This window comes from Amblyraja radiata, chromosome 14 (assembly GCF_010909765.2).
Source record: "Amblyraja radiata isolate CabotCenter1 chromosome 14, sAmbRad1.1.pri, whole genome shotgun sequence".
NCBI lineage: Eukaryota > Metazoa > Chordata > Chondrichthyes > Rajiformes > Rajidae > Amblyraja > Amblyraja radiata.
In genome coordinates, this window is record NC_045969.1 from 28,960,594 (window position 1) to 29,475,488 (window position 514,895).

General features: G+C 44.6%; 10 protein-coding genes, 1 long non-coding RNA gene and 1 other non-coding gene across 25 annotated transcripts; 6 read left to right on the forward strand and 6 right to left on the reverse strand.

Annotated features, from left to right (window-relative positions):
- Positions 1–1,861: 1,861 nt before the first annotated feature.
- LOC116980574 (putative GPI-anchored protein pfl2) lies at positions 1,862–14,310 on the reverse strand. The gene is made up of 4 exons (XM_033032931.1): positions 14,193–14,310; positions 10,069–10,243; positions 6,073–6,237; positions 1,862–4,244 (listed from the first exon to the last, which is right to left on the reverse strand). The coding sequence occupies exons 2-4, from the start codon at positions 10,199–10,201 to the stop codon at positions 2,164–2,166; spliced, it is 2,379 nt and encodes a 792-aa protein (XP_032888822.1). The 5' UTR covers positions 10,202–10,243; positions 14,193–14,310; the 3' UTR covers positions 1,862–2,163.
- A 1,204-nt stretch (positions 14,311–15,514) lies between these two features.
- LOC116980575 (serine/threonine-protein phosphatase with EF-hands 1-like) lies at positions 15,515–72,353 on the reverse strand. Its single transcript, XM_033032932.1, has 17 exons — positions 72,092–72,353; positions 61,729–61,897; positions 56,738–56,865; positions 54,863–54,935; positions 46,998–47,167; positions 44,655–44,769; positions 42,603–42,649; positions 41,018–41,184; positions 39,177–39,213; positions 35,241–35,390; positions 32,517–32,885; positions 30,289–30,474; positions 30,025–30,167; positions 26,172–26,278; positions 21,059–21,222; positions 18,788–18,872; positions 15,515–15,846 (listed from the first exon to the last, which is right to left on the reverse strand). Exons 2-17 carry the CDS (start codon positions 61,781–61,783, stop codon positions 15,665–15,667), a joined length of 2,178 nt encoding a protein of 725 aa, XP_032888823.1. The 5' UTR covers positions 61,784–61,897; positions 72,092–72,353; the 3' UTR covers positions 15,515–15,664.
- A 10,447-nt stretch (positions 72,354–82,800) lies between these two features.
- Positions 82,801–82,873, forward strand: trnav-uac. Its single transcript has one exon. It is a non-coding gene; the product is annotated as a tRNA-Val (tRNA).
- A 10,932-nt stretch (positions 82,874–93,805) lies between these two features.
- Positions 93,806–147,473, reverse strand: bclaf3 (BCLAF1 and THRAP3 family member 3). Of its 6 annotated transcripts, none has more exons than XM_033032938.1 (12): positions 147,390–147,473; positions 134,356–134,412; positions 132,367–132,423; positions 120,083–120,784; positions 118,989–119,732; positions 114,488–114,714; positions 111,166–111,274; positions 111,016–111,076; positions 109,017–109,144; positions 107,866–107,989; positions 101,518–101,676; positions 93,806–95,940 (listed from the first exon to the last, which is right to left on the reverse strand). In XM_033032938.1, the coding sequence occupies exons 2-12, from the start codon at positions 134,397–134,399 to the stop codon at positions 95,911–95,913; spliced, it is 2,385 nt and encodes a 794-aa protein (XP_032888829.1). In that variant the 5' UTR covers positions 134,400–134,412; positions 147,390–147,473; the 3' UTR covers positions 93,806–95,910. The 6 variants fall into 6 exon arrangements, with proteins under 6 accessions (XP_032888829.1, XP_032888830.1, XP_032888828.1 ...); XM_033032939.1 differs by lacking the exon at positions 147,390–147,473 and adding an exon at positions 136,084–136,295 and having other exon boundaries at positions 114,488–114,666; XM_033032937.1 differs by lacking the exon at positions 147,390–147,473 and adding an exon at positions 136,236–136,292 and having other exon boundaries at positions 114,488–114,666.
- A 6,292-nt stretch (positions 147,474–153,765) lies between these two features.
- Positions 153,766–244,474, reverse strand: map7d2 (MAP7 domain containing 2). Its single transcript, XM_033033510.1, has 18 exons — positions 244,207–244,474; positions 241,820–241,894; positions 237,095–237,258; positions 210,711–210,825; positions 209,670–209,765; positions 209,167–209,277; positions 195,502–195,626; positions 190,696–190,815; positions 186,855–186,976; positions 182,661–182,917; positions 179,652–179,790; positions 178,598–178,778; positions 175,671–175,775; positions 175,514–175,567; positions 173,105–173,183; positions 168,498–168,675; positions 164,745–165,034; positions 153,766–156,437 (listed from the first exon to the last, which is right to left on the reverse strand). The coding sequence occupies exons 1-18, from the start codon at positions 244,472–244,474 to the stop codon at positions 156,430–156,432; spliced, it is 2,487 nt and encodes an 828-aa protein (XP_032889401.1). The 3' UTR covers positions 153,766–156,429.
- A 5,312-nt stretch (positions 244,475–249,786) lies between these two features.
- adprhl1 (ADP-ribosylhydrolase like 1) lies at positions 249,787–266,956 on the forward strand. The gene is made up of 7 exons (XM_033032941.1): positions 249,787–250,156; positions 255,175–255,339; positions 255,430–255,555; positions 259,944–260,084; positions 262,359–262,486; positions 263,856–263,988; positions 264,815–266,956. The coding sequence occupies exons 1-7, from the start codon at positions 249,943–249,945 to the stop codon at positions 264,976–264,978; spliced, it is 1,071 nt and encodes a 356-aa protein (XP_032888832.1). The 5' UTR covers positions 249,787–249,942; the 3' UTR covers positions 264,979–266,956.
- A 1,651-nt stretch (positions 266,957–268,607) lies between these two features.
- LOC116980579 (pleckstrin homology-like domain family B member 2) lies at positions 268,608–389,118 on the reverse strand. 9 transcript variants are annotated; one of them, XM_033032946.1, is made up of 24 exons: positions 389,048–389,118; positions 376,867–376,944; positions 376,103–376,226; positions 372,935–373,117; positions 350,866–350,985; positions 346,846–347,918; positions 335,431–335,919; positions 327,850–327,993; positions 324,175–324,312; positions 320,545–320,673; positions 316,511–316,666; positions 314,055–314,165; positions 306,078–306,167; positions 304,232–304,351; positions 300,643–300,786; positions 299,502–299,607; positions 295,949–295,963; positions 292,005–292,040; positions 288,820–289,006; positions 278,804–278,894; positions 277,227–277,373; positions 274,065–274,284; positions 273,110–273,195; positions 268,608–271,591 (listed from the first exon to the last, which is right to left on the reverse strand). In XM_033032946.1, exons 2-24 carry the CDS (start codon positions 376,936–376,938, stop codon positions 271,451–271,453), a joined length of 4,122 nt encoding a protein of 1,373 aa, XP_032888837.1. In that variant the 5' UTR covers positions 376,939–376,944; positions 389,048–389,118; the 3' UTR covers positions 268,608–271,450. The 9 variants fall into 9 exon arrangements, with proteins under 9 accessions (XP_032888837.1, XP_032888836.1, XP_032888834.1 ...); XM_033032945.1 differs by having other exon boundaries at positions 376,867–376,941; positions 389,048–389,117; XM_033032943.1 differs by lacking the exon at positions 389,048–389,118 and adding an exon at positions 384,332–384,455 and having other exon boundaries at positions 376,867–376,941.
- A 90-nt stretch (positions 389,119–389,208) lies between these two features.
- On the forward strand, positions 389,209–393,711 carry LOC116980581. Its single transcript, XR_004414015.1, has 3 exons — positions 389,209–389,273; positions 389,572–389,656; positions 393,184–393,711. It is a non-coding gene; the product is annotated as an uncharacterized LOC116980581 (long non-coding RNA).
- Positions 393,712–394,093: 382 nt separating this feature from the next.
- On the reverse strand, positions 394,094–416,525 carry LOC116980580 (PI-PLC X domain-containing protein 3-like). The gene is made up of 4 exons (XM_033032953.1): positions 416,174–416,525; positions 407,797–408,260; positions 398,757–398,998; positions 394,094–396,303 (listed from the first exon to the last, which is right to left on the reverse strand). Exons 1-4 carry the CDS (start codon positions 416,493–416,495, stop codon positions 396,141–396,143), a joined length of 1,191 nt encoding a protein of 396 aa, XP_032888844.1. The 5' UTR covers positions 416,496–416,525; the 3' UTR covers positions 394,094–396,140.
- A 1,325-nt stretch (positions 416,526–417,850) lies between these two features.
- Positions 417,851–429,944, forward strand: apoo (apolipoprotein O). Its single transcript, XM_033032954.1, has 8 exons — positions 417,851–418,114; positions 420,705–420,800; positions 421,497–421,616; positions 422,305–422,359; positions 423,884–423,982; positions 424,820–424,911; positions 427,073–427,189; positions 429,720–429,944. The coding sequence occupies exons 1-8, from the start codon at positions 418,112–418,114 to the stop codon at positions 429,726–429,728; spliced, it is 591 nt and encodes a 196-aa protein (XP_032888845.1). The 5' UTR covers positions 417,851–418,111; the 3' UTR covers positions 429,729–429,944.
- Positions 429,945–438,461: 8,517 nt separating this feature from the next.
- Positions 438,462–462,165, forward strand: mbtps2 (membrane bound transcription factor peptidase, site 2). The gene is made up of 11 exons (XM_033032955.1): positions 438,462–438,553; positions 443,224–443,372; positions 444,107–444,245; positions 445,337–445,440; positions 447,463–447,590; positions 447,708–447,826; positions 450,769–450,949; positions 452,204–452,298; positions 453,916–454,111; positions 459,141–459,216; positions 460,436–462,165. Exons 1-11 carry the CDS (start codon positions 438,479–438,481, stop codon positions 460,656–460,658), a joined length of 1,485 nt encoding a protein of 494 aa, XP_032888846.1. The 5' UTR covers positions 438,462–438,478; the 3' UTR covers positions 460,659–462,165.
- Positions 462,166–477,622: 15,457 nt separating this feature from the next.
- sms (spermine synthase) lies at positions 477,623–510,550 on the forward strand. Its single transcript, XM_033032957.1, has 11 exons — positions 477,623–477,760; positions 481,452–481,572; positions 482,833–482,926; positions 492,533–492,597; positions 494,409–494,584; positions 495,761–495,915; positions 497,047–497,136; positions 500,658–500,772; positions 501,102–501,181; positions 506,198–506,313; positions 509,978–510,550. Exons 1-11 carry the CDS (start codon positions 477,715–477,717, stop codon positions 510,006–510,008), a joined length of 1,089 nt encoding a protein of 362 aa, XP_032888848.1. The 5' UTR covers positions 477,623–477,714; the 3' UTR covers positions 510,009–510,550.
- The last annotated feature ends 4,345 nt before the right edge of the window (positions 510,551–514,895 follow it).

The window sequence follows — 514,895 nt, forward strand, 5'->3', positions numbered from 1 at the left end:
CTGGCTGTGGCAGCTTTGATAGTCCAGATTCGCCTTCCAGAGGGAAGTGATTCAAAGAGTTTGTGTCCAGGGTGAGAGGGGTCAGAGATGATCTTACCCGCTCACTTCCTGGCCCTTGCAGTGTACAGTTCGTCAATGGAGGGAAGGTTGCAGCCAATAACCTTCCCAGCTGATCGGACGATTTGCTGCAGCCTCCGGATGTCGTGCTTGGTGGCTGAGCCAAACCAGACCATGATGGAGAGGGTGAGGACAGACTCCACGATGGCCGTATAGAATTGGACCATCATTGCCTGTGGCAGATTGTGCTTCCTCAGCTGTCGCAGGAAGTTCATCCTCTGTTGTGCCTTTTTGACAGTGGAGTCGATGGTGACCCCCCATTTAAGGTCCTTGGAGATGATGGTTCCCAGGAACTTAAAAGACTGAATATTATTACTGTTTTCACAAGACCAGAACATTCATTTATTTTATTTATTTATTTATTTATTTATTCCGAACAAGTAAAGACATTAAAGACATTAATAGTAACAAAATCGAAATTATCAAACAATTGGACATTACAATCAATATTTACAAAGCAATGAAAAGAACAAAAGCAAAGTTCCAATGTCCAACTCTGTGTCTGTACAAGCTCGAAAAGGAGTGAGAAGAAGAATAACTTATTAAATCTCACCCCTTTTCCCCAACACTTCTACCATATTTAAAAATCAATTAATTAATAATAATAATACTACCCTAGGCAATTTCCCATAATACCTACAGACATATATATACATACAACTATTATGCACATACAAACTTCATATCTGAAGTACCCAAACATAAGTAAACAATAGTAAAGCAATAGATAAACATTAACCCCCACTTGTCAACCATCCCCTCCATCCCTGTATCCCTTGAAAATTATTTTTTTATATATCATTTTAAAATGATTCATGTTTGTGCATTGCTTTAATTCCCCGTTCAATTTATTCCACACTCCTACTCCACAAACCGAAATACAAAAGGTTTTTCTAGTCGTACGGACTCTTTGTTTCTTAAAGTTAAATATTCCTCTTAAATTGTAACCCCCCACACACTCGTTAAATAATTTTTGAATGTTTCCAGGTAAATTTTTATTTTTGGCCCTAAACATTATCTGAGCTGTTTTGAATGTAACCAAATCTTCCAATTTTAATAATTTTGCCTCTAAAAATAATGGATTCGTATGACCCAGATACTTAGCATTATGGATAATACGAATTGCTCTTTTTTGCATCATGGTTAATGAGTGTATCGAATTTTTATAGTTATTACCCTAGATTTCTGCACAATAATTTAAGTAGGGTAAAATTAATGAACAATAAAGAATACGGAGTGATTTGTAATCCAGAGCTTCCTTGGCTTTGTATAATACAGAGATACTTTTTGACAATTTTAATTTTACATGTTTAATATGTGATTTCCAGCTTATTTTATCGTCAATTATAACCCCAAGAAATTTATTTTCATGCACTCTTTCAACTTCCACCCCATTTATCTTTATACTTACTAGTGTATTTATTCTACAATTACCAAATAACATTATTTTAGTTTTACTCAGATTTAATGAAATTTTATTCCTATCAAACCATATTTTCAATTTACCCATTTCTTTTATTATTTTATCCATGATGCAGGAGTAAGCTACCAGGCCCCTCCAGCTTGCCTTGCCATTCAATATGATCATGGCTGATCTACGCTGGCCTCAACTCCTCTTGTGCCCATTCTCCAAAGCTCTCAATTCCCCAATCTTTCAAATATTTATCTATCTTCACCTCAAATATATCAGTTTGGTTGCACGTCATAGAAATAAAAAGTTGATGCAACACTTGTGTTTTTTTAAATAATAACTGAAAAGTCTGATTTTACTTGCACTATTACGGTGCAGACTCGGTGGGCCAAAGGGTCTGTTTCTACACTGTATCTTTAGTCTAGTCTATTAAAGGCCGACACATCTCCCCTCCCTTCAAACTGAATCAAAAACATCATACTGAACAAAAATAAAATCATGCCTCCTACTGCGAACTATTTGAATCGCAGTGACCTTGAAAGTGCCCAGAGCTTGCCTTGAAGATTAACTAATTTAAAATGGATGGTTTGCTGACCTACAGTATAGCGAACAGATGGACTGGTTACAAATGTAATCTACTGTATGTACTTACCTGCACAGACAGGTCTCTCTCCACTCCATGAACCATTGTGCTGACAAAATCTGAATCGGTCTCCATGAACCAAGGCATAACCTGGAGTACAGGAATACTGTATGTAGTACTTGTGTTGCCATGGTGACCGTCTGACCAGGTTCCGAAAGTACAGCCTGCCGTGATCTGGTGCAACTGGTGAAGGACACACAATAGGCCTCGGTAAATCAACCTGCCCCACATCTGCCTCACCCACCACACTCGTTTCACCCAGGCTAGTTTGCAGTATCAGCTCGGTTGGTTTAGCATCAAGCACATTTGACATCAGGTCAGTGAGATTGCTTGATTTATTAGTTGACAAACTCCCATTCAGTGTGATCTGCTCCCCCTGAGCTTGGACTGTAGCTCTGGGAGTTGAAGGGCTTGTGCTTTCTGGTGCAGTAGAACCACGTACATTTGATTTTGTTTGTCTTACATTGCTTTGAGCACCTCGTGTTGTTGTAGTCAACTGAGAATTTTTTGATCCATTAATTTTTCCAAAGGCATCCAGCAGTGACAACCTTTGCTCTGTGGTTGAACGATCTTTGTTTATCAGACCTTCTGGTCCATTGGTGCTGTTTGATTGATTTCCTTGGCCTGTATTTTCAGTTGCATTCAGATCACTAACATGTCGAATTGTTTGAGGGGGCAGTGTCTCAGCATGTTGTAGAATAGCAATGGTTGTTTTGGAGATGGAGCTTTGCCCATGAACAGGACCTGGCAGGTTTGAGTTTCCATGGTCGTTACCTGTTTTAGGTAACAGAATGACAGTGACCGACCACAAAGGGAGAGAGGTCCCCTCCAGACCAACAGTTGCATGTCCGACCTTCATCTGGTCTGCTCTTCTGGAATATGTGTCTGAAGAAGAGGGGGCAGTTATATTTTCACTCACTGAAGTAAAGGTATATTTATCAGTGACATTTTGAGAAGATTTTCCTCTCAATGATTTGGAATTTGATAGTGATGAGACGATGTCTTCATCCAGGGAGGCTGAAGGTTTTGAACTGATACCATTAGCTGTGACAGCTGGAGTGAACAAGCCAGATGTTCCTGCCTGCTGTGAGTCAATATTCAATGATATCTTCTCCTTCTGAGGTTGCTTTTGACTTGCTGCTGATGCATCCTCTTTATCGATGGAGCCATCTTCCTTGAGGACACCACTCATTGTCCCCCTCAGCCACCCATATGGTTTGAGTGCAACAGGAGCTGGATAAGTAGTCCTTTCCACCACTGTGATGGAATACGATTGGCTGCTCGATGCATCTTGTTTATCAAGGAGTGATGACTTTGAAGTCCACTGCTTAGGTACTGGGGATGAAGGATATTTTCTGACAGAGCTGGTATGGAAAATATTTGATGATTGTTTTAGTGAAGGTGAAGGTACTGTGTCACGTTGTGTTGGTGAAGAAGATGGAAATGACTGGATTGATAAGTTTGTCAAATCTGATTGAGGTAATAATTTTGAAGGCTGGTACAGAGATGAAGACGCAGATGAAGGTGTCTTTGATGATATTAAATTCATTCTGGAGTTAGGCTCTGGCCCCAGGAATTCAGTGGAGAATTTTGTCTGTGGTGATGAGAGGGGAGTTAGTTGTGTAACCAACATGGAATGCAATGACAAGGTAGATGGTCTTGTCAGTGATGGTAAAACCAGATGTGCAGATATTGATGCCACATGCTGAATGTTTACTTGGTTGTATTGGTCTTCTGGTGATCCTTTGTTGAAGAGGGCATTACCAGAGGCAACCTTTGCATTCCAAGCGCCTTTGATGTTTTTTCCAGGTTCAGCCTCGCCGATCGCAGGTTGTTCTGTGGGGAGGAGCTGCAGGGCCAGGGAAGTTTTTGTAATAGTGTCAGTGTGATGCTCTGGCAGTGGGATATGTTCAACAAAGGAGCCTTTTTCAGCTGTATCTCCAGTATTACAACACTGAACCTTAAAAAGTTTTCCTGAAAGCTTTTTCATCGACAACGGCGCGTTCAAGTTTGGCAATGAATTTGATTTTGTAATCTCAGTGTGTATCTCTTCAAACTTCACTGAATCCAACTCTGAAACAAAAGGAAATCAGTTAACAGGGCAGAACCATGTTCATTGACAATGTTATTAAATGTGTAACAAGGCATGGTGATAATTGGAAGTTTTAATCCTTCACATTGTAGTCCTAGAATCATTCCTCCAATTACCAATGTACCCAGTTTGGAGGGAGATTGTTGGGAGAGTTCCAGTGCTCTGATTAGAATCAGAGTGCAAGGTATAGTTGCAGCTGTGCCTACGGTACACCATTCAGAAGACAATGTCTAGAATCATAGAATCACACAGCACGGAAACAGGCCATTCAGCCCAACTTATCCCTGCGGACCAAGAAGCCCCATCTTTGCTGGTCATAGTGTCATAGAGCATGGAAACAGGTCCTTCAAACTAACTCATCCATGTCAACCAAGATGCCCCATCTATGCTAATCCCATGTGTCCATGCTTGGCCCATATTTCCTGAAACTTTTCCTGTCCATTTACCTGTCCAAGTGTCTTTTAAAAGTTCTTATTATACCTCAAATACCTCCTCTTGCAGCTCATTCCATATACCCACTGCTCTTCGAGTGAACAGATTTCCCCTCAGGCATCTATTAAATCTTTCCCCTCTCACCTTAAACCTAGCTCTTGATTCCCCTATCCTCCGTAAAAGACTGTGCATTCACCGTATTAATTCCCCTCATGATCTTATACACCTCTGTAAGATCCCCCTTAGCCTCCAGTGCTCCAATAAATAAAGTCTTAGCTTGCCCAATTTCTCTCTATAGCTCAGGCCCCCATATCCTCGCAATATTCTCATAAATTTACTCTGTACCCCTTTCAGCTCCTTCTAATGTTGTTTAGTTTAGTTTAATTTAGTTATACAGCATGGATCACAGACTCTTCGGCCCACTGAGTCCGCGCCGACCAGTGATCACCTTCATCCACTCGCACCACATACTGGGGACAAATTACAATTCTTGCCAAAGCCAATTAACCTACAAACCTGTACGTCTTGGGAATGTGGGAGGAAACCGGAGATCCCGGAGAAAACCCACGTGCGTCGTGGGGATGTGGGAAGGCAAATAGTCAGGGACAGGCAAGTGGGACTAACAAATATGCAACTTGATTGGCAAAGACAAGTTAAGCCAAAGTTACCGTGTTTAATAGCTCTATGACGCTGATGCCTTAACAATTACCCTGGAGTCCTGCAACCATGCCTCCCCCAGCCACACAATGCCATCTCCATCACCCACACTGCCCCCAGCAATTAATCAACAGAACCTTGGCTGCAATCTTTTCAGGGTCGATCCCCGAATCACAGAAGCCAAGGCCAGGCTTTCTCTGCAGAGAACACCAGGTAAAAGTACGCACCAGAGAGTTAAAAATCCAGTCTTCACTCAACCATCGTTATTTTACCTGCTGAGCAACTACACTGCAGGAAACATCAGTTTAACCCCATAAGTCACTGGCATTGCCAAGGTCTTCACATACCATGCTGAATTGGTTGGGAAGGCATTGTTTACCACCAGGCTTCCTCATCCCCCAGTGCAAGCATTCGCTACAGCACTGCTCATTTACTAGTCCAGAGAAAATGAGCCAAATTAGCATAAACGCAAGAGCAAATCAAACTTGTGATTTTCCGCAGCTGAAGGCTAAGCTGCAGTAAAAAACTTGTGCATTGACTGATAGATCAGGTTAGATGTTGGCTGCAGTAACTTTTGTACCACAGATGCAGTTGACATGAAACCCCATTAGGATATGAATGCACTTCTGTTCTGGGACCAGCCTCTTCAGAGGTTTTGCCAGAAGCACAGTACTGTGGTTTAATGTTATTTCAGTAAAGGCTCTACAGACGGTGACCTACCTTTGCACACTGGCTTGGTGCCATTCCATCTATTGCCATCGCAGTAGTGCATTGGTGATCCAGACAGTCTGAACCCAGGATCACATGTGTATCTGACCACAGAATTATCTTTACGTAGGGTGCGGCTTCCATGTGGGATACTTCCAACATCTGGGCATCCTGGGGCTGCAGTGAGAGAATAGACACGTGCTTACTGATGAAACTACTCAATGGGCTACTTCATGCAAGATGAGCGTACGGAGGTGTGAAGTCTAAGAATGGGTTTGACAAAGAGAGGGATTTTCCCAGGATTCGGCAAGGGAATTATACTCACTACAATAAAAGGTCAGTTAAAAATCAGTGTCTCAAATTTGTTTTGTTTTAAACACTGGAAAAGCTGTCCTTGACAGCTGGACTCATTTTTAAAGCACAGCTGTAACTCTGCTATTTGATATCATTGACTTACCTTGACTCTCCATTGAAACTCTCCACAACTTTAACTCACACGTGGTCAGAATGTGTAAACATCGACTGAACATCATTCACTGCATTATTTTCACGAATCTGCTCCGCCATTTCACTCATAGCAATCTAAAATTGTGCTGGGTTTCCTTTGATCATCTCAAAACATCTGCTATCATCTATGGATCCCTCGCCCGTGTCTACTCTGTGTCCCATGGTTCTGCTCTTGCTTCCCCAGACGGAACAAGGATAGAGTTCCCCAGGTCCTTGCCTTTCATTCCACCAGCCTCCGCATCCAACGGGTTATTCTCTGACATTTCCGTTACCTCCAATGTAATTCCACCACTGGTCACATCTTCCCACCCCGACCCTTTTCCGTCTTCCACAGAGACTGTTCCGTCGGCGTCTCCTTGGTTCACTCATCACTTCCCACTCAAACTGCATGTACATTCCCCTGCAAACGTTGGAGATGAAACATCTGACCGTATACCGTCTCCCTCAGGTCTGTTCAGGGATCCTAGCAGTCCTTCCAGATGAGACAGAGGTTCACAAGCACATCCTCTAAATTCATCTATTGATCCTTCAGCCATACAAACCGATTTTTGTACAAGCTCCTCTTGTATACTCTCCACTTACTCATCCTCGTCTGCCGTCCAGACACACTGTGGGGTCCTTATCACTATCCAGCAGCAAAGGGGGTCGCCAGTGGAGGTTTCTGTACATGGGAATCATCCCCCTTTTATATTGGGGATCTGGGGTGGAGAGAGTACCATACAACCACATTTTGAGTCGGTTCACGGACTCCACCTGCCACATCTACGGTCAGGAAGAGTCCAAGTACAACATGTACATGGGGTGTGTGAGGTTATAACCCTACTCTGAATATTTGGAGGGTCTGCGCCACAAATTCTGGTTACACTTCCGCCCCACTCAACTGGTCTTTGTGCACCTGGTGCGGAGGGGGTGGGTTAGTCAGGAGAATCTGTTCCGTTCAGTTTAGTTTAGTTTATTGTCACATGTACTGAGATACAGTGAAAAGTTTTTTGTTGCATGCTCACCAGTTAGCAGAAAGACAATACATGATTACATGAATCGTTTGGTCAGTTTGCTGCTGGGCCTGGCCAATCTGGCCACTCGTAGATCATGGCAGCGGGCAGACGGGTGCTCCACCCAAGCCGACTGCCTGCCCCCCTTCCAGGCTTACGTCTGTGCCCGGGTGTCCCTGGAGAGGGAGCAGGCAGTGAGTGGTGGATTATTGCGTTGGAGGAAAGGGGCCCAATGGGTTCCACTTGGTCTAGTATATTACTAAATCTCCTATCTTGCATGTGTGCTTGCGTGTGTTGTTTGTTAGTGTGCTTTTCATGACCTGAACTACGCCAAAACTGTACACAATAGCGCTACAATGTTTGCACCACCTTACTCACAATTGCCATGTGATATGTATCAAGTTTCATTCAGATTGATGTTATATTTTAAAAGTTATTCACATTTTTTAATTTACAAAACCCCAATTTGAGAAAAATCTCTTCCCTCTGCTTTGCACTTACATCTATGATGTTCAATGGGATTGTAGCCCTGCTTGCTAAAATGGTGCTATCCCAGGACACTGAGTCCTGCCAGCCAAAGCAAGTGCAATTGCATTTTTTTTAAAAGTTTAAAATAAGGGAGTGTGAATAAGGGGAAATGAACAGCCCTGCACATTTGGGGGCTATGGGTCAGTGATGGAATATTGCATTGAGGGAAAGCAGGTTGTGTTGGAGGACCAGGCCTCCCGTGTGACAGGGACCAAATGGTCTAGTATATATATAACAAAAACTCTCATCTTGTTTGTTTGTTTGTTTGTATGTGTGTTTGTTCCCGAAACTCCGCCAAAACGGTACACGATACACTACAAATTTTGGCCCACCTTACTCACCATTGTCCTGTGATGTTATATTTTACAAGTTATTGACATTTACAACTTAAAAAAAATTTAAACAGCGCCCCACTTGCTGGTTGCGCTGCCAGCCTCGCCTGCGCAGTTGGAGAAGGGTTGCCGTGACTCATGTCAACCGCACCTGCACACCCTACAACTGGAACTGGGGTCGGAGCGGTTACCGGGATCAGACACGGAACCGGGGCCTGGCGTGGGCCGAGCCCTGGGGCTGTAGCTGGGCCCAGGCTTTGGGCGCTGGGGAGTGGACATGGACTGGGCCCTGACCGCGACACCGGGCACTAGGCAGGGGTGGGGAGGGGGGGGATGGGAAGGGGCGGGGGAGGGGAGAGGGGAGGTGGGAGGAGGGGGATGTTGTTACCGAACTGAACCCACTGTGGAATGAATGCATTAACGGAGCCACTCTGCTGCTGGATCCGAAGCTGTCCGTGCCGCTGACGGCAAAGTCTGTGAAAGCGGCCCCATCGGAGACTGTGAGGCCTCGCATCCTCGGCGCTTCTGACACGCCGGCTCTGTCATGCTGTTTCGCCATCGGGCGAAAAGCAGCGGATGAACATCCGATGTTTGGCTTGAGGCAGCGTGACAGAGCCGGGCCGGGCACCAGCGGTAGGGAAAAATGTCGGTGTTTTTCGAGCAGAGCGCTTCAGATGCCGAGTACTGAGTTATGGTGGGTGGCCAGCAGGCAGTGACAAAATGAGCGAGTGGGGGGGAGGGGGGGGGGGGGGGGGTGGAGGATTTTATTTTAAAAAGTGTACATAAAACTGTCCAAATGTTTTGAGGAGTGCATGAGTGAATGTAAAAGTGAATTAGCTAGTGAAATGGAAGAAATCACGGAGGTTCAGCGTGTGGGTTTGGCGGACCAAGGAATCAAAGGGATAGATAGAGAGATAGATAGAGAGATAGATAGAGAGATAGATAGAGAGATAGATAGAGAGATAGATAGAGAGATAGATAGAGAGATAGATAGAGAGATAGAGAGATAGATAGATAGAGAGATAGATAGATAGAGAGATAGATAGATAGAGAGATAGATAGATAGAGAGATAGATAGATAGAGATAGATAGAGAGATAGATAGAGATAGATAGAGAGATAGAGAGCTATGAGGAGATAGCTAGTAGCGCGCTCGCTCGAGAGCCGTAGCTCGCGCGATAGTCGAGAGATAGATAGTAGGAGATCGATAGCTGCGAGCTAGATGAGAGCTCGATAGAGAGCTAGCTAGGAGATAGATAGCTCGATCGAGGATAGAAGATAGCGAGATAGATAGATCGCGAGATCGTAGAAGTGCGCGGCGCGCATCGCGCAGATAGTAGGAGATGCTCGAGGATGCTAGATGCTAGCTAGCTAGCTAGATATGCTAGACTCGATCGCTCGATCGCTAGATCGCTAGCTCGCTAGATCGCTCGTTAGTAGCTAGATCGATAGCTAGATAGTAGATAGATAGATAGATAGATCGCATAGATAGATAGATAGATAGATCGATAGATAGATAGATGATTCCCAACAAATATCACTACATTTTATATCTCTTCATATAAAATCCCGCACGCTTGTAGCCATTTGCATCGTTTGGGGGTAACTGCAGGATGTTGTGTTGCGTAGGACAAGGACGTCTCTTCTCACCAACGCAACACTGGTGGATCCCTGGTCCATCGACCCGAAACACAGCTGCTGGTCTGATACCCGTAACGATCAAAACCAGGATTGCAGAAGAATGCCACATAAATCCCTCCATAGCGGAAAAACTGACGACCATTCAGCAGTTGGTGCAGTCCTGGGCAAGCGTACCGGGCACACCCTGGAGAGAAACATAGTAATTCAGTCTTCAAATAATCAAACCTTGCCCACCGTTAGAACATAGAACAGCACAGAGCACAGAAACAGACCCTTTGGCCCACAATGTCTGTGACAAATATAATACCAAGTTAAACTATTCTTCTCTGCCTGATCCATATCCCTCCATTCCGTTATATCCCCATGCTTTTCAAAAAGCCTCTTAAACACCATTGTCATATCTGCTTTATCCACCCCGGCAGTGTGTTCCAAGCACCCACCATTTTCTGTGTAATGAAAAATTTGACTTGCACATCTCCTCTAAACGTTCTCTTCTGACATTAAAGCTCTTTTAAAATGCAATTTGACAGGTACATGGGTGGGGAAGGTTTGGGCAGCTATGGGCCAGTCACAGGTAATTGGAGCAAGCTGGGTTAAGTAACTTGCTCAGCATGAAGAAGTTGGGCAGAAGGGCCTGCTTCTTTGCTGTGTAGCTCTATGACTAAAATGTCAGATATGAATGTTATCGAAGAAAACACAACAGAGCAAATGGTTAGTAGGAATGGCTCAGAAAGAACAAAGTGTATGAACAGGAATGGTTGAGAGGTGTAGGGAAGGAATTCTGGTGCTTTAGCACAGACGTGAACAATGCACCAGTCGGCAGCTCTCGAGCCCAGGGCGGACGGTGAACTGGTGCCGAAGAGCAGCAGCTTCAGCCATTCAAACATCACTGCTCTCATTGGGCATTTCTCCACCAGTGCCATTTTATACTCCACTAAAGCCTCACTATACAGTCAGGTCTAAAATGGCTCATGGATTGTAATCCCTTTAGGGATGAGCGATAGAATTCTTCAGTGAGATGAAAAGTGTAGCAATTCATTTCAAAACACGAATAAATGCTCAGCATCTGGGGAGATAGAAATGGAGTTAACATTTCAGACCCAGGGAGGCGTAAACAAATTAGTTTGGGGTCATAGAGAAAGGGGTGAGGCTGGAGGATGGATAGAACAAAGTCGATGTATCTGATGGGATGAGGCTAGGGTTACCTCAGGATAATTTCCCCCACCTCCAAATCTCCTCCATTTTCCCTGATCCAGAAAATTAAGACGCATGGGATCCATGATGACTGGACCATGTGGTTTGATTTCAGAACTGGCTTACCCATTGAAGACAGCAGGTTGTGGTGGAAGATGGGGGTCATGGTGGTGCAACTGTAGAGTTGCTGCCTTACATTGAATGCAGCGCCAGAGACCCGGGTTCGATTCCGACTACGAGTGCTGTCTGTACGGAGTTTGAACGTTCTCCCCGTGACCTGCGTGGGTTTTCGTCAAGATCTTCGGTTTCCTCCCATACTCCAAAGACGTACAGGTTTATAGGTTAATTGGCTTGGTAAATGTAAAAATTGTCCCTAATGGGTGTAGGATGGTGTTAATGTGCGGGGATCGCTGGTCGGCGCGGACCCGGTGGGCCTGAGGGCCTGTTTCCGTGCTGTATCTCTAAACTAAACTAAATGTTATTCTGGTTGTGACCAGTGGAGTTCTGCAGGGATCTGTACTGGGTTGAGTGTTGTGTTTTGTGAGCTTGTAAGTTTCCACAATTGGTGAAGTTGGAGGCAGTGAGATGTTGTCAAAGTAGGATATCGATCAGTTATAGTTAGTTTCATTTCAGCAAGTGTGAGGTGTTGCTCATTGGGAAGTCAAATAATGGGAAAAGTATACAGTTAATGGCAAGACTCTTAACAGCATTAATGGACAGGGAAATCTTGGGCTCCAAGTCCATAGCAGCCTGAAAGTGGCAATGCAAGTAGACAGAGTGGTAAAGGAGGTGTATGCTATGCTTGCTTTAATCAGTTGGGCACTGAGTATGAGCGTCATGTTGCAGCTTTATAGGACTTTGGGTAGGCTGCATTTGGAGCATTGTGTTCAGTTGTAGTCATCCCTTTACAGGACGATTGTGGGGGCTTTGGGGAGAGTGCAGAAGAGATTTACCAGACTGCTGTCTGCATTAGAGATTATTTGCTACAAGCAGAGGATGGACAAACTCGGATTGTATCCTCTGGAGTGTTGGAGGCTAAGGGAGACCTGATAAGGTATTGAAAGGATAGACAGTTAAAAGCTTCTCAGAAGGTGACAATGTCAAAGACTAGAGGGCGTAGTGTTGTCAGGGGAAAAGTTTAAAGGAGATGTGTGGAATTAGTTATTCGCAGAGTGATGGGTGCCTGGATCGAGCTACCAGGCATGGTGTGAAGGCAGATAATAGTGGCATTTAAGAGGCTATTAGATAGGCATGTGGTCATGCAGAGCATGGCAGGATATTAATCACGTGCAAGCAGAGGGGATTAGTTGAACTCTGCATCATATTTGACATGGACATTGTGGACTGGAGGTCAAATTCCTGTGATGTATTGTTCTGTGTTTATACCCAATACCTCGAATGATGATGGGAAGCATCCAATAAACTGCCTTTCCCATTCTGTCTGCTTGTGTTGCTACTTTCAGGCAACTATGAACTTGGACCCCAAGATTCCCCTGTCCATTAATGCTGTTGCGACTTTCAGGGACCTATGGACTTGGACCCCAAGAATCCTTTTTCCATTAATGAGGAGTCCATCCTCTGTACAACAACGCTATAAGATATTGCAATATTTAGGTGCATGATCTCACACATTGCCACGTTAAATTCTATTGGCCATGTTTTTATCCACTCACCCAATTTATCCTATTTCAGAGTCACAATATCTTTATCGTAACATGCCCTCCCACCTATTTTCACATCATCTGCATACTTGCAAACCTTACATTCTGTCCCCACCTTCAGGTTGTTAATATAAATGATAAATACAGGATCAAGAACTGAACGCCGGAGTACTCATCTCGTTACATCCTTCCAAAATAAAAAATGACCCATTTATTCCAACATTATTTTCTACATGATAACCAGGTTTTAATCCATGCTAACACATATCCTCTAATATCCTGAGCTGTGAATTTGTGCAGCAGGCTCATATGTCACCTTATCAAATGTATTTTGGGAATCTAAATACACCGCATGCACAGGTTCCCTCTATCTACTCTGCTTGTTGCTTTCTTAAAGACATCAAGCAAATTTGTGAAACATGACTCGCATTTCATGACAAGGTGGTGACTTGGTTAGATTATATTAGGCTTTCCAAAATTGTTTAGCTATTTTATCTTTATAGATTCTAGCATCTTGCTGACAATAGATGTTAAACGAACCAGTCTAACTTCATCTGCAGTTCCTTCTTAAACAGTCTAACTTCTCCATGCGTATGGCGTGCACAGCCTAAAGTTTTAGGACAACTTGTTCTATTTGATCTTATTTGATTGTGCACGCCAGGTTGATTGCATTCGTTGAAACAGGACGGACCACATGAAGGTTGCAATCTCCCACCCCAACCAGTCTATTGTTTCTTGACTTTCCCCAATCCACTGGTGCCCCGCTGAAGCTCAATGAGTTTTGAAAATCTTCAACCAATGGGTCCACTACCTCTAACACCTTTCCCTTTAAAACCATTGGGTCCCAGTAACTTGGTAGCGTTCAGTTCCATGAGTTTTTCTTGTAATAATCCCAATCACAAGGAACAGGTTTTCCTATCACAAATAAAGGCGAGGACTACACTTGAAACGTTTGAGAATACAAAATTCACACCACATTAAATCTCAATATCGGCATTCTCAATGTTTCTGTCTGGCAATGTATGTAACACCTCTGCCCAAACTGGGCAGTTAATGCGCGGCATCAGAAGACAGTAGATTGAGTTATGGCCAAATATTTTTCAGAATGCATCGTTTCTATACAACTGAGCAGACCTGACGCCAGCCCGATATGTGGCTGCACTTCACTGCCCCATACATGGTCACACTGAAGATTCACCAGACGGCACTGAAGGAATATAAACTGGTGTCTGCATCTCAAACGCTGCTAAATATTGGACACGGAGCAACTTCACTCACCGCCGCCAAAGAAGAAGACCCCAATAAGCAGCCGCATCCCGAGAGCAGCCATCGGTGAAGCTGGACGCGCCAGTAACGCGGCAGCTGCCAGATCCCGGGCGGCAGTGGAGCGACCACCCCCACCCCCACCGGCGGGAGCAGGGACCAGCCCGCCTTCCACCTCACCGCGCCCGGCTCCTGGCTGGGGTCAGCACAGCCCCTCCCTCCCGGGACCCAGGGCGTGGCTCTGATCTAACTGAGGCCGTTTGGCCCATCGCGCCCGCTCTGACACAGTGTACCCAGTTCCCCGGGCGCTCCACCGGCGCAGAGTGGCTCTGCGTTTCACCCATCCACTGATCCAGGAGCTCCTGGGATGTCCCAGCCTTGGGCTGCAAGCATCTGGTCACCAGCATCAAAGCCTCGGGGGCCATGGGACCTGGGGAGGTGGGTGCAGCAAGGTCGCCAGTCTCCGTTAAACAGATCGCCCCGCCCAAAGTGGCTCTATCCATAAAAATAAAAGATCCCATTCAGAAACAAGTCCCATCCCCTAAAGAAGCTCCATCCACATATTCCACCCACAAACATGTCCTTCCCACAAATAGGCTCGGCCCTCAAGAGGCTCCATTCACAAACTGGCCACAAACTGATCAGAATCACCCCCTCCCGTTTCTGGGGACTAAAAGCTCAACCGTCCCCGTCCTCATGAACCGCTGTCCTATATTTTAATCAACAGCATTTACGATGCAGAGAAGTTGCCGAGGCCAGTAGCTGCCACCTCTTCAGTTGGTTGCTCTGCACTGCTTTTTCCTAAGAGCGCTGTGAATTTCCCCTGTTCAAGTATTTACCCAATTTCTCAATGAAAGTTCCCCCATTGTTTCTGCTTCAGCTCCCAGCCTACTATGGATGTGCAGAGGGATCTTGATGTCCAAGTTCATAGCACACTGAAGGTGGCAGTACAAGTAGATAGGATTGTAAAGGAGGCATATGGTTTGCATCAAAGCTAGGGGCATTGAATACAAGAGCCAGGAAGTCATAATGCAGTTTTGACAGGACCTTGGTTGGACCGCATTTGGAGTATTGAGTGCAGTTATGGTCACCCCATTACAGGAAAAATGTGGAGGTTTTGAAGAGGGCGCAGAGGAGGTTTACTAGAATGCTCCCTGGATTAGATGGTTTAAACTACAGGGAGAGGTTAGATAGACTTGGATAGTCTTCAATATTCACTCGTACCACAGACAATTGGCGAATAACCAATAGAAGCGCGCACAGTTCTCTTTGCATGTTGTTGTGAATGTTCTCCAAGTGTACATTGATTAGACGGAGAACAGCAGAACGTGGAGATATTCTGGACTGAATCAACCTTTTTATTACAAGAATTATATTTATATTACAGTTACATTAACTTGAAAATGTCAAAGGGACTAAATCTGAAGTTCGGCAAACTGCTTTTCAGGCAATTGCTCTTCCTCAGTATTTACAGTCACTGTACAATTTCATTCATTGTCTATCTGCACCAGGCGGAATGCCTCCAGAAATTCATTGAAGTCTATGAAGCCATCATTGTTGAAGTCAATGCTCCGGGCCAGGTCATCCATAGAGCTATCATCCACACGGATGTTTCTATGGTAACAGAAGAGTTTCCAGGTTTGCTGGAATTCCTCCATGGAGATCAATCCTGATGGGAGAGAATGATGAGTCATAGGCAGGCACACTGGACATGCCAATATATCAAAACAGCTTTAATACTCTGCACCATGTCCAGCTCTGAATCACAGCTCCATATATAGTTGACATTTCACTGCAAGGGAGACCTGTAAAAGGGCTCAATAACATCATTAATAATCAGTGACAAATCAGCATTTGGAGGTTGCATTTGGACGGAGTGCAAAACAGATTACAACATATAATGACTACAGTTAATTCTGCTATAATTTAATAGCTACGTTCACAATGAACCCTGTGTTATAAAAAGTCATGTTGTAGCAAAGCAGGCTGCAGTTGCCAATATGTGTTATGGAAACACAAGTTATAGCAGAGCTACCTGTACTATTCTATACTTTCAGGGCGGTAATCAACAAAGCAGGACAACCCAATCTGTCTCTTGGGAAAGCGAGGGCCATCTCCTCCTTCCCTGGCTTCTTACCAGTCTCTTGGTTCAAGTTATTTTGGGCCAAAGCACGGGCCAAACATCGGGTTCCTCCTGCGATGATAACGGTGCTCAGCACCAACCTTTGGAAAGGGCTTCAGTGATGGAGCAACATCATAATTGGCCATCATGAAGGTTCAGCTTTTACCAAAGAAGAAGTCCAATGGTCCCAGAATTTTCACTTACAGGCCCTACTTCTGCTACCACTTCTAACCAAAGAGGCAGTGTGAAGATGCAGGCAAAGAGAAGTGTAAAAACGCACACCTCCAGATTCAGGGACAGGTTCTTCCCAGCTGTTATCAGGCAACTGAATAGTCCTCTCATTAGCTAGAGTGCAGTCCTGACCTCCCATCTACCTCATTGGAGACCTTAGAACTTTCTTTAATCAGACTTTATCAGATTTCAATGTTATATCTTTGCAATTCAACCAGAGAGCATTGCTGAGGATTCCAGTAAGCCAGGGACAATGAAAACATTTGGTGAATCGTGGATTTAATTATTAACACCACCACCAAGGTATGGATTCTGTAGTGCACACATTCCAGGGAACATTCCCATGTATGGACATCCGGTATATGTAATGTTATTGAAGCAACATTTATGGCAGCAGAATCTGACCACTGCTCCCACCACCCCACTCTCACCGGCTTCCATCACAGAGGCATGTGTTGAGGACGCACAAGGTTCACAAGGTCTGGGCAACAATCAGACTTGGATCTTCAACTCCTTGTGTGAATGCCGTACTGTCTGAATGCTGCTCACAACAGGAAGACATTGGTGGCAGCCTCCCGAGCCATCGTCAGGCCACATGCAGTCCCGCATTTACTCCATGTCTGAACTGATAACACGGGGTTCTATAGAGTCAAGGCCTTCTTTGGAAGATTGAGTATCATTGTAATGAAAGGCCTGTACCATGAACAGCTTTCCCGTGGGAGCAATCCATCACCTTGATCCAAGGTTCCAAAGGATGGGTTCTAATTCACATCACTGCCACAACAAAGTGATTTCCTTCTTGCCCTAAATTAGTACACCTACAATCTCAGGAAGTCCATAAAAGTTGATGGGATCAGCATAATCACAACTAGCTCACCTCCCCAATACAGCTGAGGTCAAAATCAACCATAGTATATAAGGAAAACTCATTCACGCCATTATTCATTTCCTATGTTGTGCTTCCCCTTCCTGACTGCCACATTATGTAGCAAACATTACATCACAAAAAATATCTTCTGGAAGGGTTCTCTCACGTCAAATGTGATAGATAGAAATGTATCTATTCAACAATGATAATGCTGGCTGCCTTATGCTACTTTTAGTTATGGCTTTCCATGTTTCCTTCTGACTTCTACACAATGCTCACTGATGGAACACCCCTCCCTGTAGATGGTGTGCTGTGAGCATCTCTGGGCCAGGTTGGCCTGGCTGGGGATGGGCAGCAGAAGGCCGGGCCAGCAGGCTGTGAGCAAGGTTGTAGGCACAGGCAGAGTACTTGCACTGGGAGTATGGATGCTGAGCGGACAGCACATTCTAGAACCACGGGCTCAGGCACAGAGGGCCTTCCAATCTGGGGAACGTGGCTGCATTTGGAAATTATCTTCTCAGTGTTAGTATTCACATTGGTGCTGACTGATGCCTAGAAAAATTATAGAAGGACTCAACAATACAAAAGGAGACCATTCCACATGATGTAGAAGGATATTCAGCCCTTTGAGTCTGTGCCAGCTTTCAAAGCAATCCCATCCCTCTATTTATTTTTCTGTAACCTATCCTCACTCACATTCTCCCCAACCTCTCCCTAGATTCAACCACTCTCCGACACACTGGAGGCAATTTACACGAGCCAATTAACGTACTGACTTGCATATCTTTAGGTTGTGGAGCAGCAGGAAAAACCCACGTGGTCACAGGGAGAATGTGCAATGTACAGCACCCGAGGTCAGGATTGAACCTGGGTCTCTGGAGATGCGAGGCAGTCGTGAAGCAATTAGACATTAATGTTTTGAACCTATTCTGCTCAACCAATGTGCTGCTGTGTCACCTAACAATCTGTGCTGGTGAAAAGAGGTACCCAGCCCTGAACCAGAACCCAGCTGCTTTTCAAATACACATCCGAGTCCTGCCCCATTGTTATGAAAGGTTTTGTCTTGCCCTCCCTTTCAGGCAGAGGGTCCCAGACTTCACTACCCTCCAGATGAAAAGAAATTATCACCTCCCCTCCAATCATTCAACCAATTACTGCTCTGAATGTGACCTATCTACTGAGGGAAATAGGCCCTTCCTATTTTGGCTTTGTGGTCCCTTGTAATTTTATACCCTGATTTAGCTCCATCAGTTCTTCCACACCATAGACATTTTCAATGTAGACCTGATTTACATTGCACACTGTATATGAGAAGACTTAATACACAGTCCAAGACATTGTTAAATCAAAGAATCAATTTCAAATATGGATAACATTACTTCCATTTACCTGTGTGATCTTTATCAATCATTCCAAAAACGATTTCCAGATCTGCACGATGCCTGTACACGGCTTCAATCAAACCTGGCTGAGCCTGTAGATCAAAGTCAATTAGTCAAAGAATTTAGATGCCAATGTTTTGAACACATTCCACTGGCCATTACAACCTCAGTGAGTATGGGTCATTATTGTTATGACCAACCTTCTATTCATGTAATGCCTTGTCCTAGTGGATTTAGACCTGCTCTTTGCAAAGGCACCTGACCCAACCTTTACTGCAGTGGTGAAAAGTGGTGACTAGCAGCCCGAGTTCGAGACCAATGGTCCATGCCAACCAAATTGGCATACTGGGCTAGTCCCATTTGCCTGCATTTATACCATTTCTATCCATTTATCTGTCCAAATATAGTTTAGAAGTCGTAATTGTATCTGCCACTCGTTCTCTAGCTTCCTCTGGCAGCTCATTCCAGATATTGACTACCCTCTGAGTGAAAAGGTTGCACATGTTTTTCAAAATTCATAATTGTAGCTTCTTCAATAGCTTCCTCTGCCAGTCATTCAAGATACAGACTATGCTGAGTGAAAAGGCATCCCAGAGCTCCCCTTTAAATGTCTCCCCTCTCATCTTAAGCCTATGCCCCCTAGTTTTAGAATACACCACCATGGGGTCAAAAGACTGCAAGCATTCATTTTAACCATGCCCTTTATGATCTTGTACACCTCAATAAGATCACCACTCCGTCTCCTATACGCCATAGAAAAAAGTCCCAGCTTATCTAGCCTTTACAGATAACAAACCCCCAAGTCAAAGTAACATCCTGGTGAATCTCTTCTGCACCCATTCCAACTCAGTGACATCCTTCTTGTAACTGGGCAACCAAAACTGCACCTGGTATTCGGTACAAGTGTGCTCTTACCAACGATATGTACAGCTGCATCATGATACGTCCATTTTTGTGATTCCCTCCCAATGAAGGCACATTGTCCACCCGACACATCACTTTTAAGCAACGTTACACCTGTACTCACAGATCTCTCTGTTTATGCAACATTCTCTAGGGCTCTACCATTTACAATGTTTGACATACAGAAGTGTAACACTTGTCAGAGTTAATTTCCACAATGCTCTTCAGTGAAGGAATCTGCTTGGCTCTAGGCTCACCAATATCATCTCCAAGGAACTGAAATGGGGGCTACCATCGACCCCACAATCAAAAAGGCACAACAGAGGATGTACTTCATGCGACAGCTGAGGAAGCACAATCTGCCACAGGCAATGATGGTCCAATTCTATACGGCCATTGTAGAGTCTGTCCTCACCTTCTCCATCATCGTCTGGTTTGGCTCAGCTATCAAGCACGACACCTGGAGGCTGCAGCGAACCGTGCTATCAGCTGAGAAGGTTATTGGCTGCAACCTTCCCTCCATTGACTAACTGTACACTGCAAGGGCCAGAAGCGAGCTGGTAAGATCATCTCTGGCCCCTCTCTCCCTGGCTACAAACTCTTTGAATCACTTTCTTCTGGAAGGCGACTCCGAACTGTCAAAGCTGCCACAGCCAGACATAAAAACAGCATTTTTACACAGTAGTAGCTCTACTCAATAACCAAAAATCTGTAGCCTCCTTTTGCTCTGGTATTTTATTTAATTCACATGTTAATGTTTATCACGTGATAATGTTTTATTATTAATGTTTAATGTTTTATGTGTCATTCCTAACTGTCACTGTTTGTCATGTTGTCACTTGCGGGTGGAGCACCAAGGCAAATTCCTTGTATGTGAATACTTGGCCAATAAACATATTCATTCATTCATGGTTTATCCTTGGCTGCCTCCTGAGGGGCAATTGGTGATGCACCACAAATATTCATATTGCCAATGACACCATGTGGACAAATAAATAAAAATGTTGCACTGCTCAACAGCTATATGCTGGCTCAGTTTCCATTGCAGGACAAACTGGAGGTGTTGAGTACATGACCAACACCAGGCATAGACTTGGGCGCTGCCCGTTGATTTGGCAGGGCTGGTGTCAGGCGGATTGTGTGAAGATTGTTATCTGCACCTGCTCAGCATGCAAGCGAGATAACCCTGCTGTCTACTCTGGTGAATAGTGAAAGTCCTGCTAAGAATTTAGTTTACAATTAGTGACAGAAATCGGAAGCAAATCAACACCTCTGGCACCCATATAACATTTATTTGTCACATGGCACCTTCTCCCAATGTAAATACTGTACAATTCCTGGAATATCAAATTCTCATGGTTGGCTTCTATTTTACCTCGTTCAGGGGTTGCTTGAACTGAAGATCTCGAAAGGTGGAGAGGTAATCCACACTTCCATTAGCTTTGATCTTTGCCAGTCTAGGCCGCAAGGTCCTCCAGGGTAGATTTAAATGTAGAACCGATTCCACAGCCGAGGCCCATTCACTGGATGAAATCCCCCCTTAAAACAAAATCACACCAGGAAGATGATAAGTCCAAGATTTAGTTTGGAGCCATAATGTGTAATTGAGCTTGGTTTTTGCTGTCATTGACATGGTTGAGTCATTCTCCAGCTCAGTGGGACCAGGTTCACCTGACCATTGTTATTCAGCCAGCCTTTCTGCTGCTGTTTCATTAGCCCCAAGGTTTTACCCTGAGCAACATATCTCCCCGCCCAACCCATTTCCCACATGTACGCTACTCCTCACTGATGAGGGGAAAGATCCTATAGACCTCAAACATCAAGCTCACCACCACCTCTTTTAACCCACAACTCCCTCTGATTTATCACAATACTTGTCCATCATCCAGAACCAGAACAAGAAGTTTCCTCCTGCAAATTCCTGGGAAATCGGAGGTAGGCCGCTTGCACCACGGTCTTGTGTTTAAGAGTCAAGAGTATTTTATTGTCATATGTACGGGAACAGAACAATTAAATTCTCACTTGCAACAGCAAAAACAGGTTCGTAAACACAGTACTCAATATATATTATAATAAACAAAAAAAAGTTCAATAAATATAAAAATAAATAGCGTGCAAAACAAAAACAAAGCCTAAAGTCCCTCGTGCAACCAAGGCAGTAGGTTGTTTCCAGTTTAGTTGGAGTGAAATGAGAGTGTGGCCAGGGTGGTGTTTGTCCTTGATGATGACAGCGTCTCCTATAGATCCCTTCGATGTTGGGGAGGCCAGTATACATGATGGACCTGGCAATGTTCTAAAACTTGATGTAATCTCCTTCATTCCTGGGCATTCCAGTTGCTGAACTCGGCTGTGATGCAACCAGTCAATAAACTCTCTATGATCTATAGATGTTCAAGAGAGTATTCGTTAACATTCATTAACATACCAAATCTCCTTCATCTTCTTAGTGGGCTTTCTTTATGATTGCATGAATGTGCTGGGTCAAGGACAGATCTTAAGAGATATGCATGCCCAGGAACTTGAAGTAGTTGACTCTCTCCAACACCCACCCATCGATGAAGACAGGTTTGTGGATTCTCGGCTTTCTGTGGACTTCATTGAACAAGGTGTGATTCACTAAGATTCACCCATATCGTCATCTTTAGCAAGACAGTTGTAGTGTATATAATGGTAAATATATCTTTAAGTACTGAGTACTAGAATGGTATAATTTGTGTCATGTGATATATTTAACATGAATATGTATGAATATGCGCAGTGTACTTCTGTGAAATAAAGACCCACACTGGCAACAGTGTACTGAAAACCTGTGCTTGTTTCTATCTACATGCTGAAGCTGTGATATCTTACAATGGTGATAAGGATCGGATAGAGTTTGCAAACTCAACCTTTAAATACAGAGCAGGACTGTTTTGCAATATGCAGTTTTGTGGCGTCACCTGATGGTCAGACCACTTACTGTCGAACCCTCGTCAGTGGTTACGAGGACCGTCACGTGATGTCATGGGTTAAGGGGAGTGTCCACCATCACAGGACAAAGCAAAACAAAAGGCTTGACAAAAGCAAATGAGTGGGATTCACAACCTCGAAGAATGGTCAGAGAGTAATGAACTTGGACTGCACGGCATCTGTACTATGAACAGAGGGTCTGGAAAGGAAGACTTTCAGACAAAGGTCAAAGTGAACAATCAATACATTTCCATGTGTATTGATACCGCTGCTGATTGTGCAATTATAAGCAAAGACACCCATGAATCCAAGTTTAGCAATATGCCTATCACAGAAAGAAACGTTCAGCTGAAGAGGTGTTGGAGTCATGTGGAGAGATAGTTTGTGATGTACAACACAAAGGCAAGACTCTGAAGTCGCTAATAGTTAGCACAAATTATGTCAATAGGCCAATGTTGATGGACAAAAATTGGCTCCACTTACTGAAACTGGACTGGAAATCTGTATTGCAAGTCAAAGCGCAAACACAACTGGATCAGTTGTTGTAGACACATCATGCTATGTTCACTGACAGCTATGATGGCATAAAGGGTGAGCAAGCACACATCAGGATTCAACCCAATGTGGTACCTGTCTACTATAGACCGCGACCAGTACAATATTAGCTGAAAAGTAAAGTTGAAGCTGAAATCAAAAAGTTGGAACAAAACGGTGTACTGGTTAAAACAGATCGCAGTGATTGGGCTACTCCAATAGTAATGGTTCCAAAAGCGGACAACACAGTGAGGTTGTGTGGTGACAACAAAGTGACCATCAACCAGGCAGTAGATGATGATCAGTATCTGCTACCAACCTCACAAGATTTATACGCTGAACTTGCTGGTTCCAAGGTATTCTCTAAGCTAGATCGGTCACATGCATATACTCAGCTAAATGTTGATCGTAAGAACCAGCAGTACCTCACGATAAACACACACATGGGGCTGTATTCCTACACAAAACTACCCTATGGTGTGAAGTCAGCACCAAAAATCTTCCAAGCTTCAATGGACAAGATTCTGCAATGGACAAGATTCTGCAAAGAACATCACATTGTTTGTGCAATAACGATGACTTGCTGATTGCGACTGTTACTGATGAGGAGAATCTGGAGATACTCAGTGAAGTGTTGAAACAGCTTGATGATCACAATATAAAGTTGAAAAGAAGCAATGTGCATTCTTACAGACCACAGTAGTGTATCTTGGTTTGATAGTGGATCAACATGGACTACGTTCAGTGAAGGAAAAGATTGAAGCGATAGCAAACGCACCAACACCAAAGAATGTCTCAACTCCACTCCTTCCTGGGTACGGTACAGTATTACTCATGCTTCTTACCCGAGTTAACAACAAAGCTTGCTCCTCTTCACAAGTTGGTGAAAAAGGATAAAAAATGGTAATGGTCCAAAGAGCAACAAAATGCTTATGATGCATGTAAGTGTTTGACCAGTGATGCATTACTTGTTTACTACGATACAAATCGCAAGTTAAAGTTAGCTTGTGATGCATCTAGTTGTGGGGTAGGATCCGTGATTTCACTTGTAGTGGAACATGGACAAGAAAATTCTAATTATGCACAAATCGAGAAAGAAGCCCTTGGTATCATCTTTGGGATCAAGAAATTCTATCACTATCTGTTGGGTAGGAAATTCACCCTGGTTACTGATCATAAGCCACTTCTCGCTATTCTTGGCCTCAGTCAGCAATACTTGGAAGATGCAGCGCTGGACAGTTCTCCTGTCACAGTATGACCTCAACATTGAGTATCGCAGCTCAAACAAAATGCTATCGCTGATGCATTGTCGCGTATGCCTCATGAAGAATCAGATGTGGGCACTGAAGGTGCTATCTACGTCACAGAAGCAGCGGACCTTTGTGTTCTGGGCCTCCTCCATTGTCAGAGTGAGGCCCAGTGCAAATTGGAGGAACAGCACCTCGTATTTCACTTGGGTAGCTTACACCCCAGCGGTATGAACATTGACTTCTCTAACTTCAAATAGTCCTTGCTTTCCACTCTCTCTCCATCCCCTCCCCCTTCCCAGTTCTCCCACTAGTTTTACTCCGACTACATTCTATCTCCGTCCCACCCACTCCCCTGATATCAGTCTAAAGAAGGGTCTTGACACGAAACGTCACCCATTTCTTCTCTCCAGAGATGCTGCCTGTCCCGCTGAGATACTCCAGCATTTTTTGCCGACCTTCAATTTAAACCAGCATACGGAGTTCTTTCCTACACAGCAGATGCTATCTCATACCCACGTCAGGCTGCTTTTCATAGACTGCTGCTTGGTGTTCAACACTATCATCCCTTCCAAATTCATCCCCAAGTTCAAACAGCCTCTGCACCTCATTTTGGAACTTGACCCTTGACTTCCTCATCGCCAGACCTCAATTGTTGCAAGTACTTCTGCATATGACAATAAACTTGACTTCTGACTTGAGCAACGCAGGTGAGCTGAAGACACTGATCATTCAGATATTTCACCCACTGGTAGACTGGACTGTCAGTACATTCCTGGTTACAGCGTTTTCAGGTGAGGGGGTTTAGGAAAAGAGCAGTGGCGGCAATATTGCTGAAGGAAACGAACACGGCTGTGGGAAGCAATGTTCAAAGGAAAATAGCTTGAAAGCAAAGGGACAGAGCAGGAACATCTGGTAATGAATAACCCTAAATAGACTGGGAGATACACAATGGGTGAACAGGTTTCTTCTGCATTGTATACTTCTTTACTTTTATCACCCTGTAACAAGTGTATTTATTTTGTTTCTGCCAGTGCAAAACTCCAGAAGCTAAGGTTGTTCAGTATAGCATTGCAATACTGATTTCCTCACCAATCCAAAGTAGTTGCACTTCTAAAGCACTGAGAACTGCTTTGGAACACTCTGCAGCAGTTGAACTAGAACGGGAAATCCTATTTTGTGGGTAAATAATGTAATGACACAGAACGTGAATCTTAATATTAATTTAAAATCAATAAGATAAATATTATGTTTAATTAAAGGTCACAGGTTGAAGATGAGATAGGATAAATTGAAAAGAGATCTAGGGGGGTACGTATTTCACACACAAGACAGTGGTGGAGGAAGATGAGATTACATTTGAAAGGCTTTTGGACTGGCTCTTCAATAGGAAAGATGTGGAGGGATACAGGCTTAATGTGGGAAAATGGGATTAGTAGATATAAATGTAGGCACTGACGTGAGGCATAGAGCCTGTTTCAATGCTGTACGATTCAATGATTCTTATGCAACTTGAGGTGTGATCGGATGCTGGACTGTATGAGCTGCGGTGTTCTACATGAGTAAATGTATACATTCCACTAGTGCCATCCAGGATAATGATTCCATGACACTTTATTACAAATGGGGCATGACCATTATAGGCTGTGCAACATAAGTATGTAAATATACAGTTCCCTGAATCAGTAAAATAAAACACACCAAAACAGAAATACTTAAAGGCCAAGCCCAGTGAAGCAAAAGCCAGTCTCTTTCTACCTGTATTACCCGGATCGAAGCTTCTGCAGGCAGTAATAATTTCAGATTGATATATAAACAGATTTTCACGCAACGCTTTCAGGGCAGTTTCTTCACCCACATTCACTCTTGAAAAAAACACAGAATAAGGGTTTCAGTTGTTAAAAATGGTCAATTCAATAGGTCTGGCAGCATCAGTGGGAAGAGGAACAAAGTTAAGGGCCTGTCCATGAGCATGCGACCGCATGCGGCAAGCGCGACCAAACCGGAAGCGGGGGCCGCGCGGAGGTCGAGTGATCCCGTACGAGTTGACGTGAAGTTCGAGCGAAGTCCGCTGAAAGTTCGCGCGTGACGTACGGCGTCAGGACGCTGAGTACGCCCGTCGATTGCTCGGCGTACGGCCTCAATGCGGCTGCGGGCCGGCAGGCCGTTGCCGCACGGAATATTTGGACAGTGTCGTTTTTCGGAGCCCCGCGCGAGGTCGGGACCAGCTCCGCACAACTCCATACGGCTCCGGCGATCGAAGTGGGACCGGCCCCGCGAGGCCGTACGGCTCAAGCGACCACGTTAGGTCGCGCTTGCTGCATGCAGTCGCATGCTCGTGGGACAGGCCCTTAAGACACAAAATGCTGGAGTAACTCAGGGGGGCAGGCGGCATCTCTGGAGAAAATAGGTAAGTGATATTTCGGATCTGAACTCTTGCTTTTAGGAGGGCAAAAAGGGGACAGGAAATCTGGCTCTGGCAGATAACATTAAAGATAATCACAAGAGCAGAGGAAGAACTGGGTGTAAGAAAAAACAGGACAAATCAGAGCTGGCAACAGACCACAGGCGAGGAGGTTCCCCAATAGGATGCTTGTTGGATAGAGACCAAGAGGGATACATAGTTGCAAATCGTGATGCTGGTTAATGAATTTTTAGCGGAGGAAGAGGGGAAAGGAGGGTGGGTGGGGGAGAAGGGGGGGAGGGGGGGGGGTGGTGGAAGGAAGGCGTTTGTGGAAGTTACCTAAAATTGGAGAATTCAATGTTCATACCGTTGGGTTGTTAACTATCCAAGTGAAATATGAGGTGCTGTTCCTCCAATTTGCGTGTGGCCTCACTCAACCAATGGAGGAGGCCTAGGACAGAAAGTCAGTATTGGAATGGGAAGGGGAGTTAAAGTGATTAACAGACTGAGTAGCCTTGTTAGACTGAGTGTAAGAGTTTGGCAAAGTGGTTGCTAATGTACAGGAACCCACATTGAGAGCAGACATCTGGGACACAGAAGAGACGTGGGTGAGGAACTCATCTATGACAGCCGTGGGAAAACCATGTGTACTAAAGAACACGGACTGTTCCAGATGTACATTGGCCTTACCCCCCTTCTCTTTTTCCAATACATTGAGGACTGCATCGAGGCTGCCTCCTACACCCGTTCAGAACTCATGGATTTCATTAACTTCATCACTAACTTCCACCATACCCTCAAATTCACCTGAACTATCTCAAACACCTCTCCCTTTTCTCGATCTCTGTCTCCTTCACAGGAGATAAACTGTTGACTGACGTCTATTACATACTTACTGACTGACAGTGCTATCATAAATACATTTCTTTCCATCCAGCCTCTTGCAAAAATGCTATCCCCTAATCTCAATTCCTCCATCTCAAATGCATCTGCTCCTAAAATGAGGCTCTCCATAGGGAAACATCTGAGATATCTCACTATTTAGTGACTTGTGTGCAGTTAGTATTACGGTTGAGGAGGTGCTCAAAGTCCTGATGCGTATGAAGGTAGAGATGTCTCCCGGGTCTGGTCAAATAGATCCCAGGACACTGTGGGAAGGTAGAGAGGGAATTGCAGGTGTCCTGGCTGAGATCTTCAAGTCATCATTAAATACGGGTGAGGTGTAGGAAGACTGACGGGTGGCAAACGTTGTGTCTCAATTCAACAAGGGCTGCAGGGAAAATACTGGGATCTACAAACCAGTGAACCTAACATCTGTGTTCGGAAAGTTATAAGGCAGTATTCTGAGGGATAATGTATACATGTATTTAGATGGACAAGGGCTCATTAGGGATAGTCAGCACTGTTTTGTACATGGGAGGTCATGTCTCAGAAATCTGATTTGAGTTTTTTTGAAGAGGGGACCAAAAGGTTGATGAGGGCAGAGCTGTAGACATTGTATATATGGATTTCAGCAAGGCATTTGACAAGGTTCCAACTGGTAGGCTGCTCTGGAAGGTTAGATCCCATAGGATCCAATTATAGCTGGATGGATAGAAAATTGGCTTCATGGAAGAATGCAGAAGGATGATGGTTGAAGGTTTTTAAGAAGGAACTGCAGATGCTTGAAAATCGAAGGCACACAAAAATGCTGGAGAAACTCAGCGGGTGCAGCAGCATCTATGGAGCGAAGGAAATAGGCAACGTTTCAGGCCGAAACCCTTCTTCAGACTGATGGGGGGTGGCGGGGACATCCATCACAGTGACCTATGACCTGGGCTTTAGCAGTCGGAACACCGAACTCGCTTATACAATGAGATTGGAGTTTGATTATTGTAACTGGGTGCTGATGATAGACAATAGACCATAGGTGCAGGTGTAGGCCATTCGGTCCGTCGAGCCAGCACCGCCATTCAATATGATCATGGCTGATCATCCCCAATCAGTACCCCGTTCCTGCCTTCTCCTCATATCTCCTGACCGCTATCTTTAAGAGCCCTCTCTAGCTCTCTCTTGAACGTATCCAGAGAACTGGCCTCCACCTGAGGCAGAGAATTCCACAGACTCACAACTCTCTGTGTGAAAAAGTGTTTCCTCGTCTCCGTTCTAAATGGCTTATCCTTATTCTTAAACTGTGACCCCTGGTTCTGGACTCCCCCAACATCGGGAACATGTTTCCTGCCTCTAGCATGACCAAATCCTTAATAATAATCCTTAATAATCTTATATGTTTCAATAAGATCTCCTCTCATCCTTCTAAACTCCAGAGTATACAAGCCCAGCCGCTCCATTCTCTCAGCATATGACAGTCCCGCCATCCCGGGAATTAACCTTGTAAACCTACGCTGCACTCCCTCAATAGCAAGAATGTATTTCCTCAAATTAGGGGACCAAAACTGCACAAAATACTCCAGGTGTGGTCTCACTAGGGCCCTATACAACTGCAGAAGGACCTCCTTGCTCCTCTACTAAACTTCTCTCGTTATGAAGGCCAACATGCCATTCGCTTTCTTCATGCCTGCTATAAGTGGCATGCTTACTTTCATTGACTGATGAACAAGGACACCCAAATCCCGTTGCACTTCCCCTTTTCCCATCTTGACACCATTTAGATAATAATCCGCCTTCCTGTTTTTGCTACCAAAGTGGATAACCTCACATTTATCCACATTAAACTGCATCTGCCCACTCACCCAACCTGTCCAAATCACCCTGCAGTCTCATAGCATCCTCCTCACAGTTCACACTGCCACCCAGCTTTGTGTCATCTGCAAATTTGCTAATGTTACTTTATCTAAATCATTGATGTATATTGTAAGCGGTCCCAGCACCGAGCCTTGCAGTACCCCACTAGTCACTGCCTGCCATTCTGAAAGGGACCCATTAATCCCTACTCTTTGTTTCCTGTCTGCCAACCAATTTTCTATCCATTTCAGCAATCTACCCCCAATACCATGTGCCCTAAATTTTCCCACTAATCTATGTGGGACATTATCAAATGGGTTTTGGTGGACCGAAGGGCCTGTTTCCATGCTGTGTGACTGTGACTCTAAAGTTGGAGTTATTAGCCACTCTGCCAGCAGATTTTATTTCATCTTTTAAGCTGCTGTTAAGTCCGTCAGTGTAGGGACAGTTTGAGCAAAATGCTGAAGAACGTCTCACACTCACCTTTGTTGAAGAGTCAGCTTCTTTGTAGATTTATTAGACCGATATTTGACAAACCGAGGAACCAAATCAGGACCAAGTTTGATATATGCTCCTTGATTGCTGCCCATTTCATAATAATTAGAGGCAGAAAATATGGTGATAACCTGCATGAAAAATATTTCAGTTTGCTCCTGGTTATTCAATGCCTGACACAGATAAACATAGTTACACATTAAGGTACACATTAATAAAGTCACAGAAAGAGATTGAACATTTCTACTTCACCTTTCCATGGTGACACACTTCATAGCCATCCTGTTTGCACTCATGTGATCTTATGAGTAACTTTAACTTATACTTTCTGAACAACTTTGTTGTTACATCTTCACCAAAGTAACAGCCTCCTCCTCGGATTGAATTGGGGAAGCAACCAGCTTTGCTTCTAGGGTCACTCCAAAGAATGTCTGCAATCTAGGAAAGATTAAATCAGCTAAATAAACTTTCAGTTCATGCATCCCACAATCGCAGATGCACCTATCCAGTTATCAATAGACTGTCATCCAGGCTTCAGAACAAAATTGGTTTTAGTGTAGTTGCATCATTGCTACACATAAAGTGTGATTTGAAGACAGAAATAACTAAGATGTATCTCTCCCTCTCTTTCATGCTCCGTGTTAAAGGAGTAACAAACCATTTTGTTTATTCATTCAGGAACCTGACTATATTTATTTTTGTAAAGGACAAATTTCAACAAAACTAACATCTGAAAACAGTACTAATTAAATTTGAAATGTTTCTGGCAACTCAAAACATTAACTATGGTTACATAGAAACATAGAAAATAGGTGCAGGAGTAGGCCATTCGGCCCTTCGAGCCTGCAACGCCATTCAATATGATCATGGCTGATCATCCAACTCAGTATCCTGTACCTGCCTTCTCTCCATACCCCCTGATCCCTTTAGCCACAAGGGCCACATCTAACTCCCTCTTAAGTATAGGTAACTCCATCTTAAATATAGCTAACTCCCTCTTAAATATAGGAGTTACATCAGTGTGTCAATTTAATTTAGTTTAGTTTAGAGATACAGCGTGGAAACAGGCCCTTCAGCCCACCAAGCGCACGGCAACCAACGATCACCCACACACTAGTTCTATCCGATACATTAGGGACAATCTATACAAGCCAATTAACCTACAAACCTGCACATCTTTGAAATGTGGAAAGAAACTGGAGCACTCAGAGAAAACTCATGCTGTCATAGGGAGAATATACAAACTTTGCACAAACAGCACCCGTTGTCAGGATCAAATCTGGCATTGTAAGGCAGCAACTCTATTACTGCGCCACCATGCTGCCATTACTTTAATTAATTGGAATTAAAATCATTATCCAGAAAATTCAATAGAAGAATGAAAAATGTTATTTGATTTCTGAACGGTGAACTACTGAAATGCTAAAGATTTACAAACAAGCCCCAAATATGAAAATTCAATTCTCATGTGTCTGCACTGAATTGGTGACACCTGTGAATGAAAATTACTGATGATGTACCCAGGTCCAGTGACTTGGTCACAGGTAGACTCCATCATACCTTATATTGCCAGTCTTTAAGTATCATCCAAAGCAAGGAATCAACTCTATTTGCTCAAACACTCCAAAGCTCCATGATAAGATTAATGCATTGTAAGTGTTTCAGAGGTTTGCGAGACTAATACCCAGAATGGATGGGTTGGCTTATGAGGAATAATTAGCCAGGTTAGAACATTTCGAGGAGACTGAACTAAACATAGAATTATAGAGTAACAGGCCCTTTGGCCCATCTCGTCCATGCCAGCCAAGATACCCATCTAAACTAGTTCCCTTCACCATATTTGGCCACTATCTCACTAAACTAGTCCCCTTCATCACCTTTGGCCCCTATCTCTCTAAACCTTTGCTATCCCTTTATCCGTCCAAACATTTAAGATCTTAGGATCTTATCTTGACAGAGTGAATGTGGATCTAGAACTGTGGGAGAATCTAGAACTAAGTGCCACTATCCAAAATGAGCCAGTTACAAGTTTAGAACAGGTGAGTTGAACTAGTTTCTCATAAAGGGCCATGAACTCTCCTCCTCAAAGAGCGGTGAAAGCAGAATCTGAAGTCAGGGGTTAGTCGATTCTTGATACACAAGTGGCTGAACTGGGGTTACAGGAGGTGGACAGGAATGTGCAGGTGGGGTTACAATCAACTAAGGAGAAATGGTTGGATCTTTGCTGTAGAAAGTCGCAGAGGCTTTAAGGCTTTCCCGATGGAGGCGGAGATGTATAAAAGGATCATGATCTGTCTGTGTTGTGTGATCTACATTCTGGTGGAGTGATGGTGGAAAAAGTGGAGCTTGTTTGTGAACAGAAAAGTTTAACATTAGTTAGATGGTTTGATGGTGATGACATGGATGTAGACATTAATTAATTGAGCTAAAGAGCTTGATGCTATGCTGTAAACACATCAGTATGTTGAACCCCTATGCACCTGCTTCCACTCCAGCTCTTCTCTCGTTGCCATCTCCTCATCCAGGAAGGGCAGGTCTAAAATTCCGGTGACACTGTACTGATCATTCTGAGTCACCTGGTGCTTGTTATCATTCACCATTTGATCCGGCTGTTGCTCTGAATAGCTTGACAATATGCCATCTTCAATCAAGCTTTGTTGATCACTATGAGATTCACTTATAGTTGGCATCGAGAGAGATGATGAAGATGGTGCCATTCCAGGTGTCGATTTATTGTAGTTAGGGTCATCCAGCGGCACTTCACTGCCAAGCATCTTTGATATTTCTTGCTTTAAACAGGCTTCTTCAGCCTTTGATATAGTTTTACGCATCCTGAGTAGAGATTTAAACTAAAAGGAATGGACCAATCTTAATGCTAACCCAGGCTGTTATTCATTTAACACACGTAATCAGAAAAACAATATAGCATGTAAGATTTAATCTCAAGCTTTTGCCAGGAGATGCCAGCCCCTTTTAATTGCCAAGCCAATTTAACATAATAATTCCCCTGTTTGATGGCTATGTTGAAAATCACCTTCAACTTACTTGTCAATATATGAGTGGAGCATACGACAAATCTACAAAAGCATCAGGTCCAAATGTCGTTTAATGCTGGAAAAAATATGATGAAGCTTAACAAATGAGATGGGCAATGAGGGTTTGCAGTTAATGTTATATGTGTTGACTTTCAAAGGAAATCTGCCCCATAATAAATTTGGTGACAGGTGTCATTTTGAAGGACATGTAGGTAGGTGTATGAACACAATTCATTTTGGGTAGCAAGATAAGCAGAAAATAAGTTTTGAAAAATGCACTGGAATTTTTATTTGAACTAGAAAGTATAAAAACAATTAAAAAAATCAAGTTATCATCGATGACATCAGAATAAACCTTCAGCCACAAGAACAATGCGGGAGTATATTTTTCTGTTGGAATTCTACAGGATCTGACAGACAGACAGACAGACAGACAGACAGACAGACAGACAGACAGACAGACAGACAGACAGACAGACAGACAGACAGACAGACAGACAGACAGACAGACAGACAGACAGACAGACAGACAGACAGAGTGGGGGCCAGGGACAGCGGAGGAGCGCTGTCTGCGCGATGAAGAGGAAGGTAAATGACTGCCACAGAGCACGGTAAGTCTTTTAGAGAGCGCGGAAGGGAGGGGAGAGAGAGAAGGAGAGAGAGAAAGAAGGGGAGAGACAGAATAGGGGAGAGAGAGAAGGGGGGAGAGAGAGAAGGGGGGAGAGAGAGAAGGGGGGGGAGAGAGAAGGGGGGAGAGAGAGAAGGGGGGAGAGCGAGAAGGGGGGAGAGCGAGGGAGGGGAGAGAGAGAAGGGGGGGAGAGAGAGAGGGGGGGGAGAGAGAGAGAAGGGGGGGAGAGAGAATGGGAGAGAGAGAGAAGGGGGGAGAGAGAGTAAATGAGAGTGAGAGAAGGGGAGAGATAGAGAAGGGGGAGAGAGAGAAGGGGGAGAGAGAGAAGGGGGAGAGAGAAGGGGAGAGGGAGAGAATGGGGGAGAGAGAGAAGGGGGTGAGAGGGAGAGAGAGAGGGGGAGAGGGAGGGGGAGAGAGAGGGGGAGAGAGGGGGAGAGAGAAGGGGGAGAGAGAAGGGGGAGAGAAGGGGGAGAGAAGGGGGAGAGAAGGGGGAGAGAAGGGAAGGGGGGGAGAAGGAGTGGAGACAGTTTTAAGAAGTTTAATAAAGTTAGCGGGCATTTTACCTTCCGGCGGATCTTCTAGGTCCTGAAAACCAAAGATCCTACAGGATCTTTGCTGAAAACTCCAATGAGCCAATCAAAATGGCCGGTCAGCGAAGGAGATTGCCTTCGACTGCCTGTAAGTAAATAGCGACCCCACTCCACTGGCTTCGACCAAACGGCAACCTATTTTTAGTCGAGGCCGGTTATGATTTTGTTGAAATAATCGCAGGAACATAGAAGGAACCTCGACTACGCGGAAACCACTTTCGACCATTAGGGAGAGTGACCAAAACCTCCGGGAACCTCACGGAAACCTTGGGTGGTGCGCAAGGTCACCAGAGGTTTCCGTTCAGGTTTCTTAAGTGGGACAGGGGCATTACAATCATATTGGAAGTTACATTCAACACCCGTTGCTTTTGTTGGCCTTAAAACAATATGGAGGTCCATTAGCAAATCCTTATTTAAAAAAGGGAAGTCCAGGGGGAATCTCTGACATACAGCATTTCCACAGTTGTGTATTCAAGTCTTCAAGTCAAGTTATTTAATGTGTACAGGTGAGGTACAGGTACAATGAAAATCTTGTTTGCAACAGCATCACAGGTACATAGACAGAGAAACACACAAAAACTTAAATTATATATAAATTACATGTAAAGAAAAGACTGCAGAAAACAAAACATTAGTGCAAAAACACAATTAGAAAACTAGTTCACATAGTGCAAGACGTGGTCCATAGTGTTCCACAGGATTTGGGTTGTTGAATTCAGCCAAGAGATAGACATTCTGTAGTCAGCTCCACAGACTTAACAAAAAAGCTCTAGTGTACATCAACCAGATAAACTCTGGTGGAAAAGGACACTAAATTCATCTGAATAGAATTAGGCAAAAGAGATTTTACCCCATGGACCTCCCTTCCATCTTACTTGCTTTGTTTGTAACCTGCAGGATAACGAGCTTGCTTAAAGTAGATGTGCTTGTTAAATATAATTTTCTCCTTACCCTATATCTTTGTAATGAAGCCAGGAACCCCAGGTCAGTTGTGTCCGAGATCCCACCATGGACCACCAGCACCCTTGAGTCAATAATTGTTGCCAGTGGCAGCCATCTGAACACATCTTGGAAAGCCTGAAGGATTTTTTGCCCTTGTAACTAAACAAAGGATTAACAACAAGCTTAAAGCATCAATCTGTGGTGTATTTGATTTTCAACAAAACATTTTTTCTCAAAAGTCATCAATTACAAACATTCTTAAGTTGAGATTTATCCAGGGCAATGAAGAAAATTGTGATACTCTGGGCTCTGGACTGGGCTCCGAGTCTAAAACCCACTGGACAGTGAGACAAAGGAGGTCAGGTGCAGCCACGACCTGTCCTCTCCAACACCCTCTGATGACATAGAAACATAGAAATTAGGTGCAGGAGTAGGCCATTCGGCCCTTCAAGCCTGCACCGCCATTCAATATGATCATGGCTGATCATCCAACTCAGTATCCCGTACCTGCCTTCTCTCCATACCCTCTGATCCCCTTAGCCACAAGGGCCACATCTAACTCCCTCTTAAATATAGCCAATGAACTGGCCTCGACTACCCTCTGTGGCAGGGAGTTCCAGAGATTCACCACTCTCTGTGTGAAAAAAGTTCTTCTCATCTCGGTTCTAAAGGACTTCCCCCTTATCCTCAAGCTGTGACCCCTTGTCCTGTACTTCCCCAACATCGGGAGCAATCTTCCTGCATCTAGCCTGTCCAACCCCTTAAGACAGAGTCCAAGGACCAGAAGAGGAGGTGTGGGAGCAGGGAATAACCTAATTACTGCAGCCAATATCCTGAGGTCAAATAAAGACATCAGGCAGATGACGAGAAAATGGAGAGTAAACAGCACAGTATTCATTAAAGAGGCAAGTGGAAAAAAGACAGAAGAGCTCCTTATTCTGCCTTTTTGCCCTGTTCTGTCCTTTATCATATATTCCCCAATCTTTTCTCACCTGCTTGCACAATTGGTATTTTTTAGCTTTTACTCCAGGACCTGACGGGTTATCTGCTGATGCCCACCTCCTGGCCACACCTGAATCTGCCACCTTTGTGAGAAATTAGATTTTTTGCCCAATTGGCTTTCAAACTCATGGACATTTCTGGATACCGCGACCACAGTTGCACACCATGCTACACTATGCAGCACCTTTGGTTCCCTGCATAGATTTTACACGTTTAATTAGCTTACAGCACTGAGTTTGATGACTTTACAAACGTATTGGTTGTTAGAAGTCTCACAATTTTGTCAAACATGTTTTAAATATTTAACATACAACTTTTGAATATGTTGAAATATTCTAGCTGTTGATGGTCAAATATGACTTATTTCTGCAACATACTTGAATTCTCAATCAAATTAGTACAATAGCTGATCAGACAACAGCTTGATGAAACAGAAACAATATCCAGATTGTGCTCCAGTGTTAAAATTGAAAGGAAATGGGCAATTTATTTGGACGTTTAAACAAGTGAAGTTTACCCAAGAGTCTTGATGTAATATTTGAACTTTTTTATTTCTAAATATTGTATGTTTTTTAATGTTCAGAATTATCAAATTATGGTTTACCTATTTTCTTTATACCATTCAATTCAATATGATTTGGGAAACTGACAGGTTATAGAAATAAAAATTATATAGTTCTGATATAAAAAAAACTTTAATTTAATTTTTTTTAAATTTTTTTTTTTTTTTAAATTAAATAAATAAATAAATAAATAAAGAATAAAAAATTAGCTTACAGCCCAACCCTACTACTGCTCTGGCTCTGTGGTTCTAGTGACTCTTGGTGCCAGGCTACATGAGCTTCATGTGCCAGGCTAGAGAGTCCCACCACTGGTCTGGTCCATTGCTACGGAATGTGATAGTGTGAACACAGATGGAACAGGTGAAAGTACAGGCGGAGGTGGAGTAGGACCTTTGCTACAATTGCAAAAGTAATTAAAAAAAAATCAAAACACAATATTTTACCCAGGTGTAACTAGGCATTGATATATTTAGTACCAAAACAGAAATCCCTGAAATACATCGGCTGCAACAGAGGACAGAAAAATGGTCAACGACCTTTTGTCAGAAGTTGGAAATCAAATCAGATTTTAATTTGCAGAGAAATGCGAGTAGAGAGAATGAGGCAGATGCTTATAATATATTATGCTTATAATATATATGACAGTCCAACCTTTTTCTAAATATTCAGAGATCTAGTTTCATTACTGAAAAACCATCCTTATTTTGCGACATTTATCCAACTTTCCTCAAAACCATTTGCAACACCAGCGAATCCTGAAAGATTCTCAAAAGCGGCACAGTGGTGCAGCAGTAGAGTTACAGCGCCAGAGATCCGGGTTCAATTCTGACCACGGATGCTGTCTGTACAGAGTTTGTTTCTCCCTGTGACCACATGGGTTTTATCCATGTGCTCCGGTTTCCTCCCAAGTCCCAACGTCGGGCAGGTTGGTGAATTACTTGACTTCTATATATTGTCCTTTAACAAGGGTCTTGACCCGAAAGGTCACCCATTCCTTCTCTCCAGAGATGCTGCCTGGCCCGCTGAGTTACTCCAACATTTTGTGTCTACCTTCCCTTTAACTAGGCATCATTGTGGGCCGAAGGGCCCATTTCCGTGCTGTGCTGTTCTATGTTTTATGTATTTCCTGCAGGCCTTGTCTGTCGGGTTTGAGTATTGTTGTTGAAGTTTGATTTCGTGGAGTCATATATTACCAAAACAGGCCCTTCAATCTAACTTGTCCGTGCCGACCAAGATGCCCATCTTAATCTCACTTGCCCGATTAGCCATATCCCTCTAAACGTGTCTGATTCATGTACTTGTCCAAGCTCTTTTTTATATGCTGTTATAGTAACTGCGTCAACTATTCTCCTCTGCCAGCTTGTTCAATTTACTCACCATCCTCCGAGTGAAAATGTTGCTCCTCAGGCTCCTATTATATCTTTCCCCTCTCGTCTTAAACATATGTCCTCTGGTTCTTGATTCCCCTACTCTGGGCAAAAGACTCTGGGCATGTACCCTATTTCCCTCATGATTTTATACATCCTGATAAGGTCACTCCTCAGCCTCCTGCCCTCTAAGGAATAAAGTCCTAGCCTGTCCAACCTCTCCCTGTAGTTCAGGCCCTCGAATCCTGACATCCTCGTAAATCTTCTCTGCACTCTTTCCAGATCAATTATCAAAATTGAACACAATACTCCAAATGCAGCCTTGCCAATGACTTGTACAACTGTAACATGCCATCCCCACTTCTACACTCAATACCCTGACTGATGAACTTGAATGTACCAAAAACCTTCTTTACCACCCTATCCAGAGATCAGGGACTATGTTTTTGTACTTCTGAATCCCGCTCCTCTGCTATACTCACCAGAGCCCTACCATTCACTGTGAATATCCAGCACAGGTTTTGTTTAGCTTAGACATACAGCATGGAAAAGGGCTCTTCAGCCCATCAAGTCCATGCTGACCAATTATCACCTGTGCATGAGTTCCATGTTATTCCAGTTATGCAACCAACACACTAGGAGTAATTTACAGAAGCCAATTAACAGGCATGTCAGGAGGAAACCGGAGCACCTGGAGAAAATGCACGCGGTTACAGTGAGAACGTGCATACTCCGCACATACAGCACCCGTAGTCAGGATCAAACCCAGGTCTCTGGCGCTGTAAGGCAGCAACTTTCCCACTGCTCCATTGTGCCACTTAATTTGAGTTCTCAAATTGCAACATTGCGCACTTATCTGCATTAAACCCCATTAGCCATTCCGCGGCCCACTTGCCCAGCTGTTTGTTGCTGAGCTCGCTGAGACTACAGCGTGATAGGCCGCAAGTGCAGTCAGGGTAAATTTATTATTAGAGGCATGCTAGGAAAGAATTTAAAAAATGAAAACTCCTTACCTTGTACTTATTCAAAACTTCTTTTTTAAAACCATACCTGAAACATTTAAACATAGATAAGCAATGTATACAGTTCGCAAGGGGAAACAATCAAATAAATAATAGGAAGTACTGATTATGCTTAACATCAGGGCAGCTGATATATTGTAGCAAAGGAATTGTGGCTCAAATTCCCTCAAATTAATTCATATACCCCAATGTTTAGTACTAAACTGTGTGTTGAATTATTGTCCCTAAAATTTAACAAAACCTTCAAGCCAATTAATTTTTCTGGATGAAATTAGATTATTTCTTCTCTGCACAGGAACAAAAAATACCTGCAGTGAGAAAGTAAATGGAAGAACCAGTGGAAGGGAACAAACTAAGTGGATCTGTTGGGCATAACAGTTGTATGACTTCAGTTCCAATCGCCTCCACTGGAGGGTCCTCACTTCAGCCCCCTGCTCAGGGTGTGGAGTCACAACTGCAGCTGGTCCCTAATGATGTGATCAATTTACAACATGCACATACAATGCAGGTAACTCCACGTGTGACATGATAGAATGGTAGGAGATGCACTATGCCATGCTTGTTCTTTTTGCTACTTGGGAGAGTTTTAAATTAGAGAGGCATGGTGGTGGGAGCACAACCCACCAGTGCCACTGCTCCACATCCCCTCCCCCCACCCTCACCCCCCACCCAACACACACGCACAAGCACGTACGTTCAAGGTTGGAGGAACTTCTGAATGTATTAAAATAACATTAGGAATTCAAAAGCATATTCCCATACAAACTTATCACGGCAAATCTCTCTGAGTTTGCGGTTCATGCAACGATAGGTAGAGGGGCTGGGTGGTGGTGAGGAAGCATGGAACCTGCAGAACAACTTGGACAGGTTGGGTGGGTGGGCAAAGAAGTGGCAGATGGAAGTGTGCACTCATGCACTTTGGTAGTAAGAATAAAGGTGTCAACTATTTTCTAAATGGGGAGAGCATTCAAAAATCTAAGGTGCAAAGCGACTTGGGAGTGCTGATGCAGGATTCCCAAAAGGTTAATTTGCAAGTTGAATCAGTATTAAGGAAGGCATTTATTTTGAATATTAAAACATGAATGTAAAGCGGAGGCTTTATAAGGCACTGGTTAGACTACAATTGGAGTATTGTGAGCAGTTTTGGGCCCCATATCAGAGGAAGGATGTGCTGGCATTGGAATCGGTCCAGAGGAGGTTTATGGGAGTAATCCTGGGTGGGTTGATTGGGTTGACATATTCTAAGCATTTAATGACTCTAGGCCTATATTCACTAAAGTTTAAAAGGATGAGGGGGAAGGAAACCTCATTAAAACTTAACGAATTGTGAAAGGCCTGGATAGAGTGGATGTGGAGAGGATGTTTCCATTAGTGGGAGAGTCAAGGACCAGAGGGCACAGAATAAAAGGATATACCTTTAGAAAGGAGATGAAGAGGAATTTATTTTGTTTAAGAAGGAACTGCAGATGCTGGAAAATCGAAGGTACACAAAAATGCTGGAGAAACTCAGCGGGTGCAGCAGCTTCTATGGAGCGAAGGAAATAGGCAACGTTTCGGGCCGAAATGTTGCCTATTTCCTTCGCTCCATAGATGCTGCTGCACTCGCTGAGTTTCTCCAGCATTTTTGTCCACCTAGGAATTTATTTTGTCTGAGTGTGGTGAATCTGTGGAATTCATTGCAGGTCATTGGGTATTTTTATTGTAGCGATTGACCTACTAGTATGGCCTAATTCTGCTCCTATGACTTGTGAACTTATGAATGAATTCACACAAAGGCTTCCAAGCTCTGTCAAGACTAACAACGTCAGAGAAAGTAAGAGACACACATTCACCTTATATTCATAACATAATCTTCATGATTTCCTCTGTTTAAATGGACATCGTTTGGATAGATCAGTAAAAATGCAAACAGGATAATTATAACCTCCACGGAATTTTCCCCTCTGTCAACAAAGTCTCCATTAAACACGTACAGTTTCTCTGGCATAGGAAAGCCATTCTGTGAAAAGATTAAAGGAAAAACAGAGTAGAATTATATGATATTTCATCCACTGCACGGAAAAAATAAGCAGGACGGCACTAGTGCAACGTGAGAAGCTGCTGCCTCACAGCGCCAGGCACCCAGATCCGTTCCTGATATTGGGTGCAGGCTGTGTGAGTTTGCATGCTCTCCTTGTGACTGTGCGAGTTTCCTTTGGGAAACTCCAGTTTCCTCCCACATCCCAAAGATGTGGCCTCTGGCTTTACTGGCCTCTGTAAAAATTACACCTAGTGTGTTGGGAGTGGACGAGAATGTGGGATTACATAGAACTAGTGTAAACAGGTGATTAATAGTTGGCATCAAATTGGAGGGCCGAAGGGCCTGTTTCCATGCTTGATCTCTAAACTAAACAAGCTGCACCCTCTATATACATAGCACATCTTCAAACACCATAATCAACACATTCAGAAGCTGCTGTAGTTTAGAGATACAATGGGGAAACAAGCCCACCGAGACTGCACCAACCAGTGATCCCTACACATTAACACTATCCTGCACTAGGGACAAATTTACATTTATACCAAGCCAATTAACCTACAAACCAGTACATCTTTGTAGTGTGGGAGGAAATGGAAGATCTCAGAGAAAACCCAGGCAGTCATGGGGAGAACGTACAAATTCTGTCCAGACAGCACCCGTAGTCAGGATCGAACCCAGGTCTCTGGCGCTGCAAGGCAGCAACTCTACCACTGTGCTGCCCTAAACTAGGGAAAGTGCAGAAGCCAATTTGAACATAGAATAGGTAATCTATAATAGGGAGCAATCAGCCCTTACTCTATGCTCTCCTATCATCCCATGGATCACCTTTAGTGGCATTTTGTTCATCTAGAAAAAACCCAGCCCACCTCTCTTATTTGACATGGGTGCAGCACCACTGACAAAGGGAACAATTGCTCAGCACTGCACCAAGGAAGGAAAGGGGGGTGGTGCAAACCACCACACCACAACATTATGTTCACTATTGGTAGAGCTCTTTAAATCTTTCATCCCAATTAGTACAGAGTTAGCAGTGGCTGCAGGGAAATATATATTTGGCATTAATTTAACACAAGAACATTTCCAACACATCGTTCTCGGAGCCATAATGGTTGGTAAGGTCTACATTGGTTGCCATCTCACTCAAAGACATCCGAGCTACCACATGGGAAACTGAAGAACGACCCGAAATTTCACCCATTCCTTCTCGTCAGAGATGCTGCCTGGCCCGCCGAGTTACTCCAGCTTTTTGTGTCTATCTTCAGTTTAAACCAGCATCTGCTGTTCCTTCCTACACATTTCAAAAACTGAAGAATTATGGGTAGACATTTTCCTACATCTCCAGCGATCCGTATAACATTTGTAAAAAGCGATATCCAAGAACGGAATGTCTTTCTTACCTTGTGGAATATTAGAAGCAGATCATCCAGGTGCCCATGTAAATCTCCTGAAAGACACCACAAAACGTTAATATTCTCCAAGCTAATGTGTCAAGCTGAGTACTGAAGTTATTCTATTTTCAACATAAACACAAAATGAACTGTAAAATTGTGAAAAAAAATGCTCAACAGTACTCAAGTATTGTAACATGGATTCTGGAGACTATTCCCGTGATGTTTGCAAGGTGTAGATTATAAAGCTGTTGCTGAATAGCGGAGGGCAGCAAGTTGTAGGCCATTTTGCTGACAATAACAAACAGGAATACATCAGGGCTGACAGGGGAACAGGCGAGTACAAACTCTTCTGCCTGCAAGTTTTCCCTTCAGCCATTCCTGGAGTATTGCGTACAGTTTTGGTTTCCTAATCTGAGGAAAGACATTCTTGCCATAGAGGGAGTACAGAGAAGGTTCACCAGACTGATTCCTGGGATGGCAGGACTTTCATATGAAGAAAGACTGGATAGACTCGGCTTGTACACGCTAGAATTCAGAAGATTGAGGGGGGATCTTATAGAAACTTACAAAATTCTTAAGGGGTTGGACAGGCTAGATGCAGGAAGATTATTCCCGATGTTGGGGAAGTCCAGAACTAGGGGTCACAGTTTAAGGATAAGAGGGAAGTCTTTTAGGACCGAGATGAGAAAATCATTTTTTACACAGAGAGTGGTGAATCTGTGGAATTCTCTGCCACAGAAGGTAGTTGAGGCCAGTTCATTGGCTATATTTAAGAGGGAGTTAGATGTGGCCCTTGTGGCTAAAGGGATCAGGGGGTATGGAGAGAAGGCAGGGATGGGATACCGAGTTGGATGATCAGCCATGATCATATTGAATGGCGGTGCAGGCTCGAAGGGCCGAATGGCCTACTCCTGCACCTATTTTCTATGCTTCTATGTTTCTATTCCATTTTGTGAAGTTTTCCATGTTCAGAGGCTCAGAGTTCCACCTAATGCCATGCTTTCACTTATGAATTGATACTTGCTGAAAACGGACGCTGTGAATAAGTCAAGATTTTACAGAATAGAATTCTTGCTCACAATATTTCTAATAATTATGTTCCTTTTATGGGTTTTTACAGTACCACAACAATATTTTCGTTATGACCATTCTAAAGACCTTTAAGTTCTGGGACCTCTACAGAAACTTTTGTGCTTTTTCTTTTATTATTTCTTAACGTGGTAATTTGAACGACAGGAATGCCAGAGGCTGCAGAGAGTGGTGAATTTCACCTGGTCCATCACGGATAGAACCGTCCCCATCATCGAAGGCACTTATATGAGGTGCATCTATCATCAAGAATTCTTGCAATCTGGGCCATGTCTTCTTCTCACTGCTACCAACAGGCAAGAGGCACAGAAACCCAAAGCCCCATATCATCAGGTGCGGGGACATTTACTCCCCTCCAGCCAACAGGTTCTTGAATTGATCTGCTCAACCCTTATTTTACCTTGGCAAAGGAACAATAGAAGCCACCTCTTGCACTTCCATGGATTGGTTTTCTGAATGTACTTGCACAAATGTCTTAATTTTTGCACATTTGTTCTATTTTCATTGTCTTGTAGAATGTATGTATAATTTATGCTTTTGTGTGTTGTCTGAATCTGTGTGCCTGTGATGCTGCTGCAAGCAAGATTTCATTGTACCTGTACTGCACCATACTTGTGCAGAAGACAATGAACTCAAATTGACTTGAAATCATCTTAGTTGTCGAAGGAGCTAATAACCTTTTGCCACTGTTCTTTGACCCTACTTAGATCTGACAGTTTGCCTATTCCCAAATGGCCTTATAGCACATCTCACTCTCACAGAAACAGTTGGCTGGAAGGCCCAGCATGGGGTGGGAGATTGCAACCTTCACGTGGTCCACCCTGTTTCAACGAATGCAATCCACCTGGCGTGCACAAACAGGAGATCCAACAGAACAAGTTGTCTTACAACTTTAGGCTGTGCACGCCATACGCAAGAAGAAGAAGACAGCCCAGCATAAGATAGACTAACGGAAATAAAATGTCCTACCACAAACTGTTATATCCTTGGAGTAATGGGTTGAAAGTCGGTTAATGTTTGGCAATGTTTTCAAAATGTTCTTGGTCGCCTGCAGAAGCTGTAGCACATACCAACTGTGAAGCTGCTGTAACAGCAAATCAGATGAAGTTACCAGCAAGAAGAGCAGAACTAAGCAACCAGACAAGGTGCCTTGGTGTAGTTCTTATTTTAACAGTTTAGTAATACAAAGACCCACATCTTAAGAACAGAATACCAGAGAAGTTTAGAGAATTTGAACTCAGTTAACAAAAAAACAAATATAAATCACACCATTCACACGTCCTTCAAAATGTAAATAAAATGTAAATCACAATTGTTAATAACTCAATAAATACACAAATGCAAGACACAACCTGCTCAATGTGTGTATTTTTATGCCATTCCTCACTGCGCCTGCCAATTCATCTACATTTACTCCTTATATCAAACATACCAAAATGATCAACGGAGAAAACAGGGAATTACAGACCAGTTAGCCTGACTTCGGTGGTGGGAAAGATGCTGGAGTCAATTATTAAAGAGGTAATAATGGGGCATTTGGATAGCAGTAAAAGGATTAGTCCAAGTCAGCATGGATATATGAAAGGAAAATCATGCTTGACTAATCCTCTGGAATTTTTTGAGGATGTGACAAGTAAAATGGATGAAGGGGAGCCAGGGGATGTAGTGTATCTAGACTTTAAGAAAGCCTTTGATAAGGTCCCGCACGGGAGACTGGTGACTAAAATTAGAGCACATGGTATTGGGGGTAGGGTGTTGATGGGGATAGAAAATTGGTTGGCAGACAGGAAGCAAAGAGTAGGAGTGAACGGGTCCTTTTCAGAATGGCAGGCAGTAGCGAGTGGAGTGCCGTAAGGCTCCGTGTTGGGGCCGCAACTGTTTACCATATATATTAACGTTTTGGAAGAGGGAATTAGGAGCAACATTAGCATGGGGCAAAGCCTGGTATGTGATTGGCAAATACACTTCAATTCATCAAGTTTGCATCTGGCCTTACTCTGACAATGGAGAAGGGTTCGGATAGAAAAGTATGGGAAGAGGAATTCAAATGGTTAGTAACCAGAAGATCCAGTAGGCCTTGGTAGACAGAGTACATCTGTTCAGCACAGCAGAGTAGCCTCGTCTATACCTGGTCTATATGTAAAGGTGGCCACATCAGGAGCACTGAATGCAGTAAACTTTATCTTGTCTGGCCTTGTCCAGTCCATTCCAACCTAGTTCAGAGACTGTTCACCACTACAATAGCTTTCATTTCCGAGGCTCCTATTGCCTGAATTTTCCCCCCGATGAACATCCAGTCCTTTTACACGTCCATTCCCCACCTTGAAGATTTCAGGGCACTCCAATTCTTCCTTGAGCAGAGAATTAATTTCCCTCTACTAATACTCTCCTCCATTTGGCAGAACTTGTCCTCACGCTCGACAACTTTTTTGACTCGTCTCACTTGCTTCAAGTTAACGATACAGCCATGGGAACCAGTTATGCATGCAAATTGGCTGGTGTATTTGCAACTTTATAAAGGCAACACCTGGTATGCCAATGGTGTTAGGTGCTCGAGGGATATTTTAACAAGAGTGTGAAAGGCAGTATATGACAGCAATGTTTTACATTTTTAAATAGAATATTCAGAATAGATCAAACAGCATAAAACCAGGGAATTTATGAGGTATTGTGGTTCATTATTCACAGAAGAATTGCATTCCACCACAATCTGTAATCTTGGGCCGTGCATATCCCTCACTCCACAATTACTGTCAAGCAAGGTAGCAACTCCAGTTTAATCAGTCAGGTAGTAGAGCATGCCAGCACACTGGGGCATCCACTGGAGTACCTGGTGCCTCTTGTCAAGTGAGTAAAATACCTTAACTGCAGCATGCAGAGGCAATTGGACCTTTGGAGTAGGATCTGTATTTGTTCCCTGTGGTGCCCAACTGCAGCTCACACGAGAGATGTCTCTTTAACTCATGCTCAAGCAAACACCCTAACATCAAGGTTAAACTTTCCTGTTCATTCTCCTTGGTGTAGCCACGCTCCAGTAACTTCACACCACGAACATGCATCACACAACTGATGTCGCTGCATTGCGGGCAGGAATCAGTGCCTTGGATTCACATTGTGCTTCAATCATGTTCAGTGACCGACTCTATAATTTGATTGCGCAGCAGATCAAACACAGGCAGCATAATGCAATTTCCTGGCCACGCTTTCATCAGCGATTCACCACCATGTCGCACACCACAGATGTGTGGAGTTAATATCGCTGGGATCAGCTAGGCTTCGACTGAATCTATATATAACTGTAAATTGACTCACTTTCCCTTGTTTGAATGCTTTCAGCAAAGTACTGACATCTGAAACTTTAAGAGGAAACGAAATTTGTGGTCCCGTATAGGAACTGGGAACTTTGGTAACTTCGGGCATGTGGTCTAACGCTCTCCTGTCACTCGAACCCTGTGATGGATGTAATAGATGGGAAAATACACCTGCAATAGGAGAAATAAGTGTGATTTTTCAACAGCAGACAAAGATCAGTATCTCAGTGTATGCAGCTAATAAATTGGCTGCATTTATCCCTACCTGTAATATATTTTTATGAGATGATTTGCACCTCGCAGTATCTGCAACTCAATTGCATGGGTCCGTAACAGAAACATGCAGCAATGGCTAAATACGTGCAAACAATTCTGCAGTCTTCCTCACTTACTGCTCAATGTGTGTATTTTTATGCCATTCCTCTCAGCGCCTCTGCCAATTCATCTACATTTACTCCTTATATCAAACATACCAAAATAATCAACGGAGAAAACAGGAATTACAGACCAGTTAGCCTGACTTTGGTGGTGGGAAAGATGCTGGAGTCAATTATTAAAGAGGTAATAATGGGGCATTTGGATAGCAGTAAAAGGATTAGTCCAAGTCAGCATGGATATATGAAAGGAAAATCATGCTTGACTAATCTTCTGGAATTTCTTGAGGATGTGACAAGTAAAATGGATGAAGGGGAGCCAGGGGATGTAGTGTATCTAGACTTTAAGAAAGCTTTTGATAAGGTCCCGCACGGGAGACTGGTGACTAAAATTAGAGCACATGGTATTGGGGGTAGGGTGTTGATGTGGATAGAAAATTGGTTGGCAGACAGGAAGCAAAGAGTAGGAGTGAACGGGTCCTTTTCAGAATGGCAGGCAGTGGCGAGTGGAGTGCCGCAAGGGGCCGCAGTGGCAGTTGGGGCCGCAACTGTTTACCATATATATTAACGTTTTGGAAGAGGGAATTAGGAGCAACACTAGCAAGTTTGCGGATGACACAAAGCTGGGTGGCAGTGTGAACTGTGAAGAGGATATAAGGAGGTTGCAGGGTGACCTGGACAGGTTGAGTGAGTGGGCAGATGCGTGGCAGATGCAGTATAATATAGATAAATGTGAGGTTATCCACTTTGGCGGCAAAAACAAGGGGGCAGAATATTATCTCAATGGGGTTAGGTTAGGTAAGGGGGAGGTGCAGCGAGACCTGGTGTCCTTGTACACCGGTCACTGGACGTTGGCGTGCAGGTACAGCAGGTAGTGAAGAAAGCTAATGGAATGTTGGCCTTCATAACAAGAGGATTTCAGTATAGGAGTAGAGAGGTTCTTCTGCAGTTGAATAGGGCTCTGGTAAGACCACATCTGCAATATTGCATACAGTTTTGGTCTCCTAATTTGAGGAAGGACATCCTTGTGATTGAGGCAGTGCAGCGTAGGTTCACGAGGTTGATCCCCGAGATGGCGGGACTGTCATATGAGGAAAAATTGAAAAGACTGGGCTTGTATTCACTGGAGTTTAGAAGGATGAGTGATGGGGGATCTTATAGAAACATATAAAATTATAAAAGTACTGGACAAGCTAGATGCAGGAAAAATATTCCCAATGTTGGGCGAGTCCAGAACCAGGGGCCACAGTCTTAGAATAAAGGGGAGGCCATTTAAGACTGAGGTGAGAAAAAACTTTTTCACCCAGAGAGTTGTGAATTTGTGGAATTCCCTGCCACAGAGGGCAGTGGAGGCCAAATCACTGCATGAATTTAAGAGAGAGTTAGATAGAGCTCTAGGGGCTAGTGGAATCAAGGGATATGGGGAGAAGGCAGGCACGGGTTATTGATTGGGGACGATCAGCCATGATCCTCCTGCACCTATTTTCTATGTTTATAACCATGAATGATCGACAAGTTTATTGTCCCCATGCATAAGTGGTGATGTACAGGTACAATGAAAATCTTCCTTGCAGCAGCTTCACAGGCACATGGACACAGCCAATACCCAAAAACATGTTGTAGGAAGCAACTGCAGATGCTGGTTTAAACCGAAGATAGACACAAAATGCTGGAGTAACTCAGCGGGACAGGCAGCATCTCCAGAGAGAAGGAATGGATGACGTTTCGGGTCAAGACCCTGCTTCAGTCATTATTCAACCACAGGAGCACTCTCAATCATTTTAACACCAACATCTTGGTGAATCCCACTGTTTCTCCCAGCCATTCTCCTCATTCTTCGACAGGGGCAGAGATCCGAGGTAGGCAGCCCTCTGATACCTGCACTAGAAGGCTACTTCTCCTCTGTCAGCCGAAGCAAAGACCAGAAACGGAGGGTGGAAATGTACCATTTGTGAATGCAGATGTTATGTGGTTGAGTGTGTATGGGATGGGAGGCTTTTGCTCAATTAACTGAACGCAACAGTGTATTGACAAACTGCTTCCTGTCTGTGGCAACCGACGGGTGGGCAAGGTTAAAGGTAATGAGAGCGCCATTGGATGTTTGCGGGTTGTCTGAACTGTCTGGTGGATGCAGGAGGAAAGAACCACAGCATTAGAGGGGCTGAAACTGAGGGGTTGAAGAGTTGGCCGTTAACACTGCAACTTTGCAGGGTGTGGCCAGTGTCAGGTTTTATTTGCTGAACTTAGATCCACAGACCATGTGGAAGACTGCAGCTGAGATGGTGGATGTGTTTACAAATAACAGATAGATTCTGGATTAGTACGGTGTCAGGGGTTAGGAGGGAGAGATAGATCAACCATGATTGAATGGCGGAGTAGACATGATGGGCTGAATGGCCTCATTCTGCTCCTATCATTTATGACCTTTTGAACTAAATGATGGAGGAACTCAGCAGGCCAGGCAGCCTCTGTAGAGGAAACGGACAGAAGACATTTTGGCTCGGGACCCTTTGTCAGACTGACAGCATGGGGGAGAGAATGATGGAAAATAGATATAGGGTGGGGAAAAGCCTAGCAAGTGGCAGGTGGATACATGCAAGGGGATGTCTGGCAGCGGGGTGGCAAACACTGTCAGCCAGTGATAGGGATCAGATCAGTCTGAAGAAGGGTCTCAACCCGAAACGTCACCTATTCCTTCGCTCCATAGATGCTGCCTCACCCGCTGAGTTTCTCCAGCATTCTTGTCTACCTTCGATGTCTTTTAAATGTTGATATAGTACCTGCCGCAACTACCTCTTCTGACAGCTCGTTCTATATACCCACCACCTTCTGTGTGAAAAAGTTGCCTCTCAGGTTCCTATTAAATCTTTACCCTCTCACCTTAAACCTTTGACCTCTGGATTCCCCCTATTCTGGATAAAAGACTGTGCATTTACCCCATCTATTACCCTCATGCTAAGGGCAGGTTTAACTGACAGACTGAGGTACAGAGTAAACAGATATTTAGGAAATCAAAACAAAAGTTATAATTTAAACCTTGGTCAATGGATTTCCCAGCCCTGCTTTACAAAGAAACAGAAGATGATTATAGCAACTTTGCATTTCTTTGGGTTGAAAGCATTACTGCCTCAAAATTGGACCTTGCCCACGTTTGGAGCATTAAATCTCTATGGCGTATAATGCCAATGGCTATCCTAACTACAAAAATCATGAAATTGACTGAAAACACAGTAGGATAAATGCTGTGGTGATTTACACCTTGAATCATGTGCTGACAATGTGATCCACTGCACAAGGGAGAAACGGAGCATAAACTAGGCGACAATTTTGCAGAGCGCATTATATTCTATCCGCAACAACCATCTTGAGCCGTTGATTGCACATCATTTTAACTCTCCTCCCTTGCACACCAACCTGTCCCCAGCCTTCTCCACTGCCACAAAGAGAACAAACGTAGATGGAAAGACCAGCATCTTACAAGTTCTTCTCCCACACACAATCACTTGGCCACCTAGTTTTTCCTCCCTTTGTTCTCCTCTCCCCACCTGGCTGCACCTGCCCCTCATCCCCATCCCATCAAGTTACACGTTTCACCATTCAGCTTCTATCACGTCCCACCCACACCCCTAGATTTCTGCTGTCAATCCTTGCTCTTCCCGCTCGGTCGATGCAGGCTCTCCACCCGAGGCATCAACTTAAACCTTTTGCCTCCACTGCTCCACAGATGCTGCCTGATCCGCTGAATTATTCCTGCCCTTCAACTCTCTAAGTTCCTCCCTCACATCCACCCCTCTCGACTGCAGAAGGAGCAGTTGCTGCAAATCTGTCTGGAGTTGACACAATTCCCTCTGAGTCTGTCTTGCTCTCTGAACCCCTTGATGTTCTTGCTCTCTGAACCTCTTGATGTTCTCCTTGGTTGCTTCCCATCAGTGTGTCGGGGAGTCAAAGAGGGGCTTCACCGTTCTCCAACATGCATAGTCCCTTTTTAGCTCCTCAATGTTCTCTGGGGTCAACAGCTTCACATTTAACTTCCACGTCTCCCTGCCTGCCTTCCGGTCCTCCTGTAGGTGACAGGAAGCCTGAAGGAACCAGTGGTCAGAGAAGAACACTGGCGTGAGGTCAGGGTGTCTGACCGTGACGGCCTTTGACGTGAAGAGAAAGTCTATCCGGGACCGGACTGAACCGTCCGATCTCGACCAGGTAAACCGCGACTGGAACCCGCCTGCAGAGTCGCTGAAGGCATCGCAGAGCTTTGCGTTTTTGACCGTCTCCATCAGGAGCTAGGAGCACATTCTTGTCATCTGGCAACGTTCTGACAGCGATAATGAAGTCTCCTCTAACCAGACACTCGAGCTGCTATTATATTCTCATTTCACTTAATTGGCCAGGCTCAGCAAGCCCTGGGAAAATGTGGGCGTGCCAACAGTAAACTGGATGATCAATACATTTAAATCATTAATTTGCTGCTTTGGAACAGATTACGTGCAACCCATCGAGTGCACTGAAGTTAAAACCATAAGACCAAGGATTGAAAACAGACAACGGAGCTGATGGTTTTGGTGAGCGTAGTCCCCATCCCTGCTCAATGTCACCACTAATTGATGTAAAAATTCCTTCCAATCCTGTAATGCTGGTCCTGATTTTAACTTAATTGCAGACTTCTCTGCAACTCTGCCCTTCAATATCAGGGCCCTGGTGTAGAATGGACAGTGAAAAATTAAACTGATATTCAGGGAATGGAGTGATATTGATTTCATGCAGACAGAGGAGATTAGTTTAATTTAAGAAGGGTCTCAGCCTGCATTCCTTCTATCCAGAGATGCTGCCTGCCTTGCTGAGTTACTCCAGCATTTTGTATTTATCTTCAGTTTAATTTAGCATCATGTTCAGCACAGGTATTGTGGGCCAAAGGGCCTGTTCTTGTGCTGTACTCTTCTATCGGACTCCTTGTGTTAAAATAGATGTGCCATGATTACCTACAATCTATCCACTCTTCTATTTCTCATCCCCTTCTGTACATCTACTCTGTGATACAATACCCTGCTAAAGGGCCTGTCCCTCTGTACGAGGAGGTAATTCAAGAGTTCTCCCGAGTTCTCCCCTGATTCAAGCTCATGTAATGTACGTAGCGGGTACGTAGGAGCTCGTGGATGTCCCGTAGCGGCTCGTACGAGTAACGTTAGGTACTCGGGAAATCCGGTAAACTCGTGACGTTTTTTCAACACTGTGAAAAATGTCCACAAGTAAAAAAATACTCGTGATGAAAAAAATTGTTACTTTTTACTCGTACGAGCCGCTACGTGACATCCACGAGCTCCTATGTACCCGCTACGTACATTACATGAGCTCGAATCGGGGGAGAACTTGGGAGAACTCTTGAATTACCTCGTACAGTGGGACAGGCTCATAATTTGGTCGAAATCCTCCCCAAGTGCATCCAGACCATCCTCTGCAGGATGCTGCACTCAGATCAATCCAGGTGCAACCTGTCCAGCTGAGTACAGATCTCACTGTCCAGAAACAGTCCCATTGATCCAGTCATCAAAGGTTCCTCTGCGACACCTCTAGCCACACATTTACCTGACCAAACCTCCCATGGTTAAACTTACTAATTTTTGTGTTCTCTTGAGTATAGACGCCTACAGTTATGTCAATCAAAATGTTAATGTTCTAGATAATGTACAGTGACAGAAGGATTGATTATGTCCTGAAGACATGGGTGTAACCTCACAATTGGAACTGGATCATTCTGTGTGGCTTCACAGAAAAATGCCAGAAAACTGGAATTCTCACCCACTAACCCATGACGTTGGTGAGACCACATTTAGAGGATTGTGTTCAGTTCTGGGCACCATTATAGGAAAGAAATAATCAAGCTTGAAAGGGTTCAGAGAAGATTTACAAGGATTTTGCCAGGACTAGAGGGTCTGAGCTATAGGGAGAGGTTGAGTAGGCTGGGTCTCTATTCCTTGGAGCGCAGGAGGATGAGGGGTGATCTTACAGAGGTGTATAAAATCATGAGAGGAATGAATCAGGTAGATGCACAGAATCTCTTGCCCAGAGTAGGGGAATCGAGGACCAGAGGACATGGGTTCAAGGTGAAGGGGAAAAGTTTTAATAAGAATCTGAGGGGTAACTTTTTCACACAAAGGGTGGTGGGTGTATGGAACAAGCTGCCAAAGGAGGCAGTTGAGGCTGGGACTATCCCATCGTTTAAGAAGCAGTTAGATAGGTGCATGGATAGGGCATGTTTGGAGGGATATGGAGCAGGCGCAGGCAGGTGGGACCTAAGGGCCTGTTTCCACACTGTATCACTCTATGACTCTATGACTAAACACATACAAAAAAATAGGTTTGAGGTATCTGAAGCTTTCAAAATTGAAGTTGTTTTCTTTTTGTAGGCGGTGATAGTAAAGGCTAAGATTCCAAGGCAAAGGTCAAGGGCAACAGTGATTTAATTGGTGAATCAAATGACAGCATTGATTAGCTGGTCCTGCCCATTTATTCCTGCAGGATATGTTTATAGATGTTTATAGTACTCCCAGTGAGATGATGATTTTGAACGATTTGGGTAGCTGGCCCATCGCAGGCCATGGCCCTTTCAGGGTTGACCGCCCCAAGAAATGCACGGCGTGTGAGTTAATCCTTATACCTCACTAGCTTTCCGCCCTCACATTTTGTGTTCGGGGTCTGTGAAGAGACCAATGACCTGACTGTCTACTAGTGTGGATTACACTAGTGTGCACTAGTGTGGATTACACCATACCTGGAACTGTGAGAACAGAGGTAAACACAAAATGCTGGAGTATCTCAGTGGGACAGACAGCATCTCTGGAGAGAAGGAATGGATGATGTTTCGGGTCAACACCCTTCTTCAGACCCGACCCGAAACGTCACCCATTCCTTTTCTCCAGAGATGCTGCCTGTCCCGCTGAATTATTGCAGCATTTTGTGTCTACCTTCAATTTGAAGCAGCATCTGCAGTTCTTTCCTACACTGTGAGGACAGACTTGGCTGAGGCGGACAGGGAAATAGATGAATGGATAGAACGGTACACCAGCAGTGGAGCATTTAAAAGGATATTTTACAAATTGCAGCAAAGATATGTTCCAGTGAGGCTTGTGGGAAGGACACAACATCCATGGACATGTAAGAAAATTCCTAATATTCTGTCGGATAAAATAGTTTCATTTATATAATTATATAATTCTACAGAGTGCCTAGGCTTGCTCTGTGAAGCAATAACAAACGAGGTCTACAAAAATACTTTGGCGCTTTACCTTACCTTATTTTAAGCACCAGTTCGCTCCTCTTTATAGTAGGCATGGTACATAAGATTAACGAGGGATTGACATTGGCTCATAAATGACGTTATTTACTGTATAAGCAGTCTTTTGTCAACTACTCCGAACGTACTTTGTAAAATACTTCTGAAATTATTTGAAAATAATCACAAAAATACCTATTCACGAATAATTGATTTCCTACTCACTGTATTTTGTCGTTTTCATCTCTGCACAATGATGGATATAATAGTCCATCAGAAAAGTGAAGAACTGCGACAGCTGGAGAAAAAATGCACAGACTGGATGATGAAATCATTGACATCTGTAGGAACACCTGCAGTGCCACTCACTGCTGCACTTTCATCTCAACATCACTCAATCAAATCAATACTGGAATGTAAATTATAACCTGGCCACAGTCCTCGAGGCTCAGAACTGTTATGAAACAAGATGAAAGGATGGAGCAGGTACTCTCAGAACACTTAAGAAGTATCTGGATGGTCACATGAATTGACAGGGTACAGAATGCTCATTGGTGACCCTTGGACTATCTTTCATTGGACTTTGTGGCTTTATCTTGCACTAAACATTATTCCCTTATCTAAATGCTGTAAATGGCTCGATTGTAATCATGTATTGTCTTTCCGCTGACTGTATGGAACGCAACAAAAGTTTTTGTACAATAAACTAAACTAAATAACTAACAAAGTGAAAGGGAATTGATAAAACAAATAGGAATAGCATAGGTCAGCATGGACATGGCAGGCTGAAAGGCTTGTATCTGCGCTGTATGACTCATTGACTCCGTGACTCCAAAGGGTTGAACACAAATGGTCCTCCCATATACTAAGGATGCATTGCTGATCCACCAATCTACCTCATTACGTCCTTGCACTTTTTATCAGCACTTTCCCTGTAGCTTTCGAACTATATTTTGTACTCTGCACCTTTCTCTTTTTGCACTGTCAGTTGTACTCGTGTATATATTGATTGTACTTGGGTATGGTATAATGTTTTGACTGTTTGACTGTTTTGACTATTTTACTGTTCTTTTTACAAACCATGTTCTCGGGGTATCTAAATCTAAATTTTATTAGTTATTTAAGTTATGACATCGGATGGAAACTGCATAACAAATCTCGTTGCGCTTATGTGCAATGACAATAAAATATATTATTATTATTATTATATTATTATTACTTGCCTGGATAGTACGACAATGTTTTCCGCCACTTCTCATTAAACATGACCATAATAAACCAATAATCATACCATATCCCGATATGACATTTGATATTTAAACTATAAATTGGGTTTCCTTTATATACAGAAGCATAAGAAAACTGTGCCTGCAGTTGTTCTTTTGTGTTTATGGACGCATCAGTAGAACTTTGATTAGGCCATCCATACCTGGACCTGAGGACAGAGTTAACTAAGGAAAAATAGATCAAAGGTAAAATGGTGGATCAGGAGTGGCAGACATTTCAAGAGATATCATTCACAAATCTCGCTATGTTCCAGATATGAGGGTTTGTAAGTTAATGGCTTTTGGAAATTGCACCTAGTGTGCAAAGAGTGGATGAGAAAGTGGGATTACATAGAACTAGTGTGAACGGGTGATCCATGGTCAGCGTGGACTTGGTGGGCCAAAGGCCCTGTTTCCATGTTGTATTAATAAGCTAAGTTAAATTAAACTAAAGTTCATGGGTCATAGGAAAAGAAGTCGGCCATTCGGCCATTCGGCCCATTGGGTCTACTCCACCATGTAATCTTGGCTGATCTATCTTTCTCTTTCAACCCCATTCTTCTGCCTTCTCCCCATCTACCTTTGACACCCTTACCAATCAAGTATCTCCGCCTAAAATACCCAAATAAACTAAACTAAACCAAACTTTGCAATGTCATTCCTTACTAGTGAGAATAAACCCAAACTATCCAATATCTTTTAGAACTACAACCCTCCATACCAGGCAACATGCTGGTAAATCTCTTTTGCCTCTTTTGCTACCACATTCTTCCTGTGTGTTGACAGAACCATGTACATATATGACATACTGTATATATTTAAGGATAAAACTCACCTGCAGTTGGTCCTGCTCTCCAGCATTCTCAATGGATTGAAAAATGCTCCATGTGTAACGTTGTTTCATCTCCATCCGTGCAGAATGACCGCGATACCACTGCTGAATAAGTGTGGCGGCCTTAACGGCTGCAAAATGAATAGGAACGGCGACTTAGTTCACAGATTGGGAAGTCCCATACTTCAGGAGGCAGTGAGCGTGTCCTTCAGTTGTCGCAGCTGTGACCACTGCTTTCAATACTTGCCATGACTGACCGTGGGAACATTGTATGAATACCCATGTCAAACTCTGAGCTGACAATTTCAAACAAACATAGCACATTAAGTCAGGAGAAATCCTTGTTATTAGGAATCTTCTGCAGCTTTGTGCAATGTTCACCTATTGTCATTAAATATTGGTAATAAAGGTCTGTATCAAATGTATTTATATGGAAGCAGATATGTTGTCTAATAGGGTATCATTGCACGTGACAATAGAAGCGATTACTTGTTGTCTTGTGTGGCCTCCTGCGGTGAAACTGACAGCATGTGTTCTTAGGAGACAATGGTGTCTGATTACTGCAAGGTAGTTACATGAAACATAGAACATAGAATAGTACAGCACAGGAATAGGCGCTTTGGCCCAGTGTCAGTATCAAACATGATGCCAAGCCAAGCATATCTCCATCTGACTGCACATAATCCATATACCGCCATTCCCTTCATATCCATATGCCCATCCAAAAGTCTTTTAAGTGCCACTATCATATCTGCCTCAACCACCACCCCTGGCAACATGTTCCAGCCACCCACCACCTTCCGTGTACAAATATTTGCCCCGCACATCTCAGTCAGGGAAAGCAAGTAGTTAATGACAAACAGTACATTGGCCTTTATTGCAGAGGGGCTGAGTTCAGAAATAACAACGTTTCATTACAATTGTACAATGTGTAGCTGAGGCCACGTCTAGAATATCGTGCACAGTTCTGGTCCCCTTACTTATGGTAGGATATAATAGCATTGGACACAGTCCAATGGATAGTCATCAGGCTAATTCCTGGAATGAGTGGGTTGTCCTATCAATGAACTAGACAGGTTGCATCTATATTCCTTGGAGTTTAGAACAATGAGGGTGATCTTGCAGAAGCAGGCCAAATTCTAAGGTGGCCTTTTAGGATAGATGTTGAGATGTTTCCACTAGTGGAAGATTTTGAAGAAGAGGACATAGTTTCCAGATAAGGAGCTGATGAGTTAAAACCAAGGAGTGCAGAAATGTCTTCTTGCAAAGGGTGGTGAATCCTTGGAACTCTTTGTCCCAGAGAGATAGTGTAGGTTGACAAAGTGGAGTAGATACAGTGTCCACTATATGAAATCGGGGGACTATGTATAAACACAGCTGTAATTCTACATAGTAAAACCAAAATGTTTAAAAATGGCCTTTAATAAAATCTGCCAATTTGTACTTTAACCATATGTGATGTTTTCAAATTACAAATCTCAAATTGTGGAGTACAGAAGCAAATAAATAAATGATGGGTCTTTGTCCCAAACATTATGGAGGGCACTGTAAATTATTAAATGACATGGGGATTGAGATGTTGGTGATATGGCAGCAAGGAGGAGGTAAAGCCTGGGGTAGATCCGCCATGGTCTACTTGTAGGGTGGGCTTGAGGGGCCGAGTGGCCTGCTCGTGCTCCTGTTAATTTCTATTCTTGTGTTATTGTTAGTTTAGTTTTGCTTTACCTATTGTAACTGCTTACAGAACACTTACAATGTTTGTACGAAAAGCACAAAGATTGTGACAGCATATATGTAAGCTGGTGGAGGGCATGCAAACATTTTGATCTATTATTGATCAGTGCCCCTGCACTGTCGCCAATGGTGCTTTTTGACCCAGGGAGTAAATGGCAGAGAGCAAAGTGGTGCTGCACTGCAACCTAGTGGTCAAAGCTGGAAATAGCTTAACCACAAAGCAGTGTCATAAAGTGCAAAGAATATTCTAGTCCGAGTGTTACAAGCCATGTCAGCACCACATCATCACCTAAACTTCGTCACCCGCTTATACTCATGAGAGTCACTTACAATTAGTTTTTCAGTCAATGGGAGAACTCCACATAAATCCCCAAATGATTGATTGAATCATTGAAAGATACAGCATGGAAACAGGCCCACTGAGTTCATGCCAACCATTGATCACCTATTCGCACTCGTTCTATGTCGTCCCATTTTTGCTTCCAGTCCCTAAACTCTGGATTAACCAATTAACCTATAAACCCGGCTTTGGGATACGAGATGAAACTGGAGCACCCAGAGGAAACCAACACGGTCATAAGGAGTCTGTGCAAACTCCACACAGACAGCACCTGAGGTCAGGATCAAACCCGGCTCTCTGGTGGTGTAAGGCAGCAGCTCTACCATCTGCGCCACTGTGTCTCAAAGTGTGACTGTCAATTCACAATTGAAACACATTGGACCACTGTCGAGAGGTTTACAGGGTCACAAGGTAATTCACGTGCTATTCTTCATCATTAACTATTACTTTTTGGGGTTACTTTATACAGTTTGATGGTATGTTATGAAGATAAACAGCAAGTCTAAATGAAATTGGAATGGAATTGGATAACACCAGAGCACAGATCAGAGGATGCCATGGCACTCTCAACAGTTTCTATTATAAACAGAAGTATTGACAAATATACAACCAAAGGTTAACAAAAGAACAAAAGGGAGTTAGATTGTTCAACAGGACATCCAAGTGGATGTTATTTTTAACTGTATTTCATAGTTGGAGATATTGGTTTCTAACAAAGCACACTGTAATGATTGAAGAGCTATTGAAACCACTCGGGTGCTTCGGATGAGGCGGCTAATAACGCGCACCTGTAAAATATAAACAAGATGCTGCCCAAGCTGTTATCTTATGGATCCTGAGAACAAACTCCAGAACAGGTCGTCTGAGTTGTGCACAGTTCAATAACCCACCCATTTAGCAGAGCTATGAAGCAAAGGGACAAGAAAACTGAAAAAGCAATATTGCCAAATTGTATGCATGAATACAATGCCAGTGTGTTTCAAGATCATTCTATTCCAGGAAGAGTAAGAGTATGGATAGTCTGGGATGGGGACATTATCCACAGTCTGTCATTGTGCTGTACATGAGAACGATTTCAGTCTGAGCGTTGAAACGGGTCTTTTCATTATCAAGAGTGTTCGGAGATTCGGGCCCGAGCACAGATACTCAACATCACACACTGATGAGATTACTGCTTTCAAACAAAATAAAAGTACAAAAGTTGGGATTTCGACTGTGCTCTTCAACAATGTCAGAGAGGGGTGAAAGTATTTAGTTTAAACTACGCCTGTATAAATACAGTGATGATGGCATCCAGCACCACTTCCAATGTTAACAATGGAGTGCATGATAGATAGAACGATTCACGGGAGAAGACTTGAGTCAGAGACGGAAGAAATCACACGATATATATGTATTGGAAAAATTCCCATTGAAAAAGTACACAGCATGAGCACAGTTAACTCTTTAAATGCCATTGAAAAAGTACACGGCATGAGCTCTGTTAACTCTTTCAATGCCATTAAAGAAGTAATATGCACTTTAGTAAAGGAGAATTATGACTGAATAAAAAGCAAAAGGCAATTGTTTTGGACTGCAGTAAGCCCTGCACATAATTCACAACATTCATCCCTGTACAATTACACTTTCATTACCTTCTTCTCATGCAACATCATGCAACACGCTCACTGGAATCAGAGAGGCAACTTTGCTCAGCACATTCACATTAGTTTAGATGTTGGGGGTCAATGCTATTGTTCATGACATGATTCATATTTTTCAATCCAATGCTCTCACCTTGTGGATCCCATTAGTCAGCTCACCTTCGTCTTAATCTTAGGCCTAGCCTACTATGAGGGACCTGGTTGCAATATGTGCTGCCCATCCTTGTCACTTCCTTTACGATTTATTTTCCCCGAGTTGCTGGCCAGGAAGGTTCATCGGTCAGCGGTACCTCGCCCGAGGGCTCAGCGGTGGATGGGACCGGGAATCTGCCCGAAGGCTCGTCGGATGGCATAGCCGGGAGGGAGCTGGAGACGTCGGGTGCTAGGAGTGGGCCGGTAGGAGGGTGAACCGGGGTAATGCCTCCAGTGCCTTTAGTCCAGCTGCAGGAGGTGCCCCCAGACATAAAGATAAGGATATTAGATGGGATAGATACTCTTTTTTTTGCAGGGCAGGGGAGTTGAGAACGGGAGGGCATCCATTTATGGGGAGAGGGAAGAAAGTTAAAGGGGCAGATTTTTTACACAGAAGGTGGGGGATATCTGTAATGAGCTGCCAGAGGAGATGGTAGAGGGGAATACCATGACAACATTTGGACAGGTTCATGGATAGGAAACGTGCAGAGGCTACGAGCTGAATTCAGGCAGATGTGATTAGTGTAGATAAACAGCACGGTTGGTATGTATGAGGTAGGCTGAAATGCCAAGGTTCTGTGCTATATGATTCCATAATTGATTCCAAGAAAAGAAAGAAAACAATGCTAACTTAACCATTCTCCTCATAATTAATCTTTTCTATCTTTGTATCTCCCCTGAATTCTCTTTTTATACATAGCATAAACAAGCAACCAAATAGAAATACTTATGGAAACGCACTGTAAACAGTCTTCCAATCGATATAATTGGAGAGGAAAGATTTGGAGGGATAGGGCTGAATGCAGGCAAATGTGGGCAAACCTTGATGAGGATGTTGGGCCAAATGGCCTGTTTCCGTGATGTATGACTTTACGACTCTATGACTCTGATTCCCAAAGTCTATTGCTCCTTCACTCTGGGCATCTGTGCTCAGTTTAGAACCATAACTCATCTTCCCTTGAATCTTACAGCCTTTTGTTTCTTAACTTGGGTATTTCTTTCCAGCACAGGTCAAATCCAACAGCACCGTAACTGATAAAGAATATGAAAACGCTCAAGTGCAAGGGGATTGCATTAGTACCTACCTTCGTCCAACTGTTGTGAATGCTTCTCTATAGCAGCAGATGAACTGCATCCCATTGCTGCAGCTTCATTAATCCACCTCACATTGGAATCTTCACACACCTTGTCACGCCACAATCCTTTGGAAGATTTGCCTCAGAGACATGTCTGCTCTCCAGAAACCCTCGATAACTGTTCCAAACAAAAGGATGGAAGAGCAGTGATATCAGAGCAGACAATGACATGGGAGAGTGATTGCCGCGCAGATAACCGCGCAAAGATAAGGAAGGAACGTCACCTGAAAACCAATCCTGGCCACGGCCCTCACGACCAAATTAATAATTATACACTGACACCATTTGTAGTTTTATATTTCTGTACTGATTTGTAGAGGGAAGTTGTTAAATACACTTCCAGCTAATACAGTAACATCTAAAGGTCTTCTTTAAACTGTTTAGGCTTTGTGTTAGAAGTGGGTGTGAGTAAGGACCAGAAATAAAGCATATTGCTGGAGGAGGCATAGGACTTGGCCGACATGCTAACCCAGTATTAGCTTTCTTGCGTCTGTGGCAGAAGCTGGGGACAAACCGAGACCTGTAATCTAGGCTGACACTGCTTGTAATGCTGAAAGAACACAGTACTGTGGCAAGATGAGAAATTAAACAAGTGCTCCATAAGGTGGATGTGAAAGATGTCACAATCCTGTATTGAAGAAGACCCGTTCTTAGCAGTGTCAACATTGCTGAAACAGATTGTCAGAACCTTATCACTTTGCTGCTGGTCGGAGCTTCTTGTATGCAAACTGACTATCAAGGAGAGGGGTTTACCAAAGCCATTGTAAATAAGGATGCTGCGAGGAACTGAATGCCCTATGGTTAGAAAGGGGTCAGATTGCATGGCAACCCTTGCACCAATTCCCTGTCTTGCATTTGTAGTTAATTTATGGTTGTATCTACTGTGGATCCTATGATCTTTATGAGGAGAAGAAATGTCATTGCATCCAGGTGCATATGCCAATAAACTCATCTGAATCTGTTCCTGAAGAAAGGCTAACAATCTTAGCATGAGGGTAACCATTTTAGATAGGATGGATGTCACATTAACGAGGGATGTAAAGGCAGAGATTACTCAGGTGCTGGTCACTGTATTCCAATGCAAACCTGGGTTGGTAGCTGGAGCTCAGCTTCAAGCAAATCAATGTGGGTCCCTTGAACACAGAAACAGGTGAATTTATTATGGGGAACAAGGAAATGGCAGATTAGCTGAACAGGTACTTTGGTTCTGTCTTCACTAAGGAAGCCACAAACAATCTCCCAAATGTACTGGAGGACAGAGGACCTACGGTGATGGAGGTACGAAAGGAAATTCACATTAGGCAGGAAATGGTGTTGGGTAGACTGATTGGACTGAAGGCTGACAAATCCCCAGGGCCTAATGGTCTGCATCCCAGGGTACTTAAGGAAGTGGCTCTAGAAATCGTGGATGCATTGGTGATAATTTTCCAATGTTCTATAGACTCAGGATCAGTTCCTATGGATTGGAGGGTACCTAATGTTATCCCACTTTTTAAGAAAGGCGGGAGAGAGAAAACAGGCAATTATAGACCAGTTAGCCTGACATCGGTGGTGGGGAAGATGCTGGAGTCAATCATAAAAGATGAGATAGCCGAACATTTGGATAGCAGTAACAGGATCGGTCCGAGTCAGCATGGATTTACGAAGGGGTATTCATGTTTGACTAATCTTCTGGAATTTTTTGAGGATGTAACTAGGAAAATGGACAAGGGAGAGCCAGTGGATGTAGTGTACCTGGACTTTCAGAAAGCATTTGATAAGGTCACACATAGGAGATTAGTGGGCAAAATTAGGGCACATGGTATTGGGGGTAGAGTGCTGACATGGATAGAGAAGTGGTTGGCAGACTGGAAACAAAGAGTAGGGATTAACGGGTCCCTTTCAGAATGGCAGGCAGTGACTAGTGGGGTACCGCAAGGCTCAGTGCTGGGACCGCAGCTATTTACAATATACATCAATGATTTGGATGAAGGGATTCAAAGTAACATCAGCAAATTTGCAGATGACACAAAGCTGGGTGGCAGTGTTTAACAGTGAGATGCTATGAGAATGCAGGGTGACTTGGACAGGTTGGGGGAGTGGCAGATGCATGGCAGATGAAGTTTAATGCGGATAAATATGAGGTTATCCACTTTGGTAGCAAAAACAGGATGGCAGATTACTATCTAAATGGCGTCAAGTTGGGAAAATGGGAAGTACAACGGGATCTGGGGGTCCTTGTACATCAGTCTATGAAAGTAAGCATGCAGGTACAGCAGGCAGTGAAGAAAGCGAATGGCATGTTGGCCTTTATAACAAGAGGAATTGAATATAGGAGCAAAGAGGTCCTTCTGCAGTTGTACAGAGCTCTAGTGAGACCACACCTGGAATATTGTGTGCAGTTTTGGTCCCCTAATTTGAGGAAGGACATTGTTGCTATTGAGGGAGTGCAGCGTAGGTTTACAAGGTTAATTCCGGGGATGGCGGGACTGTCATATGCTGAGAGAATGAAGCAGCTGGGCTTTTACACTCTGGAGTTTGGAAGGACGAGAGGGGATCTCATTGAAACATGTAAGATTGTTAAGGGCTTGGACACGCTAGAAGCAGTTCCTGATGTTGGGGGAGTCCAGAACCAGGGGCCACAGTTTAAGAATAAGGAGTAATAGCTGATTCTCACGTTGCGAGTTGACACAAGAGGTAACCCAAGTTAAAACTCGTGGTAATAACGTACGATTAACGTACGGAACTCGTGGACGCAACTTAGAGATTCGTGGCGCTAACGGCAGGTACTCGTGTAATGTAACTTGTCGACTCTTGCAAAAAATCAAACATGTTTGAAAAATTTCTACGAGTCAATTTTACTCTTGTGGTTAAGAATTGAAACATTTTAACTCGTAATAACGTAGTGGCCCGTGCGTTTACCTTAGTGTATCATGAGTCTACCGTGGGAACTCTTTAACTCAGCGGGCAGGCAGCAGCAGATTGTGGATCCCTTCAGTTTCCCAGCGACAATCACCTGCCATAACGCGAGAGAGATCATGCACTGTTGTAGGTCTCCTTTGCACGTCGTTGTTTCTGTTTTTCTCCACTCATTGTTGGCCCTATCTGTCACCACCCCCACCTACACCCCTCTGTTTCCCGGCCATGTGTGTGACCCCTTCCCTCCCCTCTCCAGCTCCCCGCCCATTGCCTGTACCGCCCTTGCCCCCTCCTTCTGCAACTGCAAACAACCCCACTCTCCTGCTCACCTAACCCACCCATCCCCCCCACCCCCCACCTTTCCCTCCCAACTCCAGTACCGTCCCGACCCCTGGGAAACTGAAGGGAGCGACTGCCCCGGTGCTACTGGCATCGACCTGTTGGCATCGTCGACGTGAAGACAGTGCAAAGCCCCCGCGCCGGTGCAATGGGCGGGGAGCTGGAGAGGGGAGGGAAGGGGTCACACACATGGCCGAGAAGCAGAGGGGTGTAGGTGGGGGTGGTGACAGATAGGGCCAACAATGAGTGGAGAAAGACAGAAACACCGACGTGCAAAGGAGACCTACAACAGTGGATGATCTCTCTCGTGTAATGGCAGGTGATTGTCGCCTGCCCGCTGTTTCTGACGCTAAAGCCTTGGGATCGTTGCCCTTCGTGTCGGCGTGGAGGGGGAGGGGGGTATTGTGCTGTTTGATCGCCCCCTGCTATCCCAGGGACAGGGAGACACAGCGGCTTTTGAGACTGGTGGGCAATCACTTCCAAAGTTCTGCCCACACAGTCAGTACACCTATCCTACACTTGTCTCCCGCACTAAGATCACCCCGCAGAGAATGATCCCAGCCTAACCCAAGAGCCATGTCACCCCAGACAGATTAATGACGGCCCCCCCCCCCCCAACCCACCTCTCTCCATCTCAACTCACGCCTGGGCACCGAAGCAACTCAGGAGGCGAACCCTGAGCTCCGTCTCACAACAATCTGATGTGCACATCCGTCCACATTCAAAGATTTAATCTCCCGTCTCCCCGCAGTGTGTAGACATGGCAGTAAATTCAATTAAAACATATCAAACCTGTGTGTTTCAAACAAATCATAAGTATACTGCTCTGGCACTGAATGGTGCGCATTTTCCCTTTGTAGGTCACATCAATAGATGCGGCCGCGCTGAATTCTATCTTTAAAACAAAGCCACAGGATGGAGAGGTCTTCTTTAACACTGTTGCTTATTAAAACATAACACTGTTGCTTATTAAAACAAACCTTCAATCAGGATTGGCTCAAGAGTAACTCGGGAGACGAACCTGGAACATCGCAGAAATGACAAGTAAACGGCAAACTTGTCATACCCGTGGGAACTCGGTTAAGCTCTTGATCATACACTTGCAATCTCGTACACAACCACGAGTCTTTCACTCGGGGTACCTCTTGTCTCAACTTGCAACATGAGAACCAGCCTTAAGCCATTTAAAACGGAGACGAGGAAACACTTTTTCTCACAGAGAGTGGTGAATCTGTGGAATTCTCTGCCTCAGAGGGCGGTGGAGGCAGGTTCTCTGGATGCTTTCAAGAGAGCTAGATAGGGCTCTTAAAAATAGCAGAGTCAGAGGATATGGGGAGAAGGCAGGAATGGGGTACTGATTGGGGATGATCAGCCATGATCACATTGAATGGCGGTGCTGGCTCGAAGGGCCGAATGGCCTACTCCTGCGTCCATTGTCTATTGATCACATTGAATGGCAGTGCTGGCTCAAAGGGCCTACTCCTGCATCTATTGTCTATGTATCTATGTACATCCCACCACCACGGTACCTGTCCAAAGCTGTTCAACAAATTGTGCCCTGACCTTTGTGCTTGTGGACTCCCATGCTGAGACTAATCCAACATGATTCACAGCAGCTGGAGTATGAAGCAGCTGAGCCCCCACCCAATGCTTCTCATAGTAATGTTCCAATTACTTTAAATCAGTTCAAGTGGGTCCAATTTAAAACAAAATTGAGAACTGGAACAGAGAAATGAAATGAGCTCCTATTGCTCAGCCCAAGCCTCTTCGTACAAATTATCCGCAAAAATATTCTTCCAGATTTTTAAGCCAGTGTGGCTAACAGTGTACACTTCTCTTACCTTATTTCATCCAATCAACCTCACTCTTCCTCTTTAAAAAAAGGTTTTGATGGAAGCCACAAATAAAAATAAACAAAAGTAATTCACAGGAAAGCAGCAAATAAAAATAACTCAAATCAAAGGAGGCAGAAGATCTTAACTTGAACTGGTTGATTGAGTGATGCGCTGTAACATAACCTTGCAGAAACAAGATATAAGCACTGTGCGTACAGGGAAGGAAACCCCTCATCGTGTGCCTCAAAGCATTCTGCCTTTACAGCAAACAGGCCCTTTATTAAACCACAAGTTTTGGTCAATCGAACCACTGCCCATCTTGGCAACTCAGATGGGGTTCATTTCTGCACAGAATTTTAGATTGCAAATGCTCACCTCTACACAAAACACATCCTCATTCATCACACATACATAATAATCACGCACCTTAGATTCATCCTTAAATAAATAATGAGGCTTAAAGACGTCACAAGTAATGCTAAACAGGATTAGAAGTTGGTAAATGTATATGGTTAATATGTCATGAACTGGGCCACAGGTGAGGTGAGGTTAGCTGCATTTGGTTTCAGCTGATAAATAGATCACTGAAAATATTATTTGACGAATTAAATCTTTGACTATTACCAATGAATATGAACAAGTAATGGAATTATATTATAAAACTATAAAATATATAATTCTAAAAAACATATGGATTTATAAAGTGCTTGATTCAGTAATCATGATTTTCACAAATCTCAGGTCCTCCCTGAGAACAAAGAACTTTTTGAACAATGGTCCCGTTTGTGATGCGATAAACAGAGCGAACAACTCGCACTTAGCAAGCTCCCTCACACAATACATAATCTAATCATAATGTTACCTGCTCAGTCACCTTGGCTGTGTTGGAATATGCCGAGTGGATAAAGTAAATAACTTGACATAGCTAGTTGAGCCAATACAAGGTTGGCAGATGATGGGTTGAGTTAGCAGAAGGCTGAAGAACAGCTAGAGGGAGCAGGAGGTTAGTTGAAACTAAGATTGGTGTTTTACCGTAATCTTAAAAAGAGAAGATTTGTCATTTCTCCCAAATAAAAGGATGATAGTGCTTCCCAAGGATTGTTCATTGCCACCAGCACAGTCTCTTCTTGGTGCACATATGTGTTGCCTGGTGTAATTACCTCACAATTCCTCAGACAGTGAGACTAGCTGACCCAAGGGGTCCGTGGATCAAAACCCGAGGACATTGTGTGGGTGGCCAGTACGTGATTGGGTAATGAGGCTTTAGGTTATCAGGTGAGTTACAGTACCTTGTAGAATTGGTGGATATTGTTTGTTGGTGAGTGTTATAAAAGCGGTAATTAACTTTGAGTTTGTTTCGTTTAGTGTAGAGATACAGTGTGGAAACAGGCCCTTCAGTCCACTCTCCACGCTGACCATCGATCACCATTCACACTATGTTATGCAACTCTCTCATCCATTCCCTACACACTGGGGGCAATTTACAGAGGCCAATTAACCTACAAACTCACACATCGTGGGATGTGGGAGGAACCCGGAGCACCTAGAGGAAACCCATGTGGTCGCAGGGATAATGTGTAAATTCTACACAGACGGCACCTGAGATTAGGATCAAACTCTGGTTATCTCCGGTTTACTTCCAGTTCCTCGTGCTGGTGAGGGCAGGAACGGGGAGATAGGGGATCTGAAAGTATGGCTGAGGAGCTGGTGCAGGAGGCAGGGATTTAAATTATTAGACCACTGGGATCTGATTTGGGGTAAGGGTGAATTGTACAAAAGGGACGGGTTGCACCTTAACAGGCGGTGCTGGCTCAAAGGGCCAAATGGCCTCCTCCTATTTTCTATGTCTCTGTTTCTAGTTTAACTCGGGTCTCTGATGTTGTGAGGGTACAGATCTAACAGCTGATGTGGTACGATGCACTCTCTCCTAACATGGCCTGGGACAGAAGCTATGCCGTGGTGGCGCAGAAGGGAAGCTCCCAGCAAGCGTCATGCAAGAGTGGACCGTGCGGCTGATGAGAACAACCAGCGGCCGGCCGAGAGCAAGGCTGGACCCGGCGGGCAACGAGAACAAAAAACCGGCAGCTATCCAGAGCAAGGATGGACCCTGCGGCTGACGGGAATGTAGGCCTGGCAACCGCTGAGAATGAAGACCCGGCAGGCCGCCCACAGCCACGTGCAGCAGTAGGCCTGGTTCGCAGCTGCGAACGGGTCGCAGATCACTGACTGCAGGGGGAAGCTCAGAAGCCATGAAGATGGGAGAGTTGAGGAGAGAGCCCACTGGCGCCTACGGATGTGAGGAATGGGCCGGTAGGAGAGGGACCAGGTATTGCCTCCAGCGCCTTCAAGGTCGGCTGCAGGAGGCACCCCCCGGACACAGGAAAGGCATATAAGGTCGCGGGCCTCCAGCAGCCTGGGGCTTATCTGGGTTTACATGGATCAGGATGGCTCCAGTACTTCCAACATGTGGACCTGACTTTGGACTTTTTTCATTTTTGTTATAAACGGCGCCAAAATATGGTGACTGTGCATTTGTGGGTTGTGCAAAAGAATTTCAGTGGTATGCATACGTGACTATAAAGAACCACTGAACCATTTCTAAATAAAATCCACTACTGATTCACTCGTGCTTTCAACAATAAAATTAAGAATGTTACATTAATCAAGTGATAATTAATAACATGAACAATTTCACATTGGTGCTAAGATGTTTTCCCTTTTTCTTATACTTGGCTTCCCCTTTACCATAGTCGACAGGGCTCTGAACTGCATCAATTCCCACACCTGCTCTCACCCACATTTCCCTCAGCCGGAACAGTTATATGTTTCCCCAGCCCCTCACCTTCCACCACCTGTCTCCACATGTATCCCATGGATCATCCCCTGTCATTTCCACCACCAGATACATCTTTCATTCCTCTCGCCTTTAAGTGTTGTGAAGGGACCAGAGACCCTGGATTACTCTTCCACCGCCAGCAACATGTATTCCCATGCTCATAGCAACTTGTTATCCAACTGAAGCAGATGTAACTCTTGCCTCTTTACATCTTTCCATCCCACCGTGCAGGAAACGAATCCATTTTCCAGACAAAACTGTGATTCACGTGCTCCTCCGATCCCTGAGGCACACCACTCATCACAAATCTCCATTCTGAAATATAGCCTCCCATCGCCTTTCTTTAAGCCAATTCTGCATCCAGTTTGCTAGCTCTCCCTGGATATCAATCACACTAACTTTCCAGAGCAGCCTGCTATGTGGAACATTATCAAAGGCCTTGCTGAAGTCCATATGGGCCACATAACCTTGCACTAGTCAACCTTTTTGGTTACCTCAAAAAACACAAACAAATTTGTAAGACACAATCTCCTTCGTACAAAACTATGTTAGTCTCTATATCAGCCCCAGTCTATCTAAATTACATAAATATAAAATGTGTGCCTCTATTTAAGAGGCATCTCAAATACATCTGATCAGGCCCTAGGAGATTTATCTACCTTCATACGCCCAGTACCTCCTTGACCATAATACACTGCCCCCAAGACATCTTCATTAACTGTCCCGAGTTTTCATGCCTTCATGTTTTTCTACACGGGAAGAACAGGGGAGAAGTACTCATTGAGGACCTTGCCTATCTCCTGATGATCCATGCAGAGATGACTGTTTTTGTCTCTTCTCATTCTAGTTACGATCTTTCCCTTAATGTGCATAAAATCTCTTTGGATTCTCCGTAATATTATCAGCCAGAGCTATCTCCTGCCCCCTTTTTGTCCCTCTGATTGCTTTCTGAAGTATGCTCCTCAGTCCTTAATATCTAAATGGCGTCAAGTTGGGAAAAGGGGAAGTACAACGGCATCTGGGGGTCCTTGTACATCAGTCTATGAAAGTAAGCATGCAGGTACAGCAGGCAGTGAAGAAAGCGAATGGCATGTTGTCCTTTATAACAAGAGGAATCGAATATAGGAGCAAAGAGGTCCTTCTGCAGTTGTACAGAGCCCTAGTGAGACCACACCTGGAGTATTATGTGCAGTTTTGGTCCCCTAATTTGAGGAAGGACATTCTTGCTATTGCGGGAGTGCAGCGTAGGTTTACAAGGTTAATTCCCGGGATGGCGGGACTGTCATATGCTGAGAGAATGGAGCAGCTGGGCTTGTACACTCTGGAGTTTAGAAGGATGAGAGGGTATCTCATTGAAACATATAATATTGTTAAGGGCTTGGACACACTAGAGGCAGGAAACATGTTCCAGATGTTGGGGGAGTCCAGAACCAAGGGCCACAGTTTAAGAATAAGGAGTAAGCCAATTAGAACGGAGACGAGGAAACACTTTTTCTCACAGAGAGTGGCGAGTCTGTGGAATTCTCTGCCTCAGAGGGTGGTGGAGGCAGGTTCTCTGGATGCTTTCAAGGGAGAGCTAGATAGGGCTCTTAAAAATAGCGGAGTCAGGGGATATGGGGAGAAGGCAGGAACGGGATACTGATTGGGGATGATCAACCATGATCACATTGAATGGCAGTGCTGGCTCGAAGGGCCAAATGGCCTACTCCTGCACCTATTGTCTATTGTCCCTTAAAGTCCTCCAGGGATACACTTGCTCCCATACCTGGCCCATGTCTCTTTTCATCCTGACCAGAGCCTCAATTTCTCTCGTCATCCAAGGTTCTTTACTCCCAGCTGCCTTGCCCTTCACTCTAACAGGAACATGCATGACTCCAACTTTCAACATCACTCTTTTAAAAGAATCCCATTTTCCAGATGTTCCCTTGCCTGCAAACAATCCACGCCAATCAACTTTAGCAACTCCTGTCTAATACCATCAAACTTGGCTTTGTCCTCCTTCAAACCTTAACTTGTGGGTCTACCCTGTCCTTCCATAACAATTTTAAGGTTAATAGAACTGTGGTCACTGCTCAAAAAATGCTCGCCCACCGTCACTTTAGTAATTTGCCCTTTCCAATTTCCTAAGACTAGGTCAATAGGCATTTATCTTGATATATGTTTCTTATCTTGAAACCTTACAGTAGAACATCTATTTCATCAAGTACAAATTGGTTTTGCAAAAGATATTGAAAGAGATCTCACAGGCACTGCAAATCAACTGTTTCAATTCCATCCTTTCCATATTAAGCAAATTTACCTTGCTTGCTGTGAGTTCATTCCCTTTCAAATTATGAACCTTGCCTCACAAAACACATTTTTGTAGCTGCAGATTCCACATATTGTAAACAATCACACACATTACCTGTCCAGACCAGGTCAGCAAGATCCGAATATCCTCCCTGTTGTCCATTGCAATCTGTTCCACTTCATTTCAAGCAGCTTTCAAGGCTTCTGCGGCTTCAGCCACAACTAATATGTGTTATGATGATGTCACCTGGTCAGTTCCTCAGGCATCAGTTTCAAAGCACTTTAATCAACTGGAAAACAGAAACAGCTATGAACTAGGTGCTCTTTTCCTCCATGCTCCATATGATGTCTTACCGCCACCACAAAACACTGGCTTACTGCTGTGTGTGCAGCCTGCACTGATGAGCTCACTGTCTGATTTCAATATGCAGTGACGTGACCACTGTAAAGCAACCTGGGGGTGAAAACACATTGCTTGAAAGCCTTTGAATGGAATCCTATCTCCCTTTCTAATTAACCACATGAGCAGATCCATATTTTCCATGATTCCATCAACATGATTGCAGGTTATCATAACGTTGTCAGAAACACTGGGGCTGACTGCTTTTTGCATCCCTCAAATCGTATTCAATTCAAATCTGGCATTTGTAAAATATTGAATAATGCGCAAGTTGTTGGAAGCTGTTGCATATTGGCGGCTGGGATCAAGAGTAACCCTGGAAGAGTATAGGAGATTGAAGATCACACTTCAGGAGAGCAAAAAGGGGCATCAGATAGCTCAGAGAGTGTGGAAACAGGCTCTTCGGCCCAACTTGCCCACGTGACCAATATGCCCCATCTATACTAGACCCACCTGCCTTCTTTTGGTTCATATCCCTCTAAACCTACCCTATCCATGTAACTGTCTTAATGTTTCTTCAATGCTGTGATAGTACCTGCCTCAACTACCTCCTCTGGCAGCTTGTTCCATGCACCCACCATCCTTTGTGTAAAAAAGTTACCCCTCAGGTTCCCATTAAATCTTTCTCCTCTCACCTAAAACCTATGTCCTCTGGTTCTCGACTCCCCTACTCTGGACAAAAGACGTTTACCTAATCTATTCCTCTCATGATTTTGTAAACCTCTATAAGATCACCCCTCATCCTTCTACACTCCAAGGAATAAAGCCCTAGCCCGCTCAACCTCTCCTTGCAGCTCAGTCCCTCGAGTCCCGGCAATATCAAGGTAAATCTTCTCTGAACCCTTTCGAATTTGACAACATCCTTCCTATAATACAGTGACCAAAACTATAAAACAATACTCTAAATGTGGCCTCACCTTCGTCTTAAATAACTGTAACATGACCTCCCAACTTCTATACTCAATACTCAATACATACAAGCCCAGCTGCTCCATTCTCTCAGCATATGACAGTCTCGCCATCCCGGGAAATAACCTTGTAAACTTATGATGCACTCCCTCAATAGCAAGAATGTCCTTCCTCAAATTAGGAGACCAAAACTGCACACAATACTCCAGGTGTGGTCTCACTAGGGCTCTGTACAACTGCAGAAGGACCTCTTTGCTCCTATATTCGATTCCTCTTGTTATAAAGGCCAACATGTCATTCGCTTTCTTCACTGCCTGCTGTACCTGCATGCTTACTTTCATAGACTGATGTACAAGGACCCCCAGATCCCGTTGTACTTCTCCTTTTCCCAACTTGACGCCATTTAGATAGTAATCTGCCTTCGTTTTTGCTACCAAAGTGGATAACCTCACATTTATCCGCATTAAACTTCATCTGCCATGCATCTGTCCACTCCCCCAACCTGTCCAAGTCACCCTGCATTCTCATAGCATCCTCCTCACAGTTCACACTGCCACTTTGTGTCATCTGCAAATTTGCTAATGTTACTTTGAATCCCTTCATCCAAATCATTGATGTATGATTTATGATGGGCTAATTCTGCTCATATGACTAACAAACTTATGAACTTCCATGTCCAGAGTAGTACCACGGGGTAATTTATCATTATCTGAGGTAGCACACAAGGTCTCAGTTTAACATTTCACCTGAATGATGGCACCTCAACGAATTTGCCAGGTGTCAGCTGAGATTTTGCGGTTAATTCTTAACCCATCTGTGGAAACTCAAGTCAAAAATGTCCCAGGACAAAAGGGCAAGAAATGAAACTGGTCTAATACATGAAGAATAGCCATATCCCCTGGTATGGCTCCTGCCTTGAAGAAAAAAATGTTTTTAGGTAAATTGGGCAAAACAACATTTTTCATTTACTGAGTTCACCAGCTGTGCTTAATTTTGAATAAAAAAAAGAAACACACTGAATGATAATTAATTAGTGGGATCACAAGAGTTGGAAAATGAAAGCCATATTGGGCACTGAAATTGTCATCTCCGGTTGCTGCTCAGAAACAACAAGGAAGCAGGCAGTTCTATTATTGGGTCATCCATAATTCAAACCAGCCATCAAAGAGTTTTTTAGCCTTCAGCCTGAGCCTTCAGAAGATGAAAAATAAAAAGGAAAGCTTCATTAAAGGCCAACAAACATTAGAAGATGGTGGCTCACAAAGCAATGAAAGTGATGTGATTAACATACTCTCCCCTATCTCATTGACAAAGGCCTATTCCACTTCACACAGCTGATGAAAATTCAGTATTACGGCAACAATGCAAGTTTTATAAAATGATACAGTATATTTCAAACACACAATTTCCAGCACTAGGCTTGTTCACAGATAGTACATTACAATGCGCAGCTGGAGAACAAGCTATTTGATATGCCGCTCTTTACTTGTTTTAAAAAGCAAATTTAACCTTACCTATATTCATCTGTGCAAGAGAAAATGAAAGAGACTACTTTAACTGCACCATTTGGTTGGGACGATGTCTTTAACATTGGTGAAACCAAGTAAATGTTTCAGTGAGTCCAGTTACAGCATTTTCTTTACATCTCCAAAACCGAGCATTTAGATAAAGTCATAGCGGCATACATTGTGGAAACAGGCCCTTCGGCCCAACTTGCTCAGGCCGACCAACATGCCTCATCTGCACTAGTCTCACCTGCCTGCATTTGGCCCATATCACTCTAAACCTATCCTATCTATGTAACCATTCAAATGTTTTTTTAAATGTTGTGAGCCTCAACTACTTCCTCTGGCAGCTCATTCCATACACCAACCACAAGTTGTGTAAAACAGTTGCACCTCAGGCTCCTATTAACTCTTCTCCCCCTCACTCTTAACTTATGTCCTCTGCTTTGCGATTCCCCTAAAAGACTGCAAAGACAGAGAGTTTCACCCAGAGTTGTGAATCTGTGGAATTCTCTGCCACAGAAGGCAGTGGAGGCCAATTCACTGAATGTTTTCAAGAGAATTAGATTTAGCTCTTAGGGCTAAAGGAATCAAGGGATATGGGGAAAAAGCAGGAAAGGGGTAGATTTTGGATGATCAGCCATGTTCATATCGAATGGCGGTGCTGGCTCAAAGGGCCTAAAGGCCTACTCCTGCGCCTAGCTTCTATGACAGGGTAAAAGACTGTGCATTTACCCTGTCTATTAATCTCATTATCTTATATGCCTCCATAAGATCACCCCTCATCATCCTGTGCTCCAAGGAATAAAGTCCTAGACTACTCAATATCTCCTTATAGCTCAGGCCCTCGAGTCCTGGCAACACCCTCATGTTTTCTTTGCACCTAAGCAACATCTATATAATTAAAAGTCTCATCTTGACCACATCCTGTCTGCGCTGTATATTAATTTTAGAAAAAACGAGGATCTGTATCTGTGATTTTTGGCCTTCTTACTCACACAGTCCTCCTCTGCTGAGCCAGCCCCGAGGATTTTTCCCATCGATGAAAAATAAAAAAGTTATGAGTGTTTAAAAAACCTTGAGATCAGCTGATTGGTCCTCTCACCTGTCAATCACCGGGATGAAGGTAACGCCCCTTCCGGTGGGGGCAGGGCTACAAAATCCCGGATGCCTGGACGTGAGTCAGTCACTCTGCAAGATCGCGAGGGAGAGGCCACGACTGTCATTCTAAGCTGTGAATCTCCGACTCTCCGTGGATTACCATCCCCGCGGGGAGGAGGCGAAGACGGCGCAGAGAGAGAAGGCAAAAGCGAGGCTGCAGGGCCGGCGTGCTAGCCAGGCTACGGAGGCAGCCACTGAAATCACCGCTTCCCAGCCTGTCTCTCACAAACGCCAGATCCCTCGCAAACAAGAAGGGACACAAGATGGCGACAGTCAAGCAGGTACGAAGCTCGGCAGGTGCTGTGGGTTTGCTCTTGAAACCATCCAAAACTACCAATTCAATTAACACTCCGTCTCAAAAATTGATTTTAATTGCTTTCATTGATTTTAACCCCTGCCTGGGGTTTGTCTGGCTTACACTGATGCTGCTCCTAGCTGATGATATAGAGGTGAATCCTGGCCCGCTATCTGTGAATGTCGCAGGCCTAAACACCATAAATGGCTGGAAAATCTACCCGTCTGCGCTCCTCCTACCATCTGCAGTGTTCCCGTGGCTGCCTCCTCCAGTGGCGCCGTGGTTCTTTCCTGGTGGACTGCTCGGGACCAGCGACAAACATCCTGCGGCCCAGACCTGGGACGGGGGCACGACAAGGCCCCCGGTGGTCCCTCGGGCCGCTTCATCGACGTCTGCGGATCTCCACCGGCACCAGGGTACAACAGCGGTTCCGCGCTCACGACCTGCGGTCCAGCAGCTGGCTCTCTCGGCCCCAAGGGATTCCCGGGCTGACTCACCGACCGCATCAGATACTCCACAAACTGGAACTGCTAATATGATGGTCCAGGAGACCAAAAACAATCACAATAGCATTACGGTCGCTAAGATGGGTGAGTCCTCCAATGTCACAAAGCAAAACTGGCAGAGAAATAAAACGATTACTAAACATCGTCAATACAGATTCCTCCAGACTTTAAACCACGCTCATGTCCTATGGGACTCAAAAGCTAAACCAAGGGGTCTATTTGGTGGACACTTGAATATCAGAAGTATCATATCAAAATGCGATCAAGTACAACATCTGCTTAATAACTCAAACTTGGACTTTCTGTGTATTTCTGAGACTTGGCTACACGCCAACTCTCCAATGGCTGGTCTAAATGTACCGGGGTATAACATCTTCAGAAAAGACAGGTCTGAGGGTAGAGGTGGGGGGGGTGATGTTTTATGTAAGGGATCACTTAAAGTGTAAACAAATACAATGGTCATGTGTAAATAACATAGAATGTATTGGTCTCACGATAATCCTCTCCCCACAAATGACGATCACACTAATTGGAATTTATAGACCTCCATCAGCCCCTAGTATATTTTATGAGGAACTGCAAGCTATTCTTAAAGAATGTAATTTTAAGAAAGAGGTTATTTTACTTGGAGATCTTAATATAAATTGGAATGACAAAACAAATCGAAAACGTTTAAAATCAATAACAAATAGCTTTGATCTCTCACAACAAATTACAGGACCCACTAGAATAAGTAGCTCATCAGAAACATGCATAGACTTGGTCTTCAGCAATAAATATGACAGAATACAAAAAACATATAATATGGTTACAGGTCTCTCTGACCATAATTTGATCCTCTTTTCAAGAAAACTGTCAAAAAATAGGTTCACCTGTCACTCCAGTAAAAGGTCTGAGCAACTAAGAATACCCAAGGGTGAAATAAAAAACCTGGAAAATGCCTTGAATGAAATTAACTGGTCTGATCACCTCAACCATGAACACGTTGATGAAAATTGTAATGTATTTATGGCAGTTATTCAAGAAAAAATGAATTGTTTTATGAAAAAGATAAAACCAAAACCACGGAAAAAGAATCATCTTCCCTGGCTAAATAGTGAAATATGGTCACTGATGAAATTGCGAGACCATACCCTTAAGATATCCCTGAAGACAAAAGCAGCACATAATAGGCAAATATTTACCTCACTCAGAAATAAAGTCACTAAAGAAATCAGGAATGCTAAGGCAAACTTTTTTATTAATGTAATAAGCAACGCAAGAGGTAATGCTAAGGAGATTTGGACAAACATAAGGAAACTAACTGGAAATAATATCATCAACAAGAACATTAGGGAGTTGCAACTAAATGAAAATCTGACTAATGATCCAAATGAGATTGCAACAGCCCTTAACACGTATTTTATAGATTCTGTGAAGAACTTGACTCATAGTTCCTGTTCCGCAGTCCGACATGCTATGCCGCTGAACACTGCTTCTCCGGTTCTTATTTTGAATGAAGTGTCTCAGCCATGGGTTAACAGGATTATTTGTGGTCTTAAAAATTCAAAAGCCGAAGATGCTTTTGGTATGGATATAATGTTTCTTAAAGCTCATAAGCAGTCACTCATTGCTCCAATTACCAGCATCATCAACAAGTCCATAAACGAATGTGTATTCCCAAATTATTGGAAATCTGCAGTAATAACTCCAATTTTAAAATCAGGAGACCCCACTATAATTAGTAATTATAGACCAATAAGCATTCTTCCGGCAATTTCCAAGATAGCTGAAAAATGGGTTGCAGGACAGATAATTAAACATTTAAACAATAGTCCATATACCCTAAACCCAATGCAGTTTGGCTTCAGAAAATATCACTCCACTGAGACGGCACTTTGCTTCTTTTTGGAAAATATGAAGTCCAAAATTGATGCAGGTGGTGTTATAGGAGCTGTTTTTCTTGATTTACGAAAAGCCTTTGATACTGTGAACCATTAGATCTTGATGACCAAATTGTCCTATTTTAACCTCTCTTTGAGCACGATGAAATGGATTGAGTCATATATGGTACAGAGAAAACAATGTGTTAGAGTGCACAACAGTAAATCTGCAACTTCTAAAAACCCTCTTGGTGTACCTCAAGGTTCAATCTTGGGACCGCTATTATTCAGTCTGTACATTAATGATCTACCAAGTAGCTGTACATCAAATGTAACTTGCCAGATGTATGCTGACGATGCAGTTGTGTATGTACATGCCAAAAACAAACATCAAGCTGCACAAGACCTATCAGCTGCTATGATTAATGTGTCAAACTGGTTGCAGTTTTCTGATCTACATCTTAATGTGTCAAAGACTGTCTGTATGTTTTTCTCCAAAAAGGCAAGTACTGATGGAGATCCTGATGTGTTTGTACATGGAACAAAACTTAAAATTGTACATGAGTTTAAATATTTAGGAATCGTGATCGATTCACAGCTCTGCTTCAAACAACAGGTGAAAAGAACAGTAAATTTAATAAAATTTAATTTGTCCAACTTTAGATATATTAGAAATAATTTAACTATTGATTCAGCCAAACTATACTTTAATGCAATGATTGTGCCATACATGACCTACTGTATAACAACTTGGTCACTGGCATGTAAGTCCACACAAAAGCCTGTTGAAATTGCTTATAAACAAGCCCTAAAAACTCTTGACAAAAAGCCCAGAATGTACCATCACTAGCATCCTGAAGAAATTTGATCTGCTGAGCTGGGAAAACGTAATAAAATATTCGGACTCGATTTTGGTTTACAAAATCTTCCGTGGACTAGCCCCACCTCCGTTAAAGGACTTCATAAAGAAAAACACAAATAGATCGACAAGAGCAGCCTCCAGGGGTGATTGTATAGTCCCGTTTAGGAAAGGTGTCTTTGGGCAGTCAGTATTTTCATATCGAGCGTCGCAGACCTGGAACGCGATACCATGCGTCATACGGGATCTGCCAACCCTTACCTCATTTACCAAACATCTAAAAACATGGTTACTGCAAAATCAAAATTGCAATCATAATCTACCTTAAAATTATCCTATGGTACTCTTTTATTGCTACTTTTTTACTTTATTGTTTGTTTTGTTTTTGTTTTTGTCTTTTGTTTTTACCTTGTTTGGGATGTGTTTACCTTGTATGGGACTAAAGATGGAAATTAGCTACTGGCTACAATCTTGCATATTACATGCAAATGTTTATTAATATGCACTGTCCCTAATAAAATCAATTCAATTCAAATCAACTGAACTATGAGTCTGCAATGTACTTGCAATAAATGATTTGTGAGCCCTTAATGACAATGCCATGAGTTGTTTGGCCTGCTGCCCTGCCTGTGCTTGAAAGTGCAAAGCTTAATTGGAAATGAAATGAAATTAAATGACAATACCATAAGTTGTTTGGACTGCTGCCCTGCCTGTGCTTGAAACTGCAATGCTTTAATAGGTCCGACTGTGTTTGGAAGGAATAAATGCTTTATTAGGTCCAACTGTGTTTGGAAGGAATAAATGCTTTATTAGGTCCGACTGTGTTGGAAGGCATAAATACTTTATTCGGTCCGACTGTGTTTGGAAGGAATAAATGCTTTATTAGGTCCGACTGTGTTTGGTAGGAATAAATGCTTTATTTGGTCTGACTGTGTTTGGTTGGAATAAATGCTTTATTAGGTCTGGATGGCTGTGATTGGAAACTAAATATTCCAGGATGTTGTTGCTTCAGGTGTGATAGAATTGGAGGGGCAAGAGGTGGAGGTGTTGCATTGCTTGTCAGGGAAGATATTACAGCAGTGCTTTGGCAGGATAGATTGGAGGGCTTGTCTAGGGAGGCTATTTGGGTGGAACTGAGAAATGGGAAAGGTGTAGCAACAATTATAGGGGTGTATTATAGACTGCCTAACGGGGAGCGAGAATTGGAAGAGCAAATATTAGTAGTAAGCACAAGGTAGTGATTGTGGGAGATTTCAATTTTCCACACATAGACTGGGAAACACATTCTGTAAAAGGTCTGGATGGTTTGGAGTTTGTAAAATGTGTGCAGGATAGTTTTTTGCAACAATACATAAAGGTACCTACTAGAGAAGGGGCAGTGCTGGACCTCCTGTTAGGAAATGAGACAGGTCAGATGGCGGAGGTAGGTGTTGGGGAGCACTTCGGGTCCAGTGATCACAATACCATTAGTTTCAATATAATTATGGAGAAGGTCAGAACTGGACCAAGGGTTGAGATTGGAGAAAGGCTAACTTTGAGGAGATGCGAAATGATTCAAAGGGAGTGAATTGGGACATTTTGTTTTATGGGAAGGATGTAGTAGAGAAATGGAGGACATTTAAAGGTGACATTTTCAGAGTACAGAATCTTTATGTCCCTGTTCGGTTGAAAGGAAAGAGTAATAATTGGAAAGAGCCATGATTTTCAAGGGAAATTGGACACTTGGTTCGGAAAAAGAGAGAGATCTACAATAATTATAGGCAGCATGGAGTAAATGAGGTACTTGAGGAGTGTAAAGAATGTAAAAAGAATCTTAAGAAAGAAATTAGAAAAGCTAAAAGAAGATATGAGTTTGCTACAGCTATATTAATAGCAAAAGGATAACGAGGGATAAAATTGGTCCATTAGAGAGTCAGAGTGGACAGCTATCTGCAGAGCCAAAAGAGATGGGAGAGATATTGAACAATTTATTTTCTTCGGTATTCACCAGGGAGAAGGATATTGGATTATGTGAGGTAAGGGAAACAAGTAGAGTAGCTATGGAAACTAGGAGGATCAAAGAAGAGGAAGTACTGACACTTTTGAAAAATTTAAAAGTGGATAAGTCTCCAGGTCCTGACAGAATATTCCCTAGGACATTGAGGGAAGTTAGTGTAGAAATAGCAGGGGCTCTGACAGAAATATTTCAAATGTCATTAGAAACGGGAATGGTGCCGGAGGATTGGCATACTGCGCATGTTGTTCCATTGTTTAAAAAAGGTTCTAAGAGTAAACCTAGCAATATAGACCTGTTAGTTTACTGTCATATATATGGTGTGTGAATCAGTGTGTGTGAGTGTGTGTATGTATGTGTGTGAGTCTGTGTGAGTGCGTGTGTGTGCGTATGTGTGTGTGTGTGTATGTGTGTGTGTATGTGAATGTATGTGTGTGTGTGTGTATGTATGTGTGTGAGTGTATGTGTGTGTGTATGTATGTGTGTGAGTGTGTGTGTGTGTGTGTGTATATATGTGTGTGAGTCTGTGTGTGTGCGTGTGTGAGTCTGTATGTATGAGTGTATGTGTGTGTAAGTGTGTGTGTGTGTGTAAGTGTGTGTGTCTGTGTGAGTGTATCGCCGCGCAGCATCTGTGGAGAAAAAGGAGCAGGTGACGTTCCTGGTCGAGACCCTTCTTGGGTTTGCAGTCTGAAGAAGGGTCTCGACCAAAACGACACCTATTCCCTTTTCTCCACAGATGCTGCCTGACCCACTGAGTAGCTCCAGCATTTTATGTCAATCTTCGGTATGTACCAACCTCTTTGGTATGTACCAGCATCTGGAGTTCCAATTGCTTGATAGTCTTTGGCCTGCTCCTCCTCTCTTCCAGCTCCCTCCCACCCCACCACCCACAATCAGCCTGAAGACGGGTCCCGTCCCGAAAGGTCACCGATCCGTGTCCTCCAGAGATGCTGCTTGACCCACTGTGTTACTCCAGCATTTTTTGTGTCTATCCACGTGTAACAATTGTTTGCTGTTTCTGCATTTTATCCTTCCCCTGTCCTGGACCGTCGCGGGTGGGTGACAGAGCTCTTATGATCTCTGTTAACGACTATGTCCCGCCTCCCGGCCAGTCAGTGAGAGCTTTTGCTGCTCCTCCTACCTGGCCGTGAGTGGGCGTCTCTGCCCCTCGCAGTGGCGACCAAAGATCTTTGGTGGCGACTATGTCGGTCTGGGGGCTGCAGCGGGGACCGCCGTGGAGGAGTCACGGCGCTGCGCCAACTGAATCGATCTGTACCCAAAGCGTGGATGGAAGAGAAGATATGGGGAGCGCTGGCGCACATTTTCTTCCGTGTGGTTTCATAGTGTAGTGGTTATCACGTCTGCTTTACACGCAGAAGGTCCTGGGTTCGAGCCCCAGTGGAACCAAGTGTTCGTTTTTATTAGATTCTTAATTGTTTTGTAATTTAAAGTTTCTACACAATGTTTTAATTGTTTTTTAAAAATATATGAAAACTGATAGCGTTAAATCAACCAGCAGTTGATTGTTCTTTGAATTACTTTATCAAATCATTCTGCATGTGCATGAGCTAAAGTAAAATCAAGAAGTGAATTATTGCAGACAGAAATAACTGGTTTCCAAAAGAAGAGTGCTGAAGTAGCTCAATAGGTCAGGCAGCTTCAAAGATTATAGAGGAGCTCCTCTATAATCTTTGGGCAGCATCAGGAGAGAAGGAATGGGTGACGTTACGGGTCGAGACCCTTCTTCAGACTAGTCAGGGGAAAGAGAAACGAGATATAGACGGAGGCTAGGGCTACACGTGTGTGTGTGGGGGGGGGGAATTCAAGGGTATTGCAAGGGGTGACATTGAATTGAATTTAATTTAATCCTTTATTTGTCATTCAGACCTTTCGGTCTGAACGAAATGTCGTTGCCTGCAGCCATACATGTAATAACAAACAATACACAATAAACACAAATGAACATCCACCACAGTGAGTTCACCAAGCACCTCCTCACTGTGATGGAGGCAAAAGTCTTAGGGTTGCTGTCTCTTCTCCCTCTGCGCTGAAGCGATACCCCACCGGGCGATGGTAAGTCAGTCCCGCGGTTCAAGCTCCGCGGCCCGGGGGTGGTCGAAGCTGTCGCCCTCCAGTCCAGCGGACGCACCTGTTGCCACGGGAGCTCCGGAAAACAGGCATCAACCTGTGACCTGCGAGCTCCCGACGATATCATCCACTGGCCCGCGGCCGAGCCCCGGATTCAGGTCGCTGCCGCCAGAACGCCGCCTCAGCACCGTCTCCACCCCGCACCGGGCCGCCCACACGGGAGCGTCTCAGCCCCGCACCGGGCTGCCCCCACGGGAGCGCCTTCCAGCCAGGAACCGGGCCGTCCTTAGGGGAGCACCTTCCAGCCGGGAGCCGGGAGCCGGGCCGCCCACACGGGAGCGCCTTCCAGCCCCGCACCGGGCCACCCACACGGGAGCGTCTCAGCGCCGCACCGGGCCACCCACACGGGAGCGCCTTCCAGCCGGGAGCCGGGCCGCCCTCACAGGAGTGTCTCAGCCCCGCGCCGTCCACCCTCACCGGAGCGCCGAGTCTTGCCGCTGCCCGAACGCCGCCGCAGCTCAAAGACGGCCAGCCTCGCGTTGGTAAGTCCTGGCTGGCTCTACCTCCGGAGCCTCGAGGTCGGTCACAGGTTGGAGGCCATTAGGCCTCAGCTCAGGCGGGGGAAGAGAAGGGGGATACGACAAAAAAGTCGCATTCCCCTGAAGGGAGAGACAGAAAGCCCTGTTTCACACCCCCCCCCCCCCCCCCCCCCCCCCCACATAACACAACCTAATAACCAAAAGTTTAACTGAACAAGACAAAAAAAACACAAAAAAGTAAAAACAGACAGACTGCAGGCGAGCCGCAGCCGTTTCACAGCGCCGCCACTTCCGGACGCTGTTGAAACAGGAGATGTGGAGTCAGTATGGATAGAACTAAGGAATTGTAAGGGTGAAAAGACCTTAATGGGACATCTACAGGCCCCCAAACAGTAGTCTGGATATAGGGTGCAAGTTGAATCAGGAGTTAAAATTGGCATGTAGTAAAGGTAATGCTACAATTGTTATGGGAGATTTCAACATGCAGGTAGCCTGGGAAAATCAGGTTGGTACTGGACCCCAAGAAAGGGAGTTTGTGGAGTGCCTCCATGATGGATTCTGAAGCAGCTTGTATTGGAGCCTACCAGGGAGAAGGCAAATCTGTATTTAGTGTTATGTAATGAACCAGATTTGATAAAGGAATTTGAGATTAAGGAGCCATTAGGAGGTAGTGACCATAATATGGTCAAGTTTAATCTACAATTGGAGAGGGAGAAGGGTAAATCGGAGGTGTCGGTGTTACAGGTACGGAATAAAGGGGACTATGGAGTGTAAGTTATTGGGGCTAATCCTCCTAAATAATGGAAGAACTTGGATAAGGACATGGATATTTTAAAAAGACAGATTTGCTGGCTGCAACGGAAACCCCCCCCAATCCACAGAAAGAATCAATTTCAAGTTTCAAACCCGTCTGGCCTGTGGACTTGGACATCACACAACGGTGTGAACAGGAAAGGCTGAGACGGAGATAACGAGATTCTCTTGGATACACAAAGGAAGGAACCAAGCCTCAGCAGACGGTGGTAAACAGGCCAGCTGAAGCACAATCACCATCGGGGATGATAACGATCAGGCTGAGGGATCATGACATCAGCAAACCCCTTATCATCGGAAGCCTATTGTTCATGCCAGATCGAAACTGGGAAACATCAAAAGAACCCCTTCTATCCAGAGGACCACCTGGGGGTTTCAAAGGAAGCTCAGGTATGAAAGCCGAAGTCAAGCCAGAACTCTCTCTCTCTTCCTGCTCTTCCTGCTCTGCTGGACAGCTCGTGGGCCTGCATCGACTTAGCCGTGAGTATCCTGGTGACCTGGTGAACTTCCCGAAATAGGATAGAGGTCGAGGGGGAGTAAAATTGTGTTAAAAGTAAGTTTTACGACGTGCCCGATAGTCTTCTGTCCATAGTCTTAGTTTAAAGCATAAGTTTAGCCACGAATTGTGTAGTGTTGGTGAGATTCGATTTCTCATTGTTTAATAAAGCCTGTAAATTTTAGACTTGCTTTGAGTCCATCTTGGTTTCTGTTTTCTCTCATCGGCACACTCTGGTCAATTCAACCTTTTATCATATCCCACCATAATTCCGAGGTCTAGAACCTAGGGGAATCCTTTTTGTGGAGTAAAGGGAAACGCAAAACCCCTACAGAATGGCGACCATAGCAGGACCTCGGTGGTTTGGGATATGTGATTTGTCAGAGGGGGTGAGAGAACGTAGCAAGATGGAGGAGAGAATCTCCTCTTATCTGTTTAAAAAGATCAATCTCACCAAACAATGGGTGATAGCACTGTTGAGAGCAGAGCAGCCTGCAGAAGCTGCAGCTCAATGGACGGAAAGCAAAGCGTATAATAAAGGGCAGGAAAAGGCAGTTTGGCTAGCGTGCCTATCACAGCAGGTAGCAAAAATGCAGAGACAGGTAGATTGACTGGAAGAGCAACTGAGAGAAGCTAGGGCCAGCGCTGAAGAAAGCGCTAGAGAAGGGGAAGGGCTTTCTGAGGAATGCAGTAAAGCCAGGCAGTGTATCTTGCAGGCGAGGGAGTCCCACAGAAATGCCCAGGAATTCCTCCAATGCCAGGTGGTAGAGGCAAAGGAGAGGGAACGGAACGCCCAGGAACTCCTGGCTCAGAGTACACAGAAGTGCAGGGAGCTGGAGGGAAAGTTCCAGGATATACAAGCAGCATACAGGGTGACCCGTAGCGAGCTAGGCAATAGTGATCACGGGTCTTGCCAGGCGAGGATAGCGCAGCTGGAGGAGACTCTGTCCAAGACTAGGGGACGGGTTCACCTGGTAGGACCAGGGGGGTCCCCCGGGGGCAGAGGGCTTCCCTCAGCAGATGATTTCCCAGGGGTAAAGGGGAATAGACCGCCTCCTGAGGCGCCGGGGATAGGTCCGGGTCGGCAGGTGGGGTTCGGGTTGTCCGGGGAGGGACAGGCCCAAGGAGGGGCGGGAGAGCACCCTCAGTTAGCGGCTTCCGCGCCATGTGTAGCACACCACGAGTTGGTGGGGTTACCGATCATGGTGGGAGAGCCGGGGGTAAAGGGGCAACAGCCCCGAGTAGGGCAGATGTGCCCGGTACGGCAAAGGAAATATGGTCCCCCGGTAGGGCAGGCAGATAGGGGGCCCATAGAGAGTGATATCATCATTCCCCATGGGGCACATGTGCTGAGGGGGATGGTGGCTCAGGTTCCCAAGTTAACCAGGGCGGGAGACCCGTCATTGCATTTTATGGAGGTGCAGCAGGCAGCCGACATAAACGATTGCGATTAGGTAGAACGGGTAAAGCTGCTACTGATGACCCTAGATTCATACCTATGCAAGGCGGTGACCTCCAGGGAAGGGGGAAGGCCTGAAACATGGGTAGCGGCACAGACAGCGGTTCTGGAGGCCATGGGGTTGAATCAGGGTAGTCCTTTCACCAGTGTGGGTGAGACGAAGCAGCAGGTAGCTGAGTCACCGGACATGTTCGCAGACAGGCTGTGGGCAGTGTATGAGGGAGCGTGTGGGATGCCTTTAGATAGGCAGAATTTAGATGGGAGAACAGCTCACTGGCTGAAGACTCTGGTGGCGAATTGCCTCCCGCGAGTTAGGGCAAGGGCCGAGCACTGGTTCGACCCAGCTGACCCAAACCTTAATGAGGCGGTGGTGATCAGGAAGCTCACCCTTGCATACCGCAATGGAGAGAGAAGTGAGGAGGAGCCCTTTAAGGGCAAGGTGCACAAAATAGTACCGGCACCCCCCAAAAGGAGGCAGTGGAAACAGGAAGGCAGCCAGACCTCTTCCGAGATGAGGCCGGTGTGCTACGGGTGTGGGAAGCCCGGGCACTACAAGAGGGAGTGCAGAAACCTAAGTAGAGCAGTGGGGGATAGGACCCCGGTAACAATAGATATAAAGGATCTAATTACCTATTTGCAGTCAAAGACGGGAGGGTCCGGACAGGTAGCCATGGCAACAGGCCAGGGCGCGCCCGTATCCGCACCCCCGGCACCTTTATGACTGCCAGTGAAACAGCCCACATTCCTATGCCCGTTAGAGTGTGGCCCATGTGGGAGACCCTGGGTCAAGATGGAGATCCAGGATGTGGTCGGGAGTTATCTGCTGGACATTGGTGCTTCCAGTATCATTGTCCACACGGACAACCCCCGTACATCCCCTCTATCTAGTAGGGCGCCCTATAGTCCACGAGGCGAGGGAAATCAGAGGGCGGATTGCTTGGCCAGGGAAGGAGCCAGGAGTGGGAAAGCATGGGATCCCCATGAGGAAGGACAGGTAGCTGCAGCCAGGGAGCAGCCTCGAGAAAAGGAGAGTGTGGGAGTGGTTTTGGCCCCGGACCTGACCATGGTCCAGGCACAAGACCCCATTTTAAAGGCTGCCTCAGCAGCCATTTGCAGGCAGGAGAAGATAGAGGGACCGTATGGGGGTAAAGATCAAGAACAGACCCGGGTTGATGTGGAAACCGTAGGGGAGCCAGGCAAGTCCACAGGTAGTCAGCCTGAAGCAGCCGGCTGTGTTCCAGGGCGAGGACTGGAAGCAGCGGAGAAGGATGCTGACTCCAGCCCTCCGCAGGCAGGTACCGTAGACTGCCTAAGAGAGGCAGAACTAGCAGAAGCAGAGGAGATGGAGGTATTACCTCTGGTGTGGGAACCCCCGGTCAGACGTAGGAGTGACAGGGTCAGGTGGTCCCCATCCCTAATTAAACCTAGGGCTGGGGCCGGCCACAGGAGGGCCGGGAAGGAGAGTGGTCGAAACAGGGCACTATGGAGTGCGGCTGGAGGGAGCCCAGTCTCCACAGGGAACGTAGGGGTATCTCTAAACCCCGTAGTGCAAAGGGAGGTGAGGGGCAGTCAGGCCCCTCGACAGGAGGAGTTCTGGCCTGCACGGGTGGGCCCACCAGAGGGGTGGCCCCAGCGTGACGGGGACCAGTTATGTGTTGGCCACCCGGAGACGGGTGGCGTTGTATATAGCATTGGTTTGTGTGTAAGTAGATGTAGTTAGCGTAATTAGATATAGGGTTTTGTATAGCTACAGGGGAGTACAGGGACAGACAGTACGGGATCAAAGGGATGTGCTGTGGAAAAGTAGACCACAACAGACAAAATCAAAACCCCAAATGCCATTTTAGGCGGATAGCTTTGTGGAGGCAAGGAGGTGTTTTGCTTTGTTTTCCAGATAAGTAGCCCCACCGTAAGGATGATGGCAACGATGTGCCTCCGGGTGTGCGTGGCGCGTCGCGGAGACACGGAGGAGTACCCGCATGGTGCCCCCGCGAGACGGAATTATTATATCAGGCCCTGCTAAAAGACATGTTCCAGAAATTCCACAACCTGGATTTTGGGGACATAGACATAGAAGAGATGTACCACGGGGGAGGGGATTTCACGTTGGGGTCCGGTAGGCAAAGACGAGGGGTGGTTAACGACGGGTTTACAGCATTTAACACAGGGACGTCTATTATTAATAGCATGGACAACGTAGAACTGGCCTTGCAGATCAATCAGTTGAAGGGCCAGTTGCGAAAGGTTCTGGGGGAGGAAAATGCGGTGGTAGGATCGGGACTGCACGAAGAGGTGGCAATGACTCTACATCTAAAAGAAATCATAGCGCAATTGGAGACACATGCAAAAACGATAAACGCTTTGATTAAAGAGGACCGGAATGCGTCCGATCAGGCTGCACAGAATGAGGTGTGTGGGCTGTATGGTGCGTGGTTGTTGGGGGAGGGGAGGAGCAACCTGGAAGACCTAAGGCAAGGTCGGGTCCCCTCCTGGATAAGCAACCAGCACCTAGCAGCGCTACACCCTTATAACAGCACTTTGAGTCCTTGTCAGCTTCGTGTGGCCTCCGAGGCCTACCCTGGTACCGGTGGATTGCGGAAAATCCAATCACACCATAATGGGAGTGGTCGTAAGAATCCCGGTGATGGGAACCTCGGCACGACCAGCTCCTCTGTACCGAGTGGAGAACGTGGGAGTTGTTCGTGGGGGGGGTGCATATTCGCTACGGGAAGGTCCCGCCCTATGTCATAGTGAGGGAGCAAGCTGTGACAGGCATTGACCTTTTGGGTTGTCGGAGCCGGGGAGCACAGGTAATCCTGTGTCCCCAGCACATGGGCGCTGAGGTTAGGCCTCAGTGTGGGTTCAGGACTGTTGTGGCACAGCCTATAAACTTTACCATGGAGGCGATGGCGGCAGACCATGTCCCTCCACAGGTGGCGTATATAGGCAGTGGGACGTACTGTGTCACCACAAGTGCCCAGCGGTATCAGCACGGATCACAGCTGTGGTGCCCGATACCGCACAGCAGCTTCTGCTTTAAACCCAGGGCAGAAGTCCATGTGGCACAGCAGCGAATATTACCCATCCCGGAACCTTCTTCGGTTCACCTCTCGGTACGAGAAAATGTAAATGACTTATTTAACTATGTTGCCCATTTTGGGTATGATATTCCCCCAGTGAATGAAAAATTAAAAGAGTTGCTGGTGGCGGTCGAGTTGTCGCACAAACACTTCTTCTCCCTGGAACAAAAGACTCTGGATATCGCCAGGGAGATCGAAGGGATCAAGTCTCCAAGTTGGTGGGACCTGGAGTCCTGGATCATAGTTCCAGCATGGGTCCGCATCGTGTCCCATGTTCTGATCATCTGCCAGATGATAATTGTGGTGTATTTGCTATGCATTAATTGCAAATTTAAAAGGCAGAGGAGGATGGCCAAATTACAACAGCTGGTAAATCGAGCCGCCCGACGTCACCGTAACGACACCCCATCACTGTAAAATGTCTGTACTCTAGTGCAATAGTTTTTGTACATAAATTGTAATCCCTGCATTTTCAGGGAATGGTCGTGAGGGTACTGTATGGTTTGTGGGATTGATGTAAAGAAAAAGGTGTATAGTGTAAGTTAATGTGTTTCGAGGGCCTAGTTTAGCGATTAAGGGGGCTTTCGGGGTACATAATTTCACCTTCTCACCAGGAGTGTTTACAGCTCTTGAGGCTGGAGGATTGCCCACTAACTTTGTCAATCGACACGGTCCGTGCAAGCCTGGACGTATCGTAGGGGCATGTAAGTTATTGGGGCTAATCCTCCAAAATAATGGAAGAACTTGGATAAGGACATGGATATTTTAAAAAGACAGATTTGCTGGCTGCAACGGAAAAACCCCCCAATCCACAGAAAGAATCAATTTCAAGTTTCAAACCCGTCTGGCCTGTGGACTTGGACATCACACAACGGTGTGAACAGGAAAGGTTGAGACGGAGATAACGAGATTCTCTTGGATACACAAAGGAAGGAACCAAGCCTCAGCAGACGGTGGTAAACAGGCCAGCTGAAGCACAATCACCATCGGGGATGATAACGATCAGGCTGAGGGATCATGACATCAGCAAACCCCTTATCATCAGAAGCCTATTGTTCATGCCAGATCGAAACTGGGAAACATCAAAAGAACCCCTTCTATCCAGAGTACCACCTGGGGGTTTCAAAGGAAGCTCAGGTATAAAAGCCGAAGTCAAGCCAGAACTCTCTCTCTCTCTTCCTGCTCTGCTGGACAGCTCGTGGGCCTGCATCGACTTAGCCGTGAGTATCCTGGTGAACTTCCCGAAATAGGATAGAGGTCGAGGGGGAGTAAAATTGTGTTAAAAGTAAGTTTTACGACGTGCCCGATAGTCTTCTGTCCATAGTCTTAGTTTAAAGCATAAGTTTAGCCACGAATTGTGTAGTGTTGGTGAGATTCGATTTCTCATTGTTTAATAAAGCCTGTGAATTTTAGACTTGCTTTGAGTCCATCTTGGTTTCTGTTTTCTCTCATCGGCACACTCTGGTCAATTCAACCTTTTTATCATATCCCACCATAATTCCGAGGTCTAGAACCTAGGGGAATCCTGTTTGTGGAGTAAAGGGAAACGCAAAACCCCTACAGGAGTCATGAGGTAGGAGCAGGCCAAAGTTGACTGGAAAGATACCCTATGGTACAGGTACTTTGGATCCGTCTTCACTAAGGAGGACACAACAATCTTCCTGATATACTAGTGGCCAGAGGATCTGGGGTGACGGAGGAACTGAAGGAAATCCACATTAGGCAGGAAATGGTGTTGGGTAGAGTGATGGGACTAAAGGCTGATAAATCCCCAGGGCCTGATGGTCTGCATCCTAGGGTACATCAGAGGTTCAAAGGTTCTTTATTTGTCATATACACCAATTGGTGTAGTGAAATGTGGATTGCCATTGCAGCACATTAAAAAGAATACAACATAAAAGTAATAAAGAAATTTAAACATAAAAACTTCCCCCCATAATGGTTCCCACTGAGGAAAGGCATAAAGTCCAGTCCCCATCCCATAGTCGGGCATATTGAGGCCTTCGATGTTCCAGGCCCTTCTCGCCGGGTGATGGTGCTGCGGCGTCGGGAGAATCTTCTCAGCGGCTTGGGATACCTAGAACGGCCGCTTCCTTACTCGAGACCGCGACTTCCGAAGCTAACATGCCGCGCTGGATGGAGCTCCACCACTGGTGATCTTGGCGAGAAATCCCAGGCTCCCGATCGGCGGTCCCAGCATCGATGATGGAGGCTTCTGAGCTGGAAGATAACAGGGGAGCCATCCCACTCTGGTCTAGGAGACGGATGGAAAAAGAGGACGAAGTTCAAAGTGGCCAGAGAAACCCATGGGTGAAGACATGGCAAGTCAAATTAGAAACACTGACAATGTGAGGTGGTACCATCAGAACCTATGAGGCAGAAGGAAGATTGGGCTGGAATTAATGAAAGGAAGTGTAACAAGACTGGTGATGATGGAAGCTGGAGCAAAAAAATAACTGCTGGAAGAACACAGCTGGCTGATGTTTCATTTCTAATCATACCCCCCCCCCCCTTCCCCCCTTTTTTGTGTCTACCATAAGTGTCAATATCAATGTAATGGCACAGGAAATGAATTTGAATATTCTAATGACTTTCAGCAGAATTACCAAAAATCAACCACAGCACCTTTACAAGATCACATAGGGATAGGCAATTAAAAGTATTGTTAATTATGTCCATATGCTTCAATGTTTACTTTCGGGTCCATTTAGAAAAAATGATTATGGCATGAAAGTTGCACAATTAAACTACATAAGCTACAGATGGATGAGTCATTCAAATGTGTCACGTTATTTTTGAAATACCTCTAATCATCAATAAGCCAGTGATGGCCCTCACTTTCACTAAGTAAAACAACAGAGGCCCTGACCCGAAATGCCATCTGTCCATTCCCTGCACAGATGCTGCCGGACTGACTTTGTCTTGAGTTCTTGTCCCCATTGATCCAGAGCAGTGCAGTTTAGCCACGTACCTTTAATAACCCTTTTAATTTTTATAATTTGAAACAATTACGTTTTGTTCTGTTCTGAAAGAATTGGGGAAACAGGGAATGCCAACGTTTAGAGAGAGGTCTAGGATAATGCAATACAGGCACTTGCATAAAATATTGTTCCCAAGATTGTTTAAAGGAATTTTGAAGATAGCACTTCAGTACCATTCCCTGACAGCAGTATTTGACATAATGTCCAAGTGATCAAGGGAGGTGATCTTAGAGGGGAGGATGCTCCTCAAACTGTGGAGCATCCTGGACAACACAGCTCACCCACTCCATGACACACTGGTCAACCTGAGGAGCACCTTCAGCAACAGACTATTTCGACCAAGATGCAGGACAGAACTCCACAGATCCCTCTTCCCTGTGGCTATCGAACTGTACAACTCTTCCCCCTTCTATCGTGGGGTAGACTGGCTCCCCTCCCCTCCCCCCCCCCCCCCCCACCCCCAATCTTTGCACATCCCCAATCCTTTTCACCCGTCACTTTAATTTCATGTATTGTGTGTTTTTATGACTGTTGGCAGATCAATTTCCTTCCTGGAAAAAATAAAGTTCTATCTTATCGGGATCCAAAATAAATAGAATAATAGGAATAGAGCAGTAAAAAAAATAGTGCCTGTACTGTAAAAATGTTTCATGAAATTTGAAGTGGCAAGAGTAAATGGTGCAGAACAAACTAAGCTGAACATGAAATTCAGCAGATTAAAAGCATGGTCAGTCATGTTTTTAAATAAAACTATGGGAATAGAGTTTTGTTTAAAACTCTATTCGAACATACAGTTACGAAGTTTGGAGGAAAGAAATCCAAAAAGTGTGGGATGTACAAGCAAGGATTTAATTAAATATTAAAAACATCAGGATAATACACGTTGAACTTTAAATGTATTTGTTTTATTTATGACTGAATACAACTTAAGTTTGGCTATAGTTGAAAGACTATTTTAATGAAGCAGCCATAATTGTATGGATTGGAGAAGTAAACAATGCAATTTTTCAAACAAGGAATTTTAATGCAATAAACATGTGGTTTAAGCAACACCTAATATACTGATAAATCAACAGGACTAATATCAGTCACAATAAATGTGGCTGCTGTAGTTAAATGAAAAACAAAATGATTTCAGAAAAGTTCCCAGTAATTTCAACCTTGCCGTGTACTGAAATTAACAGCTTTCAAAACGAATAGTTTCATAAAACATCACTGCATGGTCAACTGTTAGAAAGTTATTAACAAAATGCATTTGAATTAAATAGAATCAGCTTAAAATTATAAAGTTTTGTTCTCCAAGGATGCTGCTCGACTTGCTGAGCATTTCTAGTATTTTGTTTAAGCAAGTTATCAGTACTAAGAAAAGCATTCTGCATACAAAAGATACAAATGCTTTTTTCCAATGGAGTTGTGTATTAACCAATTGGGAAGCTTAGGGGATCAAATGCTTGAAGTATATCTGTAGATCAAAATCTGAGTCACTAACATAGAAAACAAGCAAGCAGTTAGGATTCATAAACTATTTCAATGTTATACGACTTTTAATATAAATAATTGAACAATCCACCATTAAACTTTCAGTAGCCAGTCCCTCCATTCAAAATAGAAATGCTGGCATAGAACGTTTATAAAAGTTTTGATAGGTTTCAATATCTCCCAAAAATATGAAGTTGACATTACTGACGTACTATCAATGGTTTCAAGAGGTTAACTATGGATGAAAGATCAAGAAAATAAATGGAAAATCCCCTCAATTTGCTCCATAAATGGTTGCAACAGACAACACGTGTCAAATAAAATCAATGTTAACTAACAAAACCTAACAGTTTATAAAATAGATGGTTCAATCAGTTGAGACTCTGCAAAAGTTCAAAAGGAAAATACAAATAAGTGATTCTTCTAAGCACAAAACAACAAATTCAAAACATTCATATTACGTGTAGTCTAGATAGCCAATTTTAAAAGATTGTTTTGTTTAGTCACTGGCATATTTGTCTGTTGAAGAAATGCAATTTTAACATTTCTATAACTGGCTCTCATTACTGAACTTTCCTTGTTGCAAACTGCAAACATGTGATGTTCCAGACAGGTATCCAATCGGAGATTAATTAGCACCAACCTGAGAATGGGCACAAGAACAGTTTAGAATAAAGATCAAAGATCTAAAAGTCTTTAAAATATGAATCACCCCGTTCCCACGGTTTCGTGAATAGTGAGATTCCCATTCTTTGCTTCTTGCTTTGTATCACTTGCCCTTTTACAATATTTTGTTACATTGTGCCATGCTTTTGCAAGATTGATAGTGTTTCTGATTCTATCTTTTTTGTAGCATTCAATCTCACCCAAATTTGGTGCTAATCCTACACAGTGGAGAACAATGCCCATTTCAACAGAACAGAAAAGAGGTACAAATGCTCAAGTATCTTAACCAAATATTAACATTGTTTATTTATACATGCAAAACTGCATGATCAAATGAAAAGTAAAACCACGGGAGCATAGCTAGCCATAAAGTTTGATATAAACAATGAAAACACTTTTATTCAGACATCTACATCAATAAGCAACAAGCATTTTCTGTTCAGTCCCCTGTAGTCACAGGCTACATAATTTTGAAACATAATGCTACTTTCAACCCTTGGTACATCATTGATAACATTTGAACAGATTGTTATTTAGCATCAATATTTATAGCTTTTAACGGTATGCTGTTCACACTAATTTATTAATGGGAAAACTATGTCAGAAATTAGAGCAGAAGGTACTATTTGGGGTACAGTGCTCATATTAACTCATACTGTCAAAATTATGTTCAGATTGCCGAGGAATACTTTACAAAGTGTCTTAAGTACCACTAACTAGAGTGAAATAAGGTGAACAAATAATAGGATCCACAGCAGTCTGCAACAGGCATATAAGATTTCAAAAAGATGTTCTCGGGAGATTTTCTTCAAACAGATCTCAACACTTCCACATTCTGGTCAATTACTTGTCTGTGGTACTGCTGGGTAATTCCTAATTAAAAAGGAAATAAAAATCAGCAGCCATACGGTTAGAATCAAAAGTATGTTAATTTCTTAATGACTTGGGGGTTGGGGGACGACGACAACATAGGAAATAGTTTTCTGTATATTTCTACAGAATTTGAATTGACCATCTAGAACCAGGTAGATATGCACCGTTAGTCTCACTGCATTTATACTGGTGAACACTTGGATAGCATGTGTGAAGATATTTTGTATTGAATTTGTGCAAACATCCTTGTGCAAATTGATTTTTCTATTTTTCATATAACAAGTTTCAATGTCCACCATTTGTTCTTATATTTAAAAACTATAACATTCAAAATAAATTAAAGACAAAATAACAACCTTATACAAGTATTGTGCTAGTATTGCATCATCTGGCACTGTTTTATCATTTAAGAAGAAATTGTCAAGCAGTGCACAAAATGGATATCACTCAAGGAGGTGAACAAAGATCATAACCTTGCATCAACATTGCTTGAAGTCCTAGCTGGAGATTACAAAGTTCGTAGGGGTGAGCCAAGCTTCTTGTAGGACCACTGGATTGCTTAATAATTTGCCGAGTCTAGTAGTAGTGTTTAGAACTTTTTATTTAGGCACAACGGTTATATGGCAACTGAACAAAGCATCTGCAGACCTTAACTAAAACTGAACATTTCATAACTAACAAAACAAAAAAAAACCCCATGGAATTACAACTAAAAGATTGAACATAACTAGCAGACAAAAGTCACTGGATATTCAACTCACAACTTTCACACAGAACACACTGCTGAAAAACAGGTTTTGTTTATAAATATATATATATGTGTGTGTGTGTGTATATATATATATAATAGCACCTTTGTATCATTAAAGGGGTTATTGTTCACAGTACTGTCTAGATTCTTATCAGTTGTAACTTTGAATTCACAAGCTGCTCTGTCATTGCATTCAGTAGACCCAAGGTTACCGTTTTTTTAAATAAACTAATCCTATCAACTCTAGACTAACCCTATCAATTATCTGCAAGAATTCCTATTCATTCTTTGTGAGGCCCTACAATCCCCCCTTTGATTACTACCAGAGAGAATTAATCATCTAAATAAGAATTTTTAAAAACTTGAATAAATTATACAATAAAGAAAGCAGTCATCATTATAAAATAATTCCAGTTCACTTTTGTTATTGATACTTGGTCTAGAGTGGCCCTTTTAACATGAGAGGCGTGTATCCAGGCTTTCTTCTGCTGGACCGTAACTGCAGCTTGCATGGTCAACAGCACCTGGAAAGGTCCTCACGCATTTAGAGCCTAATGGTTCCTTTTGAATCGTCTTAACATAGATCGGTACGCCTGTGATTATGTCGTGGCCTCCCTCTGGTCAGTCACCCCACGTAGCCGATACCTGTTGGGAGGCAGAACTGATAGCTTTTGTCCGGCTTATGCAGTATTCTAAAAGAGCATCAGTCATAAGATGACAATCAGCTTTTTGTAAGTCTGAGGTTCCTGGCAGTGACATAGGTCTGTTAGTGATAACATCAATGGGGTTCAGACCTGTTTTTATTATTAGGATGGTCCTAATACATATAAGACAATGGGGAAGGCCTGTGGCCATGGCATTCCCTTAGTTAGGAGATCCTTAATAGTGTGATTCATGAGCACAACCAAACCAGAGGATTGTGGATGATGGGGGCAGGTAATGTTCAAGAGTACGCAGACCTCCTTACAAACAATACAGGTGCACAACCTTTTATCCGAAATTCTAGAAACCGAAAAGCTCTGAAAATCGGACATTTTCGGTCCTGGAAAAAAGGGAGGGTATATTGCCCGGGAGAGTAGGAATCCCTAGACCTAGTACAGTGAGCGTCCACCGAGGGTCGCCCGGAGAGGTTCCGCGGTCACCTCTCCGGGTGAGCCTCGGTGGACGCTCATTGAACTAGGTCTAGGGATTCACAAAAATGGTCGAGAAACTCAGCGGGTCGAGCAGCATCTATGGAGCAAAGGAATTCGGCCCGAGACCCTTCCTCAGACTGCCCTATCAGTCCCCCCCTATCAGTCTGAGGAAGGCTTTCGGCAAAGGGAGGGGAGATATGGCAAAAGAGAGAGCAAGGGTGTGTGTGTGTGTGTGTGTGTGTGTGCGTGCGTGTGTCTGTCTGAGGGGAGAAGGAGAGAAGGGAGAGAAGAAGGGAAGGGAGGGAAGGGAGAGAGGGAGAGGTCCAGCGGCGGGAGCGGATGCCTGGGTCCGGGCGTGAGCTGAGTCCCAGGTTTGTAAACGTTGCTGCAACCCCCTGCCCGGCCCTCCGTGTATTGTTCACCACGTCTTCCTGGAGAGAGGGGGGAGGGCGGGAACCGGGGCTGTGTGCGTGAAGCACGGCGACTAGAGGGACGGGAGAGCTGCCCCGGGAGCATGAGGGCACCTCCCCCTTCTCCATTCCCCCTCACACCCCCCTCCCCATCTACCCCTTTCTTCCCCCTCTACCTCTCTACTCCTTCTCTCGGCCCGCAGCGATCTGCCGGACATGCTGTGTGTGTGTGTGTGTGTTTGTTTGGCGGAGTCTGAGGGGAGAAACGCCGGCACTAAGAGCGAGCGAACGCGCGGACAGAACGGACAAAAGCAACGATCATAGGTCGGAATAGGTGACCAAAGATCTTTGTAGGTGACATTTCGGGTCGAGACCCCTCTTCTGACTGACTCAGGGGAAAGAGGAGCAAGAGCTATGGACGGTGAATGGAAGATATGCCGATATCTCCCGTTTCCCTTGACTATCAGTCTGAAGAAGGGTCTCGACCCGAAATGTCTACGAACGCCGCTCTATGAACGTTGCTTTCGTCCGTCTGTCCACGCTTTCGCTCGCTCTTGGTGCCGGCGCTTCTCCCCTCATGGCAGCTATTGAAAAAGTCAACCCAAAATATCACCTATTTCCTCCTATTATCACGTATTCCTCATCAGAGACGCAGCCTGATCCGCTGATTTACTCCAGCCTTTTGTGTCTGTCTTCGGTTTAATCAGCATCTGCAGTATGTGCCGTTTAAAAAGTACAAGGCATGTGCCGTTTAAAAAGGAAGTGATAAAAAACATTTAACAACACCTAAACTGTTCCCCCGCAACGCTGCGAGAGGCATAACTGAAGTCGGGTCGGGGTCACTGAAATGACGGAGGTTACGCTCCGGTGCGAACTACGCGTCAGTTCATTGTATTTCGCAGGAGTGGACCATCTTGCGCGCTATAAGACCTTTGCTCCAATTGATTTGATTACTCTAGCGCGGGGCCCAATTGGGAGAAATAGATCCTATCGGCTAAAGGCCGGCCCTGACCGGGTAACTGCCGGGATCGAGGCGCAAACTCGCGACCTTGCGGCCACAAGCCGAGCACTCCACCACTGAACCACATGTTAAAATCTACGCTAAAAACCTTCCGTTCAGAAAACCGAAAAATCCCGAAATCCGAGAAGTGTCTGGTCCCAAGGCTTTCGGATAAAAGGTTGTGCACCTGTACTTGTAAAGTGTGTACCCTGATCTGAGTGAATGTTAGAGGGGACATCCCATCTTGGGATACAGTCTTTATACCAAACTATAGCAGCGTGTGAGGCTGTAGCCCATCTAGAGGGGATAGCTTCCACCCATCTAGAGAATCTGTCAACTATGACCACAACATCAGAGTACCCTTGACGCTTAGGAAGGGAAATATAATCAACTTGCCTAGGCTCCCGCCTAGGCAGGAGCTCATAATGAGACAAGGTCGTATTTGATCCTGGGTTAAAGTCTTTTGGCAAGCCATAGACTTGTTGGGCATATTTTCAAAACCCACAACTCCACCAGTTTTTTTGGAACCGGGTTACCATTTGTATCCGAGCCAGATGGCCCCAGGAGTGAGCCAAATAAGGCATTGTGGAGCAACTGGTTGTCCAGTCTCTTCATGTCTCCATAAGCCATTGGAGCACACTTTAAATACCCTCAATTTGTCCACTGGCCTATATCTGAGTCTCAAGCTTGTAGAGAGGTGCATCTGGTTGTCAGTACAGGGAGTAAAGAGGGAGCTTCCCAAGCTACCTGATCAGCTATTGCATTGCCCCAGGCTTCTAGATTATCAGCAGTTGTGGGCGACTTCAAAGGCATATCTGGAATCGGTGTAGATGTTAGCTGCTCTTCGTTCTGCCATCTGACATGCTTCCACTAAAGCTCATAAATCTGTTTGTTGAGCTGATGTATTCGCTGGTAGACTGCCATCGCTATTATCTCATGTTGATTTGTAACTGCTCATCCTGCTTTTCGGACACCATTATCCACAAAGGAAGAGCCTTGGTCGATTCCATGACAAGCAATGTCAAAGACTAAAGAACTATGGTTGACATATAATGTACTAATGACATAATAAAATGACGATAATAGGAAGCTCAGTGACATGCATATTAGCTTGTTATATTCAAATTTATACTTAATTAAATTAATTTGTACAAGGATGCTTTACATGCTTTCAGATACAGATTATATAATTACAAAATTAAGCCAGGGCTAAAATTTAGGTAATCTTGGAAATCACTTGCTTGACAACTTTAACTACAAAATAAAAAATTTAAATAAACCCACTGAAGCAATTTTTGTATGGAACAACTGCTCCCTTTGGAGTTCATATATAGGCAATAATTCAAATCATGTAGCATGTAGCTCCAATTCCTGGGCACCACCAAAATGCATTTCTCTGTGATACTCTGAACTATTATTACAAGTTATTATTCTCGCCATTAACAATAGGCTTAAAATACACGAGTGTTATGTGGTTTAAACTGTTCTCCGTGGACAAAGTTTAAAGGATTCTACTAGACTGCACCTCAAAATGTAATAATATCCTTTATTAAAAGCTGGCGATGACAAACATAAAACCACCAAATTGTTCTAAAAATGTGATTGACTAGCCATTCTGGGAAAGTAATTGACCATCCACATAGAGTTTTGCATATAGAACTGTTCACTTCAGAGTTAATTACGGATGGACAATAAATGTCAGCATGTCCAATGAACAGATTATAAGAATATAATTTTCATGTTCCCAATTAAGCCTTAACATTACGATAGTGAGGTCACAAATAGTACACTACGATTTAACTATGTGGCATTGATAAACAAAAAGCAAAGAAAAGCCCAGTTAAAAACAACATAGTTAGGTTATAAGAAAAAAACACTGAAGCTTGGAAGTATTAAAGGAGAAATATTTGCAAAATTTATTTTCAACATTAGTGATCAAATTCTGTATTATTTCTGCAGTCAAAATGCACTCTATAGCTCACATGTGCTACATTACAAACCGTTTCCTTGCTTCCCCAGTAAATTAGATACAAGTATTTAAAAAAATTAAAAAGTACTTCAATTCACGAACTTGTGATCTTTTAAAAAAACAAATAAGGCAAACTAGGAATATATTACTGCGCTAAGTTTTTATTTTGGGTAATATATATTAAAGGGAACAAAAATCAATTAATAAACAAAGAGAATGAAAAAGTATGCAGCACATTAATATTGTTAATGTTAAGTAACTAGATAAATTTAATTGACCAAGTTTAAAAATCCCAAATTAGAGGAATTCCTTACCCTTTCATCTCTCCTTTTCCTTACTAGCCCTTCCCTGAAGTGTTTGGTGATTTCTCTTGGATTAGTACGTCCAAAACCAACGCCATACAGTCGCCGGTATTTTGACTCAATGCTGAAACTTTTCTTTCGCCCAAATGTTGTATACTCTTTTGAAAAATTCTGGATAAATCAATAACATTGATACCATTGTGGAAACTGACAAACACGTAGAAAGTTTAAATAAATGAAATAGTCATTAGAGTGAACATCAACACAATTTTGAGTACAGGTCTACCATTGAATTTCCGGCAACCGATCGTCCGACGCCACCTTTAATTTACGTTCCCATAGCCAACTTCCACGTCTGACTTTACAGGCCAGTATCTCCCCCCAACACCCCCCCCCCCCCCCCCATAATAAAAACACCCCCTTCCTTATAATAAAATGCTGCAATACAGGTAACATCCTGGAGAATCCCCTCTGCATCTTATCTAGTAAAAACACATCCTTCCTTTACACATAGCACCCAGAATTGCTGCAACTGTGGCCTGACCAATGTTTTCGTAAACTTTTCACATTATATTCTTGCTATTATATTCTTTGCCATGGTTGATGGCAGGAAGCATTCTATCTGATTTCTACACCCGCAGCCCTGCAGTGCAGCCACTTTCAATATTCAGACATATACCCAAAGGTCATAAGGAATAAGAGTAGAATTAGGCCATTCGGCTCATCACGTCAGCTCCACCATTCAATCATGGCTGATCTATCTCTCCCTCCTAACCCCCTTCTCCTGCCTTCTCCCCATTACCCCCGACACCTGTACTAGTCAAGAATCTATCTATCTATACCTTCAAAATATCCACCACAGCCTTCTGTGGCAAAGAATTCCACAGATTCACCACCCTCTGACTAAAGAAATTTCTCATCTCCTTCCTAATTCTGAGGCTATGACATCTAGACTCTCCCAATAATGGAAACATCCTCTCCACGTCCACTCTATCCAAGTCTTTCGCTATTCTGCATGTTTCAATTAGGTCCCCCCCCTTCATTCTTCTGTACTCCAGCGAGTACAGGCCCAGTGCTGACAAACACTCATCATACGTTAACCTACTTATTCCTGGGATCATTCTTGTAAACCTCCTCTGGACCCTCTCCAGAGCCAGCACATCCTTCCTCTGATATGGTGCCCAAAATTGCACACAATATTCAAAATGCGGCCTTAAAGTGCCTTAGTGCCATCATTTCATCCCTGTTTTGTATACAAGCCCTCTTGCTTTCTTTACTGCCATTGCTGTCCACCATCATCCCTGCTAGGGTCCGTTTCCGGGCAACTTTGACCAGCTCCTCCCTCATGCCTCTGTAGTTCCCTTTGACCAGCTGCAATACCGACACAGCCGATTTCACCCTCTTCTCAAATTGCAGATTAAAAACATATCATGTTGTGGTCCCAACCTCCCAATGGTTCCTTTACCTGGAGTTCCCTTATCAAATCCAGTTCATTACATAACAGTAAATCCAAAATTGCCTTTTCCTCAGTAGGCTCCACTGCAAGCTGCTCTAAGAATCTATCTCGGAGGCACTCTGCAAATTCTCTTTCTTAGGGTCTAGTACGAACCTGATTTTCCCAGCCTACCTGCATAATGAAATCTCCCATGACCACCTCATTGCTTTTTTAACATGCCAATTTTATCTCCTTATGTGGCTTGTATCCTGGTTACTGTTGTGGGCTTGTAAATTAGTGTCTTTTTACCCATATAATTTCTCAGCTCTACCCACATTGACTACATCCTCCGATCCTATGTCACCCCTCATTAAGGACTGAATTTCATTCCTAACCAAGACCTACCCCACCCCTCTGCCCACCTTCCCATCATTCTAATATAACGTATAACCCTAAATATTTAGCTCCCAGCTCTGATCCTCTTGCAGCCACATCTCTAATTCCCACATAAAACCTACCAATCTCCAACTGCCTACAAGCTCATCCACTTTGTTTCTTATACTACGCACATTCAAATACAACACCTTTAATTTGGTATTCACCTCCCTTCTCACACAGGACGATTTTAGAAACATAGAGAAACATAGAATATAGTGGAGGAGGCCATTCGGCCCTTCAAGCCAGCATCGTCATTCATTGTGATCATGGCTGATTGTCCCCTATCAATAACCCGTGCCTGCCTTCTCCCCATATCGACTAGCCACTAGCCCCCAGAGCTCTATCTAATGCCCCTGTCCCACTTAGGAAACCTGAACGGAAACCTCTGGAGACTTTGCGCCCCACCCAAGGTTTCCGTGCGGTTCCCGGAGGTTTTTGTCAGTCTCCCTACCTGCAACCTCCGGGAACCGCACGGAAACCTTGGGTGGGGCGCAAAGTCTCCAGAGGTTTCCGTTCAGGTTTCCTAAGTGGGACGGGCATAACTCTCGCTTAAATCCATCCAGTGACTTGGCCTCCACTGCCCTTTGTGGCAGGGAATTCCATAAATTCACAACTCTCTGGGTGAAAATGTTTTTTCTCACCTGTCTTAAATGACCTCCCCTTTATTCTAAGACTGTGGCCCCTGGTTCTGGACTCACCCAACTTTCGGAACATTTTTCCTGCATCTAGCTTGTCCAGTCCTTTTATAATTTTATATGTTTTTATAAGATCCCCCTCATCCCTCTAAACTCCAGTGAGTACAAGCCTAGTCTTTTAAATCTTTCCTCATATGACAGTCCCGCCATCCCAGGGATCAATCTCGTGAACCTACGCTGCACTGCCTTAATCACAAGGATGTCCTTCCTCAAATTAGGAGACCAACCTCTTTACTCCTATACTGAAATCCTCTTGTTATGAAGGCCAACATTCCATTAGCTTTCTTCACTGCCTGCTGTACCTGCACGGCAACTTTTAGTGACTGGTGTACAAGGACGCCCAGGTCTCGCTGCACCTCCCCCTTACCTAACCTAACCCCATTGAGATAATAATCTTCCCCTTGTTTTTGCTGCCAAAGTGGATAACCTCATTTATCTATATTATACTGCATCTGCCACGCATCTGCCCACTCACTCAACCTGTCCAGGTCACCCTGCAACCTCCTATCATCCTCTTCACACTTCACACTGCCACCCAGCTTTGTGTCATCCACAAACTTGCTAGTGTTGCTCCTAATTCCCTCTTCCAAATTAATATATATGGTAAACAGTTGCGGCCCCAACACTGAGCCTTGTGGCACTCCACTCGCCACTGCCTGCCATTCTGAAAAGGACCCGTTCACTCTTTGCTTCCGGTCTGCCAACCAATTTTCTATCCATGTCAACGCCCTACCCCCCAATACCATGTGCTATAATTTTAGTCACCAGTCTCCCGTGCGGGACCTTATCAAAGGTTTTTTGAAAGTCTAGATACACTACATCCACTGGCACCCCTTCATCCATTTTACTTGCCACATCCTCAAAAAATTCCTGAAGATTAGGCAAGCATGATTTCCCTTTCATAAATCCATGTTGACTTGGACTAATCCTTTTACTGCTATCCAAATGCCCCATTATTACCTCTTTAATAATTGACTCCAGCATCTTTTCCACTACCGAAGTCAGGCTAACTGGTCTGTAATTCCTGTTTTCTCTCTCGCTCCTTTCTTGAAAAGTGGGATTACATTAGCTATCCTCCAATCCACAGGAACTGATCCTGAATCTATTGAACATTGGAAAATGATCACCAATGCGTCCACTATTTCTAGAGCCACCTCCTGGAGGATCCTGGGATGCAGACCATCAGGCCCAGGGGAACCTTATCCAACCTTATTGTCTTACACCTTCTTGAACTTTCCGTCCCATTAATTTAGGAGACTTCTGTAACATTTCGTGCACTCTCTTTCCCTTTAACTCCACCCTTACAGCTCCAATTTGCTGACCCCACCCTCCCACTATTTAGTTTGAAACTCTACAGTCCTAGTTATAAGGTTTGCCAGGAGTCTGATTTCAGTCGGGTTCAAGTGGTGTCCATCCCGTCAGAACAGTTCCCCCCTTCCCCAATACTGGTGCCAATGTCCCACAAATTCAAAACCACTTCTTTCACACCAGTCTTGAGCCACTTTATCCTCTCAACCCTAAGCCAATGTTCACGCATCTCAGGTAGCAATCTAGAAGTTATTACCTTCCTGGTTCTGCTTTTCAATTTGGTACCTAGCTGCTCAAATTCCTTTAGCAGAACCTCTTTCCTCATTCTACGCAGGTCATTGGTGCCCACATGGACTACATCATTAAACCGGATCTTTTCCCTCCCACTCCAAGTTCCTCTGGAGGTCAGACAAGATGCCCTGAATCCGGGCCTCAGGCAGGCAACACAGCCTTCGGTACTCTCAATCTTCGCGACAGAGAACTGTGTCAATCCCCCTAACTATATTATCCCCAATGACAACTACATTTTTCTCTCCTGTTCCAATGATTCATCAACATTCCCCAGGGCTCTACCATTTACTGTGTTTGTTCTACCCTTTTTTGGCCTTCCAGAATGAATTACTTCACACTTGGCAGATAGAAATTTCTTGACATTGCTTCTTCCAACTGATCAATATCATACAGCAACCACAATCCACGCTATCTATAATAAGAGTTCTTACAATATTTTATCTTAATCCCCAGATAGGTCTAAGGCACAATGTAGAATGCAAAGACACACAAAAAGCAGACCTCTTCATTTTTCCTCATTTTTTTAAATCATCAATCTACACACAATACCCCATAATGAAAAAGCGAAAACAGCTGTTCAGAAATTTTTGCAAAGTAATTAAAAAGAAAAAACTGAAATATCACATTTACATTAGTATTAAGACCCTTTACTCAGTACTTTGTTGAGGCACTTTTGGCAGCGATTACAGCCTCAAGTCTTCTTGGGTATGACGCTACAAGCTTGGCACACCTGTATTTCTGCCTTTCTTCTCTGCAGATCCTCTCAAGCTATGTTAGGTTGGATGAGGTGTGTCGATGCACAGCTATTTCTAGGTCCCTCCAGAGATGTTCCATCGGGTTCCAGGCTCTGGCTGGGCCACTCAAGTACATTCACAGACTTGTCACAAAGCCACTCCTGCGTTGTCTTGGCTGGGTGCTTAGGGTGGTTGTCCTATTAAAAGGTGAACCTCTGCCCCAGTCTGCGGTCCAGAATACACTGGAGCAGTTTTTCATCAAGGATCTCTCTGTACTTTGCTCTGTTCATCTTTCCCTCGATCCTGACTAGTCTCCCAGTTTCTGCCGCTGAAAAACATCCCCACAGCATGATTCTGCCACCACCATGCTTCACCGTAGGTATGGTATTGACCAGGTGATGTCCAGGTATTGACCAGGTCTGGTTTCCTCCAGACATGACCCTTGGCATTCAGGCCAAAGTTCAATCTTGGTTTCATCAGACCAGAGCACCAGAAAAAACAACCCTTTTGGCGAACTCCAAGTGGGCTGTCATGTGCCTTTTACTGAGGAGTGGCTTCCGTCCGGCCACTCTACCATAAAGGCCTGTTTGGTGGAGTCCCGCAGATATAGTCCTTTTGCACCTCTGGAACCTTCTGGAAGACTCTCACATCTTCACAGAGGAACTCTGGAGCTCTGTCAGAGTGACCATCGGGTTCTTGATCACCTTCCTGACCAATTGCTTAGTTTGGCCGAGCAGCCAGCTCTATGAAGAGTCCTGGTGGTTCCAAAGTTCTTCCATTTAAGAATGGCGGAGGCCACTGTGCTCTTCGGGACCGGCAATGCTGCAGAAATTGTCTTATACCCTTCCCCAGATCTGTGTCTCGGAGATCCTTTCTTGGAGGCCTACGGGCAATTCCGTCTTCATGGCTTGGTTTTTGCTCTGACATGCACTATCACCTGTGGGACCTTATATAGACAGGCGTGTGCCTTTCCAAATCATGTCCAATCAATTTAATTACCACTGGTGGACTCCACTCAAGTTGTAGAAACATCTCAAGGATAATCAATGGAAACAGGATGAACCAAAGCTCAATTTTGAGTGTCATAGCAATGGGTCTGAATACTTATGTAAATGTGATATTTCAGTTATATCTTTTAATTCTTTGCAAAAATTTCTAAACACCTGTATTCGCTTCTTTATTCTGGGGTATTATGTGTTGATTGATGATAAAAAAAAAAGAATTTAATCCATTAACGTATTAAAATATGGAAAAAGTGAAGGGGTCTGAATACTTTCTGAATGCACTGTATGGTAAATGAAAACAATCTGTAGAAACATTTTTCAAAGACTAAAGCCACAAAATATTTTAAACTGTGTGACAACATTCACATGGAATTAAGCTGTGGATGCTTCCCATCGGATCATCTATAACACAGAAACTACCAAGTGATTAATCCATTCAAAGAAAATTTACTGACCGGGAAGGGTTTTTTTGCTAGTCTCATTCGGTGCTCCATAAGCCCAGTTGGTGGCTCTTTAAAGTGTAGATCTCTTGATGTTTTCATTCGATTGGATGAACAAGACTTTTCATGCCTCTCAGATCTATATTTAAAAAAGTAGTCAATCTTGGGTTACTAAAATTAATATCAAATTAACTATAATACAAGAAATATGTACAATAAAGCATAATAATGGCCTGGTTTATTTATTTATAGAACACCTCATTGGTAGGGCTTCAATACATGTTCGAATAAATCAGTCTGGTTTAGAATAGTTTTTCCAAAGGATTTTTGTCGTTGGTCACATTCTTTATTGCTTCGGAACAAAAAATCTAATAGTATATATTTTCCACATACAAGCTACGGTAAAACAGTTAAGTGAGTACATTTGGGACTTTGGCAGGGCTGGACCAGTAGATTTTCCAGTCTTTCGGGTTATATACTATTAATACCCCCAACATGTTTTCAATTCAGATTTTTTTTTAAAGTTAACGCAGTAGAATAATACATTTTCCAGTGACAATACTTGTTTCAAGGAACGCCAGAACCAGGCCCCAGGAAGTGGAAGAGAGAGTAGAAATGACCATATCTGATGAATGCTGAACCATCAGGAATTCAGAAAAGACATGCAGCAGTTTAAAGTTTTCCTATCATGTTAATTCAGCCTATGGGTGCAGAGGTTGTCGGTGATAAAGTCGATAAACAGAAAAAATTGTAGGAGTTCTAGGCATCTGAAAATGCTTGATATGTTTCAAACAGAAACATTGGATATCAGTTCCAGTGAGTCAACCAATAGCTTGGTTTAACTATATTGAATACGACATATGATCCAGGTATTCCAGTTCCCTGATAGTGTTGGGACAAGTTCATACTCACTGACACAACTGCAGGTGGTCTCAACTCTTCCATTAAGGAGGCTTATAAACTAAAAAGGTCACTCTGCACTGTTGAGGCCAATTCAAATAATTCCTACAAATACTTCTATAATCATGGCTAAAAGCCTTATCAAGTAAACTTGATTTTGAATCAATTTAAATTCAGTAAAGCGGATAGACTTGCAAAGGACAATATTAGAGTTCGGCTTTTAAGAATGGGAAGAAAAATTAAATATTCTTTAAGTGACTAATCACCTGTCACAAAGCAACTTATGCTCCTCAGTTTGATAGGGCACTTCATACTTGTCCCGCAACCGTTCCTTCCTCCGTCTCTCTATGTCATGGCGAAGGTCATCTGGATTTACTGCAACCCATGTGCTTGTCTAAGTATTAAGAAGCAAACAAGTAAAATATAATTATCATTAGACAGCAATTCTTCATTATTATAAAGAAGCATTTTGCAGACCAATTAATTCTACCCCAATTCAATACTTTTCTCGGAAAAGGAATTAACTTGCTACAGGTTATTCAGTATATCTGAGGAAATAACTGCAGTTTTGGTAAAACTACAGGAACATCTAATTATTTAACACAAGTGGTCCTAAAGATTACAAAAGATGGAAAGTGAAGACAGCGGATCAGTGTGGTCATGGAGAGAACACAATACAGTTTCTGGGACTAGAAAAGTTCACAAAAAGAACTGCAGCAGCACAGGGTAAGTAGCACAGGGCTACATAACATCTCACTTGGCCTAGTCTGCAGCGCAGCAACATTGGGGAGATAGGTAGATTGCCCAACTGGTCTACAAACAGGACGTTCACAATCACTCCTAGTAGATTAAGCTTGTTCTTTATTCATGAAATAGGCACCATCTATCTTTTTTGTTATTTTCAGAGTGTTTTAAAAGTATGTGTTAATGTTTTCTGTTGTTTTATGGGGGGGGGGGGGGGGAATGGGGGAGGGGACCGGGGAAACTTTTTTTCAATCCCTTACCTTGCCGGAGTTGTGATTGTTTTTCCGGATCGTATCTCCGGTCGCTCTGCGGCCTAACATCATGGAGCTGGAGGCCTTGCTCAAGACTGACTTTGAGCCCCACCGCGGGGCCTTGGCCATCGGAACCTGCGATCCCTTGCCTGGGATCGACACTGTGGATTTCAGCATCGAGGAGCTCGCAGTCTCGGGTGGAGACTGATGTCGGGAAGCTCCAAAATTGCAAGAGGTTCGACCAGCCCCGACCCGGGTCCGATCGCCCGGCAGGGGGATCTGAGATACCCCCGATGCGTGAGCTTGATCGCCCTGATGCGGTGGGCCCGACCGCCAGCTAGGGGAGTCAAGATCGTCCCGTCAACGGAAGGCTCGAGCCCCCCGACCTCGGGAGAACAAAAAGGGAAGAGATTTAACTTTTTCTTTTGCCTTCCATCACAGTGAGGAATGTGGGGAGTCGCTGTGGTGGATGTTTATGTTAAAATGTGTTTTGTTGCTTTTTATTGGTATGATGACTATATGCAAATCAAATAACTCGAATGTTGCTAAACATACTTGGCTAATAGAGTATGATTATGATTTGAGGAACTGTGCATTTTAGATCATCTGTCAACTTGCTGCACTATGTTCAGAAAACCTATTCGCATCTGAAAAGACTAAAACGAGAACGGAGAAATTGCTGGAAATCTGAAGTTTCCAGGTCATTATTTCATTACTTACTACTTGAACTCGTATTTAGGCTGGCCAAAATATTTCGTGATTACTGCATACCATCACCTTTTAGGATCTTGTAGGAATCCTATGCTTGTAAAAAGAAACTGAAGAAATTTACTTTCCACTCGAAGGTCATTTCAATTTACGGAAATTTATTACGTTTTTCCTGGATGCCGAGTGTTAAATTTCCAATAGATTTATAGATGTTTTCCAATCGAAAACACATTCGTTTGCGTCATTTTAATTTCTTACCTCACTTGTCTGATGTACTTTTCAATTTATATTAGCTACAAAGATTCACAACTTTTTACAGCAAAATTGTTTAACACATCCCCACTGGCGCTTTGTTACTGGCAGTGAGAAATAACTTTTGACTAATCTGGCCTTAAGTATAATGCAAACTTCATACATTCCAGAGAATTGTTAAGTAGATAACTATACTCAAACGTCTACTTGTATAGCCTTATATTCTCAATCACATAAAATGTTACAGTAGGTAAAATCCAAATAGAATTAAAAAAGATAAATAATGAACACATTAAATAATGCACAGTACCTTTCTTCCAACAGGTTTCCTTTCTCGACTGTGCAAGTCTGCCAGTGACATGTCAATCCGTCTTTTTCAGAAAGAAAAAAAAATTAAAAGATGTCCTTACAGAACAAAACAAATTTGTTTGCAAAGTAAAATTGTTGCTTGCGACAATACCTGTGTATCTCAGGACCCAGATGTTTTGCGTCTTTTGGTAGACTTTGTGCATTTTGTAACTTTGAAAAGCGGTTATGCAAAGTTACATCGGAAGGCTTAAATTGATCACCTGTAAAATAATCATAATCATTCATTATCATGAGTAACAGTTCAATGGCGAACTTAAATTTTACCATTAACATGCACATTTGACATTTAAAATCAAGACATCTCATACGACTACAATCCTATATTGTGTTAGAACTGACCTATTTCGTAAATAAGTTTGATAATTCAAGGGTTTATGCTACAATCAAGCGTTAAACAACAATGTAAATGTGAAAACTGATGTAATGCACACATTTGCTGACAAAAAGCAATGGAGCTAAGTATGGCAGGTGATCTCAGGCCTTTGAAATGCTCCTGTGATTCATGTACTGGTTTATGCAAATCTGTTTGAATGCACTTACTAGTACTAGGTCGGAAATAAGGGACAACTAGCAACATGCACACAGGTAGCACGTGGATGGACACACTATGAAGCATTTGCGATGTCGAGGACATTGCAAATAAAACATTTTAGTGATCCGGTTACACCACAAGCAATGACTGCAAAGGTAGAAATACAGTGCGTGACCATCAGGAAGAGTAATAAGTGTAACCCGGCAGTAGTGGAGATGCTCTTGGACACCCTCCTCGCAGCTATTCCATGCTAGATACTGTTGGAGGGGATATTTTTCAGGGTAAAGCAGCAACTGCCAACCTCGTAGCACAGCAATTTGGCTCTACTGCACAAGGGTAGGGCGAAAGGCGTTTCCATAGCCATAAACAAGACCCTAAATCCTTTCATTCCCCGAAGCCACAGGCACGAATGTCTCAAAGTGGCCAGAAGGCATTCTGAAGGAACACTAGTAAACAGCCAGTGGTCACTGGGCATGTTGCTAGTACAGCTTGGGTAGAATAAGGAATTAGGTCCTGCAACATAAATTTAGGGCTATTTAGGGCATAATTTAGGCAGATTAAAGAGCAGGACCTCAGTAGATTATAATCCATGGATTACTTCCAATGCTACATGCCATAAGAATAAGATGGCCGGATGAATGTGTGACTCAATAAATGGCTTTAGAATATTAGATCACTAGGAACATTTCTGTCGCAGGTAGAACCTGTGCAATCAGGACAGGTTCTCCTGAATGGGTCCAATAGCCTTACTGGGAATTCTGGGAACCCTGTTATATCAAGAGATAAAGGTTTGTTTTAAAAAGGAAGCAAATGGGGGCTCTTCATATAGTGTGTGGGGAAGGGGCGATTCTTCAAAAAAATTAGAAGAGCAAAGGGGCACCAAATACCATTCATGGATTAAGGAAAACATGAAAAAGTAAATGCAAGAGATATTATTGATAAGTTTGTAGAAACACACGAATTGGTGATGTCGTTGACAGGGAGGAAAGTCTTACATTACAGATATTATGGGAAGATGGACATGCAATGGTAGATGGAATTTAGTCCTGAATAAGTAAGGTGGTAATGCATTTTGGAGTAATCTAACAAGGGCAGGACATATTTTTTGAATGGTAGGGCCCTTGGGAGAAATTAGAAATAAAGTAAGCTTGGTGCAAAAGGTCTCTGAAGCTCAAGGTGGTGGAGGAGGGGGGGGGGGGAGATAGGCGAATACATCATTAGCAAGGGAAAGGAGGCCTGATAAAATTTGATAAAACATAAAATTGCAATTCTGTGCAGTTCTGGTCACCACCCTTTAGGGAGGATATGATTGCACCATAGAGGGTGAAGAGGAGATTCACCAGGACAGAGAAGGTTGAGAAAGCCTTGAGAGAAGTGTACAAAATTATTGGAGGAATAGATAAGATTTGAAACTTTTACTTAGCAGTGTCGAGGATTGTAGAGCATATGTTGAAGGCGAAGAACAAGAATTTTTAGAAGGGATCTGAGGAAGATACTCAAGGCAGATCAACACATTTTTGGCAGCAAGGCATACAGAAATAGCCCATTTCTTATGTTTTTATTAAAGACAGTAAAATTAGACTTCAGGGCCAAAGGAGGTTATCTCAATTAAGCAGTTGTATTTTTGCCATCTATCTACAAAATATTTGCTATATATATGAAATAGAATTTATGTTGTCCCCAGTATATTTAAAACAAATCAGTCAACATTTGGGATTCGACTTCAATTACAGAATGTATGCTCAATTTGCAGTGTTTCGTTATGGACAAAGCAAGTTTTTAAAATAGGAATGCCAACATCTTGGTGAATCTCCTCTGCACCTTCTACAGTGAAATGAAATAAAGAAAGCATAAATCCAAAGGTTAGGAATTATGCACTTTAGATCTAGTTAAATGATCCTACTGTAGACAAAAATGCTGGAGAAACTCAGCGGGTGAGGCAGCATCTATGGAGTGAAGGAAATAGGCAACGTTTCGGGTCGAGACCCTTCTTTTGACTGATGTGAGGGTGGAGGGGGGGGGAAGAGGGGCGGGAAGAAGAAAGGAAGAGGCGGAGACAGCGAGCTGAGGGAGAGCTGGGAAGGGGAGGAGAAAGCAGGGACTACCTGAAATTAGAGAAGTCAATGTTCATACCGCTGGGGTGTAAACTGCCCAAGCGAAATATGAGGTGCTGCTCCTCCAATTTACGGTGGGCCTCTCTCTGGCCATGGAGGAGGCCCAGGCCAGAAAGGTCGGATTCGGAATGGGAGGGGGAGTTGAAGTGCTGAGTCACCGGGAGATCAGGTTGGTTATTGCAAACCGAGCGGAGGTGTTCGGCGAAGTGATCGCCAAGCCTACTCTTGGTCTCACCGATGTAGAGCAGCTGACACCTACAGCAGCGGATGCAATAGGTGAGGTGGAAGGAGGTGCAGGTGAACCTCTGCCGCACCTGGAAAGATTGCTTGGGTCCTTGAATGGAATCAAGGGGGGAGGTATTGAAATTAGCAATTTTTTACAAATAAAAAGATTCCTAATTAATCTACTCATTGGACCATTGAAATATACATCTATAAATTTATCATTAATCCAAGTTCACCCTTCCAAGCCCTTTTTGAATTGGTGCCTTTAAGTAACTGGATTAAACCTGCAGTTCAAACTTGTTTCAACTGACAGCATTCAACAATCAGGCAGCTGCTGGTTAAATTTTATGTAGACAAAGACTAAAGTACAGTATTTTAAACAATTCTGAAGAATTTGAATTACAATTAAAGCACTATTTCTATCCAACTATAACTTAAGGACTTATTCAGTTGTGTCACCAATAAATAAAACTGTTTTAATACCAGTAGCACTTTTTGTGACTAAATATTTAAAAAAAACAATGCAATAATGCATGTCCAACCTTTAATTTGGTGCACCAAAGTGATTATCTCCTGGGCAAATTCTCCTGAAGAGATATTCGGGTTCGCCTTCAATGATGAACCCATATGCTCAAACACATGATGGAACTCATCCCGTTTCTTGCCAACACTAACCAAATCCCGAGACATTAGTCTCTCTGAAGCATGGCTTGATGTAGGCCTGGAGAAATCCCCACATATATTCAAATTCACAGCTAAATATTTACGACTTTGAGCAAAGGCAGCCATATTATATGTACATGTAGATAAATACAAATATAAAAATTAGTATTGAACTTAGCAATTTACAAATAAAAATCAAGATTCATAAAAACATTTTCTAGGGGGTTTATTTGAAGTATGCACATACCTATTTTGAACGTCAATGTATCTCAACCAATCGAATAGCTTAATTATGGATTATATCAGTAATATCACGCATTGAGGTGCCACCTACATGCTACAGAGCCTCTCCCATAATTCTACTTTCATTCACTTAGCCGGGAAACTGCTCATTTCTGGAAGAACTATCTACCAGGCTGATTCACTTAGATCAGCTCCCTGGACAACCCCTAACTTGTCTGTTCATGAGAGCGAAGATAATGAAGGTTATGCAGGCAGATTGTTATCATCGAAACAGCCAGGAACCAAAGTTCCCAATTGGATTGAAAAATATGACAATCAGAAATAAAAGTCACACATTTGAAAAAAAATCAAGGGAAGATTTTTTCTTCAAAAAAGTTATACCCAAAGAGGTTTAGATCTTATATAATACAAGATAGATTATCGGCATAGCAGTTTTCACTGTGTGCACACAAATTATGACAATTGTTTTCAGCTACCATACTTCAGCAGTTACAATTGAGAAAAATGTTGTAAAGGAATTAGGTTCATATAATTGGCAAAACATTAGTGCCAAAAGAAAGTTTTAAGTTAAGCAGCTTATACACAGGCTAAAGTGTACGCCATTTTTTTTAATAGGATGAATGAGACACCCACCTATTTCATGGTTACATTTGTCAACCAGATACTTTAGGACACTAATAGAAATTCTGATTAACTTCAATAAATTATCTTTACTCTTATCAAACAATTCATGCAACTTCTTGAATCAAATCTAAACTTAGTCAAACACTAATTGTCACTCATGTTACATTTATGAGGTGAAAAAGTAGCTGGTGCAAACTTTAAATATGTTCATACCTTGTATAATGACCCAGGCTTGGATTCCTTAAAGTCTTCTTGTGAAATAACTCCTGCATATACTAAAGAATTTAATACGACTACAAAAACACAAGCTGTTTATTTAAAAACGGGTTTCTCCAGATGATTTGTTTTCAAACTGAATGTTATAGGAAAACATACTGATTTTATTAGTTAAGCTGGTATCAGAAAAAATCAGTTTAAAAAATACAATTGAGGCTGAATGTAAAGAAATTTCACGCTGAAGTTAGAAATTCAGTTGGAAATTCAAAATTCTTTTTTTTTTCCCCACATGCTATTTCTGCTATTGGGTGGTTCTCAGAGACATCCTTCAACATGTCACAAATTTCAATTTTAAGCTGGTGCTCAAGTACTTCTTTGAAACTGATTTGTCTTCTATGCATATAGTACATTATGCAGTGGAATTTTCTGGTCCACTTTGAATTTAACAATGATTTATTCCTGCAATTTTGAGATGAAAGCTGTTATGATTGATGTGATGACTTTTCACCTTGTCCAGACAACAGAAACCAAGAACATGGCTTGCACATGCAGAGGTAAGCTGCTGATCCATTATTTTAGCACTTGAGTGGTAAATCTATGGAACAGGCTCTCCAGGAGTTAGCTTTGATTATTTCAAATGAAAATCTTGATTTATTTCAGAAAGTGTTCCAAGATGAAACAGTAATTTGAACAATTGCAGTTTTGGGAGAAGCACAAGACTTGAATCTATGTTTGCCAAACTTCTCCACCGCTGGGTTTTTGCCACTCACATATGGGTCTGACTGAAGAAAAATGAAAGATTGTTTGCTAAGATTAGTCAACAATTAATTGTTTTGTGCAACTACCAGGATGGTTGAATATCCAGAAGTGGCGGCACCAGCCCAAGCAGCTGTAGCTCGCCTGCAGTCCGTCTGTCTTTTTCTTTTGTCTTGTTCTTTTGACTGTTTTAGTTTATTTTTAGTTGTGTATGTGTGGGGGGGCGGGGGAAACTTGTTTTAGTCTCTTCCTTCAGGGGGATGTGACCTTTTCTTTGTTGTATCCCAGTCTCCGCTGAGGACGAATCACGGAGCTGGCGGCCTCCAACTGGGGCCGGCCTAGAGGCTCCGGAGGCAGAGCCAGGACTCACCATCGCGAAGCTGGCCGACTTTGGGGCTGTGGTGGCGCTGCAGCGGCGGCCCGACTTCGGAGCCTCGGAGGCTTCGGCTGCGGGCCCTGTGGACGACAACATCGGGAACTGGCAGGTCCCAGGTTGGCGACCGATTCTCCGGACCTCCCGCAAGAACAGCTTCGTCTGCTGGACTGGAGGGTGGCAACTTCGTCCGCCCCGGGCCGCGGAGTTTGAAGCGGCCCGTTCGCGGAGCTCGGATTCGGCCGCAGGATTTACCATCACCCAGCTGGGGAGGCCAACATCGAAAGCCTAGATCGCCTCAACGCAGAGGGAGAACAAGGAAGGGACAAGGACTTTAAGACTTTTGCCTTCCATCACAGTGAGAAGGTGCCTGGTAGACTCACTGTGGTGGATGTTAAACTGTGTTCATTGTGTGTTCTGTTATTTTATTCTGTCATGACTGCAAGGTACGTAATTTCGTTCAAACTAGAAGTTTGAATGACAAATACTTTGTTTTTTTCATTGAACTCTTCCCATACATGCCCTGTTATAGCAGGATTTGAGTTTTAATCTGCAAAACAATGTTTTCCTATACCATCACCAAGATGTCCAGAGACTTAACAGGAATCCTATGTACTGAGATACATAATGAAGCAAACGAAAGAACGAATCGACCCTGCTGGATTAACAGCCAGCTCTCACTTCAAGCACGTAACATACCAAAAGCAACATAAAGTCAAAAAATTTGTTTCATGAATGCACTGTGAAACATATTCCAGACTTGTGTTTTTCCCCCAAATCAGCTGAATATTATTTTCAATTTATTAATTTGTCATTTTATTAGCGTACATTTCAGATGTGTCGAAAATTGCAACTATACAATCTGCCATTCTGAAATTGGAGGCTTCTATGAAATGTGTAGATGCCATCGTGCTGTTTACATTGACAACACTTCACTGTAAAAGAGCTGGTACAAAAATTATCCTGAGGTAATGTTGCATTCTGTGATCCACAATGAAACTTAGGTATGTAATCTTGATCCAGGACACTCACATCAAATTTGAAAATCAAAGGGTATGGGCTGGAATTATTTTCTCAACTGCCATTAACGACGTGCAAGCATTTGGCATACATTTACCAGTTGATCAGGAAAGTCCAAGATACCTTTGCATAGATTTTCTCAACTGATGATCTACTGCAAGTGTTTCCATTGTGATAAAACAATTCACGAGCTGCTCCATTCTCACAGCAGAATGATTCCACAGGCCAAATTCATTTTGGCAACAGAAAAATACATCCTGTTTGAAATGTAAAAAAAACTCACGTGTTGGTTGCAAGGATTATTTTGTTTGGCCATTGCAAAGGCAAGTAGATTTTTACCAAACATTTCTTTATTCAGCCTGATGTAATCAAAAGGATTTAGAACCTGACCTTTATATTGCACAAGGATGACAATGCACTAGATCATTGCATAAAATTTCATTCCGTAGCGTGAATTTCTCTTTCATAGTTTCATGGCAAAACAAATATATCCAACACGTAGCTACTCCCAAACTAAAGGATTTAGTTCCAAGCCCAGACACTTGCTGCTTTCCGTTCATTTTATGATAATTGAGAGAACATTCACCCAATCTATTAAAAACTGTAGAAGACAATATTGCTTGATCTTCAAGAGAATTTATTTTACAATTTGTATTGACTTGGGTCTTCCTTCCATTACTCAGCTCTCATTATGTAAGGAGAGCCTTGGAGAAGTCATCCAAGAGTTTCTTCATTGGTATGTATTTTTGCTCGATTGCACCACTAAAAATGTTCTGTGCACACAGATAAAATTCTGTGCTTTAGACTCCAAATACTACATAAACTATCAGAATTATACATGCTAATGTTCTTTGTTCTTCCTGTTCTTTTTCTTTATATGGTCCGAGTATGAAGACAATTGTAGATTTTTTTGGAATAAAGAAACTGGGAACAATAGTGTCCTGATTATCGAATGCAACTGGGGTACGATGAGCTGTGATGCATCAAGTTCAGTTGAAGGAAAACGTTTTATATTGAAATTCATTAGGTAATTGGTTGCTTTCAGTAAGGGAAGAAAGGCACTATAATTTATGCCATTAGAAAGATACTAGAAAGAGCGTGAAATTTCTTTATTCAGCCTCACGTGACCAAAGAATTTAGGACAATACCTGCATTTGTTCACAGTCTTCTTCATGTCTAATTTGATGGTTAAGGACTCGGTTGTATTGCCTCGCTCATTATTGGAAGTACAACGTGAAGTTTCCAATTGATAAGATCTATGGTTTAATCGTTTAGGAGCATCATCACGCTGATCCTTAGAAAAATTAGAGCGGTTCCTGAACTCTTTTCCTCTTTCCACTCGCCCCCTTGTTGCCGAGGGTGCTGTATATCTTGGGCTCACTTCTTTCTTGTTTGCTCGCGGAGACCTGTCAAAGTAATGCTCGAGAACTGGATATTTTTTCGTCACAGAGTTGTGACCCTCTGCTTTGTTCACATCAGTACCTGACCTCCTGCTGTTACTGTGAAAACGACTCACCTCTTTAGTACTCGAGGAGGCAGTCGTATATTCTTTATCTTTACTTGAATATCTTTGCTGTCTTTCACTGGAAAAGCTCTGGTGATGCTCAGATGAGTGCATTTCAGGATACTTTTGCGAATGTGCAAACCCACTCTTTACCTGCACACACTCATCAAAGCGATCACTATCACTATACCAGGCTCTTGAAACATCTTTGATACGTGCACCTTCAGAGTCATTGTATAATGTCGAAGTGCACGCTTTTCTATAATGAGGATTTTTTTCTCCTCTCCATTTTAAGTCTCGATCATGATCTACGGTCTCATGCTTTCCTGGCACCCAGCCTCTTCCAGATGCTTCTCTGCACCCTTTGACATCATCTTCCTCGGGATACCTGTGTTGACATAAAGCAGTTTACACTTGCAGTAGAGAAGACAACGAGAATTAAATTTAGGTAACATGAAGTATGTTTGGGAGAAATGCCGTGAAAGCAGTGGTTTCCCCAGGTTACTAGTTTAACCCTTTATCCTTCTGAAAGTCATTCAGCAGGATGCCAAGGGGCGGCATCTAGCCATCAATCTGTTCTGCTTTGGAACTAAAGAGCCGATCATTTATATAGACACATGCTCTTACTTTCAGATTAGGACAAAGGGCTTTCCATTTTTAAATCTACTAAAAAAGACAATTTTATTCCGTTGAGGTTCTATATCAAAACATACAGCTTTAATGGTTTTATCCCAATACCTCTTCTGGTGGGAATTCCTTTCCAGAAATTCTTCAGGCTGTCTTCCAGGAGAACGTAAAGAATCTGAATGCCTTTCCTCATGCAAATTATGACTTCTCAAGCCTTCAGTGTCACGCCACTTGTCTGAATAACCATAAGAGGTAGTACTTGGTCGATCGTATGAAGTTATTTGTGGATCACTTCTAACAGTCTTGGATTTTTCATCAGGTAATTTGTAATGAGTCACGATTTCTGCACTCTGATAATGTCGTTCATCGTGATCATTACGCCATTCATCATGATCATGCCGTTCGCTGTGACCATGGTGACGCTCATTAGGCCAGTCACTGTTGCCATGATGCCGTTCATCGTGATCATGGTATGGATTCTCTTCAGCAGATTTTGAAAGAAGGGCATGGGATCGATTTCCTTCTCTTCCATGTGGGTAGAGGTGTCTTCCCGTTGTATGTTCTGCTCCCACTTTTTTTGCAATTGGAGAAGGATGCCCATACTCAAAAACTTCATAATGAACTTTACCATATTGTGCATTTCCCGATCTCGATTCGACACTGCCCGTTTCATTCCATTTATCCTGTTGTGCCCGCCACTGTGTAGGTCTTCCTGAGCTTTGACTGAATGCTCTTGACTCACTAGTATGTGACTGATACAATCTTCTCTCAACATGGTATTCTTGGCTTCTTACACAGGTTGGCGAGATTGACCTACAATGATTTGGAGAAGATGGGACATTTTTGGTACAACAAATAAAATAACATAAAAATGGAGTGCGCTATTTCATTTAAAGTTTTTTTTAACTTTTGGATTAACTATACTATGTAATCAGATATCAAAAATCCTAATGATGCAATTGAAAACCAGAACTATTAAATTAAGACAGTAATTTTAATTATAAGTAATACCAGTGCTTGCCAACATAGCGCAAAACAATTTTTTAAACTATGATCCTCAACTTTGAATTGCCACTTTTTCCAATTGTATGCAATTTTCTTAACTAAATAGCAATTTTCAACTCATTCTATGTTGTAAATTTTTGCGGAGCAGCATTACTTAACTCACTGGGGAGAATATATTCAACAATAACTGGCACATAATCAAAATTGTCAAAATTGTTTATCCAAAAGGAAGACTTCAAAACTTCTTCCGATCATTTGCAAAGAATATTTTAAAATAGTGTCTTGCATTAACAATAATTTAAGCTTGCAGACAGTGGCGGACACTGTAAAAGAAGGAATTGCTTTTACAAGCAAATAGCAGACATGATCAAAGGTATTAAACTCCATGGATTGAAGTTTTTGTTTCATAGCAACTTCACAGACATGATCTAAAACACATCCAAGTTCTACTTGTTCACATAAAAAGCATCCAAACAATCAAGGATTCAATTTTGAGGGGTTAAAACAGAAATTACGAGAACAAGGATGCATATATCTACTTCTTCATTTCAGGAGAAATCAATTGGAGAAAGTAATATCAGCTCCAAGTCAAACGTTTTCCTTGTTTATGCTGTCTTTCCAGACATTAACCATGTCATAGTATCTATCATGTTACAGATGAATTAAATTAATATGCAGGCCATTCAATTCTTGGAAAGCACCATTGTCTTCAGGGTTAATTTTGGAACATGGATTTCATTGACAAAAATATATTTAAAGTCACTGAGAAGGCAGTAGTGATGTGATGTCTTTGCAAACTGCTGAAATTCATTGTGAAGTTGTTCCCATATCGCGGCCAGTCTGAAGAAGGGTCTCGACCCAAAATGTCACCTATTCCTTTTCTCTGAAGACGCTGTCTGACCTGCTGAGTTACTCCAGCTTTTGTGTCTATTTGCAGCAATGCAAGTTCAATATCGATGGAAAGAGATGATTCATATCCAAGTCTAAATTAATGTTCCCATACATCTTTTGCCTTTTGTGTATAAGAGGACACTGATTTAGTCAAAGAAACATTGAAACTTCATGTAATAAATCTTGCAGTTCAAGAATGTTAGTGGTGGAGAGGATTTGTGTTTGTCAGTAGATTAGGTTGTCTTCAATGACACATCTCAGTGTTGTTGCAGCGGTAGCCATCCAAGCAAATGGAGAATATTTTATTCAAAGTCCTGAAACATCCAATAATCGTTGAAGGCTTTGGAGAAACAGAATCGGTCCTGGCTGCTGAAAGCCTGGTCTTGTTCAATTTTTGATTAATGATTCCCAAAATATTCTTGATAAGAGGACTTGATCACAGCCACATAACAATTTTAATAATGGGATCATAAATATTCTGGATGATCACTGCCTGACCCTTGTGGTATGTAATTGCTGTGTTGTACATTAATCCAAACCTTGGCATTGCAGACACTGACTATTTAATTAATAGAAAATGATTGAATCTCAATTCAGCCATCATGACATTTTTAGCCTCAAATTTGAAGTTCATTGACGAAATCGTTCAAAAACGTAGGGCTGAAAATTCTGTCATGGAAAATCTCTGCTGCACCATTCCGAGGCCATTCAGCCCATTGAGAAATACACCATGCTTTCTCAAAAACTTTCTGTAGTTGCATGTTAACATTCTATAAAGCATTCTTTTGAATACTACTATTTCCCAGTCTCTCAATTGTATAAAATATTTATTTTCCCCTAATGTTACAGATGCGTAGCAGATAAACTTGCTGCCTCTCAGGTCTGACAACCTGGGCTCAATCCTGACCTCCAGTGCTGAATGTGTGGAGTCTGCACATTATGGAGTTACAGTCGTACATCACAGAAAAGGGCCTCTTGGTTCACCACACTGATTACCTACAGCCAAATTGACTGCCTTTCAACAATTCAATGCATCTACTCATCATCGGTGGTCACTCGAAACGAGTATGACTGTCCTCTCCCCTCCATAGGGTCGTCTACTTGTGGGTCTGCAGATGTCTGTAGAGGCCGATCCGCTATCCACACACCTTGGTGCAACGTGGGCAATGGAGGCTGGCGGTGGTTGGTAGTTGTCGAGCCCCCTTCTCTCTCTCCTTACGGTGCTGTCGCTGTGTCTCTGCGACACACGTAGTTCCATTTCGTGACGTGCAACTCCTTCCTACACGGATTTCCTCCAGGAGCGCCAATGTGCTCCCAGTTGCTCGATGTGATGTGGAATTTCTTCTGACTGTTCTTGATGTTGTCCTTGAAGCGTTTCCTTGGCCCTGCCGGGGGCTTGCAGACCTTCCTTCAATTGACAGTACAGGATTTAGGGAGACGCGTGTTGGACATGCAGATTACATGGCCAGTCCATCGAAGTTGGTGCTGCATTATTGTGGTGGTGATGCTGGTTACGTTGGCTTCCTCCAAAACACTGATGTTGGTGTGTTTGTCCTCCCAGCTGATCCTCAGAATCTTTCGTAAGGATCTTTGATGGTATTGTTCCAGGGCTCTCAGGTGCCTGCTGTAGGTGGTCCATGACTCGGCTCCGTATAACAGGGTGGAGAGGACACCGGATCTGTCGACCAGCAGTTTTGTTTGAGCCTTTATGCCTCAGTCTTCAAAGACCTTTTCTGAGTCTGGCGTAGGCTCTGCTGGCACAATTCAGGCGATGGTTGACCTGAGTCGATGTCAGCTTTTGAGGAAAGAATGCTGCCAGGGTAGGGGAAGTGGTCAACGTTTTCAAGAGTGGTGTTGTCCACTTTTATAGTGGGCTGGGTAGATGGCTGGTTGGGTGGAGGTTGATGTAAGACCTAGGTCTTCTTGATATTTAAGGCTAGACCCATGGCTCTGCATGCCTTGCAAAGGCATTCAGGATGCCCTGGAGGTCTTCTACAGAGTGTGCTGCAATAGCGCAGTCGTCCGCGTAGTGAAGCTCCATGATGGCGGTGTTACTGACTTTTCTCTTGGCCTTCAACCTATTAAGGTTGAAGAGCCCACTGTCAGTTCTGTAAAGGATTGGGATCCCCTGTGGCAGCTCTTCACCAATGAGGTGAAGTATGGCAGCAATGAAGACAACAAACAGGGTGGGTGCGATGATGCATCCTTGTTTGACCCGTTTCCACAGTGAAGGGCTCGGACTCAGAACCGCAGATGCAGACCGACATGACATCATGTAGAACCTCAATATTCTGATGTACTTGTCGTGACAACCGTACCTTGATAGTATGCTCCAAAGAGCCTGGCGGTCTACCGAGTCAAAAGCCTTTGTCAGGTCTATGAAGGCCATGTACAAAGGCTGCCTTTGTTCACGGCATTTTTCCTGGAGTTGGTGTGCTGTGAATATCATGTCTGCTCTAACTCTGGATGGGTGGAAGCCACACTATGATTCTGGGAGTACCTCCGCAGACAGTGGTAGAAGTCGGTTTGCAAGGACACGAGCAAGGACTTTGCCTGTTGTTGACAGGAGCGAGATGCCCCTGTAGTTTCCATTCAGCCTTGTCCCCCTTCTTAAAAATGGTCACTATTAGAGCATCCCTGAGTTCTGAGGGAAGTTCTTCTTTTTCCCAGACCTTGAGGATTAGGACATGGAAGTGGTACAGGAGCTCCAGTCCACCTTCCTTTAAGATCTCAGCTGGGATCCCATCTGAACCGGTGGCCTTGAATTCTTAAAACTCTTGATGGCATCTTGAACCTCTGTCATAGTGGGAGGTTCCTCCATGTCTTCTCTGATGGGACTCTGGGGGATGCGGTGGGTGATGCCTGGTTCAGTTGTGCTATCACGGTTGAGGAGTTCCTGGAAGTGCTCTTTCCATCGGGCGTTAATGGACTCATTGTCCTTCAGTAGTTCTTGTTTGTCTTTTGAGCGCAGGGGGTTTAAGCCGTGGTGGCTTGGACCATAGACGGCCTTAGTAGCGCTGAAGAAGTCTCTGGTGCCACCCGAGTTTGCCAGTCTCTGGATTTCCAGAGCCTTTGCTGTCCACCAAGAGTTCTTAAGCTCCCTCACCCAGCTCTGGACGTCCGCCTTGGCTATGGAGTGAGCCGCTCTTTTGGCCTTGCAAGTTACATCATTTTCCCAAGCCCAAAAGGCTTTCCTTTTCTTGGAGATACTAATACCCGACAGTCACACAAAATCAATTCCAGTAATTAACAATGCCATATTTGCCATATTTTCCTGCCCCAAACTCAACTAGCAAAGGAGTACATCTGCTACACAAACTATCCAACTTAACATAAAATGGGGGTCGAAACAGGTCAATATTTGCATTACTCGGCTAATACACCATGCTGATTATACATTTGATTAAAAAGTTACTTCCTAATATTAGAGAGGCATACAATTAACATTAAAATATGTTTTAAAAAACTTACACAATTGTACATGCAACCACAGGCAATACAAAGTACCGCTAAATAAATATGACAGTGGCCAGATTTCAGCCTAGCCCAAAAAGTAGATTATTCTGTCATAATAAATTATTATTTAATTCAAATTTTAAGGCAAATTAGTATCACATTTGCAGGAGATAAAAATCTCTTTTATCTCCTAGACTCTCCCACCAGTGGAAACATCCTTTCCACATCCACTCTATCTATGCCTTTCATTATTTTGTAGGTTTCAATGAGGTCCCTCCTCAACCTTCTAAACTCCAACGAGTAGAGGCCCAGTGTTGTCAAGCACTCATCATATGCTAACCCACTCATTCCTGGAAGGAAAATGGCATTGAGATGGATAGATCAGCCATGATTAAATGGCAAAGTAGACAACGGACTGAATGGCTTAATTCTGCTCCTAGAATTTATGAACTTATTTACCCTCAGAGACATTCCTCCTCACCTATCATATCTATAGCTTAACAAGTTTCCCAGTTCTGATAAAAGGATTTCAACCTGAAATGTTAACTCTTTGGCTGTTACCACAGATTATACCTGATCTGCTCAGCACTTCCATCATTTTATGGGGTTTTTTTCTCCAGATACAGTGTTGGTTAAAAAGAACATGGAAATTAACTGTATGGATGTAAAAAAAGATTGACAAAAGTAAACAAAGGTCTCAAGGCAGATCTGGGACGTTATATTGGGAAGGAATAAAACTAGAGGGAATTTTTGTCTCTTGATAGCAAAGATATAAATACATGGAAACAGTAGGAAATCAGGGGACTAGCGATTGCGGGGGGGGGGGGGGGGGGGGGGCCGCCGGCGGCATCTCACACACACGAACCACCCCTCCCACACACATACTAACCACCCCCCCAACACACACACTACCCACCCCCCTTGATATTATATTAATATTATTCATTCGCTCCTTTAACCCCACCCCCGCCCTATCCACTCCCGCATAGACCCCAACTCGCATGCTCGTCTAGAGAAGGAGAGGGAAGGGGGTAGAGAGAGGGGCAGACAGAGAGGGAGGGTGGGAGAGAGAGGTGGGAAGGAGGGGGGGGAGAGAGTGGGGCAGGGGAGAGGGGGGGGAGAGAGTGGGGCAGGGGGGAGGAGCGACCTACGGCGTCTCACACACACACTAACCACCCCCTTGATATTATATTATTATTCATTCGCTCCTTTTACCCCATCCTATCCACTCACACATAGCCACCAACTCGCAGGCGCGTCTAGAGAGGGAGGGGAAAGGGGGGTCGTGAGAGAGAGGGGGGTGAGAGAGAGAGGGGTGAGAGAGGGGAGGGGGAGAGAGGGGAGGGGGAGAGAGGGGAGGGGGAGAGAGGGGAGGGGGAGAGAGGGGAGGGGGAGAGAGGGGAGGGGGAGAGAGGGGAGGCGGAGAGAGAGGAGGGAGAGAGAGAGGAGGGGGAAAGAGCGGGGAGGAAGGAAAGGGGGGGGGGGGAGGAGAGAGTGGGGAGCGGGAGAGGCCCGGGGGAGCGGGAGAGAAGGCAGAGGCACAGAGAGATTGCACGTGGCGTCACATGGCAGGGCTGGTTCCCGAATGCAATACTCCCTCACTCCAGCTCCAGGATCCGTTCCAGCCCATGTCCAATATGCAGCAGCAACCTCCCCACCATGCGCCGACCCGAGGACCCAGCGTCCAAAGGACTGCGAGTTCGGCGACTTCATCTTCGGCAGCGTCAATTGAATAACCGGGGGAGGGGGGGGGGGGGGAGGAGAGGAGGTAGGGTGACGACACTCGCAGCACGAGGAAGGTGGGAGCAAGCAGACCCATTGTGACGTCATCAACGAAAGGCAGTCGTTTTTATTTCAAAATGTAGTTCGATTTTTGAACATTTTCAGTAATAACTCGAGAAATAAAGCATGAAATTTTCAGATAGGGCGCTTTCGGACTCCACGGGAAAAATCTCTACCGGAATATGTAAACATTTTACAGCTAGCACGTCGTTTTTTCGAGAAGATGTGATTATACACAAACACACACACAAATAAATACGCATCCAAGATCAGACTTTTAGTTACATAGATATGATAGTACAGTGGAAGTGTAGGTGTCAATGTCCTCATCCTCAAACAAGTCCCAGTCAGTTTGGTTAAAGCAGTCCTGTAATTGCCCAGAAGCTCCCTGAGGCCACACTTGAATGTCCCTAGAAGCTAGTTTGACAGTATTGATGCGTGGTCTATATATTGGAGTCAAAAATAGGGAGATGTGATCAGATTGGCCCAGATGGGGGAGAGGTGATGCTTTGTACCATGTTTGATGATGCTATAAACATGGTCCAGTCTGTTTTTACCTCTTGTGGGGTATTGCACATGTTGATAGAATTTAGGGAGGACAGTCTTTAGTCTCGCTTGGTTGAAATCCCCCGCTATTATAAAGACTCTGTCAGGATGGGCACTCTGTTGTCTGCTAATGGCAGTAAGCAGATAGCCCAAAGCTGTAGTGATATTGGCATCTGCCGGTATACAGCTGTGATTATGACGACTGTGAATTCCCGTGGCATATAGAAGGAGCGATATTATGGATAAATATTCCAGGTCCGGAGAATAGTGGTCGTCAATGGCCTTAACATCTGTGCACCACCAATGTACAATAATGTTCATTGAACGTGAGAATTTCTGATTGACCACGAATCATGCTAGAGATTTTGTGTCTTTAAATTCCAAAGCAATCATTACACTTGCGTGGTAACCCAAATATACTGCATTATGTTGTCATGTAATTCAGGAGGAAATAAAGTTGCCACATGGATTCAGAAGTGTCTTACTGATTGACCACAATCCCCCTGTGTTCTAAGGACAATATTCAGGTTGGAGGTCTTAGACTTCTGGTGTTTGTGAAAATTATGAATTGGAAGTCAACAAGATGGGTTGGTCATACTGCGGGATGTAGATCAGCTGCAGAAATGGGTGAAGAAATGGCTGATGGTGTTTAATCCGAGCAAGAATTAAGTGTTGCACTTTGGGAGGTCATAAGTAAGGGGAAAATGTACAATTATCGGCATGTCCCTTAATAGCATTGATGTAAAGAGGGTTCTTAGGGTCCAACTCCATAACTCCCTAAAAGTAGCAGCATAAGGAGATTCAGTGGTAAATGTGGTATATAGAAGGCTTGCTTTCATAGGTCGGATCATTGAGTACAAGAGTCAGGAAGTCAAATCCAAGCTTTAAATGTCTTTTTCATAAGAAGAAAAAAAAGTATATGACACTTTGTCTAACTAAGAGCTTATACAAACTAATATATTCCTGATCTCTATATTTAAATTTGTAACAAACGTCATGACTAGGATATGACTTTACCTATACTAATTAAATTTGGGGTTCCTTATTTAGTTCCCAAGATTGGTGCACTTGAGTTACAGTGCTCTCCATAATGTTTGGGACAAAGGCCTGACATTTATTTATTTGCCTCTGTACTCCACAATTTGAGATTTGGAATAGAAAAAAAATCAGATGTGGTAAAGGATTGGGTGGGCTGGGCCTTTATTTCCTAGACCAACAGAGACTGAGGAGTTACCTTATTAAAAATATATAAAAACATGACGGGCATAGATAAGGTGAATGATCATAGTCTTTTTCCCAAAATGGGAGAGTCTAAATTAAAGGGCATAGGATTAAGGAGGGGAAAGATTTAAAAGGTGTTTTTTGTTAAGAAAACAACATTTTCCATGCAAATAAAGTTGGGTACTTGGTACGAGCTGTACCGAGAATGTGGTTAGGCTGGGTAAAATGAACTAAGTTTAAAATGTATTTAAACAGGTACAAAGTTAGGAAAGGATTAGAGGGTAATGGGTCAAACACAGACGAATACCACAGAAGGCTGTGGAGGCCAAGTCAGTGGATATTTTTAAGGCATTCTTGATTAGTACTGGTGTCAGAGGTTATGGGGAGAAGGCAGGAGAATGGTGTTAGGAGCGCAAGAGATAGATCAGCCATGATTGTGTTCAAGAAGGAACTGCAGATGCTGGAAGATCGAAGGTACACAAAAATGCTGGAAAAACTCAGCGGGTGCAGCAGCATCTATGGAACGAAGGAAATGGGCGACGTTTCGGGCCGAAACCCTTCTTCAGACTGATGGGGGGTGGGGGGGGGAGAAGGAAGGAAAAAGGGAGGAGGAGGAGCCCGAGGGCGGGGGGGGATGGGAGGAGACAGCTCGAGGGTTAAGGAAGGGGAGGAGACAGCAAGGGCTAGAATTCAACGTTCATGCCATCCGGACGCAAGCAACCCAGGCGGAATATGAGGTGCTGTTCCTCCAATTTCCGGTGTTGCTCACTCTGGCAATGGAGGAGACCCAGGACAGAGAGGTCGGATTGAGTGCAGTTAGAGAGGAGGTTGTGAAACTGTCTCCGGAGAGATGAGGAGAACTTCTTCAAAGTAGGCATACCTTGAGGAGATATCGCAGTGGAGTAGACAAAGTGTTCAAGAAGGAACTGCAGATGCTGGAAGATCGAAGGTACACAAAAATGCTGGAGAAACTCAGCAGGTGCAGCAGCATCTATGGAGCGAGGGAAATGGGCGACGTTTCGGGCCGACGTAAGCCATGATTGATTGGCGGAGTTGACTTGATGGGCAGAATGGCCTAATTCTACTTCTATCACGTATGACCTTATGAATGAGACAAACCAAGGTGAGAAACTTGGTTGAAATGGACGAATTGGACCGAAGGACCTGTTTCTATGCAATATAACTTTATATATATCCACCCATCATGGAATCTTGCCAATGAATGTATGCTTCCATGTTATTTCTTCCAAAATCTATCACTATAAAGTTCGGTCACCTCAAAATGCCCCTATCTTCTACATTCTTTCTCGGTGTCTGCCTGATGCCTTTTGCTCCCTATGCCCAAGTCTATACCATTTATGCGCATGAAGAATAAAAGGAATAAAAGGTAGTTCCCCAAAATTGGTATTTAATGATCATGCTGTTAGATTGCAAGCCACCTCAGCAGAATATAGGTTGTAAGCTACCCAAGCAGAATACGAGTTGCTGTTCCTCCAGTTTGCATGTGACCTCACTCTGGCAATGAAGGCAGCTCAGAACTAAGTCAGTCAAGGAGTAGGTAGGGTAGTTAAAATGGTCAGCAACAGGGAGATCCCGCTAGCCTTAGTGAAACGAGCACATGTTTGGCGAAATGGTTGTTGCGACTATGCTTGGTGTCGCTGACGTTAAAGGCCACATCAGGAACACTGAATGCAGTAGAATAGGTTACGAGAGGTGCGCATGAACCTCCATCTCACCTGTAAAGACTACTGGGGTCCCTGGATGAATATGAGGAAGGATGTATAGGCTCAAGCGTTACATAAAGTAGTTTGGGTCGGAAGTAACAAGTGAACTCAGGAATTGTTGAGGGAGCATATTTTACAAAAGGCAGAGAGGGGTGAAAAGTTACAATTGTTGGTAGGATCATGTTGAGGGTGGCAGAAATGTCAGAGAATAATGTGTTGGATGTGTCGGATGCAGTGGCAGGTGGGGTGAAAGTTAAGGACCAGAGGAACTCTATCCGTTCTATTTGAAGGGAGGGGAAACTAGAGGGAGAAGCAGATGAGAGGTCTATCTATGACAACAAGGTGGGGGGAAACGTTTACCAAAGAAAGGACATTTTCATTTCCCTGTAACCGAACGAGATACAATATATGTCCCCATATCTCCTCCCTCCACATTCGTCCAGGGACATTCAATATGATTACCTACCTCAACTATGTACTTCCAAAACAAGAACTACTTTGCAAATAACATAAAAGGGCAGAGCAATGAAAAACAAGCTGAATCATTGGAGTGTCCCTGGCTCCCAATGGAGCCCTCTGAACTGCAGAGATTTAACACATCTTACAAAATTGTCAAATAAATGGGAAGATCTGAAATGTGACCCAATGATTGGAAGAAGCTAGAAGCATTCATCAGGTCAGGTTGAAGACCATTCCTCAGAATGATCAGATGAAGGATCACAGACCTGAAATATTCAATCTATTTCTCTTTTCACAAGTGCACTCTGACCTACTGAGTATTACCAGCATTATTTTTTCCAGATATCCAGAATATAGTTTATTAACATTTTTATAATTGACAAATTTGGAGGAAAGCAAGAAACCATCTCAAGATCAAGAAAGATCTAGTTTCAATACTCCCTTAGAAATTTAGGTGACTTTCAAAAAGAATATGAGTTTGGACAGATTATCCTACATTGGTATCGAATGAAATATGAACCCCAAGTCCAAACTTGATCTCCTGCTAATTATACTTGCTGCCCCTTAGTAATATAATTCAGTGATCAAAGTAACAAACACATTCAAAAGCAAAAACATATTCACAAACATAGAGCAATATATTATTACATTGATATAAAAACTAAATGGGGAGCATTTCTAATATTATTTCACTTTAATTTCACACATGGTGTTAAAATAGTTTCCAAGGAGCTGCAGGTCAAATGAAGTTATGTCCAAGCTTATGAAGCCTCCAAGTCTAACTATTCAATTTACAAATTAAAATTAAGGTTTTGCTTGAAGAGTTCACCAAATAACATTGGACTCACAGCCTGGCTCTCTAAATATCAGCAATCTTTGCTGTATAAATAGAAGAGTTATGAAAAATGTATTAACAGGTTCAGTTAACTACAAATCATAATAATTTCACAACTATAAAATACAATTATTTCACATAAAGCCCAAAATGCTGCACAAAGTTGAATGTTCTGGAAAAGATCTTTATAGATTTACACTCACTTGCACAAAAACCTCTTTCAAATAAATGTTTAGATAAAATCTCTCACACAACCCTAACTGAAAATCCTCTTACCACAATTGCAATATTAAAAGTTTTTGTTATTTTTTAAAGACAATATATTATGTAATACATTTGGTTGAAAAGTACTTTGACTGTGGCACTGATTTTTTTTTTTACAAAATCCTATTTGCTGAGTCAGTTTTACTATCTTTCTGGATAGCAGCATTTGAATTGGTTCAATACATGATTTTCAAAATGCTGTATTTGCCTACCTATGCTTCCATCTTGGGGATCTTGACCTTGAACGAACCATCATACCACACTCTACCCTGTGATACACATACATGGAAGAAGTTCCATATTATAATCAAACAGAAATATTTAGCAATTTTAGCAAATGATTATTGTATGATGATATTACAAATTTAACAGAAAGAAAATGAACTTGAAGTCCATTGATACATTGATAATTACAACTGCAAGTGATTTATCTTCAGTGCAAACCAGCATTTGCAGTTCCTACATATTTCAGGTCAGGAGTTTTCTTCAGATTCCTCCTTGCGTCTGAAGATGGGTCCTGACCCAATATGTCACCTATCTATTCCCTTCGCAGATACCGTGAAGCCCGCTGTATTTCTCCAGAACTTTGTTCTTTGGACATACTTTTGGTCCATATCATTGTGTTATTCATAGATATCCCCTTTCACATGCCACCACTGAGATCCTAGTTGACATTCTAACATAGCCCTGCTGACTCAATGTACACTTGTCAGTGGGTACCCCAAACCTCACAAAATGGGACCATTCCATCCTAACTACCCACGTTTAAATACGGGCAAACCTTCCTGGCCCCACCCACCTAAAGAAACATTACCCATACCCGCAGCACCAGCCAACCCTCTCAGTAACACCCATAACTACTGACCTACTTCAGGGGAACTATAAACAACCCCACGCAACATTACAAGAGATCTCTGAACATTACGATGCTAATGTTATGTTATCCATCCCCAAATATCTATGGATACCATCCTCATAGATATCCATCCCCAAATATGTATATATATTATCCATCCCCAACGTTTATGGATGTTCTCTGAACTGCAGAGACTTAACACATCTTACAAAATTGTCAATTAAATGGGAAGATCTGAAATGTGCCCCAATGATTGGAAGAAGGTAGAAGCATTCATCAGGTCGGGTTGAAGACCATTCCTCAGAATGACCAGATGAAGGATCACAGACCTGAAATATTCAATCTATTTCTCTTTTCACAAGTGCACTCTGACCTGCTGAGTATTACCATCATTAATTTTTCCAGATATCCAGTTTATTTAAATTCTTATGATTGACGAATTTGGGGGAAATCAAGAAACCATCTCAAGAACAGGAAAGATCTAGTTTCAAGGCTCCCTTAGAAATTTAGGTAACTTTAAAAAATCATACGGGTTTGGACAGATTATCCTAGATTGGTACCGAATGAAATATGAACCCCAAGTCCAAACTCGATCTCCTGCTAATTATATTTTCTGCCCCTTGGTAATATAATTCAGAGATCAAATGTAACAAACACATTCAAAAGCAAAAACAAATTATTAAATTGATATAAAAACTAAATGGGGAACATTTTTAATATTATTTCATATTAATTTCACACATGGTGTTAAAATAGTTTCCAAGGAGCTGCAGGTCAAATGAAGTTATGTCCAAGCTTATGAAGCCTCCAAGTCGAACTATTCAATTTACAAATTAAAATTAAGGTTTTGCTTGAAGAGTTCACCAAATAACATTGGGCTCACAGCCTGGCTCTCTACATATTAGCATTCTTTGCTGCATAAATAGAAGAGTTTTGCAAAATGTATTAACAGGTTCAGTTATAACCACAAATCATAGTAATTTCATAACTATAAAATCCAATTATTTCACATAAAGCCCAAAATGCTGCACAAAGTAGAATGTTCTGGAAAAGATCTTTATAGATCCCTTGCAATTAATTCCAAAAACCTCTTTCAAATAAATGTTTAGATAAAATCTCTCACACAAACAGAACTGAAAATCCTCTTACCACAATTCCAATTGTGTTTATTTTTTAAAGACAATATATTATGTAATACATTTTGTTGAAAAATATATACTGACTGTTGCACTGAATATTTTTTTTTTACAAAATCCTATTTGCTGAGTCAGTTCTACTATCTTTCTGGATAACAGCATTTGAATTGGTTCTAAACATGCATTTTCAAAATGCTGTATTTGCTTACCTCTGCTTCCATCTTGGGGATCTTGACCTTGAACGAACCATCATACCACACTCTACCCTGTGATACACACACATGGAAGAAGTTCCATATTATAATCAAACAGAAATATTTAGCAATTTTAGCAAATGATTATTGTAGGATGATATTACAAATTTAACAGAAAGAAATTGAACTTGAAGTCCATTGATACATTGATAATTACAACTGCAAGTGATTTATCTTCAGTGCAAACCAGCGTTTGCAGTTCCTACATATTTCAGGTCAGGAGTTTTCTTCAGATTCCTCCTTGTGTCTGAAGAAGGGTCCTGACCCGATAGGTCACCTATCTATTCCCTTCAGATACTGTGAAGCCCGTTGTGTTTCTCCAGAACTTTGTGCTTTGGACATACTTTTGGTCCATATCATTGTGTGATATTCAGATATCCCCTTTCACATGCCACCACTGAGATCCTAATTGACATTCTAACATAGCCCTGCTGACTCCATGTACACATAAAGAGAGTTAGATAGAGCTCTAGTGTCTAGTGGAATCAAAGGATATGGGGATTCAGATTCAAACTTTATTGTCATTGTGCAGTGTACAGTGCAGACAACATGCAGTTAGCATCTCCCTAGAAGAGTGACATAGAATATGAGCAATAAATAAATATATTTACGTGCATATAGTTATAGTAGTGCAATTATTTTTTTTCCTGCTGGAAGGAGTGTGGGGGGAGGGGGGGGGTGATTAGCAATCACCGAGGTACAGTGTTGAGTAATGTAACAGCCGCAGAGAAGAAGCTGTTCCTGGACCTACTGGTCCGGCAACGGAGAGACCTGTAGCGCCTCCCGGATGGTAGGAGGATAAACAGACTGTGGTTGGGGTGAGAGCAGTCCTTGACGATGCTGAGCGCCATTCGCAGACAACGCTTGCTTTGGGAGAAGGCAGGCAAGGGTTATTGATTGGGGACGATCAGCCATGATCACAATGAATGGCTCGAAGGGCCGAATTGCCTCCTCCTGCACCTATTTTCTATGTTTGTCAGTGGGTACCCCAAACCTCACAAAATGGGACCATTCCATCCCAACATCCCACGTTTAAATACGGGCAAACCTTCCTGGCCCCACCCACCTAAAGAAACATTACCCATACCGGTAGCACCAGCCAACCCTCTCAGTAACACCTATAACTACTGACCTACTCCAGGGAAACTATAAATAAACAACCCCACGCAACATTACAAGAGATCTCTGAACATCACGATGATAATGTTATACATCCCCCAATATATATGGATACTATCCCCATAGATATCCATTCCCAAATGTCTATGGATGCTCTCACCCCCAACTACTACTGCCCACGGGGAACCCCTGATCCCACCCACTCCCCGTTGGGAGAGATTGCTGAACGCAAGCTTCTCTCCACTCTCCCACGGGAGGGCTCTTGAATCCCCTCGCCGCCCCGGCCGGCCTCCCCTGGTAGAGGGACCTTGGTCCTAGTGTCGACGGCTCTCTCAACATACCCCGCCCCGCCCTAGCGGACGGGAGTAACTGAGGACGAGGCAGCTCCTCGCCCGCCCGCCCGCCCGCGCCTCCCGCGAGTGCAAGGTTTTCGCGCACCGACGTCAGACGCAGCGGGCGCCCGGTAGTTGGCGAGGGACCCGGATTTAACGGTTACCCCCTCCCCTCCCCCTCGCTCCCCGCGCGCCGCTGGAGGTGCCGGCGAACACGTGCCGGGCAACGTACCGAGCGGCTGCCGTCTCACAGGGGGGGCGCCCAGCTCCGCGCGTTGTTTGTGAGGTGAGGTAGAACTCCGCCCACGCCCTCGTATTTTTCTCCGCCACCGCTCGACCGTTGGCCGAAGCCGTCTGAGCACCAACAACGAGCCGAGCTCCAACCTGCACTCGCGGACACGACGTCGGGCCTGCGTCACCGTCGTGCGCATGCGCACGCTAGCCCCCACCCCAAAAACGGATGGCGCCTGCGCGCTGCTGCAGGCTTTGCCCCAAAGGCTTGTTTCAGTTTTGTTTATTGTCACGTGTACCGAGGTATAGTCAGGATTGCCAGATTGAAAATTTAATTTAAAGCCAAACAACACTAGGAAAAAGCCATAAAAAAACAAAACACTACTAAAAAAACCCAGAAAAAAGCCAAACAATCTTTAATTTATTTTTCATACACACATCACATGAAAAGCTACAGATCCAGGTCATTATTATCCACCCCACTGGTATGAGTGGCACATATGACAGTAATATTACAAAATTTTGAGATTTTAAAAATCAAGTCTGCAATTTATTCCATCAGATAAAGCATAAAAAAGAAGTTTAATTTGACACCTAATTCACTTTCATATCTTCAGTATTAAAAAAGCTATGGCCATTTTTATACTCGGAAATTACATCTTGTTCCCTATTGCTTTTCCATTGACTTAACTCAAAAGCTGTGATCGAGGACAGTCAAAAGCCCATAACTTTCTTAAAAATTAAGAGAACTGAATGAAATTTTCAGTTATTATAGATTGAAGCATTCTGAAACAAATATGAAACAATCTTACTTGGATGACCTGAAATTAAAGCATATAATTAGTTAGTTACCTAATTGTAGCTAATTACAAAATTCAATTACTAGATCTAAACATCTATCCATTTCTTAAGAAACGGTTAACATTTTTAAATAGCCTAAGTGTCCAAATAACATTCACACACGAATTCACAATATAACATGATTTTTAAATTTTTGTCATGAATTTATAGGCCAAATGGAAGGAATTTAATGTTTAATTCCCGTAAATTACTTGGATGACCTGAAATTAAAGCGTTAATTACCTAATTGTAGTCAATTACAAAATTGACCGTTGTGAAGGAAATAGTAATAAACACCCAGACTGCCTTGAAAGTTCAAAAATGTGATATTCTCAAGATCAGAACTTTAATATTATTGTATTATATGCTGTAAGTCCGTAACAGATAGGTAAATAAATTACAATTTCTAGCAATAGACCAAGTCTTTATGGAGAAGATCAGTTGCTAGCTGGTACATTGGCATATCATAATCAGTAGCATCGTCATACTCCTCAGATTGTAACCAATAAGCAACTCTGTACACCTTGTTTTTCCTCAACTTTTCAATTTTGGCATTGTAAACTACAAGTTTTTGCTCTTCAAACCACGCATGACATGCTTTTCTGCCCACTACTTTCTCATTAAGAAGATCCTGTAGATTTCATTTCTTAAGAAAAGGATATTTTTTTTAAATAGCCTAAGTATTGTAGTGGCCTGGTCGAGGTCAGGAAAAGACCGGACACCAGGCGGATTCAAAAGAAGCTTTTTTAATGGTAGCAGTACGAGAACACACACACGACACCCTTATCTCCACCCCTCGGGAGTCGTCTGGAAACCCCGTGGCAGACCAACGCCCCTGTCCCTCAATCGGCGAGGGGGATGATCCAAGGAGTGGCCTACCCCACAGGGACCGCCACAGGACCCCCCCCAAGTACCCGAGGTACAAAACGGACAGGAGGGCGTACACGGCGGCCAGCCCGGGTGCACACAACGCTCGGCCCTGGAACAGGCGGCTGGTCAACAAGTGCGGGGGACGAAGTAGCCAGAGGAGGAGGTACCCTAGACAGAGGCCGCCCTCGCTTTCGGGGCAGCGCCACCAGCGCCGGCCGATCGATATCGATATGTGCTGGCTTCAACCGCGCAACTGAAACAGTCTCACGCCGACCCCCAATGTCCAGGACGAAAGTCGACGAGCCATGTTCCAAGACCCGGAAGGGACCTTCGTACGGCCGCTGTAGAGGTGTCCGATGTGCATCCCTGCGCAGAAAAACAAACTGGCAATTCTCCAGAGCAGAGGGAACGTGCGGACGGAAGGACCCATGACGAGACGTGGGCACCGGCGCCAGCTTGCCCACCGTCTGCCGAAGACGTTGCAGAGCGTCCGAAGGCTGCTCCGCCTGGCCACGTGCCGGCGGGATGAACTCCCCGGGCACCGTTAACGGAGACCCATACACCAACTCGGCGGAGGAGGAGGCCAAGTCCTCCTTGGGTGCGGTGCGTATCCCCAGCAAAACCCACGGTAGAGCGTCTACCCAGTCTGGGTCAGTGAGCCGCGCCCTCAGGGCACCCTTAAGCTGCCGGTGAAACCGCTCCACTAGGCCGTTCGACTGCGGGTGGTACGCCGTCGTGTGGTGCAGACGAACACCCAGGAGGCGTGCCATGGCCGACCACAGCTCTGACGTGAACTGAGGCCCCCGGTCGGACGTTATGTCCAGTGGAACACCGAACCGGGCGATCCAGTGCGCCAGCAATGCTCGAGCACAGGTGGTTGTTGTGGAATTCTGTAGCGGAATGGCTTCAGGCCACCGCGTGAAGCGGTCCACAACGGTGAATAGGTACGTCATGCCCTGGGACGACGGCAGCGGCCCCACGATGTCCACATGAATGTGGTCGAAACGTTTATGAGGAATGGGGAACTCCTGCAATGGCGCGTGCACGTGTCGTTGCACCTTGGCGGTCTGGCACGGGATGCAAGTGCGCGCCCAATGTCCAACCTCCTTCCGCAGCCCGTGCCACATGAAGCGGGAGGCTACCAGGGCTACTGTCGCCCTGATGGAGGGATGTGCAAGTCCATGGAGCACGTCAAACACCCTGCGCCACCAGGCGATGGGAACGATGGGTCGCGGAACTCCAGAGGAGACATCGCACAGCAGCGTGGTACCCCCAGGGCCACAGACAACGTCCTCCAACTGCAGGCCCGAAACCGCCGTACGGTAGGCGACCATCTCCTCGTCGGCAAGCTGAGCGGCTGCCAGGGCGGAATAGTTGATCCCCTCACCGACCTGGAGAACCGTGTGGACTGCAGGTCTTGATAAGGCATCGGCCACCCTGTTAAATTTGCCCTCAATGAACCGGATGGAGGTAGTGTACTCGGACACATACGCCAACTGCCTCTGCTGCCGGGCAGACCACGGGTCTGATACCTTGGCGAACGCGAAGGTCAGTGGCTTGTGGTCCGTGAATGCAGTGAATGGTCTCCCCTCCAGAAAATACCGGAAATGACGTACGGCGAGATACAGGGCAAGGAGCTCACGGTCGAAGGTGCTGTAACGACGCTGAGGACCACTGAGATGCCTGCTGAAGAAGGCAAGTGGCCGCCAGGAACCCTCAACGAGCTGCTCCAACACTGCCCCAACCGCAACCTCAGAAGCATCCACCGTCAAGGCGGTCGTGGCGTCCTCTCGTGGGTGGACGAGCATTGTGGCATCAGCCAGTGCCTCCTTAGCCCTCTCAAATGCCGCTGTTGCTTCCACGGACCAATCAACCTCCCTGCGATGACCAGCAATCAGGTGGAAAAGCGGACGCATGACTGCAGCCGCTGACGGCAGGAAGCGGTGATAGAAAGTGACCATCCCCACGAATTCCTGCAGGCCCCTAACTGTGGTCGGACGGGGGAACCTGCGGATAGCGTCCACCCTGGTCGGCAGAGGCACCACCCCTTGTGCAGTCACGCGGTGGCCGAGGAAGTCGATAGCCGTCACCCCGAAACGGCACTTGGACGCGTTGATAGCCAAACCGAAATTGCTGAGGCGCTGACACAGTTGACGGAGGTGGGTGCAGTGCTCCTGCCGCGAGCGACTGGCCACGAGTATGTCGTCCAGGTACACAAAGACAAAGTCCAATCCGCGGCACACGCAGTCCATAAGCCGCTGAAAGGCCTGCGCGGCATTCTTCAACCCAAACGGCATCCGCACAAACTCGAACAGACCAAATGGTGTGATAATTGCCGTCTTCGGGAAATCGTCGGGGCGGACCGGAATCTGATTGTACCCCCGCACGAGGTCCACCTTGGAAAATATGGATGCTCCAGCAAGATGGGCATTGAAGTCCTGAATGTGCGGGACCGGATACCGATACCACGATGCGTGATGAATCACGTCGGGGTCACCAGTGTAGTGGCCTGGTCGAGGTCAGGAAAAGACCAGACACCAGGCGGATTCAAAAGAAGCTTTTTTAATGGTAGCAGTACGAGAACACACACACGACACCCTTATCTCCACCCCTCGGGAGTCGTCTGGAAACCCCGTGGCAGACCAACGCCCCTGTCCCTCAATCGGCGAGGGGGATGATCCAAGGAGTGGCCTACCCCACAGGGACCGCCACAGTATCCAAATAACAAACTAATCCCATTCACACAAGAATTCACTATATAACATAATTTTTTAATCTCACATGAATTCATATGCCAGATGGAAGGAATTTGATGTTTAATTCCCATAAAATAATCTAGAAACATCCACTCAATATAATCAAAATAATTTTTTTTGCACAATACATGGGACTAAAACTGATATCTATATTACTAAAAGTCTGTTCTTGACCGGTTTTGGCCTTCTGTGCTGCGATTTCCGAGAGAACGCCGCCACCTACGGCCGTCATTTTTGGCCACCTTGCTCAGAGCCCCCCTCCGCCGTATGTGTGCCGAGGATTTTTCCCGTCGATTAAAAATGACAGAGATATTAATGTTTTTACCAAATTCCCCATCCTCTCTGCTGCTCCTGCTGGTGGGAGGGGGAGGGACTATAAAACCAGGAAGTATCTAACTCAAGGACATTCTGTGCTCAAACGAGGAAAGACTGATAACATGGGAGTGAATCTGCTGAGCTGAGAGCGAAAAACATCACACGGCTTATATAGTTTTATAAAATATTGAGAATTAATAATAATTAATAAATAACTAACAATACTAATATAGAAATAGCAACTGAAACTGATAAAAATGTGTTGCCTGCTTTATAACGCAGACAACCGTAATCACATATGTTCCGCAGCTCGAGTGGGGAGGGGAGGAGACTCGGGCACCTGGCACAGTTCCAGGAGCCTGACTTCGGTTAACCCTTTCAGCGAACAACTCACTTTTAACAATACTAAAACCATTTACAAATAGTTAAGAGATAAAGAGTGAGGAATATATGTAACTTAATACATGATTAGATTTGATAAGTTGGAATGAAACATATATATATATATATACTGCAACTGGGTGAAATAGAACTTATTTGGAAACGGTACCGACCCCCTAGGGTTTGGGTAATAAAGGCAGCGGGGCTAACTTTTTAACATCTACGCCGGAAGCGATATAGATGTCGTACCCCACAGACGAGTGGGTCACTCACTACGGTGTCCGAAACTCAGACACCGTAAATTTATTTGATATACTTTTTTTTTTTATTATCACAATATGTCACATCTATGTGTTTTCTTTTCAAGGACAATCGCAGAGGGGAACTACCAAGGAAGTCTATATTATAAATGCTACCAAAATAACCAGAGTCCTGAGGTATGAATGCACCATAATAAATAAGGTCATCAAAATAGGTAGAAATGTATGACGACAATCAAAAGAAAATGGGAGGAATCACACTATGCAGTTGGAATATAAGGGGTATTAATGAACCTATTAAAAGGGGCAAGATACTAGCTCAGTTGAAATCATACAACACGGATATTTCGTTTCTACAGGAAACGCATCTTAAACATCAAGATCAGACGAGACTGAGGGCGAACTGGATAGGCCAAACATTTCACTCTTCATTTACTTCCAAATCTAGAGGTACCGCTATCATTATTCGTAAAGGAATTCCATTTAAATCAAAGAATATTATTTCAGATAAGGAAGGGAGATACCTTATAGTAGCAGGAGAGATCAATAATACGCCAATTACGTTGGTAAACATATATGCGCCCAATTTTGATAATCCTCAATTTTTTAATAAAATTCTGAATATAATTGCAGAATGTAATTATCAAAATGTCATAATTGGAGGAGACTTTAACTGTGTTTTAGACCCTTATCTAGATAAATCGATGCAAAAACAAAAAGGTAATAGGAAATCTAAAACCAGTGAACTTTTACATACATATATGGAAAACACAAATATAGTAGATGTGTGGAGGATTGCAAACCCGACGGGAAGGGATTATTCGTTTTATTCAACGGTGCATAAAACATACTCACGGATAGACTATTTTCTTGTGGATACAAAATTAATTCCGCACACTATGAACCCTAAATACCACACTAATGCGATCTCAGACCACTCCCCGTTAACTTTTGTTTTAAAACTAGAAGGAATGTCTATGAATAAATCGTTCTGGAGGTTTAACTCGCAAATTTTAAAAGACCCACAAGGGAGTATATATCTAAAAAAACAGATGGACCTATTTTTTGAGATAAATGATACACCAGATATATCCCCCACGCTATTATGGGAATCCTTCAAAGCATTTATTAGAGGAGTCATTATTTCATTTCAAGCTTATCAAAATAAAAAGAATAAGAATGAACAAAGACATTTAGAAGAACAAATAAAACAATTAGATACAGATAATGCTAAAGATCCAACTATGAATAAACATAATAAAATCCTATTATTGAAATTCAAGCTAAATAAATTACTGTCAGAGAAAGTTATAACATTATTTCAAATCACAAAACAAGAACACTTCGAATTCGGGGATAAACCCCACAAACTTTTAGCACGCCAACTGAAAAAACGGGAAAAAGAGAATGCAATATTAAAGATTAAATCAGATAGAGGGGAATTATTAACATTACCCAAGGATATCAATAAAAGATTTGCTCAATTTTACCAGAATCTATACACATCTAAAACGTTAATAGACAATAATAAAATTTCAGAATTTCTAGATAACTGTAACCTACCACAATTAGAACTGAGGGAACAAGAGGAACTGGGAGCACAAATTACTTCTAAGGAGATAGAAGACACAATAAAAACACTAAAGAATGGAAAAACACCAGGACCAGATGGATTCAGTAATGAATTTTATAAATCTTTTTATGACATAGTTACTCCACGATTACAGAAAATGTATACATATGCTTTTGAGGAGCAAAGCTTACCTGAAACACTAGCAGAATCAACGATCATATTAATACTTAAAAAAGATAAAAATATAGAAGAACCAGGTTCATATAGAGCTATTGCTTTGTTAAATACGGATCAAAAAATAATAGCGAAAACACTAGCCAGTAGACTAAGCAGGTATGTTAGTAGATTAATAAATGAGGATCAAACAGGATTTATACCTAAGAGACATTCATTCAATAACTTGAGACGTTTGCTTAACATAATGCACTCACATAAATCTCACGACCAAGAGTTAGCTATCATCTCACTGGATGCAGAAAAAGCGTTTGATCAAGTAGAATGGGATTATATGATTAAAGTATTGCAAAAATTCCAATTGGGAGAGAACTTCATTGCATGGATAAAACTATTATATAACAAACCTACGGCTAGAATACTAACTAATAATATATTATCCTCGAAATTTGAACTATCAAGGGGCAATAGACAAGGTTGTTCATTATCTCCGCTGTTATTTGCTTTGGTAATTGAACCCCTTGCTGAAAAAATAAGAACACACCTGGATATTTACGGTTATAATACAAAATATTCAAATAACAAAATATCCCTATATGCCGATGATGTACTACTGTACATCACAAAACCACAAATTAGTATACCGAATATATTAAATTTAATTGAGGACTTTGGATCCTTTTCAGGATATAGAATAAATTGGAACAAAAGTGAAATTATGTCGATAAAACCAAAAGACTCAACACATCTCAGGAAATTCCCCTTTAAAATAGCTACAGAAAAATTCAAATATTTGGGAATTGAAATTACTAGAAATTACCAGGATATGTTTAAAGCCAATTATAATCCCCTACTTAAGAAATTAAATAATTTGATTAAATTCTGGAAAACACTTCCGATGTCCTTAATAGGCAGAATAAACGCTATAAAAATGATTTTCTTACCACAAATTCTATACCTATTTCAATCAATACCTATATATCTCCCAAAAAAGTTTTTCAAAAAATTGGACTCAGACATTACAAATTTCATATGGGATTATAAACCCCATAGAATACAAAGAACACACCTTAATAAACGAAAAGAGTGGGGGGGTCTAGCGCTCCCTAACTTTATGTATTATAATTGGGCAGTAAATATTAAAAATATGATTCACCTGCTGGACAATTCTGCCCAGCAGGCGGACTGGATTGTAATGGAAAAAGGGGATTGCTCCCCGAGTAATATAGGAGCGATTATCCTCTCACCAATAAATCTGAATAATAAAAATTATAATAAAAACCCAATTATACATAGCACAATTAGAACATGGAAACAAATAAAACAGAATCTAAAATTAAGAAACCTATCTCTCTCAATACCAATAGCCAATAACCCATCGTTTAAACCATCAATCATAGACAAATCATTTATACATTGGGAAAGAATGGGAATCAAAACGCTCGAAGATCTGTATGAAGTGGGAAAATTACTATCGTTTCAACAACTACAACTGAAATATAATTTGAAAAATAACCAATATTTTAAATATCTTCAAATTTGTGATTATTTGAAAAAATACACAAAAGACTATCATAATATGCCTTCCGACTTACTGGATGAAGCAATGAAGACAAAGGCGGAATCAGCTAACTTAATATCGTACTTATATAATATCATTTTAAACATAGAAATACCCACAACAGATGGAATTAGAAGAGACTGGGAACAAGAATTAGCTATAAAAATTTCAAAAGAGAGCTGGGATAAACATTTACTACAGGTGCATAAATGCTCGATCAATGTACGACATACGCTTATCCAATTCAAAACATTACATAGACTATACTATTCAAAAACTAAATTAAATAAAATCTTTCCCAATGTTTCACCAATCTGTGATAAATGTCTGTGTCAAGAAGCTACCATAGCGCATTCTTTTGTTTTTTGTACAAAAATCCAAAAATTCTGGCATGGAATATTTGATATTTTTTCAAAATTAATTAAAATAAAACTGGTACCAAAACCAGAATGGATCATTTTTGGGATATCGGAAGGTATCCCTGAATTAAACGTGTATCAGAAGAATTTACTCAATTACGGGCTAATAATGGGAAAAAAGCTCATACTTAAATTCTGGAAAAATGCGCCCACACCAACAATAAAAATGTGGATATCAAATATGTTTGAAACATTACATCTGGAAGAGATGAGATTCCTCTTAGCAGATAAAGCAAACCAATTCCAAAAGACGTGGTCTACGTTTATGGACCTATTACAAGCATGAGGTGCAATAGTAATTTTTAAAAATAAATAAATAAATAAATGGTATCAGGACCTGGCATTGGGAGATAAAACAACAAAAACAGACTTGGTTGGTAGTCTTTCTGCGGAGTTTAATGTTATAATAGAGCGATTGTCCTTACTTTCTTTTTCTTTCTTTTCTAGGGTCTACTTTCTTACTTTACTTCCTTCTCTAACTTCTTTTCTAAGGGGCTTTCTTTTCCCAACACTCTTCTGCACTTCACAACTCTTGCGCACCTTCTTTACTTTCCTTACTTCTATCTTTTTCTTAAAGCTTTAAAAAAAAAAAAAAATGAAGCGGTACAAAAAATGTATTAAGATATATGTGTTGTGTGTTATTGTAATTTACCGTACTTCTAATAAAAAAAAAAATAAAAAAAAATAAAATAAAACCAGGAAGTGGTGTGCCCCAATCAGTCTCTACAAGATGGAGGTCTGATCTCTGAATGACTGAACAAATGTCTACACAGCTGTGAGTAAGTACCCTTAATTTGGTTTGAAAATGAAAATATGGTTATGGTTAGTTTGAAGTGAAAAAGTACTGCCTGCAAATGGTTGTTTGGGGGGTTGAAGTAAAAAGGCACACTCTCTCTCCCTCTCAGCCCTCCTCTCTCTCCCCACCTCTCTCTCTCTCTCTATCCCTCTCTCTCTCTCTCCCCCCCTGTCTCTCTCCCTTTCTCTCTCTCTCTCTCCCCTCCTCTCCCTCCCATCCCCCCTCTCCCTCTCCCCCCTCTCCTCTCCCCCCTCTCCTCTCCCCCCCTCTCCTCTCCCCCCCCTCTCCTCTCTGTCCCCCCCTCTCCTCTCTCTCCCCCTTCTCCTCTCTCTCCCCCCTCTCCTCTCCCCGCCCTCTCCTCTCTTCCCCCCTCTCCTCCCCCCCCTCTCTCCTCTCCCCTCTCATCTCGCCCCCCTCCCTCCTCTCCCCCCTCTTCTCTCTCCCCCCCTCTCCTCTCCCCCTCTTTCCTCTCTCCCCATCTCTCCTCTCCCCCCATCTCTCCTCCCTCCTCTCTCCTCTCTCCCCACCCCCTTCTCCTCTTTCCTCTCTCCCCACCCCGCTCTCCACTCCCCCCTCTCCTCTCCCCCCCTCCCCCCTATCCCCTCCCCCCTATCCCCTCCCCCCCTCTCCTCTTCCCCCCCTCTCCTCTTCCCCCCCTCTCCTCTTCCCCCCCTCTCCTCTTCCCCCCCCTCTCCTCTCCCCCCCCTCTCCTCTCCTCTCCTCTCCCCCCCCTCTCCTCTCCTCTCCCCCCCCCTCTCCTCTCCTCCCCCCTCTCCTCTACTCTCCCCCCCCCCCTCTCCTCTCCCCCCCCCCTCTCCTCTCCCCCCCCCCCCCCCTCTCCTCCCCCCCCTCTCTTCTCCCCCCGCCCCCCCCCCTCTCTAGATGTGACTGCAAGTTGGGGACTATGCTTCAGTAGATAGGGTGGTTATGGGGTAAAAGGAGCAAATTAATAATATTAATATAATATCAAGGGGGGTAATTAGCGTGAGTGCGGGGGGGGGGGAATAGTTAGTGTGTGTGACGCTGCATGCCGCCTCCCCCCCCACAACCGCACGTTGGGGGAACAGACCCAACGGGTCTGCACTTGGTCTAGTTTAGTATAAAAATATTGACTATGGGTAGACAATAACCCAAAATATAGACGATTTAAATGCTCTTATGACATTTGTCCAAAGAAAAAGAGCATTTAAATCATCTTGCGAGTGGGTTTTTCTGGAACGTTGCATTTGCGGTGAATTTGAACCCCATATTGGCAGGAAAAACACTGCCAGTTCGTATGGGGCCCAAATCACATTTTCACAACGTAAAATTTGATTAAAGCCATCCCAAGTAGCAAGTTTATATGTAAAATAAACGACTTACACTTTGTTTTGTCTCGTTCATGCGATCCGTCACGCTGTAGGCGTTGAGGGCATTAGAAGTCGCTTTTTATTTTAATCTAATTATTAAATTGTCTCACGATTAAACAAAAAAAAATCGGGAACGGAGGTAGGAAGCAATAATTCTGCTCTGATTCTCACAATAGCATCAAGAAGATTCAGTTGCATTCTTTTTCTTGCCTTTGTTTTAATGGAGGATACAAGAGAAAATATCCTCTCAACTTACACAGGGGCCGCGGAACGTTTTTGAAAGTGGGGGGGCTGAGCGATCACAGCGGGTACCCGGTGATGGAGCGGAGCGACCGAGCGGTGGGTGTGTGAGGGTGGCATAATTATTATTTCTTGTTGTTGCTCAACCTCCAAAAACTGGGGGACAATACAGGCCATCCCCCAACTCAAAAAGTGGGGTGATATATCCCCCATTCCCCCCCCCCCCCCCCCCGGGCCCGACTTTCTCGCGGGGACGACTCTCTCTCTCTCTCTCTCTCTCTCTCTCCCTCCCTCCCTTCCACTCGGCGGCAAATCTCAGCGCTTCGTTCACTACCCCATATTTCGACAGTGAACCGCGCTGTGATTGGCCGTTGTGCGGAGGGGAGGAAGGGTTTTGGGGAGGCAGTCGGTTTCTGCCACGGCTGGTCGTGGTTTTGCCATGCTCACTGTGCGCTTGTTCTGAGATTCTGGATTGCGGAGGTCCTCAGAAGAGAAAAATACGCCTGCGGGCCGGATAATTTCGGGTTATGAAGCATGTCTCGCCAAAAAAGTGGAGGGGCTGCAGCCCATGCTACAGCATTGCTGACTGGTTATTAGGCAAGTAAGAGCAAAGGTGGCGCGCTCTTTAAATGCGTGGTCGACAAAAATGCTGGAGAAACTCAGCGGGTGAGGCAGCATATATGGAGCGAAGGAATAAGTGACGTTTCGACCTTCTTCAGACTGATGTGGAGGTGGGGGGGGGGGGGGGCGGGAAGAAGAAAGGAAGAGGCGGAGAGTAGGCTGTGGGAGAGCTGGGAAGGGGAGGGGAAGGAAGGAGAAAGCAAGGACTACCTGAAATTGGAGAAGTCAATGTTCATACCGCTGGGATGTAAACGGCCCAAGTGAAATATGAGGTACTGTTCCTCCAATTTGCGGAGCGTAGAGCCAAGGCACGTGGACATCAAGTGTCACTACTTGCTGAGGTTCTACCTGTCCCCGGTGTCGCGAAGGATGGGCCTGGCACAGATGCCACGCTATGTGCCAGTTAGCTGGACATCGCCGCAACATTTGTCGTTCGTGGAAAGGTTCTTCCGGACCAACACCTTTGACCTCAAGTCCATCGGGCTGTGGTCAGCATGGAACGTCTTGCAGGCACTGCAGGGAAATGACTCCATGGATCCTGTGGCGTGGTTCCCAGAGCAGACTGCCCAGTTGGTCTGGTAAAATGCCTCATCGCCAGAACTCACCAACAAACACCAAGACCTGGCTTGGCGGGCGGTGAGTGGAGCCCTCCCTGTCAGATCCTTCCTGCGCCGTCGGAATCTCACTACCAGCGCACGCTGCGCTCGGGCCGGCTGCTATGCAGAGGAGACGGTTGCCCACCTCTTTGCAGAGTGTGGTTTCGCAAAGGGAGTCTGGAGAGGTCTGCAAGGGTCCCTGTCACGGTTTATTCCAAACAGCTCCGTCACAGAGGACTCTGTGATTTACGGACTGTTCCCAGGGACGCATTCAGGGATGGACATCGAGTGCTTCTGGAATGTCATTAACTCGGTGAAAGACGCACTTTGGTCTGCCCGAGTGTTGACCACCCAGCGGAGCGAGATGTCTGTCGGGGAATGTTTGCCCACTGCAGACTGTAGGGGTCCATGCTGAGGGATGCACTGAAGCTCGGTGCAGCCAACGCCAAGGCTCAGTGTGGGAGGACCACAGTCTAGGGTCCTTCCGCTGCTGAACATGGGGGGCAAGGTATGGTGGAGATGCCCCTCAAAATAAGGGAAGGGATTCCATGCCAGTGGACCACATGAGTGGCAAGTGTGGGGGAATAAATTTGTGATTTGGGGAAACTGTATTGTATGTATGAATAGCCTCCGAGAATACCGGTTGGAGTTTTGTAAGGATCATGTATTGTATATATTTATTTCTCGAATAAAGTCTATTTTGAATTTTTTTTAAAGTGCGAACCAAGCTGCCTACGCTTGGTCTCACGTTGTAGAGCAGCTGACACCTAGAGCAGCAGATACAATAGATGAGGTTGGAGGAGGTGCAGGTGAATCTCTGTCGCACCTGGAAAGACTGCTTGGGTCCTTGGATGGAGTCAAGGGGGGAGGTAAAGCGACAAGTGTAGCATTTCCTGCGGTTGCAAGGGAATACCAGGGGAGGGGGTGGTTTGGGTTGGAAGGGACGAATTGACCAGGGAGTTACGGAGGGAGCGGTCTCTACGGCATGCAGAAAGGGGAGGAGATGGGAAGATGTGGCCAGTGGTGTGATCCCGCTGGAGGAGGCGAAAATATCGGAGGTTTATCTGTTGTATGTGACGGCTGGTGGGGTGGAAGGTGAGGACTAGGGGGATTCGGTCCTTGTTACGAATGGGAGGATGGGGAGTGAGACGGAGCTACGGGATATAGAGGAGACCCTGGTGAGAGCCTCATCTATAGTCGAAGAAGGGAACCCACGTACCCTAAAAAATGAGGACATCTCCGATGCCCTGGTTTGGAACACCTCATCCTGGGCGCAGATGCGGCGTAGACAGAGCAATTGGGAGTAGGGGATAGAGTCCTTACAGGAAGCAGGGTCGGAAGAAGTGTAGTCCAGATAGCCATAGGAGTCAGTGGGTTTGTAGTAGATGTCGGTCAGTAGTCTGTTACTTGCGATCGAGATAGTGAGGTCAAGAAATGGTAGGGAGATGTCCGAAATGGTCCAGGTGATTTTGAGTGCCGGATGGAAGTTCGTGATGAAATGGATGAAGTCAGAGAGTTCTGCATGGGTGCAAGAGGCAGCACCAATGCATTCTTGCTATTGAGGGAGTGCAGTGGGTTTACAAGGTTAATTACCGGGATGGTGGGACTGTCATATGCTGAGAGAATGGAGCGGCTGGGCTTGTATACTCTGGAGTTTAGAAGGAAGAGAGGGGATCTGATTGAAACATATAAGATTATTAAGGGTTTGGGCACGCTAGAGGCAAGAAACATGTTCTCGATGTTGGGGGAGTCCAGAACCAGAGGCCTTATTTAAGAATAAGGGGTAAGCCATTTAGAACGGAGACGAGGAAACACTTTTTCACACAGAGAGCCGTGAGTCTGTGGAATTCTCTGCCTCAGAGGGTGGTGGAGGCTGGTTCTCTGGATACTTTCAAGAGAGAGCGAGATAGGGATCTTAAAGATAGCGGAGTCAGGGGATATGGGGAGAAGGCAGGAACAGGGTACTGATTGGGGATGATCAGCCATGATCACATTGAATGGCGGTGCTGGCTTGAAGGGCCGAATAGCCTACTCCTGCACCTACTGCCTATCGTCTAGAGTTCGGGGATAGGGCTACGGTACGCCTCGAACAAGGATTGTTCGACGTGCCCTACAAAGAGGTAGGCATAGTTGGGGCCCATGCGCGTGCCCGTGCCTTGGATTTGTGTTATGTTTTTCCAATGTGGGTCTGGTATTTCTGTTGCTCCCACATCTGCATTTGTCTGCCTCTAGTTGGGGAACTCACAGGTGTCAGTAGTTTGTGGCATCGCATCACACTTTACCCAAGATCAATGGCTATCTGCACTCACTTGTATGACTTAGGGTCAGTGGCAGCCTGCAGCCAATTCTGGGAAACTGCTAATGCCTGCGATGTCACTTGCTTAATATTGAAATCAAAGTACATGAAATCAAAACCAGTTCTTCATGAACATAGTGGCTGTATGTTCTTCCTGTCTGTGCAGTGGTGAACAGCCAATTGGGAAACATGACAGAGATTTGCTGTGGCCACTTGGAAAGATTCTCTGGTGGGGAAATTGAGAATCAAAGTGACTTTGACCTTGCCAGTAAAATTGTCCAAGCAGGGTAATATAGCTGTAGAAACAAGAAACTGCAGATGCTGATTTACACAAAAGGACACAACGTGCTGGAATAATTCGGATCAGGACCTTCCTTTTACGGCTGACGGTCTTCCTGCGGAAGCTCATACATCGCTGTGATTACAGCCTTTAGAACTCCGGGATCATCTTCAGAATTTGCAGAAGGGTCCCGACCCGCAATGGCATCTATCCATGTTCCTCAGAAGGTGTATATCTTTGCCTCCTGCACTGACGTACCCAACAGACCCTATGTGGACATAACAAGCCCTCCAGTATTGGCAGGTTGCTGCTGGTGTCATCACTGATGAGCACATTAAAAGCAATGCCAGTAAATAAAGATCACTGAATTTTTATATGTAAATAACAGTTCAGTTTAGTTTATTGTCACGTGTACCTAGGTACAGTAAAAAGCTTTTGTTGTATGCTAACCAGTCAGTGGAAAGGCAATACATGATTACAATCGAGCCATTCATAGTGTACAAATACATGATAAGGGGATAACGTTAGTGCAAGATAAAGCCAGTAATGTCCGATCAAAGATAGCCAGAGGGCCACCAATGAGGTAGATAGTAGTTCAGGACTGCTCTCCAGTTGCGGCAAGATGGTTCAGTTGCCTGTTAACAGGTGGGACGAAACTGTCCCTGAATCTGGAGGTGCGCATTTTTACACTTCTATACCTTTAGCCCGATGATAGAGGGGAGAAGAGGGAATGGCCAGGATGTGACTCGTCCATGATTATGCCGCTGGCCTTGCCGAGGCAGAGCGAGGTATAAATGGAGTCAATGGAAGAGAGGGACAGATAAAATTGCATTGTTTAAAATACATTGGACAGGTTCGTGGATAGGAAAGTTCAGAGGGATATGTGTCAATGTGCCAACTCGGACTAACTGACAGGCACCTTGGTCAGCATGGATGAGTTGGGCAGGAGGCTCCACTGTATGACTGAAACTAAATCTATGTTTTATTTTTGAGGACCTGTCATTGCAAAACTATATCAAAGCCAAAGAAAACACGTGCAATAAAACAGAGTTTGGGTGTTTAACATAGCCAAAGGTTAGTACAGGTGCACAACCTATTATCCGAAATTCCGGAAACCGAAAAGCTCCGAAAACGGACATTTTATCCAGGATGTCGTCTGCACACCAAAGCTCGCGTTTGGCGCCAAACCTGACCCGAAACGACGCACGGTCAACCCAGGTCTGTACTACTGTAGCGGCTGCCTCCTCCCCGGAGACCAGGGAGACACTTAAACATCTGTAAATCATTGCTTAAATGTTAGTCAGTTAGTTTGGAGGGCTTTTATGTGAAGGGGGAGGGTGAAGGGGGAAACTTTAATTCTTAGTCCCCTACCTGTTCGGAGAGGCGGGGAGCGGGCAATGCCTTACCGGGTCGCCGTGCAGTAAGCTCCGGAGCGCTGTGGCCGCCGACTCCCAACATCGCGGAGCTGGGGTTGCAGGCGTCCGGCCTCGGGCAGCGCCGGTTGTAGCTCCGACCCCGGCGAACTCTACCCCTGGCTGCGCGGCACTCCAAATCCAGCACCGCCCGCGGCCGGACGCCCGCAGCCCCAGCTCCGCGATGTTGGGAGTCGCCGGCCACAGCGCTTGGAGCTTACCGCACGGCGACCCGGTAAGGCATTGCCCGCTCCCCGCTGGTATCCCAGCGCTGTGGCCGCCTACTCCCAACATCGTGGAGCTGGGGCTGCGGGCGTCCGGCCGCGGGCGGCGCTGGATTTGGAGCCGCGGAGCCAGGGATAGAGTTCGTCGGGGTCAGAGCTCCAACCGGCGCCGCCTGCGGCCGGATGCCCGCAGCCCCAGCTCCGCGATGTTGGGAGTCGGCGGCCACAGCGCTCCGGAGCTTACTGCACGGCGACCCGGTAAGGCATTGCCCGCTCCCCGCCTCTCCGACCAGGTAGGGGACTAAGAATTAAAGTTTCCCCCTTCACCCCCCCCACCACATAAAATCCCTCCAAACTAACTGACTAACATTTAAGCAATGATTTACAATGATTCCCTGTCTCCGGGGAGGAGGCAGCCGCTCCAGACTTTTCAAGCCGCCCGCGCTACCTACCTAATCTACACTAAAAATCTTCCATTCCGAAATCCGAAAAATTCCGAAATCCGAGAAGTGTCTGGTCCCAAGGCTTTCGGATAAAAGGTTGTGTACCTGTATAAAGAAAACGTTACAAACTGTCCAAGTCAATCTAGAGAGCTATTTTTGAGGGAGTGGGAATGATAGAAAACTATCAAAGCAAGTTTCATATTCGCCATGGTCAGCTAGTCAATAAATGATCAGTAATACACTCATCCTAAGAATAAAGTAAACCAATATGAACATGTTTGATTAAAAAACTTAAGAATTTAATTATTTCTATTACTCATAACATCAGTTGTCAGACGTTTGACCATGAGCTCACCTCCTCCTTTCGTCCAAAGAATATTATTTTTGTTTTGTTCATTGCATCAAAGTTTACCGTTTGTCTAAATTACTTGTGAACAGATGTTTCACAACATAGCAGCAATTACAATACAAATTTATTGATGCTTTACACATACATGCTCCACATTATGAGATTTAGCACATCAGCAACTACACAACAATGATTGTACATTGGCCAACAACAACTATTTATCAGTGAGTTATTACAGATGCATAAATTGTTCACTGGATGTGGTATATATTGTAGCTTTCTCAAATGAGATAATTTGTACAGACTGCTGTGGCATGCAAACCATTGTGTAGACCATCCACTGGCAGAATGGATCCATTAGTGCAATGAAACAATTTGGCCATACATGTGTGTACAATCACACATAATAACAGTAGTTCTGCAATTAATAAGCACTGGGAAATTCATTCTACTATCCAACAAAAGCTGATAAACTGATTTGTAAATGTTTAAGCCAGCAGTTCAATTTACCACATATATATTTAGGTTTACTTAAAGAAATACTGCTTTTCTTGGCAACAAGCAACCATGGACTTTGCAGAGATAAATAACCCATCACTATTTGATTCTGTGTAACACAATCTTTCCAAATGGAAATGTGCTACTTGACGCAGTTGACCAAGCTTGGTTCCCACAGCAACAAATAATAGATACACAGTGGTTATGCCCAGTGTCACAATCCAGGACATTACCCTGAAATATGCAGTTACCGTAACTATCAGCATAGCTGTCAACTTTATGTTTTGGAACCATTTTGTTTGAAATCACAAACTATTTCAGATTGTCTATCGTCGTTTTTTTCATCTGTAACCAATCATTCACATTTATCATCAGGTAGTTCTTGCAGCAAAACAACAAGATTAAGGAAATAATTAATTGAAACTGGCACGAACCCTGCACTCAGCCACAACTTGCCTGAGATCAGATACTTGCCTGAGTTCAAGCTAATGATTGGTTAACAAATGCTATGTGATCTTTGCAAAGAAACATTGGGAATCATGGTGGTACTGGACAGATTGAAGCCAATCAATATGTTCTGCTGGATGTTTTGGATCTAGGGTGGAAAAGTCTGGTCACAGGCACTTCTGGAAATGACATAATATGACGACTTCTAATTATCCTGCTCAGTCAAACAATTCTTTTTCTTACCCCCTTGGCAACTAATGATTGGAAAAAAAGTTCCAAGGAAATGAAAATATGATTTCAGTAGTTTTAATTTGCATTTGACGTTTCTCAATGTCCACTTGCAGTGGTGCTCAGGATATTAATATTCAATTCCTTGAGGACAAGCCTGAAAGTTTTCCAATCCTATCTGGATCTTTAAACACTTAATAACCTTGCTATTTGTTAATCAGTAGTAATTATCTAGTCAACAAGATCTATTCAAGAAAGAAACGACGACTGCTGCACTTTTAACTGATATTTTCATTTCCTTTGCCCTTTATTGGGTACCTGTACTGATGGAAATATTTAAGGAGTGGTTCTCCCCAATGACCACATATATTACTTTTAGGCATTACATTTTGAAGAAGAATTTTAAAAACATCCTTTTAAATCTGCAGTATATATTTGATTGTATAATTGCACAATTTCAAAGTGAGAGTCACTTTATTGGTGAAAACACGGGGGGAAGATGCTGTCTGCAAGTGAAAATCCCGAATAGCTGTCTATGACATGCTTGGTGTTTCTCTGCCAAAATATGTAAAGAATTTCAACTACAGATTTTCAACCAGATTTTGCTTCCTTCCTTTGAAGTACAAGTGAAAATCCGTGCAAATTGAGAACATGACGATGTACATTTAAAGATAAATCACTCTGTTAATTACTTTTCTGAGTCAATTGTGATATATTTATTCTATGTATTAACTATATTCACTTTATTATGGGTGTTAATGCTGTATTTGAATAATAGTTAACTATCAACTTAACAGAAGAACTGCACATTATTTTTAGCATAAAAAATTAAGAAATGCAGAATATTCATTTATAAAATTCATTAGATATGTGGCAAAATGTTTAGTGAATCATAATATAACATTTAAAAATTAACATTCAGTTGCCACTGAAGAATTCCTGAGTTTTCTAAGTACACATTACAATATCCCTTAATCTATACTTTGCATTACAACAAGCATCATTCACACGACAATTAAATACACTTTCTCCTGAGGCAATTCAGTAAATAGGCTTGAATATTAAGAGAAGTATGCAGAAGCTTAGTAAATTACAATAATATTCACAACTATCTGAAAATGTGAGCAGCATTTAGTTTAAATAATAGGAAGGCCTGAGAAAAATGAGTTTTACCATAATTATGAGCGAGTTTTTATTATTAATACATTTTAATTGCAGGATAAATAGCACTCAAGTGTTTTGTTCAAACTGACCATTCTGGCCAGAGTCAATGTTTGTACATTTTCTTAAAATAAAAAACACATTTAATACAGATAATTTGAACTGCTGCGTGAAGGACTGCTGTTGGTTAACAAAGGCTACATTAATCTTCACAAAGACACAGTCGTGCTGGACTAATCAACTCAGTGGCCCATGTGTTCAAAGCTCTGGAAAAGGACAAAATTACTTCATCAGCTACAAGGATAAAATATAATTTCAGCACCAAATTAAAAAGCCAAAATTATAAAATGTTCCTCTCTTTGAGTTATTCAAAATTCACCAATTAAAGTTCAAAAGAAAGTTCACATTTTAGAAACATGGACATAGGAGCCTATTAAAACCTGTTCCATCCTACAGTAAGATTCTCGGAGGGATCAGCTGGGCTTGAGAAACAATGGGGATGGAGTGGGTGTGGGAATCAAGAGAGGAAGTTTTCAATATAACATCCTTGGCCTACATTGTTAACCACAGATTGTGCCTCTTTTTCATGGGATCCCTCGTTCTAATAGGGATAAATTCCTGTTGTTATGGACTGGCTGTTTGGATGTCTGACTGTTTGTCTACTGACCCGTACTGCTGATTTTCCCAAACCATTTTAGACAACTTCATCTATACACCAATTTAATTGCCCCTATTTAAGTGAAGACAATGCTTTTGGTCCTGTGGTGTCAAACTGCACCTGAAATCCCACAAGTGATTCTTATTAATCCTTCCTCATTACTCGTGACCATATTTAAAATAACCTGGTCCTGTACTGGTTCCCTAACATCCTGCATTCCTTGACGTACTCCACAAGTTCTTCTGATACCCATGCCAGTTTGGTTAGTCCAATCAATGTGGATTAAAATCTCCCTTGATAATTGTAGTTCTTTCCAACATATCCTAGATATTTAATTTTAATTCAATCATTTTTACCTTTATCAGAGTTAGGACAAAAAACGCAATCAATCTGCATTCAATGTTAAAGACTTTTACAAAAGTCTCAATTTTTATATGATTTGCATTTTAGCTAATACCCACTGGATTATATATAGTAAGGAACTGCAGATGCTGGTTAACACCAAAGATAGAAACAAATGCTGGAGTAACTCAGCTGGACAGGCAGCATCTCTGTATAGAAGGAATGGGTGACATTTTGTGTCGAGACGCTTCTTCGACCCGAAACGTCACCCATTCCTTCTATCCACTGAATTATCCTGGAACCAGGCAATCCATCCACTGAAAGGAAATGAGAGTGGCCGGTTCCTGGGGAAACACATTTCCCATGGGACAGAAGAGGGCAAGAGAGTTCCCCTTGTTCCCTGCATCATCTGACATCCCACAATTTCACTCCCAACTATTGAATTCTGAACTTTAACCTCCTATTTTCTCAAACCCTTACGCTTCCCAGTTGAAATCAGCCAGCCAATCAAACGGCCATTTCGTCTTGATTCCTCATTCTAGATACGGACTACCCTCTGATGAAAGTGTTGCCCCTGAGATCGCTATTAGATCTCCAATCCCATCTGAAGCTTGTGCCTACTAGTTTTTGAATCCACTACCCCTGGGAAAAAAGACTGAATGTTCACCTTATCCACGCCCCTCAGATTCTTGCACGTCTCACAGTTGCCACTGTGAAAGAGTTGCTGCCCTACAGTGCCAGACACTTGGGTTAAATCCTGACTGTGGGTGCTGTCTATAGATATTGAGTTTGTGTGTTCCCACTGTGACCACATGGGTGCTCCAGTTTCTGTAAATTATCCCTAGTGTGTAGGATATGAAACTGGGATAACATATAGGTAGCGTATGCGTGATCGTTGGTTTGTGAGGACTTGGCATTCCTGAAGGGCCTGTTTCAACTCTGCACCTCTAAAGTAAACGAAACAATTAGGCTTCGTACACACCAAGATAACAGTCCCAGCTGATCTAATCTCTCCCTGTAACTCAAGCCTGCAAACCCTGCTAACATACTGGTGAATTTCTTTTCCACCCGTTCTAACGTAATAACATCCGTCCTGTAGCAGATTCTCAAACTACTCACAATTATGCCTAATGAAACAGTATAGTCTACATTTAAAGCACAGAACGATGGCATAGCAGTAGAGTTGCTGCCTTACAATGCCAGATACCCAGGTTCAATCTTGACTAATTGTGCCATCTCTACGGAGTCTGTACGTTCTCCACTTGACTTGCGTTGGTTTTCACCGGGTGCTCAGGTTTACTCCCACAATCCAAAGACGTACAGGTTTGTAGGCTAATTGGCTTGGTAAAATTGTAAATTGTCCCTAGTGTGCGTAGGATAGTGTTAGTGTGCGGGGATCGCTGGTCGGTGCGGACTCAGTGGGCCGAAGGGTCTATTTCCACATCTATCTCTAAACTATATGCCAGTAATCATCAGGCGATCTTATGGAGGTGGACAAAATCACGAGAGGAATAGATCGATAGAATCTCTTGCGCCAAGTTGTGGAATCGAGAACGAGAAGTCATAGATTTAAGGTGAGGGAGAAAGATTTAATAGGAACCCGAGGGGTAACTTTTTCACACAAAGGGTAGCGTATGTATTGATCGAGCTGCCGGAGGAGGTAGTTGAGGCAGGTACTATCACAATGTTCAAGAAGCATTAAGACAGGTACATGGATACAACAGCTTTAGAGGGATATAGGCCAAATGCAGGCAGGTGGGGCTAGTGTAGATGGGACATAGTGTAGATGGGAACTCATTACTGTAGCAGGTGGAACTCACTACTGTTGCAGGTGGAACTCACTACTGTTGCAGGTGGAACTCACTACTGTAGCAGGTGGAACTCACCGCGGCTCGAGAGACTCGAGAGACTAACAGAGACTAACAGAGGCAAAGAGGTTTGCCACGCACTGCAAGGGAGCAGTGGACCAGACAGGAAGAGCGGAAGGAATTACCACTAGACAGCCAAACCAGTAGGTAATTTACGGCTGGGGTGAGTACTTTCCCATTTATAGGAGGTAGGATTATATAAATAAGGGGTGTATCAATACAGTAGGGGATTCTTAAATAGGACCAGTTAATTACTTATATAAGATGGGCGGTCAGGAGATGTGCCAATACTGCGAGATGTGGGAATTTGTCGACACCATTGATGTAGAAGATCCCTACAGCTGCAGTAAGTGTTTGAGGCTAGAGGAACTCCAGCTCCGCATTGATGAGCTGGAGACCCAACTTCATACGCTGCGGTACATCAGGGAGGGGGAGTATTACCTGGATGTTTTGTGCCAGGGGATGGTCACACCGACCAGTTTAACTAATTCAGTAGGCAGTGAGCAAGGAAAGGAAGGTGTGGCCATAAGCGAGGCAGGTAGGGGGAACCAGGAGGAGATGCGGCAGGAGCCACAGCCCTTGTCCCTGACGAGCATGACCGAGGCTCTTACTCAATGTAAGGACGGGATCAGGGGCTGTGGGAGGGATGAGCAACCTGGCTGCAGCACCGTGGATCAGGAGGCCATTCAAGAGGGGGGAGTTAGAAGAAATGCCGTAGTGATAGGGGATAGTATTATTCGGGGGGTAGATAAGGTTCTCTGCGGCCAGCAGAACATGTCCCGAAGGCTGTGTTGCCTACCCGGTGCTAGGGTTAAGGATATCTCTGCGATGCTGGAGAGAAATTTGCAGTGGGAGGGGGAGGATCCAGTGGTCGTGGTCCATGTGGGGACCAATGACATAGGAAGGACGAGGAAGGAGGATCTGCTGAAGGAGTTTGAGCAGTTAGGGAATAAATTAAAAAGCAGAACCTCGAGGGTACTGATCTCCGGATTGCTACCTGAGCCACGGGCCAAATCGGCGAGGGTACGTAAAATTAGAAAGCTAAATGCGTGGCTCAAAGACTGGTGTGGGAATAATGGGTTTGGTTTCTTGGGCCACTGGCACCAGTACTGGGACAGGGGGGATCTGTTCTGTAAGGACGGACTTCACCTGAACGGTGCTGGGACTGGGGTCCTGGCAAATCATATAACTAGGGCAGTAGAGAGGTCTTTAAACTAAGTAGCGGGGGGGAGGTATCAAGGGGGGTAATAACGGCAGGGGTAGAGGAAATAGAGCAGGGTATCAGTGGGGAAGCGGAAAGTCAAAATGTGACAGGAGACAGAATGTGTGAAGATAAAGCTCTAGATGTAAAAGGGGCAAAAATGGAAAGGAAGGGTAGTAAAAATCATCTGAAAGTGCTTTATCTAAACGCACGGAGTATTCGTAATAAGATAAATGAATTAACGGTGCAATTAAGTATATATAGTTATGATATCGTGGCCATTACGGAGACATGGCTGCAAGGGGATCAGGACTGGGAGTTAAATATAGAGGGGTACTCGACAATTAGGAAAGATAGACAGGAAAGAAAGGGAGGAGGGGTGGCCCTTTTAATAAGGGAGGGAATAACGGCAATAGAGAGGAAGGATATTGCGTTGAAGGATCAGGATAGTGAAACAGCTTGGGTACAGATAGAGAATAATAAGGGGAAAAAAACACTAGTGGGTGTAATTTATAGACCTCCAAATAGCTGTGACGCTGTTAGTCAGAACATAAATCTGCAAATAGTTGACGCATGTAAAAAGGGAACTGCTGTAATCATGGGGGACTTCAATTTTCATATTAATTGGGCAAACCAAACTGGGCAGGGTAGACTAGAGGAAGAGTTTATAGAATGTATTAGAGACGGGTTCCTAGAACAGTATGTCACAGAACCGACAAGGGGGGAGGCAATCTTGGATCTGGTTCTGTGTAATGAAGCAGGATTAATTAAAAATGTCATAGTTAGGGACTCGTTGGGAACAAGTGACCACAATATGGTCGAATTCCATATTCAAATAGAAGGGGAGCAGGTTGAAACTCAGGCTAGGGTGCTTAGTCTAAATAAGGGGGATTATGAAGGTATGAGGACTGAGCTGATCAAAGTTGACTGGGATAGCAGACTCAAGAATAAGACGGTACATGAGCAGTGGTGTACGTTTAAGGGTATACTGTATAACCTTCAAGAAAAATTTATTCCTATGAAGAAAAAAAGGGGTAAGGGTAAGAACAGTCAGCCATGGCTCAGTAAAACTATAAAGGATAGTATTCGGCTGAAGGCAAGGGCATATAAGGTAGCCAGAGATAGTGGGAGGGTAGAGGATTGGGAAGCATTTAAAGGTCAGCAAAAAATAACTAAGAGATTAATTAAGACGGGGAAAATAGACTATGAAAGGAATTTAGCGAACAACATAAAAACTAATAGTAAGAGTTTTTATAGCTATATAAAAAGAAAAAGGGTGGCTAAGGTGAACGTTGGTCCATTGGAGGGTGAGACTGGAGAGTTGTTGGTGGGGAACATGGAAATGGCAAAGGCATTAAACGAGTATTTTGTATCAGTCTTCACCATAGAAGACACAAAAAATATTCCAACGCTGGATAAACAGGGGGCGGTAGGAATGGAGGAGCTAAATACTATTAAGATCACCAAGGAGGTGGTATTAGGGAAATTAATGAGACTGAAGGAGGATAAATCCCCTGGGCCTGATGGATTACATCCAAGGGTCTTGAGGGAGATAGCGGTGGGGATTGTGGATGCATTGGTGATAATTTTCCAAAACTCCCTGGAGGCAGGAACGGTCCCAGTGGATTGGAAAATGGCCAATGTAACACCTATATTTAAAAAAGGAAGTAAACAGAAGGCGGGTAACTATAGACCGGTTAGTCTAACATCGGTGGTGGGTAAAATGTTAGAGACAATTATTAAAGAAACACTAACGGGGCACTTGGATAAACATGACTTCATCGGACAGAACCAGCATGGTTTTGTGAAGGGGAAGTCCTGTTTAACGAATCTGCTCGAATTCTTTGAGGAAGTAACAACCCGGGTGGATAAAGGGGAACCGGTGGATGTGGTATACTTGGACTTCCAAAAGGCTTTTGACAAGGTGCCACATAAGAGACTATTGCTAAAAATAAAAAATTATGGGATTGGGGGTAATATATTAGCATGGGTAGAGGATTGGCTAACAAATAGGAAGCAGAGAGTGGGGATAAATGGTTCATACTCGGGATGGCAACCGGTAACTAGCGGGGTTCCGCAAGGGTCGGTGCTGGGACCCCAGTTGTTCACAATTTATATAAATGATTTGGAGGAGGGAACCAAGTGTAATATATCAAAATTTGCGGACGATACAAAAATGGGAGGAAAAGTAGGGGATGAGGAGGATAGGAAGAGTCTGCAAAAGGATATAGATAAGCTAGGTGAGTGGGCAACAACTTGGCAGATGAAATTTAATACTAATAAATGTGAAGTCATTCACTTTGGGAAAAAAAATGATAGGGCAAGTTATTTTCTAAATGAGGAGGAGCTGCGTTGTAATGCAACGCAAAGGGATCTAGGGGTATTAGTACATGAATCACTAAAAGTTAGTATGCAGGTGCAGCAAGCAATCAGGAAGGCCAATGGAGTTTTGGCCTTTATTGCTAGGGGGATTGAGTATAAAAACACGGAGGTCTTGCTGCAGCTGTACACAGTATTAGTGAGACCACATTTGGAATACTGTGTACAGTTCTGGGGTCCATACTTAAGAAAGGATGTACTAGCCCTGGAGGCAGTGCAGCGAAGGTTTACAAGATTAATTCCTGCAATGAGGGGATTGACATATGAGGAAAGGTTAAGTAGGCTGGAACTCTACTCTTTGGAGTTTAGAAGAATGAGAGGCGATCTCATTGAAACATATAAGATCGTGAGGGGCCTTGATCGGGTGGATGCACCGAGGATGTTCCCAATGATCGGGGAAACTAGAACTAGGGGACATAGTTGCAGAATAAGGGGGGGCTCTTTTAAAACTGAGATGAGGAAGAACTTCTTCACCCAGAGGGTGGTTAATTTATGGAATTCACTGCCCCAGGGAGCAGTGGAAGCAGAAACTTTAAATATATTTAAGACTAAAATAGATGGTTTTTTAGCTGCCAAGGGGATAAGGGGCTACGGGGAGAGGGCAGGGATATGGACCTAGGTATGGTTAGTATAGTAAGACCTGAGTGATCTCCTGGACAAGTGTCGATCGCCTGGATTGGGGTCGGAGAGGAATTTCCCGGATTTTTTTCCCGAATTGGACCTGGGTTTTTATCCGGTTTTTTGCCTCCCCCAGGAGATCACGAGGTTCTTGGGGTGGAGAGGGGTGATAGCGGTATAAAGGGGAGGGTAGTGTCTTGTGTTCTGTGTCTTGTGTCTACTGTTTGTGGGTAAGTGTGTCTGTTTAGTGTTCAGCCATGAGCGAATGGCGGTGCGGGCTCGACGGACCTGGTGGTCTACTCTCGCACCTACTTTCTATGTTTCTATGTTTCTATGTTGGTCGGTGTGAGCAAGTTGAGCCAAAGGGCCTGTTTCAACGCTGTAGATACTATAGAGAAAATATGAATCATTTATCCATATAGTAGTGCTCCATATGTAGTGGTTATTTAGTTTGATGGGGGGGGGGGTCAGTGAAGATAGTATCTCAGGAGAACATTTAGAAATATGAAAGTTAGAACAAAGGTAGGAAGGTGATCTGATCTGAATGGGCTTATGTTAAAATTGTACAGAGAAGGAAAAAAGGAATACGATTGTTGATCCACAGCTTCAATTGGAGAAAAAGGGGTTTTAAAATTAGAAAACTCAAAACTTCTGTGGAAATGTTTAACATTTATTTCAATGAAATGGGAATGAGAAAAAATAAGTTGCATATTTTTTTCTAGTGAACATTCTTATTTTCTCTCCTTCCCAGTCCTGATAAAAAGTCTTCAAAGTGGAACATTAGTTCTGTCTCTTTCCACAGATACCATCAGACCTGCTGAGTTTGTAGCATTTTAAGTTTTTATTTCATATTTTCAATATCTTATCTTTTTAAATGTAGGTTTATGTGAGTAAAGGGCATTCTGTCCATTTCTCAGTACATTGGATTTATTTAGCAACTGTGTGTTGCTGAAGCTCACACAAGCAGTTAAGCAAATATACTCTCCATCTGAAGGAATTACATGTGCAAATTATAATTAGTATCTATATCTTGGATTCCTTTAATTGTTTCATTGTAATAAACTCTATAACCAGTATTTCCTATATTCCCTGTTCATCAAACATTTTATGAAAGAATGTCTGAAAGTTGCTTAAGGGCCTGTCCCACATGGCGATTTTTTTAGGCGACTGCCGGCATCATTGACTGACGTATCAGGTCACTGAAAAATATACGCTGCGTGATGACGTATGACGCGGCAGTGACGCGGCGTGATGATGTATGACGCGCAGTGTTTTTACAAATGTCGCAACATTTTTTTGTCGCTGCTGGATTTTGAAATGTTCAAAATCTTTTGGCGACACAGAAATCACGCGGCAGTCGTCGAAAAAAATCGCCAAGTGGGACATGCCCTTTATGGTAATGCTACATAAACCCATTTTAGTAATCAGCAATTAACCAACTTCTGAGATTACAGGAAATTTCATATGTGCTAACACCATTCACTTGTTAACTCCTGGAATAGTTTACCTGCTGATGTCTGTATATGAGTTTCCTCAGCAGATTTAGTCAGCAATGTGAGAAGAGGATTCTCCATGGAAATGCACTGCCCCTCAATCAAGTTTTTGTTACAGTCATCCATGCTGATCTTATCCTGGGATAACTTATTGTAAGTTGAATGTCCTGTCAGGTCAATGAGATCTTCAACAGCCTGTGCATCACTCAGCCCAGTCTGGTCCTTCTCAAGTTCCACATCGTGGCTCATTTCATTTAGTGGAGAGAACTCAGGGATCGATATACCTTCATCCTTTGACATAGGGCTAGAAACAAAAATACTACAGGATTATATACTTTGAAACTTCATTGAACGACCTTCTAATGAAGGGGTTCCACTTGAAACATTATCAGTTTCTCTTCTCACAGATGCGACCTTACCTGCTATTTCCAAATTTTTCTTTGGTTTTATTTTTGTTTTTCTAGCATCTGCAGTATTTTTCTAAATTTTGACCATCACATTTTTATTTATAATGTTGGAATCATGAACTTTTCACAAAACTACATCATGGGTTATTATTTCATGTTTGTTTATAAAAGAACATTTCACTGGCTATATGGAGAAGAAAGTAACTTAATATGAATGTGCAAAGTGAATGGTCATATTCTATGATAAAAAGAGAAAATGCTGAAAACTAGGAAGTATTATAATTAGGAAATAAAATGCTAACTTATTTTCTCTCCATCCCAGTTCTGAGGAAGGGTATTTGACTTAAAATGTTGCCAATTTCCCTGGCTGAGTATTTCCAGCATTTTATTTCAGTTTTCCAGCATCTGCAATTTTATTTGGTTCTAAGTCTAGATTATAATTAATATTGCATAGAAAACAAGCTCAGTTTTGCCCATACAAAGTAGACCTCCAACATGGATTGGGCCAGATGTTCTGCTTGTCTGCACAGGTGATCATGTATACTTTTACATTATGTCTACTTCAACCATTCTCTGTGAGGCAATCCTGGCAGTGATTTCCAGACACTCACCATCCTCGGTGTGAAAAAAGGTTGCTCCGCATATCTCCTTTAACACTTTGTTCTTCTCACCCTTAAATCTATGCCCTCCAGTATTTGATTTTTTCAACCTACGAAAAGGTTCTGACTGTCTACCCTATCTTTGCCTCTCATCATTTTATATACTTATATCAGAACTCTCTGCAATCTCCAGTGTTTCAGAGAAAACAATGCATCTGTCCAACCTCTCCCAGTAGTTCCGGTAATGGGGCGACCAGAACTGCACGCAACACTCCAAACATAGCCTAACCAAAGTCCCATAGAGCTGTATCATGACATCATGACATCCTGACTCTGAAACTCAATGCCCCGACCTATGAAAGCTAGCATACCGCAGGCCTTCTTTACTACTCTATCTACTTGAGTTGCTACTTTCAGGGAATTATGGACTTGGGCCCCAAGATCCCTCTGTGCATCAATGCTGTTAAGGCTCATGCCATTATTTGTATATTTTCTCCTTACATTTGACCTCCCAAAGTGCAACCCCTCGGATTAACCACTATCTGCGATTTATCTGCCCATTCCTATAGCTGATCTATATCCCACTATATATATTGATAGCTTTCCTTACAGTCCGCAACCCCAGTAATCTTGGGGGGGGCTTCGCGGGCAGCCGCGGCCGGCTCCAGGGGCGGGGAGAGGCCGTGCTGATCCGAGGCCTGGACGCTGAGCCTGGCTCTGAGGGCGGCGGTGCTGCTGCTCCGGGTGCGCAAGGAAGGAAAGGAGCGGCACCCTCGCATTCCTGGGGAGGCGAGGAGGGAGAGTGGGGGAGGAGAGGAGTGGAGAATAGAGGGATACGAGGTGGGTAGGGAGGGGTGAGGTGTTATGGAGGGAGGGAGTGACTGAGGGTAGGGGAAAGAATAGGGAGGGAGAGGTGAGGGGGGGAGTGGGGGAGGGGAGGAGGAGGGGGGAAGGAAGAGTGAGGGTGAAGAGGAAGAGGAGGGAGTGTTGTGGATGAGGGAAATGAGCCGCGCCTGCACAGTTTGAGGTTACGCGTGAATAGTGGAATATTGTGTTGGGGGAATGGGTTGCGTTGGGGGAACGGGTGAGTGGTGGAATATTGCGTTTGGGAATGGGTTATGTTGGGGGACCAGGCCTCCCATGTGACAGGGACCCAACGGGTCCCACTCAGTCTACTAGGTATTTAAAACTGGGATTTTCTTTAATTCAACTCGCCAAAGCCTTTTTGTAACCCCTTTTGGCTCTTCTAATTGCCCACCTTTTTATATATTCCTCAAACAATATATTCCTCCGATTCCAACATATTAAAATATTTCACACGCTCCCTTTTTCTTTCTGACCAAATTTTGGTGAAGGTGCAAAAGATTTGTGCTGTCTGGATTAGTGGGCATTAGTTATAAAGAGAGGTTGGATAAACTATATTGTTTTCTCCAGTGCATCAGAGATTGAAGGGACTGATAGGAGTATATAAAATTATAAGGCACAAATGGGGTAGACAGTCAGAACCTTTTCCCAGGATGAAAATGTCAGAGGGGAGTGCGCGGGGCAAGTTTTTTTACTCAGAAAGTGGTGTTGCCTTAACACGCAGCCAGGGGTGATGGTGAAAGTAGATACGATAATAATAGTAGTGAAGAAGCTTTTAGATAGGCACATAGATATACAGGGAATGGAATATGAATCATATGTTGGCAGTGATGATTAGTTCAATTTGGCTTCATGTTCAGCACAGATATTGTGGGCCAAAGGCCCTGTTCCAGTGTTGCAGTGTTGCAGAACATTCTACATGTTCAAGCTTTTAATCATCTAACCTATATTGACTTTGGCTTAGTGTCGTTTATTTGTCTGATATTTCAGTGAAGCATCCCACTACTATAAAGGTACTACATCATAATACTATACCACAACATACTGTTGTCTTTCAGTCACCTCAAGTTAAACCAGTTTCATTCCACGTTCAATGTAATCACTTATTTTGGCTATTCTTATCAGTGCTTGTATAACAGGTCTGAATAAATAAATACTCCATTGGTAAGTCTGTATCAATGCATGGGATTTATCCATTAGTGCTGGAGCTCCTGATGTGCAGGCCACATGGAGCCTTGTGCTGATTATGAGCATTTGGAACAGCTTGATGTCCAGATGTTGCCAGTGCTCTGTTTTCCAGCTCTAGAATGGCATGGTCGGCTACAGTATCAAGGAACACCTCACTTCTGAGGACTTTTGGCAAATATTAATTTACTCAATAATAGAAAGCTCTAGTCAAGGCAGGATATTGATGCAAAACGTGTCAGTGCTGGAGCAGCCAGTGGCAGAGTGGCTTGTTCTACAGTCATTCTTTGATGGACTTATTATTGACAATGCCAGAAATCCTCCTCGGAAGCAACCAGTTATTCACATTTGCTCAGATTTGCCCTGTCCGAAGCTATGAGACTCTTGTGTTAAACTAAATGTTCTAAAAAAGAAATGAAGGAATAAAAAAGAGACTGCAGATGCTGGAAACTGGAACAAGAAATAAACTGCTGGAGAGTCAAGAAGCAGCTGTGGAAGCAGAAGGTTGGTTGGCAATCCAGGTTGAGAACCTGCATCAGGACATTTTAAAACCTGTTTCTGCTCCCTCTACCTTTCAGGATCCTTAAGGGAATGTCAATTTAAAATTCCCAGAATAGCCCTTTAAGAAAATGGAATGTAACTATTTTGGTAAGAATCCTCACTATAGTTTAACTTTCCTCATTGGTAGAAACACACAAACAAGCCAGCCCACCTTACGTCCATTGACTGCAACTCATCTGTCGAATCATCCACACTGTTAGGTTGCTCATCCACTTGCTCAGGTGCTGCCACCACTTCCAGGACAGGTACAGCCTCAGCTGGGATGACAGCAGAATGAGCTGCCTCATCCTTCTTGCCCTCCAAACAGATCAGAGCTGTGTCGATATCCACTAGAAAACAAGGATGCAAAGTTACACTGGTCCTTGGATAGTTTTACACATGGCTCATATTACATATTGGTGCAATTTTGTTAAGCACCCATGCACACTGAAGTGCTCACATTACACCTAGCTAAGAAGAATCCGGAAACTACTATTTTATAACTGTTAGCTACATATTAAATGAAAAAATATATATATAATTCATTAAACAAAATAATAACTCAAAGATACAAGGACGCCAAATTAATTCAGAAGATAAAGAGTGCTATTGGAAAGATGCCATTAAGCTGGAAAAAGTGTAGAGAAGAAGGATGTTGCAGGATTCAAAGGCCTGAGCTTTAAGAAGAGGTTGGGCAGGCTAGAATTGTATTCCTTGGAAAGCAAGAGGCTGACGTGTGATCTAATAGAGGTGTATGAAATCACGAGGAGCATACTATAGATTGTGTGAATGCATTTGGTCTTTTTCACAGGTTAGGGGAATCAAGAATCAAGAGGGCATAGATTTAAGGTGAGAGGGGAAGGATTAATAGGAACCTAAGGGACAACATTTTCACACTGAGGGTGGTGCATATATGGAACGAGCTGCCAGAGGAGTAGATGAGGCAGGTACATTTAAAGACATTTGGACAAGTACATGAATAGGAAAGGTTTAGAGGGAGACACAGGAGACTATATATGCTAGAGCCTTGAGCAAAACACAAAGTGCTGGTGGAACTCTGCGGGTCAGGCAGCATCTAAGGACGGAAAGGCCAAGTGACATTTCAGGTGGGGACCCTCCTTTAGACGGATTCAATTTGAAGAAGGGTTCCGACCCGAAATGTTGCCTGTTCATTCCCAGATACTACCTGACCCGCTGAGGTCCTCAAGCACTGTGTGTTAAGATTTAGGGGGATGTGGGTCAAACACGGGCAAATGGGCAACTTAGATGCGGCAACTTAATTTAGTTTAGTGATACAACACCTACAGCACAGACCCTTTGACCCACCAAGTCCACAATGACCGTCGATCACCCATTCACACTAGTTTCATATTATCTCACTTTTGCATCCACTCCCAACACACTAGGGAGCAATTTACAACAGCCAATTAACCTACAAACCTGCACATCTTTGGAATGTGGGAGGAAACACACGCAGTCATAGGGAGAATGTGTAAACTCCTCACAGACAGCAGCCGAGATCAGGATCGAACCCGAGTCTCTGTTGCTGAAAGACAACAGCTCTAACAGCTGCCGTGCTGCCTCCTTGGTCAGCATGGGTGAGTTGGACTGAATGGCCTGTTTCCATGCATTACAACTCTATGAGTACATTTTACTGATTAACTCTCTTGCAACCGAGCTCTAAGCAGTGCTATCGTATATCAGGATATGATCAGTCCCTAATCATCCTCACTCAAGTTTAATGGAAATCTGCTGATATCCTGTCCTGAGGGAATTAAGTCTGGATCAAGAGCTTTTTTCTCCAGCTAGGATTGGTAAGTTATTTATGGCCAATGATTAAGTGCCACCAGATTGATTGCTTGGATTCTAACATAACCGTGGCTCCGTGTTCACCTGCAGCAGTACTCCAGCTGTAATTACTTGGCACTACAGAAAGCCACTGGAGTCTTCTCCGTGTTCCACAGTGTGAGGTGCTTGTAATGCAGCTTCCAACGCCTATTGCTGTTATCAACATACATCACAAAATAATAGCATTGCACCATTGAAGATACAGGAACTGCAGATGCTGGTTTACAAAAAAAAACAATTGCCACAGTAGTACAGTAGTACAGTGGGTCAGGCAGCATGCATAGGTGATGTTTTGGGTTGGAACCCTTCTTCTGAATAATTATAGACGAGGAGAAAGCTCGAAAAGAGGTGGAGGCAGCACAAAGCCTAAAGTGATAGGTGGAGACAGGTGAAAGGGATATGAATGGCAGATGGGTGGACAAAAGCCAGAAGGTAGACAAAAATGCTGGAGAAACTCAGCGGGTGAGGCAGCATCTATGGAGCGAAGGAAATAGGTAACGTTTTGGGTTGAAACCCTTCTTCAGACAGCAGCCGAGGTCTGAAGAAGGGTTTCGACCCGAAACGTTGCCCATTTCCTTCGTTCCATAGATGCTGCCTCACCCGCTGAGTTTCTCCAGTATTTTTGTCTACCTTCGATTTTCCAGCGGGTGGATGAAAGATGAAAGATGAAAGCTAGAAATTACATTCGCAGTGAAGCTACTGAGGGGACTTTTAAGGGAAGTTTTTGCATTCACTAGCACTGTTTTTCCATCTTGTCGAATTGCATCACAGCTTGGTTTAGCAACAGTTCTGGTCAAGATCGCAATAAATTGCAGAGCTGTAGATGTAGCCCAATCCATCACAAGATCAGACGCCCCACCAGATTCCGCCTACATTTCATGCTGCCTTAGAAAAGCAACCAACATAATCAAAGATTATGTCCCATCCTGGTAATTCCTTCTTCCACCCTCTCCCATTGGGCATAAGATACAGAAGCTTGAAAGAGGTAACTATCAGACAGGAACAGCTTCTTCCCTCTATTATCAGGCTTCTGAACATTCCTTCCATGAGCTAATGTACTGTCCGATTCACCTCTACCCCATTGCGGACATTGGACTTTGGAACTGGTAAACTCCAATGCTAAGAACTATATTCTGCACTCCGTATCTTTCTATTTGCTCAACCAATTGTACTTGAGATTGCTTTCATTGCATTTAAGTATAGCATTATCTGATTTGATTTGATAACATGCAAAACAAAACATTTCACTGCACCTTGGCACACGTGAAAATAATAAACTTAAAAAAGCTTAATACATCAACAAATAATGTATTTAGTTTATTTCCAAGGGTTTAGGATCCTGCTGATGCAGCCAGCATTCATTGGCCACACTCAGTTGCATTAGGTGGTCAAGGTAGGTTATCTCCTGTAAGGTCTGGAATTTGATAAAAACATCCTTTCTGTGTCAATCTTTGTGCAGAGTAAAATAGCATGGAGTCAGGCCAGGGAAGGGGTTCTAGCAATCTGTCAGGTGTTTTGCCTTGAGGCCTCAATGTTTTGGTTCTGTTTATCCAAATCTTTTGCACAAGCATTTCTGTTGGATTCTTTAAAAAAAAAAGCAATACTACACCAATAATAATTAAAGCAATTTTTAAAAAGTTACTTTGCCACTTTAGGTTCATCAGGAAACTCGTAACATTCTTGCAGATATGAGCAAGTTCTCCTTCAAAGCCAAGATACAGGCAAAGCAGACCAATTCCAAAAGACGTGGTCTACGTTTTTGGAACTATTACAAGCATGAGGTGCAATAGTAATTTTAAAAATAAATAAATAAATAAATGGTACCAGGATCTGGCAACAAAACAACAAAAACAGACTTGGTTGGTAGTCCCCTTTCTGCAGAGTTTAATGTTATAATAGAGCGATTGTTTCTCCTTTCTTTTTCCTTCTTTTCTAGGGTCTACTTTCTTTCTTTACTTCCTTCTCTAACTTCTTTTCTAAGGGGCTTTCTTTTCTCAACACTCTCTTGCACCTTCACGACTCTTGCGCACTTTCCTTACTTCCTTTACTTCTATCTTTTTCTTAAAGCTCAAAAAATGAAGCGGTACAAAAAAATGTATTAAGACATATGTGTTGTGTATTATTGTAACTTACCGTACTTCTAATAAAAAAAATAAAAAACAAAGTCAAGATACTACCAACAAGGAATTAACCAACTTTAAAATCAGATTATCAGAATAATTTGTCATTCTATACCTGCAATGAGTTTGAGGCCAAATCACTCCCATTTTAGTTTAGGTTTAGAGATACAACGTGGAAGCAGGTCCTTCAGCCCACCTCGTCTGCAACGATCACCCGTACACTAGTTTTACACACCAGAGACAATCTTACAGAAGCCACTTAACCACAAACCTGCACGTCTTTGGAATGTGTGAGGAAACCAGAGCACCTGTGAAGCCCCATGCAATCACAGAGAGAATATACAAACTCCATACAGACGGCACCTGTAGTCAGGATCGAATCCGGGCCTCTGGCGCTATAAAGCAGCAACGTTACCGCCACAGCACTGTGTCACCTGCAGGATACTGCAATGGGATAATGCCCCATTACAAAACGAGAATGCGATTCAAACCATCCTACCCAAAAACGAATTGAATGGCACTCCGGTGTGAATAGAACAAGAAACACATTGTGATACCACCATTCTTACCAATTTGTTGCCTGAAACTGAAGGAGAATCAATAAAACATTAAGCCGTTTTGTGCCTTTTTGGAACCATTGGAAAACAAGCATAATAGCCTGATAAAGGAGCCAGCTCTTCCTAGCATAATCAATAAACCAAGAAGCCGTTTACGCAGTTATCACCTTATATGCAACAACTACGTTTCTCCTTTGCATTGCTCCACTATGGAAATCTAGAATAATGTGCGCTGGTGCAGGAGCAGACATTACCTGGTTCCATAGCGCTTAAGATTTGATCCTTCTTTACCCCGTTTGTGGCTGGTTCAATCTCCACTTTAATTTCTTCTTTCTGAAAGTGGAGCATTCAAAGTTTAATTATAATTTCCCCTCACTTGTTTTAACAGAATTTATCAGAACACTTGCGAGAGGAAAGAGAGGGGAGATGGACTTCCAAGAATCGGGTACTGACGTGTAATTACCTGAAGAATATTTTTATGTTTTGCAATATGAACTTGAACAAGTTGTTTATTGCTGAGATTTTGCCCCCGAGAAGAACCTACACATGCTTCCAAACAGCATGTCTACAGAAAATGAACCAACATAAGGTACTGTAGATGTTTTTAATTAACCTTACACGTGGATATTGTTGGAAAGGGTTGGATTTATTGCCTGCCCATAGTTTCCCACCCAAGATGGTTGTGTGAACTCAATCTGAACTGCTCGTGCATTCTAACTTTACACATTCTGACCAAAACCAGTCCACATGTGACTACATTCCTACAACGGTGAGGTGACAACTTGCTAAAGTGTCTTAACATCATTTTAGTTTAGAGATACAATAATACAAAAAGGCCCTTCCTCCCATCAGGTCCATGCCAGCCATTGATTATCTGTTAACACTAGTTCTATGTTAACCCACCTACCCATTCATTCTCTCTAATGCAAGGGGCAATTTTCAGAGGCCAATTAAGCTGCAAACCCGCTCGTCTTTGTGATGTGGGAGAAAAAAGAAGGAAGGCAAATTCAACGCTAGCATTTATATCAAGAGGACTGGAATCCGAAAACAGAGATGTAATGCTGAGGCTCTATAAGGCGCTGGTCAGGCCGCATATGGAGTACCATGAGCAAATTTGGGCTCCATATCCAAGAGAGGATGTGCTGGCTCTGGAGAGGGCCCAGAGGAGGTTTACGAATGATTCCAGGAATGAGTGGGTTAGCATATGATGAGCATTTGACAGCACTGGGCCTACACTTGCTGGAGTTTAGAAGGTTGAGGGGGGGGTCCTCATTGAAATTTACAGAATAATGAGTGGATATGGAAAGGATGTTTCCTCAAGTGGCAGAGTCGTGGGCCAGAGGTCATAGCCTCAGAATTAAAGGGCTATCTTTTAGAAAGGAGGCGAGGATGAACTTCTTTAGTCAGAGGGTAGTTAATCTGTGGAACTCATTGCCACGAGGGCTGTGGAGGCCAGGTCAGTGGATATTTTTAAGGCAGAGATAGACAAATTCTTGATTAGAACGGGTGTCAAGGGTTATGGGGAGAAAGCCGGAAAATGGGATTAGGAGGCAGAGATCAACCATGATTGAATGCCAGAGTCAACTCGATGGGCCAAATGGCCTAATTCTACTCCTATAACTTGTGAACTTGTGAAAACCAGAGCACTTGGAGGAATCCCGCCCAGTCACAGGGAGAACGTGGAAACTCCATTCCGACTACACCTGAGGTTAGGTAAGAACCCATGTCTCCAGCCCTGTGACACAACAGTTCTAACAGTTGCACCACAGTGCTGTCCTTTTTTGCCTCAAATTAACTGTGATGGACAATAAATAAAAGCTTTTCTAGCCATGCTCAGAATCTTAGAGAATTTTAATAAGATGTGCCCAAAAATGGTTATTACCAATCACCCGGCAGTGCCTTGGAAGCCCTGATTCGCCCAGATACAGTAACATCAGAAACTGAGTACTGACTGGCCCAATGCTTGTGTATGTGGACCTCTTCTTATCTTCTTAGGTTACATTGGAAGATGTAAAAAAATCTGGGAAGGTACGTGCTGATGTGTGATATTGCATAGAATGCTACTGATTAGACATATGAGCCAATGCAAAATGAAATCCACATTTTCCTACACTGCCCAGAAAAATGTTTTGACCTATGTTATTTGGATTCAAATGGTACATGGATACCAGAAGTCAGATCAAGCAAGTTAGCATTCTTGCCTCACAACTCAGAGACCGGCTTCAATCCTGACCTCGGGTGCTCTATGAGCTTGTAATTATTTCTTGTGACCCCAAGGGTTTTCTCTGGCTGTTTTGTTTCCTCCCACATCCCAAAGAAGTGCCCGTGGGTTAATTGGGTACAGTGAATGGTCAGTTGCAAAAACAATTAAAAGGGAGTTAGTGGACATGTGTAAGAGAGAATAAGTTGCAGGGATACAGGGTAATAAGGAGAGGGGAGATGGTACTGAAGGGATTGTTCCCCATAGGAGCCAGAATGGTCTTAATGAGCTGAATGACCTTTCTCATTTTTATAAGATGAGCCAAAAGCCGTTGACTTTCATAACCTTTACGCACAAGGAGAATAATCAGTTATAGTAACAAAAGAATACTCCATAATGATAAAATGTTGAGTGAAGGGAAAAGCCATTGCTTGGAAGGTTTGATGGTAGTTATTTTGATTACCTTGATCTCTCCAACATCACTTCGTCTGGTTCTCTTCATAATCTCTTCTATTCTCTATAATAAAAGAACATCATCAATAAAAACATTTCTTCTTTCTTCTCCTTAAACTAAGCGTCTCCTGTATCAGCAGCTTGCTTCCCCATTCCAACCCACTAACCTTCTTTCTCTCCAGCCTCTCCTGTTCGACCTGCTGAAAGGCCTGTTCTCTTATTTGACGCTGCCATTCAGCTTCCTCTCGAGCCTTGGTTTCAGCTTCTTCCCGCTAAAGACAAAAATACAGGAGACATCTTTAAAAAATTGTAAAGTATAGCTGTCTACATCCTGGCCTAATAAATAAGGCCTATTTAATGAGAAAAATATGTGAAGAAAATATTCCAATTCTAATTGCCACTGGAAGTCAATCCAATCCCTCAATACAGGAGAATGTTGTTAATCTGAAAGTTGAATACCTTTCTAAATAGGAGCTAGTAGCTAGCCTTCATGTATGCCTGGTGGAAATCAAAGCTCGACTCCTGGTCCCGCACCTCCATCGTGCTCAAAAATATACCACCAGTTCTCGAATATTTCATCATGTAGTACAAATATTATCACAGCAAATAAACTAGATGGTTAGAATGTTCTTCGTGGTAAGAGTGTTAAATTTTGAAATTGTCTTTCCATTGAGCTAAACATCACCAAATAGACTATTTGGCCCAACTAGCCCTCCATCTGCTGCAAAAATCCCACTTCCCACTGCCCACTATCCCTCCAAACCTTGAAATAAAAGACACAATGTGCTGGAGTAACTCAGCAGGTTGGGCAGCATCTCTGGAGAATATGGATAGGTGTCTTTTTGGGTAGGAGCCCTTCTTCAGACTCCTAAACCTTTCCATGTAGCTTTATAAAACTTTGATTAGGCCACATTTGGAGCATATTGTGCAATTCTGGTTGCATCATTGCAGGAAGAATGCAAAAGGTTTTGGAGAGGGTGCAAGAGGTTTACCAGAATGCTGCCTGGATTAGAGGGTATTATATGCAAGGAGAGAATGTGTAAGAAAGAACTGCAGATGCTGGTTTAAATCGAAGGTAGACACAAAATACTGGGGTAACTTAGCGGGTGAGGCAGCATCTCTGGAGAGTAGGAATGGGTGACGTTTCGGGTCGAGACCCCTTTTTCAGACTGAAGAAGGTTTGAGACTCGAAACGTCACCCATTCCTTCTCTCCAGAGATGGTGCCTCACCTGCTGAGTTACTCCAGCATTTTGTGTCTACCATCTACAAGGAGAGGTTGGACAAATATGGATTTTTTTTCTTTGGAGCATCAATGATTGAGGGGACACCTAATAGTACTATATAAAATTATGACAGGCATGGATGGGGTAGACAATCAGAACCTTTTTCCCTGGGTGGAATTGTCAAAGATAGAGGGGATGGCTTTAAGGTGTGGGGGGGGGGGGGTTAAAGGAGATACAGAGCAAGTGTTTTTTTACTCTGTGGTGGATGTCTGGAACCCCCAGCCAGGGGTAGTAGTGAAGCAGCTAAAATCGTGGCATTTATGAGTCTTTTATACAGGCACAAGGAATTGTACAGAATGGAGGGATATGGATTAGGTTTAGGTTTATTATTGTCACGTTTATCAAGGTACAGTGAAAAGCGTTTAGCATGCTATCCAAACAGATGAGATAATACTGTACATGAATACAATTAAGTCAAACTAAAGTACAAAAGCTAGAGCAAAGGAGAAAATGTGTAGAATATAAATCTTAGCATTGTAGTGCACCAGTTTTATAGGCAAATTCTGATCTCCACAATGAGGTAGCAATGAATCGGACAGTACCCTAGCTTATGGAAGGACCATTCAGAAGCCTAATAACAGGGAAGAAGCTGTTCCTTAGTTTGGTGTGCGTTAGTTAGACTTTTGTACCTTCTGCTTGACGGGATCAGGGAGAAGGAGGAATGACTGGGATGGGACAGCTCACTGATTATATTGGCTGCTTTATTGAGGCAGCATGAAGTGAAGACAATGGTGGGAAATTTGCACTGTGTTGAGCTGGGCTATATCTACAACACTCTGCAATTTCTTGTGGTCTTGGGCAGAGCTGTTCCCAAACCAAACTGTGATGCAACCTGACAGTAAGCTTTCTATGGTTCATCTACAGAAGGTTGCAAGGAGGTAGAGATGTTGGTATGCCTTCTTTGCTGTCCCATTGATGTGGTTGGTCCATGACAGATCATTGGTAATAAAGAACTTGAAGCTTTCCACCATTTCTAGTTCAGTACCATTGATGCTGATTGAGGTATGTACGCTACCACTTTTCCTGAAGTTGATAACTAGCTCCTTCATCTGGCTGACACTGAGGGAGAGGTTATTGTCCTGACAACATATTACTAAGTTCTCTATTCCCTTCCGATATTATGTCTCATCATTGTTTGTGATGCGGCTCACAACAATGTAATCTGCAAACTTGTAGATGGAGCTAGATTACATGCCAATAGAGAAGATTAGTTTAACTTGGCATCATATTCGGTAAGGAAGGGACAGGTAAGGAGGGGAGGGGAGAGGTAAGGAGCACTGCACTTTATCTTCTGAAGCTCTTGGCTCTGCAGGAAAGAGGACAGGTTATTACTGTAAGAGTGCTTCATGAGATTTTAGTCAGTCTACTTAAAGGAAAGTTACACTGCTCATCTATCTTGCACCAGGACTGTTGCATCCCTCTGTCCAATGTCATTTAAGATTCAAAAAGCTGAGGAGGTAAAACTCACAAATCCAGTGTATAGTAGAGTTTAGAGAATACAGCATGGAAACAGACCTTTCGGCCACAGTTCGTGCCAGCCAGCGATTACCCTACACTAGATCTATCCTTCACACTACGGACAATTTACAGCAGCCAATTAACCTGCAAACCTGCATGTCTTTGGAATGTGGGAGGAAACTGGAGAACTCGGAGAAAACCCACACAGTCTCAGGGAGAACGTACAAACTCCGTACAAACAGTACCCGTAGACAGGGTCGAACCCGGGTTTCTGCCATTGTAAGGAAGCAATTCTACTGCTGCGCCACCGTGCTGCCCCAGTGCAAGATCAAAACATCACCCCATCACTAACCTGCTGTTCCAGTCTTGCCAGGAGTTCTTTCTCCTGCTGTTCCTTTAAGATTCTTTCTTCCTCTGCTCTCTTCTGACGTTCCAGCTCCTGCTGTTTCTGCTCTTCCTCAAGCCTGCGTGCCTCTTCTTCACGGCGTGCCTTCTCTTCAGCCTCTTTTCTTTCCAGCTCTTCCTTCATTTTCCTTCAACAAGCACAAGATGTACTAAGATGCTGCCCACATCCCAAAACCCATTCATCCATTATCCTTGGACCTGTGAGTGTGGGTAGGGTGGTCGCCCATCATCCAAAAATCGCTATGTCACACCTTTTCCCTCTTACTATCACCCTCTTTGATCCTCCACTCAAATCATCAACTATTTCTAAAGAGTGTTTACTGCCCAAGCCCTGAGGCGAAGGTGATTCTAATAGGCAATAGGCAATTCCAGGAACTTTGGAGCAATGATCAGGAAACAGAGACTCTCCAGCACAGTGAATAACTTGGTGAGGAATTTGCAGGTGGTGGTGTTTCCTTGTCCTTCCAGTTAATAAGGTAACAGTTTGGAATTTGCTGTTGAATGTATTGACAAGTAAATGGCACTGACAAGGCACCAGAGTGCAAGCTGTGAATGTTTTGAAACCCTTCGAGGCTTTGCCCCTCCCTCAACCTAATCAATGTCGCCCCACCATGGAGGGAGCTACAGATCTCAATTGTGACCTCTTGACCTGCCCCAAATGTAACTGTTGCACCATTATTGGATTTTGAACTGTGGAATCTGTTTCCTTTGTCACCCTCTCCTCCTTTAAGCTGATAGTTTACCACCATTTTGATCACCATGTTGTGGCAGATTATTATATCGTTCAAGAGATTACTCCCTCTAGCCAAATGGCCACTACACACCTGACCTAATTTCTCCTGGTGTCACATTTGATTTATACTTCCATTAAGCACCTTGTGACATATTGATACATGAAAGATGCCACAAAATGCAATGTTTTTCTTGTAAAGAGACTTCAACATTAGATGATAGATGAATAAATTTGCAATGAATGAAGGCGAGCATTAATAAATCATTACCTCTCAGCTTCCTCCTGTTCTCGCCGCTCCTGCTCCTCTATCTCCTTCTGCAGACGTGCAAGTCTTCGCCTTTCTGCTAGAAGCTTAGCTGCTTCCTCTGGACTTGATGTTCCTGCCATGGTCTTGTTGCTGGATGTATCTGGAAGAGAAACAGAATTCCGTCAAACATTATGACTAAGAAAATCCAGAGTAGAAAGTACACAATGTTGAAATCTAAACTGGATGAAAATATAACATGTACATGGCTATCGCTCAATATAAAACCACAGGACAGGCCACAATGGATTTGCTTCACATGGGGACGATTTGCAAATGTGGCTAAATATCAGTGATAGTCAGAGAACAAAATGAGGTACTGGTTGAAATTGAAATACAAGATGCTATACACACTCTGCACAATAGGTTACATCGACAGAGAATGGAAAAGGAGAGTTAATGTTTCAGTCAAAGGGCCTTTAGTCAGAATATGAACATGCAATAGACCTATAAGTTGTTAGAAAGAAGAGACAGGGAAAAGTGAGCAGGGGAAAAAAAAAAAAACCCAGAAAAAAAAACAGCCTTCATTTTACTTCATCAAACGTGGGTTTCCTCCAGGTGCTCCAGTTGCTTCCCATGTACCAACGGCTTTCGGGTTGATAGGTGATTTGCCCCTTTTATAGGTAAATGGTAGAAGTTGGGGAGGGGGACATCGTGCATGGAAGATAGAATAAATTATTGGGAAATAATGGGCTAATGGAATTGCTCTGAGAGCCGGCAAAGACTCAAGGGGCCAAAAATTTGAAATTACATTCTTCCTCAACCTGTGTGCAGATAAAATCTCATTCGTGGTTTTGTTACCTCTGGGCTTGATTGTTTTTATGCTCTTCTCCCTCTTACTGCTACCTGTCCACTAACTTGCACTAAATCCCCATCACTTTTGTGGGTTTCCAAACCTACATTGCTTCCCGTTGAAGCAAGACCTGGATTAAAAAATCTCATCCTTGTTTCCCAATGCCCATGTGATCTTGGCCTGCTGTAATCATCTCCAGCACTACAAGCATCTAAGATACGCATAGCTCTCCAATTCTGGCCTCTGCTCAGTGCTGATTGTAATCGCTCACCATTGGTGGCCATGACTTCAGTCGCCAAATCCATGCATTCCTTCCCTACCACTCTCATCTCCTTTAAGCTGCTGCAGGTTTTTGATCTTCTGCCCTCACTAACCTCATCTTAGGTAGCTCATGTAAAAGTTGTTTGATATGATGTATGTCAGGAGTCTTAGAATTTTTTTTCTGCATTAAAGCTATTACAATCATGAAAACTGTTTTCTACGTGTTGAATTCAAGTGTTCTAGTGTGTTTAAAGTCATTGCTAATTCACCTGGCAATTATGCTCTCCTTTTATTGTTTTAGGGTCCATATTGTCTCATACCAGTAGAATAAACAGTGAGCTGCCAGGCCATTCAAAGCATCTTCAAGTTTAAACCATATAGTGCAGGGTGATTTGGATAGGTTGGGTGCGTGGACAGATGCATGGCAGATGAAGTATAATGTGGATAATGTGAGGTTATCCACTTTGGAGGCAAGAACAGGAAAGTAGACTATTATCTGAATGGTGTCAGATTAGGAAAGGGGGAGGTGGAACGAGGCCTGGGTGGCCTTGAACATCAGTCACTGAAAGTAAGCATGCAGGTACAGCAGGCAGTGAAGAAAGCAAATGGCATGTTGGCCTTCATAGTGAGAGGATTTGAGTATAGGAGCAAGGAGGTCCAACTGCAGTTGTACAGGGCCCTGGTGAGACCGCACCTGGGTATTGTGTGCAGTTTTGGTCTAATTTGGGGAAAGACATTCTTGCTATTGAGGGAGTGCAGCGTAGGTTCACCAGGTTAATTCCCGGGATGGCGGGACTAACATATGATGAAAGAATGGATCGACTGGGCTTATATTCACTGGCATTTAGGATGAGAGGGGATCTTATAGTAGAAACATATAAAATTCTTAAGGGATTAAACAGGCTTGATGCAAGAAAGATGTTCCCGATGTTGGGGGAGTCCAGACAACAGGGGTCACACTTTAAGTATAAGGAGTAGGCCATTTAGGACTGAGATGAGGAAAAAACTTTTCACCCAGAGGATCGTGAATCTGTAGAATTCTCTGCCACAGAAAGCGGTGGAGGCCAATTCACTGGATGTTTTCAAGAGAGAGTTAGATATAGCTCTTCGGGCTAACAGAATCAAGGGATATGCGAAGAAAGCAGGAACGGGATACTGATTTTGGATGATCAGCCATGATCATATTGAATGGTGGTGCTGGCTCGAAGGGCCAAACAGCCTACTCCTATTTCTATGTTTCTATGGTTATGAGGTGGTGGTTATGCCACCCAACACCTGGACTAATGATCCAGAAACCAGGGTTCAAATCACAGGAACCAACTGGGGAATTAAACTTTGGTCGTAAAATAGCATTTTATATAAGATACATCCTGGTCATTAGTGATAATTATCATAAAAACATCTGGATTGTTATAAGCACTCATCTGATTCACTAGGGCCTTCAGGGGAGGAAATCTGCCATCCTCACCCAATCTCTGTATGACTCATAACAATGTGGTTGTCTCTTATCAAAATCCTCTGAAATGGCCCAACAAGGCATTCATTTCATAGCCATTTCAGGATGAGCAATAAATGCTGGCTTTTCCATCGGCAGATCTTGAAAAAAGTGATAAATAAATAAAAATATTCCACCTGCTCCAATCCTACAACTTCCCAAGATCTGTGCTCCTCAGCTGCGACCTCCTTCCTTTCCTATATTTTGCTCCATCATCAGCTGCCACACCTTCAGCTGCCTTTGCCCCGAGCTGTGGCCATCTCCTCCCTAAATTCCTTTTTCTTTCTCTTTTCTCCAACACAGCTATCGTCCTTGCTCAGTTAGTGGATGCTGTCCTTATCTCTCCACCTTTTGTCTGAAGGCTTTTAGGATGTTTCATTGCATGAAAGGCCCTGCACCAAATACAAGTTGGTGTTGTACTCACCTTCACTCACAGCTGCCTTCTTCCTGTCGTGTTCTTTGACTGGAGTTGTCACAGATGGAGGTTCACTCTCAGCTTGTTCTGCCTCCTCGGATTTCTGTCGTGCCACCTCTCCCTTCTCTCTGCCCTTTTTCGCACTCTCTGCAATGTTGTTCGAAGATGGCCTCCGCCTCATGGGAGAAGACTTTCCACTGGAAGTTGGAGATGGCGGAAACTCTTTGGAAGAGCTGGGAGACTGTGTTCGAGTCTTTGAACTGGCCCTGTGGAAAACAAAACAAACATGTCTCAGCAATATTAAATGTTTACTCACACTTACTGCATGTGGCAAACTGCTATGGCGTTACTACTCCACCTGGCACCTTTTATTCAATCATGGTATTGCTGAAAAGGCGCATTTCCATAACATGAATTGAATGTAACGCAAATACTGAATTAGGAACATTACAGTGCCTTTGATAATGTTTGGGACAAAGACCATTTATTTATTTGCCTCTGTATTCCACAATTTAAGATTTGTAATAGAAAAAAAATCACATGTGGTTTAAGTGCACATTGTCAGATTTTAATGAATGGCATTTTTATATATTTTAGTTTCACCATGTAGAAATTACAGCAGTGTTTATACAAACCCCCCCCCCATTTCAGGGCACCATAATGTTTGAGACACAGCAATGTCACGTAAATGAAAGTAGTCATGTTTAGTCTTTTGTTGCATATCCTTTGCATGCAATGACTGCTTGAAGTCTGCGATTCATGGACATCACCAGTTGCTGGGTGTCTTCTCTGGTGATGCTCTGCCAGGCCTGCATTGCAGCCATCTTTAGCTTATGCTTGCTTTGCTTTATCCCTTCAGTTTTCTCTTCAGCATATAAAAGGCATGCTCAATTGGGTTCAGATCGGGTGATTGACTTGGCCACTCAAGAATTTACAATTTTTTCGTTTTGAGAAACTCCTTTGTTGCTTTAGCAGTATGTTTGGGATCATTGCCTTGCTGTAGAAGGAACCGCCGGCTATTGAGTTTTGAGGCATTTGTTTGAACTTGAGCAGATAGTTCAAGTTCAAGTTCAAGAGAGTTTATTGTCATGTGTCCCTGTATAGGACAATTAAATTCTTGCTTTGCTTCAGCACACAGAACATAGGAGGCATTTACTACAAAACAGATAAGTGTGTCCATATACCATAATATAAATATATACACACATGAATAAATAAACTGATAAAGTGCAAATAACAGATAATGTGTTATTAATAATCAGAGTTTTGTCCGAGCCAGGTTTAATAGCCTGATGGCTGTGGGGAAGTAGCTATTCCTGAACATGGTTGTTGCAGCCTTCAGGCTCCTGTACCTTCTACCTGAAGGTAGCAGGGAGATGAGTGTGTGGCCAGGATGGTGTGGGTCTTTGATGATACTGCCAGCCTTTTTGAGGCAGCGACTCAGATAGGATGTGTCTATACACTTCAGAATTCATTATGCTACTACAGTACCATCAGCAGTTGTATCATCAATGAAGATAAGTGAGCCAGTACCTTCAGCAGCCGTACATGCCCACGCCGTAACACCCCCACCACCGTGTTTTACAGATGAATTGCTTTGGATCTTGGGCAATTCCTTCTCTCCTCCATACTTTGCTCTTGCCATCACTCTGATATGTGAATCTTCGCCTCATCTGTCCACAAGACCTTTTTCCAGAGCTGTGGTTGCTCTTTTAAGTACTGTAACCCGGCCATCCTATTTTTGCAGCTAACCAGTGGTTTACATCTTGCAGTGTAGCCTCTGGATTTCTGTTCATGAAGTCTTCTGCGGACAGTGGTCATTGACAAATCCACACCGGACTCCTGAAGAGTGTTTCTGATCTGTAGGACAGGTGTTTGGGGATTTTTCTTTATTATAGAGAGAATTCTTCTGTCATAGCTATGGAGGTCTTCCTTGGCCTGCCAGTCCTTTGCGATTAGTAAGCTCACTACTGCTCTCTTTCTTCTTGATGATGTTCCAAACAGTTGATTTTAATAAGCCTAAGGTTTGGCTGATATCTCTAATAGTTTTATTCTTGTTTCTCAGTCTCATTATGGCTTATTTGACTTTCAATGGCACAACTTTAGTCCTCATGTTGATAAACAGTAATAAAAGTTTCCAAAGGTGATGGAAGGACTGGAGGAAAGACTATGTGCTGAGAGCTCTCTTATACCTGTATTAAGGTGGTAATTAAACACACCTGAGCAATTACAAACCTGTGAATCCATGTGTCCCAAACATTATGGTGCCCTGAGGGTGGCACAATTAGTTTTTTGTTGTTGCTCGACCTCCAAAAACTGGGGGACAATAATCATGATATATCCCCCCCCCCCCCCCCCCCCCCCCCCCCCCCCCTCTCTCCCTTCCTTGGCCTTATAGATGTTGAGAGCCAGGTTGTTGTGCTGGCACCATTTGGTCAATCGGTCGATCTCACTTCTATACTCTGACTCGTCCCCATCTGTGATTCGTCCAACAACAGTGGTGTCGTCGACATACTTGATGATGGGGTTCGCACTATGTCCGGTTACGTAGTCATGGGTATAGAGTGAGTAAAGCAGGAGGCTGAGCACACAGCCTTGAGGTGCTCCCGTGCTAATTGTTACTGAGGATGAAGTGTTTCCGCCAATTCGAACAGACTGTGGTCTGTGGATGAGGAAGTCGAGGATCCAATTGCAGAGGGATGCGCAGAGACCCAGTTCCGTGAGCTTGGTAACAAGCTTTTTTTTATTTATTTTTTTTAATAAATTTATTCAATTATTAAAAAATAATATTACACTACAATAAAACAAGCCAGAACCCACCACCATAATACAATACAAACATGTAATAAACTACTATACAACTATGATACAATCCTTATTGAGGATACATTCAACACCCTGCGGAGCCCAGCGGTCCCGGAACTCCCTCAGGGTGCCCGCAGACAGGGCTTATTCCCTTTCTAATCCCACCCGGGCACGGACGTAACCCCGGAAAAGGGGCAGGCAGCTGGCTCGGGTAGAGCCCTCCACCGTCTGGCGCCGTGACTCGCGGATGGCCAGCTTGGCCAGGCCCAGGAGCAACCCAACCAGGACATCTTCAGCCCTCCCCTCTCCCCTACGCACAGGGTGTCCAAAGATGAGGATGGTGGGTGAAAAATGCAGCCAGAAGGCAAGGAGCAGCCCCTTTAGATATTCAAACAGTGGCTGCAGCCTCACGCACTCCATGTACACGTGGTACACAGACTCTTCCAGCCCGCAAAAGTGGCAGGCAGCTGGCGAGTCTGTGAACCGCGAGAGAAACAGGTTGCAGGGAACACCTCGGTGCAATACCCTCCACCCCAGGTCCCCAATGTAGAGGGGGAGAATCCCTGCGTAGAGGGACCCCCACCGGGGGCCCCCCTCGCAACCGGAAGGGAACACCGACCGCTCTGGTAACCAGCTTGGAAGGGATGATGGTATTAAACGCCGAGCTGTAGTCTATACAGTCTCACTTACAAGTCTCACCTAACTTGATTGCACTTCTTCCTCATTAAGACATTTATTGTCACTCTTTGGACTGATTTACTGAATGTTTTGTTTTCATTTGTTTAAGGGGATTCAAGTCACCCTCATGGATCTCCATGATACATTGGCTCTGTGGGCTTCGTTTCCATTGTAATTCCTGTGTATGAGTGCAGAATAGTGGTGCAGTGGTAAAGCTGCTGCTTTATGGCTCCAGCAGCCTGAGTTCAGTCCTTACCTCTGGTGCTGTCTGTGATGTGCGGATTTTCTCCAGGGATTCTGGTTTCCTCCCACATCCCAAACGTATCCAATTTGATAGGCTAATTGGATCAGTAAATTATCCTTAGTGTGTAAGGGAACAGTGCAATCTGGGAGATGATGGGAATGTGGAGAGAATAAGGTGGGATTAGTGTGCGGTTAGTGTGGGTGGGTGGGTGGTGGTGGACATGGGCTCAATGGGGACAGCTTCCTTGCTGTGTCATTCCATGAGTATGCCACTGTTCTTCACCTCCACACAAGGCAGACCATTTCATCACTGCATTTATATTCAGCTCATTAATACACAGTGAGACCATCGCCCTGGCCAGATGCGATGAGGTTGGGTTATCATTGCCCAGGACTCACCAGCTAGAGATGGATTTGAACCTAATCAGCCTCTGATTCGAGTACGCAAAGGTTACGTCTGAGATGAGCAATACTTACTTCACCGCAGGTGATGATGACCTTTTAGACATGTTTGCTGGAGACTGGGATCTTCTGAAGGTGGATGTGGCACTGGACCCTGTACTGGATGAGTGCTTCTTTTCCTTCTTCACTTTCTCAGTCTAAAAGAAACAATCATTACTTAGCTTCAAAATCTTCAAAGACTTCAAAAAGTTACTACAAAAAAAGCATTTAAAACAAAACTGCAAATGCTGGAAATCTGAAATGCTGGGGATATTCTACGACTCAGACAAAGTCTGTGGAGAGAACCAAGTATCTGATGAAAGGTCATTGATCTGAAATATCTCTCCACAGACACCGCCTGATGCAATGCATTTTCTGCTTTTATATATCAAAAAAATGGTTTAACACGTGCACAGTATATTCATGATTGAAAATTCCAAATTCAAAAGCAGCATTTAAACATAGATTCCAATGTTGACTAATTGTTAAAGAATAACCTGGTAAACTATGTTTATATGTAGCTTTGAATGTTTGACAGTGTTTGTTCGAAATTATTATTTTACACAGAGGAGTTTCCAATTTTGCCATCACCACTGTAACTTTAGAAGTGTGTTCAGTTCTGGTAATGCCAGGTGAATAAAATCCTAAAGGAACAGCGACAGGCTGGGGAATTGGCTACTTCCTTGTGAAAGAACCAATGTACTAACAACAATTAGGCAGCAAAAGCATGTTATATCATAGAATACACTCCAGTATCCCCAGGAATTCTTCAGAGTATAACCAGGCTGCCATTAAGCCAACTTGCACACAAGAAGAAGTGATCAGAAGCACTTTAACTCAATTTTCAGCCAGTGAGTTCAACTTCTAAATCTAGTCACTCCATTACGAGGATGTGGAAGATTTAGAGAGGGTGGGATGAGGTTAATCAGAATAGTACCTGGATCAAAGACTTTTATCTATAAGGATTGGGAAAACTTGGGCTGGTTTCTCTGGAGCTCCAGAAGCTGAGGGGAGACCTGATAGTAATATATAAAATTAGGAGAGGCACAGATTGGATAGGCAGTCAGAGCCTTTCTCACAGCGCACACGCACGCACACACGCACGCGCACACCCTTTTGCCAATTAACACAGCTACCAATGTAATCAGCCATTGGATAAGTCAGTCAATGCAGCAGAGTTTCGGAAGAGTCTGGTCATCATCTTCTAAAGCTATTGAAAAATAACAGTACAAAATATAACCTCAATCTATTTTTAAATTATTGTCTAATTTTCAAAATAGACTAAAGAAAGAGCATAACTCCTTGGGAAATGTGATACATTTTATATTCTAGCAATGCACTTTCCTTCAGTTCATTATAGTCAAAGATATGATTCAGAAATGTATTGCCAAACTCAGGTAGGCGGAACTATCAGGAAGCAGGTCAATTTAGTATTAGAATATACTAAACAGATTAGTGGCTTAATGTTATCCTGAAAATGTATTTAATTTTGATATTTGATGCTTTGACCTTACCTTTGGATGTTACAATTACAGTTACTGACAAAAATTGTGTGCGTTTTATGCAAATCCATTGGTCCGATTGTGCAGAGGGGAAATTTGTGACTGAAATGGACATAGAAATGCATGTGGAAACTATTGGCAGAAATGATCAAACAACAGAAAGTAACACACAAAGTGCTGGAGGAACTCAGTGGGTCAAACTACATCCGGGGGGAAATGAACAAGTGCTGTTTGGGATTGGGATGCTTCTTTAGACCTTCAATCAAATTGAAGGTTTTGGAAAAGGAATTTGGATATGAGGTGTGAAGAATTTGGTAACAGGTATATAAAAGATGCATATTCCCATTAAAATTGTGAGTTGATACAGTAACTCAAATTACAAAGGTCATGGAAACACAGCCTGATGTTGATGGCATTAAAGGAAATAAAATGCTCCATTGTGATGTGTATGGCATATTCTGCTAATATTGTAAATAAAAATAACTGCAGATGCAAGAAATCTGAAATTAATCCTGAAATCCCCTGCGGGGAACATGCAGCAGGTCTGTGGCTGGTAACCCAGCGGATGCAGCCAAACCTGCTGAGCATTTCCATCAGTTTCTCTTTTTCATCACTGCTAATATCGTACTGCAATTAGAGCTAAACTCTACATAAAAAGTAACTTGATCTAGATGATCTGATTAACTGCAATTAATAAAATTAAATTCATTTGCAAATGTTGGGCATTCTTGAAATCAGTGCAAATTGGAAAACCAGCTTGAAGCTTGACAGTAAATTGTTACCACAGAGGATAGGAAGAGTAGCCAGCAGCAAAGCATAGAAAGAAGCAGTAATAGACAGGATAGAAGGTATATGGAGATCACTTCACAATGGTGACTTGCTCTGCTTTTCAATTCACCACTGAAAGTGACCTCTGTCATGCAGAATTTCTACAACTGAGTATTCACTGGCTAAGCATCATTGGACAATTACCCCCTCAAATAACTATCCATCTGTCTCCTTCATGATTCACTGTAGCATTGAGAAAAATATTGTGGTACAGGGATTGTTTCATGGAAACCTTTCCTTAAAACTGAAAATTGCTGGTCATTTTTGGTATAAAGGAAAAACAAGGAGGATATAATTAATATCAGGGGAAGACAGTGAGATCAACTTTACCAGGTCTGCCCAAGCCGTGCAATGCTGGGCGTCCAAAGCAGTCACGTAACCTGGTGTGCACTGACCATGCAAGATCCCATTTTAAAGTTGAAACATTGAAACATATGTTGTATAATAATGGAATAGCAGAGGATTCAGTCATGTTTAGGAGGAACGTGTTTGGAACTTTTGTCTGTCCATGTAGAATTGGGCAGCGTAAGGAATCATATTTGGGACTCTTCAACAAAGAGTCATTAAAATCTGCCCCATTGGTTTCTTTAGGCCAATGTTCAAGTTCTCAAAATTGTCCTGGTTCTCTATTCTTAGTACTTTGGAGGGGATGATCAGCCATGATCGTATTGAATGGCGGTGCTGGCTCGAAGCACCGAATGGCCTGCTCCTGCACCATTTGTCTATTGAAAGCAGAAGATGGACAGGAATATAGGAAGGTGGGCCTTTCTCTGACCCCAAACAAACCAGACACAGCTGGCTGGGGGTCCGGGTGGATAAGCTCTTTATTAGACCCCTTTTCATCAGGGACAAGAAATAATCAAACTGTTTGATTAAACTTGACCTCCATCAGAAGGGCAGATAAGATCTGCTGCTTCAAAGCTACCACACGGCAGATCAATCAACCATCACTGCACACGTGTCTAGCAGCTCACCTACGTATTGCTGCTGAGGTGAATACCTCATGGAAACAGTTGGCAGAACAAAGGAACAACAATCCATTTACATCACGGGCTTCTCTAAACCATTGGACAGGCTCCAGGTGACAAAAGCTGGATGTAATGTCTGTGGGGCTTCCAGAAACTTGCATTCATTTGTGAAGGGATCATTATTGAGCACATCTGGGCAGTGCTTTCAATCTCTGGATTGATTAGTGGATACAGCCCAATGAGGGCTCCATTTCACCAGACGTGCTCAAGGGCCACATGAACTTAACCTCACACCCATTTCTTGTTTCATACCAATGCTACAGATCATCAGGAAGAAAAGATGCATTGCCCCTATCTGGTTTTGAACCTTGCAAATAGCCTGTTGACACGGGCAGACTAACCTGGATCAACGTGACCTCACCTGGTTCCAAGATGAGAGTTAGGGAACAGCGTTGGTTTGTGTCCCACCCGAGGTTTGTGTGTCCTAAACCCATCCATTGTGCTTGATGAATACTTTCAAATTATTTCAACTTATAAACAGATATTTTCTTCTCGTTTTGTTTTCTGTTATTACAATACCATGCCAGAGCTTTGGGAATCCAGTAATACCATCTCAGCTCTCCCGCCATCTCCAGGCCTTCCCTGCTTCTTTCGGCTTGCCCCAGGCACTTTGTTCCTTTGAGGCCTGCTCCAGACTCCCTATACAAGTAGGTAGTGACTTAACTATAACAGGAAAACTACTCCACATGCTATGTATTTGGCTTAATGGAGTTGTCTTTTAATGTACATATAAATGAATACAACTAAATTACCTTTAAGTAAAAACCCATTGTACAAAAGTAGTTGCCTGTTTCCACCACTCCCAGGAAATTCTCCACAGTGATCTACTGTCTGTGGCTGTGGGTTCAATACCAGGTACTACCTTCCAGACCTAAGGTTAAACCTTGGTCTGCTCCCTTGGGTACACAGAAACATTTCCACTCACTGGAGTGGATTTGTGCAGATGTGTTCTCCCCCGTGTCTAGATTGTTATCAATCCATCACCTAACATGAATTAAATAGATTATCTGGTCTTTCATTCAAACCAGCAATCTAGTATGTGCAATGGGTTTAACACTGACATTCCCAATGGTGGGGTAAGAAGATTAACAATCAAAGAATGCTGGAAACACTCAACAGATCAGTCACCATCTGTGGAGAGAGAATCAAAGCTAACAGTTCAGAGAAAAGGTCAAGTCAAGTGAGTTTATTGTCATGTGTCCCAGACAGGACAATGAAATTCTTGCTTTGCTTCAGCACAACAGAACATAGTAGGCATTGAGTACAAAACAGATCAGTGTGCCCATATACCATTATATGCGTAAATACACACATGAATAAATAAACTGATAAAGTGCAAATAACAGATAATGGGCTATTAATGTTCAGAGTTTAGTCCGAGCAAAGTTTAATAGTCTGATGGCTGTGGGGAAGTAGCTATTCCTGAACCTGGTCGTTGCAGTCTTTAGGCTCCTGTACCTTCTACCTGAAGATTGCAGGGAGATGAGTGTATGGCCAGGATGGTATGGGTCCTTGATGATACTGTTAGCCTTTTTGAGGCAGCGACTGCGATAGATCCCCTCGATGGTAGGGAGGTCAGAGTCGATGATGGACTGGGCAGTGTTTATTACTTTTTGTAGTCTTTTCCTCTCCAGGGCGCTCAAGTTGCCGAACCAAGCCACGATGCAACCGGTCAGCATGCTCTCTACTGTGCACCTGTGGACGTTAGAGAGTCCTCCTTGACATACAGATTGGAGATTGACTCTCCATAATCTTCTCAGGAAGTAGAGGAGCTGATGTGCTTTCTTAATAATTGCATCAGTGTTCTCGGACCAGGAAAGATCTTCAGAGATGTGCACGCCCAGGAATTTGAAGCTCTTGACCCTTTCAACCATTGACCCGTTGATATAAACAGGACTGTGGGTCCCCATCCTACTCCTTCCAAAGTCCACAATCAATTCCTCTGTGCTGGCACCATATGGACAGTCGCTTAATCTCTCTTCTATACTCTGACTCATCCCCATCAGTGATACGTCCCACAACAGTGGTGTCGTCAGCAAACTTGATGATGGAGTTCGCACTATGACCGGTTACGCAGTCATGAGTATAGAGTGAGTACAGCAGGGGGCTGAGCATGCAGCCTTGAGGTGCTCCCGTGCTGATTGTTATTGAGTCTGACACATTTCCACCAATACAAACAGACTGTGGTCTATGAATGAGGAAGTCGAGGATCCAATAGCAGAGTGATGCGCAGAGACCCAGTTCTGCGAGTTTGGTAACCAGCTTGGAGGGGATGATTGAATTAAATGCTGAGCTGTAATCATTGAATAACAGCCTGACATATGAGTTTTTGTTGTCCAAGTGGTCCAGAGCGGAGTGGAGGGCCAGCGAGATCGCATCCACCGTTGATCTGTTGTAGCGGTAAGCGAACTGCAGTGGGTCCAGGTTTTTGTCGAGGTAGGAGTTGATTTCCATGATCAACCTCTCAAAGCACTTCATCACCACAGGCGTTAATGTCACTGGTCGATAGTCATTGAGGCACGTCACCTTACTCTTCTTGGGCACTGGTATAATTTGATGCCCTTTTGAAGCAGCCATCTTGAGTTAACCTGAAATGTTAACTTTGTTTCTCTCTCCATAGATGCAGTCTGACATTTAAACTCTACGCTTTAGAGATACAACACGGAACCAGCCACTTCGGCCATCCGCACCGACCAGCGAATACCCCATACACTAGCACTATCCTATACACTTTTTTAAATTTACAATTTTACCGAAGCCAATTAACCTACAAACCTGTACGTCTTTGGAGTGTGGGAAGAAACCAGAGCACATGAAAACCCACACGGTCACAGGGAGAATGTACAAACTGCATACAGAAAGCACCCATAGTCAGGATCGAACCCGTGTCTCTAGCACTGTAAGGCAGCAACATTGCTGCTGTGCCACTGTCCCACCTGCTGAGTGTTTCCAGCATTTTCATTCTGGAGTTGAAGTGCAGACATACCCTCACTGCACAGACAACCATGTGACTTATTGTCACCAACCAGCTTTTTGTGTCTATCTTCGGTTTAAACAAGCATCTGCAGTTCCTTCCTACACATGCAACTTATTAATGTTAGGAGACAGATAAAGACTGATCAGGATACTTAGGGAACCTCCCTCCTTATTTTCAAAAAGTGTCTGGATGATCCCTTTAACTTGGTAGCACTAACAATATTTAAACATGAGTCTTGATCCATTTAAAGAAGTACAAACAGATAAACTGTTCAGCATTACCAACTGAACACCGAGGTGTCAGATGCTGGATGGCAGAGAATGCATCATGCGAACAGTAACATTGGGTTGCTCCTCATTGGGACACATCACCTGTCCCACTACCAGCACACATACCTGGACACACCACAGCTTGCCACTCCATGTCTCAGTGTCCAGTGCTTAAGCCAGGGGCAGCATCATTCCCCCTTCTGCTTCTCTGGGGGATTTGAGGTGGAGTGTGAGGACTGTGCTGGAGCAGATCAGGGCAAAAGACCAACGGGTCTCCAGTGGAATGGGAAGGAGTGTGCATGGGGGAAAAGTGAACACTTCTCCTAGTGTTCCCTGCAACTTCAAAATAATTTTAATTTTCTTTTAACATATAAATGTTTTTAGTGTGATAAATGTTTAAAAAAAACATTTCAACGATATTTTTTAATAAAAATGAGGTCCAGAATGTCTGCAAAGAGCAGCAACACTTCAAGTCCCCGACAAATGGCACCTTTGATTGAACACTGTTGAGCCTGGGGGTGGGGCCCAAACCTTGGGAAAGGACCCCCTCCCCCACATGCGGAAGAGCCCCTGCGGCAAGGACACCACACGCCAAGGGCACTCTGAGGTTAGAATCCCCCACGCCAAGGATCCCTTATGAGAACCACCTCTGCTGAGGACCACCTCTGCCGAGGACCACCCCTGCCGAGGACCACCCCTGCCGAGGACCACCCCTGCCGAGGACCACCCCTGCCGAGGACAACCCCTGCCGAGGAAACCCTGTAGAGACACCCACTGGTTCCAGAACCTTCATACACCAATATCTTTTGTTCTGAGACCCCTTCTTCTAATTTCTCTCCTTCTGGGTGAGGTTAGGAAACACTCTACATGCAGAGAGAGTCTTCTAGAAATAGCATTAAGGCTATCTGTTAATTTTACATTTGAAATTGACAGATTTTGAACATTTAGATGAGGAATAAGGGAAAAGATGTGTAACTACGAAACAGCTCAACTCCAATCTCAGTGAATGTTAGAAAATATTGAAGGAATTCAATGAAGTTAAGGAATGCAATGTTTTGGATTCCTAAACAAATTTCATGTTTTAAAGGTCAAAATAAATGTATAGGTTTTCAGTCTAATTTCAATTCAATACAAATGTTACAACATTCGATATGCCGTGTTGAAGTTATTTTATAACCAGAGGCTTCAATAGAAACACTGATCTTGGGATCCTGATCCTGCCATGGCCGGGTGGCACCAGCAAATGACTGCCTCGCCAACAGTCTGTCTGTCCCATCCTTCTTTTGTTGTTTGTTTGTATGTGTTTAATGTATTAGTGTCCTTCTTTAGCTTGTTTTATGTGGGAGGTGGAGGGGGGGGGGGGGGGGTGGTGAGTTGGAGGAACTTTTTTCTTACCTCTCTTACCTCGACAGAGATGCAATCTTTTTCCGTAACATCGAGGAGTTGGCGGCCTTTGCTAGAGCCCGACTTCGGGAGCTCCACCGCGGGAGCCTGCAGATTTACCGTTGTGGACCCCACGGTCCCTTTGCCAGGGATCGACCTCTGAGCTCCAACCGCGGGAGCCTGCGGAATTTAACATCGTGGAGCTCGCGGTCTCTGGTTAGAGATTGACTTCGGGAGCTCCAATCCACAGGAGCTTCGACCGCCCCGACGCGGGAGCTTCGACCGCCCCGACGCGGGAGCTTCGATCGTCCCGACGCGAGAGCTGACTGCAAATGGTTCGACTGCCCCGACCGTGAGAGAATAGTGAGGGAAGAAGGTTAGACTTTATTGCCTTCCATCACAGTGAGGAATGTGGGGAATCCGCTGTGGTGGATATTTATGTTAATTTTTATGTAGTTGCGTGTCTTGCTTTTTTTTTTTTAGTATGGCTGTATGGTAATTCAGATTTCACTGTACCTTAATTGGTACATGTGACAATAAACTGACCTTGAAACCTTGACCTTGAAGCAACAGGGGCACTGACCAAATTAATTCAATAAGAAAAAACATGAAAAGGTGAAATCATGATATTTTGACAGAACACCAACATTATTTACTCTTCAAACGTATTGTTAGTATTTTAACTCTTTTCACTACCTGCTGAGTTTCCGTCACTGGACTCCCTTTGGTTTCTCCTGGCAAGGTAGAAGCGGTTGCTGCACTCTGTCTGTCTCCACTTGGACTTGTAGGTTTGGAAGGACTCTTGAGGGGACTACCTAAGTCTATACAAGGGCAGACAGAGAACATTGAAGAGTTAAAGCTTCACACCATAGAGAAAACAATTATATGGAATGAGAAGGAATAAAAGATGAAGATACACAGGAGAAAATGGTTACTGCATGATGAAGACTGGGAAGCGATCTTCCCACCATAACCGTCTGCATCGATCACGTGATCCTTTGCTGCTGTTCCAGCAAATTAATCTTGCTAGGCCATGTATGTGGGATTGTAAAATTCCTGCTTCATGAGGTATAAATGTTGTAGTGATACCAGAAGAGAGAGGTTGCACAGCTCAGGAAAAGCAGATGAAACTGGAGCTCTTTGCAAGCTGTGACACAGGCAGAGGTTTTTAAGTTATGGAAGGATTGATTATGAAGAAGGCATCTCCACAGGTGGGGATGTCAATTATTTCTGGGAATCTCAAAATCCAACATGAAAATTGGAAGATGCTTTGCTGTTCAAAATGTGGAACACTTTGTAGTAGTTGATGTGATTAGCATGTATACATTTAAATCAAATCTAGGCAAACACATGGGAAGGGAAGTAATTGAAAGAAACAATGATAGATATGGATGTGGTACTGAAACATTGGTGTGGGTTTACTGAGCCAAAAAGGCTTTTTCTGTAATGCACGCACAATGTACTCTACCTGGCAAATGTACCTGGCAATTCTGTACAGAACTTTCAAACTTTCCCACACCGGCCAACATGTCCCAGCTACACAAGTCCCACCTGCCCGGGTTTGGTCCATATCTCTCCGTGTACCTGTCTAACTGCTTCTTAAATGTTGGGATAGTCCTTGCCTTAACTATCTCCTCTGGCAGCATGTTCCATACACCCACCACCCTTTGTGTGCAAAAGTTACCCTTTAGACTCCTATTCAAACTTTTCCCCTTCACCTTAAACCTATGTCCTCTGAGCAAGAGACTCTGTGCATCTACCCGATCTATTCCTCTCATGATTTTATACACCTCTAAAAGATCACCCCTCATCCTCCTGCTCTCCAATGAATAGAGTCCCAGCCTACTCAACCTCTCCCTACAGCTCAGACCCTCCAGTCCAGGCAACATTCTCGTAAATCATCTCTTTACCTTTTCCAGCTTGAGAACATCTTTCCAAAAGCATGGTGCCCAGAACTAAACACAATACTCCAAATGTGGCCTCACCAACATCTTATACAACTGCAACGTGACCTCCCAACTTCTACACTCAATACTCTGATGAAGGCCAACGTGCCAAAAGACTTTCTGACCACCCAATCTACCTGTAACTCCACCTTCAAGGAACTATGCACTTGCACTTCTAGATCCCTCTGCTCCACAACACTCCCCAGAGCCCTATCAGTCACTGTGTAGGTCCACCCATGTTAGACTTCCCAAAATGCAACACCTCACATTTCTCTGTATTAAATTCCATCAACCATTCTCAGCCCATCTGGCCAATCGATCAAGATCCTGCTCCAATTTTTCACAACCATCATCACTATCTGCAAAACCGCCCACTTTTGTACCATCAGCAAACTTGCTAATCTTGCCATGTATGTTCTCATCCAAATCATTGATATAGATGACAAACAGTAAAGGGCCCATCACTGAACCCTGAGGCACACCACTAGTCACAGGCCTCCAGTCCAAGTAGCAGCCTTCCATCATCACTCTCTGCTTCCTTCCATGAATCCAATGCAGAGCCTTGTCAAATGCCTTACTGAAATCCCTGTGTACAACATCTACAGTCCAGTCCTCATCGACCTTTTTGGTTGCGCCTTCCAAAAACTCAATCAGATTTGTGAGACACAACCTCCCATGTCCAAAACCATGCTGACTATCCCTAATCAGCCCTTGTCAATCTACATCAGGAGTCGGCAACCTTGTTCTGCATAGGGGTCAGGACGCATGTCTGTGAGAGGATGGCTGGCATCAAATCACGTGTTCACATACATCCCGTACCTGGCGTACCTACGGACCATTGCCTTGGCTCTGTCCTGAAGGCGGTGGCTCAAATACTCACACTCACTCGTCCCCAGCCTATTGATAACCCCGATCCCGACAGTGAAGCCCAGACACAGAAGGTGCGCGCCCGTGCCGGCGGCTTTGCGCAGGATGCGGTACAGTCAGAGCTCGGCGCTCGGCCGCTCACGGCGGCTCCGCAATTGCGGCTGCCAGCGCAGTCATCCTTGCGTCACCGCGCCTGGGCATTGTGGCCTCGTGAGGTCCCGCAGATGAAAGAAGTCTGCGGGCCGGATGATTATAGAAAAAAAATACGCCTGCGGGCCGGATGATTTCGGGTATGGGCCGCATTCTGCCCGGGGGCAGTAGATTGCTGACCCCTGGTCTAAATGCATGTATATTCTATCCCTCAGAATATTCTCTAGTAACTTTCCAACTACAGATATTAAGCTCACTGGCCTATAGTTCCAAGCATTTCCCCTGTAGCCCTTCTAGCCACCCTCCGGTCTTCCGGCACCTCCTGTATTTAAAGACGACTCGTAAATTTCAACCAGGACTCCGGCAATTTCCTCCCTGGTTTCCTTCAATGTTCTCAGATATATCTGATCAGGCCCTGGAGATTTGTCTACCTTCAAACACAATAGTACCTTCAGCACCTCTTTGACCATAACACTGACTGCCCCAAGTTTCTCCATCCTCCTGACTTTCTCCTCAGTAAATACAGAGGCCCTTGCCCATCTCATTGTGACTCCACACAGAGTTGACTACTTTGATTCCTGAGGGGTCCCACTCTCCCTCTAGTTACGCTTTTCCCCCTTATAAAAACATAGAAAATAGGTGCAGGAGTAGGCCATTTGGCCCTTCGAACCTGCACCATCATTCAATATGATCATGGCTGATCATCCAACTCAGTATCCTGTACCTGCCTTCTCTCCATACCCCCTGATCCCTTTAGCCACAAGGGCCACATCTAAACCCCTCTTAAATATAGCCAATTAACTGGCCTCAACTACTTTCTGTGGCAGAGAATTCCACAGATTCACCACTCTCTGTGTGGTGAAACTGTCATCCGCATTATGTATTTATAAAATCTCTTGGGATTGTCCTTAATGCAATCTGCCAGAGCTATCTCCTGGCCCCCATTTTGCCCTTCGATTTTCCTTTTTTACTTTGCTGAAGTATTTTCAACTCATTCAGTTCTTCCCTCCCTTCGCAAATCTACTTTCTTTGTAGATCGATTGAAGGAGACCATGTGCCAGTTTCATTGGTAGGTCAGCGGTGGAGAGAATTAGCAGCTTCAAATCCCTACAAATTTAAATCTCAGATGACTTGCCCAGAGCCCAGCCTATAGTTGTAACATGAAGCAGATCTGTCAGTGCCTTAATTTTTCTCAGATGTTACAATGATTCAGCATCTCACCAAAAACTCTAACAAACCTTTACATATATACTGTGGAAAGTATCTGACTCGTTGCATCAGGGCCTGGTACAGAAATTCCTGGATACAGGAATGTAAAAGGCTACAGAGAGCGGTGCATTCAGCTGGTCTGTCACGGGCACAGCCCTCCCCACCATCAAAAGCATTTATATGGGGTGTCACCTCAATAAAACATAATCTATCATCAAAGGTCCCTACCATATGAGTTATATCTTGTTCTCACTGCTACCTATGTGAGGGAATTACCATTAAGCGATCACATTGAGAGTGACCAAGAGTGGCTGCCCCGGGACAATATTATCTTCCAAAATGATCCATGTGGAACTCAGTGCATAAGGGGGTCTCCAGCCTGGAAGTGTCCACAATTTCCAGCGAGGTCCTGAATGACCCACAATTGTCCTTTGGCAATTTTTTGTGACATTAAAAAATATAATTTATTGCATAATCACCAAATAATAACCCCAGAATTATGCCACTGAATTTGCAGCCCTACATCTTGTATTAACAAATATCCTCGACTCATTTAGTTTCTGTACATTCAAGTGATAGTGATTCTGCAATTGCTAACACATCCATATAAAAAGGAAAGGGAAACAACCCAGTCTCCTTGGAAAATGTTCTCATGGACCTTCTTTGCTCTACCAATCAAATAAACTCCCTGGCAAGTAATATTCTCCAAGTATCCAAAGACACATCTTTTAATCAAATGCATTTTAATTGTATAACTGGATAATAGTTTTCAATTGATTTTTCGACTACAGAAAAGAATAAGGCAACATCTGAAATACTACAACTTAAAAGTACGCTTTGGAAAAATAACATTCAACTTTTACATTTGACCTTTTTAAACCTTTGTCATTAACCTGAACAAATTCTTAGATCAATCTGGAAAAAGAATTACAACTGCGAGTGGAAGAAAGATATGCGAGTGGTCAACAAATGGCTGATAATACCATGTCCCATGAGGATGCAGAGCAAGTAGTGAGCTGGCAGACTGGGGAGAATGAAGCAAAGAATGAAAAAGCATGGGTCATTGAAGGGCACAAATCAATAAAATCAACAAACTTTCCAATTCTGTTTCATTAAGCAGTAAGTTAATGAGAAAGCAATCAATGAATAGCACGAATGAGGGCAGTTAAAAAAATGAGGGGGGAAAAAAAACCGAAACATGTTGGGACGGTGAGCTGCAGAATGCAGCAGTTTCTGTGAATCAGATAGACAAGAGAATGCTGGAACTAGCCAGCAGGTCAGGCGGCATCTGTGGAGAGAGAAAGCCAAGTTAACGTTACAAGTGTTTAAGAAGGAACTGCAGATGCTGGAAAATCGAAGGTACACAAAAATGCTGGAGAAACTCAGCGGGTGCAGCAGCATCTATGGAGCGAAGGAAATAGGCGTTTCGGGCCGAAACGTTGCCTATTTCCTTCGCTCCATTGATGCTGCTGCACCCGCTGAGTTTCTCCAGCAGTTTTGTGTACCTTTAACATTACAAGTGAATGAAATTGCCTATTTTTAGCGAAAAGACAATTTAATGTTACAAGTGAATGAAATTGTCCATGTACAGTAGCAGGACATCTGAGATTTGAATCCAGAGCGCTGCAGTACACCTAGGTTGAAGGTGAGTTGCCATTCTTCAAGGATATCTTAAAATGACATGGAGGAACCGTCTGCTTCCATAGGGCTCTTGAACAATCCCATCAGTCCTGATTTCCCTATAGCCATATCTCTCACAATAACTCCCCTCTGCCTTTAATCAAATAGGTTAAACTCAAATTTACAGTGGACAACTAACCTACCAATTCACACATCATTGGGATGTGGCAGGGACTGGAACACCTGAGGGAAACTCATGGCAGACACAAAGTTCGTATGACTGTATAGTAACTCAAATCTCACTGCACCAATTGGTGCATGTGACAATAAATGTAACTTGAACTTGAACTTGAAAATGCTGGAGTAACTCAGCGGGTCAGACAGCAACTCTGGAGAAAAGGAACAGGTGATGTTTCGGGTCGTGACCCTTCTTCAGTCACCCGCTGAGTTACACCAGCTTTTTGTGTCTATCTTCGGTTTAAACCATCATCTATAGTTCCTTCCTACACATCATGAGGAGAAGATGCAAACTCGACAAAGACTGGAGTTTAGAAGGTTGAGGAAGGGACATTGAAACTTACAGAATAATGAAAGGCATAGGTTGAGTGGATGTGTAAAGGATGTTTCCACTGGTGGGAGAGTCTAGGACCAGAGGTCGTAGCCTCAGAATTAATGGGTGCTCTTTTAGAACGGAGGTGAGGAGGAACTTCTTTAGTCAAAGGGTAGTTAATCTGTAGAATTTATTGCCACAGAGGGCTGTGGAGGCCAAGTCAGTGGATATTTTTAAGGCAGAGATAGACAAATTCTTGATTAGAATGGGCATCAAGGGTTATGGGGAGAAAGCAGGCAAAGGGGATTAGGAGGCAGATGTCAGCTATGATTGAATGGTGGAGTGGATTTGATGGGCCGAATGCCCTAATTCTACTCCTATGACTTATGAATTTGATCAGACATCAGGACTGAGCCCAGGTTGCTGGAGGTGAAACAAAAGCTTCAAACACTGTGCCACATGCTGCAACAGTGCACAAAGCCAAATAGAATGGGAAAGGGAAAGAGAACTGAAGTGACTGGCAGACGAAAACTCAGGGCAGTCCTTGCAGACCGAATGGCATTTTGCAAAGCAGTCACCCAATCTGTGGGTGGCTTCTTCACCCACATCAGACCCTAGATATTCCCTCTGTTCTCTTCACCTCCTCCTCTTTGCAACTGAAAACATGCTTGTTTTTCTCATGTGTCCAGTTCTGACAAAAAGTCACAGTTGTTAACTCTGTTTCTCGTTCCTCTCCTGCTGTCTGAACGGCTGAGTGCTTTCAGCATTTTCAGCTTTCATTCCAGGCTCTGTCAGTTTCTACTCCCATCCATGGAACTCTACAGGGAACACACCATGCCATGCTAAAGAGACAAAGAAGGTTGGGGGTCTGGAGTCTGGAGCCTAAACCAACCTGCCGGAGGAGCACAGTAGGTCAGGCAGCATCTGTAGATAAACAATTCTCTCTGCAGATGCTGCCTGGTCCATTGAGTTCCAGCAACAGATAAACGGTGTGCTTTTATTCAGAAAGCTGCTAATAAACACTTTAGTCTCAAATAACAAATGTTTCCCACTCTCCTTAATCAGTAAGCCACACATATTTCCTGGGGGAAGGGGGACTATAGTCTCTGTCCCCACAGTCTGTTAGGTTTGATGTCCTTTATGAAAGTGATGCAGGACGCACAATCTTTTCAGCTTCAGGAAGTCCCGTATGTGCACAGAAACAGGCGTCCGGCTCAACTCCTCCTCGCTAACCTAGTTGTCTACCTGAGCTAGTTCCATTTGCCTGCATTTGGCCCATACCCCTCTGAACCATTGTCTTTTAAACGTTGTAATTGTACCTGCCTCTGCAGCTTCCTCTAGTAGTTTATTCCACATATCTACCGCCCTCTGTATGGAAAAATGAGCCCCTCTGATCCTCTAAATCCTTTTCCGCTCACCTTAAACCTATGCCCTCTTTAGACACTTCTTTCCTTGGTAAAAAGACTTTGACCATCTATCTTATCTCTACTCTTCATGATTTTATACACCTCAATAAGGTCACCCCTCAGCCATGTTTAGTCTAGGGAAAAAAGGCCCTGCCTATCCAGTCTCTTCTTCTAACTCAAATGTTCCAGTTGCAGGAGTGCTGACAACCCTGGACTCAGCAGTGGGTTGGTAACTTCTACTGCTCAACATGATGATTTTAAAGAGTGCCTCACAATTTAAACAATGTAAATGAATCCCAGTTGGTGCAGGCATCACTCCACACTGAGTGAAAGGTGATGACCAACTGACCATCACGGCTGACCTTTGAGCCTGCGGAAATCCCAACCAACTCCACAGGCCAATGTCCTGGGACTACTCTCATTCACCACCATGAGTGGTCATGTGACCAGCCCTCCCCTCGCCCTCAAATGCTCCTGTCTTGCTGACTGGTATTTTGGACGGACAACTACGTGTATTAGCCCACTTTCGCCCATGTATTAGCCCATGTATCATTTCACTTTCAGCCCCCACCAACATACCCCCTATTTCAACAGGAGCCCTAGACCCTGGGGGGGGGGGGGAGGGGGGGGCAGATGCCACCCAACACCTAGACATCTGGATCCCTGGTGGGGCCGGAGCAAGATATTTGAGTTCCCGGTGATGCAGTAGAGACTGGCCTTTGTCAGCGAGTTGGGTGTCGGAAGATTTGCTGCCTCAGACACAAGTGGTGGTACTCTACTGACTGTCCAGCCTCTGGGCAGAGAGATTTTAAACAAAGGTCTGCCACTCCCTTAAAGCCAGTGCACCATTCTGCAGGACTAGCGGAAAATGTACACTGCATAATTTACCTGAGAAGAATGCTAGAATTTCCATCGGTCAGAACTGGATGCAAATGATTCTCAATGCTATTAGTAGAACCCCACAGATTGGATTCTTGGCATGATATAAAACATTAACGACACTACTTACGGTAAATAGCAACATTGCAAATGGATTTGACTCCCCTGGGTTGAGTGACTGATAGCCACTTCCCAAGAAGAATTCGACTGCTTCTCAACAAAGCTCTTAATTCCTGTACTTGGCTGAATGCACATCATGGCCTGGTGTCTCCGTACGGTTTGAGAAGCTTCTGGAAATGCCCATTAGTGAGAAGGTGATGGAAGACGTGAATTTCAAAAATGAATACACTGGCCATGTGGAGAACACAGTAACTAGAGATGAACAGCTCTGATGGAGAAGGAGAAACTGCAAAAACACCCTGATCAGACCATGACAAAATCATTAGAGTGAAGGCTAATTCTATTAGACATTTAATCTGATTGGATTTCAGCACTTAACTGAAATATCAGTTGTCAAGTGATCACTGATTTTAATTAATCAACTGAAGTAATTTTGAGTTATTATATATGGATTTGCCTTCATGTTTATATTTATATATAGTAACTATGAAGCAATGCTTTATGGCGATGAATATGTTCAGAACCAGTGTAAACGGTTTATAAAGTAATTATTCCACATTGGACAAATAATTATCAGTCACACGCACCCAATTCCCCAGTCCCAATGTTTCTCCCTCCATGTGGGTTGGAGATGGGGGTTGAGGAGAAGTGAATTGGATGGATATTGCCTCAAGTATAAGCCCAATGAACAAAGGCAGAGGTGATGCAAGCAGACAGCATCACCTACAGTTCATCCATCCATTCATATGTAATATCACACCCTTTGTGACTCTTTGAAGAGACATTTTGAGGTTAGTGTAAATAAATCAGTGTAGAAAGTTTTCCTGTATATTGCCAAGAGGTAATAATAAATACGGAAGAAAGAAAAAGAAAGCAGCAGCAAACCATTTGTTTCTGTAAACTACAATATTCTTTGCCAAGCCATAGTATTTCTAAAATATGGTGAGAACTCTGTAGTCAAGACATGATTCCAAAGTATTGCCGCAAAATTGGAAAGCCATTCCCCCATTGTGGGAGGTCGGGAGCCTTGAATGAGAGACAATGGATCTGCTGCCCGTTTCAGAGAAACAGATGGGACAGTCTGTTGCGTCCAAGAATGTGAATATCTTAGCCCACGACAAGGCCCACGCTGAGTAACCCAGAGGCAGCGGAGATGGTGGGCCTTCACCTCGAGCCACGGGCAGTGTCAGAGAGTTGTGTAAGGGGATGTAGCCCAGAAATTGGCCCTTCAGCCCTGGAGTCTGTGCTGACCATCAACCCACCCATTTGGATGCAACTGCCGATGACAAGAGTAGAGTTGGGTAAATAGAAAACAAATTATCACAGCAACAATGGTCAATTGGTGAACCATGCTCACAAGGAAGATCAAGTCCAGGTCAATCATGTCAACTTGCCTTTCCCCCCCATCAACTCCATATATACTTCACAATGCTTCAGGAAAGCATCCAAAACTATCAAGGACCTGGTCACCCTGGTCTTTATCACTTCTTCCCTCTCCCATGAGGCATAAGATATAAAAGCTTGAACGTACAACCAGGTTCAGGAACAACTTCCTCCTCACTGCTATCGCACTCTTATACTGACTTCTCATATGTCAAGAATAAATTCCTGATCCTCCAAACTACCCCAATGGGGCCCTTGTATTTTCTTTCTTCTGCGCTTTCACTGTAGATATAACACTTTCTTTTCCATGCACTAGGTGTTGCAGCTCTGTATGACTTGACTGCATTCTTGTTTGGTATGATTTGACTGGAGAGCACACTAACAAAATCTTTCACTGTACCTTGGAACACGCGACAATAATAAACCAATACTAAAATGGTAGAAACAGACCAAGACTGGATGCTTTATGGATCAATGGCTAAAAAAATACAATTAGAAACATTGAACATAATTGCCCCGTCTGGTGCTCTGTCGGGGGTAAGGCTGCACCTTTGCCCAAGCTTTGGGGGTGGCCAGTTACATCAGCCCCGTCGCTTTGTTATATCCTATCTCTATCAGCATCAGATCCATTCAAAGGTTAATTGCCCGAGTGAGCTCATTGTTTACAAGAGAAAGCAGCAGAGTTCCCTTTCAAATGTTCCCCTTAGCACATTCCCTTTAGTATTATGAACACAAAATGCTGAAGTAACTCAGCAGAACAGGCAGCATCTCTGGAGAGAAGGAATGGATGACATTTCGGGTTGAGACCTGGGTGTGCTTGTGCATCAGTCACCGAAAGTAAGCATGCAGTGAAGAAAGCTAATGGCATTGCTTCATTGCGAGAGGATTTGCATTTAGGAGCAAGGAGGTCCTACTGCAGTTGTACAGGGTCCTGGTGAGACCGCACCTGGAGTATTGTGTGCAGTTTTGGTCTCCTAATTTAAGGAAGGACATTATTGCTATTGAGGGAGTGCAGCGTAGGTTCACCAGGTTAATTCCCGGGATGGCGGGACTGACATATGATGAAAGATTGGGTCGATTGGGCTTGTATTCGCTGGAATTTGCAAGGATGAGAGGGTATCTTATAGAAATATAAAATTCTGAAAGGGTACACAAAAATTCTGGAGAAACTCAGCGGGCGCAGCAGCACATATGGAGCGAAGAGAATAGGCAACGTTTCGGGACAAAACCCTTCTTCAGACTGATGGGGGGTGGTGGGGGTGGGAAAAGGTAGAAAGAAAGGAAAAGGGAGTATAGAAGTTGGGAGGTTATGTTACAGGTGTACAAAACATTGGTGAAGCCACATTTGGAACATGCCTCTAATTTTAAAAAACGTTGGCATATCTAGGATTCCTTGCTCCTGTCAGTGTTTTCTTCTCGTTAGTCTTTCGGGAGAAATGAGTTGGCAGCTTCGATACTGAGAGGGGATTCCGTGTACTAGGTCTTCACAGGCCACAAGTGTAAGGCTTATCCCTGCATCAGTGGGAGAAGTGGTATCTGGTCCTGATTTCTATATGCTTGTGAATTAGCCCTCGTTCCACTACACTGTGTTGTGGGAAGGCCAGCCAGCCAGCAAGCTAGGAGATGGGATGGTTCCGGTTTTTCTCCAGTACCTGACGAGTTTATGTTCCCACAGGCTGGCGAACAGCTGGATGCCGAAGTGAAGCATTATGACGACCTGGAATTTCAGCAGCTGGAGCAGGAGAGCAGGCTTGAGGAGGAAAAGGAGACCATGAGCAAGCAGCTGCTGGGCGAGGTGGCAGAGTACCAGCAGAGCATTGCCACCCGGGAGATGAGTGTTCAGGGCTGGTGAGGTGCCCACACAGAGAGGAAGGGATGATGTGGGCCCTGAATATATCAAGAAATAAACATATTGTTCCAGCTTTTTCCCCTGCCCCATCTCCATCAGCCTGAAGAAGGCTCCAGACCCGAAACACCAAGTGCCCATTCCCTCCATAGATGCTGCCAGTCGCACTGAGTTCCTTCAGCAGTTTGTCTTTCACTCGAGATTCCTGCATCTACAGTGCATGTGTCCCCAGAAAAATCAACCTCTGCCTTGTGGATCTGAAGAGCCACTCCACACAGGTTGGACACTTCAGCATGTTGTAACTGTGACTGCCCAAAGCTTTATCCACAGACCCACCCCCTCGTGTGCAGTTTTGGTCTCCTAATTTAAGGAAGGACATTATTGCTATTGAGGGAGTGCAGCGTAGGTTCACCAGGTTAATTATGATGAAAGATTGGGTCGATTGGGCTTGTATTCGCTGGAATTTACAAGGATGAGAGGGTATCTTATAGAAATATAAAATTCTGAAAGGGTACACAAAAATTCTGGAGAAACTCAGCGGATGCAGCAGCATCTATGGAGCGAAGAAAATAGGCAACGTTTCGGGCCGAAACCCTTCTTCAGTCTGAAGAAGGGTTTCGGCCCGAAACGTTGCCTATTTCCTTAGCTCCATAGATGCTGCTGCACCCGCTGAGTTTCTCCAGAATTTTTGTGTACCTTTGATTTTCCAGCATCTGCAGTTCCTTCTTAAACAAAATTCTGAGAGGATTGGACAAGGTAGATGCAGGAAAAATGGCCCCGGTGCTGGGGGAGTCCAGAACCAGGGGTCACAGTTTAAGAATAAGGGGTAGGCCATTTAGGACTGAGATGAGGACAAAATGTTCACCCAGAGAGTTGTGAATCTGTGGAATTCTCTACCACAGAAGGCAGTGGAGGCCAATTTACTGGATGTTTTCAAGAGAGAGTTAGATTTAGCTCTTAGGGTTAAGGGAATCAAGGGATATGGGGAAAAAGCCAGAAAAGGTTATGATTTTGGATGATCAGCCATGATCATATTGAATGGCGGTGCTGGCTCGAAGGGCCGAATGGTCTACTCCTGCACCTATTTTCTATTTATTAATGGTTTTATGAGACCCTTCAGACTATAATACCACTTCTCTGACAAGTGCCTCAGACTGAGGTAAAAGTGCCACATACTATTTGATTTTGGCATCTCGCTTCAACCTGACTCAGCCAAGGGGACAAGTGACTACAGTCTGCAGAATTCCGTATTACAGCTGCAGAGAAAATGCAGATAAAGTAGCGCAAGGGCCACAATAATGTAAATTGGTAGTTTGGGAATTCATTTCTTAGCATACGATGGGTCTTTTTAAGTCTGATAACAGTGGGGAGATGCTGTTCTTGAATCTGGTGGTGCATGCTTTCAAGCTTTTGTAACCTCTGTCAGACGGGGCAGGGGCGAGGAGAGGACAGAATGACTAGGGTGTGAATGGTCCTTTTTCCGAGGTGCAGAGAAGGCAGAGGGAGGACAATTAATTTGACATTCTTTAATTAAACATTACACAATAACACCAGCTAAACCTCACCACGACCCACTTTCATTCTATATTCCAGGCTTACACTCCCTCAATGGACTAGGGATTATGTATTGTACACAAGGACACATCAGGCAATTGACGTTTTGAAACAGGAGTGCATTAAGCAACCACTTCCAAATATTAATCACTTTTGATTTTGCTTCACTGCATCCTGGTCATCAGTAAAATATCCTATTGATGATCCTTCACCAAGAGCACCGTGAACAACAGACTAAACCCTCCAGTGGCTGATGATTGACATCATCTGGTCTTTCTGTGAGAATCTAGTCAGTCCAAGTTCTGACTTGGACTCGCTGCCTAAACATGAGAAGTCACCACTTAAGATGGAAAGGAGATAATTATTTTGTTCCCTCAGAGGGCCTTGATAAGCAAGAGTGAAAGGGGGGGGGGGGGGGGGGGGGGCAGTTTACGTAGAGAAGCAGAGTTGGGGTAAAATCCAATCAGCCATGATCTTGAAAATGATGGGGCAGGCTGAAGGTTTGCAATTACTCAACTCCTATCCCTCATTCATATGCTGCGCATTTTATTAGTATGATGAGGTGTGGCACCACCCCATGATCACTATTGGGCCTGCTATCTGTTTCAATAGGAACAAAAGTTATCCAAAGCAGAAGACATTTCGCAATATTCATAGCGCATTGCAGAGATTGCATTAAAACTCAAACCAGAGCAAAAACCCATCTCCTGCGGCAGGAATGCAGCCGTGCATGTGCGCTGAGACTAGTAAGAGGATGAAGGGAAGAGTGGCAAACCCAGGGAAGTAGACTGCACAGGGACCACATACGACACCAGGAACATGACCACTTGCCTCTTTCAGGGGGGCCTGGGGATGCTGCAGCAGAGGAGGGCGACAGCTTGTGGACCGGTGACTCCATTTGTTTGGGAAGGTCCGCAACAGAAGCTGAGAGCCTGTCAGCCGCTGCAAGGAGAGAAGTAGCAAGGATATTTCCATTTACATCGGCTCCACTTAAACCTTTGCTTTGATACAAAAAAAACCCCAGGACACCGGAAATCTTCTCCCCCAAAAATAACATTTCTACATTGCAAAGACATGCATGCGAATAGTCTGACAACATAGAGTTTTACCGGCATCAAGAAAAGTAGATTGTCTACCAAAAAATATCCTCACCATGCTTACCGATTACTGAGAAAAGAAAAACATACACGGTGCTCAAAAGAAAAACAAGCAGTAACAATGTGGACAGCAAAGACCACCAGAGTAGGGGTGGGAATACAGTGGGTTAGACAAGTGGGCCACACACTGAAAATATTTTAAAAGACAGTAAGGTAAAGAGTAACTTTCCAAAATACCAGCATTAGCAGCAGCAGCATCAATGACCACAGGCTCTGGAGAATAGGTGTTGGCTGCTAGATCTATAGGAGGGGGTGGGGTATTTTCTGATTCACCTACACGACACAGAATTGAAATAAAATAAATCGAGGAACAGAATTAGTGCTTACAGGAAATAATACTTTGAGACATCGTATGACAAATAAATGAAGGCCCTGCCACAATACCAGGGTTATTTGTAGTATGTTATCTCAGAGCTGGCCCACATCTTGTATATAATTCACCAAATGTTCCTTTATGCCTCAGCAATGTAAGGTTTATTAACCGGCCATTGTATTTCCTAGTAATACTGAGGAGCGGTCCGGGGGAAATTGATCCCTCTCGGTACGGGAAATACTGCAGAGGGAATTGCACCAATCGTCTGGGCTTCACAGTCTGTCTGGGCTGACAATTATAAGCTTAAAAAAGTGCCAAGTTCCGAGTTCAAGGTGAGCAAGTACATAAGATATTTTCTTCTACACTATTCTGGCATAGTTTAATGTCAGATATTAAATGTTTCGGAAAGACAATCCTTGTAGATAGCAGAATTAAGAAAAAAAAATCATATTGCTGTAAAGACCATTTTGAACGAAAGATCACTATTGACTGAAGATCTGAAGAACCGCTTTAATGTATCTGGCCCATAAAACCAAATGTAATGTGGTTACTTAATTAGACTTCACTTAATTAGCTTCCTATATTTAGATATCCCTTCACTAATTTTTATCTGACTGCCTGAAACAGATACAAGTTTTTGCTACAGATTGCAGAAATTAGCTGAATGTTATTGCCGAGCAAAGACAAGAAATCCACAAGAAAATAAGCCGGATGGAGAGAGAGGAGAGGGGCGAGGTCCCTCCTTCATGAAATCAATCAGCTTGCTTTGCTAACTGAAATCAGCTGCTGCATTCTACGGAGGAATGGCTGATGTGGCTGATGAGAACACAGAACTGCTCTCAGCCGAGCTGCACAGTTTTCTGTTGTTTTAGAACCTGCAATGCAGTCAGTGTTGTTTAACTCACAATCTCCGGTTCCAGTCCCCGTGGATGCTGTTCCTCCCCACGACCACCTCTTCTGTCGCTGTTCTAACTGCTGGTTACGTTCTAAAGTGCGACGCATCATGGCTTCGTGACGCTCCTAGCATTGAATGAACAGACGAACAACAACACCATCATCTCCAGCATCAGTGGATTCACAATGCACTTTCACAATGTGCACACCGTTAGTCAGCCCTGTTAGACTACAACAAAAATCAGGACTCGCTGCTGTTGGAAAATCCTTGTGCAAAATAACAACCTAATGCATTCAATTAGTAAAATCTAGATAGCTTACAGAATTTTCAGCATAAAACAAGCAGCAAAAACATACCAGTGTAAACCTCCCGATAATGTCACCATACTCAAGAGTAGGACCTGGGTACAGGATGCTGAACTATGCAAATAGCACTTTACATCATCAGCAGCACCTGCTCTCATAGGTTTGAACATCATTGGAGATTCTGTCTGCATCTGCCCATGAATAATGATCCAAGAAGCAGTAACCGCAGGGCGATGGGAAGAACTTAGTGCAGGGGATCAATAGCTGAATCACTGACTGAAATTCTTAGCATAAATGCTAGCCAAACTGCCCAGACTATGAACATTTAGGACAGACAATGGCACTGCACCGTCATGCTGGCTGACTGCATTTGTAATAAATTACATTTTCCGATGAAAATGAACATAAATATTTATATTATTGACGTAAACATAAAAAATTGAATAGTACTAAACTATTCATCATCTTATATAAAAGTTTATATAAAAGTTTAAATAAAGTTTATATAAAAGCAAATCCTTGAGGATCTGAAGGTGATTTGTTCCTACTGTGGGCAATACAGAGTGTAAGGGCTGTGACTGATTTGCACAGAGGTAGGGTGTGTGCTAATGTTGTGCAAGAGGTGTCGCACCTAGAGTAAGTTCACACCGTGAGGTAGGATTCATGCACTGAATGTAATCTTCATGACTGGATATGGCACAAGACTCCAAATGAATGTTGGTCGAGTGAGAAAGCAGGCACTATTCATGGAGCAGGTTATAAAGTCATGTGATAGGAGCAGAAATAGGCCATTTGGCCCATCGAGTCTATTCCACCATTCAATCATGGCTAATCTATCCTCCCCTCCTAACCCCATTCTCCTGCCTTCTGCCCATAACCCCTGACACACGTACTAATCAAGGATCTATCTTGCGTAGGTTTACCGGGTTAATTTCCGGGATGGCGGGACTGACATATGATGAAAGAATGGGTCAACTGGTCTTATATTCACTGGAATTTAGAAGGATGAGAGGGAATCTTACAGAAACATATAAAATTCGTAAAGGATTGGACAGGCTAGACACAGGAAAAATGTTCCCGATGTTGGGGGAGTCCAGAACCAGGGGTCACAGTTTAAGAAAAACGGGTAGGCCATTTAGGACTGAGATGAGGTGAAACTTTTTCTCCCAGAGAGTTGTGAATCAGTGGAATTCTCCGCCGCAGATGGCAGTGGAGGCCAATTCACTGGATGTTTTTAAGAGAGTTAGATTTAGCTCTTAGGGCTAAAGGAATCATGGGATATGGGGAAAAAGCAGGAACAGGGTACCGATTTCGGATGATCAGCCATGATTATATTGAATGGCTCGAAGGGCCAAATGGCCTACTCCTGCACCTATTTTATATGTTTCTATGTGTCTCTGCTTTAAAAATACACATTGACTTGGCCTCCACAGCCTGCTGTGGCAAAGAATTCCACAGATTCACCACCCTCTGACTAAAGAAATTCCACCTCATCTCCTTCCTAAAGGAACATCCTTTAATTCTGAGGCTATGACCTCTAGTCGTAGACTCTCCCACTAGTGGAAACACATCCACTCTATCCAAGCCTTTCACTATTCGGTACATTTGAATGAAGTCCCTCCTCATTCTTCTAAACTCCAGCGAGTACAAGCCTAGTGCCGTCAAACGCTCATCATATGTTAATGCACTCATTCCTGGGATCATTCTTGTAAACCTTCTCTGGACTCTTTTCAGAGCCAGCACATCCTTTCTCAGATATGGTGCCCAAAATTGCTCACAAAACTCCGAATGCAGCCTGACCAGCACCTTATAGAGCCTCAGCATTACATCCCTGTTTTTGTATTTTAGCCCTCTTGAAATAAATGCTAGCATTGCGTTTGCTTTCCTTACCACCGGTTCGACTTTCAGAATAACATTTTGGGAATCCTGCACCAGCATTCCAAATAGTCATTGCAGGACACAGCTCGCTGGTTCACCAGGATAAAGCAGCCTTCCCTAGTGCACCCATCTTGACATATGGTCTTGACCAGGAGCCTTTAAGTTTAGATTTATTATTGTCACGTGTCCAGAGGTACAGTGAAAAATGTTGTTTTGGGTGCTATCTAAACACATCGGATATAACAAACATATACGCGATCAAGCCAAACTCAAGTACAATAGATGGAGCACAGGGCAAGACAGAGAGTGCAAAATATAGTTCTCAGCATTGTAACGTATCAGTTTCAGAGACAAAGTCCAATGTCCACAATGGGGTAGAGGTGAATCATCCCTTCACCTCCACAGATGCTGCCTGACCCGTTGAGGTCCTCCAACAGTTTTATTTATTTTTCTCCCGATTCCAGTCTCTTGTGTCTCCGCCCTAAATATCTACTCCCTCCTCTTCTCACAAACCATGGTTGGAGTAGGCACCGTCTATGGAAGGTACTGCAGCAATTTATCAAGACATCTGCACTGGCATCACCCACATCTGTGTCCTCTACCCCTGAGAAGGACATGGGTGTCAGGTACTCAGGGGAGGCATGGGTGCCAGCAGGGTATCTGGATTGAACACAGCTTCACTGTCCCCAGGAGCACCTGAACACACCAACCCTAGCGCTCAAAGATAGCAGCTCACCACCAGGTTGTCAAAAGCATGCAGGGAGGGTAACAAACACACAGACCTTACCAAGGACCTCCACAACTTGCACAACACCTACCTCCCCTTGCCTCCTCCCAAGAGACACTATTACATGGTCTCCCTTCTCCCACTTCTCCAATCCTGAGCCCTCAGCATTTACCTTCCCTTCTCAAGTCCTCAGCTCTCCATTGACTGCACTCAGGACCCCCCTGCTCACCCTTACACAACACCCCTCCAAATATGTAGCCGAACCAGACTGCCGGTCCAACTCCTGACCCTGTGCTCCACAGCAACAAGTCACTCTCTGTGCCTGTGCTCTGGGCAAGCACACTCAGCTTCTTCCGGCAGAAACCTCTGGAAGGTGTCCACTGCCAGCAATTGGGAAGCTGCGTTCCAGCGCTGCTAGAGCACATCCCACATATCGAGCAGCATCTGCACCAGCATCACCCACACCCTCTACCCCTGAGAAGTACATGGGTGCCAGGTACGCAGGAGAGGGACAGTCTAACTTCACTGTCACCGGGAGCACCTGCACACAACAATAGCAACAGATGTGCTTGACAACCTAGCCACCAACGTCACTGAGCTCAGCCACAGCAGCAGGGGGCAGGCACCACACACATTACATCCCTCCACCCCCAGGTCTGGGGCCTGCTCTTTTAGGAATAACAAGCTGGGGATGGCTGCTTCTGCATTCCAATGTTGCTGCACTTGTCGGCATAGTTCAGTGACAGCAGGGATGCATGGTGTCCTTCCACTGTCGGGGGAGGGGGAGGGGGGGGGGGCATGGTTGCCATGGTTTGAGAAGCAGATGGAGAATGGGTCTGAATAGGCTAGTAGGGGATAAGGTTTCACAGTCAGCAGTGAAGAAGCACTTAGCTTTCCCTTCAGGACCTGTGTGTTAAGAGAACAGTAGGGACACTACTTGAGTGCCTGCTTTTACTTGGCTGGTTAGAATTCGAAACGCAAATGATCACAAAAAATGCATTCTTCCTCAGCAAAAATAATACATTACATCCTTTTATGTTTTCTGCTGACACATTCAGCCCAGCAAGTCTGTGCTAGCCCTCACATTGGTTCCATTATCCCACCTATTCCTGTAACTAGTTACTTTTCACAGGCCAATCAACACATGACACAGTGGGTACAGCTGCTACCTTGCAGCGCCAGAGACCAGGGTTCGATCCTGACCTCGGGTGCTGTCTGTGTGGAGCCTGCATGCCCCCCCCCCACCCCCCCACCCACATAGCTGTGTGGGTTTCCTCCAGGTGTTCCTTTCCCTCCCACATCCCATCAATGTGCGGTTTGGTGGGGAGTTAATTAACCACTGTAAACGACTCCTAGTGAGTGTGAGAGACAGAGTCTGGGGAGTTTGTGGCAGAGTGGGGAGAGTAATGCCCCTGTCCCACTTATGCCCCTGTCCCACTTAGGAAACCTGAACGGAAACCTCTGGAGACTTTGTGCCCCACCCAAGGTTTCCGTGCGGTTTCCGGAGGTTTTTGTCAGTCTCCCTACCTGCTTCCACTACCTGCAACCACCTGCAACCTCCGGGACCCGCACGGAAACCTTGGGTGGGGCGCAAAGTCTCCAGAGGTTTCCGTTCAGGTTTCCTAAGTGGGACAGAGGCATAAGTGTACAGTCGTGCACGATGGTTGTTGTGGACAGAGTGGACACAAGAAGATGTGCTACATCTCCCTAATGACCTGCTCCTCCTGCCTCTACCCACATTCAGAACAATTTTCAGAGGCCGATTAACCTCCCAATCCACACATCTCTGGGACCCGTTAAGGTTCCACCTGTCCTCGCACCACTTCTTATATCCTAATGACACAAACGTTTGCCACTCAGCCCATTGAATCTATGCCAGCTCTCAGAGCAATCCACCAACCCATTCCTCTCTAAGGCAGTAATTATCTCACAAAATTTGAGACTGAACTCCACAAGGAAATATGCAAGGGAAGATAATCTTCATTAAATAATCAGGTTTCAAGGAGTGTTTTAATGTGATCTTCAATAAAGAATAAAGCCCCTGTCCCACTTGGGCGACCTCCACCGCAACCTCTGGCGACCTTGCCCGTGACCCATAGTCGCGGGAAGGTCGCCACGAGGTCGTAGGAGGTTTTTGTCACTCTCCTTCATGGTCGAAAGTGGTCTCCGCGTAGTCGAGGCTTCAGCTAGGTCGCGGCGTATTTTTCAAGATGTTAAAATTTGACCGCGACTAACATTAGGCTGCCGTGGGAAAAATCGATATATATTAGTCGTAGGTCTAGTCAAGGTCGGTCGTAGTAGGTCGTGATGCTAGTCGTAGGTACTCTAAGATGGTCGAAGGCAATAGCTCCGGGGTGAAAAAAAAGTCAGTAGGAAAAAAAGGTTATTTAAACAGCAGCACGTCACCTCTGTCACTCCAGGGCATGTTCATTCATAGCTGGAGAATTTTTTGGAGAGGAGACTTGTGTTTTAGAGATGGCACCAAAAAGGCAGCAGCGCAGGGGGAGGGCACAACCCTAAAAAAAAACTGCCATGCAGGCGTAGCCCACCCAGGAGGAGGAGTGGCAGGAGGTGATGCCACAGGAGGTGATAGTGCAGGAGGAGGCAGCCTTGCATGAGAGACCCCTGGAGGAGGAAACCAGGGTGGTAGTAAATGTCACCACCACCACCCCACCCTTCACTGCCTCATTTGAAGGCAGCAAAGCAGCCCTTTCTCCTGTGTCTGACACAGCATCAGAGGCAGATGCCCCATTAGTGGTGAGGGAGGGCTGGAGGAAGGTTATGCCCTACACCTTCACCAGGCAGCAGGAGGGGGACCTTGAGGAATGGTTCCAGCAGAATGCCATCCTGTACGAAAAGGAAAATGAAGGTTCAGGGACAGGGACAAGAATGGCATGCTTGCCATCCATTGCCCCACATGTGTGCTTAAAGTTCCATCTTTTGTCAAAGCCCAGCGCCACTCTCTTCCACTCATCTGGTGTACTGGGCCAGTCCATCACATCATTTCAATTCACCCATTGAGACCTTTTCTTGTGTTTCCTCTTCACCCTTGCTCTTCCCCTTCTTCAGACTGAGAGTCGGAGGAGAGGAAGTCTAGACGTATAGAAGTTGTGGGAACTGTCAGAGTGAAGCCCAACTCAAAGTGGAGGAACAGCACCTCATAGTTTGCTTGGACAGTTTATAACACAGCGGTAAGAGAATTGATTTCTCTAACTTCAAGAACCCTTGCTCTCCCTCTTTCTCCGTCCTTTTCCCACCCTAGTTCTCTGACTAGTTTTACTGTCCTTCTGGTTAATTTTACTGATTGTATGCCTCCTTGTCACCTTCCCTTCAGCTGACAATGAACCATGGGCACGGGCATGGGCCCCAGCTATGCCTGCCTCTTTGTAGGGTACGTCGAACAATCCTTGGCCCTGCCAGGGCCCTATCCCCGAACTCTACCTCCACTACATTGACGACTGCATTGGTGCTACCTCCTGCACCCATGCAGAACTCACTGACTTCATCCATTTCACCACCAACTTCCATCCGGCACTAAAAATTCACCTGGATCATTTCCGACATTTCCCTACCGTTTCTAGACCTCACTATCTCCATCGCAGGTAACAGACTGCTGACCGACATCTACTACAAACCCACTGACTCCCATGGCTATCTGGACTACACTTCTTCCCACCCTGCTTCCTGTAAGGACTCCATCCGCTACTCCCAATTCCTCCGTCTACGCCGCATCTGCACACAGGATGAGGTGTTCCAAACCAGGGCATCAGAGATGTCCTCATTCTTTAGGGAACAGGAGTTCCCCTCTTCGACTATAGATGAGGCTCTCACCAGGGTCTCCTCTATATCCTATAGCTCCTCTCTCACCTCCCATCCCCCCACTCGTAACAAGGACAGAGTCCCCCTTGTCCTCACCTTCCACCCTTCCAGCTGTCACCTACAACAGATAATCCTCCGACATTTTCGCCACCTCCAACGGGATCCCACCACTGGCCACATCTTCCCATCTCTTCCTCTTTCTGCTTTCCGCAGAAACCGCTCCCTCCTCCCTGGTCAATTTGCCCCTTCCCACCAAAACCACCACCTCTCCTGGTACTTTCCCTTGCAACTGCAGGAAATGCTACACTTGGCGCTTTACCTCCCCCCTTGGCTCCATCCAAGGACCCAAACAGTCTTTCCAGGTGCAGCAGAGGTTCACCTCCTCCAACCTCATCTATTGCATCCACTGTTCTAGGTGTCAACTGCTCTACATCGGTGAGACCAAGCGTAGGCTTGCCGATCGCTTCGCCCAACACCTCCGCTCAGTTTGCATTAACCAACCTGATCTCCCGGTGGCTCAGCACTTCAACTCCCCCTCCCATTCCAAATCCGACCTTTCTGTCCTGGGCCTCCTCCATGGCCAGAGTGAGGCCCACCACAAATTAGAGGAGCAGCACCTCATATTTCGCTTGGGTAGTTTACACCCCAGCGGTATGAACATTGACTTTTCCAATTTCAGGTAGTCCTTGCTATCTCCCTCCGTCCCCTCCCCTTCCCAGCTCTCCCACACCCTACTGTCAGTTTAAGGATAAGAGGGAAGTCTTTTAGGACCGAGATGAGAAAATCATTTTTTACACAGAGAGTGGTGAATCTGTGGAATTCTCTGCCACAGAAGGTAGTTGAGGCCAGTTCATTGGCTATATTTAAGAGGGAGTTAGATGTGGCCCTTGTGGCTAAAGGGATCAGGGGGTATGGAGAGAAGGCAGGGATAGGATACTGAGTTGGATGATCAGCCATGATCATATCGAATGGCGGTGCAGGCTTGAAGGGCCGAATGGCCTACTCCTGCACCTATTTTCTATGTTTCTATGTTACTATAACGAGGGTGGTGGTTTATGGAACGAGCTGCCAGTTGAAGTTGTTCAGGCAAGTACAATAGCATTATTTAAAATACATTTAAATACGACATGGACAGGCACATGTATAGGATAGTTTTAGAGGGATATGGGCAAAATGCAAGTGAATGGAACTCAGCTGGTGGGGCATCTTGGTTGCTTGGACAAGTTGGACCGAAGGGCCCTTTCATGTGTTGTACAACGCTATGTCTATACATAAAACAGCAGCTGCTTGCTGACTGGTGTAGATATTGGGGGTAAAGCAACTGAATAGCAGGGCAACAAAGTCAGCATATTCTTGAAATAGAAAATCCTTTCCCTCTGCTCTCCAACAGCAACCCATAACAGCACTTCCAGTACTGTAGTCAATTTAGTCGTGTAATATTCTTCAGCCGTGGGTTGCCATAGTACTGCTTTACCAGCAGGGAGAATCTGGAGGAGTAAAAGAAAGGTGGCTGCACTCAGCTGAACAACACACATCTCCCGCTTGCTACATTACTGGAACCGATTCTAGAACTCTGCACCCAAAGCACTGCACTCGGGTTTATACAGTAGCAAATATGAAGGTCTCTGCAAGCTGTCTGAGCATTCACACCTACAGAGCAAATAGCAGGAAGACAGGAACTAGAATAAGATATCCCCTTCTCCTTTGCATCTGCCCACCTCAAGTAGATTTCACTTGCTTTCAAGCACTGTCCCATTTAAGGTGGGCTGGTGTGAAATATAGAAATATAACAGCCCAATTTGGCACAAAAGTAATGCAGTAAATTATCACGCAGTTTATATTAGGTTGACGGAAAGATAAGTACTGTGCAGGGTGGTGATAACTAATGAACTATTCCTCAAAAACGATGCTGTGAAATCCTCCGCAATGGTCTGGCACGTTGAAGTGTCCTCTGCCTGACGTCTCATACAGAGATGCCAAACATTAGAAGATAGACACAAAATACTGGAGTAATCTCTGGAGAAGGAATGGGTGAAGTTTCGGGTCAAGACCCTTCTTCAGTCAGAGATGCTGCCTGTCCTGTTGAGTTACTCCGACATTTTGTGTCTATCTTCGATTTAAACCAGCATCTGCAGTTCTGTCAAACATTAGATATCAGAATCCTCCCAGTCATATGAAGGCAGGCACAGCTCAGTCTCCAGGGAGAACATTGCCTCAGCATCTAGGGCGTTCTAACTGGTAGAGCTGAGCATCATCCTCACTAAAAAATAAATTTAACAATACCTTAAACATGACAGATTTCATGCGTTAGAAAAAGATTCTTGGGCGACCAAGTGCTGACATAAATGAAGCAGCTGTATTGTAGCAGGCCTGCCGTACACACACACTGTAATGCTGCTGAGCAGCACAAGCACGGAAAATTGACAAACTTCCCTGCCTGAGGCAGTGGCTTTGGAAAACAATCATAAACAGCCAATGTACGTTATTTTCTGTCTTCATGACTCATTTGTCATTCTCGTGGGTTTATTACTTCACATTTCATTTCATCGATTTCTGGAAAAAGCAAGTCACTGTGTTTAATAAGCTGGTAATTGTCTAAATCTGACTTTGCAGTGATACTGGAGCAGTTCAGTCACAGTCACAGCCCCCTTCACTGCAACTGCTGGCTTGCTTCAGCATTAAGTAATAGCATGGTGTGATTACTCACAAAATTCAGCAGTAATCAGTCAACTACTGCACATCTTTGAAAGATGGAGACACAAGACACTGCAGATGCTCAGACCTAGAGCAAAAAACAAACTGCTGGAGGAACTCAGCGGGTCAGGCAGCATCTATGGAAGGAAATGCTCGAGATGAAGTGTCCCAACTCAAAATGTCATCTGCCCATTTCTCTCCACAGAGCCGTACAGTGGTGTAGTTGGCAGAGTTGTAAGCATCATGGCACCAAAGCTGCAGGCTCGATTCTAACTTTGGGTGTCGTCTATGTGGAGTTTACAGGTTCTCCCTGTGACCGCATGGGTTTCCTCCAGGTGCTCCAGTTTCCTCCCATATCCCAAAGACGTGTGGGCTTGTAGTCAATTGGACTCTGTAATTTTCCCCAAGTGTGTAGTTTGAGAAAGGGGGGTCGATTGCTGCCTTACAGCGCCAGAGACCTGGGTTTGATACTGACTAGAGGTGCTTGTCTGTACGGAGTTTTTGCGTACTCCCTGTGACCTGCGTGGGTTTTGGGGGATTTTGGGGTCCATGTCCAAAGCTTCCTGAAAGTGGTAACATAAATAGAGTGGTAAAGAAGGCATGCGGCATGCTTGGGGAGTTGAATATAGAAATCGGGAAGCCATGTTACTGCTCTATAAAACTTTGATCAGGCTAAATATGGAGTATTGTGCGGAGTTCTGGTCACTCCACAGGAAGGATGTAGTGATTTTGGACAGGCTGACACAATAAAGCAGAATAAAGCCATTCAGCATATCAATCATGGCTGATCTATTTGTCCCTCTCAACCCCATTCTCCTGCCCTCCACCTAACCTTTGCAGCCCTTCCTGATCAAGAACCACTGCTTTAAATCAATCTCTACCCAATATCTTGCCTTCCACTGCCCTCTGTGGCAATTAATTGATTCAGCATCCTCTGGCTAAAGAAATTCCTACTCATCTCCATTCTATAGATACATAATTGTATTTGGAGGCTGTGCCTTCTGGTTCTAGACTTTCCCATTCTTGGAAGCATCGTTTTCACATCCACTATATCTGGGCCTTTCATCATCTGGTAAGTTTCAATGAGATCCCCCTCATCTTTCTAAACTCCAGCGAGTATAGGCCCAGAGCCTTCAAAGGCTCTTCATATGATAATCCAGTCATCCCTGGGATTATTCTTGAAAACTACCTCTGGAACCTCTCCAAGCCAACACATCCTTCCTCAGATACTTACTATTATATTCTGGTCCCTTCGAAATGAATGCAAGCATTGTATTTGTCTTCCTTATTGCCAACTCAACCTGCAAATTAAATTTTTAAGAATCCCGCACTAGCACACTCCCAAGTTCCTGTGCCACTCTGATTTCTGAATCATCTCCCTATTTAGAAAGTAGTCTATACCTTTATTCCTTCTACAAAAGTGCATGACCATACAGTTTGCTACGCTGTATTCTATTTGCCATGTCTTTGTCCACTCTCCCAACCTATCCATGTACCTCTGCAGACTCCCTGCTTCCTCACACTACCTGTCCCTCCATCTGTCTTTGTATCATCTGCAAACTTGGCCACAAAGCCATCAATTGCATCATTCAGATTATTAACATATAACTTGAAAAGTAGCGGACCCGACACCAATCCTTGCAGAACACCACTAGTCACCGGCAGCCAACCAGAAAAGGCCCCCTTTATTCCCGCTCTTTGTCTTCTGCTAACAGTCAAGAGTGTTTATAGTCACAAAATGCTGAGGTAACGCAGGGGCACAAGCAGCATGTCTGGAGAGATGGAATGGGTAACGTTTCAGGTCAAGACCCTTCTTTAGAGTGTTCATGAGTGCTTTATTGTCATGTGTCCCGAAATGGAACAATGAAATTCTTACTTGCACAACCGATATGTAAACATAGTACTCTGTAAACACCAGAATAACCAAAAAAAAAAAATCTATAATATATTATTAGATATAGAAAACAAACAAAAATAGTGCAAAGACAAAAGCAATGCCCCCAAGTCTATGTAGATCGGCCAATAGTCAGCCAATCTTCTATCCATGCCAGTACCTTGCCTCTAATACCATAGGCTCCCATCTTGTTCGGCAACCTCACATGTGGCACCTTATCAAAGTAAAATCCAAGTAAACAACATCTACTGACTCTCCTTTGTCTACCCTGCTTGCTACTTCCTCAAAGAACCTCAACAGATTTTGTAAGGCAAGCTCTCCCCTTAACAAAACCATGCTGACTTTGGCCTATTTTATCATGTACCTCCAAGTACCCCAAAGCCTCATCCTTAATAGTGAACTCTACGATCTTAATAACTACAGGAGTCAGACTAGCAGGCCTATAGTTTCCTTTCTTTTACCTCGCTCCCTTCTTAAACAGTGGAGTTACATTTGCAATTTTCCAGTTCTCTGCGACCATTCCTGACTCTTTGAAAGATCACTACTAATGCTTCCACAATCTCTACAGTTACATCTTTCAGAACCCTGGGCAGTAGTCCATCTGGTCCAGATTAGGGGCATCACGGTGGTGCAGCAGTAGAGTTGCTGCCTTAAAGCACTTACAGCACCAAAGACCTGAATTCGATCCCGACTAAGGGTGCTGTCTGAACAGAGTTTGTACACTCTCCCCGTGACCGCATGGGTTTTCTCTGAGATCTTCGGTTTCCTCCCACCCTCCAAAGACATACAGGTTTGTATGTTAATTGGTTTAGTATAAATGTAAATTGTCCATAGTCTATATGGTATAGTGTTAATGTGCAGGGATTGTTGGTCGGCACAGACTATTTGGGCCAAAGGGCCTGTTTCCACGCTGTATCTCTAAACTAAACTTATCCACCTTCAGACCTTTCAGTTTCCTATGCACCTTCTCCACAGTAATAACGAATGCATTCACTTCTGCCCCAACTCACGTTCACTGTGAAGGCTGACACAAAAGACTTATTCGATTCATCTGCCATTTCTTTATTCCCCATTACTACTTTTCCATAGTCATTTTTAAGTGGTCCTATGTTCACTTGCCTCTCCTTTACACTTTATAGATCTGTAAAACCTTTTGGCATCCTCTTTTACATTATTGGCTAGAATACCGTAATATTTTATCGTTTGTCCCCTATTGCTTATCTTCTGTCCCCTATTTGCTGAAACTCCTACCATTGCTGCTCCACTGTCTTTCCTGCTAGGGTTATCTTCTTATCAACTTTAGTCAGCTCCCCCCTCATGCCTCTGTGGTCAACTTTACTCCACAGTAATACCGAAACATCTGATTTCAGCTTCTCGCTCTCAAACTGCAGGATGAATTTTATCATATCCAATCCAATCCAATCCAACTTTATTTGTTAAGCACTTTAAGACAACCAATGTTGACCAAAGTGCTGTACAGAAGAAAAAACAAGACATCATAAACAGACAACATAACAGAACATAACATAACAGCTCACATAAGGCGCATAAATCACATATGAAATACAACAATAAATCAAAAGACATAAAACATGAGTAAAAATAATAGCCATGCAATAAGCAATCAAAATAAGAAACCAATCAAGCAAATAAAGTCTTCAAAAGGGAACTGAGAGAAGCAAATAAAGTCGACATCTTACTGGGTATCAAAGGCCACGGAGAAGAGATGGGTTTTAAGAAGAGATTTAAAAACAGACAGAGAAGAGGCCTGTGTAATGTGGAGAGGCAGATCGTTCCATAATTTGGGTGCCGACACAGCAAAGGCACGGTCCCCTCTGAGCTTCCGCTTAGTTTTAGGCCCACTCAGGAGCAGCTGATTATCTGACCTGAGAGAGCGGGCGGGTGTATAAGGGTGTAGAAGCTCAGATAGGTAGGGCGGGGCAAGACCATTTATGGATTTAAAAGCAAATAAAAGAATTTTAAAATGGATCCTAAACTGAATAGGCAACCAGTGGAGTGAGGCTAAAATGTGCGAAATGTGCTCGTGTTTACGTGTGCCAGTTAAAAGACGTACAGCTGCATTCTGTACCATCTGGAGACGGGCGATGGAGGACCCACTAACCCCCACATACAGTGTATTGCAGTAATCCAGCCGAGTGGTAACAAAGGCGTGGATTACCGTCTCAAAGTGCTGCCTTGACAGAATTGGCTTTATTTTGGCCAGCTGCCTCAATGCGTAATGGACTTATTATGATCACTGCCTCCTAGGGGTTCCTTCACCTTAAGCTCCTTAATCAAGTCGGGTTCATTACACAACACCAAATCCAGAATTGCCTTTTCCCTGGTGGGCTCAACTGCAGGCTGCTCTAAGAAGCCATCTCGTAGGCATTCTACAAATTTCTTCTCGGATTCCAGTACCAACCTGATTTTCCAAGTCTGCTTGCTTATTGAAGTCCATTACGGCCACTTTCTTAATGCCACATTGCCTTTCTTAAATGCCTTTTTTTTTTTGCAGGTGTTATTTATGCCCTACATCTTGACTACTATTCGGAGGTCTGCACAGAACCCCCATCAGGGTCTTTTTACCCTTTCAGTTTCTTAACTCTACACACAAGGATTATACACCTTCTGATCCTATGTCATTTTTCGCTAAGAACTGGATTTCATTCCTTACTAACAGAGCCACCACCTCCTCTTTGCCCACCTGCCTTTCTTTTTGATAGAATGTGTATCCATGGATATTCAGCTCCCAGCTCTGATCCTCTTTCAGCCACGACTCTGTGAAGTCCACAATGTCATTCCTGCCAATTTCTAACAATCTCATCCATCTTGTTTCATATACCGAGTACATTTGAATATAACAGCTACAGTTCTGTATTTACCACACCTCTTCTCAAAATGATCCCCTTGTTGCCTGACATTAGACCCCTTCCTGACCCATTTCTTATACTGGAGATTTCAGTAACCTTCTATTGTGATCTCCTTCCCGTTAACTTTAGCCCTACCTTTCTAATGTGTTGACCTCCTCCCGCACCAACCCCATAATTTAGTTTAAAGACTTTGACCTGCAGTTTCATCAGATGCTACCTGAATTAGAGGATATTAGCTATAAGGAGAGGTTGGACAAACTGGGATTTTTTACTCTGGAGCTTCAGAGGCTGTGGGAAGACAAGCGTAGATGCAGTAATAGACGCAGACGTAGACGCAGACGTAGACAGACGTATGAGAGGCGTTGACCACTAGAATCTTTTCCCAGTGTTAAAATGTCAAATATTTGAGGGATAGCTTTAAGATGAGAGGGAAATAATTTAAAGGAGAGTTACCAAGATTTTTTTTGCACAGAGAATGGTAGGAATGCAATGACAGGGGAGATGGTGGAAGGCAGATATATTAGCTGAATTTGAGAGGCATCAGACTCATGAACAGGTAGGAATAGAGGGATGTAGACCACATGCAGGCACATGCACATTTCAAGAATCTTGTAGGAATCCTTCCTCGTTCAGAGTCCATAAATAATATTGCAACGCCTCATCCTCATACATGCCATTGTCTTGCCTATAGATTCAAAACCCTGGAAGATTGATTTTCCAGTCCTGTCCTGTTTTCAAAGTTCTGTAGTTACAACAATGCCACAATCCCATGCCCTGATATATGTTCACTTCTAGTCAGACTCTGCATTAAAATAAATGCAATTTAGTCTTTGCATTACTCCCGTATGTTTTATCAAGTCCTTTTCTGCACTAATAGTTTGACTTAAGTACTCAATCACACTCCTGGTTTGTGTTTTGCAGATGTTGGCAGTTTCTTGGGGTTTCAGAAGGTGAGACACTCACTGGAGGAACCACAGCCTCCGATCTCCTGTTACTTCCATGGTACCCAGATTTTGTGCAGGCAAATATTTATGCAGACACAAGAGAATGCAGATTCCAGGACAAACAGTTTTTTTTCTTGCTACAGTATATATGTAGCTGTTCTAGGTGGGTTTCTCATCAATGGTGGCTGCCAGGATGTTGACAGTGAGGGGCTCAGGGATGGTTCTGCCATGGAACTTCAATGGTAAGTGACGCAACGCTATTAGAGACAATCATTTCCTGGGGCAGTTCCCTCCCGTTCCCAAATACTGTTACTCCAGTGGCCCCAAATTTCTATCTGTAGTACTCATTCTTACATTCCACCAGTCCCTCTCGCGTCAGGCTGCACTGGATAAACACAGATTGGGACTGAAGCCATCGTCCCTGCGTTCAGTTCCAGCGGCATCATTGTAGGAAGGGTGTGGAGGGCCCAGAGGAGGTCTATGGTTTGTGTTGTGACCAAACACAGTTGTAGGGAAAGAGTGGAGAGACAAGGTACTACTTTCTTTGAAGAAAAGTTGATGGAGATTTGATGGAAGGTGTAATTGCAAGACTCAAAAGCACGTAAAGATACAACACATCTTTATTAAACACTTACAGCATTGGATCTGCAGAACGTTACATCTCCGAGCTGCTACATCTGCTGCCTGACGTAGGCGAGTTCTTAATATTATAAAGCATGTACTAGGCGGGGCTACTACTAACAAGCACTATGATTGGCTAGCATGCAATAGCCGATCTACATCTCTTCTTGTAGAACATAAAGAAACTACGGTGCCTTAAACAATATAACGAGGGGATGCTAAGGATATGCTAGCAGGATTATACAAAATCGCCATATCTGACAGGTGGCCTGCAAACCCGTCCAGCCCTCGTGCCGTAGGAGACCACCTCACCTCCTTTCGCAGAACAGACGGGGGACGGGAGTGGGGACACGATAGGCGACCCGGCAGGCCTGGTGGGAGACGCCATAGGCAAACCAGGCGTCAACCGACGCGGAGAACCCGCGGCAGAAGTAACTGCTGGTGGTGGAGTCGCTGGAACGGCTGTGGGAGCGAACACGAAAGGCGGGAAATCAGGACCTGGAATTGCAGGACGTGGTTGTGAGGGATAAGATGATTAAACCACCATTGTGAGGGGCCGAACGGTTGTAGTCACCAACCTTGTGATGGGCTGAGTAACTGGAAACACCAACCTTGTGATTCGAACAAACAGTCAGACCTTCAGAGCTGTTGATAACATTGTCCCATAACAAGATGAGGTAAGGAATGTAGCTGACAACGCAGAAGCTATTCTTTAGGTCAAAGGCAATTAATTAGGTTAGGGCACAGATACTGCGCATGCTTAATAAGTTAAATGAATATTAACTTTACGCCCCTCATGACAAAGAACCTAATTTAAATGTACATGCGATGTATGATGTGGGAGGAGAGGGAATGATTGATGACGCACGGAGGAGAGGGTTGGAAGATTGTGAACCTCGGTACCCTGATTGGAAGGGGTCAGAAGGGGAGGCGTCCGATCAATAAAGACTGTATACTGAATTGTATAAAACAAGACGTTTTTCCTTTGCTCGGTGTGTCTCAACTTGGAGAGGCACCCGATTCTGCAGACTCGCAAATAAAGCATTTCTTGTTTCCACGATTTAGTCTCTGAGTAGTGATTGTGAGCACAAACAATATATCTCACAAGTTGGGGGCTCGTCCGCGATCGCCACTCCGGCCACTTGACGGAGGCACGAAAGGAAGGGAAGGTGCACCCTGCTGATTCAGCAGTCTCTGATCTCCTTGCTTGCCGTCAGTGGTTTGAGCGAGTGATATTCGGACAAGAGACTCTGGAAACAAGAGGGAATCCAGTGAAAGGGATCAAGCAATCGAGTAATTTCTGTGCACAGGACTCGGGTAAGAATATTGACTATTAAGTATTACTCGGGCGATTGGGTTCTGTTGGACGGGAAAAGGTCTGACAGGGATGGGTAACCGGAACGGGCAAAGTAAGGGCCCGGGGAAAAAGGCTCAAACTGGTGAAGAGCCGCACATTCCGCCTGATAGTCCATTGGGGCGGATGTTGCACGGATGGGGTGAGGGGGGGGGGGGGGGGGTGAGGTGTGCGTCTGGCTTATTGAGACATCCGAAGAGTTGTCGGATTGAGAAATAAGTGGCGTTGGAACCCAACCCAAAGAACCCCCGTGGTCAGGACATCTGCTCCTCCCGTGAGGGGGGGGGGGGGGGGCGAGAACCAGGGATCCCAAACTTTCAAAGAAGAGAAAGAGGAAGGGGTGAATGGAGGGACCAAGGTTGGGGTTCCCCGGGAAATAAAGAACAAGGATCAGGGGGATGGCACACCGGGCCATCCCGGTGTTATCATTGTCACAAAGAAGGACACTTTAAAAGAGAATGTCCAAAGGTAAGGCATGAAGTACAATCGTACACACTGATGGAGGAATAGAGGGGTCAGGGGTTCCCCTCCTTGGGGTGTGTAGGACGTACACGGGAACCCTTGGTAAACTTAAAATTAGGTCCCCAAGGAGAAGACACGGTATTTATGGTAGACTCAGGGGCGGAAAGATCAAGTGTAACCAGGATACCGGAGGGAATGGGATTAGGGGAAAAGCAAGTCAAAATCTCTGGAGTAGGGGGAAAGGTAATGAAAGCTCCCGAGATAGAAGGAGTAATGGTAAGATATGAAAATCGAGAAGCCATGGAAGACTTAATCCTGGTGCCCCAGGCAGGAATAAATCTGATGGGAAGGGACTTACAAGTTCAATTAGGAATGGGCACAGCTCCCGTAGGTGGACAGATTATAGTACAACTATATAAATTGACGACCGAAGATGAAGAAAGAATAGTCTCACAGGTGTGGGCAAGAGAGGGAAATAGGGGAGGGCTAAGAATACCACCTCTGAGGATAGCCTTGCGAGAAGGAAGTGAAGTAGTACAAGTAAGACAGTATCCGATTTCAATGGAAGGAAGGAAAGGGCTGCAGCCAATTATAGAAAACCTACTGAAGGATGGAGTATTGGAGAGTTGTATGTCCCCCTACAACACGCCAATACTCCCTGTAAGAAAGACTGACGGAACGTTCCGACTGGTCCAGGACCTAAGAGAATTGAATAGGGTAGTTAGGGCTCGACACCCGGTAGTCCCAAATCCTTATACCATAATGGGACGTATACCCCCTAACCATAGGTGGTTCAGTGTGGTAGATCTGAAAGACGCCTTTTGGAGCTGCCCCCTGGCTGAGGAAAGTAGAGACCTCTTTGCATTCGAGTGGGAAAACCCAGACACACTGAGGAAGCAACAGTATCGATGGACTGTGCTCCCTCAGGGATTTACTGAATCCCCGAACCTGTTCGGGCAAATATAGAACAAGTATTAGAGGATGTTCCCAGGACCTATGGGACACAATTATTGCAGTACGTAGATGATTTGTTACTCTCAGGCGGAGAAGAAGTGCCAGTAAGGGATGCAACCATAACCCTCTTAAACTTTTTAGGGGAAAAGGGATTGAGAGTGTCCAAAAATAAACTACAATTTGTAGAACAGGAGGTTAAATATCTAGGACACCTGATTAGTGACGGGAAAAGGAGAATAAACCCCGAAAGAATAGCCTGATCACTGCACCGGTACTGACCCTCCCGTCCATCGATCAACCATTCCATCTCTTTGTTAATGCGGAGAATGGAATTGCGTTGGGGGTACTGACACAAAAGAGAGGAGGGAAGCGACAGCCAGTCGCATTCCTTTCTAAACTCTTGGATCCGGTATCACGAGGGTGGCCTGTATGTATTCAAGCGGTCGCAGCAACAGCAATATTAGTGGAAGAAAGTAGAAAATTGACATTTGGAGGTGACCTGGTAGTATCTACTCCCCACACGGTCCGGACAATACTAACTCAGAAGTCCAACCGGTGGTTGACTGACTCCAGGATCCTAAAGTACGAAGTGATACTTATGGAAAAAGACGATTTGACCATTCTGACCGATAAGAATTTAAACCCTTCCCAGTTTTTATACTCGGCGGACGACGAGCAGGAAGGGCAGAGACCAGAACACTACTGTAGCGAAATTATAGAACTACAGACCAAGAGCAGGATTTGGAGGAGCAGCCTCTGGTAGAGGGAGAAAGGTGGTTTATAGACGGTTCTTCCCGCTGTATAAATGGAAAAAGATATAGTGGGTATGCCATAATAGGAGGAGAAGGATTTGAAGGAGTGGAGGCGGGCAGGTTGCCAGGTAGTTGGTCGGCTCAGTCATGTGAATTGTATGCTTTAATACGGGCGTTAGAATTGTTGGAGGGGAAGGAAGGAACGGTGTACACCGACTTCAAATATGCATTTGGAGTAGTGCACACGTTTGGGAGAATATGGAAAGAAAGGGGGATGATTACAGCAAGAGGAAAGGAGTTGGCACATGAGCAATTAATTGAGAAGGCGCTGGAAGCATTACATTTGCCAGAAAGGATAGCGGTGGTCCATGTGGCGGGACACCAAAAGGGGAACTCATTAGAAGCAAGGGGAAATGAAGCGGCAGACGGAGCCGCCAAAAAGGCAGCGACAGAAGGAACAGTGAGGATGTTGTCTTTAATACCATTAAGGGAAGGAGTAGGAAAGATACCTGTATTCTCACAGGAGGAGGAGGATAAAATGAATGAGTTAGGGGCTCGGCGTTCCACTGACGGGAGGTGGTGGACGCCGGATGGGAAACAAATGTTAACCAAAGGATTAACTCGGGATTTGATGACACAACTGCACTCCCAGTCACATTGGGGAGTGCAGGCCCTGTGTGACACACTACTACGGACCTACGCTTGCCGAGGTATCTATACTTTGGCTAAGCAGACAGTCTCCGGTTGTGTGTTATGTCAGAGGGTTAACAAGAAGGTAATGAGAGCTGTCCCTGGTGGAGGACAACAATTGGCTATAAGACCCTTCCAGAGAATACAGGTAGATTTTACAGAACTTCCAAGAATACAAAGGTGGAAGTACCTCCTAGTAGTTGTAGACCATTTCACCAGGTGGGTGGAAGCATTTCCCACGATAAATGCCACCGCTCAGGCAGTAACCCGGATATTATTAGAACAAATCATTCCCCGATACGGGGTCATCGAATCCATAGATTCCGACCGAGGAACACATTTTGCCTCTAAGGTTCACCTGTTGGTTTGCAGTACCTTGGGAATAAATTGGAAATTGCATACACCCTGGCAACCCCAGAGTTCTGGGCGAGTGGAAAGGATGAATGCAACCCTTAAAACACAGATAACTAAGTTAATGGAGGAAACCAGACTACCCTGGACTAAGTGTTTACCAATTGCATTATTAAGAATACGAACGGCACCCCGTAAAGATATTGCGGTGTCTCCCTACGAAATGTTGTTTGGGCTGCCCTATCTTGGAAAGGTAGAGGGCACGCCGACCTTCGAAGGCAGCGATGTGTTCCTGAGGAACTATTTACTGGCAGTGTCTCGTTCCCTTGCAGAATTAAAAATAAAAGGACTGTTGGCACAATGTCCACCACTCGACTTTCCAATACACGATATAAAGGCCGGTGACTGGGTACTGATTAAAAGTTGGAAGGAGGAGAAACTGCAGCCCCGGTGGACTGGCCCATACCTGGCATTGCTGACAACGGAGACAGCAGTACGAACAAAAGAAAAAGGGTGGACACATGCGACCTGGGTTAAAGGACCCGTTGACCAGACGTCAGTTCCTGAGAAAGACGATCAGTGGACGGTAAAACCAGGGAATAAGCCCCTGGCATTAACTTTCAGTAAGAAATAAGTGTATGAAACTAACAGCATGAAAGGAGCAGTTGTAGTATTACTAACTATGTATGTAACCATTATAAGAAGTGTTAATAACTGTGATAAGTGCTACCATCCTATCAGATATGGAGGGCGAACAACCAGAGCATTTACCTATCATTCCCATGTAAGTGATGATTGCTACGACCTAAGGACTAGAGCTGTTTGTCAGGACGGAGGGAGGGGGTATTATGTAGTAGAAAATAAGGGACATGTAGGAAGTTTTGGGCACATTACCTGCCCAAAAGGGGAGAAATGGGTCTGCATGACCAAGAGAGGACAGTTAGGCATCCCTTCCCGAGCCAGGGAGGAAACATTAGACAGAATTAAGGAGGTAGTGATAGGGAAGTTAGCAGAAGCAGTAGTCAACAAACCTCCCCCACCTTCCCAGCCTCAACTGCACCAGACTATGTATGATGAAATAAAGCAGCAGATTGAGATCCCCGAAGTGGGGAGAAACCTGTTTGTGGACTTGGCCCTCCGGATAGCCAGAACCCTGAATGTGACTAATTGTTGGGTTTGTGGAGGACTGCTGATGAGCTCACGCTGGCCATGGAGAGGATCTATCATTGAGGTATGGGACCTGATAAAGTGGAATTTGACGGTGGGAAGAGATCGAAGTCCCCAGGAATGGGTCCTGACACACACCCCGGTTGGAACTGAGTGTATCGCCAGGCCCTGGGCAAAGGATGCCATCCTAGTAGGCAGCAGCCCCTGCCAGCGCATCATCACCCAGTGGCCAAATCAATCCCGAGTGTGGTGGCCAGAGGAACCTCAATGATATCCCACTGTAAAGGATGAAGGAAACTGTACTATCTGGATGAAGACTGATGGAAGCGAATCGACTGGATTATGGAATTGCACCGGGAACAACCCTTACCAGGGAATTCCAGTGTTGCAGGACATATGGGACAATGTTACCTCTAGTGGACCTGCCCCTGAAGGACTGCTATGGATATGCGGACACAAGGCATACTCGGTATTGCCTGAAAAATGGAGTGGGACTTGTTTAATTGGACTGGTACAACCAGGGTTTTTTCTGTTGACCACTGAGGAGGGGCGGTCGCTAGGAACACCCATCTTTGACGATCTACACCGAACGAAGAGAGGAATGGACATCGGAAAATGGGAAAATGATGAGTGGCCACCTGCAAGAATCATCTCATATTATGGACCAGCCACTTGGGCACAGGACGGATCCTGGGGCTACCGGACCCCAGTGTATATGTTAAATCGGATCATAAGACTACAGGCAGTGCTGGAAGTAATTACTAACCAGACTGCATCTGCACTAGAGATGTTGGCGAAGCAGCAGACACAGATGAGAACAGCGATATACCAAAACCGTTTGGCCTTAGACTACTTACTAGCCGAAGAGGGAGGAGTATGCGGAAAATTCAACCTCTCTAATTGCTGCCTAAACATAGATGACAACGGGCAAGCAGTAATGGATATATCAGAAGGAATCAGAAAAATAGCACATGTCCCGGTACAGAGATGGAACACAATCATGGGAGCAGGATGGTGGGATTACATCTTAGGAGGAGCCTGGTGGAAAGCGGTGGGACTAGTGATTTTATGGGCCTTAGCTGCATTAATCATTATCCCCTGTTGTATACCATGTCTCACGGTTCTTATAACTAGAAGTATAAGCCAAATGCAGGCAGTTGTAGACGGGGGAGAAAGGGGGCGTCCAGAAGATAATGATAATGAGGCCGAGAGAGGACCCAGAGGAAAGAGAGATAAAAAGAATGTTATTAGCTTTGGAACAGCAGGAAGTCTAGGAATGGGGTTTAATACAGGATGCGTAGCAAAAGAAAAAGGGAGGATTGTGAGGGATAAGATGATTAAACCACCACTGTGAGGGGCCGAACGGTTGTAGTCACCAACCTTGTGATGGGCTGAGTAACTGGAAACACCAACCTTGTGATTCGAACAAACAGTCAGACCTTCAGAGCTGTTGATAACATTGTCCCATAACAAGATGAGGTAAGGAATGTAGCTGACAACGCAGAAGCTATTCTTTAGGTCAAAGGCAATTAATTAGGTTAGGGCACAGATACTGCGCATGCTTAATAAGTTAAATGAATATTAACTTTACGCCCCTCATGACAAAGAACCTAATTTAAATGTACATGCGATGTATGATGTGGGAGGAGAGGGAATGATTGATGACGCACGGAGGAGAGGGTTGGAAGATTGTGAACCTCGGTACCCTGATTGGAAGGGGTCAGAAGGGGAGGCGTCCGATCAATAAAGACTGTATACTGAATTGTATAAAACAAGACGTTTTTCCTTTGCTCGGTGTGTCTCAACTTGGAGAGGCACCCGATTCTGCAGACTCGCAAATAAAGCATTTCTTGTTTCCACGATTTAGTCTCTGAGTAGTGATTGTGAGCACAAACAATATGTCTCACATGGTTCCTTCACTGGAAGGATATGTTGACGGTTGTGTCTAAAGATGACTCAGTCCACTTCGACCAGGTATGAACGTGGCTCTTTGGACGGGCCATAAATGTGCCCCAGTCGTGTATGGCCCTTGTCGGTTTGCAGGCGAACCACTTGCCCACGTGCAAGTGGTTTGAGCGGCTTGCTGGACTTGCCGAAGAAACACTTCTGTGTGTCCTGTTTGAATTGTAGCTGCTTCTGCACCGCGGGCGGGGAGCGAACGCGCGGCTGCAGCAGCTGCTGAGAGACAGGCAGGGGTGCACGGGTTTGGCGAGACATTAGTCGCTGCGCTGGAGAACCTAGGATGAGGTCCCATGCAATGTGTCGTAGATTGAACAAGTCCAGGTATACGTTGGATTTGGCTAGGTAGGAACATTCTATAAGTTGTTTCACACTCCGAACAGCGCGTTCGGCCAGTCCATTGGACTGCGGGAACTCGGGGCTGCTGGTAATGTGTCGGAAGTCCCATCTTTCAGCAAAGTTCTTAAATGCTTGGCTGGTGAATTGCCTACCATTGTCAGTCTGTATATGTGCAGGGGAGCCATGCACGGAAAGGTGCCGTTGCAGCTTCTCGATCACTGACTCTGAGGAAATGGTATGCAGTAGGTCTTACTGTAAGCTATGCAGAACTGGCGACCCTTCGCATGAAAATAGTTACAATTCTAACATCGCGCAGCAGGCACATTAGAGGCTTTGTAGGAGGAGTAGTCAGTAAGATTGACATTGTGTTGCTGTCGTGGGTTGAAAGAGACAGGATCGGCATGGGGTGCAGTAATCTCTGAAATTCGACACGAGTGGATTGCTTAGTCAAGAGTTAGTTCGGTGTTGCGAAGGAGCTTAGCTCTCAGTTTACTATCAATCATGCCCCCGACAAGCTTATCTCTAACAAGTTCATTTGTCAACACACCAAAACAACAGCGCGCAGCCATGTGATTTAAGTCACTAATAAATTGTTAAATAGGTTCTTCAACCTGCTGCAAACGAGCAAAGAACTTTGTCCCTTCAATTATGTGGTTGGACGACAGATCACACAGCTTTCTGAGCAGAACCACGGGGTCATCTATAGTCTCGGCAGGAAAAAGGACCTGCCCATTGTCATCCAGAACAGCAGGAGCAAAGTCAAAGTTGTCGGCAGGATTCATTGCCTCAGGATCCTGCTAGATTAAGCAGGAGTGATGCTTTCAAGTCAGCAGGGTCATTCCGATGCGGATATAATGAGTGCAGTCACGTTCGAAAAGGCGCCATCGCTCAGCGATGTCTGAATCAAAGATCAGAGGGCTCGGTCTGCGGAACGAATTAGCCATAACGGAGATAATAAAGTGATAAAATAAAACTGATAAAATTAAAAGAAAACCGATACGCTTAGCGGAGTGAGTCCGAGTCACGATCTGGCACCATTTAATTGCAAGACTCAAACGCACGTAAAGATACAACACATCTTTATTAAACACTTACAGCATTGGATCTGCAGTATGTTTCATCTCCGAGCTGCTACATCTACTGCCTGACGTAGGCGAGTTCTTAATATTATAAAGCATGTACTAGGCGGGGCTACTATTAACAAGCACTATGATTGGCTAACATGCAATAGCCGATCTACAGAAGGGTATAGAATAATGAAGAGTTTGGACAAAACAGAGTATTGAACACAGAACCGTGCAGCATAGGAACAGATGCCCTAAAATGTTTCTGCCGATCCATGACACAAACTTAACTGCATATCTGCCTGCACATGAACCCTATCCCTCCATAACCCGTCTGTACATGCATCTGTCTAAATGCCTCTTAAACACTAATATTATATCTGCTTCCACTACCTCCCCTGGCAGCACCTTCCGGACATCAACCACCCTCTGAAAAACACTTGCTCCACAAATCTCCTCTCGCCTTGAAGCTGTGCCCTCTAGTATTTGGCATTACTACCCTGGGACAAAGGTTCTGACTGTCTACCCTATCTAGACTTCTCAAATTTATATACTTTCATCAGGTCTCTCCTCAGTTCCGACACATTCCAGAGAAAACAATCAATTTCCGTCCAACCTTAAAGCAAATACTCAGAGTGGACAGTGAAAGGGTGTTCCTAGCGCAGTCGAGGACTGGAGGTCACAAGGTAAAATAACGGAAGAGAATTAAGAGCTGACGTGTGAAGAAGCTTCATCATATGGTTTGTTGTTGGAATCTGGAGCTCACTGGCAGACATGTGGGGGGAGGGGGGGGGGGGGGTGGCAGCTTCCACTGTGGCTTTCAGCAGCTTTTAGCTTAGGCCACCCTCGATCATGGCTGACCATGGGTGTCTCCAGGGTGCTATTCCCTATATGGAGGAAGCCTGTGCGTGACTTTGTTTAATGTGGGGACACTGGTGCACAGACAGCCACCCCACGGTCCTTGACAAATTTGGGTCGGGATCCAGTAGCATGGAGTCCAAGACGACCGGCATCCCTTTCCTGCTGCAGCCTTCATCCGCCTTCCCAGCTGTTGTGACGCTCCACTAAAGTCAGCCATCGTCCTCCGCCTGTTCACCATTGAGGTCTTGATTGGATTACTCTTTGTCAGAGACCTCCCCCTCGACCTTACCGCCATGGGTGGCCCTACCAGGAGCATAGCTCCAGACGGCATCGCTCTCAGGATCTCAGGACCACACAAGCTTCTCCACCACGTCAAGGTGACAATCCACGGAGAAGATTTCAACAGGGAATAGGATAAATACACAGTAGAAAAAAGCTTTGCAAAGCTGTGGAGAAGGGGCCAGTGGATGGAACTAGTGAGTTGGCTCTATTGGAGAGATGTTAGGGACACGTTGGACCAAGTGGCATCTTTCTGCACATCAACTATTCTGTGATTCTGCAATATGATTCAATGTTTGGTCATGCTCCTGCACCTTTGGATAAGTTACTGCTATGCAAGTGCTGGACAGCAATGTTGGTCACTGAGTATCATTTGATGCAGACTTTAAATGAATGATGCATAGACACACCTTCTCTTCTTCGAACCTCTGCCTCCGTTTCTCCTCCACGGCCGCCCTGCGCAGCTCTTCACGCTGACGCTGCTCCTCCAGCTTCCTCCACCGTTCCTCGATCTGCTTCTCGTACAGCAGCCGCGCCTTTCTCTCCTTTTGCAGGATTTGCAGCTCCTTCACGGCTAGCAGAAGACACAGGAGTCAGGATCGAGTGCACAGCACCACTCCACAAACAGAGCTGGCTATGGCAGAGCTTGCAAAACAAGGCTCAAGTATTGCTGGAAACTGATGCATTCGGAACAGGCAATTTGGGCAACAATAGGACAGTGTTCATGATACAGATGATTAATGCCATTATGTTGCCAGTTCGAGTTACCAGAATCAGACCAGTAAGTGGTCTGATAATAGATCCAATAACATTTGACAATGAGCTATAGTTTGTCAGATATCTAAACCTCAGGCTTTTATTAAACTTGGGGTTGATGCTATCATGGCATTACCACACACGGTGATGTAAATCATCCTCTCACCTTCAAGTGAGATGTAAACATGGCAAAGAAGGCAACACCAAGATGGAAAATGCTTTGATTAGCATCATGGGGACTGACCTCCCACCATCAAAGGATGCACAGGAAGCACTGGCTCAAGAGGCAGCTAATATCATCAAAGTTCCACACCACCATGGCTACATTCTCTTCTCGCTGCTACCATTGGGAAGGAAGCACAGGTGCCCGAGAACTGTTACCTCAAGATTCAAGAACAGCTTCTTCCCATCACCCATCAGTCTCTTGAACCACTTTGCACATACCTAATTACAATCCCACCTCAGCACCGAACCACTATGGACTTTGCACTGTGATGGTTGCTCTCTGTACTTTAATGTTTGCATTATCATGGTCTGATTTATTTAGGATTTGAACTTATTTTATTGTTGATGCTGCATTTAGTATGTCTGTAAAATTTAATTGTTCCAGTTGAAATCCAGAGCATATGACAAACAAATACTCCTTTGATCCCTGATTTTCTGCACTGGTTTACCAATCACCAAAGATAGCAGGAGGAGAATTTTCCACAATACATTCATAGAAACATAGAAAAATAAGTGCAGGAGTAGGCCATTCGAGCCAACACCGCCATTCAATATGATCATGGCTGATCATCGAAAATCAGTACCCCGTTCCTGCTTTTTCCCCTTATCCCTTGATTCTTTAGCATTAAGAGCTAAATCTCTCTTGAAAACATCCAATGAATTGGCCTCCACTGCCTTCTGTGGCAGAGAATTCCATAGATTCACAACTCTCTGACTTCCACCGGGTGGCGCCAGCAAATGCTGCCTCTGTCTGTCCATTCCTCTTTGTTGTTTTTTTTTAGTATGTGTTAAATGTATGTTTTAATGTTCTTTAGTTTGTTTTATGTGGGGGGTGGGGCAAACTTTTTTTAATCTCTTACCTCAACGGAGATGCAATTTTTTTCCGTTTCGTATCTCCGTCCGCACTGGGCCTCACATCAAGGAGTTGGCGGCCTTTGCTGGAGATCGACTTTAGGAGCTCCAACCGCGGGAGCCTGCGGACTTTAACATTGTGGAGCTCACGGTCCCTGGTTAGAGACCGCCTTCGGGGGCTCCAAGCCGCAGGAGCTTCAACCACCCTGGTGCGCGAGCTCCGATCGCCCCGACGCAGAGGCTTCGACCGCCGGCTGCGGGAGCTTCGATCGCCCTGACTGCGGATAGTTCAACTGCCCCGACCGCGAGAGAATAAGGAGGAAGAAGAGTGGACTTTATTGCCTTCCATCACAGTGAGGAATGTGGGGAATCCGCTGTGGTGGATGTTTATGTTAACTTCTGAGAGGGGGGTGAGGTGAGGGGAGGGGAGGAGGGAGAGGGAGGTAGGGACAGGGACTGGTTTGAGGGGAAGGGGGGTGGGTGGACGGGGGGGAGGGGGGGGGGGGGGGGGGGAAGGGGTGGAAGAGGATGGAGGGGGAGAGAGGGGCACTAGGAGGGGCGAGAACAAGAGGCGGGAGCAAGAGCGTTGGAGAGGGGGAGGGGGGAGAGAGGTCAGAGGGGGAGAGAGGAGCGGGGGGGAGGAGGAGAGGGGGGGGAGACGAGGGAGGGGAGGGTGGGGGGGGAGAGTGAGGGGGGAGGAGTGAGGGGTGTGCTGAGAGGGGGGTGAGGGGAGGGGAGGGGGAGTAAGGGGGGGGAGAGGAGGAGGGGGGGGAGAGGAGGAGGGGGGGGAGAGGAGGAGGGGGGGGAGAGGAGGAGGGGGGGGGGAGAGGAGGAGGGGGGGGAAGGAGAGGAGGAGGGGGGGGAAGGAGAGGAGGAGGGGAGAGAGAGAGTGCCTTTTTATTTCAACCCAAACAACCATTTGCAGGCAGTGCTTTTTTACTTTAACCATATTTTCATTTTCAAACCACATTAAGGGTACTTACTCATGGTTGTGTGGACATTTGTTCAGTTTTATTCACAGCTCAGAGAAACGTGACCCTCTGCCTTCCTCCAGCTTGCAGACACTAATTGAGGCACACCACTTCCTGTTTTATAGTCCATCCCCCTGCCACCAGCAGGGGCAGCAGAGAGAATGGGGAATTTTGTAAAATCATTAATATCTCTGTCATATTTCATCGACGGAAAAAATCCTCGGCACACATATGGCGGAGGGGGGCTCTGAGCGAGGTGGCCAAAAATGACGGCCGTAGGTGGCGGCGTTCTCTCGGAAATCGCAGCACAGATCGCCAAAACCGGTCAAGAACAGAGTTTTAGTAATATAGATAGATAGATAAGATCCCCTCTCATCCTTCTAAATCCAAGTGAATACAAGCCCCGTCGATCCATTCTTTCATCATATGTCAGTCCCGCCATCCCAGGAATTAACCTGATGAACCTACGCTGCACTCCCTCAATAGCAATCATGTCCTTCCTCAAATTAAGAGACCAAAATTGCACACAATACTCCATGTGCGATCTCACCAGGGCCCTGTACAATGGCAGTAGGACCTCCTTGCTCCTAAACTCAAATCCTCTCACAATGAAGGCCAACACGCCATTTGCTTTCTTCACTGCCTGCTGCACCTGCATGCTTACTTTCAGTGACTGATGTACAAGCACATCCAAGTCTCGTTGCACCTCCCCTTTTCCTAATCTGACACCATTCGGATAACAATCCGCCTTCCCGTTCTTGCGACCAAAGTGGATAACCTCACAATTATCCACATTACACTGCATTTGCCATGCATCTGCCCACTCACCCAACCTATCCAAGTCACCCTGCAGCCTCATAGCATCCTCAGTACAGCTCACACTACCACCCAGCTTTGTATCATGCGCAAAGTGGAGATGTCACATATAATTCCCTCATCTAAATCGTTAATGTTTATATTAAACTAGACCAAGTGCAGACCCGTTGGGTCTGTTCCCCCAACGTGCGGTTATGGGGGGGGAGGCGGCATGCAGCGTCACACACACACTAACTATCCCCCCCCCCCACCCCCCCGCACTCATGCTAATTACCCCCCTTAATATATTAATATAATTAATTTGCTCCTTTTACCCCATAACCACCCTATCTACTGACGCATAGCCCCCAACTTGCAGTCACATCTAGAGAGGGGGGGAGGAGGGGGGTAGAGAGTGAGGGCAGAGAGAGAAGGGGCAGGGACACAGAGAGAGGGGCAAGAGGGAGAGGGGGGTGGCGAGGAGGAGAAGAGGGAGGGTGGGTGAGAGGGGAAGGGTGGGGGTGGAGGGGAGGAGAGAGAGAGGGTGAGAGTGAGGGTGAGGGTGAGGGGGAGAGAGGGGTGAGAGGTGAGGGGAGGGGGAGAGGTGAGGTGAGGGGGAGAGGTGAGGGGAGGGGGAGAGGTGGGGAGCAGGGAGGGTGGAGGGAATGGGGTAGGGGTGTGGGGAGGGGGGTTTAGGGGAGGGACGGTGGGGGAGGGGATGGAGGGGAGGAGTGGGAGAAAAAGAGAGGGGAGAAAGAGAGAGGGGGGGGGGGAGAGGAGGGGGGGGGAGAGGAGAGGGGAGGGGAGGAGAGGGGGGGGGAGAGGATATGTTAAAGATGCAATTTAAATACAAGCTGTTAAAAAGGGGCACAGACTGGCTGCAGAGATAGCATCACCTTCTATTTAAACCCATCGCATAACCAAAATAAAGACAACACCACAATGGGGTGACGTGCACAATGACAGTCCTCGGCAGCAGGGAACAGGTGTCAGTCTCACAGGGACTAGGACCCTCCTGGTGCGTCAGACCAGTGAGAATACACCAGGCCCATCCCTGAGTGGGTTGGGTCTTTTCCTCCTCTCTATTCCTACACTGAGGAGTGGGTGGGCGGCACTCTGTCCCCTCACCGAGGGGTGAGTGCGTGACTCTCACCGAGTTAATTTTCAGGTCAGGAAGCTTGCATGAAGTCTTGCCTTGGGTCCTTTGTGGATCTCCATGGCAATGTCTCACACTGGCTCCCTAACATCAGCAGAAGCAAGGGCATCTGCATGGACTGTGTTTACTTAGCTCAGCATGGCAGGGATGTTACGGGAATGACAATATGTTCACTCTCACTGAGACTGGGTGGAAGAAACGTGCAGCCATCTCTCGAGCAATTTTAGCTACAATACTATAGCATCACTGCCAACATTGCAGATTTGGGGAACTGACACATATAGAGACCAGTGTGTAAATCACATGCGGTCTAAACAACCTAAGGGTCCTTCATTAGCTGACAAGTAACGCCTTCAAACCTTGAGATTCAAATGACTCACCGAGAGATCTGTCTCGCTCGTCTCGCCTTTCCTTGGCCAATCTCTGTCGATCATCTCTCTTTGATGGTTGGACATCTGAAAATACAAAGAATTCTCAATGTTCTACCAAGGGAAACCGTGTGTATGCTGGTTCTTCCTCACATTCTCTCTCATCTCCATTCTGACTTCCTCGCCGACCTTCTTGCAATTAGATTGATCCATTTGTGGACAACCTGACATCTGTCACATGCTTTGTGCTCCTGCTCAACTGTCTTCTGCATCAAACATGGACCTCAGCGTTTTACCCCCGACACTTGCTCTTGTACCTAGAATGTAGCTTTCAAGGTCTACCATTGCTCTAAAGGCAGTGTTGCCTGTCAAGTTTTGATTACAGCGTGGCTGGACCGAATCGGTTCCTGTCCTATTTCACTCTCCTCCAATTGACTATATTTTTTATCCTGAGTGAACTATATCTTTGTTCATGGCAATTCTATACCATTATCTAATGATTGCCGTTTCCTAGATGTTCCCGCACAGACTTGCTCCAGGCCTGGTTTCATTTCCAGAACCATGTCCTGTTGAGGGCAAGGTTGTCAAGCAAGTTTTCCAGTTTATCAATACTATAAAGCTGACAAATGGCAATATTAGACACAACAGCACTTGCAGCCCATTCATGTTACAGTCCTCTTCACAAACAGCTTAGCACTGGTATCTAAAGCACGAGAGCTGTCCCATGGATTAGCTCAATACTGTTATAGTCATGGGACCATAACCTTTAACCAATGTGCTGCTCCGCCCTGTTCATTCTTGTGCTCATTAAACTACTTGTTGCAAATGCTTCAATTATTATGAGTGTTGTGACTACAAACTCCTAACTTTGAGGTGGGATCAGCAGCAACAGTAGAAACCTGTGCTACTAGAACTTGTAAACTCACAGCCTGGTGTGTCCCTCACCCAACCACTACCGGCAAGTTTTTAAACCAATCCTAGTGCAACAAGGAGTGAAGTAGAGTATGATGGGAGCTGGTGTACTGAACAAACGAGGTGCTCACCTGGTGAAGCTGCCACACAGGGCTAAAAGAGGCTGCTAAACAGCAAAGGCAGCATGCAATGGGCAGTGCCAAACAGTCCCATAACCAATGGATCAAAGTTGTGCTATTCAGTGGTGAACGGTTAAGCAGGTGTCACGAGGAGGAGACCCTGGGACCATTCTCCTTCTCATAATGGCAAGGAATAGCCTGCCAGTGGCAAAATCAAGGCTGAAATATTTGCAATCTCTTCCAGTCCTAGATTCCAATTGGACCGAACATCAGCGCTTCCTCCAGAGGTCACCACAGTCACAGAAGCCGGTCTCCTAACAATTCAATTCACTCCACAATACACCAAGAAACTGCTGAGAACACTGGATGCAGCAAGGGCTGTGCGACCAGACAACATCCACAATGAAATACAAAAGAATTGCCTTCCAAGTTCATTTGCACCTCCTCCAACTTTATCTATTACATTTAGTACTCTCACTGTGTTCCCCTCTGCATCAGCGAGACCAAACATAGACTGGGCATCTACAAATACATTGCTGGTTCTTCATCATCGTTGGGCCAAATGTTGGAGCTCCCTTCCCAACAGTACTGTGGGAGCCCTTTGACCAGAAGGACTGCAGCAATTCAATAAGCTCACCATAACCTTGTCACGAGGGTAATGACTGCTGAAGAAACACCGAACTGTAGACGTCCATTTACAAAAAAAAACACAACATGCTGGAGGATCTCAGCGAGTCAGGCAGCATCCCTGGAGGACATGGATAGGTAACGTTTTGTCCTTACTGGCCTTACTAACAACACTCACTAAATGGACAATTAAAAAATCACTGCTAGTAGACTTCAGCAATTTCTCTATTGTAGACAGCTCTGTAATTATGCAGACTGCAGATGCTGTAATGTTGAGTAAAACATAAACTGCTGGAGTAACTCAATGAATTGCCAATTCCCCACCCCCAGTGAGTTCCTCCTGCTCTTTGTATTTTAGCCCTGTAAACATATCCTCTACCCTGTTATTAAACCACGGTCACCCTGTGATAATAAACAAATGCCTCTAGTCTGTGAATGATGCCCCTCAGAACCGATCACGTCTACAGTAACTGTTCCTGTCGCTCCTTCTGTAAGGACTGACCCCAAGTCTGTTCCTGTCATCTCCATCCTTGCAATGCACGATTGTCCCCGAGTTATAATGACCCAATGACCAATGTTGTGTGCAATGAATGTCCCTGCAGTGAATATCACCGACGTCTGCACTGACTGCACACGGAGCGGGCACAGTGTACCTGCAGTGACCATCCAACACCGGCCGTGTCACCATTGTCCCGCGGGGTGACCCGACCAGGGCTTGCATGAGGCGGCTGCTCTCCCTACCTGAACGCCGGGGAGAGGCTGCCAGCAGCCCCGCCATCTTCACCCGGGTCGGTCCGGGCTCTGCCTCCTCCTTGCACTGCGCCGCTCCGGCACCGGGAGCGCCCTCCAGCCCGTCGCGCGCCACTCCGGCAGCGCGCCCGGGAGTACGCGCGCGCGCGCAGACCCCGGGCGCGCGCAGACCCCGGGCGCGCGCAGACCCCGGGCGCGCGCAGACCCCGGGCGCGCGCAGACCCCGGACGCGCGCAATGGGCGCGTGCACGGTGCACATCTATGTTTGTGCAGGGAGCGCGTGCACGGTGCACACCAATGTTTGTGCAGGGAGCGCGTGCACGATGCACACCTGTGTTTGAGCAGGGATGCCGTCTGAAGTAGTGCACAGGAGCTGTCCCCGATAGTCCGCTGTCCGATGGTTCGGCAATCACAACCTGCACTCAGGTCAAGTCAAGAGAGTTTATTGTCTTGTGTCCCAGATAGGACAATGAAATACTTGCTTGCTGCAGCACAACAGAATATTGTCGGCATAAATACAGAATAGACCAGTGTGCCCATATACCATAGAATATATACATACACACATAAATAAACAGATAAAGTGCTATAGGCTGTTATAGTTCAGAGTTTGTTTTGAAGTTGTGTTTAATAGTATGATGGCTGTGGGGAAGTAGCTGTTCCTGAACCTGGATGTTGCATATTTCAGGCTCCTGTACCTTCTACCTGATGACAGCGGGGAGATGAGTGTGTGGCCAGGATGGTGTGGGTCCTTGATGATGCTGCCAGCCTTTTTGAGGCCGTGACTGCGATAGATCCCCTCAATGGTAGGAAGGTCAGAGCCAATGATGACTGGGCAGTGTATACAACTTTTTGCAGCCTTTTCCGCTCCTGGACGCTCAAGTTGCCGAACCAAGCCACGATGCAACCGGTCAGCATGCTCTCTACTGTGCACCTGTAGAAGTTCGAGAGTGTCCTCCTTGACATACCGACTCTCTGTAATCTTCTCAGGAAGTAGAGGCGCTCATGTGCTTTCTTTATAATTGTTCTTTATAAGTGTTCTGGGACCAGGAGAGATCTTCAGAAATAGGCACACCCAGGAATTTGAAGTTCTTGACCCTTTTCCACCATCGACCCGTTGATATAAACGGGACTGTGGGTCCCCATCCTACCCTTTCCAAAGTCCATAATCAGTTCCTTGGTTTTGCTGGTGTTGAGAGCCAGGCTATTGTGCTGGCACCATTTGGTCAATCGGCCGATCTCACTTCTATACTCTGAATCGCCCCCATCAGTGATAAGTCCCACACAGTGGTGTTATTAGTGAACTTGATGATAGAGTTCACACTATGTCCGGCTACGCAGTCTTGAATATAGAATGAGTACAGCAGGGGGCTGAGCACACAGCCTTGAGGTGCTCCCGTGCTGATTGTTATCGAGGATGACACATTTCTACCAATACGGACAGACTGTCGTCTGTGAATGAGGAAGTCGAGGATCCAATTGCAGAGGGATGCGCAGAGACCCAGATCTGAGAGCTTGGTACCAGCTTGGAGGGGATGATGGTATTAAATGCCGAGCTGTAGTCAATGAACCGAGATCCCTCTGCACCACAACACTCCCCAGAGCCCTCCCATAAACCAATACCAAGGCATAGAGCAAGGAAGATAGAGCGTGATCCCATAGCAGTGACATCAGTTCAAGCTAAAGTACCAAATAAATAAATTGCTGAGGCAGTAAACAAATATTTATTGCAATGGCTGCACAGAAAGTTGTACCACAAGAGCCTCGTGGTTCTGACAGATGCATTTCCAAGATTTAAAAAGAGGTAACTAGAAATGTAATGAATGCATGAGTGATGATCCTTTAAAACTCATGTAAATCCCAGCTAGTCAGATGTAGCAAATGCAGCATCCTTATTTATCATGGGAGAGAGGAAAAATAAACTATATATCAGCCAGCCTGACTTTAGTTGTCAGCAAAAATATCTGTGAGGAAAGAGCACTTGGAAAATTCTGGTGTGGCAGGATCACATGCTTTGATAAAAATGTTGTTTGGCAAATTGAGTGATTTTTAAGGTTACAATTGGTAGTGTGAATAAGGGGAAAGTATTAGATTTTCAAGCACCATTGACGGTACATTTCAAGGTTGTCTCAGGTTCATAAAGTTGGTGTAACATATTAGCAAGCAGAGGGATTGGTTAAAGGTCAGATGAAAGAATGGGAATTAAAGGGGTGTTTCTGCTTGTGCAATCCCACATAGATCAACTCTGCCCTCAGCTGTTTGCCATTTATATTGAGGGCTTATATGGAGAGACAGTGTCAAATCTAGATTTGTCGATGTACCAAGCCAATTGGGAAAGTGAGCTGTGAGGAGTTCACTGAGTGCAACCCAGCAAGTGACAAAAGAAGTATAATAGAGGAATCTGAAATGAAAATGGAACCTCTGAGATATGCTGCAGGTCAGGTGTCCTCTGTAGAGAGAGCAGCAGAGCTAATGTTAGGCTGAACTGGGAACAATTAGAGCTTAAAAAGAGGTAAGGTCTGCAATAGGTAGAGGCAGGGAAGCCTGAATCACAAAACAGCGTGAGAAAGGATGTCGCTGATAGGAAGGGCTATTCTGGCAGTGGTGCAAGTGGGAGAGGTAGGAGCATTATCCCAAACTACTGTTGGAATGTACCGTGACCAGGAAAAAAGGTTGCATACATGCTGATTATCTGAAACTGTTGAACTCTGGGGGCTGGACGTTTGTACCATACCCAGTTGACAGATAAAGTGTTCCATGGGCTTACATTGACCACTGACAAGTTTTTCTCTTTCATAAAGTTTTAGATTTATGCAGCAGATGGACAGACTCTCTGGCCCATCATATCCATGCTTACCTTCAAGTCTCATCTATACCAATCCAGCACTTGGCCCACAGCCTTCTATGTCCTGTTGATTTAAGTATTCATCCTGATACTTCTTAAATGTTGTGAGAGTACCTGCCTGCACATCTTCACACGCAGTGCATTCCAGTTTGCAACCACCCTCTGAGTGAGAACATTTTTCCTCAGATCCCCCTTCAACTCCTCACCTTTGATCTATGCCGTCCACTTCTAGATGCCTCCGTTATGGAGAAACCCAACTCTCACTATTATCCACTCATAATTTTGTACACCTCCGGCAGGCTCTGCCTAAGCCTCCTCCACTCCACTCCAGCTGAAAGGCTCCATCCCAAGCAACGACCTCCTCTATGCTCTCTACACCGCAATCATGTCCTTCCTGTGGTGCGGTGACCAAAACTGCACACTATATACTTCAGCTGTGGCCTAACCAGTGTTACATAAAGTTGTACCATAACGGCAATTACAACTTGGTTTGGCAACTGCTCAGCCCAAGACTGCAGGAAATTGGAGATGGGGAGAATAAATGAAACCGAGCGAGATCGGGATTAGATCAAGTGGGTGATTGGGAGGCAGAACAGACTCGGTGGGCCGAAGGACCTGCTTCCATGCCATATATCTCCATGAAAGTAAGAGCAGGGTAGAAATTGGCAGCACTTTTCAGTAAACCTTTCCAGTTCAGGATGACAGCAGGAAGCAATATCGAATCTGTCATCATTATAGCGGCTACCAGATGTCTGAAAGCAAACAGGACTGAGGCAAGGAATATCCCACCCACCCCACAGACACTGGAAGCTGGCAGTGGAAGGTAAACTTCTTATGAAATCATGCCTATTTCAGCCAAAGAGTTCTAGTGTGATCATAAACAGGAAATTATAGAGGGTTTAGTAAGGAAATACTTTTTATTTGAAAAAGGTGATTGAAGCAAAAATAGAAACTTGGATTGGTGTTGGTTTATTATTGTCACTTGTACTAAGATGCAGAGACAAACCTTATTAGAATGCAATCCATGTCAAATCATACTATACATGACTACATGTACAAACCATACACAGGTACAACAGGTACAAAGAGAAAAAGACCAGATTGCAGAACATAGTGTTATAGCATTTTTGTGTTGCAGTTACAGAGAAGGTAAAACAATAGTGTAAGGTCCTCACTGAGGTAGAGAGTGAAATTGTGATTATACCCTAGCTTGAGGGAGGACCGATCCGGAGATTGATAACAGGATAGCAATCGAAGTAGCTGTTCCTGAATCTGGTGTCAGCAACAGTTGTACTTCTCTCCCATATTTTCCTGCAACACTATATTGTTGGTTGTTGTTCTTTCAGATAATCATTTGACCTGCGTCGCATCGTCCCACACTCATCTGTGTAAAATTATCCCTTACAATGGTTGCTCCCTGTCAATCTTTCCAGCTTTGGAGAACACAGTGTCTGTGCCAATCTCTCGGCAGGTGGGCAGTGCCTGACTTAAGAGCTATCTTTAGTTTTTGCCAGGTTTCCAGAAGCTCTTATTTTGTTTTAATCCCCCTTTGCTTTGGCTTTGTTTCAGGGAGCGAGGGCAACCTCATGGAAACGCTTTGAAAATAGAATATGTCACGTAGCAAATGGACTTCTGTCCACACCCATTCTCGGGACATGGTGAGTCATGCACCAAAGCACTAACTATTTCAATGACGCCAAGCTTTGTAAGTATGATTTTACAAAAGAAGAAAAGAATCTGCTCAACATTTGTGTTTATCTTTTTTCAATAATAATTAATTTTGATGGAAATGTTTCCTTCCAAGAGTGCTTATTGGTTTAATAAATTATATCTATCTATCTATCTATCTATCTATCTAATATTGTGGCTCGCAGGCAGATGAAATATACAATATGATTCAGTGGTAATGGGCAATCAAAAACTCCAGTGGATCGATCAAAGCGCCCGATGTTGGGGGAGTCCAGAACCAGGGGCCACAGTTTAAGAATAAGGCGTAAGTCATTTAGAACAGAGATGAGGAAATACTTTTTAACACAGGGTTGTGAGTCTGTAAAATTCTCTTCCTCAGAGGGTGGTGGAGGCCGGTTCTCCGGATGCTTTCAAGAGAGAGTTAGATAGAGCTCTTAAAGATAGTGGAGTCAAGGGATATGGGGAGAAGGCAGGAACGGGGTACTGATTGTGGAAGATCAGCCATGATCACCATGAATGGTGGTGCTGGCTCGAAGGGCCGAATGGCCCACTCCTGCACCTATTGCCTATTGTCTATTGCCTCGCCTCCAATTCCAAATACTCCCCAGTCGTTCGACCCCCTGAGAGAGACAGAAGAAAATATTTGTAAACAACGCTCGTTGAGAGGAAGCATTTTAGAAAAGCTCCTCTCCGATTCCTGGCGGGCATATTCCCAAGTGGTACAAGGGCCGTCACCCAAACCAAGTTTTGTTCTCTGTGGTGTCAGCTCCAGCCAGAAGCCCAGGCAGCTCTCTCTTGGCTGGATCAAACCTGCGGGATAAGTTATCTGGGGGTCGGGAGCCTGTGTTCAATTATTACTATGGACAACTATAAAGACAAAAGCAGATTTCAAGCAGAGGAATCCTCAGTTATGGCAGAAAGGCATTGGATCACATTTATTTTAGAGGTGGTAAGGAATATAAGCTGTGTATAAGCTAATTGTTATTCAATGAGACTGAGCTGCTATTTCCAAAAATACCCCAGCTGATTACAGTGGGCAGAGAATGCCAATATCAATAGCCAATCCACATAAGTTTCAAGCTGCCTATGAGGCACTATATATAACAAACTAAGCAGCACAGAGTTGTTCCTGAGGAATTGGCTGCCCTCCCTGATATAGTCCCCAAGGCAAGCGGCGGCACTCATCCCCAGCAATGGAGCTCTACAGGTCTGCCATGGTTCTGGGTGGTGTGGGCGATGCACTGGGCTACAAGAACTCCAGGTGGGAGAACTGTCCCTCAGGTGTGGTCATTCTCTCAGAACTGAAAGCTCTCGGTGGATTGGAAGGGATTACATTATCGGTGGACGACTGGCCTGTCAGCGATGACACAGTCATGCACATCGTGACAGCACAGGCACTCGTGTCAGGTAAGAATTCAACAAGAACAACTTTATGCCTCCTCTCAGCTCCTCGCAAGCAGATAGAATTCAGTGCCCAATACCCCAGGGTTACTCAGTATGTTTAAGCACATTCTCTCTGTGACCGTCTGGGTTTCCCCCGGGGGCTCTGATTTTCTCCCACATCCCAAAGAAATGCGGGTCAGTGACTTAATGAGCCTCTGAGTGTGGATGAATAAAGGGGAGGTCATTTAAGACTGAGGTGAGAAAAAACTTTTTCTGCCAGAGAGTTGTGAATTTATGGAATTCCCTGCCACAGAGGGCAGTGGAGGCCAAATCACTGGATGGATTTAAGAGAGAGTTAGATAGAGCTCTAGGGGCTAGTGGAGTCAAGGGATATGCGGAGAAGGCAGGCACGGGTTATTGATAGAGGATGATCAGCCATGATCACAATGAATGCCGGTGCTGGCTCGAGTGGCCGAATGGCCTCCTCCTGCACCTATTTTCTATGTTTCTATGAGTGGTAGAATCTAGAGGGAAGGGGAGGGGGAGTTTATGGGAATGTGAGGGGAATAGAATGGGGTAGGGAGCATTAGAATAAAAATGAGGGCTTGACGGTCAGCAGAGATCCAGCGGTCAAAGGACGTGTTCTGTACGGTATCTCCCCATGACCATGACAAGAAATTACTTGCATATCTGCTGTGTTTTTTTCTGACCTTGGGATAGTCCCAAATCACATTACTGCCAAATAACTACTTTGAAGTGCAGTGACTTTGATCTAGAGGCACCCAACTTATGTTCGCCGAGCTTCCATACACAGTTTGTGCCGTTTGTTTCGGCGATGAATGAGGGATATCTTTAGTTGGATGTTGCCAGTTCTGCCAGGAGTCTGTATTTATTATCTGGTCGAAAATGGCAAACAGTCTATTTGAACTCCTGCAAATGATATGGTGGGATTCCCTTCAGCACAGGGCAAATGATGCAACTAATTGAATAAATCATTGCACATTGTTTGCGTTTCAAGGCACATCAGATAACAAATAACAGCAGTGAGTGATCTTTCTGAGCAAACATAAGCGAATGAAGTACAGCCAAGCACATTGTGTCTCTTCCTCTTCCTCCCCGATCCGTCACCCTCCCTCTGCCCATCGTAGCTCACTGCAGAAGTGGGTGGGTATGCTGTTGGATTGTAATCCCATGGTGACAGGTTGTCATGTAGCAATGGATGTAGGCTTTCATTCAGTGATCACTCTTCACCAAACAGTCGAATGTCTTCTTGAAGAGATGGGTCTTCAACTGATGGTTAGTCCTTGAGGTGTCATTGTTCATCAAAAAATAGTGGAAGAACTTCTCACAGCGGAGCGACAAGGTGCTTGTACATCTGGAGGACATCAACATCATCATCAAACTTGTTTTCAAACTCAGGGAACTAGGTTTAAGCTCATCCCTATGTAGCTGGATCCTCGACTTTCTCATCAACAGACCACAATGAGTACGAATTAGCAACATCGCTTCCTCAATAACCATCAACACAGGAGCACCTCCGCGCTGCGTGCTCAGCCCCTTGCTCTATTCACTCTAGACACATGACTATGCAGCCAGACACAGTTCCAGCTCCCTCTTTAAATTTGCCGAGGACTACCATTGTTGGAGGAATAACGGGTAATGATGAGTCAGAGTATAGTAGGGATATTGAAAATCCAACTGAATGGTGCCAGAACAACAATCATGCTCTCAACATCGTCAGGACAAAGGAGCTGATTGTTGACTTCAGGGGAAGGCTGAGGATGCACAAACTTGTTTTTATTGATTTTATTCCTGGGCTTGCAGATTTCGGAAGATCTGTCCTGGGCCCAGCACATTCGCTGACAGCTCATTCCACTGTATGAAAATGTTGTCCGTTAGGTGCCTATTAAATTTTTCCCCTCTCACCTTAAACCGATGCCCTCAAGTTCTTGATTCCCCTACTCTGGGTAAAAGACTCTGTGCATTTACATTTCTGTTCCCGTCATGGTCTTCTCCTGCCAGACTTATCAGATAGTGGAAGCATTGCTAGGGACCCCTTCACTCTTACCTGATTGTCCATTGAGATGGTAATTGTTTTCCATTGGAAACATTTTATTGGTCACTTTCTTTGTTGACAGATGCAATCAATAATCCATCCCAGGTCTTCCAACTCTTCAGTCTGCTTCCCTCTGCCCTTTGTGTGTCTTTTACTCCACTCTTTGTGCAGTTACCTTTGCCACTTATACTGTGCTGGAGTCTGCGATTCCTGAACTGTCCTCACCCATCAACTCAAAATACTGTTTATCCTCCTCCTCAAGGGACTGTTCAGGAGAAGTTGGAGTGGCCACTTCACAACATGTGCTTGACACACACCCAATCCCCCTTGACTCATGCACTTTTAAACAAACAGCATGCCATTACATTTACAAACAGCTCAAGGATCAGTGAATCAAGCAGCATCTATAGAGGGAAGGAATTACTAACCTGCTTCAGTTGATAATTGAGCAGTGTTTTGCCCCAGATTCCAGCATTGGCAAATTCTTGTATCAACTACAGTTAGCATACATTTTAGGACTCTTGCCTCGATCTTCTGATAGTCAAAATAGTTAAAAACCACAAAAAGGTGCTGGAATCTGGAGCCAAATATAAACTGCTTGAGGAGTTCCTTCACAGAAGCTGCTCGACCCACTGTGTTCTTCCAGCATTATATTTTGTTTTTATTCTTGGATTTTGAACTTGTCTGAACTTTAACCAAATCACTTTAGTTTAGTCTTTTGAAAGGGACCTGCCCATCGACCCTTGTTTAAGAGTTGAGGTCTGCCGTTCTCAAAATGGCCAGCGAGATATCCTGAATATTACTGCTCACTATCAGCCCGACATTGGAATCCTGTTTTACATGCACTTATCATTATTTGACTGAGGCTCTCGACACCCAGAATAGCATGGAGCAGATTAGAACTCAGACGACTCAGTGGTTGAAACAGAGAGTATACCAGGGATCAGATGATGTTGACTTAGTACACTTCCCTCAAATTTCTCATCCCTTTAATTGGACTGACGACTTCCCTTCTGGTCTTTACATCTCTCTGTCCTGGATTATGGTCTCACTCTCTGACTGTTGAGTCAAGTTGGGTTTGTTGTCATTTGTATAATTATGGTGAGGTGCAGATACAATGAAAATCTTGCTTGCAGCAGCATTGTAGCACATAGGCTCAGACAACACACAAAATTATGCATAAATTATATTATATGCATTTCTACGATTTTCCTCTAGCCCACGGGATGTATTAGAAAACATAGAAACAGAAAAATAGGTGTAGGTGTAGGCCATTTGGCCCTTCGAACCAGTACCACCATTCAATATGATCATGGCTGATCATCTAAAATCAATACCTCGTTCCTTCTTTTTCCCCACATCCCTTGATTCCTTTAGCCCTAAGAGCTAAATCGAACTCTCTTGAAAACATCCAGTGAATTGGCCTCCACTGCCTTCTGTGGCAGAGAATTCCACAGATTCACAACTCTGGGTGAAGAAGTTTTTCCTCGTCTCAGTCCTAAATGGCTTACCCCTTATACTTAAACAGTGACCCCTGGTTCTGGACTCTATCATAATCGGGAACATTTTTCCTGCATCTAGCCTGTCCAATCCTTTAAGAATTTAAGGTAGACACAAAATGCTGGAGTAACTCAGTGGGCGAGGCAGCATGTTACTGTTTGGTTTCATGCCAACTGCCTTCGTCGAGAACCAAACAGGGGCACATTCCAATAACTGAGTGACTGGAGAAATAACCATGAAGAAATTCCCAATGCCCCCCTCCTAGTCTGGCTGGCATTTGAACCTTATTGGAGCCAACAATTGCAATAGCTACTCACTCTGGGGAAATCAAACTGTAACCTCACTGGTCAACTTCAACAGATTCTCATGTCCATAACGTCCTCATTCCTATTCTAATTTCTTCATCTCAGTGGGTATCTCAGTTTGTTATTCTTTTTTCGGACCTTCCAGACATATGCTTTGCATTGTGTTTCAAGTCCCATTTCACAGAGAAGGTGTTTCAAGCCCCATTCATATAGGATGAGAATCTGGATCAAACTCCTAAACCTAAGCCTACAACTGATCTTCTCAGCTATCTTAAAGTTTCTGAACATGCCACGGGTTAAACTTTGGTGATACTCGTGAGAAGTGCCCTGGGTGAAAAAGTTCAGGGTGAGGACTAACAGCTGTAGAGGAGATCTGAGGAAGTTTGTTTTTCATCTGGAGGGTAGTTGGAGTTTGGAACACATTCCCTGAGCGACTGGCGACTCTCACAACATTGAAGAACAACCTAGGGGAGCATGTATCGCAAGTGATGGTTAATAGGATTAGTATAGATGGGTGCTATGGTCAGCAGGGGCAGGGTGGGCTGAAGAGCCTGTTTCTACGCTGTTAGACCTATTCTGGGTTTGCTTATAAACAAGAAGCTATAGTGCAGCAAGTAATTTGGGGAGGAACAGAAACCTGACCCTCTATTAGAAAAAGGTTTGAGTACAGGAGCAAGGTAGTCATGGCAACTGGATAGGCCTTTGGCAAGAGCCATCTGAATTATTGCATAAACATTTGGTATATTTACCGAAGGAAAGCACATACTTCCCACAAAAGGGAGTGCAGCAAAGATTCACCAGAGACACAAAAGACTGCAGTTGCTGGATCTTGAACTTGACACAAAGTGCTGGAGGAACTCGGTGAGTCAGGCAGCATCTGGGGAGGGAAATATCAGGTGACATTTTGGTAAGGCCCCTTCATCAGACTCACCAGACTGGTGCCAGGGACAATAAGTTTGTCGTATGAGAGATTGAAGACTGGTACACATTCATTAGGGTTTAGAGGAGAGAGAGAGAGGATCTCATCAAATCTTACAACATTCTTAAAGGACACATCAAGCTGGATAGAGGAGAATTGTCCTGGTTAGGATGATGTGGATTGGGCATGAAAGGTGCATCCAATGGGGAACCATTCACACAGAGTTTTTGAACATTTGTCACTGTTTTATTTGGATTCTCAGACTTCTGGTCCCTGGATGACCTCTACCGTGAGATGGTGAAGGTTTATGTTGAGATTGTGGAGAAGATCAACAAGCGGCAGACAGACCCAGCCACCATCGAAGGCTGCACCCAACTCAAGCCGGACAACTACCTCCTGGGCTGGCACACGCCCTTCAACGAGAAAGGTACGGGCCGAGCTTCACACGGCATGGGGTTCTCTCACAACAAGGCAGCTCGGCAACTGATGCAGCTCTGACCTCTCTTCCGCCCATTAGGGTCAGGATACGGGGCAGCCACAAAGGCCATGTGTGTGGGCATGAGGTACTGGCAGCCCGAGAAACTGGACAACCTTGTGCAAGTCAGCATTGAATGCGGCCGGATGACTCACAACCACCCCACAGGTAATCAACCACGAACATCACACGGGAACTTCACCCCAGCAACATGGCCCTCGGGACATCACCCTGAGGGCATCACCCTGGGGACATCGCCCCAGGTACATCACCCGAGGTACATCACCCGAGGTACATCACCCGAGGTACATCACCCGAGGTACATCACCCCAGGTACATCACCCCAGGTACATCACCCCAGGTACATCACCCCAGGTACATCACCCCAGGTACGTCACCCCAGGTACATCACCCCAGGTACGTCACCCCAGGTACGTCACCCCAGGTACGTCACCCCAGGTACGTCACCCCAGGTACGTCACCCCAGGTACGTCACCCCAGATACATCACCCCAGGCACATCACCCCAGGTACGTCACCCCAGATACATCACCCCAGGCACATCACCCTAGGTACATCACCCCAGGTACATCATTTTGAGGACATCACCCGGGGGACATCACCCTGAGGACATCACCCCAGGTACATCACCCCAGGTACATCACCCCAGGTACATCACCCCAGGTACGTCACCCCAGGTACGTCACCCCAGGCACGTCACCCCAGGTACATCACCCCAGGTACATCACCCCAGGTACATCACCCCAGGTACATCACCCTGAGGACATCACCCGGGGGACATCACCCCAGGTACATCACCCTGAGGACATCACTCCGAGGGACATCACTCCGAGGGACATCACTCCGAGGGACATCACCCTGGGGACATTACCCCCTGGGAAATCAGTCCCAGGAACATCACCCCCAGGTTCATCACCAGGTCATCAGCCCAGGTTTACCAAACCAGGGTCATGACCCCGCAAATCATCACCTCAGAGTCATCACCCTGGGTCATCCTCCTGTGGTCATCACCACATGATCGCTACCGGGTCATCACCACTGGGTCATCATCCCAGGGTCATTACCCCGGGTCATCTCCCAGGAACATCACAAGGGTCATCACTCAGGGTCATTACCCTGAATCATCAGCTCAGAGTCACCATCTTGGGGCTATCAGCCCAGGTCATCCCAGCATTGTCACCCTGCGGTCATCACCCCAATACATCACCCAAGGACATCACACCTGGCTCATCGCCCATGGGTCAACTTCCCAGAGTGATTCCCCACAATCATCACTCCAGGATCACCACCACTCCAGAGTCTTCACCCAGAAACATCACCCTAGAGCCACCACCTGCGGGTCATCACTGCAGGGTCATCAACCAGAGTTATCACCCAGAGCCATTAACCCAGGTCATGACCAAAGGGCATCACCCCGTGTATTTACGCCAGGGTTACCGCACCAGGGATATTACCCCAGGGTCATCCATCCAGGTCATCATCTCATGGTCGTCACCTTGGGTCACAAACTCAGGTTGCGTTCAATGTCATCACGTCAAGGTCAACATCACAGGGATATTTTGTAATTTCCAAGTACTGTATCCAGTTAGCAAGTTCGTTTAGCTGCAGCAAGTAAGAAGTTCATTGTTAATTTGGAAATACACATAGCCCATTAATTCCTCCTGTACTTTTCACACTTTAGACTCCTATAAAGGAGGGGAAAGGGGCAGGAGAACTGGTGGGGTGTGAGATAATAATAATAATAATAAATTTTATTTAATGGGCGCCTTTCATACATCTCAAGGACCACCTTACATAGTAATCGGAATAAAAACATATAATCGGAATAAAACAAGTAATTAAAGACATCACAGTGACACAAATTAAAAACAGAATTCAATCCAAAAACAGAAAATCAAAAACACAGTGTGAAAAGAGAGCAGCGGCAGCCAAAGCGCGCCAGCGTCCACTCTCTCTTCACGGCAGCCATCTTGGACACAGACCTACAGGACTACAATTTGACAAAAAAATCATCCCCCCACAGTGGGTAGCACCGTGGAGGAAGGCACAATGTCCAGTCCCCACCCCATGTTCACCCCAAAGTCAGGCCTATTGAGGCCACCGCAATTGCCTGTACGGAGGCCCGATGTCCCTGGCCGTTCTCACCGGGTGGTCTTGCCCCGGCGTCGGGAGAGTCCTTTCGGCGGCTGGGCCACTTGGAACGGCCGCTTCCTGGTTGGAGCCCGCGGCTGCCGAAGCCGACAAGGACGCGCCGGTTTGGCGCTCCCAGGCTCCAGATGAAAAAGTCGGCGCCCGCTCACCGCACTGCCGCCTTGCCGCCTCTACGCACGCCGTCTCTCTGCTCCGCAAACCCGCAGCCCGGAGATGTTGCTCACGGCGGTCCAGCTCGCCAGAGCTCCAGCGTGGCGACCCAGGCAAGGCATCGCCCGCTCCGCTCAGCTCCAGCGCTCCAATACTGTGCCGCCACCCAGGCCGAGGTGCTGGGTGGTTCCCGCCAAGAAACGGCGCTCCAAGCCCGCTGGTAGGCCACGAGGACGGGTCGACGGGCAGCCCGGAAAAAAGGCTGCCACACCGACCAGGTAGGGACCTATAAATAAAGTAACACCTACCCCCCCACATTAAAAGACCATATCCCCTACAAACAAAAAAACAGGACTCACTAAAAACTATTAAAAAAAACGAATTAAGATGGACGGCTGCTGGCTAGCAGCCGTTCACCAAGATGGCTCCTCCTCCTCTGGTATGAGAAATGTGTGCACACAGGAGTGGGGTGGCAAGGGAAAGAGAGGTAGAGCGAGGGGTTTCTACCGCTATCTGCCACCTGGCCTGCTCCTTTCCCCTCCTTCGACCACTTTCCCATCCCCGAGTCCCACATATCCCTTTTATCTTCCCCCCCGCCCTTTTCACTCTGGCTTTACATTTATCTTATCTGAGACCTTTTTGTCTCCTCCACTCCAATCTGTCAATCACCACCCCCCCCCCCACCCTCCATCAGATTCCATTTGATTATTTGATCAGCATCCTATAACATTGCAAGTCACAGACTTCACTGTCCTAATTTAAGTAACTTCTCTTTGCAGCTTATCCTTCAGCGTGTTCCGAGTGAAGAAAGTTCATGTATCTCTGCCTGAAAGGCCATCCCTTACTTTGCGTCCGTAACTCTTGGTTCTAATTGCACTGCACCCATTGCCCCCTTGCAGCCCATTCACTGCCCATAACTACCACATCCATTGTCCCCTTCCTGCCCGCTCACTACTGCATCCATTGCCCCCTCAATGTCCATCATGTTCACTTGAGAAGGTGGATGGAATATTGGTTTAATATCAGAAGCAACAAGAGTAGCTGTCTGGTCCTTCAAACCTGGCTTGTGGAGACAGGATTCCACAGCAGTGCTGCACCACACAGGGCTTCTGTCTTGATTTTTAAGCCCATTTGTCTGGAGTTGTCAATCTACACCACTCACAATCCTCCATTATTCCCGTTTGCCCTCCATATCTCCCTTATTTGGTTGTTTGCTTCACCTTCCTGTCACCTCTTGCCCCACCTCTCCACATCATCTATTTTTATTGACTATCTCCCCTCTACTATTTCTACTGATGAAGGGTCCCAACCCCAAACATTGTCTAATTCCCTCCAAAGATCCTGGCTGACCCACTGAGTAATCCAGCACTTGGTTTATTGCTCCAGATTCAAGCATCTGGAGTCTCTTTTGTCTCCTAAAAGTCGCTGCTTGTAATTTTGGTTGCCCATTTACATTAGATCTGAATTCCTGGTGGGTTAATTGGCCACTATAAGTCACAGTTTGTGTAGGTGAGTATGGAAGCTGGGGGAATGTGAGAACAATAAAAATGCGAATAGCATACGATGAATATAGGGGAATACTCAGAGAATTACACAGTGATGCAGCGTTAGAGTTGCTGCCTTACAGCGCCAGAGACCCAGGTTTAATCCTGACTATGGGTGCTGTCTGTACGGAGTTTGTACGTTCTCTCCGTGACCTGCATGGGTTTTCTCCGGGACCTCCAGTTTCCTCCCACACTTCACAGGTTTGTAGGCTAATTGGCTTGGTATAAATGCCAATTGTCCCTCGTGTGTGTGGGAGAGTGTTAGTGTGCGAGGATCACTGGTCGGCATGGACTCTGGAGGGAGTAGGGAGTGGTGTAGAGAGAGGCAGTGGATGGTGGGCCGAAGGGTCTGTTTCTAAACTAAACTAAAAAAGAGCTTATTTCTTATGCAGTGTGGCTCCAATTGTCAAAGCTCCTACCAGCGAGAACAGTTTTGCATTGTGTCAGCTCCTTACAATTTTAAACTCCTTCTAATCATGTCAGTACAATAGTGCAGTGCCCAGTTCCTACTGTTCTGCAGCCCAGGTAGCTATATGATGAATCCTCTGCTGTCTCTCTTTTAAGACCGTGACTTTCTTCCTCATGGCCACTGTCATACTCCAGTTGGAGTGGCTTTGCCCTACTTTGGAAAGTTACTAATGACTCAGTCACGGCTCATGTGCTCCAGCTTTTATCTCCCTGTCTGTACCAGGCTTCCTGGGATCACTGTGCACAGCGTTGTTTGCATCCTACGCCATCCAGCGCAAGCCGGTGGTGGAGTGGGGACGGGAGATGCTGAAGGTTCTCAGTGAGGCTGAGAACTACTGCAGGAAGACCATCCGGCACATGGCAGGTAAGAGCAGGGCTGGGGTGGGGGAGGGACAAGTTGGTGGTGTGGGCACAGGGAGAATAGCTAAACGCAAGGTCACGGCTGGCAGTGTACCCAAAAACTCCACACACCTTTCTCATACTTGATAACAATATAGAAGGCAGCCATTTGGCACCATCTATGTTGGCACTGAAATCAGTTCTGTTAACCGCGATACCCCCACAACCTATTCTGTCTCACATGCCTTTCAGCACACACCCAATCCGTCTGCCACCCACCCACACTGGGGACAATGTACAACAGCCAATTAACCCACTGACCCACACATCTTTAGTACATGGGTAGGAACTGGAGCACCCAGGGGAAACCCACGCGGTCACAGAGAGAACATACAAATCCCACACTGGCAGTCATGATCACAAGTGCTGTCTGTGTTGGTTTTACATGTTCTTTGCGTGACTGTGTGGGGTTCATCCCACATCTCAAAGACGTGTGCATTAGGTTAATTAGCTGCTGTAAATAGCCTCTGAGTATTGGAGAGTGGTGGAATCAGGAGGGAGTTGATGGGAAAAGTGGAAGAATTGGCTAATGGGACTGCCCTACATAACTGGATGGGCTGAACGGCTTCCTTCCATGTTTTAAGTAAATATTAATGTGTACCCGTGTGACCAAGACCTAGAGAACTCTCAGGGACGGCACAAGAAAAGTTGGGAACGTAATTAGGATTGGTGGGAATAAGCGGCTTGCGGTCAAAGTGCCAGGGTCAAGGTAGGGTAGAGACAAAGCTGCACACTCAGACATGACTGAGACACATGCACCTTGTGCATTCACACACTTCATGTATGCAGGCACTCACGCACATTTTTACACTTGGGCACATACCTCAGTCGAAGGCTTCCTTCCCCCTCCCACCAGTATCTTCTCCATAATGACCACATGGCAAAGGGATGAATGGCCTAATTCTGCTCCTATCTCTTTTGAATTTATGAGGTCAGCTGTTGTGAAGGAGGCTGGCAAGATCAGGCCATGGACAGCTGAAGGGGCAAGTGGGGAGGAGGCAGCAGCCTGCTTCATCAGATGGTCCCACCTCTCTCAAAACAGTACGGTCACCCCTGCCCTAGCCTTTCCCAACCCTTCACAAGGGCCTGTAATCAACCAAAACAGGGAACCTACCTAAAATTACACAGCATCCTTCTAACCTTGAAAAGCCAGATGTCAGACCAGAATGAAATTTGATCATTGGATTAGCTAGTCAGCATATAAATATAAAATGTGAGCCAAATCTAAAAGTAATGCTGAGATTTCTCCAAAATAACATCACTGTAACAAATTAGATTATATGGGCAGGGTATAGAAACAAGGAACTGCAAATACTAGTTTTTTTTAGTTTTTTTAAAATATTTATTTTATTAGAAGCAATTGTACAAGGAGAAAGTAATCATCGACATAACAGTGATACAATTTTCGTACTGCTTCAATTTTAACATTTTATAAACTAATAACTAAATCGGAAAAAAGGAAAAAAGGGAAAGAAAAGAAAAAGAAAAGAAAGAATTTCGAGAAAGACACAAAAAAGAAAAAAGAAAAACCCCAGAACTAACGAAGAAGTGAAAGAAGCGGAGATATATCCCTCTACCCTTCCATACACCCGCTCACCTGACCCTAGCGTCGGTTTTAAGTTTGTGTTCAACCATTATGTTTTTGAAGAAATTCAATAAAAGGAGACCATATTTTGGAAAATTGATCTGGTTTGTCAGTCAAGACAAGCCTTATTTTTTCTAAATGTAGTGTCTCGGACATTTCTGTGATCCACATCTTCAGTGTAGGGACTGTTATCTTTTCCAGAATTTAACTATAAGTTTTTTCGCAGTCAAGGTAGCGTCTTTGAGATATTGTTAGATTAGGGCAGCCCTCTGACATTCCTAATAGTTTTAGTTTTGAACCTGGCTCCAATTGAATGCAGATACTAGTTTATACCAAAATTAGATACAAAGTGCTGAAGTAACTGAAGCGGGTCAGGCAGCATATCTGGAGATCCTTTTTCTCCAGAGATGCTGCCTGACCCGCTGAGTTCTTTGAGCATTTTGTGTCTATATGTGGGCTGGGGCTGCTCAGGTAGGTTGAGGGAAGGCCAAAGAGGTTTCATGAAGTACTTGGATAAGGTGAGAGGCCACAGTCTTTTCCCCAGAGTAAGAGTTAAGAAAATAAAACCTCAGCAAGAAAAACATATTAATGGGTCTGGGACATTGTGATATTGGTTGAGAGAATGGCCAGATTAAGAAGTGCCTCTTTCCTCAGAGTACCAAGAAAATTGGTTTTATTTTGAAACTAAATGGCAGTCGTATTTGGAAGAGAGAGGAATTGCCCGGGAGGGACAGAATACACCGACATTTCCCAAGAATTACGATGCAGAGAAAAGAGATCAGGTTGGTTAATTTAAAGTGCTCTATTTCAAAACTCTATAATCTAGGTGTCAATGGTATGGCTGCCAGGAGACACGTCCTTCACCAGCAGAGAATCTTGTGAAATTGCCACCCACTGCCCAAATTTTAGCCACTCCTGTATCATTGTGGGGGGCATGGTCCGTGGATTTGTGTTCAACCTGTAGAGAATCATTGTTGGTGCTTTCACCAGGAGATGAACCTGGCTTTGTGGTGGGGAATGGGTCCTATGGAGAGATCGTGATACTGTCAAAAACTGTCCCTTATGCCACATTCCAAGGCAATTCATCAGGAATCTCACCAGCATGGCTCAAAGAAAACTGAAGTTGGCTGGTTTGTGACCAGCTGTGTGGGGCGGTCAATGTGTCTCATAGGTAGTATGCGCTATACTGCATCTCTGGTGCACCAATGATGGAGACGGGGTGCCTCGGATGGCATCTTTAATCCATCATTTGGAGTGTTGTTGCAGTTTTACTCATCCAGGAAGTGTGGGGAATCCCATCACACTCCTACCCAGCAGATGGTGGAACTGCTTTACAGAAGTGAGTCCCTCACTGCAGGAGACACAGCCGCTGACCTCCTCTCATCACTTTGTTTATGCTTCGAGTGTCTGTTCCACAGGACGTCGGTGGAGGGTAACCTGGTCGTGAAAATGTCCCATGGCAGCAGGGGAGGTGTTCCAGCCCCCTTCTGAAAAAAGATTCCTTGGGTGAGAATACGGCTCACCACTTAGCAGCCCAAGACCACATTTAGTTGGTTGATCATAGAAACATAGAAAATAGGTGCAGGAGTAGGCCATTTGGCCCTTTGAGCCAGCACCGCCATTCAATATGATCATGGCTGATCATCCAAAATCAGTATCTCGTTCCTGCTTTTTCCCCATATTAATCTGATGTTTGCGATGTCGAATGATCACAATTCTGTTGACAACTCAGAAGCGGGACAGTCGGAATCACTTTGATCACTGTCCTCAAGTCACAAAGGTCAACTTTCCATGGATGCTCTGGGATACTCTGGACAATATGCTCTGATATGTTCTGGCTTGCTTTGTATCTTTGCTCTGTGATGGTTAGAAGTTTTTGCTCCAGAACAGTTTGCATTGGGCTGAACTGAGAAGGTGGTCTGGGCTGGTTTGGGCTCTTTGCTCTGAGTTGCACAGGTTCCTCTGCTCTTAATAAGTCAGCGTTGGTTTATTTGTCAGCAGTGTTTGGGATGAGAAATAAAGAGTGACAGATATGGATGAACTCAATCTACTGGTACTCAGAAGGGATGGATAAATTGCATAAATTAACAATCTTAAATTAAAGAAATTAAGGACAAAAGAATGATATGTGGTCAAATTAACTCATCAAAGGTCTACAAAGAATGGAGCTCAGAAGGTGTGGGTGGGCGGCGAGGACATGATGCGCCTATGATAGCCTACGATGCCCTCCTGTCTGCTGGCAACAACTGGACAAACCTGTGTAACCATGCCATGTTCCATGGAGGTAAGAGGATTTATTGCCACCATGATCATTCATCCTGACATTCTCAGTAATCAGCATAGAGGACATCAGAGCTTCAAAAACACAAGACATCTTGGATGATCCTGCAGGTAGTAATCATGGCAATGTTGCAAATAAATACATTTCCGCATTATTTAATTATCCCACGCCCGCGTCCCCTACGAGTGACAAAATCATTTACACCAGCTTCACGTACACCTATTTTCTCATGAACATTAACAATTAGATCTTTGGAACATTCCTTTATTAAGCAAGGAAGTTTAATGCACGCTTTCCCCAGTTTTTAATGTGCAATATCTGAATGGTATAAAAGGCGCAATCTTCAGTTCAGTCCTGGCTGACCTGTATCTAAACTCTAAACTCCAATTATTTATCTTGCTCCATTCCCCTGAAACCGTTACCACACAGTATCGAATCTGGGTGCCTGGAGCTGAGGCAGCAGCATTACCTACAGTAACATGGGCAGTCCTGACCGCCCCCCCCCCCCCCCCCCCCGTGCTGCCCGCAAGATCTTCAGCTGCACCAGAGTATACATTTGTCATTGAGGATGGCACGATGGAGTCACTGTCTCATTGTTCCAGAGATCTGGGTGTGATCTTGGCCTTGGGCACTGTCTGCATGAAGTTTGCACGTTCTAACTGTGACCAAGTGGGTTTCCCCGGGTGCTCCGGTTCTCTGTCACATAAACGCACCAGTTGTTAGGTTAATTGGTCGTTGGAAAATGCCCCAATCTGTTGGAGAATTGATGGGGGGGCGGCACCGCGCCAGGAGGCAAAGACGTGACCAACCTCTTCCTTCATTCCAACAGGACAGAGCGGGGCCACCGGCTCCATCGCTGGCTGCCTCTACGGCCTACTCTTCGGAATGACAAACATTCCCAAAGGACTGTACCAGAATCTGGAGTTCAGAGAGACACTGGAGGAGCTGGCAGCAAAGCTGCATAAAGCAGCCAATGCGAGTGAAGGCCCCTGACTGGTGTCATGGGAATGGGAACAGCGGTTTGAACCCAGTCACTGGTCATTTAAAACATATTCAGATTTCCAGACCTTTTTCACTGACAAATCTGTTTCACTAATAAGTGTTACTGACATTAAAAATAGAAAAGTAACTAGCAATGAGTGTGGCTGTGTGCCTTTAAATGGGCGTGCTTTAAAATACAAACAGTGCGACAATTCACCAGGCTTCTCAATGCCAGACCCTTGTCAGCAGCGATGTGCGAAGTGGAACTTCTGTTGAATGTTTAGTGAAAGGAAACACTGTGGAGAAATGGATCCAGAGTACATACTATATAACATGGCCTTCATTATGTACATTTTACAGTGGCCAATTAACCTAACAAAGCTTTCTAGGATTTATAAGGTACCTGTTTTCAGTGCAGTTTGAAGAAGGGCCCCAACCCAAAATGTCACCCTTCCTTTTGCTTCAGAGATGCTGCCTGACTGGCTGAGTTACTCCAACACTTTGTGTCTATCTTCAGTACTTAGTATGTATTTCACAATGTACATACTTTACTATATTTGTAATACCACCTCCTATTGTAAAATGTACCATGCATTTGCTTGGACCAAGCAACAAATATTAATCTGGGAGTGAGACAGCTGTCATCTCATTACACCAACCCTTTCTCTCATTGTATGTACCATGATTATCTCATACACAGCCTTCATCCCTCTACAACCCTCAATCCCCATTATCCTATCTCATCCCCTCCCCCCACCTGCTCCATCTGCCCATCACCCATTGCATACCCTCCCCCTGCACTGCTCATCCCTCCCCTGCCTCTGTTGTTGCCACCACCCACCTTCAATTCCACCCTTCACATTTCTTTCCCATCAGATTTATTTTGTTCCCCACTAATCACCTCCCAGCCTCGGTCACTATCTCTACCCTTCCTTCTCCACCTAACTCTAATGTGCCAATTAACTTGTCCTCCTGCATCCACTTACTTCTAACTAACCACCTCTTTATACTAACCCATAATATTGTATACCCATTTCTCTCCACAGATGCTGCCTGGTCAGCTTTCTTCCAGCTCCTCTTCCTACATATTCCAGCATCTGCAGCTTTGTGCTTCATTCCTCTCACTTTTTACATCCTTACAAACCGAGAGCAAAATTGATTTGACTTCACTTTAAAAATATTAAATGTTTATTGCACCATATTGTATAAAGCTAGCTAGGTCCCATTGTGCACTGGAGATTAAAGGGTAATCTAACAGGGCGATAGGCTGGTTATGTAGAGATCCAATCTGTTCTCTGCCAGAAGACAGAAAGCTGCAAAATTCAGCTTCTACCGAAAGCGTTAGCATTTCAAGTTGATGACTGATAGAAATGTTTTATCTTTCAGTTCTGATGAAATATTATCTGCCACGTTCTCTGCAAGTGTGCCTGACTTGCTAAAGCTTTAGCATTTGCTTTTGTTTCTGATTTTCAACACAGTCTTTTTATCCACACAAAAAACCATTGAAGCTACAGAGCTCGGGGCGGTGAGGATGAGAGAGGCAAGGGTGGTATGGCAGGGAACCCAAAAGCATACAAGTCGGTGAGGTGTCCATGGCTGTAGAGGCAGGGGAGCGTGGAGAATGGGGTAGATAGAGCAAGGCAGGGGAGATGGATCAATTCACATTTCAAACCAGGGGTCCGTAATCTTTGTCAGAGGAAGATGTAGTAATCTCTGCACCACCAAGGTTCCAAATGAATGATGGACTAAGCAGAAAGGCCTTAGGAACAAGAGGGTATTTGTTGGCCCACACTGCTCCATCCTGCTGTTGCCGTACAACAAAGGTTGTTGCCTGGATATTTTATTCTGCAGCCAAAACCAACGCTGGGGGAAGGTGGAGGTGGGGAGGTGGGGCATGAGTGTGTGAAGCGGAGGAGGACATAAAATCTATATAATGCATCTTAGACTCCATGATTAGATGGTAGAAATAAAGAACAGCATTTGCTGGTTTGCAGAAAAGGACAAAATCCTGGAATAACTTAGCAGGTCACAAATTCACAACTCTCTGGGTGAAAAGGTTTTTTTCTCACCTCAGTCTTCAATGGCTTCCCCTTTATTCTAAGACTGTGGGCCCTGGTTCTGGACTCGCCCAACATTGCAACCATTTTTCCTGCATCTAGCTTGTCCAGTCCTTGTATAATTTTATATGTTTCTATAAGATCCCCCTCATCCTTCTAAACTCCAGTGAATACAAGCCTAGTTTTTTCAATCTTCATTGATGATACAACTGCTGATGGAAGTAGCATCATGAACTCTGAAGTGTATAGAAACATCTTATCTGCTCAGGTTCAAACAAATGCTTCAAAAATCATTGACAAGCGGTTCATTCTACAGCAAGCAATGATCCCAAACATACTGCTAAAGCTACAAAGGAGTTTCTCAAAGCTAAAAAATGGTAAATTCTTGAGTGGCCAAGTCAATCACCCGATCTGAACCCAATTGACCATGCCTTTTATATGCTGAAGAGAAAACTGAAGGGGAACTAGCCCCCAAAACAAGCATAAGCTTAAGATGGCTGTAATACAGGCCTGGCAGGGCATCACCAGAGAAGACACCCAGCAACTGGTGATGTCCATGAATCGCAGACTTCAAACAGTCATTGCATGCAAAGGATATGCAACAAAATACTAAACATGACTACTTTCATTTACATGACATTGCTGTGTCCTAAACATTATGGTGCCCTGAAATGGGGAGACTATGTATAAACACTGCTGTAATTTCTACATGGTGAAACCAAAATGTATAAAAATGGCCTTTATTAAAATCTGACAATGTGCACTTTAATGTATGTGATTTTTTTCGATTACAAATCTCAAATTGTGGAGTACAGAGACAAATAAATAAATGATGGGTCTTTGTCCCAAACATTACAGAGGGCACTGTAGGTGGAGGGGCAGGTAGTGTTGAGAAAGCAGGGTCTCTGCAGAAGGACTTGGACAGGTTGGGAGAGTCGGCAAAGAACTGGCAGATGGAATGTGCGGTCCTGAACTTTGGTAGTAAGAATAAAGGCATAGACTTTTTTCTAAATGGTGAGAGGATTTAGAAATTGGAGGCGCAAAAGGGCCTGGAAGCATTGAAGATTAATTTGCAGGTTGCATTGGTAGTAAGAAAGACAAATGCAATGTTAGCTTTCAATACAACAGGACTAGAATATAAAAGCAGTGATGTAATGCTAAGGCTTTATAAGGCACTGATCAGACCGTATTTGGAGTATTTTGAGCAATTTTGGGCCCCATATCTGATGTGGAATGTGCTGTTGTTGGAGAGGGTCCAGAGGAGGTTTACAAGAATGATCCAGGGAATGATTGGATTAATGTATAATGAGTCATGGGTTATGGAGAGATGGCAGAAGAGTGGGGTTGAGACGGATAGATCAACCTTGATTGAATGGCAGGGTAGACTTGATGGGTCAAATGACCAAATTCTGCTCCTATGAATTATGAACAGCACCATGGGAGCACAGTGACCAGGTGTTTAAAGAGGCTTACCTGCACTTTCTGACAGGCAGATATTAATGACCTCTCAATACTGTAGATAAGAATTAAAAAATGAATTATCTGAGATATGTTTTGGTCCTTAATTGAATAAAATGCAACAGGTAGAAGGATATTTGTTTTTTATTCAAATTTAGAGATGCTTTATAAGATGCAACCATATCAAAGACATTTAAAATAAGAAATTAACCATGGTTTTGTAACATATAAAATTCCTTATATTATAAAGTAATAGAGAATAAATAATGGACTTAGATGCATGTACACACGGCACCTTATAAAATGACTAATCTGGTCATTATTCACGATATAATTAGTTAAAACCTTTTGATAAAATATACCCTCTGACACATATGGCAACCTAATCACAAACATTTGCCCATTACACAATTATTGGTCAAAATATGTAGTAGGTGAGAGTTCCCACCTTAACGGCTGACCACTATTTAAATACCCTGAATTTGTCAAGCTCTGAGATCTTTGCTGGCCTCTCTCCACAGTGTTTCTATAGAAGGGCAGTAAAGGGCGGAAAGAGACAACACAAAGAGATTTCCATATAATGAACATTGAAGGGGGTAGGAGAATGAATGAAGTGAGACCAAAACTTTTTACTGCTGCCTGCTTCACAAGAAATGAACAATGCCTGAAGGGAAGATGGAAGTTGGAACCAATTACCCACAAGATGGACTTTAGCTATATTCAGTGTGCTAAATGGTGACTTGTTAATAGAAAGCCATATAATAAAGGTGAAATTGGGACATCCTTGCTTTAGAAAACTTTTGGAAGTTTGCTCCCCTTTCAAAGCTTAAAATCGAGGCTGCAGGATTCACAGAGGAAAAAGCAGAAATCTGCGGAGGCACCAAGGAGAATGCTGGTGGCGAGAGTTGGTGAGGAAGTGAAGGTGAGAGGCCAGTTACAGAGCTTGACATGTAGATCTCATGACCCTGATGAGGGTTGGGTCTCAAAGGGATACTGTGGGTTGCTCTTCCCTCGAGTAGCTGCAAGCCACGTCACAACGGACACAGCAGTGATTCCTAAATGAAGCATTGGTTTTGGCAACAAACATTAATCAGAAATTACACCAAACCCACTGACATTTTTTAAATCTTTGGAATCTAGCACAAGTCTGTTTGGCTTCAGATATTAAGAAATATCTGCAGATACAATGAGGTTGTTTGATAAATTTTATATGGCTTCAAGCAGTTTACATTTGTTTTCTGTTGTTCTGAGGGAGTGTGGAGCATTTCAAGGGAGTGAAAGGCACCCTCCTGTTCCTACACAAGTACAATATCTTGGCAGCTTGCTTTCGCTTAAACATTGCCCACGTCCCATCAGTCTAGCTGCATTACAAAGGTTAATGTTCAGACTGAAGTAGCCATTCCTTTGGCAAACCCAGCATATAGCAAGATGCAATGTTAACATATAAAAGCTTGAGAACCAGAGTGGTCGCCCGTCAGTCCACCACCGCGAGGTCCCAGAGTCAGATACAAGATTGTCCCGGCCACCTGACCTGGATTTTTTAATAATACAAATATTATTTAAAATAGGCCTTTTAAATAAAAACATAATTAAAATGTAAATGATGAAAGGAAGTACGAGCGGTCTTTATGGGCAGGTCACCAATGCCATGATTGCACAGCTCCTGGGCTGCTGCGGAGAATAGGGAACTTCCCACTGGGTGGTGAACCCTCTGGCAGAGAGCCAGTCTGGGCCAGGTGTGGCACCATGGCGGGGCTCTCTGAATGGCCTGCCCACTGAAACCTATACGTTTAGTAATGTGGAGTCCCGAAAATCAAAGTTTTAAAATACGCAAGGCTGCCTTTTAAAATCAAACACGTTTCCCTTCTCTGTTGCTTGTTGCAGACTTCCCACACATGAGGGGGCAGGGAGAGGAAGAAAACCACCCTGGGCCCGTGACAGACAGTGAGACACAGCTTCACACCTGGGGGGTAGACCAAGCCCACACTCATACACCTGGGGATATATTGGACATGTCTCTCACTCACACACGAGGATATATATTGGGCACTCTCGCACTCATACACATGAGGGGATATTATTGACACAGTCAGTCACAGAGCTCAGGGTGTATATACTGGGCATAGTCACATGCACACACACACACCTCAGTGTACATTTTGGACACAGTCTGTACTTACACACTGGGAATACATTCTAGGCACAGTCACACTTACACACCTGGGGCTGTATATAGTGGGCATGGTCATACTTACACGCCTGGGGCTGTATATAGTGGGCATGGTCATACTTACACACCTGGGTGTACATACTAGGTACAGTCACACTCACATACACTGGGACTGTCTGACATACAAAGCCACAGTCCACACCTGCACATGTGTTCTGAGTAAACCATGTGCATAGACCACTGTGCATGCTATTACATGTTTATCAGGCATAAAGCCTTCTCGTACAACTGGTCACATATGTTGGACAAGCAGGCATTCATTCCTCCCGCAAGGACTCTTGCGGATCTGGGCACGTATATCAGACTCAGAGGAGACACATACAAGGGGATGTAGACCCGAGTTCAGAGCCATTTCACACACAGGGTATTCTGCCAGCACAGAGACAAAGCCGCACACTCAGACATGACAGTCACTTGTGGCCTGAGACACATGCATCTTGTGCATTCACACACTTCATGTATGCATGCACTCACGCACATTTCTACACTGGGCACATACCTCAGTCGAAGGCTTCCTTCCCCCTCCCAGCAGTAGCTTCACCAAAATGACCAAAGGCAAAGCTTGCTCCAACTGGTTTAAACACTTATGATTATAATATGTTAACCTGTGTACGATTGTCACAATGTTTGAGATAACATGGATAAAGCTTCAACAGTGGTTTGTAGCTGAATCTTGTTTCATAAATATGTCAAAATACTTGGCATGCAAAATAAGGTTTATAAAGACATGAGGCCTCCACTAAAGCAGGAACTGGGTGTAACCTTCAGCTCCCGTCACTATGACGTCCATCCAGATCCGCATGGTCTCAGGAGAAGGTGCTACCATGTAGAAGATTCTGTCCCGGGTTTTCACACTGAAGGTAAACAATGGTTTGGGGCTCTAGGAAGAGAGACGGCACATGTTCAAAGCACTGCAATTGTTTAGCAGGGAGTCTACTCTACACTGAGCCGCTATCCTCAAGGAATCTCACTGTCCTCTTTCTAGGCTAGGCAGCCTAATCTACACTGCCCAGCAGAAGACCACTGACTCTGGACCCTGTTCTCAGCTTTCACCCTGGGAGCTCATGATCCAGCATCGAATTAAGGTGAGATTTCACAACAGAAGCTGGGAAAGTAAGGCAAACTGCATGGTAACTGTACAGGCAGAACTGAAGCAGAGAACTAAAGTCCATTGCCCATCATCTGACCAAATGTAGCACTATATAGGGAAGGAACAATAGGAACAGAAGGATAAGGATAGCCAAGGTAAGGCAACCTTGGATGACCAAAGAGATTAGAAATTTGGCCAGAAAGAAAAAGGAAGCTTCTATGGGGTTAGAAACATTAAATCAGATGGTTAAATATGTTTACCAGAATATAAAGCAAGCAGGAAAAAAAACTTGTGGATAATTAGAAGAGCCAAAAGGAGCCATGAAATATTATTGGAGTGTCAGATTAAAGAAAACCCCAAGACTTTTTATACGTACATTAAAAACAAGAGGGTTACCAGGAAGAAGGTAAGACTGCTGAAGGATAAAGAAGGAAGATAGGACTGCTGAAGGATAAGGAAAGGAAAGATTTTCCTTGGAGTCAGAGGATGTAGGTGAGGTACTAAACAAGTGCTTTGCATTCAAATTCACTAACGAGAAGGAGATGTGATCAGTGTGAAGAATACTAGTGAGCAAGGCATCTTGAGATTAATGAAGAGGTGGTATTGGGGTTCTTGAAGAGGATTATGGCAAAGGTAGTTGGACTTTAATCGAAGAATTGTGGTGTGTTGCACTTTGGGCTGTCAAATGTAGACAGTTAATGGCAAGACCCTTAACAGCATTAATGTACAGAGGGGTCCAAGACCATAGCTCCCTGAAACGTGCATCACAAGTAGAAAGAGTAGTGAGGAAGGCTTATGGTTTACTTGCCTCATTGGTCCAGTCATTGAGTATAAAGAGTCAGGAAGTCATGATGCACCTTAATAGACTTTGGTTCGGCTGCACAGAGTATTGTGTGCAGTTCTTGTCACGCTATTGCAGGAAGGATGTGGATGCTTTGGTGAGGATACAGAAGAGGTTTAACAGAATGCTCCTGCATTGAGGGCATTAGCTAAAGGAAGAGGTTGGACAAACTTGGATTATTTTCTCTGGCGCATCGGAGGCATAGATAGGATAGATAGTCAAATCTTTTTCTCAGGGTAGAAATGTAAATTGCCAGAGGGCAGAGTTTTAAGGTGAGATGGACAAAGTTTAAAAGGAGTAACGTGGGGCAAGTTATTATACAAAGAGAGTGGTGGCTGTCTTTACTGAATCAACACCATTCTACCAGCAAATGAACCATCCTGCGAATAACTAAAGAGCAGGATTAAAAAACTACCATCTAGCCCTGCACCTTATGATATTGTAGGAAAGAACAGAAGTCCCTCTACCTTGTGTGCACTCTTCAAGTGGTCGTAGTACACTTCCTCAATGGCTTGGAAATAGATCACCCCTTTCAATTTGGTTTCGTGTTTATCTGTGGAAAAAATAAAAGTCAGTGCTTGGCAAATCAAGTCCTCACACAGCTCAGCCTGGGATTTAATTCCTGACCCCTCCTCGTTCGATGACCACCATGACTAGCATATTTCAGCAGATTGCCTGTTAGTCCCGGTGTGGTGGAGATTGAGGGTGGCAGGGGGCATGAGCACCTGAACTTGAAGCATACCTTTGGTAAGTGGGGGAATGTCTGCAGCGAGAGGGGAGTACGAACTGGGTTAGTGAGGTACAAGAACAAGCGATAAGTGGAAGCAGGAATTATCTGGTGCAATTTGACTGGGGAACGGCAGCCCGTGGCACGAGGGGGCAAAATAAAGTGGTAGAGCAAATGGATCATTTGACTTGATCATTAAAGTACTGAAGAACAAAATAAGTCATCTCCCTTCACCTTTACACAACGCTCTGTATGAAACACACTTTAAAAGGAACATCAGGAATTGGAGCTGGTGTAAAGATCAGTCAGAATTGAACCAGGGATAAGGAGTGACTGGAGGTTGTTCTTGGACCAGAGAAGGTGGTGGCGGTTCGAGAGAGGTGTTCAATATGGAATGATTTGGATGATGTAAGTTGTAACTACAGCATGGCAACAGACCTGCGGTAATTGGTAGAAGAACTGCAATTCACGAGGCACCCGAGTTAATGTTCAGAATTCCTTGATGATGGAAACAGATATAACAGAAGCAACTGTGGATGTAAAGGCCGTGCAGGGTTTGTGGGAGAGAATGGGAAGGGAGCTTGGTTGGATATCTCCAACGCAGGACAAGTGCAGGAGGACATGAGAAGACCTCGTCCTGGCTGGCATGAGGTGCGGGTGCATCGAGGTGCCGTCACCCATCCGTGTTCACCCACCTGCGTAATACGATAGCGTCCGTTTATTTCGATCAAAGACGAACCAGCGCTTCTTCCAGGTTTTAATTTTGCCCCCCATCTTAATCAAAAATCCTCTGCAGGTCTTCTCAGTGAGGGATACATGGTAACACGTCTCGACTGTGTGACCTGCAGCTTCGATGTGAGTTCGCAGGTCAAAGTCCTCCTTCCTGACCGGGAGGTAACGAGTCAGCGGCCTGGCCTGTGGACATGAGCAAAGCAGCTGAAGACACCTGTACAATGCTGCTGCCCTGACTACGCTTCTGGCTGGTCCAGCTATCAGGAAACTATCCTACCAACAACTAGAGAGCGGCCCTCTGCTACTATCTACCTCATTGAAGATCCTCCTAATATCTTTAATCAGACTTTACTGGACTTTATCATGCACTTAACGTTATTCCCTTTTTCATGTATCTGGACACTGTTTTGGGCAATTGGGTATTGTCTTCCACTGACTGGTTAGCGAACAACAAAAAGCTTTTCACTGTACCTCGGTTATCTTGACAATAAACTACATTGAACTGAACTACTGCTGTTCCTCATTCCATTGAGTGAACAGCAAACACAATGGACTGCTGATGCTGGGAATCTCAAGCCTGAGAGTGGAGGGGAGATATTGGGCAAGTGCTGGCAAGTGAGAGGTGGACCAGGGTTGGAGGAGCAGAGGCATGTGAGTCAGTGGAGGGGATAGAAGGGAGGTACAGCATGGAAACAGGCACATCGAGTTGTTGGAGCAGGAGCCATCAAGTAGAGAGTGTTCCATCACGCTTAGAGATGGTGGGTGATCAAAAAGGCTTTTGGTACATCGGCTTTTGTCAGCCAGGGTATTGAGTTTGGGAGTTGGGATGTTATATTATAGTTGTACAAGATGTAGATGAGGCCGCGTTTGGGGTATTGTGTTCAGCTTTGGTCAACCTGCTACAGGAAGGATGACACAAAAAGCTGGAGTAACTCAGCGGGACAGGCAGCATCTCTGGAGAGAAGGACTGGGTGACGTTTTGGGTCGATACCCTTCTTCAGACAAGTGGGAGAAATGGAAACGAGAGATACAGACGATGATGTAGAGAGATAAAGAACAATGAATGAAAGATATGCAAAAAAGTTATGATGATAAAGGAAACTGCCCATTGTTAGCTGTATGTTGGGTGAAAATGAGAAGCTGGTGCAACTTGGGTGGGGGAGGGATGGAGAGAGAGGGAATGCCAGGGTTACTTGAAGTTAGAGAAATCAATATTCATACCACTGAGTTTGTTCGGCTGAAAAGAGTGCAGAGAAGATTTACGAGATGTTGCCAGGACTTGAGGCCCTGAGCTAAAGGGAGAGATTGGGCAGGCTTGGACTATATTCCTTGGAACGCAGGAGGATGAGGGGTAATATTACAGAAGTGTTTAAAATCATGAGGGGAATTGATAAGATAGATGCAGAGTAGGGGAATCAAGAACCAGGGGACATAGGTTTAAGGTTAGAGGGGAACCTGAGTAACAACCATTTCATGGTGGATGGATAGTGGTGGATATATGGAATGAGCTGCCAGAGGAGGTAGTTGAGGGAGGTACTATAGCGACATTGAAAATAAATTTAGACCGCAACATGGATAGGAAACGTTTGGAGGGATATGGGGTAAACAGGCTGGTGTATGAGTGTTGATGGGGTATCATGGCGGCATGGTCAAGTTGGGCTGAAGAACCTGTTTCCTTGCCATATTACTGGAACGTCCTTGGGATTATAGAAGGTGAGTCAAGCGTTGCAGGATCTTCCACCTCTGTATTTACGTGGCTGGTTCATCTGGAGAAATCTGGCCAGAACACTCCTGGGAGTGTTGGCTCCGGAGTCACGGTTCAGAGCATCAGCAGCACATGAGTTGAGGCCGAGGCAGGGTGAACAATGCCGCAGAGGAACTGACTGGTCTTAGTGATGGCACAGATGTATGGTCAGTGGCTGATCATGGGTTCACCAGGGCAGCACCAGCAGAGTGGGCAGTGGCTAGGGACCAGAGTTTATGCAGATGCACAGAGTCTCTTGCCTAGAGTAGGTGAATCATGGACCAGACAACATAGGTATAAGGTGAAGGGGAAAATATATAATAGGGATCTGAGGGGAAACTTTTTCACACAAAAGGTGGTGGATGTATGGAACAAGCTGCCAGAGGTAGTTTAGGCTGGGACTATCCCAATGTTTAAGAAACAGTTATACAGGTTTGGAGGGATATGGACCAAACACGGGCAGGTGGGACTAGTGTAGCTGGGACATGTTGTCTGATGTGGGCAAATTGGGCTGAAGAGCCTGTTTCCACACTGTATCACTCTGTGACCTTTATGACTCTATGTAGGGATAGTAAAGGCACTGGCTTTAATCTTACCCTTCACTGTTTAGAATCATCGAGTTGAACAGCACTAAAACACACCTTTTGGCCCACCACATCCATGCCAATCTTTTTGCCCATCTAAACTAATCCTGTTTGCCTACATTAGGACTGTATCGTAAGTCAAGAGGCTGAGGGGAAAACTAATAGAAGTATATAAAATTATGAGGCACAGATAGAGTGGATAGTCAAAATCTTGTTCCCATGGTGGAAATGTCATAGACTAGAGGGCATAGCCATAAGGTGAGATGGGGAAAAGTTTAAAGGAGAAATGTGGGGCGAGTCTTTTTACACAGAGGATGGTGGGTGGCTGGAATGCACTGCTGATATGATAGTGGTATTTACGAGGCTTTAGATAGGTACATGGATCTGCAGGGAATGGAGGGATATGGATCACGTGCAGGCAGAGGACATTAGTTGAACTTGCCATCATATTCGGCACAGACATTGTGGGCCAAAGAGCACTGTTCCTGTACTGTATTTTCCTATGTTTTACATAATCTCCCCCGTAGCTAAAGTCCTCCAGTCGAGGCAACATCCTGGTGATTCACCTCTGGGTCCAGGAGAAGCATATTTTTCCTTCACATCCTGAATACTGTGAGATAAAGCAGGCACAGGGCTTTGGTACTCCGATTGTGAACTCCCTGTAAAAGGTGAGGCGTACAGAGTTCAGCAGAATCTGTGCCATCAGCAAGTGGCCGAGTTCCAGGCTGCCACTGCCACTGCCAGCTTTAGGTGCTCCAGGGACTAGAGCACAAACAGCTCCTAAATGCGTCAAATACCTGCCATCGCTGCTTTTCTCGTATTTTAACTTCCTTGTCGATCAGCTGCTGCCGGTGCTGAGTCTCTTCCTGCAGCCTCTTCTCCAGCTGCTCCCTTCGGCCTCGCTCCTCTTCCAACGCCTGCTTCTTCACCTCCATCTCTCGCTCCTCCGGAAGGAGAAATAAACACCAGTCAAACATTCTCGCAGAAAAAATACATAATAATATTCACCACATGGAATGTGATACACTGCCACAGTGGTCCCTGTAAAATCCCCTCCAGCACTAACAATCATCGGGACTAATAACATTCACAGCCAGCATCAGAGTCAACAAGACCACTCCCAATAGCAGCCGGTGTTAGGTGGACGTTAGGTTTGCCATTGTTGGCCATGCTAAATGCACAACATGTGGGCTGTTCTGTGTACCTCTCCTCAGGAGACCATATGCTGTCTATGACTGCCATATAGGCCATATGCAGTCATATAGAGTCTCTGACTCTGTGGCAGATGATCATGGTTGTATGTCCTCTATTGTTGCACAACAACACAGGACATACACCCATAGTCACCTGCCACACAGCGTCATAGAGCTACAGCATGGAAACATGCCCTTGGACCTAACTTGTCCATGCTGACCAAGTTGGCATACTGGGCTAGTTCCATTTGCCTGCATTTGGCCCATAGCCCTCCTATCCACATATCTGTGCAAATGTCTTTTCAAAGTCATAGTTGTATCTGGTTCTAGATATTTTCTCTGGCAGTTAATTCCATTTACAGATTAACCCCGGAGTGAAAAAGGTGCCTTTGAGGTCCCCCTTGAATCTCTTCCCCTGCACCTTAAGCCTTTGCCTATCAGTTTTGGGTTTTCCTTTATGCTGGGAAAAGGTGTGTGAGTGCTCGCTTTATCTATGCCCCTCATAATTTTGTACACTTCCAACATTGCCAACATCTGCTAGTTTCCAGGCTTCAGTCTTTAGCTTCCAGTTTCACCATCTTAATGGCTGTCATCTACAGGGAGGAGCAACACCAGACGCCAAGTTGGAAAGGTTGCAATAAGTTCTGATAACCCACTCTCCAACCACTCCCAATGGTTCAGCACCTGGACCACCAGGTATTATTTGTCAAGCTTCCCATCTGCTTGCCGGCCCTGACACCATCAATTTCTTTCAGCATAAAATATGACCATGAAATCAACTTCATATTTGTGCAGGAAAGAGGAAGAGGCATTCATGTGTTCGCAGTATGAAATCACAGCAGCAACTTAGACAATAGACAATAGATGCAGGAGTAGGCCATACGGCCCTTCAAGCCAGCACCGCCATTCAATGTGATCATGGCTGATCATCCCCAATCAGTACCCCATCCCTGCCTTCTCCCCATATCCCCTGACTCCGCTATCTTTAAGCGCTCTACCTAGCTCTCTCTTGAAAGTATCCAGAGAACTGGCCTCCACCGCCCTCTGAGAGTGAGGCAGAGAATTCCACAGACTCACAACTCTGTGTGAAAAAGTGTTTCCTCATCTCCGTTCTAAATGGCTTATCCCTTATTCTTAAACTGGTTCTGGACTCCCCCTTAGTGTTGGAGACAAGAACTCACTCTGCTTTCGATCAGCCACGCCTTCTCAGCCTGCGCCTCCTTCAGCAAACGCTCCATCTCTTCCAGTTTGGCGATGTTGAACGTACTGGCGCTGCACAGGAGCACAAAAGATAAGTCGATACGTTGATGATTAACAATTAACCCATTCTGTCTGTGTTGGTCAAGAGGCAATCAACCTAGCCCCACCAACACTGGGTCCATTGCCCCACAGGTCACAGCTCTTCAAGTACAGCCTGGCTACTGTTTAAAAGATTAAACATAGAAACATAGAAACATAGAAATTAGGTGCAGGAGTAGGTCATTCGGCCCTTCGAGCCTGCACCGCCATTCAATATGATCATGGCTGATCATCCAACTCAGTATCCCGTACCTGCCTTCTCTCCATACCCTCTGATCCCCTTAGCCACAAGGGCCACATCTAACTCCCTCTTAAATATAGCCAATGAACTGGCCTCGACTACCCTCTGTGGCAGAGAGTTCCAGAGATTCACCACTCTCTGTGTGAAAAAAGTTCTTCTCATCTCGGTTTTAAAGGATTTCCCCCTTATCCTTAAGCTGTGACCCCTTGTCCTGGACTTCCCCAACATCGGGAGCAATCTTCCTGCATCTAGCCTGTCCAACCCCTTAAGAATTTTGTAAGTTTCTATAAGATCCCCTCTCAATCTCCTAAATTCTAGAGAGTATAAACCAAGTCTATCCAGTCTTTCTTCATAAGACAGTCCTGACATCCCAGGAATCAGTCTGGTGAACCTTCTCTGCACTCCCTCTGCGGCAATAATGTCCTTCCTCAGATTTGGAGACCAAAACTGTACGCAATACTCCAGGTGTGGTCTCACCAGGACCCTGTACAACTGCAGTAGAACCTCCCTGCTCCTATACTCAAATCCTTTTGCTATGAAAGCTAACATACCATTCGCTTTCTTCACTGCCTGCTGCACCTGCATGCCCACTTTCAATGACTGGTGTACCATGACACCCAGGTCTCGCTGCATCTCCCCTTTTCCTAGTCGGCCACCATTTAGATAATAGTCTGCTTTCCTGTTTTTGCCACCAAAATGGATAACCTCACATTTATCCACATTATACTGCATCTGCCAAACATTTGCCCACTCACCCAGCCTATCCAAGTCACCTTGCAGTCTCCTAGCATCCTCCTCACAGCTAACACTGCCCCCCAGCTTAGTGTCATCCGCAAACTTGGAGATATTGCCTTCAATTCCCTCATCCAGATCATTAATATATATTGTAAATAGCTGGGGTCCCAGCACTGAGCCTTGCGGTACCCCACTAGTCACTGCCTGCCATTGTGAAAAGGACCCGTTTACTCCTACTCTTTGCTTCCTGTTTGCCAGCCAGTTCTCTATCCACATCAATACTGAACCCCCAATGCTGTGTGCTTTAAGTTTGTATACTAATCTCTTATGTGGGACCTTGTCGAAAGCCTTCTGGAAGTCCAGATACACCACATCCACTGGTTCTCCCCTATCCACGCTACTAGTTACATCCTCGAAAAATTCTATAAGATTCGTCAGACATGATTTACCTTTTGTAAATCCATGCTGACTTTGTCCAATGATTTCACCACTTTCCAAATGTGCTGCTATCCCATCTTTAATAACTGACTCTAGCAGTTTCCCCACTACCGATGTTAGACTAACTGTTCTGTAATTCCCTGTTTTCTGTGGGGTTACGTTTGCTACCCGCCAATCCTCAGGAACTACTCCAGAATCTAAAGAGTTTTGAAAGATTATTACTAATGCATCCACTATTTCTGGAGCTACTTCCTTAAGTACTCTGGGATGCAGCCTATCTGGCCCTGGGGATTTATCGGCCTTTAATCCATTCAATTTACCCAACACCACTTCCCGGCTAACCTGGATTTCACTCAATTCCTCCAACTCCTTTGACCCGCGGTCCCCTGCTATTTCCGGCAGATTATTTATGTCTTCCTTAGTGAAGACGGAACCAAAGTAGTTATTCAATTGGTCCGCCATATCCTTGTTCCCCATGATCAACTCACCTGTTTCTGACTGCAAGGGACCTACATTTGTTTTAACTAATCTCTTTCTTTTCACATAGCTTCTGCCTTCCTCCTCCCTTTCAAAGCCCTCCACCAGAACTTTATGGGAGGTGACACCACGTTGATGGAGGGAAGTCCCACAATCTAAATTAGATTGGCAAAAACACCCAATGGCCCACGTGAGAGGCTGTGAGGAAGGAGCAGGAGAGAGCAGTTCTAATTTAGATTAGTTTATTATTGTCTACACCAGGGTGCCATGAAATTCCTTGTTTGGATGAAGCTCAGAGAGTGCGCAGTAAACTTGGTAATGACAGAGACAACATGTACAAAGACTGAATGTGAAATCTGAAGTAGTGGAAAAAAAGCACACAAGTGCAATGACAGAATAACCAAATGAGGTAGAGTTAAGAGTAATATTATGTGGCAGCTCCTCCGGAAAGGAAGTGTGAAAGAGAAGTCTAATAGTAGTGGGGGTTAATTGTTTAGTGAAAGGTATTATTTAGTGAAATTTACTAAATGAAGTACAAGCAGTCCCTGGGTTATGGAAGACTTGACTTGCAGTAATCTGACTTTATAAATGTTTTTATGTCAGAAAGAAGTTTGGCTGCTTTTCACGATATTGAACTATTTTCTTCCAAACCCGAAATTATCGATAATGTTCAACTGTGAAAAGAATGCAGCAGCCAGGTGTTAAAATCAGTGGATGCTGTCAGTCCCATAACTTCGTTTACTCATATCAACAAAAGAATTGGGAATGTGACCACTCTACACAAAAAATTGATATTTCTTCCCCAGGTCAAACAACATTTAAAAAATATTTCTAGCGAAATTCTTAGTTTGAACATCAGTTAAGATTAAAGTCAGAAGCTGTCGATAGTTTAAATGCAGCAATACAATTGATGGCATTTTTAAATAGAAATCAATTAATCATTAATAATCATTTACATTATACTCAACAAAATTTGCTGCCCTTCTGCTGCCAAGGTATTTTGTCTTTCCTTATCCATATGTCAAATTGTAATATCTACGTGGTTTTGGGAGAAATTGCAGTGAAATTACAAAGATATCGACTTGCGGACAGTTCTCAGGAACAGAATCCTTATGTAACCTGGGGACTGGCTGTATTCCAGAGATCAGTGGAAGGAAATACATTTACCGAGTTCTGCAGAAAGGCGGGCGTGTGGGTTGAAATTGGTGTAAAGAGTAAGCACAGGTACAATGGATTGTCCGACCTCTATGTTAAAGATCTATGCTACACTGAATCTCCCAGTGGAATTCAATGCACAAGAGCAACGGCTGAATTTAGACATGCTTAATCCATCCACTGGGGAGCGATACAAGTCACCACTTACTGACAATGCAAAGAACGCCGTGAACAGCTCCTGCCTCTTGGAGGGGTGGGAGGAATCAGAAGGATTATGGAGCTGAGCCGTGGGGAGGAGTTCTAGGCTTTAAATGATGAAATATCAAAGTCAAAACATGGATGGAACTGTGTGGCAGGTGATAGAGCTGCTGCCTCAAAACTCTAGTGACCCAGGTTCAATCCTGACCTCAGATTGTGTGCTGTCCATGTGGAGTTTACACGTTCTCCCTGAGACCGCGTGGGTCTCCTTCGGGTTCTCCAGTTTCCTCCCACATTGCAACGATATGTGGGTTGATAGGTTATACTTGGTTACTTTAATGCACCTGGTATGTAGGCGAGTGGTAAAATGTGGGGGAGGTTTATAGGTACGTGGGGATTAGTATAGGTTTAGTGTAAACGGGTGGTGATGATTAGGCTCGTTGAGGGACAGACCCTATTTTATCCTGTTTGATACTTTGACCAGTCTCTGCCTCTGATCAGCCTCTGCTCATTGTAATTATTCTTTTGATTTATTTATTGGATCTGGGTCTCAATAGCAATGGAATCTGATCAGGAGAGGTGATAAGGGAGGGATGGTGGGCAGATGGGAGCAGAAGGAGGATGGTATCGGGTGGATTGAGTGTATGGGTGAATGATACATGGAATTACGTGGCTTCTAGCCACAGATACAAATCTGTTTTGAAGGTTTATTCGTACTGGTTATGACACTTGGCTCAATATAAATGTGGTGGCTGAATAGACAATGTGGCAAGTTTCTGAGGCACTCAAAATAAGGGAGGAAATGTATCAAATTTGGCTCAAATTTTGTTTTAAAAAAAGTTATGTGATTCAGATTCAGATTCAACTTTAATTGTCATTGTCAGTGTACAGTAGAGACAACGAAATGCAGTTAGCATCTCCCTGGAAGAGCGACATAGAATATGAGCAATAAATACATCTATTTTCATGCGTCTCAGCATTTCCTCCCATCTCAGCATTTCTCAGTGCTTTACAACCAGTAGCGTACTTTTGAAGTGAAAATCTAAAAAAATGCATTTACTGGAAACACTCAGCAGGTCAGGCAGCATCTGTGGTAGGAGAAACAGAGTTGACAGATCAGGCTGAAGATCCTTTGTTGGAACTCCATGTCACTTCTCACGGGTGCAGCCTCACTTGCTCAGTATTGCAAGTACAGACAGTATTATCGGACAGAAAACACAGGGCGACACTTTCTGCACAGTAAGGTCCAGCAATTCCCTTCCCTTTCCCCCCCCCACCCTTATCTACCCAGCTCTTCCCCCACCCATATCAACTAGTTCCTTTCCCTTCCTCCAGCTCATCCATCCACTCATTACTCACCTCTCCCTATTCTCCTTTCCTCCTTAGGCCCCTATTTTCCTTTCCTTCCCACTCCTCCCACAGCCGCATTCTCATCTACCCCACCATCCCACTGACTGGTTCTACCTTTCGTATCAGATTCCACCACCAGGTTCAGGAGCAGTTACTTTCCTTCAACTATCAGGTACCTGAACCAACCTGCACAACCCTAACCCTACCTCAGCAACGGAACACTATGGACCTCCTCTTGCACTCCCATGGAGTTTTTTTTCTAATTGTGTTTGTAAATGCATTTTTTTTACTGTCTTGCAGAATTTATGTATAATGTCCGTTTTTGTGTGTTATTGGAGTCTATCTGCTTGTGATGCTGCTGCGAACATGATTTTCATTGTAACTGTACTTGTGCAGATGACAACACACTTGACTCAACTTGATATTTGCATCTCTTTGTCTGCTCCACTTGTCACTCCCAGCCTTGGATGCTATCACCAACCCCCTCTCCCTGACTCATCCTCCAATCAATCCCTCTCACTTAGTAGCTCTTGCCCCACTGCTTGCTCCCACCTTTCTCTACCAGCCATCTCCCCTCCACTCCATCAGTCTGAAGAAGGGTCACGGCGATATGGTGGGGCAGAGGCAGAGTTGCTGCCTTACAGTGCTTGCTGCACCGGAGACCCGGTTCGATCCCGGCTCTCTGATCTCCGATCTCTGTGCTGTCTGTACAGAGTTTGTACGTTCTCTCCGTGACCTGCGTGGGTTTTTTCCGGGATCTTTGGTTTCCTCCCACACTCCAAAGACATACAGGTTTGTAGGTCAATTGGCTTGGTAGAAGTGTAAATTGTACCTAGTGTGTGTAGGATAGTGTTAGTGTGCGGGGACCACTGGTCGGTGCGGACTCATTGGATCGAAGGGCCTGTTTCCGCACTGTATCTCTAAACAAAACTCAACTAAAGGGTCCCGACCAAATCACCGTCTGTCCATCTCCCCTCACAGATGCTGCCTCACCCAATGGGTTCCTTTAGCAGTTTGTTTTTTGCTCAAAATTCCAGCAACTGCAGTGTCTGGTGTCTCCAATAATGACCACTATCTGGCTTTCTGCAGGTTAAAGGGCCATCACTAGTCATGGTCATCAGGAGAACTCCCCTACTCCTGGTACCATAGACCGTCTCTTCTGAAAGACAGTTCCAGTCCAAAGTGTTCATCTGGATTAAACCTTCCTGGAATAAATAAATCGGGAAAAGCTTTAAATTACCCTGATTGTAATATTAAAAACCACCCTGCATGTTAGTGTGAGTGCCATGGTATTAAAAGTACTGATAACTTTTGATAACAAGCAGTGTCACTTTTTTAAAAAAAAGGACACAAAGAGCTGAGTAACTTAGCGGATCAGTCAGCATCTTTGGAGAACATGGATAGGTGACCTTTCGGGTTGGGACTGCTCTTCAGTCTGATTGTTGGGGGGGATGGGAAGTTGGAAGAGAGAAGGGGCAGGACAAAGCCTGGCAAGTGATAGGTGGATGCAGGTTAGGGGATGGTTTTGATAGGCAGATGATCTATTAATGGGCGATTAGGCGATTTTTCAGGTGACTGCCGGCGACTGTCAAGTTGCCGCAGTTGCCTGAGAAACCGACAACTGGAACGGCGACTGTCAGAGTGGAACACGCACACACACACATCGCTTCCTTCACCAGCCCCTTATGCAGGCGGGGGACATGGCAAGTGGGGGGAGCGCTGTCTGAGTGAAATTCACACAGTGCAAAGCCAATGTGATACAAACACACACCGCGATGAACAGGAAGGTTGGCGCTGTAATTATGACTGCTAAAGCACAGTGTACGGTAAGTCCTTTAAAAGAGAAAGGGAGAAGGAGTGGAGACAACTTTTAAGAGGCCAGAGATACATGGCTGTGAAGCTCGGCGGACATTAACATTACCGGTCAGTTATCCTTGGTTCTGAAAACTACTGCTTACGTTTTTTTTCCCAACAAGCCAATGAAATTCACCGGTCAGCACCGGCTACAACCTACGAGAACCTTCGACCTCCTGGCGACCCACCTAGGGCTCGAGAATTCTCGCTACTCTCAATGGCGGCTTTATTCTAGTCGCTGCTAATTTTTCAACATGTTGAAAAATTTGCGGCGACCATTATGAGGTCGCGACTAGTTCCCAGAATGCGGGAACTCCTCACGACCATGAAGGTGACTCCCTGGCAACCACCCGCGAACATGTGGCGACTGTATAGTCTCCTGCAGTCACCTAAAAAGTTGCCTAAGTGGGACAGGCCCATAAGTTCCTTTGTGGCATCAGGCTGACTAAATGGGAACAAGAATAACATTAGCTGAATAGTAATATTGTAGTTTAGTGAAACTGCCATACTTGAAAAGATGTTAAGGAGGAAACGGCAAGCAGCATTAAACCTCCGTTCCTTAATTTAAAAGTCAGTGAAAGCCAGACTGGCCCATTTGGCTGCCAGATCTCATTATATTACTCACAACCAGCTTGTTGATGCTTCTGGCAGCTTCAAAGCATAACCTACAATGATTAACACCATACTTGTCCTGTTAAAATACTTTCATTTGAAAGAGTCTGGTGTTTGGAGACAAGAGTTGATTGTGTCAAAATTATAGCTCAAAATTGCCTGAAGCTGGCTTTGCACACAGGATCCACATCTAATTATCAGGGAGCACCTGGTACTAACCGCACATCACAAAGTGGTTTCAATCACCTCACAGGGGTTTAAACATTCCCACAGAGTTTATTACAATTTAGCAGGTCCTAAACAAATGAACAAATATGATTCATTAAACACCACCTTAAGGGCCTGTCCCACTTTCATGATCTAATTCACGACCTCTGCCGAGTTTGCCCTTGACATACTCGCAGCATGGTCGTCACGAGGTCGTAGGAAGGTCATAGGAGGTCGTAGCAGGGCGTGATGGTAGGTACTCGTGGCATCAAGTAGGTTGGGGCGTTTTTCTAGCCTGATGAAAAATGTCCACGAGTAAAAAAGGTCGGGAATTAGGTCGTGATAGTGGGACAGGCCCTTCAGTGTTATCACATTTAGCTGTGGTTAGAGTCTAATTGCATTCTCCATCAGCGAGAAGCTTCAAGCTTGAAAGTTAGGGCAGTTGACTATCCGGACAAAATGTGATGAGTGTAGCAGCTTATTTATCAATTGCGCTGCATAGAACTACTGATTGTTCAACAAAAGTGTATTTTGAAACTGCTGGAGGAGCTCAGTGGGTCAGGCACATTTGTGGAAGGAATGAACAGATGATGTTTCAGCTCGGGACTTTTCGAAGACTGTATTTTTAAACTTGCTTCCTTCAGCGACCCCTTAAATCAGTTATCTTTAATAATGTCACACATCACGGAAACAGACTCTTCGGCCCAACTTGTTTTTGCTGACCAAGATGCTCCATCTAATCCAGTCCCATTTGCTTGCGTTTGGCCCATTTCCTTCTAAATCTCTCCTATTCATATTCCTGTCTAAATGTCTTATAAATGTTGTTATTGTACCTGCCTCAACTATTCCATCTGGTAGTTCATTCCATTTACCCACCTATGTGAAAAGATTGCCCCTCAGGTTTCTATCAAATCTTTCCCTTCTCACCTTAAACCTTTGCCCTCTAATTCTGAATTCCTTTACCCTTGGAAAAAAGACTCTGCATTCGCTCTATCTATTCCCCTCATGATCACAAACCAAAGCAGTACACACACCCTGATATATACTAATGGCACTGAAATAGAGATGGTTGCAAGCTTCAAGTTCCTTGGAATAAATATCACCAGCAATTTGCCCTGAACCAGCCACATCAAAGCAATGGCCCAGTAAGCACACCAATGCCTCTACTTCCTTACAAAGTTTAGGAAGTTTGGTATGTCCCCAACAACCCTCATTAACTTCTGCAGATGCATCATAGAAAGCATTTTATTGGGATGCATCGGAGCATGATTTGGGAACAGCCCCATCCAAGACCACAAGATATTGCAGTTGTGGACACAGCATGCCAACGCCTTCTTCGCCACTCTATCTACCTGTGAAGGCTCTTGCAGGAAACTCTGTATTTGTACTCCTAGATCCCTGTGCTCTAAAACACTCCCCAGGGCTCAACCATTTACTGTGAAAGTCCTGCCCTGGTTTGACTTCCCACAATGCAATAACTCCATTTGTCATTCCTCGGCCTACATGCCCAGCTGATCAAGACCCTGTTGTAACTCTTCATAGCCATCTTCATTGTCTATGATACCACCTATTTAATTGTCATCTGCAAAAAAAAACGAATCATGCCTTGTATATTCCCATCCAAATCATTGACTTAGATGACAAACAGCAATAGGCTCAGCACTGATCCCTGATGCACAGGACCAGTCATAGGCTTCCTGTCTTATTTACTAATCATGCCTTGTATATTCTTTCTCTGAAAACAATCTCATCTCCAGCCTCTTTTTCCTCTCCAAAGTCCTGGACAATGTAGAGGGACTGGACAATATCAAGTCCTGTCCGTTCACACGTCCTACAGAAACAGCTTTCACATCATGTTATACCTCTATGTGACTGAGAGTAGATACATTATCCCCGCTTATCCTGCTACACCAGTCTGCAATCTGTGATAGAGCCGATCAAATATGTCCAGCCTTTAAAGGCAGGTTAAAGCATGACCACTCACAGTGGTTCCATGAAAGCGGGAGATACACCAGTTGTCAGATTCAGAGGAGGGCAGTGATCTCAGAGGAGTGTGGAACCAAGGGATGAGGGCACAGGACATTTCTTGGCACAACAAGATGGGAGCGAGTCTTGCATGAGTCACAAGACCGGCCCAGATGTTTGGATAAACTCAGATTTTCAGAGGAAGGCCAGCCAGGAGTGCAGCTGAGGGGTGATGGGTGCACAAATGGGGCTTCAATAGCAGGGAGCTGAGGTGAAGGGTTAGCAGACAGTCATAGAGTGATACAGTGTGAAATAGGCCCTTCGGCCCAACTTGCCCACACCGGTAAACATGTCCCACCTACACAAGTCCCACCTACCTGCGTTTAGCCCATATCCCTGTAAACCTTTCCCATCTATGTACCTGTCTAAATGTTTCTTTAACGTTGAGATAGTACCTGCCTCAACTACCTCCTCCGGCAGCTTGTTCAATACACCTACCACCCTTTGCGTGAAAATGTTACCCCTCAGGTTCCTATTAAATCTTTCCCCCCCACCTTAAACCTATGTCCTAATGTTCTACGTCCCTGTCCACTCTTATTCCACTGCAGGTTATTGGCCCAAGGAGGTACCACGCATGGGGGAGAAATCGCACCAAGAAACGTTTACCTAGAAATGTTGTCGGGGGAACAAGCAGATAGGTTGGTGTCCACACTGTCGGAGCTGTCCAAGCTGAGGGCATCAAAGGCACTGTCTTTGTAGCCGTTGTCAGTACAAAGGGAGCGATCCATCCCCGTGCTGCTCTGATCCTGGGCTTTCACCCTCTGTTCCTCACTGGCACGGTGATGCTGGGGTCCTGTGGGCACAACAGAGCAACGTCTCAGTCAGTCTAAGTGGTGAACCAGGCATGAAACAGACCAACGCTGACATTAGGGCTCATGCCTACCAGCCCCACTTAGAAGCTAAATGGTAATTGTGGAGATGCTCCAGAATCCATTGATTAGCACGGAAAATAATGTAACCACAATCCAGCCTCATACCCAAAAACCCAGCAAGTTGCCAACAATCATTTGATCTCGACTTTATTGACTTGAAGCAGCACAGAAACAGCCCCTTTATCCCAACTCATTCATGCTGGTCAACATATCTCCACGAGCTAATCCCAGTTGCATGTATTTGACTGATAATGCCCAAAATCTTTACAATCCAGTCTCCTATTCAAATGTCTTTAGAACAGTTTTCTTGAAATCTGCATAAATTATATCAAAAGACACCTCCTTGTCTACCAGTCAGGTATCTCCTCAAATATAATTCACTGATAACAATGGCCTTCACAATGATGGCAATGACACTTCACCTTTCCACCTGGATCAGTTCATCTCACATTGCTCAACCCTTCACCACAGGAGTTTCCTGAATTGATCCTTTCATGACTAACATTGCTGGTGTTCAGCATGACTTTCTATGACTATTCTAGGTTCCATCCCTGGAAATAGTCACAAAAAGCTGGGGTAACTCAGCGGGTCAGACAGAGGAACCTAATGGGCCTGTCCCACTTACACGACTTTTACGGCGACTGTCGACACCCGTGCTAGGTCATTGCAGGTTGCCAAAATGTTCAACATGTTGAAAATCCAGCGATGATCAGAAAGATGCTACGACTCTTTGGGCGACTGAGGAGACTACTCACGACCATACAGGCGACACCCCGGCGACATGTCGTGGGGTGAAGCCTGTATGGTCGCGAATAGTCACCCAAAGAGTCGTACCTTGTTCTGGTCACCGCTGGATTTTCAACATGCTGAAAATTTTCGGTGACCTGCAATGATTTATGACGGGTGCCGAAAAATTTGTGTAAGTGGGATAGGCCCACTAGGCTGCAGGTACATAGTTCCATGAAGGCACCAACACAGGTGGACATGGTGGTGAAGAAGACATTTGGCACTCTGGCCATCATCTGTCCGGGTATGAAGTGTGCACGTTATCATAGGTTTCCTCCGAGGACTCCAGTTTCTTTCCACCTCGCAAAGATGTTGGAGTGTTGTTGGACGATGTAATTTCTCCCTGGTGTGTAGGTTAGTGGTAGAGTCTGGGGAATGTGATGAGATCGTGAGGAGAATAAAATGGGATTAATGTAGGATTAGGGTATATGGGTATCTGCACAGACTCGGTGGGCCAGTGCCTATTGCAGTAATCTCTTGATTACTAATGGGAAGCCTAAAGCTTTCATCTTCTCATTACCACAGACTCTGTTCAATTGACCGCCATCACCATCTCCATCCCAGTGCCCAACAACTGTTAGAAGCTAAACCAGACTGACCTGAGATGAACAAATTGCTACAGGCCACGGTGATGAGATTTCTCTGCTTATCTGACATCCTTTTGTCTCATTTTCAACTCTGGTCTTTGTCATTTACTCCACCCAACTGCTAATCACCCCCCCCCCCCCCCCCCTACCTGCATTCACCTATCATTTGTCAGACTTTTCCCGACCCCCTCCATCCTCTTTTAGCTTTCTCCCCCCCTACTTCACTCAGTCTGAACAAAGGTCCTGACTTGAAACATCGTCATCCACTTCATGTTCATAAGTTATTGGAGCAGAATTAGGTCATCTTCCTTTCTACCAATTCAACTTGCAAATTAACCTTTTGGGAATCTAACACTAGCACTCTCAAATCGATTTCTGAATCCTCTCCCCATTTAGAAAATAGTTTATATCTTTATTCCTTCTACCAAAGTGCATGACTGCACACTTTGCTACGCGGAATTCCATCTGCCTCTTCTTTGCCCACTCTGCCAACCTGTCCAAGTCTTTCTGCAGACTACCTGCTTCCACCCTACTTCCTCTACACTACCTGCCCCTTCACCTATCTTCGTATCATCCGCAACCTTGGCCACAAAGCTATCAATTCTATCATCTAAATCATTGATATACAATGTGAAGAGTGGCGGACCCAACACTGACCCCTGCAGAACACCACTAGTCACCAGCAGTCAACCAGAAAAAGCGCCCGTTATTCCCACTCTTTACCTTTTGCCACTCAGCCAATCTTCTATCCATGTTAGTGTCTTCCCTCTCATACCATGAGCTTACACTTGTTTAGCAGCCTCACATGCAGCATTTTATCAAAGGACTTCTGAAATCTCCGTTCACTATCTTGCTATTTACTTCCTCAAACAGATACTGCCTGAGCTACTGACTTGGTTTAAAAAAATCTGCCAGGCAGATAAATAGAAACTCGGTGTGCGGCACGAGTCCCACACAATGACACTGAAAAGCCACTCGCCGTTGTGAAACCACTGGTGTAAGAGACCGTGTATTGGTGGTAAAAAAGGTTCGGCTCCCTTAGCTCAGGTTTAAATATTTCAGATCTAGAGTCCAAGACATTCTTAAGAAGAATTGTAAGAATGGGACCGCTACGCTCCTGAGAGCTGAGGCCGCACGTCAAGAACTGAGAAACGTCCCATACTGTGATGTTGAGAGATTGGATTATCCTTAATTCACCAATAATGCTTTTGAACAATATCTCAGTCTGGCATACATTTTAGACCAACATCTAGAAACAGTTACACTTTCGGGCCTGCGCGGCAGATGGTTTGAGGGATTTTTTCCTGCCTGCTTTTACATGGGCCACCCTCACGTAATGCACTCTCCCCTCCAGCCCCCCCCATTACACAGTACCCTCGTTGAGAACCTGTCCACCAGGGTGGCTGCTTGTAAGGCTATAGTCCATTGCATGCATCACAGCAATCAACCATGCCCACTCAACCACAACGCAACCTACTGCCACAGCATCAGCCCCGTTACCAGCCCGCATGAGTTTACTTTGTTCCTTCCATGTCAAAGCATTTACCTTTTCTGTGATTCCCCTTGGAATGTGATGCCGATCCTAGAAATATTTGCAAAATGAAATAAAATCAGAACAAGGAACTCTGAGTGACTATTGGAAACTATGTTACGAATTGGTCTAGAGTGGTTTCATATCACATGAGAGGATTTAATGAATGAAGCAATACAAGCACGGTTCTGTGTTCTGGAACCTAGTTGTGTACGCCATGTATGAACACTAAGGCCACGGACTATATGCCACATGGTACTGTGATTGCAAGGCCCACATCTGCTAGACATCTCCCATTCTATGGAGAGCCTTTGATTAACTAAGCCTTGCATCAAGCCGTGACTGCCTCTGGTAACATTTATAATCACACTTCGTCTATCACTCCGATTAGTGTAGAAGCGTGTGAGCAAAGGCCTCTGTAGCAGGTTGAGTGGGAAAGACCTGCTCCACAGTGTGGAGGTAGGGCCCTGCAGTGTTATACTCATGCTCCACCTCTGTCCCGTGAGAATTTCTGGCCCATTGTGCTTCACACTACATTCAAAGTCTATTTTCTGAGACTTTCTGCTCTTTGGAAAATGTATTAGAAAGAAAGCAGGCAGTTGCTAGCCAGAAGTATTTTTACAAATCCACAACCTTTGCATACATGTTAAGTTTATCAGAGTATCTCATAGATTCACAGAATCATACAACATGGAAACAGGCCATTCGGCCCAACTCGTCCATGGTGACCAAGATGCCCGCCTACGCCACTCTAATTTGCCTGCATTTTAACTCTTTAAACCTTTCCTCTGTATCTGTCCAAATGTCTTTTGAATGTTGTAATTGTACCTGCTTCTACCACTTTCTCTGGCAGCTTGTTCCATATCCTCACCACCCACTGTGTAAGAAACTTGTTACCCCAATTCCCTATGAATCTTCCCCTCCCAAACCTCCTAAACCTCTTCCCTAGTTTTAGATTCCCCTATGCTGGGAAAATGATCCTAACTATCTACTGTACCCCACTCAGTTTAATCAACTTTCAGAGTAAAGTTCCTTCTGTCAACTGTTTCTTCATTGTCTTTAGGCACCTACCACTGCATGTTTTCAACATTGTGTCTGGTGCTTTTAGCAAAATCTGTGCTGTTATTTTTGCTGTTTGCAAAGTTCAACTCCAAGAATCTGGAAGGAAATTCTTAAGGATCCTGTTCAAGGAACATGTTTTCCGACTGGGCCCTGGAGAATTAGTTGTTTCCTTTGCTCTGCAGCTGGATATTTCTGGGTTAATGACCTAGTATTTAAACACCATATAAACGCAATGATTTTCTGCCTCAGTTTCTGCCTCTCTCATTCATCTCTCTAAAATGAAGATAAACCAACTGATCGCCGAGTTCAATGAAACTGGGGATATTAGTGGATTAATTTGCAGTGTCCAATATTGCTGGCAAAAACAGGGTCCATTAACAGTGGGCAATTCAGCTCACCAGGAGATAATTGAACCCATATTGCCCTCAGTGTCCACTGGCACCTTACAAAATGCCCAGAAATCAACATCAGGGGAACAACAGTGCAGAAAATGGCCCTGGGATAGAGTGTTGCACAGAGCAGTGCTATTGATTTTTATAGTCAGTTCACGGACTTGCCAACTGGCCGTCACTCTGCGGCCTGGAATAGTGTGTGTACATGTTTATATGGAGAGGTTGCTTGAATATTTCAAGGAGAAGCTCCTCACATTTTGGTTGCATTTCAGCCCTACGATCCTGATCTTTGGTCACCTGATATAGAGGGTGTGGGTCGGTCGGGGATCTCTTTGTTGGTTTGTTGCTGGGCTTGGCCAAGATGGTCATTCACAGATCCAGGCACCGATCCAGAGTTCTGCCTGAATTGAATGCCTGCCCTCTTGTGGGCTTATGTCCATGCCCATGTAACCCTGTAGAGGGAGAATACCGTGTCCACGGGAGCTATGGAGGCCTTCTGTGAACAGTGGATGGTGATATCATATGCTTGTTTGCAAACTGCATGAATAGCAGTTTTGATTAATGTAACACTATGCTCATTATGACTATGGAATAAAAGCTCGTTAGGGAAAAAAACAATGTGCGGACAGAAAGAGGAACAATAGCCATCAGTTTTCAGCTGTTGAAGAAGTGCAAATTCTTTCAGAATCAAGTCTACCCTTCCAGCCACTGGTGGAACAGAGCAGTTGGAGGAATCGGTACCCGGACGGGGCGTCGAAGGACGAGAAGCTGAAGCGAAGAAGTGGAAGCCAAGATACCGAACGGAAATGCGGCAAAAAGCCAAATAACCGAATAGTCACGACGCCGAAAAGCCAAATAAAAGACATGACGTCTCCGGGGATGGGATTTGTCCGAAACCTTGTCACCGATTGGTCCATGATGTGATGGCCGCGGGGGTCTGGACCAAAAGCTGACAAGGTCGCGGATAAATCCCGTCCCCGGAGACGTCATGTCCGTTATTTGGGTTTTCGGCGTTGCGACGGTTCAGTTATTTGACTTTTCGGCCTTGCGCCCGTTCGGTTTTTTGGCTTTTCGGCCTTGCGCCCGTTCGGTTATTTGGCTTTTCGACATAGTTTCCGTTCGGTATCTTGGCTTCCACTTCTTCGCTTCGGCTTCTCGTCTTTCGACGGCCCGTCCGCACACGGGAGGAATCAACAGGATTTTCCCATTTCCCACAGCACCTCCCCATGCAACTGCAGGAGATGCAACACCTGCCCCTCCACCATCCAGCGACTGAAACTGACCTTCCAGGTGAAGCAGTGCACCTCTTCCAGTCTGATGAGTGCATTCAGTGCTCCCACATTGGAGAAACCAGACACTGATTGAACAACCACTTTGGGGCACCTGTGTTCAGTCAGCAGGGAGGACCCTAAGTTTCTTGCTACCTGCCACCCATCCTACTCTGGTCTGTCTGTCCATAGCCTCCTCCACTACCGTGGTGAGGCCTGAGGTAGCCTAACAGGACAACATCCTATCTGCTGTTGGGCAGATTGCAACCTTCTGAGTGAACACAATTCTCAAATCGCTCACACCATTTTTATGTTTTATGTTAAATTCTAAAGTGTTGTGTTTATTTTATTTGTGTGCTGCATGGTAACTCAAATTTCACTGCACCAAATGGTGTCTGTGACAATAAATGTCCTTTGTCCATTTCTCATTTACAGGCTTATGAACCTTTCAACCCAGTTTCTGCAAAACCCCTCCTCTGTTCTGTCTCGATCCGTCTCCCTGTCCTACATTTCCCTCCTCCACCTGATCCACTGTGAAAACTGTGACCCCTTCAGTTTTGGAGGAGGGTCCCTAATCCAAAATGTTGACTGCTTTCTCATTCACAGGTGCTATCTGACTGGCTGAGTTCTTCTTTTTAGTCCGCTCTGCCTCGAGAAAGAGATTTCTGAAGGAGCTGCAAATCCTATGGCTGAGTCATGGAGTTAAACAGCACGAAAACAGGCCCTTTATCCCAACTCGTCCATGCTCACTAATATACCCATCTAAGTAAGTCCCATTTGTCTGTGTTTGGCCCTTATCCCTCTAAACCATTCCTGTGCACGCACCTGTCCAAATGTCCTTCAGGTGCTGTTATTGTACCTGCCTCAATTACTTTCTCTGGCAGCTCATTCTATATACCCACCACTCTTTGTGTGAAAAGGTTGTCCTTCCGGTTCCTGCTAAATCTTTCCCCTCTCATCTTAAACCTATGGCCTCTACTTTTTGAGTTATGATTTTGTATACTTATAAAAACTCATCCCTCAGTCTCTTATTTTCAAGGAATAAAATCCTGGCCTGTCCAACATCTCCCTATAACTCAGTGCCTTGAGTGTTGGCAATATCCTTGTAAATCTTTTCTGCACTCTTTCCAGTTTAATGGCATATTTCCTGATTGGAAACGTGACAGAAGCCTTGTGGTAGGGCAGACACAGCACATTACAGACACAAAAACACCGCGAGGCAGATGGCAATCCGTACCTTTTTTTGATTTCCCTGCAGACAAGAGAAAGGTTGGACAGGTTAGCTGGTGACATCAGTGAATTTAGAATGCAGAGGTGTAAGGCGAACTGACAAGGCTGAATGCAGAAAGCAGAGGGACATGCAGAGAAAGATTAAACAAAGGCACCCAAGTGCCACAGGCATCACCACACCAGCCTGGCAGAAGCAACATGCTTCATGTTGGTAGCATTTCACCTGACCTCCCAAACATCTTAGGACTTAAATCTGAATAAATCGGTTACATGAGAATGCAAAAGGCTGCCACTGCAAGTAGATGATTGATTGATGCCTAGAGCAACATCAGCGAATTTGAACTCTTGTTTATGATCCATGCCAACACCGTCAGTGAAGACTGTCTCGGTGGGATGGGATGGCTACACGAGGGAACATCCAGCGATAAACCAGCCCCGCAACCCAAACACACAACCCCCCACAAACACACTTCAAGCTTGCATCACGTGACAGAACAGCGGCACAGCACAGAGTGCTCCAACAACCTTGATTCAATCCTGACCCTGGAGTCTTTTCTGCGTGGAGTTGGCACGTTCTCCGTGTGACCATGTGGGTTTCCTCCGGGTGCTTCGATTTCCTCCCACACCACAAAGACGTGAGGGTCACTGCAAATTTCCCCTTGAGTGTGGATGGAGGATAGGACCGGTGGGAGTTGTTGTGAATGTGAGAGTCAATGGGGAAAGAATTTCTGAGGGCAAAAAAACAATCTGTTGGAGGAACTCGGCAGGACAGGCAGCAGCTGTGATGGAAAGTGGACAGACCCTGTTTTGGGTCAAATTCCTTCATCTGGACTGAAAGAGTGGAGGAGGAGGAGGCAGCATAAAGAGGTGAAGGGGGAGTGGGACAAGAGCTGACAAGCAATAGGTGGATCCAGATGAGGAAGGGTGGATTGGTGGGAGGACTCAGGTAGGGGAGGGTGTGTGAAGGTAGTGACAGGGCGTAGGGACAGAGATGGAGGTAACAAGAGGCTGCAGATGATGGAATCTGATGGGAGATGAAGCTGGAGTATGGGACCAAATGAGGGAGGAGGGAACAGTGGGGGGAGGGGACCCAATAGAGGTCTGTCGGTGATGGGCGTATGGAGTGGGTGGGAAGGAAACTGGGCGAGAGGAGGTAGTGCGTTAGTGAAAAAGAATACGAGTGAGAGGCTTTGGATGGATAGGGGGCCTGAAGGGGGCAGGATACCTGACGTTAGAAGGTTCATGACATTGGGTTGTAGACCACCCAGCAGAACATGAGGTGCTGTTCTTCTCATTTGCATTTGGTCTCACCGCGGCAATGGAGAAGGCCGAGGTCAGTGTGGGAATGGGAAGGGAAATTGAAACGGCTGGCAACCGGGAGCTCACTGAACGTTCAAACCAAGCGTAGTCCAGATGACTATTTTGTCCACCACAGCCACCTGCAGCTCCTAGATGCAGCCATTTCAATCCCTCTCCCCATTCCCATGTTTTAACCTTTTTCTATGGTTTGTATGGAAACTTATTATCTATTTTATGTAAATCACTTTGGTGTCAATGCGAGTTGACTTAAAACGTGCTATATAAATAAAACTTACTTACTTACATTCCCACATTGACCTGTCTGCCCTTCACTGCCAGGGTGAGGCCAAATGCAAATAAAGGAACAGCACCTCATGTTCTGCCAGGGTAGTCTACAACCAGACGTCATCAACATTGAATTCTCCAACTTCAGGTATCTTACTCCCACTCAGTCCCTTTATCCATCCACATCCTCCCCCGAACACTCCGCCCCCTGTCGACCAGCTTCTTCCCCACACACTCCATGTACCCATCACCCGCCCACTCACATAATCACCCGCCCACTCACATAATCACCCACCCTTTCTTCCATGGCAGCATTCTTCTCGCTCCCGTTTTCCTGACAACAACACGGCAACAACCACTGTGACTCCACACACCCTCCCATCAGGAGCAACACGTCTCTTATCGCTGTCCAACTCGCGCTGAGTTCCGGAAAAGAGTTGTCACACTCCGCACCAGCCTGAGCCTCAGCCATCTCATCTTTCCCGTGAGGTTTCACCTGCCTCTGTATGTACAACAGGATCTACACCGCGGGCTCTGCTCTCGCCAAAGCGTTCACAGAATTGCTCTCTGAGTACCTGTACCAGGAAATGCTGGAGACAATCCGCAGGGCAAGCGGCATCCGTGGGTGTCCCACTGTGCATTTGCACACCTGCATCTGCTGCTTTACCTTTATGTCTAATCGTTTTAGCACCCTGGCAAGGACACGGCCAGTCTCAGGCATTTGGGATCAGTATTTAACAAAGGGCTCCCTTTCAATGATTAGCTCCCTGGAACAACGCAGCGAATCTAGAACTAATGATGCCCATGGACTTTTACAGAATGTAACCAAAACAATCTGGAGTAATTGAAAATAAGGATCAATCTTTCTTCAGGAGACAGGAAAAAAATTGCAGGAGTACAGGGAAAGAGTAATGGAGCAGGATTAGTTGCTAGGTTATTTCAAAGATAAGTTTAAAAACATTAAATGTGGCATTACACACTGCTGGAAGAACGTTAATGTTACACACGGCACAATATTAAGTATGATGCAAAGATTTGAAATATAACCAAGAAACATCCCAGTGGGTTATGCAAGGACCTGTACATGTAATTTAGATTAATTCCGATAGACCAGCAACATTAAGCATTCTGCAAAAACTGGCATATTACGTATCTTGCAACTTTATCATTATTTGACACAAGAAGCAGGACATTTTTACCAACAGCACAAAGTTACCACTTATATGTTACAGGCTTAGAAATTTTGCACAAACCGTAATAACACCAACATTACACATAGTTAAAATAAGAACATCACACCTTGCGTAGTGCTGCTGACACACTGGTGCGTAATATGGATGTTATTATGCATTGCACACTCAATATTGCACAAACAAAAATGTGGCCATTGCACACCATTAACATTCCAAGAGTTGTGCACAGCACAATGTTCCAGTGTTACACACAGCACAACATTGCACTGTGTCACACACAGCACGTTCCAATGTTAGGCACAGCACAATAAACACCCCACAATGTAACAAATATCAAACACGCCACAATGTCACAAAGATCAAACACACCACAATGTAACAAATAACAAACGCACCACAATGTAATAAATATCAATCACACCAAAACGTTACAATTTTCACACACACCACAATATTACACACACCACAACATTACCAACATTACCAACATTACACATATCACATTATTAACGATATTGACAAAAATATAGATATTATTTGTGAAAGTTTAAGTTAGGGGTTCCTTGTTGTCTGCCTTATTAATCCCAAATTGAATGAAGATATGAAACGGTTGATAAGCATGTCTTACATGCACATTTTTACTATTACACGCATCACATCCCAATATTACACATATCACGATACTATTAATATGAAGCACCCCACAATGTCATCGATATCCCACACATTATCTTACCAATATTATGTACATTGCTATATAGTTATTCTTACGTATTATAATACCTTTGTGCCTGTGAAGCCTCCTCATGTCCAGCTCCTTCACACTTGCGGTGGTATTGTGAGGTGGAATATTGCTACAGCTGTTACTCTGCACCAGAGTTAAGTGACCCTGCAGGATGAAAGGAAAAGTACATTTTCACTGGTTAACGGCTTTCAGTGAAACGGTATCTCTGAAACATAGAACAATATTGCACAGGAAAAGGCCCTCCAGCCCACCGGGTTTGTGCTGACCATGATGCTAATTTAAACTAGTTCTACCAGCCACCACCATGTGGTCCACATCCCTCCAACCTCAGCCTGGTCATGTGCCGAGCTAAATGTCTTTAGATATCACTATCACATCTGATTCCATCACTATCTCACGCAGCATGTTCCAGGAACCCATCACACTCTGGTAAATACTTGTCTCATAAATCTCTTCTAAACTTTCCCCCTCTCATCTTACATCTATGCCCTCTAATTTATGACAATTCCACCTGGGGATAAAATAATGATCCTGTCTGTGCCTTTAATAATCTTTACCCCTCAGCCCACTGATGCTCCAACCCATCACAGTGTTACAACATTAAAAACAGTGAACTGATCTTGAAGTTCACTGGATATGCACACAGCAGCCTAACAAAATTCTCCATCTCGTCATTCTTGAGGAAACACAGCCATTCAAACATCACACCTGGTCCCTTTTACATCCGAGAGGTACCTGATGTAAGGATCCCTGAAATTCAATGATGACAGTCACCAGTCTCCTTCACATTGTAATGTAATTTCAGATAAACCAGGATGCTTTGAATTAGACCATCACACCGTCAATTTAATCCGACACCTAATTACATTTTCCGTGAGCCAAGAGGACAGAGAGTTCCCACCAGTGGCCCATCATCTCCAACCATCTCCATGAAGGAGAAGCTGTCTGCAATACCACAATTCACTAGTGTTTCCCTCCACAAAGTCCAGACCAAATTCAACATCTATTCCATGGTCAGCATGGACATGTGGGCCAAAGTGCCCGTTTCTATGCTGCATGACTGAACAACACCAAAACATGATTACGTACCTCTAAACTCAAAGGCCTACTTCAACAGACAAAATCAACGACATTCAGCTATCGAACAACAACATAAAGTCATTATTTTTATCGACTGACCTTAGGAGTGGAACTGCGGCCCATGGTTGCACTGGTGAACCTGGAGGTGGTACCTGAGCTGGCTTTTTTTCTTGGTACTGTGTCACTCTGGTAAAAACCCTCTTTCTGCTGCTGCTTCTTCCTCTCCTCCAGGGCGCGGAAGTTCTTTGAAATGAAAAGTCATACTTTCATGTGAGCACCTGGAGTAAGCAAGAGACCCCACAGCACAAGGCAGCAGTCACCACATTGTCTCATTGAGACAATTCTTGACAGTGACACACTTACTTGCTGTAATACTTCAGCCATTCACTAGGGGCACCCCCACTGGAGGTCTGCTCACACGTGGTGGGACAACAACTAAGATTATTTTCAGATCCACAGCACACCAGTTTAAGACTATGTTCATGCAATGATTTCATATCAGAATGAACATCCATTATGTGAACCTCTGTGGTGATAGATCTAACAGAAGTGTACTTAGCTGGTAAAAGATGCAGGACAGTGGTGTACATGCTTTACATGCAGTACAGTTTGAGCTGGTGTTCTCCAGTCCAAGTGATAGCCAGTATCATCCATACGATTCACTTACATTTACAGATATACTGACCAGTTAAAACAGCATCGAGGGTCAGCTGGGAGAGATCTTCCCAAGGCTGACTCTGAGGGTATCGAGCTCAGACAACTCAGGGAGGACGGGGCATACAGATCAAATGTTGACCCTTTACTCAGCAGTTCAACTGAGGAAATAAAGACTTTTCAAACCAAGCAGCTTGAAAATCTCACTGCCGGGTTGCTTAACCCTGCGAAGCGTGCTTGTAGAAAATAAAATCCTGCCGCAAATTGAGAATCAAAACTACCCGATGCACATATTGCTCATCTCTGAGTTACAGATATTTAATAGCATAACACTTTCTATCAGTGTCATGTGAACAACTTTAGTCCACTGTGTTCCTTAGCCCCACTCGAGACAATGTGAAACAAATGGTGCCATTTGTCTGATCACTGATGAATCATTTTACTGTTTAAATAAATATTGTTCAAATCAAATTGCAGATTTTGTGCTGAAGGAAGAGAAAGAATGGGAGGCAGAAATTGAGCGAGGGACAGAGAGTGAGAGATAGAGAGAGACATAGAGACAGACAGAGTGATAAAGAGAGAGGAAAAGGGAGATAAGGAAATTCAGACACAACGACAGAGAATGAAAGAAAGAATGAATGCGATAAAAAGAGAAATTGGAAGATAGGAAGAAGCAGAGAGAGGAATGGCGAGAGAGAGAGAGAAAAATAAATAGAGACCTAGTGAGAGAGAAAGAGAGAAGTGGAATGAAAGTGAAAGATAAAATAGAGGGAAGACATTAGAGGAAAGGTGAGGGATTGAATCCATTGAATCTTCCGTTGTTGCCCCAAAGGAGCTTGTTCCTTCCTATCTTGAACATGTTTTCTCTCCTCATACTGTCTCCCACCCCCCTACACTTGTTGCACTCCAATGCTCCCTGACATCACTTCCTCCTTGAAGCAAGGCCACGCAGTCCGTCCCACCCTCCATCACCCTGGCCAGCTGAGCTTGTTCACTGTCACTTTCTCCAAATCAGCAGAGTGGCCAATGGCAACCTGTGTGGATCCAATCTACGGCACAAAACAAACTGCTGGAGAAACTCTGGTCAGGCAGCATATGTGGACGCAAATGGATAGTTGATATTTTGGGTCGAGACCCCACATCATGACTGAGAGTAGAGAGTTAGCCTGTATAAGGAGGTGAAAGGTAGAGTGGGGGCTTGGAGATGACAGATGAAATTAGGCAAGGAGGGGGTGATGAGCCAGGTGGGTGAGGGCGAGGAGGACAGAGACAAGGCCCTGCCCACACTCCCCCTGCCTTTTGGCTCCACATTCCCACTCCCTTTACCTGGCCACACCTGTCCATCGTCCCCACCTCACCTGATTCCGCCCATCTCCCCGCTACGCTCTCAGTCCCCATGTAGAGGTTCGACCCAGAATATTGACCAACGCTATTCCTCCACAGATGCTGCCTGACCTGCTGGGTCCTCCAGTAGATAATTTCCATACTCAAGATTCCAGCTTCTGCAGTTTCTTCCCTGGGTCCAATCTCTGCCTGCCTCTGTGGGGAGAGCCCTGTTGAGGTCCTAGATGCTAATGAGAATTTCCAGGACTATCTTCTTTTGTGATTCAGTTTTCCAGCATCAGCAGAGTCCCCCTTTAGCGCATTAATTAATGATTCTGCATCTGCCATCTACACTTGATCACATTTTCCTTTCTTCCTCATCCCAGTCTCTCACCCATCGTATCCATCGCACCATGTCCCTGTTGGACTGCCCACATGGACCAGACCACCCCACCCTTTCTCTGCATCTTAAAACTGGTTTGATTTCTAGCTATTACCAGTTTGGATGAAAGGTCGTCAACCTGAAAGCTTGACTGTGTTCCTCTCCTCTATCCATAGAAGCTGCCTAACCTGCTGCGCATTTCCAGCAATTTCTGCCTTTGCTTCACTTTCCCGACATGCAGAGCATTTATTCTTCTGATGTAGGAGTGGGCGACATTGCTGCCCGTGCCCACTGGGACAGGGAAACGGCTTCCTCTTACCACTAAAACACAGCAACACCGCCCGCATTATAGTAGCAGGTAGCAGCACTCCAGACAGACCCAGGAGGGAGGGTGAAGCACGATTACTGTACCTGATGGTGCCGGCAATGCTTTTTTTCCGGAAGAGGAGGTGGAGAAGGAAGAGAAGGAGGAGGAGGATGAGGAAGAAGAGAAGGTGCAGCATCTGCACAAGGCGTTGAATCCTCTGCCGGAGGGGTGGGCACAGGGCGGGAGGAGAGGTGCAGAGGAGAGCCACGTCCATGAGAGAGAGGTGATGACTCTGAAGGCTAAATCAGGGAAACCAGGCAAGAGAGACAGAAGAAAGAAAGTGGGTGATGTTCAAATGGAGCCTGCCTCCCTGTATCAAGGCATTACATACCCTCCCCTCCCCAGACCCATCTTCTTTTGTCTGACTCATCACCCACAGCCTTGTCTCCCAACTCCTCCACCTCCCCCTCCCCCTCGGCCCCAGCAACCCGTCATCCTTCACCCTTCCTTCATCCCCTTCTGGCCCTGTTCACCCCTTCCCCTCTCTGTTCTTTACTGGCTATCTTCCCTCCCTACTCTCAGTCCAAATGCATGGTCTCAACCCAAAACATGACAATTTCTCCCCCCCCCCCCCCTCCCCAAGATGGTGCTCAATGTGCTGGGTTCCTCCGGGGTTGTTTTCATGCTTCAGCTTCCAGACTCTTGCTCAGCACGGGACACGAGGGGCACATCAGGGTATCCATGAATGCTCCGGTTTCCTCCCAGTTTCCCAAAGATATGCAAGAGGTTTGTTAATTAGCAGCTGCCAATCGTCCAGGGAGAGGTACAATCTGGGCAGAGTTGGTGGGAATGTGGAGAGAAATAAACGGGATTCACGTAGGTTTCGTTAAAAAAAAGGGCAGTAGATGGTTGGCATGGACTCAATGGGCCGAAGGGCCTGTTTCGCGCTATATATCTCCATGACTCGCCACCCAACCATGTGCTCATTCAGTGAAGCTGACACACCAATGTAGCCAACCAACCTGGGGACAGTCAGCCTCCACTGTGTACAGGTGTGCGGACTCCTCAGCGACTGGCCCAGTGGGCTGGCTGGTGCTGGAGGTGCTGTACAACTCATTGATCTGGCTCACAGTCACATAGTCCTGGCAACGGGAGCAGAAAGGAAAGGTTCAAAGCACAGCGGCCAGGCAAGCAAGTGGCAGCAACAGCAAGAGAAGCAACGGCAGGCAGCCAGGAGCAATTGGTGAGGTGACCAGGGCAGCGAGGGAGTGATAGACGAGGGGTGTGAAGGAGGGAAGGATGAGGGGAAGGAGAGAGTGAAAGATGTGGGGAGCGAGGGATGGACAGACAAGGGCAGCAAGGAAAGGAAAGACAAAGAGAGTGAGGGAGGGGTTGATGAGGGGAGTGATGGAGGAACAGATGAGAGGCGACACAGTGGCAGAGCTGTCTTACAGCGCCAGAGACCTGGGTCTGACCCTGACTAGGGGTGCTGTCTGTATGGAGTTTTTGCACGTTCTTCCTGTGACTGTGTGGGTTCTCTCCGGGTTCGCTGGTTTCCTTCCGCATTCCAGGTTTCTAGGTTAATAGGCATCGTAAATTGTCCCTGGTGTGTAGGATAGAACCAGTGTATGGGTGATCGCTGGTCTGTTCCAACAACACTGGGAAAGTAGGAGCAGGAGGAAGCCATTGGGCCTCTCAAGCCTGTCCCACCATTTAATATAATCATGGCTGATCCGTGCTGGCTTCAACTTCTCTTCTGTTTAATTTCTTCATAACTCTATTCCTCAATTCAATATTTATCCTCCTCCACTGTAAATAGTTCAGCTTCCAACCCCCACCCCAGGCAGGGGATACCAGAGACTCACCACCCTCTGTGAGAAGGAATTTCTACATGCCTCAGCGGTAAATCATCGGCCACTTATCTCCCCTCATCGATTCCTTTTGCATCTTATATGCTTGAAAAAGGTCAGCCCTCAGTATTCTAAACTCCAAGGAATGCAGTCTTAACTAGATTTATCTTCGTAGGAGAACCCTCTCATCCCAGGAACTAGCCTGGTGAATCTCCTCTGGGCTGCCTCCAATGTTACTATATCCATTTTTAATAAAGGGACCAGAACCGTGTGCAGTATTCAAGCTGTGGATTCGACAACACTCTGTACAATTTCAACAAAACCTTCCTGCCTTAAAGTCTAACCTCTTGACAATGAAGGTGGAAATCCTACATGTATCCTTATCAATGATTCAAACACTAGAATACCTAGATATCTCTAAACATTGCGAATTTGCAGCTTCTCTCCATGCACAGTGGCGCAATGGTAGAGGTGCTGCCTTACATCGCCAGAGACCCAGTTTCAAGCCTGACTACGGGTGCTGTCTGTACGGAGTTTGTACGTTCTCTGACGTGGGTTTTCTCTGGGTGCTCCGTTTCCTCCCACATTGCAAAGACGTGCAGGTTTATAGGTTAATGGGCTTCTGTAAATTGTCCCTAGTGTGTAGGATAGAAGTAGTGTCTGGGTGATCATTGGTCGATGCGCTGTCGTGGGCCGAAGGACCTGTCTCGATGCTGTGTCAACGAAACTAAACTAATTAAACTGAGAGGGGGAGAGTTAGAGGGGAGGTGAAAGAGGGAGAAGTGAGGGAGGGAGAGCAGAAGGATAAATGTAGGGAGAGGTGGAGGCGGGAGAGGTGGAGGCGGGAGAGGTGAGGATGAGGGACACAGAGGTGAAAAAGCTGATCCAGAGTGAAAAACAAGAGGTCAGGATAGATGAACTAATTCTAAACAACACTCTTCAGACCATACACTCAAAGCAATATTTAACCAGGTATAGTACATTATCATTAATAGGACAGTTTACAGGCTGGAATTACCTCTCTCAGTACGTTTGGGTTGACAGGGATGCCTCTTCCACCAGTGCTGTCACAGTAGACCTTCTCCAAACTCATCAGGTTCTCTTTCTCCTGAGGGGAACAAGGTTTATTTGTAACCGATCTGTTGCTCTAATGTGTTAGCCACAAGTAATGATAAATGTAGGCATAGCTACCTGCAGTTTAATTGGCGTGTATACGACAAGGAAAAGATACTGGCATTACACATGCAATCCCAATGCTCTTTTACCGTAGAACCTAGAATGGTACAGCACAGGAACAGGCCCTTCAGCCCGCAATGTCCGTGTGGAAGGTGATGTCAGGTTAAGCTAATTTACTCTGCATGCATGTGATCCATACACCTATCTAAAAGCCTCATGAATGCTAGTGTCCTATCTGCCTCCACCACCATCCCTGGCAGCACATTCCAGGCCCCCACTGCTATGTAAAAAACATCTTCTTTATACATTCTGACTCTCACCGTAAAGATTTGACATCTTTATCTATATTTATTGGTGAAATGGCGAGTCAGGCTAAGTTTGATTATTTATTGATCGCCGTAGCTGGTTTGCTCCCCTGAGCATTGAGTGGTGAATGTGTTCAATAAACACACTTCAGCAATTTCAAGGATTAAATAGTTCCCAACTGGCCTTGGATGAGGACGTTGGGGATTTCTGGTGGATAATGTTGATCTTATAGAACATAGAACCGTACAGAACAGGAACAGGCCTATCGGCCCCTATGTCTATCCAAAGGACAAAGGACAAAGGACATTTATTATCACATACACCAATAGGTGTAGTGAAATTTGACTTGCCATTTGCAGCACACCAATAAAAATAAGACACAACATTAAGGAATTTAACAATAAACTTAAAAACATCCCCCCACAATGGTTCCCACTGTGAGGGAAGGCAGCAAAGTCCAGTCCTTTTCTCCTTGTTCACCCATGGTCGGGCCTATTGAGGCCTCCGCAGTCACCGCTATGGCAGTCCAATGCTTCAGGCCCTCTAGCCAATACTGGCGATCTCGGCGAGAGATCCCAGGCTCCGCGGTGTTCAAAGTTCAGTGCCGCCCGCGGCTGGAAGCTCCACAGACCACAGCTCAGCGATGTTGGAGTCGGCAGTCTCAGCACTCCGGAGCTCCACACGGTGACCCGGGCAAGGCATCGCCCGCTCCACGACTGTGCTCCAGTGCTGTGCCGCCGCCGAAGCTCAATTTCTGGTTGGTCCCGGCAGGAAACGCCGCTCCAGGCACGTTGGTAAGCCGCGAGGGAGGGGCGAAGATACGGCCTGGTGAAAAGCCGCATCTCCGACCAGGTAGGGACTGAGAAAAATAGTTTCCCCCTTCACCCCCTCACATAAAAAAGATTAGACCTCCAAAACAAACATTTTTTAACTCGCTAAAAAATTTTTTAAAGGGTGAAAGGACTAACAGCTGCTGGCAGGGCAGCCATACTCGACGGCGCCATAACCCATACTCGACAGAAATCGCTTTTAAGACATGGGGGGGGGGACAATGAGGCCTAACATCCAGGACAGGGGTCGGCAACCTATGGCCCACGGGCCGCATACGGGCGCTACAGCCAGACTTGCAAGCCGACCTGGGATGCGCAGGCGACCTGGGAACTGCAGGTCCTTTGGCCCACCATGTCCGCGCCGACCAGCAATCACCCCGTACACTAGCACCATTGACACACTAGGGACAATTTGCAATTTACCGAAGCGCTTAAGCAACAAATCTGCACGTCTTTTGAGTGTGGGCAGGTGAGCCCCCCCCCCGTGTAGCCCCCCCCCCCGGATTTCCGCCCACGCCCGAACACAATGGCAGGTTAAAGGTTAAACTGGTATCCTCTGTCCGCACATTATCCATGTTCCTCCATTCCCTGCATATCTAAATGTCATGTGCCTCTCAAAAAGCCTCTTAAACGGCACAAATGTATCTGCTTCCACCACCACATCTGGCAGCACATTCCAGAAACCCACCACTCACTATGTAAAAAAACATGCCTTACACATCTCCTTTACACGTTGCTTCTCACAACAGAAAGCTATACCCTCTAGTCTTTGACATTTCCACCCTGGGGAAAAGGGTCTGTCTATGCTATCTCTGCCTTTCATAATGTATGTATACTTCTATCAGGTCTACCCTCAGCCTCCAACGTTCCAAAGAATTAAATTAAAGTTTGTCTATAACTTCTCTTTACAGTTAATACCCCCTTATCCAGACAGCAATCTGGTAAACTTCTTCTACACATTCTCCAAAGCCTCCACCTCTTTCCTTTGATGGGGTGATCAGAACGGCACCTCGTTCCTACAAAGGGTCTAGCCACTAACTGTATGCTTACCACTTACATTCAACCTCCCAAAGTGCAACAACCCACACTTGCTCGGATTAAACTCCATCTGCCATTTCTCTGCACGTTTCTGTCACTGATTGATATTCCGCTGTATACTTTGATAACCTTCCTCATTTCTGCAACTCTAGCAATTTTGGTGTTGTCTGAAAACTTAATAACCACCCATCTACATTTATGTTCAAATTATACATCACAAACAACAGAGACCACGGCACAGGTCCATACAGATTTCTATTGGTCACAAACCTCCAGGCAGAATAATACCATTCTATAACAACCCTATGAATAACCCTATGAATAAGAGTCTGAAGAAGGGTTTCGGCCCGAAACGTCGCCTATTTCCTTCGCTCCATAGATGCTGCTGCACCCGCTGAGTTCCTCCAGCAATTTTGTGTACCTATGAATAAGCCAGTTCTAAATCAAAATAAACATGTCACCACGTATCCCTTGCATCTTAATCTACTGGATCAGCCTACCATGAGGGACTTTATGAAATCTCTTACCAAAATCTATGTAGAAAACATTCACTGCCCTACCCTCATTGACTCCTCCTCATTCGGCACCTCCACAAAAAAACTCAATCGTTCCTGAGATATGACAGCTGCGAACAAAACCATGCTAATTGTTCCTAGTTTGCCCATTCTCTTCCAACTGTGACAAACTGAAGAACCCTCTCTGACAGCTTCCCTACCACTGACGTGAGGCTCGCCAAACTAGAATTCCTCGATTTCCCTCCTCAAACAAAGGCAATGTTGATTGGCTACTCTCCAGTCCTCCAGGACCTTTCCTGGAGCTAGAGAAGATACAAGGACCTTTCTCATGGACTCTGCTGTCTCCTCTTGCCTCTCAATAAACTGGGGTAAATCCCATTAAGCTCTTGGAATTTATCCACCTTAATGTTCTTCAACAACACTTCCTTCCTGCCGTTAGTAGGAACATATTAATACTAATATACTACCTAGCATATTAATATTCCCTGCACTCATCTTACTGTCCTTCACGTCCTTCTCCTTGCCGAATACAGGTGTAAAGTAGTCATTAGGTACCTCACCTACATCCTCTGACTCCAATCACAAATTCCCTACCTTCTCCGTGGTTACTCTCTTCTTTTTAACGAACATATAAAAAGCCTTGGAACTATCTGTAATCCAACTCACCAAGACCTATGGCCCTTTTGACCCTACTAATTGTTCGCTTGAGTTCTTTTGTGCTTGCTTTATATTCCTCAACAGCCCCGTCTGATTTCATCATTCTAAATCTTACATACGCTTACTTTTACATGGTATCATCCAAAGTTCCCTCACCTTGCCGTTCTTCTCTTTCCTCTTCACTGGAACGTGTCGGCCCTGAAATGCCTTTAAAAACCCCCCATGTGGCCTTTAAACTACGGCCATATGTCAGATTTGGACTTACCCGATAACAGCCAACTCTTCCCAACAGCCAAATTTACTCTTCCTAAAGCATGCCAAATAATGCTGTAATCTGCCTTACCCCAATATTGTACTTCCCACCAAGATTCAGACTTAGTCACAACTATCTTAAAACAATTGGAGCTGTGATCACTGTTTCCACCATGTTCTTCCACTGAAATCCCAGTCACCTGACCAGGCTTGTTACCCAGTGCAAGGTCCAGCATTGTCCCTCATCCAGTTGGACGATCCACATACCCTCTGGGATATCTCACAAAATCTGCCCCGTCTAAGCCCTTTGCACTGAGCAAGTCCAAGTCAATATTGGGGAAGTTATCCCAATACTGGGACTGTTATCCCCGGGAGCTGAGATGGTGACCTGACAGAGGTTTATAGCACTTTAAGGGAATTAGAAAAGGTGAATGATGACAGTCCACTCCCAAGTTAGGGACTCTAAAACTAGAGGGCACAGGTTTAAGGTGAAGTGTGAAAGATTTCAAGGGGACCTGAGGGGCAAATCTTTCGCACAAAGGAGGATGTGCACATGGAACAAGCTGCCAGAGAAAGTGGTAGAGATGAGTACAATCTCTATGTTTAAAAGACAATTGGGCAGGTACGTGTATAGGAAATGTTTAGAGGGCTATGGGCCAAATGGAATTAGCTCTGAAAGATATCTTGGTCCGCATGAGACTATGATATCACTCCAGTACAACAACACTCTCATTTTCAAAGCCCACTTCTATCTACTGCATTCTTCCAACAGAGGAAATAGTTCCCCCATGAGATCATTTGAACCTTTAAAATAATTCACATGGATTCGCTCTTGAATCTTCTGTGGCTAAGTGGCTACAAGAGGAGCTCGTGCCATATGTGTCCCTGTCTCTGTTAGTGGAGAGCTTTTCTACCTCTCTGTAGAATGCCTTGCGCTGCTGGTGTTCACATCCCACAGATGGAAACCAAGGCTCTGTCCTGTAATGCGAGACTGTGCTGATTCCAATAGCTCAGGAAGGAAAAGCTCAGCTCTAGCAAATCCAACAGGAACATTGGCCCAGCACTGGGAATTCAGTCACACCGGAGCATTCCAGCCTCATCACAACTTCTGTGTACATGACAGCTAAAAGTAATTGGTAACATTCAACAGCACAGAGTGCAGTGAGGGGAAGCTGCTTCAACCTGTTATTTACTGACTGTGAGAACTATTCCAGTCTGTTATTTATACAGAGGCCACAGCACGCCTCACATTTCCGGACAATCTGGGGAGGACGATCAGGGCTCAGAATGCAATCAGTTGGTGGGATCAGCACAGAAGGACTGACCCTTAGTCCAGCATACTCTTGCAGGGAGCTGGTCAGGTTGATCCACTTGCCCACAAGACATCAAACTCCTATTTATTGACTATAGCTCTACCTTCATCACCATAATTCCAACCAAACTCATCTCCAAACTCCTGGACCTAGAAGTTACTACTGCCCCTCTGCAGTAGATCCTTAAATTCCTGACCCATAGATCACAGTTAGTGAAGATAAGTGACATTACATCCACCACAATAATCCTCAATAGCTCAAGGCTGCATTCTCAGGCTGGATTTTTTTACGTATCGCATCTCCGTCCGCACTGCGGCAAAAACATCGAGGAGTTGGCGGCCTTTGCTAGAGACCGACTTTTGAGATCTCCAGTATGGTCGCCTGCGGACTTACCATCTCGGAGTCTGCGATCCCTTTGCCAGGGATCGACCTCGGAGCTCCAACCGTGGGTGCTCGCGGACTTAACATCACGGAGCCCGCGGTCTCTGGTCAGAGACCGACTTCGGGAACTCCAAGCCGCAGGAGTTTTGACCCCCCGACGCGGGGGCTTTGACTGCCGGCTGCGGGAGATTTGTTCGCCGCGACCGCAGGAGAAATAAAGAGGAAGAAGCTTGGAATGTTTTGGCTTCCATCACAGTGAGGAATGTGGGGAATCTGCTGTGGTGGATGTTTATGTTGACTTATGTACTTGTGTGTCTTGTTGCTTTTTTTTCGTATGACTGTATGGTAATTCGCATATTACTGTACCTTAATTGGTGTACGTGACAATAAAAGACCTTTGAAACCATTGAAACGTTTGAAATCTAAAAAGGCAGGAGGTGTGAGAGAAGCATCACTCCTGGCATGGGCAGGGTGGGCCGAATGGCCAGTTTCTGTGCAGTTTGTTCCGTTTCATAATTTGTACTGTCCAAACGACTCATACTGATACCCACAGTTCTTCCAATGTTCAACCTGTGCTCTTGTGCCCTAAGGAGACTTCTCACAATGCCCGAACTTCAGAAAAACAAACATTGAATTGCAGAGGAAGGCACCAATGTTTAACTTTCCTACCTTGAAATAACGCCGTTAAAGAGCAACATGTTGGTTACTTTCACCCAAATGGCTGATTTCCCAATACGATTTCCAGGAATGTAACAGCATGCAGGAAAAATTAATAGAAATCAAAAGCCGGAATTATTTGACAACTCAGATTTTGGTTTCAGTGACATTCACTGCTGGAAACCCAGCCTTCCTTCCTCCACATTCCCAGGTATCTCGGCCTGATTTTCCATGCTTCCCGTCCCACCTGCTGTGCTCTGGCAATCATTGACACCTCCTCTGAAGCACGTTTATTTCGAATGTTTGTCCATGATCACACTTTGTGGCAACATTTTCATTACTACTCCTGCCCTCCACTCTATCCCTTGCTTTCCCTGACAACAGCTCTTTGATAATAGCTCCCAGTTTCAATGAAACATGTTCAACTCTGTTTCACTCGCATAATTCTTCCTGGTAATTCCTGTATGTTCTGTTTCAGAACAGCAACTGGAAGCCACTGTCGATGTTACACGGTGTTATAAACCAATGTGCAATCAAAATCAAGTTACTCACAGAGAAAATAAAAATCACATCTCCCAGGGTAATCACTGCAGAAAAAATATAGTGAGTGGAAGAAAGTTAGGTAAATCATTCTAATCACCTATGGCAATTACCCAATCATAAGCTCATAAGTAATAGGAGCAGAATTAGGCCATTTGGCCCATAAGGTCTACTTCGCCTTTCAATCATGGCTGATCTATCTCTTTCACCTAACCCCATTCTCCTGCCTTCCCCCCCCATAATCACCGACACCCGTACTAATCAAGAATCTATCTATCTCTGCCTTAAAGGTATCCACTGACAGCCTCCACAGCCTTCCGTGGCAAAGAATGCCACAGAATCACCACCCTCTGACTGAAGAAATTCCTTCTCATCTACTTCGTAAAGGAACGTCCTTTAATTCTGAGGCTATGACCTCGAGTCCTAGACTCTCCCACTAGAGGAAACATCCTCTCCAGGCCTTTCAATGAGGTCCCCCTTCATCCTATCCATTCCTTTCAATGAGGTCCCCCCTCATCCTTCCAAGCCTTTCAATGAGGTTCCCCCTCATCCTTCTACATTCCAGCAAGTACAGGCCCAATCCTGTCAAACGCTCATCATATGTTCACCCACACATTCCTGGGATCATTCTTGTAAACCTCCTCTGGACCCTCTCCAGAGCCAGTACATCCTTCCTCAGATATGGGGCCCAAATTTGCTCACAGTACTCCAAATGCGGCCTGACCAGCGCCTTATAGAGCCTTAAGGGCCTGTCCCACGAGCATGCGACTCCATGCGGCAAGCGCAACCTAAGCGACTCCATGCGGCAAGCGCGACCTAACCAGAAGCGGGGGCCGCGCGGAGGTCGAGTTAGTGACATGAAGTGCAAGCGAAGTCCACGGGAAGTTCGCGCGTGACGTACGGTGTCGAGGCGGCTGCGGGCCAGCAGGCCGTCGCCGCGCGGAATTTTTGAACACGGCCAGTTTTTCGGAGCCCCACGCGATGTTGGGACCGGCTCCGCACAACTCCATATGGCTCCGGCGATCGAAGTGGGACCAGCCCCGCGAGGCTGTACGGCTCAAGCGACCACCTTAGGTAGCACTTGCCGCATGGAGTAGCTTAGGTCGCGCTTGCCGCATGGAGTCGCATGCTCGTGGGACAGGCCTTTTAGCATTACATCCCTGGAGCTGGTTGGTGAAGTGCAGCCCTTCCAGTCACACAAGACCAACACTCCCTTGGATCTCTCCATCGAAGGAAGTTGTCCCTGTTAAGTGGAGTGTCTTTGCATTGATGGTAATGCAGCTGCAGCCTTCCCACCACATCTTCGATCACCATTCCCATCAACACTTACACTCTGCAGCATTGTCAGCAGGTTGTTCTTCTCCTTTGTGAAGTGTTGATGCTCCAGCTGAGCTTGTTGGACAATCTGATTGGCCTGATTCCTCAACAATGAAATCTTTTTCTGGGAAGCAATCAAATTGAATTATTAATAACTGAGTTTATACTTAGAATAAATTCACAAAAAAGTGACAAAAAATGGTCAGCCACAAGCGACTGGTGATGCTGGCATTGGCAATTCATCTCCAAGTGGCCTGAGACTTATTCTGGATTGTTGAGCCTCACAGAGTCAGGATGAACAGTGGGCCACAGGAACAGGCCCTCCAGCCCACATTGTAGATGCCAAACATTATGCCAAGTTCTGAAGAAGGGTTTCGGCCCGAAACGTTGCCTTTTTCCTTCGCTCCATAGATGATGCTGCACCCGCTGAGTTTCTCCAGCATTTTTGTGTACCTTCGATTTCCCAGCATCTGCAGTTCCTTCTTAAAAACATGATGCCAAGTTCAACTAGTCTCCTCTGCCAGCACATGGACCAGGTCCCTCCATTCCCTGCATATCCATGTGCCTATCTAAAAGCTTCCTAATTTCACGATCGTATCTGCTTCCACTAGCAGCTCTGGCAATGCGATCCAGGCACCCACCACTCTCTGTGTAAAAGAAACATGCCCTGTAAATCTCCTTTAAACTTCCCCCCTCTGACCTTAAAGCTATGCCTACTAGTCTTTGAAATTTCCACCCTGTTATAAAGGTTCTGACTATCTACCATGTCTAAATCTCTCATAATTGTTAAACTTCTATCAGGTCTCCCCTCATCCTACAGTGCTTCAGAGTAAATATTACAATTTTGTCTACCCTTTCCTTATCGCCAATATCCTGTAATCCAAGCATCATTCTGGTAAACCTCTTCTGCATCAACTCCAAAACCTTCACATCCTTCCTGCATTGTGACCAGAACTGCGCACAATACTCCAAAGACTCCAGATTATGTTTTTGTTGAAGAATTGTCCGAGTTATTAGCAGCTCCAGGGACCCAGTCACCAAGTTATGGAACTAACTCTCCGGGACAGGTTTGCTCTCTACCATTAAAAATTGGCGATCGTTTGACACTGTGTCGGGAATTTTCCCAAAGGGGCCGGCATGACTTAGTTCAGGATAATCATCATAAACCAAAATCTTTCAAACATATTCACCGAAAAGTAAGTAGGGCACAACTTTGAAAAGTGTATTTGCATTGGCTCGAGTGAATTGCAGGCTGCGTCACTCATAACACCCATCAAACACACATACTAACAATCTTGTGTCTGTGGATACTTTCAGTAAACTGCTTTCAGTTTGCACTCCCACACATTTATGATGGAATCTGCTCACGTCCACAGCGATGGAAGTGCAAGAGACGGCACATGCTATATCCAGTCTGAAGAAGTCCCAACCCAAAATGTAATCTGCCCATTTCACCTCACAGATGTTGCCTGACCTGCTGAATTCCTCCAGCAGTTTGTTTTTTCACAATTGTCTGGACTGAGATCGCCTGTGCACCAGATGTGGCACCTAAGCAGCAGCCCATTTTGAACAGGAAAATCAGACATTGTGTGCCAGGTAGTAGATTTGCTTGGTTCAATTCACACCACAAAGGAAAACAGGTTTCACACCTTCGTCCAGTCCAGCCCACCCCATCACAGCACAGTTGCAATCTCACACACAGAGGAGACCCTCCGGTCCAGTATCTTCTACCCACTTTGTGAAGGCAACATGATAAAACCACACTTCCAAAGTCATTAAAACATTTGTTCAAACAGAGGAGACAGCAGATGCTGGAATATGGAGAGGGAACATAAAATGACCCTGCTAGAGGAACTCAGCAGGTCATGCAGCATCTGTGGAGGCAAAAAGATGGTTGATACTTCAAGTTGAGATCCTGCATCAGGGCTTGCATGCACTTACTAGGAACATCAAACGCTGATCCCAAGATTTTGCAACCAATTGCTGGTATGCAAACTGCAAAGAGCCTCCTAGGATCCGGGCAGGAGTGTGAACATGCGTTTGCTGTGATTCTGTATTCCATGGTAACAATATGTTACTCGCAAAACCTTTGGTCTGGGTGGGGAAAGAGCAGAGGGGGTGGGTCTGTGGATAAAGCTTTGTGCAGTCACAGTTACAACATGCTGAAGTGTCCAACCTGTGTGGAGTGGCTCTTCAGATCCACAAGGCAGAGGTTGATTTTTCTGGGGACACATGCACTGTAGATGCAGGAATCTCGAGTGAAAGACAAACTGCTGAAGGAACTCAGTGCGACTGGCAGCATCTATGGAGGGAATGGGCACTTGGTGTTTCGGGTCTGGAGCCTTCTTCAGGCTGATGGAGATGGGGCGGGGGAAAAAGCTGGAACAATATGTTTATTTCTTGATATATTCAGGGCCCACATCATCCCTTCCTCTCGGTGTGGGCACCTCACCAGCCCTGAACACTCACCTCCCGGGTGGCAATGCTCTGCTGGTACTCTGCCACCTCGCCCAGCAGCTGCTTGCTCATGGTCTCCTTTTCCTCCTCAAGCCTGCTCTCCTGCTCCAGCTGCTGAAATTCCAGGTCGTCGTAACGCTTCACTTCGGCATCCAGCTGTTCGCCAGCCTGTGGGAACATAAGCTCGTCAGGTACTGGAGAAACACCGGAACCATCCCATCTCCTGGCTTGCTGGCTGGCTGGCCTTCCCACAACACAGTGTAGTGGAACGAGGGCCAATTCCCAAGCATATAGAAATCAGGACCAGATACCACTTCTCCCACTGATGCAGGGATAAGCCTTACACTTGTGGCCAGTGAAGACCTAGTCTGTGTACACGGAATCCCCTCTCAGTACCGAAGCTGCCAACTCATTTCTCCCGAAAGACTAACGAGAAGAAAACACTGACTGGAGCAAGGAATCCTAGATATGCCAACGTTTTTTAAAATTAGAGGCATGTTCCAAATGTGGCTTCACCAATGTTTTGTACACCTGTAACATAACCTCCCAACTTCTATACTCCCTTTTCCTTTCTTCTCCCCACCCCCACCACCCCCCATCAGTCTGAAGAAGGGTTTTGGCCCGAAACGTTGCCTATTTCCTTCACTCCATAGATGCTGCTGCACCTGCTGAGTTTCTCCAGCATTTTTGTGTACCTTCGATTTTCCAGCATCTGCAGTTCCTTCTTAAACATTCTATACTCAGTGGTCTGACTGATGAAAGACTTTTTGACCACCCTATCTAGCAGTGGCACCACTTTCAAGGAACTATGTACCTCCACTTCTAGATGCTTCTACTCAACTCTACTGTACTAGAGTCCCTCCATTCACAGTGTAGATCCTGCCCTGAATTGACTTCACAAAATGCAATATCTTGCATTTATCTGTATTAAACTCCATCAACCATTCTTCAGCCTACCTGCCCAACCGATCAAGATCCTGCTGCAATTGTTGATACCCATCTTCTCTATAAACGATGCCACTGACTTTTGTTCCATCTGCAATCTTGCTAATCATGTCCCGTACATTCTCATCCAAATTGTTGATATAAAGCACAAACAGTAAAGGCTTCAGCACTGATTCCTGAGGCATATCACTAGTCAAAGGCCTCCAGTCCGAAAAACAACCTTTCACCATCACCCTCGGCTTCCTTCCTTGAAGCCAATTTTCTATCCAGTTGCTTGCTCTCCCTGGATCCCATGCAATCTAACCTTCCAGAACAGTCTGCCATGCGGAACCTTATCAAACGCCCTCATGAAGTCCATGTAGACAACGTCTATGGCTTTGTCCTCATCAACATTTTTAGCTACTTCCTCAAAAATCTCAATCAGATTCGTGAGACACAATCTCCCATACAGAACCATGCTGACTATCCCTAATCCCTATCCAAATGCATACATATCTTATCTCACAATATTCTCCAGTAACTCGCCTACCACAGACATTAGGCTTACTGCTCTGCAGTTCCCTGTCTTTTCTTTGCAGCCCTTCTTAAATAGAGGCACAATATTGGCCTTCTGGCACCTCACCAATATCTAATGATGATTCATATATCTCAGCCAAGGCACATGCAATTTCTTCTCTAGCTTCCCACAGTGTCCTTGAATATATCTGATCTGGCCCGGGAGATTTATCCCCCTTCATACACCCCAAGACTATCAGCACCTCCTCAACTGTAATACTGACCGTCCTCAAGACACTTCCATTAACTGTCCCAAGCTCCCCAGTCTTCATAAATGTCCCCACAGTAAACACAGAGGACAAATACTCATTATGGACCTTGTCCGTCTCCGTTGGCTCCACCCAGAGATGACCACTTTGGTTTCTAATCACACAGAGATGACCAGTTTCGTTTTACCACCTAAATATCAGGAAGGGTGCAGAGGATTTGAACTTCCTGCTCACTGAGGCTGGGTTATGAAACACCTCATTTCATGCCCCCTGTTCCTGTTGATTTTTCTCCCAGCCAGCGAGTTGTAAACTCAAGGTTATTTTTGATCTCCACTTCCATTTTTTCAGCTGTTCCCACAGAATGCGGAATAGTGAACTGTAATGTCCGGTCCGAGAATGCTTTTAGAATTCCAGCGGGGCTGGTGGTGTAGACAGCTGTGTGAGGGCCGTCATGCTATACTTCAAAACATTGCTCAGGGTCAAATCATTAACCTCATTAATTTCATCCCGGATTCACAAGGACATTGAAATAGTGTTCGCTTCCAGAGGGAGCAATGCTGGGAACTCATTATTTATGACTTCCTTATTATTTATGACTTCCTTATTTAATAATGATGTTCAGACATTCCATTGGCAAAATGCTTTAACTCGACCGTTTCCCTTGGCATTTTACTCAGGGACACAACGGCAGGGCCAGTTTTCAAGTTCACCCAGGTTACAGGGCGGCGTAAATAACTAGCGTGGAGAGGCACGGGCGAGTGAAAGTGCAAGCAAAAATGCAGCAATTAATTTTCTCACAGCGATTCCCACCAAGGTGAAACGTATTCCCAAGAGGTGCCGCAAACTAGTGCCTGTTCAGCAGGCCACCTGGCAGTACAAGGGCGGCTTCACCTGGGGAGGTGCTCTGCCTCCTCGAGAATCTCACACACACACAACACGCATGGACGCACCCACGCACGCACACAAGCAGGAAACCGGGACCATTTCCTCTCCCCCTTTCCCTCCACCTTTTTCTATTCGCAGTGCACAGGTGCTTATAAAGTTTCAATCCAACATGTTTGCCATCTTCTGTCTTGCTTTTAACAAGGTAACTATTCCAGTTACCATGCTACACACCACAATATGCCAAGCTCCTGCTGGGGCTCTCAGGTTTACTGTAACAGCGGAGCACTGACGAAAGGGCCTTTGATTGGAAACGTTAACTGTCTGTGCACGGGTGCTGCCTGCCCTACTGTGCCCAGCATTGCCGACTCTTATTTCAGACATCTAGTGGCTGCAGAGCTTTGATTTCCAGAGTTGTTAAGGTTCGGTCAGCTGAAGACAGGGTTGAATGTGGTGAAATGAAGAAGGGAGGAGCAGAGCAAGGAGGGGCTAGGAGGTTGCAGCAAGTAATAGAAGAAGAATTAAAAATATACCAACTCTTTCTCTCTCTCTCCCCCTCTTTCTCACTCACTCACTCACACTCACACAAACAAACTCACACACACACACAATGTATTTAAAAAGCAGGCATTTCAACAAAATCTCTTCTATCCACTTCATTGCATGAGGTTTATGAAAGCAGTCCTCTAACTATTTAATTTTGGGAAAAGTTAAACAGAAACCTTGGTGCTTATGGCACAAATCAGGTGCTTGTTGGAACGATATATCTGGCACCCCACACAACTGCACTTTCTCAGTAACTGTATCGCTATAACACTACATTGTGCACTCTGGTTATATTTCTCTGTGCACTACTTGATGCATTAGTATATGACTTGATTGCACGCATGTATTGTAGCACACAAAGGTTTTTTTACGGGTCACATGACAATAATAAATCAATGCCAATACCAAAGTCATAGTACACTCATCTCCCCAGATAAACATCACATCCAAGCCAAGCTTCTGGGAGATGATTGTAAAACATTTATCAAAGCAATAGCCAACACAAGACTGCTAAGAGAATTCTTACTGACGAAACATATTTCTTTGATTTTTGGACATTTCCATTAATGAAGGAATAACAGCATAAGAGCATATTTCTGGGAGGGCATTCCGAGGGAAGAGTGGGATAACAGTTGGGTTGACTATCCCTGTGAAACATCCATTTAAAAGGCCGGTGTTTGTAACAAGCTGCATGGAGCTGCGGTATGTCCACCTGAGCCAACTGCTCAGATCTGCCTCTAAGAGCAGAATCACAGAGGACTTACGTGGTGAGGTTTGCGGGACTTAGTTTATTAATGGGGCTCTTTCATCAATGAGTTTAACAAACAAGCTCCTCACTGAATTAGCAAGCAATTTTGTTTAGATTTGAGTATAAGTGGCCACAAACTCAGGGACCAGAGATCTACTGACCCTCTCCAACTGCTGCTGCAAGCATTCTCTCATGGACTCGGGGCAGTTATCAAGCTTGCTCTTCAACTCAGAGTAAGTCTCTCGCAGCCTCTCTACTTTTTCTTTCTGAGTTTTCAAATGTGCTTTTTCCTGAAAAGCAGAGCACAGAAATAACAAGAAGGAAAGATGACTTAAAAATGAGACCATGCACACAGCGGGCAGCATGCTCACTTCCTAAGCCAGCAATACACAAAGTCACTGTGTGTGTGTGTGTGCTGGATGGGAGGGTCTGAAGAAAGAGCACGGTGTGCCTCTCCTGTTGTACCCAAACTTGCTATTGAAGTACACGTTTCATTGAAAGACACGGGAGAACAGTCAGCCCCTCAGATCTTTTCTGCAGAGACAGTCAGCCCCTCAGATCTCAGCTGATTATTTATCAGCCCCATTTAACTGTCCCTTAATCACATGCATTGATATTCCGCAATCCCACACAAAAAAACATTTAACTTTGTCACTTTCAATTGCATTTTGGTTTCAGTGGCTTTTGGTGGCAGATATTTCAGACGTGCTTCCAACGTTCCTTCTGAAGGGACTAGCTTTAAGTTTAAGACGTGCCATCTAAATCTGGGTCCCCATGCAAGAGGAAATGGTTTTGCACTATTAAGTTCTATATCATTGATTAGATTGCTCTGCTAAATTAAAGGAAATACAAGTCTTAACGTCTTTCCAGCTACCTACCGACAGCACAAAGACAGCAAAACGTAATCGGCAAATGCATGCATTTGTTCAGATCACACAGCATGGAATCAATGGCCAGTGGGATGTGCACGGTATATTAACTCTTTTTTGGAGGAATACATCATGGTGAAGCACAGAGGGACATTCGGAATAAGATGCAGCATTAAAAAAGAGGAGTAAAAACATCTGGTGTTCACGATATCTGCTGTTTTCAAGCCTATCTGTAATAGCATCTGTGTGCAACAATTTGCATTTATAAAGTACCATGACTTCTGAAATAAATCCTAGTGTGAAGTGGGATAAATATGACTGCTGAGCAAAGTGAGCTGATGTTAGTGTAGACAACTAATCAGCAGGTGAAAGAGTCAGAATGGGAGCCTTGGATCTGGTACAAGGTATACAGTAGGACATAGGATCAGATGATGTTTACAGAGGGAGGGTGATGGGACAACGGAATAAATCCAGGCAATTGACATTTCCAAACAGCTCAAAAATCCATGCAATTTTTCAGAAATGTAGAGGATTAAGCAATAACTTTATGAAAGGAATGTAAACACACAACTAACTGAGAAATGAAGTGCTAAACATTTGACTAATAAAATAATCTCAATTAGGGAGTGAAGTGTATCGCTGTGTGTGCAGAAAACATCTAGTGACTCGAGGCTGAAAAAGGAAGCAAATCCACTTGACATTCCACACTGGTCCTCCCTGTCTTGGTAGCATAGGATCCTTTCATATTGATGTCTGGTCAGTCCTTTCTCTTTAATCCCAAGCAGCTCTACCTTTTCTCCTCCATTCCCCTCACTCTGGCCCGCTGTATCACTGAATGCTTTCACACGGAGGGTGGTGGGAATATGGGACAAGCTGCCAAAGGAGGCACTATCACAATATTTAAAAGACATTTAGACGGGTACATGGATGGGAAAGGTTGAGAAGGATATGGACCAAACATGGGTAGGTGGAATCAGCGTTGATGAGGGATCTTGGATGGCATGGGCAGGTTGGGCTGTAGGACTCGTTTCCAAGCTATATGATTCTATGTCTATAACAACCCCACTGGTGACTGTGCCTTCAGACAGAGCTCCCCTGGTCCTCGCCTTTCATCCCACCAACCTCCACATCCAACACATCATCCTCCGACATTTTCGTCACCTCTTTCGGGATCCCACCGCTAATCACATCTTCCTAGATCCACTCCTTTCCGCCTTCTGCAGAGACCATTCCGCCCCCCGCAATTCCTTGTTTCACTTATCCCTTCCCATCCAAACACTGTCTCCCCAGCTACTTTCCCCTGCAACCGCAGGAGATGCAACACCTGTCCTTATACTTTTTCCATCAACTCCACCCAGGGATTCTGGCAGTCCTTTCAGGTGATACAGAGGTTCACGTGCACCTCCTCTAACATCATCTACTGCATCCAGTGTTCCCGATGTGGGCTCCTGTACATCGGCGAGACGACTATTCAGCTGAACACTTACGCTCGGCCCACCTAGGCCTACGGGATCTCCCAGTTGCAAATCATTTCAACTCACCTTCCCGATCCCATTCCGACCTTTCTGTTCTGAGGCTCCTCCAGAGTGCAGCCACACAAAAAAGGAAGAACATCACCTCAAAATTCACCCCCCCCCCCACCCTCTATTAATGTACCATCATTACCCATTCCAACTCAAACAGATCATGGATAGAACTCAGAGGAGGCAAGCAGGCCTGAGTTCATTCACACTATCAACCACCCAGTTGCACTAATCCCAATTTATTCCCATCTACACCCCCAGGATTCGACCACTCACCTACACAAGAAGGGGCGATTTACAGTGGCCAATTAACCCACTGACCTAAACATCTTTGGGATGTGGAAGGAAACCGGAGCACCTGGGAGAGACCCATGTAGTCACAATGAGAATGTGCAAATTCCACAAAACAGTCTGAAGAAGGGTTTCGGCACGAAACGTTGCCTATTTCCTTCGCTCCATAGATGCTGCCGCACCCGCTAAGTTTCTCCAGCATTTTTGTCTACCCACAAAACAGTACCTCAGGTCAGGCCCAAACTCGGGCCTCTGGAGCTGTGAGGCAGCAGCACTACCCACTACGCCACAGTAGCATTTATTTTGATGAAAGGTCACCAAGCAGAAGAGCTGGTATGTTTTTTATCTTATCACAGACACAATCGTCTGCCGGTAATTACTGCTTCAATCCTAACTACCTTAGCACAGACTTTAAGTTCAAGTTCAAGTTCAAGTGAGTTTATTGTCATGTGTCCCTGTATAGGACAATGAAATTCTTGCTTTGCTTAAGCACACAGAAAATAGTAGGCATTTACTACAAAACAGATAAATGTGTCCATATACCATGATATAAATATATACACACATGAATAAATAAGCTGATAGTGCAAATAACAGAAAGTGGTTGGTAATAATCAGAGTTTTGTCCGAGCCAGGTTTAATAGCCTGATGGCTGAGGGGAAGTAACTTTATGACTATTTTCCAAAGAAAATTCATCCTGGAAAATGATTTCTATGCAATTTCTTCCAGTTGACCTGGATCTTTACTTACTCAAGTTATACACTCACAGCAGCGATACTGTTTACTCATTGAGCTAAGTGGATGAAGCCACAAAAGGCTGTGAGCTACAAGTTAAAAGGGATGGTACACAAAAATGCTGGAGAAACTCAGTGGGTGCAGCAGCATCTATGGAGCGAAGGAAATAGGCAACGTTTCGGGGCGAAACGTTGCCTATTTCCTACGCTCCATAGATGCTGCTGCACCCGCTGAGTTTCTCCAGCATTTTTGTGTACCTTCGATTTTCCAGCATCTGCAGTTCCTTCTTAAACAATAAGTTAAAAGGGATCTTTATCTCAGACGAAAATAAACGCAAGCATGTCGCAGGACAACTCTTTCCAGTTTTTCCTACCTTTGCCTTTTCGGATGAAACACTGGTCTCCAGGTCAGTTATCTTTTTGTGTAATTGTTCCAGCACATCCTTCTCATAATGGACATGTGACATCTCAGAGTCACGCTCCCCTTCCAACAAAGCTCGTTCCATCTCCATCTGTAAAACAGCACACACAAGGTTCTTTACCCTTCCTGGATGACACAGAGCAGTTAAAAAGTCAGGGATGGGAACATTTTGAATGGACACCTTTCAGAAGCAGAAAATAACTCTCCTAATAAGTGGCAGCAAGCAACAGTCCCCAAGAAAGCAATGTTCAATGAATCAGCAGCATTTCCTATTGAACTATAACCAGATATCATCCCTTGCAGCAAAATTTGTCCTTCGTCTTTAATATTGACAGAATTTTGGAGACATACAGCACAGAAAAAAGCCCTTAAAGCCTTTTGAAATCATGCAAATGTCTGTCACCTATTTGTTTTACTAATTCTATACCATTCACATTTTACTCTCCCCAAGGGGTTCCCGACAACTCCCCCCCAGACTCTACCACTCACTTACACCGGGGGCAAGTTACAGTGGCTAACTGACCCCCAGGCCTGCACGTTTTGGGGATGTGGAGGAAACCCATGCAGTCACAGGGAGAATGTGCAAACCCCACGCAGACAACATCCGAGGTCAGGACTGAAAGCGGGTGTCTAGAATTGTAAAGCTGTGGCTCCACTATAGCTACCACTGAACCACCCTTGTATATTAACAAAACTTCCTCACCAGAACATTACATATCTTGGAGATGTTTAATTCACCGGACCAGCTGCTTGGATGGCAGGTCTGTCATACAACGGGTGTTTGACTTGACTAAGCTTCTATTCGCTAGAGTTTATAAGAGTGGGCAGTGATCTCATGGAGACATAGATGTCTATAAGGGCTCGACAGGCTGGATGCAGGAAGGATATTTTCCTTACTTAAGAATTCAGGAGCTGGGAGCTCGGTCACAGGATTAGCAGCTGATTGTTTGAGAAGAAATTACTCTCACATTTAAGCAGCAGTTGGATAAGGACACCAATCATCAAAGCATAGAAGGCTACAGCTAAATGCTGACAAATGGGATTAACAAAGGGTGTTACTTGTTCTCAAAGGAGGAACTGCAGATGCTGGAAGATCGAAGGTACACAAAATTGCTGGAGAAACTCAGCGGGTGCAGCAGCATCTATAGAGCGAAGGAAATAGGCGACGTTTCGGGCCGAAATACTTGATGGTCGGCATGGACATGGTGGGCCAAAGGGCCTGTTTCTGTACCTAATGACTGTGACTCTAAACTTCACTTAGAGGAATGCGAGCTTTTGGAATTCTCTACCCTGGAGAGTTGTGGAGGCGCAGTTTTGATAGATTTCTGGATTTCAGGGATAGCCATGAAAAATGGTGTTGAAATAGAAGATCATAAATGGTGGGAAGTGTGAAGAAGGGTCTCGACCTGAAACGTCACCCATTCCTTCTCTCTAGAGATGCTGCCTGTCCTGCTGAGTTACTCCAGCATTTTGTGTTTACCTTTGATTTAAACCAGCATCTGCAGTTCTTTCCTACACGTCATAAATGGTGGGGCAGGCTCAGGAGGCCATGTGGCATGCTCATTTCTTATTTTCTCTGCTCTAATGTCCATTGTGATTTGTTCATATAGAAATACTTCAGAAATCTTTTTGTCATTCTGTTAAACCTATGTACCTCTACCTGCCAAATGCTAATGCTTCTAACATAACTAAAACATTCTCTAAATTCTCTTTTACCGTTGGATACAATTGTAGACCTACAGGAGGCATTTTAGATTATTATAACATTCCTTACAACATCCATATACAGGCAGTCCCCAGATTAGCACGTCATTCAGTCCATGAGAAATGTTTGCAAATCATATTGTTTGTACGTTGGAGATGAACAAAAGTGCACAGGAGGATTACAGGTCAATTATTTGGATGAGGGGATTGAAGGCTTTGTGGCCAAGTTTACAGGTGATCCGAAGATAGGTGTCGGGGCAGATAGTGTAGAGAAAGCAGGGACTCTGTAGAAGGACTTGGCCAGGTTAGGAGAGTGGGCAGAGATGGCATACAGCTTGGCAAAGTGTGGAGTCATGCATTTTGGAAGTAGGAATAAATGCGTAGATTATTTTCTAAATGGGGAGAGAATTCAGAAATCGGAGGTGCAAAGGATCTTGGGAATGCTGGTACAGGATTCCCAAAATGTTAATTTGCAAGTCGAATCGATAGTAAGGAAGGCAAACGCAATGCTAGCATTTAATTTGAGAGAACTAGAATACAAAAACAGGGATGTAATGCGGAGGTTTTATACGGTGCTGGTCAGACCGCATTTGGAGTATTGTGAGCAATTTTGGGCCCCGTATCTGAGGAAGGATGTGCTAGTGCTGGAGAGGGTCCAGAGGTTTACGAGAATGATCCCAGGAATGAGTGGGTTACCATATGATATGCATTTGACAGCACTGGGCCTCTACTCACTAGAGTTTAGAATGAGAAAGGGGAACCTCATTGAAACTTACTGAATAGTGAAAGGCCTGGACAGGGCGGATGTGGAGAGGATGTTTCCAACCGTGGGAGAGTCAAAGACCAGAGGCCATAATCTCAGGATAAAAAGATGTACCTTTATGAAGAAGATGAGGAGGAATTTCTTTAGTCAGAGGGTGGTGAATCTGTGGAATTCATTGCCACAGAACACGGTGGAGGCCAAGTCAATGGATATTTTGGATGTACATCATGTTCTTCTTTTCTATGAGGCATGACTCATCTACCCGAGATAACTGACCACTACTTTTCTTAATGTTTATTCTTTTAGTTTCTAGTTTTAGAGATACTGCGCTGATACAGGCCCTTTGGCCCAACGAGTCCGCGGCAACGAGCGATCATCCTGTACACTGGCACTATCCTGCACACTATGGACAATTTAGAATTCTTACCAAAGCCAATTAACCTACAAACCTGTACGTCTTTGGGATGTGTTTAAGAAGGAACTGCAGGTTGCTGGAAAATCAAAGGTACACAAAAATGCTGGAGAAACTCAGCGGGTGCAGCAGCATCTATGGAGTGAAGGAAATAGGCAATGTTTCGGCCTGAAACGTTGCCTATTTCCTTTGCTCCATAGATGCTGCTGCACCCGCTGAGTTTCTCCAGCATTTTGTGTACCTTCGTCTTTGGGATGTGTTGACTTGATGACTTGAACCTGGGTATACAGGGCACAATTCCCAAATATGCAGATGACACAAAACTTTGGAAGTGTGATGTTAGCAATAGTTTAGTTTAGTTTAGAGATACAGCACAGAAACAGGCGCTTCAACGACCATCGATCCAGTATAAGTATCAATTGTCCTGCACACACTAGGGACAATTCACACTTATACCAAGCCAATTAACCTTCAAAACTGTGCGTCTTTGGGGTGTTGGAGGAACCTGAAGATCTCAGAGAAAACCCATGCGATCACGACGAGAACGTACAAACTCCGTGCAGACAGCATCCGTAGACAGGATTGAACCCGGGTCTCCGGCACTGCAAGTGCTGCAAGGCAGCAACTCTACCACTGCGCCTGCGTGCCACCCAAGAAAAGAGAGACAGGCTGGTAGAAAATGTGAACAGATGGCAGTCAGGGTCTAATGCTTGGATTGCAATAAGCTTTGACCCAGATAGAACTCTCACCTCTTGTGAAGATTCTTCCATCTGATTGTCCAGCTCCTTGATTTTCAGGTTAATCTCCTCCGCATTGTTTAGGATGGCCATGCATTCTTCATCCAGCTGGGCGATCTTTTCTTTAAGGTTCCTTTGAGCCAGTATTTTCTCCTCCTGAAAGTATAAATCATGTGGTATTATCTTTTTTAGCTTTAGTTTTAAGAGAATCAGTGTGGAGATAGACTTGGTGGGCCGAAAGGCCTATGCCGAACATTGAATACCCGTACACTAGTTTTATGACATCCCGGATTCGCATGCTACACACTAGGGGAAATTTACAGAAGCCAATTAACCTATAAATCTGCATATCGTTGGAATGTGGGAGGAAACCGGAGAAACTCCACATTCCAACAGGGAGAAGGTACAAACTCCGTACAGACTGCAGGATCAAACCTGTTTCTGGCGCTATAAGACAGCAGCTCTATGGCTGCACCACTGTGCCACCTTCCAACCGGCATCAATCAACTACAACTGAACAGCTAGCTGTGACGTAAGATGTCCTGAGTGTCCTGGAGCTCACTGTGGAATGATCACTATGGGGCAGCACAAGATCTTCCAACGTTGTAACTGCTGGAGATTCTGGCGCACAACTCATGGAGCACGAGGCTGTGGTACAGGCCTGACTGTCAGCCATGGATCAGTGAGTGGTGTCTTTGGTCCCACTGTAAAGGCTTCAGCACCTGCTTGTGGCAGCACTGGACACCCGGGTTCGATCCCGACTACGGGTGCTGTCTGTACGGAGTTTGTACGTTCTCTCCGTGACCACGTGGGTTTTCTCCGAGAACTTCGGTTTCCTCCCACACTCCAAAGACGTACAGGTTTGTAGGCTAATTGGCTTGGTACAAGTGTAAATTGTCCCTGGTGTGTGTAGGATAGTGTTAATGTGCGGGAATCACTAGACGGTGCAGACTCGGTGGGCCGAAGGGCCTGTTTCCGTGCCGTATCTCTAAACCCAACTGCACTAGACTAACACCAACTCCAGTACTAAGGAAATGACACACTGTCAGATGAAGCCCTGTGTGTTCCCTTGGACATTCTATGGAACTATATCAAAGAAACTAATCCCAGTGTCCTGCACAACTTTTCACTCTCAACTCCACATCCATCTATCTCAGTGTGTCACCTTGCTATTAGTGGGCTCCACCTCCTGTAATTCCTACATCCCACCAGGCAGTGATGGTCACCTTGGCCCACTTCTGTGAAATCTCAGACCGTTCCTTTCGAAGGTCAGACTGCCCATGTCACTGCCCCACTGTGCCTCCGCACCCACTGACCCACCCCATCGTTTTGTCTGTGCCCTCATTATGGCCAGAGAAGGTGGTGCAATCAGTAGGAACCTTGTACCCAGATCCAGAACAAAGACCAAATGACGACTCTGCATCAACGTGGACATTTGCCAAGTCCGTTCCTCTTCCCCTGGGATGGATGAGTGGAAGGAGTCGCAGTTGGGATAAGTTGAAGCACTGAAAGCACAGAGCTAGGAGGAGCCCGAGAAAGATGAACAACAAGGAGCAGCAAAAATCAGTCATTTAAAGTCACTAACTCTGGCAAAAGACAATGCAGTCAGACATTTCAGTCATGAGGAATGGTCACGACCTGAAACGTCGTCTGTCCATTCCCTCCACAGATGCTGCCTGGTCTCCAGATGCTCCAGTACTTTGTGTTTTGCTCGACATTCTAGCCTCTGCAGTTCCTTGTGTCGTCACTAATTCTGGTCAGTCTACCTCTGTAAGCAGGTCACAAGTGGTTGGCTGGACTCAGACTCAGGAACACACAAGGGAGAGGGGAGAGAGAGAGGGAGCGCGCGAGAGAGAGATATGATGGTAGTTGAGATGGCAGAAGAGAAAGTCCTTTCACATCCCTCAAGTCCCTCAATACCTCCAAACAGCAGCGCCTTTACTTCCTGAGGAGGCTCAAGAAAGCTCACCTGTCCCCCCCAGATCCTGACCAACTTTTACCGCTGTACCATCGAAAGCATCCTGACCACCTGCTTCACGGTATGGTACAGCAGTTGCACCGTAGCTGACAGGAAGGCACTACAACGGGTGGTGAAAACTGCTCAGCACATCATCGGTGCCCCGCTCCCTGCCATGGATGCTCTCCACCGAAAACGGTGTCTGAGACGGGCCGGGAAGATCATCAAGGACCCCTCCCACCCTAACCATGGACTGTTTGCCCTCCTCCCATCAGGGAGGCAGTACAGAAGCCCCAGGTCTCCTACAAGTAGGATGAGGAACAGCTTCTTCAACAACACTATCACATTGCTGAACTCGGAGTCCCGCCGATAGATTTCTCCAGTCTCTCCGTCCACATTGTTTGCTTATTCTGTATTTTTATTTCTATATTGCACTATTACTACGAACAGACGCTAAACTGCATTTCGTTGTACCCATACTTGTATCTGTGCAATGACATTAAAGTTGAATTGAAGAAGATCAGGCAGCAAGGAATGGATATTTTAGAAAGCTGTGAGAAAATGTAGAGCTGGAATGGGACTGACAAGCAGGAAGATTAATGCAGAGACAGGAAACCCTTGTTGTTGTTGCTGGAAATGGCTGTCAAATACGGAATGAGTCAGCCAGGGCTAGGTATGTCCGTTGTGGATTAATATCCCAGCATGCCAGGTGGGTTATTTTTGGGAGTCTGGGAAGTTTCTCTGCTGCCAATCAGAAAGGACGGCTGTAATCCGGAGGATTCCACATCTGTGGATCATTTGGAAATGAAGGCTGCAGGGGAACATCAGAAACTCCCCTCCTGACAAAGGGCTGTGTCCCACCCTAGAGAAGCCTGCTGTATGGTGGATGGAGAAAGCCCTCGAGACCTGCAAGGCTCTGCAGAAATATTTCTGTTTAAAACTGCACAGGAGAGGCTGGGGCTGTTGGCACAGAAGCACACACATGATGTCACGTTTCTCATGGCTGAGGGGAAGTGCTGCACATGCTGTCTTGCCAGGCTGTGGCGTATCACATTTTAGCCCGTTTATAGACCATCACAATCCCCATCTTCCTTCCGGACACCATTTATTTCTAAGCATGGGTAACGTTACTGAAACAAACTTCCCAACCACCCAGTCAAAGCCACACTGCTGCTTTCAAAGGAAAACACTAAATGATAAACTGTTTTCTGGTCCCATTCCAGGAAATGTGTGTCCAGAGTTTTGGAGCTCAGGGCAGCTCAAAGTTCAGTTTCTCACTCACCAGTCACTTGCTTAAAAAAAACAGCAAATGTACAAGTGTTACATTGATTTTTTATTTTCAGGGAATTTGGTAATAAAGCAGGGAATATGTTGCAGAAGTCACTCCCAGCTCTCTGCCCTTTCACACAGAGCAATGCAAATCTTCATAATCACACATCCCATTCCCTTCCACATCCGTACCCATTCTCCTCCTTGGCAATGTGTAACTTATATTAACAACAGTCTTCACTCTTTTGGCTTCCTTGCCAGCATTCTCAAATGTGGCCCCTGTGATCCCCAATCCTGTTGTCACTACAAGCAGTTCCAGTCTCAACTTAAACTAAATCCCATAACAATTTATTTGTACAGCTCCCAAAAAGTAAACCAGCCTGAAAAAACTCAAGAAGTTATGTTTCTTCACTTTGACAGCTAGCTTTTCCTAATCCTGGTGATTTATTTTTTTTGGTTGAAGTTAAAGCTGTTGGAAATCTTAAATAAGCACAGGAAGTGCTGGGGAAAATCTCAGCAGCTCAGCTAACACCGTTTGTTCTGTGGTTCTTTGTCAGAACTGGGCCACAGGCACTTCTGATGAGAGTAGAATTGTGACGATTGAAGATAATGTGTGGAGGGAGGTTTTGACGTGTGTTTGAGGGTCAGTGTAGATCCATCGGGCTGTTTCTGAGCTCTGTAACTGGCGCAGTCTGGGTTAACAAGGTTAGAAAAACAAAGGAACGGGAGTTGACGGGAATGTAAAGAGACGAAAGTAAGATTAGTGCAGGTGAATAAGTACAGACTGTGGGCCGAAGGGTCTGTTTCCATGCTGTATGTCTCTGACTGTTCTAAATTGCCCATCGGAACATGCCCACAGCACCTCAGCAGAATAAACTCATCATAAAACTGAAAAAAATAGTGTTTTATAGCATTAATATACAGCAGTTAAATAACTGCTTTGAAGTGATTTAAATATAAGACAACTTGTCCAATATCCAGCTTCCTGAGTAGAACATTCCACCTTCCTGCTCTAATGTTCTCTTGACCCCCACCCCCCACCCCTCCCCCCCCCCAATGCTGCCTCTCGGCTTACAACCCTTACCGGGGCCCCATTTTACATGTTCCCCTCAAACACACCAGGGCCCCATTTACAGCACTCCCTTTGAACTGCCTGGCATGAAACTGTGGTAGGCCAGATCACAAACAGTGGCGAGACATGGTACACGCAGGAGAGAGTAACATGGTGTCAGCACACCAACCAGTCCCTTAATGTCAACTAGACGACTAGACGAAAGGAGCTAGTTATCGACCTCAGGAAATGTGGTGGGTACATGTCACAATCAGCATTAATGGTGCTGAAGTGGGAAATGGTTGAGAGCTTCAAGTTCCTTGACGTAAATATTACCAAAGATCTGTCATAGACCAAGCACATTGAAGCGACAGTCAAGAAGGCCCATCAATGCCACTACTTCCTCAGGAATCTGAGGTAACTTAGCGTGTATCCAAAGACTCTTACAAACTTCTACAGATGCACCATAGACTGGATACTATCGGGTTACATCACAGCTTGATCACAGCTCTGCCCAAGACTGCATGAAATTGCAGAGTTGTAGATGTAGCGCAATCCATCACAGAGACCAGACTCCCCACCATTGACTCCATCTAGCTTTTCACTGTACCTCACCACACATGGCAATAATAAACTTAAACCTACATGATCATAAGACACAGGAACAGAATTAGGCCATTCAGCCCATCGAGACTACTCTACCATTCAATCTGAATGACTGATCTATTTTTCCCTCTCAACCTCACTCCTGCCTTCTCCCCATAACCTTTAACCTAAATGTGTAGGAAAGAACTGCAGCTGCTGGTTCAAACCGAAGATTGACACAAAAAAGCTGGAGTAACTCAGCGGGACAGGCAGCATCTCTGGAGAGATGGAATGGGTGACGTTTCGGGTCGTTGTGGGTCACCTATTCCTTCTCTCCAGAGATGCTGCCTGTCCCGCTGAGTTACTCCAGCTTTTTGTGCCTCTCTACCTTTAACCTAACCCTGTTTACAGAACTCCCTTTAAGCACACTGGAACCGATTAGCATTATCACCATGTTGGGATATTAGAGTAACATTTAATAGTCCAGAAAATCTGCCCATCCGGCACCAGCAAAGTCCTAAGAGTGTCGCATTATTGGAATTTACTGTAGCTCATTGCCTTAAAAATATTCAAAGAGTCTTCCTTAAAGAGTGCTGCATCAGAGTTCAAAGACTCACAAGCCTCTGAATGAAATAGAATTCACAGTCCGATCTTAACAGGTGACCTCTTATCGCAGTGACCCCCTAGCTCTAATTTCTTCCACAAAGGAAGGCATGATTAGTAAGTTTGCAGATGACAAAAAATTGGATGGTATCGTACATAGCAAAGATTGTTTCCAGAAATTACAGCAAGATCTTGATCAGCTGGGCAAGTCGGCTGAGGAATGGCTAGTGCAGTTAAATGTGAGTTGTTGCATTTTGGGAAGTCAAATCAGGGCAGGACCTTCACAGTCAATAGCAGGACTCTGGGGAGTGTTGTAGAGCAGAGGGATCGAGGAATGCAGGTACATAGTTCCCTGAAAGTGGTGTCACAGGTAGATATCGTAGTCAAGAAGGCTTTCATTGGCCTTCCTCGGTCATGGCACTGAATATAGAAGTTGTGATATTATGTTATAGTTGTACAAGACATTGGTAAGACCGTATTTGTAGTATTGCGTTCAGGTTTGGTCACCCTGCTATAGGAAACATATAATTAAGCTGGGAAAGGCACAGATAAGATTTACAAGGATGTTGTCAGGACTTGACGGCCTGAGCTATAAAGGGAGGTTGGGGGCAGGCTTGGACTTTATTCCTTGGAGTGGAGGAGGCTGAGGGATGATCTTACAGAGGTGTATTAAATCATGAAGGGGATAGATAGGGTGAACTCACATAATCTTTTTCCCAGAGTAGGGGAATCAAGAACCAGCCAACATAGTTCTAAGGTGAGAAAGAAAAGATTAAATAGGAACATAAGGAGCAACCTTTTCACACAGAGGGTGTTGGGTACATGGAATGAGCTGCCAGAGGAGGCAGGTACTAATACCAACATTTAAAAGACATTTGGATGGGTATATGGATAGGTATATGGTTGGGAAAGGAAATGAGCCAAACACAGGCAGGTGGGTCTAGTGGGGCAACTTGGGTCGGGTTGGGCAAATTGGGTCAGAGGTCCTGTGTCGTACTGTATGACTCTAAAGGGAAACATGCTCACCACATCCATCCTGTCAAGGTCCTACAGGATTATATAAACATCGACAAGGTTTTTCTTACTCTTCTAAACTCCAGCAGATACAAGTCAAGACTTTCCAACTTTTCTTCACATGCAATGGTGCAATAATCCTTCCTGCTTCCTGCCCTTTAAAATTTCTTAAATATAGGGATGGGTTTCCGACACGATATTCCAGCTGTGGCCTCACCGGTGCCCCCTATAAAAGGACTACAACCGACCACTTTTATATTAGATTTGATTGACAACTAACCATCATTCTGTTAGCTTTCCTGATTACTTGTTGTTGCTGCACACAAGCGGTCTACAAACCAGGCACTTGGACACCCAGAACCCTGTGTCTCAGAATCCAGAGTCTCCAACCAGTGAGATAATATGTTTATTTTCCCAGTCAAAATGTAGAATGCATTTTCCCACATTGTGCTTGCTCTGTCCAGATTCCTCTATCTACTGGATGTGAATTTGGGGCCACCCGAAGTCTGTTGCCCATGTCCCAGCTCATGTGGCCACATGTAGGGTCTGCTTTCCTCCCCCTCCCCCGGATCCGTTTCTCTCCTCTGCTCTGCTCCCTCCCCCCCCCCCCCCCCCCGCCATTAAATTCCATTTCCGAGTTGAATTTTGCACTTTTTTCAGGTGTATCTTGCCTGTAGCCGAGCCCCCACCCCCATTTGCAGTCCCACAGCCCACTGAAGCACGTTCACCCCATCCCCCCACTGGCTTCCCCATCATCCTGCAGTTTGATGATTCATTCCTCTCTGCGGCTCTCTCCCCACGTCTCATACCTCATGCCTTATGGCTCCGTCCTCCTCTGCCGCACACCGTAAAACCCACCACTGGCCAAACCCAGTGAATGTTCCTACAAAGCATTTTTCTACACTGGAAACACCCTGCTGATGAAACGTTTTGTTATCAAATCCACCAGCATGAGATGGGCAGGGGTGTATGGACGCTAACTGATTACAATCCATACAAGTGAAGACTCTCGTCTGCCCTCTAATGGTGAGGTAACCCCACCTGCATGCTGGCTATGTAGTGGACTATGCCTCTGCACTGTGTAAACCCAACCCTGGGAGGTGGGAAGACTCACCACATTGCTGGCCTCCCTGGCCACTCTTTCCCGAACATCACTGAATGGACTCAGTCTTTCTGCAGGATCGTTCTGCCAGTGAGGCAGCTTGGGAGAGTAGGATGAGGTGAATACATCGGCATACTTCGGGGAAGTCTCTGCCACGCTGGGAGACAACTGCTGCAGAGATCTCCCCAAGCGGTTTAATTCCACACCTCCACCTGGCTCCAGGGGACCGGAATTCCTCCTGGACCTTCTCCCGGACGGAGTGAAGTCAAACATGGGGGAGGTGCAGGGCAAGGCTCTCGTGTTCGCCCGTGGCTCACTTTCGCTGCCACTGTGGCTGCTGGCCTCCAGGTGTGGCGAGCATCCTCTGCTGTGGGACAGCGAGAGTTTGTGTAGCTCTTCCCCGATCTTCTCAATGCTGCTGACGGCCACCCCGGCTGTGCCACCGCCTGCCTTGTTGTATTCTGAACACAGGTTCAGGATCGTCTCCAGGCGCTGCCGTTCCTGCAAAGCAAGAGGGGGAGTGTTGATGAGGTACTTCACCGGAACATGCCCCTTCCAACCTGCTCTGATGCCCAATGGGATATGACCACACTCACCCACCGTATCAAGATGCGGAAAACTTTTCGGCCGAAATTCAAGACAAAATCAACAAGGGAAAGGGTGGGCCAACCACTCGAGCATGTTCATTTTCCGACAGGGTCGTGACTGATTCGGCATCTATTCTCCTGCCCTTTCCCCCTATCATTTGACCCCCCTACTGAGTAAGAAAACTATCTCACCATTGGATGCATTCAAGGAACCAGCCTCCAGAGCCTACTGGAGCAAGGACAGGCACAGGGTGAACTGCCTCATGGCAATGCAGGTAATGAACATGGATAAGGAAGCAAATTTCACGCCACTCCCCCATTCACTTTGGTTTTGCACATCAGCGCCACGTTCCTGCACTCGCCCCATATCCGTGATTCCCATAATACTTTCCTTGTTTTGTACCCTATAGCTCTATTAATGACTCCAAAGATTCTGGCTAGCATGTATCATCAAGGTTCCCATCATCTAGATGCCTGATTAATGGCAGGGGTGATCTCAATGGGCCAAATGGCCCGTTTTCATGCTCAACAGGTCTATGACTGAGAGATTTACAGATGCTGGAAATCAAAAATTAAAAAAAGCAATGCTGGAAATACTCAACAGGTCAGGCAGCATCTGTGGAGTGAATAACAGAGTTAATGATTCAGGTTGGAATCTCGTCGACCTTTAAAAGGCATTTGGACAGATATGGGTACAGGAAGGGGTTAGAGAGCTATGCACCAAGTGCAGGCAAATGGAACTAGTCCTTCATGCCAACTGGCTAGCATGGACAAGATCGGCCGAAGGCCCTGTTTTCATGCTCTACAGGTCCATGACTTGAAATGCTAACTCTGCTTCTCTCTCCACAGATGCTGCCTGACCTCTCAGTGTCGCCAGCATTATCTGTTTTTATGCCTGATGCTGGAAAGTGAGTTTTGGCAGGATTCCTAATCTGAAATGAAAATTGAAGTGCTAGAAATGTGCTTTTGTAAGTGGAAACAGATTAATTGGATGAGGAAGGACTTGAGTTTATCCATCCAGACACACATCTACTGCTTCATTACTAGTTTTGGTCTATTCATCTATCCCTGAAACAAGGTGAAGAACATAGAAACCATGGATCTAATGTCTCTTTGTGCCTTTAAATCAGCCAAATTATTCTCTGCTGGATCCAAAAAGGGGAGGGTAATGTCAGGGACTGCCTCGCACCAGTGTTTCTGAGGCAAGGTTACCTTCCCCTCCTTCCGATGTCCCAGAGGACCCTTGGTGATCTAGGTATCATCTTGCAAACGACTGACTAGTTTCCACACTGCTCACGGGCACCAAGCTCAGAAGGTCCCCCGATACTAAAATACCCAAGGTGAACATAAATAGCAGGAGTTATGAACCCGCTCATGCCTGCTCCACCATTCAATGAGAACGTGGGCGAGAGAGAGTTGCAGGCACAGAAACAACCCTTCTGCCCACCTGCTCCATGCTGACCCTTTTGCCCATCTACAGTAATCCCATTTGTGCGCATTAATAATAATAATAATGGATGGGATTTATATAGCGCCTTTCTAATACTCAAGGCGCTTTACATCGCATTATTCATTCACTCCTCAGTCACACTCGGTGGTGGTAAGCTACTTCTGTAGCCACAGCTGCCCTGGGGCAGACTGACGGAAGCGTGTCTGCCAATCTGCGCCTACGGCCCCTCCGACCACCACCAATCACTCACACACATTCACACACATTCACACACAGGCAAAGGTGGGTGAAGTGTCTTGCCCAAGGACACAACGACACAACGACAGTATGCACTCCAAGCGGGATTCGACCATTAAGACCATATCCCGGTATGTGTCTATTTAAGTGCTTGTCTAAATGCCTCTTAAACATAGCGATTGTATCTGATTCCACCACCTTCTGTGGCAGCCAGTTCCAAATATCAACCTGTACGTAGAAGCATTTAACCTGAAATCCCCTTTAAAACTCTCCCTTCACATTAAACCTGTGCCCCCTTGTTTTGATATTCTTACCATGAGAAAATGAATCTATCTACCTTATCTATGCATCTCATAGTCTTGTACACTTCTATCAGGTCACCCCTCAGTCTCCTTTGCTCCAGGAAATACAAACACAGACTATTCAATCTCTCCCCTTATCGGGAACCTTCTGAGCTTGGTGCCCGTGAGGGGGGATCTTATAGAAACGTACAAAATTCTTAAGGGGTTGGACAGGCTAGATGCAGGAAGATTGTTCCTGATGTTGGGGAAGTCCAGAACTAGGGGTCACAGTTTAAGGATAAGGGGGAAGTCTTTTAGGACTGAGATGAGAAAAAATAAATTCACAGAGTGGTGAATCTGTGGAATTCTCTGCCACAGAATGTAGTTGAGGCCAGTTCATTGGCTATATTTAAGAGGGAGTTAGATGTGGCCCTTGTGGCTGAAGGGATCAGGGGGTATGGAGAGAAGGCAGGTACAGGATACTGAGTTGGATGATCAGCGATGATCATATTGAATGGCGGTGCAGGCTCGAAAAGCCGAATGGCCTACTCCTGCACCTATTTTCTATGTTTCTAACTGAAGTCCTTTAATCCATACAACATCCCTTTTACCCTTTCTTCAGCCCAGCCACTTACTTCCTATAGTCTACCTCAGCACACATTCCTACACTGACCTCTACTTCCTCGATTCCCTGAACATCTGGTATTATACTGTAAGCCTCTGGAAACAAAAGCGTGGATTTGGTACTGCAAGTAGTTTTGAGGATTGAGAGGTGATCTCATTAAAACACACAAAATAATTACAAGATGGATATAGAGATTCTATTCTACACTTTTTTCTAATGGGGGTGGGGGCAACACAAGAACCACACAGTGAATGAATGGCAGGGCTCTGGGGAATGTTGTAGACCAGAGGGATTTAGGAGTGCAGGTACATTGTTCCTTGAAAGTGGCATCACAGGTAGATAGGATAGTCGATAAGACTTTCAGTACATTGGCCTTCATCAGTCAGGGTATTGAATATAGAATTTGGGATGTTATGCCACATTTCTACAAGATGCTGAGGAGGCCGCATTTGGAGTATTGTGTTAAGTTTTGGTTACCCTGCTATAAGAAGGATGTTGTTAAGCTGGAAAGAGTGCAGAGAAGATTTACGAGGATGGTGCCAAGACCCGAGGGCCTGAGCTATAGGGAGAGTGTGCAGGCTAGGACTTTATTTCGTGGAGTGAAGGAGGGTGAGGGGTGATCTTATAGAGGTGTATAACATCATGAGGGGAATAAATAAGGTAAATGCATAATGTCTCTCACATTGTGAATCAAGAACTAGGGGACAGGTTTAAGGTGAGAATGGCAAGATTTTATCAGGAAACCAAGGGGCAAATTATTCACACATATGGGTGATGGGTATATGTAATGAGTTGCCAGAGGAGGTAGTTGAGGCAGGTGCTATAACAATATTTAAAGTACATTTAGATAGGCACATGGATATGAAAGGTTTAGAAGAATATGGGCCAAACGCAGGCAGGTGAGACTAGTGTAGATTGGGCATCTTGCTTGGCATGGGTACGTTGGGCTGAAGGGCCTATTTCCGTGCTCTATGACACTATCACCAGGGATTATTCAAGACGAAGGCTTTAAGGAAGCAGAGGTTTAGGGGAGTCACAAAAGAATGCAGGTGCTTGAAACTTGAGTTCACAAGTAGTTTCACACTGACACACTCGTAGTTTCTGTGATTCAGTAGAATGTTCACAAGTAGTTTCACACTGTTTCGAGAGATGTTCAAGAGTTGTTCCATACTGACTCACTGCAAGATTCACTCAGAATTTCACTCCCGATATATTTCAATGGTCACGAGTAACTTCATACTGACACACTTAATGTTCACTAGTGGTTTCTCTCTAACACACTGCAATGTTCACGGGTAGTTTCTCGCTGATTCTGTGCAACATTCACTAGTAATTTCACACTGATTCACTGCAATGCTCACTTGTCTTTTCTCACTTTTCCCTTCACCATTCAGGAGCGGCTTTCATTGATTCACTGCAATGCTCACTCATAGTTTGATACTGACTCATTGCAATGTTCACCGGTAGTTTCACTCATTCAGTGCAATGTTCACCAGTAATTTCACCAACAGGCACAAATGAATCACTGCAAGGATTCATGAGTGAGAGGCATCTTTGGGAGCTTGCAACAGTCTGTCGGTCTGCCTGGGAACGAGGGCAGAGGACAGTTGGAAAATTCAGAGTCCAGGCAGAAGTGGAGGAAGGGGAATTCCATGAAATGAGCTCCAGGGAACAGTTTATGCTGCATTCTGATAAAACCACCAACATACATTAGTTTTACTGGTTATTGGTTAAAGGCCCCAGAAAAGGCAATGATTTATTTGCCATAAAACTTCACGTTAAAGAGAGCTAAAGGGGAGCTCAGTGGGCCAGGCATCATCAGTGGAGGCAAAGGGGTGGTCAACATTTAGGGTTTAACATTGTCTGCTCCTTCATGAACTGCTGTTACAGGACTGTCCAAGACTCACCTCAGAAGCTGATTTGGGGGTTTCCAGTGGATTAAATCTCATATTGATGGTCTCCCCTCTCGAGTTAACCAAAAAACTGATCAGCAGGTATGCCTGATTCCCCTTCCTTTTCACCCAGGTTTTCAATCTTCCCTTCAAGTCAATTAACAGCATAAAAAACGCTTCAATTTCGACTCTCCATTCAATGATCTGCCAGGTACAGTGAGCTAATAGACAGACCTGTCATCTCCTCGTTCACGCGTTTAAATGGACTTGCAATGAAAGTGGAGGTGAAGAAACCCCTTGAACAACTGGCCAAGTGTAACATTACCCTCAGCTGGCCAGCCCTGGAGTCTGATGTCAGGGGATGTGCTAAAATAGGAGCAGGGGGACTGTGAGCTTCCGTTCACCCGATCTATCGGCAGCCACAGGATTTGTTTTGTTTTATGAAGAGAAGTCATTCCCTGCACATGAACAGCAATGCCAATCCCTGCATAACACTCATTTCCCAGCTTCCTGATGTTGAATCTGATGATCCAGGTTGTATTGGGGTGGGTTACTGAGAGAGGAGACTGAAGTGAAGGGAAAATTATATCCAAAACTCAGCTGGACAGGACCAGCCAACATCTCCACCTTGCGAAGTACTGCTGATGAGTTTTCCAGTAAAGCCGTTCCCATTTCCATCTGAGGCCCAAGTCAGAAGTCCACTGTAGATGTGCTTGGTCCTCCTCGAGTAGGTGAAAGATGCAGTGGTGCAAGAGATCCTGGCGCACACATTAAACAGCGCCACATTGCACAATGACAGAAGCTGTGCAGCTACGAGGTTAAATTGTGTAAGCTTCATCTGTAGTTAGGCACAAAATACTTTGTGCCATTACAGGAGGCCCTTGGCCAACTCCCCATCCTGACGAAGCAAAGCGAGCCAGCTATGGGAAGCTGCAGGGCTGGCATCTGGGTGTTGGGATACCCATTCCTTCCTCGCTCGAGCATGCTCCTTCCCAATGATCTGCCTCCTACTCACAACCTGGCCTGAATGCAGTCTCCATGCAGCTCTGGATTTTACCCTTGGCTTGCTTTCCCGCCAACTCCAGACCGCGGGCACCCTTTGGTGGGGGAATGAGGGTGTCACCTTGTTGAGAAGGCAGGGTTTTGATCTGCACTTCCAGGAAGAAGAGATCAGGGCTCAGGCTCACAAATCCATGCTTCCATGACCACTGGGAATGTGTGTGAAGCCTGGCACCCTTGATGCCCCCAATTCCCACTCCATCCCACAGCCCCATCACTGCAGTGAGGATGAGGCTTCATAAAGTTTCCCTGTGTACAGGGCCAGCAGACTACTGACCAGGAGAAGGGGCTCTCCCACACTGGGCTGTTGAGGTAGAGTCTGTCTGCACTCCATCTAATAACACAATGCTGTCTGCAGGAAGAACATGGATATTGGAGCGGCATCAAAGAATGGGATACCTACACTGGGGACTTCCAAATTCCAGGGAAGGAGTGGGGCCAGGTTAAAACAGCAGAGAGAGAGAAAGATGGTGGAATAAAGACCTGCAAAGGGTGAATAGAGTCATAGAGCATGGAAGCAGGCCAGTCAGCCCAACTGGCCAACGTGTCCCATCTACACTAGTCCCACTTGCCTGCATTTGGCCCATATCCCCCTAAACTTGTCCTATTCACGTACATGTCTAATTTCTTCTTAAATGTGACATGACAAACGTGACTCCTATCTCACCAGGGACTAACTTTACTGAACGTTTTTCCTTCCAATATTTAGTATGTAAAAGAATATGTGTGTGTTTATGATGGTGTTTATAGTTTGTTTGGTTGTTTGTTTGTTTGTCTTTTTGCACAAAGTCCGCGAGCATTGCCACTTTTCATTTCACTGCACATCTCGTATGTGTATGTGACGAATAAACTTGACTTGACTTGACATTGGTGATGACACTCCCAGCACTCTTGCCAAGCTGCTGTTCAGACACTGGGACCAGGATTGCACACTAACCAAGATCAGAGTTGCCAAATTGTGTTTATGTTTTTAGCTAGCTTACCTCGTCGGAACCTGGGGCTGATAGTAGAGTTGTTGAGAATGGTGCATTAATGATTTTACAGTGTTGCGTGGACATGATGCCCAGGAGCCGTTGACTCTTCAGGATAAGGACCAGGGTTATCATGAGAGAAGTGGAAAGAGCCAGAGATTTAAGGTGAGAGGGTAAAGATTTAAATAGGAACCTGAGGGGCAACTTTTTCCACACAGAGGATGGTGAATATATGGAACAAGCTGCCAGATGAGGTATTTGAGGTAGGTACAGTAACAACATTTAAATTATATTTGGGCAGGTCCATAGGTAGAAATTCTCTGTGGAATTCTCTGCCTCAGAGGGCGGTGGAGGCAGGTTCTCAGAATGCTTTCAAGAGAGAGCTAGATAGGGCTCTTAAAAATAGCGGAGTCAGGGGATATGGGGAGAAGGCAGGAACAGGGTACTGATTGGGGATGATCAGCCATGATTACATTGAATGGCGGTGCTGGCTCGAAGGGCCAAATGGCCTACTCCTGCACCTATTGTCTATTGAATGATTTAGAGGGATGCCAGATGCGGGCAAATGGGATTAGATAAGATTGGGCATCCTGGTCAGCATGGACAACTTTGTACAGACCATTCACTACCACATCCAAGTTCCCTCCCACAGATACAACCTGCCCACACCCCCCGCACTCCCATTCACCAGCGGCCAACACTCTCAACACTGGCAGTAGCGAGAGGGTCAGGCCTGGCCCTGTCCTAGCCCCTCACACTCTCTGCTCCTGGACAGGCTAGGGAGGAGGGGGCTTATTCCCAGCGATCGCCCCCACCAATTTCTGCCATAACACAGTCCGCGCCACCAACACCTGTGACTGCTGCCCCATTCACCCTGGTCTTACCGCAGAAACCCCTCACTCCTCCCCGACAGCAATTCACAAACCCCCACAGATTCTGGCCGTTCCCATCTTCCACTAGTGTATCCCTCTCCGAGTGTACCACTCATGTGTACGGCTCCCCTGGTATATCCCTCCCTCTGTATCCCTCCCTGGTGTACTAAACCCCATACCCATTTACTGCTCTCCCCAGTATACCTCTTCGTACCCTCCAGTGTGCCACCAGTGCGCCCCTCAACCTCCTGGTGAACCCTATCCCATCCCCTCATACCCCTCCCTGCCATCCCCACTTCGCAGTGTACCTCTCCCATGGTGCACCCCACCCCCTGTGCCCCCCACACAGTTCCCCCCGTGTACCCTTCTACCATTGTATTTCACCTCAAACCCCGTCCCCCACCTCAGTGTAGCCTAATGTAATTTAACTCTGATTCACTATTTTAGGCATTCTCTGGTTGTTTCATTCTTTTAAATATAATCATATAAAATCATTTTAATGGCATTTTTACTTTTAATTGCATCTGAATGTGAGCCCAGGACTCTCACCGCCCAGCAGTAAGACCCCTGCTCCTTGCCACAGCTAAATATTGCTCAAAATCCCATGAGACCAATAAGCAGATGAGCTCTAAAGACTGCAAACTCAAGCAACTGGCAGTGGGATTTACATGAAGTAACATCTTCAATGGTTCCCCAGTTGCTTCACAACTGATGCCACATTTTTAAGTGGAGTCACTGTGTGTAAGTACCAAACATGCCAGACAAGCTTACTCCTTCAGAATAGGCTTCACAAGGCAGCAGTATTGAGCAGCTCATCTTTGTGGTGATATGTGTGATGCTAACCATCACACTGTAGACAACTTGTCCGCTCTTCTGAACGGCAACACTATGAGTCATGACGACAGTTCAAACCCTTCATTTTGCCATTTTCCTCGGTTCACATCAGTCTCAGACCTAACACTATGGCCGCTGCATGTTTTCAGTACAAATCCGAATGGAAAACACAGACTAGCACAGAGGGCATCTGCCGCACACAAAATCCAACACTCATGTCCAGGTGCTCCATAGCAAAATGCAATGCCAGACTTTATTTGAACATGGGATGAACTGCTCCCTTTAAAACTCATTCCCCTTCTGAGCTGGAGTCTGGGGAAGTTAGGCAATTTCAGACAGATACAGCATGAGAGTTAAGGACCAGAGAGCAGATAGAGAGAAACATACAGGTGACGGAGTTAGTCAGCAAGCAAAGACCAGGCAGGGAGAGTTGAGCACAGCAGAAGAACAGGCCTTTCCGTCCACAACCTCTGTGCTAAACATGATGGCAAGTTAATCTCCTTAGCCTGTACGTGATCCATATCCCTCCATTCCCTGCATATCCATGTCTATCCAAAAGCCTCTTAAATGCCATTGTTGCATCTGCATTAGTTCTCTTCATTCAGTCCATAAGTAGCCGGTAATGATATTCCCAGCAGTAAGCCCGAAGCAGCAATCTGTGTTCCCAGACACACATCCTTCCAAATTCTCTCCTGAGCCAGAATCCACAGCAGAGCTGAGAGCACAGAGAGAGGCGGAGAAAGCAGCTGAGCAATGGAATAGGATGAGGTAACCTAGGGCAGAGAAATGGAGAGAGGGAGATGGAGGTGGAGAAAGAGGGAGAGGGGAATTGGAGAGAGGGAAGCGAGGGGAAAGATGGAATGGGAGGGAGAGAGCGAGGGGGCAAGGGAGAGAGAAGGAAGGGGAGAGAGGAAGGAAGAGGGATTGAGGGAGAGTGGAGGAAGGGGTAGAGAGAGGCAAGAGGGAGAGGAGGGAAGAAAGAGGGGAAGTCAGGGAGGGAGAAGGTGAGGGATCGTGCAAGAGGGTGAGAAAGAGTGGGAATGGGATATTGGGAGGGAGAGTGGGAAGGGGAGAGGGGTAGATGGGTGGAAGTGAAGAGACAGAGCAGAGGCATAGAAAGAGAAAGAGAGAGAAGGAGAGGAAATGGAAGGAGTTGGAGAGAGCAAAGGAGGGGGAAAGTGAGAGGGATTGAATGGGGGAGGTGAAGAGGGGGGAGAAAGAGGGATAGAGAGGGAAAGGGAGAAGAAGAGGGATTGAAAGGCAGGTAAATAATAAGGGGGAACGGAGTGAGAGAAAGAGAGATGGGTAGAGAAAGGAGGGAGGGAGAGAGAAAGAATCAGAGCATTTGTATTGAACAGTTAAAAAAATTATTTTGCCAGAAAAATTAAAGGTGGAAAAGATCTAAATACTAACTCCATACACTCTACATGACCTCCCTCACATGCATTCTTGCACTCCCTCCCTCCCAGCCTCTCAGCCCCCTCAGTCCCACCCCCCTCGGTCCCGGCCCCCTCACTCCCAGCCCCCCTCACTCCCAGCCCCCCTCGCTCCTGGCTCGTTCATTCCCAGCTCCCTCACTCTCCTGGGTTTCCCTCTCACCCCGAGCTCCCTCTTCCTTCCTGTGCTCCCACACACACATTTCCGAGCTCCCTGGAGGCTGAAGTCTAGCAGAAACTCCCGATGCCTCTTATGATCTCCTACAAATGGACAGGGACATCTTCATTGGGCACGGGGTGTATTTTACACCAATAATCACTGAGCACAGCGTCAGAGTGTGGGGTTACCTGACAACCATGGCATGGGGTCACTGGGCATGGGGGTCACTGGGCATGGGGGTCACAGGGCAACCAGGGTGTAGGGTTCACTGAGCACATGGTCTGGGGACACAGGGTCACCGGACATCCAGGAGCAGGGGGTCACAGGGTCACTAGACATCCAGAACTTCAGCTGGAAGAATAACAATCTTTCGTGCTTCTTTGATACAGAGCCATGTTTAACATTATGTTATTTACTTGGGGGTGAACACCTTTGGCCCAAATAAATCTGCCCCGTGCAAGCTGGTGGAGACCCCTCCAACTGCAGCATTGGCTGAGGTGCCCTTCAGCCCATCCATGCCATGCTAGTCCCCAGAGCATTCCCATTAGTGACTATCACAGACATTCCCTTTGCTCTACCTGTCCCTCCCAACCCTCTCCTATTGAATATGAACTCTGTATTTCCCAGTTGCACGACCCAAAACGTTCACCCTCTCTCTCTCTCTCTCTCCACAGATGCTGTCTGGCCTACTGAGTGTTTACAGCATAATGAATCTTTATTTTCCAACAGCGTTATTCCTAAAACCCATTCTCTTTCACATTCTCATCTCATCAACACCCCGTCACCGACAAACTGGAGGCAATTTACAGCAGCCAATTAACCTACCGATCCGCAAGTCGTGGAAATGTGGGAGTAAAGTCGAGCACCCGGGGGAAGCCCAGCTGACCACAGAGAGAACATGCAAACTCCACCCATTTAGAGCCGAGGTTGGGATCGAACCAGGGTCGCTGGATAAGGGAGGCAGAGGCTCCAACTGCCCAAAGGCAGGTGGGTCACAAAGGTGCAGCCAGTCCTTGTACTCACCAGTCGCTCCATCTCCTGCTCCCGCAGCCTCTCGTCCTTCTGCCGCTGGTGATAATCTGCCAGCTCCTCCTCGTTGCCGCCCAGTGAGCTGACGCTGTTGGTGCGGGCTCGGAAGGCGGGTGATATGGAGGGGCGACCTTGGAAGTGCAGTGGGCTGCTGGGGACACTCCTGCTCCAGGCTGGCTGCTCCACCCCCAGGCCGTTGTGAACGGCGCTCCGGCCCTCCCTCCCATGTGAGGCGGGGGCCACTTGCCAGGGGCTCCTGAAGCCCGGGAACTCGCCGGGATCCTCGGGCTCCGAGCCGAGATGAGCCCGGAGCGCCGGGCTGGGCCGGGGGCAGTGGAATTCCTTCACGGGCAGTGGGAAGTACCTGGGACTCGGGATGCCGGGCACCTCCGAGTTTCCTGTGAAGGGCATCAGCTGGGCCTCGGCTAGCCGGGGCATGGAGCGGCTGTGGAGCGCTGCCTGTCGGAGGCTAAGCCCGGCGGAGGGCCTGGCTGTGGGCCCCACTCCGAGGGCCCCATTGAGGACGGCCCTGTCCTGCCCTGGGTACCAGTACTCGGTGGGGCTGGGCAGGGGGTGTAGCCTGCGGGCCATCCTGGGGCTGGAGGGCATGCTGGCCGACTCCCGCCCGCGGCCGCCCAAGGCCCGAGCACCCAGACTGCCTCTCCCCGACGACAGGCCGTCCTCCCAGGTGCCAGGCCGGGGAGGAGCCTCCGTGAAGGGGCTCCCATAGGCCAGCGCCTCTCTCCTCTGCCCGGCCCATTGCTCCGGCCTCCTCCCCCAGCGGCCGTCAGTGGGGGAGGGGGCAGGCGAGGGGGGGCTGCTCGGTGGGGTCAGCAGGCCGGGTGAGCCAGCGAGGAGGGGCCGCTGGGAGCCGCCGGCCAGGGGCAAGTGGGGAAGGGTGAGCGGGGGCGAGGGACATCCGGAGGGCAGGGTCGCCCCCTCCACACCGCGGAACCCACGCCGGGCAGTCTTCGTGCTCCAGGCCACAGCGGTGAAGGCGTCATGATCCGAGTGTCCACGGCCTGCTCCCGGCCCGAGAGGCGGGAGGTGTCCCTGGTGTGGATGACCTGCCAGGAATGACAAGGAGTCAGGAGCGGTTCGGAACTGCCCATCGTTGCCTGTCCTCAACACGGGGCAGGGAGGTCCACCGTGCAGCCAAGGAACACATCGCACATCATCCCCACCAAAGGGAGGCGACCCCACCGAGGGAACTACCCACCGAGGGATCTACCCACTGAGGGATCTACCCACTGAGGGATCTACTCCCCCGAGGGATCCACCCACTGAGGGATCTACCCACCAAGGGATCTCCACCCCCCCCCCCCCCCCCCCACCCCCGAGGGATCTGTTTGTGTACTGTACTGTTCCTTGTTCTATTAGCTTTAAAAATGTATAAGGACAGGGCTGATTCACAAGTTAAAGGTCAAAATTAAAGTTCCAAGAGATTTTGTTTATATATTAAGAGAGTAAGGGTAACTAGAAGGAGAATGGGACCCCTCAGAAACCAAAGTGGCCATCTCTGTGTGGAGCCGCAGGAGAATAGGACATAAAGACTAGGGAACTTGGGAAAGTAAAACAGTCGCGGAGATGCTGCATGCCCTAAAATATATGGTAGATAAATCTCCTAGGCCTGATTAGGTACGTTGTAAGATGCTGTAGTAAGCTAGAGAAAAATTGCAGGAACACTGGTTCAGATATATGAATCATAAACATGGGTGAGGTGCTTGAAGACTGCAGCAGAGCTAATGCTGTACTTCTATTTAGGTATGGCTGCAAAAAACAAACTGGGGAGGATTCTGAGGCATAAGATATACAAGCAAGTTGGGAAGACAGTTTGATAGGAATAGTCAACAAGGTTTTGTCCATGGGAGATCGTGTCTCACAAATTATATTGGGGTTTTTTAAGAGGTTATGAAGAAGACTGATGAATCCAGTAGATGTGGTCGACATGCACAGCAGCCTTTGATAAGGTTCTGCGTGGGGGGCTGTTCTGGAAGGTTAGATTGTATGGGGTTCAGAGAGACCTAGTTGAGTCAATCATTGGCTTCATTGAAGGAAACAGAGGGTGGTCGTGGTGGGTTGATTTTCGGACTGGAGACCTGACTAGCGGAGTGCCTTAGGGAATGATGCTGGGTCTATTGCTGTTTGACATCTATAAATTGGATGAAAATGTACAGGGTAGGATTGGTAACATTTGTTGATAACATTAAAATAGGTGGTATTGTAGACAATGAAAATGGTTATCAAGAATTACAGTAGGATCTTGATTAGCTGGGCAAATGATCCAAGAAATAGCAAATGAAGTTTAATTCAGATGAGTGTCAGGTGTTGCATTTTGAAATGGACCTTCACTGTGAACGGGAGAGCCCTGGGGAATGTGATCGAGCAGAGAGATCTACGAGTACAAGTACATTCCCTGAATGTGGCATCATAGGTAGATAGGGCAGAGATGGCATTTGACATGTTGGTCTTTAGCAGTCATAGAACTAAGTTCTATGGACATTATATTACAGTTGCACGAGACTTGGAGTATTGTGTTCAGTTTTGGTCATTAAGTTGGAATGAGTGTAGAGAGGCTTCTGCCAGGTCTTGAGGGCTTGTGCTGCCAGGTGACATTCAGATCAGATTCAGATTCAAATTTATTGTCATTGTGCAATGTACAGTACAGAGACAACAAAATTGGGCAGACTATGGCTTTATCCTTGGAGTGCTGGAGATTGAGCAGTGATCTTAAAGAGGTCATAAAATCATGAGGGCATTAGTTATGGTGAACGCAGAGTCTTTTTCCCAAGGTACGGAATAAGAGCTAGAGGGCATGGGTTTAAGATGAGAAGGAAAAGATTTAATAGTAACCAGATGGGCGAACTTTTCACACAGAGGGTGGTAGGTATATAAAATGTGCTGCAAGACTAAATAGTTGAGGCAGGTACAATAACATTTAAATATCGTTTGGTCAGATACATGGATAGAAAAAGTTCAGAGGGATATCTAATCCAGGCATGGACAAATGGGACCAGCTTGGATGGGACACCTTGGTCAGCCTGGATGAGTTGGGCTGATTCCAAGCTCAATGATTCACCCATTAGTCATTAGCCAGCGACCGGCTCAGTCATTGTACAGGGTCACATTAACCAGTGACCGGTTATTCCATAGCAGGGGTTCTATTAACCCTACCTGAAACCTAACTTGGTAGGTGATGAGAGAAGCATCAATGGGTATCTTAATAGGTTGGAGGGAAATAAGTTATTTGATTGATCAAAAGTTGGCATTAACTCTTAGGACAAACTCCCTCCACCTCTGCAATAAGGGGAACAAATGTCACCCTTCCACACAAATCCTACCAACGCCACTCCCCCTCACCTACTCACCCATTTTTAGCGGCCAATTAACCTACCGATCTGCACGTCTTTGGGACATGGGTAGAAATCTGAGCGCCCAGAGGTAACACATGCAGTGGGGATTGAGTCGGGGTCTATGGAGCAGTGAAGCAGCAGTTCGACAGCTGCACCACTGTACTGACCAATGGAACAGCACTTGAACTCTGACCTTTCAGACTATGCGCAGTACTCAATCAACAATGTTCATTGTTCTTCGCTAATTACATTTGTTGAGCACCTTCCCCCATCATTGGCCCTTCCTACATTTCTGTTTGTCAGCACTGAGTGAATACTGAGCTGGTTCCAAACATCAGGCAAGATGGTCTGACTTGTTCTAGGCATCTGAAACCAGGGGAAGCTCTCAGCTCAGGGAGGAGAGGATGGATTCCAGTGAGCGAGGCTCTGAACATGCTGACTGATGGGGAGATGAAGTCTGGTCTTGATCAGGATATGACCATGAGTCTCCGGAATATGGCCTCTGGAATACACCTGGGAAGCAGGAGGAGGGGAGGAGGAAAGGGAAACCAGAATAGGCTGGACCTCCCACAACAGGACCACACTGGCAGGAGCCGCAGTGTTATGGCCAACAGGCTGATGCTCCTCTGGCTCACCCCCACACCCCCAAATTCTCACTTACCTGGGACATAACCAGGTGCGGAGACCGCCTCACCGTCAGGCTTCATGTTCTTGATCCGCTTGGCTTCCACGGGATGGTTGAAGCGAAAGTAGTTCGACTGGCCCAGGCACAGAATGCAACCTGCAGTAAGTCAAGGTAAGAAAACTGATCAGTGACACTTCAGGGGCCAGACACCTGATCGGACCCAGATACATCCAGCCATTAATCCGCACCAATCGTGTTACAGAATCAAAGCCAGAAAATAATTACACGTGGCTGCCCCCTCTGGCCGTGCGTGGAAGTGTCGAGGGGACAGGAATGAGATCCCGCCAGCACAGCTTAAAGCACTCTTACTTTAGTTTAGTTTATTGTCACGTGTACCGAGATGTTGTGGAAAGCTTTTGTTGCGTGCTAACCAGCCAGCGGAAAGACAAAACATGGTTACAATCAAGCAATCAACAGTGTACAGAAATAAGACAAAGGGAATGAAGGGGATCTGCACATGGAGGTGAGCAGGGAATGTCTCACTGAATTCCAGTGGAAGAAGGGGCAGAGTCACGGTGGTGCAGTCAGTAAGTTACTGAACTAGTGATCCAGAGATGCAACTTCATTCAGGTCCCACCATCGATACTGTGAAATGTGAATTCAATTCATTAAATAAATAGAAATTATATATTGTTTAAAGTATTTGCAATGGTGACCGTGAAACTGCTGGACTGCGAATAAAGACTCAGGGGAAGGATGTCCAGTCTTCAGCTGGTCCCTCCTACCACCCCCACCAGTGTGGTTGTCACTTCACTCCACTTTGAGGTGGCAGTGGGACCAGTGCTGTCTGCCGCACGCCTTTTCATGGGCAATTAAAGAAGGGCAGTAATTGAACTCATCCCCACATTCCCCCAAAAGATAAATAAACAACAGTAATTCACCGGTGTAGGCAGCGGCAAATCTGGACCCCCACCTGCGAGAGAAGCAACCAAGGAGAGTGCAATCACCTGAGCCTGGGCATGTACACCAGAATGAGTGGTGACCAGGAATGTGGGAGTGACAGGAATGAGGGAATGGCAGGGAAATGAGGGAGTAAAGGAATGGAGGGGTAATGGGGAGCAAGGGAGTGACGGGTGAACAAAAGAGTGATTGGGAATGATGCAATGACAGGGGAACGAGGGAGTTGCGGGATACAGAGAGTAACAGAGGAACAAAAAAGTGGGAGTGACATGGGTACAAGGGAGCGAAGGGGTACAAAGGTTCAAAGGAGTGACCCGGCAACAAGGCTCCTGACAAACCAGCTTCCAGACCCCGGGCCTCACTCACAGACTGACCGCACCTTCCCCAACGTCTTCCCATTGGTCTCATCAACAATACAACTCCTTGCTTTACAAACCAACTCACAGCAAAGGCCACATGGGCAGTGGCATCCTTCAGCACCCTGGGAAATCTGGTCAGCAGGCTCCAACTGTACCATGATTTTCTGGGAATAAGCACTAGTAAATTGTAAAACATGGTTTGGTGAAAGAGGTGAGGAATTGGAGGATGCCACTGCCCAGTGAAGGAAATAAAGTGGTACATTTTGGAAACACTCAGAAGACCAAGCAGGTGTGTGAGGAAATCAGGACCAGCACCCCCCAGAAAGGCTTGTGTTTTGTTAGCTATTTCCCTTTATGTAAAGATTGCACCAAGGCAGTCTCCGACCTGAAACGTTACATGTTTCTCTCTCCACAGACACTGTCTGACCTGCTAAATGTTTTGAGCATTGTCTGTTTTCACTCTGGGTTCTCAGGATCTGCAGCTCTTTGATTTTTAATTCCTAGCAGACAGAGACCTGCCTGGTGAATATCACCCAGCCCTGATTATCAGCTCCCCTGAAACAACTGTGCTGGTGAAAAATGTTGCTGCATCGAACCTCGCCTACTGAACCCTTGCGGGAAAAGTTTATAATTTATCCATCCTGTCCCAGACATCTGGAAAACATTCCATCTTCTCCAGACACACCAGATGTTTACTTCTGTTCTGTTTGCCAAAGCTGCCTTTAAACGTCAATTTCCTTTCTCGAGTTAAAATCACGGCTTCTGAAATCTGGGAGACGGCAGGGCAAAAACAAAATCCGGGAGAATTCCTCAGAATCCTACTTGCCCACATTTCCCAAACGGGCCTCGCAGGCAGAGAAAAGGCCAGGACATGGGGAGCATGGAGGAAGACCAGCCACGACCATATTTGGTCAGAGACAGAGGAAAACATGATGCTCGCGTCAGACCTGGAAAAATTCCTTGCCTCTGTCACAGCTCTCAGAGGCAGGGAACTTTGCTGCCAAATAACGGCACGCACTATTGTGCAAGCAACCCAGCAGCTTGTGCATTGAGAGAAGCATCTGACTCATCGCAAGTTGCTGGAGAATTTGCCCTGTCCCCTCGTGAAGCTGATGAAAGAGCAGACTGCTGGAAAAATGGATAGGATAGGTAGCGTGGATAGGGGAGAACCAGTGGATGTGGTGTATCTAGACTTCCAGAAGGCTTTCGACAAGGTCCCACATAAGAGATTAGTATACAAACTTAAAGCACACGGCATTGGAGGTTCAGTATTGATGTGGATAGAGAACTGGCTGGCAAACAGGAATCAAAGAGTAGGAGTAAACGGGTCCTTTTCATAATGGCGGGCAGTGACTAGTGGGGTACCGCAAGGCTCAGTGCTGGGACCCCAGCTATTTACAATATATATTAACGATCTGGATGAGGGAATTGAAGGCAATATCTCCAAGTTTGCGGATGACACTAAGCTGGGGGGCAGTGTTAGCTGTGAGGAGGATGCTAGGAGACTGCAAGGTGACTTGGATAGGCTGGGTGAGTGGGCAAATGTTTGGCAGATGCAGTATAATGTGGATAAATGTGAGGTTATCCATTTTGGTGGCAAAAACAGGAAAGCAGACTATTATCTAAATGATGGCCGATTAGGAAAAGGGGAGATGCAGCGAGACCTGGGTGCCATGGTACACCAGTCATTGAAAGTAGGCATGCAGGTGCAGCAGGCAGTGAAGAAAGTGAATGGTATGTTAGCTTTCATAGCAAAAGGATTTGAGTATAGGAGCAGGGAGGTTCTACTGCAGTTGTACAGGGTCTTGGTGAGACCACACCTGGAGTATTGCGTACAGTTTTGGTCTCCAAATCTGAGGAAGGACATTATTGCCATAGAGGGAGTGCAGAGAAGGTTCACCAGACTGATTCCTGGGATGTCAGGACTGTCTTATGAAGAAAGACTGGAAGGACTTGGTTTATACTCTCTAGAATTTAGGAGATTGAGAGTGGATCTTATAGAAACTTACAAAATTCTTAAGGGGTTGGACAGGCTAGATGCAGGAAGATTGTTCCCGATGTTGGGGAAGTCCAGGACAAGGGGTCACAGCTTAAGGATAAGGGGGAAATCCTTTAAAACCGAGATGAGAAAAACTTTTTTCACACAGAGAGTGGTGAATCTCTGGAACTATCTGCCACTATCTGCCAAGGGTTGTTGAGGCCAGTTCATTGGCTATATTTAAGAGGGAGTTAGATGTGGCCCTTGTGGCTAAGGGGATCAGAGTGTATGGAGAGAAGGCAGGTACGGGATACTGAGTTGGATGATCAGCCATGATCATATTGAATGGCGGTGCAGGCTCGAAGGGCCGAATGGCCTACTCCTGCACCTAATTTCTATGTTTCTATGTTTCTAAAAATCTGCATTTCTGCCATTCCCCCAATGCACCCTCTGCACAGTCAGCCACATTGGCGAGTCTGGAGTCACAAACACTGGTGAAGGATTGCAGCTTTCCTTCACTGGAGGACGAGTGAGGAAGATGTTTACCCTGTGGTTTTACGGGGAAGTAACTATTTCTTCCACCAGCTGCATTCCATCAGTCCAATTTAAATCCAAATTGCTATGATGGGACTGAGACTCAGGCCACTGGATCAATGGTCCTCTGGACAGTACTGCACTGACATGAAGCTCCTGTCTCCCCAAGAGCTGCATTTGTACATCAGTTATTGCTGGACTGTACGATGCCTAAATCTTATGTTCCAGCTGAGGCAATCTATAGGTCTGCTAACCTTGCGAATCATACTTATCCCTGCACTGGTTACATGGAACATAGAACAGTACAGCATAGAATAGGCTCTTCGGCCCATGATGTCTGTACTGAACAAGGTGCCAAGACCATCTCTTATCTACCTACTCAGAGTCCATATTCCACTATTCCCTGCATATCCATATACCTGTCAAAAGTCTTAAATTGAAGATTCAAGACTTTTGAAAAAGGTTGAATTTTTTGGAAATGTTGAACTGGAGATATATTAAACAAGCTGGGACTCTATTCCTTGCAGCACAGCAGGATGAGGGGTGATCTTATAGAGGTGTACAAAATCATGAGAGGAATAGATTGGATAGACGCACAGTCTCTTGCCCAGAGTAGGGGAATCGTGAAACAGAAGACATAGGTTTAAGGAGAAGGAGAAAGGATTTAATAGGATGGTGGATGTTTGGAATGAGCTGCCAGAGGAGGTAGTTGAGGCAGAGACTATCGCAACGTTCAAGAAACAATTAGATAGGTACGTGGATAGGACAGGTTTAGAGGGATATGGGCCAAACGCAGGCAGGTGAAATTAATATAGATGGGACATGTTGGTTGGTGTGGGCAAGTTGGGCCGAAGGGCCTGATTCCATGCTATATGACTCTATGACTTTAAACGAGTACTTCACATCTGTATTCACCATGGAGAAGGACATGGAGGATCGTGAAATCAGTGAGTGATATATCGATACATTTTGAGATCAAGAAGGAGGTGGGGATAGGCTTTTGAAATTAATCAAGGCGGATAAATCTTCATGACAGGATCTATTCTAGGTAATTGAGAAAGGCAAGAAATTAGTTTACAGGGACTAGTGAGCCTCACATCAGTAGTAGGGAAGCTACTGGAGAGGATTCTTCAGGGTGGGATTTACTCGCATTTGGAAGACAATGGGATAATTTGGGACAGTAAGCGTGGCTATGTCTGCGGGTGGTCTTTGAGGAGGTAACAAAGGGATTGATGAGCAAGGGGCAGTGGATCTTGCATACATGGATTTTAGTAAGCCATTTGAAAAAGACCACTATCATAAGCTGACCCAGAAGATTAAGATGTGTGGGATCCACGGTGACTTAGTAGTTTGGGCTCAGAACTGGCTTGCCCATAGAAGACAGAGGGTAGTGCTGGAAGTGCATTATTGGCTGGAGGTCTGTGACCAGTGGTGCTCCACACAGGGACCTGTGCGAGGACCTCTGTGGTTTGTAATATATTTAAACAACTTGGACATAAATGTAGTTGGATTGGTTAATAATTTTGGAGACAACACCAAAATGAGTGGAGTTGCAGACTTTGAGGAAGGCTGTCCAAGGACACGGCATGACTTAGTTCAGTTACGGATATAGGCAGAGAAATAGCAGGTGGAGTTTAATCCAAACAAGTGTGGGATGTTGCACTTTGGGGGAAAAGTAAAAGTATACAGTTATTGGTCAGAGCCTTTAACAACACTGATGTACAGTGGGATCTTGGGGTCCAAATACGTAATTCCTTGAAAATTGTATCGCAATTAAATATAGTGGTAAAGAAGGCATACGTATGCTTCCCTTCTTCATTCTAGACCTTAAATTTATAAGTCAGGAAGCCATGTTTTGGTTAGGCCACAGTATTATGTACAGTTTTGGTCTCCCCATCATAGGAAGAATATGGAGGTTTGGAGAGGGTGCAGAAGAGGTTTACTAGAATGCTGCCAGATTACAGGTATTAGCTGTAAGGAGAGATTGGACTAACCTGGATTGAGTGATGGTGAGTTCGTAAAACGCTCCCAAGGGTAATTGTGGAAGCATTTACAATAGTAATGTGTAAAGACTGGCATATGGATATACAATACAATACAATACCATTTATTTGTCATTTGAACCTCACATGAAGTTCAAACGAAATTTGGTTTCTGCAGTCATACAAGAAAAGAACCAAGACACACATCAACACAATCCACACAAACATCCATCACAGTGAATCTCCCCCTCACTGTGATGGAAGGCAAAGTCTTGTCTTGTCTCTCCCCTGCTCTCCATTCTTCTCCCGATGTCAAAGTCAAAGTCAAAGCCAGAACATGGAGGGAAATGGATCACACGCAGGCAGCGAAAATTAACCTGGCATCATATATGGAACGGACAAAGGGCCTGTTCCTGTGGTGTATTGTTCTACGTTCTGTTTCATGGTAAAATGTCACCTATTTTAAACTTCTCATGCTTTCTGCATCCAATACTTCTTTCCCAGGATTCCCTTCTCAGTGATCTGCTTAAATAATTGACCCTAATTTTTTTTTCGTTATATCTTTCTAAAAGCGAAACCTCTTCTCTTTCAGTTCTCCCATATTTGGCGGAGGTCCCAACCCCTATGTTGTTGTCCCCATGCCTAGGATAGCTCATACCTCCAACAAGTAACGGTACCACAGAGACTTTGAGCCTCGGGAATCAACACACGAAGTGCCTGAACACTTTACACAGAGAAAGGCCAGATGTTTTACTGAAGCCTGTTATTCCAAGCAATGAACATTGTTGCCAAACCCAACAGTGTAGCATCCACCTGAACACTCAGGTAGGAGGACCAGGAGTGTTCCTGTACCTTCATCCCATTCAAATATCATCCGACATGCAAATCTTCATGCCTCTACTTGATCATTTATCAGAATGCTACTTCTGTGAACTCAATATTATGTTTCTCCCACGCAATTATTAAAGTGACTATACTTGGAAAAATACTTCATACACTGCCAAGTATTCTGGGAAGTCCCAAGATTGTGAAATGCAACCTATATAAATGGAAGTAGCTTAAAGTCAAGTCAAATTGAGTTTATTGTCCCGTGCACAAGTTGAGCACACCACAAGGTTGTTTACCTGCAGCAAATACAAACTCTTCTTCAGAGTGGTGAATATCCAGAGCATGTTGCAATGGATACGCTTGGGTTAACCACCTTGGCCATCCTCTCTCCTTGCTGCTCCCATTGTGAAGAAGGCCTGAGAACCATTACCTCCAGATTCAAGAACAGGTTCAACACATCGGGTTCTCGAACCACCCTGCACAACTCCACCTCAGCCCCAAAACACCACGGAATTCGCACTAAAATGGCTGCTCTATGCACTTTTGCCTTTTAAGGCCGGTGCAGTGGTAGAGTTGCTGCCTTACAGCAGCAGAGTCCCAATTCGATCCTGACTACGGGTGCTCGTCTGTACGGAGTTTGTACATTACCCCCATGACCTGCGTGGATGCTCCGGTTTCTTCCCCCGCTACAAAGATGTACAAGTTTGTAGGTTATTAGCTTCGGTAAAATTGTAAATTGTCCCGACTGCGTGTCGGATAGTGTTAATGTGTGGGGATCGCGGGTCAGTGCAGACTCGGTGGGCACACATCTAAACTAAACTAAACTACTATCATGAGCGAGAACAATTGATAATTTATCGTATATTTATTGTTGTGTCTGATGTGCCTATAAAGCTGCAGCAAAGAAAGAATTTCATTGTTCCAGTTCCCATTCAGTGCATCTGACAAATCAACATTCTTTAAACTCTGGAGCTGCCCCAACATCCCCTCTACATCCAGAGCCCAGCTTTAAGGAACAGAATTAATCCAGGGCAAGGAGTCAACGTGCGTAGACGGGCCCATCACTTTCCAGGCCCCAATCCACCCCCACACTCACATCGGCTTTCAGAACCATGGTCAAAGGTCAGTTTGTTTTGCAGCACAATTGGAATTTAGCAAGGAACTGAAGAAAACTCTTTGAGTAAGTGTCAGACATAAGCTGCTGATGAGCCTCAGATACACACATATCCACGGGATAGAGGCCCTACATTTTATTTTAAGCAGGTTCCAACTGTGTTATTTATTGATGCACTAAAATCAGGCTGTGACCATGCATAAACAACAGAGGGATCTTATCTACGACTCTGGAATGGATTAATTCCACTGGACACACAGCAAGAACATGCTGCTCGGTCTTACAAATGAACAAGCAAGAGAAGGATAGTGAAATGTTGTACAACTGGAGTTAAACCAAGAGTCAGCCAAACATGGTTCTGTTCCAAAAATAAAGACTGGAGGAACCCAGCAGGTCAAGCAGCATCTGGGGAGGGAATGAGCAAGTGACATTTCAGGTTGGGATCCTTCTTCAGAATGATGGAGTAGAAGGATGAAAATTGGTCGAGAGAGGCAAGGGGGAAGGATGGGGCCTAAGCTGGCAAGATATACCAGGCGGGAAGAGATTGATTGGCACTGGATCGGGTGGGGAAAAGTGCAATGATAGTTACAATGCTGGAGATAATAAGTGGAAAGACAAATGGCTGCAGACAGTGGAATTTGTTAAGAAAGAAGGGCGTGGAGTGAAATGTAGGGTGGATGGGAAGAGAAGGGGTTAGGAGACCTGGGCAATAGAGGTGGGCGATGAGCAGCAGGAGGTGGAGAAGGGGAAAGGAACACATATACCTGTAAATGGATCAATTGTAATCATGTATTGTGTTTCTGATAACTGGTTAGCATGCAACAAAAAGCTTTTCACTGTACCTCGGTACACATGACAATAAACTAAACTGAACATACTGCAACCACCCCCAACTTAAATGTCAGGTGGATTACTGAATCCACCTGACATTTGCCCCATCCCTTCTCCTCACCTTTTATCTCCATCAGTCTGAAGAAAGATATCTACCCAAAACTTCAATTGTCTATTTCCCTCCACAGATGCTGCCTGGCCCATTGAGTTCCACCAGCACTTTGTGTTTTTTGCTCAGGACTCCAGCATCCGCATCATCTTTCATCTCCATACTTCTTATCTATCTGGACCATGCATTAAAAACTGGAAACAACCCTCAACTCAACCTTGGGCCTTTTGTGGTGAGATTAAATATACCCTATTTGGAAGAGAATGGCTAACTAGGGATAGCCAGCACAACTTTGTATGTGACAGGTCGTGTTTCACTAACTTGATTGTTTTTTTTTGAGGAGGTGGGGAGGAGATTGATGAAGTTAGGACAGTGGATGTGGTATACATGGATATTAGTAAGGCTTTTGATAATGCCCCTCATAGTTGGCTGGTCCAGAAGATTAAGATGTATGCTATTCATGATGACTTGGTCATATGGATTCAGATCTGGCGTTATCATAGAAGACAGAAGATACAGCAGGATATAGACCAGCTGCAAAAATGGGCAGAGAAATGGCAGATGGAGTTTAACCCAAGCAAATGTGAGGTGTTTGCCTTTGGAAGGTTCAAAGTCAGGAGAGACTACACAGTTAATGGCAAGACCCTTAACAGCATTGATCTGCTGAGGATTCTTGGAGTCCAAGTTCATAGCTCACTGAAGGTGGCAGCACAAGTAGATAGGATCGTTAAGAAGGTGTTTGATATGCTTGCCTTCATTACCAGGGACATTGAATGTAAAAATTAGGAAGCAATGATGCACCTCTGTAGGTCCTTTGTTAGGTCACATTGCATGCAGTTCTGGTTGCACCATTTCAAGAAAGATGTAGAGGCTTTGGAGAGGCTGCAGAGGCCTCTGGATTAGAAGGTTTAAGGTGCAGGGAGGGGTTGGATAGGATTGTTTTTGCTGGAATGTCGGAGGTTGATGTGAGACTTGAGAGAAGTATATAAAATTATGTGAAGCATAGATAGGGTAGATAGTCAGAACCTTTTTCCCCAGGGTGAAAACGGCTAACACTAGAGGGCATAGTTATAAGATGACAGGGGGAAACTTTAATGGAGATGTGCGGGGCAAGTTATTTACACAGAGAGTTGTGGGAGCCTGGAGCGCGCTGCCAAGGTTGGTGATGGAGGCAGATACGATAGTGGCATTTAAGAGATTTTTGGATAGGCACATGGAAGTGCAGGGAATAGCGGGATATGGATTAAGTACAAGCGGATTAGATCAATTTAACTTGGCATCATGTTCGGCACAAACGTCGGCCGAAGCACCCGATCCTGCAATGTACTGTTCTATGTTCTATTGAATTTCAATATTATTCAATAGAGTGAACCCGAGGCACCCTTGGCATCCCGAGGCACTTCCAAGATATTAGCATGTTACCTCAAGGATAAATATTGGCCAGGCCTATGGGGAAAGTCCCCCATCCTACATAGAAATACTGCCAGAGTACATTTGACAACAGACAAGGTCTTCATTTAACATCTCTCCTGCCCTGCAGTCCACACTCATGATTTATCGGGACTGGTGTAAACCTAGATTTTTCTGTCCATGTCTAGAGTGGGATTTGAACCACAACTTCCTGCCACAGCATGGAGAGTACATGTTGAAACTCTGTCATCCGGTACCCTTTGTATCTGATTGGCGCCGGACCACAAAAAATTCAGGCCACAGAAATGACCCTCGGCTATCTCCCTCTGAGCAGGAGAACTGTTCTTTTCTAAGTATAGTTACTCCTGGGTCATCTGAGGATTTCAAGAACTGTGCACAACCCAAAGTTTACATAAATGGCAAACGCTGTCCACAGAACTTACTCTGGTAGATTAATTAGGAACTGACTAGACAGATTTTAGATAAGTTTAGGTCTCAGTTAGAAGTAGTTCAGCAGTAGTACAGATCTGAACTGCAATTCAAAACATGCCAGACCATAGAATGCCGGACTAGACAGTTTCACCCTTAACTACCAAACAAGGTATAGTCACAGAGCACGGAAACAGGCCCTTTGGCCCAACTCATCCATGACGACCAGAATGCACCATCTTAGCTATTCCCATTTGTCTGTTTTGACACATAATCCTCCAAACCTTACCTATCAATGCACCTTTCCAACTATATTTTACATGTTGCTATTGTACCCTCCTCTTCCACTTCCTCTGGCAGCTTGTTCCATATGCCCACCATCCTCTGTAGGGAAAGGCTGCCCCTCAGGTTCTTATTAAATCTTTTCCCTCTCACCTTAAACCTATGCCCATTAGCCCTGGTTCAAATTCAGTCCTTGAACTTCCTTTCCATGAAGAGCTCTAAACTCTGCAGGGGCTGCACCAAATTGCAACAATTTTCAAAAGAACTGCTTATTTGGACCTGCATTAATGGCATATTAAGGGATCTGCTGCATTTGGGAAATTGTGGTGGTGAACCATTCTGCTGCTGCTGCTGATGGTTCACAGCTCCTCATGGATTCCCATTTCCAAGCTGTTAGGTCTGTTTGAAGAACAACTGTAGTGCCACAAATACGACTGAAGATGTCAGTGTGAAGATCGGACTCGGTCACCATGAGGGTGCATCATAGAGTCATAGAGTTGTACGACACAGAAAGGACGCTTAAACAAAACACATCCACGCCAATCAAGTTACCTATCTGAGCTAGTCGAATTTGCCTACGACTGCTCCATCCCCTCCAAACCTGTCCTACCCGTATAACTGATAAAACAACTTTTTAATGTCATACCTGTACCCACCTCTACCACTTCCAATGGAACATACACATACAGAAACAAGAACAGCAGATGCTGGTTTATGCCAAAGATATAGACAAAGTGCTGGAGTAACCTGCGGAGTTACTCCAGCAGTCTGTATCTGTACACAAAGAGAATATTTCCTCTGTGTGAAAATGTTGTCCCCTCCCTCAGGTGCCTATAAATCCTACATCCTCTCACTGTAAACCTCTGCCTCTAGCAGATTCAGATCTGGCGTTTTCATCGAAGACAGAAGATACAGCAGTAGATAGGCCAGCTGCAAAAATGGGCGGAGAAAGGCAGATGGAGTTTAACCCAAGCAAGTGTGAGGTGTTGGCCTTTGGAAGGTTCAAAGTCAGGAGAGACTATACAGTTAATGGCAAGACCCTTAACAGCATTGATGTGCAGAGGATTCTTGGAGTCCAAGTTCATAGCTCACTGAAGGTGGCAGCACAAGTAGATAGGATGTTCAAGAAGGTGTTTGATATGCTTGCCTTCATTACTAGGGGCATTACTAGGGGCCCCCATAGCCTGCAGCATTCCCAAGGACAGATACATTTCCCATCGTATGTTCCTGTAGATGTTTACCGCTCTTGTTAGTTCACTCACAACCTACCGCAGAAAACATCTCCATCCCAAACATCGACCATCTCTCCGCCTCCACAGATGCTGCCTGACCTGCTGAGTTCCCAGCAATTTGGTTATTTTTGCTCCAGATTCCAGCATCTGCAGTCACCTCGGGGGATTGATTCTGAGACCAAAATTCTGTTAACACTCTAGTTATTTATGCATTGGGAATAACCATCCTATTTGCAAAAAATTCCTACAGCATAGATACTATTCTAATTGTGTTTCAAAATAGTAAAATTGAATTTGGTGGGCTGAATTCCCATGCAAGTTTATTTCCATTTATGCCTAGGGGCAGTACAGAGATCGGCAGATTAGCAGCAACATCCCCTTTAAAGATTTATATGATCCCTGCATCATGGTTCAATCTTTGTTGCTGTATTTTACAAGACGTTTGTTTAGCCTTAAAACATAGAATTGCTGAGCAAGACATTGTTATTTAAAGGGGCAAGGAGATGATATATAGTCCAGCAATTCGTAAGCATAGAATTATGTGTTATGGTCAGTGATTCTTTACGATCAATTCTCATACACCCCCCCGCCCCCCTCACCCTCCCACTTCACTCTCTTATTCCATCTCCTCACTCTCTCACCCTCATTAATCTCCCCTCCTCACTCTCTCACCCCACCATCCCCTCACTCTCTCATCCCCATTAATCCCCCCCTCCTCTCTCTCTCACAAGCACACACCGATGTCGGACGGCTGAGAGTAACATTACCATCCAAACTATCTGGATCTTCTCTCTGGGGGGGATATCAGTTTGACTATACAGCGGTGTGGGTACAACTGCGGTGTGAGGGTACCTCGCAGTCCGCCCAGAGTTTAGCAGAGCCCGGTTGTGGGGCGACTTTGGGGAAGTTTGGGGCGACTTTAGGGTGGTGGGATCCTGTTACTTTTGGTGACAGGACTGCCCCCGCAACACTGTCCGCGACAGACCCCGTCCCCGCCCGGGCCACAGCAAGGCAGAAAGCGGTAGATACTCACTCGCAGGTCGGGCGGCTCCGGTCCGGGACACAGCCGCCGCTGTCCGGGGCTCTCTCTCCTCCACACCCCGGGACCAGCTGGTGAGTGAGTGAGTGAGTGAGGGAGCGGCCGGCGGCGCTCACACTCTCCGAGCCGCACAGACTCACTCACTGACTGGCAGCGAATGGAGCCCGGCGCCGGATGGGGGGCGGCGGCCGTCGTCCGCTCGGGGGGAGGAGAGAGGGAGGGGGGGGAGGGAGGGGGAGATGGGGGGAAGAAGTGGGACAGGGGGGAGACAAGGGAGGGAGTGAAGGAGAGGAGTGGGGAAAGTGAGAGGGGGAGGGGTGGGAGGAAAGAAGGGTGTGTGTGTGTGTGAGGGGAGTGGGTTGCCTCCAACCCTCAGTGCTGGCCATGCGACCTTCCTCCTGATCAGGGTGAGGGGTGACAGCGCTGGGGAACCTGCCAGTGGTGCATGGGGCCATGTGATGCAACAGCCTCTGAGTTGCATTGCAGGGGTTGACACCAACCATCTCCACACTCCGTGTCTCTTGTCACTCACTGTCCTGGGTGAACAGTGAGTTCAGGGATAGCCACACACACTGGATCTGTGAGGGAGATTCATCTGCTCCATGTACCACCGGTTGGGCCAGACATTCAGGCCCTCCACAGAGACAGTCCTGGTGTGCATTTGCAGTCAATCCACGCACACAGCGTCATGGGGTAACTTCCCTACTCTTCCTTGGATACCATCTTGATGCCCTCATTGACCAAGCACCCCAATTTCAGATGTCTATGTAAAACAACACTTCTATTGTTGCGGCATTGGACCGCCGGCCTGGATTACTGCGTGAGTCCTGCACTTTAACTAATAAAGCACAAATAAAACAAATCCCCAAAATGCTCTCTGAAATTAAAAAGGTCATTTGTATTTGCAACAGCAAAGATTCGTACCAACACTAGATGTTAACCACGTGATATTTATATTATGTTTCTGGAATGCTGTACGTGGACTGGTGGCTGATCCATCTGTATGGCTTTGCATGAAGTGACAGTGTTGATAAAATATAAGAGTACAAATTACCTCAAAAATAAACTCTCACCTGCATTCCCCAACACCTACACAGAGGGTGGTAGATGTAGGGATTGGGCTACCAGAGGAAGTGGGAGAGGCGGATACAATTATGGCATTTAACTCACGGTGATACTTGGAGAGGAAATGTTTGGTAGGATATGGGCCAGGAACAGAACTTGCTCAGGCAGCCTGGTCTGCATGGATGAGTTGGGCTAAAGGGCCAAAGCCCTTTAGTTCTATACTGTATAACAGTGGTTCTCAACCTTTTTTCAGTGATGTACCCCCTGTGAAATATTTTTTCAGCCAAGTACCCCCTAACCAGCGCAAAAATATTTTAAAATATCACGTACCCCCTGGAGTGCCTTCACGTACCCCCAGGGGTACGCATACCCCCATTTGAGAACCACTGCTGTATAACTCTATGATTGTAGGACAAATATCTTTTGTAAAATACAAAAATGCTGAATATAGAGGTGTAGTCAATGACGTGCTGAATACAGAGGTGTAGTCAACGATTTTGTTGAGTGGTGTGGGCTGATTCACCTGCAGCTCAACACTGACAAGACTAAGGACTTGGTGGTGAACTTTAGGAGGAGAGGAACATCCCTGTCCCCTGTCTCCATCAATGGTGTGGATGTGCAGTTTACCAGGGAGTACAAATACCTTGGAATGTACCTGGACAGTAAACTGGACTGGTCCAGGAACAATGAGGCCCTGTACAAGAAGGGACAGAGCCGGCTGTACTTTTTGAGAAGGCTCCACTCCAACATCTGCAGTAAGATGCTGCAGATGTTCTGCAATCAGTGCCATCTCCTTTGCTGCCGGGCGCTGGGGCAACAGGGCGAAGGCCGTGGATGCCAATACGATAAAAAAAACTAACCAGGAAGGCTGGTTCCTTCCTGGAGGCAGAGTTGGATTCAAGGGAGGTGGCCTTGGAGGGGAGGATGCTCCTCAAACTGTGGAGCATCCTGGACAATACAGCTCCCTCCCTCCATGGTCAACCTGAGGCAATAGATTTCTTTCACCAAGATGCAGGACAGAATGTCACTGGAGATCCTTCTTCCCTGTGGCTATCAAACTTTCCAATTCCTCCCCCTTCTGTCGTGGGGTAGACTGAGACCGACTCCCCTCACCAATCTTTGCACATCCCCAAGTCTTACCACTCGTCACTTTAATTTCATGTTTCATATATTTTGTGTTTTTATGACTTGGCAGATCAAGTTTCCTCCTGGGATAAATAACGTTCTATCGTTTCGTATCGAATACAGTTGTGATTGAAGTTGTGTTCAATAAAGTGCGGGAAGAAACTGCAGATGCTGGTTTACTGTTTGAAGAAGGGTCTCGACCCAAAACGTCACCCATTCCTTCTCTCCAGAGATGCTGCCTGTCCCACTGAGTTACTCCAGCATTTTGTGTCTATCTTCGGTGTTCAATAAAGGTTGGTCATGGCTTCCTTGTTCCTGTTCTCGATGTCTCTATTTATAAAGCCAGATCCCATAAACTTTTGGAACCACTTTTCAAAATTTCAACAAACTCTGCATATTTACCCTCAGATCTACCCTACTTCGTTCAAACTGGGTTAAAAAGCCTCCTATCATTCTTCCAGCCAAAACGTGTCACTTCACATTTCTCATCATTAAATTTAATCTGCCACCTTTATGCCCAGCTGTCTATATCTCCACGGTCTGTTACTGACCCACTAAGGATTCAGTACATCTACCAGTCTTGTGGTATTTACAAATTTGGAAACCGTGCCCTGTACATGCAAATCCAAGAATGTAAAGCAGTCCTGGTCTAGATCCCAGGGAATGTCACTGTACTCCATAAAACAGTGAGAGAATAAAAAGCTATGGTAAAGTTCCTGTTGTAGGAAGGATATCACTAAACTGGAAACGATACAACAATGATTTAAAATGATGTAACTGGGTGTGGGCTATTTGCTGGATAGACTAGAACTGTTTTCCCTGGTCTAGGAGGTTGAGGGGTGAGCTTATTGAGGGTAATAAGATATGAGGGCCATAGAAAAGATGGATGGTCACGGCCTTTTCCCCAGGGTTAGGGAGTCTAAAACTAGACAACATAGATTTAAGGTAAGAGGGGAAAAATTTAAAAGGAGAGACAACATTTTCACAGGTTAGTGAGGACATGAAACTAGTTGCCAGAGGAAGTGGTAGAAGAGGGTACATTATAATGTTTAAGAGACACTAGGAAAGGTACATGTCTAGGAAAGATTCAAGGCACATGGCCAAGCACAGGTAAGTGGGACTAACCTGGTTAGGTAACTTGGTCAGCATGGATGAGTTGGGCCAAAGGGCCTGCTTTTGTACTGTATAACTTTATGATTATGCAATGTGAGGGTACTCGTCAGAAAGGAAGAGGAAAACTCGGTTAAACTCTTGGTCAATGACCTTTCGTTAGAAGTGGGAGAAGTTGGAAAACAAGTGTGTTTGACATTGTGGGGGAGGAGGGCTGGCTCAGCACACTGAATGTTTCGAACATTCTCCTTTTTAATTTCAGCTTTCCAGCACCTGTGGTGATTTTTTGTTTCTCTCTCACGGGTTGCCTCTCACCTGATGTGTCCTGCTACAACCCCGTTTACTCCCTGGAATTCAGTGTCTTTGGTGAACCCATTATCTCAAACATAGACTGGAAGGTATGCACATTATGCCAGGGAGATTAAGTTGCTGCTGAAGTCATAATTAGAGGAAAGCCTGAACTAGTCTGGTGTTTTCATGGTGGCTGACATGTTGGATCCTGGATCACAAAGCTTGTATAATTAATATATACATTCTCAGCACAGGTATCAGTACAATGTCATCTATACCTGAAATGAAAGGAAAGTGTGAGGAAGAGGGAAAGACAGCCTGGCATCCTGTTCATAAACAAGCCTCAGCAGCAAGGACTCTGTGCCAGGTTTGCTGACTCTGCACAAAGTATTTGTTGAAGGTTTCTTTGAATGTTGTAAGTGCATTGAGTCGATGCAAATTGAGCCGATTATCCCCTGATGAAACACCAAGTATCTGCTCACATTCTGTGAGTGAAGGCTGTGCTGTTACTCTGATTTGTGCTTTGAGATTGAAAAAATTTCAAAAGTTGATGTATTGTTTAACCAAAGTTATATCGAGAGAAAAATATCCAAGCCAAACCAATAATGAACCTTACCAAACTCAAGCCTGTCTCCAGAGTGGAATTTAAATGCCTTTAAACTTCCAAAGAAGGAGTTCTGTAACTGAGATCTGTCTGACTGTGTGGCACAGTGACGCAGCTAGTGGAGTTGCTGCCTCACAGTAGAAGAGACACGGGTTCAATCTTGAACCCGAGATCAGGATTGAACCCGTGTCTCTGGTGCTGTCTGAGTTGAATTTATACATTCTCCTCGTTACTTTGTGGGTTTTATCCGGGTGCTCCACTTTCCTCCCACATCCCAAAGACGTGCAGGTTGGTGGGTTAATTGTTCTCTGTAAATTGTCCCTCGTGTTGGTGAGGGATAGAATCCAGGGAGAGTTGATGGGAATCTGGGAAGAAGAGGTTTCAGGGATAGATTGGCGGGGGAATGGTGTTGCTCTGTGAGTTGGCATAGTCGCTGACGGACTGAATGGCCTCCTATGTCATATGAAATGTGAAATACTAGTGTGGATCATTGGCTGGCTAACAGGAAATTCGGCAGAGGGTTAAATACGTCATTTTTCTGACTAGCATGATGCAATGACTGGTGTGCCGTGATTGGTGCTGTGGCCTTGACCTCCTACAATTTTAGTTTAGTTTAGTTTAGAGATACAGTGTGGAAACAGGCCCTTCAGCCCACCGAGTCTGCGCCGTCCAGCCATCCCTGCACATTACCTCTATTCTACATACGCTAGGGACAATTTAACTTTCTACCGAGCCAATTAACCTACAAACCTGTACGTCTTTGGAGTGTGGGAGGAAATCAAAGATCTCGGAGAAAACCTACATGGTCACGGGGAGAATATACAAACTCCGTACAGACAGCACCCGTAGTCGTGATTGAACCCGGGTTTCTGGCGCTGTAAGCTCTGTTAGGCAGCAACTCTACTGCTGCGTTGCCGTGCTGCCGTGCACCCAACACGTTATTCATATAAATAACGTGGATGAAAGCACCAAAGGTGTGGTTGCTCAAATTGCAGATGACACAAAAATAAAGCAAAAGCTAGCAACTCTGGTGAGTAGATGTTAATTGCAGTGTCAGGTGGGGGTGGAGACAGCGACAGAGGCTGGGAGGTGATAAGTGGAGAACAAAAGACTGTAGATTCTGGAATCCGATAGGAAAGGAAGATGGTCCAAATAGAAGACCAGGTATCAGTCCAAAAACCACCTCTGAACTTTGTGGACCAATACCTGGAACTCGCCCACTCCAGCGAGTTCAGAGGAGGTTTATGAACCAATAACGGGCATGTTGTTCTATGAAGAAAGGTTAGACAGGCCAAGCTTGGGTGTGCTCAAGTTTAGAATAGTGAGAGAGAACTTGTTTGAAACATGTAAGATCCTGAGGGATTGATAGGTTAGATGTGGAGAGAATGGTTCTTTTTGTGGCAGAATCTACTACATCCCACTGGTTGTGGGGCCAGTAACTCAATAGTCAGAAGTGCGGTGGTGGTGTTTCAACGTATACACAGCAAGTTGCCAGGGTCTTCTGTGCACTGGTGGAAGCAGATTCAATAGAAATCTCCAAAGGGCTTGAATATAAATTTGAAGAAGAATATCATGCAGGTTGGTGGGAAAAAGGTTAAAACTTTCAAAGGCCCATCACTGCTCAGTGGGTGGTAATGCCTCCTCTGTACAACAATATTTTAAGGGGGATGTTTTGGTACTGTAACTCACCTAGGTGTTGTCCCACCTGCACTGCAATATACTGCCTGTTGAGATTACTAAATAGTGCCGTCTGAAATCTAAGTTACAAGTTTCTTTCATAGGGTCATGCAGTTACAGAGCACACAAACAGCCTATCAAGTCTGCACTTCCAACAAGCACCCACTCATCCCACGTTAATCTCATGTTATTCTCCCCACATTCCCATCTACTCTCCCCTGATCTTACCACTCACTTACACATGAGGAGCAATTAATTAATTTACAGCAGTTAATTAATCCACCACCTGCACATCTTTGGGATGTGGGAGGAAACTCAGGTATCCAGTGGAAAGTCATGCAGTCATAAGGAGAAGATGCAAACTCCACATAGACAGCACCTGAGGTCAGGATTGAATCTGGGTCACTGGAGGCAGTGACTCCAGTAGCTGCACCACTCTGCTGCCCCTGAACTACCTACACTAGCCTTTGATACACTCATATTATCTTAAACACACACTAACACATTAAGTGTATACCAAACCGGCTTTACTAGAGATTAATAAAATCTTGATTACAAAGAAGACGTGAGTTGTGATGTGGACTGGGATGATTGGCATGGACAAGATGGGCTGAAGGGCCAATTTCTGTGTTGTACAAATCCCTGACTTTAACCACGGTTTATGATTGAGGCCTCAGAAAGGTGTTGGAAGGAGACAGATAAACATGTGCTGTGAAAAGGAAGCACGCAGTATATGAAACATGGTGGATGAACTTATAGTGCAGTTTGCATCACAGAGTCATGGCTGAAAGAGGATCAGAGCTGGGAGCTGCATACCTAAGGAAACATCCTATCAACAAGACAAGTAGGTGGGCAAAGGGGTAGGGTGGCTCTGTTGGAAAGGGATGAAATCCAATCCTAGGCAGCAAATTACGTCAGAAGATGTAGAATCCTTGTGAGTAGAAGCTGCAAGGGTAAGTAAACCCTGATGGGTTATTTATGGGACTCCGAATAGCAGCCAGGAAGTAGGGTACAAATTAAACCTGGAAATAGAAAAAGCATGTAAGAAAGGCAATGTTACAGTGATTATGGGGGATTTCAATATGCAGGTAGATTGGGGAAAATCGGGTCGGTACTGGATTGCAAGAGAAGGAATTTGTAGAATAGCTATGAGATGCTGAAAGCAGTCCGTACCAACCAGCGATCTTAGAGAAGCTTGTGATCAGGCCCACTGTGGAAAAGACAATTCTGGATTTAGTGATGTACAGTGAACTAGACTTGATTAGGGAGCACGAGTTTGGAGTTTAGAGATACAGCGCGGAAACAAGCCCACTAGCGATCCCCATACATTAACATTATCCTACACACACTAGGGACAATTTACACTTATACCAAGCCAATTAACCTACAATAACCTACAATAGAGTCCAGAGGAGGTTTACAAAAATGATCCCGGGGATGACTGGGTTGACGTATGAGCACTGTTTGAAGGCTCTGGGCCAGTACTCACTGGAGTTTAGGATGAATGGAATTTGTTGCCACAGATGGCTGTTGAGGGCAAGTCATAGGGTATTATTAAAGCAGAGATTAACAGGTTCTTAATTAGTAAGGGTGTCAAAGGGAGAAGGCAGGAGAATCAAGTTGAGAGGAATAAATAGATAAGCAATTCAATGGTGGAGCAGACTCGATGGGCCAAATGGCCCAATTCTGCTCTTATGTCTTGTGGTCTTTTGCTATCAGTGCCGAGGGATCAATTCCTCTCTTTCCCAGACTGTCTTATACTAAGTATGGATCGTTGCAAAGTGGAAGAGCTCTTTGTCCTAACGCATGTAGGATGTCCCAACTACCGCATGGGCAACACCCATCACTGACAGAACCATTGGGCGGGTCAGGTTTAGTTTAGTTTAGTTTAGAGGTACAGGCCCTTTGGCCCACACTGATCGATCATCACCAATACACTAGTTCTATGCTACATAGTAGAGACAATTTACATAAGGGATTTAACCTACAAACCTGTGCGTCTTTGGAGTGTGGGAGGAAACTGAAGCACCCGGAGAAAACCCACACACGGTCACAAGAAGAACGTGTAAACTCCATACAGACAACTTAGTTCGGATTAAACCCAGGTTTCTGGTGCTGTAAGGCGGCAACTCTGCCACTGTGCCACCATGCTGACCATGTGGGCTGATGAGGACAAACTGCTGGAAAGACAGCTACACTTTACGACAGGGGTCGGCAACCTACGGCCCATGGGCCCGATCCGGCCCGTAACCCGAAGTCATTCGGCCCGCAGGCGGTTTTTTTTCCAATTCGTTTTCGCGACCTGGGAACTGTAGCCAGTCCTGGGGCAGGCGAGCCGACCTGGGAACTGCAGATCGTCCCGGGGCATGCAGGTGACCTGGGTGCTGCAGCCAGTCCCAGGGCATGCGAAGGATCTGAGAACTCCAGAAAACTATTTGAAAAACACGTGAAAACTAATGCGAAAAACAACACCTAGTGTCACACTAGTTAGTATGTATTATTAGTATGTGTTATTACTAATTTATGTATTATTAGTATGTATTTTATTACTAATTACTAATTTAGTATATTATTATTACCTCCATTTATTAACTATGGCGATAGATGTGGCCCGCCATCCGCTCACAGACATGGGTCCTGGCCCCTATGCAGAACAAGGTTGCCAACCCTGCTTTACGATAAATACTAGCATTCACAGACCAATCAGTGAACACATCCTCACCTAGTTCAATGGTCCTAACATCTTGCACAGTCGTCCAATGCACAACTCCACACGACATATGTGGGGCAATGGCATTATTGTATTGCAATATATTACCGCTACCTCTGACACAATGACCATAGCCACTGGCCCTTGCAACTGGATGTTCCCTTTAGCTCTGAAACAATACACATAGCTATCAGCACAGGGGACTCACATACACCAGCTACTCCTGACAGCACACACATTCATTGACACAGGCGCAGTGTGCACACACACACCTGCAACTCCCAACACTGACAGAATGCACATGCTCACTAACACTGACACAGTGCATACACACCCTCTGACACAGTGCATGCACACATCCACTGACACTGGCGGCCCCTCTCCCTGTCAGAATCGTGTGAGTGCGGGTGGGAGTGGTTGCAGGCCAGGCACCTACCTTGGGTCAGATGTGTGGGCTCTTTCACCAGAAACCCGTCCATGGTGCAGCAGTTGCCACAGGGGTGCAGCATGATCACCCCCTTCAGGTTTTCAATGTAACAGTGCTCCGCTGCCACGTCCGCCCCTTGTATTATAATGTCCTGCGGGACGGCAGCATCTTCGGTACCAATCCTCGTCTTGCCTGAGGACAAACATAAACCCTGACATCAGTGGCAATCCGACTGAACTGTCCTCACGCTGACATGGAGCATCCATGGACCCTCACTGATTGTCCCCGGACCAACCTCCGGTCACTCGGTCAAGGGTCAAGAGAGTCAAGGGTGTTTTATTGTCATATGTCCCAGATATAACAATGAAATTCTTACTCGCTGCAGCACAACAGAATATGTGAACATAGTACACTGAACAATATGTTAAACGAGAGAGAAAAAAAGTTCAGTGTGTATACACATACGCACGTCTATATATATATAAATATATACATACATTTTATTTAATATATATACATATACATACACAAACCCACACTCAAAAAAACAAACAATATTAGTGTAATAATAATAATAATAATCCCTTTGATGGTGGGGAGGTGATGGACTGGGCAGTGTTCACAATTTTTTGCAGTCTTTTCCGATCCTGGACGTTCAAGTTGCTGAACCAGACCATGATGCAACCAGTCAATGTGCTCTCTACTGCACACCTGCAGAAGTTCAAGAGAATCCTCTCTGACATACCAAATCTCCTTAATCTTCTCAGGAAGTAGAGTCGTCAATGTGCTTTATTTATAATTGCATCACTGTGTTAGGACCAGGAACGATCTTCTGAAATATGCACTCCCAGGAATTTGAAGTTTTTGACTCTCTCCACCATCGTCCCGTTGATATAAACAGGATTGTGGGTCCTCATCCTTCCCATTCCAAAGTCCACAATCAGTTAATTGGTTTTACTGATACTGAGAGCCATGTTGTTGTGCTGGCACCATTTGGTCAATCGGTCGATCTCAATGTAATTGCCTCACCCGCTGAGTTTCTCCAGCATTTTTGTCTACCTTCTATTCTCTGACTCATCACCATCTGTAATTCATCTAACATTTCTCACTCAGCAGTGAGGGATGCCCCTGCACATGAACCCATCCAGCCCACAAGCTTCTCGATGAATGGAGAACAGTAGTCGGAAAGAGTCACAGGACAGCACAGCGTTGCAGCTGGTAGAGTTGCTGCCTCACAGGCCCAGCGACCCAGGGTCAATCCTGACCTCAGGTGCTGTCTGTTGGCACTGCATGTCTGTTACCTCTCTCCAGGGCCTGTTGAACGAGGGGGCTCATTGTGTTCCTGAGCAGGGGCACCCCTCACTACTGAGTGAGAAACCCCTCAGAAACAGCCATCGATGCCTCGTCCCGTGGATTAAGAGGTTTCCAAATGCTGATATTGCCCAGGTCAGTCCCCACCACAGCTCAGTGTAAACACTTTAACTAACAACAAGCAAAGAACGGGGGGGAGTGTGATGATGGAGGGGGAGAAGGGAATGAAATGTCGCAGAGGGGAAGGAAGGGAATGGGGGAGAAGGTCGGAGAGGAGGAGTAGGGAGAAGGGGAGTAGAGAAGTGGAGGAGATGGGAAAGAGTAGGAGAGAAGGGAATGGAAGGGGAGGCAAGATAGGGGGAGGGGAGGAGGGAAGGGAAGAGAGGAGAAAGGTAGGAGGAGAAAAGGGAAGAGGAGGCAAGATTGGGAGGGGAGGTGGAGGGAAGGAAGGAGAGGGAAATTGGAAGAGGGGGTAGGTAGGGAGGGAAGAAGGAGGGAAGGAAGGAGGAGCAAAGGGGAGCGGAGCAAAGGGGAGCAGGAGTGTCTCATGAATCGTTGCAAAGTCTGGGGCGGGCTGCAGTGCTGTTAACTATAGGGGGTGAAACCACTGGGGAGGAGGAAGGGGGGAGGGGAATTGCTGTCTTTAGGATCCATGTTGCTGTTAATGTTTGAAGGACTTCTCTCCCCCTTTGGGAATCTCTACAGGAGGAGTGGATGAGGAAGAGTGGAAGGAGAGGGGGAAGTGGGAATGGGAGGAAAGGGGGGTGGGGAGGGTTACAGAAAGGGGATGGGGAGGGGAGGTGGGAGGAAGAGAACAGGAGTGAAGGCAAACACTTCAGCAGCCAGAATGAGGGAGACTATGTGAGGGAGCCAAAGGGAGGTGAAGCTCAGAAATAGACCCATCAAGAAAAGAGGGGGGTGGGAAGCAGAGGAAGAGGGAAGAAAGGATTTGTGCTTTGGTTATAAAACAATGTCAGTGGGGGCATCTGAACCCGGACAGGCGACCAGCTGATGACGAGACTGTGATCAGGACACTCTCCAGTCCAATCAGCTGATTCCACCCCAGGCTGCCGGCCACACAAACGCACGCACACACAAACGCACACACACAAGCGCACACACAGACACACACACATGCACACACAGACACACACACAAGCACACGCACATGCACACAGACATACATGCACATGCACACACAGACACGCACACTCACACGCACACACGCACACACATACGCAGATATACACACACACGCACACACACGCGCGCACACACACACGCACCCACAGACACATACACACAGACAGCCTCACAAGCATGCACGCACTTACACACGCACACACACACGAGCACAGACACAAACGCACCCACACATGCACACAAACACACGAGCGCATGCACGCACGCACACATACACGCGCACACATCCACATGCACAGACATGCACATAAACACACACACTCGCGCATGCACGCACGCACGCACACCCACATGCACACACACGCCGTGTGATACAATGTGGACAACTCACCACTCCCCGCTCAGCCACTGGCACGATTCAACAGATCACACTCCCAGGAACCTATACGAGCCTTGTCCTCCAACAGGACGATCCTGGAAGTTATCAAAAGCACCGCCTCAAAGGGGCAGGATCACAGCAGGACAGCCATGCACGTGGATCACACACACATCAGCTCCCACCTTTAATAATAGCACATGCTGCTTCCTTCTCCCCTCTACAACCATCTCTCCCCACTATACGTCAGGGGGAATGAGCCATGATGGGTGGGAGTGATGACAGCTCTGTCCCCGACACACACACCAGTCTGAGAGTCACCGTGGACGGGCTGGTGCCAGGCTTACCTTCATTGATCGGGAGCAGAGTGATGGCAATGCTCAATCGGCCACGGCCCAGGCTCACCAGGTGGGGTCGCTCCGACTGCATCTTCAAACCCTTTCCGATGTCGATGATGTCCAGCGAGGTCCTCTGTCAATGAACCAAAGCCCACGTCACTCCCACCTGCACTTCCCTTCTGCTCTCAACATCTGTCGCACAAACCCCATTCCCAACCCCATCCTGTACATTTACGGATATCCCAGGAGTCACCCCGCGAATCACCTCACTTCCATTTCATTCACTCACCCTCCTTGAAGCCCACCTCTTTGACCGCACTTTTCATGACCCATTCCAATACCTCAATACTTCATCGTCGAATTCTGTTTGACATCATTCCTTATGACAAACACAAGAGACTCTCAGCCCATCTGGTGCACACCAGCTCCCACTGGCCCCATTGCCCCATTGTAGTCCCGCGGGTCATTCCCTTTTATTCTTTTCTACAAAACGTAGTGTGTGATCTGCCATCAACACTGCGCACATGGAGAGACAATAAAGGCACCTTCTCCAGTGCCATCTCGTTTGTCGTAGGCACCCGTGGCCAGCATAACCCTAACCCACTCTACCCTCTAACCTACAGGTCCTTTGGTGAGGCGTGAACCCCAGAGCACTAAATCAGCCATTGAAACAGAGAGGACAGGGCAGTTGAAGCCAACCATTGTTACTTTGCCTGGGGCATCTCCTTCACTGGTTGTTGTTGATGGTGTGATGTTCCACCCCAGCCACTCACTTTCAGTAACTCCTGGTCATTCCTTGGCTCCTCCTTTTCCTCCAATACTTTCTCAACTTCAGAGTTTCCCATTTCCTGCTGAAAACACATGAAATTCCTGGTCACAAATCCAAACAATGGAAAGAATGCGGAGCTGAAGATATTTCAGCTCTTTACAAGGTGTCCTCATCCAGTGAGCGATGCCAGTAAATTTCTCCTTTTCATTCTATGTCAACTTTCCTCTTGTAAGTTAATCATTCTCTGCCACATTTTCAACCAGCATATTCCAGATCGGAACAATTTGCAGTGCATTTAATGTCTGGCTAAGAAATGGCAAGTACTTAAAGCTGGTCATAACCCTCCTGTCAGTAGAAGCAGCTTCTCCCCATCTGCCGCACAGCACTGTGACTACTGGACCTGCTGCCTCACAGCTCTAGAGTCCTGATTCAATTCCTGGCCTGAGGTGCTGTCTGTGTACGGAGTTTGCACATTCTCCCCCACCCAGGTTAATTGGCCACTGCAAAGTGCCCCTAGTGTGTAGGTGAGGAGTAGTATCTGGAGGGAGGTGAGGGAATGTGGGGGAAATTAGAAGGGATTATCGTTTTATTTATTTATTTATTAGTTATTTATTTCGGACAGAATAAAAGAATAAAAAGCAAATGTGAAACAGCATACAAAAAACAAAACACAAATATTTATAAAGTGTCATAAACAATATCTATAAATAAATGAAATCATATGTGTCCGAAAAGGAGCAGGAAGAAGCCAAAGCTTATTAATTCCCACCCCTTATTCAACTGCTTGTAATTATCTCATACAAATTTAGCAGCTATATGTACACCATATGTACACCAGCCACTATATATGTACACCAAATTATTTACATTTGAACACTAATCAAATATTTACAAAGCCATACAAAAAAGAAAAAAAGAAAAAGAAAAGAAAAAACCCGCAAATACTATACAGTATCTTAGTCATATATACAACCCATCACTCTATAATCACCCTTCCCAATACAATCAGTATAACAAATATCACAATCACCTATCCTCATCCCAATATCCTTTTAAACAAGTGTTTTTGTACATCTTTTTAAACTGAATTATGCTTGTGCTAAGTTTTATCTCCTATTCCAGACCATTCCACAAATTCACACCACAGATTGCTATGCACATACTTTTAAGAGTTGTTCTGACATTGTTTTTTTAAATTATGTTCCCCTCTCAAATTATACCCACCCTGTCTTTCCATAAACAGTTTTTGTATATTTCTTGGAAGTAAATTATTTCTTGCTTTGTAAATGATTTGCGCAGTCTTAAATTTAACCAGATCAGTGAACTTCAGTGTATGTGACTTTAAGAATAATAAATTGGTATGTTCAAGATATCCAACGTTATTGATCATTCTTATTGCTCTTTTTTGTAATGTATACGAGTGGTTTTGTAATGTGAATAATTGTAAATGAGTGGTTGATGTTTGGTCTGTTTCTGTGCTTATAAATTAATAGTTAAGCAGAAGGGAAAGAGGTCCTTCAGCCTAATTTGTCCACACCGACCAAGATACCTATCTACACTAATCCTATATTTGACCCACATCCCTTTAAATCTTTCCTATCTGTATATCTGTCCAGATATCTTTTAAATGGTGTCACTGTCTTCAACTCTACCAATTTCGCTAACAGTTGGTTCCATAAACCCACCAATTTCTGCGAAAAACTTGCCACTCATGACCACTTTCAATCTTTCCCCTCTCACCTTAAACCTGCACCCTCTAATTTTATACCCTCTATCCTGGATTAAAGTCTAAGACTATCTACTCTATTTACGGCTCTCATGGCTTTATAATCCTCGATATGGTCTCCCCTCAGCCTCGTTCATTTCAGGGAAAACAGTCCCATCCTATCCAATTTCCCTTTCTAACTCAGGCCCTTCCGCTCCAGGCAACATGCCTAGGAATCTTTCCTGCATTTCTCAAGCTTAATCATTTCCTTCCCATAGTGCAGTGATTCATCCAGCCAAACCAACGATTTCTACAACTGTAATATTACATCCCAACTCCTGTACTCAATATCTCAGGTAAGTATACAATAGGATGGACAACTCTACATTTTCTTGTAGTCTTGGGCAGAGCTATTCGCAAATTTACCCTTCAAGTCTACTCCGCCATTTAATCATGGCTGATCTATCTCTCTCTTAACCCCACTCTCCTGCCTTCTCCCCATAACATCTGACACCTGTACTAATCAAAATGCTATCTATCTCTGCCTTAAAAACATCTGCTGACTTGGCCTCCACGGAATTCTGTGGCAAAGAATACCACAGATTCACCACCCTCTGACTAAAGAAATTTCTCCTCATCTTCTTCCTAAAATAATGTCCTTTAATTCTGAGGCTATGACCTCTAGTCCTAGACTCTCCCACTAGTGGAAGCATCCTCTCCACATCCACTCTATCCAAGCCTTTCACTATTCTGTATGTTTCAACGAGGTCCCCCTCCAGAAACAGCCTCAGCCTTCTGCTGCTTTACCAGCACTCACAGCTCTTCCTGTGAACTAGACAGACCCCACTGCTGGGGACCAAGGGGAGAGTGAGCGAGTGGCGAACTGGAAGAGTGCAGAATGGCAGACGCTTGGGCTGAGGTAGAGGAGTACGGGCAGAGGGAAGACTTGAAACAGACAAGGGGGGGGGACCTGAAACAGGCACAGGAGGAGACTTTAGACATGGGGAAGGCATGAAATAGTTAATGGAGGCGATCCTGAAATTATTTACAGGGAAGACCTGACACAGGCAAGGGGAGAGCTGACACCGGAGGGGGGGCTGTTACAGGTGGCCAGAAACCTCACAGTGGTGGGGGGAGAGCTGGCATAGGCGGAGGGAGAGCTGCCACCAGAGGTGCGGGGGGAGGGACTTGCACAGGTGGGGGGAGATCTGACTGTCCCTCTCTACAAGACCTCGCCCGCCGCTGGCTCTGTCTTCCTTTGGCACCCTGTCATCTCTCATCCTCGACTCCGTCTCCCTGTTCTGCTTACCATCCGCCTTCAGTTCCCTCAGCATCCTGCTCCTAAACTCCCTCCAGGATCCCCTCTGTCTTTCTATCTCCACCTCTACACGTTAGCCTAGCCCATTGTGGCTGTTGCTGTTGCTGTCAGTCTGGCCTCATCCTGCTGAGGATGACATGGTGGCCAATTTGAGTGTCCAACACCAACATTCACTGAACTATAGCCACACAAACAGGCCGCCAGCACAAGTGGTTAAAAGCCTTGCATTTCATTCTCTTCAAACAACCCTTCACACTGGCCCCACAGGAAGGAATTCACCATTAAGTAATCCCGCAGATGGGGCCTTGTTTTGACATTCAGCCTCCCGCCCGTGCCTGGTGCACTACGATGCACTGCTTCATTGCAGATTTAACGCATTTCAGGAAACCCGGCCCCTCCTTTGGCAAGCTGGCCCAATGGCACAGTCAGGGACAACTCTGACTCCACTTCTCCTCGCATCCCAAAGCCAGCCCACGCCTTGCATTCTGATGTTGTCGCACTTTACAGTGCACAAAGCAGTGATTCATTGCGCCAGAGGGAAGAACAATAGTGGGCTGGCCATGAGACTAACAGCTAACCTCAGCACAGGCAATGACGGGAGGGACTCTGGCCTCTGAACCTCCAGTGGAAGCAACCCCTTCAAACAAGGCAGTGATGCAAGCAGCACGCTGAAGGGAGGGCAGGATCAGCTCTCTCATATCCTCCGCTGGCACACACCCTGCTGGTCAACACCTTACAATCTGCAGTATTTCAGTTATTCCACCAGGAAAAAACATCCACCCATCCATCTCACACTTCATGAGAGTAACACTGCCTCTTACACTTCATGAGAGAAAGTAACATTGCCACTCTCATAAGGGAGTAACACTGCACCTTGCACCAGGAAAGAGAGTAACACTGCTTCTCACACTTCATGCGACCTGTTCAAAAGTTCTGTATACGTTGTGATAGTACCTGCCTTAACCATCTGATAGCGCATTCCATATACCTACCACCTTTGTATAAAAGTTGCCCCTCAGGTTCCTATTAAATCTTTCCTCCCTCATCTTAAACCTATGTCCTCTGAATCTTGATTTCCCTACTCTGGGTAAAAGACTCTGAGCATTTACCTTATCTATTCCTCTCATGATGTTATGCACCTCCATAAGATCACCCCTCATCTTCCTGGTGTCCAGGGAATAAAGTCCTAGCCTGTTCATCTTCTCCCTCTGGCTCCATATAGCTCGTTCTAAAATCCTCTGAATGACAAATAAACTGCTGGAGGAACTGTGGAGATTGGAAGATGGTCAACATTTCAGATGTAGACTCTATATCAGGACTATTGCAGGGTTCCAAGGTTGGGTCTTGTCCTGAAATGCCAATTGTCCATCGCTCCACAGATGTTGACTGACTCACTGAGTTCCTCCAGCGTTTTCTATTACTCAGAACTCTGGCCTCTGCAATTGCTGTGTCTCCTTTGAATTATAAACTATCGCCAATTAAAATGTCATCTTTCCGCTTCATTTTGTACAAATCCATATCTTAGAACTCTTGTAAGTTGCTTCTCTGCTTCACAGTAGAAATGGCTCATCTATCAAACCTCTTCCCAATCTATAGTTCCCATTCCAGCATCACCTTGTGGCACCCCTTCAATGGCTGCTCTATAAGGGGAACTTAATTTTGCATTAGTGGTAGTGGTGGCCACCCCCATCAAAAGTGATCATACTGCGTATCCATGGTGGTTACTTCTGAGATTTACCCCATTTCTTCCATCACGTGCCTGGGCATATAGTACCTGGGGTTCATTCCTCCTTAAGGGAATGCATGAGCTTCCAACAGCTGTAGAAAAAGAGAGGTCAACAGCACTTAGCTGGGGCATCTCAGTGCTTCAGATAGCTTTGTAGCAGAGAACAGAACAGCATGCCCAGCAAGAGGAGACTTTGTTTGGTTTCACTGGCCCTGCCTTGCCGCATTGTGCAAAAGGGCAAAGGATCAACTGTGCAATCCTTCCCAATCTCTTGTGTTTGGATAATTGTGTGCAGTTATTTCGAGTATTACGTCCAGTATTGTATGCAGTTCACAGTCTGAAGAAGGGTCTTGTTCCAAAACATTGCCTTTCCATTCTCCCTACAGATTCTGTCTGAACCTTGAGTTATTAGAGCACTTTGTGTTATGCTCAAGATTCCATCATCTACAGTTGCTCATCACTCTTGGTGGTAAAGATCATGTATAGGAGAGGTGCTGTTGGAACAGCCCAGGCAAGCAACGGTGTGCCCGACTGGTGGAGGGAATGTAGGTCTGGGGTGGTGGATCGGGTGCCAATCAAGTGAGCTGGTTTGGCCTAGATGGTGTTGAGTTGTTGGAGCTGAATTCATCTGGACATCTGGAGGGTGCTCCATCATAATCCTTACTCGGCCCGTGTGATGCTGGAAAGGTTTGGGGGTGTCAGATGATTCACTGACTACTGGATACCCTGCTTTTGTACCACGGTTGATCCAATTTAGTTTCTTGTCAATTGTGATCAGCAGCAAGATATAGATAATGGGGGTCTGATAGATGGCAGTGCCATTGATGGTCAAGGTCAGGTGAGCACACGTTTACATTTTGGAGGTTGCCATGTGGATAGTTTTTTATTTGCTACTTATCAGCCTATGCCTCAATGTTGTCCAGGTCCTGCTGGATGTAGACCCTGCTGGATTTACTGTGGATGGAATTGAAAATTGTGCTAATGTTCACTTCTAATGTCTACTTCTCTCTGCCTGATTAGCTGTGCATTTCCAATATTTTACATCTTGATTTCAGATTTCATTCAACTCAAAAGGTTGCAGAAAATTTACGAGGATGTTACTGGGAATGGAGGGCTTGAGTTACGTGGAGAAACAGGATAGACCGGGGTTTTTTCCCCCTGGAGCATGAGAGGCTGAGCGGTGGCCTTACAGAGGCTTATACAATCATGAGGTACACAGACAAGCTGAATAGCTATAGTCTTTTCTGCAGGGGAGGGGCATCTAAAACTAGAGGGAATGGATTTAAGGTGAGATGGTAAAGATTTAAAAGGACCTGAGGGATACTTTTGGTGGTGGGTATATGGAACATACCGTCAGAGGAAGTGGTTATGGTTGGTACAATGATGGCTTTTAAAGTACACTTAGACAGGTACATGGATAGGAAAAGTTTGGAAGGATATGGCCAGGCATAGGCAAGTGGGACTACTCGGTTAGACAATTGGTTTTCGTTTATGACAGGACGAACCGTGTCCGTACTGAATGCTTTGATGACTCTTATTTCTGGTGTTTGGGCCACAGGGAGCCGAGGACTGTGGAAGGACCCTTTAATCCTGTTCTAAGTTTAGACCCTGGTCTGATTAGTCATAACGAAAGATGTAAACATAAAGTCATTGACAAGAGCACCAAAGGTGACGTGAGGAAGCAATGTTTTTATACAGTAAACATTAAGATCTTGTAGCGCACTTCCTGAAAGGTCAACGGACGCAAGTTGAGGAGGAACTTTTAAAAGAGAATAGATAATTACATACAGGCTAGATAAGGAAGCAGGGAAGTGTGATAGGTTGGATACTTCCTTCCCGATGTTGCTCCATTTTATAAAGTTTCTTAATAAACATTACAACCAATGCCTGGTACAACTGATTAATTGGGGTTAATCTGTAGGACAGATTTTGCTAAAGACTATTTACAAGGCTCTTGCACCTCAATTGAGGTGTGCTACCTCAACTGTAACCACGTTCTGCAGAGTAGTGAAACTGGTAGAGCCACTGCCTCACAGCTGGTCTTGAGTGCTGTCTGTGTGGTGTTTGCATGTCCTCCCTGTCACAGTGTGTCTTTTCTTCTGGTGCTTAGTTTCCTCCCATATCCTCGGTGGTAGCTTAGTTTAGAAACACAGCATGGAAACAGGCCCTTCAGCCCACCGAATCCGCCCCAACCAACACTCACCCGTATACTAGTTCTATGTTATCCCAGTTTCACATTCTATACACCGGGGACAATTCTACAGAATGCAATGAACCTACAAACCTGTACATCTTTGGAATGTGGGAGGAAACCAGACCATACAAACTCCGTACAGACAGCACCCATAGTCAGGATCGAACATGAGCCCTTGGTGCTGTAAGGCAGCAGCTCTACTGCTGTGCCACCTAATTTAATAGATTAACTGGCTGCTGTAAATTGTCACTGGTGTGCAGGTGAGAGGTGTAATCTGGGGGAGTTGAGGGGAATGTGGTTAGAATAATATGTGTGGGGTAGGATTAGTGTAAAAATGGGTATTTGATGGTCAGCATGGACCCAATGAGGCAAGGGGCCAGTTTTTTGTGCTCTATCTCCCCATGACTATGTAAGTCACCTCCATGAAGTAACTTCAATAGTAGTGCTAACAGATTCTCATGGCTGATATAATGCAGAGAGTTTTGTTTACATTTGGTATTGACTCCAGGTCTCCTGTTCCATGTACCTTTCGTAATAAATGCCGTGTTTGTAAATTCATGAGTCCCGCTGCTACACCACAACCCGTACATAGTCTGACTGTGAAATGCAGGGACTTCCAGCTGCGGACATCTGGCCTTAAGGCTGCTGCCCCAGGAGACTGTTTCTTTTCGTAAAGGGATGGTGCCTATCATTGGACTATTTGGGGAAAGGAATGCACAAAGTAATAAATTATTAATTACAAGCAGAATTGACCAGCAGGACTGAAATAGTTGTGGTTGCATGGATGTGGAATGAACTTATTTAAATCACTGTGTAACTCAGCTGTTAATATTCAGAATCACCTGCAACACAAGATAGGCTGCATACACAGTCATAAATTACAACATTTCTACAATGCATTTCATCCTTCTGCACGTTACAGCCAGCAAAGTACTTTGGAAGGTAGTAACTTGGAATCTGTTTGAGTGCAGGAAGAACTCACAATGTGATCATGGACGAGTAATCTGCCCAGGTTTTGCTGAGAGAGAGCTGGCTTTTGGCCAGGTCCCCGCAGAGAACTCCCGTCCCGTTCAAACTACCGTGTCTGCAGAAGGGTCTCGACCAGAAACGTCGACTATTCCTTTTCTCCAGAGATGCTGACTAACCTCCTCCGTTTCTTTGTCTCGCTCACTGTGACCTTGGCAACCTCCTCCCCAATGTAGAATCTAAAGCAACCCACTCTCTCCCTCCCCACCAACCCCACCTTATCTGCATTCTTCAAATTGGTCATGGAACCATAAATCACAGAAAAGGCCCTTCGGCCTGCTATATCCATGCTGACCATCAACCAACCATTTACACTAATCTCATTTTAATCTCCCCATATTCCCATCAACGCCCCCAGATTCCACCACTCACCTGTATACCATGGGTCATTTACAGAGGTCAATTAACCTACCAAGTGATAGATATTGGCTCCCCAATCTGGCTCACTGGGAGTGCTGTGCACACTGTCCACTCAGGGCCCAAGACCTTAACCTCTGGAGTTCCTTCCTGAAGTGTCACCACCACCATTCAAATATGCTTCGATCGGTTGTGATCACCCGCACCAACATTCCCTCATGGGGCTCAATACCAACTGTTGGTTTGATATTGCCGCTGGCAACCGTGCAGAGAGGTTTTTGCTATATGAAATGGAAGCCTTTTTATTCAGTTTCCAGATTTCTGGGCACTGTTTCTCCAACACTTATTTGAACAGGCATATTCATTGTCCATCTCTATTCACCACCATCTTGAACCATTGTAGTTTTTCTGGTGAAGGGGTTCTCATAGTGCCTTTGGAGCAGAAGATCCAGGACTTAGACCCAGTGGCAATGAAGGAGCAGTGATACAATTCCAAGTGAGGATTGGGTAATAAATCTATAGGTGGTGGTGTTCTCATTCCCCTGCTGCCCATCTCCTCAGTGGTAGAAGTTACGGGTTGCGTAGATGTCGTTTGATCGGCTCGGGCAAGTAACCACAGTGCACATTGTACCGGTGGTGTATTAGTGTTTAACATGATGGATGGAGTGCCGATTAAGTGGGCAAGTGGAGAGGGCTCCATGCCTGACTAGGTTTTACTGTAACTATGAACAAGAACACTGAGGATTAGGCAGGTTCAAACTCAACACTGCCCTGCCATATCATTAGTTTCATCCCACTCATCATCCTGTTATCCTGCGTATGGATGGCATTGGTCCCACATCGCAAGCAAACTTCCTGTGAGAGGAATCTTTGATCAGGGTTGAGAACAGACTTTCACCCGCGACCAGGAGAAGGATTTGTGCAGATAAAAGATTTATCTGATTGAAACTCAAGAAAAGGTTTTGCACAGCACAGGCTGCCATTTAGGATAAACATTGAACCAAATATGTCCAGACATTCCTGTCAGTGAGTGATGGCGAATGTTGGGGCACACTTTCCTGTTGAAGCTTGAGTGCTGCACAGCTTTGTGTGGACAAAAAGCTTGTTCTACCTTTCATATCAAAGTCTGGACAACGCATGCAATCCTACTCTTAAATATTTAAACAAGGAATGATAAAGATCGGACAGCATTTCAAGGTATCGCCCATTTAAAATCTCATTGGATGAATTTGTTGTAAAGATTTAGATCTCGACATTCTTTCACATCAACACACAGCATTCAGTCTGCCTGTACACCTTGAACTTTGCAAAACGCATCCCAACATTTCTGCAAGCTGATCCGTCCATTTGCTGGTATTTCCCTTGTACCTCTGGTTAACCCTCTCACTGTTAGAACAGTGTAGCACAGGAACTGGCCTTTTGGCCCACAATGTCTGTTCCAGTCATGATGCCGTTAGAAAAAGACACAAAGTGCTGGAGTAACTCAGTGGGTCAGGCAGCATGTCAGGAGAACATGGATAGGTGACATTTCAAGTCGGAACCCTTCTTCTGATTGATTGTGGTGGGGGAGGAGTGGGGAAGAAAGGGGGAAGAGAGTAGGGGCAGGACAAAGCCTGGCAAGTGATAGATATTATTTTTTTGTCAAGAGGCTTTGAGTCTAGAATAAAGACACTTCATATCAAACAGTAGCTGGAATATTATTTAAAATCTGGTCTTCCTACCTAATAGAGAGGAAGTGCATCTAGGAGAGGTGATCTCACTGAAATGTACTAAGCATAAATGGGCATGACAAGGTAGTGTTAGTCTGAAGAAGGGTCTCGACCCGAAACGTCACCCATTCCTTCTCTCCAGAGATGCTGCCTGTCCCGCTGAGTTACTCCAGCATTTTGTGTCTATCAGTGGCAGGGATGTTGTTCATTGTCCATCTCTAATCACACCATCTTGAATCACGGCAGTCCTTCTGATGAAAGGGCTCACACAGTGCCTTTGGAGATAAATTTCTTGGACTTAGACCAAGTGACAACAAAGGGACATTCCATGATAATTTGGGGAGGGGATGGGGGGGGGCGGTTCCCATGCCCCTGCTGCCCTGGTCTCCTCAGTGGTAGAAGTCACAGGTTGGGGAGGTGTTAACTGATCAGACTGGGTAAGTGCATTGTATACCAGGGGCCAGGTGGCACAGTCTCAAAATAAGGGGTTCACCTCTCAGAACAGACAAAGAGAGATTACTTCAACTGGGGAATGCTGAATTTTTGAAATTCTCCACCCAAGAGACTGTGGAGACTCAGTCGCCCCATAAGGTCAGGGTAGAAATGAGAGACCTTAGGAGAATTAAGGGATATGGGGCTAGTGTAGGGATGTGATGTTTGTGCATAGCCGTGTACTGAAAGGGTAGAGCAGGCTCGAGGGGCCCAATGGTCTACTGCTGCTTTTATTTCTGTTGATCGTTTTCACAACTAACCCTGGCAGGATAGTGTCATCCTGGGCTGTCACCACAAGGACGGACTCATAGCCTTTTACAACTGAGACTCCGTGTTGATAACATAAAATAATTGCTTTGCCATGAATTGAAGTAGAAACAAGGAACTAAATGTTGGTTTATACCCAAGAAAGTGGCGGAGATAGACACAAAGTGTTGGGTCCCCAGGGTGGTGGGCAAAGGGTCTCATCCCGAAACATCACCCATTCTTTTTCTCCAGAGATGCTGCCCGACCCGCTGAGTTACTCCAGCACTGTGCGTCTATCCTGCATAGACATGCAGCTGGTTTCCACTGTTCTCAGACCTCTTGCTCCTGCTTCCAGCTGCTGCTTCACGTGTTGCCCTGAATGGCTCCCTCTCCACAGCCCTGCAGCTGCCTTCAGATGGCCCATGGCCATTGGGAAGATACGATTCTCATTATCACAAGAAATGCCTTCAGGGAGAAGCTACCGAACCACAAAGGAGGAACTAGTGTATAGACGGGTTTAGATGAAAAGGAATGGAGGGAAAGTCACTGAGCTGAAAATTCCATGCTACAATAATTCAAATTAACGTTCCACTTTGCTGACACCGGATCAAACTGCGCCAAACTGAGCCAGCTACAAGCCTTGGTTCCCTGTCCTGAGAATCATCCCTCATCCCTTCTCTTCACCGATGTCTCTAGGTTCACCAACAGGCTCTCAGCTTACCCCACCACCACACCCTGGGGGAGAGAGAAAGGGGAAGAGGGGAACAGTGGGAGAGGGGGAGAAGGAGAGCGGAGGAGTGAAGAGGTGAAAGAGCATGCGGGAGGGGGCAGTAGGAGGCGGCCAGTGGGACGGGAGTGGGGAAGGAGGGAGTTGTGGATGGGAGGGGGTTGGAGGAATGGGGAGGGGGAAGGGATATGTAAGGGGGGAAGGGAGGAGTGGAGGGTGTGGAAAGTGGGGGGGGGGGGGGTAGGAGGAAATGAGAGAGGGAGGGTGGATGGATGGATGGGGGACGTGAGGTGAGGATGGGGGTGCTGTGAAAGGGGGAGGGGTGGAAGGGGAGAAGGAGGAAATGAGAGAGGGAGGGTGGATGGATGGGGGACGTGAGGTGAGGATGGAGGTGCTGTGAAAGTGGGGGGGGGGGGGGGGTAGCTTGGGGGAGGAGGCTGGAAGGAAGAGGTAAGGTGGTGGGGGAGTGCAGAAGGAGGAAGAAAGAAAGTGACTGTCAGACATGGTAATTAATACACCTTTAAACCGCCCTGTCAGCTGGCTGCGGAGAGGAGCCACAGCCATCGCTACGTCCCCCAAAGACCCTGGCGTGAACAGGCTGCTCCTCTCCCCAGCCCAGCCCAGCCCTGGCCCCTGCTGTGTGGGAAGTGCGAGCCTGGGCTCCGGGGAGGGCTCGGGTACTCACACTCCGCCTGTCGCCGGCTCCGCCGCCCCTCGGGCCGGACCGCTGTGCGCTCCCTCCCTCCCCCCGGCCGCCGCTCCCTCCCTCCGGCCACGTAGCGCAGGCGGGCAGGCAGGGGGGTGGGGAGGCGGGAGCGGGGGGCGCGCACACGGGGGCGGGGAGCGGGCGGACCCGGCGGCGCGCTGGACACGAGTGCAACCATGAATGCGGAGACCCTTCGGCCCATAATGTCAGTACTGGTCACAATGCCAAGTTCAACTATCTCCTTTGCCTGCATGTGATCCATTTACCTCCATTCCCTGCATTTACCTATCTAATAACCCCTTAAACGCCACTGTGGTATCTGCCTCCACCATCACCTCTGGAAGCACGATTCAGGCACCCACAACCTGCTGTGTAAGACAATTGCACCCAACGTTCCCTTTAAATTACATTTCCCCATCTGACCTTGAAATCTTCATCCTGAGAAAAATATATTGACTGTTTACCCGACCTATGCCTCTCATAATTTTATATACTGTTCGCAGGTCTCCCCTCAGCCTCCGACTCTCCAGAGAAAATAATCCAAGTTCTATGTGAACTCTAGGAGCTAGTACAGCACTAATAACTACCGTGAGTACAAAGCGGCACTCACACACCATCCTGGGTACAACCCAACACATCTCACACCAAAGATAGACACAAAATGTTGGAGTAACTCTGCGGGTCAGTTAGCATCTCTGGAGGAAATGGATAGATGACATTTTGGGTCAGGACACTTGAGTTGTGGTAGACAGTCACTGGAAATGTCTTGAGAGCAGTCAGTATTTCGGTCACAGAGGTGCTGAAGGTCCTGACGTGTATGAATATAGACAAATCTCCTGGGCCTGATCAGATATATCAGAGGACGCCGTGGGAAGCTAGAGAGGAAATTGCAGGAGCTCTGGCTGAGATTTGTGGCAAATGTTGTGCCTCTATTTAAGAAGGGATGAAGGGGAAAGGCTGGGATCTACAGGCCAGTGACCTTGACATCTGTGGTTGGAAAGTTATTAGAGAAGATTTTGAGCGATAGGATATACATACATTTAGATGGACAAGGACTGATTAGGGATAGTCAACATGGTTTTGTACGTGGGAGGTCCTGCCTCACGAATCTGATTGAGTTTTTTGAGGATGTGACCAAAAAGCTCGACCAAGGTAGAGCTGTAGACATTGTATACATAGATTTCAGCAGGCACTCTGCAAGGTTCTGCATGTAGACTGCTCTGGTAGGTTAGAGCTGAATGGATAGAAATTTGGTTCCATGGAAAGAAGCAGAGGGTGCTGGTGGAAGGTTGCTTTTTGGACTGGAGGCCTGTGACTTTAAAAGGTTTAAAAAGTACAATAACACCTTCACATTGCAAAAAAAATCACCTGGGGATAATGATGTCCTTCATTGAGAATCATTGAATCCCTTTCCATGATGGAAGAGGACACTGTTGTGCCCAGTTAAAGCACAACACCAACACACTTAGTTTGCTCCAAACTCTTCATTACACAAGGTGCAAGCACTCAGTTTGCATAGTCAAGACTCTGGGTGCTCAATATCAAACATCCGAAACCTAGAGTTCTCTGATATGTAGGTTGAGGATTCCTCCTCTCCATCCTAGGGCATCGTGTGGTTTTGGGGTTTGATAAGAAATTAAATCCATTTCCAAAACCCTTCTTCCTCTAATTCCTTCTATGCTCTTCCTTTCGGATGTACCGCATTCAGTGGATTTTCAAAGTCTACAGAGAGATTTAAGCCGTTTGGAAGAGTGGGCTGAAAGATGGCAGATGGAGTTTAATGCTGATAAGTGTGAGGTGCTACATCTTGGCAGGACAAATCAAAATAGGACGTACATGGTAAATGGTAGCGAATTGAGGAATGCAGTTGAACAGAGGGATCTAGGAATAACTGTGCATAGTTCCCTGAAGGTGGAATCTCATGTAGATAGGGTGGTAAAGAAAGCTTTTGGTGTGCTGGCCTTTATAAATCAGAGTATTGAGTATAGAAGTTGGGATGTAATGTTAAAATTGTACAAGGCATTGGTGAGGCCAATTCTGGAGTATGGTGTACAATTTTGGTCACCTAATTATAGGAAGGATGTCAACAAAATAGAGAGAGTACAGAGGAGATTTACTAGAATGTTTCCTGGGTTTCAGCAACTAAGTTACAGAGAAAGGTTGAACAAGTTAGGTCTTTATTCTTTGGAGCGCAGAAGGTTAAGGGGGGACTTGATAGAGGTCTTTAAAATGATGAGAGGGATAGACAGAGTTGACGTGGATAAGCTTTTCCCATTGAGAGTAGGGAAGATTCAAACAAGAGGACATGACTTGAGAATTAAGGGACAGAAGTTTAGGGGTAACATGAGGGGGAACTTCTTTACTCAGAGAGTGGTAGCTGTGTGGAATGAGCTTCCAGTGGAAGTGGTGGAGGCAGGTTCAATTTTATCATTTAAAAATAAATTGGATAGGTATATGGATGGGAAAGGAATGGAGGGTTATGGTCCGAGTGCAGGTAGATGGGACTAGGAGAGTAAGTGTTCGGCACGGACTTGAAGGGCCGAGATGGCCTGTTTTCCATGCTGTAATTGTTATATGGTTATATGAGTGCTCCCATCCATTTCAGCCAGTTACCCAATCTCAGCTGGATTATTGTCCATCACTTTCCAGTCACCAATTAACCAAAGTGCAGCATCCATCCGTTGTTCCAATTGATGCAGAAGGGCTTGGAACCGAGTGTACCCAACAGTTCACACAAGGCGTTCATTCTTCACTGGTGGTCTCATCACCAGGCTTCATCACTTTGGTTTGTGGCTGTTGTTTAGTGAAGCTAACAGAATGTTACATCGGGATATTGTCCCTTATCTTTTGGAATCTGATTCCAGACTGGAGTTATGTTTCTCAATCAATTTCAGAGACCCAATAAATATAACTTTGTTATAGTTCTCAGCATTCCCAAAAAACTCCCTAGACCATCAACCATCCTTGTGTGTCGTCACCTCCAAATAAACAAACGTTTCCACTCTCCGTTTTTCTATTTTTTGATAGTTGCTTTGGAATTCTTTAGAGGGTGCAGAAGATATTTATCAATGTGATTCCTGGGGATGAGGAATTTGAAGGTGATGGGATTTCGCTCTTAGGAACAGATGGAGTTGCAAAGATACTGGACAGAGATTTAAGTTCATGAAGGCTGTAGGCAGAACAGATAGAGAGGAACTGTTCCTATTGGTGGATTGGTCAAGAACAAGGGGACATCCAATAAAGATGATGACAAAAGAATCAGATGTAACATAATGAAATGTGCTACCAGGGCAAATTAATTTGCAGTGTTAGGAGGGAAAGGGAAGAATTTGCAGGAGTGGGGGTAGAAATTGATAATAGGGGAGGGGGATGGGGTTTGTTGGGATTGGCTGGATTGTTCTTGCAAAGAGCAAGCAGGTACCCAATGGATTATTGCTTCGCCTCCATCTCACTTTACCAGCTTTCTACTCCATCGGTTTGACGAAGGGGCCTGACCCAAAATGCCATCCATCTCCCACCACAGTTACTGCCTGACCAGCTGTGTTCCTCCAGCAGTTTGTTTTCCAGAGATTCCAGCATCTGCGAGTACTGTAAACAGAATGGATCTAATGGCCTCCTTCAGTGATGCAACTAATGATTCCATGTGAACTCCTGATCCACATGGTTCTCCTAGTGACTGGAGATCCAACAATTCCGTGATCATATCTTGATTATATCAAGAAAGACAATGAACCTTCAGTTTTCTTCTGCCTTTTAAATAGCAAATTGAATAATCAGAGCGTCATTTAAAATATTTATTTGTACAAATCAGAAAAGAGTACAGAAAACGTAATTGTTGATTGGAAACATAGACATTGCACTTTCCCAACAATACATTAGAAGCTATCCCTGAAAACAATTTATTAATGACAATTCTCATACACATTTAAATATCCTGTTCTTCAAGTATTACGGCCACAAAAATTAACTTGAGAAACTAATAACTGAAACATAAGAATGATTGGTTAGTCATCTCTAATCAATTTGGTGACCTCCTAGTTTTGAACCACTGGATATTTTGACTGTTCTAATAAGGACCATTTATTTTTTACACAATAATGCCTTTAGATTTGCAGGTCTTGTGTGGTGGAAACGTCTGAAGAGCAAACGCTCACATGGAAGTGGTGATAGACTCGAGGCACTCATCATGTGAAGAATTTGCAGAATAAATAATTGAGCTGCTGGTCCACAGAGATTCCTTCTACCTATTTTAATTTAGTTACAATTTACAGGGATTGAAGATGAGTACCTTAAGTGAAGGTTTTAAAAATAAAAATAAAAAATACCTTATTTTGCTAAATAAAACCTGAGAAAGCACCCTACAACTAAACCAAAAACAAAAACCAAAATGCCCAAGAACTGTGAGACAGCAATAGAACTTGGCTCACATAGTTTTACTAAACTACAGATGTAGTTCAACCACTTTACACCCCAGGTGTGGAATAGAAATCCTACTTTCCACAGGAACTAATGTAATGCTTAAGACAATCAATGTTATGACACGGACTAAGTGAATTCTTCAAACATAAAATTATGTGATCCAATTACTCTCCTAATTTACAATAAAGACTAGAAATCAGTATACGCATACCTGGAAAGGAAAATAGTCTATTGTCGTTGCTTTGTATGGAATTCCAGTGTTGCTGAGCATTAATTGAAGCTAGACACAAAATGCTGGAGTAACTCAGTGGAACAGGCAGCATGTCTGGAGAGAAGGAATGGGTGACGTTTTGGGTCGAGACCCTTCTTCAGACTGTTAAGGGATAAGGGAAACGAGAGATATAGATGGTGATGTGGAGAGATAAAGAACAATGAATGAAATATATGCAAAGATTAACGATGATAAAGGAAACAGTCCATTAAACACCGTCCATATCTCTCATTTCCCTTATCCCTAACCAGTCTGAAGAAGGGGCTCAACCCGAAACGTCAACTACCGATTCAGATTCAGATTCAGATTCAACTTTAATTGTCATTGTCAGTGTACAGTACTGTTGATTACTATTCCTTCTATCCAGAGATGCTGCCTGTTCCGCAGAGTTACTACAGTTTTTTATGTCTATCTTCGGTTTAAACCAACATCTGCAGTTCCTTCTTACACATTAATTGAAGCTGTTGGACTCGAGAAAATACAAAAAAAAATTTTCGATCAAATCGAATTCGGCATGACAAAGTACAATCCCATTGCGATTTATATTTAACTGCGGGTCCACATATCCGTTTTGCATTTACGTTAAATTGCAGTCCAGGCAATGAAACTCAATAATCAAACGTTTTTAAGATGATCCATTAAGATTTGATACTCCATTATCAATTTGTTACTGTTTAAACTGTGTCACACACACACACAAAATGATAAATCAAACTGAATTTGGTATGTCTCCTCCAGCATTTCTGCTTTTATTTCAGGTTTCCAAATCTTTTGCAATGTTTCTTTCACCTCTACCACCACCCCAGGCAATACGCTTCTTTCAGACAACCTGAATTAAAAATGTTTAAAAAACTATTTATTTTCCAAGCAGAATTTCAAAAAACTCATGATTTAAAAAAAAAAATACTGTAGACAGTGCAAACTGAAACAAAAGCAGAAAGTGCTGGAAACACTCAGCAGGTCAGGCAGCATCTGTGGAGAGGAAAACAGAGTCAACGTTTCGGGTCACAGACCTTTAATCAAGGAGAAAAAGATAATGTAGTTTTAAGTTGCGGAGGGATGGATAGCTCAAAGGGAATGATTGGGAGGGTAAGATCAGGGCTGCCATGGGGATAAATTGGGTGTTCTGGTCAAAAGGATAATGGGGCATTTAGAGGGCAACAATACAAACACAGAAGGACATTGTGTTGCAAGTGGCAGGGCTATGGGACATGTCCAGTACGAGAGAACTTAAACTCTTCAATTTAATAACAATATTGCCCAGTTCTAAACATAAATTGATCACATTCATTATCCTCCTTCTATATACCCATTTTTATAATTGTGTACAGATCCTCCCCAGGTTAAAACAGGGTTCTGTTCCAGAAAACTGTTTGTAACCCCAAATGCGGCTGCTTGGTAATATATTTAAACAAAAACATAAGCAACCAAGGGCAACCTGTAGTTACACCCGGGCGTTCAGCTCAACAATTCAGATATTGCATTGAAACAAATTCCCACGCAACAGGAGATGCCTGTAGCCCCTCTGCAGCTGGCAAATCCATCCCACTGGTATCCTACTTGCTCATTTATATGTATGGGCTGTACATACTTAGGGTGTACATAACTGTATATGAATGGGCTGTACATACATGGGGTGTACATAATCTGGGGAAGACCTGTCACAAGTGCGAATAAAAACGTTTCTGTAACCGCTGGAATTACTCAGCAGGTCAGGCAACATCTGTGAGGAGAGAAAATTCACCTTTCATTTCGATGATCTTCCAACAACCACTACATTAAACACTTTGGAGCATTGATTTAGTCTTTGCAATCGGGACATATGATAATAAAACACTCTCGACTCGTGACGTGACAAAAGATAAAATATATATTCTGATGCATATTGTGGGGCTTGGGGCAGTGATGGGGGGAACAAAGGTTTGAATAGGAAGGACAGTAATGGGGTAGCAGTGATGATCAATGAGGAAAGGAATGACGCAGCCAGGAGAAGGAGGTCAGGAGTGACAAAGGCCAGGAGCATACAAATATATGAAAGATTACCTTCTGGAATCGCAGCAATATAATTTTTTTCCATCTCCAACCTTTTTAGACTTCAGATGCCCCGACTTGCTGGGCATTTCCAGCACTTTGTTTTATGTTAAACTTGTCAGTTTGGTCACACCCACCCTCCAATGGGAATGGTGCAGAATTTAATGCCGTACAATTAGTTTGCACAAGCGATTCTTTGTTGGAAACATGAGGGCAGAATGTGCAACTTTAAAGCGGAGACTGAAATACATCCGCACACACAGGCCCAACAAGCCCACAGCACACCACATCTGAAAACCAGATGCCATCCTGTCTTTGTTATTTTAACAGCCACTAGTGCAAGGGAGGGTGCTAAACCTGCTCGCGTTTGGTCTTGTCATGCAGGAGCAGGTAATTTAGCTTGATCACAGTTGTAGCAAAGTCCACAAGTTCCACAAAATCTGAGGTGATGATGTTGACTCCATTTACACCCGGCTTCTGGCACTTCACCCAGTTCATTATTACAGGAAGATTTCTAACAAGAAGAACAAAATGAGGCATGTGAAATGTCCATTGTCATTTAGAAAATGTTAAATATGAAATCTACACAACTTTTCCTCATAAAAACAGTGTACCTTCATCATAACATTCGCCAACACACAATCCAGATTATTCCTTTGCCAATAGCTCCAGCCTATTATTACACTGCTAATAAGATTTATATTAAGTAAAAACTGCAGTCCTTGATTGTATTGGCTGGTTTCCTGAAGTAGCGTGGTGTACATGATCAATGGTGGGGAAGGGGTGGCGTAAGGAGGCTCATTTGTGTGATGGACTGGGCTGGGGATCCAAGGTGGAACTTTATAGTTAGGGGATGATTACATAGACCACAGAACAGTGGAGCACAGGAGTGTGCCCTTCAATCCACAATGTTTATTCTGAAATCATGCCTAGCTGAACCAATCTCATCTGCCTGAGAATGATCCATATCCCTCTATTCTCTGCACTTCCATATGCCTATCTAAAAGCCTCAACAATGCTGCTATCGTATTTACCTCCACCACCACCCCAGGCAATATGCTTCAGTCCCCCAGCACCCTCTGTGTAAAAACAATTGTCAGTTTGGTCACCTTATAGGTATGCCCTCTAGTGTTGGACATTTCTGGAGAAATTGCCCTGGGGAAAAAGGTTCTGATGGTCTACCCTATCTATGCCTATCATAATTTTAGATATTACAATCTGGAGCACATTGGCTGGGTGGGTGATGGAGGCAGATACATTGCAATCTATCTATCTATCTTCTATCTATACATAACTAAAACTCTGATCTTGTTACTTTCCGGTTTGGCAGTCTTTCTATTTGAGCAAAAACGGTTTGCAATAGCGGTACGAATTTTTGCCAGTTCACTCACCGTTCTCCTGTGCTGCGAGTCTACCAAGATGCGTTCCGATCGGTTGAATGTCGTAAAAGTTAGCGAGGTTTAAAAAAAAATTTAAACGCGCGTACGCAGATCGAACTCTTCTCCTGCCAGTCAGTGCCGAGCGGATTAGTCTCTTTCCCTGTCACTCCCCGGGACGGTCCGCCCCTTCCTGCGACATCCTGTCTTTACTGGAGCTGAGGGTGGCCGGCGGAGGTTTCCAACCGGACATTCAGAGGGACCCGAAGCAGCTCAGCCCCAAGCAGCAGCCCCGCCCCAAGCAGCAGCCCAGCCCCAAGCAGCAGCCCAGCCCCAAGCAGCAGCCCAGCGTCGGAGACCCAACCCAGCCCAGCATGGGAGACCCAGACAAGCCCAGCCCAGAGTCAGAGACCCAGCCCAAACCGGAGATGTCGCCAAACAGAAAGCGGAGACTCTGATCCCGGCGGAGGAGAACGACCAGCGACCAGCGCCGCTGTGAGTTCCCATCGCACCGCCAATTCCAGCCACTACCGCTCTGGTCCCTCCTCCCCCGTGATGCCCCCCTCTCCCCCATTGCTCTTCCCCAAACTCACTCCCCCCCGCCCACACACCCTTCTCCCCCCACAACACACCCCCCCGCCCACACACCCCCCCCACCCACACACCCCCCCACCCACACACACACCCCACCCTGCCTACACCCCCCCCACAACCCCCCCTCCCCCACAAGCCTCCCACCCCCCACAATCCCTCCCCCACAAACCCCCAGCCCCTCAAACCCACCATAACCCCTCCGCCCCCCACTGCCCCCACATACCCCCCGCCCCCACAGCCCCCCCTCCACGCCCACACACCCCTTCCCCCCATTCACACACCCATCCCCCCACAACCCCTCCGCCCGCACCCTCCCCTCGCCCACATACACACCCCTCACCCACACACAACCCCTCCCAAACACACACCCTCCCCCTCACACCCCCCTTCCCACATCCCTCCTCCCCCCCTCCCGCCCACATACACACCTCCCCCCACCCCACACCTCCCCACCAAACACCCCACACACCTCCTCCCCCCACACCACCCTCTCCCCCCACTCCTACACCTCCACACACACACACACCACTCCTCCCCTCCCACCTCACACCCCCCCCCCCACCACACACCCCATTTCCCTACCCCCCTCCCCTCTCACACATGAAGAGGAGGGGGAGGGAGTGCTCGGGGATGCGGGGAAGTGAGCCGCGCCTGCATAGTTAGGGGCTATGGGTGAGTGGTGGAATATTGCGTTGGGGGAACGGGTGAGTGGGGGAATATTGCATTGGGGGAATGGGTTGCGTTGGGGAACCAGGCCTCCCGTGTGACTGGGACCCCCCACTTAGTCTAGTGTCTAATAAGCATCTCGATGAGTAGATTATCAAGGCAGAGAAAATCAAGGGTTAAGAGCTAGAAAATTTGATTAATGTAAATTTGCTGGTCAGCATAGACAAGGTAGATTCAAATGCCTGTTTCAGTACTGTGTGACTTATGTTCCTTCATAAGCATAGTAACAAAACAATGAATGCAAGTGCCAAAAACAAGAATTTTACCCAACCTTGCGACGAGAGAATCCCGTAGTCCGACAATCATTCCCTGGATGACAGTCTTGGCATGTGGGGTCAGGATTGCCTGCGACACGTGGAAAGTCCTTCGTCTTGCCCGCTCACTCAGGGTTGTCTCCAGGAACTGCACCAGTTTCTGAGCGTCATTAGTATTGGCCCAGGGTGCTGGGATCTGATGCCCCGGCCAGAGGAAGGGAAAGCTGTAGGCCATGGGGTGGTGGTAGAACACGAGCACCTGGACATTTTGAAAATGAAAACCAAGATGTTACCAGAGAGCAGCGACAGCCCGGCACGTGGTGCAGTGGTAGAGCTGCTGCCTCACCGTGCCACAGACCAGTTTGGATCCTGACTACAGGTGCTGTCAGTGCCAAGCTTGTACATTCTCCGTGTGACTGCGTGGATTTTCTCCCGGTGCTCTGGTTTCCTCCCACTTTCAAAGGTTTGTAGGTTACTTGGCTTCTGTAAATTACCCCTAACATGTAGGATGCAGAAGTAGGATATCATGGAACTAGTGTGAGGGTGATCAATGGTCAGTGTGGACTCGGTGGGCCACAGGGCCTGTTTCCACACTGTGTCTTTAAAACTAAAACTAAAAAAACTAAGAACACTTGGGAAGAGTGTGATCGCCTCTTAGACCGGTGGGGGCATTGCACTCCTCCCAACAGACATCTCAGGCCAGTTGGCACAGTATCAAGATGCCATTAAATGTGGTAGGTCATGTCTTACTATCTTGATAGACTTTTTGAGGTGACGAAGGTGATCCCTGAGGGTTGGGGAAGTGGATGTTGTCTACATGGATTTTTATCCAAGATGTGTGTATGGGTAGGTTTATTGGCTGCTGTAAATTACCCCTGATGTGGGTGGGTGGTGGTAGAACTGATGAGGGATTTGGCCGACAAGTGTGAAAAAAGATGACAGAGGAACTTGTGGGAGAATAGAACTGATGGGATTGCTCAGTGAGCCAGCACAGACTCAACTTCTACAGATGCGACCACAGCCTGGTTTGGGAACAGCCCCATCCAAGGTGGCAAGAAGTTGCAGAGTTGTTGTCGTAGTCCAGACTATCACGCAAACCAATCTCCCTTCCATGGACTCCATTTACACCTCATGGCGCCTTGCAAGGCCACCAGCATAATAAAGGACCAGTCTCACCCCGGATTCTCTCTCCTCTCTCCCTTCAGTCAAGAGGAACAGATGTGTGAAAACACATACTGTACCTCCAGATTCAGTGACAGTTTCTTCCCAGCTTTAACAGGCAAATGAACAGTCCTCTCATCAGTTAGAGTGTGGTCCTGTCCTCCCATCAATTTACAGGAGACTTGAACTATCTTTAATCAGATTTGATCTTGCAACTAATTTTATACCCTTTATCTGCGAGTGGTGGGGGGGGGGGGTATTAGAGGCTACTGATATTGGAGAATTCAATGTTTGTACCCCTGGGTTGTAAGTTACCCAAGTAGAATGTGTGCTGTTCCTCCAGTTTGTGTGTGACCTGACAATGACAATTGAGCTGGCCCAGGCTGAAAGGTCAGTATTGCAATGAGGAGAGTTAAAATGGTTAGCCAGGAGATGCAGTAAGCCGTGGTGGACCGAGCACGAGTGTTTGGTGAAACGTTCACTAGGACAATGCTTGGTGAAGTTAATGAAATCAGTGAGTTCTGCACAGGTGCAGGGGTCAGCCCCAATGCACTCATTGATGTAGCGGAGAAAGAGGTGGGAGTTAGTGCCAGTATAAAACATGCGACAAGGACTGTTTGATATAACCGATAAAAAAAGGCAGGCATGGCTGCGGCTTATGCGAGTGTCTATGGCTATACACCTTTAACTTGGAGAAAGTGAGAGGAGTCAAAAGACAAGTTGTTGAGGGCAAGGACAAGTTCAACCAAGCGGAAGAGAGTGTTAGTGGTGCGAGATTAATTTGGTACTGAATCCTTTCCATTACCTCCACAGATGCTTCCTGCTGAGTCCCTCCAGCATTTTGTGTTTAGTTTAGAGATACAGCGCAGAAACAGGTCCTTCAGCCAACCAAGTCCGCACAGACCAGCGATCCCTGTACACTAACACCATCCTACACACACTAGGGACAATTTACATTTATACCAAGCCAATTAATCTACAAACCTGTACCTCTTTGGAATGTGAGAGGAAACAGAAGATCTCGGAGAAAACCCACACAGATCACGGGGAAAACGTACAAACTCTGTACAGACTGCACCCGTAGTAAGGATCGAACCTGTGTCTCTGGTGCTGCTAGGCAGCAACTCTACTGCTGGGCCACCGTGCTGCCCTATTATGCTCAAGAGACATGTGTATCCGGGCGAAGAGGGTTTATTAGCAAATGAGTCAGGTGGGGGCGAGATGGAGATAATAATGAAGGATCGAAGAAAATTGGTGCCAAATCGTCTCTTTACATATAAATCTCTCACTGCTCAGCTCTGAGTAGCACTTAGCACCCAATTTATATTAGAATGTGATGATGTAGCAGGCATGAAAGTGACTGTCTCACAACATTTACATTTGATGGTGAAACAGACTACACTTGCAACAGAAAGCCTGTGATCTTCTGGCATTGTATTGCTACATTATGGTGTGACTACATTACAGAGACATAAAGCCACACTACTACCTGGTCAATTTCACCCTGTTATTATAATATGATGGTATTACAACATCATTAACTTTCATGCTCAGGTGTGCATTACTGTCTCACAACTGCCACACTGTGTTACAGTACTGTAATCGCACCGTCATGCTGCCATGTTCAACATTACTGTCATTGAACCACCAAGCCAAAATTCAGTGAAAGTATATTACATACATAGAACAGCGCAGCAGGGAGACAAGTTCCTACAATGCATTTGAAGTACTTCTGGAGAGTCTTGAATTCATTTCAATCCTGGAGGAGGCTCTGCAACCCATTGTCCATGCTGGCTCTGTACAGAGCAGTACAGAAAATCCTGTTCTACTGGTCAAGCTCTGAAACCTTGCAAGCTTATTCCCCTCAAGTGCCTATTCAATTCCCTTTGAAATGTTTGATTGTTACCTCAGTGAACCATCAGAGACAGCGAGTTCCAGATCATTAGCAATTGCTGTGTAACGAGGCCGTTTGCCATATCCCCCCCATATCTCTTTCCGAACGTATGTGTTCCCCAATCGTACCATCAGCTGTTCCATATCTCATCTGATCTTGTTGTAATCCAGTTCAACTTCATCAAATCCACTTTTGACTTCCATTGAAGGTACAAGAAATCTCGCTACGACCTTCGCAAAGCCAACAGGAATGCCAAGAGCCAATACCAGGATGAACTTGAGTCCCAGCATAAACACTCAGACACCCATCGACTGTGGCAAGGCCTGAGGACTATATCTACCTACAAAGCAAAGTCAGGCAGCATCATTGGTGGTAAGGAGGCCACAAACAATCTTCCTGATGTACTAGTGGCCAGAGGATCTGGGGTGACGGAGGAACGGAAGGAAATCCACATTAGGCAGGAAATGGTGTTGGGTAGATTGATGGGACTGAAGGCTGATGAATCCCCAGGGCCTGATGGTCTGCATAAGGAAGTGGCTCTAGAAATCGTGGACGCATTGGTGATCATTTTCCAATGTTCTATAGATTCGGGATCAGTTCCTGTGGATTGGAGGGTAGCTATGTTATCCCACTTTTTTAAGAAAGGCGGGAGAGAGAAAACAGGGAATCATAGACCAGTTAGCCTGACATCAGTGGTGGGGAAGATGCTGGCATCAATCATAAAAGACGAAATAGCGGCACATTTGGATAGCAGTAACAGGATCGGTCTGAGTCAGCATGGATTTACGAAGGGGAAATCATGCTTGACTAAACTCACTTCAACTGTGATGAAGTGCTTAGAGAGGCTGGTCCTGGCCCACATTAAATCCTCACTCCCACCCACCCTGGATCAGCATCAGTTTGCATATAGAGCTAATAGGTCAACAGAGGATGCCATCAACATAGCTCTACATTCTGCACTGTCTCAGCTGGAGCACCCTGGCTCATATGTGAGGATGTTATTTGTAGATTTTAGTTCTGCATTTAATACCATCATCCCCAGCAGAATGGTGGACAAACGGTCTGACCTGGGTGTTAATGCCAACACATGCAGATGGATCAAGGACTTCTTAACAGACCGTCGACAGACTGTCAGGATGGGGTCCAATCACTCCCCAGTCCTGATGCTCAGCACAGGAGGGCCACAAGGTTGTGTGCTGAGTCCTATCTTATACACAATATACACCCATGACTGCACACCACTACACAGCACAAACCGGATAATCAAGTTTGCGGATGACACGACTGTGGTGGGGCTGATAAATAACAACGACGAGTCTGCCTACAGAGATGAAGTCCAAAAACTGACTGTCTGGTGCACTAAAAATAACCTGGTACTCAACCCAACCAAAACAAAAGAACTGGTTATTGACTTCAGGAGGAGGAGAGAGGAACCTGCTCCTCTCTACATCAAAGGAGACATGGTGGAGAGAGTCACTGACTTTAAGTTCCTGGGAATATACATCTCCCAGGACCTCAAATGGACAATGAACACGGTCACTCTCGTGAAGAAGTCACAGCAGCGGCTGTATTTCCTGAGGTCTCTGCGGAGAGCAAACGTCTCACAGCCGCTGCTGCTGTCCTTCTGCCGGTGCGCCGTGGAAAGCATCCTCTCCTGTGGCATCCTGCTGGGACCGCAGCTATTTACAATATACATCCATGATTTAGATGAAGGGATTCGAAGTAACAGTAGCAAATTTGCAGATGACACAAAGCTGGGTGGCAGTGTGAACTGTGAAGAGGATGCTATGAGAATGCAGGGTGACTTGGACAGGTTAGGGGAGTGGGCAGATGCATGGCAGATGCAGTTTAATGTGGATAAATGTGAGGTTATCCACTTTGGTAGCAAAAACAGGAAGGCAGATCATTATCAAAATGGTGTCAAGTTGAGAAAAGGGGAAGTACAACAGGATCTGGGTGTCCTTGTTCATCGGTCAATGAAAGTAAGCATGCAGGTACAGCAGACAGTGAAGAAAGCGAATGGCATGTTAATAATAATAATAATAAATTTTATTTATGGGCGCCTTTCAAGAGTCTCAAGGACACCTTACAAAAATTTAGCAGGTAGAGGAAAAACATGTAAAGGGAATGAAATAAATAGTAGAGACATGACTAGTACACAAAGTAAAGACAGAATTCAATTCAAAACACAATATGAGGCAATTAATGCACAGATGAAAAGGGAGGGGGCCTTCATAACAAGAGGAGTTGAGTATAGGAGCAAAGAGGTCCTTCTCCAGTTGTACGGGGTCCTAGTGAGACCACACCTGGAGTATTGTGTGCAGTTTTGGTCTCCAAATTTGAGGAAGGACATCCTTGCTATTGAGAGAGTGCAGCGTAGGTTCACAAGGTTAATTCCCGTGATGGTGGGACGGTCATATGCTGTGAGAATGGAGCGGCTGGGCTTGTATACTCTGGAATTTAGAAGGATGGGAGGGGATCTTATTGAAACATATAAGATTATTATGGGTTTGGACATACTAGAGGCAAGAAACATGTTCCCGATGTTGGGGGAGTCCAGAACCAGGGGCACAGTTTAAGAATAAGGGGTAAGCGATTTAGAACAGAGATGAGGAAACACTTTTTCATACAGAGAGTTATGTCCGTGGAATTCTCTGCCTCAGAGGGTGTTGGAGGCTGGTTCTCTGGATACTTTCAAGAGAGAGCTAGATAGGGCTCTTAAAGATAGCGGTCAGGGGATATGGGGAGAAGGCAGGAACGGGGTACTGATTGTGGATGATCAGCCATGATCACATTGAATGTCGGTGTTCGAAGGGGCGAATGGCCTACTCCTGCACCTACTGTCTATTGTCTATTGACACCACAGTATTGGGCCGGATATTAAATAATGACGAGACGGAATACAGAAAGCAGATGAGAACCTTGTAACCTCAATATCAGCAAGACAAAGGAGATTGTGAATAACTTCAGGAAGTGAAGTAGTACAGACACCCCATAAAATATTGAAGGTGCTGGGGTAGAGAAGGTTTAAAGCTTCAAGTTCCTAGGAGTAAATATCACAAGCAATTTGTCCTGGACCAGCCACATTCAAGAAAGCGCAGAATGCCTCTACTTCCTTAGAATGTTTGGGAAATTGAGCATGCCCCCAACAACCCTTACCAACTTCAACAGATGCGAGGTGAAAGCATTTTATCGGACTGAATCACAGCCTGGTTTGGGAACAACTCCATCCAAGACAGCAAGAAATTGCAGAGTCAAGAGTATTTAATTGTCATACATCCTGGAAACACAATAATGAGATTCTTAGGTAGACACAAAATGTTGGAGTAACTCAGCGGGACAGACAGCATCTTTGGAGAGAATTAATTGGTGACATTTCGGCTCGAGACCCTTTTTCGATTCTTACTTGCTGCAGCTTTACAAGCATCATCCTTACCTGGAAATATATCACTATCCTTTCACCATCACTGGTCAAAATACTGGAACGTCCTAACAACATTGTAGGTGTACCCACACCTCAAGGACTGCAGCAGTTCAAGGGGGCAGCTCATCACAACCATCTCAAGGGCAATTAAATGCTGGCTCAGCCTGAAAACACCCCATCTCAAGTAAATATTGGAACATTGCACATCTAATGTGATGCCATTTGGGAGTACATTCACAATTAAGGGTTGGGCCGTGGGGAATAAGAGGGAGGGACAGAGGTACTGTCCTGTTCAAGGATCCCTGAAGGTGGCACCACAGGTACATGGGGTAACAAGCAGGCATAAGGGATACTTGCTTTTAATTGCCAGGGCCTAGAATGCAAGAGCAGGGTCATCATGTTACATCATTATAAAACATTCATTAGCCTGTAGCACTCTTTAAGAACCAAAATGTTTCCACAGGAGAGGGTTCAGTGGAGATTCACCAGGATGTTTTTTACATGCAATGTTTGTTTCCTTGGAGAGAAGGCTGAGGTGAGGTGGGGGGAGGAGGGGGGGCTGATAGAAGTTTATCAAATTCACAGACAACTTCACGACAAAGATGGTAAAAGTTAGAGGGCATAAGTTTAGAGTAACAAGTAAGTTCTGCTGAAAGATTTTTTGCCACCCATCAAGTGATTGAAATCGGAAATGCATTGCTCAAGGGATTGATGGAAACAGAGATTGTGGCTCATTTAAAACATATCTGGATAAGCACTTCAATCACTGAAAAATCTACAGGCCCAGTGCCAGTAAATGACATTAGTGTAGATGGGTACTTGATTGTCAGCATGGAGATGATGGATTGAAGGAGCAGTTTCTGTGCTATATGACTCTAGGAAATAAATTAACACCATTCACTGGCTAATCACCTGAAAGGGTATTGCAACACATAAGCAATGTTAAGCATTGCAATAAATATATATATTATTTTAAAGATATATAATCCTCTCAGAAAGGAATGTTCCACTTCAAATTTGGAACAGCCTTCATGAACTGGTGATGGTAAGGACAGCTTTAAATGAAAACAGCTTACAGTATGCACAAGGAGATTACAGCTCTTACAGCATAGGAGCATTTTCTAAATGCAAAGGGTATGTGTGGAATTGATAAGCATAGAGAAAATAGAGAATGAGCAAGATGAAAAGAGAATCTGTATATAATGATCAGGAAGCATTCAGTGATAAATATTGTGATAGAAAAGGAGAATCTATAAATAAACAAGCAAACTGGTTAAATAATACTTTGGATGCCCCTTCAAATAAGTCATAAAGAAGAGGTAAATGGAATTAGGATCCAATTAGATTGATCGCAGTTGAGGGGGGGTCTACTATTTACTATTAATTTACTGTTAAAGGTGTGACAGTCAATATGGAATTTCAATTAACAAATAAACTGCCTTGTTTTAGTAAGAGGCATAAATACTGAAATCCAAAGGGATTCAGCTATAATTTCCAAACTTAGTTGCACATTTGCATAGATATAGAGGGTACAATAGATGACCCAACAATCGTCAGAGTTTAAAAGAATGACAAATGCCCTTCTTGAAATATGTAACATTCTTTGAATTTAAGTGAAGTTGTGTTGGAAGGGCTGTTTCTCAAGTCCAATGCTCCAGTAACAGAGCAACAAATGGAAGCTGAGCAGTGTCACAAGCAGATATTCAATCCCCACTGAGAGTGACGTGAATCATTACAATTCATTTCACCCAGAGGGCTGTCTATGATTGGGCATTGACAATATTCAATTCATTTTTGATCATTGCAGCAGTCGGGAGATGTTGAAACTGGCTTGTAAAAGTGTCAATGTAGTTTTGAGAAGAGGTTGCTCATGCCATGTTATTGAATCACGGTTCTGCGGCTCCACATATCTATATCACATTACGTTGTTATTCCATTTATGCCCCTGTCCCACTTAGGAAACCTGAACGGAAACCTCTGGAGACTTTGCGCCCCACCCATGGTTTCCGTGCAGTTCCCGGAGGTTGCAGGTGGTTGCCGGAGGTTGCAGGTAGTGGAAGCAGGTAGGGAGACTGACAAAAACCTCCGGGAACCACACGGAAACCTTGGGTGGGGCGCAAAGTCTCCAGAGGTTTCCGTTCAGGTTTCCTAAGTGGGACAGGGGCATAACTATCACTCAGTCTTCATTGCTTATTATTACACTGCTGTGTTATTAGATAAATACAAGCTGTCCCCAGGTAACAAACGTGCTCCGTTTTTATACCTATGTTCTTAAGTCGTATTTGTCTGCAAATCGGGAAATACACAAAAAACACTCAATATGATAGCTGTATTGTACCTCCGTGGTGTTGTAAAGAATGGCATCAAAAGCACATAAGACTGATAAGAACGAAGAATTACTAAATGGAGAGAGAGAGAGAGAGAGAGAGAGAGAGAGAGAGAGAGAGAGAGAGAGAGATAACTTGTTCTGCTATGTAGGGTGCCCATAAGTGGAACGTACATAACCCAATGGCAGACTCTGTGCAGTTGGTTGCATGTTTTAATACCATTGAAATTGTGCAAAGCTGAGTGGACCCACCTGGTATTTGCGCTCCCATAAATACTGGAGTGTTATTTCCTCAACTAGGTTGGCTCGGCAGAGTCTTGACCCAAATATCTCTTTAAGCATTTCGATGAGGTATTCATGGTTTATGTCCTCCATTGCATAATAGTGATTGAAATCCAGAAAGATCACCTCCTTGCTGTGAGATTTCAAAAAGTTGTTAATCTCCATCAGTCCATCATAAACTTTGCTGCCAAACAACCCGTGGATGAAATAAAGCTCATTTTCCTCTCCTGGTTTTCTGGAGATTCGAAGGTCAAAGTAGCGAATGCCAGCTTCCAGCTGCTCTATGAAATTCAAGCTCTGGGTCACAGACCATTTCTTCATCGTTTTCTTCCAGAGAGAACGGAAGATTCCAGCCAGCTGCCTGACTACAACTGGCTGATCCAGACCAACAGGGGAGTTTTCATCAATCCAAAAGCTGAAGGAATCGTGTGATCCTGAAGAGGAAGCAAGGAAGATGCACAAAGTTTGTTTATTCTTGGAACAATAGACTTGGCTCAAGCGCAGGCTCGGCGATCATTTCGCTGAACACCTCCGCTCAGTCTGCCTAGACATATGATATCTCCCGGTTCCCAAACACTTTAACTCCCCGTCCCATTCCCATACTGACCTTTCTGTCCTGGGCCTCCGCCACTGTCAGAGTGAGGCTGAACGCAAATTGGAGGAACAGCACCTCATATTTCGCTTGGGCAGCTTGTACGTCATTGGCATGAATATTGATTTCTCTGACTTCATGTAACCCTTGCTTTCCCTCTCACTCCGCCCTTACCCCACCCTAGTTTTCCGATTAGGTTCACTGCCCTGATTAATTTTACTGATTGTATGTCTCGTTGTCTCCTTGCCCTCAGCCAACAATGAACCTTTGATCTGTCCTTTTCACTCCTTACCCCTCCATATCTCTAGTCTCCATCTCCCCGACTCTCATCCTGAAGAAGGATCTCGACCTGAAATGTCACCCATTCCTTCTCTCCAGAGATGTTGCCTGTCCCGCTGAGTTACTCCAGCTTTTTGTGTCTATCTTTGGTGTAAACCAGCATCTGCAGTTCCTTCCTACACTATAGACGGCTCAATGCAAATAACATTTCACTTTCTCTGTGACTAAAAGCAAAATTCAACATGGCAGCAAAGCAGTCTAGTGCAGTTACAACCTTGCAGAGATGTACTCCACAAAATTCGGTCACATTGGAATAACATGATGTTTGGCAAAACTCAATAGAAAATGTAGATGTAGCAATTTGCAGAATAACAGGAAGGTTGTAGCATAGAAAAAGGTCCTTTAACCCATGAAGAAGCATCAGTTGTATGCAAGACAAATCCATCTAGCCTACTCCCACTCTCCCCAGAGCTCTGCAACATTTAAAGTCAGAGTCATACACCATGGAAACCAGGCTCTCGGCCCCAACACGTCCATGCTGACCAGGATAATCCAGCAATGGAGTTAGAAGAGCAAATATGCCAGGAGATTGCAGACAGCTGCAGGACTAATAAGGTTGTTGTAGTATGGAATTTTTAATTTCCTAATAATGACTGGGACTGGTTTAGACGAGGCACAATTTGTCAAATGTGTTCAGAAAGGTTTCCTCAGCCAATATGTAGTGGGCCCTACATTGGATAAGGCTTGGTCTAGTCTTAGGAAATTGGGAACGGTAAGTGGATATAATGAGCCTTTTGGGACCAGTGACCAATGTTCTAATGGGATAAAGATAGTTATAGAGTCATAGTCATAAAATGTGGAAACAGGCCCTTCGGCCCAACTTACCCACACCGATCATCTACAATAGCCCCATATGCCTCGAAACCTATATGGCCCATATCCCTCAAAACCTATCCTATCCACGTACCTAAATATCTTAAACATTGCGATAGTACCTGCCTCAAATACCTCCTCTGGCAGTACGTTCCATACACCCACTACTCTTTGTGTAAAAAAAGTTACCCCTCGGCTTCCTTTTAAAGCTTTCCCCCTCACCTTAAACCTATGTCCTCTGGTTCTCAATTCTCCCACTCTGGCAATGACTAATATTTATCCGATCTATTCCTCTCATGATTTTGTACACCGCTAAATAAGATCGCCCCTTATTCTTCTGCTTTCCGAGTCCTAGCCTGCTCAATCTCTCCCGATAACAGGCCCATGAGTCCTGAAAGCATCATTGTAAATCTTCTCTGCACCCTTTCCAGCTTGACATCTTTCCTGTAACATTGTGACCAAAACTGAACAAAATACTCTAAATGCGGCCTCATACACGTCCTACATAACTGCAACATGACCACCCAACTGCTCCACTCAATACTCTGACTGATGAAGGCCAATGTGCCCAAAGCCTTTTTCACCACCCTATATACCTGTGACTATGAATAGATAGATAATATGAAGAGACAGGGCGGGCCCACAAGTTAAAATTCTAAACTGAGGCAAGGCCAAATTCGAAGGTATTAGATAGGAACTCACTCATGTTGATTGGAGCAGGTTGTTCGAAGGAAAGGAATGTCTGGAAAGTGGGATATTTTTTAAGAGTGTGCTGACAAGAATCCAGGACCTACTAGAGTGAAGGGTGGCAGGTGGGTGTAAGGAAGCTTGGATGAGAAAAGAAACCGCGGTTCAGGTTAACACTAAGGAGGAGGCATGGGGCAGGTATAAGCAGCTGGGATCAAGTGTTTCCTTGGAGGAGTTTCGGGAACTGAGGAGCAAGCTAAAAAAAAATAAACCAGGAGAGCAAAAAAGAGGCAGGAGGTAGCTGGCAAATAATATCAAGGATAATCCCGTGTTTATTAAAGTACATGAAGAGAAAAAGGGAACCAGTGAGAGAATGGGGTCCCTCAGGAATCAAAGTGGTTAACTCTGTGTGGAGCCACAGGAGATGGGCAAGGTCCTCAATGAGTATTTCTCTTCTGTTTTTATCGTGGAGAAAGACACGAGGAGCGGGGAACTTGGGGTTGTCAATGGAAGTGTCGAGGGCAGTCAGTATTATGGTCGAGGAGGTGCTGAAGGTCCTAGCATGTATGAGGATGGACAAATCTCCTGGCCCTGAGTAGATATATCCAAGGACACGGTGGGAATCTAAAGAAACAAAGTAGGGAAATCAAGAACCAGAGAACATAGGTTTAAAGTGTGGGGGGGGGAGATTTAATAGGAACCTGAGGGGCAACTTTTTTTTAACACAAAAGGTGGAGGGTGCATGGAATACAGGTATGGCCAGAGGAAGTCGTTGAGGCAAGTACTGTCACATAGTTTACAAAACATTTGGACAGGTACATGATAGGATAGGTTTAGAGGGATATGGGCCAAATGCAGGCAGGTGGGATTAGCTCCCAATGTGGCCTCCTTCACATCAGTGAGACCAAGCAAAGACTAGGCGACCATTTTGCTGAACATCTGAGCTGCCTGCCAAGGCCTGCTGGAGTCCCAGTTGCTAATTCCAACTCCTCTTCCCATACTAACCTTTTTGTCTTTGGCTGCCTCCATTGTCCGAGTGAGGCCACACACAAACTGGAGGAACAGCTTGGAACCCAACAGTATGAATATTTCAATACTCCCCACCCCCTCATTTTCCCCTGACCCCCGCCCCATTTCCCTTTTCCCTCCCGTGCCCCTGTCCTTTCACCCATATCCCTCCCTCTGCCTTTACATTCCATTCCTCCTCTTTTCCATATCTGACATCCATTGTCTCCTTTTCACTTCTAGCTTTTAACGCTTACTCCATCCATCTGCCAATCGCACCCCCCACCCAAACTACATTCACCTATCACTTGCCAAGCTTAGTCCCGCCTCCACCTCTTTTTTCCAGCTTTATCCACCCTACTCCAATTAGTCTGAAGAAGGGTCCGTTTGGCTGAAACATGATCTGTCCATTCCCTTCACAGATGCCGCCCGACCTGCTGAGTTCCTTCAGCACTCTGTTCTGCTACTTCTCGCTAACTTGGCCAATTTTATAGCCATGCTTCAACAGACCTCATATTCCATTGGTGCCGGCCTTCATGAAAAGCCTGTGATGTGGAGCTTTATCAAATGAAAGGCCATGTACATCACCAATTCTCCCTGTTGTCTCATCTACTATTCATTAAAATAGTCTGAAGAAGGGTTTCGGCCCGAAACGTTGCCTATTTCATTCGCTCCATAGATGCTGCTGCACCCGCTGAGTTTTTCCAGCTTTTTTGTGTACTTATTAATTAAAATAAGTTGCCTTTAACAATTCCGTGTAGTATTTCTCTAATCAGGCACATCTCCGAGTCTCTGTGAATTCAATGCTGATTGTTTTTGAATTTTTGAGATAGAGCTGAATTGTTGCGTTTTATCCATACACCTTTTGTAAAAGTGTTTTTTTTTAAAACACTCAAATCTCCACTCCTCAAACATGCCGCCATATCTACGCATTTGGAAAACATTATCAGAAAAGTGTGGCCAAAAATTTTGGAACGGAAATGTTTGTGCTCATTTCTTTCCACTACATTCTGTGTGCAGATGTAGTATTTCAGCTGATGTGGTGGCCTAATGGATAAGACGCTGGTCTCGCAGGACAGGGATTATGGGTTTAAGTCTCATCTGGGGAGTGAAAGAGCTTTGCTTCTGGATCATGTAGCTGTTGTTAGAAGCTGGTGTAAATCTGACCATTGTGAGCCGTTGCCTCGCAGCTCCAGAAACCCAGGTTCAATCCTGATCTCCAACACTGTCTTTGTGGAGTCTGAATGTTCTCTGTGGCTGCGTGGTTTCCTCTAGGGGTTTGTCTTCCTTCCATATCCCAGTGTTGGTGAATTTATTGGATACTGCAATGTGTTCATAGTGTGTGGGTGAGGGATCTAATCGGAGGGGTTAGTGTGAGGATGGGAACGTAGGGAGAATAAAACTGAATTAAGTGAAGGATGGTGGTGAATAGGTGCATGATGCTGAGAGTGGATTTGGTGGGTTCCGTCTCTTTGCCATGTGACTGTCTGATTCTCTTTGCTAGCTGAATGCTCACTCTCTCTAGGATTGCTTTATTTCCTTGTTGTATGCTGTCCGAAGTTCCTGTTTTATATTTTGCGCAGCACTACAAGTTTACTGTTCGAGGCATGTCTTTTATTTACTTGCAGATTTGGTGGGTTAATTGGCCACTGGAAATTGCTCCTAAAGTGTGGTAGAATGGCAGAATCTGGAGGAGGTAGTTGATGGGAATGTGGGATTAACAAGGATTTAGTGATAATTGGGTAGTTGATGACCAGCATAGACTGGTGGGCTGAAGGGCTATTCACATGCTGTATCTCTCCATTACTCTTGTCTTTAGGATGTTGATGCACAATCCTTGAACTTCACACGAACAAAAACATAACATACCTTCTGCAAGATCAACTTTAAGGAATTAGAAGATCAGAATATGAAACGTAATAAAATAGATTTAGAATTATATGCCAAAATATAGGGACTTGAATGGTTGATAGATAACCTGATATTTCTGGTTCAAATACACTGGAAACAGACTGACTTTTGATTTTTTAAAATTTAATTTTAAAAAAGCCTTCTGTGCTGGTCTCACCATGTCTGAGAGCATGCAGCGAGCATGGTACCAGGGCCAGTTGTATTGGTATTGATTTATTACTGATAACCTTGTCATGGTGGAGAAGCTTGTGTGGACCCGAGATCCTGAGAGCGATGCCGTCTGGAGCTATGCTCCTGGTAGGGCCACCCATAGCAGTAAGGTTGAGGGGGAGGTCTCTGACAAAGAACAATCCAACCAAGACCTCAATGGTAGAACAGGCAGAGGATACTGGCTGACCTTAGTGGAGCGCCACAACGGCTGGAAAGGCGGATGAAGGCTGCAGCAGAAAAGGGTCTCCGGTCGTCTTGGACTCCATGCCACTGGATCCTAACCCAGATCTGTCAAGAACCGTGGGGTGGCTGTCTGTGCACTAGTCTCCCCACATTAAACAAAGTCATGCACAGGCTTCCTCCATATAGGGAATAGCACCCTGGAGACACCCATGGTCAGCCATGACGGAAGGGGGCCTAAGAAGAAGACTGAGATAGCGTGAAAAACCTTGTATTGAGTGCTAACCAGGCAAATCATACCATGCAGGTGTACATCAGGTAGTGCAAACAGAAAATAATCAGAGTGCAGAATACATGTGCAAGGAACGCAACAAGGTAGATTGGAAGATTGAGAATTCATCCTTGGCATAGCGAGGGCTGTTCAAGAGTCTGATAACGACAGGGAAGAAACTGTTGTTGAAACTAGTGGTGTGTGCTTTCAAGCTTTTGTATCTTCTACCGCACGGGAGAGAGAAAAGAGAAGAGAGAAGGCGAGTGCGAGAGGCCCTTGATTGTATTGCTTTTCTGAAGCAGTGCGAAGTGTTGATGAAGCCGGCTATGTTTTTTCCCTTCTTCATTGAGAAGCACGATTTGACTCTTTGTTAAACTGCTACATGCCTGCAAGTTGAATGTGAATACTATTCCATTGTTTAGTCATGTTAACTGCTGATTTAAGGAGCTGTAGTTACAATTAATACATGGATGGCCACAACCAAATGTGGGAAAGTAGTCTGTTTGTGTAAACATTACGTGCCGACACAGCCTAAGAGGGCTGCATCTGTGAAAGGAATGTAGCCCGGTTAATGATAGAAATTACCAATTCCACAGGTTCTTGTTTGACTTGATTATGTTTATATAAAGTATGTCTGATCTGTTTGGATAGCATGCAACACAAGACTTCTTACTGTACCTTGGTACGTGACAATAATAAATCTAAACATGAAGCCTGAGAAAGGGTTATAGGTGAAGGGCATGGGGGAAGGGAAAAGGGGTGTTGTTAGTAAGTTACCTAATATTGGAGAATTCAATGCTCATGCTGCAGAATGAGGTGCAGTTCCTCCAGTTCACTCTGGCAATGGAGGAAGTGCAGGACAGAAAGGTTGGTAAGGGAAAGAAGGACACAAAGTGCTGGAGTAGCTCAGCAGGTCAGGCAACATCACTGGAAAACATGGATATGTGACGTTTTGAGTCAAGAGTTCTCTTCAGAATTCTCCAGAGTTGCTACCTGACCTGCTGAGTTACAAAAAAGAAATAAAGTGCTGGAGTAACAGCCGGTACAGAAACAGGAAGGGTAGTTAAAATGTTAGCAACCAGCAAGCCTGGGCAGATTAGGTGAATGGGCAAGTTGATGGGTGGGCTACAATGTGAGCATATTCAGCAAATTATTATTTCAAGAGACCGAGAACATGTTTTGTTACAAAAGAAATCTAGGGGTCCTTGTACACAAAACATAAAAGTTTAGCAATGTAGGCGCAGCAAGCTGATTGGAATGGTTGTTTGTGGGCAAATGGAAGTCCAGAAAGTTGGACACTTTTAAAAGGTGAGAGTTCAGGGGAGATGAGATGTTCCTGTTAAAGGGTATGGCAGGTGGGAGTAAGGAAGCCAAAATAACGAGAGAAATTGAAACTCTGTTCAGGAAATAGGAGGCATGAACCAGATATAGGCAGCTGTGATCGAGTGCATCCCTGGAGGAGTTTAGGCAGAGGAGCATCTTAAGAAGGAAATTAGGAAAGCAAAAAGGGACAGAAGATAGTTCTGGGAGATAAATTTAAGGAAAGTCCGTTAACATTCTACTGCTGAGAAGGAATGAGTTCAAGTATCAATAAAGGAATCAGTTGGAGGTGGTACCTCAAAGGCTCTCTATTCACCTGCCAGAGACACCAATCGCAGCGATAAAAGTAAAACTCAGACATGGATAGATAAATAGTATTACACAAATTCTGAAAAGCAGAGATGCAGGTTAAGAGGCTAACAACAAACAGAAGTTAGAGTGGAACTGAAAAACAGAGTAGTGGCGTTGCTAAACCGGAACGGAACATGGTTTCGATATAGTTGGCTTGGTGGATTTCGAATTTAAAAACGAGCGAGGCGCTGTATAATGCATAAAGAAGATTGACCACGATAATACCAGCACGGGCAGGATATATCCGTCAGCAAAAATTCTATTGCCTGGGACTGTTCCCACCACAAAACACAGCTGAGCTGACAGAATCGCTCCAGTTTTACCAATGAGTTTAATTTAGTGTATAGACGCCTATGGATATGATGGAGGAAATGATAAAGTATATTATTGATACATATAAGTACAGGACATAAAACACGATGGACCCATACAAATGTACTGGACAGAATATAAACATGTACGCTTGTTGTAAGCCGAAACTGCACACCTCACAGGTATGCCGGTAAACACAATGTAACTACAATACACGCATAGTGACAAGTGTACACGTAGGTGCATGGTGCACACAAAGTCCAGGTGGCGGATACATTACAGTCAACACACACTCCAGACTTATGCTGATCCCCGGCGCAACTCCCCTCCCCCCCGCCGGCCGAGCGGCATCTTACCCGGCACGGCGAGGTTGGCGAGGGGCAGGGCGCAGAGTGACCGCGGGAGGCTGCCCATCCAGTCGGCGTGCGGGGTGCCCGGGCTGGGCGCCGGTCGCACTGCGCCGCTCCGGCGTTCCGCAACCCTCACCGCCGCCATCCGCTCGCTGCCGACAAACTGCGGCCGAGCAGGCAGGCGGGCGGGCGGGACCGGGAGGAGCGAGCTGGCTGACGGCAGCGGGGCGGAGCGGGACCGGCTTATCCCGTCAGCGCGGAGCCGGGACACAGCCCTGTCCTTCCCACCCCCATGTACATCACCCACAGGGTCACCCCACCGCATCATACACACAACACATGAGGCCACACAATACAGGGGAACACACACACACACAACACGGGGGAACACACACACAACACCGGGGAACACACACACAACACCGGGGAACACACACAACACAGGGGAACACACACAACACCGGGGAACACACACAACACAGGGGAACACATACACCCTCAGACACAACACAGGGGAACACACACCCTCACACACAACACGGGAACACATACACCCTCAGACCCAACACAGGGGAACACACACAACACAGGGGAACACACGCACACACTCACAACACAGGGGAACACACACCCTCACACACAACACGGGAACACATACACCCTCACACACACACACCGTCACACACAATACAGGGAAACAGACACTCCCTCACACACAACACACGGGAACACACACACACCCTCACACCCCCCACAGGGGAACACACACAACACAGAGGAACACACACAACACAGAGGAACACACACACCCTCACACACAAACCTTCACACACAACACAGGGGAACACGCACACCCTCACACACAACACAGGGGAACACGCACACCCTCACACACAACACAGAGAAACACACACACATCCTCACACACAACACAAGGTCTGAAGAAGGGTCTCGACCCGAAACGTCACCCATTTCTTCTCTCTAGAGATGCTGCCTGACCCACTGAATTACTCTAGCATTTTGTGTCTACAAGGTCACACACCCTCACACACAATACAGGATCACACACACAATACAGGGAACACTCCATCCCCATTACACATAACAAATGGTCACACACCCCCACCCCTCTCCCATCACACAGTCCCTCACCACCCTCCTATCACACACTACACAGGGTCACTGAGTCCTTCATTAACCTCCTGAAAGAATCCCCACCTTGAACTCACACTCTACTCTCTGGGCCCACAGCCCCCCACCCCTTCGCTGAACACCCCACCTCCACTTTGAATTTTTACACCCTCACTAACCCCTCACCCAGTCCCCACCCCTTCTATACGAACTCACTTACCCTCGCAGCTCCAACCCCCCTCCTGTACCCCAACCCCTCCCTGAGGAATAAAGTTGTTGTTTGATTTCTTGAGGGGCTCTGGGCTTATAAAAATGATCTAATATAAAGACACGAGTACTGTGGAATGAAGCCAGAACATTGCGGATGCCGGCTGCCGTAAAACTCCAAAGAAGAAGAAGAAGAACCCCTCCCTGTTAACCCCCTCTCTGAACCCACAATCCTATCTCTGACCCTAACATCTTTCCTGCACCTCACCCAATCCAGACACTCACCCAACACCCCCCCCCCCCCCAAATTAACTCCGACCCCTCCCTGCGCCCCAACTCACTGAACCCACACTCTCCAACAACGCAAACCCCTTCCCTCATCTAGCGGCCGTCACCGACCCTCACTGTACTTTAAACCTTGAACCACCGATGTCTGGCTCCGCTCTATAATCTTTGGTCTGGCGGGTTCATCGCCGCGCCGCATATTTTGAATTCGCGCGGCGCTTCCGTCCTCCCGCGGCCGCCGTACGGGGTCTGGACCAAAGATTATAGAGGAGCCCAACGCTTCGACCCGGGCATCGAGCGGAGGATCATCGCGGCGCCAAGATGGTGGGAATGGAGCGGGGCCGGGGGAGCGGGGCCTGGGTAGCGGGGCCGGGGGAGCGGGGCCTGGGGTAGCGGGGCCGGGGGGGCAGCGGGCCTGGGCCTGGGGTGAAGCGGGGCCTGATGTGGAGCTGGGGCCGGGGGAGCTGCGGCCGATGCCCCCGGGCCTGGGGGAGCGGGGCCGATGTGGGGGCCTGGTATAGCGGGTCCTGGGGGAGCGGGGCCGGGCTGGGAGCGGGGCGCCTGGGGGACGCGGAGGATGGCCTGGCGAGCGGTCCGTGGGTCTGCGGTCGTGGTCGCGGGCTGAGGATCGGTCCCGTGCTGGGTCCCGGGTCCCGCTGTAGGGACCGGGTCGAGGATTCTGTCGGGAGTGGGGACGGGGGCCGATCCGGTCCCGGCGAGCGGTGGCTGGACGTGGGATCCCAGTCCGTACGGTCGGGGCCAGGGAGAGATCTGAAGCTGCTGAGGACAGACAGTCTGTGTCGGTCAGTGGCAGGGGATCAGTGGAGAACAGAGGCCACGGGTGGCATCACACTCCGTGAACTGGCGGGCCGGTGATGGGGTCCCATCCGTTGCTGCGTTTGAGGGACAATTCCAGATCCCAGTTGTGCGAATGAGCACCAATCCCATTCCGTGCAGGGTGGAGAGTGAATGATATATTCCACAAATTAAATGTAGGAATGTTCCAACATTTTGTAATCTTGAAAATCAAGCCTGTAATTTATCCCATCAGATAAAGAATAAAAATAACTTTAATTTGATACCTAATTCACTTTCATATCTTCAGTATTAAAAATGTTATGGTCATTTTCATACTCGGAAATTGGCATCTTGTTCCCTATTGCTTTTCCATTGACTTAACACAAAAGCTGTGATCGAGGACAGTCAAAAGCCCATAACTTTCTTAAAAATTAAGAGAACTGAATGAAATTGGCAGTTATTGTAGATTGAAGCATTCTGAAACAAATATAAAGCATCTTACTTGGATGACCTGATATTAAAGCATATAATTAGTTAGTTACCTAATTGTAGCTAATTACAAAATTGACCGTTGTGACAGAAATACCTGTTGTAATAAACACCCAGACTGCCTTGCAAATTAAAAAATGTGATATTCTCAAGTTCAGAACTTTAATATTATTGTATTATATGCTGTAAGTCTGTAACAGATCGGTAAAGAAATTACAATTTCTAGCAAAAGACTGCCTTTATCGAGAAGATCAGTTGCTAGCTGGTACATTGGCATATCATAATCAGAAGCATCATCATACTCCTCAGATTGTAAACAACAAGCAACTCTGTACACCTTGTTTTTCCTCAACTTTTCAATTTTGGCATTGTGAACTACAACTTTTTGGTCTTCAAACCACGCATGACATGCCTTTCGGCCCACTACTTTCCCATTAAGAATGTCATGTAGATCGTCACATTTGGAGTAGTCCAAATTTGGATAATCTCTGCGAATGCAGTCCAAATCAGTCTCTTGCTGGGCATCTGGATTGACAATTTTGCATTTCTTCTTTGGAGACATCTTTTTAAAATGTAAAGAAAAAAAACACTGAACAACATTAACAGAAACAAGTTATTATTTGCAGTTTTAGAAAAAAGATAGAAATGATAGTTAAACACTAAAACAAATAGTAAATACCCAACAAAAAAATCATATTCATCAGTTTAATCAAATCTAATTCATCTAATCAATTCAATCTAAATTCAATTACTAGATCTAAACATCTATCCATTTCTTAAGAAAAGGCTAAAATGTTTAAATAGCCTAAGTATCCTAATAACGAATAAACTGATCCCATTCACACAAGAATTCACGATATAACATGATTTTTAAATCTCACTTTGTCATAAATTTATATGCCAAATGGAAGGAATTTAATTTTTAATTCCCATAAATTAATCCAGAAACATCCACTCTCAAGATAATCAAAATCATTATTTTTTGCACAATACATCTGACTAAAACTGTACTCTGGATATTTAGTATGGAAATATTGATCATGGATGGACAATAACACAAAATATAGATGATTTAGATGTTCTTATGACATGATTGTGCATAAAAAAACAAGAATTTGATTATCTTGGGGAGTGGATGTTTCTGGAATGGGATCGATTGGAATGTTGCCGTTGCCATAGATTTAAGCCCATATCGGCAGGCAAGACTAGGCCAATTCGTATGTTGTCCTAAATAACATTTTTCGCAGCACAAGATTAAAATGAAGCCACACCAAAAAGCAGAATAATATGTTAAATAAACGACATACCTTTTGTTTTGTCCTGATATTGCGATCCGTGATGTTGAAGGCGGTTTTAGTCGCATTTAAATTCAATCCAGTGACACAATGGTATAGCAAATTTAAAAAAAAAAGGGAAGGGAAGCCCGAACGATTTTTCTTCATCAGCTAGCAGCCCGAGGAAATCCCTCTCCGACAACCAATACAAATCTGCATTTTAATCCCCCCCTCCCCCCAAAGCCTCCGGAATCACATGCACCGGCAGTGGCAGATCTACAGCGCTGCTGATGGTAGGTTTTGTAACAACGCTATTAAATGTTGGCCACTGCAGTAACTACATTTTATTGCAGCTGGTCGGATTGGCTCCACTCCGCACAAGCTTCGTGTCAGCAACTGTGCTTGCACAGAGTAACGAAGAAAGGAAAGGGATTCTCAAAGTTGAGCAGGTAACATTTTTATTTTTTACTTTGATATTATTGACATGTTCCATATCGGAGGGAGAGATCAACTGAGACGATTTACCAAGAAAAAGCCTGCATTGTAAGAAGAGGCGAGGTAGTTGTTTGGGAAATCAGCTTCTCTGAGATGACAGTGACCTTTTGTACGCTGATCTACATCCCAGTCATTACTACATTTTCTTTCTTACTTACATACTTACTGCCTATTATGCCTCCTGGCATGTAGGGCAGCAACGAAGGTCCTCCACTCCTTGTTGATTCCTTCAGTTGCTGTTTCCGTAACATATTTGTTTTACGAGACAGGGTTGTTAGCCCTGTGCTCAACCTCGAACCTGGATCACTCTTCGTCTTGCCTCTATCCTTTGACCTGTCCAGCATGGGAGATCCTAACAGGAGACTAATTCTTTCTTTACATTCATCCCTCCACCACCAGCATGTTGCATGTCTAGGCCACAACAGCATCTCACAAACTCACAAATTCTTCTACAAATTCACATTGGTAAATGGTTGCATTGTGCTGCACACAAACCCTCAACTAGAAAGCCAACGGCAAACTGACGCATGGAACGTGTTAAGAGCTTGCTGTGGGCCGGATAAAATCTTGAGGCAGGCCGGATGCGGCCCGCGGGCCATAGTTTGGAGACCCCTGGTCTATTGCGAAAGTGTTCTATCTTTGTTCTGCAGTTGTCACTTTATACAACTCCGGCTAAAGCTTATCACTTTGAGGATGCAAAACCCACTCGGCTTGAAGAGAGGATCTCTGCTCTGCGGAACCACATCAAACCATATGCCGCCCAGTATCAGGTATGGCAAATCTCTTGAGTTTTGTCCTGTGGAGAAAAAAGTGGGATTTATTTGAATTGTATGACTCAATGGTTTCCCAATAGTTTCCTCCAAGAATGAGAGAAGTTGGTAGAAGTCTGGGTTACTGTATTCTGGGAACTTTTTTGCAATCTCCTTGTTTAACTAAAAAATAAAATGGCACCTAAGTGGGTCAGGCACCAACTGTGGAGGGAATGAACAGATGATGGTTTGGATCTAGACCTTTTCTGCAGTCTGAAGAAATGTCCTGACCCAAAATGGCATTTGTCCACTCCCTGCCTGACCCGCTGAGATGCTCCAGCACTTAGGTTTTTGTTTAAAATTCCAGCATCTGCAGTTTCTTGTGTCACCTTGTTTTAACTATTAGATTGCTATCATTGTTCCTTGGATTTGCTAGGTATAGGTGCAGATCCCAATTAATAGTGGATTCTCCAATCCAGGACAGGGTTCGTATCTGAAGAAAACCCCAAATATTGACACATTTTACCTATGCCCATAAACATTTAGTAATCTTATCAAACGTGGACCTTTGTTAAAGATGGTACTTAGAAACGTTTCATTTAATACAAACAAATGCCTTCAGGTGCAGAGTAGTGAATGCAATTGTGGACTTTGTTCTTTAGTGAAGACAGATTTTTATATTCATTTATTTACTTTTTTTTCTCCTCAGGGTGTTTACAAGAATCTTCAGCCTAAAATAGAAAGAACTGTCCAGTTTGGAAAAGGTAAGGATCTATCTGAGTTTGTGGTACATTTTGGTGCTTTGTACAGAGTGAGGTTTAAGAAATAGAAGTGTGATTAGATCACACAGCTCTTCCGTTCATGGCTAACCTTTTGCCGTAATGCTAATTAACTGCATTTTTAGCGCAATTCTGCATCTACTCTGTGAAGTGCCACAACAATTTAGTATGTTTTGATGAGACACCTTTCATTCTTTTAAATTCTTGGAGATTATGTCCAGTCTATTTAATCTCTCATCAACCCACTATCCCAAGTATAAACCTGGTGCTGCAGTTCCTCTGTTGCAAGTGTATTTTCCTTTGGTAGTCAGATCATACCTATTCACTCTATTCCAGCTGCAGACTTACCAGGGCTTTATGTAAATAGAGCAAGGCATCTCCACACTTATAATCAAATCCTCTTGCAATAGAGCCCTTCAGAATTGCTTGCAATGCCTGTATATTACCTCTGCTGACCTAAGTACAAGGGCACCAGGTTGCTCTAAATAGACACCTCTCAGTGTCTTGACAGTTTAAAATATACAAGCATTGCTTTGCTTCCGTTCACTGACTATCTACACAGGAACTCTCTGTTGCTGAATATGGTGATCGAACTGGAGATCAGGCCCCTGGATTACTGCTGTTTGATCAATGAACCCATTTCAGCACTTCTAAGGCTAGCTCAAAACCATTTGACTTTGATGAACAGCTGGCAGCTGTTACTTTGCTAATTCTCATGTGAACGTGGTTTTAAGGTGGCCAAGCTCAGTCATGTGTGTCATGGACCCTTACCATGAAATAATTTTGCTCATCAAAATTTATCATACGCAATGTCTTATTCAGTTTTCAATTTTGGTAGTCCTCTCATTGGCATTGAAATACTGATAGTTGGACTGAGAATGTGTGTGTTGTAAAAATAGCTTAACTAAGAATCAAAGGTACACAAAAATGCTGGAGAAACTCAGCGGGTGCAGCAGCATCTATGGAGCGAATGAAATAGGCGACGCTTCGGGCCGAAACCCTTCTTCAGCTTAACTAAGAATCATGTGGGTTGTCCCAGCAGACTAAACCTAAATCATGGCCATCATTGTGCACTCTGAACCCAATTACAGTGCAATAAACAAATCTCATGTATTCCATGCAGAATATAAATTTCTCTAATTTCAAGTAACCCTTGCATCCCCCCTCTCTCTACGTCCCTCCCCCTCCCTAGTCGTCATACCAGTTTTTGTGTCTATCTATAGTGTCATACGGTATGGAAACAGGCCCTGCAGCCCAACTCGTCCATACTGACCAAGATGCTCCCTCTAAACTAGTCCCATTTGCCTGAATTTGACCCATATCCTTCTAAACCTTTCCTATATGCATATTGGATGCTTAATCATTAAAATTAGTTGATTTATGACTTTGGTTATACCGTGCACAGCACCCTTCTACCTCTTGTTTTCACCAAGGAAATACATTTACCGTTAGCTCATAAACACAGTCGTAGTAATGGATTGTCCTGATGTTTTTTGTTGTCTCTGACAGACGGCTATATCTTTCTGAAGAATCCGCCATCGGGATTTTACCCACGGGCTGGAGTCATCACACTCGCTGGAGTGGCAGGTCTACTGCTGGCCGGAAGGGGTAGGTTCAGGAGCAACTTTTCATTTTAGATGCAGTTTAGTCATCTGATGAAGCCTATCTGAGCTCAGTCATGCAATCACAATGACTAAGTGACTTGTACTCTTCCATTTCACCAAAACAAATACAATGGTTAACGTTTACCTGCACACACCATCGTGGCCTGGTGGGGGGAGAGGGTTGTTGCTGTTGATATAGACAAGAAACGGAAGAGGCTGAGAGCAAAGACAATATAAAAGGACATAAACTTTTTATGATGCATTGCAGCTGCCTCCTGTTAGATAGACATTGTTGCAACCAATGTGTGCACAGCGAGTTGTAATAAAAGGACTGAGATGGGGATCACCAAGGGCAGTGTTAGTTTGGCCACCAGAAGTACGTGATCTTGTTTCCGAGTTGTGCCATGGGATTTTTCATCATCACTGGTGGGGATGCGGTATCTTGCTTTATCCCCTCATTTCTTTATCCCCTCATTCACAAAACTACACTCCGACAGTGCTACACTTGAAACGCAAGCATAGGTTGCTGCTTTACAATCCCTGAGTTTGGCTTAAGTCTGCAATCTCCTGGCACAGGCACATATACTACCTTGGACACAAATGGGCCCTATGAACTGGAGCCATGACTTGAGATTGGCCAAAAAACAATTTGGGAGGTAAACGAATGCCCTCTGTTTTTGCATGTCCAATCATACTATCACCCTCCCCAGCACCAGATTCACTTGGATGTTGAACTGCTGGTTACAATCTCTCTAAATAAGATGGGTTGATTTCAGTTTCTTTTCTAGTATTCCATTGGCTTCATTTAAGTACATTTATATTTATTTTGATGAAATTATAGGTTCCCGTGCAAGGAAAGTGATTTATTCATGCGGGTTTATAGCTGCTTGCGCCTCTTTGTATTATCCTCAAGCAACAGTTGAAATCACAAAGGTGAGTACCTTGTTTGAATCCCAGTTCCACATTGATTGATTCCATTATGGAAATATCAGAACAATAACTAGGTGATAAGATTCATTCTAAATATTTGAATTGTTAAACATGATTTATGAGCTAAAAAATAACTGATGGAGGTACTCAGCGGGTCAGTCAGCATCTGTGAAATGAAATGGCCTGACAACATTTTGGGCTGGCACCCTTCATCAGAAATGTATCCGAAACATTGTCCGTTTCCCTCCACAGATGCTGCCTAACCCACTGTGTTCCTCCAGCACTTTGTTTTTTCCCCTCAAAATTCCAGGGTGTACAATCTTCCAGGTCCCCAAAATATGATTTATATCTGTTTGACATGCCTCAGGATTTTTTAATTATTTATGTTGTTTAAAATATATCCCAAAGAAAATGATGCATTTAATTAGTGTCTTTGGCACAGGTTGTCAAAAACTGCTTTAGATTTTCTGTTGCCAATGCACTCTTTGGAGTAGGGAAATGTCAGTACCAGCTTGTGCAGTGAATTATCAAACCATCTGCTACTGCTGGTGGAGCATTTGTTGTCAGGTCCACATGTTAGGACACTTACGAGTAGGTTTAATGAATCTTTCAGAATGTACCATCCATGACAAAGTGCTGATGAGAATACCTCAGATGACCTCTTTTCATTTAATCGAACTGGCTAGTTAATCTGCAGCTGTAATCTTGTTTTTTCTTCAAGTGACATGGATGTCATTAGGAAAACCTGTAACATGGGTGGCCAAATTTGAAAGTTATTAAATCATAATGAAATACCACAGCATTAAAAATGGGTCTACCTTTTGATAATTTTGAGCTAATTTGTGATCAAAATCGACGAAAATGGGACCAGAATTTACTATATTGAAAAAAAAAATCGAGAAAAATAATATACTGATTTCTAAGCTCCCTTACAAAATGTTAGCACGTAACACCACGAGGCCCATAGTTCAGGTCAGGATCATTACAATCGCATTGTTAAAAAAGAAAATTTTAAAATTGCGAGGAGTACAAACAAAACCGGAGGGACTACAGATATGAGACATTGATAAAATTAGTGAGCAAACTAGATTTATATTTCATGATTTCAAGTTCTATTCATTATTAAGTATTTTAATGGAAAGCTTAAACACAAAATATAAACGATAAAAAAAGAAACAATAAATATAAAAACGGTTACTTTGCTTGTAATTCACACATTTCACACGTGACCAAATGGACACTTATTCACGTTCTGCTGCAAAAACTTGGGGCATCAGAAAACCATCTTATCGGGTGATTAAATAATAAAAATCATAAGCACAATCAGTGTTTGGCTTATATAGAGTTATTTGATTTCAAAATTAATGTAATCTTTGTGGTATAAATTAGCCTAAGGATTTGGTGAAATTCTGCTTGAAAAATGTCACAATAAAAGGCAAGAAAACACAGACATATCTGATATATAAAATAACCTGTAAGTTTGGAGACCTTCAGTTTCACTACTGAGTGGTGTATTTACGGAAACACCCAAATACATTGTGTCTGCAATTTCTCACAGGGTGGACCAGAAACACAAGGCAGATTCCCTTCCCTGAAAGAACATTACTAAAGCAGTTGGGATTTAATATCTTTCGCCCTTGCTGAACTGAACTATGTGTTCATACTTATTTTATTATTGCTGAAATGAGATTTGAACACTGGTCCGGTGATGCAACAAGTATACAATGCTATCTGTCCAAGGAATACATTTCGGCTAGGGCACTGCAGTGTGTAATTAAAATCAGCAGGAGAGATGTTGAAGGGAGATGAGCCAGGATGTGGAATGAGAATTTGAGGGAATATATAAAGAGTAGGGCAGTGAACGGCAGGGTGAAGTGGGTGTTCGTCTGAGGGAGGTGTGATGAAAACACCAGCAGAGATGAACTGCTACATACTGTACAGTCAACACTTTCTGCTTGTGTTTTTTTGAGAAGCCACTGAGACTTGGTTCACATCCATTTAAATTATAAAAAGAAGACAATGGTGTAACCCTAGTTTGGTGCAGGGAGGTAGGACAAATGGTTTCATTAAAAAAGCAAGCTAAGTAACAATGTCAAGGTGATTTTGGATCCTTTGAAACCCACATGTGGAGAACGTGTATGACTAACTGCTCTACTTTTCTCAGGTGACCGGTTCATCGCTTTATGAAATGTCCATGCAATCGTATTTAGCCATTGAATCACTGTGGAAGAAATATAGATACCGCAACCAAGAACCTTCCCCAACACAGGGGAGTAATAAGGTGGTTTCATTTTCTGTCTTATTCAACTTTGAAATCATCTAGGCCTGACCTTTTTCTGTTCCTTATAACCCTACACATATCAACTGTGACTCCATAACTACATTATAAATGGTTTGTATAGCACAAAATTCTGCACAGATTGTTGCTGTCAAAGCATGGTGTGGCACTATATCTTGTTCAGACAGACTGACCCATTCGGAATCACTTCCATGGCACTGTTTCTCTATATAAGTGAAGGATTTGTATAACACAGTCATGCTGGACAAACAGATCCCATTGTGGAGGGTCTGTGTGACACTGGGCTCTGCCCCCTTCGCAGATCAATCCCATGTTGAAGGGTTTGTGTGACTGTCCACCAACACAGATCAATTGTCACATAATAAAGGGATTATGGGCTTTGACCCACTATCTAGATAGATTGCCAGACGGTTCGATCTCCCTGCATACATCATGTGGAAAATATCTCTTGTAACTCTATGTCTATTTCAAGAAGTGTACAAAATAATAATGTTAAATTCTTCACATATAGAGGATGAGAATCTGAAGTCTCGTGTTTGTCCTGTCCTGACCTGAAACATCATCTATCCATTCCCTCGTGTGTTGAGCTTCTCCAGCATTTTGTTCTTTACCCTTGTTTGTTCTATGTCTCTTCTTAAAAATAATTTGCTCACAATGATACATTTATAAAAGTTAAAGAGGTTTAAGTCGTGTCTGAAATGTTCCTCTTAAAGTGTGTCGCCAGCAGGTATGCACTGAGTCCTCCCTATCCCCTAACCTGTGGGATTGCCTGCTATCAGATGCCATTCAGTTCTATGAAAAGGGAATGAGGGGAAAAGGGAACAGATGGAGCAAGGTTTTGAAGGGCAGGTCGCTCTGGAAGGTTAAATCGCATGGGATCCAGCGAGAGCTGGCTGGGAAGTGATGTAGAGTAAAGGTATGAAGAAGTACATAGTTCCCTGAAAGTGGCTTATAGGGTAGTGAAGAAAGCTTTTGGCACGCTGACCTGCATCAGTCAGGGAATTGAGTATAGAAGTTGGTACGTAATGTTACAATTGTACAAGATGTTATGAGGTCACAACTGGAGCATTGGGTTCAGTTTTGATAACCCTACGATAGGAAAGATGCCAGAGATTCATGAGGATTGCAGAGATTTTACGAGAATGTTGCCAGGACTCAAGGAGTACAAGGAGAGCTTGGGCTGTTTTGGACTTGGAGTGCAGATGGCCGGGGAATTATCTTATAGGGCCACACAGTGGCGCAGCTGGTAGAGCTGCTGCCTCACAGTGCCAGAAACGCGGGCTTGATCCTGATGCAAACAAAAAAGGAATCTCACTGTAACATGGTAGACGTAATAATAAAGGAACAGAATAATACAGGAACCATTGACCTTGGTGCTGTCTGTGGAGTTCCATGACTGTGTGAGTTTCCTTCAGGTGTGCCAGTTTCCTCCCACAACCCAAAGACGTGCAGATTTGTCGGTTAATTGTAGAATTGTTAAATGGATAGGGAGTGGCTGAAAAAGTGGGATAACAAAGAACTAGTGTGAACAGGTGGTCAACGTGGACTTGATGGGCCATAGGGCCTGTGTCTCTAAACTAAACTAAATACTAAAGTGTATAAAATCACGAATATATTTAGGAGAATAGATTTTTAGTTTAGTTTAGAGATACAGCATAGAAACAGACCCTTCGGCCACTGTCCGTACTGACCAGTGATCACTTATACACCAACTGGTTCATCCTATACGCTAGGGCCAATTTACAGAAGCCAGTTAACCTACAAACCTGCACGTCTTTGGGATGTGAGAGGAAACTGGAGCACCCAGAGAAAACCCACGCGCTCACAGGGAGAATGCAAACTCTGTACAGACAGCACCCGCGGTGAGGATCAAAACAGGTGGAAGGTATAAAATGTATTAAAAAAGGGCTGCAGATAGGGAATCTGAGGAGGAAGGTGATGTGGAACCAGATAAATGGAAGGATGATGGCCAATGGAACCAGTTGGAGAAGCGGGATAGGAGACCCAGTGGAAATATTGTGTGGATAAGAGGCCCCTTTTTCTCTCTCCACCATTTCCATCAGCTACTGACTCCATACTCTAATGTTTTCTTCCCCCACCCCCAAAACCTGGCTGCATTTGCCCATCATCATCTGGTGCCATCTAATACCTGGTCCAGATTCCAGTATCCATAGTCCCATGTGGCTCCCCTGGACTATCCACTCCTGGATGGTCCACTGATCTTCAGGCAACCATTTATTAAGTCAGCTAGCCTCACCACATGCAATTGACAGAAGTGCGACTCTTTCCGCTCCCACTTTATCAGCAGAAAGAACACATCACCTCCCCCACCCCCAGGATCAAAGGGGATAGATTGTCAAGGGCACCATGTCAGTGACTTGGCCCTTCAACTTAAGTGTTCAGTAACAGGCCAAATGATAGCAGGTTGGGTCAGCCAGAATCGTCCTTACCTTAGGTAAAGAACTGCCGGATAACCTTTGTAAAGGTACTGACCAAAATTATTTTCTGACAGGTGGATTAATGGAATGGTTCTGCTGAAGAAACACGACCTAAAACTGAAGCAATATTTCTTGTGGAACATAATGAAGGTGAATCATTATAATTTAATCACTTCTTATGATGAGTTCAATAATTCATCAGAAATTTATTTTTGGTTGGAAAAATGGGTTCAAAACCCTCTCAATCATACAGAAATGTGTATATAAAATGATCTAATAAAGTACTATTAAAGAGCAAATTGTACAACAGAATTTTTCATATGATGATCATAACTATTCAAAATTGTTTCTGTCTATGTCTCATTAACAAAAATGAAATAATCTAAGCAAGGAGAGTGGCCATTTTGCTGATCTTAATTCTTTTGGAGCTACCCAATAAGCGAGTTCGGTATTCCGACTGCGCATGCCCAGGTCATAGGTCACTAGCTATAAACAGTCTCGGCAACGGTGGTGCTGCATTGCGTGCAGGCTTGCGTTTCGTCCGTGGTCGGGGTCGGGCCCGGCTCTTCGTCGCTGCAAGTGCTGCTGAGTTGCTGCTGGGACGTCCTTGTCCCCGTCCCCTCCCTGGTGTCCCGTCCCTGTCCGGGGTAGCCCTGGGCTGGCGGGGTGGTCCTTGCCTGGCGGGGCGGCCCTGGCCTTGCAGCCAGTGCTGCAGCAGCTGGCTCCAGCTCGGCTCTGCCTGTCCCGCCGGGTTGGCCGGCAGCCCTCCACCTCCACCCCCCTCCCCTCAGTCCGACAGCAAGATCCTGGGTAGTGCCGACCCTGCTCGAAGACGGGCGACTCAGAGCCGCTGCTGCTGGAGTCGTCCTGGTCGGAGAGAGGGACTGCGGACGGGCTCATGTTGACCATGTGCAGTCCGGGCGCCCGCTGGAGCTGCTGGTGATGGCGGTGCTGGCCGCAGCAGCAACCTCCTTCCCCTCCCTTGCCCAGCCCAGAGTCCAGGCCAGCTCCAACTCCAGCTCAGGGCTGAAGGCTGCCCACAGCGCGGCCCAGTCGAGCGCCGGGCCGGAGGAGGCCGAGCCCAGGCTGGCGTAGGCGAGGCCGGGTTCCTCGCTCCTCCTCGGAGTTGTGCATGAAGTGGCAGCGGGTTCCGTAGGGGCAGAAGCCGGTGGTGTGCTTGTACTTGGGGTGTCTTGTACTTGGGGGGGCGCAGCTTGGCCAGCTTGTCGCCGTTGCGGCCCATCGGGGAGCGGGTTCCTCTAGAGTTGGAGCGGGGTTGGGTTGGAGTTGGCGCTGGCTATGGACCTGTGGGTTCTCCGCGCTGACTGTGGGCTTGGGGCAGCTGGTGTCGTTGGTCCGGGGCTGTCGGTTGGCCCGTCGGGAGAGGCGGAGGTGAGCTGGGGTTGGCGCTTCTCCGCGCTGGCTGTGGGCCTCTGGACCGCTGCTCCGGCCGGTGTCCCATCGGTCCGGACGTCTCCGGCCGCCCCCGGGCGTGGATGGGACACTCGAGTGGGGGAACGGGGACGGTCCAGTGGCGGTTCGGTAGCGCTTGCGGTGCCGGGGTCCCGGGTTCAATCCTGGCTGCGGATGAGGTGCGGGTCTGTGTACATGCAGCTGCCGAGAATGTCTTCGCTGGTCCAGTCTCCCACTCGCATCTGTCCCCTGACAAATACAAACTTGAAAAAAGATTAAAAATCGGACCCTAACTGTATCTCGTATCTACAGTGCTTTGTTCGATTTTTATTTATAGCGTTTAACCTTTGACAAATCCCATGATTCCTTGCGTTTTTCGGAATACCGAACTCGCTTACTACAGTCTCAGAAACAATTATAGTCTCACCTCTGAGGCAGAAAGATATGGGTTCAAATCTCATAATCATAGTGTTCTAATCTCTCTGTGGAGAATCCATCTTTAAATCGCCACAGGATGTATAATTTGTTCCATTCCCAAAGATTGTACCTGTCACGGACACCCGTTCACTATTGGAGATTAAAAAGAGATCATGGGGAAACACTCCTCATTCAAAAGGAGATTGATCGTGATCAGTCATCCCAACCCCAGGATATAGCTTCAGGAATTAGTGATGGAAGTGTCTTAGACCCAACTGTCTTCAGTCAATACCTTCCATAATGTGGCTCTATTCACTGATGATTGCACAAAAGTTCAATTCCATTACCAGCTCCTTAACAACAGATAGTCCATGACTCCATATTACATCCACAAATGCTGATAACATTCATCAAGTTCAAGTTCAAGTGAGTTTATTGTCATGTGTCCCTGTATAGGACAACAAAATTCTTGCTTTGCTTAAGCACACAGAAAATAGTTACTACAAAACAGATAAATGTGTCCATATACCATGATATAAATATATACACACATGTATAAATAAACTGGTAAAGTGCAAATAACAGAAAGTGGTTGTTAATAATCAGAGTTTTGTCCGAGCCAGGTTTAATAGCCTGATGGCTGAGGGGAAGTAGCTATTCCTGAACCTGGTTGTTGCAGTCTTCAGGCTCCTGTACCTTCTACCTGAAGGTAGCAGGGAGATGAGTGTGTGGCCAGGATGGTGTGGGTCTTTGATGATACTGCCAGCCTTTTTGAGGCAGCGACTGCGATAGATCCCCTCGATGGAAGGAAGGTCAGAGCCGATGATGGACTGGGCAGTGTTTACTACTTTTTGTAGTCTTTTCCTCTCCAGGGCGCTCAAATTGCCGAACCAAGCCACAATGCAACCGGTCAGCATGCTCTCGACTGTGCACCTGTAGAAGTTAGAGAGAGTCTTCCTTGACAATCCGACTCTCCGTAATCTTCTCAGGAAGTAGAGGCGCTGATGAGCTTTTTTGATAATTGCGTTAGTGTTCTCGGACCAGGAAAGATCTTCAGAGATGTGCACGCCCAGGAATTTGAAGTTCTTGACCCTTTCAACCATCGACCCGTTGATATAAATGGGGCTGTGGGTCCCCCTCCTACTCCTTCCAAAGTCCACAATCAGTTCCTTGGTTTTGCTGGTGTTGAGGGCCAGGTTATTGCGCTGGCACCATATGGACAGTTGCTCGATCTCTCTTCTGTACTCTGACTCATCCCCATCAGTGATACGCCCCACAATAGTGGTGTCGTCAGCGAACTTGATGATGGAGTTCGCTACTGTGGTTCGCTACGCAGTCATGGGTATAGAGTGAGTACAGCAGGGGGCTGAGCACGCAGCCTTGAGGTGCTCCCGTGCTGATTGTTATCGAGGCTGACACATTTCCATCAATATGAACAGACTGTGGTCTGTGGACGAGGAAGTCGAGGATCCAGTTGCAGAGGGATGCGCAGAGACCCAGTTCTGCGAGTTTGGTAACCAGTTTGGAGGGGATGATTGTGTTAAATGCCGAGCTGTAATCAATGAATAACAGCCTGACATATGAGTTTTTGTTGTCCAAGTGGTCCAGTGCGGTGTGGAGGGCCAGTGAGATCGCATCCACCGTTGATCTGTTGTGGCGGTACGCGAACTGCAGTGGGTTCAGGTTTTTGTTGAGGTAGGAGTTGATTTGCTCCATGATCAACCTCTCAAAGCACTTCATCACCACCGGCGTTAGTGCCACTGGTCGATAGTCATTGAGGCACATCACCTTACTCTTCTTGGGCACCGGTATAATTGATGCCCTTTTAAAGCAGGTGGGGACCTCAGACCTCAGAAGTGAGAGGTTGAAAATGTCCGTAAAAACTCCCGCCAGTTGGTCCACACAGGTTTTTAGAACACGACCGGGTATACCATCAGGTCCAGGTGCTTTTTGGGGGTTCACCCCTCTGAAGGATTTCCTGACATCGGCCTCTGTGACTGGGACTGAAATACCATCACAGCGAATGGGGGATCGGGAAGGCACATCAGTATTCTCCCTGTCAAAGCGTGCGTAAAACGCATTGAGCTCGTCAGGGAGTGATGTTACACTGGCATTCGAGCTGCCTCCTGGTTTTGCCTTGTAGGAGGTGATTGCATTCAGACCCTGCCACAGCTGCCGAACATCTGTCTCGTCCTCCAGTTTGGAGCAGAAGTCATGCCATTAAGATAGGCAAAAAAAAGCTAACAAGAGAGAATCAAATCACCTATCTTGATATTCAATGGCATGACTATTATCAGTTTATCTAGAACTAACACCCATAGGAGGTGGTAGAGGCAGACAACTACAACGTTAAAAAGCCACTTGGACAGGTAGAAAAGGAGTATAATCATATGGTATACAAGTATAATTCAGGCAAATTGGGTTAACACAGATAGGCTCACGGTGGACATGGACGAGATGGGCTGAACAAGTTCTGTGCTAGACAATTCCACGATATTGTCTTCATGGGGCAGATAACCATATAATGGAAAACAGGTATTTATTTTCAAACCAGGGCATCAGAGATGTCCTCATTCTTTAGGGAACGGGGGTTCTCCTCTTCTACTATAGATGAGGCTGTCACCAGCATCTCTTCTATACCCCGTAACTCTGCTCTCACTCCCCATCCCCACACTCGTAACAAGGGCAGAGTCCCCCTTGTCGTCACCTACCAGCCGTCACATACAACAAATAATCCTCCGACATTTTCGCTACCTCCAACGGGATCCCACCACTAGGCACATCTTCCCATCTCCCCCCCTTTCGGCTTTCCGTAGAGACCGCTCCCTCCGTAACTCCCTGGTCAATTTGTCCCTTCCGACCCTTCCTATAGGATCTTTGGCTGCTGCTGTGCGGGGCCCGTCATTCGCTCCGACCTTTCGTCCCCCCACACCCCGTATACGTCGTCCCCGCCGACACGAAACGTCACGTTCCTTTTCTCCAGAGATGCTGCCTGACCCACTGAGTCACTCCAGTTTTTTGTGTCTTATCTTCTCGTGTATAAACCAGTATCTGCAGTGCCAAGCCGGGCAAAATGACTCGGCATTTAGGTTGCCCGGCGGCACTTTGAGTGGTCATTGGCACCAGGGCAACCGCTAATTTCGAGCCTTGTCAACTATTGCTCAGTTGTTTATATCTTCACTTGCTGTACTTTGGCCAAAAGGTATAAAACATGAGAATGTTCTTTGGTTTGTGACAAAGTTTTATTCACCAAAATGTTGCATTTGACATGCTTAGCTCAAGGACTTCATAGAATTGCCAAGCACATACGTAGCTTGTTTAACTAAACGAAATTTTTTTTACTGTCCTTCAAACTGTCTCCGTCCAACCGGATTCATAGAGTCACAGAGTGACACAGTGTGGAAACAGGCTCTTAAGTTCAACTTTCCCACACCGGCCGACATATCCCAGCTACACTAGTCCCACCTGCCTGCGTCCATGTACCTGTCTAACTGCTTATTAAATGTTGCGATAGTCCCAGCCTCAACTACCTCCTCTGACAGCTTGTTCCATCCACCCACCACCCTTTGTGTCAACAAGTTACCCCTCATATTCCTATTAAATCTTTTCCCCTTCACCTTAAACCTATGTCTTCTTGTCCTCGATTCACCTTCTTCTTCTTCTTCTTCTTCTACTTCTGGGCCTCACTCTGACAATGGAGGAGGCCTAGGACAGAAAGGTCAGCGTGGGATTGGGACAGGGAGTTAAAGTGTTTAGCAACCGGGAGATCAGATAGGTTTAGGTGGAGGTAACTGACACATGTCAGTTACATACGTAACTGACACATGTCAGTTGCCTAGTTTCCAATGTCAAGAAAATCTTGCTCAAAGCACCGTCACGTGTGCAGTTGTTCAAGGAAATGGCACCCGAGATTCTGCTACGTCCTCAACCCGTTTTGACTAGGTGGGGTACATGGCTTTCTGCTGTACTCTACTATACTGCAAATTTTGAAAAGATAAAATAAATCCTCAACTGTTTTGAAGAAGAAGAATCTGATGCAGTCAGGATCGTCAGTGAAATCCTGCAAAAAAAGTCCCTCCACCGCGATCTAAGTAAAGTATCCTTTATTGTCATTCACACTTTTCAGTCTGAACGAAATTTCGTACCTTGTAGTCATAACATAGAATAAAATAACAAAACACACAATAAACACAGATTTAACATCCACCACAGTGAGTCCACCAGGTCCTCCTCACTGTGATGGAAGGCAAAAGTCTTAAGTCCTTGTTTCTTCCCTCCTTGTTCTCCCTCTGCGTTGAGGTGATCCAGGCTTCCGATGTTACGGCCCCACTGGGTGATGGTAAGTCCAACGGCCGAATCCGAGCTCCGCGAACAGGCTGGTTCAAACTCTGCGGCCTGGGGCAGTCGAAGCTGCCACCCTCCAGTCCAGCGGACGAAGCTGTTGCGGGAGCTCCGGAAAACAGGTCACCAACCCGGGACCTGCAAGTTCCCGATGATGTCGTCCACTGGGCCAGCGGCCGAGCCTCCGAAGTCGGGTCGGAAGTCGGGTCGCCGCCACAGCCCCGAAGTCGGCCAGCCTTGCGTCGGAAAGTCCTGGCTCTGCCTCCGGACCCTCGAGGTCAGTCCCAGTTGGAGGCTGCCAGCTCCGCCATTAGGCCTCAGCGCAGACGGTGATGGGGACGGGGGATACGACAAGAAAAGGTTGCATCCCCCCCGAAGGAAGAGAAAAAAAACATATTTCTCCCCCCCCCCCCCCACACATACACAACCTAAATAAACTAAAATTAACTAAAACAGGACAAAAATAAAAGAAAAGGCAAATGGACTGCAGGCGAGTCGCAGCTGCAGGGCAGCGCCGCCACTTCCGGAACCTAGTGTTCATTGCTTCCAATTTTGCAAACTTCCCACAAGCTATCACTTCCCTTGAGAAATGTGGCAAAACATTAGTGAATAACTTTCAGGTTTTCAATAAAGTAACTGATGATATTTGTAAAGTTCCTGCAGATGTAGGTAAAGACATACAAGGAAAATGTGAGGGAGTGATTTTAGCCAACAAATACCTTGAAGAAATAGAAAACATAGCCAACGTTCTCAAAAGTAGTTGTAATGCACAAGGTAGAGTCTGTAGCTTGTTACGGATATGCACCAGTGACCTCAGGTAAGGTAGAAAGAGGTTTTTCACAACTGGAGCATATTCTGTCTGACAGACGGCATAGTTTAACGTCAGTCTGCGGACCAGTCTCAGCGGACCAGTCTGAAGAAGGGTTTCGGCCCGAAACTTTGTCTATTTCCTTCGTTCCATAGATGCTGCTGCCGCTGAGTTTCTCCAGCTTTTTTGTGTACCTTCAATTTTCCAGCATCTGCAGTTCCTTCTTAAACACAATATCTTGCTCGCTATTTGGTCTGAAGAAGGGTCTCGACCCGAAACGTCGCCTATTTCCTTCGCTCCATAGATGCTGCCTCATCCGCTGAGTTTCTCCAGCATTTTTGTCTACCTTCGATTTTACAGCATCTGCAGTTCCTTCTTAAATATTTATTTTCCACATACCGTTACGACTTAGGTCACTCAGCCCACTGGTCAATGCCGGGCCTCAGAACATTCCCACCAGTCCCATTCTCCCACTTTTCTTCCTGTAACCTATTCTGTGTCTCCCTTGGTAGACACAAAATGCTGGAGTAACTCAGCGGGCAAGGCAGCATCTATGGAGAGAAGGAACTAGCGACGTTTCGGGTCGAGACCCTTCTTCAGACTCCCTATGCCGAACCTGCCACGCTCACTCAAAGACATTTTCAGCGGCCAATTAAACTACCAACCCCGTACATCTTTGGGATGTGGAAGGATACTGGATCGCTGGGATGAAACCCAGGTTATACAGGGAGAACTCCAGCACTTTGTTTCTGTTTTGTAAACCAGCATTTGCAGTTCCTTGTTTGCTCACCAATATGGCCGGCGCCGTGGCTATTAAATCCTTAACCAAAATGGCCGCCACCGTGGCAGTTAGATCCTATACCAAAGGTACACACAATTGCTGGGGAAACTCAGCGGGTGCAGCAGCATCTATGGAGCGAAGGAAATAGGCGACGTTTCGGGCCGAAACCCTTCTTCAGACGGTCTGAAGTCTGAAGAAGGGTTTCGGCCCGAAACGTCGCCTATTTCCTTCGCTCCATAGATGCTGCTGCACCCGCTGAGTTTCCCCAGCAATTGTGTGTAGAAACATAGAAACATAGAAAGTAGGTGCGAGAGTAGACCACCAGGTCCATCGAGCCCGCACCGCCATTCGCTCATGGCTGAACACTAAACAGACACACTTACCCACAAACAGTAGACACAAGACACAGAACACAAGACACTACCCTCCCCTTTATACCGCTATCACCCCTCTCCACCCCAAGAACCGCGTGATCTCCTGGGGGAGGCAAAAAAACGGATAAAAACCCAGGTCCAATTCGGGAAAAAAATCCGGGAAATTCCTCTCCGACCCCAATCCAGGCGATCGACACTTGTCCAGGAGATCACTCAGGTCTTACTATACTAACCATACCTAGGTCCATATCCCTGCCCTCTCCCCGTAGCCCCTTATCCCCTCGGCAGCTTAAAAACCATCGATATTCCAGCATCTGCAGTTCCCTTTTGAACAGATCCTATACCAACATGGCCGCCGCCGTGGTAGTTAGATCCTATACCAACATGGCCGCCGCCGTGACAGTTAGATCCTATACCAACATGGCCGCCGCCGTGACAGTTAGATCTTATACCAACATGGCCGCCGCCGTGACAGTTAGATCCTATACCAACATGGCCGCCGCCGTGACAGTTAGATCCTATACCAACATGGCCGCCGCCGTGACAGTTAGATCCTATACCAACATGGCCGCCGCCGTGACCGTTAGATCCTATACCAACATGGCCGCTGCCGTGGCAGTTAGATCCTTCACCAACATGGCCTTCTCCCGGGCGTCCTCTTGCCCAGCTGACTTCACCTGAGCGGCCATTTCCGGTGTGATGGTGCCCGCCGCGGCGGTGCTGGGCCCGGTGGGGTTTTGGTGTGCGCTCTGCCTCGCCGACTCTGCGTTCAAGGTGAGGTGGATGGCTCCGGCTCGGCCTGCGGTCGGGAATGGCACGATTAAAGCTCCTCCGCCGCACCCCGTGTCACCAGTCACCCCATCCTACCTTCCCCAGAGCCCTCGTTCCTGGGATCACTACCATCTTACCCCCAGTTTCCAGAACTCCCTCCACATCGTCGCTGATTTCTCTCCCTTCCCGGAGATAAACACAAAATGCTAGATTAACTCAGCGGGACAGGCAGCATCTCTTGAGAAGGAATGGGTGACGTTTCGGGTCGAGACCACTACCAGTCTGAAGAAGGGTCTCGACCCGAAACGTCACATATTCCTTCTCTCCGGAGATGCTGCATGTCCCGCTGAGTTACTCCAGTTTTTTTGTGTCTAATATCTTCGGTTTAAACCAGCATCTGCAGTTCATTCCTGCACACGACCCTTTCCGGGCTCTGCCCCCTCCCAAGGGCTCACTCTCACCCCCATTCCCTCCCGGGGTTCTCCATCACCCCCACTCCCTCTCCTTCACCCCCCCTCCCCCCCCTTCACCCCTACGCTCCCCTGGCTTTCCGTCTCCCTTACCCCCTCCCCGGGCTCTCCCTCACTCTCACTCCTTCCCCGGGCTCTCCCTCACCCCCACACCCTTCCCGGGCTTCTTTACCACACTATCTACTTACGTTGCCATTTTCAGGGAGCTAAGGACTAAGACCCAAAGAGCCCCCTGTACACCTCACACTTGCCCAGATTAAATTTCATCTACTATTCTCACTGTCCACAACTCCACCAATGTTGGTGTCATCTGCAAACCCTCTAATCAACCCATTACATTAAAATATATCACAAACAACGAAGGTCGCAAGGACTGTGATAATTAATAACCTTGTTGTGGAGATTGACCATATTATAGAATAAAGCACAGTGCTGAAGAAACTCAGTGAGTCAGACAACATCTGTCAAGGGCATGAGGAGCCACATGTGGAGCCAATCCATTCCCTCTACAGATGCTGCTTGATCAGCCAAGTTACTCCAGCACTTGTTTTGTCAAGATTCCAGCATCTGCAAATCATAGTGGCCATATTACATAAATAAGTTTGAAAGTGATTTAGTTCTATTTGAAATCAGGGTTTTCAACCTAATTAAACGAAACTATAGGTTTGAGGAGTAGCTTGGCTTGTATATTGTGCAGTAAAGACCAGAACAATGGACAGGTAAGGATTGATGATCAGTTTAGTTTATTATTGTTACGTGTACTGAAGTACAATGAAAAGCTTTATTGTTGCGTGCTATCCAGTCAGCGAAAAGACTATATGTAATTACAATCAAGCAGTCCACAGTGCACAGATACAGGATGAAGGGAATAAAGTTTAGTGTAAGTCCAGTAAAGTCCAATTAAAGATATTACAAGGGTCTCCAATGAGATAGATGGGAGGTCTGGATCGCCCTCTAGTTAGTGATAGGATGGTTCAGTGGCCTGATCACAGTTGAGAAGAAACTATCCCTGAATCTGGCAGTATGCATTTTCACACTTCTGTACCTCTTGCCTGATGGAAGGGGGAGAAAAGGGAGTGGCCAGGATTAGACTGGTCCTTGCTTGAATATCATTGATTGGTAGGATTATGGTGGAATTGATGTGATTATGAGGAGAATAAAATCGGATGAGCACAGATGGGTGGTTGATAGTCAGTGCAGATTTATGGAGCCAAATTACCTGTTTCTGTGCTGTATGTCTCAGACATTTACAGTGCCCTCCATAAAGTTTGGGACAAAGACCCATCATTTATTTATTTGCCTCTGTACTCCACAATTTGAGATTTGTAATAAAAAAAAATCACATGGTTAAGGTGCACATGGTCAGATTTTAATAAAGGCCATTTTTATACATTTTGGTTTCATCGTGTAGAAATTACAACAGTATTTATACATAGTTCCCCCCATTTCAGGGCACCATAATGTTTGGGACACAGTAAATGAAAGTAGTCATGTTTAGTATTTTGTTGCATATCCTTAATTAACTCCTTTACCACCACCGAGTGTGACTGAGGAGTGAATGAATAATGCGATGTAAAGCGCCTTGAGTATTAGAAAGGCGCTATATAAATCCCATCCATTATCCTTTGCATGCAATGACTGCTTGAATTTGCAATTCATGGACATCAACAGTTGCTGGGTGTCTTCTCTGGTGATGCTCTGCCAGGCCTGTATTACAGCCATATTTAGCTTATACTTGTTTTGGGGGCTAGAGTCCCCTTCAGTTTTATTTTCAGCATATAAAAGGCATGCTCAATTGGGTTCAGATCAGGTGATTGACGGCCAGTCAAGAATTGACCATTTTTTAGCTTTGAAAAACTCCTTGTAGTATGTTTGGGATCATGGTGTTGAGTCCAGCCTTACACCTGTCCATTGGCTTCCTTGTTATCTAACATGCTAGTACTTTGTCAAAGAAGTCATCAATTGGTTGAACACAATTTATCATCCATAAAATTATCATCTATATACACTCAGCTGTATAAGTATTCTGTTACCATTTCTTTCATTTTCCTAACAAACTGTCCTGAAGTCATTTTCACCCCCAATAATTTCAGTATTTTGCTGTCTTCCTCTCAGCTGGGACTTTTCCGAAATGCAAAGTCCAATAACAATATATATTTAAGCAATAATATTCTATTTAATGTGATCTTGAGAGTACATAATATTTTCTGTGGTATTCATAACAAAGATCTTTGTTTTGATTGCACCTACCAACAGGCATACATTATTATATTACAGTTAATATGTACCAAGGGCAAATTTTTGTTCCAATGCTCCCCATTCCCAATTATTTTTACATTGAAGTGATTGAAATCCAAGTGAAGTTTAAATGGCATCAGAAAAATAAAACCTCCGGAATGGACGAAATTCATAACGTGGTTGGTTGGAGTCAGTATCAGCACAATTACTATATTAAACTTTGAATCTTCAGATGTCCTGGTTCAAGCTAAAACTAAAGACAAATAATAATCTCCTCACACATTCCCCTGCAAGTATCTCTGTCACTTCTTTAAAATATGCCCCTTCTTTGAACAAGCTCTTAAACATCGCATCTGAGTCAGTTTCCATCTGATTACACCCCTTGAGGATATTCATCTACGTGTTCAATTAATAAAGCAACGAGATTGGGGACATTTCTATTCAACCTGTCAAAGGAATTTGGGGGGGTTAGAAATAGCCAGTGAGGCAGGGACCATCCCAACATTTAAGAAACAGTTAGACTGAGACATGGATGGGGCAGGTTTGGAGGTATGGACCAAAAGCAGGTAGCGTAGCTGGGACATGTTGGCTGGGCCTGTTTTCACATTGTATCACTCTATGACTACATTATACCTCCACCATGCATGAATGCTTCAAAATCAAGTGATTGAGTTTTATTGCCATATACTCAAGCATAGAAACATAGAAAATAGGTGCAGGAATAGGCCATTCGCCCCTTCGAGCCAGCACTGCCATTCAATATGATCATGGCTATTCATCTAAAATCAATACCTCTTTCCTGTTTTTTCCCCATATCCCTTATATTTCGTTAGTCCCAAGAACTAAATGTAATTCTCTCTTGAAAACATCCAGTGAATTGGCCTGCACTGCCTTCTGTGGCAGCGAATTCCACAGATTCACAACTTTCTGCATGAAGAAAGTTTGTGCTCATCTCAGTCCTACCTGGCCTACCCTTTATTCTTAACCTGTGACCCCTGGTTCTAAACTCCCCCAACATCAGGAACATTTTTCCTGCAGTTACAGTAAGTGAAAATCTAGCAGGCGAGCAGGGTGCTTTCTCCAACCACTCCCATATCTTCCACCGTTTCTACCCAGTGCTTGGTACTTACTTCCAGCAGCCATTGGTTGTCCTCCAGGATGCACCGAGCCGCAGCCTGATCCATGCTGGTCACCTGGGCGAATTTGGCACAGAGACTCTCACGGTAGCGGCGCAACGCCTCCGACGGCCCGGGACTCTTGCACTGGGGCTGCTCCATGGCCGGAGTTGCAATGAGCGACTCGCCAGCCCAGCAAACACTCGCCAGCCCCGCAAACACTCGCCAACCCCGCAAACACTCGCCAGCCCAGCAAACACTCGCCAGCCCCGCAAACACTCGTCAACCCCGCAAACACTCGCCAGCCCCGCAAACACTCGCCAGCCCCGCAAACACTCGCCAGCCCCGGCTCCCCGCATCTGCCCCACCTGTTGCTTCCATCCCTCCCTCAGCCTCGGCTCTCCAACACCCATGGCCCAAGCAGTTTATATGAGTTTTGAAATTTTCGTTGATCACAGAATTTCTCACGACAGAGCATGAGAAATTTGTGATCAGCGTGAGAACTTGAGAATTTGCCCAAATGCGTTATTCTCACGCTCAAAACGTGAGAGTTGGCAGCCGTGGATTACGTGCACTTTAACCGCATGTGATTTTTTTCTATTACAAATCTCAAATTGTGGCGTACAGAGGCAAATAAATAAATGATGGGTCTTTGTCCCAAATATTATGGAGGGCACTGTACATGGATAGGAAAGGTTGAGAGGGATATGACTCAAATCTGGCGAATAGAAGTCCCTCTGATGGGCACTTGGATGAGTTTGGCAGAAGGTACTGTTTCCATGCTATATGACTCAATGACTGTATTAATATATAATTCTATAACACTCATTCTGGTCTTCTGTATGTGCAGTCATCGCCCAGTCTCAAGGTTTGGTATGAAGAATTTCTGACAAAATTTGGGATCAGCATTGCCCCTTTCCACATACGTTGGCAGTCTACTTTCTTTAATCGGTTATTTTTAAAGCTGGGACGATGGAAGCCTCAGTTTCTGCACATATGGTAAGTTGAGTTTGCTCCTGAAAATTAAAATTGGCCAGGATTATTTTTGTAAAATTTTGGTTATTGATAATGTGACCACTCAGTTAAGTTTTAATGATGATCCTAATGTGTTAATTGTATGAAGGTGAAAGAGAAAATAGTCTGAGGCCAAATGTTATGAGAAATAAGTCCTTTTGGTAGTTTCTCTTGCAACTCTTCCCTCAGTTCCGTGTTGGTAGGTCAAAAAGGAGCTGTTCATTGATGTCCAATCATTAACACAATAAATGGGTGGTTGAGGGAGAATAACGTTTGAGGCTGCAGGGAATGGGATTGCTCCCTGGGAACTGGCATAGATTTGATGACTGAAGGCCACCTTATCATTAAAAGGAAATGGACAAAAAAGCTTGAATTAATTTTGCTTTGTTTTTGCTGAAGCTTAGCCAATATTTATCTCCCCATCGGTGTCACAAAAACTGATCTGGACATGTATGTCCATGATATTTTGAGGACATTGCTGTATTTGAATTAATCACTGTTATAAGTACATCACAAGTGATTCATTGGCTGTAAAACATTTGTAGGTATTTAAATAATGCACGTTGTTATATAAATGTAAAGTTTTTGCTTGTTCAAGAAGTCTGAAAACTTGACACTCTTTAGGAGTGTCTTCTGAGCAGGATGAAATGGCCTCATTTATTGCTCCTGGTCATTTATTGGAACATGCTGTGGGTCATTGGGTGTTTCTTGATCTTCAGGTTCAATCTTGGAATGGGATTTGGTGTGGTCTTCATGTTTATATCAATAATACTTCTCACCAAAACCCTCTCGCAGACACTGGCACTGATGTCAGCTGACAGTCCGGCAGCTGAGAACCAACGCATTCTACAAGTTGTGGTGAGTGGCCCAAACCTGGGAGTGAAGAATTGTGCACATTGTTGTGGGGGAGGGGAAGTAATGCCAAAACCCTCCTCTTCTCTGGTGTGAGGGCAATAGAGTTAATGTTTCAGATCCAATTCCAATTGATAGGTCAGCATTGTGCCCAAAATGAACACTGGATGAAAAGAAAGTGTGAACTAAGGTTGTTTGAGAACAGAGAAATTAAATGACAGTCCTTTGCAAGCTTGGGTTTCTTTTTCCATTGGCATTGGAAGAGGGGTGAAGCATTGGTGGGAGAACATCTTAGAAGTCATATGACTGAGATGTTACAAATGCTGAGCAGTTGGAAAGAAGGAAGGTGAAAAATAACCACTTCTCAGGGTATTAGTCTGAAAAAGGTGTAAAGTACAGTTTATGAGTAGGCACATAGATATAAAAAGTTTGGAGGGATATGGACAAAATACAGACAAATGGGACTAGCTTAGATGGGCATCCTGGTCAGCATGGATGAGTTAAGCCGAAGGCCCTGACCGTGCTGTATGACTTTATGACTATGACCTTAAATTTCACCAGTTACTGAATGCTGAGCAATGGTAGGCCCAGAATCATTCTGCTCTTCATATGATCATAAGAGATAGGAGTAGAATTAAGCCATTCAACCCATCAAGTCCACTCCACCATTCAATCATGGCTGATCTATCTCTCCCTCCTAACCCCATTCTCCTGCCTTCTCTCCATAACCTCTGACACCTGCATTGTTCATGTATGGTGACCACATTTACGGAAGGGGTGAGTGATTGGGAGCTCGCACGCACTGCCCTCTCTACCTCCAATCGTTTAACTTAGTGGTGGCCATGCAGAGAGTGAATCCACAGCACGTGCATCTTTGGCTTCTGTCCAAAGAGCAGTCAGATCAGTGGCTTGCATGAAAAGATGGTTTGTTGGTGTCCACAGCAATGAACTGCAGGTGCTTGATATCCATGACAGGATAAAAGCACAGACAACAAACATTGCTGAGTCAACCCTACAAGAATCCAATGCCCGACAAGACTATACACCATGTGATGGCGGAACAATCGATTCTTACTGCTTCTTTATAATATCTACAGGTGCCTGGTGTTAACCTGCCTACAAGCCAGCTGGTATATTTTTTCAGCGTGATTCTGCTCAGTGGCATCATTCATGAAATAGGTCACGGGGTGGCTGCAGTCAGGTACTGTTTCTGATATTTCTCTTTGCTCTAAAGATTGGGACTTTAAGGAGTTGAATTAGATGGAATGTTTTTCATTCGGGGACGTGGTGTTGTTTTCATTTGTCTTTAGTCTTCTTGTGGAGAACAGTAGGTAGCAATGGTTAACAGGACTATGAGACTAACATGACAATGGGGGTTTTAATTCTCATCCAAGGCATGTGAGCTTCAAAGGTTGAGCTAGCATTCAATTACCTATCCCAATTGCACTTGAGAAGGTGGCGTTGGGCTGTTTTCTTGAATAGATGCAGTCCTTGAGATGTGGCTACACCCACAATGCTGTTAGAGAGTTCCAGCATTTTGAGCAGTGATGGTGAAGGAAAACTGTAAAGAAAATGGGAAAGATTGAGAGCACCAGGTGAGAATTTGCTTTAGATGGAGATAGGTAGGGTGATGATATTGCTGGAACAGGTAACAGGGAGGATCCCAATAATTAAAGAATACACAAGAGACTGCAGATGCTGTAACCTGAAGTAACAAACGGTCTGCTGGAGGAACTTTGTGAACCATGCAGCAGTTATGGCAGGGGGAGAAGAATTGTCAATGTTTCGCGGAGAAGTGGTGACAATGTTTCAGGTTGAAATCCTGCATTAAGCTCGGCAATTTAGAGAAGTGCATCAAGAGCACTGAATTTAGTCGATGAGGTTAGAAGTGGTGCACATTTGGTGATGTGGCCTCCTCTACATCGGTGTGATCAAGTGCAGACTATGTGATTGAGTTGCACATCACCTGCATTCTGCCTGCAATGGCCATCCCAAGCTACCAATTCCCCTTCCCCCTTTACACACCAATCTTTTATGAAACAGTGCGGCACACGAAACCAACCCTTCGGCCCACAATGTCTGTGTTGAACATGATGCCACATTAAACTAATCCCTCATAATCCATATCCCTGTATTCCCTGTATACCTGTTCCTCCTCTGCCTTCTCAACAGCCAGAGTAGGGCCCAATGCAAATGGGAGGAATAACATCTCATATTCCACCTGGGTAGTCTGCAACCCAATGATACGAAATTGAACTCTTGAATTTTAGGTCGCCTTCCCTTCAGGCATGTTACCCCCTCTTTTGCTCTTCTTCTGATTCTCCGTCGGTTCCCCCCCCTTTTTTGACTTCTTTCCATAACATCCGCTCCATATCACCCATTTTCATTCTTCTCTTGCTCCAGTTTCCATCCATGTATTCACACACATTTCATCCACAGGCACCTCGCTCCCTCCATCTCCTATTTTGTTTTGGTTTCCTCTGCCCTTCACCGATTCCCGAAAGGTTCCCATCAGTTTTCAGTTCTGGCAATTTTGTGTCCCAGCTTATCAACTATCATCAACTCCACCCTCTATTCCACTCATCTGGCTCCATCTGCTTTTATTCAATGTTCCTTCTTTTGTCTGCCTCCATCTTTCATCTGTATGCCTCTGCCTCTCAGCTCCACCCCCTCCTCCACCCTTACCTGGCTCCATATGTATGCCATCCATCACCTATCCTCGATTCACCATTCACCCTCAGGCCCCTATCTCATCCCTCCACCTCTCCTCTTTCAATGAAAAGTCGACCAGATGCTGCTTGGCCTGCTGAGTTTCTCCAGGAGATTTTATTGCCCAACACTTAAGGGGCAGAGGTTTGGAGCTATGATTTAAGGTATCTTTGGTAAAATCTTTAACGGTACCAATAAGGTAAACCTTTAACTTGCGTGTTAGTTAGATCTAATTAAAATGATGAAAAATATATTATAAAATGTTCCTAGATTTGTTTTCTTTACTATACTGTATGTTGGGAAGTTTAGAACCATGAAACGAATGATGCTTGACAAGTTCGACATTAAATGTTCATTGCTGGTGAGATACTGTAGCAGTGAACTCAATGGGCTGTGCTTGTTCATATCTCAATGATCTGTTCTCAGCTCAGTTAATTTTACTAAAAATTGATATCAATGCTTATTAGGCAACAATTAATTTGATACTAAATTCTATTTTTTTTTAACTGTGCAGAGAGCAAGTGAGATTTAATGGCTTTGGAGTATTTATTTTTGTAGTCTATCCTGGGGCATTTGTTGACCTCTACACAAACCATTTGCAGTTAATATCCCCAGTCCAACAGCTACGAATTTTCTGTGCAGGTAAGTCACACCTCCATAATTATTTTTGGTTGAGAAGATTTAAATTATGTTTAAAAACTGGCTTCATATTTTGACTGCAAATTCAAGCAATATTGTTTTTCCTCTCGCTTTTGGCAGGTGTTTGGCACAATTTCGTCCTGGCGGTAATGGCTTTACTCGTTCTGTACTTGTTACCACTCTTTCTCTTCCCTTTGTACTATACTGGAATTGGGCCGTTAGTCACTGAAGTTGCAGAGGTAATTAATTTATTAACCCCACCTGAATAAGTACTTGAATTGCCAAGATACAATCGTCTTTGAACCGAGTCTCAGAAAAATGTGGGAGAATTTAAAAGGTGGGCTCGATTTGTGGAGGCATCTGAAGGTGGTTAACTTGAGAGATCGGACAAAAACAGGAGAGTTTAAAAGGTGCAGTGGTGATGGCAGGTAAATTGGTACAATGCTCCTCCTGCAGGATGTGGGAAGCGAGAAACTGCTGGTGTCTCTTATGCCTGTGGGAATTGTGTCCAGGTGCATCTCCGTTAAGACCGCGTTAGGGAACTGGAACTGAAGCTGCAGGACCTCAGGACCATTCGGAGAAAGAGAGCCTCTTGGACAAGATGTATAGTGAGGTTGTCATGCTCAAGGTCCAGGAAGAGAGAAGGTGGGTGACCACGAGAAAGGAAAATAGACATGAAGTGCCAGTGACGCCTGTGGCCATCCCCCTTCAAAACAGGTACACCCTTTTGGGTGCTGTCGGTGGGGATTGCATATCAAGGTTGAGCAGCACTACCAGGCAAGGGCAGTGGCATTGCCCTTATTTGGCACTACTTCCTCCTCTGACGGCTCCTAAGAACATATCCATCACCCTCTGTGTGAAAACCCTAACCCTTAAGTCTCCTTTAAATCATTCTCCTCTCACCTTAAATGTTCTCTAATTTTACTACCACTTTCATGATTTTATAAATATCTATAAGGTCTACCACTCAGTTTGCTTTGCTCCAGGGAAAACAATTCCATCCTATCCAGTCTCTCCAATTCAGATTCAGAGGCAATAGTAGCATGATATGGTGTATCATGGGGCATTGCCTTGCTTATAACATTAGGAGACCACTTGCCCCATTGGGTCCATGTAGATTCCCAGAAGAGGATTCCCATCCATCCCATGTCCCCTCCTTATTTTTCCATTTATCCGTGTAACTTTGACGCATGCACTTCAGTTTCCTTGTGATTCATTTGCTACTTGCATACAGTGAGGGGCAATTTGCAGTGGCCAATTAACCCTCCAGCACATGTTTGGGATGTTGGAGGAAATTGGAGCACACGGGAGCACACAACAGTCCAAGGGAGAAGAGAAACTCTATGCAAACAGCAACGGAAGTCAGGATTGAATCTGGGTCGCTACAACTGTGCTACTGTACGTCCACATACAAGGAGTCGTGAATATTACCTTTGCAAATCTTAGCTATTACCAATACAACAGACCACTCCTTTTTTCTGTTCGCAGTTTTCTGTTGCATATCATCGAACCATTATAGTGCCAGGGCTATTTATGGTTGTCCCTGAGTAAGTTCTGTGCTTATTAAAAAACAACAGAGTAGGAAAATGGTTTGTACGTTAAACTAAGTTGTGACCTCTGTAAAGAGATCTGCCAGCTTTATCTCAAAATCCTCAAAAGTGAGCTCTATAAAACTGCAAAACGTTTTAGTTTAGTTCAGAGATACAGCGTGGAAACAGGCCCTTCGGCCCACCCAGTCCACACCGACCAGCGATCCCCGCACATTAACACTATCGTCCACAAACTATGGACAATTTACATTTATACCAAGCCAATTAACCTCCAAACCTGTACGTCATTGGGGTGTAGGAGGAAACCGAAGATCCCAGAGAAAACCCACGCGGTCACAGGGAGAATGTATAAACTCCATACAGACAGCACTTGTAGTCAGGATTGAACCCGGGTCTCTGGTGCTGCAAGTCAGCAACTCTATCGCTGCTCAACCCGTTGTCTTTCTTTGTGTCTGCGTTTTCTGAGGTACATTTCTTTGTCTTGATGTTCGGAAGGCTGTGAATCTGCAAAGTATAAATTTCCTCTCTATGAGGATTTATTCAGTCCCATTCATCATCTGTGGTGCCGAAGTGGAAATGGCTGAGATCTTCAGGTTCCTTGACATTAACATTACCAACGATCTAACGTGGACCAACCACATTGATGCGACAGCCAAGAAGGCACATCAACGTCTCAAGGAGACAGAGGAAATTCGACATATCTCCAATAACTCTTACAAACACCTATAGATGCACCATAGAGCATACAGAAGAATCCAGTTGGAAGAAGGGTCTTGACCCAAAATGACACCTATACATGTTCTCCAAAGATGCTGCTTGGCCTGCTGAGTTACTCCACCACTGTGTCCTTTTGTGTATTAACCAGCATCTGCAGGTCCTGTTTCTATACAGAAAGTACACCGTTGCGTTGCATCACAGTTTGGTTTGGGAACAGCTCTGCCCAAGACTCCAAGAAATTGCAGTGTTGTAGATGTAGCCTAGTCTGTAGCACAAACCAGACTTCCCATATTAACTCCACCTACAGCATCCTGCCTTAGAAAAGCAGCCAACATAATCAAAGATATGCCACCCTGGTCATTCCTAGCCCCTTTTCGGGTCCAACTTGAAAGCGCACACTACCAGAGTCAGGAACAGCTTCTTCCCCACTGTTATCAGGTTTCTGAATGGTCCCATTCACCTCTACCTCATTGTGAACATTGGATTTTGCCTTTGGAACTGATGCACTGCAATGCTGAGAACTATATTCTGCAGTCTCTACCTTCCTCTTTGCTCTACCTATTGTACTTGAGTTTGACTTGATTGTATTTATGATTGGATAGCATGCAAAGCAAAGCTTTTCACTGTACCTTGGTACATGTGACAATAATAAACCTAAGCCGGTGGCAGGTTTCAGGAATTGCTCACCTTGCAGCCTCAGAGAGTGGCACAGAGACATAGCTAGCAGAACCACTGCCTCACAGCTGCAGAAATCTGGGTTCAGTCCTGATGTCCAGCACAATCTGCATGGAGTTTGCATGATTACTGCAAATGTAAATGGTGGGCACTAATTTTGTGGGCTGAAGTATGACTCTATAACATTCAGGCAATGAAAACTTGTGTATGTTTATTCATGAATACTTTCTGTTTCCCAGAATTCCCCAGCTCTTGGACCCAGAGGATTGTTTACAGGTGATCTGATTAAACATGTGGAAAATTGTTCGGTCTACAGTGTGGAAGATTGGCACAAGTGCATCGAAGAAATCTCTTTGAAACCTCAGACTGGATACTGCGTTAGTGAAGCAAACCTGCATCATCTAAGCTCCGTGAGTCGAGGTATTAATGTTGTCTTTGGATGTAGATGCTCATAAGATCAGGCCGCATTTCCAGAGAGTGAAAGCTAATGAACAATTGATTGTGATGAGCTTTCAATGAACGGGGAAATGGGAGACTCACTATTGAGAATCTAGGGAAAGGTGTTGTGATTACATGACAAAGGCAGAGGATGCAGTGCAAAATAAGATGTGACATACAGAAACAGCCTGTCTCCTTTGGAGGAAACCATTGTAAATCTGGGAGAGAAAAGACTCTAATGGTTGAGGAATATGGCAGAAGAAAGCACAAAATCCCATATGGAATAGACAGTTGATTTTTGTGAATGTAGACAAAAATGCTGGAGAAACTCAGTGGGTGCAGCAGCATCTATGGAGCGAAGGAAATAGGCAACGTTTCGACCCGAAACCCTTCTTCAGACTGAAACGTTCCTTCGCTCCATAGATGCTGCTGCACCCGCTGAGTTTCTCTAGCATTTTTGTCTACCTTCGATTTTCCAGCACCTGCAGATCCTTCTTAAACGTAATGATTTTTGTGAATAATGTCTTTGTATTCTTTCGGGAAACAAGTGAAAACTTTATGTTTGAGAATTGAGGCTGTACACTGATGTTTACCAGTTGGTACAAGGCCGCTATAGAAATTCTCAGATCTATTTCCTCCCACCCACCATGTTCCTAAGGCACAGAAGCTGATATTTCAGCAGATGCTCTGTCCTTCCCTCCTCTCGGCTACTCGACTGTGACTATGGTCTCTGATCTGACTAGTGCCTTACGTGAACAATACCTGATCAAGTGAAGTGTTCTTGGAAAACAACCTTTGTACACCAACTAGAATTTTCATAATGACAATTTGCAAGTAGTCAGAAGATCTGAAGCTTACTTAGTTTTGTTTAGATACAGCGTGGAAACAGGCCCTTCGGCCCACCGAGTTCGCACCGACCAACGATCCTCACATATTAACACTATCCTACACGCACTAGGGACAATTTACATTTTTGTACAAAGCCAATTAACCTATAAACCTGTAGGTCTTTGGAGTGTGGGAGGAAATCGAAAATCTCGGAGAAAACCCACGCAGTCACTGGGAGAACGTACAAACTCCGTACGGACAGCATCTGTTATCGGGATCGAACCCGGGTGTGTGGCGCTGCAATCGCTGTAAGGCAGCAACTATACCGCTGTGCCACCCTCGTAGGGGGTATTTGTAGAGGACAAGTACTTGTAGCATAACCAAAAATTGGCCTTTTCTTCTCTACAGCTTACAAGAGACTCGACGGGACCACCGAATGTTGTAACAACAACAGCCTTGTGGATATTTGCTTTTCTTACCATGGCAACTTGCAGATGACCCAGGTGAGGCTCTCCAAATTCTGTTGTATGCTGGTGTCTGACAAACTGAAATCTACTTCCTCCTGTCTATACATAAAACTCATCTTTGCCATAGACACCATTATGAAGTGAACTTGATTAAAATGAAACGATTTAAACAAATTGTTAACTGGGAAATATTGATACTTTTGTTATACATAAACTGGCATTCATGCCTGGGACAGCTTTTCTGACTGCTATAAACTCAGCAGTAAACTGTTTATTGAATACATCGGACTTAGCAATAAACAATAATTCAAATTCTGGCCTTTTCACTGCACAATAAAGCAGGGGAACAATGGGTAGAATATTTTATTTGATACTTTTCATCTAATGTTTAGAATCATTAGTATAAATTTCTGTTTATCATTGTGAATTTTTTTAATTCATTCCAGGGATGTGAGTTTTGCAAGCTAAGCCAACTTTTAATAGGTCAGGATGTTGCCTGGATTGGAGTGTATTAGCTACAAGAGGTTGGACAAACTTGGATTGTTTTCTCTGGAGTGCTGGAAACAGGGGAGACCTGATAGAAGTTAATAAAATTCTAAGCGGCATAAATGGTGTCGACAGTCAGGGTATTGGTATAGATGTTGGTAAGTAATGTTGCAGTGGCATAACATTTTGGTTCGGCTGAACTTGGAGTTTTGTGTGCCGATCTGGTCACTGTATAGCATGAAGGATGTGGAAGCTTTAGAGTAGTTGCAGAAGAGGTTCATTAGGATATTACCTGGATTGGAGTGGTATTGGCTACAAGGAGAAGTTGGACACATTTTTATTGTTTCTCTGGAGTGCTGGAGACAGGGGAGACACCACCGCGCAGCCAACTTATTAAAGAACAGCCTAGCTTCCTATTGAATGAATTTCACACAAATATATTTTATCCAGAGGTATTAAAATATCATGCCCTTCCTTGGTTAATTCAAACCCAATTTGTCCCCAGCACAGACTTACTCCATGTTACGCCAGTTCGGGTAATGGAAACCTGCCTTTACTAAAGCAAGACCAAAGTATTTCAGGTTTGAAATATAAATGAGAAAAAAAACCTAAATAAATACAAAATACAAAAGAAGCAACACATTTTGTCATGGTTTGAGGTACAGAAGATTGTGATGCGGAGGTTTGTCTAGGAGCCCGACCCCTCTGTGATATGGGGTGCACTGTACTCTGCAACCTTCAAGAAGGACATTATGTTGAATTTCGCCAACCATGAAAGACACACCATCCCCTCACTCCCCAGTCCTCTTCCACCCTCCTACACATCTCCAACCCTCTCTAAACCTGTTCTTCAACCTCCGGCTCACATACAGCTTTGATGTACCCTGGAGATTTTGAAACTTAACATAACATACGGTTCCATTAACTAATAGGAACTGTTCGGATGGTAAGAGGCCCGAAGAGAGTATGTGGTGTGGCATTTCATAAAAGCTTTTGTGATACCAGAAAATGTCTGGAAGACTGTTGGTGGCATGGAGAGTTTGCAGCGGTTAGTATGTTAAATGTGTTGGGTTTAGTGGAGACTTCACGGATGGGGGTATTTGTCTTCCAGTATGCTGTATACGAGCTGCTGTGCCTCACACTCATTCATGTATTTTGGGTTTGTAGCACGTTTGTCTGGCAGCCAGGAAAGCCATTGAATCCAGCCGAGTGTGTCAGCGGAATGAAGATTGTCAGAAGGAGTTTGTCCGCAGCCTTTGTGCGAAGCCTTCTGTTGAAAATCAAACCAGGCTGATCAGAATCAAGCACTCATCTTCCATGGATATGCTGTTTATAGGACACCCTGTGCATCTTCAGTATACAGGTTTGTGGTACTATGATAGACACAAAATGCTGGAGTAACTCAGCGGGTGCGGCAGCATCTATGGAGAGAAGGAATGGGCGACGTTTCGGGTCGAGACCCTTCTTCAGACATGCAACCAGTTCCAAGACTAGTTGCATGTCTACTATGATTTTACTTTGTGGTACTATGATTCTGTAGACAACAGACTGTATCACAGTGAAGTGAGGTTCACTTCAAGTTGCTTGCTCTCTGCTGGCTGAGCTTCTGAAGCTATATATCTTGAGCTATGTGAAAGTGACAGCCAAGCAACAGAAAAAGTGAACCATCTTATGGCCCTTTCACTTCGGCTTCCCAGTGGTCAGAGCAAGAAGGCGTGAGAGAGTCTTGGAACTGGTTTCATGTAGACCTGGTCTCTTTCATGACTAGAGCTATTGTAAACCCTATATTTAAAATGATAGCTTAGCCCACCAGTGAGGTTACTGACATCGCATATAATGTAAAGGACTCTGGGTCCTTATTTCAATTCAATTCAATGTTACTTTATTTTCATAAAGTAAATTCTTGAACTCTTGATCTTTCCACACAATGAAAAGAACACTATTATCTGTCTGTGCTATGACTCTGCCTCCTGTCTGGCCATCTTTTTCTCCTCTGAACCTGCATTGTTAGTCCCACGTTAGAGAATCTAAAGCTCTGGTTAAGAATGAGAAGGAGGTATGACCCAGGTATAGGCAGCTGGGATCAGGTGTATCCCTGGCAGAGTTTTTGGAACTGAGGAGCATGCTTAAGGAGGAAATCAGGAGGGCAAAAGGCCGGCAGGAGATGGCTCTGGCAGATGATAGTAAGGATAATACAAAGAGATTTTGTAAGTGCTTTAAGGGGAAAAGGGTAACCGGAGAGAGAATAGGACGCATCACGAATCAAAGCGGTCACAGCTATGTGGAACCACAGGAGACAGGCAAGGTCCTCTGAATATTTCTCCTATGTTTTTCTGTGGAGAAAGACATGAGGACTCTGGAACTTTTGGCAGTCAATTGAAGGGTCTTGAGAGCAGTCAGTATTACGGTCGAGGAGATGCTGAACATTCCAATGCTTACAAAGGTAGATGAATCTCCAGGGCCTGATCAGATGGATCCGAGGACACTGTGGGAAGTTGGAGAGGAACTTGCATGTGCCCTGGCTGAGCTTTATGAGTCAATAAGGGTGAAACTGATCCAGATTTTCAAAATGTCACTATTCTAAAGTATTGAAGAAACCCCCATCACTGTATCCACCTATCACTTGTCGGGCGTTATCCTGCCCCCATTGCTCTTCCAGTTTTCTCCTCTTCCCCCACCCCACCTCCCACTACAATCAGTCTGAAGAAGGGTTCCATCCTGAAGTATCACATATTCATATTCTTCAGACCAGCTTGAGTTACTCCAGCACTTTGTCTTTTTTTTTGTAAACCAGCATCTGCAGTTCTTTGTGGCTTCAATGAAGAACTTAGTTTTGTGAAGGACTGACAAATAACAGAACAACATGAATTTGCCGAATGGGCAAGTAATGGACAATTTAAGTTCAACTTAGAAAATAGCAAAGTACATTTTGTTAAGAAAAAAATACACTGTTATTACTTGGAAATGCTAGCTGCGAAAGGGTAGAGGAATAAAACTAAAATAATCATTACTAAAAGTTGCACAATACCATGGAATAGGCAAACCAAGCTCTGGGGGTTGTTTCTAAGAGGAAGGAATTGTAAGAAGAGGAACCAATGCTAAATGTGTCTGGACATCGCAGTATTATCTACAGTTGCACATATTACAGAAAGGATTTACTGGCTCTGGAGAGCGGGCTCCCAGAGTTGATTCCAGAAATTAGAAGAACAATGAGAAGAAAGGATGAACAGTCAGTGGATGTGATTTATCTGGATTTTCAGAAGGCCTCTGAAGAAGGTGTTACATTCAAGATTCAAGATTATTTAATGACCACACAGTCAAGCTGGTGGAATTCATGTTCAGTACAGGATTTTACACAATAAGCTGATTCCAGTCATGCAGACATACAGTTTGTGGTAAAGAAAAACACAGTAAGCAGAACATAACATAACATAAAACACAGACAACATACAGTATACAGTACATGCACGGGGTGGCTTTGAGATATTATCATAGAATGTTCAGAGTTCGAATTGCATATGGGTAGAAACTGTTTTTGAATCGTGATGTTTTGGCAGGCGGTGAGCTGTAGCGCCTCCCTGAGGGCAGCAGGTGGAAGATGTGGTGAGCTGGGTGGGAGGGATCAGAAATGATTTTCTTCACCCTTGACACGGACCATTTGAGATTGAGTGATTCTATTGATGGGAGGGGTGCTGATGATTTTGGATGCTTTGTTGACAATGCGCTGTAGTTTATTACGGGAGTGAGTGTCCAAACTGCTGTACCAAACTGTTATTGATGAAGTGAGCATGCTTTGGATGATGGCTGTGTAAAATCGGATTAGGAGATGTTTCCTCACTCTGAACTTCTTGAGCTGGCGGAGAAAGAAGTCTTTGGTTGGCTTTTTTTATAAATGTGATCTGAGTTGGTTTTCCATTTGAGGTTATTGCTTATGTGAGTGCCAAGAAATTTGAATGAGTCAGTGGTGGATATGGGTTCGCCGGAGATGAGTAGGGGGGTCTTGGGTTGTGCCTTTCGTCTGAGGTCGATGATAAGTTCATGGGTTTTTGATGTGTTGAGTAGGAGGTTATTGAGGCTGCTCAAGGAGATGAGAGCCCATGGTATCAGAGGGAAGATACTAGCATGGATAGCATGTTGGCTGGATGGCAGAAGGCAGAGAGTGGCAATAAAGGGGGCTTTTTCTGGTTGGCTGCCAGTGACTAGCGATGTTCCGTAGAGCTCATTGCTGGGGCCACTACTCTTCATGGTTTATATAAATGATTTGGATGGGGGATTGAAGGCTTATTGGCCAAGTTTACAGATGATACAGTTAAGTGGAGGGGAAAGTAGTGTAAAGTAAACGGGGACTCAGCAGAAGGACTTGGACAGGTTCGGAGAGTGGGCTGAGAAGTAGCAAATGGAATATAGTGTCACAAATTGTGGAGTCATGCATTTTGGAAAGAGGAATATAAACGTGGACTATTTTCTAAATGGGGAGAGAATTCAGAAACCATAGGTGCGAAGGGTCTTGAGAATGCTGGTGCAGGATTCCCAAAAAGTTAATTTGTAAGTTGAATTGGTAGTAAGGAAGGCGAATGCAATGCTCGCATTTATTTCGAGCGGGCTACAATACAAAAGCAAGGATGTAATGCTGAGGCTTTATAAGGTGCTGGTCAGACCACATTTGGAGTATTGTGAGCAATTTTGGGCCCCATATCTGATGAAGGATGTGCTGGCATTGGAGAGGTTCCAGAGGAGGTTTATGAGAGTGATCCCAGGAATGATTGGGTTAACAAATGATGAGCATTTGAAGGCACTGGGCCTGTACTCGCTGTAGTTTAGCAGGATGCAGGGGACCTCATTGATACTTAACGAATAGTGAAAGGCATGGATGGAGTGAATATGGAGAGGAAGTTTTCACTAGTGGGAGAAATTAGGTCCATAGCCTCAGAATAAAAGAAAAATAGAAATGAAATGAAAATGAATTGTTTTAGTCAGAGGGTGGTGAATCTGTGGAATTTAATGCTACATATTGCTGTGGAGGCCGTCAATGGATATTTTTAAGTGGAGATTGACAGATTCTTAATTAGTAAGGATGTTAGGGGAAATGGGCAAAGGCAGGCAAATGGGGTTGAGAGGGAAAAATAGATCAGCCATGATTGAATGGCGGCGTAGACTTGATTGGCTGAATGGCCTAATTATGCTCCTACAACTTACAAGCTTAGAAACACACTGGGTGTATCTTCTCGTCAGTGGGGATGACTGAATAGAAATCTTTACACCAATGAGAGGTTTTGATAGAGAGGTTCACTTGCAGGAAAGAATGTAATCAGAAACCATCAATAGAAAATGCTCATCAAGCAACACAATAGGGAAATCAGAAGAAACAGAGGAGAGATGAACATTTTTTTTCACCCAGTGGATGGTGGCTGTTTCAAACTCTCAGCTTGATTAGGATAAAGATCGTGCCCGCATTTTAAAAACGGGGAATTTACTTGATCTGTAGCCCTGTGGGTCGGTTCTTCAAGGGCTGGAAAGTGGGATTCAGGTGGGTAGGAAAGAACTGCAGATGCTAGTTTAAATCAAAGGTAGACACAAAATGCTGGAGTAACTCAGCGGAACAGGCAGCATCTCTGGAGAGAAGGAATAGGTGACGTTTCAAACTGAAGAAGGGTCTCGACACGAAACGCCACCCATTTCTTCTCTTCAGAGATGCTGCCTGCCCCGCTGAGTGACTCCAGTATTTTGTGTCCACCTTAAGGTGGGTAGCTATCTTTTGACCAGGAGAAACAAATGTGGTAAATCTTGTATGAATTCTATACTCAAGAGTGCTGAAAATGTAGGATGCGCTGCGACTGGGAATGATGAAACAAATGGCCTTGATGATTTTAAAGGAGTACTGGACAAGCAGAGCAGAGTCAAGAATAACAGGCGCTAATAGATTAAACAAGGAGATACGAGTGGAGGCTCATGAACACCAGCATGGATTGGACAGCCCTATGGCCTGTTTCTGTGCCATATTGATGATGTATTCTCATGTAATTAGGATATATAATGCAACGGAGTGTGATGGTCATCTTCATGATTGTACCTTTAAATCTGTTGGTGGTCCAAATAGCTCCACGCTATCTGCAAATGTTTTTTACTCTGATGCATGTTACCCTGTGTGACGATATGAATACATTGTATCCTGGGTGATGGCGTCAACAAACGCGTCAATTTGTATATTTTAGAATACTTCCAGATGGCATGAACATTCAGCTCGAAAACGTATCTGAACATAACATTCTGGTTAATAATTTTTGATTTTCACGACTTGCTGATGCCCATTAAGCCAATGTATATGGGGCTGATGGACTAATGTGCCTTGTATGCTTTTGATCTGCTTCTGATATGCATAATTTTGTCCGCAGTGAGCCTTACCAACTACATGCCTCGCTTTGGTTTCCTGCACTTGGACATTCCTGGTGTAATAGAAACGTTTTGCAAGTATCCTTTTTCTGTCGTCAGGATGACAAACCAGCCAGCTAGGGGTCGATGGAAGTTTGTTGGTGCTGAGAGCTGCCAAGGTTATAGGTGTCATAAATTCCCAGGCCATCAGTCTCCTGTGTATTTTATCAAAACAGATGGGAGCATTGTGCCATTCTTTAACTTGTTTTATTCAGGCTCTTTCTATTCAACTTGAATTTTCACAATTCTAATGGCAATTCTCAGATCTGATCACCTTTTTACTGAATCACCAAAATATAAAAGCCATGTTTACAAGTTTGCCTTTCTACTTTGTTACCTTGTGATAGTGCTCCTTAACCCATCTGCAAAACTGCTTAGCCCCTCTTTGGCTCTTCATCACCTCCCTCCAGTAAGGTTTACCGTACCTATCCATTCCATTGACCCACCCCCCTGCTCCGTTTACACCATTCTTCAAGGACTTGTCCCATTCTCTGTGATGTGGCCTGTAATTTCCCAATTGGATCATTGAAATTACATCCATTATTGACAGAGGATGATTATTTATAACCATCAGTTTATTTTGCCCCGAAATGCTGCCTTTGGTCTCCTTTTCCACAATGTTTATGGTTACAACTTCCTTTCCTCTGCTCATTATTTCCTGCTCTCATATGTCATAGAAACATAGAAAATAGGTGCAGGAGTAGGCCATTCGGCCCTTCGAGCCTGCACCGCCATTCAATATGATCATGGCTGATCATCCAACTCAGTATTCTGTACCCGCTTTCTCTCCATACCCCCTCTGGATTTGACTTAATATTTTTCTACCTCCCTGCTAATGGTAATGATAACGCCATTTCCAAAAATTCTCCTGTTACATGAAGTCCACGCAACCCAATCTGGCACCATCTCCCCACAAGAAATAGATCCGGAAGCTAAAGTAACTTCAACCCAACTGTGTTTATGCTCCATTCAAACATGTCTGAAGAAGGGCTCCAAGGCAAAATGCTATCTGTCCATTTCACTCACAGATGCTGGCTAACTTGCTGAGTTACTCCAGTGGCTTGTTTATTCACACTCTCCCTTTCTCTTGCCTGTACTTCAATTAATCAGTGAATGGTGGGGAGGAAAGGAGTTACTGTGTTGCAGCTTCAAAATGGATGCTGCTCTTTGGGAATACATGCGTATCACTTTTTAAAAGCAAAGTCATTGCAATTTTATGGTTCAGTGCTGACTAGTTTCCTTGACTGTTCTGACCCAGATACCTGCTCTCTTTATCAGGAGCACTAGCAGTGATAAATGCTGTGCCATGTTTTGCCCTGGATGGACAGTGGATGTTGAGTTCATTCCTAGAGGCCACACTCAGTTCTCTGATTGTCGAGAAGAGCCACCGAGACCTAATTGGGTTTTTTATCTTGCTTTTTGGCAGTGCATTGCTGGCTTCTAACGTGGTCCTGGGGCTTTGGATGGTAACGGCTAGGTAGTGTTTTAAACCTAATCTAAACTAATTCCCATGGTGTACACCTTTTATTCATACCTCTGTATTGTACCCTTCCCTACCTCCAATGTCGAAAAAGATGAGCACACTCCCAAGATTTTAATGAAAACCAATGGGCTGTGCCCATGTGAATGTTGTGCCAACTATCCTGTGGCACATGCCTTACTCTCAGGAGTATGGAATTGGAAAAGCGATAGGAATGCGGTCCTGGCACTAAGGACACCTTCTGTGGTATTGTGTGGCACTACAATTGTGCTCAATGGAATAGACGTAGAATAGATTTGGCAGCTCAAAAATGGACATCTGTGAGGTGCTGGGCACCATCAGCAGCAACAGCAGCAGTAGAAATGTTTGTCACCACAATCTAACCTCATGGCCTGGCACATTCATTACTCCACCATGACAATCAATTCTGGTTCAATGAGACATGTGGGGACGCACCAGACATACGCAGGAATGCCATGTTAACCTAGCATAACTGTGACTGGGTCGACAAGTGTGCTTAAATCAGTGATTGACAGGGGTAAGCAGTCTCAACAAATTGAATCAAAAGTCTGCAGTTCATTCAGTCGTGGATGGTGGTGAACACTGAGGAGGAGTAGACATCTTCCCTTTCTCAGCAAGGGCAGGGCTTGACGCTTTCAGCCAGAAATGCTGAGTGGGTGATCCATCCTCATGAAGTCCCCACTGTCACAAAAAACAGTCTTCAGCCAGTTTGATTCACTCCACATGATATAGGGAAGTGGCTGAGCACACTGCATACAGCAAAGGCGAGAGGAACAACCAACATCACAGCTGTAGGCTCTAGCCTAGTTACTCCATGGAAGTGACCACACTGGTACTGTTACTGGTTTGACAATGTGGAAAATTGGTCAGGTCTGCCTTGTTCTCAAAAACGTGGGCAAATTCAGTCCAGCTAATCATTGTCCAATCAGTTTACTGTCACTCATCAAATTCAGGGAAGACCTCATTTTCAGCTGCTATCACTCATGAATCACCGGCTCACCAGTACTCAGTTTGGTTCCCACCAGAACTATTTGGCCACAGATCGCATCATAGACATGGTCCACAGATGGACCAGAGTGAGGTAAAAGTAACTGCCCTTGACAATGAGGCTGCATTTGACCGAGTGCAAACTCGAGGAACCATGTTCAAACTGGCGTCAATGGGATTCAAGGAGATAATCTCATTTGAGAAAGTCATAATACCATATACATAGGAAGCTAAATATTGTTGCTGGAGGTCAACTACCAGTATAACATTGCAGGAGTTTCTCAGGGCAGTGTTCTAGGTCCCACCAAGCTCAGCTGCTTCATCAATGATCTTTCTGACATCATAAGACATGTTTAATGATTGATCAGAAGGAGTTAACCATAGTCACACAGTGTGGAAAAGGCCCTTCGGCCCAACTTGCCCACTAGGTGCCATCTGCACTAGTTCCACCTGCCTGCGTTTAGCCCATATCCTTCTAAACCTATCCTATCCATGTACCTGTCCAAACTATTTTTAAATGTTGTGATAGTACCTGCCTCAACTACCTGCTCTGCCAGCTCATTCCATATACCTACCACCCTTTGCGTTAAAAAAAAAAGTACCCCGGGTTCCTATTCAATCTTTCCCGTCTCACCTTAAACCTATGCCCTCTGGTTCTTGATTCTACTACTCGTAAATCTTCTCTGCACCCTTTCCAACTTAACAACATCTTTCCTATAACATGGCAGCATGGTGGCGTAGCAGTAGAACTGCTGCCTTACAGCACCAGAGATCTGGGTTCGATCCTGATTATGGGTGCTTGTCTGTATTGAGTTTGTACGTTCTCCCCATGACCTGCGTGGGTTTTCTCCGAGATCTTCAGTTTCCTCCCACACTCCAAAGACGTAGGGGTTTGTAGGTTAATTGTCTTGGTATAGATGTAAAATTGTCCCTAGTGCTGGCCAGTGTGACCTTCAGTGGGCCGAAGGGCTTGTTTTGCGCTGTATCTCTTAACTAAACTAAACAAGGTGACCAAAACTGAACACAATACTATTAATGTGGCCTCGCCAATGTCTTGTACAACTGTAGCGTAAGCTCCCAACTTCTATACTCAATACTCGGACTAATGAAGTCCAATGTGCCGAAAGCCTTCTTGATCAGCCTATCTACCTGTGATGCCACTTTCAAGGAACTATGTACCTGCAATCCTGGATCCCTCTGCTCTACAACGAGACCTTGGTGTGCTTGTACATCAGTCACTGAAAGTAAGCATGCAGGTACAGCAGGCAGTGAGGAAATCCAATGGCATGTTGGCCTTCATTGCGATAGGATTTGAGTTTAGGAGCAAGGAGGTCCTACTGCAGTTGGACAGGACCCTGGTGAGACCGCACCTGGAGTATTGTGTGCAATTTTGGTCTCCTATTTTGAGGAAGGACATTCTTGCTATTGAGGGAGTGCAGCATTGGTTCACCAGGTTAATTCCGAGGATGGCGGGATTGACATATGATGAAAGAATGAGTCGACTGGGCTTGTATTCACTGGAATTTAGAAGGACGAAAGGGGATCTTACAGAAACATATAAAATTCTTGAAGGATTGGACAGGCTAGATGCAGGAAAAATGTTTCCGATGTTGGGGGAGTCCAGAACCAGGGGTCACAGTTTAAGAATAAGGAGTAGGCTATTTAGGACTGGGATGAGGAAAGATTTTTTTCACCCAAAGAGTTGTGAATCTGGAATTTTCTGCCACAGAAGGCAGTGGAGGCCAATTCATTGGGTGGTTTCAAGAGATAATTAGATTTAGCTTTTAAGGGCTAAAGGAATCAAGGAATATGGGGTAAAAGCAGGAACGGGGTACTGATTTTAGATGATCAGCCATGATCATAATGAATGGCGGTGCTGGCTTGAAGAGTCGAATGGCCTACTCCTGCACCTATTGTTCTATGTTTCTGTGCCTAACCGATCAAGTCTGATAAAGGGTCTCGACCCAAAACGTAACCTATTCCATTTTTCCACGGATACTGCCTGATCCGCTGAGTTATTTTGTATCTATCAACCTATCAAAGATCCCAGTGGAATTTTTGACAACCATCTTCACTATCTACAATACCATCCACTTTCGTGTAATTTGCAAACTTACTAATCATGACGTGTGTTCTCATCCAAATGATTGATATAGATGACAAACAGCAATAGGCCAGCACCGAATCCTGAGGCACACCACTCGTCACAGGCCACCAGTCTGAAAAACAACCTTCCACCATGACCCTTTGCTTCCTTACTTGAAGCCAATTTTTTATCCAGTCGGCTATCTCTCCTTGGATCTCATGTGATCTAACCTTCCAGAGGTTAGACCTTCCAGAGCAGCCTACCATGCGGATCCTTGCAGTTGGAGCAGTTACATAAATACTGTGGCTACACAAGTAGTAGGTCAGAGGCTGCATATCTTGAGGAGAGTTGTTCGCCTCCTGAGACAGCGAGTATTTACTAACTGGGAATATGTCGGACATGTTACAAAATATTCTTTCAACAAGATGACTGCAGCTCCAACAACACTCAAGAAATATGACACCATTCAGAATATAGCAACCTGCTTAATTGGCACCCCATAGAGCATCCTCAACATTCATTCCCTTCCGCTTTAGTGCACCATATAAATTGCACTGCAATCACTCTCCCCGATTGCTGCCAGCACCTCCTGATCGCATCCATGGTCTCTATCAGCAAGAAAGGAAAGGGCTTTAAATGCATGGGAACACCACTGCTTTCATGTTACCTTCCAAGCTGCACACTACCCTTCCTTCAAAATATATCACAGGTCCTTCATTGCCGTTCGGTCTTAAGTCCTGGAGCTCCGACCCCACCAGCAGTGGTAACTCCTTCACAAGAAGGATTGCAACTGGTCAAGACATCAACGTACCACCACCTTATTAAAGGCTGTGAAGAATGGGCAATAAAATTTCCCAAACCTTCCTCAGAAATGTAGCTGGTCAGACATTGTATATTGTGATTTGAAATTCCAAGCAATATTTGTGCGGATGCTTTCCACTGCCTTTTCAGACTGATTTCATTTGGTAACTCCGATATATAATAATGAATGTCTGCCAGTAACTAGTTCCCAGTTTGTGGTCCAGACTTTTCAGCAAAAAATATTGTTTAATTCTGTAGGTGCTTTTGAATCAAGGATCCTCTCTTAGTTGGAGGTGTTGGTTGAATATGCATCTTGATCAGCAGTTTCTCCTATTTCAGTGATTAGAATCAATTACAATATTATGGCAGCTGATAAGTGACACTTTTCAACAATAATTGTTTAATGCAATGGATCTGTCATCACTCAATATATTTCACCCACAGAAGAATCATTGGGTCCTTCAATTATAATAAAATTAACCAAAACGATATCATGCGGAAGTGGAGTCAATGCTTGCAGAATAGAAATGGAAAATAATTTGTAAGTTTTTGAGTAACCCTGCTTCCACATTGAGTCAAAAGTTTTTATTGGCATAATTGGGACAGGACCTGTGTAGAAATTCCACACTCATTTACATGTCTCAATACCTTACATCTTCTTTCATACTTCAGGTATTTCACAGTAATTTCAATGTTTCCGTTTGTATGACATTTTTCCCCTGAACTTGCACTGCAATTTCTCCCCATGCCTTAATATTTTAATTTGTCTCAGCTTCTTAAATGCTTTTCTCCCTCTTTCATTCCGACTGACAAAATGCACAAAATAGTTTGTCCCTCTGCTAATGCTGCTGGTCCTGCTGTGCTTTTTCAGTGTCACAGGATTCTGTTTGAATCTATTCTGGATTCTGTAGTCTAAAAAATATATTTTCCTGTAGAAATGAAACCTTGTGGTGATGATCTTGTGACATGAAGAGCTGTAACTCTATGTGCAATTTGATGATTTTATTTATTGAATGCTTGAATAATATTGACAAGTTAACATTTATTGTCTGTGCACCATGAGGAATAGAATTGGTCCTGTTGCATTTGATGCTTTTTTTAAAACCCTAAACCTGATACGCATTTACTAATATTTTCTGGTCTTCAAGCAGCAAGCTGTCGTTCATCCCACTGCAGATGAAAGAGGGATTATTCCCCTCTCTGTCCAGCAGTGAATTGATTAGGAAGTAGATGAAATCATGTGGCTGTATATAGTGGTTCTAAAAAAAGTATTTGGACTACAAAGTTTCATGCATGTCTTGTCCACTTTGTATTTGCATAATAAGTAATCCTATGTTTTGTTATGTTGTGTTTATGTAACTTTCGGCTGCATTATCTGGGAAACCATAATTTTTAATAGTAAACTATATAAATCAAGAGCTTTGTTCATTATTCAGCTTCACGTTTTTTTTCAAGGATTTTGTGGGCACTGTGCAGATTTAGTGGGGAATTAATTGCAATGATAAATGGTAATAAAATCGGAACATTTACCTATCTCATCCATAAGCAAAATGTATAATGGAAATGCAAGGTAAGTTCTAAAATGAAAGCAGAACAATGGTTTGCAGAAATTGAGGGAAGAAGAACAAGGGACCATGAGTAAGATATTTCGACAAGAGGAACTTCATTACACAGAATTGAGAATCTGGAAGTCCGTTCCAGTCTGGCAGAAACTCAATAATATTAACACCACCTCCATCAATAATACATTTTCCAGGTAGACAGAGAGGTGATTGAGCGGGGTGGAGGGGGGGGGGGGGGTATATGTGATGAGGGAGAAGAGGATGGAAGAGACAGCAACCCTAAGACTTTTGCCTCCATCACAGTGAGGAGGTGCTTGGTGAACTCACTGTGGTGGATGTTACATTTGTGTTTATTGTGTGTTGTTTACTATTACATGTATGGCTGCAGGCAACGACATTTCGTTCAGACCGAAAGGTCTGAATGACAAATAAAGGATTCAATTCAATTCAACTGTTTGCCCACAAAGTCAACGCCAAACATCCTTTTACTGCTTTGGAAGTTTTCAGAATTGCTTGGGATTTACATGTGAAGAAAACATTGTAATGTGGGTGTAAAATAGCTGTTAATGGAAACATAAAGTGGTTAGATTTTGTTTGAAAAATGATTAGATGCCATGCATGAAGCCATTGTTTTTAGAAGTATTGTTATCATTCTCCATACATTCAAAAAGTATTATCGTAATTTTATACAAATTGTAATATAGGCTGGGAAAAGATGGAGCAAGTTTCTATTTGATGTTTTTACTCTGCTTATAACTGAGTCCCATTATCTCTTAATAATTTCCATAAAATATTGGTCAAATCCCTCATGTATAGTCTCAATTGATTCTGCCCCTGCCATCCCTTTTGGATTCTGTTCATAAATACAGACTGTACAAATGCTTTTGCTTGCATCCATTTAGAATTTTTGGAAACATTGAAGAAAGAAAAGAAAAAACATAATTTTCATTCCAGAGATATACATGCAAATATAAAGCAAAATTATGCTTTATATTTGCATGTATATCTCTGGAATGAAAATCAGTGCCTGAGGTAGTGTTTCAAAACTTGCTGAGCAGCTTGCCAAGTGTTCCTGCATTTTGGTCTTTTGCCAATTCCTGTGTAAGATCCAATTCAAGATAGGCCTGAGGGATTTAGAGATAATTAAATTATGTGTTCTTATTGTATTTCTTTGAAACAAACATAAAGGATAAAATATTAGAAGTGTTATTGAATGTTATCCATTGGTCTTGTTCCTTTCGTGTAGCTGTGATATTAATCTCCCCTCAAGACATGATGAAATCTCAGTTGATAAGGGAGTAATTCAGCAAGAGCTACCAGGTTGAAAAAATTAAATAATTTTGTCATCCAGAGAATGAGATCAAGAAAATACATGTTCATTTTAAGTGAATTCATCGGAGTGAGGCAGCAGAAATTGAAGTTTTAGGGGAACGAATAAGTAGCAACAAAAGTATTAAAATAAATAAAACATTTATAATTTCAGATGTTGTTAGATTGGGATTGAAGGCAGGTAAACAAACATCAGAGCGGTGGATTTAATTGGGAGGCAGAATAGGCAGCGGAGTCAAATGAATTCATGAAATTTGCATATCAGAATCAGATTTTATTCGCCAAGTATGTTTTGCAACATACGAGGAATTTCATTGGCCAGGTCAGTCATACAATTAAAAGCAACAGACTCAAAAACACATTTTAACATGAACATCCACCACAGTGACTCCTACACACTCCTCACTGATGGAAGGTGAAATCAAGTTCAAGTCCTTCCTTTTGTTCTTCCTCGGTCGGGGGCCTCGAGCCCTCCGTTGAGGGGACGGTCTTGACTCCCGTAGCCGGCATCGGGGGGTTGTCAGCTCCCCCACACCGGGCAATCGAACCTTCCACGACGTTGGAGCTCCTGACTAGCCTCTCCCGAGTGCGAGTTCTTGATGGTAAGTCCGCAGGCCGCGGTGGGAGCGATCCCAGGCAAGGGATCCGCTCCGATGTTAAATCCGCGCCTCGCGGTGGGGTTCACAACAGTCCGAGGCGGCTCCCAGCTCCAGCGATGGTAGGCCGCAGAGCCCGGAGAATGTGATCCGAAAATTGATCGCATCTCCGGGAAGGTAAGAGCTTGAAATAAAGGTTCTACCGATTCTCCCCACATAAAACAAACCGAAGTACATTAAATCAAACTCAACAGACGCTAAAAATAACGAAAGATGAAAAAACGAACGGACTGCCGGCAGGGCTGGCCATCTCCCCGGCGCCCCTGGTGGTCAAGCAATAGACCAAATTAATTAAATCATTTGCCATTTAAGCAAAGTTGTAAAACATTTACCTTCCCACAAGGTGCGGCAGATATCACCACACAGTCATCTGAACAGATGTCGATACCGTAGATGCTGGTTTACCAAATACGGCACAAGGTGCTGGAGTAACTCAGTGGGTCAGGCATCATCTGAGGTGGGTGGCAAATGGTTAGACAAAGGCCAGAGCCAAAAAGGCAATGTGTGAAATAAGGGTAGAATATTTATTATTGTTATTTATCCAAACAAGTGGGAGGTGTTGCTCTTTGGGAGGACAAATATGAGGGGAAAATAGACCCTTAATGGCAAGACCCTTAATGGCATTGATGTACAGAGGGATCTTGGAGTCTAAGCCCATAGCCCCATTAAAGTGGCAAAGCAGGTAGATAGAGTGATAAAGGCAGCATTTGGTGGGCTTGCCTTCATAGGTTGGGTCATTAAGTAGAGGCGGAAAGTCATGATGCAGCTTTATAAGACTGGCTAGGCCGCATGTGGAATATTGCCTGCAGTTCTGGTTGCTCCATTACAGAAAGGATGTGGAGGCTTTGGAAAGGGTGCAGAGATTTACCAGAGTAATGAAAAAGAGAAACTGCTGGAGTAACTCAGCTGGTCAGTAACTTAGCAACTCTGGAGAATATAGATGAGTGATGTTTCCGGTCGGAACGATTCTTCAGACGCAGAATGAGGTCTGGATGAGGAGGTATTAGCTACAGGGAGAGGTTGGACAAACTTGGATTGTTTTACCTTAAATGCCTGAGGTTGGAGGGTGACCTGATAGAAATATTTATAATTATGAGGCATACATAGATGTGGTAGTCAGAGCCATTTACCCCAGATGGAAATATCAAATTATTACAGGGCAGTTTTAAGGTGAGAGGGACAAAATTTAAAGGAGATGCGTGGGGCAAGGTTTTTGCACTGAACTGGGAATATGCTGCTGGGGTTGGTGGTAGAGACAGATAGAACAATGACATTTAAGAGACTTTTGGATGGCCACATGGAAATGCAGGGAATGGAAGGATATGGATTATGTGCAGGCAGATAAGAGTTTAGTTCAGAGATCCAGCAGGAAAACAGGCCCTTCGGCCACTGAGTCTGTGCTGACCAGCGATCCTCATCCTCAATACCATCATCGCCTCGAAGCTGGTTACCAAGCTCACGGAACTGGGTCTCTGCGCATCGCTCTGCAATTGGATCCTTGACTTCCTCATCCACAGACCACAGTCTGTTCGAATTGGCAGAAATACGTCACCCTCATTAACAAGCAGTACGGAGCATTTCAAGGCTGCGTGCTCAGCCCCCTGCTCTACTCACTCTATACTCATGACTGTGTAACCGGACATAATGCAAACTCCATCGCCAAGTTCGCCGACACCACCATTGTGGGATGAATTACAGATGGCGATGAGTCAGAGTATAGACAACAGGTGCAGTAGTAGGCCATTCGGCCCTTTGAGCCAGCACCGCCATTCACTGATCATGGCTGATCATCCATATTCCGTATCCCTTTCCTGCTTTCTCACCATATCCCCTGACTCCGCTATCTTTAAGAGCTCTCTCTAACTCTCTTGAAAGTATCCAGAGAATTGGCCTCCACTGCCTTCTGAGGCAGAGAATTCCACAGATTCACAACTCTCTGGGTGAAAATGTTTTTACTCATCTCCGTTCTAAATGGTCTACCCCTTATTCTTAAACAGTGGCCCCTGGTTCTGGATTCCCCCAACATCGGGAATATGTTTCCTGCCTCTCGCGTGTCCAATCCCTTAATAATCTTAAATGTTTCAATAAGGAGCCCTCTCATCCTTCTAAAGTCCAGAGTATACAAGCCCAGCCACTCCATTCTATCAACATATGACAGTCCTGCCATCCCAGGAATTAACTTTGTGAACCTACGCTGCACTCCCTCAATAGCAAGAATGTCCTTCCTCAAATTTGGAGACCAAAACTGCACATAATATTCCAGGTGTAGTCTCACTAGGGCCCCGTACAACTGCAGAAGGACCTCTTTGCTCCTATACTCAATTCCTCTTGTTATGAAGGCCAACATGCCATTAACGTTCTTCACTGCCTGCTGTACCTGCATGCTTACTTTCAGTGATTGATGAACAAGGACCTCCATATCTCTTTGTCCTTCCCCTTTTCCCAACTTGACACCATTCAGATAACAATCTGCCTTCCTGATTTTGCCACCAAAGTGGATAACCTCACATTTATCCACATTAAACTGCATCTGCCCACTCACCCAATCTGTCCAAGTCACCCTGCATTCTCATAGCATCCTCCTCACAGTTCACACTGCCAGTGAAATCGACCGATTGACCAAATGGTGCCAGCACAACAACCTGGTTCTCAATATCATTAAAACCAAAGAACTGATTGTGGACTTTGGAAGAGGAAGGATGAGGACCCACAATCCTCTTTATATCAATGGGACGATGGTGGAGAGGATCAAAAACTTCAAATTCCTGGCCGTGCATATTTCCGAAGATCTTTCCTGGACCCAGCACACTGATGCAATTATAAATAAAGCACATCAGCGCCTCCTGAGAAGATTACGGAGATTTGATATGTCAAAGAGGATTCTCTTGAACTTCCACAGGTGTGCAGTAGAAAGCATATTGACTGGTTGCATCATTGTCTGGTTCGGCAACTTGAACGTCCGGGAGTGGAAAAGACTGCAAAAAGTTGTGAACACTGCCCAGTCCATCACCGGTTCTGACCTCTCCACCATCTAAGGGATTTATCGGAGTCGCTGCCTCAAAAAGGCAGCCAACATCATCAGAGACACACACCATCCTGGCCTCACGCTCATTTCACCACTGCCATCGGGAAGAAGGTAGAGGAGCCTGAAAACTGTAAAGTCCAGGTTCAGGAACAGCTTCTTCCCTACAGCCATTAGGCTATTAAACAATATAACCTTATATAGGCTCTAAACCAAAGATCCTATAGCGGAGCTCTAGGATCTTTGCTCTGAACTACAATAGACTATTATTATTGTTGCACTGTTTTGTTTGTTTTTTGAGTATGAGTATATATGCGTATATATATACATATATATGGGTATGTTGTGAGTATGTGTATATATACACACTGAGCTTTTCTTTTCTCTCGTTTGTCATATCATACTATGTTTGCATATTCTGTTGTGCTGCAGCACAAGGCTTCCAGATCTCCTCCACAATCACCAATGAGAATAGTTTTCTGTCGGCGGGTTTCCCGTAAAGAACAAGCAATTTAATTGTCTTAGACTCTTGAGCACACTATTTAAAATGGCAAACTGCAGTACATTTGACATTCATGGAACCAAAATCTGCAGGTGCTGCAAATTCAAAATAAAGTACATTTTTTTTAGAGGTGAGTAAAAGCCATGAGGGGAATATATAAGGTGAATGCACAGTCTTTTTCCCGGGATATGTGATTCAAGAATGAGAGGTCATTGGTTTAAAGCAGGGCTGTCAAACTATCGGCCCGCGGGATGATTTTGGGGGGGGAAAAGTTGTTTCGTTTCTCCCGTGCAGATGGTGGGATAGGTGAGACACGGGGGTGGTCCCAGCACCGGCCCCTGAGGCACCGCTCACACCTCCCACCCTCACCTCTGGCGGCTCTATGTCCATTGGCCACTCTGTCCACACCCCATGGAGTTTTACCCCCGGCCAGGAGCGGACCGAGTGAGTGGGGGCGTCGGTGCCGCCTCCGGAGCCGCAGGGATGAATCTCGGGCAAAGGCTCTGCTCCGATGCCCGACTCCCGGGTCACTGGCCCTCACCTCCCCCGGACCCCAGCTGGACACAGAGCACCTGGGCCGGCCCGCATTCCCGTGGGGGGGGGGGGGGGGGGGGCGGCGGCGGGGAAGAGACGGGGGGGGGGGGGGGGAGAGGGAAACGGGAAACGCTCCCTGGGGCATCGCCAAGTCTCCGCTCCGGATGTTGTCGCCGCTTCACTGACACACACACGGTTTAAAGGGATATGGGCCAAATGCAGATAAATGGGACTAGTTTAGATGGGGCATCTTGATCTGCAAGGACAAGTTGGGATGAAGGGCCAGTTTCCATGCTGTAAGACTATGACACATTGTAGAAAGGGTGCAATTGCTCTGGAGAGGATTCAGGGGCGATTTATGAAGATGTTGGCAGGGCTGGAATTGTTTTCACTTCGAAGAAAGCTTTGATAACTGGGATTGTATTCTCTGCAGCAAAGACTTAGTTGAGGTGAATAATATTATGAGAATAGGACCTGTTTCGCTTAACAAAGAGTGTTGGAAGAAACTGCAGATGCTGGTTTAAACTGAAGATAGACACAAAAAGCTGGAATAACTCAGCAGGACAGGCAGCATCTACAGAGAGAAAGAATGGGTGATGTTCCAGGTCGAGACCTTCAGACTGAAGAGGTTGAAAACCAGCCATAAAACACAATGACTGGAGATGTGTGTTATCCAACTAAGGGCAGGAATCAGAATCATGTGTTTATCTTTATTGACGTGACACTATAATAAATATATTACAGAAAATCTAATTTAATGGGGTGGCACGTTGGCGCAGCGGTAGAGTTGCTGCTTTACAGCACCACAGACCCAGATTTGATCCTGACTACTGGTGCTGCCTGTACAGAACTTGTACATTCTCCCTATGACCACATGGGTTTTCTCTGGATATTCCAGTTACTCCCACATCCAAAAGGAGTGCAGGTTTGTAGGTTAATTGGGTTCTGTAAATTGTCCCTGGCATGTAGGATGGAACTGGTGTATGGTAGGTTGCTGGTCGGTGTGGACTTGGTACGCCAAAGGGCCTGTTTCCATATATATATTTTACATATTTATCTTAATTTCATTAAACCATATACGATTGAATATGTGGCATTATTTTTGTCTTGTTTCTATAATTGATTGATTTATTTGTGCAGAACAGTGATGGAAGTCCGAGTCTTGCCTTGTTTCTATGTTTTTTCCCCTCTATATATATATATGCATAACAGCATGAATTATGGGGTCAAGGAAAGAGTGTTCACGTCGCGGCCCTGTTTCAACCAATCTTTCCACCACCACGCACAAGACGCACAAGAAGCGCAAGACAGACACCATTGTGCAGATGCCAAGAAGTGTGTTCAGCTCTGGCTGAACAACTTCTAATCTTGTGTGTGGACTCGATAAGAAGAAGAAGCATGAATTATAATCTGATTTCCATACATGAATATACTAAGGTCATTCATGTGCTGCACCTGTTGATCAGTTATTTAACTTCAAATCCAGTTTAATGACCACGAGGATGCAAGGTTACAGACAAAGCCACAGTGCCCGAACAAAGAGGCCCCCGCCAAGACCTCCCCTGGGTGACACGCATGCGCCAGATAACTTCCTCCAGGAACGGACTCTACAAACACCCAACATAGACTATGAATACAGTGACTGATCTACAGTCCGCTTTCCCTGCCCTCAGCTTTCTCCGCAACACAGAATTGGTGAGTTAGCCTACACATCCCCACATGGTTAGTCACGGGATCACAATCTACTGGTTCCTTTCCTTGGTTGATTAACCGCACCCAAATCTTTTACTGGCCCTCCCACTTATTTGTTTACTCCAACCCAGCCCTAATTTGTAATTGTATAAATTTGAGGAACATCACCTCATATTTCGCTTGGACATCTTACAACCCAACGGTATGAAAATTGAGTTCTCTAACGTAAAGTAATCCTTGCATCCCCTCTCTCTCCGTCCCGAGTCATTGTACTAGTTTCACTGTTTCTGTTGAGTTTCAGTGTCTGCATAACTCGTCACATAGCCCACAGCCAACAATGGACTGTTTCACAAGGTCATAAGTGATGTAAGCAGAATTAGGCCATTTGGCCCAGCAAGTCTACTCTGTCATTCAATCATTGCTGATCTATCTCTCCCTCCTAACCCCATTCTTCTGCCTTCTCCCCATAACCCTTGACACACGTACTAATCAAGAATCTATCTTACCCTGCCTTAAAAATATCAATTGACTTCAGGGCTGCCAACTCTCACGCTTTGAGCGTGACACTCACGCATTTCAGCCAATTCTCACGCCCTCACGCTGAAGACAGAATTCTCACGCCGACAGGCTGTCTTCAGTCCATGCACAGCAAAGATCCTATAGCAGAGCTATAGGATCTTTGCTGCACAGTTTGTCTCTTTGCGCCGCATGACAGCGATCTGCACGGATTGGGGAAGCGCGTCGGTCCCGGGCAGCGGGTGTCAGCGCTTTTGTGCGCCGTCTGCGAGCGCTGCGCTTCCGGCTGTCGCGGCAACCTCGCTCCCTCCCTCCCTCCCTCCTGCTCTTCAACTCACACGGCAGCGCCAACACCGCCAATCCACGCTACACCATTGGGCGGCCGGGGAAAGAGAGGGAGGGGAGAAAGAGAGAGAGAGAAAGAAAAAAGGGAGGGTTGGAGGCAAAGAGAGACAGGGGAGGGAATGTAGTAAGGGATTGAAGGAAGGGAAGGAGAAAGGGGAGAAAGAGGAAGCGTGAGGAAAAAGAGGGAGGGTGAGGAAAGAGAGGGAGGGGAGGAAAGAGAGAGAGGGGGAGGAAAGAGAGAGGGGGAGGAAAGAGGGAGGAAAGAGAGGATGGAGGGGGGGAAGGAAAGGTGTGTGTGTGTGCCTCCCTGTGTATGTCTCCCTGTGTGTGTGTGCGTGTCTGTGTGTCTCCCTGTGTGTGTGTCTCCCCGTGTGTGTGTGTGTCTCCCTGTGTGTGTGTCTCCCCGTGTGTGTGTCTCTGTGTGTGTGTGTATCCCTGTGTATGTGTCCCTGTGTGTGTGTGTGTCTGTCTCCCTGTGTGTGTGTGTGTGTATCCATGTGTCTCCGTGTGTGTGTGTGGCTGTCTCCCTGTGTGTGTGTCTGTCTATCTCCGTGTGTGTGTGTGTGTGTGTGTGTGTCTGTCTCCCTGTGTATGTGTGTCTGTCTCCGTGTGTGTGTGTGTCTCCGTGTGTGTGTGTGGCTGTCTCCCTGTGTGTGTGTGTCTGTCTCCCTGCGTGTGTGTGTCTGTCTCCCTGTGTGTGTGTGTCTGTCTCCCTGTGTGTGTGTGTCTGTCTCCCTGTGTGTGTGTGTGTGTGTGTCTTCCTTTGTGTATGTGTCTCCCTGTGTGTCTGTTGTCACATCCTGGCCTTAGACAGGGCTGCCAACTCTCACGCTTTGAGCGTGAGAGTCACGCATTTCAGCCAATTCTCACGCTGATGACAGAATTCTCACGCTGTCTTCAGTCCCTGCACAGTTTGTCTTTTTGCGCCATATCACAACGATCTGTGCAGTCTGGGGAAGCGCGTCAGTTGGCGGCTGTGAGTGACGTCGCATCTCTTCTCTTCTTTCTTGGTTGGATGTGCAGCCGCCGACAACATGAAGCAGCCGGAGATAAAACTAACCAGGTGAATCAGTTGTAAAACATGGGGAGGACCACAATGAGGCCAAACATCTAGGACAGGGTTCGGCAACCTACGGCACACGGGCTGAATCCGGCCCGTAACCCGAAAAACCACTTTTTTTTTCAATTCATTTTCGCAGGGTCGGGGCAGGCGAGCCGACCTGAGAACTGCAGCCAGTCCCTGGGACGCGAGCTGATCTGGGAACGGCAGCCAGTCCCTGGGCACGCAGAATGCCAACTTGATCATTATGGACAAATTGGGCCAACCACGTACATGTTGTATAACTCTGACTATGAAGATCTGAATGGGCTTAGAATTACCATTTAAGCAAAATTGCCCCCACTTTCCCCATTTTGATTCTTGAGATTAATATCCCTTTGCTTTGTTAACAGCGTTAAAGTACTTATGAGGTCGAGTCAGGAAAGGGAACATGTGATTTATTTTTAGTTTGCTTTAATTTGTTAGTTGATTGTTTGTTGAGTGCCATCATTTCTGAAATGGTCTTAAAGTAACTTAACTGTTATAAAGCAGTAATAAGTGATTTTTGTCCAAACAATTGGAACTTGCATAAAATGTTTGCATTATTAGCAGGACAGCCAACTCTCACGCATTGAGCGTGAGACTCACGCATGTCACAAAATTCTCATGCTCTCACGCTGATCACAAAATTCTCATGCTCTCACGCTGATCACAAAATTTCTCACGCTCAAATATCTGCGGGTGCTGAAAGTTCAAAATAAAGCAAAAATTGTTTTAGAGGTGAGTAAAAACCATGAGGGGAATATCAGGTGAATGCATAGTCTTTTTCCCAGGATATGTGCTTCAAGCACTAGAGGGGATTGGTTTAAAGCAGGGCTATCAAACTACCAGCACCAACCCCCCTCCCCCTTCCTCCCTGAGGCACGGCACACACCTCCCACCCTCACCTCTATGTCCATCGACCGCTCTGTCCACACCCCATGGAGTTTTAACCCCGGCCCGGAGCCAGGAGCGGACCCGGTGAGTGCCGCCTCCGGAGCCTACTATGTGTGCCGCCTCCGGAGCCACACCCTCTCCCCCTCGGTCGCTACGCTCCCTCGCAATTTCTCACTCTCAACTCTCACCCAATGTTGGCAGCCCTGTGACTTGGATCTCTGCCTTAAAAATATCCAATAATCCATGGACAGCCTGCTGTGGCGAAGAATCCCACAGATTCACCACCGTCTGACTAAAGAAATTCCTCATCTCCTTTTTAAAGGACGTTTTTTAATTCTGAGACCATGGTCTCCAGTCCTAGACTCTCAGTTGATCCTTGATATAATTCATTCATTTGTTCTATATCTCTCTACATCCCCGTTTACATCTTTCGTTCCCCTGACTCTCAGTCCGAAACGGCACCTATCCTTGTTCTCCAGAAATTCTGCCTGACCCGCTAAATTACTCCCGCTTTTTGTGTCTAATTTGTACTTATTTGATGTACTTTCTTGACCCGTCAGTCAGCCCCGCCCCCGGCCATAGCCCCGCCCACAAGCACTGGCCTCGCCCCGCCCTCAGTCCCCGCCACCCAGCGCTCTCCCTGTCCCAGCTCTCGCCCCGCCGCCCCCCATTCATGTTCCGCCCCCATCGCTCTCCCTGCCCGTGCCCCGTCCCCAGTCATCGTCCCGCTCCCCAACCCGTGTCCTGCCCCCGCCCAGCTCTTGCCCCGCCTCCAGACCATGCCCCGCCTCCAGCTCGAGCCACCACCTCCCCCGCCCGTGCCCCCCCTCCCCAGCCCGTGCCCCCTCGCCTTCCCCCAGGCTCGTGCTCCCCCCAGCCCACCCTCCCCCAGGCCGTGGCTTCAGCTCCGCCCATTGGTGGATGGCGGCTCTCTGAAATCCGGCTCCGCCCCGCATCCTCCTCCCGCGCGCGTGCGCCCGGGCTAACGGCGCGCGCTCGGCTAGCTCGGCATGGCCAGGAGCTGCAGCCATGGCAGTGCAGCACCACATCCTCGATTTCTGCCTGTCGGCGCCAGGTGAGTGTGGTCCCTAGGCCCGGGGCTTCACCGCTGGAGTGCGCTTCGACCCGGCGTCTGCGGCCAGGCGGCAGCGGAAGAGGCGCGTTGTTGCTGAGCCGGGGCTCCGGCCCCTCGTGTATCTCGGCGGCCTGACCTAGGCTGGTTTGTCCCAGCCGGGCCCCGTAGTCCGTCCCTCTGGGTCGGAGGGATAGAGGTCTGCCTACATTCCAGCATGGACTCGGCTCCATGCTGTGTCCCGGGTCGGTACCGAGGGGGATGGCAGCCGGCGAGGGAAGCCCGCCCTGTGGGGACCCTCTCTCAGTGCCGACCACAGGGCTGTATGAAGGGAGATGTTCTAGTAATCCGGTGCCCATGAAGGGTTGGCAAGGGCGCCTCAAATTCTGGACCACCAGCTGCACCTCAATTTGTCCTCGGGAGAAAGGACGAGGTTGCATATTTGGATGGATTTGCAAATGACTATTTGTATGCCTGGAATTTACAGGTGGAAGAATTCCTTTGGATGGATTGTCACCCAGGCTTATTTTACTAGTCAGTGTAGGTTGGAACTAGGCTGGTTTTGGGGGACTGATTCAGCCCAGTCCATCACAGGTGAGGCAGAGGTTCATTTGCAACTATTCCAAACTCATCTACTGTATGTGCTCTTCCAGGTGTGGACTCCTATATCGGCGAGACCAAGCACAGGCTCGGCGATTGTTTCGCTGAACACCTCTGCTCAGTCCACGCAAACCTACCTGATCTCCCGGTTACTAAACACTAACTCCCCACTCCCATTTCCACGTTGACCTTTCTGTCATGGGCCTCCTCCATTGTCTGAGGCCCATTGCAAATTTTAGGAACAGCACCTTCTATTTCTCTTTTCCAGCTTACACCCCAGCACTATGATCATTGACTTCTCTAACTTCAAATAACCCTTGCTTTTTCTCTCTCTCCATCCTTCTCCCTTCACAGTTCTCTGACGTCTTACAGTCTACAACTACATTTTAACTCTGTTGCTTTGTTGTTAACATCTCCCAGCTAACAGTGATCTATTCTACGTTTTCCTTGATCTGCATTCCCTTTGTCCTATTTTCACACCTTACACTTCCTTATCTATGTATCTCCCTCTACCCTAACATCTGAAGAAAGGTCTCGACCCAAAACATCACCCATTTCTTCTCTCCAGAGATGCTGCCTGCCCCGCTGAGTTTTGTGTCTATCTTTGGTCTAAACCAGCAGTTCTTTCCTACACACCAGTGTGATCTTAGGCAGATCATTTGCCATACCAAGCTACGATGCATCCAGATGGGATGTTTTTTTTATAGTGAATCTCTAGAAGTTGGTAAGAAACATTGGAAGCATGCTAAATTTCATTAGTCTTCAGAAGAAGTACACATTTGTGCTCTTTATTAATCATAGCATCACTGTGGTTGCACAACATCAAAATGTTGGTAATGCTTATGCCTATGAGTTTGAAGCTCTTGATTATCTTCACTTTAGTACCATTGATGAAGACTGCAGTGTGACTTGATGCTATATGACTATGTTTTGGATCTGCTTGTAGTCTGCATGGTCTTTGTTTAAGATCGAGTCGACTGCAGTAATGTTACCTGCAAACTTATAAATGGAGTTAGAGCAGAATTTGGCCTCAGTCTTGAGTGTATAGGGAGCATAGTAAGGAATAGTAAAGATCCTTTCAGGGCACTGGTATTGGGAATTATAGTGGAGCATGCATTACAGCCTAGCCTTACTGATTGCTGTCTGTGGGTCAGAGAGTAAAGGATCCAGTTTCAGAGTGCGGTGCTGAGTCCTAGGTCCAGGATATAGATGACAAAGAACAATGGTGCCAGCATCGAACCCTGCGGCACACCATTAGTCAAAGACCTCCAATCCAAAAACAACCTTCTACAATCATCCTCTGTTTCCTACCAACAAGCTAATTCTGTGTCCCGTTAGCCAGCTTTCCCTGAATCCCATGTAATGTAACCTCAGCCGACCATGCGGGACCATGTCAAGTTTTGCAGAGGTTCATGTAGACGTCTGCTGCCCTGCCCACATTGACCTTTGTTACTTCAAATTCATGAGAAGGTCTTCCATGCACAAAGCTGTGCTAACAATACAAAATTAGTCCAGAACACTTTGTCAAGAACACACCAGTCTCTCATTTCCCTTGTGCAGTAACTCAGCTGTAAACCAAACAAACAAAAATAAGTTGAAGGGAAGGGGATTTAAAAAAAGTCTGAAAGGTTTTGACCAGAAACGTTGCCCATTTCCTTTGCTCCATAGATGCTGCCTCACCCGCTGAGTTTCTCCAACATTTTTGTCTTACAAAAATAAGTTAAAACATGTTGATGTATATTTTGTGTTACCTGTCTGGTGACTGTTCAGGAGTAGGTTTGGGCCTGAAGAACATGAAAAAACTCTTCAATTTCCCAACTGAGTGTGTGAGATAAAGTCGATCAACAATATAAGCCTTATTTATTCACAAAAAAGTGATGATGAACAGCTATCTTGAATGTTGCAGTCCTGATACAATGCTGTTGGGTAGCATTTGAGGATTTAGACCTAATCATGTCAAAGAGATAGGTTACCCACCCACTAACGTATCTACAACTGTCAGGTTATGAAACCAACCCAGACAACCGGTTGCTCAACACTTTGTCTCCCCTTCCCATTCCCACACTGACCTTTCTGTCCTGGGCCTCCAATGTCAGAATGTGGCCCAGCACAAATTGGAGGAGCAGCACCTCATATTTTGCTTGGTCAGCTTACTCCCCAACCTCTCTAACGTCAAGAAGCCCTTGCTTTCCTTCTCTCTCCACCCCCATCCCAGTTCTCCTACCAGTCTTACTCTCTCCGACTACATTTTATCTCTGTGCCGCCCACTCCCCGGACATCAGTCTGAAGAAGGGTCACGACCCGAAACATCACCCATTCCTTCTCTCCGGAGATGCTGCCTGTCCCGCTGAGTTACTCCAGCATTTTGTGTCTATCTTCCGTTTAAATCAGCATCTGCAGTTCCTTCCTACGCAACACGGGAAGAGTTGCAAAAGTGCGTCCTGTAGATCACACTCTGTGTTGATGGGTGGTAAATTAAGCAGTTAATCCAGTGGCAGAAGAACAGTTAAACAAGTTGTTCGGCCTGGCTAGTTGTGAGATTGCAGGTGTTGCCGTTGGAAGAAGGGCATAATTCAGAATGCGACCTTTGGCACGTGGTAGTGAAGAGATTTGCTGATCAAGAAGCGAGTATCATTGTATAATATTTATTGGCTGCCATTGTTAAATTATCACATTGGGCATCGCGGATAAACTTGAGCAAAGTTCCATCCATGGAAAAAGAATACATCATAAAGCAACTAAATTTGTGGGATTTCTATCTCGCATCTAGTATCTGCAAAATTCCCAACGTTTCTATATCTGCTTTTTCCATTGAAATTGGAAAGATGATAAAAAAGTGCTCCAAATAGGTCTTTCCTGTGAGCAGCCCAATTATTTTGAAATTTATTTTAAATTTGTGCTTTAATTTCTGGAGACATACATTAATTTGCATTATGATATTTAAGTCTACTAGGTGGATGTAGATTGCTGTAAGTAGGTTTAAACTGTCTTGTCATACATGTAGATTGTCAATTGTAGATGGGCAAATCTGGAGTATAGGGGGCCAACAATAATTGTGCAGCCATCTTTTTTAACATTGTTTTTCTTTCTTCAGCTGATGGCAGAACTGTTATTGAAGCATTGGAACCAATTTTTCAGGAACAGCGAATGAGCAAGACAATTCACAATTTAGGCGAAAATGGTTTCTTGGTAACGTATATTTCAGAGTCTGGCAGGTATGAAAACTTACGAACGAGAGTTTTTCTGCCAACGAAATGACAAATTTAGAAATGGCACCAAGTTACGTTCTACTGAAACTGAGCCCATGAAGTTTACAGAACAATCTCTTTTGTATTAGCAAACATATCTGGAATTAAGTGTGGTACAGGTCCTCACTGGGTTATAAGCACCTGACTTCTGGTCACCCAGTACGTACAAACGAGTGTTTGGGAGGATGGATGAGGCTGGATTTGCCAGCTACTACGGGTTGCAGGTTTCTTTTGCCAGATCTGAGGAATGGAACTTGTCATAACCTGGGGACTGAAATTGATTTACAGCCACACTAGATGGCTCGGTGTATTTCGTGATGGTTAGTTGAGCTGCTGCCTCACAATTGCAGTGACTCAAGTTTAATATGACTTTTGGTGCTGTCTGCATGGACCTTGCATGTTCCAAGAGAGATTACTTTGGGTACTCCGGTTTCTACCCACACCCCAAAGACATTGGTTTTTAGGTTAAATTGGGCATGGTAAATTGTATGTGGGAGGAAGATTTGGAAATCTGGTTAGAATAGGAAGGGCTGCAATGGGGATAAGTTGTAAAGGTCATCAGGCAACAATAAGTCAATGGGTAGTTGGCGAAAATCAATGAAAGGACTTGGAGATTTTCATTTTTATAACACATGTTCATTTGAAAACAAAGTATGAATTTAAATAACAAAATGCTGGATGCACAGCAGGTGAAACTGAATCTGTGGAAATAGAAACAGTTGAATTTATAGCTTGAAGGTCGTTTGTTGCACCTGCTTCTGGACCTATTTTTAATATTGAATGTACCAGCCTTTGGGTAATTCATCAGGTGCTTGGTGTATATGTGATTTCAGCTGGTCATGTCTTAATAGTTTCCATCACGGTTCACGTCCTTCAGGCAGTTCTGAATGCAGAAGAGGTATCTGCTAAGTGGAAATTTTCTGTTCTTTGAAATGTTATTATTTTTGCTCCATGTAATGGTCAATTTACCAATCCATCTACTAAAAATGTGGGGAGGAACCTGATATTGAATGCATTTAAGTATGGTTGGTGTTGTCGTCTAAATGATTTTTGTGTTGCCTGTCTTATTTGGATTTGGTGCCTCCTGTTTTGTGTACGTAATCTCTCAATCTATACAGAAATGTTGACATATATTGTGCTCATCGATTGGTGGTAAGGAAACCGTTTAATGTGGGATGCAAGTTTCAGAAATAGATGTTATTTTAAACGATTTAATTTTACTTGCAGCTTTGCCACTCTGAGAATGTACACAGATAAGCTTCTGACATTTGACATCCACAGCTATGAATTGGATAACAAAGGGCGAGCAACAATTGAAACTGTAAGTGCTTCTGCCGTCATTCCATTATCATTTTTAGTTTGCAGCAAGACTTTTTTTGTGTTGATCTACAAAGGTATGTAGGAATTGTTCAAAAGGACGGGGTATTGGTGGGGGGGGGGGAGTGGTGGGAGAGGAGAGATAATCTGTTTAATTCATCTGCTGTTTTGATAGTCCCATAATAGGTTTCTAATTTTCTTTTAGAGGTGGGATGCAAAAGTATTAATAAATCCACACAAAGTGCATGGGCTGTCACCACACTGTAGCAATGTTACAAAATTTTGAGATTTTTAAAATCAAGTCTGTAATTTATCCCATCAGATAAAGCATAAAAATAAGTTTAATTTGACACCTAATTCACTTTCATATCTCAAGTATTTAAAAAGTTATGGCCATTTTCATACTCGGAAATGAGCATCTTGTTCCCTATTGATTTTCTATGGACAAAACAAAAAAGTTGTGATCGTGAACAGTCAAAAGCCCATAACTTTCTTAAAAATTAAGAGAACTGAATGAAATTTTCAGTTATCATAGATTGAAGCATTCTGAAACAAATATAAAATAATCTTACTTGGATGACCTGAAATTAAAGCATATAATTAGTTAGTTACCTAATTGTAGCTAATTTCAGACTTCAATTACTAGATCTAAACATCTATCCATTTCTTAATAAATGATTAACATTTTTAAATAGCCTAAATGTCCAAATAATATTCACAAATAATTCACAATAAAACATGATTTTTAAATCTCATTTACATTAATTTATAGGCCAAATGGAAGGAATTCAGTGTTCAATTGCTGTAAATAAATGCCCATTTAAATCAGCTTTCCAGTGGGTCCCTGTGGAACGCGCTGGTTTAGAACGTTCACATTGCGGTAGATTTGTGCCCCAAATGCCCAGAAAAATACTGCGCGATATAATGGGGCCAAAATGAGCTACTCGCAATATTAAACTTTGTATAAAGGGATCTTTAGAAGCCCTTTTTAATGTAAAAATATACAACCTACCTTCAGCTGTCTGCTTTATAAGACCCTGCGGTTGCTGGCGGTCGCGGGTTTAGAGATTGATTTTTAAACTACTATAACTATTATTCAAGGCCTTTAAACCTAATAATAGCTTTGTGACGGGGTCTTCCAGCGATTTTTCGTTAATAATTAACTAGGCTGAACATCTTCGATTTGAACAGCCTAGAGAAAATCGCGTTTTAAACCCGCTCCCCTCTAAACGGCGCCAAAATCGCGCACACCCTCAGCGGCAGATTTTCAAAGACGCTTCAGGTAGGCTTTGCAACATACCTACACACTGGAGTATGATCACCCTGCAACTGCTTGGACAGACCTCATATGAAAGATAATTAGCAGGATGTCAATTTAGGATTTGAGGAAAGGGAAAATAGTCACTGGGAGGTGAATAGAGAGTATAGTTTAGATATTGAAAAGTCCCACAATGGGCTGATTTGTCAGTAATTGCTGCAAACCCTCACAGCACATGTCAAAAGCCAAGATTAGAAAAGATGGATGCTTTTGACTGAATGCTTAAACAAGGAGGTGACTGACCTGGCACATTCATTAAATCATACAGCATGAAACCAGGTCCTTTGGTCCACCATGTCCACAACAGCTATCAAAGACTAATCTACACTAATCCCATTTTCAAATTCTCCCCACATTCCCATCAGCACCCCCAGATTCTACCACTCACCCACACATTAGGGGCAATTTACCAGTGACCAAAAGTTGAGGTTTTGATTTGTACTTTTGCATGTCCTTCATTCATTTGTTCCATGTACCTCTTCATATCTCACGCTTCCCTCTCTGCTGACTCTGAAGATGGGTCTCAACCTGAAAAATGTCACCTATTCCCATTCCAAGCCCTCTGATTTATTCCAGCTTTTAGTGTCCATTGTTTGTTATGTCTTAGGGATGTGGGAGGAAATTGGAGCACCCAGAGGCTTTCAACCTCCACACAGACAGCAATCTCTAGTGTTGTGAGGCAGTTGTGAGATGGATGTACCACCCTTCAGGCTTTAAGGAAAACACATTTTGAGAGCAAAACCAGGGAAATATGCATTTTCTAGTGTTGTATATTAAGCACAAGAGTTTCCTGTACATTCAAGTGGCATTTGTGTTGATTGTTGTTTGTGTCTTTGAAAATGACCTTGCAATCATTGTACATTTGTATATGTCAATGTTAGTAACAGAACAGGTTGCAAATGATGTGTGATTGATTCCTTTATTAAGAGTGGCATTTATTAATGCAAGAAAATTATACAAATACTTAAAACATTCTGGAGTGAGATTACCAATTTTGGAGACGCCATTTTAAGAAGAGTGTCTTGGAGAAAGTTTGGTCCAGAACTAGGAAGTGAATTTTTTGCTCTGTGTTGGGGTTAGAAAACAGTTTAATATAATTACAGGTAGAATTTTAAGCATATCCTATTCTGTTTTAGTATTACAGTATCTTTGACATTTTGCTTTTCTATATGTGAAAACTGTTCTACGAATCATAGAAATGTTACACCAAGGACGAAGGCCATTCAGTCAATCAAGAACTGGATCTTTGCAAGAGCAATCCGGTCAATCCCATTTCTAACTCTTTCCAGAAGCCCTATTTTCTTCAAGAATTAATCCTATTCCATTGTGAAAATAACAATCAAATCTGCGCCACCTACATTTTAATCATAGAATACATCATGATCACTCTGAGTTGAAACCGTTCTACCCTGCGTCACACCCTGGTTCTTGTGCCAATCTCTGAAAAATTTACTGATGTTTTGAAGATTAAATGTTTTTGATAGACTGAATAATGAGAAATTGTTTTCATTGCCAGAGTGACAGGTTGAAGATAAAATGAACTAGAGAAAGCTTGTGGGAGAAAAATGTAGTTAATTATAGTGAAATGTTGACAATCCAGCACTCTTGCGACTCTTTGATGCCAGACTGCCAAATTTTCTGGAGTATCAGTTATTAATTTAATCATGCAGTTCCATTTTAATTGTACTTTTTCGATGTTGCATTTTCCCCACTCGCGCATAGCCCCCCCCAACTGTGCAGGCGTGGTTAGAAGGGGAGGGGGTAGAGAGCGAGAGGTGTTAGCGAGGAAGGATAGAGGGAGAGGGAGGGGGTTAGAGATTGAAGGGCGTGGGGGGCGCGCGGCGACACGGGTGGACTGGTCCACGAACGCAATACTCCACCACTCCACCCATAGGTCCCAATACTCACCACTCCCTAGGGAGGCAGGGGGGTAGAGAGGGAGGGATAGATAGAGATGGGGGTAGAGAGGGAGGGGAGGACAACTTGTTCTATTTGATTGTGCACGCCAGGTTGATTGCATTTGTGGAAACACGTGAAGGTTGCAATCTCCCACCCCTGTCCCATTGTGATGTCATATGTAAAAGAGATCCGTTGTGATTGGACGTCTGAGATGGCACTGTGACATCATCAATGGAAAGTGCTGCAAGTCTCCCACTGAAAAGCAGTTCTTTTTTGAAATATACGATTAAAACTTTAAAAAAACTTTGGAAATATAGGTTGGAATGCAACGGGAAGATGTTTATCCCATCGAGGGAAAAAACGTGAGTGGCATGTGTGAAAATGGGAAGGCTGTGGCCACGCGCTTTGGTAGAATATGCAAATTAAGTAGATTAAAAGAAAGCCAATACAACCCTGCATATACATGGAAATTTAGAATGTTGAGAACAAAGGGAAGTTTTAGTATATTACTAGACCAGTTGGGTCCCGTCCCCTCAACGCGCGACTGCAGGGAAAGGGGGGCGGCCTGCGGCGTCACACACACACATTAACCACCCCCACACACACAGATTAACCACAGCCCCCTTGATATTATATTAATATTATTCGTTCGCTCCTTTTACCCCATCCCCCACCCTATCCACTCACGCATAGCCCCCAACTCGCAAGCACGGCTGGAGAGGGAGAAGGAGGGGGGTAGAGAGAGCGAGGGCAGAGTCAGAGGATAGGGGCAGAGACAGGGCAGGGGGCAGAGGAAAAGTCAGCGAGAGGGCAGCGACAGAGGCAGAGAGCGGCTGCAACCTCCCCACCATGCGCCGACACGAGGACCACGAGCGAGGCGGTGAGGGGGCAGGCGAGCGTTGACCAAAGGTCCGCGAGTTGGGTCGCCGCAGTCTTCAGCTATGATCTGGTCTTCAGTCCAGGGTTCAAACTCATTTTAATTAATCTCGAGAAATAAAGCATGAAATTTTCAGATAAGGCGATTTTGGCCTCCATGGGGAAAAATGTCTACCGGAATATGTAAAATTTGACCATTACTGTCTCGTTTTTTAACGAAGATACGATCGCACACAGACACAGACACACACACACACAGACACACACACACAGACACACACACACACACAGACACACACACACAGACACACACACACAGACACACACACAGACACGCACACACACAGACACGCACACACACAGACACGCACACACACACCCCCCAATATGGCTGTCCATTATATGTGTGTGTACTTACGTTAACGTTTATTATTGGTACAATTAAAAGTATGACAGTGGAACAGCAATGGCAGCAATTTCTGGGAGTCATTTGGAAGGCGCAGGATGTTTTCAACCAAAAGAGGAAGAAACATACTAAGTGGAGAATGAGGTCACCATTGCTGCCAAAGGAAGTCAAAGACTGCATAAAAGCAAAAGAGAAGGCATATAATATGGCAAAGAGATTGCGGCAAGCTAGAGGATTGTAAAGCTTTTAAAAAATGACAAGGCAACTACAACAGCAATAAGGAGAGAAAATATAGGGCATGCCAGTAAAAAAATATAAAGGGGAATACCAAGGTTTTTTCAGGTAAATAAAGAGTAAACAAGGGGCAAGCGTGGGCATTGGACTGTTGGAAAATGACATTGGAACAGTCATAACGGGGAACAAAGAAATGGCAAACAAACTGAATATGTTTTTTGCGTCTGTCTTCTCGGTGGAAGACACCAGTAACATGCCTGATACTCCAGAGAGTCAGGGGGAAGAAGTGAATGCTGTCGCTATTACTAAGGATGAAGGTGCTTGGGAATCTGAAAGGTCTGAAGGTGGATGTCAGCTGGACCAGATGGACGAGACAGGGCTCTGAAAGAGGTAGTTGTAACGATTGCAGAGGCAGTAGTAGTGATCTGTCAAGAATCACTAGTCAGGAATAGTTCAAGAGGACTGGAAGATCATAAGTGTAACTCTACTATTTAAGAAGGGAACAAGGCAAAAGAAAGGAAATTATAGTCCGGTTATCGTGACTTCAGTGGTTGGTAAGATTTTAAGTCCATTGTTAACGATGAGTTTTCGGGGTACTTGGAAGCATGTGATAAAGTAGGCTATAGTCAGCATTGTTTTGTTAAGGGGTGATTGTGCCTGACAAATCTGTTGGAATTCTTTGAGGAATTAACAAGCAGGATAGACAAAGGAGAGTCAGTGGATAAAAGGGACACAAAGTGCTGAAGTAATTCAGCAGGTCAGGCAGCATATCTGGAGAACATGGGTAGGTGAAGTTTTGAGTCGAGACCATTCTTCAGACTGACGGTAGATGGGGGAAAGAAAGCCGGAAGAGACGGGTTAAAGCGTGGCAGGTGGATACAGGCAAGGGGGGGGGGGGGGGGTTTGGTAGGCAGATGGTTCGAATAAAGGTCAGATATAAAAGTAGAAGGTGTTAGGCAGAATTAATGAAGCTAGAGGGAGGAAAGTAGCAGGTGGTGGAGGGTGGGATGGAGGGAAAAATAGATGAGAGTCCAGGAGGGTAAGAGTGGGTGGGTGTGGGGTTCGTAAGAGGTTACCCAAGTGGTCGCTGAGTCCATGCTTGGTCTCGACGATGTACAGGAGGCTACACTGTGAACAGACTCAATGGTCCGAGTGGCCTAAATTTGCTCTGATGTCTGATCTTATAAAAAGTTTTGTTTTGCGTGCTATCTAAACGGATCAGATATACCATAGATAGATACCATCAATTGAAACTCATGCAAAGCAGATAGAGTAGAAGGGAAGATGCTGCGTGCAGGATATAGTTCTCAGCATTGTAGTGCATCAGTACCTTAGATAAAGCCCAATGTCCAATTATACAATTTCAATGTGCAAATTGTCAGTGTCATAAATAGTTTTTGGAATAATTATGCAACTTGCAGGGACAAATTTAATAACTATTTGAGTGAGCGGGTTATTGAGGTGTTTATTTATTGGGTTTGGTAGATGGCCTTCGACTGGTCCTGCACTTTGATAAAGTGATTAACTATGTCAGCACAGATGAAGATAAAACGTTGCCATCAACTCAGCATTGCTGAGCAACCCAATGATTCTACTTGGATACTGCAGCTTTTAGTATTCCACAACGTCTAATCCCATTGACCTTGATCCCATACTTTTAAAACTTTTATTGTGTAGGTGAAGTAGAATTCACTGGAATAATATCAGCAGTGGGTTCCTGTCCATTAATTTGCTGCTTTGATGTGTTCATGTTTTGTATAAATATCTTACTTCTAAACTAGCTTTTTTGGATCAGTTTAAAAGAAGTTCTCAATGTTGGCCTGATAAATGGTAACAATTTTGCATAGAATAGTACAGCACCAGAACATGCTTGTTGGCCCATGGCATCTGTGCAGAACATGATGGCAAGTTAAAATAATCTTGTCTGTCTACATGTGGTCTGTGTCCCTCCATTATCTGCATATCCAAGTGCTTATCAAAAGCTTCTTAAATGCCGCTATTGCATCTGCCTCAACCCCCTCCCCCAGCAGTGTGTTCCAGGAACCATTCACTCTGTCTAAGAAATGCCTGCTCCCTACTTCTCCTTTAAACATTTTTCCTCTGGCCCCACTCTTATACTCAACGATATGACTTCCTGACTCTTATACTCGATGTCCTGACTGATGGCATTCTATTATTCTGTCTAGACTCTATCTATTTGTGTTGCCACATCAGAGAGCTATAAACTCAGATCCCTCTATACATCAATGCCATTAAGGGTCATGTCAATAACTGAATACTTTACCCTTGCATTCGATCTCCCAAAGTGCAACACGCCACACTTGCTTGAATGAAACTCCATCTGTAATTTCTCCACCCATTGTTGAAACTGTTCTATATCCTGCTATATCTTTTGATAGCCTTCCTGACTGCAACTCCACTGATTTTGGTGGTGTTTGCAATAATATTATTAAGTCGCTTTTGGAGTATTGCGTGCATTTCTGGTCGGCCCATTACAGGAAGGATGTGGAAGCTTTGGGGAGGATGCGGAGGAGGTTTACCAGAATGCTGCCTGGATTAGATGGTTTTGGTTACAAGGATAGGTTGGATAAACTTGGATTGTTTTCTCTGAAATGTCAGAGGTTGAGGGGAGATTGATGGAAGTATATACAAATTATGAGGCATAGATAAAAACTCCGAACCTTTCTCCAAGGGTGAAAACGTCCAACACTAGAGAGCATAATCTATAAGCTGAGAAGGAGAAAATGTAATGGAAATTTGTGGGGCAAGTGTTTTTACACTGAATGGTGGGGGTCTATAAAGATTTCCAGGGGTGGCTCTGCAGATATAATAGTTGGTGTTTAAGAGGCTTTTTGGTGGGCACAAGGAAGTGCAGGAATAGAGGAGTATGGATTTGTGTCCTGGCAGATGAGATAGAAAAATAGAAAATAGGTGCAGGAGAAGGCCATTTGGCCCCTTGAGCCAACACCCCCATTCAATTTGATCATGGCTGATCATCCAAAATCCATACCCCGTTACATCCTTTTCCCATATCTCTTGAGTCCCTTAGCCCTAAAAGCTAAATCTAACTCTCTCTTGAAAACATCCAGTGAATTGGCCTCCACTGCCTTCTGTGGCAGAGAATTCTACAGATTCACAACTCTGGATGAAAAAGCTTTTCCTCAGCTCAGTCCTAAATGACCTACCCCTTATTCTTAAACTGTGACCCCTGGTTTTGGACTCCCCAACATCGGGAACATTTTTCCTGCATCTCCCCTATCCAATCCTCTAAAGAATTTTACATGTTTCTATAAGACCTCATCCTTCTAAATTTCAGCGAATACAAGCCCAGTCGACCCATTCTTTCATCGTATGTCAGTCCTGCCATCCCAGCAATTAACCTGGTGAATCTATGCTGCACTCCAGCAATAGTAATAATGTTCTTCCTCAAATTAGGAGACCAAAATTGCACATTATAGTCCAGGTGTGGTCGCACCAGGGCCCTATACAACTGCAGCTCCTAACCAAATCCTCTCGCAATGATGCCCAACATACCATTGGCTTTCTTCACTGCCTGCTGTACCTGCATGCTTAGTTTCAGTGACTGATGTATAAGCACACCCAGGTCTCCTTGCACCTCCCCTTCTAATATGATGCAATTCAGATAATAATCTATCTCCCGGTTCTTGCCACCAAAGTGGATAACCTCACATTTATCCACATTATACTGCATCTGCCATGCATCTGTCCACTCACCCAACGTATCCAAGTCATCCTGCAGCCTCATAGCATCCTCCTCGCAGCTCACACTGCCACCTAACTTTGTGTCATCAGCAAACTTAGAGATGTTACATTTAATTCCATCGTCTAAATCGTTAATATATATTGTAAACAACTGGGGTCCCAGCACAGAGCCTTGCTGCCATTCTGTAATGGACCTGTTAATTCCTACACTTTGCTTCCTGTCTGACAACCAGTTCTCTATCCATGTCAATACCATACCATGTGCTCTAATTTTACACACTAGTCTCTTAGGTGTAAAAGACTTATATCGATCACATCCACTGGCTCTTTCTTATCCATTCTACTTGTTACTTCCTAAAAAAATTCCAAATATTGGTCAAGCATGATTTCCCCTTCATAAATCCATGCTGACTTTGACTGATCCCATCACTGCTACCGATGTAAGGCTAACTGTTCTTTCATTCCCTGTTTTCTCTCTCCCTCCTTTCTTAAAAAGTAGAGTTACATTGGCTACCCTCCAGTCCATCTTTTCCTTTGATTGTATGTTCTTCTGAAACGGGATGTTCAAATGCAAAGTATTCCGACCATATCCAGAGCCAGCATATCATAATCCTCCTTCTTTTCTTCTGTGGTCTGTTTTTGTTATACAGGCAAAAATGTAATTTGTTATTTTGCTACATGTATTTAACTACATGTATTGTTACTTCAATTGGTGTATGTATGCTCTAGAGACAAAATACTGGAGTAACTCAGCGAGTCAGACAGCATCTCTGGAGAAAATGGATAGGGGATGTTTTGTGTTGGGACCCTCCTTAAGACTATTCTGTGCTGGACAATATGTCCTGCTCCGCTGTACAGAATATAACCATTTGTGGCGGCCTCCTGCTGAATTGCTATCTATGACCAAACATCAGTAAATCACTGGGCTAAAACTGTACCCCATGTGCATTCAGCCACCACCTCCCACTCACCTGGTCACAGCTTGGCAACCTTTGCTTTCAGCTAGTTAGGTGTTTTCTGGTGATGGCTATTCTAAACATTGTTCAGCCAAATGTTGATATAACCCTGTTGTGTAGCAGATTCCACACTGAGTCTTTAGTTAATAAATGTTTAGTTAATAAGTTTTACATTTATGATACTCATTTACATTTCAGCTCTGTGACAAACTAGAACAGAAACTGAAAGATCTCTTGCAGGGGAATATTAACAGGCTAAAAAGGTAAGAAATAAGATTGGTCTTGCAAAAGGAAATTATCATGTCAGTTATTCAATTTAAGAGTGCTGTTGTACAGTTTCTCTCAAATGTTATCTGTTGATAGTATTCTGTAGTATTCATAATTGGTGACTTATTTCACTATTTTTCATTTTACATTAAATTGCATTATTTGCTCTTAATTCTCTACTTGATGATATGCCACTATCATTCCAGAGGGTGGGCAAACAGCCTCTTTCTCAACTGCTGATGCATTGAAATAAAAACAGGATTCTGCCTCAACCTGTTTGTAGATTTAACTGTACAGATATCATTTAGTTTGTGTGCAACTGTGCCATTATCTTGCTTTGTTTTTTTTGCTTTTCCTTGACCCCTTCTATGTTATCAGTTTTTCTCAGATGACTGCATTATCTCCCAATTCATAGGTGAAAACTTACTAAAGGAAGCTGCATGGCATATTGTTCCAAGTTGTTGGTCATGGGGCTTGAGGGTGACAGGTTCATCAGATTGAACAGGAGGAATAGTAGGTAGGCTGAGGAGGAGGACGGTGATTACTGGTTACGTTCTTTGCTCGTGGCGAACAATACAACGGTGTTGTTGCTGTGTTCACACAGAACTTACAGGCTTACATAAAAGATGCAAAGTGCTGGAGTAACTCAGTGGGTCAAGCAACATTTCTGGAGAGCATGAATAGGTGACATTTTGGGTTGAGACCCTTCAGCCTTCAGATTGATGGGGGTGCTGGGGCAATGTTTCCTCTAATTATTAATAGTTTGTGTGTGCAGAAATCTTGTATTGTGCAATTTTGTATGCTGTTACAAATGTGTGTGTGTGTGCACTGAATTCTTGTGCCTCATGGACTTTTGATGTAGTGGTTTTTACTATTTCGTTAAGCCATTCAACTTTAAACCAGCTTGCAGTTCTTTTGTGTTTCACACCCTTTGCATTCTTTGAATTTGACATGGTGAATCAATATTTTTTCAATAAAAACTCAATAAGCGACAGAATTTGAAATGGATCTTCGTAAACTGTACAATAAAGTCAATATGATTATGAGATTTTTACAAATAAGTAAATAAGTTTATTGGCCAGGTATTCACATACAAGGAATTTGCCTTGGTGCTCCGCCCACAAGTAACAACATTACATACAGTGACAGTTACGAATGACTCAGAAAACACTAAATGTTAATAATAATAAGACAGTAATGATATAACACCATTGATCAAGCATGTGAACCAATAAAATACCAGATCAAAGGGAGGCTACAGATTTTAGGCTGTTGAGTAGAGCAACTACTCGTGGATAAAAACTGTTTTTATGTCTGGCTGTGGCAACTTTGACAATCCGGTATAAATTATATACTGTATAATTATTGATTATTACATTTTAAATAACATTGTAGTGTCTATGACATACATACTCTTGAATGCTTTCGTTTTTCAAATGAAACAGTTCTTTATTTTAACACTGTAACAAGTTCTCCGCCTCCCCCACTCTCCCCCTTTCCCCCTTCCCCCCCTCCCCCTGAAATGTTAACTCTGTTTCTCTTTTTAGCAGATGCTGGCTGTACTACTGAGTATCTTCCAACGTTTTCCATTATGCGGTTTTTGATTATTTTCAGGTCTCCAGCATTCTGCCCTCAACCATCAGAATTAAAGCCCGTGCTCTCAGAATTCATCTAATTTAATGTATGCAGAACATTCCCTGCAGCTGTATTTACAATGTTGTTCTTTGTACTTTGAATTTCATTAATGACATGGTAAGGAGTGGAATAAATGCAAATTTGTTTATTCAACCAATATTGCTCTCCCCAGATTGCCTGTAATCATAAGAGGTGGGACCATTGATAGATATTGGCCTACTGCAGATGGTCGATTGGTTGAATATGATATTGATGATGTTGTTTATGATGAAGATTCCGCATATCAGAACATCAAGATTCTTCATTCAAAACAGTTTGGAAATATTCTTATCCTCAATGGTGACATCAGTAAGTATTTGGTTATAACGGTGAAATAACAATGTGATTGTTTCATGTTTCATTCTTAAGAGATGACTAGTTTGTCTCTATTAGTAAACATTCCGAGACAAAAAATGATTTTATTTCTCTTTACTTTGTTTCATACATTTGTTGCTTTCTAATCTTTTCTCCATTGTAACATGATTTGAATGCTGATCTTCACCAAATTCTCCCAAATTTGCACTTGCACCGTATTAAAATTGTCTTGTGTGTGGGTCTGAAGAGTTCACTTCCACAGCTAAAATCCTTGCATTGTTTGTAAATTACACACTGAATCCTGTGAAAACATGCCTGCATCTAATGAATCAGAAAATAGATGTTCATAAATTCAAGCAACATCTGTGGAGAGACGTTTGTGCGCCTTGTTTCAAATCCACATGGAAGATGTAACAGAGGAGCCTCCTGCATTTCTAGACCAGTTTTTAAGTACAGCTGCCTGAGTGCTGAGCATAACTTCTATGCAAATTTAGGAAGGACAGGGTAGTGTGTACCTTTTGAGCTCTAACTTGTCAACCTGGGTTTGGTGGTGAAGTCACGAGTAAGCAAGGTTAATTCCCAGGATGATGGGACTGTCATATGCTGAGAGAATGGGGAAGCTGGGGTTGTACACTCTGGAGTTTAGAAGGATGAGAGGGGATTTCATTGAAACGTATAAGATTGTTAAGGGTTTGGACACGCTAGAGGCAGGAAACATGTTCCTGATGTTGGGGGAGTCCAGAATCAGGGGACACAGTTTAAGAATAAGGAGTAAGCCATTTAGAACGGAGACGAGGAAACACTATTTCTCACAGAGAGTGGTGAGTCTGTAGAATTCTCTGCCTCAGAGGGCGGTGGAGGCAGGTTCTCTGGATACTTTCAAGAGAGCTAGATAGGGCTCTAAAAAATAGCGGAGTCGGGGGATATGGGGAGAAGGCAGGAACGGGGTACTGATTGGGGATGATCAGCCATGATCACATTGAATGGAGGTGCTGGCTCGGAGGACCGAATGGCCTACTCCTGCACCTATTGTCTATTGTCTAAGCGTGGACCCTGATGAGTGTCCTAACAGTGCTCCCAAGACATGCCTAGTTTGTTTGTCCTCAATTTCTGTTACATTTACTTATTTATTGAAATATGTTATAAATGATGTATATTACTTTGTTCCAGATTTAGGAGAAAGTGACCTCCCGTATACACAGGCTATAATGGGCAGTGGAAGCGAGGACTACACAGGGAAAGAGATTCTTATCCTGGGAGGAGGCGATGGTGGAATCCTATGTGAGCTTGTTAAGTTAAAACCAAAGATGGTCACCATGGTGGAAATATCCTTTAACATTGTGGGTGACCTCGCCCAAATTAGATGTCACGTGGTGCAAAAATGCTCACCTAAAACTGGTAGCGTTCCGGGAAGATTATCTTGTCATTTTGCAGGAATTTTTCGATGAAGATTAATGGATATACGACTAGGTGTTCCAGCAGATGATGAAATAGCGTTCCAGCCTTTAATATCACTCCTCTGCTGACATTTCCCTTTAAATGTTGGCTTATCTCTTTCCCTCTCATGCAAAACTCTCCAGAGTGAAAATGTCTGGACATCTACCCTGCCAGTCCCAAAAGTGAATCCTGCTTTTGGTATGGAGAACACACCCACTCATTATATTCCAGGTGCCATCTGATCACATGTGTTACTGGGGAAATGTGTGTATTCTTTACTCAAATCCTCGCTGTAAAGATCAACATGGGGTATAGAAGTAGGAGAAATACATTTGGTTCCTTCAGCCTACTTAGCCATGGAGGATTTAAAAAAAAGTGTAGGAGTAACTCTGGATCTTCCGATTGCTAACCATTTAACCCCTTCCCATTCCCATACCAAACTTTATGTCCTGGGTCTCGTCCATTGCCAAAATGAGACTACACAAGCTGGAATAAAAGTACCTCACATTCTGCTTGGGCAGTTTACAACCCAAAGGCATGTACATTGAATTCTCCAATTTTGGGTAACTCAACCAGAACAACCCTTTCCCCTTCCCCTCTTCTCTTCCACATATATCCCTTTCTCTGGCTTTACATTTCACACCACTTCTCTCCATATCTCAGCCGACACATATAGGGTTCTGACAAAGTTACAAAAGTATTCACTGCATGTGACAATAAATGTGAACTTGAACTTGAACTATCGTCCGGATAGTCTCTCAGCGCCCCCCCCCCCTCCACATGCTGGGTCCCTCTGTTCACTTGGCGGCCCCCTCATATGCCGGGTCCCTCGTTGTTCTTTCAACGGTCCCCCCCTTGACCAACTGCCGGGACACACACGGGCTGCCCTCAACCGACCGCTGGGAATCAAGTGGGCCATCCTTGACCAACCTCTTTGTTTTGGCCTGATTCAACTATGTGTTTTAATTTTGCTCTGCAAGTGTTCTCAAATTTCATTCAGTCCTTAACCAAACTTGTACATTGACCAAATGGTGATCAATGCATGTTGCAAACACATGCGCAAAACCTGTGGAGATGTTCTGGACAATCTGAAAGGAGACTGCTATCAGGTATATATGTTCAAAACTCTGGATTAACACATCAATTGCAAAAATGTTAAATATTTTAATAAGTATCTTGCCTTGCACATTGTGAGAATTAATAATTCTGCGCTGCATTTCTTGATTTCCATAAGCTTCTCGTTCTGTATATTGTTTGATTATTAGAACCAGCCTGGTCAAGACTTCATTGCGAGCTCTCTCAATTCCAAAGTTGTTGTTACCTGTTGTCTCTTCTGCTCTTGTACTCTATCTCCCCATCTCAGAAATGCTTGCTTTTGATTGATTTTATTGATTCCCTTAATTACTCACCTGAGATTCTATTCTGTTTTGGCACCAGGTTGTTCAGAGCCTCAGCCCATTAATCCTCATGTAAATTGCTCTGTGCCTGAACACAACCCACCGTTTCAGACCCACAACCCTGTCTTTGTTGCTCCTCTCTCAGATGTACCTTGTGTCCTGTACAACATATTCTTAAACCGTTAATCTTTTGAAGAAATATGCTGGCGGCTTGAGTGGTATGTAGCATAATTAAGTCAGCTTCAAAATGAGCAGTACATAAGTACCCTATGCAAAACAATGGCCACAATCAACTAGCTGTCCAAATACATTTGGGAAATGTCAGGTTTAGAATTTGTTTCTTGTATTCTAGTATTTTTAAAATAATATTTCTCCCCAAACCCAGTGTCCTATAACCAGGGCTGTGGAATTGATACCCAAAACACCCGACTCTGACTCCTTGATTTCTTGTGTATCCAACTCCGACCCCTGGGTATAATAATTCTAAACCTGCTATGATGACATTACACAAGATGGCATTTCATAAGAACTACATGAATCATCAGGCTACCTTTTAAACCCATGTCCTTAAAGTTTTGAGTCTAGTGGTTGTAGCTATGATATTGTGGCTTTTTTAATTGTTTATTCTTGAAAAGAAACATCATTCATTATGCTAAAAGAAAGAAAAAATACATAGAGGACTAAGATAAAATGAAAATTCCATTGAATTAAATAAAAATTATAAAAGCATTACTCCAAAATGTATTAAACTAAGGCCATAGGTATGAGCTAAATGGCTATATTATGACAAAAAAATAATCTCGAGTGCAATAGTAATTTAAACTGAATGCATAGGTAGTTAAGTTTGCTACAAAAGTACAAACCTAAAATGTATTAATAACTTGTCCTTAGGAACAGAATTGCTTCTGCCAGATCCTCTTTCATTGAAGCCCTTAAATGTGATTTAATTATTTTCAGTGCGGAGAACAGTCTCTCCACACAGACCTGTGGGTGGTATGGCTGTTACTATCATAGCTGCAAAATTTACTGTTTCTGGATATTCTGGGATGTCTTCTTGTACTGTAATTTTAGATGAGCAATCATATTTCACAACTTTAAACCACCAAGAAAATCTTGCTTAAATTCCATTAGTTTAACATCAAAAGGCTGCCTTCGCACGTTTAAACAGGAACGCTTTGCTCTCGACTGTTCAATTTTATCTAAATATTTTGCTAAATCTGACCATCATTTGAAGAGGATGAGAAGGATTTGGTACTCCCATCTTCATTTTGTGGTTCTGACTTTTCAGATAGTAGCCCTTTTAAACAAAACTGCATCACCACAGAGGGTCTACGTAGCCTGCAGCTAACAAGATCTGATTTTCAAGTAGCAGACCTTCTCTTCTTCATTGACGATACAATTCCTTCAGCAATTAATCCTCCAGCTTTGGATAGGTTAAGATTTTCTACTCCCATAGGAATGTACCAGGAGTAAAATCCTCTGCTTGCAGCTTTTTGATGACTGCATAAGGGTGAGCAAGCAGAGCTTCTAATTGTGATACAAACCTCCATTGACTTTTAGTCAGTAATACACTGGGATTATCAATGTCTTCTAGAAAGGGTTTAGGTCAAGCAAACGCTTAACCATCGTATATGTGCTGCCCCAGCGAGTTGCTTGGTCCAAAATATCTCTCTTTCCTGCGCATATCTGGAGGATAGCATCAATTTTAGAGGTCCTGGCTGTTGGGCTACTTGCCTCCCCTTACCCATCAGAGTAGCTGCATGGCATTCTTTCAATCCATCTCTTATTGTTAGTTGCAATGTACGTACAGCACAGTGCATATGTTGGATTAGACGGAGCTGAGATGCCTCCTCAACAATATCATCTAAAGTTTCATCATTCTGTTCTATTTCTGCTGTTTCAGTTTCAGAATCTGCATCGGAGATCTCCCTTTCAGTAGTGACTTTTTATTTTTCAATTTTATTCATCTTTGTGCTTAGCATATTTGAAGCATTATCAGTGAAGATGCGTAGAATCTGGTCTTTCTTAATTTCAAAATCTTTCAAAATTTCTTCTAAGTTCTCGAGATAAATGTTCTCACGATGTGCCTTGATGTCCTTTACTCCTAATGTCCGAGTTACTATTTTATTGTTTTCATCAACAAATCTAGCATTGATGGCAAAATATGTGATGGCACCACTCTGCGACGAGTGGTGGTATCCAATTTAATGATCATGAACCGCCCCTTAAGAGTTTTTTGACGCTTTTCCTTTTCATTCTTGGCTTCTTCAAGTATAGGTTTTCTGATACACTTCTTTGTCAGAGAAACACCTAATTTCTTAGTCATTTCTCCATTTTTCTCAGGTGGAAATAAAGGGTGCGCTATGTTTAAAAAGTGGGATTTTTTCTGATTTACATAGTCTCTGAAATTTATGTTGAGGTCGGAGTCGGGACTTTTTTACCGACTCTGACTCCAGCAGCACCAAAATTGCTCTGACTCCCACTCACAGCCCTGGCTATAATTCTATTCTTCCATTCAGTAAAATCATGGCTGACCAGCATACCTTTCAGCACTAGTCCCAATTCGTTGATGCTTCTAATATATGAAACATTATTGTTCCATTGTTGGTTTAGTGCACTATTTCCTAAGCTCAGTAGGTGCTTGTCACATTTTGTGATCACATTTTGCTCCTCTTTCCCCAGGGAAGTTTGCTTCACTAGTTAAAACTGGATCTCCTAAACACTTTCATCACAGATGAATATGTATGCAGATAAGTGAAAACATTGGCCATTTTTCTGCACACACACAGCACCTTGTTTTTTATCCGATAGAACTCGCTATAACAGCAAGCTTGAACTGCTTCCTGTGGTGGTGGAGGGGTTGACCTTTTACTCCCATCCCATTGTTGTCAGTATCCAAGGTCCTATGTATATATAACTGGGCCAGATTCCTCATTCTCCACACCCTAGTAATTTGCATACTTTTTGTTGTACTATCACATTTTGAAACTGTTGTTTTTGACTTGCCATTGAAGTGTTGCACATTTGGCACTTAATATTGATGTCATGTGAGCAGTGCTGAGCAGAAGCCATTAAGTGTGAATCAAGGCACAAAGTGCTACTTCCTTTCTTATTTGCACTTCTCAACCTCAAAACGGAACACTTTCTCACAAAAAAGCAAATCGATATACAACATTCGTTTTTATCATTGTATAGCCTCTAAATTGGTGTAATGTTGTTTCTTCATTGTGCAGGTTTTAGTGGAAGATTGTGTTCCAGTACTGAAGACATATGCTGCAGAAGGCAGGGTATTTGATTATGTTATTAATGACCTGACAGCTGTTCCGATCTCCACATCTCCAGAAGAAGGTAAATATGTTGGGGGGGTTTTCAACTTCAAGAAGTGAGTATTGCTGGAAAGGTCAGCAGTTGCTGCCTATCTCCATCTCAAGTAATTTCAGGGGCAGGTTAAGAGTCAATTGATCCCGGTTTTAGTATTTGGTGATTTAATTAAATCAAAGTCCCAATTTTCATTTTATCAAGGCCCATATTTCCAGATGGAATTATGGAGCCCAGATTCTCAATGTTCTGGTTGTGCAAATTTCGACTTTTTAATTGTCTAACTTCTATCAATATTTTAAACCTTTGGAGTTTTTACAGTTCTTATTGGAGAATGAAGCATTTATTTCTTCCCTCAGAATCAACATGGGATTTTTTGCGACTTATTCTTGATCTTGCGGTGAAGGTTTTGAAACCCACTGGAAAGTATTTCACACAGGTGGGTCAGCCTTTCCCCAATCTAACCTAATTTTAACTGCAATAAATTTTCATAAATCAATACTACACAATTTGAAGCCAAGTATGTGAGGGGATTTTAGAAAGTAGTTGTACCGTGAGCCTCGATGGAATGCCTCGCATTTGCAAGTTTTCTAGTTGGTGGAATGGGGGTTACATGCCTTTTCTAAGTTGCTATGAGAGATCTCCAAAGCACAAGGGGCAATGAGTCAGGCAGTCATGTTATAGCTTTATAAAACTTTGGTTAGGCTGTGCTTGGAGTATTGTCTGCATTTCTGGTCACCCCATTACAGCACGGGTGTGGAGGCTTTGTAAAGGGCATGGCAGAGGTTTCCACAATGCCGCCTGGATTCAAGGGTATTAATTATAAGGAGAGGTTGGATAAACTCGGATTGTTTTATCTGGAGTGTCGGAAGTTGAGGGGAGACCTGATAGAAGTATAGAGGCATAGATAGGATGAACAGTCAGAACCTTTTTGCTAGGATGGACATGTCAAAGGTTAGTTGGCGAAGCTTTAAGGTCAGAGAGAGAAAGTCTAAAGGAGATCGTGGGGCAAGTTCTTACATAGTGGTGACTGCTTGGAACGTGCTGCCATGGGGTGGAAGTAAAAGCAATACAATAGCGATGTTTAAAAGGGCTTTAGGTAGGCAAGTGGATATGCAGGAATTGAAAGGATATAGATTGGAGGATTAGAAACATAGAAACATAGAAATTAGGTGCAGGAGTAGGCCATTCGGCCCTTCGAGCCTGCACCGCCATTCAATTTGATCATGGCTGATCATCCAACTCAGTATCCCGTACCTGCCTTCTCTCCATACCCTCTGATCCCCTTAGCCACAAGGGCCACATCTAACTCCCTCTTAAATATAGCCAATGAACTGGCCTCGACTACCCTCTGTGGCAGGGAGTTCCAGAGATTCACCACTCTCTGTGTGAAGGCAGGCACAGGAGAATAGTTTAAATTGGCGTCATGTTCGGCATAGCTATTGTAGATTGAAGGGGCTGTGCCTGTGCCGTATAGTTATTTCTCTTTCTGTTTCTTGACAGCCTTCTGAGGCAGAGAATTCCAATTTTCTTACTGAGTGTACAAGAGGTGCAGGACTGTTGGTGCACACTGGGTGGCAACATCTGCATGTACAATACCAGACAAGGCAATTTGGATTTGAAGAAGGGTTTCAGCCCGAAACTTTGCTTATTTCCTTCGCTCCATTGATGCTGTCGCACCCGCTGAGTTTCTCCAGCACTTTTGTCTACCTTGGATTTGGAATGTTTTATGAGCTTGTTATAAGTAATTGTGTTTGCTTTGATTTCTTAATAGGTCAGGTATGCGATTGATTTTCAAAACATTTGGCTTGCGTTTTGAAAAATGCTCTATCTGTTTTCTTAAATATTAGATATGGGTGAATGTTACTGTAAACCACAAGCAGTAAAATATCTAATAATTACATGGCTAATCGTGTGGCAGTACGTGGAAGCCCTGTGGGCCAGCTTATGAGATCTGAAAGAGTCGTTAGTTCTGTGTGAAGAGCAGAGAAGTTCTGGATTCCTGACCAACATTCCGCCTTCAGACAGCATTACCAACTCAGTCTTTACTGAGCATGTATTTATCCAGTTAGAAAATTGCACAAAACAAAGCTGCACATTCAGTTCTAATTATAATACAGTCACAGTGTGTGTATGTACAGTTAAACTCTGGCTTCTGATTGACCATAACTCTGCTATTCTGGTATTTTGTGTCCCGTTGAGTTTATTGCCATATATTATTATGTGACCGGAAACAGGTCTGGAGTGCTTTATATTTCCTGTTTTCTTGAAACTCGCCGGGTTTGAGATAAAATTTATTATACTGCTGTGTAACATAACATAAAAATGAAATGTAATCATCATACAGCATGGAAATAGGCCCTTCAGCCCAACTTGCCCATGCCGACCAAGCTTCCCCATCTACACTAGTCCCACCTGTCTGCTTTTGGACTGTACCCCTCTAAACTTTCCTATTCATGTGCCTGTTCAAATGTCTTTTAATTGTTCCAGGATCTTCCTCAACTACCTCATCTGGCAGCTTATTCCATATACCCACGACCCGAAAAGTTGCACCTCAGATTCCTATTAAATCTTTCCACTCTCACCTTAAACCTATGTCCTCTGGTTCTTGATTCCACTACTCTGGGTAAAAGAATATGCATCTACTTTATTCCCCTCATGATCTTATGCACCTCTATAAGATCGTGTGGCAGTACGTGGAAGCCCTGTGGGCCAGCTTATGAGATCTGAAAGAATCAACCCTCACCCTCCTGCTCTCCAAGGAATAAAGCCGTAGCCTGCTCAACCTCTTCCTATAGCTCAGGCCCTCGTTCACACAACATCTTCCTGAATATTCTCTGCGCTCTTTCCAGTTTCCTACAACATTTTTCCTATAGCATTGTGACCAAAGCGGAGCACAATATTCCAATATTCCTTAATCAGCCCCTGTTTATCTCAATGCATGTCCATTAGAATACTCTTCAGTAACTTGCTTCCAGATGTTAGGCTCACTGGTCTATAGTTTCTAGGCTTTTTCTTGCAGCGCTTCATAAATACTCTATACAACTGTCCACTCCGTGGAGCTCCAAGCCGCGGAGTGTGTTCGACCGTCCCGATGAGAGGGCCTGTACATCCGGCCGTCCGTAGCGGCGACTGCGTAGGGTTTTATGGCCCCGACCGCGGGTGAACAAGGAGGAGGACTGACTGAACTTTGTGCCTTCCACCACAGTGAAGAATGCTGTGGTGGATGTTTGTGTTACATCTTGTTGTGTATTGTGTGTTCTTTTTTAATTGTACCGCTGCTGGCAAATTCATTTCATTGCAGCTTCGGGTGTATGTGACAAGTAAAATTGACTATTGACTAAATAGAGGCACAACATTAGCCACTTTCCAGTCTTCTAACCTCGCACGTATTTAATGGTGATTCGTATAACTCCGCCAGGGCACCTGCAATTTATTCTCTTGCTTCCCACAGTGTCCTCTAATATATCTAATCTGGCTCGAGAAATTTAATTTTCCTTAGGGTGTTCATCACCTCCTCAACCATAATACTGAATGACCTCAAGACACTTCCATTGACTGTCCCTAGTTCCCCATTCTTCATGTCTTTCTCTATGGTGAAGTACTTATTGAGGACCTTGCCCATCTCTTGTGACTCCACACAGAGATGTCTCCTTTGGTTTCTTAGGGCCCTATTCTCTCTCTAGTTACCCTCTTTCCCTTAATGTACTAATAAAATATTTTCCTTTTACTTAATATTATCTGCCCCCTTGTTGCCCTCCTGGTTTCTTTATTTAGTGTGCTCCTCAGTTCCCAAAACTCCTTCAGGAATACCCTTGATCCCAGCTGCCTATACCAATCTCATTGTCTCTTTTTTCCTGGCCAGAGCCTCAATTTCGCTCGTCATCCAAGCTTCCTTACACCCACCTGCTTGCCCTTCACTCCAACAGGAAATGCATGCCTTGATTTCAAGCTCACCCACGAACACATCAGTCACTTGGCCTTCCCAATTTCCTAAGACTAGATCAAACTTTTCCCTCTACACATCACCCAAAGATACTGAAGAAGGGTCTCGGCCCGAAACGTTGCCTATTTCCTTCGCTCCATAGATGCTGCTGCACCCGCTGAGTTTCTCCAGCACTTTTGTCTACCTAAAGATACTTTCCTGAACAAATGTGATCAACTCTGCCCCAACATCCCTTCACCATTCATACGGACATCCAGCTTCTCACCTGCCTCATTCCTGCATTGGATCTCACCTCCCCCTCCAACCACCAATCTAGTTTAAACTCACCTATGTAGCACTAGCAAACCTGCCTGCCAAGATATTGGTTCCCCTGAAGTTCAGGTGCAACTCATCCCTCTTGAACAGGTCACCACTGGCCCAGAAGAGATCCCGATTGTACAAGCTGAATCCCTTTCACCTGCACCAACTCCTCAGAATCGTGTTCATCTGTCCCATCTTCCTGTTCCTACACTCGCTAGCACGTGGTACTGTGAGTAATTCTGACATCACTATCCTGGTGGTCCTGCTTTTCAGCCTTTTTGCCTAACTCCCTAAAATCATTTTGCAGTGTGTCAACATGGACAATGACCTTCGGCTGCTCTGTGTGCTAATTGCAAGAAACACTGAAGCAATTTGATCAGACTGCCTTGACAGTAAATCCCAAGTCTTCAACCTGTACCACCTAGGAGGTCAGGACATGTACAAGAAATTCCTTCCCTCAGCCGCCCTATGATTTAAAGTATATCAGCATCCATCCTTGATCGGTCAATATCCTGGGAATTTATATTTAATACGCAAATGAGACCCCCTTTTACTCTTTTGTGCAAAGGATGTTGGAAAACTGCAAGCTGACTGCAGGAGTTTAATATGGCCTCTCACCTGCACCATCCCAAAAGTAATGTCAGATGGTCAGTAAATGCTAGCGTTGATCAAACCAGTCTTCATCCCATTAATTAATGAACGTCCACATTTTCCTCAATAGATATAAATGTAGCTGGTCTCTGATTACGGCAATGTAGTGTTGTTCTGAATTGTTGCTAACCTGGATAGTTTGCAAGTCGAAAATATGACTGCAAACTGAGTTCCCATGCAGTAGAAGATGACTGCAGCCTAGCAGCAGCTGGCAAATCCATACCACCTGTCTCCAAGACACTCGTTCATATTATGTCTGTACATATGTTAGGCATAACCTGGGAAGGATCAGTAGATGCCGAGCTTTGGAAATGGGCAGTTGCATGTTTACAGCTGACATACTCTTTGAGACTGACCAAGACTTTAATAAATTGTGGACAAAGTGAGAGTTGGCATGGCAGCCTGGTGCCATCTTCAGCTGACCATTTTCACATTTGTTTCTTCATGCTGCCTGTTTCCAGGTCAATAATCTTCGGCCACACGTCAAATCACATGAAACGTAGTCCCTTTTCTTTCTCGGAAAGTGCCTAACTTTTGTGTTCACTTTTTTTCCTGCAGGGTAATTGTGCAAACTTAACTGAAGCACTCGCGATGTATGAGAAGCAGCTGAACAAGCTCTATTGTCCTGTGGAATATTCAAAGAATGTTGTTTGTGTTCCCTCGTATGCAGAATTGTATCCTTTTCCTAACTCAACCATTTTGCTTTTTAAATAGCTTTATATCTGAATTTTAATAAGTTGTATTCTTTTCCTAAATGAGTGCTGTGGTAAATTCATCAATCCCCAGCATATATGGAGATCATAAGGAGTGTGAAACTTATTCTTGTGAAACTTGCTGAGGGGTGATTGTTATCTGATCCTAGCTTCAGGACATTGAAGAACTTGGGTCAAGTGTTCAGGAAGAGAAATGAGGTAGGGAGAACAGCTTGTCGTGAGCTGACCTGTTTCAGCAATTTTTGGCATTTAAATGTTTTGGAGGTGCGTTCAAATCTTTACATTTCCTGTGTCTATATCTTCTTATAGCACTGCACCCTCTAAGCCTTGTGCCCTTCTCTCACGTTGGTTATGTATGTATCCCCAAGTTTGTACCACTCTGGCTGCGCTTTCAGTTATCCGTGCCCAAAGTTTTGGAATCTCTGCTCAAAATCCACATTTTATTAATACCTTGATCCATTTTTACTAGTTAAAATCACAACATAAATGCAAGTAATTCAGAGGCACATGGAGTAGAAAGATTAGTGTGTTGAAGTTATCCTTTGAGTGAAGTATAATGATCATTGTTATCAGTAAGATCATGCAATGTTCTGAATTTCTGGGGAAAACCTGTCACAAGGATTAATCACAGTCTAATAAGGAATAATAATATAGAATGTTGGAGATACTTTTAGACTATCACTGTGGGAAAATAAACTGTTTATCTTTTCTTGTTGATAGCCTTTCATCAGATAAAGATTGCGAAGAGCACAACTCGACTTCAAAGTGATAAATTGAGAAATAGCTGTTTGAGGAATGGGAATAGAGGTATGGAAAATTAGCTGGGATCATTTACTTACAAGCAAAGAAATGGAACAGCTATGGGCAATGTTTTATACATGCAATTCCTTCCAAGATCTGAATGGAGGTAGTAACAATGGTGGAGTGACCGGTTATAAAACTGGAAAATTGGAAAGTAGTGTTGATCTTATTGATAGCTTTGACTTATGAATTCAGTGACCTTGTGACCTTAGCTCTCGATCACATTATTTGCTTTGGCATGGAAATGGAGTACATTGCATCAGGCCTCATCCCCAGATGCTTTCTTGCAGCGTATTGAAATCATGACATTTTTCTTCATTTTGACCATAACTCCAGCAGTCATAACAATACATAAAGCCACCATTGAGCTCTACCATTAGTGACATATTTCTGCATTGTTCCCATGGCCCAGCAACCTCCTTCCTTATCCACCTCCAATCTAATCTTCAAATTGATAGTTGCTGCTCAATTGTTAATGGTAGAAATACATTCCACAGCTTTAGAACATTGGAAAATGTTTATTTTGCTCAGATACTGAAAATGAACTGCTTTTGTCTGTCTTGTTTTATCGTAAAACCATTTGGATGTTTGGCACTGGTTGCGTTTTTAAGTTTAGGGTTATTAGGTTTATTGTTACTGAGGTACAGTGAAAAGCAGGCTATCCAAACAGATCAGATATACTATACATAATGTAATCGAGTCAAGCTCAAGTATATCAGAGCAACAGGGAAGATGCAGAATGCAGAACATAATTCTCAACATTGTAGCGCATCAGTTCCATAGACAAACGTTCACAATGAGTTAGAGGTGAATCAGACCGTACCCTAGCTTATTCAAAAGCCTTCTAACAGAGGAGACAAAGCAGTTCCAGAGTCTGGGCTTGCACGTTTCCAAGCTTCTGTCCCTTTTGCTGGACGGAAACAGGGAAAAATAGAAATAACCGGAGTGAGACAAGTCTTTGATTATGTTGGCTGCTTTTCCAAGGCAACGTGAAGTGTAGATGGAGCCAATGGTGAGGGTTGATCAGTGATGGACCAGGCTACATCTACAACTTTCTACAATTTCTTGTGGTCCTAGGCAGAACTGTTCCTGAACCAAGCTGTGATGCAATCTGACAGTATACTTTCTATGATGCTTCTGTAGAAGTTTGTTAGATTCTTTGGAGACATGCTGAATTTCTTCAGGAAGTAGTTATGTTGGTGTGCCTTCTTGGCAGTCTCATCAACATTGTCACATCAATGTGGGGTTGCATCACAGGAGGCCACTCTGCTAGTTATGTGAGTGTGTGTCAAAAATGGGGCTATTATGGTAACTCCAACTTCCCAGCTTCCATTTAGCAGCACAAGTGGACGACGTGGGTAAGGTGGAATGTGGGATACTGGCCTTTGTAAGTCAGGGCACTGCAAACAGGAGTAGGGAGATTATGCCCCAACTTAATCAAACATTGGTCAGACCTCAGCAGGAATATTGTGTTCATTTCTGGTCACCGCACGAGAGGAAGGATGTGATAGTGCTGGAGAAGGTTCAGAGGAGATTCAACTGAATGTTGCTTAGGATGGAGGGTTGTGGATGAGAAGGAACTGGAGTGGCAGGATCCATCCCTTCAAACGTGTTCCATAATTCCATTCAATTATTGCTAATTATCTATTCCCATGCTCTTCGCTTTATTTGTTGTTTTTTGTGCCAAGAAATATATCAATTCATCTCCATATTAAATGTATTCTGTAGTAGAAAATTATACTTCTGGGTAAAGAGAGTTTTCCCTTACCTCAATCCTAAATGTTTTACCCCATAGGGTATGGAGGAATATGGATCACGTGCAGGCAGGATTACCAGCTGTTGGAAATCTCAAATAAAATAAATCTGGAAATATTCTGAAATAGTTAAATGCAGAAATTGAGACTCGAGGATTTCAAGATAGATAATGAGTTGCTTGAGTTGAATTTAAAATAGTGACGGCCAAGGGTTAGAATAGGAAAGTGATAGGGAATTAAAGCAGCAGGTGACCATAAACCCAGGGTCACATCTGTAGACACAATGGAGGCGTTCTGCAAAGTGGTCACCCAATCGATGCTGGTGAAACCAACATAAAGGAGACCATATCATGTGCACCAAATTTATTTCACTAAGCTGTAAGATGTTCTGGCGCATTGCTACTTCACCTAGAAGGCCCTTGAATGTTGGGAGGGGGCAAAGAGAAAGTGATGCACTGCCTGCGCTTGCATGGGAAAGTGCCATAGGAAGAGGAGTGGTTGCTGTCGATGGAAGAGCGAACCATGCAGTCATATGGGAAACAATCCCATCTGAATATTGAATAGGGAGGGAAACATGACTGATGATGGAATCCTGTTGGGGGTTGTATGCAATGTTTAGTAATAGTCCTGTCCCACGGTACGAGTTCATTCCAAGAGCTCTCTCGAGTTTGCCCTGATTCGAACTCGGAGATTTACGGTAATAGCCACTCGTCGGTACTCGGGGCTCTCGTGGTCATTTTTCAACATGTTGAAACATCTTCACAAGTCTTCCCGTGCTTACCTGCCGTTAGCGAGTCTTCCCGAGTACCTGCCGTTAGCGCTAAGAGACGTCCCCGAGCTCTGACCTACCAGCTACGTTCATTCTCCGTGCTTACCACGAGTTTGATTTTTTTTTTACACTCGGGAGAGCTCTTGGAATGAACTCGTACCGTGGGACAGGGCTTTTACTTGTCAGAATATTAACTTTCCTATTCAATGTGAAGTATTTTTAAAACTTTTTTAACCAAGGTAAATTGTGTGTGTGTGTGTGTAGATGCAGTGTGTTTGCTTTCCTTAAGCTCCTTGTTCAGATGGGTGTTCTACACAGTATGGAAAAAGTAAAACCTGTCTTTTCAAAACAAAAGTTGAGTTGTAATTTTATGAAAATAAATAAAGTTCTTAATCACAAGGATGCCGGGGTGAAGTGCTGCATGATGCTTTTTAGCTTGCACCCTGGTTCATATTCTTTCTAAAACAAAAAATGCTCTGTACTTAAAGTCAAAAGTGCTGGCCCAAGGGGTCTTGCATTGTGCTGTGATGCACAACTCTTTTCATGAAATGGCAACTTCTATATTTTGCTGCATTTTGTTTTATTATTTCTGGTCAATTATATTTTAAATGGAAGTGAAAGGAAAAAGTCTTGACTCCACTGGTCTAATGCGTATTGCTGTAAATGTGAACCTAGTTCTCCTGTGTGAATGGCAAATTCACAATTTGTTTAGTGATATTTTGTTCATCTAAGTGTTTATCTTTGTTTGGATTTCAACTTTCAAACTGCTACGTACACATGTCAACCATAAAACCTTTGGAAATTATTTTTTTATTTATTTGCTGTTTTTCTCAGAATCAACACAAATAAAGAGATGTGTTGCTATTTTAGCAAACTTACTACTGTTGCCTCTTGAAAGGGCGAATGGCAGGAGAAAGAAGCGTAGATTGCTTCATGCATGGAAAGTGGGAATCAGTTGTTCATACCTCTTTCTCTGTCATTGTATGAATGTTTGTCCAGGCATGTTGCTAATATTAGAGTGATATGTTTATTGTTTCATTAATCACAGCAGAATAGTTTTTCTTTCTGGTTGAGTGAAAATGTTTTCACTTATCAGCACTGAGAACCAAGCGGTTTCTGTCATTATTTATTTTGGTTACGATATGAATGAGCGATAGGTTACAAAGACATATTTTAATCATAAATTTAGGTTAAAGCAAAAAGTACCATTGGTGCATGGGAATAATAACTCTTGGTAATGGGCCCAAGTCCCAAGAGAAAAATAAGAACAAGGCTTTGATACTTTAACCTGAATATGGAAAACCCTGCAGATTACTCATTCCCTGTTTTTGGTAATATGGTTCCATTATTTGCCAGCAGTCATTCATGATCATCACATATATCAGGGAGAACAGACATAATTAACATTGTTGCTCCACTCATGGTACAGAGCATTAATTGCAGCAAGTACAGTGCCCTCCATAATGGTTGGGACAAAGACCCATCACTTATTTATTTGCCTCTGAACTCCACAATTTGAGATTTGTAATAGGAAGAAAATCACATGTGGTTAAAGTGCACATTGTCAGATTATAATCAAGGTCATTTTTATATATTTTGGTTTCACCATGTAGAAATTACAGCAGTGTTTATACATAGTCCTCTCACTTCAGGGCACCATAATGTCTGGGACACAGCAATGTCATGTAAATGAAAGTAGTCATGTTTAGTATTTTGTTGCATATCCTTTGCATGCAATGACTGCTTGAAGTCTGCGATTCATGGACATCCAACAGTTGCTGGGTGTCTTCTCTGGTGATGCTCTGCCAGGCCTGTATTGCAGCCATCTTTAGCTTATACTTGTTTTGAGGGCTAATCCCCTTCAGTTTTCTCTTCAGCATATAAAAGACATGCTCAATTGGGTTCGAATTGGGTGATTGACTTGGCCACTCAAGAATTGACCATTGTTTAGCTTTGAAAAATTCCTTTGTTGCTTTAGCAGTATGTTTGGGATCATTGTCTTGCTGTAAAATGAACTGCCGGACAATGAATTTTGAGGCATTTGTTTGAACTTGAGCGGATAGGATGTGTCTATACACTTCAGAATTCATTATGCTACTACCACCTGCAGTTGTATCATCAATGAAGATATGTGAGCTATTACCTTCAGCAGCCATACATGCCCAGGCTGTAACACCCCACCACCATGTTTTACAGATGAGGTGGTATGCTTTGGATCTTGGGCACTTCCTTCTCTCCTTCATACTTTGTTCTTGCCATCACTCTGATATAAGTTAATCTTTGTCTCATCTGTCCACAAGACCTTTTTCCAGAACTGTGGTTGCTCTTTTAAGTACTTCTTGGCAAACTGTAACCTGGCCATCCTATTTTTGCAGCTAACCAGTGGTTTGCATCTTGCAGTGTAGCCTGTGTATTTCTGTATATTGTCTTCTGCACAGTGGTCATTGACAAATCCACACCTGACTCCTGAAGAGTGTTTCTGAACTGCCATACAGGTGTTTGGGGATTTTTCTTTATAAAAGAGAGAATTCTTCTGTCATCAGCTGTGGACTTCTTCCTTGGCCTGCCAGTCCCTTTGCGATTAGTAAGCTCACCTCCAAACAGTTGATTTTGGTAAGCCTAAGGTTTAGCTGATGTTTCTAACAGTTTTATTCTTGTTTCTCAGTCTCATAATTTCTTCTTTGAATTTGACACAACTTTGGTCCTCGTGTTGATAAACAGCAATTAAAGTTTCCAAAGGTGATGGAAAGACTGGAGGAAAGACTAGGTGCTGGCAGTTCTCTTATATCAGTATTAAGGAGGCATTTAAACACACCTGAGCAATTACGAACAACCGTGAAGCCATGTGTCCCAAACGTTGTGGTGCTCTGAAATGGGGGGGGGATATGTATAAACACAGCTGTAATTCCTACATGGTGAAACCAAATTGTATAAAAATACTCTTTAATAAAATCTTACAAAGTGCACTTTAACCACATGTGATTTTTTTTTTCTATTACAAATCTCAAATTGTGGAGTACAGAGGCAAATAAGTCTGAAGAAGGGTTTTGGCCCGAAACGTTGCCTATTTCCTTCGCTCCATAGATGCTGCCACACCCGCTGAGTTTCTCCAGCACTTTTGTCTACCTTGAAATAAATAAATGATGGGTCTTTGTCCCAAACATTGTGGAGGACACTGTCAGTTGGAGATTCTTGCTTGTATTGTCATTGCATCTCTAACCTGCTTGTAGTAAAGAGTCATCACTTTTGCAAAGGAATTTCAGTGTGCTGTCTCAAGAAGTAAATATTGGATATTATAATGTTGTAATGATCAATCAGCCAGTTGTTAGTCTTCAGAACATTTTTGTTAAATTAACTTTATTTCCTTTGTTTAAAAATCAAATTAAAATAAATTACAAATCAGCAAGGAAATTGGTGGGAAATATCAGGAGACAGGCAGGATATTTTTTTCATCAAATTGTATATTATTTGATATTGATTTAGCAAGGACTGTCTAATTTTGCAAAACCCCAGTTAGGAGAACTGTATTTTTTGCATCCTTTGTTCTTGTGCAGCACAACCTTTATTATATGTAAGCTGATGTACGAGTTTCTGCAAGTCCTCTCAGAGAGCTGGCTTTCTCTTGTAGTGTATTGTGAGGTGGTTCCATCCAAATAGCACACCCAGCATGCACAGTAATTCAAACACGTGAAATACTTTTTCGGCATGTTAGACAATGCAACTTCACACAAAACAGCCTTTGCACTAAATGCTGCTCTCACTGTGTAGAACTATGGTCAGGTACAGTAGACAGGAGTTTATAAAGATTTTATCAATGGTGGTTTAGTTCTGTAGTTAAAAAAGTGCAACAGTGCAGTAAATAGTACAATATATGTCTTAACTTGAATTCAGCTGCTTGTTTTAAACTCGTATAAAAGTTTGTGTATGTCAACATTTAATGAAAAGGTACAAGGCCACAGCACTGTAAACATTGTACCGACATAAACTCTTATTTTTAAAACGGATTCTGGAGTCTTTCTTTGTTCCTTTCCTGCATTTTTGCCTCATGTTTCAGGTAGAAGCTTGAGGTGTTACATGAATCAAATCTTGTAACTGGGCACACCAAGTTGGCAGTAGGCAGCATGATTCATTGTCTTCATTGGTGTTTCTGCAGGGGCTCATTCTAGCTCCTTTATACTTTACCAATGGTGTTCCAGGCAGCTGATTTACTGCAAAATAGGATGGATATGTCATACTTTGCTCTCTTGCTCTTTACCAAGAAGGTGGTGGAGGTTAATTTGCTGGATAATTTGGACTCGAATGAGAGCATGTTGAAGATCATGGATATGCAGATCAGAATGGATGTCAAACAGGTTGGCAGTACATATGAGATAATCTAACAATTGCAGGTCAAAATTATCATGCTGACTTCTCGGGTAACATCCAAGATATTTAATATGCTTTTGCAGTTGTTGAATAGTGGGGAGTATTAAATGATTATAATGGATAGAATGTTTTGCCCCATTCACAGGAATATTCAATTGTGGCTTGACATCTGCCTGCCTTTATAGGAGTGAGTCCCATCTTGCCCTGCCTGATCTCGCAAATTAGTCCCACACATCTGATACTACCTCAAAGTGTTTGCCCAGCACCCTTTTAGGAGCACACTCAAAAAGATTATAATTCACTGTGTAATTTTTATTTTGTGTACTTAAGATTTACTGATATTTCTGCTTCCACTTCAAAGATTTCACCATGTTTATGAAATTTGCTTTAGCTTATCAAACCTCAGATTTTTAACCATGTCTCTTCCTGTGACTGAAACCTTTCTTCATTCTCCCATGCCCTCTCAAAGACCCTGCCATCATACCTGAAGTGTGGTGCTCAGATCTGACAGTATCACATACAGGGGTTAGTTGTACTTTAGGGGTGCGACTTCCTTTCTTCCTTTTTTCTACCACGAAAGATAGAAAGTATACACCCTTTAAAGTGCAGAATCAGACCACATCCATTAAAAAATGTATAATTTAGTTTCTATTGTCTCATTTGTTCTTCTACCAAAGTGAATCTCATCATTGATGTTCTATTTTGCCTGCAGCATACCTGCCTATTTTCGCTATCTTCCCAACATTCTCCTCAAGGCTGACTAATCGGTGTTATGTTTCTGAATTTTGTGTCTTCTACAAATATTTCTCATGGCGAATAGAATATCTTAATGAGCTTAATACTCACCTCGCTAT

Coding starts and splice junctions, on each gene's coding strand:
- LOC116980574 (XM_033032931.1), bottom strand. CDS start 10,201: ATGGTCGTCAGTTTTTCCGCTATGGAGGGATTTATGTGGCATTCTTCT. Junction 6,238..10,068: donor GATCCACCAGTGTTGCGTTG/GTGAGAAGAGAC, acceptor CTCTCACTGCAG/CCCCAGGATGCCCAGATGTT. Junction 4,245..6,072: donor CACCAAGCCAGTGTGCAAAG/GTAGGTCACCGT, acceptor CTTTTGTTTCAG/AGTTGGATTCAGTGAAGTTT.
- apoo (XM_033032954.1), top strand. Junction 420,801..421,496: donor GGATTCTCAAAGTTGAGCAG/GTAACATTTTTA, acceptor TTTGTTCTGCAG/TTGTCACTTTATACAACTCC. Junction 422,360..423,883: donor AACTGTCCAGTTTGGAAAAG/GTAAGGATCTAT, acceptor TGTCTCTGACAG/ACGGCTATATCTTTCTGAAG.
- sms (XM_033032957.1), top strand. CDS start 477,715: ATGGCAGTGCAGCACCACATCCTCGATTTCTGCCTGTCGGCGCCAG. Junction 495,916..497,046: donor AGATGGTCACCATGGTGGAA/ATATCCTTTAAC, acceptor CCAAACTTGTAC/ATTGACCAAATGGTGATCAA. Junction 506,314..509,977: donor GTTCCCTCGTATGCAGAATT/GTATCCTTTTCC, acceptor CTCCTTGTTCAG/ATGGGTGTTCTACACAGTAT.
- LOC116980580 (XM_033032953.1), bottom strand. CDS start 416,495: ATGATGCGGTGGGGTGACCCTGTGGGTGATGTACATGGGGGTGGGAAG. Junction 408,261..416,173: donor CGCCAACCTCGCCGTGCCGG/GTAAGATGCCGC, acceptor CTTCCTCTTCAG/GATCACACGATTCCTTCAGC. Junction 396,304..398,756: donor CGGGATTCTCTCGTCGCAAG/GTTGGGTAAAAT, acceptor TCTTCTTGTTAG/AAATCTTCCTGTAATAATGA.
- mbtps2 (XM_033032955.1), top strand. CDS start 438,479: ATGGTGCCCGCCGCGGCGGTGCTGGGCCCGGTGGGGTTTTGGTGTGCG. Junction 445,441..447,462: donor CACGGGGTGGCTGCAGTCAG/GTACTGTTTCTG, acceptor TTAACTGTGCAG/AGAGCAAGTGAGATTTAATG. Junction 459,217..460,435: donor GTAATAGAAACGTTTTGCAA/GTATCCTTTTTC, acceptor GTTCTGACCCAG/ATACCTGCTCTCTTTATCAG.
- bclaf3 (XM_033032935.1), bottom strand. CDS start 136,282: ATGCGCACGACGGTGACGCAGGCCCGACGTCGTGTCCGCGAGTGCAG. Junction 119,733..120,082: donor AGGAATTCCCACCAGAAGAG/GTATTGGGATAA, acceptor ATGTCAACACAG/GTATCCCGAGGAAGATGATG. Junction 95,941..101,517: donor GGAAAAGGAGAGATGAAAGG/GTAAGGAATTCC, acceptor CTTTTTAATTAG/GAATTACCCAGCAGTACCAC.
- adprhl1 (XM_033032941.1), top strand. CDS start 249,943: ATGGAGCTCTACAGGTCTGCCATGGTTCTGGGTGGTGTGGGCGATGCA. Junction 250,157..255,174: donor AGCACAGGCACTCGTGTCAG/GTAAGAATTCAA, acceptor TTGGATTCTCAG/ACTTCTGGTCCCTGGATGAC. Junction 255,340..255,429: donor CACGCCCTTCAACGAGAAAG/GTACGGGCCGAG, acceptor TCCGCCCATTAG/GGTCAGGATACGGGGCAGCC.
- LOC116980579 (XM_033032943.1), bottom strand. CDS start 384,364: ATGAATTTACAAACACGGCATTTATTACGAAAG. Junction 335,920..346,845: donor AGCAGGAGATGGAGCGACTG/GTGAGTACAAGG, acceptor CTTGCTTTGCAG/GAACGGCAGCGCCTGGAGAC. Junction 306,168..314,054: donor TGCTGACAATGCTGCAGAGT/GTAAGTGTTGAT, acceptor TGTTCCCCTCAG/GAGAAAGAGAACCTGATGAG.
- map7d2 (XM_033033510.1), bottom strand. CDS start 244,474: ATGTGCACCGTGCACGCGCCCATTGCGCGCGTCCGGGGTCTGCGCGCG. Junction 195,627..209,166: donor CCCAGGCCCCCCTGAAAGAG/GCAAGTGGTCAT, acceptor GCCCTTGTATAG/ACTTAGGTAGTCCCCTCAAG. Junction 168,676..173,104: donor CTTAAGCGCTATGGAACCAG/GTAATGTCTGCT, acceptor CTTGTTTTCTAG/TGGATATCGACACAGCTCTG.
- LOC116980575 (XM_033032932.1), bottom strand. CDS start 61,783: ATGGGATGCAGTTCATCTGCTGCTATAGAGAAGCATTCACAACAGTTG. Junction 47,168..54,862: donor GATGAAAACGACAAAATACA/GTGAGTAGGAAA, acceptor CTCCTATTGCAG/GTGTATTTTCCCATCTATTA. Junction 35,391..39,176: donor AAGTTTTGAATAAGTACAAG/GTAAGGAGTTTT, acceptor TCCTTTGTTTAG/TTACAAGGGCAAAAAATCCT.